This window comes from Ursus americanus, chromosome 14 (assembly GCF_024610735.1).
Source record: "Ursus americanus isolate L20-20 chromosome 14, mUrsAme1.1.p, whole genome shotgun sequence".
In the NCBI taxonomy this organism is placed as follows: Eukaryota; Metazoa; Chordata; class Mammalia; order Carnivora; family Ursidae; genus Ursus; species Ursus americanus.
In genome coordinates, this window is record NC_142140.1 from 26,334,083 (window position 1) to 26,755,163 (window position 421,081).

At 45.2% G+C, this 421,081-nt stretch overlaps 1 protein-coding gene and 1 long non-coding RNA gene across 8 annotated transcripts; one reads left to right on the plus strand and one right to left on the minus strand.

Annotated features, from left to right (window-relative positions):
* The first annotated feature begins 42,674 nt into the window (after window positions 1-42,674).
* PRICKLE2 (prickle planar cell polarity protein 2) lies at window positions 42,675-354,435 on the plus strand. Of its 5 annotated transcripts, none has more exons than XM_045807536.2 (9): window positions 42,675-42,987; window positions 43,657-43,742; window positions 268,234-268,417; window positions 298,718-298,831; window positions 301,709-301,846; window positions 304,493-304,696; window positions 307,783-307,969; window positions 313,157-314,029; window positions 348,355-354,435. In XM_045807536.2, the coding sequence occupies exons 3-9, from the start codon at window positions 268,274-268,276 to the stop codon at window positions 349,227-349,229; spliced, it is 2,535 nt and encodes an 844-aa protein (XP_045663492.1). In that variant the 5' UTR covers window positions 42,675-42,987; window positions 43,657-43,742; window positions 268,234-268,273; the 3' UTR covers window positions 349,230-354,435. The 5 variants fall into 5 exon arrangements, with proteins under 5 accessions (XP_045663492.1, XP_045663489.1, XP_045663490.1 ...); XM_045807533.2 differs by having other exon boundaries at window positions 42,732-42,880; XM_045807534.2 differs by lacking the exons at window positions 42,675-42,987; window positions 43,657-43,742 and adding an exon at window positions 202,903-202,982.
* Window positions 123,789-132,089, minus strand: LOC148108927 (uncharacterized). Of its 3 annotated transcripts, none has more exons than XR_015726652.1 (4): window positions 131,815-132,089; window positions 127,886-128,009; window positions 126,836-127,020; window positions 123,789-125,263 (listed from the first exon to the last, which is right to left on the minus strand). It is a non-coding gene; the product is annotated as an uncharacterized LOC148108927 (long non-coding RNA). The 3 variants fall into 3 exon arrangements; XR_015726650.1 differs by having other exon boundaries at window positions 127,780-128,009; XR_015726651.1 differs by having other exon boundaries at window positions 123,789-126,688; window positions 127,780-128,009.
* Window positions 354,436-421,081: the final 66,646 nt, after the last annotated feature.

A 421,081-nucleotide genomic window follows, 5' to 3' on the forward strand; every position in this document is an offset into this window, starting at 1 on the left:
GGATAGTCCAGGAGGAGCTCATCAGGACATCATTAAATTAATTGCATCTGCAAGACCCTTTATCCAAATAAGGTCACATTCGCAGGTTCTGAAGGTTAGGCATGGACGTACCTCCTGGCGCGGTCCCATGAGCCCGCTGGATTCGGCCAGTAGTGCAGAGGAGCGGGTGTAACCTCTTCGCACACTCATGCACGTGTTCATTCACTCAGCAGATAGTTACTGAGCAGATTATAAGACAAGGCCCTGCGTGTGGCATTGCACACCGAGGTCAAGATAATAAGCACAGAACTTACAGAGACCTCACAGCCTTGTTGGGGAAAGAGGATTATAAAAAACTCAGCTCACCCAGGAATATTCATGGTGTCCTCTTGTATACTGATAGATAGACAGATTAATATATATTATATATGTACATAACACATTTATATGTATATTATATATATATAAATCCTACCAATTAGTTCTGTCTGGGAAGTAACATTAACGTTTCCACTTACAGTCATGGAAACTGGCTTCACTTCCACAGGGTGACAGTCGTAGGTGGTACAGTCAGGATTTGAACCCAGGCATGCCCAAATTGGAGGGGGGGGATTTGTTCTTCGAATCTTCTGGTCAACCACTTTTGGGAAGCACTCACTTTTATTTTATTATGCGTAGATCGCAAAGTGTAGGACTGGGGTTTCCCTAAGGTTCAGTGGTCTCAGAGCCCTCAGTCCTGTTAAACAGCACAAGAATGACAAAATGCAGCTGAGCCTCCGCGACCCAGACTCTGTTTCCTAAGAGAGGGATGCCGTCCGCGTGTGTGATCTGAGAAACAGCAATCCCTGTGATTGATTATAATTAGATGCAGCACGGAGTCGCCAACCAGGACTCTGGAACCTAGTTAGAAACGTAGCTTTCGGTTATACTTACTACTTGGTAGGACAGTAGGAACTCTTTTTTTCTTGTTCTTTTTCTCCCATGGCTGATGGAAGCAGTCATGTGGCAAGCAGGAGACATGGGTCCCCTCTTGCAGCACCGCCTCTGAGCTGAGTGGTCCAAGGAACATTGCTTCTAACCACTGAGCCCCAGGTTCCTCATCACTAAGGTGAATGTATGCACTAGGTGATCTTGGAGGCTCCCCCTGCCTCTGAAGTGTTGTACCGGCAAGGCTAAATATTGAGTGCTAATTGTATTTGTTAGGATGCGTGTTCTGTATGGCTAGGCTTAGTTTACATTTTTTATGAGACAGATGAATGAGGTTAATAAGAATAGATAATTTAAAAAAATACTGGATTCCCAGAAGGCATTTTACTGTGAATTTAATTATGGAAAGTGCTAATTGTATCACTCTAAGACTTGAAAGTTGTCCAATTGCTTCATGCACGAGTAAGGGACAGCTTTTCTTAAGTTAGCCTCAGTTCTAAACTAGTACCAGAGAAGCCGAATAGTTACTTTCTAGCCATGGAAAGAAAGGGAATACCAGTCAGTTGGCATAGTTGGTCTCTTTCTTGGTCTTTGGTAAATTAATGTCTCTACGACAGATAGGAAATATACATTTTAAAATGTGTCTCCACTATTATCCATCTACTGTATGCTCTCACTGTAGAGCTGTCACTAGCCCGTATGGCCTCTTCCTTACCGGTTAGCCAAAGGCACCCTCTTTCAGAGCATACAGCTCCACAAACAGCTTTGTGAGCAGGTGCATCTGCACCTGCATGGGTATCGTTTGGCAACTGGAGCTTGGAATGAATTGTAGTCTCTACTCACAGCCTTGGCTATTTGTGCAGTGCACACACTGCTCCACTGAACAAGGCAGCCCATCCTAGCTCAGTCAAACTCTTTCTACTCCTCCCAGGAAGTGGCCTGTCTTTATTTTTCAAAAAGCCCATGATCACTGCTTTGGAGATGGCTTCATTTGAGGTTGCAGGTAGAGGGCCTGGAATATTTGAGGGCCTTGGATTAGGAGAGAGAATGACACTTTTGAGGAACAGAGAGAAAAACCGTTGTGGCTAAGATTAGGCAACAAGGGAGATGAAGTTAGGAGACAAAATCTAGAGATAGATAGAAGTCATTCTTTTATTTCTAGGCCATTGGTGAGGGCCTTTTTCCTAAAAACAACAGAACTCTGTTGTAAGCATTGAACGGTTTAAACAGATCCAGCTGGTTGCTCTGTAGAGAATAAATTGTAGGAAGCCTAGGGTGCTTGGGCAAGGGTGATGCTGGAGAAGGAGGAATGGACTTTAGAGATCTTTATAAAGTAGAATTACCCAGGAATGGTGATGGATTGGGTTGAGGTCCACACCAGTCTTGGGTAGCCTAGCGCTGGAGGCTTCCGTGGGAGAGAGAAACGGGTAGAAATAATCGCTTACATGACACTTGGATGCGCCGTTCTAAGTGCGCTACATAGATTAGCTGATTTAATCTGTGGAGGAGGGACTATTCTTTACCCCCTTTATAGAGAAGAGGAACTTGAGGTGCAGGAAGATTAAATAACTTGTCCCATGTCCCACACCAGAGTTGGGATGTCAAGCCTGGGAGCGTGAGCTTTAAGTCCTTGCTGTAAACCAGTGGTCCTCACCTGGGGATGATTTTGCCCCAGAGGACATTTGGCCATATCTGGTGGCATTCATGGCTGTCACAACTCAGGGATGGGGAATACACCTGTCCTCTAAAAGACAGAAGCCATGGCTGCTGCCAAATTTCTTGTATCGCAGAGGTGGTCGCACCTCTCCAGCAGTGCCAGGGTGGGGAGCTTGAGCTCCGACCACCGTGTTAGACCACCTCTTAGGATAGTGCCTGAGTTCCATCTTCGACAACTCATTTGCCAAGACTAGGGGAAGACCAGTTTGAGGGAGACTGTGAGCTGCTGTCTGGATACATCCAGTTGAAGTCGTTAAAGACATCTAAGAAGACACCAGCTTAGGACCCAGCGGGACGATGACCATACGAACCAGGAGGAGGGCTTTCACTAGACACTAAATCTGCTGGCACCTTGAACTTGGACTTCGCAGCCTCCGGAACTCTGAGAAATAAGTGTTTCTTGTTAAAAAAAAAAAAAAAAAGATAGGCAAGAGAACGAACGTGACACACAGGCGGCTGGATGCCTCCTGGGATCTGACCGTGGTGGAAGAGGTTCTATTCCTGGCAACCGGACACACCCAGTACTTTCTACATTTTATCTTGCAGTTGTTTGTTTATAATCCACCCTCTTCCAGAAAGGATGTAAAGCTGCTTACAAGGATAAGGAATAAACAATAGGCCATAAAAGTTAAAAGTGGGGCAGAAGGCGGCAAGAACACCAGGGTGAAGACATGGGATGGGGCCAGAAACAAGGCCTGAAAGGACCCTAACCGTCTTTCCGGCCGTTGCAGGGTCGTTATTAGGATTTTACTGGACTCGCGCATCCCTGTCTCTGCTGACCCCCCTGGCTGAGCGCTGCCCCTCTCTAGCAGATGGACCCTGAATCGCATCTCTTGGCCTCTCCGTGGATGAGCAGAAAACTGGGTATTCTCTCTGCCTTTTAAGTTCCTGCTACATAGTGGGAAAACATAGTTGTTCAGAGAGACTCTGGGGATCCAGTTGAGAACAGGACACAAACCTTCCCCTCCTGGGGCTGCCTTTCTAAGGGGGAGATCAACCCAAAGGCAGGCATTTGGTGCAGGCATTCATGGTTTGGTTTTTTATCAGTTAAATTAATACGATAGTTTCAAGGGGTCATTTACCCTGTAACAAGACAAAAGGAGGAGTCAGGAAGGCATGATGACAACTGTGTCAGATGGTGTGGTTGGGGGGGCCATTCTGAGGAGGTGACGGAGCACCCAGCCCTGAAGGAGGGAAGGAGCCGGCTGGCACAAGGTGAGTGTGGGGATGTTCCAGGCGTGGATACCCTGCGTGGAAAGAGCCCTGGCCTTTGAGAGACCCAAAGGGGGGCCTGAAGCAGGACAAGGGAGGTGAGGCTGGGAAGCAAGATGGCAGGCCTTGGGAGTCATAGGAAAGGGTACGGGTTTTATTCCAAGAGCAGGAGGGAGCTGTGCAAGGACCGTGAGGTAAAGATACAATTTTCCCAGGCTCCTTCATAGATGCAGTCATGTGACTGAAGCTGGCCACTAGAATGCAAGCCGAGGTGTAGCTTTGAAAGGAGGGAGTGGCCCCGTCCTTGCTGCTCTGTGGGATGCAGACTCAATGGCTGGAGCCCCAGCACCATCTTGGACTTGGGGGCAACCTTGAAAATGGAGGCTAGGGATGGGAGTGCCACGAGCTAGATGGAGCCTGGATTCTGACACTGTTGAGCTGCCACACCAGTCTTGGGTAGCCCAGTGCTGGATGGTTCTATGGGAAAGAGGAATGTCTGTCCTATTGAAGACACGGTTAGTGTGAGTTGCCTGTCACAGCTGAAGCTAATCCTAATTGATGGAGGTTTTCAGTGGGGAGGGACATCGTTCTGCTTATCATGTAAGAAGTTCCCTTAGACTATTGTGTGGAGAAGTTCCTTTAGACTGTTGAATGGACCGAAAGGGAATAACGTGAAAGCAAGGAGATGGGGTAGATTCTGCGGCGCCTGGCCAGGCAAATGCATGAATGAATGTAGAGATGAACGAATGAGTGAATGAATGGCCCGGTGCTGCCTGCCTTCTCATCTCTGATGATCTGCTCTCCCTTGCCTTTCTGTTCCATTAGCTGGTGAGCCTTCCTTAAAGATTATTCGGGCTGCTATCACCGAATATCATAGGCTGGATGACTTAAACAACAGACATTTATTTCTCACAGTTCTGGAAACTGACAAGCCCAAGATCAAGGTAGATGCCGTTCTTGGGGAAGGCCTGTTCCTCCCTGGCTGAGAGAGGGAGCTCTCGTGGCTCTTCCTCTTCTTAAAGGGGCACTCATCCCGTCATGGGGGCCCCACTTCAGAACCTCATCTAAACCTAACTACCTCCCATGGCCCACCTCCAAATACCCTCACATTGGGGATTAGGGCGTCAACATACGAATTACGGGGAGGGGGTTGGATTTTTACTTTCACAAGAGAACACTTCACTTCTGACGCCTCTGGTCACGAAACGTGGGGACTGGGGCATCCCCCACAGCAAGCAATTCTGCAGTAGCCACTGAGCATCCCATACTTTAACTCTCTTCTGGCACCGTCTACCTGGAGATAGTGGCAGATCCCACAGAGTAAGGCTGCATTCCAGAAGACTGCTCCCACCTCACCTCGGATGCCCATTGCAAGTCGCAGGTCCCTAGGTTACATCCGTCCAACTTGGCTACACATCGGGGACTTTCACATCCCCCTCCCTGGGTTAGACGCATTTGCCACAGCAGCTCACAGAACTCAGAAAAACCCTTGCTTACATTTACCAGTCGATGAAAGGATGTGATAAAGGGTAGAGATGAACTTCCAGAGGGGGGAATTCATAGGGCGAGGTCCAGGAGGGTCCCAGGCCCAGGAGCTTCTGTCCTCATGGAGCTGGGGCGCATCCCCTCTCTGGTACCTGGATGTGCTCACCAACCTGGAAGTTCTCTGAACCCTGTACTTTGGAGATTTTTATAGAAGCTTCCCCATGTAGGCACGGTAGGTCCATAACTGCATTTTCAGCCCTTGTTCCTTCTCAGCAGAATGGGGGTGGGGCTGAAAATTCCAAACTTCTCACCATGGTTTGGTCTTTCTGGTGGCCAGCCCCCTTCCAGGAGCCCATCCAGAGTCACCTCATTAGAACTAAAAAATGCTCCTGTCACCCAGCAAGTTACAGGGGTCTCAAGAGCTCTGTGCGAGGGACAGGGTGAAAAGACCCATATTTATTTTCTGTCACCTCACAGGGCATGCAAACATTAATTCCATAACACATGCTGATCGTACATTCCTCCTTTTTCCCTTCCTGGTCCCCAAGTTCACCAGGTGTGGGCAGAAGAAAGAGACCCGGAATGTCCCAGCCAACCCCATCCGCCAGCACCTGCTTAAAGATTTTACCTCCCCCTCCATAGAAGGAGAAAGTCCCCTCCAACAAGAGAGAGGAGGGGAAGAGGCAGCTCTTTGAGTATTAACCTTGGAAGGGTCCTTCACGGTCATTGAATCCCCACTTTACAGATGGGGAAACTGATGCCCAGAAAGTGATGGGACTTGCCCATGGCCACACAGCGTGTCAGTAGGACAGAAGTCATACAAGGTAGAAGCTGGAAGAGGGTGTAAACACCATGTGCCTCCCCCCTCCCCATTTAGAGAAGGGGAAGCTGAGGCCTAGAGTGGGGGAGTAGTGACAGCTAGGACGAGAACTCGGGACAGAATCACCATCGTGTGCAACCAGGACAGCCCCACAGAACCTGCACCTGGGACTTAATGCTCAGCACTCGTGTCTGGAAATTCTCAATCGCTGTATCTTTAAATCTGTGTTTCGTAAGTGAAATCTGTGGGGACAGCAGAGCCCACCCTGAGGGTGGGGAGGCTCTGTGCCTGTGATCTCCTGCCTCCTGCTGCCTCCGCAGGTGGGTTCTTAGCCCTCGGTGTCCCACGCCTGGCCCAGTCTGCCCCTCCCCACTCTCCCAGCCCCATCCCTGCTGCACCCCCGGGGGGGGGGGGCTGTGGCTGAGGAGGGTTGGCCGGGCGCAGCCACCACGTCTCCGGGTGGGGCACACGGGCACGCTAGCCCCCAGCCTGGCCTGACGTTGGTGGTGCATTCCCCGTGCGGCTCAGCAGGGCGCAGCCTCTTCCCCAGTCTGATTCGGGAACCTAGGGCATCCTGATAGGGAAGTTGCAATATCTGGCGTTGCCCGTCCATTGTGGGGTGGGGTAAAGGGCCGCTAGGAAAGCAGGCTGCCTCGCTCTACTTGGTGGTCATGGAGAGAGTCTGCAAAAAACAAAAGCCTTATATTTTAGTACGCTTCACAGCACCCCTTTGCGACTTTGTGAACAAGGGGCCTTGCGTTTCTCTTTGCGATGGGACCTCAAATTGGGTAGCAGGTCCTGCCTTGGGACTTCTGATGTCTCCTTCCATCAGCTTCCAGCTCTGACGGGGCAGCCCTAGTTTTTATGGCCAACCTACTGTGCTCCAGGCCCTGTGCTCAGCGCTTTTCCTCTCTTCTCTGTTGGGAGGCTTGGGCACACAGTGAGGCGTGGACTCATGGTGCCCATCGGACCCGACAGTACACAGTGGACTCATTGTAAAGGGGAGGAAGGGGAGGCACGACTAGGCTACGTAAACATGCCGCAGTCCCGCAGCCGAGGAGCAGGTGGGGCAGGCTTCCTCCCCAGGCAGCTTGTCCACTGGTCCTGCCCCGATCTGCGGGCAGTGGGGGTGGGAGAAGGAAGGCACGCTGTCCTGGAGCTGGCTCTGGCTGCCTCTCTTCCCCCCTGTGCGGGGCCCTGTGTTCCCCCCCTCTTCAGCAGGCTCACCTCGGGCCCTCCGAGGGGAGGAGACCACGTGGGCCAGATCACTGTGTAACCAGGCAACCGTTCCAAGATGCTGCTTTTCCTTCATGCTCCTTCTGCCTTATTCAATATCTGCCAGGCGGACACGGCTCCTGGGAGCATCCAGAAAGACATCGTTAAGAAATAAGGCTGACTGGGGAGGCCTGCGGGGATATCTAATATTCATCTGTCTGAACCCTATACCCCAAAGTCTTGAACTTGCCTGTTGGGGATTCTGAGAGAACGGTGGGAATCCAGATTGCCTGGGACTGGATGTAGATGGATAGGGTACAGGGAAGACGGGGCAGGGGGGACTCTTGGTGTCATGTGACACTCGACCCTCAGCTGCTCCCCAGATCTCCCTGTTTCCCCTGGATGGAGGTTCAAAGACCTTGCTCTCAGAAGCCGCTCAAAGCATACAAACCTGCCTTCTGCTCACACAGTCCCTCCATCTGCAGTGAGGGGCGAGATGAAGGGGATGGCCAGGGTTTATTGAGCTCCTATTATATTCCCTGTGCTAGACACTAGGGAAAGAAAAATGAGCAAATCAGACCCCGTTCCAGTTTCACAGATGGGAAAACAAAGGCTCAGATAGGCAGAAAGAAGCCAAATCTAGCTGATGCCCACTTCTGCTCCTGCCACTAGCAGTCCTGCTTTTACTAGAACGAAGGGTTGGAGGAGTGCTCTACGTCAGGGGAAACCGACGAACATGGAGACAAAGGGCCTCTTCCCGGGCCACACAGCTTGCTTGGCCCCCAAGGTCACCAGGAGATACTTGAGCTGTTCTTGGACTCAGTAACTGTTGGGAACTCCAAAACTTCTGTTTTCAGAGGCCCGCTGCCTGATGCCCGTGCTGACGTCAGCAGTCATTCACTGATAGTGGAAGCATAATGGAGTAGAGACTTGGGAGATTGGGGACAGTTATTTCATCTCTTTGGGTCTCAGTTTCCTCCTCTGTAAAATGGGGATGATAATAATACCTGATAGGATTCTTGTGAGGATTAAATGAGATCATTTGTGTCACGTGTTGAATGCCATGTTGAATATTATTTGTGTCAAACTTTTTTTTTATTGAGAGATCTTTATTGAGAGATCTGTCAAACTTTTTATTTATTGAGAGAGAGAGAGATCATGAGTGGAGGGGGAGGGGCAGAGGCAGAGGAAGAAGCAAGAAGCCCAATGTGGGGCTCGATCCAAGGACCCTGGGATCATGACCTGAGCCAAAAGCAGATGCTTAACTGACTGAGCCACTCAGGCGCCCTTATTTGTGTCAAACTTTCATCACAGATGTTTTCAAATCCTCAACCAGATAAAAAAAAAAATAGGGCTTATATCATATTCTTGATTTCTTTATTGGCTTCCCAAAGCCTAGGACTATGTCTGTAAAACAGTAGATACTCAACAATAAATGTTTTTTCAGTTAGTGAAATTTTGGAAAATTTAGAGTTGAAGTCAAGGTAGACAGCAAAATGGTAGGCAAAGCTGTAGTTCTGTCTTAGCCAAGATTGAACTTGAGCCATTGTGCACCCAGCCTCCTCTTCCTTCTTTTTCCCTCCCCAAACCTCCAGCCTTCTCTCGGGGGAGCCCTGGAGTCCTGTCATTTCCTCTGTGATGTGAATTGAATATCAAGGTGGCCCTCTTCTCAGGGGCATTTGCATTTTGTCTTCTCTGTAATTGTGGTAATACTTCCATCAGAAAGCGGAGGCGGGCAACTCCTCAGGGAGCTCAGGGAGTGAGGCCGAGACTGGCTGGCTCTTCCCTAACCTTGACATCTAGGCTCTATTTCCCAGCTTCCATTGCAGCCAAGAATGACCATGTGCACCACTTCCAACCCTGACCCATCAAACTTGCCATGCGCTGTCCCCTTGCCCAGCCATGATGGGGGGAAGGGGAGTCTCCCTCCCCTCCCCCACATCAGGAGAAATGATTTAGGACTTTACCAGAGAGATGAACTTCTAGCATGTTAAGCCTTTGAGTTTGAGGAGGGAGGTGGTTACCGGTTACAGCATCTAGTATGACCTTAGCTAACACAGTCACGAGGCAAGTGGCCACAAAAGGAGGTTGACTCTGCTGCCCCTTGGTATTGCGTATATAGGCCAAGGCAGGGTGTGTGGGAAGCGGGACAGGGCCCAGGTTCTGCCTTCCTCATTTTCTACCTGTGCTTTTCTTCTAAAGGCTCTGAGCAAGCTACTAAAAACAAAACAAAACAAAACAAAAACCTTTAAAGTTGAGACACCCATCATTGCTTGATCATTCTCTTCTAAAGAGATTCCGGGGGAATCAGAGAGCTGGAAAGTAGGGCAAGGGTTCTTTGATTTCAGCTCAGTTTTTTATTTTTGCCTTGGCTAAGAGTTTAGAGTTAAAAATTCCCTGAGGGAAGAGTTCTTCAAGCTCTCCCTTTGCTGCCTGCTTCTCCTTCCTCCCTTCCCTCCCTCCCTCCTCTCAGGGGGAATGTGGAAGCAGGCAGCCTGGAATCCCAGCTGGCTGCACCACTTTTAGCGGTCTGACCTCAGCCCAGGCCCTCTCCCTCCCCGGGGTCTTCGTCTCCACATCTGGAGACTGGAGATGATGCCTCGCCAGGTCCTTGCGGCTTAGAGACACAATGTTAAAAGCCCAGCCTCAGGGGGAAAATGGTTCCTGCTTATATTATTGTTACTTCTAAGCCTTATGTTCTCTGAATCTGTGTTTCTCCTCAATTCTTCGCTCAGTGACCATTTATGGAGCCTCTGTTATGTAGCAGGTAGTGAACAAAAAGACCAAGGCCTCGCCCACATACAACTTGCATTCCGGCAGAGAGCGGGTCTAGTAGACGTGACAGACACATAAAATAATTGCCACTTGTCACAAGTGCTATAAAGGAAATGAACAGGTTTCTGAGAAGGTAAGAGGTGAGAAGGTGAGGCCCATAATGAATGGGGCAGTTAGGAAAGGCTTCTCTGAGAAGGTGGCATTTCTAGGAACCCCAAAGACCGAGAGGCAACCAGACAAGAGATGAGGTAAAGGAGGAGCCCTCTGGGCAGGGAGAACAGCTGGTACAAAAGTGTTCACATGCTCAGATGGCAGACAGGAGGCCAGTGTGACTGGAGCAGAGGGAGTGAGGGGCCCCGAGCTAGGAGGGGCCACATCCTGCCTGGCAGCCCACGGGATAGAAGGGGAATTTTAAAACATATATCCAAGTGTAATGAGAAGTCATTACAGTAGGGAGTTTGTGTTCCAAGTTATATTTTTGCAATCCTGGTTCTCTAAGGGTGGTCCCCAGACCAGCAGCATCCGTATCACCTTGGAACTTGTGAGAACCAGAAATCCTCAGGGTCACCCCAGGCCTATGGAACAGAAACTCCACGGTGGGGCCCAGCACTCTGGGTTCTAACAAGCCTTCCAGGCGATGTTGATACTTCTGGTTGGGACTGGAAGCTCAGTGGTTCTCAGTCTTGACTGCACAAAAGAATCTTCCAGGAGCTTTAATGAGTTATGAATATATGAACTATGTATCTGCGAACCAAGACTCCAAGACTCTGACACTATTAGCCTGGAGTTGGCATCTAGGCATGGCCCACCTTCATTAAAGCCTCCCCCCCCCCACCCCACTAGGGCATTCCAGTAGCTCTGTGGCCAGGACCACGGTTCTAGTCGCTGGTGCAGCCTGGGCTGGTGGGAGAAGGGCGAAGGTGGAAGAAGACCGAGCAGGAGGCTGATGAGGTGGCCCAGGTGAGCAATGCTGGCCGCTGAGACTGAGGTGGCGACAGAGACGTGGAGGGGCATGAATAGATGCTAATATTTGTAAGAGAAAAAAACCAACAGGACTTTTAGATGGTTAGGATGTAGAGACAGAGGATGGGACTTAATTCACCATTGGGGTGAAGGTAACACCAGTATGAGCCTGGGAGCATGGGCTGGACATGGAGAATGGGGACTTAAAGAGGTACACCTTCTCTCTCTGCTCGGAAGTGAAGGCAGCAAAGATCACAGCCAAGTTAGCAAGCACTGAGCTTCTCCTGAGTGATAAGAGGAGCTGCAATGTGAAAGAACCTTTTTCTTTTTTTCTAAATGCTGTGTTTTATAGCCAAGTTGCTCAGGGCAGCAGCCGGGAACACCCGGCCGAGTGATGTATCCGGGAGTGACCAGCAGGGGGCGCGCCAGACTCGGAAATGTACATTGCAGGGAGGGAGGCGAATCTTGTGGTTTCCAGCTTACCTGGGAGAAAGGGATTCACTCTGGAAATAATCATCATATCTACGTTTACATATCTAAACAGCTTCTGTGTAGCCAATACTGTGCTAAGTGCTTTACGTGTTCAGTCTCATTTAATCCTCATAGCTCTACAAGGTCCGTGCTGTAAACATCCCCACTTCATGTATACTCAGAGTAGATAATGCGACTTGGCCAATGTCACGCAGCCAGATGGTGGTGAAACTGGGCTTGGTCTTCTAGCCTGTCTGACCCCAAAGGCACGTTGCCACTTCTCTGTCAGAAGGGCCAGAATCCCCAGCAGCTCTTTCTGAGCTCTGGTGGTGCTTCTACTCACTCTTGGGGGAGAGGCCTTTCGAAGGTGAGATCACCTGAATGAGCAAACCTCTTGAAATAAAACTCCCGTGGTTCTGCAACTCACCTACTATGTGATGCTGAGAAAGTTGCTTAACCTCTCTGTGCTCAAGTGTCTTTTCCCCTAAAATGGGGTGAGATGATGTCATATAACTGACTCAGACCTTGAAGCCCAGAGGAAGTGCTCAATTAATGACGGCTCTTCTGTCTGCAGCGATTTCACAGGGGGGTAGAAAGAGCTCTGGCAGGTCCGAGAAGTGTGCTGGCCAGCAGTACTTTCTGTGATGATGGAAACGCTCTCTGCTGCACTGAGCGATAGGGTAGTCTCTGGCCACACGTGCTCCTGAGCCGCTGACGCGCCTCTAATGCAAAATTAAGGGTTGACCTTTTCATTTTATTTAACTATAATAAATTTAAATAAACACATGTGGTTGGTGGCTACTGTATTGGAGAGTGTGGGTCTGAAACATATCTGAGCTCAAGGTCTGTGTATCCTCAAGGACCCCTTGGGTGTTGGATAAAATAAGCCACGTCCAACATGCAGAATCTGGCACACAGCAAGTGCTCGAGGAGTTGGAAATTTGTCGGCAAGAAAGAAAAGAGGAAGGGAAATCAACAAGCAAAGCCGTGTTTCGCATTTGACAAAGTTTGTTAAACTGTGGGACTGAACTCTCAGGCTTCCTCACGGCAAATCTCCCCGTCAAGCCAGAGGCTCTTGAAACATTTCTTCAAGATGTATTTAGTGGGGATAAAGAAAAAAGCCTATGTTCTAGTTAATAATGTGTATATGCACAAGGAATTCTCTTCATTTCTTCTCTGACTAAAGACATACTTTTTTTTCTGTGCCCATCTCTTTAGTTTTCTCTTGCAATATTAAAAACCAGACCACTTTGGGGTGCCTGGGTGACACAGTTGGTTAAGCCACCGACTCTTGGTTTCAGCTCAGGTCATGATGTCAGGGTCATGAGATCAAGCCCCGTGATGGGCTCCACGCTCAGCACATAGTCTGCTTGAGAGTCTCTCCCTCTCCCTCTGCCCCTCTCCACCTCTCTCTCTCAAATAAATAAATAAATCTTTAAAAAAACAAAAACAAAACAACCAGACGACTTCTTAGAAAGTTTTTTAAAGGCTTAAAATGTCAATTAAATAACTGGTCCCTAGGAAACAGCACCACATCATGCATTTCTCAGTTCTAGAATTTCATCTATTTGGCCTTTGCCTGTAAGTCATGGTCAGTTGGCAAATCCCAAGATTCAGTGGTTGTGTCTTGCAGCTCGTAAGGGCTAGTGGCAACAGTTCCCTCTAGACATAGGTCGGTGTTGGTGGACGCTGTCATTCGTTTCTACGCAAGAGTACCTTCTACTCTGACAGTATTAGGACCAATTTGCATGCCAACCAGTTAACGCAATTAATGGCCACCTTGTTTCCAGTGTATTCCTGAGATGTGCAGTGTTCCTTGTGGACTGGTGCTCTGGGCTGTGGGCTGTGACCCCATGTAATGTGAAGCCCCTGTTATCCAGACCACCCTGTCTGCTCACACGGCTGGCTTTGCTGTCCTCAGTTGCCTGGCACCTCCCGTCCTCCTCTTACCATCCCGAAGACGCGGACTTTCTGGATGTTCTTACTAGACACACGGCTCCTTGAACAGGACCTGTGGTTCTAAGCAATGAGTGGCCTATGTAAGGAGTTCCATCTCTTTCCTAACATTTCCCTTCACTACACATCAAAGCTCCCAAGGAACAAAGAGAATTCTTTGCCCAAATGCCATATTCCACCTTTTTTAAAACTTTTAAAATTGAGTTGTGACATATAATATTAGACTAGCTTCAGGTGTACAGCATAACTATTCGATGTTTGCATACACCGCAAAGGGATCACTACAGTAAGTCCAATGAGCATCTACAATGACCACAGTTTTTTTTTCCTGTATCACTTTTCTTCTGTCTTTACTTTTTGTTTCTGAACATAGCTCATTCCCAGCTCTGTCACCAAAGTCCCTTGGTCCCCTGGGAATGTGGTCCAGAATGACTAGAGAGGCTGCCTCCTTGGTTGTGCCTTTGAGTGAGGGGAGGCGGGGTCTTTGGGTCTGCCTCCTTACCCACCATTCTTGTCACCTCTCTATGTCCTCATTGGTCCCCAAATGGCTGGGTGTCCTTTACCGAAATAGCCATTTTCAGCATTCCAGCAACCCAGTTAGCTGTTAACACACGCACGGTAAGACATTGTGCTGGGTGCTGTCAATTAGATGAACGTGCACAGGGCTCCAAGAACCTGTAGCAGCAGAAGCGCTTCACCCAGGTCTTAGCCACCCCCTGTGGGGATGGCGGGTCCCACCAGTGGCTGAGTGTGGGTTTTCATGCTGCGTTATTGCTCCTTTACAGCAGAGCCCATCTGCAACCTTAGCTCCCTCCTACCCCTCCATCAGCCCTTATCTGCTCATTCCGCTGCACCTGTCTCTAGGTAAAAGTGCTGCGTCCAACTTCTGGGCTGGGCATCTGGGTTCCCACTCAGACCGCCTGCTCTGTGCCTGGGGGCTGACCCTCTGTCACAGGGTGTTCTTGACTTTTGGCGTTCAGTCGTGGCCTGCCAATGTAGAGCCCTGCAGATTGGAGAGAAGGGGAAGTGAAGGGGTAGGGACTTCCTTGGTCCTTCCTTTCAAGGTCACTTCAGCCAGGCTGTGTCCCTTCCTTCATTCCTACAGATCTAGGGATGTGACTCTTAGCTGCTCCTACCCCTGGGTTTTTGCACTAGTCCTTCAGTTCCTCTGCCCTTGCCCCCTTGAAGTAGCCCTTTTCTAAATAAACCTTCCTCCAATTGTCCTCGCTTAAGTGTGTCGAGTCTCTGATTGACATACCTTCCTTTGGCACGTATGGTTTTGCCATACTTGTATTCCTGGCTGCTCAGTGAACCTCGCTACTGACATTTACCACCTCCTTCAAACATTGCTTGGGTTCAAGGTGTTTGCTAAATGTTCCCAAACCCTAATTTCTCAATTCTAGTCTCTTTGGGACTGACCATCCGTCTTCCCTCTCTCCATCCCTTCCTTCCTTCCTGCTGGGTAGTCAGACTGCCTTGATTAAAATCCCAGCTCCTCTACTTCCTAAGTACCTGACGTTCCCTTTCTAACACTCAGTTTTCTCGTCTGTGTAATGGGGATCATGGTTGAGTAGTCATAGAATTAAGCAAGATCTTAAGAACAAGATCTGCAGTGTTTGAGTCTGCTGTATCTGTTGACTGATTATTTCTGTGTGCAGGCCACCCTCTAACCACAGGTTTCTTAACCTTCTTAACTCTTTCTTGCCCTTCCAGATGGTAGGTGACTCCTCGCTCCAGCAGCACTACCCGTGATCCTGAGGTGACCTTTTGATTCCTGGTCTTTAAAGAAGTCCTGAATTTCCATGGGCCCAGTGTAGTCTGAGAACAAACTGTTACCTAATTCTTATTTCTAGTTTGCCTATTCCCCACGGTTACTGGTAGAGAATAGCAAAAAGGTGCCTTAAATTGTATTATTATTTTTAGTATCTCCTATGAAGTCCTGGATATTCAGAATGCCTCAGAGGGAGGCATAGAGGCCAGAAATCTTTTCTTACAGAGGAGACAGGCCCAGCAGGAGGGAGAATTTGATACCAGTTCTAACAGGCTGGCAGAACAGAAAAGTACAAAGTGCTTTACAGGGGAGGGCTGTGTAAGTATCTGCGGTTTTGCAGTGGGTTTGATCAGGATTGTAGAGGAAGCAGTTGAGACCAACGGTTAGCTCAGAGATTTAGGAAGATCTGTGGCTATAAATTCCCCATTACATTTCTGATCCATCGACAATCTTTAAGTGTTGATTATGTGATTTTTCACCACGAAGCTCCTGAGAATTGGAGGAAAGAGATTAGGTAGGAGATGTGTGTGTGTGAAATTCACCCAGAAAGCGTTGAGGATGCAGTTACAGCACCTCCACAGCTGAACGCATTGTCCTGATGCTCTGTTTATTTCATATTTTTATTTTCTCAAGAGTCTCCCAGAATAGCCGTTTATGCACATTTGCCTTCCCTTCTAATTTTGCTTTAACAATAGTTGGGAAAACAGGACCAGATGCTTTCTTTTAAACAAAAGAAATCTACATATTGACATCAATGTCAAAATTAGCAGTCTGTCTCCTTTAGAAAGTTACTTTTTCAGTTCAGTTAATAATTAAATTGACCCAGCCACCTCTTAAATTCTGGGATCATGGTGGGGGGCAGGAGGGGGGCATGCTGGGAGGGGTGTTGCTGAACCCTGACCTGGCCTCAGGGAAATCAGCCTGCTAAACTGTTCTCTCTTGCAGTGCTCTGGAGAAGTATGCTCTAAACCAGTTTTCCTATTTAAACAATTAAACTTTAATTACCTAAGTCAGATATGAATAGATTCTCCTTTAAAAAACTTAATACGTCACAGGCGACGCTACAGTTGCCTCGGACCACTATTCCTAATCATGATCCTGACCCTCTTTACTGAAATTACAAGTTTGGAGCGTATCTTTCTAGAACTTTAACTTCGTGTTTAGTAAACACAGGTTTACTAAACATAGGTACACACAGGTTTAGTAAACATAGGTATACACAGAAAACAAGTAGCCTTGTTGTGTGTTTTTCTCATAGACCGTTTTCTCCTTGGTTCCTTGCAGTCTGTTTTTCCTGGACCCCTGCTCTCGAAGACAAAGACCAGACTGTATAACCCAATGGACATATTTTGTCTTCCAGTCCTTCCAAGGAGTAGGGAATTAACTTATGTCCTTATGCGATAAATGCTCACTTCTTAGTAAAGAAGAATTAAATAATTAATTAAAGAAAATTACCTTAATATGGTAGAGGTTAATTTATTTAATTTCAACTTATCGATTATAATTTGTAATTGTAATTCATTGATCCTGAAGAGAAAATTAAGAGAAAAAATTTCCTCTAGGATGTTCATAGAATTCATGCTAGAAAGATCTGAGATGGTATATCCATTTTATACTTCTAAGTTCAAGAGAGGAAATGAAGCATAGGGAAAGCGTTAGGACTGGACCCCTGTCTTCTGTGTTCTGGTCTACCAGAACCTTCCCTACACCACATTCACATAGTCCTAGGACTCGGTTGGTGGGATGCACAAAGAACCAAGAAAAAACTCCCTGAAGGAATAATGCAGTGAATTAAATATCCAACCAACCCAAGGCTCATCTTTTTTTTTTTCTTTTAAAACTAAGTAATGGAAGGTAGAGTGTATCAAACTCTACCCTATATATTCCCCTTCAGATTATAAGAAAAAATTTCTTTTCTGTATTCAGCCCATCTCTTTATATTGCCCTGCTCATCTGAGCCACCCTATCTTAGCTGTGTTCTCTTTCCCGAATCCATCCTGGTATTCAGTAATGTTCTGCTTTTAATTTCTTAATAGCAAAGCTAATTACCAATGTTGATTATGCTTATTCTGCAAGGGATCGAATAGACAGCTTTCCATACATTTTCCAATTTATCATCTCAGAACACTGTATAAGGTTGGTACTGTTATTATTCTTCCCATTTTACAGATGAGAAAACTGAGGCTCGGGGAGCATAGGAAACCCAGCCAAAGTCGCTTAGCACTAAGTGATGGCATTAGGATCCAGCTTCACTTGGTCCTTAACTTTGAAGCTCACACTCTCAACTCAACCCTATATGACCACATGTTTAGTTACTTTTTAAAGCAATCAAGAAGAAATGTTCATGGTAGAATGGGGAGAACAGGTAGGAGACTCTTAACAGGTTCTGGCAAACTGCCCTGTATGCAGTAGGAGCTCAGTGAATGTTTGGAATCTAAATGAAATGATCTGATGATTAAATGAGTTAATATGTGTAAAGAACCTAGAAGTGTATCTGGAACTTACTAGGTTCTAAATGAGAAGTAGTTTTTATTAATTTGTGGGGCTAATCATGTCTGTGTTTATGCTCCCGAAGATACCTTAGAAGCAAGGCATTTCTTGTCTGGGGTTCAACGTAATGGGGTTCAGTGATACTCTGGAGACAACTTAGAGACTGCCCTGAAATAAGTCTCTAGGAAACTAGAGGGCTTGGGCTTGCTAACAAAACCATCTGGGACATTCTGGCTGTGGGAGCAAGTCAGCCATGGCCCTTGGGAGAGAAGGTTTGGAATCCTATATTATTACTAAGGTTTGGAATTAGGGACCTTCCCCCCATTGCATTTCCTTTTCTACAGAGCACTGCTACTGTTATTACTTTGTTCCTGGACGTTTCCACCTGCTGCTGCTTGTCCTTTGCTCTGTTACATTTTTGTGTATGTGGATCCTTCTAGCCTGTATTTGAAATGTCAATCATTGTTTGTCCCACCTCCTGGGGCAACCTGCACATCACCTGGCTAAGGAGGCATCGAATCACGTGATCCACCCCATACCCTCTCCAGCCATGATGAGTCCATTAGGATGAGCACTTGACCTTCAAAGTCATCATGTCGTGTGGAGATTGGCCACCAGCTTCGGTCACATGCAAGATAAGGAAGCAGATGGAAGAGCCTAAGCGGGACAGAGAGGTGGCCTTCGTTCCTCGGTTTCCAATTCTCATGCCCATGGTCCCTTGCTAAACTCTGTCTCCTCTTCTTGATTTCACAACCGATTTTCCTTCCTTACCTTTTTCTCTTTTTTCTTACTTGAGTTAAATTGAGCAAGCCTTGTGTTATGTGGACCTAGACAAGCTTTGCTAGAATACTTGTAATCAGGTAATTAAACTCTCTGAGGCCATAGGCCCTGTGTGGCTCTCAACGTGTAAGATGCTGTCTGGTACCTTGTAAGCATTCCGTAAGTATTTGTTTCTTGATAATAGAGACTTTGTGGAGTGGATATTATCTGGATCTGTGGATTTGGATGACACTTCGTTTTCTTGAGGGAGAGAGGCCACATGGCAATAACAGAAATCGTTCATTAGTTCATCCAAAGACAATTATTCTACCGAACAGAAATGGAAAGATAAAATAAGGTCCAAGTTCTGACCTTAGAAGCCTGTCTGTCGAGCAGGGGAGACGCCACGGCCAGCAGGTAAATTGTAGTCTGATTGGTTAGTGAGACCTCAATGCACTGTTGCCCGTCTTCTAACCACTGTGATTGTTGATCATTCTGGCAAACTCGAAGGTGAACACCAGCACTCTTGCTAGCCAACACCCACCCCAGGACCTGTGACTGAGCCTGCAGTCTCCTGGCGACGGATAGTTGTCCCTCACCCCATCTAATTCCGATGTAGAATTCCTTCATTCATTCCAGCCTGCTAGCCGTATCTGGATTCAAGATTGCTTCCCATAGTCTCTGTTAAGCATGTGGAGGATTTTTTTATGAAATACCAGAATGTCTTTCCCAGATTTCATAAGAAGCTGGAGTATGCTCAGAGTCCAAGGGCTTTTCCCTCTTCTTGTTCTCCCCTCTTGTGGTGAACCAGGTTGGCATCGTGGATGCAGTCCCTTCATGCACCCCAATTTGAAAACTCATTGTATTTCCCATGGGAAAGGTCCAAGCCTCTGTCACTAATTCATACATTTATTGAATTAATTATTAGGAATTATTGAATGATTAATTCATCATTTAACATGTCCCTTTGAGTGTCAGCCACATGCCATCCCTCAGGTTATGGAACAGTGAAAATCAAGTACACCCAGTCAGCACCTGTTACCTTGATCTTGGAGTCCAGTGGGCAAGACAATGTTCAACAGACGGTTACACAGATGATAGGACAAATGACGTTGTCATATATGGTGTGAAAGAATATGACCAAGTCAGATGAGGGCATATAATAGAAGGGACGATGGATTTGGGTGTCTAAGAGGTGTCACAAAGTCACATTGAGGCTGAGGGCTCCGTAGGAATGAGTCAGGTGAAGGAAGAGGGGAGAGCCATTTGGATTTAGGGAGGAATGTGTCCCAAAGCTCCAGGCAGGGAGGAGTAGCCCAAATAACTTGGTGGCATCCAATTGTCACCTTTCAGAAAACAAATGTTCTGTTTTAACCAAAATAACCGGCTGATAGGTGAGAAACCCACAGTCAAAATGAATGCCTCAGTTGTCACTGAATTAGAAACTGTTTGACATCAAGATGTTTAAAAATCTGTGCAGCAATTCTGACATAATTCCAGCCCGCCTCCCTCCCTTCTCCCTCCCCCTGGGGATCAGAACTTCACCCAACCGCAGGATCCCAGAGGATCCTTTCAATAGAAGAACCACTGAGGCCTGAAGACTCCTGATTTACCTTTGTGAACCACTGGCCTCCCTGACTTGGTGGAGACAAAAACAGCAAAACCCCCCAAGTACAAGATTTGGGGGGAAATAAGCAGAACTGTCAGTCAAGCCTGAAAACTGCTGAAAACTGCCTCTGTTACTGTTCCCTTTGATTTGTGACTGTTTCTTCACCACCCACCACTGTCATCATCGTCCTTATCTTCATCTTCATCACCACCATTGTCATTACCATCATCTTCATCACCATTATCATCACCACCGTCATCACCATCATCTTCATCACCACCCCCACCCCCACCATCCCATCATCATCATCTTCGTCACCACCCCCACCATCACCATCGTTGTCATCATCATCATCATCATCATCATCATCATCACCACCACCATCACCAACATTATCATCTTCATCACTACCCCCACCCCCACCATCCCATCATCATCATCTTCGTTACCACCCCCACCCCCACCATCCCATCATCATCATCTTCGTCACCGCCCCACCCCCACCATCACCATCGTTGTCATCATCATCATCTTCACCACCGCCATCACCATCATTGTCATCTTCATCACCACCCCCACCCCCACCGTCACCATCATCATCATCTTCGTCACCACCCCCACCGCCGCCATCACCATAGTGGTAGCAGCAATTAACCCTTAGCCGTGACCTTGGTGCCAGGCATTGTGCTAGCAACTGCACGTGCATCATCTCATTTAATCCCAACGATACCCCATAAGGTGGGAACTGTTAGTTTGAACAATGTGTAATTGTCAATATACAACCTATGAAAGTGATCATTTCATCTGGTTGTACCAGTGGGTTTATAAAAATTGTATCTTTATAAACAGAGAATGGCTGAGCCTAGATTCCCACCCAGAAGTGTATTGTTCCAAAGGGTCTGTGCTCTTTTGCTGACTTGTGTGAGGGAGGGAGGAAGGAAATAAACAGCACAAAAGTTCTTTCTTTTCTCTTCCCCCGTCCTAGTTATCTACTCTGTGTGTCGTGGGTTAGGAGAGGAGAGAAAAGTCAGAAGATGCTGAAGTCTGAAGATACTCCAACAAGTCTTACCCTCTTCACTCTGCTGTCCTGTCCCCTGCCCTGACTCTAGCTAAACTGATATTTTGCATGAAAGGTAATCACTGGCACATGCTACTGGGAAGTCCAGGGAGTGGTGACTGCAGATGCAGCCAGACCCAGGTCCTCAAACAATGCTGATAAAAACCTGTCTCTGGACCACTCAGATCTTTCCAGTGGCTGTTCCAGGCCCATATCCCACAGTCTAACAGCCCTGCCAGAGAGAGAGAGAGATGAAAGGCGTAGGTGGGGGTGAGGGGGTAGAGAGAGAGAGAGAAAAATAGAGAGAGGGAGAGAGAGAGAAAAAAGAGAGGAGGGACTGCTTTTTTAGAACTTGCAACAAAATCCTAGCGAAGATTCCCATTGGTTTGCAATTGTCACACACCCGTGCGTGGGTCAGTGACGCTCACAGCTCTGTCAGTGTTCTGTATGTGTGTTACCATAACTCTTTCTCATAACAGCCCTACAGAGTCAGGGCTATTATTCCATGTTATAGAGGGGAAGATGGAGGCACAGAAATGATCAGGTAAGTGGCCCAAGGTCACACCTTAGTAGATTCTGGCCCCACCATGCTGAGTGCCTCTCTGACTAAGGTCATGGATGGTAGGAATTGGCAACCACGACTCTGATGCCCGCCCCTGCGGTGGGAAGCAAGGATCAGCCGTATGGGGCCAGTCCCACCTCAGCAGCCTGGGATGAGGGCTGGGGAAGCTGATTCCTCAGAGGAAACCCGGGTGCTCTTATTCAGGAGAAGAGAGATTATTGGGCTGGGCGGAGGAAACAACAGCCCTCTACAATGAGACTGTAGAGAAGTGTTTACAGAGAGGATATTTTTCTCTCCAATCTGATGTTGGGCCCCAATTTCAAAGAACAGGAGGCTATAAAAAGCTCAAAGGAAGGAAGTACTAATTAAGAGGTCCCTGTGGGCTCTCGGGTCAGAAAGAACAAAGAATCATAGTTAGGGAGGCTCACGGGCTGGTGTTAAGTACAAGGGCCCTGGGGCAGCTCAAGGATTCTAGATGGGGGATGGGAACGCTCTAACTTCTTTCTCCTGTGTAAAATGCTGATAAAATACTGGCCTCTCAGGTTTCCTGACAAGATGGGAAGTCCAAAATATGGCGATCCCCTCGCCTGGGGCTTGGCACATCTCTCATTCTCAATACATGGTGATAGCTATAGTTAATGTTGTTGCGAAGGCTTTTCAAATATTAGCATCTTTGTGACCCTCTTAGGCCAAAATTCTCTTTTCCTCTTGTGAGAGCTTTGGTTTCTTTTTTTTAGGATCACAAGATCAGGGACTTTTTATAGTCCCTATGACCCCAGAAGCCCCGTGCACCTTCCCAGAAGTTACATTATCCTACCATCGGGGGTGGCCAGTGTGGCCTTCTCTGGGATCCTTTGTTTCTGTCTGATGCTGGAGAAACAAGAGCCCTTATATTCCTTTGATCCAGGGTGGTCAAACGGCAATGTCCTTCAATACCCTCTTTATACTGATTGGCTGTCTCGGGGCACCTTGTAAAAGGCTCCGTAACCCATGTCTCATGGGCTCTGGCAGCCAATCTAGGCTCAGACCCCAGAACTCACTTGCTTTATCTCATTTGCTCTTTGACTCTTGCCACTTCTCCTTTAGACCTGATGCCGTAGACTTTTCGAGTTTCCTGACTGATGCAGATAGGTCAGGAATCTTTGTTGCAAAGGATAGAAACCCAGTTGAAACAGACTTAAACAATTCTATAATTGAAAAGTCAGGACACGGCAGGATTCAGGGACTTCAACACTGTTATCACGTCTCAGTCCCCATGTCTTGCCTTTGCTCTCCTTTCTGTTGGCTTCATTCAGGCAGACTTGTCCCATCAGGTGGCAAATCGGCCAGCAGCAAAGGCAGCTTGTGCCATGTGACTGACTGCATGAGTGCCTCCAGTCCTTCACCCCTCTCTCATGCCTGCTCTTTGCCAGAGACATGGTAGTGTTTCCCACAGGTGGAAGTCGTCTGCCACCCCACAGATGTTGGGCATGGCTGCGAGATCGATTTTGGCCAAAGGAATATGGTTGGAAATGACAGTGAGTCAGTTCCAAGCCTAGCCCTTAAGAATTACCTGTTTCCATTTGTCTTTCTCTTGTGGCTTCTGGAGTCCGTGAGAATACACCCCATGTAGCCTGCTGGTCCCAGAGAAACAAACATGTAGAGCAGAACTGCCCACTGACCACAGATGCTAGTGCATAGACCCATCAGTGTGGTCAGTGTTTATTCTTGTGTGCCACTGAGCTCGGCACGGGTCCGTTGCGTAGACTTTTTGTGGCAATAGTTGAGTGCTACGTGAACTATTTTCCCAACAACCTCCACCAAAAGAGGGCTTTTCTGTTCTGATCATTCCAACAAAAATTTCAAGATTGATTTCAATTGCCCAGACTTAGGTCTCCTCCCTACACAGGAGGCAGGGGAAAGAGAAGCATCTGGAATCAAGACATAAGGGCTGTAAGCACCACAGGAAGATCATGGCGCTTTTACCGGAAGAAAGTGGAAAGGACGCCAAGCAGGCAGAATGAATGATTCTCATTACACCCGTGTCCCATGGCTCCATAAAAGCCAGGAACCAGCCTTGCTCATGTCTACAGGGTGGAACTCAACTGGGGCTAAGACCAGTCAGCAGTGAGCCAGATCGGGAAGCCCAGTGCAGTTTGCTGTCCTACTGACCTTGCAAAGTCCTAGCCCTGAACTTCTCTCTCTTTCCAGGCCAGAATGGGTAAGGTGGCTTCGGCCAACTGGCAGGCTACTACTTGGCAACTTGCCCTCCCTTCCCTACAGTGCCAGCTCAACTTGGAGGTAAGAAAGAGTGGCTGGAATGATTGCTGGGTCCCCACCTGGACCTGATTTAGAACAGTCCTTTCTCCCCAGCCCCCATCCTCAATTGTGCTCAGGGGCCTTAATCCCCAGTGGGGTTCATGTCCTGCTGCCTCTCCGTCTTTGAGAAAGGGTAGACCTGAATGGGAAGCATGGTATGGAATAAATGTAACACCTTTGCCGTGTTCCATGGGGTCATTAAACTTCCTGCTGAATATAATTTAAAATTAAGTTGAATTAAAAACTGTGATGGCTATATTTTGCTTTCTTCTGCCAAATCTGACCTTTCTACCTTGACCTTTTCCCTGCTCTATTTAGCAGCTGCTTTCTTTCAGGAATGCTGCTTGGCTCCAAGATATTCATGGAAAAGGGCAAATTTCGATCTTATTTCAACAGTATCGTACCCCAAGGCTGCAAAGCAATCTGTGCTTTCTCCAGGGCTCCTACTGCCTAGAAGCATTTGGGGATGTAAAGAGCAGGCTATATTTTCTCTATTCCAGAGGTGACCCATCACTCTTGTCTCACTCCACCCCCCACCCTTCTTTATATTGCCAAACCTCCCTATGGAACTGGGAGACAATGTGGGAGAAGGCCCAGGTGGGGGAAAGCAAATACTGTTCAATGTATTCACTCTGATTACACTGTTATGGATGAGACAATAGCCACTGTGAACACAAGCGGGCAAGGTTCAATGCCGCTTTCTTCCCCTCCTCAATGCAGCTTTGATCCAGCCAGGGCTACCCAGGAGGAATTTCAGTCTAACTGGGGCAGCCGGAACTGGGAACAATGCCGCCCTCTGTGGGGGTGGCTCCTTTCGTGATTTGGGAGGCTATCGGGACCAAGCTTAGAACGTTCCATACATGTGATCACTAGCACCCCACCAGCGCCTCCACACAGCAGCATACTTAAATTTCTAGCGCACAGCCTTGAGAGAGGTATGACTGCAGGTGTCATTTTTTTTAAGCTGTTGTCGCTCAGCCTCAAAGTCACCACTCTGTTGTGATGCTGGGGCTGGAGCTGCCTTTTGTCCCAGCCAGCTGGCTGCCATGTTAGGTTCTGCCACTAGGAGGCACCAGAGGGAAGTTGCAAAGCCAGAGGGCGGAGAAGGGACTTTTTCTTGCCGGTTCTCACCAGCTTCTTTCTGGCAGAGCAGTTTAAGTCTCTAGCTTTTTTTCAACAATCCCAGTACCAGCCTCTTAATCAATTCTATGTTCCATGATTTACAAAATTTTCCTGCTTAAAAAACAACCACCTATGGGTTTTTAAAACAATTCCAGCTCTCTGCACACTTTCCGCTCGCGAGGAAGAACAGAGACACATCAACAGCTGGGTACAACAGGGAGAGGGATCTCCGCCTGCATAAAGATCCAGTTTCTTCCCGGGTGGTGGATACAGCTAAGAAGATAAAAAATGACCTTTAACCCGCGAGAACAGTAATGTAAGATTAATTTGAAGCTTCGAAACTAATGAGTTGGCTCGGCCCCGGTGCAGCACCCCGTGAATAACATGGTATTTGCAGAGCCAGCAACCCAGTGATCTTTCTTGCTCAGATGGGGCTTGGGAGGGAGGAGGGAGGAGAAAGAAACTCACTTTTAAAAATAATCCTCAGAGGAGAGAGATCTGCTAGGTCCCCATAAAGCTGGTATTAGAGGAAAGAAAAAAAAAAGAGCGAATTATGTACCTTTAATCTGCTTAGCTTTTCACTGTCGAATAGCTGAAGGGCTCAGACAGGCAAGAGTATTGTGAGGTGGTTAAATCCATGAACTTGGAGTTAGACCCCTTGGGGTCCAGGCCTGATCTGTGACTTTCTAGCTGTGTGATCTTGGGCATTTTTTTTAACTTGTGCTTCAGGGAGATTTGGATTAGGTAGTGCATGGAAAACACTTCTGTTCAGGCTGAAAATCTGGTTGTTTTTGCATTTTTGATGCTGATGGAGGGAGGCGGGAGCAACTGGAGGGTGATTTATCCACAGGACGGAAAGTCTGAGGTTTCTGCCCTGATGGGAGGAAATGTCTAGCAGCAGAAGACAAAAGTGGAACCAGGCTGAGGCGAATCAGGGAACCCGCGTTCAGCACCACCCAAGAAAGAACTATCTTACAGGGTGACTGACAGGCAGTGAGAATGGCTGCCCAGAGAGGCAGTGAACGCCCCATCCCTGGAAGAATGCAAGCAGAAGCTCTTTCCACTGTATGAAAGAATAGGCTAGATTATTTCTCACGGTCTTTCTCCCTCTCCGTATCTGACTCTTCCATTTGCTAACTGTGTTCCCTGAGTTCTGGCTACCTATCAGAGCCCGGTTTGCCTCATCCATAAATCAGGGGTGTTAATGGCTTCCTTTTTAGGATCTCGTCCCTTTCCCCTTTCCTCCTTCTTGCCAGCAGACTGATGCTCCTGCTGGGCCAGGCCCCGTGCCAGGCTCTGGGGATCCCAGCAGGAGGAAGATGGTAGACAGACACGCCAACATGTAGTAAAGGAGGCAGATGAAGAGAACACGATACTGCGGTTCCCCGGATGCACAAGAGCGTTAGGCAGTGAGGACTCCGGGAGCCTCGAGGGGGTGGAGCAGTCAGCGGATGGTGGGAGTATATGCTGTGGAAGCAGAATAAGCAGGATAGTCAGAGACCCAAGGGCAGGAAACAGCGTGGTGTGCAGGGAACCATACCAGGGGCGGGGGCTGGCCTAAGCAAAACGTGTGGGGACGGTGATGGGAGAGGACATGAAGAAGGCAGAGGCTAGGTGTGGAGCTCCTCGTCTTCCATGCTAAGGAACAGGAACTTACATCCTGTCAATCAGGAGGTGCGCTGGCTGATTTAAGCAGTTCCTGGCACTCTCAGGTCTCCGCAGGAAAGGAACTCCCTGGAGCTTGTGTGGAGGATGGGTTAGGAAGAGGCCAAGCTGGACCACCAGCTGGCAGACTGTGCAAGTGCCAGAAGTGATGGACGATGCCCCCAGCCAGGCATCGTCGGAAGTGGCAGCGAGAATCCAATGTTGCGATGGCCAGGGAACCTCCTAGGAAAGTAGGAACTGCTCCCCCAATGCAAAGGGTCCTCATAATTACGATCACTCTGTAAAACTTTGGTTTGAGGGGGCAATCGTATAAATTAGGTCCCCTCATCACTTACCCAGGCAGTGGCAATAAAATTTGTGCATGTGGTCCAATCCACTATACATGGTCCTCAACAAGAGCCTTTAAAAAGGTAATGATACCACTGACTTGAGAAATAACTTTGCAGATGCTTCTGGGATACAAAGTTTTCCATTCAAAGACCGGATTTTGGTGCTGCTCGGAGGGATTGGGGAAGATTAGATTCCGTACAGGCAAACTAAGAGGGCAGATGATGCTCTTTGAATAAAACTTCTAATGGATTTTGCACAAGAGGGGACTGGAGATGGGCCCAAATGTCCCACATTTGCTCAACTGTTTTGCAGACAGCTGGGAATTTACCAGCATTACCTCTTTTTTTTTTTTTTTTTTTTTTTTTAACCAGAGTATCTTAGACCTTATAGATGTGCCCTGAAATGCCTCATCTCAGGGAGGGTGAGAGAGCCTCTCTTAAGCAAGTGTGGTGTCTGCTTCTAGTGCTGTTTATGGCAGAGCTGGAAACTGTCTTCGAAATTAACAATAGATGTGCATAAATCTTCTTCTGTTACCTAGCAACTAATACAAGACAACGCCGAGGTTCACAGGCAGGGTGGAGGTAAGCCTGTTTTAGGAGTACCTGGGATCATTTCCATGCTATTTGGGGGATTGTGGGGAGGGAAAGAAAGAAAATTAATGGGACTAATGAAATGTTTGAGTATCTTTCTTTTTGTTTATTTGCTAAAAATGGAATCATATCATAAAAACCTTTCCTAAATCTCTCAGGTTTGTAGCCACAGAGGATTTACGAAGGCTAGGTAATTTCGGGGGCACCTTCCAAAGCTACATTTTTGGCTGTAAACAGGCTGTGTGACCACGTGTACAAAATGAAAGGTGAGATGAGGGGAACTGTAAGTTTCATCCACGTTACTAGGATGTATGTGGTGATAGGGTTTTTAGGCTTCTGTTTTATTCAATCAAAGGTATGTATTCAGAGTCAAAGTAGATTTTTAAAAAGGAAAAAGATGTTGAAATAATGTCAAGAGGCATGTGACTTAAGGGACACACACATATACATACATACACATATACACGTATTTCTGTATGGGTATATACGTGTGTGTATTTTTTATTTATAAAAATTAGTTTATGTGTTAAGGCTTGGGTTACAAATGCAATGCTACAGGGCCTGGCAGGCGACACGGACTAGTTCCGTGCCCAGAAGCCTTGGGAGCCAGAAGGCTGGACAGCTGCTGGGTGGCTCCAGCTGAATGCAGCCATAGGAGCGCGGGGCTTAGTGGTGCCAGATCTTCTGATTTCTCACAAAGCCAGAAACCCAGCATTCGTGCAGAATCTCTTATTTTTAAAAATATTGACAGCTAATTCCAAGTTTTAAAAAACATCGTGTGGGCTCAACGAAGCCAGTCTGCCTGAAAGCAGAAGTTCTGAACATGTGGTTCTCTTTTTAAAAATGACACGGCTTCTCACGACTCACTTTATCTGCAGGGAGGTAGATGAGCCCCCACAGGCCGCCGGCGAACAAGGTTCATCCAGGGCCTCCGACATACTGGGCTGGGGACTCCTCCCATCTGCCAGGCGCAGAATCCTCCCGAGGGGTGGGTATTATTTAGCACGGGAATCATGACCCCTGTTTCAAAGATGAGGATACTGAGGCTCGCCCACATCAAAGTCATCCTGCAGGTGAGTCCTAGAGCCTGCATTCCAGTCCCATCTTTCTGATTCGAAAGCAGCTTGCTCTTAGGGGTTGACTCAGCCAGAAGAAAAGGAGAAAGGACTTTTTATTTGGGGGTAGCTTTTTTTTTTTTTTTTAAACCGTTTTCTTTTAACACCATTTCTCTGAAGAAGTATTAGGAGGCTGTATTCGTTTGCTAGAACTGCCATAAGAAAGTGTCACAAACCAGGGAGCTTCAAGAACAGAAACGTATTCTCTCGCGATCCCGGAGGCTAGAAGTCCAAGATCAAAGTATCAGCAGGATTAGTTTGTTCTGAAATCTTTCTTCCTGGCTTGTACAGGACCGTCTTCTCCCCGTGTCTTCCCATGGTCTTTGTGTGTGTCCTATGTGACTGTGTCCTTATAAGAAGAGGAGATCAGGACCCAGACACATTGGATTAGGACTCACTGTATGACCTCATTTTACCCTGCTCGCCTCTTCAAAGAATCTGTCTCCAGATACAGGCACATTCTGAGGAACCGGGCGGGTTAGAACTTCCACATAGGGATTTGGGGCAGACACAATTCAGCCCATAACAGAAGCCATCCATTTTATTTTCTTCTTCTGCCCCTTTAGCCTTATTACTCTTGGAGGGATGAAAGGTTTCCTGAGCCCAGGGTCCAGAGCATAAAGCAGGGTATTGGTGCACCGGGGTGGGGGGGGTGGGGGGAGATATGCTTCTCTTGTAACGGGAGACGGCAGACACGGCAGCTCAGCAGCCGTGGTCCAAGGCCGGGAGGACGAGCTCCATACACTTGAACCAGGTAACCCGTTCCCAAGGCACGGCTTCGGTGTTGGAGAATACATCAAACATGAGATGCTTACCAGTGTCCCTGTTCCTCGGCATCACGGGTTATATCTTTGTGTCTTGATTTAAAATAATATTGATATGGACAAGTAGCGTCACCCATCAGATCAAAGACTGGAAACAACCTCATTGGCCCACAGTAGGGTTTAATAGGATCCTACGCAGCCTTTGGAAACTATACTGCGGAAAACTATTGACAATGTGGGAAAATTCTCGTGAGAGGTAAAGTGGGAAAAAAAGGTTACGAAGAAGTTTGTACAGTTTGATTCCAATTTTTTGAAAACAGTTTATTACACGTACATATAGATTCATATATATGCATATGAGTATGTGAGTGTGTTCATCTGGAAGGGTATACTCCCACATATTTAAAAAGGCTCTCTCAGTGATGGAGTTATACATGGTTTAAATTTTTCTTCTGTTTTTCTAAATGTTTCATGTTTTCTGCAATAATAGATATTATTTTTGCAATCAGGGGGAAATATTAAAAATTATAATCCCCAATGTACACACTCAGTTTACCCAATAATCATCCTAACTTAGCCTTATTAATAAGGCGCTCCCTAATGGTTTTTCACCTGGGACTGCGATATGTAGTTAACTTGCTATTTTCCAGATACAACTGTCGGCCACAATTACCTGGATTCTGGAAGAATTTTTGTGGCAGGCCTAAGAACCTCTTCTCTCTCTCTCTCTCTCTCTTTTTTTTTTTTTTTTGTCCATCTAATTCCCTTTTCCCATGAAAAAAAACTTTTGGAGTAAATTCAGAGAGGGGGTGGTACCCCATAGATGTGGGTAAAGGGCACTAAAATAAGTAAGTGGACTAGTTTAATGTGTTTAAAGGATCATCTGAGCAGACCCCAAAAGAAGCAGGGTGTAACTTCATAGTGACTTTGTTCATTCTACTTATTTATTTGAGCGATCCTTTGGATATACTTCCGTTTCAATAGAATGTGCTGTAATTGGCTAAGGATCCCTACGGTGTATTCTTCTATGAAGGAGAGGTCTGTGGGGGATGCTGCTATCATGTCAAGCTTGGAAGAGGCAGTATTGGTCACCTCGCCCAACTCTTGACTCCAGACCTCTGAATACCCTGGAGAGACTTTGTAAAGGGTCAGTCCCCCACACCATTACAGACGCAAGTAGCCTGGGACTTTGGATTGGGTAAGGTCCAATTCTTTTGATGTTCAGCCATGTTGGAGAACCCTTCCTCTGCATGGCTCATGAATTTCTCCCAGCAACATCACAATAGATGGTTACATGAGAAGGTCTCCTTCTAGAGAAGGAGAATTTTTGGCCTCATGAGCTATGACTACTATGACTCTTTTGCATATAACATGGATTCCTCTGATGAGTTCAGAGGTTAAAAATGGAGTCACTTGGCTCATACAACCCAACAAAAATCCCAAGGTCCCAATCTTCTTGTAGAGTCACATCTTCAGATCAAAAGTAATTACAGTGGTAACTTAGGGCTTTACTTGCAACTCCCAAAGAATGTTGTAAGGGGTCGGTTTATGACTTGTGATAGCATTACTCAGAACCCCAGCATTTCCCTTTCCTTCTTAATTCCCATACCTCTTCGTTATACCAGAGGTTCTCATTCACCACCCCAGACCCAAGTCTCTCTGAGAACAGCCCACGTGTTCTTTCAGGCTCTTTTCTACCTCTGTTCATTCTAAGCACTATGCTGTGTAGTTTACCTCTTGGCTGTTTCCTCTGACTGCTCTCTCTCTCTGGTCTGTTCACTAACCCAGACTTCGCACAAGAAAGGAGAGCACAGGAGATACCTAACAAAAATCTTCCTCCCTTTGTTCCATTCCACTTGGATATATCTCTCTATACCCAAAGTCCTGATTTTGCATTTTTTCTTTAAAGAAAGCTAGGAACTGGGGACAGGAGAAGCTGATGTCAAAGACAAAAGTCCCTGTTTCTGATGTGATGGGGGAGGGCTAACACTGGGCACATTAATAAGCCTTGTGCTCATCACAATAATGATTTCCCCATCTGCCACTGCCAGACTGTAGACCCTACATAGTTTATGTGCTTTGTCCTTTTTCTAGTTCCCCCTTCCCCCCTCCAGAGTTCACAAATAGAGTCCATCAACTACTATTTGGTGTCTCTAAGTTCTTTTTCCATCTCCTGTTCTAATTCCTCTTTCTGGTGATGCCTATGGATAAGTTCTTTCCTGATTACCATGTTGGGGGGATATTAAGCAATACGCTCTGAGCCCCAGTGATTCATAGTGAAGCGTACATTACACACATAGAATCTCAGCCTCTGCCTGCATGGCACTGAGCATGCCTCTTAACCTCTGCGGATGTCAGCTTCCTCATCTGTAAAATGGGGGCAATCACAAAATCTAACTTAAAGGGTTGTAAAAATTAAATGAAATGTGAAATGCTTAACACAGAATGTTGGTTCTACGTATACAATAATATTTTCATTTTTCTTTTTACCTTCCTTTTTTGGAGGATGTGGGCAGAAGAGAAGGGTGATTTTGCTAGAAAGGAAAGAGGACCTGGTGAAAGAGCAGAAATCAGGGGCAGCCGGGTGGCTCAGTCAGTTAAGTGTCCGACTCTTGGTTTCGGCTCACGTCACGATCTCAGGTTCATGAGATGGAGCCCCGTGTCGCCTGCACGCTCAGCGGCAGCATCTGCTTGGGTTTCTCTCTCCTTCTCCCGGTGCCCATCCCCATTCTCTAAAATAAATAAATAAAATCTTTAAAAAAAATTTTAAAAAGCAGAAATCAGCAAACTAAGCCCACAGACCAAATTTGACCTACCACCTACTTTTTTTTTTTTAAAGATTTTATTTATTTATTCGACAGAGACAGAGACAGCCAGCGAGAGAGGGAACACAAGCAGGGGGAGTGGGAGAGGAAGAAGCAGGCTCATAGCAGAGGAGCCTGATGTGGGGCTCGATCCCACAACGCCAGGATCACGCCCTGAGCCGAAGGCAGATGCTTAACCGCTGTGCCACCCAGGCGCCCCTACCACCTACTTTTGTAAATCAAGTTTTGTTAACACACAGTCACACTCGTTTCTCTATGGAAGCGTTTGCACCGCTGTTGCAGAGCTGAGTGGTTGTGATAAAGACTGCGTGCCCCACACAACCTGTAATATTTACTCTTTGGCTCTTTACACAAAAAGTTCAGCAACCTTGATTTAGAACGTAAAAACAGAGTATCTTTTCCACGTGGTTTGCCATTGGGGAGATGAATGTCACAGGGTTTTCTTTATCAAGTGAAGTGGTTGACTGTAGTCAGAGATTGTCTTGCGCCTAAGAGTCCACCTCACCAACACCTTCATCACTATTTTGTTTTTATCAAGGATTTACATCTACAACAATCAAGAGGCAGGCAATGTTCCTTAAAAGTGTGGCTTATCCTGCTAGAGTTACAAGGAATGGAATATTGCACGTCCTATAAGGTCATTGGGACAAAGCTGCCAAGGGCTCACCCATGTCTGTGCTTCTTTCTAGGCACAAAGTGAGCAGACATGTTCCAATTTCCTTACAGTAAGGTGGGCCAAATCTTGAGGTTTTGCTGATGGAATTAAGGGGAAATATGACCCTACTTGAGCCCTCCTCATTAACCCTCCATACTCTCTCCTCTTCCTTACCTGCAGGATACAAACAACCCAGTGGAGGACTCTGAGGTTTAGAGGGAGCTGTCCAATAGAACTTTCTGGAATGATGGGAAACTTCTATTCAGCATTGTTCAATACAGTAGTGTCTCATCACATGTGGCAATTGTGTACTGGAAATGTGTCTAGTGCAACTGAGAAGGTGAATGTTTACTCTTGATAAGTTTAAAGAGTGCATAAAACTAGTGACTGCCCTATTGGCTAGTGCAGTTCTGCAAGATGGTAGATCAGAAGCTTGAGGTCTGGGTGGAGCAGAGCACCTCCTTCCCCTTTCTCCACCCTTTCCCCTTCCTTCTCCTGCTCCACTTGCCCTGGATTGTGATGTGAGCAAGAAATAACAGCTCTCCAAATAGGCTTGTGAGAATTACTGTTTGATTGGTGAGGCAGCCTGAGTTATACAGACACACGTCCTGGCAACCACTTTTATGAAGAGAGGACAATTCAGTCCGCTACTCATCCATTTTACAAGCTCAAGGAATGCCAAGGAAGGCCTCTGCTGAGATCTAGTTGTTAACCTAGCCTGTGGTGTTAATTATCCTGTTTAAAAGATGAAGGAAGTGGCTTCGTGAGCCAGGGACTGCGTAGCTTCATTAGTGGCTTAGACATACTGATCCCAGCTGTAAGCTGGGTAGGAAGGTTCAGTTCTGTTCAACACTGCCATTTTTTTTTTTTACAACCATTTTAAACTGTGCATGTCCCATACATGACAGAGAAAGGGCCATCTGGTTTGATGATTTTTGGCTTGGAAGAGGAGAACACGAAAGAAAAGTGTAAGTTTTAATACTCATGAGATCAGATTCTCTGCTGAAGAGGAAATGACTCCATGTCCAGGAGGATTCCGCCAAGAAAGGGGCCAGACTGCTCTCTAGGGGGGTTCTCAGTGGGGCTGTGCATGCCACTCAATGTGCCTTTTCTTTTGTTTCCAAGGTGGGATGGTGACTCACCCCTGGAGCAGGACAGCTGGTCCTAACAATGTGGTATCATCAGGGAGAAAGTCTTGAGGATTTCAGTCCCAAGCCAGAAAGGTTAGGATGGCACATACCCACTCTGTGTGCTCACCCATTTCTGGGCAAAGCACCGCAACATCTATTTTATTGCAAAGAGAACCAACTTTGTAATCAAACAGACCTCTACCAAAATTTCAAGTCTGTCACTTACGAGTTTGGACGAGTTACTTCACTTCTCTGAGCCTTGTTTTCTTTCATTTAGGGATAATAATACATCTACCTCCCAGAGCTGGAGCAGGAATAAGATGAACCCGCGTCTACGAAAGCAGTTAGGACAGGGCTTCATACAGAGTCAGTATGGAGGGGGGGCGGCGGTGCTGAGGGTTTAGAGCAAGTATTTCCAACCTGGCCCATCAAGGAGGGGCTTCTGGGTGGTCCTGTAGTGAGGATGCGGGTGTATGCATTAATTACTACAGTGCTTCTCAGATTCAAATGCATATTGGCTACGGATTTTGTTTAAATGCGGACTCTGAGTTAGTAGGATTATGTCATTTAAATGAGTTTCCAGGTAATTTCAAAGCTGACCATCACTGACATCACCTTTGAAAAGCAAGAAATTAGAATGCTGTCCTGCTCTGTGTTTCCATCTTCTGGTACCTCCAGAGATGAGATGCCCTGTCTACTTTGAGTGAGGGCCGGGAGGTGTAGGGGAAGAAGGGTAATGCAGAGTAGGCAGCCCGAAGGGGAATCTAGGCAGACGAGTACAGAAATCATGGAAAAAGTGATGGGTTAGAGGTTTCCAATGCTGACTATACTTTAAACTCACCTGGAGAGCTTTAAAAACTATCCATTGTCAGGTCTCACCCCAGGAATACTGATTTAATTGATTGGGATGGGGCCAGACGTGACATATTAAAGAAAATAACTCCCCAGGTTATCCTCATGCACAGCCAGGGCTCAGACCCGCTGGGCTCGACAAAAGAGGCAACTTTCCCAGCTGGAAAGAATCTGGAGAGGGTCTTATCAAGATATTAAATCAGGTTTGGTTTTGAGGGGCTGCTAGTTGAGGAAAAAAAAAGAAAGAAAGATAAAAGGATCATGGAAATTGCACGTAAGGGAAGCCACTGGGTTGAAGCCTTGGAAAATCAAATCCATTTGATGAAGCTGTTGCAAAACAGTGAATGTCTGCCTCACCTGAAATGATAACGTAGCTCTCGGCCTTTGAAGCAATTTGTTTGTCTGTCGAGAAGCCAAGGGTAAATGGGAATCGTGAAATCCATGCTGTTTCTGGGAATTGAAGGCTCTTTTTCTTTCATTAACATTGTGGATTTGGTTGTTGTCTGTGCTTACAGAGGTTATAGAAAACGATTCTCATTGGCTCACAGAAGCCGGCTCTGGCTGGTAGCGGTAACTAGGCCTTGGTCCCGTGGGTCTCTGTTGGAGTGGGGGGGATGGGGGCGCATGAGCCCAGCACAGGTGGTCCAACAAATTCGGACTGATGCACATAAATATTTTTGCTGTGATTGAGTTTATACTTCTGAAGCCCAGGTGGTAGGCTGTCTCCTTGTCACCAGAAGCCAGCTCGGAATTGGCCCTTTGCCAGCTTCAACACAAAGCTCAGCCCCATTCCAGAATCTAGGCGTGCCAAGCGTCTGCAAATACTGAGTTTTAGGTGAGATTCCTCTGTCTTGGGCTGGAGGCTACATCCGCCATCTTGAACAGTCCCCATTAGACATAGGTCTCCCAGGAATGCCTATGCGCATAGCCAATAAGGAGATTCTCCTGCATCACCATGTCCCATGCCCCTCCCAGTCTTACTCCTTTGGAGCAGAGTTTGGCTCTGTCCTAGCTGCTCCACACTTGGCTGTCTGGACCCAGGCATAACAAACACAAGTCTCTCTAGAAACCTGGACCTGCTCTGTGTAGATAGACACATTTCCCTGCTATCTCAGAGTAAAGTCTTCCTATGAAACCTTTTAACATTTCATAAATGCAAAAATCGCCTTCAGATTTCTTTCAATTAGTGAAAACAGGTACTCATGTAGGTCTTTTGTAATGGTGAAGCAGCATAAAGTGAACTTATGGATAGCAGGGGGAACCCTGTATGTCATACACTGTTACCTGGATGTGGAAATATTTATTCTGACAAATTCAGAGCAGGGCACAGCTTCTGGAAGGAAGAAAAAAAGTATAGCTGATGCAAACCATAGCCCCAGAGGCTGGACCTTCAGAACCCTTGCCTAAAGAATCACACAGGTGAGAGCTCTGCTTTGTGCCTGAACGTTGGAATCACACAGGGAGTTCTTAAAATGTTCATGTCCGGGTTGGGCCCCCTGGAGATTCCAATTTAGTTGGCCTGGGGTGTGGCCTGGGCATTGGGATTCTTGAAAGTTCTCCCAGGTCGTTCTTAATGTCCAGCCAAGTTTGGGACTCGCTGCTCTTTCTATACTGCTCAGCAAAGGGCAGGAGTGAAGGGTCTTTTAAGCCAGGCTTCCTACCTTGCAGCCGTCATTCCCATGTCCCGATTGCTGACCTACGTAGTCGTGAGTGTTTAAATCCCATCAAGTGAGCCCTCTCACCTTCTACCATCATAAAGCATAAGCATAGTGTCAGATTGAGAAGGGCAGGGTAGAGAATTTAGTTTGGAGTTAGGATCGAGGAGAATCAGGTATCAACATCCAGGTATCTGCTCTCTGCGTCAGTCTTTGTTGGCACAATGCTTCTCAGACATAGACCAGGACAATGAAGGGAAATGGCTGCCAGGAAGCTCTCTTCTCTTTCCTTTTTGTGGTTTCTATTTATTGGACAGAAGGCACTACAGGAAAATGATAGAACACCAAGTTGAGTGCTGAAGGAAAGGGGCATCCTGGAGAGGTGAGCAGGGGGTAAGAGAGGCTGGGGGAATTTGGAGAAGCAGGCAGTCAAGGAGGAGAGATGTTCACTCACCTTCCCAAACATGCTGTTTCCTCAGACCCAAGCTGGTTCCTCAACATATGTTTGGGTAAATTACAAGGTGCCCCTTAATGCTACCAGCAACCACCCCAGGGCACTTGAGGAACATGAACACTTCCCTGTGCATGTTCGGGAGGGGAGAGGAGTCAGAGAGAGAGGGAAAGAGAGAGAGAGAGACAGATAAGGAGAAAAGAACACTTTAATGGAAAGCTATCCCCCATAGACAGTAAGGGATCATGAAAACCTGGCACAACAAAGCTGGGCTTCATTCTTTCTGGAACCACTTCTCAACAGTGCAAGGTACTAGGCAAATCACATCACCTCAGTGAGCATTTGTTTCTTCTTCTGACCTTCCTGTGACTCTTGGGGTTCCACCCTGTTACTTAGGAATGGATTCCGGAAACAGGAGACTGCAACATTAGTATAAGGAATTATTAAAAAGTCAACTTTGCATCTTTGTGTTTTTATAGGGGTACTGGGAAGACCCGGAGTGCAGTATTATAAAGCCCTCAAGTGCATGGTTAAGGGAGTAACAGAAGAGAAAACAAATATTTTTCTGTTGTTACAAAAGACACATATGTCATAGGGGAAAACAATGTAGAAAATACCAAAGAAATGAAACTTGAAATTTCTCCTTCCAAAAGAATAGTAATATTTGTCGTATAAAACAACTATATGTGCATATTTAAAACCCATTTTATTTTCAAATTTAGAAGTGTTTCTTAATTCAAAATAATACATGCTTCTTGCAGAAATTAAGAATAGATAACAAAAATCATCTATATTCTACCACTGAGGACCACCTAGTGTTCTAGAACTTTAAACAAATAATTATTTACACATTTTATATAAATATTTTTTTACCTATTTTGTTATACAAGAAACACACATTTATTTTTATAAAAATTAGATGGGCAAAAGGGAAACTATTAAACCACTTAAAATCCAAACCCCAAAATAAATGATAACAACTATAAGATTTTTTGTTGTAGTCTCAGAACTTTAAAATATTCAAATGTATGTATATATTTGAAAGCATAAGAGGGACCCAAATTCAGTTGCAAATGGTGAATGCATATTGCTATTTTGTAACCTACTTTCCAAATGGAACAATATTCATACAAATTTCCCTACATTCTACATTCCTTTTAATGTCTGAGTAGAATTCCATTGGTTGGATGCACCATTATTCATTTAACAGATCCTCTGATGTTAAGTATTTAGATCATTTGTGATTTTTCTTTTTCCTCTTAGAAATAGCACTGTCACAATTATTCTTTATGTGTTTGTGGTTTCTTTGTAATTTAATTTTTAGGAAAAGCTGGGCCAATGGCTCTGCAGAATTCTAAGGATTTTTGAAGAGAAGATAGGATGCTTAGTGCGGTATCTTTTATCATTTCAAATATTTTTGCTTTACATGTATGAGAATGTATTTATAAATTTAAGATGACTTGATGCCCTATGAAATACTTAGCCCACCAATACTCTTTATCACTGTTCTCTCCTGATTTAATTTCTTTTTCCTGATTATATATGTTGGTGTCATGCTCATACAAGAAAATGTGTAGACTAGAAGAGTTGGTTGGGATGAAAAAGGAAATCCCCTTATAATCCCACTACTGAGAGAGACTCAGCTCTCCTGTCGCCCCTGCCAACTCCCTCACCACCCATGGCTTGCCACACTTTTTAAAAATACTCTTTGTAGACTTCTGAGTAGGGAGATGCTTTCGTGGAGCTTCTAAGTAAGTGTTGGCTGCCCGTTCAGGGACATTTTCCCCCCTTTGCAACACTCAGGGTTGTTTCCAGTAGCTAACAGCAGGAGATGCACCTGGGTGAGGCTGTGTGGAGATACTGTGTTCTTAGTTCCTATTTTAGGGAGCGCTGTGTGCACACATCCCTAAAGTTTGCCGCAGGTGTGGGGAAATGGGATGTCAGAGGCGTCACCTGGCTTAATAGTCTCAGATTCATATCAGAAAAAATAGAAAAGCCTGGGACACCTGGGTGGCTCAGTCATTAAGCGTCTGCCTTCGGCTCCGGGCGTGATCCCAGAGTCCTGGGATCGAGCCCCACATCAGGCTTCTCCACTGGGAGCCTGCTTCTTCCTCTCCCACTCCGCCTGCTTGTGTTCCCTCTCTCTTGGCTGTCCCTCTCTCTGTCAAATAAATAAATAAATAAAAATCTAAAAACAAACAAACAAAAGCAAAAAGTAAAAATAGAAAAGCCCAAACACAGAAAACAGGCATGCATAGACCAAAGGAAGGGGAGACCAACAGCTTCTTGCTACACCTGTTCCAGATTTGATCTTAGAAGACCTCAGTCAACAAGGGCACAATTTCCCATTCAGATAAATAATTTAACATTTCTGATTATAAAATGAGCATATGTTCATTACAGGAAATACATTTAAAAGGCAAAAGAAAAAAAAACTTATTTTGTGTGTCTCTTTCCAGTCTCTTAATGCCTATTTTAAGATGAATTAAAGCCAGACGGCCTCTACTGGTTTTGTTTTCCCACTTTGTATGATAGCAAAGACGTTTTCCATGTCAATAATCACGTATGAGGATTTCTCCAGGCTCCATCAGTAATTGCACTGCCTTGAGAACTGAGGAAAGAGTACACATCAAAGAGGTCTATGAAGGGTAAATGCAGCCAGATAGAGCAAAATAAAATCTACTCTTTGCCTACAGCTGACAGTGAGAATGAGTTTTCCTTCCCGGGTTACTAAGCTTTATCTTCCTAAGCAAGATAAAGTGCTTGTGGACTAGAGAAGTAAAACACTGCTTCTCAAACGTGAGCCTCAGGCGTAAGTAAGCCCAGGGAGACTGACTCTTCTTCATAGGAGATAAACCAAGGCGGATTTGTCCAGCAGTGGGTGATTAAAAAAAATTTTTTTTTTTTAGTTTAACTGCTTTTTTTTTAATTGAAGTATGATTAGCATGCAATGTTACATTAGTTTCAGGGTTTTTTTTTTTTATTTTAAGACTTTTATTTATTTATTGGAGAGAAAGAGCACGAGACATGGGGCTCGATCTCACAACCCTGAGATCATGACCCGAGCGACATCAAGAGTTGGATGCCCAACTGACAGAGCCACCCAGGCGCCCCTGTGTCCGGGGTGTTTTTTGTGGCAGGTGTCAGGGGAAGCACTTGGGGCCCTGTTTGGGGGGCGGAATTAGACCCCATGCCTGTGGCTTGATCAGACAACGTGTGGAGACTGCGTACATCTTCTCGGCCTCTCCTCTTGAACCGAGAAACAAAAGTTAAATGCCTGGACCACCCACACTATTTTCCCCAAGGGCATAATTATTGTTACATCCTTCACCAGCCACGTCTATCCAGAGGTGGGACTATTGCCACCTGCCCTTGTACTTCTTTCCAGGGAATTTGAAGAAGGTGCTGCTTCCTCAAGATCCGTTCCTTCCATCTGTTAGAAACTTGTAATGCATTGGTTTTGTTCCTGGCCTTTGCTAACAGTTTTCATAATTAAAATACAAGCAGGCACCATCCACAGCAAGAACATGGTCCTCCTGACCCACACCTGCCAGTTAGAAGGCCATGCACAGTGCAGCGCGGAGCAGGGAATGCAGTAGCCCTGCTGAGAAGGCCAGCTGAGTCTTCGGCACCTGTACTGTATGACCCAGGTCATAACCTGGGGTTTTAATCACTACCACCCCTGCCTCCAGCTCTACCAACGCTACTGCCTTCCCTCTAGTCATTTAACAAACATTTGTCAAGCATTTGAAATGAGCCAGAGCCTATGCTAGGCCTGTGCAAATAAAGTGATAAATGAGCCACGGCATTTACTCTCTGCAAGTGTACCATCTACTGCTGCTCCGGGGGTGGGGGGGTGTTGGGTAAATACATTAAAGCAATGAAAGGAGTCTACCCTTTAGGTCCCTAAGTGTTGGAGTATTTTTTCCAGAGCTAGGATTATGGTGAGGTGAGTGAAGGACGTCACAGGTAAGTACAGGGTCAGATCTGGTCTTTATTTAAAATGTTGACTTTTTTGCATCAATTACGATTCTTAAAAATATTGTTTATCTCAATTACTGAGTTTTTTGGGTCCCCTGTAAATTTCACTCTGCACTTGCCTCACCCTTGTTCTGGCCTGGAACTCCAATCAAACCTTCCTCTCTGGGCACTGATGATCGTCATTGAACACTGATACACACAGCAGGTATCTAAGCTGGGTCACCCCCCTGTTCTTTGGTGTTTGGGGTATAGGTAGACTGGTCTTGCCACTAATTTGCTATTACCCCATGCACACAGCTTTTCTTCTTCCAGCCTCAATGTCTCACCCAGCAAAACGCTAAGCCCAGACAAGTATCTTTTTGACAATGGCAAGAATGTCTCCTTTTGACATTTATGGAGTCCTTACATTGTACAGGTGCTGTTAGAGGCCCTAGAGCCTCTGAAGTGAACACGTGTGGGCGAGGGCCGATAAATAAGTAACCAAGATCCTTTCAGTGTATGCCATGTGTGGTGTGAGGGAGTGTCTGTGTGTGATGTTACAATAGGGGGTCGGGGAAGTTTTCTCAGGGGAGGTGGTATTTAAGCTGGAACATCAATGGGAAGGGGACACCATGGCCTATACCGCTCAGACTGGCAAACTTTTTTTTTTTTTTTTGACAGCTAATCTTTAATGAGCCCTTCATCTGCGCCTGTTATAACATCTATAACAACTGTACCTGTGTCCCCTCGTCTCTCTCAGCAACATTGTGAGATTAGGACTCTTGTTATATCTATTTTTTTAATTGATAAGGAGACAGAATCACAAAGTCAGTTAATTTGGGAAGATCACCAGCTACCAAGTGGTGGAAAAAGCATGGGCGGGTGGTGGGGGGAGGGGGAGCGTCAAAGTTAGCCCTGCAAGGGTTCAGCAGTTACTTAGAGAGCATCTGCTGTATTCCGGGCGCTGTACGGGCGGGGGCATATGTCATCCTCCTTCTCCTCCTCCTCATCTACCGGTACTCAGTGACGGGACATTGTGACATTCCAGGCATGTCACAAACTTTTACACGAGTCCATTATGGAGGGTGATGGGTCTGTTCTCAGCTCTGGATTGTGCTGGCTGTTACAGTCCGTGTGAATTTGTCAAAACTGGCAGAATTGTACACTACAAGGGGTGAATTTTACTGTATGTGAATTATACCTAAATTTAAAAAACTTGATCTCCCATCCCTCCACCTCCAGCCGCTACCCAGGCCAAAGCAATGAGGGGCTTTCAAGCGTTCCCTGCCCTAACTTCGGCTAGGGTGGGCGGGCCCAGGTGCGGGACCGGAGGGAGCCACAGCCGGCCGGCGGGGAAGCCGGGCGAGCGAGAAAGTAGGCGCAGCCGGTGCGGGGGAGGGATGGGAAGAGCCCGCGGACCGCGGGGCGAACCCGGGGAGGCGGGGGGATGCCGGGAGAGAGGGAGGGACCTGCGGGCGGGAGAGCTAGAGGCACAAGCAAGGGAGGCGGGGGAGGCGTGCGCTCCGGAGCGAGCCCGGGGCTGCGAGGCGGAGACAGCCAGGCCACGGGCCGCCGAGCGTGCCCGCCCAGGCGACCCGCCCTCCCGGCCGCGGTGCGGACGGACCGACGGACGGCGCTGCGTGCAGGAGGCGCCCGGCCATGTTCAGCCGGAGCTCCCGGAAAAGACTCTCCAGCCGCTCGGTGAGTGTCCCCCACCTGAGCGAAGCCGATCTCTGGGTCCCCCGGGGCCTCGGCGAGCGCCCTGCCCAGCTTCCCTCCGCCGGGCGGCCGCGCACCTGTGGCCCCAGGTAAGCCGGCCCCGCGGGCGGGTGCGCGTCCGGGGCGCGCTGGAGCGCTGGAAGACGCCGAAGGGGTTAAGTCCGGAAACCCTGTCTGGGCGAGAGCGAGACCCCGAGCGGTGGCCCTGTGTGTCACAGTGTGGGGGCGCCCGGGAAAGCCCCCTCCCTCGCTTTTTCCCTCAAGGCAGATCGGAACCACAGTATCTAAGCTCCACCGTCCAGCCTCTTGGAGCTCTAGCCGCGGACTTGACTTTGGGCTGTCTTTATGGGTGTCCTGTGCTGCCCCCTTCCCGGGAGCACCGGCATGGCCCAAGGCGAATGCGCGATGGTCGCTTCTCGGGGACCCTGGGGAACAGAAAGGTCTTGCTTTTGTTTCTTAGAAACCCGTGACCAGGGTGCCTGGGGGAGACAAAGCCCCAGCCATGGCCATTTCTTGGTGGCTTGGTGCCCACGCCAGAGGTAGCCCGCCTGGGTCCACACACCCTTCCCCACGCGGGAGACCACCCCTGGGGCGCCGGCAGTGCCCCGCCCCACGTCCCCTACCACCGAGAGGAACATTGGAGGCAAATTTGATAAGGTGGGGTGGGAGGGGCAGGTCCTCCTCCCTGGGACGCCAGTGGGGCTTTGGAGGGAGCCCCCGTGGTGGAAACATGGTTGTGTTGTCTTTTTGTTTTGAAGTTGACTGGACTGGGGCGGATAGAGAGAGGCCAGCCATGTAACGCCTGCGGTGACCAGTGCCCGGGGTTCGCCTTGCATAAATGGAGGTAGGATGCATTAAAACGGATTCCTAAAGGCATAACAATTCGGGGGTGGGGAGTGGGGAAACATATATCTGTCTCTGTCTATATATACACACACAAATGCCTATATTTATCTCCTTTTGTAAATCTCACTTGTAAGTCACATGGAAAGAATGCAAAGGCTGTTCCTTTAAGAGTGGGGCTACATCTGCTACAAATATTGAAAGGTGGAAGTGGTGGCCAGACGCTGGGGGATGCAGGAGAGCTGGGCTCCGGCTGCGTTTCTCTGATGGGAGAGTTTTGAGTGCCTCCTACCAGAGTGTATCTAAGTTGCTCAGCCCCAAACAATTCAACTTGGGCATGGCAGTGTCTCCAAGGGCCACAGTGCCACGTGTGGAGGAGACCCTGGGCTAGCTGGTGTTTTCCAGTTGTGTTTTTAATTCAGCCCCTGTAGCCTGGGTCCCACCCACAAATCCACTACCGCCGGCCTGCGCTGTGTCAACCCTCTTCAGTGGCCAGATGTTTCTTATTAATGTGCCGTGAATGTTGACTTCCAGGCAGCCCCAGCCTGGATTGGAATGATTACATTTGGGAGATGCGGAATCGGGGTGCCCTCCCGTTGCATCTGGGTGCTGGGGCTCTGGTTGGAAAAAGTTGGGGTGCAGGCTTGCCGTCTCTCACAGTTTGACGATGTAAAGAGAAGAGCTGGATCCTTCTTGGCGACTTCACAAAAAGGAAAAACCAGTGACAGGAGAATATTCTCCGACATCCAAATATGTTCTCTCTTTGATGAGTGCATCTTTCCCTTTTCCCCACCACTCATATGGCCCTTTGAAGAGGGCGGTTTCTGGACACAAGGGGGAGGAAAGCCTGCTTTGATTTTATTTTACCCCTCGGTGCGTGCTTCTCTACTTTCTCCCAAATGGTAATGTGTGCTGAGCACCCAGTTATAAGGAAACTCCCATCCGGCTCCTTTAGAAATTAAATGCTTTTGTTCCTGCCTCAGATGGGTCTGGCAGCCTCTTTGCCTTTGTTTCAAGGCACTGAGCGAAGCCCTTATGGCTCCCGAGCATTTAATAACTTCTGTGTCAGAGGCGAGGCCAGGCGACCTTATAAATATGTAATGCGCAGGAAGAGGCAACCATCACTGCCAGTTTTGTAGCCCGAATAGGTGTGGTCTGAGCTGGCCCGTTGCGCGTCCCAAATGGGAAAGTAGGTGATCCGTGGAATAGGTAAGTGCAGGAGCCTTACTTGGTAAACCCAATCCAATATGGCAGGACACTAGCTGCTTCCTCTCTGCTCTCTTTCGTGCTCTCACTGGCGGTAGAAAAAGCAGTATCATGGACAGGAGAGTGCTTCCCAGTTCCTCCCCTACTCTGGAGCCTTGGGGTCAACTTCTGACCAGAGGCCTGTGGGGTAGTGGTTCAGTGTGGAGGTTGTGGCCTGACGCTCCTCCTTTCTTCCGTGTGACCTCTGACCTCCAGTAAGTCCCTTGGTCTCCCTAGTTGTTGGTTTCCCTACCCATCAGGTGAGACTAATAATAGTGCTCAGCTCACAGCATTATTGCAGGGGTTAAATGAGATGTGGAAAACACATTGTTTGCCCGGTATCAGGCCCATGGTAACTATTGGCTACATTTGTTAATTATTTTTAGCTTCCTCTCAACTGCCTAAGAGGAGACATAAGTAGCCCGTTTGAGGCTGCTGGGTGTCCAGCTTACTCTAGACTTTCATGACCACAGTTTCTTGGAGAATCTTCAGCCGTTTTAATCCAGCTAAATTTGTGACGGGGGAAACAAGTGTTGTATTTTCAGCCCATTATGGAGCCTTTCTTTTGGAAAGAGACCCTTTCATGAGGCTGAGATGGGTTTTCATGCAGAAGCAGTTTCCCCACTGGCAGCAGAAAGGCTTCACTTTGGCTCCATGAATGGGGTTTTTATGGCATTTCCACCCATTGCTGGAAAGGAAGCAGCTCCTTGCTTTTGCTCCCTCCTTTTCCCCCATGGGCATATTTTCTGGTGACCTTTTGGAGAAGAGGGACAACCATTCCTGGGTTACAGCACAATGTTCTTTTTTGGCAGCTGGGAACCCACAGTGTGCCCACTTTCCACTCCTCTGACTGGGGAGGCTGTGAGCCCCTGGGAGAGACCGTGGTGCTCTGAGAGGAGCACAAGGCTGGCCTGACTTAGGCTGAAAGGCTCCTTTTGGTCTGACCCAAAGAGAGAGAATTTCCCTTACCCCCAGAGTACCAAGGCACCCTAAATGTGACTGCTTGGCCTCTCCTCTGGCATCTCTGCTTCCACACTGGTCCCCTCCGGTCCACTGCCCACCCACAGCCATCTCCCAAAAGGAGAACAGAATGGTGGCCCTGCGTCCAGCTCGAAGGTACTAACATTCTAGGGGAGGAAGTGTGTGTTGTAAACAAACTTTGCTTCCTCGTCTGGTGTGGTGGAGGGAGCTAAGGCTTTGAAGTCCTGAGGGAGCTGGCCCGCTGTCTTGCTCTGGCTTTGACAAGCTGTGTGACCTTCAGCAAATGGCCTAGACTCCCTGGGTTTCATTTCCCTCCGTCAAAGTGGGATCTCTCTACTGAACCAATATTTGAGCGCCTGGCTCTCCTGGTGCTGGGGATACAGCAGAGAACACACCAGACAGGATTCCTGCGCTCAGTCGACAAATAATTACATTTCAGATAAGGCGGTCAGGAAAGGACTCTCTGAGGAGGCGACATTTGAGCCGAGACCTAGAAGGAGCAAGGGAGGAGGAGGCTGGTTCAAACCTGGGGTGGGACCAGCTGTATCAACGTCTCCCAGGAGCTTGCTAGCAATGCAAACTCACAGGCCCTGCCCTAGACTCGCTCAGTCCGCCTGAGCTTTAACAAGCTCCCCAGCTGATGCGTGTGCCCTTAGAGAGAGAGACCTGCGGATGCCGAATTGTTCTCTGTCCTTGGGGGCTTCCTCTGGGGGAGGAAAGATGCCGAAGGTCCCGTGGAAGTCTCTTAGAGTTCATGGGGATTTCCCTGGTTACAATGCTCTTTCCCCATTTCTGTTATCACCCACACCTGTAGGTGGCAAATGCGAGGGATTTGTAGGATTTCTAAAGAAACAAAACAAAACAAAACAAAAATGCTAGGAGGGTCCCTTCCCGTGTCTTGGAGAACAGAGAGCTCACGGTTGTCAAGCACAGTGCTGTCCACCTGATCTAGGGCGTGTGCCGAGCAAAGGTAAGCACTGTTCCCTGCAGGTGACCCGGCCACAAAGAAGCGGCCCCTCAAGGCAGCCCAGGGCCAACCCCGCAGTGGCCGGGCCTCAGGCGGAATTTTCATTCAGGGGAACGTTAAGGCATCTTCGTGGACTGTGGCCCAAACAAAGTCATTAATAGCTAAGCTCTTCCTGCACTGGGAGACAGCTTGCTCCACGGGGGTTGATTGGGCTTGCTTGTTTGCCACCAGTTTGAGCAGAGAGAGAAAAACAGCCGTTTATACAGGGAGGATTCGCCCTGTGAATGCCTAGGCTCTGAAGAATAAAACAGTAATAATAACTAAAACACCAGCCGTGACAAGGATGGACGCTTACCCTGTCCCGAGCTGTGCCTCCACGTATTACATACATTTCTAATTTGTCCCACCAAACTCTCCAAGGGAGATGTGGGGATTTCCCTGATGAGGAAACTGAGGCTCTGACTTGTTAAATAATCTGTCCCAGGTCTCCTGGCTAGGGAGAATGCGCCGGAATTTAGCTCTGAAACTCCGGTTCATTTTCTGGTGACTTATACCTCTTGTTACCCCTCTGTTGTAAGGCAGAGGGCCCTCCGGTCACATCCAGCCTGCAGGTGGATTTTCTTTGGTCTGCACAGTGTGTTAAGGAAGAGAGCTTTTTATAACGTTAAAATCTGGGTTTCCAGCTTCTCTTGGAAACTGCCATGGTGAGGTCGCAAGCAGCCTACTTTGCTGCCTGGAAGCATTTGCACTGTCTCTCCGCAGGTGGGTGTGACCTTGGCTTGCCGTTGTCCCTGATACTCCAGTTGCATTGAGGACCTCTTCAAGTATTCAGGCGTCCTGTCCCATACTGGCAGTGATTGGAGTTTGTAAGCCCTGAATAAGCGTGCCCCTGTCTCAAACAATGAGCGTAAAAAATAGTACGCTTCTGTAACAGTAGCTCCCCTTTTGAAAGCATTGACCACGCCAGGCAAGCGTTTTACATCCTTCTTGTCTTTCCCTTAACAGCAGACCTTGGAGATGGCGTGATTATTTATACCTGTTTTAATAGATAAGGAAACGGAGTCTCGGGGTCAGTTTGCTGAGATTTCTATAGCCAGCTAGTCGATGGTATTCCAGCCTTGTCTGACTGTAGAATTCTGTGTCTGGACCAGGACTTTTCCAGCTTGGCTTGCGTGTGAATTCCCAGGGCATCTTATTCAAATGCAGATTCCGACAGACCGGGATTGAGGCTGGGGCCTAAGAGTCTGTATTTCTAAGGAGCTCCCAGGTGATGCTGATGCTGCTGGTCCAGGGAACACACTTTGAATAGCAACAGTCTGGACCAGGGGTCGGCAAATTGAGTTCTGCTGGCCAGATCTGTCCCTTTACCTGTTTTTGTTTTGTATGACTTATAAGACCTACATGGTTTTAACATTTGTTTGATGGTTGGAAAGAAATGGGGCACCTGGGTGGCTCAGTCGGTTGAGCATCCGACTCTTGGTTGCATGACTCTCCAGGTCATGAGAATGAGCCCCGCATCAGGCTCTGAGCTCAGTGCAGTCTGCTTGTCCCTCTTCCTCTGCCCCTCCCCCTGCTCTCTCTTTCTCTCTCTCTCAAATAAAATCTTTAAAAATATTTTTTTAAATGGTTGGAAAAAAATTATAGATATTTCATGACCTAGGCAAATTATATGAAATTCAAATTTCAGTGCCCATAAGTAGTTATCTGAACAAGGTCAAGTGCATTTGTTACATACTGTCTGTGGCTGTTTTCTTGCTACAGCGGTAGTGTTCAGTATTTGCAGCAGAGATCATTTGGCCTACAAAGCCAGAAACATTTACTGTCTCGCTGTTTACGGAAAATGTTTGCCGATCACTGGTCTGTACCACTGTCTAGGGGAATATGCAAGTAGCGTCACTTGGTTTTAGAAGAAAGGAGTCTGAGAACCTTTTGGAATTAGAACCAGAGGAAACCTCCCCTCCGACCTGGATGAGATTGGTGCAGAAATCAAAGACAAGAACCAGGGAACAGACCAAAGCCATTTCTAAAGGGCATGTGGAGATGAGACTTGCAAGACCAGATCAATGCACCGCCAGTGGATTCTAAGCTCCTTGTAATCCCTTTAACATTTCAGCTTTGCTGATAAATGTAGATTCGACTTGAGTATTAAAAGGCGGGCTTTGAGAACAAGCCTCCTGGAGTTGCACTTTCAAGAGCTGCTGGCGTGGACAGCTCAGACCCGTGGTAGTTTTGTGAGGTGGTTTTAATTATGCAGAGCGGTTTGTCTCCCGACAACCGGCAGGCCTTTCCAGGCAGGATGCTTTGGCCCCACGCAGCCGTCCCCAGAGGCAGCGCTCACTGGGTCAGCCAAGACTGCCTTGAAAAGCATCTTAGTTGCCCTGGCAATTGTGTTGATGGATGACCCGGGTGGTGATCTGGGGAGATGCTGGCCTGGTTTCCTTTAGTGGATTGTAATTTGGCTAAGAAATGGGTTCCCACCAATTATTTTGCTTGGGGAGGAAAAACACTCTGTCTCGGTCAGTTGATGTGCCAAGAAAGGGCGGGGGGGGGTGGTGGCGTGAAAGGAGATGGTGTGTGTGTGTGTGTGCGCACGCATGTTTGCACGCGTGTATGCACACAGACACCCAAGACGTATGCCTGGAATCCTCAAAGTAGGGAAGGATTCTTAGCTCAGAAGCTTGCTGTTTGGCTTACTTTACATCCTTGGCATTTGATAATATGCTGGATGGAAGCTTCAGCATCTTTGTAGGATTTTTCTCTTGAAGAAACCTATTAAATTCATCCCAATATGTCTGTATTATTGTCTCTGATTTTGAAATAAGGTGTGGCTATTATAAAGTATTTTAAAACCACACACCCTCACACACACATACACATATAAGACTTACATAGCACACAGAAGAAAACCCTTAGTTAAACCTTTGAGAGCAGGGGTCAGCAAATGACAGCCAGTGGGACAAAAGCAGGCTGCTACCTGGTTTTGTACAGCCTACGAGCCAAGAATAGTTTTCCTATTTTTAAGTGGTTGGGGAAAAAAATCAAAAGAATAACATTTTGTGGCACATAAAAATTGGATAAAATTTACATTTCAAGTCCATAAATAGAGTTTTAATGGGACACAGCCATGCCCCTTCCTTTAGTATCCTCTCTGGTGGCTTTTGCAGTAGCCGAATCTGGTCGCTGAGACAGCCTCGCGGTCCAGGAAACTGAAGGCGTTGACCACATGGCCCTATGCAGAAAGTCTTTGGACCCCACAGCTAGACATCTCGAAATCTATTGCTTATGGCTTAGTTTTTATGTCCTCAGATTCATTCACATTATTATTTGTTGATAAGATTTTAGAGGAAATATACATTTTATATGGTGTTTTATAGCATTAAGAATTAAGAAATTTTTTTTTGGACATCTTTGCATGCCATTATATAAAGAGCAAAGAGATCGAACCTAATACATTTATTAGCTTTTAGAATCGAGTGTATGGGTTATCGGCACATTGAAAATTTTCTGCGCATGGCCACTTTGGTGGTTTTCCATCGTTCCTGATTATATACTGTATGATGGTAGCCTTTCTTATGCTGCAACAGGGCTACATGGAGCTCTTGTCAAATTGTCCTCCAAATGGATGCTGCCAAATTCCACCCCTGCTATTGAACAAGTGTGCGTATATTTATGTGTTCTTCAGGCTGAAACTTTGAAACATCTCAGCTTGTATAACAACCTTGTAATTAATCCTTGTTTAATCACCCTGAGTGACAATTTGTACCCAATGAATAGTGAGAAAACACAGAGCATTGATGTCAGTCATCTTTTATTTATTTTTTTCCAAAATTCATTTTATTGGTCTTTAATCCGGAAAGTGGTACTCACATTCTGTTGAAAGGTTGTCATTCATCCTTATGCTTCTGTTGTTTAAGGCTGGCGGGATGAGGGGGGATCTCATAAATGTGTTATTTTGTGGTCTGTTGGTTCAAGAAGCTGTAAGCTTACCCTTTAACGCTGCCATTAATGAGAACCCCAGAGGGAATTCCCTGGAGAAAGAGGGAGCACTCCCTAAAGGGAGTGATTCCCAGAGCGCTGAGCATTTTGAGATCAAAAGGATTCTACCTGCCTTGTGTATGGGAGAGCCATGGGGGAGTGATCTCTGGGGAGAAATGTATACTTTGAGTCAGTGTCATAAAAACTTCTATGATGCATGTAAGGGCTCATGTGGGAACATTATGGCTGAGTGGTTAAAGGGACAGGCTTTGAAGACATTTTGCTGGGATTATAATCTTGGTTCTGCCTTTTACTAGCTAAGAGTCCTTGAAAACGTGACTTACCCTTTCTGAGCCTTCCTTGGTTTTCTCAACTGAAAAATGGGAATAAATTACTATGATGAGGTTCTTTTATGAGGTCGTCAAGAGGATTACATGGGATAAAGCACGTAACATGCCTCATCGCGTGTGGTGTGTAACGTAAGCTCCGTATGCGTGTGGTCGAAAGAAAGATGAAGAGCAACAGGGTTGGATAAGGAGTGCGAAGGCGGGGCGCGCCTGGTGGCTCCGTTGGTTTCAACGTCCGACTCCTGGTTTCGGCTCATGGCATGATCTCACAGGTTGTGAAATCGAGCTCCTCATTGGGGAGTTTGCTTTAAGATTCTCTTCCTCTGCCCCTTCCCCCGCTCATAGTCTCCCCCCCCATAAATAAATAAATCCTTTAAAAAAAGGAGTAGGGAGGCGTGGGTTCATGGCCCTAGAAGTTGGAGATTCAATGATAGAGAGCAAGTCACCCCCACCATGAGCTGCAACGCTTTATTTGTTCAATGGGCGTGATGATCCTTGTTCTGTGAACTTGTGTCAGAAGAGCTGGAGCCCCCAAGCTCCCCCCGATCCCCAGCCCTGTGGGAGTTCAGGTTCTAAAGCAATGAGTATTCCAGATGGAATAGCAGATTCACAACACACACTTACCTGCAGACATATGCACTTCAGGTGAAATGGGGTTTAGGAGGATTGGACCCTATCCCCTCACGGTCTGGTCGCTGAAATGAAGTGTGCATAGGATGTTTGTTAAAACCATTTGCAAACCATAACAAGAAGACAACATGTAAATTTTGCGCCTGGGGTCAGTGTATAAAAAGGGGCCTTTTTTTTGTGCCTTGTGCCCACCAACTGGACCATGAAAATTCATGTCCAAGATGAAAGCCACTCGTCGTCAAGGCGCTACTTAATCCACGTTACTCAAGCCTGCTTAATAAGTGTCCGGTTTTGTGGCTGCTGGGGTACCGCACCTTTTCTAAGGCATGAAAAACAAGGATATTTATACAGTATTTGAATCCCAGGATCATACCCTGAAAACTCCTGAGAGAAAATCTGGCCTGTACTTATATTTTGTTGACACATGGTATCAGGTTTAAAATTTTAAGTAGTTGCCAACATTTGATGTTTCATGTTAAGAAGTCAGATTTGAGGTTTTCTCTGGAGTAAAGAATTTCCAGCAACTCTGGGCTTATATTCCTCCCTGACTTTCTGATAGGAACACACGTGTTCAACTTTTCCACAGTCCCCACCATTCCCCATTGTGTTACACTTGGCCTGCCTCACTCATTTGCATTTCGGGCTGGCTGCTGTAGACATCTAATTTTGCGCTACTAATCTGAAGAAGCAAGTGAGTGATTATGCATGACTGGAAGGAGATAAGAATGGCAGAATGGAATAAAGTCGCCACTTGACAGGGACAAGTACGCTGAGCAGGACATCTAAGTAGCTAAATCCTCCCTATCTGAGAGATGCTCTTTGGAAAGAGCTCACATTGTTGACAGTCTGCTGGGTGGTTGGCTCTTTTCATGCAGTGGCCCACAATCCCTCAGAACAATTTTCTGAGGCATGGATTTTATCTTCTACCTTGTGAACAGGAGGAAACTGAGACCCAGGGAGGTTAGGTAACTTGCCTTAGGCCATGGGTAAGAAGTGGTGGGGCCAAGATTTGAAACCAGATCTTTGGGGCTCAGGATCATAAGTACTCTAACCAAGACAACATGTTTAGCTCTGGCGTTTTGACTCTGCTGGTCTAAATAGAAAACTCTACCTTGGGGAAAACAGTCACATTCTCAGTGGTCTGGGGATGAGATTGGACTGTTGTCTACACTGAACAACATATCTGAAGAACCCTGGGCGAGTGGGTTTATCTGTGGATGGGAGTTTTAAGGTGAAACTCCTATAAAATCAGAGGGTGTGCTGTTGAGTGGATTAGGGTGTCCGAAAGGTGAGAAACTGGCTACTTGCCATTTCCCCAGCAGATCTGTGTACGTTAAAGGGGGGTTCCATTCAGCTTGCTGACAGTTTTGGTGTTAAATTGGGCTATGGGGGAGCTTGTGAAAGGTGGGAGTCTGCAGAATGCCATTTGCATGGTTCCTAGAGGAAACCACCCCCCCAACCCCCGCAGAAGGGGTCAAGGGAGGGAGTTGACAGACCATCCCCTCTGTAGCCAGCTTGAAGTCCATAAGCTAAAAATAAACAGGATCTCCAGTCTTTGGACCTGTGCTTTTGAGCTTATGTTCCCCAATGCTTTACAGATCCTGACACCGCATTGCAAAACAGACACAAGCACATTTGACGGCTTGAGGGCGTTTAATGGGAGCGTTATTTGATTTTATGTTTGGTAAACTACTTGGTGATGCAGAAACTGCTTTTACAATTCTTAAAAACTGGCTCATTAAGTGTACGTGTAACATCCAGAGCGGGTCCTCCACGTTGAGTGCTGAGGAATTAGGCCTCCAGGGGGCTTATTAGAAGAATGCAGGTGTTTTCTTTCTTCAACGAAACTATGAAATTACTCTGATAATGTAATTTCTCAAAGTCTTTTGTTCCACAATCAGGCACCCAGGAGCACTCGCCTGTCATTTGCATCCTTGATGACTTGGAAGCTTCTCTGGTGACTTACTGAGTTGTTGGAAAGTCATAATGACAGTCTTCTCTCAGAATCACGAAGCCCCAGCTCTGGAAGCAATTGATAACAGGAACATCTCCATCATCTTGGGTCCAGGAATATTTGAAGCCATAGGGAAGGACACGTACATAAGTTTTCCTGGGTTCTGGGAGGTGGAACGATTTCATAGATGTATCCTGCTGCTAGGGATTTTTGGAAAATTCTGGTTTTTATTTTTAAAGTCCTGGTGATAACAGCTTTTTAAAGCAGGTTTATTTCTTATTTTAAATTAATTTCGATCAAATTGTTGGGCGATAAATGTGCTGTGTAGTCAATTTGGAAAATTCAACAAAGTCAAATGATTTCTTTAGGGAAAAAAAACACTAGTGCAACTCCATGACCTTAAAAAGAGTCCTCTCTGCATTAGTGTGTGATTCCTTCTAGGGTTTTTTTTTTTAATAGGGAGTTTTACATAATTGTGTTATTATGTAAATGAACACAAACTGGGTGCCTCGAGAGAACAGAAATTTATTCTTTGGCAGTTCTGAAGGCTAGAGGATCAAGGTGTCAGGAGTGTTGGTTCTTTCTGGAGGGTCGGAGGGGAAATCTGCTCTGTGCCTCCGTCTTAGCTTCCGGTGGCTCTTGGCAGCCCTTGGCATTTGGGGCTTGAGATGTCACTCCCACTCTGCTTCTCTCATCACAGACGGTTCCTTTTGTCTCTCTATCCGTTTCTCTTCTCAGAAGGCCTTGCCATTGGATTCGGGTCCACCCTCATCCAGGATGATCTCATCTCAAGGTCCTTAACTTCGTTACATCTGCAAAGACCCCTTTCCAAAATAAACTCAAACTTAGAGATTCCAGGTGGATATATTTGGGGAACCACTGTTCAACCCATTATAATAATCATGGTGAGGAAGCTTATACTGTCCCATATTCTTCAGCAATGCGCCCAGCTGGGGCTTTTTAAACACATTATCCATAAAAGTACAGTGGCTCTGGAGGGCTGGGCATTGACTGTGGGGCACCTTTGTGGGGAACACGCCTTTTGTCTTTTCGAGGTGCAGTTAAATGCTTGCAACAGGCGGAGATTGTGCAAACTGCTCTTCGTGGATGGAATTTGCTGTCTGTATTGATGAATTCAGCAGTCCGAATCCGCTGACCCCCCAGGGTCACCCTAGGAAGTTCATCCATCTTCTTGTAGCTTTTGTTGGGCTTTGCCAGGGAGATGTATATGAAATGAACTGATAGTGTGTAGACAGTTATTTGTGGGAAGAACTATTGGCCCTGGGGCTTTTAATTAATGTCTAGGTTATATAATTGATTGACTTTCAAAGGGGAGAAAAATGGGCACCCTTAGGAAAGGAAATTCTTCCTAATCCTGGAAATTGGTCCCATCTCTACAAAGTCCTGCCAGAACTAACTCACTCCACTCCCCAGCTCCTATCACTTCTCTGTAAATACAATCAGAAAAAGTCTAACATTAATTATACTTCCCCATTCCCTGATTTCTGTTCTGTTAAAATCAGCATGACTGGATGTTGGCCTTTCGTAAAAAATTAACTGAAATAAAATGAAAGCAAATGAAGATTTTCCTCATTATCACTATCATATTAGCTATCACAAATTGACCATTTACAAGGGCAAGGGCTATTCTAAGCACATTTCTTATATTCTTAGATTTGATTCTTGAAACCCTTTATGAGATAGACACCATGATCCACATTGGTTTCAAGAGGAGACCTGGATGCGGCAAGTTTAAGTTACCACCCCCCCAAAGGTCACACAATTAGTTAGTATTGAAAGCAAGGTTAGGTCTTAGGACTCTGACTGTGGTGTGGGCTTTTGAGCACCATATTATTTGCCTGGCTCCAGAAGGATCTTAACAGTGGTGGGGCTGCCCCCTTCCTGCTCAGAGTTTCCCATTCATTAGCTCTCAGTTGTACTTACTTTACATCTAATAATTTGGGTGCTGCTCCTGGTGCTGGTGGTGGTCCAGAGAACATAGTTTGAGAACCATTATAGCCCCGACCTCCAGGACCTAAGGTCATATCAGAGAGACCGGAGAAACATGATTTAAATGACTGTCCACGTTAGCAGTCCATGAGCTTTCTTATCATGAAGTTTAGCTTACGGTTAAGTGATTGGTGTTGATGTTGAGGGCCGGGAGTTTAGATTCGAGAGAGAGTGGCCACCCCCCACTTGAGCATTAGTATATTCTTGGCTGCCTCCTTCCTATCCCTGAGGGGCCAGGGAATTTGCTACAGTAGCTTTCAAGCTCTTTCATCGGCTGGAAAGTAGAACCAGCCAGGGTCTGGTGTCTGTGAAGATGACTCACGATTTCGGAGGTAGCCCCACCGGATAGTAAAATGCATTATAAGGCTGCAGAAATCGTGCCGTGCTGAAGCAGGACTCAATCCTGGAGGCAGACCAGGATGCCTCCGAAACTAGATCCGCGGCTCCGTGCGCGGTGTACAAGAGAGGTGACCTGTAAAAGCAGTGGGCTGAGATTCAATAAATGGTGCTAGGACAAGCAGCTTTCTGTCTGCAATAAGGAGAGAGAGATCTGAAACTTTAAAAAAGAAATTAAATTTTCTTTTGGATGAATGCTTTTACAAATTTGGAAAGTAAAAGGCATATCTAAATTCAAATAATTTCTCTTTTTCTGTCCCCCACTCCATATATCCTCTTGCCATACTGGCCACCTTACTGGTCCCTAAACTCAGTAGGCATATTTCCACCACAGGGCATTGGCCCATGCTGGCACTTCACCCACATGTCCGCACAATTTGTTGCTTTGCTTCCCTCCAGGCCTCCTCTCCGGTGTTTCCTTAGAGCAGCATTTCCTGACCATCCTAAATACTGCTCCAGCCCTTCCCTTTTCCCTGCTTCTCTTAGTTTTTTTCCAGAGCACTTTTCACAACCTGAAGTTATATTACATTTTTCATGGATTATCTGGATTTTGATCTGCACTAGATTTAATTACTATAGTCTACACAAGAATTTCAACTTCATAAGAATCTTTTGTTCCATGTCTTTTTTTGTTTAATTCCCCAACTCTCAGAAGAATACCTGGTGTGTGGCAAAAATCCCGATAGAATTTGTTGAATGAATGAATAAATGAATGGATGACCTGGAGCCCAGAAGTCATAAAGGAAGATTATCTTCACGTGAATAGCTTCAGAATTTTCAAAAGACAAATTGAGAAAATTATTGGTAATGCATGATATAAAGAGACCCAATTTTTCAAAATGTGGAAACAGCTCTAATGAGAAAAATATGAAATGACTCAATAGAAAACTGAACAAAGGATCTCATCAGGCAGGTGTATGAAAAAGCATTATTTGTTTTCTTAATGACATTAGCATTTCTCATGTTTCTGTTTACTTGAGTCCAGGATAAATAGTTACTAGAAAACAGATTTATGTAGGACGGTGAAGTTCGTGTTCCATGAACTGGAGCATTTGGAATTATTAAAATAGTATGCATACTCTCGTGTTTTGAGCTGAGATTTGTTCACTTCTGTCGAGAAGATTAAAAGAGCTCTTAAGATTCCTTAGGATGTGGCATTGTCCGTGGGCGTAAGCAAGATCCATAGCTGTGATCGTGTGATCCAGGAGACAACAGGAAAACAGCTATAAAACTACACCAAAAAATCACGTCTACATCTAGGGATGTGGGCATCTGGCCACTCATGACTGCATTTCTGTGTTCTTGTCACAGTGACTTGGAAGGGCTGCTGGCTCTTAGTGGGCTGGAGACAGGGTCGTTAACATTCCTTAGCCCGAGAGACTGTGCCATCACGGTGAAGGTAGTCCTGTCCCAAAGCCAAGGGCATTCTCACCCACTGAGAAGTAATGCAAAGTGTTGCAAGCAGCAGAAGTCTTTAGGAAGTGCAGGGCACACCTCCGATACTTGGAAACTTACCTCTGGACCCCAGTTTCCCTCATCTTGAGATTGAGGCAGACAGATGGATCAGGAAGGGCTCCGTCGTCATTAACACATGATGATAGCGTTACTGGGGCTTTCTGGCTGAAATAGCTAACTGAGGAGACTTGGGCAAGAAGAAATTGGAGAGGAGTTCTTCATTCGATCCCCTTGCTGGATAAGCCAAAGGTCTCCATTCCCTCAACGAAACATCCAGTTAATAGGTCCCTTTTCAGGATGCTGTCGGTCTGTGATCCCTGTAGGTGTGTTGTAGACTTGTGCATTACCAGGAATGAATTTGTCCCTAAATCTGTTCATGCCTGTTGTCCTTGGGACTGTAGGTACGCGTGTGAACTTCATAAATCTATGAACTAAAGATGTAAACAGAAATAAGAGTTATTTCTATGAAAATGAAGCTGAATGCTTGGAAATGACCCAGTGATGAATACAAAAAACAGCCAGTTGAATTAGGTTTTGGGCAAAATGATTCTAAAAGACTTGGAATGAGACAGCGATGGTAAAAGGACATAGATTTGTTGGGACCTCTTTAAGTTATGACACGGTTCTAAAAACAATCAAATTGGAAAATGGAGAAGATGGATAGTAGGTTTCTTTTGTGCGTGACATAGAAGGTATTCTATTTGGTAAACCCGTGTGCAAACTCTCCTCTCTCCCTAGAAATGAATGTATGGCTATATATTTCAAGAAAAAAAGATATGTATGTATCATTATTTTATGATTCCTCACTGTGATAGACACTGCTAGTTGTCCCTACATCCATCATCTACTTCTTCATTCCAATATTTTACAGGTTAAATATTGTCTGGCCTGAGAATTAAGACAGTATGTCCCAGCCCTTTTTACTCCTCGGGGTTGCCATTTGATTAGGTTCCACTCAAAGATATATAAGTTAAAATAGTAAGTACAACCTCTGTTTCCAAAGAAAGCACGTACCCCTGCTTCCTGACCACCGGAATGTGGATGTGACAGTTGGAGCTCAAGCAGCTAAATTGGATTGTGAGGTGGAAGCCCTGTGTAGAGGAACGCAGAACAAGACAGTCATTGCCTGGGTTCCTGGTGACCATAGAGACACCATGGTAGCCTTGGATTGTGTAACTCCAGACTGTATTTACATAAGGGAGAAAATAGTTTCTATCTTGTTTAAGCCATTATTATTTTGGATTTTCGGGCAACCACAGCCGAATTTCATCCCAGCTGAACTACAGATGTTGGTTATGTTGGATAAAAGGCTCTGTTGTATTAGCTACTGCCCCAGGGTCAAGACTTAGTTTTGACTACTTTGCCAGATTTAGAACTGGCATTTCTAACAATAAGATATGCACTATGTTCTCAATGATTGAGGATCCAAAATCATCTTCTTCTTCTTCTTCTTCTTTTTTTTTTTTTAATTTCAGGAGTGTTTGCTAAGGGCAGGTGTGCTATTTCAGAATATATTGTTCTGAGGTAGGGATGACTTCATCTGAAACCTAGAGTTTTTGTAAGTTACTAGAGTAAATTCAATTATACGTAGTTATAAGTACTAAAGCGAGAGCCCCTTTTCCCCTGTCTCTGTGTTCCAACATCTCTGTGAATCCGCAGCATTATCTCTCGAGGAATACCCCGGAACATTGCAGGAATGTCATTGTGGAGCGCTGATTTCACCCTCTGAAAAAGTGCATATGCAGTTGTGGAATGCATTTAGAACTGCTTATTTTAGGATTAAAAGGTATAGAATGAAGGATACGATTAATCCCTTTGATAGCCCCTATCACTTTACCAGCAGACCAGGCAGAAAGCTTGGGTTCACATGACATCCGTGGGGAAGTATGCCACAGCACTCCTGTGTGTGAGCGTGGGCAAGGGCTGAAACCTTATCGCCTGTGTGTGAACAGAAAACGGCATGTGCCTTTTTAACCTCTTAATTAGATAATCACCATTCCAAAACTTTGCTTGCTGGAAAGTCTGCCTTGTGGGTTTTAATGCAGGATAGGTTTGTGTGAAATACTGGAAGCCGGAGTTGCTTTTTTGATGCTTTTTCTTCACCAGCTTTCCTAAATTATCTGAGAAGAGTGTTAAATTGGTAATAAAAAAAAAAGTGTCTGAGAAAAAATTGGATGACATTTTGGGGTCAAGTTTGATTTATAAAATATACCGGGAAGTTGATTTATAAAAAGCATGTAGGGAATTTATTCATTCAGGAAAATTTAGGTGCCTACTATGGCCTCACATGCCCTGAAATACAGTAAAAATTAGATCATAAAATTATGTATTTTGAATTAGTTGGATGTCCTTCCTTGATGCATATCATGTACATAGGTATGCATATGCCCTTATGACTATACATGTGTGTATGTGTACATAAATTTGTTTTTTAACACAGATGGTGGCATACCATAGCTGCTTCCTCATTGTCACTCAACAGTAGATCTGAGAGCTTTTGTATCGATTACATAAATATTCTTTAAAAAAAAAAGCCTGTAAAATCCCATTATATAGCTGTACCATAATTTATTTTTACCAGATCTCCACTGATGATCATTTAAGATATTTAAATTTTCTTTTTTTTTTTTTTAAAGATTTTATTTATTTGTCAGAGAGAGAGAAGCAGGCAGGCAGAGGGAGAAGCTGGCTGCCCGCTGAGCAAGGAGCAGGATGCAGGGCTCGATCCCAGCACACTGGGACCGTGACCTGAGCCGAAGGCAGGCACTTAACCAACTGAGCCACCCAGGCATCCCAGATATTTAAGATTTCTGGTCGTTGCAGATGTTTCTTGAACAGATATTCTTATCTGTAGATCATCATTGCCTTTATGCATGAAAATATCTATAGGATACATTTCTGGAAGTGGAATCACTGAATCAAAGGGAATACACATTTCAATTACATACATATTGTTAGATGGAAATAAGTTGGTTTTTGAAGATGTATCTATCAGTGTGTGGGGGGTGGAAGACTAATTTTCAATGGCTAAGCATTTAAGTTCAACAGACTCCTTGGAATGCCAATTAAAACCTCCTTTTTTATTGTGGTAAAATAAACATAACCGGAATGCCATTTGTATTCATTACTTCGACTTGCCAACCTCAAGTTTTTGCAAAACCACTAAATTGGATTTAACCTCACTGTACTGAGATAGGAGTTTTTAAATATTTTTCTCCTGATAGAGTCCCTGTGGGAGTAAGACACGCCATCCCTACTGCGGACAAGGACCAACGTGCTGTCAGCATTTAGCTACTGATCATGCCCGTGGTGCGGTACTGAACGCCGGGTATATCCTAACGGGAGTTCGTGTTCTGCCACGGGGTTGAGTGGAAGGACGCAAAGGGCTGGGTGTTCATGATTCATTGCTGCTCTTTTCTGCCCCTGACTGGTCTCATCTCATCTCTGGGTCTTCATTTACACATCTGTAAAAATCAAGGGATTGAGTAAAGAAGTGAATAAAACCCCTCTCACTTATTTTTCCCGTCACACCTTCCAGAAATGTTTCTGGAATTAAACCTTGAACCCAGTTTGAAAATCAGAGGTTAAATGTGCCTGGAAGCAGTTTCTTCTGTCTCCACCACATTCCCACTCTACTCCAGACCACCGTTCCTTCTTGTCTTAGCAGCTGCCCTTGCCCCCAGTAGCTCTCCCCACTTCTACCTTTTCACCCCACTAATCGATTTTCCGCACAGCACTCAGATACAAAGCAGTGGTTCTTATGAAATATTGAGCAGATACAAACATACTGATAAAATATGTATAAGGCGTAAACAATAGCAACACAATAGATGCCCATGAGCCTACCACCTGGCTTTAGGGGGAAGAACCTTGTTATTATCTTTTCTGATTCCATACTCTCCGCCCTCCCCCACCAGCCCCCTCCACTGAGCGGTAACCGTTCTCCTGAAATAGGAGTTTATCATCTCCTTGCTTTGCTTATGAGTTTTGCTCCAAGTCTGTCTCCCCGATAGTCTTTTGTTTGCTTCTCCAGTTGTTCTTTGGGATAAACCAGAAGCTTCTCTCATGCAGGTACCCAGGAGTGGCCTTGCAGGCGCATGGGTGTGTGTCTGGGGAACTTACCTAGCTAAGGACATGTTGTTTCCTAAGGGTGTTTGTTTCAGTTTCTGCTCCCATCAGTGGGTAAGGTTCTTCTTGTTTTCCTCCTTCCCACACTTGGTTTGTCAGCTCTCCCCTCGGTCCTTGTACACGTGGCTTCCTCTGCATGGAATGTTCTTTCCCGTCTGTCCCAGCCCTGGGTGCTCCTCCACGGAGCCTCTAGCTCTCAGTTTAAAAGTCACCTTCTCAGAACATTGTTCCCATCATATGCCCCCCGGTCCCAAGTTTGTAAGCTCCAGGAGGGCAGGGCCCATGTGTGCTGGTTCACCGTGGCATCCCGGGGGGTCCAGCACCGTGCCGGGCACAGAGGAGGAGCTCAATACATAGTTGGTATCATGAGTAAGGGGCTGAGTGAGTCAGGTCCTTTCCAGCCCACAGTCCCCTGGTCCAGTGACATGGAATAAGGACATGAGAAAGTGAAAGGGAACCTACTTTATATTTCCTCTGGCTTCAGGGCAGTTTTGTGATGGAGACGACCACAGAAGACCACCTCTGAAGGTGTGTCGATGCTGTGCTATTCGGGTAGAGCCGAACGTTTCCAACACCAGATACCAAAAATGATGTCCGTTTGAAATAATTGAATAAGCAGAGCATAAGTAAGTGGAGGTTTTATACTTGCTAGCCTTCGAAGGAGGGAAGGTGAGTAGAGTGCTCTTGGGGTACAGAATGAACCTGTATTCCAGCCCCCATAATGTGAACTAGGAAAAAAAAAACAGTAATCCCAGATGAGAGGCCTGGGCACATTTGACTCAAGAGCCCAGATTCCCAGTGTGGACGTCCTTCCGGTCGGTGTTGGTTTTTCTGCCTGCATGCATGCGAGTTGGATTCGTTCGGTCCTTCGTGGTAGCACGTTGCCTCTGAGCTGAGCACGTTGGGTGCTGAGCAGCGCCGTTGCAGGTCTGGACAGCCTGGGAGGGCGGGCATGCCATTGTTGCAAATTAAGGAAGTGCCCAGACTCTTACCCACAAAGTATGAAATCCCTGACACAGAATCACTCAGCCAGCAAAGCCCTTTCTCCTACATAGTCTTATCAAATTGAAATGGGAGGAAGTAAAGGTGTCCAACATTCTTGAGAAATCCCAGCAGCAGAGGTGCTCCCCCTCCCCCTCGGGGGGGGGGTGATAACAGACTCCAGCTGGAGTCTCAGTTTGCTCGTCCATCTGCTCTGTCAACCTGGGCATGTTACTTATCTTCTCTGTGCCTCAGTTTCCTCATCTGTAACATGGGAATATGAATACCTCTTAACAGGTTTCCCGTGCGGGAAAAGTGGATAGAAGGAAGGCAAACCATTTGACATAGTGACGGATACATAGGAAGTTTTTTGATTTTTTCCAAAGAATTATCTTTATTTTATCCATAAAGGGGCAGGAGGTGATTTCTTGGAGTATGTTTTTAAAAGTGGCCGGAGCCCAGCTCTGGGACTGTTCGCCACTGTTCTCTGTACTCACTCCTCTCTACTCTTGAGAGTAGCTAAGATAACTGAAACCTCCCTTCATTAAACTGCTGCGGTGACGGGGCTACTCTTTTTAAAAGATTTCACAAGTCTGTTTTGCTTTAATATGTTTCTTAATGGCTTATGACTTAAACTGGGAGGATTAAAACTGAGGAATTGGCAGTAGTCTAAGGTACAAATGACTTTGAAGATTGGTTAAAAATGAAGCAAGAAGTAAAGAGAGGGCTAAGGAGAGCTGTCAAAGCCTCAGCCTCCAGGCTGCACGCCTGTGGGGAAAAAGGCTCTCTGTGGCCCTAGCTTGTGCCCTGACAGGAGAGGCCCTCTGTATATCTGTGGCCAAGAGGAAGTGCCTTTTTGTATGTGTGAAAAGTCAGCTCAGTGCGAGAAGGATAGGCAGGCTGACTTGTGGTAATTAGTGACCCACCGAGACCCTTCTAAAGCTGCTGACTTTCCACCAGCCATAGGATCCCCCCGATATCAGCCCTGGCCTTATCCTGACATCCTTCTAGAACACCGTTTCTTAACCTGGCTGCCCCTGATTAAAATTCAGAGCACCCCTGAACTTGGGTGGAGGCAATGTTACATCTTTGTTTCTACTAACCCCTACTTGAACTTCAGCGTTTCCCTCAATTATGAAGGCGACAAACCACGGTAATAGCATTAGCAATACCTGTGACTCTGTCCCCATTAAAAATTCCAGATGTCTTCATGTCACATAGCAGTCATGGAAGTCATCTGGAAATATCATTTACTTAAAAATTAGGCTGCTTATAAATTATGATATTACCAGACTTGGTGCTAGATCTTTGCGTATCATATGCTAATAAGCACATTATCACCACATATACTAAATTATATTGAGTTATAACTTACATATCAAACATACTAACAGGAGTGCCTGGGTGGCTCCATCAGTTAAACATCCGACTTCTGATTTCAGCTCAGGTCATGATCTCAGAGTCCTGGGACTGAGCCCCGCACGGAGCCTGCTTGGGATTCTCTCCCTTTCCCCCTCTCTCTCCCTTTGCCCCTCCCCCTGCTCTCTCTCTCTCTCTCAAAAAAGCAAAATAACTTAGTGACGTGTAGCTTATATTCATGACTATATAAATATATAACGTCTACTCTATGACATACACGATATGTAAGTTATATAATATATACACCATATATACTAACATAAACGGACATAAATTGCTACATCAAATTGAAAATTTTTCATAACTATGTATTGTAATGTAACTGGTTTCCCTTATAATCTGGTACAATTTATTTTACTCCCTTTGGGAAGGGGTTCCTGGTCTTCACCAGATGCCCCAAAGGAGAGTAAGGCACAGAAAGATGAAGAATTCTGACACTTGTCGGGAGAGAGGAGATCAAGGGGGAGGAGGATGTTCTCGGATATTTTGTTGTCTCTCTTTGGAAGCCTGTGAACACCGTAGAATTGCTAGTCTGGGGGTAGGTTCGGCTTTTCCTAACCACACCATTGAGTGGTCTTTATTTTTAAATCCGACATTGCTTTTCACAATGAGAAGCCTTTTGTTCTTCAGAGACTGGTCCCCTCACCAGTGTTCTATGAAGCATCTTTTTCTCGGATTCACTTAGGACCGAGTCAAAAGCAGCATCTCCAGACGTGAATGGGATGCCATGCGTCTCCGCCATTCCTCCTGCTCACTGAAAACCCCACTGCACACACCCAGCATGCCCTTCGGCGGCCCTCCCTCCTCCCTCCATGGCATGTGAGCCATTCTCTCCAGCCCTTGTCCTGAGGAGAGTCTGAAGAGGTAAGAAGGCCCCCCCACAAACACCACAGGGAGCTGCCCTGTGTCAGAGATCCATTCACTTGCAAGGAACTGGGCCGGACTGTTCCCTCTGTGCCACCCAGGCAGCACTGCTTAGAACACAGCTTCCCGAAGCCAAACACTCTCCCCACTCCCGGGCCCCCTCCATGCCTTCAGCCAGGTCTAGGCACGCTCCTGATGGCTGAGAGGCAAGTTCAGGTGGTGGTTCCGCTCAGGAGGCCTGGTTCTGGGCTCAGACTGCTTCAGTTCCCATCCCAGCTCCACCCCTGGGTGGCTGCGTGTCTTTGGGCAAGTTAGTTAACCTCTCTGGGCTTTAGTGTCACTTCCCCCTACCGTGAACTCAGGACCAGAAGAGTGCTTATCTTACAGGTTTGTGAGGAGGATTAAGTAAATGAGTGTGTGTGAAGTCAAGAGTGGTTGAGTGCTAAGAAGCCCCCCGTTAAGAGTTGGCTATTGAAATTAGGGATTGAAATTCGTGATTGTTGATTTTATCATTTTGTTCACATTGGCTTATAAAAGTCAAAATGAATATAATTTAGAAGGGAATTAGATAACAGGGAGGGGGGGGAAGGCAAGTGTGATAACAGGGAGGACCATGGTCTCAGAGAAAGAGCTGAACTCCAGGGGTGGGGAGTGGGAATCCCTGAGGCAGATGGAAAGCGTGGGCCTGGGTGGGGAGCCAGGTCCCTCACTGCGGGGGAGGTTGAGGCCTGGCGGGAGCACAGGTGTCTGACTGTGCATGGGATCCAGATCTGAGGCTGGGGAAGGTCAAGCTGGGTTAGGAATATGAGGGAGGAGGCAGAGAGACTGGGTGATGCAGGATTTAAGGGTGGTGGGAGTGCCAGGCTGACCGGCGGTGGGAAGAGCCAAGCTGTGACAGGGAGAGGCAAGATGGAGCCGAAGGGGAAGCTCGAAGAATGGAAGCTGAAGGGATGGGGAGGCTGGAGGAGGCATAGGGGCTGGGGCTGAGAAGAAGGTCGGGGGGAATGGTTTAAGGTGTGGAATTTGGATTGGGGTATGGGTACCTGGTGGTATGTAATGACTTTTCCAAGAGATATGCTTACTTGGAAATTGTTTTTTTTTTAAGATTTGATTTATTTATTTGAGAGAGAGAGCAGAGTGAGAGAGAGCTCGAGCAGGGCTGGAGCGGCAGAAGGAAGAGAAGCAGATGGTTCCCGCTGAGCAGGGAGCCTGATGTGGGGCTCGATCTCAGGACCCCAGTATCAGGACCTGAGCCGAAGGCAGGTGCCTAAGCCACCCAGGTGCCCTGGAAATTGTTTTTGAAAACTTTTTATTTCAGTATTACATGTAGAGATAAGTGTCCAAATCATCCATGCAACTTGAAAAATTTCCCCAAATGGCACACTCAGGACCTAGATAGAGAAACTGCATTGCCAGCCTTTCTACACTCAGTGTTCCCACCGATGGTATGTGTGCCATGCTTTGGGAGACATGCAGAAGAGTAAACGCAGAAGGCATAACCACCCCACGGGGGACTTCCTCTTCATGCTGGAATCGCGAGGTTTGGGTATACATCCTATAACAGCAAGGAGGGTTTTCTAGATTATTTTCCCTCGGTTATGGTTGGCAATAGGTGAGAGCAGTTGACCACTTTTATGCCCAACATTTCCCCTTGAGCAGAGATAGGAACCAAATACAAAGGCGAGGAAGTCAGTGTGTGTTGGGTCCCTCTTTTTGGCAGCTGCTGGGCCAGGAGCTTTATATACACTGTCCTTCAGTCCTTACACCAACCTCGCAACGTAGGTGTCCATTATACAGAAGGTAACACTGAGTCTCAGAGGTCAGCTCTTGGCTTTGTTCCTGCTGCTGGTAAATGTCAGAACCAGCATTCAAGTCCAGGTCTGTCTGGTCTGAAAAGCGGGACCACGTTGCTTAACTTTGCTCATCTTCATTGCTTCTCACCTACAGGAGAAGAACTCTATGAGACTTATGGAGTTTTGTGAGAATTAAATGATAATATCCCAATAAACTTAGGAAAGGGCCTGGCACATATTAAATTGCCCCGTAAATGCTAATTACCTCACCTGACAAAGAGGTGTTTAATAAACGTTAACTTTTGTTGTTGTTAAGCCTCTAGGCTGAGAACTATTTGTTCAGACTCCTTATTGAGTGTGTGTCTTTAATGTTATCTGGTAATGGCTACTCCTTGGAGCTAAAACATCTAATTGCACAGGGAAAGCTTTTTAATGATGATGCCTAATAAAAATAGAACCTCTTTTTATCCACTGACTCTTTCATTGCCCAGTTGATTCACTTGATTTTTGTTTTCTGCCACGGCAGATAGAGAACCTGTGAATAGAGACCTGCATATTTTGTTTCTTAAAGATTGAAAAAAAAATTTTTTTTCTTGCCCCGGTATTCACACTTGTCCTAGCTACTTAAAATTGAAAAGGAGAGAAGTGGCATTTGAGAAAGTCACTTTAACATCATCCACTTAAAAAGAAAAGGCAAAACTCTCTGTAAGACATCTAATTTAGAGTGTTATGAAAGATTATCTCTGAGAAATGATATGTGTTCATCCAAAAAATTTAAAGCCTTATTACTTTCACTTGAACTGAAATATCGGCAGTGATTTTTAATTAGATTTTTTTTTTTTTTAACTCGCAAAGTTCCCAGGCTAGAACGGAAAAGGTCAAGATAGTTTCTGAAGAAAAAAGATCGCATTTTTATTCTTCACATTGTATAATCATACTCTTTTTTTCATACTTTTTTTTTTTCCTTCTCAATAGCTGACATTCTAAAAATAATCTTGTGTTGGTTTGCAAGCTTCCTCAGTTTGGCCTAGGATGAATTTTTTTTTTTTTTTTTGAGACGTTATCACGCGTTTGGTTTCCATTGATAATCGACATGAACTTAGAAGAATTCCCCGAGCAAAATCTTGTGAGGTCGGCCAGGGCAGATGTTTAACATTTCGGCAACTTATCTCCTTGTTTGTTTAGCATTTCTTAGCCTTTGAAGCTTCCCATAAATAGTCATGAAGTTATCACAGAGGAAATCAGCGAAGAGGAATTGATGTTATTCCCAAATGCAGGTCGAGTGCCAGGAGCTGGCTGGTATTTCAGAATGGCGGCTGTGGGAGCCATGTTGCCTGCGCTGTGGAAAGCCCCTCTTGTGGTAGAATAACCTGCACCGTTAGTGCTTCTCCTAATGGCGAGCCCTGCTGGATCTTCAATAAGCCTTTTGAAGTTTTTTTTCATCCTGGTGGACTGGAGGATGAATTAGGCAACACACAAACAAAACTGCATCTCCAAGCTGTCGAGCGAATGTTCCAGTGGCGTGAGTGCTTTTGTGCGGATGGGGGTAGGCAGAGGGAGTAAGTGCCTCCAAAGTACTGCCCCTGATACAGACACACACCTTAGGGCCACCGTCAGTTACCCAAGGAATTCAGAATAGACACTATATCAGACTCATTGGACTAGATCATTGTCCTAATGACCTGCTTTGCTTTGACCATAGAGACTGAATGTTGTGTTGCTCTTCACTGAAAGTCTTCCCTGACGCACCATGTCAGCTCTAGAAAATGATGATACTGGAGCTCTTGGTGGATGTTAAAGGATTAAAAGGTCCTTGTGACGATCTGCCCTTTCCCCCTGACTCTTGGCCACCTCTTGGAGCAGGGACCAGGACAGCACGGGCTTGAATCTGTGAGCCACTTCAGAATTAGATTTCTTAACACCCAGTGGCTCACTTGAAATTGAGGGACTGAACGAAAAGAAAGTTTTCTGCCTTCTGGGGCATGTGGAATATCCCCAACAGGGAAGGCAACATTCCCAAAACTGGGAAGAGGAGGAGAACACATCTGGGGAGAAGAGGAAGAGCTTCAGTTTGGATAAGATGGGGTCGAGTGGCCTGTAGGACATGCTGATGGAGAAGTTCTAGAGGCTTATCTTAGAAACAGGCTTGGTGCATGCTTAGGGCTTGAGATGAAGATACTAGTCATTAGTGTTTAGGTAGTCACTGGAAGTTAGTTGAAGCCATGGGAACAACTTGACCAGGAGAGGGTATAGACACTATACTGTTCCATAAAGGGTATAATTATCGGTGAAGAATTGCACATGGCTGGAATAGCACAGACCCTCTCCTCCCCAAGACAAAAGTTGGCTTAAATGAATTAGGAATTTTATTTTTATTATGTAAGGAGAAATAGTGACTTTGGGCATACAGGGGTGGCATGTCAGCTTAGCTGTCATCTGAGACCCATGCTTCTCTCTTTCAGCTCGCCCATTGTTAGCACGTACTCTTAGCCTCAAGAGAGCGAGATGGCTTTTCTTGCCTGCTTCTCTGTTCCACCACCCTGCACAAGCACTATCTTTGAGGTGGGAAGAAAGGGGAAGGGAGAGGAAAAAGCACTGTTGCAACTGAATCATCTTCTTTCCCGAAAGATTCGTCCGTGGCATCAATGCACATCTCATTGGCCAAAGTATGGTCACTTGGCCATGGCTACCTACATGGGAAGTTAGGAAGTTGAGCTTGGTTTATTGCCGCCCTGAGTATAACATTGTGGTCCTGGTAGCGAGGCACTAGGGCCAAAGGGATGAATAAATAAATGAAGTAAACATTTGGCAAATATTTACTGAACACTGACTGTGTGCAAAATCTCTAAGTGTCCTTCCTCAAGTGGCTTTCCTGTCTTTATTTTGCAGTCTTTTTTCCAATTGAATCATGGCCTGCCCTGAGTAAACTGTTTGTGGAGTACTTCCTATGGGCCAAGGACTGATCTAAGAGCTCCACTTCCATTCTTGCATTTGATCTTGACCTACAACCCTTTGGGACTGCCACTGTTACACCCGTTTTGCAGATAGCAAAACTGAGGCATTAACTGAGGTTAAGTCATTTGCCTGGTGTCGCATAGCAGGTGATACTATTTTCAGTGCTTTCTACATTTTTGGCCCCGTATATGTAACCCAAAGACCTACTTCTGCTAGGTCCCTTACTTTTTCGTGTCCAGTTCTTTTATACTAGTTCATTTCCTCAGTTGACATAGATTCCTCTGTATGTAAAAGCAAAGTGCTACTTACCTTTTTAAAACTCACCTAGGATTTACATTTCTTAAGAGAGTGTGCAATGGAACAAACCCATTTTGTATGAGAAATGGTGGATCCAAAGGAATGCATCTCTAAGAGTGGAATTTTCACCTACGCCAAAGGTGAAAACATTTGGGAGATATGGGTAGAAGGATTCCAGTGGAGAGAAACCTGACCGTATTGGCAAGATGGTGGCAGGTGAGTTCCTATTGGACCACTTCATCCTTGTGGAAAAGATAGAATGAGAGATGGAAGTACTTGAGAAAAGTGTGGACGTTTTACCTTCCATTCTACTCATGTTGCCTAGCCCCAGTGTGAACAGGAGAGGGAGAACATGAATCTCTTGCTTCTTGTTGGTTTCAGCTTCTAAATCCCTGTGGTCGTATGGGCTTCTTGCCATGCTGGGTGAGATGCTAGTGTTTAAAGATAAACATTTTTTTAATGCATTGATGCAAGCTGGTGACTTTGTCTAGTTTTCAACTTGAAACAGTAGCAGTGTCTCTTCGACATGGGCAGAAAGCTGCCTGGGATAGACCAGAAGAGAGGGCTATCATTCTTCAAGATGGCACCTTTCTCAAGTGTGTGGTGAAGAGTAATTAACCTCTACGTGAGGATTTCTTGCTGTGATGCTATCGACATGTGGATTGGATAACTCGGTTGTGGGGGGTTGTCTTGTTTATTGTAGGGCATTTACCAGCATCTCTGATTTCGATGCACTAGGTGCCAATTGTGGCAACCAAAAATGTCTTTGGCTGTCACTACATGCTCCCTGAGGGGGCACATCGCTCCCCGTCCAGAACCCCTGCCCCACTGTAGTTGAACTTGTGTGCTGACTTCAAAACCCAAGCCTGATCTACGGTGTAACTCCATTCCATACTTTTTTTCTAGCTCTATTGAGGTAAAATTGACATGTAACATTTCCATCCCCTATTTGTAAGACTCCTGTAAAGCTGTCACGTATGAGATGTTTGGGGCTTAGAGAAATACCATGCCATGACATCAGACAGAGACAAAAATCTACCTATAACATACCAGGGAACTATTTATCCATTTAATATTGAGTGCCAGTCATGTGAGCTATAATGCCTGTGTACAGCCATATAAAGCATAGATATGGTCCATGCCATTATAGAGCTTCTACTCTACCTCTTCATGCTCCTGAATCCTGAAACATCAGATTACAGATTGCATTAAATTGCAGCAAATGTTCCACAGGGGAGGGTAGGATGGCCTGACCAAGCTGAGTGAGCCAGAGAAGGTGATGTTTAATCATTTAATCTAAAGGATGAATAGGTGATAATGGGGGTGAGGGAGAAAGAGACTCCTGGGCAGAGGAAATAGCATGTGCAAAGGCCCTGAGGCAGAGAGGAACAGAACATACTTGATGTACTGAAAATCAGGGCAGCTGATGTGCAGAAAATAAGGCAGAGGGTAAGAAAGGTGAGATGGAAGAAGAATGCCTGGGCTAATACCATCTTGGGGAGTCAAGATTTTATCTTAAGGACAGTAGGAGGCCATTGATTTTTCATGGGGGAGCGATATGTTTCACTTGGTGCTTTACAAGATAAATCTGTCTCTGTCCAGAAAGCACAGGTTTCTGTCCAGACCTTGAGGGATTGATCTTGTCCCATGTCGGCTGACCCTGATGGCAGTCTTTTGAGGTTCCCTTGGCCTCTGCCCATCCTCCAACCACCCCAGTTTGGAACCTTTCAGAACTTTAAATAAAAGAAGCAATTTCTGTCCATGTTCTCCCTTTGTTCTCCTTCTTTAAACAGTGATTGAAGCTGGGCTCAGATATCTGAAAACCCCAGAGAAGAAAATGATTTCCATAGCAGCCGTAACCATGGGAAACCTTCAAAATAGCTCCCATTCCTATATTCCGCTCTGCTCTATTGGTTGGCTAGAAATGAGGGCTCACATTTTAGTGTTCTTCTTTTTGTCAAAATCCATGTAGATGAGAGTCCTCATTTCATTTCCACATATATCTTCTCATAGCTTGAGAATCAAAGGGTGGCCTATTTGGGGTGAGGAAGAAAAGATGAAGCCGCTAGGGTACCTTCATTTGTTCATAAGCTAGAGACGTCAAGTGGAAGGCTGATGTAGACGATGAGACCTCAGGTTGCTTTTCCTGTAGCTTGTTTTCTCCCAGGATGCATGCTAGGGCCAAGTCTATCTTCTCTGAGAGGTATCAGGAGAAAGCTGATTAAAAAAATTTTTTTTTTGTCCTTTTTGAGAAACTTGAAAGCGCTTTTCGTCAGTTTCCCTTCCATTTTACTCTCCCAGCCCTCTTGGTAACGAGCCATCACTTTGTCACATCAGAGATGCTCAAAATTCTTCCAGAAGCACGTGATTCCCCTTTGGAGGGTTTCTGTCATAAAAATCAGGACATGGTAGGGGGGGAGCTGAATCTCTGGTCCAGTGCCCCTTTCTGGGGTGGGGGCAGGCCAAAATCCCAGCTGGTCAGTGTTGCTCTTGATGAATAGAGTTCGTGAAACGAAGGCATGACAATCAGAAGTTATTGCTGCAGAAGTTAATAAGGAGACTGGAACATATGAGTGTAGTGTTTGCTTTTGGAGTGGAGCCAGGCCGCTGGGAGAGGCTCAGGAGGAAAGCCGAGAAAGGAAATACAAAGTTCAGGCAAGTCCGTTATGTGCAGTCTCATTTCCAAAATGTTTGAAAACCATGTCGAGAAATGCATTGCCTAAGTTAAACCAGCTGCTGGCGACTTTAATGTTCCTAGCTCTCCTGGGTCACCAGATAACAGGGGAACTTCTCCAGGATCTCTGTGTGTACGATTGGAAACTGCAAGGGGGGTGGGGAGGAGGGAGATTTCCTTTATGCAACATCCTTATCCTAACAGGGCGGCATCCTTTTACCTCTGGAACTCACTGTATAAAAAGAAATGACGACTGTGGTTGAGTTGGACTTACTGCCTGTTGTCCTTTGAGGTTTGTGTTTTCAAACAAGGCACCGAGAACCAGGCAGGCGGCGGTCAGTGGGAATCATGACGCAGGAACTGAAGAGATTTATCCTGGTTCGAGAGTTTGGCCTGGCCTTCCAGAGTTCTCCCATTGACATTCATGTGCCCGATGAGAGAGTTTGCTTGTAAAAATTAAGATGACCTACGCAGCTTGCCTACCATATACTCCATAAATGTCAGTTCCTGTCTCTTATTAAACTTTTATAAGGGCGATCTTAAGAGATGACAGTCGAGTTTGTCTGACTGAAGCATGTTGGGGTGGGCATGTTGCGATTTCTTCGACAGCTATGGTTTTCCATGAGACGGGTGGCATCAAATCAAATCACGAGGTCTGGATTGGTAATGACAGTTCTGTTAGTCTCTCTAGTGCTTGCAGTAGGAGACCAGCTAGGGTGAAAGCAGTCCTTTCTCTCAGTGTGCAGCATGAGGCCCTGGACATCGTGCCTCCTAGCATGAGGTAGCCTCTTTGAGGCTACCAACACTGCCTGGTCACCACCTGAGATGCTAGTTCCCGTGCTGAGAAAACACACATTACCACAATCTGCCTATTGACATCTTCTTCCTGGTAAGTCATTAATTATTAGTTAACAGATGTCTCTATGTCCTTTAGACGGTGACTGGAATCACTGAAAATTTTTTCAGTATGCATTCATCCCGCAAGGGTACCTTGAGAAATTTCTAGATGGAGAGTTCCTTTCTTCACAGACTCTGTTGTTCTCTTATGGATAAGGAGAACATTTTTCTTACATCATCTCAGAGTAAACTACCTTTCCTTTCTGTGTCTTACACAGCATCTCAGACCTGGGAAGACTCTCAGAGAGTTCCTGGTCTATCCGGTTGAGAAAACAGATTTACAAGGAGCGGAAGTAACTTTTCTTTAGAGAACATACTGGGTCGCATAGCCCAGGCCACAATCTGGGTCTCCTGTGGTGATTTACCAACTAAGGTCTAGACATTCTGTATAAATTTAAAAAAAAAAATTTTTTAATACTTATCAAAAGTTACTGTACTAGTTATAAATGTAAACTGCATCTTTTACAGCAAATGCTTTTTGACCGATAAACATTTTAATTGCATAAGATTTTGGTCACTAAAGTCTCCCTCCAACTAAAGCCTAATCCATCCACGGCGATTGGCAGGTGGGGGGTGTGAGGGATGGCGGGGAGGGGACTGTGGGAAATCTTCCTCCTTTTAAAGCTTGCCTTTAACAAAGATTGATTTTGTGCTGAAGACATCTGATTCTAGAAGATAGGGAGATTGATGTTTCAGATCCCTTTGTGGATGTTATTTGGGGGAGGTTTTGAATTTAGCCAGGCCTGGATGCCATCCCTGGTACTCCTGACATCTCAGTTTGTGGGTGAGAGGCTGGAACTCACTAAGCTCCCATTTTCCCCTAAAGCACCATGAAGACCATAATGCTGCTTTGATGAGGTTATAGTGAAGTTAAAATGGTGTATAGTCCACGTAAAGCCTTTAGCACAATGCCTGGCAATAGCTAAAGACTATTATTAGCTCCAAGATCAGCCACTGATTTCCACGCTTGAACCCGAGTCCATGCTACCATAGAAGCCCCCTCAACTTTGCTGGAATATGAACAAGTTATTGAACACTCTGGCTCCATTTTCCCCCTTAATCTCTTGGACTGAATCAGACCATTCTTACCCGTAGGAGAAGATATTTGTTCATTGGCTAAACTGTTTTTCCCCCAAAGTCTCCTGTGTCCATATTCAGATGGACCTTCTGATTTTAGGCTCTTTATTACCAGGGGCCTGATAGACCCACCATATCTCCATATTTTGTTTCCAGTCCTCTTCCTTATCCTCGGGAATTCGAGTCCCCCAGCAGGGATACAAAAGTTCTATTGAAAACTACGTGACGAGGAAAAGAACAAGAAATCTTACAGGAACAATGGAGAGACACGGCGTAGCTGCCCTTTCTCACACATGGAACTAATCGAGACTCTCATCCTGGGGCCCAGTTTCTGCACCAGGGTCCCAGAGCCTGCCCTGTAGAGACGTTCTCAAATCCCACCTTGGTCAGTGCCCGGTGGGAGGGGCTGTGTCCTCAGCTTGGAGCTGTGCAATGATAAAGTTGCACATGTGTGGGGACAGATGACCCGTATGTTTAATATATTCCAGGATGTGAACCAAAGTCAGCTTTGCTTACAAGCCACGTAAAAGCTTCACTTTCGGTGGTGGTTCTCATTTTTCCCCACTCTGTTGTCGAAACGTGGATTTCATAAGGCTCTGTGTTGAGCTCCTCTCCATGCACTCTTCCCGCATTCTGTGACCCCACCAAATGAGGGAGCTCTGAATCCTGCTTTCACGCTTTGACGTTTGAGATGGGGTTTCATGATCATCAGCTTCTCAGACCAACAGGAACAGGAATCACAGTATTGGAGCTAACAGGACGCTGTGGTTTTCCACCCTCTTTGAAAGCCCCTTGAATTACATTTTCATTTTTGGGTTGGCTAGTTCTCAGTAAATGGGTCTCCTTTAAGTTCCTATAGTTTTTCTAAGTAGACTGCAATAGTATTTGTAAGTATTCATTATGAAGCACCACGAGTTCTAATTCTTAAGTACCATTAAAACAGGAGCGCTCCCTGAAGGTGTCGCTGTGCTTCTGTCCAAGGATAAGAATAACCTATATTTGCAAGGCTTTCCACGGTTTTCCAAACCCTTTTGCATATATTATCTCATGATTCCAACACCCTGGAATATTCTTCTGCTTTTGTTTTTTTCATGATCACCGTTTTCCAGATGATGAAGCCAAGGCTCAGAAGGGGAGCTAGATTGTTCAACATAGGAGGGGTGGGACAAAACCAGGACAGGAATCCAGTTCTGACTCTAAAGCCCGAGCTCTTGCTTCTGTCCCAAGTGGCATCTCTGTACTTCAGCTAAAGTTCATACTGACCAAGGTGTCAGCGTCGGAGGACCACGTGTCATGGAGCACCTTCCATAGCCAAGTAGCTTATCCATCACTGAGTTAGGCCTCTCCATAACCCTCTGAAGTAGGTAGGAGTCCCATTTTACAGGTGAGAAGACAGATTCAGGGAGGTTGTTTTGCACAAAATCAAAAGCTACAGAGTTGAGATTTAATTCCGCAGCCTGTGCTTCATCCTGCCTTCCTACAAAACTTAAAACTGTAGTCTGTATGCTCTGCTGGCTAAGGTGGCCAAGTCTGTAAAAGACTTGGGACAATTACAAGTGCATTTGCTGAAGTTGGGGCTTTTAAAAAGATAATCTGCAAATATTTGGAAAATGCATATATCCATTGAAGTCAAGCAGCCAAAATAGCACAAAATGGAGACCGATAATCTTGGTCCCAGCTCATTTATTTTTCTTTGCTTGAGCAGAAGGCTAACTTCTCTTACAGCCAAGGATTGGGAAAGGGGTCAAGAGCTTTCGTAGAAGGTAGGTGGGAATGAGATTAAGAAGCTGCACTCTGCCTCATACGACTCAGCCCTAATGGCATCAGGGTATGCTCCTTCTACTCTAGGAAAATTCCACAGTTTAGATCCTATATCGTTTAGCTATTGTCACAGTAAGGATGTGTAACGACCTCATGCAGGCAACACTAAGCATTTTTTTTTTCTCACTTGTGAGTTTGTGGGTTGCCTGAATTGGCTCTGCTTTTCAAGTCTTTCATCCCGTTCTTGGGACCAGTGGCTAACCTGGACAGGCTCTGCTCATGGCGGGGACAGAGGTACAGAAAAGCAAGCTGAAAATCGTATGCGCTCTTAAGGCTTACGTTTGGAGCTGGCACGTTGTCATTTCCACTCTTTTGCCTTTGGCTAAAGCAAGTCATGTGGCCGAGTCAATGGTGAGGAATGGGGAAATAAAGGCCATGATGAGCAAAAGTGTGGGTCCAGGGAGAGGTGACAATTGGGGCTATCTGAATCTGCTATACAGTCCAGTAGGACGTAGTTTGCAATTGGCCCTTTTGAATCAGTGACTTTCGAGTTTTTGACTACTTGGATCCCTTTTTGAACATGATGAAAGTTCTAAACATGTTCTCCAAGAAAATATAATATGTACCTAATTTGGCATTTTTCAGGGGATCTCTCAAGTCCCACCGTGAGCCCCAAGTTCTGATCGTTGGTAGGGGAGCGGTGTGTTGGTGGAAGCCTGTCTTTTCCAGGTGGGGAGTGAGCCAGCATGGTGCCGCTCCAGCCTCTCTTCCAGACCTCCACCTTACCCCACTGCTCATCCCAGATCCTCCACAATTCTTAAATGCAAACGCAGTATTGGATGGGTTGTTGTTGTTGTTTTCCCCAAAATTAAAATAGTTTTATCAGTCTTTTTTGATCATAAAAAAAGTTCCTCCAAACTAATGGGTAAAGAAGTACTGTTCTAGGACATCTTCATTTTTTCACAGCTCAATGTGAAGAGTAAGGGTTGTGAAACTAAATCCAGTCCATTTAAAGAATATTTCTTCTTTTTCTGATGCTTGACTTGATCTTTAGATTTGTTTTAAATGATTCCTTCTTTGAAGAAATCATGGGGATATTAAATAGTTTTTATAAATGCCCTCAAACTCTGTGTAGCTCCTCTAAATTATTTTGGATGTTGTTTTGGGTCCTGTGAAATGTCAAACTATGAAAATTGCTGATTTAGACCAACTGCCCATCTGAATCTGAAATCTGGAGATTTCTCCCCCTCCCCTAAGGAGTCGTCCAGACTTTGTTCGATTGCCTCCAGAAATGGAAGGTCGCCAGGCATCACTGGTCAGCCGTGACCACAGGATTCTTCCCCCTTTTACAGTGTGCAGTCCTCCTCCTGTCCCCAGTACCTGAGGAGACTGGTAATCAGCACAGTGACCTCTTGGAGTTTGCCCAGCATTTTAACTGTGGAAAGAGGAACTGACTTACGTTTCATCTGCCTCTTGCTGATTCCTTCAGCTCATGACTTTGGAGTTTTGTTAATAATTTGTTGCCCATCTGAAAGGAATAGGGACACTAAGTGAACCAGCCTTTATTCTTCCTGCAGGCCCTTCACTGAATGCAAGGTTGGGTAGGCAGGGATACGAGCGTATCATTTTGCAGCAATACCTCCCCTCCCAGTCCCAGCCTCTGCTCTAGAATTCTTCATTTGGCTGAGAACCCCGTAGGGTTGTTCTTCCCATTTTGGGGGGACAGAATTCAAGAAGTCCATGTCTTCCAGTCCCACAGGCCCTTCAGGATTCCTGGACTTTGGTGCACTGCCGGCCCAGCGGCTTCCACGCCAAGCCTTGGTGCACTAATGAAAACCCACAGCAGAGGGCAGTCTCTCATGCTTATCAAGGCTTCCTTGGCACGATGGCGATTTAATTGAAGAACCCATAAAAAAGTTTCTTTGATTAGGTTGGCCTCATAAAGGGGAGAAAAGTCCCTTGCTCTCCTAGAGGCCGTGTTTTCTCTGCAGGAAGGGCCATTTTATTCTTTGGGGAGCGATATCCCTCTTCTGCTGGCCCCAGTGCCCTCACACTGTTGGGGTTATTTGTGAAGTTCAAAGACAAAAGGCAGTTAGTTTTGGAGTCACCTTTCCGGTTTTGTTTGTGTGTGTGTTGTTGTTGTTGTTATTTTACCAAATACATACAGAGGGAGGGACACTGAACACACTGCAGCCGGCCTCGCCGATTTCTCAGGCTATCCTAACTGCCTGGCTGAAAGGATTAGCCTGGAGAAGATCATTAATGCCAAATATCTGTTTTTCTGTCTTGTGCCTGGCACTCCACTGACTGTTTTATACACTATTCAATAGTCACGAAAACCTCAGAAGGCAGCTATGTTTGTTACTCCCATTTCACAGATGGGGAGATGGAGTCCTGACGTTAAGGGCTGTGCTGTGTGGCTTAGCGCGAGTCACCGGAGTTCTCTGGGCTTGGCTTTGCTCTTTTGTAAAATGAAGGCATTAAAGAGCTTCCCAAATCCCCATTTCCTCTAGGTGCCAGACAAAATCAAATTAAAAGGACTAGAACCAAAGTTAGCATGAAAACGAGACCTCTTCATTGTGTGGGGGACAGGGGTGTTGATGTCAATGGCGAGGAAGCAAGGCTGTGCTTTTGTCATTGGCTTAAAATTCTCTGAGCCGAGCCGATGGCAAGTCAGGAGCCCAGCAACCCACGGAGGAGGACCGCCCACCAATGATACAATGCTGATGCTGGGCCAGTTTTAGCAATGACCTGCCTCAGTTGCCAGGGCGTGTTAAAGTGGGAAGCGCATTAGTGCTTCTCGAAGCTTGGCCAATCTTAGCATATGTGTCTACTCTCTCAGGAAAGGCAGAAGCAAATTGTGAGCACACTGAATTATACAAGAGAGATGACTCTCATTTTGTTTCTCCTGATAAAAATTTACCAGGAAACCTGACTTGGCCCTTCCTAACACATGAAAGTCTCAGAAAGGAAGCACACACAGCTTTCGGTGGCCAGTCTCCTTAGACAGAATTTTTATTCTCTGAAGTATCAACCACCTCTCAAGACTTACGGTGAGTCCTTTCTAATGGTTTTATAATCTTTCACGTTCCTCCCAGCAGGCCCCGGGTGATGCCGGATGCTGTCTAGCAGGAGTGAGGTGGAGGCCCGAGAGAAAACACCACACTAAGCTTCTGAAGTTCCAGTGGCTTTCTCTCGGCTGTGTGGGAACTGGGCCATGCCCATTATAAAAGGCAGGTGTGATTATTCAGTGGTTTGGGGGTTCAAACATTGTGTGATGAGAAGGAATCATTTTAAAGAGAGGAAAAAACGTAAGGGATGAGTGAGAGGCTTTTTATTGGTGGATATATTAAGCTGTACCCTAGAAACTTGCTGTTTGGTAGGGAAGGTCGGGGCTGGGAAAAAGAAATTCCGAGGTCATCTGCCTATGGACGGTCCTTAACTCTGTGATGGAGAGGACTTCAGAGAGAATGGATGTAGGACAGAGGGCCTGCCCAAGGCCTGAGGCCTTGCCATGTTCAGAGGATTTCTAGAGGAGGAGGAATCAGCAAAGGATTTAAAGAAGGGGGGAAAATATGTCCCTAGCTAAATATTCTAGCAGCTAAGTGTAACAGGGACAGACACACATGCACACACACGCACATGCAGATAAGCTCTGTTGGGAGTCCTGGATCCAGCCTTGCTTCTTACAAGTGAATTCTCCCCTCCCAAATAACCTTGCCTGGCAAACATGCTATTTTGTCAGAGGGAACAGCAGGAGCTGCTAAACTCAGATGATGATTCATTATCCGTTAATGGTTTCCCCCTGGGGTGTGTCTCTCTTCCTCACCATCCCCCACCCCCTTTTAGTGGAGATTTCCACATGCTAGAAAAATCCATCTCTGTAAAACCTCCAGAATTCCCAAGCCTTCCGAACTGTTCTTGACACACGGAACCCGGGAACTTCTTTGTCAATCCACAATTAATGGCCGTCAACCTGTGCCTGAAATGTGGTTAACTTCTCAAGGGTCATGCTTATGATGGGTGATTTTTTTATCAAGGGGCCTGGGCAACAGGATGCCCAGAGAGCGTCAAACATTATCATTCTGGGTGTTTCTGTGAGGGTGTTTTTGGATGAGATTAACATTTAAATGGGTGGACTTGAGTAAAGCAGGTCACCTTACATAATGTGAGTGGGCCTTGTCCAATCAGTTGAAGGCCTGGATAGAACAAAAAACCCACCATCCCCTGAATAAGAAGAATTCTCCAGCTGACTGCCTTGGACTTCATTTGCAATACTAGCCCTTCCTGCCCAATGACCTTCGAGCGGGAACGTGGACTCTCCCTAGGACTACACCACTGGTTCACTGCACATTTTAGACTTCTCAGCCTCCATAATCATGTGAGCCTGCTCCTTACCATTAAGAACCCCTCACCTCTCTCTCTAGGTAAAGAGAGAGGGCATGTAGCACTGCTATTGGTTCTATTTCTAATACCATGCTTTCTTACCACTATTCTCTACCGTCTGTCTGTTTATTCACCTGAACTTCAAAGGCCTGGTCAGGTACCATCCGACTCTTGTCCTAAGATCACCATTTGTTCTGGAACAGCATCTACAGGGGTAGAGACCTTAGTAACTGCATACATCCCGTGTAGATTAATTGCAGACCCCCATGCTAGGAGCACTGCCTTTATTACGGGGCTATGAGCAGCATGTTGGCCAGGAAGGACTGTTCTTACCCCACTCTCAGCTGTTTGAACTGTGCCCATCACGGCAGTCGGCTGACAAACAGCATTCTTGGTTTCTTTGACATGCTTCGCAGATTGCTTCTTAGAAGAATGAAAGAATAACACTGGATTTCCTTTGTTTTTTTTTTTTTTTATCAAGTATGCATTTGGGGCCTGAAAAGGTGTCCAAAAGCATTTTCTCAGCAGTATTTACTCTCTGTTTTGAAGACATCGCCTACATTTGTTCATTTTAACATCCCAGGAAGCCATAGTGGCTGCAAACACAAGTATTTCTCAGGTCTGAAATTTAGTCATTGGGCACTGGAAGAGCTGCACTGGGGTCACACTGTTGACTGACATGGCTACCAAGCCAGTATGGCGGGGAAGAAGGCCTGGCCTCGTACCACGGCTGGGGCAGCGGGGTCCCCGGGGCAGCTGATGGTTGGGGAGGCCTTTGCAGCACCAGCCCTGGCGCTGGCTGGGACTTCAGAGAAGTCAGGAGGTCAAGTTGGCCAAGAGGCCAACTTCAAGGTCTCTAGGTCCAGCTTCTGTAGGAAGAGCTGACACCCACTCACTGGCCAACATGGACCAGCAGCATCTGGCCTCCCTCTGGCTACCAGTTGCTGGGGGTTGGGGTCCTAATGACTATTATTAAGGTAGCGGGAATGCCCTTGAATGACCTTAGTATGGCTCTGTAGTTCAGCCCCGATTCAGACAGCAGCAGCATTTACTCGTGACGAGTGCATCAAACAAAAAAGTGTGCCAACAAGCCTCTCGCCATCAACAAACGATTTAGAAAATTGTAGAATAGCTTGAAACACAGTTGATGGTATGGCTTGTATCATTTAGCAACTTCTGACAAACAGTTCACTTTTATGCACACATATGTTATGTGGAGACTAAAAGGAATCCATTTTAAAATTTCGGTATGGATTTTTATATCAACTTATATTAAGTAGAGTGTATCTTGAATATAATCACCGAATAGTCTGAATTTACAGCGAAGGAACCAAGGGTATCTGAAGCCAAGGGCTTCCCCCCCTCCCCCTGCCTCCGGCTCTGCTCCTTGGAGCTTTATTGATTTCCTCCTTCCATGGTTTTTATTCAGAGATGGGCAGCAGCCAGTCAGACCTTGCATCTTGAATCTTACCCGATGTTCTCCCTAGAAACAGTCTTAGTTAATATACAAATGGAAGAAACACCAAATTAGACTAGCTAGGCATTGAGTGAAATGTAGGCGTTTTTAGACAGAAGAGTCTTTCTGTCAGGAACAGAAGATTCAGAAGCTCTGAGTATTATTTGTAAATAAAGAGAGCAGTATGACACAGCCATTGAGACTTACGTGAATGAAGACAGGGATGGTCTAGGGTAGTGGTAGGAAACACCATCTGTAGAACCCTGTGGGCCTGGGTTCTAGTTCTGGGTCTTCCTTTACTCTCTGTGGGTTCTTGGCCAGTTGTTCAACCCCTGGCCTCAGTTTCCACATCTGGAAAATTGGCATCATCGTCATAATAACTACTGCACTGGTTTGTTATCAAAATTAAGAGGAATAACTCAGAGACAGTGCTCAGCCCGAAGCCCAAACACAGTAAGTGCTAAATGTTTGCACGTGTTGCAGTCACTCTTGTTAGGTGTCTACAGGCAGTAAATAAGTTTGTTCTAGCTTTGTCTGCAACGTTCAACCGTTGTTCAGAGGTGCTTTGGCGCTTGATTTGTTGGTGACTGTCCCTCCTGATTTTCGGAATAGTGTATAACTCTTCTTCCAGGTGATTCATGGGTTACCTGGAACTCACCATCAAAATGTCTGAGAAATGACCACCTTTTGCCATATAGGCCACTCTTCCCAGGAGGTGGTTTCTCACTTGGGAGAGCATAGAAGTCCTAACGAAGCCTGACTGGGGGTTCAGAAAGTACCAGCACTGGCTCTATAATGTGACCAGGACCCCTGTGGCTGCGGATGACATGGGTGGCCCGAATTCTTGCCGCCTTCTGTTGATGTTACCGGTCGAGCCCTCCTGCTTCAACTTCGCACTCAGCCGTGGGGCTGCTTTGACCAGTGGGATGTTAGCAAACCTGATGCATGCGGAGGCTTGAAAAAACGTGCAGGCATGTTTCTGCTGTGTTCTTCCACTCCACCGCCGTCCCGAGCGTAGCTTAGCCTGTGGCCCAGGACAAACAAGGAGAGGGACATGAAGTAGAGCAGAGTAGGCCAGCCAAACGCAGTCTAAATCAGCCAGCTCCCCCGACTTCCCCCCCGCCCCCCAATGCATGAGGGAGCCCAGCCCTAGAGTGGCTCCTACAGACCCGTGGGAAAGAGAGGCCCCTGAGGTCCACAGGTCGGCGTTACTGTTGCCAAGGATGCCCGATACAACCAGGTGGGGAGGAAGCTCTGTTTTCTGGCGGAGGAGGAAAAGGTTGGAATCTTTGTCTTTTTAAATTTTTGTGTTTCATAAAAAATTGTGGATGCCTTCAAGGGAATGAAGCTGCAAGCTGACATGTCCTCAGGAGTGCCAACCAGATTTTCAGCTCATGGCAGGATGTCGTTACTGAAAGCCTGCTGGGAAATAAAACACGTGTACTCATTTGAAGCTGCTTGTGAGTGCCACAAACAATCATGTGTAAGAGTGAGGAAGGGGACGGGAAGGGGACTTGGTTTCCCTGCCATGTGCTGCTGATAAGAACTCAGAAAAGTGAGATCCCAGGTCCTCAGGTCGCTGCTGTGTAAGAGCTCTGGGGTGATCGTGGCTGGTGGCGGCTCGTGTAGCTGAGGAAGAGAGGGTGGTATGGAAGGGCACGTCACTGGGGGACTCCATCGCCAGTGTCCTCGCAGGGGCCGACCTTGTCGATCACCTGGATTCATCTCCTTTTGGATGCGTGTTCTCTGACCTGTGTAGGAACCTGAGCATTCAGCGCCATTGCACTTCCTACGTTATACCCTATGGGCCTATTTGGGAGGAAAAGGGCATTTCCCACTAACCTGTGACTCTCCTGAGGCCAACAAGTGGGGCTCCTTCCTTCTTTTTGGTGTATGAACTACCCAGCATGTAGTTGGACTCCAAGAGTGAATGAACCAATTGGATGGATGGATGAATGAATGAAATAGCATTAAGTATTCACAAGGTGCTGAATTTTTCCCTATTGGACAGACGTCCTTTGGAGAGATTACAGAAAGAGAAAGAAGCCACATGATACCGGAGAAGCTTATGTCATCTTTTGAAGCCTCAGTTTGTAGGTGTGGGAAGGGCAGTAATAAAAAACTCCATGTCGTAGAGTTGGGGTGAGAATTATTTGAGCAGGCCTCAGGGACACGGCATCGTGCCTGGCACACTCTACATGGTGAACGGTACGTTCGTGGTGGCAGTGGTGCTGACAGTGGGATTTATCTTTTAAAAGTATAAATTATACTTACAGACGTAAGACCCCCCAAAAGAACCCATATGCAAGTACTTGAATGGGGACAGTAAGAAACAGACACAGTCCCAGTGGGAGTCGAAGCAAGGACTCAGCTCCCCGTGGGTGCTTCTGTAGCTGGAAAGGCTGTGCGGGCCACGGGGAGCCCAGAGTGGAGAGAGGAGAGCCTCTGAGGACGGGGTGGCATTTGAAGAATGGGTGAGATTTTGACAATGGTCGTTGACATGACACAGACTTTGGGTCTTCATAGAATTCTGGAAAGGTACACATCTGCCTGGATGTGTGGGTCTGGGAGAGCTTGGTGAGGAAAGCGGACCTTCCATTGGGCCTTGCAGAGGCCTTCTCCTCTTATAGAGGAGAAAGCTTTATTTCTTGGACCCCTTTAAATCTTACTCCTATATTCTGGATAGATATAATGCATTGCAGAGTATATCGTGTTTCTTCTTTTCCAATGTCTTTCTCTGTTTCTTCCATTTTTTTTCACTCTTTACAAAAGCGCATGTGGATTTGAACAGGTCTGGTTCTAATTTCAAACACCACTGCTTATTTCTAGTATGGCTTCAAGAAAGGTATTTTGCTTTCTGGGTCTCAATGTTCTCATCTGCAAAATGGGAAAATACTTTCTACTTTAGAAGGTTCATGGGAAGGTCAGTTCAAGGATCCTTAATAAATGAAGGTCGTCACCGTCATTCAGTTTTTATTCTGCATGCCATCCAAGTACAAGGGACCCTTTTCAACCTGCCTCAGGCTCTGGAGATAAACCAGTTTAGACGCAAAGGTTGTTAAGTGATTCAGCATTACCATTTGGCTCGGCCACCTCACTCAAGCTAAGTGGTCTTCCTGTGGGACAGTCCACTGGTTACCATCATGCACCATATGAAAACCTCAGGGGTATGTCCTCTGAGGATGCTGTTTCCCTGAGCCCTTGTCTGTTGCTGGCAGGGTCCTTCACAGTCCACGTCTACAGCTGATACCCAGCACTTGAGAAGGGTCTAGTCCCTTTGTTTACACCCACCCCAGTCATTGCTGGTTACTAAATATTTTGATTATCACTCCTGGCTGCCACCTTTCCAGGCACTGATTTGCAGGACAAATGATTTGAAGGTGACTTATCAATGCCTGTCCTTCAAGACTATAATTTAAAGACTGGCAACATCTGGACTGTGACTGAATCGCTCAGATATGCAGACACAGGTAACAGAGATTGAGGGAATTGGAGATGGTTTCCATGAAAAAATAAACCCCTCATTTTCTAGAAAAATTAAGTTCCTCAGTGGCTCTGGGTTTCTCGGTAGGGGAGCTGTAGGATTTGGGGTTGGGTCAGTTCTTCATGGTAAAGGACTAAATCATACATACATATTTGTCCTTCGTGCACTGAATACACAGCACCAAAAACTGCTCCCGAGTATTTCCAGATGTTTCTGGTCGGAGGTTGTTGGTGGAGAGGTGTTGTAATAAGGTCTTTGGTGGAGAACTGCCGTGTGATCAGCCAAACCAAAATAGTGAACAATATTTTATTAGTACATTGCAGAGAAAATTCAAGGTAGCAAAGCCCACATAAATAAAATAGTAATAACAATAATAAGGATGATTGAACTTGCCATTCAGTTTAATTCTGGACTCTAAGACTGACAGGTAGCAGCCCTGATGTGTCTCATTTAGCTTGCCATGGCAGTTATGCTGTGCCGGGGCTTGGACGAGGTGCTGGAAGAGGCCTGGACTAGGGGACTACGATGTCGTTCTTGCTCTTCGGGCGCTAACATTTGTCAGCCCGCCAGGCTGTAGAAACACCGCTGGCTTCAGCTCACTGGGCAGCAAGAGCGTGAACAGGGAATGTCCGTTTATTCCTCCTTCTCATTCGAGAAGGAATACAGGCACACCTCAGAGTTGCTGTGGGTTCGATTCCAGACCACCACAATAAAACACATATCACAATAAAGCAAGTCAAATGAATGTTTGGTTTCCCAGTGCCTTTAAAAGTTAAGTTTAGTAGCAACTTCTTTCTAGATGGGTCTCCCGAGGCAAGGGAAATAAAATTCAAGAATAAACTATTGGGGCATCATCAAAATAAAAAGCTTCTGCACAGCAAAGGAAACAATCCACAAAACTAAAAGGCAGCCTATGGGATGGGAGAAGATATTTGCAAAGGACATATCTGATAAAGGGTTAGTATCCAAAATATGTAAAGAACGTACAAAATTCAACACCCCCAAAAAGAATGATCCAATTAAAAATGGGCAGAGGAACGAAATAGACATTTTTCCCCAAGGAGACATCCAGATGGCCAGCAGGTACATGAAAAGATGCTCAACATCACTCATCATCAGGGAAATGCAACTCAAAACTACAGTGAGATATCACTGCACACCTGTCACAATGGCTAAACTCAACAACACAAGAAACAACAGGTGTTGGCAAGGATGTGGAGAAAGGGGAACCCTCTTGCACTGTTGGTGGGAATGCAAGCTGGTGTAGCCACTCTGGAAAACAGTATGGAAGTTCCTCAAAAAGTTAAAAATAGAGCTACCCTACAACCCGGCAATTGCACTACTGGGTATTTACCCAAAGAAACAAAAATACTAATTCAAAGGGATGCATGCACCCCAGTGTTTATAGCAGCGTGATCTACAATAGCCAAATTATGGAAGTAGCCGAAATGTCCATTGAGGAATGGATAAACAGGATGGGTGTGTGTGTGTGTGTGTGTGTGTGTGTGTGTGTGTGTGTGTATACATGCACACACCCAAATTTACTCAGCCACAAAAAAATAAAAAATAAAATCTTGCCATTTGCAACAACATGGTTGGATCTAGAGAGTATTATGCTAAGTGAAATAAGTCAAACGAAGACAAATACATATGATTTTGCTCATATTTGGAATTTAAGAAACAAATGAGCAAAGGGGAAAAAAAAAGAGAGGCAAACCAAGAAACAGACTCTTAACTACAGGGAACAAACTGATAGTTGCCCAAGGTGGGTGGGCGGGGGAATGGGGGAAATAGGAGATGGGAATTAAGGAGGGCACTTGTCGTGAGCTCTGGGTGTTGTATGGAAGTGTTGAATCTCATATTGTACACCTGAAACTAATGCTACACTGTTAACTAAATGGAATTAAATAAAAACATTTAAAAATTCGAAAGTTATATTTTTACCATGCTGTAATCTATTAAGTAAGATAGCATTGTATCTAAAATACCAACATACATACCTTAATTAATAATACTTGATTGCTAAAAAAAAAATGCTAAAACGTACCGTTGTATGAACTTTCAGCAAGTCGTAACCTTTTTGCTGGTGGTTGGGCTTGCCTCCATGCTGATGACACTGGCTGATCACGGTGGCGGTTGCTGAAGGTTGGGGCAGCAATGTCTTAAAATAAAACAACGATGAGGTTGCCACATGAGTGGACTCTTCCTTTCACGAACGACTTCCCTACAGCCTGCGACAGTGTTCGACCGCATTTTGCCCACAGTAGAACTTTCAAAACTGGAGTCAGTCCTCTCATACCCTGCCGCTCCTTTATCAACTGCAGTTGCTGTAATAGTCTAAATCTGTTGTCATGTCAACAATCCTCACAGCATCTTCACCAGGAGTAGATGCCATCTTAGGAAATCATTTTCTTTACAAAGAAGAAGGAGAAGATCGAGGAGAAGGAGGAGAAGGAGGGGGAGGAGGAGGAGGAGGAGGAGAAAGAAAAAGAAAGAAAAGAAAAAAGAAAGGAACCACTTTCTTTGCTCACCCATAAGAAACAACTCCTCAGGCACTAAAGTTTGATCTCGAGATTTCCGCAATGCAGTCCCATCTTCAGGCTCCACTTCAAATTCTAGGGCTTTTGCTGTTTCTACCTCGCCTGCAGTCAGACTGCACATATAACATTTACTGATTAAGTTTCTCGTCTTACATGGGCTCTCTCCATGGGGTCCCCAAAACAATTACGATAAGAACATCACAGATCACTGATGACAGATCACTAGGACAGATACAACGGGAAAGCTGGAACTGTTGTGAGTGTGGCCGGAATGGGACACAGAGATGCGAAGTGAGCCAGTGCTGTTGGAAAAATGGCCCCGAAGGGCCTGCTAGAGAAGGGGTGCCACGAGCCTTCAATGTATAAAAGATGTGGTATCTACAGAGTGCAGGAAAATGGGGTGTGCCTCGAGACCTTGATCTCATTTCTCTGGGGTTGTGTGAAGCAGCAGGTACCCCGATAAGTTCCTAGGTGATGGGTTCATCCATTTTCTATCTTTGGAGTAAGATGGGGAAATGTCATGTACACAGAAAGGACATTAAGAATATTTAGTAAATGCCATGGCACAGACGCCTGGTGGTCACAACTAGTACTGGCCCCTCGCACTGGAAATGGTCCTTTGGAGGCTCCCTTCTGTGCTCTGAATTAACCCTTTGGTACTGGTGGGCCTGCCTTAAGTAGGGTTTTGGAGAAGTGGCTGTGCGCCAAGTGTCTCCAGACTTTAACAGTAGATATGGTTGTTCACACTTGCCACCCAAAGCCGACCTGTGCATCCGTCTTGCGACCCTCCTTTTGCAGGGGTGAGAACACCCGAGTCACTACATTCTAAGCCCTTTGCCCGGTTTCCCTTCCTCAGAGGCAGGTTGCCATTCTCCCCCTGTCGGCTAGGTGTCCTCGTTAAAACTCCCTCAGTGGCCCGCAGGTTGCACCTCCCCGCTTTTGGAAAAAGTCCCGTCTGTTTACTGCAAGACACACATTATAAATGCATTTAATGATGACGTAATAAGTTTCTAATCCAGAACGAGGGGGTTTCTCCCCCAGCAGTATCAGTCCTGCTCTTTCTCTTTTAATACGATCTAGTTCCACCCTCCTTTGGACCAGATTGCGTTCACCCGGCTAGCTCTCTGGGAATCTCTTCCCAGCCCTGGTGCTTGAGTGTTTTTGCTTCTGTGGTTTTGAGACAAACCTCTAACATTTGTCCAGTGTAACATTTTGTGGTCACACACATGCGAGCGTGGAGCTCTTTGAAGGTGATTGACATTCTTGTCTTACAAATTGCTACCTTTTGAGATTTTCTTTTGGTTTTCTCTGGCAAAATAACTTTTCGGTCTTGAGATTCTGGCAGCATCGGATGTCTGCTGGCTTTTGTGTGTTTAATATTATAATTGCTTTGATATCGGTTCTTACCTCTAACTTGTTTAAAATATTTTTTCACAGTGCTCTGTGTTGGCTCAAGGGAGACTGTAAATCTATAGACGTGTTTGATTTCTGTTCACTGGTTTATTTTAAGAGTAAAATAAATGGCCTTTGAGTACAGCATGGCGGAAGCGGGTGTCTTTGAATCCGTTGGATAATCATCAGCAACCCAAATAAGGACATGAAAAGGGGCATTTATCCCAACCATAACCCCTAAATTCATATTAGCATTTGAAAGAAAAATGTGCCTGAGATGATAGAATTACAAAATGGACTGTTTAGGAAGCATTTGTTGAGTCGTAAGTCATTAAATCATCTTTGTTCCTGACTGTAGGTGAAGGAAACCTAATTTGTTGACTGCCTTACAGAAGAGAAATTGGTGCCTCGAAAACTTGGTAATTTTAATCAAATCAGATCTTTATTGGTTTGTATCGTTGAAACTTCCCCAGGAATCATTTTTAAGCAGATAATTATTTAGTCACAAATCAAAGTCTCAGCAAAAAGGAAATGTCACAGAGTAAAATGGAGACTGCTCCCTTAGTTATGGAATACGGGTCAATTTGCCCTCCTTTTGAAACCAGTAGAGGGCCTTCTGGGTTCTTTCCTGCTGGTCTCTCTTGGTTCTGAGCCATATCTTACTTTCTCTTCCTAGTGTCCCTACTGAAGGCTTTTGAGGATCAGAAGGAAAGTAGGGGGTTGGTGGGGGAGTGTATGGGAAGTGGTGTTGGATGGGAAAGAAGATGTGACTCAGGATGGAGGGGTGGGGGCAGAGTGAGAGCTAAGAGAAAGTGGAAAGACAGAGGAATGGGGGCCAATCCTATGCCTGGTTGAATTTCTGGGGACAGCTCCTGGCTCCACGTACAGCCCGCCTGGTGGATACTTCTGGTTATGATAAAGCAGGGTGGAAATTCGTAATAGTGGTGGTCGTCCTAGCAATAGCAGCTAACTTTTATTGAGTGCTATCTACCCTTCCACACGCCAAGCGTTTGATGGGATTATCCCCTTTAATCCTCATAGCGACCATAGGAAGATGAAATTTATTATCCTCATTTTCCTATTGAAGAAACTAGGGCTTAGAAATACTCAGGGTGAAAAGAAGTATTCGTTAAACTGGAAAAGGGGCTTTGTTATCTGTACTTTTCACACGAAGTATCTGTGGGAGCCTGTTTGAGACCATCTCCATGGTGAAATTCCAATCCAGACGTGACCAAGAAGGCACAAATGGGAATATGGAAAACGCTTCAAGGTAGGCTCCCACTATTTAGGAAATATGGCATTACACCAAGTCCAAGAGGTTGGAATTTATCGATTTGTTTTATTTTTACTGGAAGACAGGACTTTTAATATGTTAACATGTGTCACAAGTTCTCTAGAAGGAGATTTGGTATATTTTTCTAAATTTTCTTGCCATCGAACCACTTTTTCTTTCTTTTTTTTTGAGGAAGTATCTATTAACTTCTTGAAACATATATATATATGAAGCACCTTTTGAGAAACAGAGATGAAAGTGTAGTATGTCTAACCAGAAGGAAAACGATCCAGGTACCTCCTTAGCTTCACTCCCAACTCTCCATAATTCAGGGTAAAATTTCACTGCTCTCCGCCAAAGCTTTGCCTCTACAGCTTGGAATGCGTGTGTCTCTGATACTATGTTACAGAGCTGTGTTACTGTGAGTAGCTGAAGTGAAAATTAAAACATATTTCATTGTGGACACTAAGGTGAGATGACGGCATTTTGGAAAGAAAAATGTTATGAGAGTACATTATCATTCTTCAGTGGTGGCCCCCTCGAAGAGGGAATTTGAATTTTCTTTCAGTACCTAGGAATTTAATAATCTAAAGTATTGAAACCAATTGTTTTTCTTCATCCTTGGGATGTTGGAAGGAACATTTTGAAAAAATGTTTGAGAAGGTTGGGTCCTGACACATTGAAACCAATTGTTTTCCTTCATCCTTGGGGGAATGGAAGGAACATTTTGAAAAGATGATTGAGACGTTTGGGTCCTGACACATGGGACCTTGTGTAGGCTCCAGTACAAGCCTCGGGTGGAAGTTGTAACCCTGCTTGGATGAAGAACCCCAAATTCTGAGCTGGCGTCCTCCAAAACTGTGGTCTTATTCTCGTGACGTAGAGCTCCTGGTGGCTGTTCGACCCTCGTGAGAAACAACACGAGTGCAGTAACTAGACAGGAACAGTTTGCACAGTCAAAAAAGAAAAGTTCACACCTCCCAGAATCCCCCGGGGCCAGAAGAGAGCCTGGACCAAATTAGACATCACACGAATGAGGCAGCCATATTGCAGAAACACATCCTTGGATGTTCTACGGGTTTCTCTGTTTCCTTCTTTCCCTCTGAGGTTATCAGATGTGGAGCCAGGAAAGAGAAGACATTTCCCTAACACCAAACGGGAAAATGCAGTTGAGCCTTCTAAAGTGAACTGTAAACGGCACAGAGCTGTGGGAAGAAGACTACGTTTTCTCCTCAGTGAGGTTTTGTGTTTAGCAGCTTTTTGATTGCACTTGACCTCTGAAGCGTGACTGTAGCCAACTTAGGTTGCTGAAACTTAAGATGGCGTAGAGGGCTGTGGAGGCAAGGCCGCCGCCACCGCCTGGCTGACGGTCAGAGATTCAGCTCCGGTTAGCGAGAATGTAAAAGATCTCTCCATCCCAGCAACGCCAGGCTGGTGGTGGGTTTTTGTTTTTGCTTCTTCCACCCTTCTTTCTTTTACAGTTCATTGACAATTCTGCTCATGCTTTAAAATAATCTGGGCTGAAAGTGAGGCTTGCATCGCGCGGAGTTTGATAACTCCCACATACCGTATTTATTTGCCATTTAAAGCATCTTTGTCTGGAGGAGATTCAGTTTCTGCAGCAACTGATCTCCGCTGCCGCGGTTAACTGAGGGAAGGTGAAGGGGAGGCAGGTCCCGTCAGCGGGGCCTCCAGGGCGGGAAGGGGAGAAGGTAGCACTCCGAACGACCAGGGGAGCTTGACTGCTCCCTCAAACCTTTGGGGCCTCGCACTCTTTCTAGGGCTTGGTGGATGCTTGCGCCTCCAGGACCGTCCTTATCGTGGGAAATACACAGCGTTCGTGGTTAACCTTGCGGCTCGGCCCTGGATGCAGTTCCACGGGCTCTCGTCCTGGGACTCCGGTCTCCTTTCTCCCGTCCCCTGGTGACACGAGGTGCCGGGGGACCAGGCGCTTGCAAGTTTCCCCTGAGTTCAAGGGCCCAGGGTTCAGGGTTGTCCCCCACAATCCTGGCACGAGAACAAAACATCAAAATTTTGGATATATGAACTTTACAGAAAGACTGCACGTTAACAGTGCCGTGCAGAGCCATACAGGAGCCCAAGGCAGGAGGGGGAAAATTCAAGAATACGAATCTCGTTTTTATTTAAAAACTTTGATGATCTGTTCAGTGTCACCTGTTTTTGCATTAAATTTGATTTTTTTAAATATTGCGTCAAAACATCATTTTCTTGATTGCGAAGTTTCGTGGTGCCCTCTTAAGCGTTGCATCCAAGGTGAGCGCCTCACTTGGTCCCAGCCCTGGAATCATGTTCCACATGAGTGTCTTTTTTATTAAAAAATATTATATAGTGATGTTGATAATGTCACTTACCCTGTATTGAGTACTCACTCTGTCCCTCATGGCACGTGGACCTCTCTGCACCATGGGAAACATTTATAAATATTGACTTATGAAATCGGCCTGAAGGTAGGTACTGTGATTATTTCCAGCCTACAAATAAAGAAATTGAGGCATCAAAAATTTAGGTCATTTGCCCGAAGTTCTCACCGCGCCAGGAAAGGCAGAAGCAGGATTTGAGCGCCGGTGTTTATGGCTCCAATCTCTTTCTTAGTCTCCTATCTGTGAGGGACTGAGTTGTTTTCACCCTACTCCATGCGGGTTGATTCTGTTTTTACCTGGCCAGTAACTTCACGTTTTCCGCGGTGGACATGTATCGTGTTGATTTCTGCCCAGGAGATAATGCATCGGATTGAAAGTGGAGCGTGCAATAGGAGATCACGGAAAGCACGTGGAGGTCCTTGATTCTGAGAATCCATGGAAAAGGGGTTGCTGGGTGTCAGTCTGGTCCCCTAGCCCTTGTAATGGAGATGGCTTTTAATCACAATGGTTTTAGTAGCTTTTAACAAAATGTAATATTGAAAATATCTGTGTGCCTATTGGTTGGCTCTTCCGTGATAGCACGGCATAGTTTCATTGCCTTTATTTTCTTTTTCCTCAAATACATTCATTTTGGAATTCTTGTTAGGAAATTTGGGTCTTGGCTGGAAATGTTGCCACCCCCGCTCCGTAGACCTATGCGGTGCTGTACGGTAACCACCCACCACATATGGTTATCAAAAACTTGAAGTGTGGCTCATCCTTTTTTTTTTTAATTTATTTTTTTTTTTAATTTAAGATTTTATTTATTTATTTTAGAGAGAGAGAGTGTGTGTGTGAGCGGGGTGAGGGGCAGAAGGGAAGGGAGAGAGAGAATCTCAAACAAACTGCCTGCTGAGCACGGAGCCCGAAGCCTAACGTAGGGCTTGATCTCCCGACTCTGAGATCCTGACCTGAGCCCAAATCAAGAGTCTGTCGCTTAACCCTTTGAGCCACCCGGGGGCCCCAAGTGTGACTCATCCTGACTAGGATGTGCGCTAAGTGAGAAATCACACTGGCGTTGGAAGTCGTCTGGGCTGCAGACAGTGGAAACTATCTGCTTACTAATTTGTTATTGATTACGTGGGAGGGATGGTATTGTGCATCTACTTGTCTAACTATAATTTCCTGGTAAAATTAATTTTTTAAAGATGACTGTGGAACAGTTCAAGTCACATACAGGGCTTGCATTTATTTCTGTCTGGACGGCGCTGTTATAAAGTGTGCCTTTTAACTGGTCCATTTATGAGGCAAGGGGCTGGTGTGTTTTGTTTTGTTTCTAACTGTTGGAGGAGCAAGTGAAATTTGCCCAAACAGGAAGACAGAAAAAAAGTTGGAGGCGTAAGACTTCGAGTCAACAGGTAGTTGCTTTATTAAGAAAACTTCACCTTTGTGCCTGCCCCCTCTGCAGACAAGTGAATTCTTTACGCCTAGCATTAATTTCCATGCCAGAAGGCTTGGAAACAGCCAGCCCTCCGTTTCAGAGCAGCTGTCTTGAAATGACGGCTTGGGACTCTAACGAGTGTCGAGGTGCTCCTAGGGGGATTGGAGACTGATGGAGCGAAGTTGCCTGTGTTGGCCAAGTTCCGAGCTCTGCCACCTCTTCCTGAAAGTCATGTTGCAGAATGGTGCTCTGAGCACGAAGGCCTGCATTTTGGCCCTCAGTCTTTTGTTTGCAAAAGAACCTGGTGACCCCGAGGAAGATGTGGATTCCTGCAGGCTGCTCCCTGGAGTGTCTGGTTTGGCCTCCCTGGACCAAACACGTGAGCTGTATTCTTTCTACCCAAGCCCTCCACCCTACCTCTTCCTTGTGACATGGGTATGGTCTCCCTCTTCACTCCGTCTTGGGGAGATCTTTCCTCTTTCCAGAAAGCAGTCATCAGTAATCCAATCAGTTTCCCCTTCTCCTTCCTTTGCATTCGCTGTACATTCTCATTTACTTTCAAATACCTATTAGCCATTCTTAGCTATCCAGAACTATCCTTCTAGTGCTTGGGGGAAGGAGTTGGAGGGGAGGGCAGCCTTTGTTCCCTTCCCTTAATTGTCTCACGGATCAGTGAAGTTTAACTTGAAAGATATCTGAATTCCCTTTTGAAGTAAATGAGATAATTTTTCTGCAAATGTTAACTTCAGTGCCTGATAGAAGATGCTCCATAAATATTTATTGAATGAATGAATTTCTGTCCTGTTTGTCTTCCTTGGTAGCCGCATTAACTCCCTCTCCAAGGCTCTGAATCTGTAGTCCTCTGAGGCAGTAATTAGGTAACTGCTCTACCTGGAGGAGTTGAAAGGGGGCTTTATTTTATTTATTTTTTATTATGCTATGTTAGTCACCATAGAGTACATCATTAGTTTTTGATGTAGTGTTCCATGATTCATTGTTTGCGTATAACACCCAGTGCTCCATGCAACACGTGCCCTTCTTACTACCCATCACTGGGCTAACCCATCCCCCCACCCCCTCCCCTCTAAAACCCTCAGTTTGTTCCCCGGAGGGACTACGGACTCCAGGAAAGGGGGCTTTAATGCCGGCTTACAGATGCGCCTTAATGCAGTAAATAAAATACACCTTCTGGAGTAACTGAGCACAACTTCCCCTCCGTGTTTTCTCCACTCCTCTGGGGTCACCATACGCACCCACTTGCCATCCTATATCGCTTCCTTATAAGTAGAGTTGTATTTGTCTAGGCTCTAGGTTGCAAGTGCCAGAGACCAATTTTAAAGGGGTTTATGCACAATGCTGAGAATTTATTGGTTGAGGTTATCAAAATACCAGGTAAGGCTTTGTGCAAAGGCTCCAGTGACCTCTTTAGGATACGGATCTCTCCATTACTTGGCTCTGCTGTCACATTGTCTCCACCCTTGTGAGTCAGATGGTAGGTCCTTGTTAAACCCCCTCTCGATGCCCCCCCCCCCACCCACGCCCCCCACCAGCTTCACCCAAGACTTTGGCTCTCTGTGTAGCTCCAGGGAAATTTCTCAGGATTGGCTCTGATTGGATTGTGTGAACTGTGGCCAAACAGATTAAATGCTTGGATTTGCCAGATCTGGGTCACACACCTGCCCTGGATCAGGATTCTGGGCTCGCCCATCCAAACGGCTTGAGTGGAGAGAGGCGAAGGGCATGGCACCCCAGAGCGACTTCAAGGTCAATTTATCACTGAAAAGAAGGAAAGGGGCTGAGCTGGCAAAATATATCAAAGCACCGTTATAAAAACCTACAGAGGAATCATTTTTCTGTTTCTATAGGAGAATGGCTCTTGCCACAGAAATCACAATCCTCCCCCACTTCCAAAATCATTTTTGGGGGAGTTCCTCAGTCATCAGCAACCAGGGAGTCCCTGATCTTTGAACCTAGTCCAGTATGCTGCACACAGCAGGTTTTTAACCATTGTTCCAATCAACATAATTGTGTACCTACTGTGTGCCTGGCACTATTCAATCCCTGAGTGTCTTCTGTTGCGGTAATTATTCAAATTGGCTTTTTCACCACTGCCTGCTGACAGCATGAGCCTCGAGAGGATGCAGATGTGGCTCCAGATCTGACTCTGCCATTGACTAGCCCTGTGGAGTTGGGCTGCCTCGTTTTCTGTGTGCATAAAATGAGACTACTCTAGTACCTTCTCCATATAGTGAGAATGATGATTAAATGAGATGATGCATGTGAAGTGCTTTGCACAGCAGCTGGCTTATAGTGAGGGCTGACATGCAGTCACTAGTAATTAACGTTTATATGTTAAGGAACATGTGTTTGGTGACCATGTAGATTCATTCATTTGGCGTCTGTTAAATTTTTATTGTATGCTCGGTCTTTTCCTAGACTCAGGATAAGGATGAATAAGATACAATTCTTGTTCTTTAGGAATTCATGGTCTCTTGGTAGAGGCAATCATGTAGGGTAGAAAATCAAAGATAATACTTATAATTCCATGGTCCATGTGGTTCAGTCCCCAGAGCTGCGTACAACCAAAAGCAATTTATTCAGATTTCTAGAATATCACAAAGGGAAGTCTATGCCCTGCCTGTACATGTCATTCCCTCTTTTCCTCTTTCACTGACCGCCCTCAGCCTGCAAGTCCCTTCATTTCGTGGACTTTGCTGAGCTCCCCTTCCCAGCATGCCCTACAACAAAGACTCCCTGATGGCACCTTTCCCTTCCCCACCTTGGAGTCTCCATCCAGTCATTTCCTCTGCCAAAAAGGCTCTCTCTACCCCTATGTAGCTTGAGCGACACCTACTATTCCTTCAAGACTTAGCTCAAGTGCCATCTTCTGTTTGAGGCCTCCCTGGTCTCTTGCCCCATGATAAGTGGGGTACACCACTGTGAGGAGACTAGCTCTCTAAGGATGTGATGATTGGCCTTTCTGACCATTGTGTGTGGACTACAGGCAGGTCCTCCTGCGAGAAAACCATCATATCCTGTGTGTGTTCTGGTATGCTGGCACCATGTGGGATGGAGAGAGGGAGGGAAAGTGGTCGTTCCTAGAGACGAGTCAGAGGGGCCTCTAAGATCGGCAGTTCTCTATGGGGCATTTCAAACAGGGTCTCCACCTAGTAAATGATGTTTTTTGGCGTCGGTTATAAATTGACAGTAGAGGCAGAATAGTACCATGTGGCCATTGCAAAGCTTGGTCTTTTTTTTTTTTTTTTTAAAGATTTTGTTTATTTGTCAGAGAGAGTGCGCAAGCAGGGGGAGCAGCAGACAGAGGGAGAAGGAGAAGCAGGCTCCCCATTGAGCAAGGATCCCGATGCAGGACTCGATCCCAGGAGCCTGGGATCATGACCTGAGCCAAAGGCAGATGCTTAACGGACTGAACCATCCAGATGTCCCTGCAAAGCGTGGTCTTTGCCGTCAGCTGGAACTGGGATGGATTTTGACCTCTTACTGGCAGTGGGCAAGTTACTTCACCTCTTACGCCTCCTTATCATTAAAATGGATATGATAACAGGACTGTTCTCATAGGGTTGCTGTGAGCATTTTATGAGATGGTTCAGGAAAGCCCTTGGCCCAGCATCCGGCATCCAGTAAAGTCCTCAATCACAGTGGATGCTGTTATTATGAATGTGAAAATACATTTCGGAGCGCTCCAATGACTTTTCAAGGTGAACCATCACAGACCGTGTTCTTCAAGGAGATGACCTGATGGTTTCTTATGGCAAGGAGGAAGAGGGAAACAAACAGCATGTCGGTTGCAGAAAGAGAACGTGATTTTGTTTTGGTTGTTGTTTGCTTGTGTTTTTCACACCTGTTTTCTCAGGGGATTGGGACGCAGCGTCTCGCCAAAACTTGACGGCAAGTAAAATACGTAGTTGAAAGTCCTCAGCAGTCACAACAAATGTGAAATCAAATCTCTTCATTTGCTTTGGAGCGTCCGGACAGCAAGGACAGCTGCAGTGTTGCTATTTTTTATTTCAAATAAAAGAGTCGGTTCCTTGTTACCATAGAAACCACCAACCTAATTATAAGGAGTTTTGTTCACTGGATAAAAGTCATCATTTCTCTTTCCTCCCCACGCTCATACAGGTCCCCAAAATATTGGCATGGATTTGATCCTAGCGGAAGGGACTTGCTGTCTTTAGCAAGATGATCATGGTGCACTGGCCACGCCACCCAGGAAAGAAAGCCCTTGGGGCTGGCCAGAGACTCGAAGCGGTGTCTGAAGCTCCTGTTCCACTTTGGAAACAAGTCATGAGCGTTTCGCAAGAACAAATTAGTGTGTTTAAAGTAATGTTTAAAGAAAGATGATTCTGAGCTATCCTACCGCTAGATAGACATCCCCTTTCTTGTCTGGAACTAAAAAGGTAGCCTCTACCTCTAGGATCCTTCTGTTCTAGGATTTTACACTGGAATTCTGAGATCAATTGTATTATGTAACGTTGCAGTGTTTGGAGAGGAAATGCTAGGCCGTGGGTTTCACAGAGTTGAGAGGCTGTTTGATATACTTTGGGGTTTGCTAGAATGGTAAATAGTTGTATGTCACCATTAAGGCCCACCCAGAGAATGTGGAGCCTTCTTGTGCATGCTTCTGTCTTCTTGAACTTGATCTTCCATCTGTTTCCTGACCTTCCTGCTGATAAGTACCTAAGTGGAGATTCTTTTTCCTTGACCCTGAAGAGGTGGTCCCTCAGTAGTCCGCTGGTAGGAAGCTAAGTGGCACAGAGGATTAAAAGACTTAGAGGTATTTCAGGCATAAGGTGACTTAGGGGTTAGAGATTTGCAAGTACAATTAATATATTTATATTTTGAAGATTCCATTTATAGAATGTGGCAGCTGTAGGTCAGTGCTGGTGCTGAGCGCCCTGCTTGCATTTTGCAGATACTGTAATACTCAGTGACATGAATGTTCCATATACACATCAGGAATTTTGGAATATACATCAGGCCGTTTGGGGTGGGGTGGGGGGGGGAGGCATGCTCCACAGAGGGACTGGACTAGGACGGGGCCAGGTGAAAGCCCAACAGTGAAGACAGGAGTCCCTGAAGAGACCATAAGCATGCAAAGAAGCTTACATAAATGTGTGTGGGGGACAGGGTGGGAGAGAGCGGTGATGGGCATGCCCTAGGCCCTGTAACTTAGGCAGCATCCCGGGCCAGGTCAACCCGTCCTTCATCCTTGGTGCTTGTCCAGAACCAGTCCCTTGATGGGGATGCAGGTGTCTTTGACCTAGACTTGTTCCTCAGGTGGTTTCCTCTGCTCTTTGTGCCACGTACCCACACTCCCCCCTGCCCCCGCTCTTGATGATGCTGCGGTGGTGATAGTGATAGAAATGTTGGTGGCGCTTGTAATGACCGTGGCAGTGGGGATGACGGAGATTGTGACAATCATGGTGGTTGTAATGACATTGATGATGTTGATGGTGCAGGGCGGTGCTTCATGTTTTGAGCACCTTTTTAGTTTTGGCCCCCCTGTTCTAGGCACTTGCATCTGATGTCTATGCCCTCATTTAGGCCAGAAACCAAGGATTCTTTCCACGTTGTTCCTTTCATACATGCCATCAGACTCTCAGCAAGTTTTCATCAGCTCTACCTTTAGAACCCATCTGTGTGTGTCCCTTCTCCCCAACTCCTTTGCTACCACTGTGGGTCACACTGCCTCCCTCTTTTGCCTGTCTTACTGCCAGACCTTCTCCCTGGACTCCCTGATTCCATTTTCACCTCTTATGATCCAGTCACACAGCAGGCAGAGTGACCTTGTAAAATTATGCATATTCCCCACTCCGGAACCTTCTTCATGGTTTCGCTTCACACTGACTGTGAAATCCAAGACCTTGTGACCAGTTGGGTCCCAAATGCCCATCTTACTGGCCTCATCTCCTACCCTTTGCCAGTTGCTTATTCTCCATTCATACCACCCTTCTTCCTGATGCTTGAGGGCACCCGGTGCTGCCGCCTTAGCTCCTCCCTGTAAGGTTTAGCATGGCCTATTCCCTTACCTCACTTAGCGTTCTCCTCAACCTGAGCTTCCTTTATTAAATGGCAGTCCACCTTTCCCTGTCCGTCACCTTCCTCTATCCCATTCACTTGATTTATTTTCTTCATAACGTATAATACTCTGTTGTCATTTTATGAAGTTTTATAATTCATTCTTTCTCTGCGGGAGTTTTCCTCTCTAGAACATCAACTTCATAAAGACGAGGACCTCCTTTGAATTACTCACCTCTTTACACTCATAGTCTAGAACAGTGCCTGGCTCAGAGCAGAGGTGCCATAAATGCTGGTTTGAAGGAATGAACAAATGATAAGCTTGTGCAGTTAAAAATAAAATCCTAAGACTTAGGGACTTTTGGAGAGAAAAGCTAAGGACTTCACTTTCCTAGGAAACTTGTTGGTAACTCATTTGAATTTCTCAAAGTTCCAACTCTGGCAGGCCTAATACAGTGTTCACCCAACTATGTGATCCTTGGCATGGGTGGTGTGCACGATGTCTTAGATGGTTTGTAGACAAGACATACTACTGAGTCACAGCGTGAATCTACTTTTTTTGGCAGTGGAATTTAAAAATTTTTAAATTTTATTTAACAGTGGCTTAATTTACATGGCATACAATTCAACAGTTCAAGTTGTATAATTCAGCATTTTTCACTATATTCACAGAGTTGTGCAGCCATCACCATGATCAATTTTAGAACATTTCCATCGCTCTAAAAAGAAACCTCATGCCCATTAGCAGTCGTCCCCCCCCCCCCCCCAGGCTTACGCCTTTTCTTTCTCTGTAGATTTGCCTTTTCTGGTTATTTCATGTCAATGGAATCAAGCAGTTTTTTTCTATATATGCAGTTGCATGTCTGCCTTCTTTTACTTTAGCATAATGTTTGCAAGGTTCTTCAAGGTTTGAGCATGAGTCATAATTCCATTCCTTTTTATGGTTGAATAGTACTCCCGTTGTATGGCTCTATCACATTTTGTTTGTTCATTCAGCATTTGCGAGATATAAAAGGGGGCTGTATGCACTTTTTGGCTATCAAGAATAATGCTGCTATGAACATTTGTGTACAAGTTTTCTATGTGGACATATGTTTTCTTTTCTCTTGGGGATATACTGAGGAGCCGAATCACTAGTTCACGCAGTAATTCTGTGTTTACGGTTTTGAGGAACAGCCAAACTGTTTCCAAAGGGCTCGCGCCATTTCACATTCCCCGCAACGGTGTGTAGGAATTCCACCTTCTGTGCGTCCATTTGTTGTTGACTACCTTTTTCACTGTAGCCCTCCTAGGGGGTGTGAGAGTGAACCCACTTTTGTGATTCCCTTTGAAAGAAGTTAGGGGGCGCCTGGGTGGCTCAGTTGGTTGAGCATCTGACTTTGGCTCAGATCATGATCTCAGGGTCCTTGTTGGAGCCCTGAGTTGGGCTCCGTGCCCAGCAGGGAGTCTGCTTCTCCCTCTCCCTCTTGCCCCTGTGTGTGTGTGCACGCGCGCGTTCTCTTCTCTCAAATAAATAAATAAAATCTTAAAAAAAAAAAAAAAGTTAGGCCCTCAGAACTGTCAGCTGGGAGACTACAGGGTCTAAGTGGAATTTTATAACATTATTTGACATTTACTGTATTTTGTAATAACAAATCACTTTCCTTTTATTTCTCTTTTATTTTAAAGTGAGAGCATTATAGAGACTTTTTAAAAAACAGCTTTATGAAGATATAATTTACGTCCCACACAATTCACTCATTTAAAGTGTATAATTCAATGGCTTTTAGTATATTCATGGGGTTGGGCTTCCTTCACTACAGCCAATTTTCAGATATTTTTATTACCTTAGAAGAAACCCCCACGCTCCTTAGCCATCATCCCCCAAACCCCCCACTACTCCAGCCTCTGGCAACCAGTAATCTACTTTCTATTTCTATACATTTGCCTCTTCTGGGTATTTCATGTATTTTTTTTTTAAATGGTTGGCTTCCAGGTCACCTGGCTGGCTCAGTCCGTGGAGTGAGCTACTTCTTGATCTCAGGGTTGTGAGTTCCAGCCCCACGTGGGGTCTGGAGATTACTTGGAAATAAAAAAAAATCTTTAAAAAAGTAAAAATGATTAACTTCCATTTATAGCAAAATATATTGGTTTTCCTATTGAAATTCAAGTTTCCTGTTAAACAAATGAAATTTTTAGTAAGATAAAATAAGTGGTATACGCATAAAAGGTAAAAATTGCTGTGGTGGTCAGTGGCGTGCTGTAGGTCCGGCGGGTGAGCGGCAGTAGAATGCCTGTGACCAGTGTTTGAGAAATGGTGGATGATCGGTGTCCTTGGTCTGGATTGGTCAAGAGAAACCATTCGTCTTTGGACTAGAACACAGGGAGACTGAGTGCTTTCTAGGCCCACCCACACATCACATCATCAAAGAGCACTGTCCTCAAGAGCCATGTGGCCTTGCACACCAGTGCCTCAGTTTGCCAGTCTAGCCTGGAGGGGACAAGACCCACCTCATAGGGTCCTAGTGAGGACTCAATGACTGATACATGGAAAGCATTTAGAACACTGCCAGACATTAACTGCACGCTCATTAAGTGTTCACAGCTAGCCAATTTCAATTACAGCCAAGAGGAAGCTCTCCCCGGACTCCTCCCCACCCCCACCCCACCCCAATCTGATCACCTCTTTGCAGCCCTGTCTTGTCTCTGCCCCCCTGCTGCTTTGCCTTCCCCAGCAGAGAGCTTTGCTAGAAGAATACCCCCCCCCCCCCCCCCCCCGCTAAGAGCCAGGCAAAGCCTTCTGTAGCTGAGGGATGAGGGTATTTGAGTAGCTGAGTTAGAAATATCCCAGCTAGCTTTCAAGTCAGAAACATATTGCCCTTAACCAAGTTTACAAAACCACAGGTTACCTCTTTATGTTTTTGTAAATTGCATCAAATCAAACACAGAAAGCCAAACTCCATGGGGGCCGAGTGCCTTTGTTATCAGTTTAGTGAGTAACCCTGGGACATGGACAAGTTTCCATACCCCAACATTTGGAATGCATCAGCAGACCAGAAACACGATAAATGATTTTTAAAAAACCATTATACAAGTAAATTGGGATTTTAGAAATGCATTTTAACATGTTTTTCTTCAGTTGGATCAACCATATGTTAAAGTAAGCTTCACCTATGGCAACAGTTTTCATCTGAGGCTTATTATAGCTTAATAAAAGAGTGTGTGGGTGGTGAGCCAAACCTCCTGCAGAGCTGCTAGAAAATCGGAACTAAACGGCTTTTGTCTTTTTGCCTTGTTGATGGAAAATGGTTTGATTTTTGCCAGGATTATGGCTGGGTGAGGCCAAATCACCATTCCTGCAGGACGTGAGCTAGGCTCTGTAGATGTCCGAGGAGAAGACCTCATTTAGGGCAGAACCCAGGAGGTGGGAGAAGCACCCAGGACTGAGACTGCCTGGGTTCTAATCCCAGCTTGTCCCACCATTCAATAGCTATGTGAAAATGATAATTTATTAATTCCTCCAAGCCTAGGTTGTTTCATCTGAAAAATAGGGATGATGACACTTACCTTGCACAATTGTCATGGGTCAAATGAAATATCACATAGAAAATTCTTTGCACGATGGTTGGCATGGAGCTAATTTGCCTGCCATCATTGATATTCTAGTCATTTTCCCTTACTTCTGGAGAATTTGACTCCTTTGGGCACCTCTGGAATGCCTTCTGATGTCTGGTCTAATTTCATTTAATTTCCACACTGGCCTCCTCTCTGTTTCTTGAACAGCTTTGTTCCTGCACCAGAGCTTTCCATTTGCTGCCCACCTACTCTGCCTGCCGTTTTCCCAGCCCTTCCCAGCTCCTTACTAACCATCAGGCCTCTCCTTTGCATCTGCACCACCACTCACATGCGCTGTCAATCTCACTGTGTTTCTTTCCCTCACTGCCCTTGCTTCACCTGAAACCGTCCTGTTCATTGATATGTTTCCTTGTCTGGTGTCTGTTTCCCCACTAGCATGTATGCTCCAGGAAGGCACTGTCCTCCACTGTCTTGTCTGAGGTCTGATGGCCTCCTCCTGGCTCAGTGCCTGGTCTATAGAAAGCACTCCTTAAATATCTGTTGAATTTCAGTGTACAATTGGAGTTCACATACAAGGTTTCATAAGTAGTGGGACATGAGGTTTTGAAAGAAGTCTTATGCTAGAAAGGCTACCCTGTTTGACAAGCCTTGTGTTCTGAATTTCAGTTTTAGCTCTCCCCCAGCTGTCGCCTTGATCCAACCTGATATCATCAGGAGGAAGGCCTATGGGAATGGTAGCAATAATTGATACAGGCAACTAGGACCGGTTTAAAGGCCATCAGAGGATTTAGTTTTCATGCCACAATGTAGGCAGCCATTTTTCACCTGTGGTAAAATGCAGACATATGGATGGACTGTTGCCACCTTTGTAGGTGGTTAGTAGATGTGTCATGAGAACAACTGGAAGGATCATAGTGAAAATTTTACGGTACCTGTATGACATGGTCACTGAGGGAGGAAGAACTTCCTCCTGGGGCAGCCATGTCAGTAGATCCTTGCTGTTCTGTTTCTGGTGTCCTTAGATCCCTGGGGATAACATTAAAGCAGTAAGCCTTAATAATATTATTTATTATAATAATATATGACAAATATATTATTAATTGCTTACTAGAGTAAATGCTATAAAGGAAAAACGTGGTTCTAGTAAGAAAATGTCGCATCAGCTCTACTTTAGATGGGATGATCAAAATAAATGAATGAATCCCTTGGAAAAAGTGAATGTCGTTTTTTATAAATTGGCGTGAAAAAATAGATACTCTGATGCCTGCACACCAGAGTCTTTGACCCTCCACTGCCGGCATAAGGTGGAAGGAACACCACTGATTCTTCAAGCACCCAGTTGATTTCTGTCTTGTTCAGGCAGGTAGTGTATGCTTTGTTCCCTCCGTGCTCCAGCATTCCTTCCCCTCCCTGCAACCCTCTCCAGCTGAAAGAAGTGAGTGTCATGTGGTCCAGAGCTGCACAAGGACCTTGGACCTGCTGGATGGCCACCTGCTGTGGCACATTAGTGAAAAACAAAATCCTCTTGGAAGGGAGCAAGGACAGTGGTGGCTTCTGGGTCACGTCCTTGGCAGAGCACAGGCTTGCCTGCAGCATTCCAGAAGCGTCTGGAACAGATCCTCAGGGCTGTTCGGAGTAGTGCAGGAAGGTAGATGTTTTGACAAGTGGCCCCTCTTCACTTGTTCACCAACCCAACCAGGGCCTCCTTAGCCTTCGGCTGTGGGAGAGCAACACCTCGAACACACATTCTGGCGATGTCTTCCGAAAGACTCAGTGTACATACTTGTTTATTGATGTTGATTTCTTTAAATCTTTTCCTGTTTCAAAGGTTTTGATTTATTTAAGAACTGTGTGCCATCATCTGGATTAAACACTTTACATGGACCTCACCACAGAGCTAAGAGAGAGGCACGATTTGGGGGCACAACTCCTTTTTTTTAGATGGGGAGATTAAGGCCGCAAGAAATTCTGTTTACTCAGGGTCACGTCAGTAGGAATCACACAGCCCTTTCTCTTAACCACTGTGCACTCTCTCTCTCCTCACAAATCTCACATGCTCATCATAAGTACTTAGGGAGAAGAGAAACGAAATTTTAAAATTATCCCTGTGGTCATGCATAATGTCTACTATTTTCCCCCTCATAAGTTTATTAACCACTGTTAAATTTTTACTTTCTAAACTCTGTGTGTGTGTGTGTGTATTGTGTGTGTATGTCTGTTTATATAAAATAACAATGCATGTACCTTTATGTAACTCTGTGATAATTTACCACTTTTTCAACAAACAGCAACTAATAACTTCCCATATCAATACATATCTACATGTTACTTAAAAAGCAGCGTAATAGCCTATGCCTCATCTGCACCGTGATTTATTTTACCAAATCCCTTTTACTGGACTCCCCCTGCTCCCTCCCTCCCAGATGACAATAATTAACATCCTGTGGTCCAGTCTTCCACTATTCCAAGCTACTGCTGTGAATGTTCTTGTACACGCCTTTTTGTATTTGTTATTTTTGTAGGAAAACTCCCAGAGTGGTATCCAAGCCCTGCCACAAAAGATAATTCAGGATAATGATTATAGGCAGTCAGACCTTGAAAGAATACAGTTGCTGAGATTAAGTATTTAACCTGCCTCTCTGCTTTCTGGTTGAGCAAATTCTGGTTGACCAGTTGCTTACAGCTTGCAAGGAGCAATGTAGGGTCAAGAGAGGTTGAAGCTTGGTGTTATAATATGATGTGATAAAATCAATAATAGAAATATGCTTAATACATTAGGACAGAGGAGAGTTATACCTCCCTAACTCCACATGAGCATTGGATGGATGGACAGGGCAGAGGATGAGCAGTTTTGGCTTGCAAAGTGGGATGTAGTAGGCGGAATAGCCAGTGATGGAGACGGAAGAGTAGCCCAGAGCTATATCAGACAGGGCTTGTTATGTATTATTGAGGATGTTTGGACCACCCTCTGGATTCGGTACAGATCGGATGAGGGAAGAAAGGCCGTGAGAATAACTGATATCCAAAGGAGAAGACTCCCGGTGCCCAGGGGATGGAAGATGGCTGTGGGGGAGACAAGGTCGGAGATAGAGATGTGTTGGAAGGAGGGTACAGTTTTCCAGGTGAGAGGTCATGGAGGTCTAGATGCATGCAGGAGTCAAGGAGGGAGGATGGAGGGGCTTGGACTGGAGACTCTTTGAATCAGTGGCCTCCACTTGGATATGGAGCTAAGTTTACAGGAATATCTGACCCCTGGAATTATATCCAAAATTGTGCAAAGATGGAAGATGTTTTTAGGAATATTTACAGTGGTAAGCCTTGAATGCTGGGCATAAACAACCGGTAGTGGCTGGAATTAGCAGATTTTCCAAATATGAGTGATCTTATTGGGGTGACAAAAGTCTTCTAAAACTGGATTATAGTGATGGTGACACAACTTGATAAACTTACCAAAAATCACCAATTTGTATACTTAAAATAGATGAATCTGTGACAGGTAAACTATACCTCAGTGAACTTTTTGAAGGGGAGAGATCCTCATAGTCCAAAGAAGATGAACGCCACCGAACTATATGTGTTGCATTAAGATATATTGGTTAATTCATTGTGTCAACTTGACGAGGCTTTGGTGCCCAGTTGTTTTGTTAAAGACGAATCTAGATGTTGCTGTGAAGGATTTTTTTTAGATGTGGTTGGTGTTTACAGTCAGTGGACTTTAAGTAAAGCGGATTGCCCTCTGTAATATGGGTGGGCCATTTCTAGTCAACTGAAGGTCCTTTTTTTTAAGATTTTATTTATTTATTTGACAGAGAGAGACTTCGAGAAAGGGAACACAAGCAGGGGCAGAGGGAGAGGGAGAAGCAGGCTTCCTGCTGAGCAGGGAGCCCGATACAGGGCTCAATGCCAGGCCCCTGGGATCATGACCTGAGCCGAAGGCAGACGCTTAACGACTGAGCCACCCAGGCGCCCCTAGTCAACTGAAGGTCTTAAGAGAAAATCCCGAGGTGCCCCAGAAAAGAATTCTGCCTCCAGACTGCTCCAGAGAAATCCTGCATGCATATCCAGACTGCTGGCCCGCCCTATAGAATTCAGACTCCAGACAGCAGTAGTGACTCACCTGGATTTCTGGCCTGCTGGGCTGCCCTGTGCATTTCAGATTTGCCAGCCCCTACAACTGTGCGAGCCAGCTCCTTAAAATACCTCTCTCTTTCCTTCTCTCTCTCTCTATATATATATATATGCGCACATACATACATACATACATACACACACACGCACACATACGTACATTATATATATATCCTGCTGGTCCTATTTCTCTGAACAACCCTGACTGGTACAAAAGGAAGATTGAAATATTTTGGTTGCTTTAATTTTTTAAGTCTTTGTCACTCTGAAAAGTATATTCTGGCCTGCTGTTCATATTCCGGTCTGGTGTGCCATGGGCTTGGCATTCGGGCATATTTTGGGGCAAGTTAGGAGCCCTGAGGGGCCTAGGTCTGTTCCATGCGAAGTGAGATGTTAGCTCCGGGGCACGGTGGGTGGATGGACAGGCAATGTAGCCCGGCTTGTGACGGTGGTCTGAGAAAGCCAGGTGGGAGGTAGGCCAGCCTACTGGCTGCTCCTTTTACAGCAGAGAACCCAAACGAATCACAGGGAAGATGGCCCCTGTGCGCCTATGGCTCTCAGAAACCCAGCTACCCTCCCTGGGCCTTCAGTCTGAGTGTGTGTTTTGAAAGAAGGCACACCAGTGTGATCAGCTACAGCTCTGAGTTTTATTAAAGGTTGGCCAGAAAGGACATGAAAATGGCAGCCAGGCCCCAGTTTGGGGTTCTCGTCCCTCCGTATGTCATGACTCAGTTTGGGTCCCTCTTGCAGCTTCACACTAGGAAAGCTCATGGCTCCTTTCTCCTGTTTCCATTTTTGCCACGGCAGGGACGGCAGGAGGGAAATCTAGGCAGACGTTTCTGAGGAAAACTTGGAAGAGTGGAGACTTCTTACACAGAATGAACTGGAACTTTGGTTCACTTTGGATGTCAGTGATCTAGTTTTTATTGAATACCTACTATGTGCCAGGAATTACGTTGGGCTTTGGGGCTTCTGTTGGCCCATGCTCTTAAGGTGCTTGCAGTCTTGCTACCTGAAGGAACAGAGGAAAGGAAACATGTCCTCAGTGGGAAAACTGACACTGTGTTCTATTCTAAAAGAAAGGACAAAGACTGTTGAGTACTTACCTTGTTCCCTCATCTGTAACATCCTCCTCCTCTCAGAACTGTGGTAAGGAATAGATGAGATAATGTGTGCTGAGCACTAAGTGTCATGTCACGTTTTAACAGTCCAAGAAATGCCCCCCGATCTTGGTGAAATTACATTCCAAGGAGGGAGATAGACCTAAATAAAGCTGAGTGTGTACCTGTGTGTGTGTGTATGTGTGTGTGTGTGTGTGTGTACACGCACGCGCCTGTCTCTAGAGACCAGTATGTTGAAGAGAGATGTTGTCATCAAAGAAAGACATTTTGACAATTTTTTGTAGGTAATTTAAAAAAGTCCATTCTTTTCTCAGGCATCATAAAAGGATACTTGAAGACATTCCTTTAAAAAGAAAAAAATTTCCCCCACCCATCCACACACATTGTTGGTTTCCCTCCGTCTTTGTCATCCAGACTCACCCAGAAATTCCTCAAAAAAACTCTCCCCCAACCCTCCTCCTCACATCTCTCCAATTTCTCCTTCTCCACCCCCACTTTCTCTCAATTCAGCTTCACAGAAGCCTACTCTAGTGCCGTAGTGAATGCAAACCCTCCTCAGACCACAGACCACAGATGGGGTGCAGGGTGGTTATAAGGGGGTGATAGAGAAAGCAGATGGTCAAAGCCAGAACTTGTGTCGGTAGTTGGGGGGGAAGCCTGGAAACATTTGTCCATCAATATTTGTCTCATCACATGGTCACCTCTACTGAATGCTGTGGCCTTTCTCTGGGAACCCACACTAAGGGCCACCAGCTCTGCCCGGAGAAGTCCCAGGAGACCTTGCACAGGAGATCTCTGAGTTGGGCTCAAGAGGAGGAATACAAGAGCATTGGGATGGCAACATGAGGCAGCGTGCTGCGAATCAGGGAGGAGAAAGACATTCTGTGGGTTTGGAATGTCCGAGCTGCAGGAGGAAGAAGATAGAAGATAGATAAGGGAGTGCAGGTTCTTTGAGGGCTGTGTATGGTATGAGCGAGCTCTACGTGGGTAATCTCCATCCCCTTGGTGAAGACGCCTCCTTACACTTGCCGGTTGGTTTGCAGGTGATCCCTCCCGTGACCATAAGGCGGGTGGTGAGGTCATTGTGGCTGACCCTGGGTAGCCGTCTCTGGCCCCTGAAAAACTTCAGGCTGGCAGCATCTTCTTTGTTCATGAAGGGGCATGTTGAGTGTTTCTTTCCCTTGTGTCTCTATCAGATCACTTGGCTTTGCAAGTGACAGAAACCTAACTTAAGGAGACTGAAGCAAAAGTACTGACACAAGTAACTAAGCATTCAGTACCGGGGGGGTGTATAACCCTGGCTTTAGGCTTAGGCACTGGTGGTGTTTTTATTTCTGTCTGTCTGTCTGTCTTTGTGTTCTCTGTGTCTGGACAGACCCTCTTCGGACAGTGGCAGAAGGGCTCAGGCAGCCCTAGGCTGATATCCTATTACCATAGTGTCTTTCTCTTCCAGTTACTCCTGCGGAAGTTGCCATATTGGCTGTCCTTGTACATGTCCAATCCTGGAACTCTGGCTGGGAGGATGGACTGTGGTGATGGGCCAGTCCCTGCTCATTTGCACTGGGGTGGGAGTGGCCCGGTGTGCTCAGAAGTGTGAATTGAGAATGAGGGAAGCGTGCACCCCACCCCGGAGGACAACCGGGGTGTCATGAACCAGAAGTAGGAAATGGATCTTGAGGAGACAAACACAGCAGATAGCTACAACGCTCGGTTTCCTGTCCACCTTAGATCCCGGAAGCACTGAGAAAGATGACCTACACCAGAGCTAATGAACAGAGCCATCGTTAGGGCTGTTTATGGAGGGAAGGGGTGCAGTGACTTCAGGGAACATATGTGCAGCAGGAAAAAAGATTTGAAATGAAGCCCAGCTTCTTATGGGTTTTTTAGTATCTTGTTTGCTGAGGCGAATTAAACAAGAAGAGAACTTGATTGCATCTGATTGCTTGTAAAAGTGTTCAAAAGGCATTTTATCACACTGTTTAGATGGGTGAACGGCTAGGAGGTGAGTGCCACCCGGCAAAGTAATCAACAGAATGTGAAGGCCTGCCTTCATATGCGTGCCTTTACTTTGCGGAAAGTGCAGCCTGTGTTCATTGCTTGCACTTGGGAGGAGTTGCGTTAACTCAGGACAGATGGTGCTTAATACTGACCACACATGAAGACTGGTGGCCCCAGGCTCCAAGTTCAGGCGGAAGGCAAGACAGATTTGCTTCCATATGGGATGTGTATCATTAGATGCTAGGATGCTGCGGTTTGGGAATGAAACTGCAGAATTATCTTGAGTAGGTATGTATTATCGTTAATCTCGCTAATTTCAATAACCATTTTAGTGGTATTAAAGCAGGGCTTTAGAGTTTACCTGCTTTCAGGCACCTCTCTGTCTTTATCCTCATAATAATCGTGTGCAACAAAGTTTGTTCATCTCCATTTTTACAGAAGACACGTGTCTGACTCATTATCACAAAGCTGTGTTGTACTGTGTATCCATACCTGTGACTGCAAATCCAGGGCTGTTGCGATGACTCCATCATTACTTGTCCAGCAGTCCTCCTCAGTTATGAAAGTGCTGGATTTTGTTATGTGCCCATCAGTGCAGGCATCAGAATTAAACTGTCCTCTACCCAGTAATCTCCATGGGCATCCTTGGCCCTATTCTTTAATCTCCAAAGCATACGCCCATGATAGCCCATTCGAGGAGGGAAGATGATGTTAACAGTTCCGTGAATAATTATTTTTAAACAAGTGAACTAGTCTTTAAAAACTTGTTATTTTGAAATATTTTAGAAGTACAGAGAGTTGCAAAATGAATGCAGAGACTTCCTGTACACCTTTCTTGTATTCTCCTAAGGTTTGTATCTTCCAAAAATCATTATACCATCATCAGAACCAGGAAATCGACACCCACACAATATTACTAACTGAACTACGGACCTTATTTAAAAGTCAGGAGCTTTCCTCCTGATGTCCTTTTTTCCTGGTCCTGGATCCTCTGTAGGACCTCACATTACATTTAGCTGTCATGTGTCTTCATAATTTTCTGCTCCAGCCTGTGACCACTGCTTGGTCTTTGTCCTCATGACTTTGACACATTGGAATAGAACCGGCAATTTATTTTGTAGAACGTTCTTCTATTTGGATTTGTCTGATACTTTTGCATGATCAGAGTGAAGTATGCCTTTTTGACAAGAAGACCACAGAAAGGAGGCTGTGTTCATCTCAGTGGATTGAATCAGGAGCTCCATGATCTCAATGCATTTTGGTATCAGAAATGCCAATCTTTTTTTTCCTCAGATTTTATTTGTTTATTTATTTGGGGAGGTGGGCAGAAGAGGGGTAGGAACCGAGGGGGAGGGAGAAGGAGAGGGAAAGAACCTCAAGCAGACTCCCTGCTCAGTGTGGAGCCAGATGTAGGGCTCAGTCTCATGACCCTGAGGTCACAGCCTGAGCCAAACCAAGAGTCAGATGCTTAATAGACTGAGCCACCCAGGTGTTGCAGAAATGCCAATCTTGACACCTTGATTAAGGTCCTGTTTGCCCGGTTTCTCTTGTATCAAGCTACTATTTTGCCCTTTGTAATCAAAACATATCTTATGGGGAGAACTTTCGAGATTTACAAATTTCCGGTTTCTCAGCATCCTTTTGTCCACCATTTTTGCCCCCATTGATGACTTTTGTTAGCAACATTTATTACTGTGGCATTTGCCTAATGACCTTGACTACAATTTAATAGATTTCTCCCTAATGCTCTTACTCAGATGTCACATCACGTGAGGACATGCCATGGTAGTACTGTATATACTTTTACGTTTTCTTTTCCACTGTCTCTTCACATTCATGCATATTTTTACCCACTTAAAATAATAGTTCATGGACAACTTTTAAAATATTTTTTTTTAAAAGAAACACAAAACATGTTTTTGGAAGCATATCACTGACTTGAAGAATTGACAGGAGGCTGGAGAATGGAGCTTGGAACTCCAAGGTCATTCAGGAGGACCCGTGGGAAAGACAACATTCTGCTTTCAGTTGCCCACAGGGGTCAAAATCCAACCTTGTGCATTCCACTTAATTCTGTATCACAAGCATTTCTGCATGTTTCCAGTGTTCCCAGGCATCATTCTTTAAGACCTGCATACAATCCCACGTACTGCCGTTAGGTGTGTATGTTGTTCCGAGTTTCATAGGGAATGCATGTGTAAGTATCTTGGGACTCAGTGTTTCTGAAACTTGGCTGCACACTGGGACAGCCTTTGGAGTTTTAAGAAACGTGGATGCCTGGGTTCTACCCCCAGAGGTTCTGATACAACAGGTGTGGCTGTGGCCTGGGCGTGATTAGGTTTTCTTGTCCATGAATAATGCATGTATTCACTAGTTCCTATTGACCACAGAAACTTCTGCTGTTTTCTCTTCACTAGACATATACAACACAAACATTCATACCCAGAGGCATTCACATATGAGGGTGGCCTAAGATTGCTTTATGATATTCCATTTCCTGCTTACACAAATAAGACAAGGTGTATATAACTTTCTGTACCTTTATTTTTTTTAAGATTTATTATATACACACACACACACACACAGAGAGGGAGAGGGAGAAAGGGAGAGGGAGAAAGAGAGGGAGAGGGAGAAGGGGAGGGAGAGAGGGAGGGCACATGTGCACAGGGAAGAGGGGCAGAGGGAGAGGGAAAGAGGAAAATCTCAAGCAAACTCCCCACTGAGCATGGAGCCCAATGCGGGGCTCAGTCTCATGACCCTAAGATTATGACCTGAGCTGAAATCAAGTGTTGGGCACTTAACCATCTGAGCCACCCAGGTGCCCCTACCTTTGTTTTTTCATCTGTGAAATGGAGAAACATCGCGTCTCCTTCCTAGGGTCATGGGGATGATTTAAAAATTGAAATTCAGACTCTCTATGTACGGCTGTTTAGAGCAACCATTTTGGTGAACAGTTGGCAATATACCTGATAAAAAGGAAGATGTGCATTCCCTGCTCTGAAAAGAGCTTCAGGCATATGACAGTGGTTAAATTCTTGGATGAAGAGATAAAAAATCACGGTGATGTTTTTCTAGGGCTGGGCTTAAGAAGTCATGGAACCATGATGATGGTTCTCCGAGACTGGATTTGATAGAAAGCGTAGAAGGGTGTCAACCTTTTCTCTTGGGGAGCTGGCCACTTTTGCTATAGTTGTCTCAGTGATTGGTGAGTTTCCTTACCGTTTTTTGGATTGTTTTTCCTCTTATTTCATTTGAAATGTGTTTTTTGACTTTGTTTTACGCAACCAATACTGTAGTGTTGAATTACCTGCGTGACATCCTAAGCATTGGCTCATCTATGCCGGATTCCCAAATGAAAATGTGAATGAATTCACAGAGTGAGTAAATTCAGGACTAGAAGGGAGACATTCTAACATTGCTATTATTTTACTTAAAGATTTTATTTAGAGAGAGAGAAAGAGAGTAAGCAGGGGGAGGGGCAGAGGGGGAGATTCTCAAAAAGACTCCTTGTTGAGTGTAAAGCCTGTTGCAGGGCTTGATCTCACAACCCTGAGATCATGACCTGAGCCAAAACCAACCCAACCGACTGAGCCACCCAGGCACCTTGATTGTAGCCTTTTTAAATTCTGAAGTTCTTCATTAATTAAAAAACCTAGCTGCCATTATTGAGCACTTCCTCTTGGCCAGAGACACTGATGAACATTTCACAAGTTTTATTTAATCCTCACAATTTAGCCTTCAAGGGGTAGCTTGGGTTTGAAATAAGTGTTCATTTTAAGGTTGAGGAACTGGAATAACAATAATTTTTTCAATTCTTACCGTGTCCCAGGCACTGTTTAAATAGTCTTATTTGAACTCATTTACTATTATTTGCTCCAAGAGAGTATAAGTAACTTACCCATTGTCATGCAACGCTTAAGCAGAGAGCTAGAACTGAATCTAGTCCTGTCTGCCTGATGCCGAGGCCAGTTTGTTTGATCATCGTATTTACTTGGCCCCAGAAGGCTGGTGTTTGGTCTGCTATGTAAGTATTCAGGTGCAGAAGACACAGGAAGATTTTGTTTCATTGCAGCCCCAGCCAAGCACTGACGTCATTGCCAGGTGAGTGAGGCAGCATGTGGGTATAGAGCTTTGTCATTGGCTGCCCCGATCCGACACTTACCTGTCTCTTACCTCTTCATGACACATGCCTGCAAGGTAGGGTAAGGGCAATCAGTGTTTTTGTGAAGTTAGGTTTATGAATTAAAAAAATCAAATATAACAGGCTTTTGTTAATAGTAACACCAAGGTGAAGGAAAGTCCCTGTTGATTTTCACTCCAGAGAGGAGTGGACGCTTCAGGCAAATGAGCTGAGGTTCTGTTGTCCCTGGGCTTCTGCAGTTAATCCTGGGCATGCCAGGAAAAACAATTCCGTTCCTTCTTGTTTAACATCCACAGTGAGGATGTTTATTTTGAGGAGTGCTGCTACATGGATATAAGAAATGCTATTCCAGGTCTCCCATTTAATCTTGTATACTTAACCTTGGATTCTTTATTCTATTGTCTCTGTGACTTTGCAGAGCCCAAGCTCTCTGTGCCTAGTTAATTTCCTGCAAACAGAAATATTGCCAAAGAATTGATGCCTGGCTCTGTGACAGGGTGGGCCTTTCCCCCTCGGGCCCCCAGACTCCTGCATGCCAAGTGTCTGTCCAAACTGTGGGAAGCTCCCCGAGACATGTGGCTCAGAGGGCATGGCAACATGGTGTGTGTGCCAGTCTCCATGCCTCTTGGGAAGCAGATTAGGGGAAGTGACGGCGCTGAAATCAATTCTGACGATCTCTAATCTTCTTTCTAATTGAAAGCTGGTGTTGGAGGGGATTCTTCGTGGTGCCGCTTGTGGAATTCACCCGCATCCTCCTCTGAGCTCGTGGGGCTTTCGTCTCCCACTGGCATCCGTGGGCTCTGGCTGGAAAGGGTTGAGAAAGGCAGCACCCAGGGTGAGCAGCCCAGTGATTCCTAACCCGGGGAGAGTCAGCCCTCTCCTCTGTAGGTAGGACTGGATCTCTGGCATTAATGCTCACCTCTCAGTGTTAGAGCTTCAGTAAGAAGAGGAGGTAAAGAGGAAAAACAGGATTAAAGAGCATGGCAGAACCGATTCTCCTTTTCACAAACGATGACTGCTTGCTTTCCGAGAGCCTTCCAGATGGGCAAAGGATATGAACAGAAAGTGCAGGGAAGCTGAGTCCACGTGGCAAATGGGGATTTTAAAAGTTCAGCTCATCAGCAATGAAAGCCGTGCGAATTAGCACAAAAATGAGATACCGTTTTGTGTATTAATTTAACAAGGGGTTTTTCGTTGTTGTTTGAGTTGCCAGTGTAAAACAGTGTGGAAGGGGGTGGGGTGATTCCCACTGCCATACAGCACTGTTGGGAACACACTTTGGTTCAAAATTTCTGGCAAGGTATTATCAAAAGCCCCCAAAATATTCATGCCCTTTCACTCAAGAATGTCACTTCCAAGATTCCTTGCTAAGGAAATCGTCCAAAAAAAGGAAGAAAGAACTGTGAGGTTTAGGTATTTATCACAATGTTACTTTTTATAATTACAAGTTGGAAATAACATAAATATGTAGCAATAAGATTATGAAACATTCTAGCAATAGGAGACTGAAATATTAATATCTTCAAATAATGTACCCATTAAAAGTGTTGTTGACTAAGATTTTTATGATATGGGAAATGCTTATGATATATTAATAAGGGAGAACTGTGTATTTAGTTTCTCATTATTTTTTAAAATAATGCATACACATAGAAAAAAAGACAGAAAAGAAATATACCAAAATGGTAATTATGGTTGTGTCTGGGTGGTGGAATTTTCTTTCCCTCTAAAAAAAAATTCTGTGTATACTTAGCTTGTTTAATTCTGCTCTGTTCAGTATTAATTTAATTAATACTGATAAAGTGCCAATTATATATCAGCACTGGTTTATTATAGCTCTGTTTATCTTAGAAGTATTTTTATTTTTTAAATTTTTTTAATTTTTTAAAAAAGATTTTATTTATTTATTTGAGAGAGAGAGCACAAGCAGGGGGGAAGGGCAGAGGGAGAAGCAGACTGCACACTGAGCAGGGAGCCCAATGTGGGGCTCAATCCCAGGACTCTGAGATCATGACCTGAGCCGAAGGCAGACGCTTAACTGACTGAGCCACCCAGGTGCCCCAGAAGTATTTTTATTTTTATATATACTTCAGTTGATTACAATATTGAAAGTTGCTTTCTCAGGGCTCTCAAAGTGTGGGTTTCTGTTGATGAGGACTAACGAACCCTCCTGTACTTGCCACAATATGACAAAAGGAGAAATCATCATCATCCTCTGTCGTTATTTCATGGTCTCATGAACATCATGGACTCATGGTACCTGGAAAGAGGGCAATGTGAAATGGTGCTAGAGGTGTCATGAAAGTGCCAATGAAATCTACAAACAATGGGTATTAAAAATGCAAGAGCTGGGGCGCCTGGGTGGCACAGCAGCTGGGCGTCTGCCTTCGGCTCAGGGCGTGATCCCGGTGTTGTGGGATCGAGCCCCACATCGGGCTCCTCTGCTATGAGCCTGCTTCTTCCTCTCCCACTCCCCCTGCTTGTGTTCCCTCTCTCGCTGGCTGTCTCTATCTCTGTCGAATGGATAAATAAATAAAATCTTTAAATAAATAAATAAATAAAAAATAAAAATGCAAGAGCTCCACAGAGTGACTTTTCCATTTTGGGGGAGAGGGACTTATTTTTCAAATAAGGAAGGAAGATCAGGAGTAGGAATGAAAGAAGGAGAGGGAGATAAAGAGCTTTCCCGGTGAATTCTGTGTTCATACCTTGGCTTCAGGTGATTGTCTTGGACCCTCTGGACAAGTGTGATTTTGAAACTGAGAGGTGGGTCCATGATTTTATATCTTACTGTAGATTGTGGATGTCACCTACGTGGTACCTGGGAGTACAGAGGGGAAATGACCGTGTCATATCAAAAGGGCTTGTTGTTGTGAATGTCCATCTAGGCTCTGGGTCTTGTTCTAAGCTTGGATGACTTCAACTGTTTGTACCTCAGTTTCCTGGTCCATAAGTTAGAGATATGTAAAATGATCTTTGAGGTCCCTTAACTTCCAGTGATTTTGTTGCTCATATGAGCTATCTGGAGATCTGAACTTGGCAAGAGAAGGAACTAAGCCTTATTGTGCGAATAGCCCTGGGGGTTAGCATGCTTCTCTTGGCATTGGTTGAACTATGGTTGGGTGCCTGAACAAGCAGAGTCGTCTCATGAGGATCTTTCTTGAGATGTTGGAAGGGATTTTGATAGCTTTGCACATGGTTAGAGGTGAAAATAAATGTACTGATTAAATTAACTATCATATATTAAATGCCATGTCATGTCACATTGAATCCTCACAGCTCCCCTGAGAGGTAGGTATACCATTATACCCATTTTACTGAAATCTAGAGAGGCTAAGAGCTCATGGCAAGCTACTTAGCTGGTTACTTAGGTGTTAAAGAGTAGAGTCCAGACCCAGCTGACTCCAAGATCTGTCCACTTAATCTTCATCCGTGTTCCTTCTCTCTCTTCTTTTACTACCATCCTTAGTGAAATTCACAAAACAGCCCAAGACTCAAGTAGCTCAAAATGGCCATAGGCAGCGATATACCTGTAATGTGTTTGTTTGGCCTATGTAGGTTTTCTTAAAGAATGAGATCAGTTGCTAATGTTTATAAATTGGTAGTTTCACACTGGGCTCGCAGCATTGTGAGGCTGGTTGGAATTCCGTATCCGGGGCCCCTTTCAGGTGGGGCATCTGCTGTTCAGTTTGCTGCCTACCCATCTGACCTGCCTCCCTTATTTACATTTAGTTCTTAGGTTGAAAGAAAAATGCAACCTTTTGAATGATGCAGAAATGGGACAGCCAGTTCCTGAATGATTATCATCCAACCACAGCTACAGTAGAATTGAAAGCACTACAGATGTAAATACCTCCCCCTTTGAAAGTAACTGAATACCATCTCTGAAAATAAAAATGTGCAAAACAATGAGTTATCAGGTACACACTGTGCAAAAGGAGTCTCTTAGGCTTACAAAACGCTTTACCAGAATATTCTCTAAAATGATGAGCTCATTTAAATTACAATTTTTTTTAAATGAAGTCTCAGTGCTGCTTCCTAGAAATGCCCCTGATACAGAGTGAAGTTTCCCTGTATTGAAATAGCTTTTATCTGCTCAAGGCGCTGCAGCTGCTACGGCCATGTTGGGGGTGGAGTGGCTGCGGTGCGCATAGGTGCTAGCGTTGCTTAATGATGTTAGAGCCTGAGAAGCCTGGGTTCAAGCCCCAGCTCTTGCTTGTACGTGCTGTGCATATTTGGGGCACCTGCTCAATCTTTCTGAGCCTCAGTATCTCTTTTTTTTTTTTTTTTAATAAAATGGAGTGTTTGAGGCTGAGGGAACATACGCACATATACATTATTATATGTTTCTATATTATTACCTATATCACTTAAACATGGTGCCTGGCACATGTTTAATATTTGAGAAATTCCATTTGTATCTCTCTTGATCCTGACCTGGGCACTTCCTTATATTTCTTGAAAAACCTTGTAACACCGGAGAGACCAGTGCCCTAAAGTAGGTAACTTCCCTTCCAGTGAAAGCAACAGCAGGAATAATTACCTGAGTTCAGAAAGAAGAATGAAAGAACCACTTGTGTGATGGTGTTTGGAAATAACGCCAGCCATTGGGTGAGGTTGTGTGAGGGTGAGCAGCTGTGCGGGGCCGTGGAGAGCCCAGGGTGAGCTCAGCTTCTAGGCTTTGGGCTACTCTGAGGGCGATCCTGCCTGAAATGGGCTTGCTTCCTTCCAAGTTGTTATCCATTAATTCTTCTGTGCAGGAAGTAGATGGCAAGTATCATTACTTCAAAGTTGGAAGAAATGGTGGGACCTCATTCTGTCCCTTGTCCATTTTTCACACCCTCTACTTTGCAGTCCTCACACTATTTCCTGTCACTCTTGTCATTTCCCTCCTTTCTTACTGCTCTGTGCAGCTGGGAGGAAAGGGCACTCTGCAAGAATAAGTAGCAAAGCAAATTCTCTTCTTGTCTCTCATGCTAAGGACTTGAGAGCCCCATTCCTTACTAGTTTGTGGCAGACACTGTCTATCTTCTCCGAACATCCATTGTCCCAGTCTACTTTGATGCTGAAATTTAAGAGGCTACATGACAAAGACTACATTTCCCAGCCTCCCTTGCAACCAGGGCAAGTCACATCCATTAGTTATGACCAGGGGATGAGGGAACCTACTGGGTCACAATCTCAGAAGGAGGAGGCAAGCCCTCCTCTCATCCTTTGTCTCCTTCTTCCCACTTCAGGGATGTGACCATGGTGGCAGTGAGGCATCACTGACTTGTGATGATAACAACACTGTAAAGATGGGGGTGTAACAGAGAAGGAGGAGGCCGGGTCCCAGAACCCATGGGCTCTGTGCATCAGCCCTGGTCTGCATATCGGAGAGGGAAATAACCTATCTATTGTTTAAATCACTGATGGTTTGGTCTGTGTGCTGACTGACAGATCCTTACAGGTGAGCATGCACACGCCATGCCCTTGTGTTGTGACTAAAGATTTTGTGGAGATCCATAACTCATGGCCGGAAGCTGCTGTTGATGCGTCCTGAGAGCTTTTGGCTGTATCTGGCTTGATCCTGGAGGCACTGTCGAAGACTGGGTGGTTGAGCTCAGAATTAGAGAAATCTGAACTTGAATCCTGGCTTTGTAATTTTTTTTTTGAAGATTTTATTTATTTATTTCACAGAGAGATAGACAGCCAGCGAGAGAGGGAACACAGGCAGGGGGAGTGGGAGAGGAAGAAGCAGGCTCCCAACGGAGGAGCCTGATGCGGGCTCGATCCCAGGACTCCAGGATCACACCCTGAGCTGAAGGCAGACGCTTAACGACTGAGCCACCCAGGTTCCTCATCCTGGCTTTGTAATTTATTAGCTGGGTGACCTTGAGCAAATTAAACTTCAGTTTCCTCACCTGTAAAATGGGTTCGTTGCGCCGACCTCGTAGAGTTGTATTTTTGTAAAGCCCTTTGCCAGTTGCCTAGAACATGTAAATGGGTAGTTATTTACATCTCATGGGGTTATCCTTAGCAAATAATACAGGGATAATTTCTGTATGACCAGGAAATCGGTAGGTGTCTATAGGGTTATGGGTGTTGATCCAGAAAATAAGTCGTCATTCATTGCTTGATTGTAATGATCGTCACAAGACCCCCACAATTGTGTCTCTCAGTGCTCTTCTTCCTCCTTTTATCCAGTATCTGCTTCATGCACAGCTGCCTGAAACGCTATTAAATTAAATTGTGAAATGGTTATATGTTTCTTTAGTCTTACATATTCTTTCCTTGTATAAGAAGTTAAGGGGGGAAAAGGGCATTCTCGTTTAATTTTTTAAAAGATTTATTTATTCGTTTTAGAGAGAGCACACACATGAATGGGGAAGGGACAGTGGGAGAGAATCTTCAAGTGGACTCTCCACTGAGCAGGGAGCCTGACACAGGGCTTAATCGCACAACCATGAGATCATGACCTGAGCCGTAACCAAGAGTGGGAATCCCAACCAACTGAGCCACCCAGGCACCCTGGGCATTCTCATTTTAAAGCAAAATGTCTCCAAAAACATTTGAGTTCTATCTCACTGATTCTGTTTTGTTCGAAGATGGTATTCCAAGTTTTATCTTGGGTCAGCTCAAGTATTTCTACCTCTAGGAAGGAGCCTATCTCTTCAGTATATTCCTCAGTGTTCTGTAGGCATAACTTAGATAACAATTGTTATGACGTCTGACCTCTTGGGCTGACAGTCCCATTATTTTGCTGAACTGGATAGTAATAAAGACCTACTGGTAGATGACCTTCAGGTTAGTACACCTGTCCAGTGTTTGCAGAAAGTAGAAGAGTCTAGGGATTAGGGTATAAATTTTGAATTTAGACCATCTGGGGTCACGTACCAGCTCTGTGCTTATTAGCTATGTGACTTCAGCAAGCGTAAATCTTTGGGCCTCAGTTTCTACATCTGTAAACTGGGAAAATAATTTATGTCTCAAGGGATTGTTAAGATAAAGTAAGTTATTGTTGTAGACTCTATTTTCACAAGTATTTTCCTCTCTTAATCCCCCAGCAGACTTTATGTGTCACTCCTGTTACTCTCAGACATGACCATTTAATGTGCTTTGCCTAATTAATTATGAGTTAAGGGGATATGTGTGACTTCCCAGCATGGTTTGCCCTGCTTTCCTGTCCTCCCTCCATAAGTCTGGCAGTGGTCCTAGTAGAGGCTTCTCCATCAGCCTGGACGCAGGAGCAGAGACCCTGGGGCAGGGCCACAGCCCGGGCACATGTAGCCCGAGGGAGGAGCAAACCTCAGTGATTGTAAGCAGTGAGCTAGTGGCATCATGTGTCATCATGGCTAATATGTGTAAAGCCCTTCGCTTGGTGCCTGGCACGTACTAAGTCTTCAACCAACAGTAGCTTATATAATTATCTGTCCAGTTGCTGGTCCCCCTATTAACTTTTTATTTAACCTCTTTTGCTCGTATTACATTAAGGCATGGAAATGTCAGTGGCATAGGCTAGTTTGTTCCTGAAGTTCAAGAATAGAACAACCAAAACATTATAAGGAAAGATGCATTTAGCACAAACAGATTCCGTATTCTTGGTCAGGGCTTGGTAACTGCTGGTTTGAGGGCCAAATCTGGCACACTTCCTACTTTTGTAAAATTCTGGAAGCCAAGAATGGTTTTTGTGCTTATACATGATTAGGAAAAATACAAACAAGGAAAATACTTGGAGCATATGAAAATTATATGAAATTCAAATTTCAGTACCTGTAAAGTTTTGTTTAAACACAACCATGTCCTTTGGTTTAGGTGTTGTCTGGTTTTGCGAGGTTACCTTAGTCCTTGGTCTCAGTGTCCTAATCTGTACATAACATAAGATTATCTTGAAGACCTAAATAAACTATATATATAACATTGTATTAAAAAATAAGAAACTATGATATATTCTTTTTTTTTTTTTAAGATTTTATTTATTTATTCGACAGAGATAGAGACAGCCAGCGAGAGAGGGAACACAAGCAGGGGGAGTGGGAGAGGAAGAAGCAGGCTCATAGCAGAAGAGCCTGATGTGGGGCTCGATCCCAGATCGCCGGGATCACGCCCTGAGCCGAAGGCAGACGCTTAACCGCTGTGCCACCCAGGCGCCCCAAGAAACTATGATATATTCTTAAGTGGGGAAAACCTATATAACACAGGGTGTCATTTGAAACCATTTTTTGTTGTTGTTTTCACATGTTGCTGGAAAAATTACTTGAAATATATACAGCCTAAAATCTTAGGTGATCATGGGTGGTGGGGTTACTGATAATTTTTATGTTCTACAAATCTGTGCATTTGGGTGTTTTCTATATGAGTCTTATGCATTGAGGATATAATTAGAGAAGTTATTTTAAATTAATAAAAGGGTAATAACATAATAAAAGATAGAAGGAGCCGTGAGTGGGGGGGGGAGTGAGTGAAACAGGTGATGGGGATTAAGGAAGGCGCATGTGATGAGCACTGAGTGATGTATGGAAGTGTTGAACTGTATTGTACACATGAAACTAATACTACACTGTATGTTAACTAACTGGAATTAAAATAAAAACTTAAAAGAATTTATACCACAACACACACCCCCACCACAAAAGGACTGGAAATAACTCCATTTATCCCATCGAACAGTGTGTTGGGCCTCTCGGGCCCTGGTCTTACGTTGCCCTGTAAAGAAAGGTTCTATTCCAGAGAGTGTCTCCTTCAAACCCCATTCCATTATTTTATGTGCCACCTGGAAACAGAAACATCCTGCTCTTCCCATGCATTTTGACTCCTGAGCTTGGCATCCCCTACGTGCTTTGGAGATTGTGCTTAGACTTGGTGACTTCCTAGGAACCCCCCACCCCCAAACTCCCAGATGCTGCCTGACCTGTGGATTCAGCGGCAGCTGGCAGACATGCCTGTTCCGACTTGTGAAGCTGTTCGGGCCGGTTCTGCTTTTTTGAGAGCATCCTTCCAGAACTCCATGCCAGGACTGCCAAGTTCCTACAACCTTTGGCTTTGAACACGAGGTGTTACCGACACAGGTGTTGCATGGAGAGCTGAAAAGGGGTGTTGGTGTGGACTTTTTGCAGGGAGCAGACTTCCCTGCTGGGTGGCAAGCCTGGACTTTGGGAGAAGGAGTGCCAGTTATCGGAGCCATCTGGCCCAGCCTCGGACTTATCGCTCCCATGCAGGCAGCCTCCCCAGTCTCGCAGGAACCACCCTTTCTAAAAGTGGCATAATTCTGGAGCCTCCAAGATGAACGTGGCTTTTACAATTCCTCCTTTGTTCCCCAGCACCTGGGCAGACCAAATGCTCTCCAGAAGGCGTCTCCGCAGGTGTCCTTGGGTCCGTGTACCTTATTTAGGCCTCGTTAAGCTAGAGCACTTAGTGGACAGCCTACAGAGAAAAGGTGGCAGACAAAAAGAAAAAAGATCAAGAACATGATGTGTTGTTCAAGTCCATCAGAGGGAAACTGATTCACTGTTGTGCAACCCCGGGGTCACACTGTGCTTTTGTTCCCGAGATAAAAGACAGGCAGAGGCGATATAACCGTGGTTAAACACTCAGGTCAGAGTCAAGTGCACCTGCATTCTGGTCCTGGTGCTGGAGTAAACTGGTTGAGTGCCCTTGGGCTTGGTTCTTCATCTCTGTAGATTTTCTTTTCCGGAGTGGTGAGAGGAAGCTGTGAAAGAGTGCCTGCTTGGTGGTGTTAAAAACAACAACTGAGGTGTGATGTGATGGAGAGTGTCGTGTGGGGCACACAGTAAGTGTACAGGCATTTTAATTATGTATCTGTTCATACAGCCATTGATTCATGTAGCCCTTAGAGCAGGTGCAAAGGGCCTATTTTTATCTGTCAACTGTGTGAGCAGCATTCCTTTTCTAAGAAACTGTAATGCCCACAATTGAGTTTGGGAACAATGGACAGGTCTTACATTTGTATTTATTCGTAAAATCTTTCTCAAATCCAGAACTTCCTTCCATTCTCCTAGTTCACCAAGAGAATAAGAATAATATTAGTAATCATAATAATACCAGCAGCAGATACTCAGAACTAGGCATTGTAGTAAGCATTTTACTCTATTAATCTTCATGATACCTGAACAAAGTTCAGACTTTTACTATCCCCCTTTGGCAGGTTAGGAAAATGAGGCACAACGAGCTTAAGTAACTTGCCCAAGGTTGTGCAATTAATTAATGGCAGAGCTGGGATTCACTGGTAGACCAGCTTGTTCTGGACCCCTGGCTCTCAACCACCACATGATGAAGTTCCCAGATAGTGAGCATTTGGTGGTTTCACCATTGAATCTAGCCTGCTCCTTTCAGAAGAACCAGGCAATGATAGTTGAGTGCCGTCAAAGCAAGGCTTCACGCTGGCCTTGAAAGGAAATGAATCATACTTATTCCTTGAGTGCTTTTGAAAAAAAACTTTCACGACATCTATGAAATGCCAAACAAAATGAATCAGATTTTTTTTTTCTTTTTGTAGGAAGGTAAACTCTCTCCAGGTAGCTGAAGATAATAATTCAATGAGTTATTAAGTTGAGAAATATAAACATCTTTCCTCCTAAATCTTTGTGCTTCCATTTCTCAATCTGTCAGACGTGAAGGATTTCACTGGAGAATTTCCTAAGGCAAAGTTCCTCAACCATGGCGCTATTGACATTCTCAGTCAGCTAGTTCTTGGTGGCGGGGCTTATCCTGTGTGTTACGGGACGTTTAGCAGCATCCCTGGCTTCTAGACGACCCTCCAGATGCCAGAAACACCTTCTCCTCCCAGTTGGACAAACGAAAACGTCTCCAGAGATTCCCCACTGTCCCCTGGGGAGTGGAATTGCCATTGGTTGAGAACTGCTGCTTTGAAGTCCCCACTAAATGCGTCTTGGAATTTGACTTCTTTCACTTGCACATTTGGGCAGTGTGGCCATGGACATGTCTTATGAACCCTCTCAGCTCTAGTCTCCTCACCTGCATCCAGAAGGGCATGTTGAGGGGCTCCTGGATGGCACAGTTGGTTAAGCATCTGACTCTTGGTTTTAGCTCAGGTCACGATTTCAGTGTCGTGGAATCGAGCCCCGTGTCGGTCTTCACGCTTAGTGGGGAGTCTGCTCAAGAGTCTTTCTTCCTCTGCCCCTCCTGCTCATGCTCTCTCTCTAAAATAAATAGATAAATCTTAAAAAAAAAAAAAAAAAGGGCACATTGATCCCTTCCTGTAGGATGACTGGGAGGCTCACATGAGGAAACCTAATTAAATTATAGTGGATGCTTATTAAATATAGATACATATTTTTAACTGTCCTTCTCCTTCCAGCTTCAAAATTCAACAATTCCAATCATAATTATAGTTCTTAGTTTCACTCCAGATGCTAACATATGTATGTGATAAATCATTTTATGTTTTTCTGGAAGACCACGCCTGGGAATGAAAGTTGAGAGTGATTTTTCTCCTTTTTCTTTTTTTGCTGAGTTTATGGACTCCTTTCTTTTTCTTCTAATACAGAAAAGTCTTATGTGAAGGATTGCTTCAAAAAAGATCAAGACCAACCCTTTTGAATATCCACTAGCAGTTAAGGAGGAAATGAGTTTAAATAACAGCTCCTGGGGTTTAAGTTAGATACAAGAAGGAACTTTGAGACAAAGATATCCAACAATGGCAATTCACTGGCCGAGCAGGTGATAGGATTGTCTTTCTTGGAGACCGGTGAAACCTAGAAAGCCATTGATCTGGAACAGTCTGGAGAAAGACTTCTAAATTTGGAAAGCAGTCTAAACCTTGCACGTGTACCCTTGAAAAATCTGCAAGCTCCACTCGTGGTCTGAGCTTCTAAGAAAGATTCTGGAATACTTTGGCAAGTATGTCTCATCCTCCTTCCCTGGGAGTTCTGCCCCCTCTCCCCCCCCCCCCCACTCACCACTTGCTAAAAGAAGAACTCGAGAAACAGTTGGCTGAATTTTAGCACTTAAGACCTTGATGAAGGCAAAAACAAAAACAAGGAATAATTAGTCCCACTTTGTTACCAGTTACTTGTAGCTTGTACGTAACTTTTTGTTACTGGAGACATGGTCACACAGTGTCATGCTGCTTCAACAGCCGGAGCACGGCTTGAGTCACCGCTGTGCCTGCCGAGTCAGCTTGCAGCTGCTGAAAAAGAGGAATGCTTCAGCCCCACCTCTGGGCTTCTAATCCAATAAGTTTGGGAGGTACCAGACAACTGTGTTAAGCGCGCGTGCATGCGCGCGCGTGCACACACACACACACACACACACACACGATTCTCATCATGGCCTTAATTCTTAAAAGTATGGACTTTGCATCTTAGACATTTCCTTTCTGTGTTTTGCCTCGTCGGTAATGTGGTGATGGTAACAATCGTACCGGCACACAGGGTGGCTGAGATGATGGTACAGGTAATTGAGACCACGTGCTTAGCACGGAGCCCAGGAGAGCTGAGGCCTCAGTGTTCCTGAGCTGGTGTTGCACTGGCATCATTTCTGCCTCAGAAACCTTGGGCTGTTCTTGACTCCTTCCTTTAATGATTTCATTCCTAACTGTCCAAACTACCGCCAGATCCTCCTCATTTCATTTGTCACCTACCCTCTTTCTCCACATCCCCCCCCCTTTTTTTTCTGTTTTTACTCCTCTGGTGTCTGTCTGGCCCAGACAACAAGCAGCCCCTTTACTGATCTTCCTGCCTCCTGCCTTCCTGTCTGTTCTCCCATGCGAAGCCAGAGTGATCTTTCAAACATACCTTGGGTATCATTCCCTAGCTTAAAACCCTTCATTGCACTTAGGACATAACCAAATTCTTTCCAAGATTTACATGGCCTTGTGTGATCTGATTTGCCCGTGGTCAGCTCATGCCATTTTCTGCCCTGCCTACTGTATTTGAGCCACAATGATCTCTGGCCACATTCGGGTGTACTTCAGTCATGCCCAGTGTTTTTCTACCTCAGGACCTTTGCACAGGGCTTTTCCTGCAGCTCCCTGGTTCTTCATATAGCATCCTCTTTCTTACTTCAGGGCTCAGCCATTATTACCTCTTCAGATAGGCCTTCCCAAGTATACCCATTCACAGGCCATATTCTACTTCTCATAATTTGCACCTCAGCCTCCCGTCTCTTTCCTGCATAGCATGAGGCACTTTGTAATTATTTTATTTGTATGCTTACTTGTGTGTTCTCACCCTCCTTCACTAGAAGGTACCTGAAGTAACCCTGTTTGTTTTATTCACCAACCTGTCCCCAGCACCTGGTTCAGCGCCTGCCACTGAGTTTATGGTCGGGAAGCACTCCTGGGGTAAGGGAATGAATGCTAAATGAAGGGGTGAATGAGTTTAATGGCTTATGTATTCATTCCCACATCCACAGACACTGAATGGCTCCCGGAGACAAGTCGTGAGCTGGGTGCCTGAAGGGAGGAAGGCATAGAGTGATGTTATCTAGGGCGTATGGGAGTGTTTTAATTTTTCCAGAGCATTTGGACTGATTTTACTTTTTGGACACGGCGAGTTGTGTAATTATGTCATTTTTCCTTTTCCACATCGGCTGCTACAAATTTAGAGCCAAGTTTGTGGCCCATACATCTTCTCGGTATGCAGTTTAGCCTCATTCTTGGATCCGCTTTATGTCCCCGTCCTCATTTCTCTTTTCCTTTTGTTCCTATTTTAAATTTATGCCATCTTGTATTTTATGTCTTTTCATAAGCTGCCTCAAATTCTCCCTGAGACAAGACAAAGTATATATCAATCAATATATAAAAACGTGAAGAGTTTTATGAGAAGTATAAATAAAGTGTGTCTTGCATGAGAGGGGTAGGTCTTCCACAGATGGCTCCTGGCAGCTCCAGGGGGTGGAGAGGAGAGGTGAGAGCCCTCTCCAGGGGAGACCTAAACACTTAGTAGGCTCAGGAAATAGAACTTCAGGTGAACTTAGTGAGGGGGGGGTTAGTTCAGGTACCTGGTTATTTTGCCTGTTTTGACTGCACACCGGAGCTCTGGAGCTCCTGCTGTTTTTCCCTATTATCTTCTTTCTCTAGAAGCACCATATAATTTTCAAAACAAGCAGGAGTCACCCACTCTCCTGTCTCTGAAAGCTCAGGCAGGCTTCCTCGTAACTCTCTTTGTGCCTTCTTAGCTGACCGTGACTTTGGTTTGAAGAGCGAGGGGTGGCTGCTTCTCCGCTTCCGTCTCTGCTCACCTTTGCTTGCAGGGCTTCTGACTGAGGACCAGACCGAGAGGGGAATCAAAAGCCTTTCCTGGATCAGGGTGGCTTTGTGCGTAAAATGCCTGGAAGGGCGGTGAGCTCACCCTTCTTGCAGCTGTAAGCACTCCAGATGCTGCCAACATGAAGCTTTGCGTCTCCGGTTCAGACCTCTGCCCGGACTCAGTGGCTGTGTCCGCCTGTCTCTCTTCTTGGATGACCGCTGGACGAAGGGAGCTTCACATGCATGGACTTGGATCTCTTGTCTTCTCCCCGTTCCAGCTGCAGCTTTGCCGTGTCCCTCAATGACAGTTTCATTCATCCCATTTCTTGGGCCAGAAGCTTTGAGGTCATCTTTGACTCTTCCCTTTCTCTGACATCTCGCGCTCAGCCCTCCAGGAAGGGCTCCAGGCTCTGCCTGCAGACTCCGCGGTCTCTGACCCTACCGGAGCACACCCCAGTTCTAGTCACTGCCATCTCTTGCCTGGGTTCGAGCAAGAGCCTCCCCCAGAGGGATGTTCGGAAAACCTAAGTCGGGTCTTAACTCAGAAGCCTCCAGTGGCAACCCTATCTTCCCTAGTTTAAAAGTCAAAGTCCTTCAGTGACCTTGGAGTCACCACGGGATCACCAGCCCCTTTCCTCACCCTGACTTCCTGCCAGTCCCCACACACCACCGCTCGCTCAGACTCTCTGCTCCCCCGACACTGGACTGTTTGCAGTTCCCGGAACATGCTAAGCCTGCTCTGGCCTGATTTTCCTTTTGTCTGGAATACCCTTATGTCCGTAAAGTCGTGCTTGGTCGACCTGGACAATCTCTTTCTACTTCCCACCACATTCTTCCCTGTGATTCCCAGTCATTCTAGTATGTTTTTTTTTTTTTTTTTCATGCAGAGCACTTAACCACCTTCTAACACAATATATAGTTTACTGATTTATTTGGTCTCTCTCTCTCTCATCTGTTTATTCCTCTCCCACCCTGCTTTAAATGTAAGGGCAGGAATCTTGTTTTATTCACTAGTGTTTGCCAAGAATAGTGCCTGACACGTAGTAGACTCTGAGTAATCTTTGTTGTTAAGAAATGAAGCATTAGCTCTTCTCAAGCGAGAGTGCTTTTCACGACTTCCCATCATTTGACCCAGTCCACTGTCCCGCTGGAGGGAATACTCTATAAAGTCTTAATTACACTGATGAAGCTGGGGCCGATTCCTCCGAAATAAACCGTGGCCTAACAGCACCCTCCATGTGAACCTTGCATGATTCTTTAGTAACCTCTTTTGGAGCCTCCTGGATCCATCTGGAAACCATTCCAGCAAACATCCATCCTATATAATAGATCACAGTTTTCCTTTTTAATATGACTCTGGCTCCCCAGAGCCTGCAGTCAGCATCGGGATGGATTTCTTATCTCTGTTGCTTCATTAAGCGCGGTCATGTTTGGTTGCCAATGCTACAGTCCTCCACACTGCAGTTGGTTGCAACAAAAGAAAGCGTTTGCCAAATGATTTGTCAGCATATGTTATAAAGCACACAGGCGCTCTTTATGTAACTGGAAATACTGATCCCTATTAGTGACAGATTAAAGACCAGGAAGGAAAAAATGGTGTTGCCTTCTTCAAAGGCATTTGGAGGGTTGGTGCAAAGGTGTAGGGGTGGGGTGAGGAGAAAGAGGGGAAAGAGGCAGAGAGAAGAAAAGGAGCAGACTGTAGGTGAGGGGATGGAACTCTGGAACCAAGGAAACAAAGACTTACCATCGTAGGCCCTAGCTGTTTATCTTTTGGACACCCAGCATTCTTCAAGATAATAACCTTTCCAAGCCGACAGCTGGGCTTCCAAGTCAACTCTAGGGAAGAGAAACAGTCATAGACTTTCTGAAATGGCAGTGACCACGGCTGACCTCTCAAGGAGCAGAGTCCTGCCCTCCTGCTGTGCAGAGCCCCCAGGCAGGTTGGTGAGCCTGAGGCCTGCGGCTTTAGGGAAGGAGGTCCTAACCTCTGGAGTTGGCAGCCATTTATAAATTCAGCAGCTTGTGATTCTGGCTGCTTTTGAAAGTGACTCACCTACCCATCGGGAGAGCACATTAGGCAAGCCTGGCCTCTTCTCCGTGAATAAATATTTGACCTCTTGATGTTCTCCAGGCTTCTTCCTAATTAGGAAACTCAGACAGATCTCTAAGAGCAAAACCAAACATGGCTTCCCAGCAGGCTTCCCCTCCCTGGTGTTAAGGGCCCAAGCCCGGAGCACCCAGTTGGTGGGGTCCTGGAGACCTCTCTTAGACTCACCTCCCGTGAAAAAATGTAATAGTGGCCTTTGGGGATGTTTCCATTTAGGAGAAATGAACTTCCCTTATCAAAACCAAATGTTTATCTAGGAAAAGGCTCACTTCATCTAGCATTCTTTTGGTGATGTCAGCAAATGTAAATGCTTGGAAGGCAGACAAACACGTCTTGTCAGGAGGTGAGGTGGCTGACAATCTGAATTCAAGTTGTTCCATGAAGGATGCATTGTTCAGGCGTTCTGCATGCCTGCGGGGGGCGGGGGGACCCTGGAATTACCCCCTTGTTTACTCTGAAGCTATTTTGTGGTAATGTTCCTTGGGATGTTTTTAAATTGACTGAGCTCAAGAATTTACAATGGTTAGATCATGGCAGTTTTAAGCTTTTATGGCGCAGCCTCGAGGCTCACAGACCAAAAGGGCACTTAAGGTGCTCGTCCTGTGGTGAGTGGTCGTGGGTCCGGACTCCGCTGGTTCAAGTTAGTTCACTGTTTGCTCTGGAGGAAGAACAGCCTCCCTCCCACCCCTCCCCCAACTCAAGTCGGCAGGAAGCTCCTTTGGAGGAAGAAGCCATTCCTCGGGAAATGGAAGCAACTGGGGAGCTAGGCTACGAAATTCCAAGTGGTTTTTCCATCAAGTGATTTTTGTCTTTGTCTGATTGTCGAGGCGACTTCAGCCACAGCGCAGGGACCTACTCACCTGAGAGGGAGTCCGCGTTGAGGCTTCAGTAGGTGGTCTGGGGGCACACGGCAGAAGAGCTACCTTCAGCGTTAAGTATCAGCCCGGACGCACGTCCTGTGTGTTGGCCAGGACGGGGATAGCGGAGGAGGGATGAGAAACAGGCTCCTCTGCGTTAATAATGTCACCTCTATCTTTGGGTACCGTCTGATTACAGCCTTGTGTGTTATTTAAAAGGTTCTTTAAAAAAACATGACCACAGGGGGAAAAGAGTGGCTTTCTCTTCCCGCTGTCGGGAGATTATGTTTTAATCATACACATGTGAAGATGTGGTGTTTTCTCATGACATTTGTCAAAACTAATAAGGCCATTTTCCCTCCCAGGGCAAGCGCACTTAAGTAATTCATGTAAGTTTACTCAGGACAACCCAGGCCTACTCTGGGATTAAGGCAAGATTACTCTTTTTCTCTAACCCCTTCAAAACCTACCCGGGATGAGCCAACACCACGCTGTGTTTCAGATCCTATCAGTGGATGGGGAGCGGCATATTCCAGAGAAATTTATAGAGAAGGGGGTTTTAGATGCAAACAGCCCAGAGGACCCGGTGCTTGAGGGCCTGGGGTCCAGAGATGGATAAGAAGTGAGCAGGCTTCCTTGGAACTGCACCATCCTGGACACCCAGGAGAGTGCACTGTGAAGGTGCTCAGTCAGGACGGAGGGGGCTTGCGGGGCAGAAGGCATTCCCACCTGTCACCCCGTAGTCCATAACATAGCAGGCTCTGGTCCTGTACGTTCCCGGAATGAGTTCTGACCTACAGTGACTTAGCAAAATAAACTACCCCCTAAATCTGGCCCGCCTCCTGTTTTTGTAAATAAAGTTTTATTGGAACACAGCCATGCAGTTTGTTTAGATATCCTCTGTGGCGGCTTTCCCTCTACAATGGCTGAGTTAAGTAGCGGTGACAGAGACCACATGACCTGCAAAGCTGAAACTAGTTACCGTCTGGCTCTGTACAGAAAGAGTTTGCCAACCCCTGGTGGATTTTTAACTTAGAGACTCTGGTTTTTCAAGGGTATCCATTGATGGCCCTCAGTGGAACAAATCCCCTGAAATAACATGCAAATTATTTTATGTGTGTGCATGGCCACATAGGATTTTTCTGGAGAGAGAGTGTACGGATTATAATACTTTTTCCAATGTGTCACTGATTCTAAAATAAAGATCCTTACCTTGGGGCACCTGGGTGGCACAGCGGTTAAGCGTCTGCCTTCGGCTCAGGGCGTGATCCCGGCGTTATGGGATCGAGCCCCACATCAGGCTCCTCCGCTGTGAGCCTGCTTCTTCCTCTCCCACTCCCCCTGCTTGTGTTCCCTCTCTCGCTGGCTGTCTCTATCTCTGTCAAATAAATAAATAAAATCTTTAAAAAAAAAAAAAAGATCCTTACCTTGAAATGATACGCAAATTTTACCCACGTTTACAGACTTGAATTTTGCTTTCCCTTAACCTTTTTTTTTTTTTTTGATCCTCAGCCCTTCTGCTAAGTAATTGGTCCAAAAAGTAAATTGTATCTGAAGTATGAATGTCTGTCAGGAAAGTGTTTTACTCCATGAGAATGGTTTTATTTTAACCAAGGCCTTTTATGCCAGAACCTAAAGGTATATGTCAGGGGCAATATCAGAAACCAGGGCAAGAGGAAGGGAGGGGAGGGGGCTGTGGTGACCTGGAGGCTATTGACCGGAGGCAAGTGCAAGTGTATGCTCCTATTTAAGGAGACAGTATCTTTCTGGTCAAATATAGCCATGGACCTGTAACAGTAGCTACCCTGTAACAATGTGTAAGGCACTATGCTAAGCACATTATGTGAAATGTCTTCCTTTATACTCACACTTCCCCAGTGGACTCAACATCTGCGATGTGAGGACCGCAACCAGTACGAAATGCACACAATAAAGTTTTAGCGACTGTAGTTACTGTCCTTGGCCTCACCATCCCCATTTATGACCTGAGGAAATTGAGGCTCAGGCTTGCCTAAGGTTTCCCAGCTCCTAAGTCACAGAGGAGGACCTAGACCTCGTGTCTGTCAACCTCACCGGTAGAACTAGAAGCCAAGTCCATTCGCTTCCAAAGTTGTCCTTTTTTAAAAACCCTGTCTTTCTGACCAGCTCCATGTCCACCAGGATGTGGGCGGTTTCTCTCTCCAAGGCCCCCAGACAGAATCCTGTGCTCTCCATGTCAAGAAGCATGTGTTCTCTCATATGCCCTCCTCAGCTCGCTTCCCTGGCAGCCTCACCTTTAGTATCTTGATTCTAGAGCAGCGGTTCCCAAACCCACCTATCCATCTACGCTTCCTAGGAAGCATACAAAAATGAACAACAACAAGAAATTCTAGATTCTCAGTTACCACACCAGGACCTACTGAATCCAGATTTCTGGGGGTGGGCCTTGGAAGTCGTTATGTTTTATAAACCTGCAGAGGTAGCAAGGCTCTGGCCAGCCAAGCACGGGTCCATCAGCTGCTGCTTGGACACCCCTGTTGTCGATGAGGACGGGGGTGTAATGTTGCTCAGATCTGACTGCTTGAACCAAGGTAACTCAGCCCCCTTTTGGAAACAGGCAAGATGTTCCCTCTTTGCAGTTGGGTCCTCCTGTCCAAACAGAGCCAGGAGTCTGTGGGTGGTCCTAGGCATGCAGGAGGGCTCCCTTCTGGCAGAGCCAAGAGAGAACAGGCTGAGATGCAGTTGGTTCCTAGGAAGGGAATAGAGAAGGGTGGGGGTGGTTGGCCCAGAAACAGCAGGATTAGGAAGTTGATTCGGAACTCCAAAGCGGAGTTGGAGGAGGAAGAATATTCCTCTTTTTCCTCGGGGCCTCATTTTAAGGTCTTTACAACATCTTCATTTAACTCTTACGAGCTAGCTGTGCAAGTATAGAGGTTTCCTGAAGAAAAGCACATTGTGTGACAAATTGTGGCTCTTTTTTTTTTTTTTCATAGTTTAAGGGCAACGTCCCTAGCATTCATACTGGTGACCCCCTCCAGAACCCTAGGCAATTGACAAATTGGCCACTGAACTTGAAATGCACGTAGGTCTGAATTACGTAGTGCCTGAAAGCATGGGGGGGGGGTGGCTCCAAGTTTGGAAATGACTCCAGGACCCAGCAGGCGAGCCTGCCAGATTCTTGATGAAAAACCCGAGCCCCTCAAAAGAATGAGAGCAAGGTGCTCTGTGTGTGCATGTTTGTGTGTGTACATATTTGCTAGTCTGCACTCGTCTTTTAGGGGGTCAGGGCAATTAACCTTTTTTTTTTTTCTTGTAACTAGAAGTCTGGAAAGAACTTGAAGCCTTTAAAGTTTGGAAAATATGCAGGGAACAGACATATTTATGTTAAACTCGATATTTGAGAGTCTTCTTTCTTACAAAGCTCCATGAGTAACCAGCTACCAGTGGGAATCGAGCACTTTGAGTCATGCCTTTAGATTTCTGTCTGGCTTTTCCTGGTGAGTTGATGTCCCTGGAATCTCGGGGATATACAGAAATGTCATTTCTAGCGGTTTTTTTCCCCCTAAAGTGCTGCTCTCCTGGGCTAACTCACGCAGGGGGCAATGTCATAATTGAAATGTAGATTGCCCACAAAATCTCAGCTAATTGAGTTATTAATTATACAAATAAGCCTCTGTCAAATCTGACTTCTGTAAATTCTTTGCTGTTCCAACCTGACTGGATAGAAACTTTGGACTGGGATGCAATCTCATGTTCTGCTGGTATAAGGATTTAAGAAGGGATGGCAGATGGAGTTAGCCTAATTAAAATGGAAATCTAATTAGTTGAGGAGAAGGAGAGAAATTCAGTGTCATACTTGTACTGCATTAACCATGGTACCTCCCCCAGCCATCTTCCCCAGGCTCTATTATTCTTATTTAGAGACAAGGACTTGAACTCAGTTCCCTAGCTGGTTTCCCGCCTCCTCTGAGAAGGATCCCAAACCAGAAGCTTGACTCCTCCATAGAGAATCTTGAAAACTGCCAAGCGGGACTGGCTTGTGAGTTGGCAACTACGTTAATTGTAACGCTGGGTCTGGAGGGACCTCACTGCCTGGATACCCATCCTTGAGAATAAAAATACTTCGGTTTTTAACAGCAGGGGGATACAGAAGCAGGATTGCGCCAGGTTTAAGGGAGCAACTGAGCTCCAGCCTCTGACCTGAATCATTAGAGCTGTCCTGGGGGGGGGGGGGAATCATGGGAATAGGGCTAGGCTCCCAGTTTTTTCAATAGCTTTATGAAACTATAATTAACAAAGCATACAACTCATCTACATAAAGTGAGTGATTCAGTGGTCATTAGTGCGTTCACAAAGTTGTGCATCTGTCACCACTGTCTAATTCCAGAACATTCTCATCACCCCAAGGAAAAAACCCATACCTATTAGCAGTCACTCCCCACATGCCCTCCAGCGCCCCCTCTTCCAGCCCTAGGGAGTTCCTAATCTATTTTCTGTCTCTATGGAGTTACTTTTTCTGGACATTTCATATAAGTAGAATCATACAGTATACAGTGTTCTATGACTGGCATCTTTCATTTAGCTTAATGTCTTCATGGCTCATCTATGGTGTAGTAATTATCAGTACTTCACACCTTTGAATTGGTCAATAATCTTACATTGTATGGGTATACCACAGTTTGTTTATTCAAATGTTGTTGGACTTTTGAGTTGTTTCCACTTTTTAGCTATTATGCATGGATATGTGTTGTCTTTTGTCTTGGGTATATATCCTTAGGAGTAGAATTGCTGGGTCAGGTAGTAACTTCACCTGTAACATTCTGAGAAATGGCCAAACTGCTGCAAAGTGGGTATCTCCTACATTCCCAGGCCCAGCATATGAGGATTGCCATTTCTTCACATCATCCCCCATGCTTGTTATTTTCTGTGCTTTGATCAGAGCCATCCTGGTAGTTGGGAAGTGCAGCTCTTGATTGTGATTTGCATTTCCGTGCTGCCTCATGATAGTGAGCACCTGTTCATGTGCATTTGGCCTTTGTGTATCTTCTGCAGATAAAATGTCTTTTGCCCACTTTTAAGCGAGTCACCTTTTTATTGTTAAATTTTAAGGATTCTTTGTGTATGCTAGATACAAGTCCCCTATCAGATATATGCTTTGCAAATATTTTCTCTCCTTCTGTGGATTATCTTTCCACTTTCTTGATGGTCTCCTTTGAAGCACCAAAGTTTTCGATTATGATAAAGTCCACACGAGCTATGCTTTTCTTTTGTCACTTGTGATTAAGGATCATATCTAAGAAACCATTGCCTATCCCCAGGTTATGAGGACGTACTCATGTGTTCTGCTAAGAATTTTATAGTTTCAGCTCTTACATGTAGGTCTGTGATCCATTGTGAGTTCATTTTTGTTTGTAGTAAGAGGAATGGGTTCAATTTATTTTGCATATGGATATCTAGTTGTCCTAGAACCATGTGTTGAAAGCTATCATTTTCCTCATTGAATTCTCTTGGCTCCCTTTTCATCAATCAATTGACAATAGATACATGACTTTATTTCTGGGCTCTCAATTCTCTTCCATTTATCAATATGTCTGTCTTATGTCAGTAACACACTGTCTTGATTATTGCACTTTATGGTAAGTCTTGAAACAGAGAAATGCGAGTCTTCCAACTTTGCTCTTCTATTTCAAGATTGTTTCGTCTCTTCTTGGTGCCCTGAATTTCCACAGGAAGTTGGTCAATTTCTGCAAAAGAGCCACTTGGGATTTTGACCTATGCCCCAAATTTGAGGTAGTCCTCAATTTGGTGGCTATAGGCAGTAACGCAGGGAAGTAGTTTGAGAGATCCTAAAGAGAAACAGAGGTTGTGGTTCAAGATAAGCAGCTGACTTTTTCTGCTAGAATTAAAGCGCGCGCGCGCACACACACACACACACACACACACACACACACCCCGCCTCTGAGGTTTCTGTATATAGTCAGCTCCACATTGTCAGTCTACCACCAGTGTCATCTAGGTTCTGTGCAATTCTGCAGTTTATGTGCATTTTGGGAGTAGTACCGTTATTCCCATTTTACAGATCACGTGACTCTTCAATGAGGAGGTGTCAGTTTATTACACTGCCTGGCTTAGAGACAGTGCTTAATAAATGTTTGCTGTTGCTGCTGTTATTGTTTTTGGTGAGCGACATCAGTCACCTGAAGAAGTACCAAGTCCTTAAAATATAGACTGTAGTCCTTTGATATGACATAGTGAATCCCTGTCTCATCCTGGTCCTTGCATTGCCTCACAGACTCAGACATGAAGTCCAGAGTCATGCTTTTCAAACTTTAGAGTCTAGGAATCACTTGAAGATCTTATTAAAAGGAAGATTCTAATTCGGTAGGTCTAAGGGTAGGGCCTTCAACCTGCATTTCTCACAAGTTCTGGGTGATGTCTTTTTGAGGACCACCTCTGAGGATTATGGTGGTAGAGGTCCTAGAGGGCATGCCCAGGTAGGAGGTGTTCAAGAGGACCTCTGCACTTGGGGGCGGGCTGGAGGTTAGAAGGAAAGGCTTGTGTCCAGGGGAAGTTGAGAAAGCTACACTGTGCTATGTGGATTGTCCTTGTTCCTTGTTACCATGGTCATTTCCCTGTTGCCATCCTGTGTTCTCCAGTAAACATGGTCTAAGTCACTGGTCTCTAGACTCTTCTAACTACACACTCCCTCAGTAGAAAATGTTTGGACACAGACTGCCAAACCATGTTCATTTACTTATCAATAAATTATATACATATACTCCTATGATTAGCTAAAACAGGCAGTACTGGCTTTGTATGGCAGTGTGGGACTATAAAAATAACCATGCAAGCTGAAACTTTGCAAAGTGATCTTAATAAGCAGTGGGGAAAATTACAATTGTATCAGGACCCTTAAAATGTTTTTCAACATAGTAAAAACTCTCTTAGTGTTGGTTATAAATTCATAGGGAAATCAGAAAAATAGTAAAACTAATATTCAGTACACTCCAGTTTAAGACATGAGAAGCATTGACCATGAAAATGGTTTTTGTTTTGTTTTGTTTTTTGGTCAAAATCTTATCAAGAGTAGTTTGAACAGTGCTTGTCTTCCTTTTCTTGTTTTATAACCAGGATACAGAGCAAGCATCTTTTTTATAACTTGGCAAATTGTCACACTCCTTTCTAATATGGATTCAGTTTCCATTTTATGTTCTATGATTTCATGAAATATTTCCAAGAGCTCCTTAATGTTTTTGTTTTTTTTTAAGATTTATGTATTTATTTTAGAAAGCAAGCGAGCATGAGCAATGGGGGGAGGGACAGAGAGAGAATCTCAAGCAGACTCCGTGCTGAGTGCAGAGCCTGGCAGGGGGCTAAATCCCACCACCCTAAGATCATCACCTGAGCCAAAGCCAAGAGTTGGAGGCTTGAGTGACTGAGCCACCCAGGCGCCCCTCCAAGAGCTCCTTTAGGGAGAACTTTTTTTGTTGTGTGTCACTTCCTCTCCAACATAAATCTTCATCCTTTTTGTCACAACCACTTTTCTATCAATGTTGATAAGTTCACCTTCATTAAATCCCTCTAGTGGCATATCCATAATCAACTCCGTGGCCAGCTATTCCTTCTTTAATAATTCCATTGATCATCTCTTTGTATTTCATTTCCAGCATGATCACTTGAAGTTTCCTTGCTACACTTTGAATGTTGGGCCAGTTCAGTCATATGGGGGTATCACTGGGAAACAAACAGGCAGCACACCTCCATGCCTTGCTGTCTGTGCATGAACTAAGTAACAAATGTGCAGGCAGTGACCAGTCACTGGCAGACTTGGAAAGAAGTAACATGATTGGTTACTGATCAAAATGTACATTTGTTATTTACATAGCGATTTGTGGGAACAGCGAAGTTTATACTTTATGCAAATTACTCACAGTTAAATACCATGCAAATTACTCACAGTTAAAATAGCATGAAAATTGAAATTTGAACCATGATGGGAGACTGACGTTATTTAACTAAACTGGGGTAACTGAAATTTGTGCGCAAGAAACCGTGCAAAGTGAATACTGTCTGTATTCCAAAGCATGACATATATGTAAATCAACATTTGTGGTTTCAGTAATAGTATGCAAAATCCATACTTCAAAGAACTATCGTGATCTTTTTGTTTGAACCAATTTATGCTTAGTTTTTCTGGTTATTGCTTTTACTTTATGATGTGGCATTCAAAGAGCCTACACCAGGAGTAGAAGATGCACCAACTCTGCCCATTTCTCATTGCCTTGTGTTTGCATGATTAGAATTATACTCTATGGAGTTTTTGTAGAATCTGTTTAGGTCACTTGTCAAAGTTAGCCCAAGTAATACTAGATTTCTACAACTCCATAAATCCATTTAACCCAGCAAACTCAATAATGTGTCACAGAGTGCTTAAATTTAATATTAAGTATGCCCACCATCAACTGTCCCATCTTGTGACACTCCCACCCTTTTCTCAGGGTCCTGTCAGTGCCACTTAGAGAGGCATGCCCTATGCCCAGCCGACAGCAAAATCAAGTGAGGGTCCCATTGCCAAGCCATATGGTAAATATCTAATAAGTTTAACCCCCTAACTGTGGGTAAAAATTAAATGTAAACCTTAAATCTCTTCAATCCATTGTGGAGACCATTGGCCTAAACATTGAGGTTGTACTTGCGTTTTGCTACGGGAATGTCCTTTGCGGGAAGGGGGCAGTTTTCCCTAATGCGAGCAGGGTGGTCGGGGCTTGAAGGTCCTCAAAGTCAGTGTTCGCAATTCCGTTTGCACAGATTTGCCTGCGGAACTTTGAAAAGTGCTAGAGGTTCCACCACAGACCCTTTAAATAAAAACCTTTGGGTGGGCATAGAAGAATGGATACATTTTCTTAGAGCCGCAGTTGGTTCTAATGCACAGGTAGCATTGGGATCTACAGCCTCAAGGAGAAGCAAGTCAGTCTTGAGCAAGGTCTCCCCTCTACTACCAATTTCGAAGGACCCTAGTTCATATACATATACATGTGTGTATGTGTGTGTGTGTATTTGTGTTTATGTATGTATGTATATGTATATTTGTATGTGTTTAGAAGAGTTGACTCCCCCTCTGACAAATAGCCTTTGTACTGCCTCCTTAGTTACACGTATTTGCCAAGGAGGGGGCCTCCTGCAGTCACGTAAACACTAGTAGAAGAAAGTTTGTTAAGCACGCTGTCATTGCTGATGGCTCTGCCCTCTGAGGATGACGCTCTGGTTTTAGTGGAGTCCTACAAATGCTGGGAGAGGCCTAGGCTTCCTCTCAGTGTTCCTAGCCCTCCACTTGGAGCTTGTTCTGCAGTTAAAAACAGAAGCACTCACTAGACATCCCCCTGGATAATAGCTGGCATGGAGACCAGACACTAAAAGACCATGCTACCCATCTGGAAGTTCTGAAACACACAAGGCCCAGTTAGTCCCCAAAGGATGGGGGCTGGAGATCATCCAAGAAGACAGAGTTGCTTTCCAAACACACAAGTCCAAAGAGGTTAGGTGAGTTGTGGAAGGCCTTACAAGAGCTAGGCTCTTGGTTCCCGAGTCCCCACCTCCTTTGTGGTCTGAAACCGACTGCCATGGGAACAACCAGGGAGTTGATTAGAACTCAGATTCCTGGGCTCCACCTGCAGCAGGTTGAATGATCATGGGGTGGCGGGGAGGCTAGGAGTCTGCATTTTCAACGAGCTTCCCGGATACATGCTCATTAAGGCAAGCTCAAGTGGGAGAATCATTGTCCTGGCTTAAGCTGCCATTATGCAATATTCTTCCACTTCACACCCCTTTTTCATAATGTTCTAGAAACTGAAGAATAAATGGGAAGCATCTGTAGTACTCTCACCGGGTTGAGATTTATATTTTGAATACAGGCCCAAAAGAATGCTCATTTCTTTTTGGTAAGAGGAACAGTCTCTTAAGAAATATTTGTAGAAAGGGCGGAGTTATTCATAATATATACGAGTAAGTTTAGAAGCTCCTTAAACTATAATGGGCACTTTGATGGGCCGTTATGTCCCCTTGGCCAGCCACGCTTTGCACAATTTAGAAATGCGGAAGCCCTCTGATTCCAAAGCAGTCCAATCTGGGATCAAATCTTGCCTATGCTGCTTATTAGTTGTGTGAAATTAGACAAGTTATTTAAACTGAGTCTCAGTTTTCACATTAACAACTGCGGCTAGTTATATCAATCTTGAAGGGCTATGGGGAAGATTAAATCGAAAAATAAATTCAAAGAACTCAATTTCCATTTTAGAAATAGTTTTGCTATTTTGGGGGCAATCAGATCATATTTCAGATGTATCGGTAAAGCCGACTGCAGAAAACCTTAGGTGAACCCTTTCAAAGGGGGACAAAGACTTTTGAAAACCAGCCCCTTGCACAAAGCATCCACTCTGCGCTTGACATCATTACACGGTAATAATGCGGTAAGAGGGGCAAAGAAATAAAGGATGACGTCTCCTGTGCACACCCATAGTTCACAAGCACAGGTGAGGGGCAGGTAGTGGTCCTGAGCCCCTTGCTTTTGTTTGTCCCTTTATAGTTTCCAGTGTGGTGTTCTGTTTTATCCTTGTTGTAGCCTGTGCGTAGATAGAGCTGCTGTGATTGTCCCCATCACCTCCCATTCCACAGGTAAGGAAACTGAGACTTGGGGTGCAGGGTGGGGGTTCTGACTTGGTCCTTGTAGCTAATACTCACACTGAGTTCTGCCCTCGCTGCCTCTTTCTACCCGTGAAACAATCCAGGAACGCAGAACCTTGTGGCTGATGGCCAGGTGTGTACCTTGGAGTTGTGATGGATTACTTCTCTTACACCCGGTAGCTTTGCATGCTTTGTGTCCAGGGACAAGGTCTGACCTGCTCTGACTCCTGAAATGAGCCATGATGTGGAAGGCGGCGCTGGGATGGACTTCTTGGCATTCTCTTTGTTCGCTCTGTCTGCCTTGGCATTTTCATTCCATTACGCGTTGAGTTTGTAAAGGCACATACCACTGGCTACAGCTCATCTCCTTAGTGCTGAATTGAAAATAATTAAAGCACATGTAAAGTCAGCAGATCTGTCTTCCAAGTGTTTAAAAAAAAAAAAATGGGTGTCTTGTTGAAATTGAATTAACTGCTGGAATCAAGAATGCGGTAACTATTTTAAGGAATTCACTTAGACTTTTTTTTTTAAATCTGTTTTTTAATATGTAAAATCAGCCTAGGGCTGCTTACCTACCTCACAGCAGAATCCTGTGGCTTTAATGAGTGAATATTTGGTGAGTGCCAGCTATGGTCAACGGCATCAGGATCATTATTATTTTTATCAGTCCTATCATTTTTTATTATTATCATCACATACAGTTCCTTATGTAATAACTGTACTTCCAGGACACAGAAACATTTTTCTTTAATAAGCTCCCAAACTTTTTCTTCTCTTCCTCCTCCCAACTACCTTTCCATTTCTGTTGCTCTGGGATTTGGCAACCCAGTTTAATTTATGATGAGAAGACACTCTGGAAAATTGAAACGAGATAACATGAGTTGATTGGGGGAAAAAATAACTTCATCTTAACTCTTGAAGCAGAAGACATCAGGTTTCCTAATTCCTTCCTTTCGTCCTTGAAAATAGAACATCAGCCACGGAGTGCACCTGTGCCGAGTTCTAAAATGAATCTGTGGCAGCCGTTGCTAGAGTAGCAATTAGACAATTAAAGCTAAATTTCACCTGCAGAGGCAGACTGCAAACACACACACACACACACACACACACACACACACCCACCCCCCCCCCCCCCCCCACCGGGCGGTTTGACCTTCCACACTTCGGGATGAGGTCAATAATCCGTGGGAGATGGAATGATGTCATGAATTTGGTATTGGCAGGGAAGTCAGGCAGTGGTGTGGTTCCTGGCCGACCTCCACGGCTTGGGGGACGTTGGTCATGCACATAATCCAGCTGTTTTTTTGTCTGCTTCTCCGCTGTGATGGAGGCATAGTTCGCTTTCCCTTCCTTCTTCTAGAGTTGTAAATAGTCAAGGAAATCATCCAGTCTGTCACCCTGCTGGGGTTTTTTTTGCAGGGAGCTTACCATAGCTGGAAAGAGCTTTTCGATTTATTTCGTTAGTTTTTGTTTTCCCCACTCCCCTCCCTGCCGCCACCCCAACCGTGACCTCTGCAGAGAGAGACCTTCTCATCTGCCCGGCTCATCTCTCCACTCATTTCCCATATCAGCCCCTGGTGTGTAACAAGTGCTCAATAAACATTTGTTGCATAAATGTGTTAAAAATGCTTTTGACACATAAAGCACAAATCACAAACCAACAGCCCAGAGGCCAAATTTGGCTCGCTAAGCTTGTTTCTGGGGTTTTTTGTTGTTGTTGTTGGCTTGCGCAGTATTGTTAAAAATATTGAATGAGTGGCCAGCATTTAAATATGGTGAGCCTTCCTACAGGAGACACATTTCTGGCTTCTCTTAAAATTCAATCAGAAGATCTGGAACACGGGACCAACCTTAGGAGAGGGAGAACAGCTTCGGACCCTGGTTCTCCAGGTGTCCTCAGATCAGCATCATCAGTATCACCGGGGAACTTGTTAGAAATGCAGATTCTGGTCCTTTCCCCTTTCCTGACCTCTGGAATCATCTGGCAACTTTTATTTTAGAACGAGTTCTCCGGGTGATTCTGACGGACCCAAAAGCTGGAGAGCCACTCACCGCCCTTGGAGCGTGAAGAGAGTGACTGGTTGGCTTTGAAAACAGAATGCCCGGGTCTGGCTTTACCGTTTCCTAAGCTGCGTGGGGTCAGACACGTTACCTGGTCTCAGTGTGCCTCCGTCTGCTCACACATAACATGAGGGTGATACCAGGACCTCCCCCTGGGGTTAGGAGTACCCGAGTCTTGGTAATAGCCTAATAAGTGTCACGGGTTGTTCACGTGGCCGTGGTCGGCTGAGGGTGAACAGCCTGTCGCTCTGAGATACAGCATTCGCTGGATCTCCACCTTATTAGGAAACTGCCCAGCATGCTGACTTCCTTCATGTCACTGGCTGGGCCCCCGTGGGCATTCAGGTTGTCATTCTTGACAGGAACCCGCTTTTTCACTAGCAGCCATTGCTGATTCCTCCGCTTTCTCATCAGAGTTGTACCGTGTATTGTGTGCCTACGGGGTACCAAGCAGCAAGCGAGGCGCAGTTTATCCTTTTGTCTTTCCCAGCAGCGCTACGAAGTTGCTATTGTTATGTTCACTTTAACAGATGAAGAGCTGGCAGTTCAGAGAGGTTAAGTAATTTGCCTAAAGCCACACAGCTGCTAAGTGGCAGAGCAGGAATCCAACCCAGGTATTGAACTCCAGAGTCCATTCTGTTACCTATGTTCCCCCAAATGGGATACATGCCACAGCAGTTTAGAAATGATTTTACATGGATTTACAGTGAGTTGTTTGTAGGTGGTAAGGAAGGTAGTTTCTGTTGGTGGACAAGTTCTGCATTAAATACCAATAAAGTGCAGGGGCTCCTGGGTGGCTCAGTCGGTTGGGTGTCTGCCTTCGGCTCAGGTCATGATCCCAGGGTCCTGGGATCGAGCCCCGCATTGGGCTCCCTGCTCGGTGGAGAGCCTGCTTCTCCCTCTCCCTCTGCCTGCCGCTCTGCCTACTTGTGCTCTGTCTCTCTGTCAAGTAAATAAATAAAATCTTAATAAAATATAGTACATAGTGAAAAAGCTAGTATGTTTTACACTCTTCCACAAACATGAGAGGAAAGTGCTAATAGGTCACTTAGGGGGTGCTAGGCAGTCTTTTTTCTTTTAACTGAAATTCCAGTTTACTAATCTTTAAGATTGTATGTTTTAGTTACATGAATTGAAGATGTATTTTCATGGATGGCATTGGGAGAAAGGGAAGGGAAATCCTATACTTTCATTGGCACTTAAAAATCAGAGCATCTGAAGATGTTTTTCTTTATATTGAAACATAATTGAATTAAATGCCAAAACTTTTTCCTTAATCATTTTTTTTTAAAGATTTTATTTATTTATTTGACAGAGATAGAGACAGCCAGCGAGAGAGGGAACACAAGCAGGGGGAGTGGGAGAGGAAGAAGCAGGCTCATAGTGGAGGAGCCTGATGTGGGGCTCGATCCCATAACGCCGGGATCACGCCCTGAGCCGAAGGCAGATGCTTAACCGCTGTGCCACCCAGGTGCCCCTTTCCTTAATCATTTCTGATGCAACTCTTACTGAAACGGTTTGTCAGGGATAACCAGCACAGGTTCTGACCCAAAGCAGGTGTTCAGTCAAGGTTCACTGACCTAAGTGCTTCATGTACTCCCTGGTCTTTTCAAATGATGTGTCATTTAGTCTGATTTCAATCATTCGAGGTTACTAGCTAATAGCACCTCTCCATTACTTGTAATCTCGCTTTTTTTTTTTTTTTTTTTTCTTGAGCAAAATGACAGCCACAGCCTCGTGGCCTTTGCTGGACAAGTGTGTCAAAACTTATTTTTTCCAGTGTATTTTCTATTTATAGTAAGTAAAAATAGTTTCTATATATAACAATTATGTAAAACTGCTTTTTCAAATAGGTTTATTTTAACTGAAACAAGGAGCCAGTTAAAACTATGCTGAATAAATAATATTAAAGGTAGTCTGTGAATAGAACCTCTGTCGTGGAGGGGAGAGGGAAATGACAAATAGGGAAACAGCTGCTCGTGCCATCCTAAGGAGAGAAGACACCAATGTCCGCCTTTCTGCCCGGACAGCATCCTTAAGGCCTCTGCTTAGACTTTAGAGGGAATCTGCTGCCAGTTCCTTCTCTCTCCATTCTGGCAGCAGCTGGCCGTCCATGCTACCCTAACGCTGCACCTGACAGCAGAGGCCTGGTAAAAAAAATCAAGCCATGACCGAGGAAAGGTAGAGAGGGCGAGACTTAACTCATGTCAGTGAGCCTAGTCAGCGTTTTAGGAATAGGAGTTTGGATCCTCCTCTCCAGGAGCAGAGACCATGGCCCTGTGACTCAGTGACTCACTCTAGACCAGTACCAACCACAAGTTGGAGTTTAAATCGACAGAGGGATCCCAACAGGGAAACAGTGTTGGAGGAAGGGTGGCAGGCGCGTGAATTATGGGTATGGTCTTGCTGCTTCTTGGAATGACATTTGTGGCCCCATGCCCCAAATCTCTGAGAAAAAGAAAAGAACAACCTCAGGAATGTTCTCCCAGAAATTGTGCAGCTGGCCTGGTGAGTGAAGTCTTTGGGATAGATCTAAGGAGACCTGGGTTGGTTTCCTGGGTCTCCATTACCAGCATTTTGACTTGGGACAAGTATTTAACCTCTCATTATCTATAAAAATGGGAATGGTGTATTAGATAATTAAGCTGACGGGAGCAAAGATGTCACACAGAGCCTGGTATGCAGGTAGAGTTGGTGAGAATGCTAGCTTAAGTTCTTCCCACCTCAAACTCAGAAAGGCAGCGTGTTGCCCTGGGACCACCATTTAATCACGTATCATGGTTCTCAAGAGAAACCTATCTCTCCCTCTAGATCTATACCTACATCTGTATATCTATAGGTAGAGATAGCGATTGATGCAGATTTATCTTAAGGATTTGTTTTAGATTTGTTTTAAGGGATTGATTCAGGCAACTGTGTATGCCAGCAAATCCGGAATCTGCAGGGTAGGCTGGTAAGCCAGAGACCCAGGGAGGAGCTGGAGTGAAGAGTTCAGAGGCAGTCTGCTGACTAAATTCCCTATTCTTCCAAGGAGGTCAGTCTTTTCTCTTAAGGTCTTCAACTGCTCGGATGAAGCCCACCCACATCATGGAAGGTAATTTGCTTTACTCAAAGTCTACTGATTTAAATGAAAATCTCATCTTAAAAAATACCTTTATGGAAACAGATAATGTCATACCATGTAATGTCCAGGTACCACGACCCCGCCAAATTGACACACAAAATTAACCATCCGAGATAGTGTTCCCTGTCATTGGGTGACCACTGGTGGAACTCTATTGATTTTCTTCCACGTTAAACAGAATTCTTTCTATTGCTAGGGGCAGAACACTAATTCAAACTGGTTTAAGAAAAAAAGGTGAGGGGTGATGGGGAGGAATCACTGACTCAGTAGCTCAAACTCTCAGGGGTTTCTAGCTTCTAGATCAGGGTTCCATATAGTATGAGGACCTCGCTCCATTCCCATCCTTCTGTGCAGGATAGACGGCTGCCAGCGACTCTTAGCTTAAAAGTCTTCACAGAGTCTCTTTCTTCTCAGAATTTCCAACTTAAGTCCTGGGCCTCAATCTCATTGGCCCGTTTGGGTCATGTGCCCATCCCTGAACCAATCACCGCAACAAGGGGAATGAATGTGCGGATTGGCTTAGACCAGGTCCTGGGGCCTCCCCTGGGGCTGAGCTTCCACATCACCCAGACCAAGTGGCCGGAAGCACTGAGAAAGAGCGATTTCCCCTGGGAAATCACATCGCCATTTTCAAAAAGAGGAGGACAGCCTGCTGGAGGGGCTGAAACATCACAGAACTGCTCCAGCTTCGCACACCCGACTCGCTTCTTCCTGCCTGCGCCATTGCTCTCCTTTTTTCTCTGTCTTTTTTCTCTGTCTTTTTTCTCATCAGGGCATACACTTTCTATCCCTTTAAAAACCTGGTTCTTTATTTCCTAATTTTGAAACTCCCAATTCATCTAAGAAAGCAGATGCTTCAGAAGCAGGCTGCCTGAGAGAGCAGTTTTGAGCCTGATCCTGTACGCGTGATCATTGCCCAGGGACAGTTGGGTACCAGCTGATCCTTCAGTGCTTATGTTCCTGGTGTGGGAGGATGGAACTCAGAGTAACTGAGTCCTAACTCATGCTGTAGGAAGACAAGTTAAGCTTGCTGTGGCTTCTCTTTGTCCACTTAGCCAGAGGTCTAGAGTAAAGAGTTTAGAATGGAAACATGGGACTTACCTATGAATTATAGCAGGCGGGAAGAAATGCCCTGTTAGAAAGATCAAAGATTAGGGGAAAAGCTGCTTACAAATACCTTTTTAAGGTCATAATTGTGTGTGTGTGTGTGTGTGTGTGTGTGTGTGTGTGTGTATTTACATATATATGTATATATATATATATTTTTTTTTTAAGTCAGCTTCATTGAGATAATTCATAGACCAGACTATTCAGTCACTTAAAGTATACAATTCTTTGTTTTTTAGTATTTTCACAGGGTTGTGAAACATCACTAAAATCTAATTTAGAACATTTTCTTCACCCTAAAATAAACCCCATAGGGATTAGCAGTTGTTCTCCATCTTCCTCCAAGCCTCTGGCAACCACTAATCCACTTTCTATCCCCAGAGATTTGCACACTCTGGACACTTCATATAACAGAGTCAGACCATCTGTAGGCTTTTGTGATTGGCTTCTTGTGCTTCGTGTGATGTTTTCAAGGTTCATCCACACTGCTGTATGTATCAGTGCGCCCTTTCTTTTCATTGCCAATTCTTCTTCCGTTATGTGGATACAGCGCAGCTGATGGGCATTTGGACCCTGCCCACTCTTTGGCTATTTATTGTAAATAATGCTGCTGCGAAACACTTGTGTACACATTTTTGTATATATGGATGTTTTCATTTTTCTTGCATATATGCCTAGGAAAGGAGTGACACTCCTGGGTCAGAGGGTAACTTTGTGCTTAAATTTGGAGAACTGCCAAACTGTTTTCCAAAGTGGCTGCACCACTTAGGTTCCCATCAGCAATGTGTTAGGGTTCCAGTTTCTGCACATCTTCATTAACACTTATTATCGTCCATCTTTTTGATTATAGCCATTCTGGTAGATGGCAAGTGGTGGTTCATGGTACCCTTGATTGGCCTTCGTCTAGCAGCTGGTGGTATCGAGTGTGCTTTCATGGGCTCATTGACCATTTGTATATCTTCTCTGGAAAAATATCTTTTACCCATTTTTTCATCGGCTTGTCATTTTATTTTTGAGTTGTAAATATTTTTTATATATTCTGGCTGCAAACACTTCTGCCATTGGTTCTTTGCGTCCTATGAGGCCTTGACTTTTAACAGCTTCTGGGTTATTATTTTTTATTCAAGCCTGAGGGGAAACGTAAGGGATAGACTAAGCTGTAATTGATAACTTTGCCAGTGGTTTGGGTGTGTCATTTAAAGATGTCTCTGAACTTGCTTTATTCTGTCCAAATTTTTTTTTCTTGAAAAAATGTTGAAATACTGAAACGAAAGGACAGCACAAAGAATATCTCTATACCTTCCCTGATTCACCAGTCATGGACATTTTATCACATTTGCTTTCTTGTTATGTGTGTGTGTGTGTGTGTGTGTGTGTACACCTTAACAGAGCTGAATCCTTTGAAAGTAATTGGCAGACATAATGACCCTCAGCTCAAAGAACTCTAGTGTATCCAGGATATGCTCCTACATAACCACCATAACTTTCTCACATCTAATACCATATTAACTCAATAATATCTAATATATAGTCCAGATTCAGATTTCTCCAGTGTTCCCCCAAATGTCCTTTCTTGCCTTAAAAAAAAAATCCACGATCCATTCAAGATTCACTTGTTACCTTTGCTTGTATCATCTCCCACTCTCCTATGAGCTAGAAAATTCTCTCCCTTTCTTGTCTTTTGTGACATTGATATTTTTTGAAGCGTCCAAGCTAGTTACCTTGTAGAATGACCCACACTCTGGGTTGTTGGGTTGTTTCTTTATGATTGTAATTAGGGTAGATTTTCTCGGTAAGACTATTGCATGGGTGCTGCCGTGCGCCTCCTCTCCATCTGGTGGAACATGACATGAGTTTGTCCTGTAATCCGCAGGGCTTAGTTTGGTCATTTGATCAAGGGGCTATCTGCCAGATGTCTCCATTGTAGAGGTAACTTTTCCCCACTGTAGTTAATGAGTAATCTGTGTGAATGTCTTGTTCCCTGAAACCTTTCCACCCCATCATTGTAGCATGCACGGATGAGCCTTGCTTGGATCGGTGATTACACTGGGGGTTGCAAAATGTTGATTTTTCTAATTCTGCCATTCATTCTCCATCGCTTAGCTGACATTCTTCTGTCAAGAAGAGCTTTACCTTGTACTTTCTCACACTTTAAAAATTTTGCCTTTCTCCTTTTCTTTTTCTTTTGAATCGAGAATCCCTTTAATCAGCGTTGTTTCCTAATTCAGAAAGTCAAGCTATTGATCCTCTCAACGGGCGTTTCCGAGTGCCTGCTGTTGCAGTAGGCAGTATGGTTCAAAAAATTACCTCGGATCACCTTTAAGGTCTCTGTCAGGCCCAAATTACTTTGTGGTTCTATGACCAGTGAGTAAATTTCTTCCTTGTACCTGTATTTTTGTATTTATCTCTGCCTGCCTCTAAATTATGTATTTAATTTCACTTATTTGCTGATTTTGTTTTAGTACTTTGTCAAAATGTTTTCATGGAGTTGCATTTCTATTTTATTAAAGAAGGCAAAAGCAAGTAAAGAACTTAAGGATAGTCTGTATCTCTTAGTGTTCAAAGTCTAGGAGAAGTCCTCCTGTGAGGGCTCAGTGAAGCTTCCAGTGCTGTCTAAATAGGTAGCAGCTCACCTGATTGCAGCCAGGTCCCCTACGTAAATGACCCCGTAAGGTCACGGACATTGTATTAGATATACTTCTAACTTGCATTAACTAAGTACTTGACCATCAGCCCCCTTCCCAAAATAAAAATAACACTTAAACTACCACAGGTGATTCTGCCTGCCATTCTATTCATAAGGTTTGTGCCCAGATTATGTGTGAGACAAGCGACGTGTCTCTCTTTTATAGAACCCACTTGCTGCTTGTAGTGTGGGTTTCTCACACATGGAGATTTCACGTTTCAGATTCTGTCTGTCTTACGTAGTTAAAAATATAAAATTATACTTTGCATATGTACTCTTATTACACAGTGTACATTTTAGTCTCTGTAATATATTTATAATAATATCTCCCTGTATGGGATCATCAGTTACACTGTACCTCTTTGGTAATTCGGGAGATAAGTTCACTGTGACTCAATTATTTTTGCCTTGTACAATGACTTCAGAACCTAACCCCTGACTAAGATGTCTCTATTACCCTGTTCTTGCAAATCCATCTCTAGATAGTTTCGATGTCTCTTTTCCTTTCAAACTTTATTTTTTTTCTTATGCTGATAAAACCCACTAGCCTTGCTTAATTAATCCCACAAGAGTGCCAGTCTATCAGTTATGTCTGTGCCCTCCTAGCCTCCCCCTCATCTCTGCTCTTCCCTGGTAACTGGCAGGAGAAATGAAAACTATTAAACTGAGATACCCTTAGTGACAATTTTACAGCTGTCTTGAAAATAGCTCCTTGCTTGCAATAAAAAAAAGCCAGTGCACAGCTGGTAAATGCAAACATATCAACTTATTGTTTTTCTGAACTGCTGCTCTTTCCCTGGGAAGGCTAGATTTAGAGCTTCTATCATTTGCGAGTCTTTGATTGCAAGCAACAGAAAGTGTTTCTGTTAGCTTCCATAAAAAGGAAGGACGTAGAGTGCATTACAGACAGTAAGGCAAAGCAGAGAAAGCAGACCTTTGGAAGAGCAGGGCCTGAGGATCAAGGGAACAGGAACCCATGTCTGTAGGCCCACCTTCTTTGATAATCGTGCTTCTCTGCTGAAAAACTAAAGCAAGGGAGAGAGAAATGGAAATGGTTTTGCCTGGGGTCATGTGCTTGGTTGGGGGTGGGGGCATGGAATTTGATTGACATTCTTAACCAAAACTGGGGAGGGAGCCTGCTGCCAAGGGAAACTTGAACTGCTCTTTCCAGAGGAAGGCAAAGGAGGTTGGGTAGACACAAGCAGCCCTGCCCTCAACCCAGCACCACAATGCATCTTTGTAATGCATTGTCTGGGATCCCCAACACTGTAGGGTAAAGCATTCCGCCATCTTTCCACCACTAACAGCCACCAGTCCTACAGCAGACCTTGTCTCATGATCCATTTACCTGTCCCCTTCTTTTAATGTCCTCTCTCTGGGCTGTTCCACTGAGAACACTGGTAGTCATTATCAGCTCTATAGGCAAGAAATATGAAAGAGAAGAGAGCAACAGACAAAGAAAGAAGAAAAATGGCTGTGAATGGGTTAAAATGGTTGACTTTCTTCTGGAGACCTCCAGCTGTCAAATATTTATTTCCAGAGACCAAAACCTTTCTCATTAGAAATTCACTGGTTTGGTCACTGCTGCCTAGAGCTGTGGGTGTGTAAATGTCAACTCTTTCACTGTCAAGTCGGTGAAATTTGCTGATGACACAAATCTGCGTAGGTTTGGGAGAAGGCAGGATTGTGAGAAACTCCAGATGCGTCACAGCAAACCATGTGAGTCACTCAGACTGGTCAATGGAGAGTCTGCGGGTTGCGTGGCGGTTGGACGGAGAAGAGAAATTAGCATATTTAGCACCAGAAGAGGAAAAAAAAAAAAAATCAACCTTGAGGGCAACAGTGTTATTAACTGGCCTTCTACAAAAATCATCTCAAGTTCTTTCTTGAAGCTGTGTACTAAATTTGACTCTTCCCATGTCAGAGAGAAAAAGGAAAAAATAGAGCAGAGCATCAGAGCGAGGCTGAGATGAAGCTCCTGGTTCCTGTACTCAGAATCTATTTTTATTAATGGTGATAATAATAGCAGTTAACCATTTATTGATGACTTTATTACTGAAGAGTATGGGGCACTATTATTGGGCATTTTATATATATCATTAGTCTGCTCACTAAGTACATGGGGAAATGCAGCTGACAATACTGAGGCTCAGTTTGACTGTCCAAGATGATCGGCTCATAAGGGGTAAGGAAAGGGTGCCAAATAAAGACGTTGCCACTCTGGCCATAGATATAGCAGGTGCCTCAGTGCTTAATGCCTCGGGCACTGTTAGTGGGTGTCCTTCAGTGTGAACATGGGACGTCTGTGATAAAGAGCCCCACACTGGGGGTGTAAATATTTATTAATGCTTTCATTTAACAGATTCCTACTGAGCTGTTCCTCTGTGCTAGATATGTGCCTTTATTGCCAGAGCAGAAGCCCCACTAGCAAGGTCAACTTCTTAGTGCCCATTTTTATACGCATGGGCCACGAGCTCTTAGATGTTTCTCCGACTTGGGGGCCTCTTTGAGCTTCTCACATCCTTATTTAACCCCTTGATCAAAGGGGTAGAATATGACAGATGTTGGTCCCTCCTCTCTGCGTTTATAACTAACCTGAGTTGGGTTTTAACGCTTTTACTTAAGCATAAGGTTGGAAAAAGAGGAAGTCACAATGGGACGGGGAAGAATCGGGCATTTAATAATAAGCAATGAGGAAAGAAAAGATTTCGGAGCACCTGCTAGATTTCAGAACACATTTACCATATTTAACTCTTGCAAAAATCCTGCCACGTATAAGTGATCGGCCCATTTTATTTTACTATTCAACACACGAAGTATGGAAAGTCTCGATGGTTTGCCCAATGATGCACAGATTGCAAATGCTAAAGTCAGAATTTTTCATTTGTGTCTTCTCTTTCTCTCGTCCTTGTGGGCTCCACCTTCCGGGTATATTTAGTATCTGACCACTTCAGAGGAAAGAGCCCCTCTGGTACCCACATCGCCGTCTGAGCCACCATCCTTTCATGCCAGAATTCTTGAACGCAGTAAGCTGAAGTCCTTGGAGCAGGCTGCAAGGCCCTTGGAGGGTCTCTGTGATTCAGAACCACAGAACCACAGTTGTAACCTCAGGGACTGCCTCTCCCCTGGTCCCTCCCATCACTCACTGCACTCCAGCCATCTGGCCTCCAGCTGTTCCTTGAACACCTGAGCCGAGTTCCTTCCCCGGGACTTGGCCCTTGAAGTTCTCTCTGCCTGGAATGTTCTTCCATATAGGCTTTGCTCACATCCTTCATGTCATCTTCCCAGTGAGACTGGCTCTGTCCAGACTATTAAAAATTATAGCGGTACCATAGGCCCAGGCTCAGGGTGGTGAGGTAGGCAGGAACAGCTAGGTGCCTTCTGTGACCTTTTCCCCCCATGTCACTTCCATGGCTATGTGACATTATATGGCCAAAGGCAAAGGGAAGGCTATCTGGGTCTACAATCACAAAGAAGTAAATCCTGCAACAACGCAAAAGAGCTTGCCGTGGGTCCTTCCCCAGAGCCTCCCGATCAGAGGCCTACCCACCAACGCCTGATTTCAGATTGGTGACCGCCAAGCAGAGAACGCAGGCAAGGCCCCCTGGACTTTGACCTACAGAACTGCGCGACAATGAACGAGTGTTGTTTTTGGCTGCTGAGCCTGTGGCGAGTTGCTGGAGCACAGCGAACAGAGATGGCCCATAGAATTCCTCTCTCCTGGCAGATTTGATCACTGAGCAGCGCCTGCCCGCACAGCTGTGTTGAGAAGGGTTTGGAGACTCCACGATGGTTTAGGGTACCTGAGAGGAGCCGTGTGTCAGCGCATATCCAGTCTGGGCTCTAACCCCCCACCCTCCAAACTGGAATAGTGTGGTCACACGGGCTTCGTGGAGTTCTTGGGCTGGGGGCAGAAAGCCTGGAGAATAAGAAATCAAGAATGTAAGTATCTCTAATCTGTTCGAGCTGCCATGATGAAATACAGACTGGGTGGCTGATGAGCAGCAGCAATTTCTTTCTCACAGTCTTGGAGGCTGGAAAGGTAAAGGGACCTTGGGATCCAGGTGCTAGCAGATTGCGTGTCTGGTGAGAGCCGGCTTCCAGGTTCATAGATCGCTGTCTTCCTGCTCAGAGCGCTCAGGTGTCCTTTATAAGGTGCTCATGTCATTCACGAGGGCTCCACCCTCATGGCTGAATCACCTGCCGAAGACCTCACCTCCTTATACTGTCGTGCTGAAGGTCAGGGTTTCAGGACATTCCTGGGGGGGGGGGGTGGACACTGATGTCCAGTCTTTAGCAAAGACTAGAATGTAAATCCTGTTAGGGCACAGATTTGTTATAATGACTGTTCTATCCTTGATGTCTAGAACAGTGCCTGGCATATAGTGGATTCTCTGTCACATTTTTTGAATTAATGATTTAGGTCACAAGGGATAGGAGTTGAAGTCTGGCCTGGTGGTTAGCTGGGTGTATTGGTGCTCGAGTGGCCTGAAGTCAGATTCCATTTCTACCACTTAACCATTTCCTCCTCTCCAAGAGGGAGACAAGAGGATTTCTTTGCAGTGTGGTTGTGAGAATGAACGGAGCTACTGTGCAGAAAGCGCTCAACCCAGGGCCTGGCAGCTGGTCAGATTGACTGTGTGCAAGCTATTTTAGAATTACCGTATCCATCAAGGTTCTTAGTAGCGGCTGTGAGCTCAGACTGATTTAGTCAGGGAAATCTCTATTCAGAGGTTATCAGGAAGCTTACCGAATCCCCAGGAAGGCTGGAGAGTCAGATTCTGAGTGCAGACAGATCCCAAGGGAAGCATTCTTTAGAGTCAGAGAACCAGAAGCAGACTGGAAAATCGGTCCCCAGGAATATGGCGGCCAACACCACACGTGGTTGTGGCGTCACTCACGTACCTCAGGGTGCGTGACCTGGACACCGCCTCCACCCCTCCGCCCTACCCCCCTGCCCCACTCCTCCACCCTAGAAACCCATGTTGCCGCTGTTGAAAGACTCACACGATTCCCCATCCCTGTTCCGTTGTGTCATTAGATCCACATTCTAGTCCATAGTCTAGTCTAGACAAGTACGTGTGCTAGGTCAGGCCTGGCTCCTGCCTGTGCTCCAGCCAGGAAAGCCTGCAAGTGAGGTTTTGACTTTCCACCCTCTCTAGTGTGAAACAGGCTGCATCTCCCATTTATAAAGCAAGGATTCTCCAAACATAAAAAGAGCTGAAGTGCCAGGCAGCACTCCTCACCCCACCCCCCAAAACCACAAAACTCCCTACAGTGATCGTTAAATTGCAAATTTGGGGTCAGAAATACTGTTTCAAGAGGGCAGGGGAAGCTCTAGGATCTAGTCTCAGGATGATTCATGGGAGCCTTAAATAGATCTGGAGGGGGGTGTCTTTTTTTCCATTGAACACTGGCTTTCAACTTGACCTCTTATGATTAATTCTGCACCAGGGTCATGCATAATTAAAGGATCACTTACGTCTAACCTCAGAATACGGTTGCAGCAGAAGGTACCTGTAAGTATGAGCTTTATCTGAACCCAGGTCCAGAGCTCTCGGCCTTCATGCTCTGGTAGGACCTGCAGAGTCCTGTGACGGGGCCAAGGGTGACTCATTCTATGGTTATAAAGTCAAGCGTTGAGTGTCATTCTTTTTCGGCGGTTTTTATACCTGAGAACACCTTCTAAAAAGTAATCCTATGTTAACAGGTAACATTTATCTACTGCTTGTCATTTTGTATCCACTGGCTAAATGCTTTAAGTTATACCTGGTCTCACTTATTTCTTCCTTCTGTGAAGCGTGGTGTAATTATGCCCATTTTATAGACCAGGAAACTGAGGCTTCGGGAACACGTCAACCAGGTCGTAGGTGGTGGAATTTGGACTTGAACCAAGGTGTGCCCGACACCAAAGCATATGGTCTTTAGCACAAATTTATGTGAACCTTATGGATGGTGAGCACTAAAAGCCCTTTGCAGGGCAAGCTGTGCTCTTCATGGGTCAGCATTAGGGAGGGTCCATTTTGGTGAAGTCTGGCTTAAAGACTGGAAAATTCACAGACGCCCTTTTAGATTTGGGGTGGGATTTAGGAATTTTTGGGTCTCTGGGTCTTTCCTCAAGGTTTTGCTTGCAGATGAAATTTCTGTCTTTTTTTTTTTAATGTAGTAGCAGTATGAGAGAACATATAATTTTTTCTGTAATCAAGATAATGAACTGCCTATATTTATTTCCATTAGCACAGTGATTACATATAATTAAAACCAAGGCATCATCATCAGAAAAGGTCAGATAACAAAAAACATAGGATGGAACAGATGAATTATCTTTTCATGGAAAAGATTTGTGCAGGCCCATCTAGAAGGAATGCCCGTGTCCCTCCCTCCTGCCAGCCCCCCGTGCTCCGTGCTACCATTTCCTTTTCCACCACATTTCACCTTTAAACATACTATTTTTTTTTTAAATTATATTTCTTTTCTGTCGTCCTTCTTTTAAAATGTAAGCTCCTTGAGGGCAGGAGGTTTCATTTCCTTCCGTGATATGTCTCAGATGTCAGGAGTCTTCCTGCATCATAGGTGCTCAGTAAATATTTGTGGAATGAATGGGTGATCGTAATACCTGGTAGAATAAGGTGAGAGGAAATTCTTTAAAATGATGGCATCTGTTTGCATGACTGTTTCAGTTACCAATTGCCATGAGACAAACCACCTCACGGTGTAGTGGCTTAGGGCAGTCACAGATTCGTGGCCTACCTACGATTTCGTGGTCAGGAATTTGGGCAGGGTTCAGCTTGTCTCTCTTGCCTCTGCCCCCCGTCGTGCTGGCTGGGGCCGTCGAGCTGGTTTTGGGGAATCCCAGCTGGCCTCTCATGTCGCTGGACGCTGACTATTGCTGGGGCACCTTACTTTTCTCTTATGGCCTGTCTGTGCACACGGCCCCTTCTCATCTTGCAAGGGCCTTTCTCTGCATGTGGCCTCTCTCTCTCTCCAGCCTGATAGTCTGGACTTCTTCATGTATCCGGATTCCCTGTGGGGAAGTGGATGCTGCCAGGCCTCTCAAGACCTCAATTCCAACCTCCCAGAATGTCCCTTCTGCCACCGTCTGTGCTGAAAGCCAGTCTGTCCCAGAGCCAGCCCAGACTTGAGGGCTGGGGACACGGAGTCTGGCTGTTGGTGGAAGGACCATGTGAAATCGCAAAAAGAGTGCGGATGGAGGGGCGGGGGCTCCTTTTGTGTTCTGGGTTGTTCTGGTCTTTTTTTTCCAGTTTACTTTATTGTGGTAAAATGCATGTAACGTGAGATTTATCGTTTTAGTCATTTTTAATTGTACAGCTTGCTGGCACCGAGTGCGTTCACACTGCTGTGCGGCCGCCCCCCCCCATCCATCTCCAGAACTTTCCACACCTCCCCAGATGGAAACTTTGTCCTCATTGACCAATAACCCCCCATTCCTCTCTCTCCCCCAGTGCCTGGTAACCACCATTCTGTTTTCTGGCCCTATTCATTGGACTGCTCTAGATGTAACCTATCTCGATACTTCTGCATGGAATGATACAGTATTTGTCTTTTTGTGATGGGCTTCTTTCCCTTGGCATAATGCCCTCGAGGATCGTCAGAATTCTGTTTCTTTTTTTTTTTTTTAAGGTATTATTTATTTGAGAGAGAGAGCGAACAAGAATGAGAGCAAGCAGGAGCAGGAGTGGGGGGAGGGGCAGAAGGGGAGGGAGCAGCAGACTCCCCGGGAGCAGGGATTCTGATGTGGGGCTCCTTCCCGGACTCCAGGATCATGACCTGAGCCGAAGGCAGCCGCTTAGCCAGCTGAGCCACCCAGACGCCCCAGACTTCTGTTTCTTTTAAAGGCTGACTGCACGCCTTTGTCTGCAGGTACCGCATTTTGTTTTTCCATTTATCCTCCAATGGGCACTTGAGTTGCTCCCCCGTTGGGGCTACTGTGAATAAGGCTACTATGAACAAGGGTGTACGGATAGCTGTTGGAGTCCCTGCTTGCAGCCCTTGTGGATGTAAACCCAGGTGCGGAATTGCCGAATTGCAGAGTAATTCTATGTTTAATTCTTTGAGGAAACTCCATACTGTTTTCCACAGCAACTGCACGATTTCGCAGAGAGGGAGCTTTTTGAAATACTGTATTACACCGCAATAATATAATCTCATTTCCTTTATAACCTATATTCACCGCTTTTATGAGGAATTGTTTTTAACTTCTTGTTTTTCCTCCTTCTGAAATATAACACACATTTTTTTTCTTTGTTTTGAAAGCCTTCCTTTTTTTTTTTTTTAAGATTTTATTTATTTGAGCAAGAGAGTGTGTGAGAGAGCACATGAGAAGGGGCAGAGGAAGAGGGAGAAGCAGGCTCTCCGATCAGCAGGGAGCTAGAAGTGGGGCTCGATCCCAGGACCCTAAGATCATGACCTGGGGGAAGGCAGACACTTAACCGACTGAGCCACCCGGGCGCCCCGAAAGTCTTCCTTTCTTTTTCCACATGTATTTATGGTCCTGGGGACCGTCACTGTGTCAGGGTTTCTGCCCTTTCTAGGTAACTCCTCCCTTCAGTGAAGGACAGATCTCTTCCAAGTTCAGCTAAATGGCAAGGCGCACTTACCCCACGGTTTCTGCTCTCTGCCTTGCTTAAACGCTGCGGCTTGCACAGATTTCTGGGCAAGGGCAGCATCGTTTCCCTGAAAAGCTTTGGAGAACTGCCCCAGAAGACAGCTCTGAAGTACCTTCAACTCCCCAGCATTTGCCAGCCCTCTGTGACTAATCTGAAAATGAAGCTTTCGAGAAAAAAAAAAAAAGAGAAAGAGAAAAGCACCTCCCAAGACAAATAATGAGAAATTGCTAAAAATAATAGATGCTTTATAGTTTCTCTTCCTAAAGGCCATATTTTTGTCTGGCTTTAACTATTATTCATTCCCCCGGGGCACATTTTGATTTTGCTGAAAGATTGTATAGGAAAGGGGAATAGCTTGTAATTTGGGCTACAAATTGTTTGTGACATTCCTGTATCTTGTTCGATGGTTCTCATCTCAGTTGTGGCCTGAGAAGAGCTTTTTCTTTCACAGGTAGTGGCCCTCACGAACAGGCATACCCCTTGTATAAAGATGTTTATAATATAGCTCATTTCTGTGTTTTTTAAAGAATGAGATTCATGATTTTACCCCTCACGTTTACAGTACTGTTCTGTACCCCCAACCCGTAACAGAAGTAATTCTATTCTTCATGTTCCCGTAGCCTTCAATATTGGAAGGACACCTATAAAGGTGGGTGTGTTGGGATTTCCTGGGGCCTTTTTGAAGTAAGGACATACTTCCGTTTCTCTTTGAAGGTCAACTTTGGTTCAGTACTTTCCAGGGTCCAGCCACCCCCATAGGGATTCTGCAGGGTATTGGTAAAGACCAAGGGCCTTTTGTCTCGCATGGGTAGGTTTTGCTTGATATATGCCTACTTGCTAGCCATATGCTTCAGGGCAAATTACTACATCTTTGTCAAGCTCGGTTATTACCCCTATAAAATGCAGAAGTCAGTAGTACCTATCTCAGTGATTTGAAGTGAACAGTCAAAAGTGCTTGGTACAAAGGATGACCTAAATAATTATTCTTACTATTATTAAATGATAAATTCCCTGAGGACACAATCTTTGGCGGGGGGCAGAATCTATTTCTTTTGATCTTTGAATGCATTGTGTTTATTGATGCATAGTATTTCTTTTTTTAAAAGATTTTATTTATTTGTTTTAGAGAGAGGGCGTGAGTGGAAGGAGGGGCAGAGGGAGAGAGACTCTCAGGGAGAGAGAATCTCAAACAGACTCTACGCTGAGCTCAGAGCCTGGTGCAGGGGCTTGATCTCATGCCCCTGAGATCATGACCTGAGCTGAAATCAAGAGTCGGACACTTAACTACCTGTGCCACACAGGTGCACCGATACCTAGTATTTCTAAATAATCTGCTGAAAGGAATTGTTACACAAAAACAGTGCAGGTATTGTAGAGCTCTGTACAATTAGCTTTTTTATGCCGTATTTTCAACTTAGTAATAATGATCATAGCAACAAGTTTTCTTTAGCGTTCACTGAACTAGGTGTTTTATCTATATTAACTCATTTAATCCTTACAATAACCTCCAGAGGTAGGTATTATAATATGCCCACTTTACAAATGAGAAGAGTAAGACCAGCTAAGAAAAGTCACTTCCCTCCCTCAGTAGGTCAGTGAGTAGCATGGCCGAAATTTGAACTCACATCATCCGGCTCCCAAATCTGTCCTCTGTACGAGTTTCCCGAATTTTTATTCTCAAGACCCCTTCAGTCTGTTAAAAGAACTTGTTTTTGAATGGGCTATACCTATACATATTTACCATAATCAAAATTCTAACTGGAAAAAAATTTTAATTACTTAATTATTTAAAATATAAGAATAAAGAATTTGTTACATGCTATCATAAATACCATATTTTGCAAACAACAAAAATGACTGGGCCCAATGGCATTATTTTTCAAAATCTTAACATCTAGCTTACTAGAAGACAGCTAGATAATCCCATTGGCCCCTGCCTTCAGCTTGTTGTGATATCACCGATGATTTAGTGTCTGGAAAACTTCCTTGACCATTAAAGAATGAGGGCAACATCTTAGTGTTATTATCAAAATAGTTTTATCTCACAGACCCCCCTGGAAAGATTTTGGGGCTTCCTGGGAGTTTCCAGACCACACTTTGAGAAGTACTCTCTACCTTTTCCTGCTTTTCAGGTAAGAAGTAAATGAACTAGATAGAACAAGGAAGGGGAGAACTATGAGTAGCTATTTCTAAATCACCAGATGAGGGCTGGCCCAGTTGGTAGCTTATAGTCCCCTACTGTTTCTTATTTCATTTACATGATTGGCCCAAAGAAGAAATACTTTTAATATCCATTTAATAGGGAAGAACAGTCAGGCTAAAAGATCATCTTGCTCAGAGACACCCCCCCCCGCCCCTGCCAAGGGAGCTGAGATTTGAATCCATGTCAACTGAGCCCAAAGTAGCCTGCTCATTCTGCTGTTTTCCCAGGAAGTAGTTGACACACCACATTGTTAGGTAGGCCACTGGGAGTGAGGGACGTTTATGAATCAGGACTTTGGGCTGTTAGTGACAGAAGTCCAATTCAAACTTTTTTCAACCAAAAAAAGGTAAATTTATTGCCAGCAGAACCAAACGGTAGATTAACTTCAAGCACGGCTAGATCTAGGAGCTAACTAACAAAATCACCTAACTAACAAAATCAGACCTACATTTTCTCTCTTCGTCCCTTGGCTGGTCTTCCCTTTCATTTGGCATCATTCTTAGGTGGGATTTGACCTGAACACCTCTAGGTTTTTCTAGACAGCTTGACAACCCTGCAACAAGGAAATAGATCTTTCTCAAAAGTTTCAGCTCTAGTCCTGGGGACGATGCTTCCACTTTGAACAAGAATCTGCCCATAAGCCAACCCCCGAGCCAAGGAGAAAGGGGGCTGCGAGTGGCCAGGGTTAGGACCACGAGCCAGTCGTTGGAGCCCAAGGGTGAAGTGGGGTTAACCCACCTACTCTTATGTTAGCTTCCATGACCTCATCTGAGAGTGGGGGAGGGGTAGTTCCCAAATGAAAACTGAGATGTTTTTACCCAAGAAATGGGAGAAACCCATTAGGTAAAACCCCACAGATGCCACAGTAGAGCTCATTTTCCTAAATGTACCAGTTAAGCTCATACCCTATATGGAACCCATTGATTTCTTTCCCTCCTCTTCCACATTCTGTGAGGTTGTTATATGTGATGCTGTGGTCATTTCAAAATGTTCTTTGGTCCTCTGCTGTCCTGAAGACACATGGGACATACACACAAAATGCTCTAAAAATAGGTACCAAGCAACAAAGTAGCACACAGAAATGAACTTAGAGTCCAGGTTACATGTCTATGAGCCAAGAGTTTCTGCAGCGGATCACAGAAGACACAAATTGGGGACAGAGCAGCACCTTTGATGTACAGATTACTGAGGAATGGGCACATGGTGGCCTTTGTTCTGCAAGAATGTTCTGAAGGAGTCCACTTCTCTCTTCCTGGGAGACAGTGGGTTGAAGTTGAAAGAATATGCGTTAGAAGTGAGACATTCCACAAAAGCTGGGCTCCCCTCCTCCTTCCCTCGTCATCCAGGGCTGGGATTTGCATTCTGGCCAAAGTCTGCACGTCCAAGTCCAAGTAGAATGTGAGAAGCACGCCATCCCTGTTCTTTCCATTTTGCTGCCCTCACACGTAGAATGTGTACATTTTCCGAGAACTGGTGTCCAGGTAACTGCTCAGTCCTGCGCGCCGATGAGCAGTTTGTTGGGATGGTTGTTGTCACTGGAAAGAGGTGTAATTCAGGAGAGCGAATGATTGGTTGTTGTTGCCACCGGAGAGCCCAGCACGGCTTCTACTTGTAAATGCCATGGCCTCAATTTTGGGACTGGATACAGGTAAATTGCAATGTAGTATTAAAACTCTTTTTTAAACAAGATTCTTTTTTTTTTTTAGCAACTTAAGGTTTCTATTTAAAGAGTATTTAAAAAATATCTCAAGCACTTCGTATGTTATGACTGAGCATTATTATTAACTGCTGTGATGCATTAGTTTAAAAAGAGAAGGGAAAATGTAGCTTGTGTTTTGTGAAGCTTGTTTAGCTGTTAGCCGAGCGTTAGGAATCCAGATATTGTTCCTTTTATTTCAAGCGTCGAAAACAGCCACTCTGAATTAGTCTTTACTTGAAGATTTTGCTTTGAAATGTTCAAGGATTGTTTTCTCCAAAGCTCCCTTTTCCAACCCAAACATGCACAGATCGAAATTTCTTGCTCAGACAATTGTAATGCTCACTCACTCCAGTGCAAAAAATGGAAGAAACTGGCACTTCTACAACCATTTGGAAGCTTTTAGCTCCAGGTTTTTTTGGTTTGATACTTAAAACTGTACTACGTGCATTGGCCTGGGCCCTGCTTTCACTCTGAGTCCTGAATGGTCAGCAGTAAGGACTAACTAGCTTGGACTTTCCATTCACAACTTGCTTTTTGATGGCGCATTGTGGGGGCATTTTTTTTTTTCCAGTTTCCACTCCTTCCCTCACCCCCAGTTTTGAGAGAGGAAAGTCTCCATACTGTAGTTAGTAGAACTCCACCTGGTAAAGTGGAGACCCATTTCTCTTCATTAGGAGAGAAGTGCTTTCAATATCATTGCATTAGTCAGCTCGGGCTGCCGTAACAAAGTTCCACAGACTGGGTGAGTCCCACAGATTTATTCTCTCACGGTTCTAGAGGCTAGAAGTTCAAGGTCAAGGTGCCAGCAGGGTTCATGTCTGGTAAGACCTCTTTTCTTAGCTTGTAGACGACCACCTTCTTGCTGTGTCTACACCTGCCCTTTCCTCTGTGTGTGTGTTGGGGGGGGGGGGAGAAAATGAGAGAGAGGGAGAGAAAGAGATATCTCTGGTGTTTTTTTTCTCTCTCTCTCTTTTTTTTTTTTTAAGATTTTTATTTGAGAGAGAGCAAGAGTGAGAGAGATCACAGAGGGAGAGGGAGAAGCAGACTCGCTGCTGAGCAGGGAGCCCGATGCGGGGTTCCATCCCAGGACCCAGAATTCATAACCTGAGCTGAAGGCAGCCACTTAACCAGCTGAGCCACCCAGGCGCCCCTCTTCCTCTTCTAATAAGGACCCTAGCCCTGTGGGATTAGCGTCCTACCTAATGAGCTCCTTAGAGACCCCATCTCCAAATACAGTCACAGTGTGGGGTTAGGGCTGCAATATATGAATTTAGGGGGGACACAGTTCACTAGAATTACCATATTTTTTTTCTCTCATGAAGGGAAACATGAAAGTCTTTTCTGTGCTTCTAATTCAGATGGCGTTCTTGTCGACCACAGTCTCTGCTGGGAGATCTCAGCAAGCACGCTGTGGGTGGAAAAAGGACACAGTAAACTCTTTCAGCTGGTGAGAGTGACATGCAAGATTAAAAGCACAGAAAATTTAATCTCATCTCTCTTGTTCTCCTCTCCTGTAAATGTAGCCTGTCCTATTTGTAACTGTCTGTTTATTTCGCCGGCCTCTTCTGATGGATGCCTGTTATTAAAGCGGATAGGGCCCGGAAGTGGTAATAACAGAGAGCTCCCAGGGAGAGGAGGTTTGCTTAGTGTGAAGATGAGCCCTGTGTTCAGCAGTCTAGTCTTTGTCAAGAGACTGGGAAGAAAAGATCAGGGGTAACACTTCTGCCTTCCTTCCATCATTTTACCATTGCGTTTAAATGTGTCAGGGCATGGTCCGAGATCCTTGGCTTTGGCCCCTAATTCTATACCTGTATGTGCCCACTTATTTATGGATTTATAGTGTTTGGGAACCGACAGAAGCCGTCCCCTGTTGTTCCAGAATTTTGACCAAGACCCAGAGTATGGAGAGAAGATGCAAGTACCCTGTGTTCTACATTCGAACATTGTGGCCTTGCAGCACTGGCCCGTGGGCTCCATTTCAGGAGAACGGGCTTTTCTGGCTTCACCCACAAACTGAGTTGATAAAAGAGGCAAACTTGAAAGAGAAAAAGGTTGTCTTTTTAGAGAGAAGAGGGTTTCCCGAAAGCTATTATCTCCCTTTCCTTCCTGTAAGAGAAGTAGGGGGTTATCCCCTCACTGTGAGCTGACCAAAGCCAATTTGATCCCTCCAGATTTTTGGGAAGCTGCCGAAGAAGCTAGAGTTGGTGAGTGTTAGCTATTCTTCTATAACCTTGCTCCAGTTTAATGAAAGCAGGCCTTGGACCAAATTCTCCCACGCATACAGACATTGACTGAATGAATATTCATTAGCCAAGCAGGCTCAGAACAGCTCATCACCCCCTCCTGCAAGCCCGGCGCAGTCCCAGCACGCCGTAGAGCTGTTCGGTGGCGGGGCTTATCCTAGCTACACACTGGAACCAGCAGGAGAGCTTCAGAAAGGTACTGATCGTGGTCCTCCCTCACGAGATTCCTGCATCATTTTCCTGGGTGAGGCCTGGCTCTTGGGACTCTAAAGGCTCCCCGTGCAAGGCTCCTGTTCAGCCTAGGTTGAGAACCAGTGTTTGAGAAACTCCCATCCTCCCCTGTATGAAAGGTTCACTTAAGGCCAACCCAGCCACATCACAGAGGCAGGATTCTGACTCCACTCGTTAGGGCTCTTCAATTAGAAAATCTCCAGTGTCTGCACCTAGGGTTAGGGAAGACATCAGGGGTGTCATCATAAGGGGTGCAGGGGACAGGCCCAAGTGGATTTTTTTATTTCCAGTTCATGCAGAGGTGGGAAGGATACCCAGGCTGCGTTAGCCACTTCAAGCTGTCTAAAACCTTGCACTTCACCAACCAGACCCTCTTTCTGACACCCGTCATGCTAATTAACACGTCATTAGTTTCACCAATAAGAACCTGTTTTGGCATCCCTGGTGCTAATTAACAACTGCTGGCTGTTGATTAAACCCGGCTAAGGAAGTGTGCATATGGTAGCTGTCCTTGGATTATGGCCCTTTCCAGTGCGGTGCTAAGTGGCCTCCCCGAGTCTGTGTGTATTCTTGGTCACATGTTAGCTTACAACCCCCCAAATTTAAGACTACACTAACTGGCACATCCATGATATCACCCTAATTATGCAGATGTATTTCAAACAAAATTACAGTCCTATAGTGCTGCATTTTTTCAAAGCCGCAGGAGGGATGTTCCAAGAGAGAGCTGTTTGTAAAGTCTGGACATGTCCCAGCTGTCAGTCATCCCCTCTCTACCCCCCAGTCAAGTCAGGGCCTGGTGATCTTCTCTGGTGTGCAATTTGCCAAGCTACAACAGTGCAGGGCTGAGTTACCTGCTGGGACCTTAGCGAAAAGATTTAGCCAAAAAAAACAGGAGAGATGGGAGCAGTGGGATGGTCAGGCACAGGTTGGGCCAGGGACCCCGCTAGTTTTGCAGAGGTATAGACCTCCCCTTGTCATGCCCGAGGGTGCTGGAGTTGGAGGACAGAGAGAGGAAATGACAGGCAGGCTTTGGACTTGGAGAGAAATGTCCCCACACATGTTGGAGTAATGTGGCCCCATACCACCCGCTGGGAGTCAGGCAGATTGGGGCTAAATTCTCTCAGGAGGACCTCCAATGACTAGGGCAGCTCGGTGCCAGTTGTTCACACCAAATGTAGAAAGCATCCTAGCTCTCCACATTCTCTGCGATCCCGCGTTATTGTCGGCTAGTACTGCATGGCAATCTACCCCTAATCAAAGCGGCCTGTACCAACGATCATTTCTTCCGGCTCATGTCAGCTTTTCTAGAACGGGTTGGTGTCATACTTCAAGGTGTGAGTTGAGCTGTGCTTGTTCACTATGGGTAGCCTCAGATCTGCTCCCACGCGTTTACCTGGGGAAATTTTTACTCATGGCAATGAATCGAAGTGCAAGAGAATGAGCTCTACTGCTCATGCGTGCACTGAGATTCTGCTGATGTCGCGGCGGCTGACATCCTATTGGTCAAAGTGAGTCACGTGACCAAGCCCACCATCAGGGACGTAGAGGAAGCTACTCCTCCTGAAAAGGTCCATTGGGGAGATGCATGTTTTTGACCCATCTCTAATCTGCTGCAGGGACCGATAAAGAGGCACATCTCCTCTTGCTTTTCATCTTCTGTGTCCCGAACACCAGAACAGAAAGTTCAGGAAAGAGAGAGTACCTCTGAGAGTAGACCACACACCTGTGCCTTAAGTTTTTAGCCATCTGCCCTGGTGGGATGGGGGAGAGAATGTTGACCCAAATACAAAATAGGGGTTTTAAAAGAACAGGGGTTTAGCCTTAGAAAACCAGGATGAGACACCTGAACTCACTGGAAGTTAATGAAAAATTAGAGTCTGATAAAGATGTTTATTGATGGAGCCTTCTACCTGATAGGTAAGGGGAGTTTGACACAGCAGAGTTGAACATTGAGTTTGGTTAAGTGATGCCATCTCGTGTTTCTATCTCAGTGTGCCCAGACGCTGCGGTAATCTGTTACATGTGTCTGCTTTGATGTCATTGTGGGAAATGCTTTCACGCATTCCTTGTCTGGTGGTACGTTTCATTCACATGAGCCATGCCTGGGGAGAGTCACTTAGTCGGCAGGGCAAAAAGGAACAGACCTGGATGTCTCCATGGAGTCTTTTCCTTACCAACCTCTAAGAAGTTGCTTTCCCTCTTTGGGATTCCTGTTGCCCATGTGTTCATTATAGACAATGCTGCCTTTCATCTGGTAATATGTCTGAAAGTGTGCTTCACAGACCTCATGTTTGAATTATATTATAAAAGTTTCTCTAGAAAGAGAGGATTCTCTCATCAAATAAATATTGGATACTTCAGGTTAAATAAATACAATAGTTTTCTTCACTGCAGGACTTTTAAGAGCCTTAAATATGCTAAGATTCATTGTAAGTATATAAAAAGAGGATTATTTTGTAATGATTTTTAAAAATCATTTTGATTAGAGAATGCTTTTTTCCCCCCCAAGGAATACTAGATTTGCACCTGGTGATGCAGCAAATGCTGCCCTGGGGAATTTATGCGATTTGTGTTACATTACTTTGGGTTTTGGAGAAAAGTGGTAGGTAAATTCATGGGTTATTATTGTTGTTGTTGTTGTTATTATTATGTACTTCTCTTTGATATGCTATTTCAAACATACCAGCTCCACTAAAATTTACATTACCTTAGAAGCCTGAATAGTAAGTTGAGTTTCCAGCAAGAGAATATGACAGTGATAAGGTGTTGGAGAAAAAAAAATGTATAGGGAGAAAATGTTGAAAGAAATAAAAATCAGGGGCGTCTGGGTGGCTCAGTCAGGTAGGCATCTACTTTTGTCTCAGGTCATGATCTCGGGGTCCTGGGATCAAACCCCGAGTCGGGCTGCCTGTTCTGCTTGTCCCTCTGCCCCTCCTCCTGCTCCTTTTCGCTCTCTCTTGCTCTCTCTCTCCCTCTCAAATAAATAAAATCTAAAAAAAAAAAAAAGAAAGAAAGAAAGAAAAAAAAATCAACAAAAAAATGAATCTGTCATCACTGATTTGTCTCACTTCCAGGCTCAAGAACCCTAGTTCCTTTCTTCCTGCTGGAGAGCTAAGCTTTGTTTCAGACTAACCACCTCTCAAGAAATTTCACACAATTGTCTCATTCTTGGCTCCGTTAGCAGCACATCCTTCCTCTGTTCTCAACTGAAACTCCATTGCCAATCCCTCAGTGACATTTCTGAGCATACTCTTTTTCCCTTGCTCCATTTTTCTTTGCCCACCACCCCAGCCACTCTACAGCCCTGGAAAAGTCCCGTCATTCTGTTTTCTGTTACTGATTCCGGGCCGCCATGTTTTTGTAAGGAAGGACTCTCAGAGCCATGTGAGTAACGTCCCTAAACATATGTGTTTTTTTGCTTCAGCTGGCCTCTCATCTACTTGTCAGCGTGCCAACGTGACTTCTTTCCCAACCCCCCACAGCCCATTCTCTCAGCACAAAAAAATAAAGTCACTCATGGGTTATATCATCAACTTCATTCTCCTCCAATTCTAGACACACCTGCTGCATCATCTCTCTTTCCCTCCTTTCTTCCTCAGAAGGTCAGGGAAAGCCTGAACCTCCCCCTCCTAAAATAACAACAATAGCTGATTTATTTAATCCCCATGACGACCCCATTAAGTAGGTACTGTTATTATGCCCATTTTATAGATGAAGATACTGAGGTACACAGAGGTTAAATAATTTGCAAGAGTCTCACAGTTAATAAATGTCATACCTGAGTTTTAACCTGGTAGTCTGCTTCCAGAATCCTGGCAATCTATTTTTTGTTTGTTCCTATCAGCTTAAAAAAAAAAAAAAAAAAAAAAAAAAAAAAAAAAAAACCACACAGCTTTATAGAGCTATGATTCACATATCATAAAATTTTCCCTTTTAAAATGAACAGTTTAGTACATTCTAGTATAATTACAGAATTGTGCAACCAACACCACTATCTAATTCCAAAATATTTTCATCACCCCAAAAGAAATCTTGCACTCATTAGCAGTCATTCCCCCATTGCCTCCTGTCCCTAGTCCCTGCTAATCTACTTTCTGCCTTTGGGTTTGCCTGTTCTGGACATTTCGTATAAATGGTGTCATGCAATCTGTGGTTGTTTATGACTGGCTTCTTTCACTTAGCAGAACATCTTCAAGGTTCAGTTATGTTGCAGCATGTATCAGGATTCTGGTCCCCTTTTTATTGTTAAATAATATTTCATTGTATGAATTCACCACATTTTGGGTTTCCATCCATCAGTTGATGGACGTTTGGGTTGCTTCTACTTTTTGGCTGTTGTGGATATGCTGCTATGATTATTCATGTACAAGTTTTTGTGTGTAGCTACATTTTCATTTCTCGTAGGTATATGCTTAGGAGTGGAGTAACAGTTTTAAGAACTGTTGAATTGTTGTCCAAAGCAGCTGCGCCATTTTATAATCCTACCAAGAATGCATAAGGGTTCCATCGTTTCTGCATCCTTAACAACACTTGTCTTTTTTTATCATAGATGTCCTGGTGTATGTGAAGTGGTGTCTCATGGTGGTTTTGGTTTGTAATTTCCTGATTACTAATGATGTTGAGCATCTTTTTCTATGCTCACTGGCCATTTGTGTATCATCTCGGAAGATATATGTATCAAAATCCTTGGCCATTTTTAAATGGGATTATTTGTCTTTTTATTATAGAGTTTTAAGGGTTTTTGATATATTCTGGAAACAAATCCCTCATTGGGTATATGATTTACCTTTTTTTTTTTTCTCATTCTATGAGTTATCTTTTTGCTTTCTTGATAGAATCCTGGGAAGAACAGAAGTTTTTCATTTTGATGAAGACCAATTTATCTTTTTTTTTTTCTTTTGTTGCTTGTGTTTTGGGTTTTATATCTAAGAAATTGTTATCTAACCCAGGGTCATGAAGATTTATTCCTCTATTTTCTTCTAAGATTTTTTTTTTTTATAGTTTTAGGTCTTATATCAGTCTCACATTTAGATCTCTGATTAATTTTGAGTTAATTTTTATATATGGTATAAGGAAAGCGGTCCAGTTTCATTCTTTTGCATATGAATATCAGCCTGAAGGAGTACCTTTATTAGTATTTCTTGCAGCACAGGTCTGCTAGTGACAAATTCTCTCAATATTTGTTTATCTGGGAATATCTTAATTTCTTCTTTGGTTTTGAAGGATAGTTTTAATGGAGTCATGGTTGATAGTCTTTCCCCCTCCCGACCCTACCCCCAGTAATTTGAATATGCCATCCAACTGCTTTCTGGCCTCTATGGGTTTTTTTTAATTTATTTTTTTTAATTTAAATTCAATTTATTAACATATAGTATATTATTAGTTTCAGAGGTAGCGTTCAGTGATTCATCAGTTGTATACAACACCCAGTGCTCATTACATCACATGCTCTCCTTAATGTCCATCACCCAGTTACCCCATCCCCCATTCCCCCTCCCCTCCAGCAACTCTCTGTTTCCTAGAGTTAAGCTGCTCTTATAGTTTGTCTCTGTCTCTGATTTCGTCTTGTTTTTTTTTTTTCTCCCTTCCTGTATGCTCCTCTGTGTTGTTTCTTAAATTCCACAACTGAATGAAATCATATGATAATTGTCTTTCTCTGATTGACTTCTTTCGTTTAGCATAATACCCTCTAGTTCCATCCATGGCCTCTATGGTTTTTGATGAGAAATCTACGCTCCTTGTTACTGAGAATTCCTCGTATTTGAGAAGTCACTTTTGTCAGGCTGCTTTTAAGTTTCTCTTCTTGTGTTTGACTTTTTACAATTTATGTTGTGCCTAGAAGGAGATACTTTTGAATGTATCCTACCTGATGTTTTTCAGCTTCTGGGATGTGTACATGCATGTTTGTCACATTTGGGTACTTTTTAATTATCATTTCTTCACATTCTGTGCATATCTTTTTCACCTCTCCTTCTGGGATTTCATGTTGGTACACTTGATGGTGGCCTATAGGTCTCTGAGGCTTTGTTCATTTTTCTACATTCTTCTTCCTTTGTATTCCTCAGACTAGATCATCTTTAGTTTATCTTCAAGCTCGCTGATTGTTTCTTCTGGTAGTTCACAAATCTCTAGTGAAATGAAATTTTTATTTCAGTTATTATGCTTTTCAACTCAAGAATTTCAGTTTGGGCATTTCGTTTCTTTTCTGTTTGTTTGTTTTTTAGAGGGGGGGATGTAGCAGAGGGAGAGGGGGAGAGAGAATCTCAAGCAAGCTCCACACCCAGTGCACGTAGGGCTCAGTCTCACAACCCTAAGATCATGACCCAAGCCAAAATCGGGAATTGGATGCTTACCTGACTGAGCCACGCAGGTGCCCCCTTTTCAGTTTGTTTTTACATTTTTTGTCTTTTTATTGGTATCTTCTGCTTAGACATTGTTCACATACTTTCCTCTAGTATTTGAGGCATGTTTTCCTTTAACTCTTTGAACATATTTATAATAATTTAAAGTCTTGTTCAGTAAATCTAATATTTGGCTTTATTCAGGATCAATTTGTACTGATTGCTGTTTTTCCTATGTATGGGCTATAGTTTTCTGGTCTCATAATTAGAAATGATATCTGAACATTTGAAATAATATTGTTAAAACTCTGGAAATCATACCTTCTCCCACCCGCAGAGGGTTTGTTGTGGTACTGTTCTTGCCTTTTCAGTGACTTCCTTGAATGAATTCTATAGTGTCTGTATTCTGTGTCGTATGTGTCCACTAAGATTTTTAGAGTTACCTTAGTGGCCACCTAGCAATTGGGCAGATATATTCTTAAATATCTAAGGCATATAAGTCTCCTCTCCACCAGAATGCTTGCTGTGTGTGTGTTGATGTATACATTGAGCGTGCAGGCAGCTCCCAGCTCGGCATTCGCTTCCACTGCCCATTCGTCAGAACATTGAGGTCAGCTAGGGGTAAGAGAGCCCTCATGAGTCTTTCATGGACATGTGCACAGCCCTTCACATGCCTACTTTTTAAAGTCCCAAGAATATGTTGGAGCTTTTCTAAGTCCTCCCTACTCATCTCATTCTCTAAATTTTCTTTTTAAGACTTTTGGCCAGCCTCTTGTTTCCCCCACATGGTATTACTTTCTCAGGCAACTGCAGTGTTAAACAATTGCTGCTAAATGTTTTCAGCAAACATCTGGGGATAGGGCTTTTGCCACAGAGCCAAATCTGATTGAAGTCAACTGAACACAAGCCCTATAAATAGGGCTTTCAAAGGAAACTCCCAGACTGGTCAAATAGTGACAAGTCTCTGTGGATGGGACTCTCTTGGGGCTGGGGGGGAGGGTTGTCCAACCACATTCTGCCATCTCTCTAGTGACTGCCAGATTGCTGTTTTTTACAGTTACCATTATTGTAAGACTGTTGGTTTTAAGGGCTACTGCAGAAATGAGAAGAGGATGTGGATAGTATCAGCTAAAATGCTACAGAGCTTGCTGTTCTCATCAAAATTATGCTGTTTTTCTCAAATTAATGCCCTTTTGGTTGTTGCAGGCCTTTAAGTTCCAGAGCCCTGAAAAAGTTTAGTTTGACAATTTTTGCCAGTATTCTTGTTGCTTTTATGGAGGAATGGATTTTTAGAGGTCCTTACTCTGTCATTCTGGAATTTCTTCTCTAGGCAATCCAGTTTTAATTTATGAACACAAATTTTTAAAAATCCTTAATAAGTACTCTGAAGACCTAATTATGAATGAAAGTGGAAGTCTGTAGGATTTTAAGTCATTTGTGTAGAAGAACTCAAGAAGTGTTTTAAATTTTTTTTTCCTTCTAGGTGTTCAAGACATTTGTAGCCGATATGTGCTACAAATGATTTAGGAACTCAGAACTCACTTTTCTGTAAGTTAAATTTTCATGACCGGATAGTATTACTTTTGTATGGCTGTGTCCTAATTTTTTACTAATGAACATTTAGGTATTTTCCCCGAGCTTTCACTGCTACAAATAGTGGCATAAAGCATATTCTTGGGCACATGTCTATGAGTTTCATTTGGTCAGATAAATCCATTGAACTGGACTTGGTAGTTCAAAAAGCTTAAAATCTTGATAGCTAGGCTAACAGATTCATTTTTTTTAAATCTTTAGAGTTTATATTTTCTTTCTCATGCTAGTGTTGGGAGTATTTTTCTTTATGGGTCATTCTTTGGCCTTTATTTTAAACAGCCCTAAATATGTACAGAATATCTGAGATATTGGGAAAAAAGATAAACTAATTTTAAACTCTTTGTTAATTATTTTTTCAAATACATTTTTCTGTACCCTCCTAACATCTTTTAAGATGAAATACATCTAAACTTATTTATTTATTTTAAAGATTCTATTTATTTATTTGGCAGAGGGATAGAACACAAACAGGGGGAGCAGCAGGCAGAGGGAGAGGGAGAAGCAGGCTCCTCCCAACTGAGCAGGAAGCCCAATGTGGGGCTCGATCCCAGGACCCTGGATTCATGACTTGAGCTGAAGGCAGATGCTTAACTGACTGAGCTACCCAGGTGCCCCTGAATACATCTAAATTTAAGGCACTGGGGCCTATTGTTAATCTGAAAAGTATATAGTGGATACACTATTTCTCATAAGATGTCCAAAGTTTTGAACATCCTATAGATTAGCAAGTAATTTTATTTTATCTTGACTCATAACATTTGTATCTGATACCAACTGGAATGGCTAAAATCCTTCTTGATATCTGAAATCCTTTTTCATTTACACCTTTTGAATATTTTTCTCTTTCAAGTGAGTAGTAGTGGGATGACTCACCTTTCTGGATTTGCTACCCAAAGGACTCAGTATCTTAAGTTATAACACAGATGTTCCTCTAGCTGGGTTAGATTAGAACATGATTGAAAGTAACACAGGACAAGGAGAACCTAGCTGTTCATAACACTTTTTTTTAAAAGGTACCTTGAGTTGGATCTATCCTTTTTCATGACATAAAGGGAAAACAAAAATAATCTCTTATCGACATCTTTCTCCCCTTTACCTTAATGTTTATTTGGCTGCCTTTTGATATTTTATTATTCATCCTACCTTCTGATGAGCAAAGCAGTAAAATGTGTTTTAGGCAGACCATGGTGAGGTATTAATTGCCTCATTAGGAGAAAGCTGGTTCTCATGCCAGTACCCTCTGGCACTAGGTTTCAGGAAATAAAAGTGGCCCTTTGCTAATTCTCAGTTAAGTTATAGGCCAAATCCCATTACAACAAATCCCAGCACAACAGAATCTTTATATGACAACAGATTTCCAAACCTCGCCAAACAATGGCCTGCTCATTGCAGGCAACAAAATCCTGGGCCTACATATGCATTAGAAGTTTTTTTCATAATGGAATTTAACCTGCGGTTATGTTTGGAATTAGAATTATGTTTTGGGAATAGTGATTCTGCACACGAATGCAAGGCCTCATTTGCCTTTCCGTGAAATATGCTATCAGTGAACCGGAGCAACCCTATAATAACGTGGTGAATTCTCATAAGTATACAGGAGATTAGTAAAAGCCACTCATCACAAAGTGATCCGCATCAGGCTCCTAGACCGCATGGCGGCTGCCAATCTCTGCCCCATCACGCAGTCCCTGGCACTTAAGTTACGTGCAGGTAATACCTGTTGAATGGAGAAGAGACCAGGAACAACTTTGAGTTGTATTTCCATAGCCTCTGAGTGAAAAAGGTCCACAGGGGGAATTAGGCTTTCCAGGGAGGCTGGACTTTAATTGCACTGCAAACAAGTCCAGTCTCTTATTAGTCTACTGGCCAAGGTGCTGATAGCAGCCCATCGCCCGCCAGCCGGTTCCCGAGGTGCGGAGCGGGCGAAGGAGCAGCACTGTTGTTATGAGCTAAGGAGCTGGTTCTTGGGAACCTGATCCAGGGACCCTTTGCAGAACTGCTTTCACATCTACAGACAGCCTTGGGGGAAGGCATGGGGGTCTGTAGAAGACAGAACTGAATCTCTTCTTCTGGGAGCGGAAGAACTCCATTGTGGCTGCTGCTGTCACCCGTGCTGAGATCAGAGCATATCACCCTGTCACTTCAGCTGTCGTACAGAAATAAAAATACCACTATAGTACAAATATTAACCATAATAGCGATAACAACTTCCTGTATTTTTTATGTCCCAGACACTGTTGGAAGGCTTTATGTACTGACATGCTTTCTGAGTAAGGGTGCTGTGAAGGTATGTACTCTCTTCCCCACTTGATGAGGAAAGTAAGGTAGAGATCTCACAGCTATTAAGTGACAGAGCTGGAATTTGAACCCAGGCAATTTAACTCCTTAATTGATGTACTTCACCACTTTGTTTCAGTGCCTCTCATCTGTGAAACCTCTGTATTGTCAAACCATCTCTCTCTGTTTAGTGACTTATGATGCAGGTGTATTCAACGAACATCCATTCAGCACCTGCCATGCGCCAGGCACTGGGATTAGAAAGGTGAACAAAAGTAGACAAGGTGCCTGCCCTCTTTTGTGATCAGTGGCCATGCAGATAAATGCTAGGAAAGAATGAAACTTGGTTCCACTGTGACCTTTGAGGAAGGTACCTGCTCCAGGCCAGGAGGAAGCAACAGTGAGGCTGCGATCTACAGAAAGGATAGGCAAAGGGAGGAGGAAATGCTGTTCCACACATGGAATAGCATATGCGAAAGCCAGGTGGCATGGGGTTCATGGCCTTTTCTAGGAACCACAGCCCCGGTAGTAAGAAGAGGAGGCTGCCGAGGTTGGCCAAGGCAGACCTCTGAGGGCCCTGTAAAATGTGTTAAGGAGACTTACCTAACAAGTAATGGAAAGCCACTGAAGAGCCTTCAGTAGGAGGGTGGAATGAATAGATTTGGATTTTGAAAATGTGTCTTCCGTGTCTCAGAACAGATGGGAGGGTCACAGAGAGGGCAGTGGGACGGCAGTAAGGAGGCTCGTCCTGTAGTCCACACAAGAGAGGAGGCAGCTTGGTTGGGCTAGGGTGGCGACAGTGAAGATGAGGAGGATAGACAGATCAGAGAGATAGCTGAGAGATGAAATCCATTTGTCATGGATGAAATACAGAGGATTAAAGGTGACTCCAGCTGTCATGGAAATCAAATATCTGAACAAAATGGCACAAAGAAGATTTAGACTCAGATTTCGTTCTGGGCCCCCTAGATCCATCTGACCAACACTAACGATGTCCTTAGCTATATCACTGGAGAAAGACATTCTGCAGTGATTTCAGTACTTATTAAGCACCTACTGTGTGCCAGGCCCTGCATCCGGCAGTAGGTAAACAATGAAGTGGACAGAAACTCTGTCCTCAGGGGGTTTGATAGCCATAGTTCTCAACCAAGAGCAATTTTACTCCATTTGGTAGAGTTTGCTATTGGCATTGGGTGGGCAGAGGCCAGGGAGGCTTTTAAACATCCTACAACTCCTGGGATAGGCCCCACAGTAAAGACCTCTGTGGCCCCAAGGGTCCACATATGGCAGAAGTTGAGAACTCTGGTTCGTACTTCAGATGGGAAGACAAGACCCAGCAGTACAGTTAATAACATGGTGTGAGGAGGTCAAGAGCAGGGCGCTATGGCGGTACCGGGCATGAAAAAACCCAGCCTTATTTGTGGGAGGAAGAGATAGCAGAGGTGTCTGCTTCTAGCAAAGGTTGGAGAAGGCACTGTCAATGCACTAGAACGGTCCTTGAGTTCCGTTTAATTCAGATTAATTTAAAGTATTAGTTGAACTCTTGGGTTCTGGTGTCCGCAGGTTCAAATCCACGGGCTTCCTCTACTAGCGACCTTTGACCTCACTGTGCCTTGGTGTCTTCATCTCAATATTTGCCTCTCCCTTCATAACCTGTGGTGAGATTATGGGAGACAGTCTCTGTGAAGGCTTACCGCACAGTATCTTGTAAATGGTAAATCACTCAGTAACTACCCGTAATAAACACTTTTTCTCTCAGTTCCCTCATTTATGTCATTTTTTAGTTTCTCTACATTTTCTAGAACGAGCAGAGGACATAAAACTGCTTGGCTCCAGCACCTTCCCCAGACCAGCTCCTAAACTCTTTTCCTGAGTTTTCCCGCTGAGTGCGAGCAGCCTCTTTCTGCTTGTGACAGGAAGCATGACAGAGAAGAAGATAACGCGGTAACTGGTCATTTTAACAGTAGTATTCAGATTTTTGTGGGAACATCTGATGGAAAAATTGAGCCCTTGAAATGGGACGCTCAGCCTTTACTCCCAGTTGAGCAGTCGGGGCGGTGCTCCCGAATGCAAGACTGAGCACGTCGGCAGAGCGTAACCGTCAGCCGTGGAACTGCCGTCCAGCACACTGACTCATCATGTCGTAATTGGCTCAGAAGTTCTTCAGAATTTGAGGGCATCCTAGTCTGTTAATGTGCTAAAGCCAGTTGCATCCATGCAGTTGTGTTTATTGAAAAGTAAGACCAATTGTTTGTTAACTCCCCAAGGAACTTAACAATACACTCACACCCTTTTGATGTCTTTGTACCAAAGGGAAAAAGCATTTGGGGAAATTGCCCACTGGCCTTGTGAACCCTGGGCCCCCTGTGAGATTATGTTAAAATTGAGACATAATCATCCGACCTTGAGAAAAAGGGAGCATTTGATGAGGTTGGAAGATGGTCTTACTGGGAATTTGCTGCTTGGTAGCAATGGGTGAAGTCAGACTGGGTGGGGACTCTACCTCCCAAGATGGGAAATGTGTTCCGTTGTCTTCCAGCAGATGAGAGAATGGATCCATCCAAATGGTATAGCCGCTATACTCTGGACCGTGGATTGGCAAGCTGTGGCCCCCAGGCCAAATCTGGCCCATGACCTTTTTTTGGTAAATAAAGAATTTTGGAACACAGCCATGCTTAGTCATTTGCATATTGCCTGTGGCTGCTTTCATGGCAAAGTTGAGTGGTTGCAACAGAGAACGTGAGACACACAAAGCTCAAATTGCTTTCTATCTGGCCTTTTACAGAAAAAGTTTGCTGGCCCTGCTCTAGAAGAGTGCTTCTCAAATGCTAATGGGCCTAAGAATCACCCACAGGTTCTGATTCAGTAGGTCTGAGAATCTGCATTTCCAACAAGCTCCCAGGTGTTGTCAATTCTGAGTAGCAAGGTTCTAGAAACTCACCGGCTTCATGGGATGTTGTTCCTATTGGAGGCAGAATGCTTGGTGGTTAAGAAGAGCATGGGGTTTGCATCCCATTTTTAGCATTTATTACCTTGTCATCTTGGTAAAATAGATAATGTCCCTAAGCTTTGGATTGCTGTTCTATAAAACAGAGAGGTAGTCTTTATGAAGAGCTTAGCCAGGGCCTGGCCTACAGTGTGGATTCAGTGCTTATTCGCTGCTGATACATGGGCAGACCCTGAGACATGTCACATTACCACATGAGGGTCAGGCACAGTCCATCCCTGCCGTGGCCTTCAAATCAGCCCTTGGAGTCACCTTAGTGACAGGGGTCTATGTGAGTTGTTTGGAGTCACTGGAGGATAGTTGTTTGTTTTTGTTTTTTTAAGGGAAGATTATTTCAAGATTGCTTTGGTTTTAAAACTTAAATTCAGGGGCGCCTGGGTGGCTCAGTCATTAAGTGTCTGCCTTCGGCTCAGGGTGTGATCCCAGGTTCCTGGGATCGAGCCCCACGTCAGGCTCCTCCGCTAGGAGCCTGCTTCTTCCTCTCCCACTCCCCCTGCTTGTGTTCCCTCTCTCACTGGCTGTCTCTTTCTGTCAAATAAATAAATAAAATCTTAAAAAAAAAAAAAAACTTAAATTCAAGTAATTGAAAAACCTAATTCTTTAAGTTTTGCATTCAGGTCTTCCTATTTTATAATGGTTATAATCTTTGGTCCCCATTTATGAATTTAAATAATTAAATTCTTTACATTTTAATATGAGTTCGTGAATGTAAAATATCTGAGTTTTAAGTCCTCTGACTTGGCCCTCTCGTTTCCCAAGAAAACACCCTTTCCAAACCCCTTTTACTAATTATTGCAATTCTCGTCAATTAAACGTATAACTATGGTGAACATTAAGTTGACTGAAGTCTCCTAAAACTGTATATAAATTTCGTAAGGTTTTAGTTTAAAATCATAAGTCTATAACAATTAAACTTTTTAAATTGGAATTACAGAAGCAAACTGGTTATATGAATAGGGCAAATGCTCTTAATGTTAAAATGCTTAAAGTACCAAATATGTACAGAGTCCATAATGCAAACCGTATGAAGATTATAGGTTTGGTTCTTTTAAATGTTTCCCATGTCATTATAAATCTTAGCAGGGTTAAAAGATGCTTACCCACCAAAGCAGCATTTGTCATCCTAAGCAATTTAGAGGGTGCCACATCAGCCACCTTGCAATTGCATGATGATGGGAAATTCCAGGTGGGATGTGGATTCGTTTCTTGTCTTTAATGCTAGTGGGAGACCCTGAACCCTGTTAATAATCCTTATGTCGTTGACTTCGTGAATTAATAAAGTGAACGGTCAAGTAGTCTGTGACCTTTAAATGCAAGTTAGAGGTTAAAAAGCATAGAACACTCTGAAGCTGCTCCAAGCTTACCACTTGGATGTTGCATTTTTTTGTCTCTTAAGGAATGGGAATATCTTCCCAGCTAACCTGAGTGACTTTTGAACTTGTTGGAAAATGGCATCTTTTAAAAAAACGTCCTGTCGGGGCTATAACTTTTCTACGTATTAGAAAGGGAAACCTGTTTAATTTTGGATATCTTTACTGGCATGTAGTGACAACTTCTAAGGTCATTCTGCTAGTCGGGTTGGCCCAGGTCGGTAAACTCCTTTGGTATTGAAAACAATGAGAATAATTAAATATTATTCATGTGGTGTCTTTTGGCAGTTCAATTATAGGGGAAAAGTATTCCACTTATGAGTGGTTAAGACTGTCTAGATTGTGTAGTCCAACCTTTTAATTTTAAGGAAAAGAAAAGAGAGATGATCAAGGGAAGGTTCAAGTTCAGACTAAGCCAGAGAAGGCCTAAGATATGCCTAGCTGTGTGCCAGATAGATTAGATGGTTGAGCCTTGCTTGGGAGACCAACGCTATCCATAGCTGCCCTCTTTCATAACTGAACGTTTCTTAGAAGCTTATCATAATTGGTACGAGAGCAATGACTCCAGATGATTAATTTCTGCCTGCGTTTCATTATTTGAAAATGTGAGTAGGTCTTGGATTGCATTACGATAATGCATTTGAAAGGCATTCATTTGAAAGATAGTATTATTCCACTTTTGGTCATTTGATACATGGCTGCACTGGTACCTAATTTAGATGTTTCCACCAGAACAAGCTTTTTGGATTGAATTGAACGTCAGGTACACGCTGCAAAGTTTATTTTTATTTTATTTTATTTTATTTTATTTTATTTTATTTTATTTTATTTTATTTTATTTTATTTTATTTTATTTTATGGTTGTTAAAAAAGTTCACTTAATAGTGTATAATTTTATGAGCTAATCTTTGTAGGAATGGAGTACTCTGATCCTATCTTGCCAGTCTGTCCACCCAAGGAGGGCCATTCTCCGCAACCTAAAGATAAGCAGAGTTTTGTGTGGATTTCACACCTAACCATCTCAAGCCTTCTCTACTATATATGGGTTTATTTTGTACTTGAGGGTAAAAGAACATTTTTGGCCATTTATGCTTGGGGACCACAGAAGTTAAACCTGTCAGTGGTGTCGTAGGTATTAAATATGATCCTATTCCCTTGAAAGAAATTAAGAAGTTAAACCATCTCCCTTGTGCTCATGGTTAGGGTTAACACTGCTGTGGGTAAGCCAAACGTTCATCCACATTGGACAGTTTTGAGCAGTGAAAGATTCTTTCAAATGATACATGCGGAGTTGATAGCTATCCCATTTATTACCCATGTTGTAAATTTTTGTAGCATACCAAACACACATGGCTTTCTTCTTTTATCAGGAACCCATCCCTCTCGCATTTGAATTGCTGTTAAAGGACACACTCCTGTCCAGAGCTCTTTCTTGGGCCCCGTTGTCCTAGCTGCTCTTATTGTTTACTGAAGCACGTGAGAGTTAAATCACCCTGTAAGATTTTCATAAGTGCTCTGGATGCGGTCATTGCTGCCCAGAATACCTGAATGTGCTATAGTTCTGGCAGCTTTGAGAAACTATTGAAGTGCAGTTGAAAAAAGAAAAGAGGTAATTTTTAGTGAATCTTGAAAAATGCCAATCTCTTCATTTTGACTTGAGTTCGAAATTCAAGTTCCCAAGTTCGCATTTGCGACTTGAAAAGCACAGTGCTGATGATTAGACCTGATACTAGTTCTTATGTCCCAGACTAGGAAGGTTGTCCTAATTAGCTAGAGTCTTTTAAAATCCTGCCTGGTCTGCTTGCTCCTAGCGCTCTTCTCAATGCTAAGTGTGAGGATGTGATGCCAGCCAGTGCATCAATGCTTCCCTTAAATGTAGTCATAGAGAATCTGTAGTCCTCTGAGTGAGTTCCCATTTTGAGTTCAACTTCCTGAAGGGTAGTAACTGTTTCCTAGCTCAGTTTTAGCCACCTGTTTAGTCTCTGTTCATTCAATGACTTGATAAATATTTGTGTGCCTACTTATACCAGACACCGTGTGCTTCTGGGATTACAGCTGTGGATAAATCTGGGCCCCACTACCTAGTGCTTCTCTATTCTAGAATGGAAGACCAACATGGAAAAGATAATCCTATGATCAATTAGTCACAGTTTGTGATGAGCGCAGACCACTGTATATTGCATGTAATACAATGACATTCACCCATAGGCCACATGATTAAGAATTGTTGATGTTAAGTGGGTCCACTTAGTTCGACTTAGGTTGCCTTGCAGTGTTGGGTACTGTGTTTTTAAAGCAGTTTCTTATGCATTTGTTTTTTATGCTGTAGTCCATTATCTGGAAAGCTTTAAAAATTGGGATTTGAATACTATAAGCAAACAAACAGAAAAGCTGGGTTATGTTAATAATATTCCCTAACTATGTATATATCAATAGGATTTGGATTCTCTCAGTAACTTTTGATTATTATAACAAAATTAATATATGAGTGGCATGATCACGTGTGTGCATTAATATGCATGTGCTGTAAGCTCCATTTTTCCCCCTCGGGTTGCTATAAGCATTTATTCCTTATCAGTGATTTTTCTGAAAAAAATTTGCCCCATATCTTCTCACGGGCTCTATGAAAATGTGAAGTTTTGGTCAAACAATTCCACCGTGGCGGGTAAAGATAGGTTCAAATGCAAGAAAGTCTTATCAAAATGACCCCGGTAGAGAAAAGTAATGGTGAGCAAGATGCATGGTGGCAGTCACAAACAGGAGAGACTTACCCGATTTTATTTTTTACAAGCCTAATTCCAGTCCAACGCAGTAGTAGTAGATTTTTCTCATCATGAGAAATGACAGACCCATCAGGCATTGGAAGCACCAGAGACTAAGTGATTTCTGGTATACTTTTCATCAATTGATACTAAAACTTTCAGTCCATTTCACTCTGTCTATTAATATGTGCATGGCAGGGATGTCTCGTGAGGGCTTTTGGCAATTGTAGACGCCTGAGCCACGGAAGCGGAATGCTTCTCTCTCATCCAAATGCAGAGACATCGTTCAAATGTAAAAATAGCCAAGTTGCCCGTGTGCAGATCAGTATCCCACAGTGAAAAGACGTGGGTCTGTCCGCTCGTACCCACTCCTGCATGTGCCGCCCCGCATATTCTCTCCAGGTGGAGCCCCTCCCCCACATCTGGCCAATGCTCGAGTTCGAGAAGTGTTTCCAGATGCGTTCACGGACTGACATCTTAAAGGATGAGATTGGGTTCTTTGGCTCCTCAGCCAGTTGAGTTTCCTGGGCTGCACCCCAGACTGGCACCTGATGCCCGAGGCCATGCAGTCTTACTGTCCATGCTTGGCCTTCCATAAATGCCCTGTTATCTCCATAATGGGGTATGCCGAAATGCCACCATGGAGCAGTTCAGATACTTGCCAAGTCAGATGAATTTGGCAGCAGAATGCTGTGCTGCTTCCATAAAAGGCTGTTGGTCCTTCCTTATTATAAATGAATGGTGCCAGTTCCTGCCAGGTGTGCAGGCAGCTCCTGGAAGAATGTTGGGTGGTTGGGTGGGTTGTTAACACTTTCAAGCTGCTGGATACCTAAGAGGGAAAGAAGGCGTGTGGAACAGAGTCAGAGAAGGTAAGAACTCCTGTGGGAGCGAGGCCACTGTGGAAAACCAGAAACCGCAGGCGTCTAGCTGCCTCCAAGTTGACTGTTGCCTTGAGGAAATGGAGAGCCCACTTTTTCTGATGTCGGTTTCTTAGAAGAAGCTGGAAATCCTGCTTTTATATAATGTCTCCTGATTTTTATAAGTTGCCAACTAATGGAGGCTTTTTGGAACACTCCGAGAGCCAAGCACAACAATCTGTTGGTCATGGGCCCTTTCGTGCAAGGGCCTGGCTACTCCAAGTGTGGTCCCTGGACCAGCAGCCTCAGCATCTCCCGGGAACTGATTAGAAATGCGTAATCGCAGCTCCACCCTGGACCTACTGCGTCAGAATCTTGCCCTTGAACGAGATCGCAGGTGACTCAGATACACATTAAAATTGGAGAATATTGTGCTGGTGACCTGGTTCAAGTCATCACTCCCTCAATGCAAGAAACAGCTTTCAAATAATTGGCTAGAAATTAAATATTTTAAACAGAATTCTGTTTTAAAAGCCCAAAGAGAACCTCATCCTTGAGGTATTAACTTGAATATAACTTGTGTGGGAAGGCCTCCTCCCTAAAACTAGGTTAGGTATCCTTGCCCTGTGACTCCAGGCCACCATGTTCTTACATTTGCCTTTTGACATGAGGTCCCCATGAGGGCAGGGGTCATGTCTTGCTCCCTTTATATTTCTAGCACTTGCCACAGTGCCTGGCACAGAAGGATGTTCAGTGAGTGAATGCAGTGAAATCTCATGATCTCAGCTCAATTATTGAACATTGCATGGTACCTTACTTCCTATTTGAAAGGTCTAATTAGAATTGTTCAAGGAAGGACCCCAGCAGTGGCACAAACTTTTTTGTACCTGCAGTCTTCTTGTCCACTCCTTTGGGGGTGTATCTTCCATCTCACTGTACCTCTTATTGGCACCTACATTCCTAGGACCTGTCCCCCTAAAGGCCATAGAGTAGCTATTCCATAAGGTTGTCTTGAATAGGCAAACTAGAAAAAGTGAAGGGTTCAGTACTGGCTTCTGTGTTAATAATGCTTGTCTTATTATCATCCCTGAATTACCCATTCAGATTATAGACTCATGGCTACATTATGGACTTAAAAAACTATAGATATATATAGTTCACTGTCACTGTTGTGCATTAAATGGGGTTTTAGTGCCCTCAAAGATGTAGAGTGTGTTCCATTATGGAAATAACGGAACAGTGTCTTCATGTTTATCTTGTCCAGATAGAAGGGGTGGGAGCATTTTCCTTTCCGCATCTCAGTAGGTTGCCCTTAACAAAATCTGAAGTGAATTTTAACTATCCTGATCTCATATTCTTTATCCATGCATTGTCTGGAATAGCATATCATGAAGAAGAAAGAAAACAGGCCAAAGCAGATACAAAGATAATATATCCTCTGTTAGTGTTCACTTTTTCTATATTCTTGACAAAGGTCATTTCATCAGGGCAAAAACCTTTTGATCCGAACAAAAATATTTTAGGTTGGATTCTCAAAAAATGAAATTCAGACGTTTTTTGAATGTAATGGAAAGTGAATTGCTTTGCTATGATTCTATCTCTTGAATAGAAATTGACTTCCCAAGGGGTGCCTGGGTGGCGCAGTCGTTAAGCGTCTGCCTTTGGCTCAGGGCGTGATCCCAGCGTTCCGGGATCGAGTCCCACATCAGGCTCCTCCGCTGGGAGCCTGCTTCTTCCTCTCCCACTCCCCTGCTGTGTTCCCTCTCTCGCTGGCTGTCTCTCTGTCACATAAATAAATAAAATCTTAAAAAAAAAAAAAAGAAATTGACTTCCCATGGTTCCCATCTACTTGCAATATATATGGACACCCTTACCTTCTAAAAGAATTCATTCCATTCAGTGACACGCTCTTATTCTGCATTTAGGATGGCCTCTCATTTTTGTACTTGTGCATTTACTGTTTTTTTGTTTTTGGGGGGTGGTGTGTATAGATGTGTGTCTGTGGTTTTCATGGTTGGTTTGAGGATTCCTGGACTCTCATCTGGTGTGGCCATGCTGAGAGCATGACTTTAATTCTAAAAGGTGTAGTAATGCCTTTCAGATAAGAATTGTATTTTAGACAAAAAAAACCCAGAAAATTGGCTTCCTGTATATGTGTCATAGAAGCTAATCTTTCTGTTGATTGTATACAGTGAAGGAATAATTGTCACTTTGAGAATTAAAGTACAGTTAATATTGTAGGTACTTGATATCATGAACTGAGATTTTTATAACATTTCTTTGAATGACAAGCCTGTTAAATTATGCTCTTCAGTTTATAATCAGCTGATTTTTTTTCTTATTTTCAATTTTAAAGAACAATAACCTGGTAAGCCTTCAATAACTATGTTTGCATAATTAAAGAAAACGTATAAATGGATACCCATTAAATTATTAATAGTTTGTCACATTAACAAGGTGAAGTTGGAGGTGAGTGAGGTAAAGACTCACTTTTTAATTTATGTTTAAAAAGCTTGCATTGCTTTTGTGATTTAATTGACTGAAATAAAATGTATGAGGAATTGAGGAAGTACATGACCTAAAAAATTAAATTAATAAATTCTGATGGAACCTTCTTATTTACTTTCTCTTTTCAAATTCTTTCTAAGAGCTCCATTGTATCAGTCAGATTTAAGAGTTTTTGAGTATATTTGACAATGGTTTTACGTGTACATCAAGTTATATTGTAGCCTTCAGAATTTTGGAATGGAATCTATTGCGTGGGTGACTGGGGGTGCTTTTTCATTGACGGCTTTCTGGATCCAAAATGTATTCCTTACGGAACAATAGTATTTTGTGATCTTGATTGTTGATGTAATTGTTTACCTTAAACAATGCTTCCCCCATAATGTATAGAAAAAAACATTTCTGTAAGAGAAAAATGAGGAGATTTGGGAATTAGTACTGTGTAGTTTTGAAGCAGGTATTTGGGACCAGACTGGTTTCGAAGTCAGGCTCCATCACATTCTAGCTGTGTGATCTTGGGCTCATTACCAGATCTCTCTGTGCTTTAATGCCTCCATCTGTGAAATAAAGACTAGTACTGCCCCCAAAAGGTTGTGATAGGGAGTAAATGAGTTTACTTATATAAAGCACTCTGAAGACTGCCTGATGTAATATAAACATTGTATCAGTTAGCTCATGCTGCATAACAAAGCCCCCCCCCCACGTTTAGTAACTTAAAATAACACCCATTTATTATCTCTCATGATTCAGATCATGGGGGCCGTTCCTCTGGTCTGGGTCAGTTTGGCTGGGGCTGGATTGGACTGTTTACTGAATGGCCTCCCTTCCATGTTTAATGTGGTTCTAGCTGGGACAATAGCAGCTGGTCTTGTTCACATGGTTGTGGCCACAGAGTTCTCAACAGCAGCAAAAGGGCAAAGGCCGAATGCACGAATTCTTTTCAAGCTTTTCCTTCTGTCACATTTGTTAATATCGCACTGGTCAAAGCAAGTCACACAGCCAAGCCCATACCCACAGTGGGAGAGAACTACTCAGGAGCGTAAGTACAGGTAGGGAAATTAGTCAGACCATTTTTACAGACAATCTGCTTCAAGCACTATATAAGTATTAGCTGCTGCTTATTACTATTATTACTAATATTAACTCTCTCAACATAAAGCTGCTAAAAGTAAAGACATACTCCAGTAAAGCTCTTGAGTATGTCTTCAGTTAGTCATTAGCATTTGCCATTTCCAGATATTGTGGGAGCCTCAAAAATTAATACTTGCAACAAGAGAGTTTTTAAGAGGAGCTTATTCTGCAGGGCTGAAATTATTATTTTTGTTACAAACTGTAGCTGTCCCTACTGGTCTCCCTGGGAGCATTTTGCAGGTTATAAAATACAGCTATTACTATGGTAATCATATTACAAGTATAAAATGGCTTTGACCTACTTGTTAAAATGCAGTGTGTATTAAAATAAAGACTGTGAGCTTAAAGCTAAATGAACTCAGAATAAAAACAGAATGGCAAGTCCAAAGTGCTCGAGAGATCTTCAAACGAAGGAAGGGCATTTGATGAAGAGGATGCATTTTTCCTCATTCTCTTCATTTTCCCATCATTGTGATGACCTCCGCGAAATGCCACTCATCTCTGAAAGCATTTCTGTCCTCTGACTTGAGGCAAAAAAATTTTTAAATAATAAGAGTCACCATTTGCACAGCGGCTTACTTCACACCAGACATGTGCTGGGTCTTTGGATGATACAGTCTTTCACGTTCTCATCATGACACCTCTCTGAAGTAGGAGCCATTATTCTCTTGTTGTAAATGAGGAAGTTGAGGCTCAGAGAAGAAAAGACTTACCCCAAAGCATGGGAATTCCTGCCCTCGGAGGCTTGGATCTAAAACTTGAAAGAAATGGGTTATAATTGTATCAATCAATTTGTACATTGACGTATGCATTTTATTCAGGAAATAGTAATTGTGCATCAGACAGCATGCTGATTGCTGCGTTAGTCAACAGACAGGCCACTCGCGAGGGTCTTCTGAGGTCGAGGTTCCCGGATGTCCGAAATGCGACCTGGAGGATGTGTAGGCGTGGCTCAGGAGAAAGGGCTGAACTGTGTTTCAGGTGCCAGGAGTAGGAAGAGCAAGAAACCAGAGGACATGCAAACAGATCAGTTCAGCTACAGTTGAGAGACAATCTTGATAAATTTGTATTGTAAGTAAGGGTTACATCCTAGAGGTCTTTGTGAGTCTGGTTCCTTTATCCCAGGGCACTGGGGAGCTATAGAAATGTTCTGAGCAGGGAATGCCAGGATCAGATGGTTTGTTTAAATAGATCATTCCAGCCATGGCTTATAAAATGGGGTTGGGCTCTGCGGGGAGGAGAGGCAGGAATTCTAGCTGTGAGTCAGACTGGCACCCTGGCCCCGGAAGGAGACAGTGGTGCCAGGATCAGGGCACAACAGCAGAAAAAGTGAAGAGAGTAGTGTGGAGGGGTATTTGGAGGCTGTTTGAATGGAGATGGGAGGGGGGGAAGAGTTACAGGATGACATCTGCTCTCTGACTAGGGGTCTGGGTGGATGGTCCCACAGAGGTAGAAGACTTAGAAGAGGGTCATGTATCTTTGGTGGACTCGGCGATTTTGTGCCTGTGGGACTTCCTGGTGGAGGTGCCCAGAAAGTGGGGTGGATGCACGAGTCTGAGCCTTACGAGAGCGCTCATGTCTGGAAAGATCTGAGGTCCTGGGCACCGTCTAAGCTTGCATCTCCCCATCTTTCTCCTCCTTTGACTTACTTTGCCCCTTTAGTACTTCTCATCTTATTTGCTTATTGTCTTTCGCCACCACAATAGAATATAAGCTCCATGAGGGCAGGGAATGTATGTGTTTTGTTCACCGCCGTATCCCCTGCACCTGGAACAGTGCCAGGCAGTAAACAGGCAGCCCCAGCCGACAGGGTGACAGCTGCTGCAAGAGAGAAGGGGAGTTCATCAGCTTACCTTCAGAGAACGTAGAAAAGAGCCCAGGACAGAGAAAAGGACTCCAGGAAAAGGCTGGACTGAGAAAGAGGAGCCTTCAAAGAAAACAGAAGATGCTTCCTCTTTTTGCTGCGAAGCTTGAATGGCCAAACATCGAGAACTTCCAAGTATTCAAAAAGAGTGGTTCTTGGGGATGGGAGGGTTTCTGGAAACAGCAGGGTAGAGCTGAGTAGGTGATGTGTTTCCGTTTCTTTGTTCTTTTCTTGTTTTCTTTTTCCTTGCCTGTGTTTAAAAAAAAAAAAATCAGCCAAATGCAAGCATGGCTCTAGGTGAGGAGTGGGAGGTGTCAGTACATTCAATTCAACGGGAGGCAGATGGACTGTATCTTGCAGGCCAATTGGGATCATTTGGTAGGCGCCTCTTCCCAAGAGAGTTGCGTTGAGAAAGATTCTGAGGCAGGTTCCGGGCCCAGCTGGAAAGAGTGCCATGGTTATTTAGTGGTATTTGCTGTGGAGACTGTCCTCGGGTGGCAACATAGCTGACATTCATCACCCTCATCTAGAATCTGTTACAGCGAGTAATCATTTTCCTGAAATACTTCCGTTCTATCTCCCACAGTATGCATTTCCCTGATACGAATCCTGCCTTCCTCAGTCCCTGGTACTCTGCCTGGTGACTTGTGGTCCTCTGGTCTCATTAGCATAACTCACTTAGGGAGTTGAATGAGGCCGGAGTGAAGCTTGACTTTTTATAGCCTAATAATTTTTACGCCACCCTGGAAAGCTGTGACTCCATAACTTATAAGTTGAGGTGCTGAGTTTTGTCCATAATTATTTGTTCTTTAGCATAGATAGTTTTCAGACATAGTCTGTCCCAATTTAACTTATTTCAACTACCAGTTTCTATTAATTATTCTTCTCTACTTGGCTAATCATCATCCCAGATAAAAGTGAATCCTTGAAATTCTCTTGTTGTCCTTCTAGACGAGGGTAGAATACTCGATGGGCAACGCTAATGGCAGGCTTCCTTTCAGAAACCTCCCCAATTGGATCTCCTAACTAGGAGAGTAAACTCCAAGGCCAATGACTAGAAACCTCAAGCTTTAACATCTAGGAGGGAGGAGCAGCAAGAGAATCTGAAATGCAAGGAGTGTTGGAACTTTCTGGCTGGCAGCTCATAATAACTGATCAGTCACTTGACCCTGAGACGTTAAGTGACCCGTGAGAGGTCACCATAACTTGAGAGCCATCGTCACCCAAGAGAGTGAGCTCATGTACTTATTGAAATATAAATGGCTCTTTGGAACGCTAGCGTGTTGCTCCGTTCAATCATAATGTGAATTTTGGCAATAACATGCAATATCTCTTCTCCGCTCATATCAGGGTAGAGGGTGAGGACCCATGGTCATCAGTCAGCAATGATTTACTAAGTGTCTACCGTGGGCTCACCTCTGCTGTAGACAGTTTGGAAAAATTCAAAAGAGCCTTGAAGAGATGACCAGTATCTTCCAAATGCTGATTTTTGCAGGGAGAAGTGGAGGAGAGGAGCAAACAAATGAAAAAGCAAGCAACCATTCAGGACATATTCATTGGTAGACAGGATGGTAGTTTATTGACCCGAGATGCCCCAGAACGTGTCTGCGGCAGCAGGAGCAGCGTGAGAGGCCATGTGGTGATTCCAGAAAACCTGAAATGACCCTTTCTTCCCTTTGTACAGTGGGGAGAGGCTTCATGGGGAGGAAGGATTTTCGCCGGACCTCGGAGGATTGGAGGCTCTAAGACGGATTCATTTTCTGTTGCTGCATAACAGATCAGCACTCATTCAGTAGCTTCGAACAACATCGATTTCTCGTCTCACGGTTCTGTGGGTTAGAAGTTCAAGCGTAGTATGCCTGGCTTCCCTGCTCAGGTTCTCAGAAAGCTAAAATCAAGGTTTTGCCACCTGTGTCCTCATCTGCTCCTCTTCCGAGCTCATTTAAATCACTGGCAGAATTCAGGTCCTTGTGCAGGGTGAAGGACTGAGTTCCCTGTCTCCCTGCTAGCTGTCAACTAGGGGTCACTCTCAGCTCTTAAAGGGGAACTGTTAGGTCCTTGCCACGTGGTCGTCCATCTGCAGAGCCAGTGACTGACATCCTCCCTCACATCAGCTGTCCCTCACTCTTTGAATCTGTGTTTCCAGCAAGATCCTTGTCTTTTTTTAAGGGTTGCTAAGATTAGGTCAGGCTCACTGAAGATAATCTCCTTATCATAAGGTCAACTGATTTGGGACCTCAATTACAGCAGTAAAATCGCTTCCCAGCAGCTCCTACAATCATGTTTGATTGGAAAACCAGGGGAGTGCGTGTGTACCCCCGGGCCAGGAATCTTGGGGGCCATCTCTGAATTCTGCCTACCACGTGGTTAGACAGAAGGCATGAAATGTCCAAGCTGGTAAACAGATTATCAAACTAATGGCTTCTGTGTGGATTGCATGCACAGCCTGGGATCGGGAGGAGGCCCTTTGAAAGGAAATGAGCTTCAGAGTGGCCAGATGGTGACTTAGCACTGGAGGGGTCTGACCGACTGTCTGATTTCAACATCTAGAACCAAACTTCCTCGCTGTGTTGTTTGGTCTACTGGCAAGCTCTTCTTTCTCTCTCTTTGCCCACATGTACATGCAAGCTTTCCCATTCATCCACGTTCTCAGCTGCTCGGAAACACGTGGCCACATCTGGAGATACCTCGGGTCATCACAGCTAGAGAGGATACTCCTGGCATGTGGCGGGTGGAAGCCGGAGAGGCTACTAACCATCCTGCATGCCCAGACTGGTCCCCACAACAAGGAGTTATCTAGCCCCCAGTGTCACCAGTGCCAAGGGTGATTTGCCCTATGAAATGACTCTCTCACCTGCCCTTCTAGCGCTTTCTCTAGCCTCCTGAATTTTGATCATACTGTTGTATCTGCCTGGCTATTACTTCTCCGCTTTCCCGTCTCAAAGATGAGAGTTCCTACTCATTCTTGCTGCCAGCATCACCTTCTTGTGCTTGTTGGTCTGAGTTACTTGCTCTGCAGACCTTCTTCATACATGGGTACATCACTCACTCAGGGCTTGGTTGGATGGATGGATGTGTAACAGAGTCGTCTCTCTCCCACCGACCGTGGGTTCCTTTTGAGTGTGAACTGTGTCTTTTATGTATCTGTGTCCCCAGAACTTATTACCATGATGCCTGTATATAGTAGATACTGTAAGGTAGACAGGTGGATGGGTAGGTGTATGAGTGCATGAAAAGTCCATAGAAGTAAACTACAGTGCTCAGTTTCCTCTCTGCCTCTCTCCCGAATGTCTTTGGTGACTAGTGTCTACATATTGGCCAGAGTGATCGGTACATGCGAGCAGGTATGTCTCAAGGATCTGAAAGCAGAACTGCCTGGGTGTGAATCCCATCCCTGCCACTTACAAGCTGTGTCACTAGAGGCAACTGAATAACTCTGCTGTGCCTCCGTTTCCTCCTCTGAAAAACGGAGATCATCAGAATCCCTGTTTCAAAGGGCGTTGCAAGGATTTAATGAGAGAGTTTATAAAAGGGCAGGGTCTGAGGAAATGGGGAGGGGTGGTCATTTGCATAATGCTCCTTTGTTTTCCAAATGCCAGAGTAATGGACTTCCCCCCAAAAATCTGGATGCAGGTCAGCATGGCTAAAAGTGGCATATACCTCCAAAAGAATATTCCTAAAAATACAGGGGCAAATGTCCCCCACAACCACTCTATTTTGAGTGGTTGGGGTCTTGAAGAGTTTGAAACCATGCCCCATGAGGAATAGTCAATAGAAGTAAGTTGACAGAAGACACGGTTTGAGTTTTTGAAGGATGATGGGAGAGTTGGCTACACTGGCTCTGTGTAATCCATTTTGGTAGGGGGTGGGCTCCCAGTTTACTGGAAGGGAGAACTTAATCCAGGAGCCAGCTGTCCAATGATGAACTGAGCTGCTTCCGGAGCTTTCTTTCCTGGAGGACTGGAGTGTGGGACCCAGTAAAAAGGTTCATTTCCTTTATTTTATGAATACTCATCAAGTGCTTACTACGTTAGCCCTGAGGATGCTGTGAAAGACAAGCCAGAGATAATCCGTGATGGTGCTTCCAATCTCTAGCACCATTTCCCAAAATGTGAGGTGGTTATGGGTGGTACAGAGTCAGGTCATTAACCAACACTGAGCCACACAGCCTTAAAAATGGTCTTTCCAATCTTCTTAACCTTGTAGGTACATCAAGAAGGAGATCTCATTTGGGGGCTAGAGTTGCCACTTCTCTAAAACTTAATCATCTTCCTTTTTAGTGAAGAAAGAGCAACACGAGCGTTATAGCCTTAGGCGACAGTTTTTTCTAAGTAACTATTTTTTGAGTGACTTGTTAAACATCTTTATAAAAATAAGACAACAGAAAAATATTTAATACAGAATAATTAAAACCAAAGTGATACTAGGGATGATTTTGACTTTGGCCTTTTATCTGTTTTTTTTTTTTTTCACTTTTCACATTTGCTTACAGTAAAATTCACTCTTGGGTTTACGGTTTCATGATTTTTACAAATGCATGCAGTCATGTAACCACTCCCCCAGTCAAGATATAGATCAGTTCTATCACCTTCCAAGATTTTCTCATGCTACTCTTCAATCCCACCCACCATCTCCAATCTTTGGCAACTACTGATCTGCTTTGGGTTCCTATCATTTTTCCCTTTTGGGATGTCATGTCATGGAATCCTATAATATGTAGCCTGTAGCATAATGCATTTGAGTTTCATCCATCTTGTTGTGTATGTTCAGTCCTTTTTAATCCTGAGTAGTAGTCCATTATATGGATATACCACAATATATTCATTCTAAATAATAATATAAGTCATATTCAATTTAACAAATTATGAACATGGTACGTATTAAAAGCAGATTTGGCAGAAATCCTATAGGTGGTGTGCAAATGAGTGAGTCTTGCAGGGGAGGGGGGAACTAGTCTGACTAGTTTACACATTAAGGAGTTGTTTATGGTGGGTTACCTTTTAATTTCTTATCCAAACCTTTAACAGTGTTTCAATTGAAATAGAAATAGGTTTTCTGTCTTCTTGAGTCAGAAAATCCCTTTTTGGGCCCTGAAAGTAAACCTAGTGGTCTCCAGAGCATCTATTCATATTCTCTCATTCATTCATTCCCTCCCTCTCTCCCTCCCTCCCTGCCTCCTTTCCTCCCTCCATCAATCCCTCCTCGTCCTTCTCATCCTCATATTCTCTTTCTCTCTCTCCCTTCATTCCCTCCCCCTAATATCTCATTGGAGTTTATGTAACTGAATTAATTAGACCTATTTCTCAAAGAGTTGGTTTTCTGTAAAATTCACTTTGCATTTGGCACGACAGAAGAGCATATTAATCAAACGCTACAATTTGTTCTTTGTATCTGAATCAGGCTGGGGTTGGGCTTCCTGCTTATCTGTTGTCCGTTTATACTATTTTGTCCTTTGCAGCAAATGAGCCTGGATTCTTTGTGATTGGGCAGGGTGATGGCTGTGAGTGTTGATAGATTGGGCGTGGAAATGCTTAACAGGGACAGACCCTATCTCCTTAGTTAATGTTACAGAGTCCCCAGGATATAAAGTGTCTGTATGAAAATAAATAAGGGCTTTTCTTTTCCTTTCTTTGGCTGATGATATCAATACCATTTAATAGAATAAGATGATAAAAATCTTTGTCCTGTCTTAAATAACATGTTAATTGCTGTTCTATGTATTTATTCATGTTGCGTTTCTGAAATGTGCTTTATAGACATTTCCATCCTCCAATGCATTTTAAATCCTCAGGCATATTCAAATGATATATATTTAATTTGATCTTGCATATGTCTGGGGGGTGGGGGAATGCCCTTTGCAGCTAACCAGATCAACATTGATAGTTTTCTCCATTTAGTCAGTTTGCTACAGAATATAAAGCCTCTTAAAGGATTCGAGTGCATATCTTAAAAGCTCATCAGAAATATTCTAAGCCATAGATGTTTTTTTTTTTTTCCTCTCTCAGCAACATTTCAGATATGGAGGTTCTCCTCGGTTGCCCCTGCTAGAGTTGCTGAATTTATAATGCCATAGGAAGAAAGAAAGATCTGTTCTGTTTTCTCATCTGTGGAACGAGGGGGTTGAACTGGATGGGAGATGTCAAATTTACAGCGCTAGTGCTGTCACTCCTTTCCCATGCACATGACAGACATCACTAATCAATCACAGCATGCTTGCCTGCCAAATGTAGCCTCAGACTTCTTGTCAAGTCAGCACTCCAAGAAGCCACAGCTAATCAATCAGTGTTAGTCCAAGAGATGAAATCCATTTGCCATTCTGCAACATGATGAGGTTTAATATGCAAAGGTTACATCACCATTTCATGGTAGAAGGAAGGATGTTGGAGACCATGGGTAGTTTCAAGTGCAGAGGATTTCAGGTCACTCTATTTTATCCTCCTTGAAGGCAGGCATTGTGTTTTATTCATGTTTTTCCATGTTTATCTAGCCTATAAGGCAAACCCTTTCTCACAGTAGACATTCCATAAATGTTTGTTAAATGGTGCATGCAGGAATGAATAGAAAGCATGTCCTTGGCCAGTTCTTCCCTCCCTCCCTGAGACTGTACAGTTCAGTGCTTCTTCCAAAGGGCAGGCACAACCCTTACCATGACTGAATTTTGTCTGCTTTCATTCTGGCCATTCCTGCAGACTGGCTGGATCAATGTGTGCTTTTACCCACCCAGCCTTGGCAGAACCAGGCAACTTGGCATCATTAGCTGGACTTGATGAGTTTCCCCTCCATCCATTGTCCCAGTCATTCATAAACCTATTGAGTCATAGAGGGGGGTCCATTTAATCCTTCCCCTGCTGGACTCTGAATTCTTGCAACTCGACTTATGGCTGGGAATCTGAAGTTTTAATGCTGTAGGTAGGAAATTCCGCCCATTTCAGGATTTAACATCAGGAGGATTCGTGTATTTGACACAAGATATGCAGCCTTGAGTTATTTTTTGGGAACTAGATTTTAGGTTCCTTATGGAAAGGATCAGATCTGATAACTTTTTATATTTTGATTGCATGATAATATGCCTTTTGCAGGGTAGATACTCAGTGAATATTTCGTACTCCTCAAGGTAGTTTGATGAAACTTCTGCAAATCTCTGTCTTCTTTAGGTTTTAGAAGAAAATCATCTCTTAAAAACAGAAGGCATTTTTTCCCCATACAGGCACTGGATTTCATCTAATGAGAATGCTGGCTGCCCGTTTAATGGAAATCACTTACAGGCAGGGCATTCTGCTACATGCTTTATATATATTATCCCTAAACCTCAAAACAACTCCAAGACTATTGATATGAATTCCATTTCTTATGTGAGATAAATGAGCCTTGGAAAAGTTATGTAACTTGGCCAAAGTCACAAGACAATAATAAGTGGCAGTCCTGGGATTTAAAGCCAGGCCTAACTCTAAAGTCTTTTCCCCCTAAAGATATCAGCTCTCTCAGAGCACATGTTACTTCCTCCAGGAAGCCTTCCTTGAGGTAATGCCTTCCCCTGCAAGGCTGGTTGAGATGTTCTTCCTCTGTGTTTCCTTAGCAGTTTATACTCCCTTATTATGATACTCTCCGTTCTGTGATGGGCTGTTTATCTGCTGCCACCCCGCCCCCCACTTTTGTCTGATGGCTGAATGGGTCCGTCTTTCCCAGGAGACCTCTGCCACTTTGCCTTCTTACCTGGGCACCATATATAATGTACAGCTAGGCCTTCAACAATCTATTGTAGTTTAGAATTCATTCTATCTGGGAGAAAGGATTTAGGGAAATGCAATCCAGCTCTAAATGTGGAATGGCAGACTTGCCTCTCTGCTGTTCTAAGTGCCTTCTGCTTCCCTCTGTCTTGGCATTATTAAGCCGTTCCATTTTTTAACACTTCACTGTTTTATTAACTGTACTTTTATGAATAATTAATACATGCAGATGTTCTTATATTTATCCTGCTTCAGATACCTTGTGTTTCTTGAATCTGAGAATTCATGAGTTTTATGAATTCTAGAAATTTCTCAGCTATTATGCGTCTCCCCAAGTTTTCTCTTCTCTCCCTATGAGACTCCTATTAGACATATGTTGGGCCTTCTCATTCTCTTCTCAGTATCTCTTATCCTCTCTTGCATCTTTTTCAGCCCTTTATCCCTTTGTGTCTCATTTTGTGTTACATCCTAAGATCTCTATTTCTCTCTCCATAGTATCTGACCTGCTTAACCGATCGATCAAGTTTTTAATGTCAGCGAATCGGTGGGGAGAGATAGATATCACTTCTTATTCCCTTTTAGGCTTTCAATTCTAGCTTTTGTATTTTTAATCATTGTAGACTTTATTGCATGTTCTTTTTCAGAATGTTATTTCATGACCCTGAACTCTTGGGCTCTCATCCTCGTATTTGTTGACATGGGTCTTACCAGTTTCCTGGGTGTCCTGTAATTTACTCTTGGGAGCTCATGTTTTTGCAGGGCCAGGTATAGCCTGAGTTAGGGAACTGGCTCTCCAGGGCAATTTTTCATCTGCTTCTGTGAGGCATTCTGGGCATATCCTGAACAGGACCAATTTTTATATTTATTTTTCAGTTAGGGTTTCCTGGTTCTGACCTTGGTTATTCATATGCCACCGAAGAAAGGCACAGGCCTAGGGTTTCTAATTCTTAGTTTAAACATTTCCCTCCTATTCAGAGCACAGGTAGAGATAGACAAATTTCACTGGGCTGGTCGACAGTTTTTCTAATCTGTTTGCTCTTAGCAGGTGCAACCCTCAGTGAGAGTTCCTGGTTTTCTGCAGGGGTCACATAATAACTTCCCGCTTCTCCTTATTCCAAGGCCTTGTCTCTTGTCCTGCATGGGCGTTAAAACTCTAGCCCCGAGGGAACCCTGCTGCAACTACCTTTCCCTCTACCTCATGAGTTTACCTGCTTATCATTCTTTTCTTGAGATGCCTCTTAATTTCTACCACCTGGGTGTTTTCCTCTCCTTATTGTGGTCAGCTAAGCACTTAAAGAATTTGTGAAACATATCATCTAGCATATCTAGGTGTTTGAAGGGTGGGAATTTTCAGACTGTCATCATTTGCCAGATTTCCCAGAACTGGGAACTTACTGCAAGTTCATGGTAAAATAATAAAATAATACACAAGGGCATGTTATGAAATATTAGTCTCCTCCCCATCTTCGACCTGTGAACTTCTCTGATCATGTTGCTAGATGTAATAACCTTTATCAGTCTCTGAGGTATCATCCTAGAGGCATTTTATGTATATACAGCGTGCATCTGTAGACACAATACATGAAGATTTATTTACGCCGGTGAGAGTATATTTGACCTTCTACACTGCACTTAGCAATATGTTTTGGAGTTCATCACATATAAGTGCACTCAGCTCCACCTCTTTTCTTGTCATGACTGCATGGTATCCTATTAAATGGATGTACTATAATTTATTTAACAATGTCCCCTATTGGATAATTTTTTCAGTTATTTTGAGATTATAAACTATCCTCCAGTAAACATTCCTGTACATATGTCTTTGCGTGTGTATCATTTAACATAGTTTTCTTTGTTGACCTGTCTCTCTGTTTTTCTCCCTTCTCCCCCGTGGTTAATGTGTCAACTTGGCTAAGTTATGCCCAGATGACTGGTACAACGTTATTTTGGGGTATGTCTGTGAGTTTGTTTCCAGAAGAGATTAACATTTGAATCAGTAGACTTCTCAGAGATTGCCCTTACCAATGCAGGTGAGCATCACCCATTACTTTGAGGGCTAAGTAGAACAAAACCATGGAGGAAAGGTCAGTGCTCTCTCTCTACTTGAGTGGAGACATTCATATTCTCCTGCCCTTAGACAGCACCATTCTTGGTTCTCAGGCTTTCAGACACAGACCAAGACTTACACCACTGGCTCCCAAGTTTCAGACCTCCCCTCCTGGACTGAATTATGCTGTTGGTTCTCCAGGTTGCAAATGGTGTGTCATGGGACTTCTTGGCCTCCATGACTACGAGAGCCAGTTCCTTTAACAAATCTCAAATTTATGTATATCCTATTGGTTCTGTTTCTCTGGAAAACCCTGGCTAATCCCCTCCCTGCCCCCCGCCCAGCCCCACTATGAGTTCCTTATGGTCGAGGATGTTCTCATTCATTGGTGACTCTGGCACCCTGCGTGGGGCCTGGTGCTGAATCAGCACTGAATTCAGATCTCTTTTCTGAATGACTGGGTACTTACCAAAAAGCCAAACCAGCGGTCAGACCAGTTCCAACCTCAAGCAGATGTATTTTGATTTCAGTAACAACAGCAGCTATTGAGTATTCGATGATCTAAAGCTATTGACTGAGCACCTCCTCTCCTCCAGACTTGAGCTAATGCAATCTTGACAACAACTCTGTGAGGCGGGAGCCAGCATCTTGCTTTAGGGACCAGGACACTGAGGTACAGTTTATTTACATAACTAGCAAGAAGCAGAGGCCACATTTGGGTACAGTTGTGTCTAAATTCTGTGCCTGGCCTCTTGAATACTACCTCTTAATTATCATTTGTATTGTCACCAATGTGCAGGACACCTCCCTCCTTTCCTTTCCTTTCCCTCCCTCCCTCCCTTTCTCCCTCCCTCCCTCCTTCAGATATTTCCTGAGAGCTCACAGTGTTCCAGGCAGGGAGTGATAGTGTGATTATTGGTGAAATCATTTCTGCTCTGGTGGAACATGCAGTGTGAAGGCAGAAACAGATTAAGCAAAAAAAAAAAAAAAAAAGTGTGATGAGTGTCTGGAAGGGGAGATAATGGGCAAGCTCTTTAGAAGCACATAGCTTGGAGGCTCTTCCCAGGCAAAGAGGGCCTCCAGCATCTGTGATAAACTGGATGACCCTTGAATGATGAGTGAGCTGGGGGAAGATGGACCAGAGGGGTGAAGGACGAGGTTCCAGCATGTTCCCTGTCTTCCTCCAGAGATCTCTACAGTATACTCTTGCCCTTGCAGCCACAGCCAGCTCTCAGGACCTCTGCATGCAAAAGCCAGAGAGCCTGTGTCCTTCTGCTTCTGAAAGGTGGCTGAACACCCCACCCACCCCACCCCCCACCCCACCCCCACTCCACCAGCACCACCACCAGCACCACCACCCATCAGCCTTTTCTAATTTTAAAGCAGTAGCTCCCTTGATTGAAATCTCAATTCGGGAACAGGCCTAGGATTGGCCTGTGGCTTGGAATTTTCACCAATAAGCGGAGTGGGAGGTGGAGAGGCGTCCCTTTAAGCAGCAGGGAGGCAGCCTGGAGAGCTTGAAGCTTCTCTCCCCAGGACCTGAGCGATTATCCTGGACCCGGAGCTCCCGCGCGCGGAGCAGCTGCCGCAGCCCCGGGAATGTCACCCCCCTTGCGCAGAGCCCCTGCAGGGCCCCCTCTAGCTTCGGGCAGTTGGCGGCCGACGCCCCGCTGGGCTTCTTAGCCGCAGCCGCACCCCCTGTCCCTAGGTCTGCGGCCCCCTCCCCGCTCCCCCCCCCCCACCGTCCCCCCCCCTCCCCCGCCACCCGCCAAGTTCTCCGCCGGCGGAGGCGCCGCAGCGGCGAGCAATGCAAGGCTGAGCCGGGTAAGTGGCCCTCCTATGGCCGGGGCGCACGGAGGGGGCGCTGGGGCGCCTTTGCTCCTGGTTTTCACGACCCTCCCAGGGAAAGGGGCCTGGAGCTGGGACACTAAGCTCTGGCAGCGCCGCGCGTGGACATACAGAGACACTGAGGAGGTCATGAGCTCTAGGGAGGGGACCTAGGGATCATTTTGATCCGCCTGCTCGCTATTGCGCACTTTATTAACCAATAATAATAATGATGATGCCAGGAGGTGGGGGTATTGCTGTGACTGTACTAGGACGGCTTTGGGGGAAACATTTAAACTTCTCCGAACTTGCTTTTTAAACAGTCATTATTCTCTTATGATCTATTTTTCTCAAATATTTAAAATGCATTTATTGCTAATGACCTGCTTATTTCCTTACACTATCAAAAAATGTTTTGTGTCTTCGGAAAGATCATTAAAAAAGGAAGGACTTCTCCCCGCACTCCTTATTGCTTGCCTTCCTAGAACTTTTAATATTCGTCCCTTGTCTTCTTGGTAGGTCCCCATAATTAAGCAATTCTGGATTTGTTCATGTGTTCTTTCTGAATTGGGGGTAGAAGTGGGGGAGAGACCCCCTCTAGTTCACATAGGGGAGTCTATAGGATGGGAAAGGTTTTATGTGGGGGGGGGTAGTTAATTGGAATCCTCCTCTTCCAGCTTTTCCAGTGCACCCTCATCCTCAGGGAGTCAGGACTTGAGGAGGACTGGAATTATGCATATCTGGAACTCCTGGGTAGCTGTATTCTAGGGAATTTTAAAACCAAAATAATCCATAGGGTTTGGGGAGGGGGGTAAGGTTTATTGAAAAGATAAAGTTTTAGCTTCTGTCCTCTCCCTCCCCAATCTTGCATATAACCTAAGCAAGAAGTTGGAAGCCTAATGCAGAGTCAGAGATTTTTTTTTTTTTTTTTTTTTTTTTTTTTAAGATGAGGCAGCTGGAAGAAATGCCTTCCAAAATTGGAGCAAAGTCTGATGCATGGGTTGCCAAACTCCATTTCTGCCTATATTAAATTATTTCAGCATTTTCCTGGGCTGGCCTTTATTTCCAGTTGTTGAGGTGGTGTGAATCATTTGTATGCTTTGGGTCCCCTGCTTTCTGCAAACAGATGTTTTTATCTGTGCAACTCGAATAATTAGAGAGATGGACGTGGCCCTGTGTGTACAGAGGGAACAAACACCGCTTGGGGAGGATTTGGGCATTTCCTTTTCAAATCGTCCATTGCCAAATCTTCCCAGCCATTGGGCAATTCAGATAAAGGTGTCAAGTGAGCTGAGCAGTGAAGAATTTATATGTGCAGCTAATTCTGCTCGTCCTACAATAAAACATCTTCCCATGGGGCCAAAAAGTCGGGGGAAGGGAGGCTTATAAAAATGATCCTGTGTTCTTAGTCACTGACTACCCAGCTCTCCCTGGATTTCTGAGAACCTGCCAGGAGAAACTGTTGACTGAATGGAAGTTTCAAGAAATGCAGAACAGAAATCAGTACAAGCCCTCCTCAAATGACTTTTATTTCTGTTTGGAGGAAAGGAACACTTTGTTAGAATAACAAATCGTGGCTGCTTTTCAAGAGCAGAAAAGGGTTCTCGTTCTAAAGGCAGATTCGATTCGTTTTAAGAGTGTGAATCATTTGGTTTAGGTTTTTTCTTTTTTCTTTCTTCTTCTCCCCCCCCCTTTTGCGGCGGAGGCTTGGAGATGATTAAACGTCCTGTCTGCAGGAAATTACCAGGAGATTTGAGTATTTTCCTGAATCAGCCTCAGATGGTACACAGCTTTGGGTGTAATACAAGAAAGCTCTGTAACCAGGCAATCTTTCTGCAGTGATAACCTCAACTCCCAGGCTTTCAAGCTTCTCCATCAACAAGCCTTTTATTTTTTATTTTTGGGGTTGTGCTTTCATTTAAGGAACTGAAATAACTCTCTCATTCCCTTCATGAGCTTTGTAAGACGGAACTTATTTTTGAGACAGTTTTATCGGGCGCACTTCCCCACTGGCCTCCTCCCACTAGCCTCAGCTGGCTAAGCTCTTGGCTGCTTTTCCCAAGATTTCCTATAAGCCGGGATCGGTACCCTTAGGGACACAGATGTCTCCGGGAAGGAGATGCGCCAGGGTTGGCGCTACTGCTCACCAGTTTGGTGGGGACATTTATGGTCTGTGGAGAGCTGTGTGCAGAGAAGGCACAGTGGTTCTGTTTACCATAAAGTGCATCGTGCATCGGCGGTGTGGAGAATGGGCAATTAAAAGACTGTAAGGACAACTGAGGACACAACGTGCTGCTCGGTCAAGTTGTGCTTACCGAAATCTGCCCTTTTTAATAATTTGGAAAACCAAATCTCAGAGAGGCTATGCAACCCAGGCCATTTTTCTCAATCTTTCCTGAAAGGTACCCCATCACATTAAGCACTTCCTAGCCACATCATCAAATAGCAGAGCCCTGGGTGCATATGAACGCCGTGCACTATTCCAGTGTCAATGAGAGGAAGCAGAGGGAGTAATGTTTTTTTAGCTACCAGAGCACAGAATGGTAATCCTTGTTGAATATAATGAAACTTTATGAAAATCGTAGCGAGTTTAAATGCGATGTTCAAAAAAAAAAAAACCGGTTTCTCTGCTGCTATTTTTTATTTTCTCAAAATCGAAATGGCAAGGGATTCTTTTTCAGGATACTTAGCATTTGATTACCATGCAGTTGTTTTGGTGACGTTCTTTTTCATATCCTGCTGCTCTGCGTGACAAGCAGGGGAAGACGTGTTTTTTGCAGAGATTGTATCTGGACATTTTCCAGAACAATGGAAGGTGTAGGGGCGGCGGAGGGAACAGACAGACGCAGGTACTGTGGGACTTAATGTCTGGGAAAACTCATGAATGATTTCCCTGCACCTTTAGCCCAGAGGCCTTTGAGAATTGCTTCATATTTGACTTACCAGCCAGCCTGTGCATAGAAATCATGGTACCCATCACAGGGGGCTCTCTCCTCACAAAGCACCTTCCAAGAAGATGCCAGTCCACGGGGGGGATGTACGTGACGTTGCGTATCACTTCTTTGAAAATTTGCTTCATGCCACTTTTTCTTAAACCGAACAAACCAACGAAAACTATGACGACTCGATTTGTTGGGAACATACACAAAAGGTTCCTTTGCATTCACCTGGACTGCTATAATTACGCTTTTTTATTTTCTTCAGTGATCAGGGTTCTGTTCAGGCTTCTGAGGATGATCAAATGTCTGTTGATTTGGATCTCAAACAATTCCAGGGTTTTTGTTTGTTTGGTTTTTTTTTTAAGACTTATTTATTTATTTTAGGGTGTGAGAGAGTATGGGGCGGGGTGGGGGGTTGTGGAGCAGAGGAAGAGGGAGAGAGAGAATCTCAAGCAGAACCCTTGCTGAATGCAGAGCCCTATGTGGGGCTCGATCAGGACCCTGAGATCATGACCTGAGCCAAAAGCAAGAGTCGGACGCTTAACTGACTGAGCCACCCAGGCGCCCCTCAAACAATTCCACCTTGGAGCACTTGGCTGTCCAGCCTGGGGGAAAGGTCTCACATATGCATATTGTAAACGATAATAAACAGAATGATAGCTGTTAACGTACTGACTTTTTGCCACATAGACTAAATGTCTCACCAACCTTTCTTAGACTTTACTACACGTAAGAATATCCTTCCGAGAGTCTGTTTCAGTAAATCTGTGGTGTGACCTGGAAATTTGCATTTTAAGAAGCATCCCAGGTGGGACCCTGGGCTCTATTTTGAAACACATTTTGCATTTTTGTTCATCATCATTCAAAATCCTCACAAGAACCCAAATAGGTGTTGTTGTCATCCCAGTTTCACAGATAAGAGTAGGCTCAGAGAGGTTCAGTCACTCCCTAGGGTCACACAGTTACGAAGTGGCCATGCGTGTAACTCTCCAACTCCAGTGTCCCTGTATTCATGCTTGTGCTCTTGGTGGTGGGGAGGTCTTCTCTCTACAAGTTGGACCTAGTGACCCTTCCCCCCCCAACTCTCTCTGCTAAAGACCCCTTCTCTATGATGCTGGCACCTGGGAGATGCTAGTCCACAGGGACCCCTTTTATGCAGTCTGCTGTGGCTGGATTTAGGAAAGACTGAATAGGGGTACAGGCATTAACATTAACGCTTAAGGATTGTCCAGCTAATTTGCCCTGAGTTCTCTAACTGCCGAACCAAGATAAGTCAAGATCAGATTAGTTTATTTGTGAGGTGCTTTTCAGTCCCCTGGGTTTTGGAATCTTTAAGACAGCTCTGTCCCCTTCACAGGCCCTTTCACAATTCTCAGGGCCATTTCCTGTCTTCTCTCTGTACACTTCCAGAGTCCTCCCACATGACCCCTCATGGGTCCCATGCCCAAGGTGGTGGAAGCCTTTTCCTGATGCCCATTACCCGAGCCCGCCGGAAGCCCCTCTTTTTTCTCAGTCTTCTATATCAACTGCCCCCAGTCTGGGTAGAGTCCTGCGGAAAACAAATGCGAAGGAAATATTGAAAAGAAGAGAGCCGGGGACAAGGAGTCTCATTTAGACCTCTTGCCTGATTCCCCATTGGCCTGACCTGATTTCCCTTGCCTCTGGGCACACGGACGGGTGCTGATTTATCTTGCTTAATTGCTGCAAGATTGTGATATAGGACAAACCACTTAACCTCGTGAGCTTTGCCTCCATTATCTGTACAGTGGAATGCTCATGTCAACCCTTTCTCCTTTGGGTACAAGTGACATAACGACCGTTGGAAGCACTTTGGGCTTTGTTCAAACACATTCTGAAGGTGCTCTTATGTTGCCTTCAGGCAAGCAGTGGTTCTCATTCTGTGTTCCAGGGAGCACCCATTGGCAAATGGCTCTTCCAAACAAGAAAGCAAAAAATGGTTCCATGTATATTTGCAAAATGTGACATCCTGCATCTTTTTTTGAGAAATCACAATTCTTGCTGTTACATTAAAGTCCCTGAACCCTGGAGTAGAGAAACCTGTTTGGCTTTGCATGTTCCCTGTTACCCATCACTGTGCCGCCCAACAGAGCTGGGGGCGTTGCTGTGTTTCAAAATGGCAGCTACTACTTCCTAGCAGTGTACCCTTAGACAAGTCACTCACATCTCTAAGGCTCCATTCCCTTCTCTCTCAAAGGGGACTAATAATGGTACCTACCCACAGAGTTTTAAATAAAGTTAAATAAGTTAAGAGATTGCCTTCTACCTGTCAGAAACAATCGTATGAGCCCTCTGGGAGCGTCATTCCCTCCTTCCAGCTTTCTTCTCTCTCTCTCTAACCTTCTGTATGTCCCACTTGCCGTATTTTCCTTTCCTTGTTCTCCTGCACTAACTCTTTCTAAGTTGGACTGCTCTTCTCTTCTCTCTCTGTGTTCTTCTGTTGCTCATTTTTGTTTGCTCGCTTGCTGACATTTGTCCTTGGCTACATGTCGTCACATACTGATGACTCCCAAATTGACGTGTTCAGCCTGCACCTCTCTCCCGAGCTCCAGGCTTATGTACACACACCTCTTCTTAGTGTCTTTATTAGATATTAAATGGGCTTCTCAAACTTCAAGTGTCAAAGCACAATCCTAGATTTATTCCTCTGCCCGAGCCTTTACCAGGTCAGCAAATGGACCCCCCAGCCACCCAGCTGCTGAGCTACAAACTTTTGGCATCGTTCTCTTTTCAACGCACTCCCTTGTCCAGTCCAGTGGGAATAAGTCCTTGCAGTTCAACCTCAAAAATATATTCCATTTAGGACGTGGGAGAGGAAAGGGCGGGCTGCTTGAAGAGGGGTTTCAGGTAACTTCCTGGGGTTCTGAAGGGGCTTATATCTTTTTTTTTTTTTAAAGATTTTATTTATTTGACAGAGATAGAGACAGCCAGCGAGAGAGGGAACACAAGCAGGGGGAGTGGGAGAGGAAGAAGCAGGCTCATAGCAGAAGAGCCTGATGTGGGGCTCGATCCCAGATTGCCGGGATCACGCCCTGAGCTGAAGGCAGACGCTTAACTGCTGTGCCACCCAGGCACCCCAAGAAGGGGCTTATATCTTGATGAGAGTGTGGGTTTCACGGGGATAGGCAGTTGTCAAAATTGATCAGTCTCCCCATGTAAAATATACATTTTGCTGTATGTAAATTACACCTCCCTAAAAAATCAAATAAAAAAAGATATATATCCCAGATGGGACCACTGCTCACCGTCTGCAGGCACAACTTCCGAATGCCACCATCATGCCTCACTTTGATGACTCAGTCACCTTCCCAAATACCTGATGCTTCTAAATTTAAATCAGATTCTATCACTCCCTAATTAGGGCCTTCTAATAGCTTCCCATGACGGTAAGGACAAACTCTAAACATATTACCATGAGCTACCAGACCCCCCCCCCCCCCATCCCAACAACACCGGTACATACCTTTCTCTGTAAGGACATCTCCCTCCCCCAACTAGTACCTATGGTCTAGTCATACCAGCCCTTTAACCCCCCAAGCTCCTGCCTGCGTCAGGGCCTTTGTACCTGGTGTTCCTATTGCTCAGAATGCTCTAGAACTTTGGCTGGCTGGCAGCTTCTCATCACTGACCTTCTTAGCTTAAATGTCATTCTACCAAGAAGACTTCCTATCTGGCTTTGCCTCACCACCACCCCCCAGCCCCCCAACCCACATACATTGTAGTTTTCTTTGCCACATTTCCTTATTAATTTTTGTTCAAAACACTTCTCAAGATAGAAGTGCTTTTCGACATGGTAACTGTCGGCCTCTCCCTCCTGATGGGCAGGGAATGTGCTGTTTGGTTCCCGTATTCCGCACACAGAACTGCCCCCCAGTAGGGGGCTCACTAAATTGAATGACTGCCACCTAGCTCAGTGTCTGACGTAGCAACTGCAAGAAAATTGTTAGTTAATAAACAGTTCTAAAGTTCTGTCTTATTACTCTTCTCCTTTTCTCATCTCCATCTTCCTTGGGGATGGGAAGACTAATGTCCTTTGTGACCCTACTAAATCCACATATTTAATGTTTTTGACCCTCTGTTTGTTTTGTTTTGTTTAATTATAGAACAGGGTCGGTGATAGCTGCCCCTTGGAGAGGTCTATAAACTCTTTGGAGGAAGGTGTTATCACAGTAGGAGTGAGGCATTAGTGTTTTATCACCTTTTAAAAATTGTCCCCATAACTAATGGCTTTCTTTGAAGACCCTGAGCCTTTGAGCTCTCCTGCTGAGGAGATCTGACCAGGTCAGCTGCTGCTCTGGGAACATGATTTGAGATGCAAAGATTTTTTTTTTTCTTTTTAAAGATTTTATTTATTTATTTGAGAGAGAGCACAGAGGACAGGGAGAGGGAGAAGCAGACTCCCCACTGAGCAAGGAGCCCCATGTGGGGCTCGATCCCAGGACCCTGAGATCAAGACCAGAGCCAAAGACAGACACTTAATTGACTGGGCCACCCAGGAGCCCCGAGTTGCAAAGATTTTTAAGATTCACTGAAACTCCCACAAATGGCTTTGGGACTCACAGGGCAGTAAACACGTATATATATTTTAATCTGTTGGATAAAATCTTGCCCAGAGAACAAAGGTGGACTGGATGTCTAGTGCCCCAGACTTCCTCCCCTCCCTGTTCCCAAAGGCTCTCACCCAACATCATTACTGGAGTACTCATTGAAAAGTCAGAGCAAAGGATTGTATATTCTAGAAATGAGTAAAAGCCAACAAGTATTGGTGAGGAGAAGGATGTCTTTCCCTAGGTAGGAAGAGAATGATACTGGCATTTCTGAACACCTACAGGCCCTGGTTTGTTGAGATTGTTCCTCCAGGCGCTGGAACAGGCAACGTGCAGAGGGTTTATTTGCTTGAAGCTCTGGTTGGAAGCATTAAAGGGCCCTTTCAGAGCTCAGGGGCAGCCCTGTGATGGATGAGCAGTGTCTGCTCTGGGCAAGAAGCGGCTTTGGTCTTGTCCATAAAGAATGAGATTGTTAGATTTGGAAGGGCCCAAGGAGATTCTCCAGGCCAACTCTTGACCTGGTAACTACTAAACCGTGTTTGGGGGGCTTTAGAAAAATAATCATGAGCTTGGCGAAGTAATAACCCTTAACTTTTTAGGCCTTTGTTTTCCACGTGGGTCTCATCAGTGCATCAGCATGGCGCACTACAGCACCTCGTAGGAATGTTCGGTGGGATCCTCCAGTTAAGTTTGGGAAATTCTGCATTACCATATCCCTTCTGAAACACATGTAAGGCAGAGTAAACATAGTCAAGGTCCTGAGAAGTTCAGCTATAAAGAAACATATCTAACATTGTTTCCCAAATCTTTGTGATCCCAGGATGCTTTTCAGGGACACCTCTTGCCGTCTTGGAGAGCACCCTCTTTAGATGATGTCAGATGATGTTTAGGAAGTGGGGAGCGTATTAGTTTCCCAGGGCTGCTGCGTCCAAGTGTCGTAAACTTGATACCTTTAAGCAACAGAACTGTGTTCTTTCACAGTTTCGGAGGCCAAATGTTTGAAGATCAAGGTGTCATCGGGGCCATACTCCCTCCAGAAGCTCTGGGAGAGAATCCATTCCTTGCCTCTTCCAGTTATTGGTGCCTGCCGACCATCCTTGGTGTTTCTTGGTTTGTGGGTGTATCACTCCCAGTATCTGCCTCTTCTTCACATTGGCCGCCTTCTCTCTGTTTGTCTATTAAATCTCCCTCTGCCTTTCTTTTATAAGGTCATTTACGAAGACATTTAGGCTCACCCAGATAATCCAGACTAATCTTCTCATTTCAAAATCCATAGTTTTAATTATATCTGCAGGGACCATTTTCTCAAAGCAGATGACATTCACAGGTTCCAGGATTTAGGGCATCGACATATCTTTGGGGGGGTCATTTTTCAACCTCACACGAGGATGTTTGACTCAAGAATCAGGAGACCTGGAGCCAGTCCTTACTTTGCCAAGAGCTCCACCCACCACAGCTACATGAGGAAGCAGTTAGAATGCTTACTTAATCCGGGAGACAGGGCCCATTTCTTTACCCTCAAAACCTCAGTCCCCTCAACTATTAAATGGGATGTAATTGTACATACTTCATAGGATAAACATTAAATGAGATAATTCTTGTAGCATGCTTAGCACAGGTCAGTACTAAGTATTAGCTTGTTACTATAATGACATGTTTTCATTGTTGCCACGGCTCCTACCATTCTTAATCATGTTCCTTCTCTTTGAACTTTCTTGTCAAATGAAGTGATAGGGGCTGCTTCATCGCACAAAATATCTAACGTTCCTCTTAGAACAAGTGGATGGTTCTGGATCTCTCAAAGGCTCCTTTTATTTTTCAGATCTGTTCACAGAAGTATAATATATAGCAAGGAAAGTGAACATAAGTGTTCAGCTCAGGGAGATTTTAGAAGCTGACCACACCCATGTCACCAGCACACAGTTCAAGAATTAGATGTCACCAGGGTCCCAGAGCCTCTTCTGTGCACCCTCTTTGGGCTTTTTACACTACCCATTATCCTTCCTTACTTCTAGCGTCATAGATTCTTCCTGTTTTGATATCTTACATAAATAAAACCATACAATAGGTACTCTTTTGAATCTGGCTTTCACTCAATGTTTAGTTTATGAGATTCAATTGTTTTGTTGTATATAGTTGCAGATCATTAATTTTAATTGTTTTGTATTCCGTTCTTAAATAGACCACAATGTATCCATTCAATTGTTGATGGATGTTCGGTTAGTTTCTAGTTAGAGGCTATTACAAAGAGTACTATTTTGGTCGGTCTAGTACATGTCTTCTGGGGAATATACAATGCTGGAACAAAATCCACAAAGCTTTGAGTCAAGACCTCTTTTGTTTCCCATATAGCGTGTTTCAGATGCTCTGCAACGTAGAGAGCATCTCATAACCAAGGGTCATGGCTGCTTTGAAGGAATCATTCTCCTTCCCACCATGTTCCTAAACTGTTGGCCAAGCCGACTTTTCCATGACGGTTGAAATCTTTTTGAACCACCACACTTTGCAGAATACTCTTCTCTTGGCCTGCCTTCCAGTGGGCTGGGACCAGATGTGGTCATTTCAAAGTAGTCAACACCCAGCCTGGGACACAGCTCCACCTCCTGGCATCCCACTCAGTGCCACCCCATTCATTTACTCGTGCCCGTGCTGCCAGTGGGAAGTCCACCCCTTCTCCCCTGCCTGCCTTAAGGAGAGATGAGATGGGCCACAGATGTCCCTTTCCTTCTCCATCTGAGGCCTCCACTGAAGTAATCCTACACACCCATTTCATAATCCCAAGCCTGGCATTTGGAACAACCCAAACTGTCTTAGAGATTAGAGCATGTCCGACTGAAGGTTGGGGGCAGAAGGGTGGAGGGAGGAGTTGGCACAGACTGGTAGTGTGATGTGGGCATGAGCCAAAAACTTGGCACCATTGCTGACAAAGGTTGGGAGCTGCTGGTTTAACTCAGCCATATAATTTTCCTTTTGTTGGGGAAGGTTGGAACTCATGCTTCAACTGTTCCTGGTATTACACGCATGAGAGATTCTTTCCGAGATCCCTGAGTTGCGTTTGCTCATTGGTGAAGCATTAGTGCCATACGGTGAATGGTAGAATCCCATGTGTGGCTTTGCCTGGGGTTCTGTTCATTTGTGCCAGATCACACATGTCAAATCCGGAATTCGCTGGGGAAATAGAAGATGGATATTAAGCATAGTTACCAAAACATTCAGAGAGAGCTCAATGAAATTAGGTTTGTCTTGTCCCTTTGTCTTATTCATTTTGTCCCTTCTTGTGATAGGTGGCCTTCAAAGATGTCTATGACAGGTGCAGTGGGGAGGGAGGCATGGGAAACAATACATTGTGAGTGCCTGTGTTGTGCTCTTGTGTTTGTTTTGTGTTGCCTGGTGACCGAGAAGTGAGAAAGAAAGTGGGGCTGCTTAGGAAGGGTGAGGTTGACTCTGGAAGATTTCTTATCTGTTAAAGTCAACAAAGAATTAAGCCACACTTTTCTAGAGGATGATCTCTCACAAAAATGGGCAAATAATTGAGCGACTTCTATGCCAACTTCCTTTGGAGATTTAGTTATAACAATACCTGTCATTTATTAAGCCTTTTTTATATGACCAGGAGTGTCATGGGTCTCTGTCATGGGTCAACAGACTTTTTTTTTTTTTTTTAAGGGCCAGACAGTAAATATTTTAGGTTTTGCAAGATAGGATGGATTTCCAACACAATCTATTGACAGAATTCCCAATGTAATGGTAATAGTTGAGCATACATTTTCATAATACAACTGTGCTAATGAGAAGAATGAAATTCTTTTTTGAGGAGGTGGAGATTGCCATTACTATTCCCTGTCATGAAATTGATTGCAAATGTTTATCTCAGAATATCACTTTTCACTCCTGGACCAGATGGTGGGCTGGATTTGGCCTGTAGGCCATAGTTTTATTTACGTTGTTGCTGAGCTTTTTGTATCAGTAATGCTTACGTTAGGCTGCACAGGACAGGGAAAAACTCAATAGTGGCATAAATGTGTTAGGCATTTATTTAAAAGAAGTTTAGAGGTGACTGTGAGGGCTGACCTGGCAACTTCACTATGTCATAGTGACCTAGGTTTATTTTTTCTGCCCTGCCAACCTCAGCATATGGCTTCTGTCCCTGAAATCAGTCCCTGGTACCAGCTACTGCCATCACATTTGCATTTCAGTAAGCAAAACTAAAGGGGAAATAAGCTCATAGCTCCTCTTTTTTAAGGAGACCTCTCAAAGTACCCCCCAGTCCTAGCACAGTCTCATTGGCAGACCATGGTCACATGATCGCACACCTCTGCGGAAGAGGTTGTCTTCTCCACTATTAGTGCGCTTAGAGAACAGTTGGCGTCCTAACTCCTGAGGGGGCAGGAGAGATGTCAGGATCAGGAACTAGAGTTCTCGGCCATGTGTAACAAGGGCAGAAGGTGAGACTTGGAGAGAGTGCCATCGTCCCCAAGGCCATGAGGTAGCAGACTGGGATTTGAATCAGGTCTGCCCAATTCCAGAGTCTTCTGTCCCTCTCCCTAAGTTTACCCTTAAGCATTGTGGAGAGGTCCATGTGTGCAACATAAGGAATGAGGTGATGAGTGATCTGTACCCTTAATCCTTCCAAAGACATCCCCGAAGTACCTACAAGGAAGGATGATGACCATTATCTTTCAGTGGAGAGCCTGGTGAAGGCTGGACCAGGTCACATGGCTGTGGTTAAAGCCTCAGTGACACCTCCTACTTCCCCTTAAACATCAATGCAAATCTTGAGAATCCTACCAAACCTTTTCAGGAGTCACCTAGAACAGGAAGCAAATACAGTGACCTTCAAGCTCAGTCATGCAGAGAGGAAGCTGACAGCCCTTGTCAAAAGCCCACTTACCTTCCAAGCTTCATGGAAGCAAGGACATAGGAGCAAGGAAACAGTGCCAGGCATGTGGACTTCTAAAGTGACTCTACTCACTACTGTGGCCTGGCATTTCTCCAGCCAGGCTCACAGCTTCTTATCCTGAATGGGAAGCTGGGGAGAGGTGGGTATGAGACCTCAGGTTCCTTCTGCTTACTGTGAATACAACATACTTCTACATATTCCGTGAATGTGGATGGAATCTGAAACCTCGTGCCTGTATGTATGTCTGTGTATGTGTGTATATATGTGAGTAATGTATAAATATAGATACAGGTACAAATGTCCAGCTATTAGAACATTTGAGTGCTTGCTAAGTACCAAATCATTTAATTCCCATAATCCCACAGTAGCCGTTTGGGGTATCGTCATCATCACCATGTTAAAGACAAGTCAGTACCCTGTTGAGAGGGTAACTAACTTGTTCAAGAACACAGGCCGTACGTGGCGAACACAGGCCGTACATGGCAAACCCAGGCACTTGGACTTGAGTCTTCACTTTCAACTCTTACTACTTTTGACTGTAATACCTAAGTCACCTGTCAGGTAAAATAGCATTTTCAGCAAAGCACATGGGATTACCACAGTGGGAATGATTCATTCTGACTTGGGGGGAGAAATGGGCAAAGCTTTCGAGAGGCGGGGACATCTGAGCTGGGCTCAGTGAGTAGGATCATGTGGGTGGGAAGAACGAAATCCGCTGAAACAGGTTATTATTGGTCAAAGATGTTACACGATCTACAATAATAAGTAGCCCTGGCTAGTGAGGAGGTGAGAAATGGACTCGGGCCCCGTCTTTTTGTTCACCTCCCTCTGAATATTCCCATGACCCTAAAAATAGTGGATCCATGTTCCTGAGGCGGCCTCTTGTCTCGCTCAGTCTTGTCTGTCAAGTCGGGGGCCAGGCTCAAAGCTTCTAGCCAGGAGATGACTTGCACTGAGCTTTGATGGTCTGGTATGGAATTGTTTGTTCCTCTTTCTACTGTATTCCGGGCTTTGGTTTGTCTAAACTGGGCTCGGTGCGATAATGGAAAGGAATAAAGCTCATAAATAAAAGAGGAGGTGAAAGTAGGTTTTAGTAATGAGGCTCCTGCTTGATCGCGTCAGCAAGCTAAGGAAAGAGCCATTAAATATTTATTAAATTGTTGCATTAACATTTTCACTGTGCCTGCTGTGGACACTAACACTCTCTGGAGAGTGCAGTCACGTCTGCCACCAAAGAGAGAAGGGAACCGGGCCACGCCGAAACCCACACCTCTACTGTTACAGACTTCCATCTCTCCGAGGGGCCCCGGGCGAGGGCAGGAATAACCGCCAGTGGCTCGAGGAGACTTTGTTGGGGTTGAAGACAGTGACGGAGCATCAGCAGCGCCCCACCTCGAAACGCCTCTCGGGCAGTCAGCCAGCAGGTCCCAGGCACATTCCAAGCTGCCCTTTGATTTTTTCCAAGGCCACTGTCTCTCGAGAGTTTTGTTTATGATTAGTTTAATTATGATAAACCATGGTAAGATGTAGACCCTTGGCTCTTCTTTTTTTTCTCCCCCCCCCCCCCGCCCTTCTTCTTAGTTGAAAAGATTCTTTAAATGGGGCTGTGTGAGGCTGGGTGAGAGAGTGCAGACTGCCTCAGCCGACCCAGCGCTCGTCTAGTGGTCACCTTCCAAATAAGGCATGCTGTAGGTATTGCAGCCGCTGTAAGGTCCTGAGCTGGTCAAGGAGTCAATTATTATGCATTAAAAGGCAATTCATCATCTAGAGTAGTGAACTCTTGTGTTATTTTTAGGCCAGCCTTTTAATTTATATGGCATGCAAGAACAGCGTTTCTCACGTGAACTTCTAGAGGGTTCCTGGAACAATCACCGGGGTGGGGGGTGGAGCGACCAGCAGGAGGAGGTGTCCGAACAACTTTGGGATGATCCCATAATTGACTAGTTTTCAGCAAGGACATTGGAGTCACATCCCAGCTCTGCCACTTCCCACTTTGATGATGTCGAGGGGGTCACTTACACGGCCTGAGTCTGTCTCTTTTCCTGTAAAAGGCACTCATTTTGGTGTGCACCTCAACACATTGCTCTGAGGACAAGACGGGGTTGTGCACATTAAGCCACTAGGACAGTACTTGGTACACAGCAATCACTTCGTCGGTGCTAGCTGTCGTTCCTGTTTCTTAAACTTTTAATTCTAACCTAGAACTTTCTAGCATCTGAGGCTTCCTCTAAGGCCAGACAGGAGGTGAATCTCGAATCACTAAATCATGGACATTCAGAATTGGAAGGTGCCATGAAAAGATCATCAGAGGGGGGTGGGCAGTTCTGGCACTCTAGCCACATCCAGCCTGCAGTCTTTTTTGTGCATAGTTTTGGTGGAACACATTCAGGCCCATGCACTTATGTTTCCTCTATTTCTCTATGGCTGTTCTCCTACTGCAAGGGCGGAGCTGAATAGTTGGAACAGAGATAATATGAACTACATGCCCTCAAAGCCTAAAAGCTTGACTCTCTGACCCTCTACAGAACAGGTTTGTTGACCCCGATCTAAGCCACTGAGGATTTGCCCCCCAGGAAACCAAGGCTCAGAGGAGGGCAAAGACTTGAAGAGATACACTGCCAAGTCTTGATCACAAGCTCCCTGGCTGCTCTCATGCCGTTGTGCATCTTGCCTCCTGGCCTGGTCGGAAAGGGATCATGGAAACACCAGGGAAAGCGCATGCCACTTGTGTTTTGAAAACCAGAGCAGAAGTGCTGTGGACCAGCAAATAGACCAATACTGCCACGGAGGAAACCACTTCTTAGAGGTTAGGATCAACACTGGGATGATGCGGGGTCGTGCCCACCCCTCCGGTGCTCGAGTCAGCTGAAGGAGTTACAGCCTCATGCTCAGTGTTCTCCAACCAGTCAACCAGTGGGTGGGGAGGGGGCACGCTTCACTGGGCCCCTCTAGCATGTGGCGGACCTGGCTGGGCTCCGTCAGTGGGGACCAAGTATGAACTTTCCTGAAAGAGAAAGCTGGTGGGGAAAATCATTTTCACAGGCTTTTTGCTTCAGAGTCCCTCCCCATTGATTGCCGCCTCTTTTTTCATTTTGTTGAGTGTCCTATTTGAAGCACGTCCCTGACTCCTTCTAACAGCCTTATAAGATGGGAAGCTGTTGTGACCCTCGTTTTACAGAGGAGGAGGCGGAAGCTCGGAGCTGTTAACTGACCTGGTCAAGGTCACGAGCCCAGCGGTGGAGCCAAGGCCTGAATGAGGTCCGTAAGATTCCAAAGAAAAGAGGCTTGTGTTAGAGATGAGGGAAGACCATTGGCGTAGGTACAGGCTATGCCCATTTCTTTTTTTTTTTTTGTAGACTCTCTTGGGTTGATTCATACACATTCGTAATCATTCTGTTATAATGTCTCCAGTGTGTTCCATTAAAGTGTGAATTCACCCGTCGAAGTGTCTGACCAGAAAAGCAATAAATCTTGTCTGCGTCTAAAGTGGTAAGAGACCCCTATCCTTGGATGGTTCATCAGAGCAGGGGGATGTGTCCGTTGTGCACACTGATGTGTCCCCAGAGCCTAGAACAGGGCCTGGCGTGTATTAGGAGCTTAGTAAATATTTGTGGTGTATTGGACAAACTAGAATTCAAGATGTGAAGTGTTTTTCGCTTAAGTCACCAGATGTAACCAGGCTACTCTGCTCAAAGGCAAACCCGATATGGGTGAAGGGGCCCAGACTCAGACCTGGAAATTGAAAGCTTCAGATTGGCAGGTTGGGAGGAGCAGCGGGGAGTAACAGACACCCAGATGCGAGCAAGTCCATGATCTCTGACCTCTCACTGTAGTTCCCGGCTTTATGTGTGAAATGGACTGTCTGCCTCTCAACAGAAATGTTAAAGAGTGGCTTGTGACGGCTGCTGTCCTTCCAGAGAAAGTGTGCTGAATGCACACTTGGAGGAAATAAGACGTGCTGGGACTGGGGGCAGGTCCCGGGCAGAGGGCCCAGCACGTACAGAGGATGCCTGGGGTGTTGAGGGACAGCAAGGAGGAGGACCTTGGGGCTGGAGCAAGGATGGGTGAGCAGGGAAGAGGGGAGATGCCGGGACATGTAAGGCCCTGCTGGGCCGGAAGAGGAGTTTGACACTGGTCTTCACACACTGCAGTAAAGGAGGCCTCCCAGGGTTGCCGGGTTCCAAATTTCAAGTCAAAGCAGTTTAAGCCAAGAGCGACTTTATTGGCTCATGGGAATTCAGAGGGGTGACCCTTATTTCAGGCACTGCTAGGCGTGTGTGTTCTTGCGTAGTGTCATAGGGACTCTCTCTCTTTTCCTGCATCTGTACCGTTTTGTATTGCCTTCATTTCCAGGCATGCTCTCTCCACCCTTCATCGAAGACCTTGGCAGCTCCAGACCTAAGAGTCCCAGGATCTCAGGAGCAAGGCTTTCTCACACTTCCAGTGTCCTTATCGATGCCCTCTCCATGAAAAAAAAAATTAATTGGCCCCATCTTGCTGACATGCCCTCTCCTGGACTAATCAAGGGCAGGGGAGAGTGGTGTGGGATGCTCTGGTTGGTTGATTTGGGTCATATGCCCCCCCACAGTCAAGGTAAACTTGGCTTCTCTGTAGCCCAGTGGTTCCCAGTGTGGTCCACTCCTCCCTCTCTCCCAGGGGTATTTGCCAATGTCGGAAAATACCAATAGGTGAGACACCCAGTATAGCCCCATGTGAATATAGCTGCACAGGGAGAACTTGTAATGCAGACCCAGGAATGGCCTGGCTCTCAGAGCCTTCCATAAAATCTGCTGATGGATAACGCTGTGGTTGAGAGCGAATATCAACATTTCCTTTGGTGATCGAGGGACGGAAAGCAGTGATGGCTTCTGAATCCTGAGTTCCCTTCTACCTCTGCTCCTTAAGAGTTTTCAGGCCTTGAGCAAGTCATTCAGCTTCTGTTTTCTGTTCAGGAAAACCGGTAGAAAAAGACCCCATCTGACCAAGTGTCAGGGAGGGTTGGATTGAAGCTCCATGTGAAAGCAATTTATAAACTGATACGCTACACGAGTAATACATGCTAGAGACAACCTCTTCCCAGAGTGCTTTGCTGCAGGAGTCTCTGCTTGAGGAAGCATCCATTATAGTATGGCTGATAGGAACATCCTTGCAGTACGAGACAGCAACCCCCCAAAAGTAGGAGGGATTCAAACCTGGACAATGGGATATTCTGGGGGTGCAACAGAACCGATGAGCTGTAGGGCTCAAGGAAAAGGGCTGTGTAGTCCTCAAGGCATTTACCAGGTAGCTTCTCTCTCTTTGGGGGTTGAGCCTTGCAGTAACAAACAGTTGTGTGGTTTATTGGCAAGTAATAATCTTTCACACTGAGCCTCCATTGGACAAGACTATGACTGGTACTACAGTGAATACAGCTGCATTGTTCATGTATGTATTTTTCTTCATGGAAAGTGGAACGATTGTCAGAGTTTTAAAGGTAGTAAATCCTATTGAGGAAATGTCTGATAAATTTGTATATCAAAGGAGTTTACTTTAAATCACAGTTTTCAATGACAGCTTTGGATAAGGAGTCAAAAAAGAATTTCCTTTAAAGGTTAAATTCTCGACATGTTTGTCAGCTTCCCTTAAGTCCTGTTTCCAGCCGAGGTGGTGTGTGATCATGGTTTCTATGGCGTCTACTATTACTGTTTAATTCTGTTTCCTAAGAGAGTCCATCAGGATAAAAGATTTGCTGCATTTTGCAAAAGCAAGTAGTGTGGGGGGTGTCTTTTAAAAAAGGGGTGATACATTATCAAATAAAGGGACACAGTTTTCCAGCTGGATTTGTCTCATTGGCTTTACCTCTCACTCCTTTGATGTGAATGGTGATTGATCTGTGGTTCAAGTCACCACCTGCGTGATAGCTAGAGACGGTGACCTTTTGCTCTACCCATGGCGGGCTTTAATTATTAGCCTGCGACTGACTGAATGTGTGCACGTCCCCGCACCCACATGCTGCTGCACGTTAATTAACTCTCCCTGGTCCTTTCTGATTGGGAAGTTATTGGGGGAAGAGAGGCAGTTTCCCTTTGGAGTTGACTGGAAGTTTTTTTTTCCTCCTAATTAGTTGCCATTTGCCCATTATTAAATGCTTTCCTTGAAATGAGTAAGGAAGACAGAAGAGGAGTTAGGTGAAGAAGGGTTCTGCCAAGACAGATCATTAGCAAGAAGTTAGTGGGAATGACTCATGAAAATTAACTGATGTTAAGTGAATTATTTCTAATGTGCATTTTCATTTTTATCTGGTGAGATGGTGGGCTGCCTTTTTAAAAAAAGAAGTACTAAGTGCTCAGCTTTCTATTGCACAAATGTTCAGCGAGTAAAGTTTCAGTTACATAAGTTTGATAGAGGATGGACTTTAAAGTTTTATGGATTGGGGTGCACAGACCATGTGAGGGCTGTCAGGCTTCCTGACCCATCTGAAGAATGAATGGCTGATTTCTCAGTCGATGACAAGCTGGTGAAAACCAGTCCAGACCCAAAGTCACTTTGATCTCAAAATTATTTTACACACTAATATTTCAGGCCCATTAGAAAATGAAATTCCATGCTGTAATTCCTAATTGAATTAATTTTCATCATTAAAAATCAATTTGAGTTGTGAGCTCCGTAGTATCCCACACCCAAAGGCCTATCTTTTGTCAAAGTCTTTGTATCTCAGGATATGGCTAAAGATGCTTTGGGAGGAAAACAGTTAATTCTATCCTATGTCATGGTTAGGGCCCAGGTCACTTAAATTACGACCTACAATACTTTATAGTCTAGGCACTCCTTCCTTTGAAATGGTGTCGTATTAAGTTAGGGAAAAAACTTTGTGCCTGGCTCCGAACTGCTGCAAAATTTTGCATAGCTAAACAATGGAAGCAAAAGAATCCACCTACCATTCAGGAGGTTATATATGATGTAAGACAAAAGGATTGCACAATAAAATGTCTTTATCCCTTGAGAATAATAGTCATTTTAGAGTGTTACTCTTTTAAAATCAGAATGCTTAAAGGTAATCTGTAGCCTATAAATACATGGCAAGGTAATATAAATAGGATGGCGCTCCCTCAGAAAGAACCTCGCCTCGATCTTCTTGCACATTAACATGCATGCATAGCAATGGCTGCAATTATTAAACTGTATTTGGGGAGCTTTCTGTTCAAATGAGGAAAAAAGTATTATATAGACCATTAAAATGTATCACCTGATCAGGGAGCCTGGCCTTCTGCAGAAGAATTCTGTACTGGAAAGTCACCAATCCAGAGGCCTAGCTTCTACGTGCAGCCCTGCTAGCTACAGCGAGCTGGCCTGGTGGCTTTGGACAAGTCACATGGCCTGTTCTGGTTTCAGGATTTTCACGTGCAAAATGAGATGTTCAAATATGTGATCCCAAATATATGAGTTTGGAAAAATGGACTTCAGATTGACCCACGAAGACCTTCCCGTGAATAAGTGTTGATAAACCTGGGAACTAACCCTGTGGATAGGTCCTGCCCCTCCTTCTCTGGGACTCCTCCCTGTATAGAGGGGGCAGGACAGCCCAGTGAAACCTGAGAACTTCGAGAACCACTTTTTACCAGGGACTTCACTGAAACAGAGGTAGGGGCGTAGCATGGGTGAGTAAGCCCTTTGGCGGCGAACTGGATTCAGCTCTAGCTCTCAAGTTTAAGCATCTAATTCAGGGGTCCTCCGTGTGTGACCCCCAGATAGCAGCATTAGCCTTACCATCACAGGGAAACTTGTTAGAAATGCAGATTCTCAGGCTCCACCCATCCCAGACCCACGGACAAGCGGAAAGTCTGGGGTTGGGGCGCCCAGGTCTCTCTATAACAAGCCCTCCATGTGATTCGGTTGCACATGCAACTTTAAAACCACTGATATGTCTGAACCCAGACCACCGGCCTTATCATGTGGAGAAGCTAGGAGATCAAAACAAAAAGAGAACTTTATTCTAATGTCCAAAGGTGGGGGTGGGGGTGGGGCTGGGGGTTGGGTGGGGGTTACCTGACATGATCTCGAGCTCAGTTTTTACTGGCGTCACCACGATCCCTGGGATAACGTTTTAAAATGACAACTACGGCAGTGAGGTTTTCCAAGGGAGAGGGGCGTACGCAGGAGGGATTTGGTCTTTAGTCAGATTCAAGAGAGACCAGACTGACAGGAAAAGTCTCAATGAACAGTCTTTGAGAAGGGAGAAAGTCATCTTTGCAGAAATACCTGCGTTGCTGGCCCGCGGAGAGCACATAGTGATTCACATACCTGGTCCTTTCGCCCATGCTTTCTGCTCTGGCCTCAAAGCTCTGAGGCCAGATTTGGGTTTCAAACCATAGCACCTTCAGCTAGAGAATGCGTGGCTTGCCGGTTATACTGGATTTGAAACTCTCTCAGGAATCATCTGTTGGTCCAAGAGAAGAATCTCCCCCAAGCCTCCCCAGATTCAGTGACTGGCTTGGTTGAAGGAATAGGTTTATCACTGAGTCAAAAACCCCTGAATCGCTGAGTGTATCCTGCTGAAGTCTACTTGAACACATCTCTCCCCTTCAAGGTTCTCATTTGTCTTTAAGATCTTCTGTTGGTATGAGCGTGGAGTCGGATTCCAAGTAGAAACTGCAGTCGGCACATGGAGCATGGATTTCTGAGTCCTCTGAAGGCTCCAGAAGTAGAAGGAGGGCGGTAGATGAGGCCCACTAGCATTGTGTAGCCTGAATCACAGAGAAGTCTAATCCATCTTTCCCTAGTTTATTCCAGATGGAGAAACCTAGTATACCCCCATGGGTGGTTCTCCTATCCTTCCTCATCGACCCATCCAACCTTTTTACTTGTGGAACTCTTGGAAATACTAGAACTTTTGGCAGATCATTTTAAGGGAATAGAATTGAACCTTTTTTTTTTTTTAAAGCAAGCTTTGGAAAATTGAAAAAAAAAATTCCAATGTCATCAATCCAATGAACACACGATTTTTCTTTTAGAAAAATGGGCTTGAAACTATCCTATGCTCCTTACCTCTCCTTACTATTAATTCACCCAATGGATACCACGTGGCTAAATAACCCAATTCTACATGATTTAGACAGGATATCAATGTTATAGTGTATACCTTTGACTGCAAAATAACTTATACACATTGATCAAAATTTGACAGCCCAATTTTTTTTAAAGATTTTATTTATTTATTGGACAGAGAGAGAGACAGCCAGCAAGAAAGGGAACACAGCAGGGCGAGTGGGAGAGGAAGAAGCAGGCTCCCGGTGGAGGAGCCCGATGCAGGGCTCGATCCCATAACGCCGGGATCATGCCCTGAGCCGAAGGCAGACACCTAATGACTGAGCCACCCAGGTGCCCCTGACAGCCCAGTTTTTAAGCATGCAGGGTACACTGTTGTATGCTGTGACACTCTGGTTGAGAACCATTGGTCTACTGGCAACCCCAGTGTGATCGTGTGTGTATTATGTATGCAATTGTATCTTTCTCTTTTGAGCTGTGATCCAGTTGAGTCAAGGACTGTGCCTTATTCTTCCCGTATCCTGGTGGCCAAATGAAGCCTAGATCATGCTAAACTGTGTTTTCTTAAAGGACTATATGAATTTACCCATACCCATTCTTTGTCTGTACCCCCCCCCCCCACACACACACACCAGCCATTCAGTTTTTTCCCTCTAGGCTTATCACTGTTTTTCCTTTAATTTTCATCACCTAGTGGCCAACAGCAGAAGGTCCAGAACATGTCCCCTAAATCCAGGGTAACTGAATGTCAATTCCAGCCAGGGAGAGCTCCCTTCTAAATATGACTTGATAATTATCCCAGACATTTTCAAGTGAGAGACTAATTACCACATTAGTTACTACAGGACCCCCTCCACCAGCTAGCTCATCTTATAACTTCCCTTAAAATGACAAGGCACAAATGAGTATGTAAACTGGAGCATATCGAGATGGTGGTTTTCCACTTGAACTGAGATCCCAGGGTTTCTGGCCGTGGTTACCAAGTGGTGGCCCACACATTTTCTCTGAGCAAAATCAAACAACTTGGGGTATTTTGCCACCAGGGTTGATTTCAGCAGACTATCAGGGCCAAAATACTGTAACTTCAAAAACGCTGGAAGGGTCTCCCTGAGCCACTGCTGTGATTTCATGCAAGATAACACTTCTTTATCTCCTGTTTTCTTTGGTCTTTGATTCGTCACCCTGCCAAATGGATGGTGGGTCCTTACCTGAGAGACTCAACCTGTCCCTTTCCATAATTTGACTGCCACAAATTGGAATCCTAGCAATTAGGAGATGAAAAAACATGGAAAGTACAGAAATAATGTACTAGGAGGCTCCAAGATACAGTTTTACGGGGCAGAAATGATCATGGGCATTTGGAGCAGTGACCGAAAATGTGTATTCCTGGGGAAGTAGAACAAGTCCTAATTAGAAATAATACCTCCTATTTCTGAGCCTCAGTGCATTTAGCTATGAGATGAGGTGGTTAGACACCTTCTAACATCTGTTTTTTCTTAATCACAATAACAGTGGCTGCCATTATCACACTGTTACTATGTCAGGCACTCTGCTAAAGCCTTCATCTGCATTTTCTCCTTTAATCCTCAAAATATAATACTCTCTGTCCCTTTTTAAACCAAAAAGCTCAGGGAGATTGAATACTTCATCCAGGGCTGCAGAGCCAGTAAGTGATAGGCCTGAGTATATTCTGACTCAGGTATGTTTGATGCTGAAATCTGTGCTCTTCACCCCTACTTTCTATGGTCCCCAAAGAGGCAGTTGATAACTTATTGCAAAGTAGGAACCACTTGTAGACCAGTGGTTCCCAGAAGGGGCATTTTGTCCCCCAGGGAACATTTGGCCATGTCTGCAGGCATTTCTAGGAAAAGGGGTGCTACTGGCCTCTGGTGGATAGAAGCCAGAGACACTAATAAAACAGTAGGTCCCCACAGCCAAGAATTACATGGCACAGACTGTCCATAATACCAAGGTCAAGAAATCCTGGTCTGAGCCCAGCGTAGAATCACCTTCTTCACCATTGTCCCAAGAAGTTAAATAACAAGCGCCCATCCTCAAGGAATGACAGCCCTATGGTTGGAGTTGTGCTCACATGTGCAACCACAGCTGAACTTTCTCGGTGCATCCCTGCACTTATAAGCCACAGACCAATGTTCAAATTTCTGTTCCATCACTCATGTTTCTCATCCACAAATGGAGGTCATCATTCTTTCTCCTGGGATGACTGGGTCATCGTAAGAGCTCAATGTCCTTACAACTTTCTCTCATCATTGCCTCCTTTCCGTTTTATAAACCGCTCAGTCTGCCTGTGCTATTACAGCTGGCCAGGTATGTTCTTGGCTCCATGGTTAATGCCAGCAGGAGCCACAGACCGCTGTTCGTAGAATGGTGCCCAGTGTCTTAGACACAGAGGAGATGGCGTAGGTGAAATGCACCCCGGGAGAAGCAGCTGGGAAGTATTGGTGACCAGTGCAAGTGCAGGAGTCGGGGTGGTAGAAGTGAAGGAATCCAGGAATCTTGGCTCCCGGCCAAGGCATTGGCTGAAGTGGACTCCCAGGGTTGGCTAGTTTTATTGTAGAATAAATTGTTGCTCTGTAATGTAAATGGAAAATTAACTGTGTAACCAGTCAAAGAATCTTTGTGATTCTCTGTGAAACATACCACCCAGATAAGTTAAAGATTTATGTATTTTCTTTCAAGAGACATTTTCTGGAAGAGACCTGGTGGGAAAAGGGTACAAGTGGAAGAAAGACAGAGGTGGTTTGGTGGGGGAATTTCCTTCATGGAAAAAGGAAGAAAAAAGAAGAAAGGCGTAGTTCAAAATGCTGTTTGCTTCATGTAATTTAAAATGCAGGGTTCCAGCTAGGCTGCTAAAAAGGTGACATTAAATATGCCTTTTTCCTTCTTTAAAAAAAAGATGATTATAATTACACCTACATTATTTATTTGTTTGGGTCAGTGTGAAATGCGAAGAGGAGGAAAGAAAACTGGAAGGCTCCTGGTAAGACCTCTGATCCCTTGAGCCGCTTGCAGAGAAGAGAAGATGATCAGAAGTCACACCTGGCATCCTGAGTTTTCCAAAGAACCCTCCAGCTGATCTGAGCAAAGTAACACCCAGGCAGGGATTTCTCCATGGTGTCTCAGGCACAGGGCGTGAGGTGGATAACGACAGGACCAGTGCACTGGCAGAGCACCCATTTTGATGTAAGGAATTGTTTAGATACCTGATATAGGAAAAAACAAAACAAAACAAAACCCTTTCCTCTGCTTGGCCAGTCCTGCAGGCATACTGTGCGCTGCTGTCCGAGACTGTCCAGCTGGCTTGTTCTCATAGCGACCTTGGGAGGGACAGCTTCTGCATTTAGACACACCAGGAAGCCGTGCCTCTGAGAGGGTCAGACTCAGGTTCAAGTGACAGCATCAAGGATAGCGCGAGGGCTGGAGCCCACATCCTTAGACTCAAAACCAGGCTTCATGCTACTGTGGTATTAAAGCCCGTTAGAGGTAACTGAGATATCTCCATAGTGTAAACGTACTGAAAGCTGGTGAATGTTAAAATATACATTTGTACACACACACCCACACCCCTATACATATACACGTACACACATATACGTACAAATGCACATTTATGTCAGTGTAAATAGATAAATGAGACAACGTGCAGGATGGTAATGGGAACTGACTCTCTGCTCTGGTGTCTGGGAGAGAAGAGGTAGGGACTGTGGAAAACCAAAGAGTGTCCCCAGCCTAAATAAGGCTGCCCCGTTCAGCTGGTCCACCTAATCAGTGTGTCTCGGGAACTTGAGCTCAGAATGGCCAGATCTTCTGAGGCTTTTTCTTTTCTTTTTTGTTAAGAGAAGCTGTTGTACAGATGTAGGGTGGGCAAACCACACACCCTGCAGCCCGGATTCTGCCAGCACCTGTTTCAAGATTTCCTGGACTAAGCCCCCCGAGCCTAACGTCTTTCCTGTTTGGCTCCTTGCAGTGTCCCTACCTCTGAGGCAGGCCCAACAGGACAGAAGTGGGCTGAACTCCACCGCCAACTGACCATCCTGGACCCCTCTGCGGTCATCCTGTCTCACCCCTTCTTCCTCTTGTTGGCTTTCAACAGCAGGTGCTGGGGATTAGTTAGACCCCCATTTTCACAGTTCACCATGCATGCAGATCCCCCGAATGGCTCCCCCTCTGATTCGGTGGGGCCAGGTGGGGCCTGAGAACATGTGTGTTGAGCCGTTTCCCTGGTGATGCTGAGGTTGCAATCCAGGATTCCACTCTGGGAAGTCAAGGCTTAGATATGCCGCGTTTTTGCTTTTGGTTTTTTTTTTTTAGAAGGATGGGTGTGTCTCAAAGCCCTGGGCTTTTCACGTGGGTGACTAAGTTGGTGAAGGCAGAGGGATGAATTCCGTAGAACCCCTAGGATAGACTCACTGAGGCATTGCAGGGCCCATAGGAGAATTCTGTGAATCCTCCTAGTCCTACAGAGTTGCTACATTTACTCAATTTGAAGAACATCTCTTTCTTCAAATGAAAGAGCATCGCACTGACCCAAATCTATCCTAGACCACCTCCATAGCCCGCAACGCGGCTCTAGCCATGTGTCAAGTATTCAGTCTTTCCCATATCGCTATTGCCATGAAGAGGGGCTATAGCTGGCTGACCCTGCATTCATGACAAGCGCAAAGAACTTGTCTCTTACTCCTGGAGTAAGATCTCTTATGTCAAGATCAACCCAAACCTGGGATGGAATGGGATGGAATGGGAAGAACAGACTCAGCAAGCTAAATGAAAATTTTAAGGAACAGCCATGAATAGAAGGCAAAGGAAACAGAATCCGAAATTGAAGGAGTGCATGTAGTTCATGGCTATTTTGATTTCTCTGAGCCTCACTTCCTTCATCTGTAACTCAGTTGCCTTCCACTATCGGTATAACCTTGAAGCTTGTCCGGAGGGTTGTACTAGAAGTTGTGTATGTCGTAAATGTCATGTATAAATCTGGCTTATAAATCTCTCCACGTATGGCCCTATGGCTAGATATTCCTGATAGCAGTCATCTTAGAGATCCCAAAAGACTGGGCCTTTAGAAGGTCTGTGGGTAGCACCTGGGGGTTCTGATTTGGCTCTGCCAAAGGGTCTCTCCAGGAAGCATTCCTGTTTTTTCTGGGCAGCTGACTCCAGCCACTGGCTGCCTCGAAGCTTCTTCCATTCCTGGTGTTTCTGGTGGCCAGTTCTGTGGCTCCTCTCCTCCCAGCTGGCTGAACACTCTGTGTGTATATTCTTGTTGGCTGGGCTCCGAACAGCCCTTCCTTGCACGGCCTCCCCAGCTATGCTAAGTTGAGCAGTAAAGGCTCTGCCGGCTTCAGCCCCCAGCAGGGCTCTGCGTGTGCCATTTACGGGACGAGCGATGTGGCTCCTGCAGGATGAGTGGGGCCGCTGCCATGGAGAAGGGGTGCTAAATAATTCAGCACAGCAGCCTGCTCTGATACCATCCGAGCCTGTCCCCTGGCAACCCTGAGGATGCCCCAGCAGGGCTCCTCCTCGCTACGCTGCGGGTCAGGGGGAGCGGGGCGAATCCACAAGGCAGCCTGAAGCCCCCCAGGCTGTCAAGGGCTCTGCGGGCCGCAGCGGCAGGGAAGCTCGCCACCAGCGCGGGCTGATGCTGTGGGCTGCTGGCCGCTCAGGCCAGAGGGCTCCGGTCGCCCTCAGTGTCTAGGGCATGACTGATGGCACGTTTACACTCAGACCTGATAAACATTTTCTAAGAACCTGCTGTGTGCTTGGCAGTTTTACGTGTAGTATCTCCTATAATCCGGAAAGTCCATAAGGCAGAGACTGTTAGGAAAGGCTGAGAGAAGAAAAGTGACTTGTCGCAGTTCACACAGCTAATAAGGGGCAGAGTTGGGATTTGCCCTTGGATACATCTCGCCTGACAGACCCCTGTCTCTCTCCCCCAGACACTCGCTGTCTCGGTGGATCGGACTCTCACACATTAGGGCAAACACTACCAGCTTCTCTATAGGGAAGCACATGACAGTGTGTAACTGAACTTCTCCCACTATTCACTTCGACTGGCGTTTCAGGTTGTGTTACCTGTTTTTTGTAGTTTGGACCTTGCCTTGGCCTGGTTCTCTGCTGAGCAAGATGGTAACTGGAAGGCAGTGTTGAAAATGGCTGGCCTTGTCCCGGAACTTCCTGCCTGAGGGAAATGAGGGTCTTGAGGGCAGGATTCCTAGGTTCCTGAAGGGGCTCATTTAGTCAGAAGGTTGATAAGTTGGGACACACAGGGTTGGAGGAGCGGAAGGATGGACTGGGACAGAAGCAAACGCTAACAAGGCTTTTTTTTCAGCCCAGCAAGCCAGGAAGACTGACTTCTGCAGTTCTCATAAGGCCATTTTGCACAATGCATCACATGAACAATCTGTCTGCAGAGCCAGTTTCCCATTGGATGTGCAGATCATCCCCATGCAATAAGTGGCAGGTCTATGATGACGGTTTAACGGATAATAATAATAATAGTGTCTAATGCTTACTGAGTGATCTTGCTTGCTGCGTCTCGTACTGTGCAGAGTGCTTTGTGAAGATGATTTGGACTCATATAGCAAGAGGTATTACAGTTATCACCATTACTCACATTTTTCAGAGAAGACTTCTGAAGAACAGAGAGGTTAAGCAACTTGCCCAGTGTCACACAGATAGCAAGAGCTGGAGCCCAGAATCAAACACAGATTTCTTTTCCAATTCCAGGCTAGTTTCATTGTAGCAGGACTCTCTTTTAACCAAGATTAGTTAGATTCTATTCATAGCTATTTATAGATGCTAAGAAGATTTAAGATTAAAAGGAACAGGCAGAATCCAGCATGGTGGGTTGAGCAATATGTGTACCAGAGCTGCACTTCTCATTCTTTTCTCTCCATCAGTCACCTGCCTGATGACATTCACAGGTGTGACAGTTTCCCAGGGTTGTGATCAGCTTCCAGGAGAATTACAAAAAAATGTTCTATGGACATAAAGGACTGCAGTTATTAATAATTGTCACAGCCACAAATGGATCATCAGCTGTGGTGGTTTACGATTGGCCACAGCATGCATAGCATAGGCCATGGGTCACGGGCACTTTATTCAACCATATTTTTAAAGGGCCTACTGTGTGCTAGGCACTGTTCCAGGTTTCAAGGACAGAGTGCTCAATGAAACAAAAATCCTGCCTACCATCCCCTAGAGCTTACTTTTCAGGCCTCCATAGGGAGATAGAACATAGAGCAACATAAACAAGTAAAATATATAGTGATTTAAGAGTACTAAGTCCTGTGCATCGACTTCTAAAATGACAGTGTGAGGAGCAAAGCAGACCCTTTAACCAGGGAAATAATCATTTGATTGTGAAAATTATTTTTTTTAAAACAACTATTTAGGGTTTCTGAAAATTGTCCCAAGGGTATGTAGCAAATGCAGAAATACCTATTCAAGAAAAGCTACTAAATCTTGGTAAGAAGAGTGAGTTTATGGCATGTGAGCCATGACCCTCACATCTCCTGCTGCCGCTTATCCACATCACAAATCAGTGTGATGGGTACTCTACTCTGGGAGCATGCAGCCAAGAACATGGGGTTCCTTCTCCATCTAGCTCTCAGTCTAGTGCTATGATTTCACCCTGGGAGGGGCACTTCAGAGATTGGCAGCACCCTGCCCCTGCAAAGAAGCACTACCTTAGATCAAACTATGGAGCAATTTGTGCCCCAAGGTATTGTCAAAACTAGAACAATCAGCTAGCAATTAGTGGAGACTAACAGCTGGGTGTGATACCAATAAATACAAATCAGCCGGGTGCTCAGGGAGCCAGTACTCATGCGCTCTGAGTAGCGACAGCAGAGGCTGCACCCTGCAGAAGAAAGAGACTTCACTCAGCTTGTCTAGCCAGTCACTAAACAAATAAACACAATAACAACAAGCTCCAGAAAAGGGAGGGAGTGGGTTAGTATCCGGAATTGCTTTAATATGTTATCTAAAACGTTCCATTTTCAACAAAATATCATGAGTCATTCAAAGAAACAGAAAAGTCTGGCCCATACACTGGGAAAAAGTAAGCAAAAGAAACTGCCTGTGAAGGTGTCTAAATGTCACATTTATCAGACAAAGACTTTAAAGCAGCGATTATAAATATGTGCAAAGAACCATAAGGAACAGTGTCTAGAGAATTAAAGGAAAACATGAGGACAATCCATCATCAAATAGAGAATATCAACGAAGAGAAATGATTTTTAAAAAATGATTATTTTAAAAAAGGGAAATTTTGGAGTCAAAGTATAATTGAAATGAAAAATTTGCTAGAGAGGCCCAACAGCAGATTTAATCTGGAGGAAGAAAGAAACCAAAAACTTGAAGGCAGATCAGTAAAGTTGATGGAATCTGAGGAATAAAGACAAAAAAGAAAAATGAACAAAACTTTTTAAAAATAATTTAATTTTTTTCCAGTTTTAGTGAGAAATAATGGACACATAACACTATATAAAGTTTAAGGTGCACAGTGTGATGGTTTGATTTCCTGAATGAGTGTTTGAGAAATATGGGATAGCATTGTGCACACCAACATACGCATACTGGGATTAGCTAAAGAGACAAAAAAGAGCAGAAAAAACAACACTTGCAGAAATAATAGTGGAAAACTTCCAAATTTGATGAAAAAATATTAGTCTATACATCCAAGAAGCTAATGCAACCCAATTAGGTAAATTTAAAAAGATCTACACTCACTACCTTGAGACACATCACAGTCAGAATATGGAAAGACAAAGAGAAAATCTTGAAAGTAGCAGGGGAAACAACTTATCACAAAGAAGGGAACCCTCATAGGATTAACAGCTGATTCTTAAGTCTTGGCAAAGAGATTGGTACTCCCTCTAAATATTACATAGAATTACCCTATGGCCCAGCAATTCTATTCCTTGATATATACCCAAGAAAAGTAAAACATCCATCCTCAAAAAAACTGTACACAAATGCTCCTGATAGCATCATTGATAATAGTCAAAAAGTGGAAACGACCCAAACGTCCCTCAGTTGATGAAGCAGTGAATAAAATGTATAAATGTTTATCTGTACAATGGCATATTTTTCAACAGTAAAAAAAAACAAATGAAGCTCTGGTACAAGCTGCAACATGGAATGATGAACCTTGAAAATATTACACTAAGTGAAAGAAACAAAATACCAAAGTTCACATATTATATGATCCATTTATATGAAATGCTCAGGATAGGCAAATCTGTAGGCATAGAGAATAAATCAATGACTGCTTAGGGCTGGAATAGTGGGACAAATGGGGAGTGATTATTCCTGGCTAAGGCATGAAGAGTTGGTGAAAGTGTTTTAAAATTAGATTGTGATCGTGGTTGCGTAAGTCTATGAGTATCCTAAAATCTATCGAATTATACACTTTAAATGGGTAAACTGTATGATATGTAAATTGTATTTCACTAAAACGTGTTTTAAAGAGTGCCAAATGCTAAGGGAAAAAAAGTAGGGTAAAGGTTTGGCAGTATTAGCCAGGTGGGAGGGAAGACAATCTGGGCTAGGATAGTGAGGCTTCACTGCGGTGACATTTTTAAGACTAAAAAAGGTGAGAGCGTGAGCCGTGCTACTATCTACAGAAGGAACCTTTCAGACAGAGGGAAGAGCCAATGCAAAGACCTAGAAGATGGGCCAGGTGTGTGTGAGGACTATTGTCCATGAGACAGCAAGGCAGAGAGTAGCTGGAGATAGTATCAGAGAAGTCAAGGGGCCTCAAACTCAAGGGCTTTCCTCTGAGATAAGCAGCATTGGTGCATTTTGAGTAGAAGCGTGACACACTGTTTATTTTCAGAGAATCACTATAGTTGCAGTTTTGTGAATAGACTGAAGGAGGGCCTGATAGAGGCAAGAGCTGCTAGTGGCTTGCATCTCCATTCAGAAGGGAGATGACATGGCTTGGAGCAGGGGGAGAAGAGTGGGGATGATGGGAATGTGTTCCGTTCTGCAGGCGCTTTGAAGGTAGAATCAACAGGATGGGTCAAGGATTACAAAATGTTCAGTAAAAGGGGTCAGAGAGTAAATATGTTAGGCTTTGCAGGTCATACAGTCTCTGTTGGAACTATTCAACTTTGCTGTTGAAACTGGATGTGGCCATAGACACGCATAAATGAATAAGTATCCTTGCGTTCCAGTAAAACTGTATTTGCAAAAACGTGAAATAGTGGATTTGGCCAATGCGATGTGGTTTGCCAGCTCTTGGGTTAGAAACCAGGGCAAGAGGAGGAAATGAGTGAAGGATAACTCAAAAGTGTTGTTCTCAACCATTGGAAAGATGGAGTTACCATTAACTGAGAGAGTGAATCCTGCTGGCAGAGCAGATCTGGGGGCGGGGGCGGAGGGCGGGGTATGAAGAACTGAACTCTTCTTAAATTTGAGAAGTCTTCAGACATCCAGATGTCAATGCGGGTAGATTTGTAAGCCTTGAGTTTGAGAAAAGTCTGGTCTGAAGTGGAACTGGGGACCCTACACCAGATCAGGGAAGTGCACGCAGGTAGAGAAGAGCAGGGCTCCGAGGACTGAGCCCTGGGTTATGCCAGTGGTTAGCTGTTGGGAAGATGAGGAGGAACCAGTAGAAGAAACTGAGGAAGTACAGCCACAAGATAGAAGGGAAACCAGGAAAAGGTGACATCGCGGAAGTGAAGCTAAGAAAGTGCTTCAGAGAGGGTAAATCCGTCCTTTCCTTCCCCACTCACAAAATCATGTTGGCGCGCAAGTGAGCAGAGAAGTGTTCTTACGGGAAGATTCCTGAATTCTCTCTAATTTCCAGACAAGAAGACTTTTTATTCATTTAACAAATATTCATGAGCTGTCAGGTTACCAGGCACTGTGCTAGATGCTTGGAACAGAACAGCATGCCAAAAAAGACACAGTCCCTGCCCTCAGAGAGCATGCGGTCCCTTTAGAGAGAGAGGTTTATCAGGTGATTCATTAACATTAGCCAAGGGTGGATCGTGGTCACTCAGCATGGGTGCCGATCTATGAAACACAACAAGAGTTCTAAAGAAAAGGAGTTACCTAAGAAAGCAATACTATGAGTTTTCTACAAAAGAATTGATCTAGGGGCACCTGGGTGGCTCAGTCAGTTAAGCATCTGACTCTTGATTTTGGCTCCAGTCTTGATCTCAGGGTCATGAGTCCAAGCCCCACATTGGGCTCCACGCCAACATGGAGCTTACTTAACAAAAAAAAAAAAAAAAAGAAGGAGGAGGAGGAGGAGGGGAGGAGGGGAGGGAGGAGGGGAGGGGGGAGGGGGAAGCGGGAGGAAAATAATTAGAATTGATCTAATCTGGAGGGCCAGGGAACCTTCCATACTTTTGTTTTTAGTAATAAATGACTTCCAACATATCACATCCTGATTGAGACACACCTGGTTTTTGAGAGGATGTTTGAGAACCTCTGAACTCGAGGAAGAAATACAGGCTTTGTCCTCAAACCCAGGACCCAATCTCAGCTGTGGGTCCTGGTGCCATTCTTGATCCTCTTTGAAACTCACTGTCCTCATGTGTACAGTAGTAGATAGTAACAGCTACAGTTTGAGATGATGGGGAGGACTAAACAAGATAAAGCATATGAAACACCTGGCATGTAAGTCCTTCCCATTCCTTGAGAAAAACAATATGTCATTTCGTACATCTGTGACATTTTATCTTCCAAGATAATTTTCCCAAGACAGGTCTTTGCAGCAAGTTGGATGTTTTCTGAGGCAGAGAGTTTTTCAGCTTTTTTTCTGGGGTATCTTCCATTTTGCTGGCGTTCTCTCCCAAGAGAAGCGTGTGGAGCTCTAGTGCCCGCATTTAGGAAATGCTGGAAAACGGAAGCATCCCTGTGCATCTCTTGCTCATTCTTCTCGTCCTTTATACAGAGAAAATTCAGGTTTCTACTCAGCTGTTTAATGAAAATGACTACTTCCAAAAAGCTGCTGTAATAAAGTACAGCCTTCTTTCCCTAAAACAAAAGTGGTGTTCTCTGGCACATCATGTCAGTTTAACAATATTTTTGTGGAAATGTGCAGTGGTAAGCACGCTTAAGTCTTTGATGCAGTTTCTAGTCTTTTTTGGGGGAGGGAGGAAAATCTGTAACAGTCTTTCATTTTGATTTGCCCATGCTAGCCTGTCCACATTTCTCCTTTTAATTAATGTAATTAAAAAAGGATAAGAGGCTGTGGTAGAATTTTGTGCATTAGATTAACGGGATCAAGAATAATTAAAATGTCTGAGATGAGGCACATTCCTAAAATGGTGGAAAAGAGAAAGGAAGGCCTTTTTTGTTTGGATTTAAAGTGTGCCAGATTATCTTTCATAAGATTTAGGAATGTGTCCATGGTCTGAGAAACATTTATGATATGGAGTCTTAAAGAGGCAAGAAAGAAGGGGTGCTTGGGATGGGTCACTCCTTATGTCTGTCATGAACAATTTTATAACTTATGTTCGCACCTCTCATTCTTGCTCCCTTGTCTGCAAACCAAGTCGGGAGTAATATTCACACTAACTCTATGGTAGGCGCTCTTCAAAGTACTTTATATACTTCAGCTCAGCTCATCGTATTAGCACTCCTGGCAGATAGATGTCTCTCTCCATTTTATAGACGCGGAAACTGAGGCTTAGAAAAGATGAGTGGCTGTTCTTGCCAAGTCACGTAGGTAGGAGGTTAGAGAGCCAAACTGGAATTCAGGTCTTTCTGTTGCAGGAGACAGATGTTTTATCGTAAGTCCTAATTGGAAAAGTGGTTAGAAACTGTTGAGGGGAATCTCCTTGGAGCTTTTCTTTTTCATGAAGGCAGCCCCACTTTTGTGGGTGCCTTATTTGTCTTCACCTGCACTTGGCGAGCCCCACACGTATCTTACCTGCACTACAGAAGCCTCACAAGTTTGGTTATGTGGGTTGGCTGCTGTCGCTTGAGAGTTATTACAAATCTAGATTGTAGATTTGTTTGGTGTCGTTTTTCTTTTTGGAGCAAGGCAGATACACCCTTGATCTCTAGCATTCTTTTAGAACGGTCATCATTTTTGATGTTCGACATCCCTCTGTTGTGAGACATTATGGTTTGAGCATATTGTGCTAACGGATTTACATGGCAAAGTAAAAATTGACAGCTGTGGTAAGTTATCAGGTTCCCCAGGACCTCTTCTTTCCTCTTCCTCCTGGGCTTGTACTTCCCAGCCCCCTTGCAGTTGGGTGAGGTCATGTGACAAGTTGGATCACTAGAAGTGACGTCATTGGCCCCCAGGCTAAAGCACCTAGGACAGCCTCTGGAGATTAGGTGTTGAGACCGCAGAAGCACAAGAAGGAAGCTGACTGGATCCTGAGTCACTGCCTGCAGAGCCTCTGCACCTCCAGCCAACTTTGCGTGAGCGGGAAATCGACACTTGTTGTTAAACCACTGAGATTACAATTGTTTGTTACTGCATCGGAGTCCAGCCGATCCCAGCTAGTAAAACAGTTCTTTATCAGCCTCCTCTGCCCCATTTTAAAAAATTTACTGCATTTTGAAATTTGAGGATCATTCAAAACTATATAAAACTATGCACATATATATGTGCACACATATATATATACACATATACATATATACACATACATATATATAAAGTTTTGAAGAATATTCTTTGAAATTATATAATACATATATAGTGTATGTAGACTATACATTATCCATACTATATATGTAATGATAAATTATAATTAAATTATAAACTATAAGTACGTATATAATATGTATATTCTATATACACGTACTTCTTTTTTAATAAAATAAACTTAAATGAACTTTCAACCTTTGTTAGATACATGCTTTGAAACTTTGGTAATATCCCTTATAGTAATTAGGATTTCACAGTGTCAGGGCCAGGGGGTACTTATCTAAATTAGCTAGGACTGGTGCTTTCTCTCTCTCTCTCTTTTTTTTTTTTTTTAGAGATAGAGTGGGCAGAGGGGCAGAGGGGCAGAGGGAGAGAGAGAATCCCAAGCAGGCTCCATGCCCAGCACGGAGCCTGACACGGGGCTCAATCTCCCAACCCCGAGATCATGACCTGAGCCAAAATCAACAGTCAGATGCGTAACCCTCCCGCACCACCAGGTGCCCCGTCTTTCTCTTTTTAAAGTGTTCCTGAGACCAAGTCCCAGCCGTTGCTCTGAATGACCAATGCCAGTTCTTACCATCTCAGGATGCAAAAGTCTGCCTTGAGTCGGAGTGAAATCCCTCTTTAGTTCATCTCAAATCCATTCTGTCTTATTTTACACCTCCGGAAATGGAGATAAAAAGCTGTTCTTTAGGACTGTCCTCCACAGAGCCCTTCCTCTTGGGGGCCACAGTTCCCCTGTCATTTTCCCTGTCTCTTCTGTGAGCCAACCAGCAGTGATTCCCTGACCCTTCCCAGTGCTCCTCTAACAGGATTTTGACGGATGCCGGCTAGAATATAAAGCTGGTTTGATTTTCCGTAGTGTCAGGAGCACCCTCTTTGTCAGCTTCCCCCCCCCCCACCCCGCCAGTGTCCCGTCAGTGTTGCTCCACTGCCTTGTGCCCTTGAAGACGAGTCTTTAATTCTGCAGGGCTGCTAACACTTTTCCTCCTGCCGGCAACACCTTCTCTAGCAGCTCACGTTTGACCTTGGCAATCATAGCAGACTTTTCATTTATGGCTTCTGGATATCGTGTCACGCTGGGTAAGGCCTTCCCCCCCTATAAAATTGTTTTCTCATTCCCCACCCCCAAAAAGATGATTTTTGACCTTCTCAAATCACACTTTTCCTGATTTCTGATCACCTCGGCCACGATGAGTCTAGTCTTCTGCCTCTCTCTTCCTGTACGTTGTATATAGTTCTGGCCACTTATGCGACTATCTTATTTTTTGTCTAAATAGTAAGTTCTGAAGGTCAGCAGTTGTGTCCTTGTCTCAGTGAGAGTGTCCTGAATTTCACAGATCCCCAATAAATACTTGATTGTCTCATATGTATTCCCTGTTCTCCCTGCCACCCCCTGCCAAGAAGTTTGCTGTCATAACTGTGGAATTTCACTCTGTTTTTGCAAAAAAAACAGCGTGAGGTTTGTCCCCATTTACCAGGTCTCTGAAATTTCCAAGCAGTTGGGGTCTCACCTTGTCTAATACCTAACAGTATATTTTTGAAAAATCCTGAGTAGGATGGTGTGCAGGATGAAAATACTTGTCATGAGGCATTACTGATCTGTGGGCTTTATTATTTCAATAATCTGTACAAGGATGATGCATAGATCTCCAGAGTCCCCATCACTAAGCTGTGCTCACGGAGCACATGCTGTCACAAGGACCTCAGCAACGTGCTTTTGCACCATCCCCCTCCTGACTGCGGTTAGACCTTCGAGAACCCTGCACGCGCCCTATCCTGACATGCATCACACTCGCTCTAATTGCTTGCTTAATTGTCTTCCCCTCTCATTTCTAAGCTCTTTTTAAGGCAGGACTTGTGTCTGTCTTGGTCACCATGATGTCCCTAAGGCCTAACAGAGTGCAAATAGTAGGAGCTCATTTAATGAGTGAAGGGATACATGAATGAATGAAGTGTCCATGCTTTCCAGAAATCTAGATGTCTTGCCCTCTTGTGCCGCTTCAGAGAGAGAGGCCCCTGGTGCCTCTTGGTCATTTTTACTGCTTTCTTCCCTAGTTTCGTAGCCCTTGCAGATATCCATTTCATGTGAAGGGCATGTCAGCAGCTTGCCCGTTTTAGGTGGAATTTTGAGTTATACCCTGGAAGTGGGGATGATTTTGCCATCTCCATTGACCCACCTCCTCCCGTCTTTTGAACTTTGTCTAGTCAGTTAACTAATCAGTGCCAAAGTGAACGGTGAAGTCATCATTACGTCCACTACCAAGAGCTCACATGTACTGAACATTTGCTGTGTGCTAGGCTCAGCGCTCAATGCTTCACGCTGAGGATCATTCGATTCTCTAAATAGCCCTGCAAAGGTAGGCATTGTTTTGGTCCCTCCTGTTACAGATGAAAACCTCTGGCCCCATATCAGACAGTTAGCAAATGTCAGGGCCAGGGTCCGTCCCCAGGCCATCCTTTCCAGACCCCGTGTTCTGTTGTTAACTCTCAGGAAGCTGGTAGTCCTGGGCCAGCTTTCCTCTTCGTTGCTGCACTGTTAATCACTTGTGAATGCTTCTGATAATTCTCATATGATCATAAGTCTGTCAGAGAGTAGTGGGCCCATCTTCAGGGGAAGAAACTGGGACAGGGGCATAGAAAGTCGAAGCGACTTCTCCATGGCCACACCAGCGCAGGATGCCTCCTTGCCATTGGTGGCCCCAAATGTTGTATTTGCTCATCTCCTCCTGGAAGGATATTGAGGTGGGGGGGGGGGGCATCCCCTTCCCCACATGTTCTGAGCTCTGTGTGATGGACACCTAAAGCGGAGTGTTACTCATTCGTTCGTATTCTGTTTCTGTTAGTGCCAAGTTAGACCAGGTCCCATGATTTTCACCATGAAAGGTCTTCTCTGAACCGAAGAGAAGCATTCTGAAAGAAGTTATAGGGCATTATTAATACAATTACCTATAACAAAAGACATAATTTAACTTCCCACATCTAACAAAGAAATTCATTTGAAGCTTCAGGAACTCCAGCTGGAAGGGCAGAGCTCATCAGAGTGGGTTCTCCAGGCGGGGGGAGTGCAGGCAGGGAGCCGTGCTGGCTGCTTTGTCCTGGGGGACGCCTCTGTGCACGATGGAATACACCTCCTTCCCCGCTTCCCCAGCCCATCCCTCAGCCTTCACCTAAGGAACCCACAGCACTTCCTTATCGCAAGCACAGGGGCGAGAATGTTGGCTTGCGCTGGCCCAGCATACTGCATAGGTGGCATTGAAATTACACTTGATTTTAAACAATAAGAAGAGGTGACCATGAAAATAGAGGATAGAAACAATGACCATCCTAGTGGAAAGCAGGCCTTGGTGATTTTTTTCTGACTTCATCCAAAATGTCAGAAGTCACTGTTATTTATGAGTGTGACAGTGTGTCAGTCCTCACTACAGGTGCATTCAACACTTTTTCTTGATTGCACTAGAGCATGCGCTAGGAGAGAGCAAGCCCCGTATCCACACCCAGTCCTTAGAATAGTGCATGGCACAGAGTAGGTTCTCAGCAGGTGTTTCTTGAATGAAGGGACAGATGAAGAAATTGAAGACCCCAGGAGTTAAGTTACTAGTCCAGGTCATATCACTTGCAGAAATTAAGGATTTGAACCCAGGACTGCCCAGCTCGGGGGAGTTCCGTCTTCGGGATTGCTTGGATAGGCCTGTATTGGAGCAGTGAATGGGATATTAGAGACCCAAAAGTGTTTAACAAAACTGCAGTCTGAGATTCAGGAAATATGGGTTCTAGTCCCAGTGTGAAGTCCCAGTGTGACTGTGGAGGGAAACAAACAAACAAACCCTTCTCTACACAAAGCCTCAGTTTTGTAATCCATAGAATGGAGGAATGGAAGCAGTACTCTCTAAGGGTCTAGGGGCCCTCACATACCCCTGGGCTGATTTATGCTTTGTCATCTCTTATACTCAGGAGGAGCTGGGGTCAGGGCTTGAGGGAGGGAATGACTAATTCATCACCCAAGCACCTGAGGAAAGTCGTCTTGTGTTTTATTTCCGGCGTGCACAAAAATTCAAGGATGACGTAGTCTCCAGCCAGCAAACACGCAGAAATGAAAGTTAAAGAGAGAAAAGAAAGTACAGGCATTTGAAGACTCCACACAGTTTGGGGAGGGGGGTGGGGAGGAAAAAACGAGCTTGGATACCACTCCTGGGTTGATGCAGCATATAATCTAAAACAGGCGCTCAGGTTGATAACTGTGCCCAGATCCGATTCCCGGCACATTAAGAGCACAGCCTTTAAAAAGAAAAAGAAAAAAAAAAGGCGTATATCTTTAAAGCCTGTCTTCTTACGTGTGGTATTTTTGTACTCCTTTGGAGGTTGCAGAGCTAGGGCCTTTGCACCCCGCGAAGGCTTTCTTCCCCCTCTCCCTGGCTTGGGGATTATTGATTTGGAAGGCGAGGCTAATTTACATGTAAATAAATCTCGGTGCTGGGCAGCGGGACGGGACGTCCAGATGCCGCGACTGACTTGCTGACGTCACGGCTTCATTAGCATGCGGAGGATGCGGGCACTGCAACAGCGACTTCTCCGGCACCACCAACCTCTCCAACGACAGTTATTATTATTTTTTTTTTTTTGGCCGAGCTGCACATTTCCTGGTTCGGTGTCTTGGGCCCTGCGACCAGCTGACTGGTCGTCCAGGGTCTGGCTCGGGATCAGTTGGTGACGCTGAAGCTGGGGTCTGTGACTTCCTGCAGATTGAGAAGCTGGGTTCTCAGGGAGGCTGTCGGATCCAAAGGAAGGGTAGAAGTCACACTTTTTTTTTTTACCTTGCTCGGTGGGTGCCCAGCAGGGTCTCCATCCAGCAGCGCTGTTTTCCATGAGTGCATGCAGGGCAGCTCCGCCTTGAGCCTGCTTCTGGCTTCGGGAAGGGTCTAGATTTTGAGAAGGGTTTCCAGAAGAAGATGCTTTGGCTGCCTGCGGTCCTGCTTGCGTTCTTAGAAGCCAGACCTGGGGAGAAAGTGAACTGTGGCAACTGACAAGCTCAGAGAGTCTGGTGGAAGCTTTCCCCCCACCTGAAACTGGGCATTTTATCCTCCCTGGAGGTAGGTAAGAAATTTGTTCTAATTCACATATTAAACAACTGTGTATTTTTCTAGGGAGGGTGAGAAAGCTGGATGTGAATGCTTTGCATGAGAACAGGTTATTACAGCTCCATTATCTCCGTCAAGTGACATTTTTAGTGGTCCTGTGGCACCTTTTACCTTTTCTATGCTGATTAGAAAGCTCGCTTGCCAAGTGACATGTCACAGCTGTAGGGAGTCCTGAAGAAACACTGCCGTCTTCGTGCTTTAGAAGCAGCTGTTCTGTAAAAGAAGTGCAGCTATCTTTAAAAAATAATCATAAAGGGGAGAGGGTTTAAAGACCAAACACCTGGTAGTGTTCATGCACAGTAGTCCTTTCCGCTCGGGATGTCAGAAACCATTAGAGGGTCTGGGGGATGAGGACTTCGCTGAGACTTCCAGGTAAAGAAATGGTGCTCGGATAATTTAGGTTTAATTTTAGCCAGTGCTTTCATATTAGAAATGGTGACAGAGCTTGCGACGACGACTGCCCTCGCGTATGTTCTCTACCTTGGGTTTTTGGAGGAGTGCTCCTAGTTAGGGCTCCTCACTCTTGGTGTCCCCAAAACCAATCATAGCATTACTAATTTGCCGTGGAGGTCTTGCGATGAAATCCAGGTCTTTAATCCCATGATTCTTTGTTGTATGGTCTTAGACTATGCCAGGGTCCGACGGGACTTTTATGAACCATAAATAAGCCGGCTGGGCCAAATCACACCAGGGTAAGTGATCTGTACCAGATGCGATGCCATCCGCTGGTCCAAGCACAGCTCTTGTGTAATTTAGGCACATATATTATTTCCCCAGCGAGAGAGAGCTCTGCTTCCAGGCAGTGCGTCCACGACCACAGTCAGGGGAGGGCTCCAGTGTGCCGTGAATGTATCGGCACGGACTGCCGTGTACCAAAGCTGCAGCTTGCAAGGCTGCAATTCGCTTTGAACATCTCTTTCCAGAGACTGCTTTAAACCATCTCGCTGAGACTTACACTAAAGGAAGCAGCCTGGCCTCCTTGCTGGAGGCCGAATTGGCAGCTCTAATCCCGCTCCCCAGAAGGTTTATTGGCTGCTGATGGCTTTCACAGATGGGTCAGGATGAGTATCCCCCTGGGCTCCAGAGTAAGTCACAACTTTGACAGAATTACCATATTTTGGAAATTTGGATTTTAATGGCTCCTTGAGTGCTTGTAAAGGTTTTGCCTTTCCATCAGATGCTCTTTCCCCTCGGAAGTTCTTTTTTTTTTTTTAAATTAAAACATGTTGGCTCCACTGGGCATTTCAGCCTATAAATAGTCATGGGGAAGCCAGAAATAATAAAATCGCGTCGTTTGGAATGGCAGGTTTGTAAAGGTTCCCCATGCTACGTAGGGGAATAAATAGAAATGTAGGAAGGAAGATGCATTTATGGAAGCCTAAAGAATGAGAAGGGAACTTAGAGGTGAGGCACTATTTAATGATGTTGACCGAGGGCTCAGACTCCGGATTCGTGACAGCACTGAAGACACTTAGAGCCAGCACCCTCTCTGAGGATTGACCCCTGCGTGTGTAATAGGGAGACCGGTAGGACCTATAGGCAATGCAATAGGTACATGGATTTAATGAGATGGCATGAAAAGCATGGAGCACAGTGCCAGCCATGGGCCGCAAGCTCAGTAAATGCGAGCCGTTGTTACTGCTGTCCTTGTTTCCTTTTTATCACTATGGGTGTAAGCATTGCTGCTAAAAACAAGACGGTCTACTGGAAAGGCAATATGTTTACGTCCATTTGTCTGCAAAGAGGTGTTACTGGTGGCAAAGGTGCCATCTGCAGTGACTGTAATGTCCGCATCCATTCCCACTCAAGGGAACTTTCCACCCTATTGATCGAGTTGACAGAATCAAGTGCTTCATCCAGGGCTACTGTGTTTTGGAGAACTCAGAGTGACCGGATGGTATCACGAAAATCATTTAGCGCTAGCTGCGGCTCATGCCTGCTGAAAGAAGCTCTCCTGTTTTGGCAGCTGACGAGTCACATGCAGAAAGCTGTGGGATCCAAATTGGAATTGACGCATTTCTGGATTTCTGTTCACATTTCTCTTCAGTTCCAACTTTGCATGTGAGAGGCGGTCCTTTTCTTTCTTCTGCTCAGTGCAGACACTTCGCGTTTTTTTTTTTCTCCATCCGGAGAGGCCTTTGGATGTGGGCTTCAGCTGCTGGTTGGGTCCCCAGAAGTCCCAGGGCTGCATATATGTCGCGGTGTGGGTGACTCCAGTGTGGAGACGCGCTGTGGAGAAAGGAAGAGGCCGTGTTTGGTCTCCACTGACATGATGGGTCTTTTCCAGACTTGTGAGTGCACAGCTCATGCCAGTTGAGTGTACATTAGTCACTCAGTTTAACAGCTCTTTCTCCCTTTCTTCTCGACATCTTTCTTTGAAATTTAGGTGAAGTGGAGCTCCGACATAGGGGTTTGAAGGACAAATGAAAAGTGACCAGAGGAGTCTTGCAGAAAATTTTTTCTCAGGAGACTCAGAATTGGGAGTTGGTCATTCTTGGTTTCTGTGGGTTTGCAGTAAAGTTGTGTTTTGCATAGACAATTGTATTTCTGCCTTGACAGCAGCCCGCCTCCACTCTCCCTGCTGGTGTATGTGATCTTGAGAGAGTTGCCTAACCTCTCTGAACTTTGGTTTCCTTATGTGAAAATTGGAAATCAGTTCCCCTGGATGCATAGCATGGCTGTGAAATGGTGGCTGTGATGTCCTTGACCGATTCTTGGTACCTCCTGGGTGTGGGACTTTCTTTCTGGTGCCGATAACGTTCATATTTCCCATTTAGGCCCAACCTATGCACAACAGGAGGTAGGAGTTTAAATACTCATTTGACGGGGGAATAAAGGCCACAGAGGGATAAGCGCTTACCTTAAATGACACGCTGGTGATGAAGCTTGGGACCTAGCAGAATGTCGCTTCTGCTACACAACGGTTCCAAAGGCTCGGAGTTGGAACAGAGCTTTTAACCACCACACCGCACTGCCAGCCTTGAATTAGCAGCAGTGTCTGCCTTCAGAAGCCTCAAGACATGGTCCTCTTTCGTCTCTGTTGTTTTCAGACATATCCCAGTGAAAATGTTCTGTCCCTCAGACAGGACTGTGGCTTTCCTTTGGCCGAGGACTTTTCTTTTGTGTCTGAAGGCCCATGAAAAGCATTCTCTCTTCCCTCTCTCCCTGACTTTGTACTTATAAATCAGGTAATTGTGGCAACCTGAGAAGCTTTGGGGCTAGGCACTGGGAAAATCTGGGTCCCTCACTGATGTTCATGACTGACACTTGCCACTTTGCTCTGGTCCCAACCTGTAAAGATTTTTAATGACATGTTCTTGTTTCTATACCTTGTCCGTGTGTGTGTGTGTGTGTGTGTGTGTGTGTGTGCGCGTGCACACGCATGCATGTTTGGATGTTGCAGGAAAGAAAATGTTGGATAAGATCACACTGAGTTTCCAGCAACCTAAGTCCTCCAAAATCTCACTGGGGGCTTGGCCAGTTGAGTTTGGAGACTAGGTTTTCTTTTTCCTTTGGCCTGTTGTTTGAGCAGCTCTTTTGTTTGGAGTCTGAAGCCCGGAGGCTTGCTCGTTTTGTTATTTCCCTGGGGACAAGGCAGAGGGAGAAAGCAAGGAAAGAGAAAGGGGGGGGGCTAGATTGAGGAGTTAGGAGGAGGGGAGGAGGGAGCCAGAATGCGGAAGCAGCTGGGAGAATATCAGAGCAATCTCTAATCCACCATGAAAGTGTAAAGCTGAAGGTTCCCTGTGGGTGAAGTTGCAACTCAAAGACAGGAGCCTCTGTTCTCCTTCAGCTAGAAATTCCTCTCCCCATCTGTCCTACAGAATTCATAGTGCAGCCATTTTAAATCCTAAAACCTTACTGGTGGCTAAACACAGTGTGTGTTTTCCACCAGAGCACCATGGACCATTTTGAAAAATGCATTAACTAAAAAGAGCATGTTTTCAAGTATGATATGAACCTGCCTTTCCTTGGTGGGTATAGATGATAAACTTCCAATACATGTTTGGCCATAAAGTCTGGAAAAATCAGGTTGGCTGAACCAAAGACTCAAATTTTCTGAGCACTGACATAGAAGAGGAGATACGACACTAAAAGGGGCACAGAATCCAGAATCATCCCTGGTTGGAAGCGGGGACCTCAAGGAAGTCAGGGCTGGCCTCGAATGGGAAAGTGTTAACCCAAATGGCAGGGCCTCAGAACAGCAGAGTGAACCTGGAGGAGGCAGGAAGAATGCGATTTCCGATATCCCCCTTCTTCCTGGTCCTAGCATTTGAGCTGCTATATAGAAGCCATCCTGAGGCTCTGGAGGGGTCACAGGCATCGTTTACTACTTGGAATATGGCACAGAGATGGAGCCCAGGTTGGTACCTTTGACAGTCTGGCACTCTGCGTACCTCATGATAAATGGCTGACTTGCATTGCCTCCATTCCTCTCACACAGGGAGCACTACTGGCCTCAGAGCCCCCCCTCCCCCGGGCTTCTTAAAATCAAACCTGGCAAATGTTATCCAGCCCCATCCAGGGTTAAAAGTAACTAGGACAGGAATCCTTAGCATTTCAATTCAACTGGGCAGGATGCCATTTTTCCAGCCCTTTTCTTGGCATCCATTCGTCAGTTGTGAGTCCTCAGAGATGCTTGTTCAAGAAAGTTCCAGAACTCAGCTAAGAAAAACCGTACTTTCTGTGGTCACAGGGTCAGATAGGTTTTCAGAGTAGCTGTTAGTGTACGTGTAAGTATGTTGTAGGTGTCTGTGTATCTGTTTATGGTCTTTGTGTTAGTGTTTGTGTGAATGTATAGAAAAAGTCATAACTCTCAGAGATAGAGCACCTACTGTGTGCTAGCTGGCATGTGATGGGCTTTACATACCTTGCCTTATTAATTCTTGCAGCAGGTAAGCAGCTAGGGATTACTAGCTCTATTTCAGAGTCAAGAAACCAAGACTTCTAGAAGTTCAGTGACCTGCCCAAGGTTACACAGACGGTAAAGAGTAAAATTGGGATTCAAATCCAGGATAATCATCATCCAAAGCCTCAGTAATGTCTAACATTCTTACCAGAACGTCCACTGTAAACGTTTTTTCTTTACCTCCTAGATCGTTTCTGTGGATCTCTCATTTGGGAAACATCTCATTATTCAGCCCTCAAAATCCTTTCAGTTAATCTTTTGATAAGATTAGAAGGAACATGGAAGAGAATTTGTCAGGCCTCAAACAGAACACAGTGGCGTCTTCAACTCCGGTTTTGAATGTGGCTTTTCGAATGGAAGGGAGGTTGGTTGGAAAGTCAGTTAAGACACACTGAGGTGAGGAGTAAAAGCTAAAAGCCAGTGGAAGCAGCCCTTGGGTGGACGAGAGGCAGCGTGGGAAGTTCCGCTGTGCTAAAATCGTAGGCGCCCCGGGGCACACCAGTCGGAGTGTAGAGAGGGGCCATGCTTGTGCGTTTTTGACCCCTAGTTCATGTACATCGGGTTCTAACTAGAAGGTCTGTGTTTCCCCTTCTGAGCTTCTGTTTTTTCATCCCTAAAATGAAGGTTCTGAATCAAATCATCTGTAAGTTCTCTCCCAGCGCTGACCTTGATGAGCGTGAACTTTGAGAACGAACTCAGCCTTGTCGGTGGTGTGCGATTTGCACTGTCAGCCGCCGTGGCGCAGAGAGCTGAAAGGTCAGGTTTTCTATCAGGACCCGACCACTCTGGGTTGTGAATATGGCCTGCAAGATGAGAAGCAGTAGCTCTCCAGAGAATGACTTGGAGTTTCCTGGAGAAACATCTGACCTTTGGATGTTTCACACTAGTGAAGAGGGGGTGCGTGCATCTCGCCCTGTGTTGCTGTTGCTCATTCAGTCCCAGAAGCCCTCCGGGGCTCTTACGTATGTAGGCATCCTGCAGAGTGCCGGAGAGGAAGGTTGTCCCGGTTGGATGTGTAGACACGTTGGGGTGTTGCTAAAATTCAGACTCAGCATTTTTAACACGCTCCCTGGTGATGCCAGTGCTGCTCCTTCTTACCCACCTTTCTAATGGGCATCGAGTGCTGCACGCGAAGGAAAATGTAACTAAGTTCAGAAGTCCCCGGTTCTAATCCCAATTATATCACTCGTTTGAGTAAACCTCAAAGAGATCACTTAGCTCTTACAGAGTTTCTCCTACAGAGTTATAAAAATAATTAATAACCAGCATTGAAGGCCAGGCATTGTGCTCACTGTTGTGTGTGGCTGAATCTTATTTCATACTCATGGTAACCTTATGAGGGAGGGTCTCTTATCATCTGTATTCTATAGAAGCTAAGCACAGAGAGGTTATATAACTTGCCCAAGGTCCACAGCTCATAAATCGTCAGGCTGGGATTTGAGTTGATGTCATCGGAGTCTGGAGCCTTCACAATAGATGGGAAAGATCTTGGAACTGTGTGTGTGTGTGTGTGTGTGTGTGTGTGTGTGTGTGTTATACACACATACTATAAAAAAATACATTCATTTCTCTGGTATGCTCACCTAAACATTTAGGACACCTAAAATTAGAAGAGGTAGAGGAGGTGTTTTCCAGATGAGGTCGTATTTGTCTTAAGTAAAAAATGTTCCAGTTTATGTAAATTAAAGCCAAATGCTCTGTGAAGTTTTGAAGAGCACAGGTGTTTGCCATGTTGTCTTGGGTAGTTCAGTTAGCCCCCCAAAAAGGTGTTCCCTAAGAGGAATGTTCAGAGGAATGGGAGGTTCTGGTTAACTGAGGTTTTGGTTGTTTGGAATGAAATCCAAGTTAGTTTCCTGTCTTATTTTTGCCAATTTGGAAAATACACCCAATCACTTTTCTGCCTTAATAGGAAGAGCAGGGTTACCCAACTGCGTGTGATTTAGGACATGGCAGCCGTGTAAATTATTATCCTGAACATGAATTCCCAGTGAACTTGTTCTTCGGTGGGAGTCATAAAAGGCTGATTGCAAACATCCTCTGAATTTTTTATCTGTCACCTCACTGGACACCAGGCTGCGATCTGGCAGAGTAAGCAGATGTCTGCTTTCTCCTCTCACTCCTCCCTATTATTCCCCAGAAGCTACTATTTGATTGAGAGCGGCAGTCTTCTTCAGGTGGGAAACTTATTCTTATGTGAATGTGTGTGTCCCCATGTATGAACTCCATTCTTAGAAGCATCCCGACTATCGAGTTAGCAGGGTGAGTACCTAGCATCTGCCTCACCAGGCCCCAGTCTCACTGATGAAACCCTACAGTCTGTTCCTCACATCCCAACAAGGTCTCCAAATCGTTCTCAGCCCAGCACGCCAGGCAGCCTGTACCCAGCCGTTGCACTTGGCCCAAGAGATTTAACCTGCATGCAATGTTAACCCTTAAAAACTCCCTGAAGGTTGATTCTCTTTTCAGTTTGGTAAATATGTATTAAACACCTAATTGCTTAGACGTGCGAAGAAGAAATTCTGTTTTCCACTTGCTCTACGTTTTCTTTGTCCCTCCCCAAAGTGGACAATGTGCAGGCCTATTGAAAGTCTGAGTTCATTGAATTTTTAGTTAATTAAAGTTTTAATAGTTTTTCTTCTTTCTCTGGGATATGCATCCTGTAGTTGTGATTATATTTGGTGAGTGTGGTTAAGGTTCCTGTCACTTTTCACCACCAGTGAATGTAGAGTCTTTCTCCAGCTTTCCTGCTGCAATGTTCCGGGAGGAATACCCACGTTACAATGACCTGCTCTCTGTAGACATCCCCTGGGCAGTTCAGCCATCAGGTGGGTGACCCTGCATAGGAAATGGCTGCTTTGGGCTCAGCAACTGCACAGTGCTTGGCTAAAGCCCTCCCCCTGACAGCTTAGCCATCAAGAATCAGGAGTCAGTTTAAATGACTGCTTAAATTTACTCCTCGCCTGTGGGTTCATCATGTCAGAAGTCACCTGGAAAGCCTGTCTAGACTAGACGCTTGCCACCAGCTGGAACAGTGAGTCCCCCACCCGTCTCTCATGCTTTCTGTGCAGGTTAGGACACTCTGAAACACCTGCCTCATTAGGAAGCGGGGTGAAAATGCAAAGCAAAGAATTCACATATTCCTCTCCCAACAACGGGAGCTCGGGTTCCTGCTAGAATGGCTTCTGAAAGATGAGTAGGTGGAAAGCAACCTAAGCACTGGACTCGACTGATCAGACTGACTTAAACTGCCTTCCCTTCCCTTTGGTCAGTTCGGCTGCCTGACCTGCTGCCTAAACACCACCATGGTTTTGCCCTAGCCATGCTTAAAAGTTGTTTTTAAATTCTGTACCATTGAATTGCTAAGGTTCGGCTTCCTAAGTGGTAACTATGATATCATTTGCTATTTTGAATTTTTAAAAGAGAGTGAGAACTAGAACATCTGCGCCATGCAAGGCGCTGTCTCTGTCCTGTGGGGAGTGGCAGAGAAGGCCTTTTCCACTCAGCCAGTTCTCAAAACCACAGGTGTTTTAAACTTGGAATCCAGGAGTACCAAAGGCCCAGCAAAGATTGATGACCTTTTTGAAATTAAATGCAAAATTTCTGTGAATGTATATATGTAGGGTTTGGAGGGGGGAGTTGTGTTTTGTTTTTTTTTAAAGGGAGAGGATCTCAGCCTTCATCAGATCCCGAAAGACATACAGTAACCCGAAAGATAAGAATGGCTAGATCTACTGAACTGCCATCTACTAGAGGGTAGATTGTTGTGAGCTCATCCAGGAAAATCTCTCAAGGTTACTAAGTGCCTGGAAAAAACGCCCCTCCTGCTCTACGGAAGGGGGCACAGCACTTTTCTGCCTGGCTACCCAGGAGCTAACGTTACCCTCTGTGGCACTAGAAGGAGAAGTACCTGGATCTCTTTCCTTTTACAGATGGGCAAATTGAGATCTGCGGTCTCAGGTGCCAAGGCCATGGCAGTCTTTGTTTCTTCTGTGTTTCAGAGACTTTTTGGTATTCTGTTTAACACTTTCATAATTTTTTGAACATTTGCTTTGGGTTAGGTCAGGAGTTTTCAGTCTCTCAGCATATTCAAGGCGTTCTTTCAAAAACTTGACATTTTGCAACACACTTAACAGAATTAAATTACACTCTAGCTATGGTTCGATTCTCAGTCATTCTCAACAATAAGTACTTTCTTCTGTGCCCTTACCTTACTCTTTGCCTACTTTGATTTAATCCAGGAAAAAGGCAGTCTTTCTTTGGTATGATTTTGATGACATCCTACTGATCATGTATGTAGTAGACTCACACTCTGCATTTCTGGCATCGTTGTAACAATACACATTCTCAGGGGCGCCTGGGTGGCACAGCGGTGAAGCGTCTGCCTTCGGCTCAGGGCATGATCCCGGCGTTATGGGATCGAGCCCCACATCAGGCTCCTCCGCTATGAGCCTGCTTCTTCCTCTCCCACTCCCCCTGCTGTGTTCCCTCTCTCGCTGGCTGTCTCTATCTCTGTCGAATAAATAAAATCTTTAAAAAAAAAAATATATATATATATATATACACACACACATACATACACATTTTCAGTTATTGCAGAAAATAAGTATAAAGAAAAGAGAATTTTACACAGCGATCATGATCTTGTTTGCCTGGCCGTGAAGGGTTCGGAGACTTCTGGTTGAGAACTGCCAAGCTAGATTCTGAACTGGGCATTAAAGATTCCACATTTTAAAGAACTATAACTATTGAATGCTTGTTGTTCTAGATACACGATAAGCTCCTTGAATTTATAGACTTTACATTATAGTAGGAAAAGCATAATGGACATATCGACAAGTAAGACAGTTTCTGAGCGTGACAAATGTTAAAAAAAATTGAAGGATAAGAGAAGAGCGAGCAAATGAGAAGGGGAAGTGGGCTACTTTCTGGAGGGTCCTTGGTGGGGGTGACTCTGAATGACATGAATGGTAAAGAGTAGGCCAGCTCGTAAAGAGCACAGGGAAGGATGTTCCAGGCACAGGAAGAGCCACTGTAAAGATCCAAAGAGAAAGATGGCCTTGGCAAGGTCAGAGGACACATTAAAGGTCAGTGTGGCTGAAACACAGTAGACTGTGTGGAGAGTGGGACAAAATAAAGTGGGAGAGAGAGGAAGGGGGCAGATTACATTGGATCTTGTGGCCAGGGCTAAGGAGAGTATACTTCATTCTGACTGCATTGGGAACCAGCAGTTTAAGCAGGAGACTTGAGTGTTGTCTCCCTTGTTTTAAAAACAAACAGCTTGTGGAAAATAGATTCTAGAAGGGCAAAGATGGAAGCAGGGAATTAGAAAAGTAGGCTGTTACAGTAGCCAAGGCAGGAGGTCGTGGTTAATTGGACTAGGAGAACAAAGGCAGGAGTAGTGAGAAGAGCTAATGAAGCAATGACGAGACTCATCCATGCTCCGAGGAAGTCCATGGTCTGGACCATTGTTCAGTGTGACAACTGTGCCAAAAGTGTGTGGGTGTGGGTGTTTCCAATAGGCTTGGGGGGTGGGGGTACATCCAGGGGCATACATTCTTCAACCATCACCTTGTCAAAATCTGAATACAACAAATTCTTAAGTATTTTCCAACCCTTACTCCTGTAGACCATGTGAATTCAATTCATCAGGGGCTTCTTTCCAATAAAATATGAAACTCGGAAATGTTATTTTCTTTCCGTGTACTTCCCCCTGTCCGCTTGCTGCTGCAGAATGAGGAAACTAGTTGTGGCTCAGAACAAAACCACAAAAACCGTTCCATACACCCAGCTTCCATGGAAGGGAAGTCAGCGTCTTGCCTTTTTTGCCTAGCCCCTCGCTGTGGGAAACCCTGAGAAATTTGTTTTGTTTTGTTTTTTTCCCTTGGACTTGACGGAAGCCAGGTCTCTCCTGAAAATAACGTCTTTCCCTATTGTGTCTGACTCAATCTGAATCGAGGGGCTTTACTTCCAGCTTCGGTATTTGGTAAACACCCAATTTCTTGATGTTCTTGTTCCCCAAATCTGCTGGGGTTGTCTTGAGCCTTTGGCCTCATTCACTGAGGAACATGGATTTCTGGGAAGTTTCTGCCTCAAGCCCTTCAGCACGGATATTAAAGGGCCCCTGTCAAGTTTTGAAGGGTGTGACCATTGCCAGAATCCCCACAAGCCAAGCCCCTGAGGGATGCTGTTGCCAGCTGGCCCGTCGCCATACCAGAAATGGCTGGATTTCAGTGGTTCTCTGTGTATGGAGCTGGCTGAGTTCCCCTGGATGAAAGGCAGCCTAATATCAACTGAAAATGTTATTAATAAGCAGCCACTTAAGAATTTCCTATGACTTGCCAGTGATGTGGGGGCCTCTGTGTGAGCAGGGAGAAAAGCACAACTTGTTTTACATGGATTAGGGGACCGGTGCCGTCAGTCTGAAAGGGCATCAGAAAGGCATTCAGGTGTTTGGTGAAGGGCTCTGGAGCCCAACGGGTCTCGGTTTGCATTCCCATTTCATCACCTCCTGGCCGTGGGAGCTGGGGTGAATTCCAGACACGCTCTGAGCCTTGGTTTTCCCATCTGTAAAATGAGAAGAATAAGGATAATTTCCATCTCATACTGTGCTTTGAAGATTGAATAAGGAAATGTAGAAAGTGCTTAGCATAGAGCCCAGCATACAATCAGAAAATATTTTCTTAAACAGAAAAGTTGGGGGGCGTCTGGGGGGGCGCAGTCGAGCATCTGACTCTTGATTTCAGCTCAGGTCATGGTCTCAGGGTCATGAGATTGAGCACCCCGTCAGGCTCCAAGTTCAGTGGGGAATCTGCTGGAGATTTTCTCCTTCTCCCTCTGCCCCTCCCCCCACATATGTGTGCTCGCGCGCTCTCTCTCTCTCTCTCTCTCAAATCAATTAACTAAAGAAAAAAAAGAAAAGAAAAGTTGGGGAAATCATACCCTAGAATTGGAACCAAATGGACTTTACTTATCCTGCTCAGGGGAAAAAAAAAAAGTATTGGGGTTCTAGACACTCCCAAAGATAGGACTTGGTGTCTCTGAGCTTCACTTTATCTCTGTAAGGGCAATAATAGCCTTGCTATTCTTATTAACCTTGTAGAGGCTCAAAAAGATAATTCAAAGGGTTACCTGAAGTGAAAATGCTTCTGAGGTACGTGATTAGTCCCAGGGGTCAATAATTAATATGTAACCTGTTCTACCTTATTGTATTTTGGTAAGAAAAGAAGGTCATTTGTGTGACCTTGAAATATTAAAAGCTTGCTAAAGACAAGTATTTCTTTAGTAAGGATAGTAATCAAGTTACTTGCTCAGTCCAGCACACCTTTAAGTATATAGTAAGTGCTTAATAAAAACTTACAGAAAGGACTTAATTTGCTCCCTATTTTCCATTGATGTATTTTCTATCCTAACTGGAATACATTAGTATGATCTAGATTAACTTCAGAGAACAGGAACCATGACTGCTTTTGCTTGTTTTATTTTCCATCCTTCCACGTAGCATAGGGCATGACATGCTGGCACATAGTCAGGGTTCACTTTCTGAAGCATGCTGTATGTATCCACTGTCTAATCCTAGCAGCAAGTCAATGGGGGTGGTGGAGTTAGGATTTGAACCCAAGTCAGTGTGCCTCCAGAATCAAAGATCTTCATCCATTGCATGATATACTGCCTTTAAGTACTTAGGCAATATTTAATTCCTCAGATCTTGTCTTCCTGAGATTAGCCAACTTCTTCTACTAGGGAGGTAGAGTCTAAACAAGTAATTCAGCAGATGGCATGGAAGAAGGAGGCAAATGAAGAGGTATTTTGTGGAGTCTTCTAGTCCTTGCCATGAAGTTTGGAGGCGAGTGTTAGAATTCAATTTGCAGTTACTTCCTCAGAAACTACTCTCCTAAAGGACTCATCTGGAAAGGAAGTGCTATTGGAACTTACCGTGCTCAATGACCAACCAAGCAAAACATATGTGTCATAAAATCACAGTTAGCATGTGGACAAAGTGAAGTTGAAGAATTCTTCCAGAAAGAATAACCATTCGTCTACCTTGGTTTATCCTTCGTAGAGCAGTGGGTCTGACAGGGAGCTAAGGAAATCAGCGCTTCTCTAGATACCCATAGCCTTTCCTGGGGATGCAGTGATGCAGGTAGCCGTGTTGCTATGGAGACACCATCCGTGGCCAAGCTCTTCTCCTCTGAGGGCTCACTGTGTGTACTCATTATGATGCTGAATTAGCTAGCTGTGCGTTTGGTAGGCAGATTCCTCACTGGCCAGGGAACATTTTTACAATGCAGTCGACACTCCTTCACATGGACTGTTATGTGTAATTCTCCACCTGCCTTCTTGCCGCCATCTTTGACTCCTCTCCATATCTTTATGACACCTTGTTCTTTCCCACCTCCATGTCTTTTATTCACCTATTGGGAATATTCCTTTCTTCTCTTTTTGCTTAGTATCCTCCTAGCTGGCAACCTTTAGGTCCAGCTTCCTCAAGGGGGCCCTCCCTGACTCCTTGGTGACCAGGAACTCTCTGTAGCACAGTGCCTGGCACATGGTAGCTTTTCTGTTAATAACTCTCCTCACAGCAAAGTCACAGAAAGTGACTTTCTGTTTGGTTTGTTTTAAAACTTATTATTTTGAAAAACTGCAGTGTTACATAGTTGTTTCCAGAACAGTGCAGTGAACCTCCATACATTCTTCTAGATTTCTGTTGTTGACATTCTGCCACATTTGCCACATGTTGTCTCTCTCTCTCCCCACACATTAATAATAATATATATTATTAATATTCTAGCTTAAGCATATGAAAATAAATGACAAACATCATCCTTCACCTGATCATATCTCAGCATGTATCTTTTCGAAACAAGGACATTCTCCTCAGTATCCCCCCCAAGAACTCTTCGCTTTGAAATCTATGTTTCAGTTCTTTGTGACTGTATCTTGGTGTCCAAGTCAGACAGGGACTCTTGTTTTTTGTTGTTGTTGTTTTGTTTTGTTTTAATCCCTCACAATACCTCCTGGGATGTATAATACATAGATGTTCAGTGAATTATTTTTAATAAATGAAGCTGCCTGCAGCAAACATTTTTGGTATTCCCTTTTTCCCCCTTGGCACTCACCAGCCCAGTTTACTGTGACCCGTGGGTCCCACTGTAGTAGGAAGCACAGCCTGCCCGTCTTGCCTGTGGGTAAGCCGAAGGGCCCCATGTACGGTCCTCACCCAGTTGGTAATTGGTGGATAACCACCTCCGCCTCTTGGACTCTCCAGTGACACATTTCTGAGGCGTGTTTCAAACCATCTTCCATAGCTCCTCAACTGAAATGGGTCACAGTTGTCCAACGCTGCCGCCTGCTCATTACCTCACGTTATGTTGGCATCCTTCCCTTTGCCCAATTCCCTTTTCAATTTCCCTGTCAGGACGTTTTGGGGATAAACCACTATGATTCTTTACACTCAGACACCTCCTGAGGATCTGATTGTGGGGACAGCCAATCCAAGGCGTTGTCCCTTAGTTACTGTGACATCATACTCCTAAATCGAAGTATGGTAAGAGAGGTTCAAGAGAAGTTTTTCTAAGAGAGGTCACGCAGGAGGCTTATTTTTCAAAGGGAATGTTTTCTACTGCTCAGAAATTCCCAGATAAATTTAGAGTAGGGAGCTGTGTATATTTGCTCATGGAAATATGAATTGACATATTACGAGAGGAAACCACTGCCACTGAAAATTACCCTCTACCAACTTTGGCGGCGCCTGGGGGAGAGAAGCTCCTCTCGGTGCAGATGGCCGGAGCCGCTGGAGCCCGGGCAGAGGGCAAGGAGTCGGATGGAACCAGGCAGCGTGGTCTTGGCTCTCAGCACACACCAGCCTCCTACCCAGCTGGCCCTGTCACGGTCTCGCCCTTTAGCTTCTGTGTTTATTAGGAAACTATTTTTCCTTTCTCACAGAGATAGGAATCTTGCTTCCAGACATGCCGAGTGTCAAGGGTCATGCCTGGGTCCCTCATTCAGACTGAGTGTTTGCCAGAAAAGGGGGGAAACAAAGTATTGTGGCTGGCGGGGAGGGAGTAAAGGAGCCAGTTAGGCTGTAAATAACAGGATATGCTGATATCTGGGTATCAAGACAGAGAGACAGGAATTTCAGGGAGAAGGGCCCAAGGGAGAACAGAGAAACTTGAGGCACACACTTAGATGTTGCTGTCCCCTGAATTTCACATCTGTGCTTGAGCATTGGGACAGGCAGTGGCTGATCCGACGTGGTCACTGTCATGGAGGCCAGCAGTGATGGGGGAGGGGAGGCCACACACCACCTCCTGTGAATGCCTCATGCCACACTCTTCCCCACCTCAGGGCCTTTGTGCTTGCTTTCCTCTGCCTGGAGAACTCTCGCCCTGGGTTCTCTCAGAGTTGCCTCATATTCAGTATTCTGATCACAGTTCAGATGTCACTGGTGCAGGGAGGCCTGTCGTGACCCATCCTCAGTCCCTCTCTTCCTCATCTGCTTGTTTATTTCCATCATGACACTTACCACAATCTACAAATGGCAAGTTTACCTATTTGTTTACCTGCCTTTTGTCTGCCTTCCCCCCTGCAGCCTAAGCTCCATGAGATTAAAGCAGGGGTATGTCTCTGTCACTGCTCTCTGCCCAGCATCTTAGTACTGCACTTTGCATACCGTAAGTGCCTGTTCACTGTCGTCTGCTTAGATGGGGGGTAGGTTGCATGGGTGGATGGATATGGAAGAATGGACAGATGGACGGACAGATGGATGGCAGGATGGAAGGATGCATGGAAAAAAAGAAGGAAGGAAGACTTGGCCACTCTGCTTACCACAAGGTGGTAGAAAGATCCCTTGTCTGGGAGTCAGACAACATAGGTTCTCGTCTATACGACTTCAGTGAAGTCACATACGAGTTGACAGCCTTAATTTTTGTATCTGTGCAGTGGATTCGAATGCTAACTCAACAGGACTGCTGATAATGAATAAATGAGATAAACTGTGTAAAGGTCATGCAAATGCTAATCCTCCGTAAATGTGAGAAATTACCCTAGTAGCAGGAATGTAGCCACCGTGTTCAGCCACCGCCAGTCAGAAAGCACGTGTGGGAGTGGAGAGGCAGGAGCCCGCGCCCCGGAGGTCAGAACTGTCATGTTGAGCCCTTGCTCCTTTGGGGACAGTGTCACCAACTGGAACATCCTCACGTCATTTCAGGCCAGCCCCCACCCATGTGTCTCCTGCCTGCCTGCCTGCCATTCTGATGATCCTCCCCGTGTGTTTGGTGAGGGATGCAGAAGATGCTAGCAGAAGCCCCATGCGCAGGCTATAGAATTATGGGACCTGTGCAGTTTCGGAGGGAAGCAGCTGGTGCTCTGTGTCAGAGCTCCATTTTGACAGCTTTGCCGCCTTCACGACAGGATCATGTCAGCCGTCTCTTAGGGCCGGCAGACCCCACTTGCAGCCCTTGCCGGCTTACTTGAAACACAGCACAGCAATGCCTTTTTCCAATAACAACAGCCACTGTCTCTTCATTTGTTGACTTTGGGGCAGCCTGCAGCCCCATAAATGCTCTTCTCACCCACACACTTTACCCCCTAGGAACACCCAGGGCAGGTATCCCCACAGGACAGCGAACTCAGAACAACGTTCACCTCATTTTAGGCTGGCGCTTTGCATGCATGTGAAAAGTTGATGCTCTCATTGGAAACTTAAGGAAATTGGGCAACAGAGGAGACTGCGAAAGTCGAGCTCCTGCCCAGCTCCTCCCGAGTCCATCCAGCCCAGGGTGGATCTTCCAGGTGGTTTGAGGTGATGTCAGTTGCCGCAGCATTGAGAGTATGTGACTGATGTACAAAGACCCCATTCACAGCCAAGGCTTAGTGGTTTTAAATTATCCATGCCCCATCTCTCCCCACTTGCACAGAAAATTGAAAGTCGATAGCTGTTGAAATCTGGTTTTCAGATGTGTTTTTATCTGACGGACCTAACTTAACTCTGTGATACCCATAAATATATATGCAATTCCCACATTGCTGGCATCTTCCTTGCTACGTAAGTAAGTTCTCTAATCCTGTTACAGGGCACTGGATCAGAAGAAACTCACTTATCTGGATTGAATAATGCCCTTCTCTTTGCCGAGAGTGTTGTGTGTACGTGTGTGGGTGTTCTGGCTCATGCCTTGTCATTCCAGGCCAGCCTTGTCTCTTGGTACTTGCTGATGGGGAACACATAGAATGAAATCTGGTCTCCAGTTTCTTAACACGAAGGAAAAAAGAGGACCAGCAGCTGTTTCTGTTTAACAGTGATTATCCCTGGGATTGTGAGTGTTTTGAAATATTTCTCTTCTTGCTTATCTGCGATTCCCGATTCTCTTGTACATTAACTGTGTGCTCCTTTTTTTTTTTTTTAAGAGTAAGGAAGCAGTAACTTTATAATAAAGAGAAAATGTCTCCCCTTTTCTTCTTATTAAGAATAAAAGAAGTTTTTGTTTTGTTTTGTTTTGTTTTTGCCTTCCGTGAGCTGCAGTCACGGAAGAATTCAAATACAGAGGACACATCCGTTACATAGCAAAAAGCTAGGGAAGACTTTGGATTATTTTATCCCTTGCGTTTTAACAAAAGTGTATTTTCCCACTCTGAGCTCAGCAGCCTGAGGTCCTGCCACGTGGCCATGTGTCCTGTGTTGCCCATTCCTCATCAGTCACTTAGTGTGTGTTGTGGCTGGGTTGCCTTTTAAGCAGTCTGCCCTTTGACCCTTTGCATAAAAGTGGCCTGAACCTGATCTGGCCATGAACTTGGGACAGAGAAGCCCACGGCACAGGGGAGGTGGAAGGCAGGAGGCCAGATGGCAGGGCTGGCACTGAGACACCCCTCTGGTGGCGAATGTGATACTGCCTCTCTCCAGCACCTTTTTACACCCGTGCCCCGACGGGTACCCAGCTGAGTGACAGGTGGGCTTCGTGATGTCGGAGTCTAAGACATGACAGTCAGGAGGGATCACCATAGGTTCCCTGGAACAGTCTTAAAATGTATGTTGCCCAGGGTTCCTGAGACCATCAGGTGTGTTGGTAGAACACACACATTTTCATAGCATTCCCTGACTCTGCTGTTCCCTTCCAACTGGAAGGCCAGCAACAGAAGAGGGTCCAAGGCTGCGTCGGGGATGGTGGGAGAAATGCACTTCCTGGGCCCTGTCTCAGATCTAATGAATCTGAGTCTCCGGGTTACCCCACTCCTCCCCAAGCATCTCCATGTAATGTCTTGGCAACCCGATATATCATTTCCCACGACTAGAGTCATTAGTCATATGAAGAGTTTCATGATTAGGAATTGTCTTTTGAAAGGCATTGATAACCCTTTTTTGGGGGGGGGGTCTTTCCATCATCTCTCAGAATATTAAGCATCTAATTCACATGTTGCTAAGCGCATGACCTTGAGCTGTCAAGGGAAGTACGCTGGTTTCTGAACTCATGTTCTTGGGATCTTAGGGCCATGAAAATGCCCGAGTTTGGAAAGCAGGTTGAGCTTGAGAGAAGTCGGGCCTCCTTCCTTCACATAAACTTGGGTAGTTCTGTTTTATATATTGAGTGTTCACATAGGAGTTCTTTCACAAAAGATGTTTTCCTCTAATTAAAAGAAGGGAGCAGGAGGGTGAAAGAGAGAAAGCCATATTTTTAAAAAGGACTTAATGGGGGTGCCTGGGTGGCGCAGTCGTTAAGCGTCTGCCTTCGGCTCAGGGCGTGATCCTGGCGTTCTGGGATCGAGCCCCACATCGGGCTCCTCCACTATGAGCCTGCTTCTTCCTCTCCCACTCCCCTGCTGTGTTCCCTCTCTCGCTGGCTCTCTCTCTCTCTCTGTCTCTCTGTCGAATAAATAAATAAATCTTTAAAAAAATAAAATAAAAAGGACTTACTGATGTTTACCGTGCCGTCCGAATCTAGCATCCTACAGTTTAGGACACGAGCTTGTCAGAATCGTATTATAAAGGAGGGGATCCCTTTTTTGCCTCCTTCCTGTCACTTCTCACACAAAACAAGACATTGTGGTTCCCAAATCAGTGTTGTAAATGACCTGTCAACATTTGCAAGACGAGACCCCGCCCCCCGCACAGGCACCCCGTCTGTTTATAATGAGCCCTTCCGCAGCACGGTAGGTAAGTTAATGAGCGTAAATTAGCAGTTCTCCAAATGGCGTGGCCATGGGCACAGATGACCAGAGTACTCCGAGATGGTTAAAAGGAGAGCCTCCACCTGCCCCCCAGTATTGTGTATCCCATGAAGAGCGGATCATGGCTTCTAGATATGGAAGCAAATACATTCATAGCTGCGACTTTGGGATGGGGGGGTGCAGGAGTGGTTGCCCGGCAGAGGGAGGAAAGGAAGGGGAATGCGGGATCGTTGCTCTCGGAATCCTGCCTTCTTCCCTGGAAACCTGTCATTCACAAACCCAATTATGTGCAGGTAACATGTCAACTCTAACAGAATGAAACCAATGCACGCTTTATGTGGTTAGTTTTGTTTTTTTTTTTTTTTTAAATGAAATCCTGCTATACTAGCAGGTTCTATTTTCATAAATGTCTTTTTTTTTTTAAGCCATATCATATATTTCCCCACACACTCCTGAAAAGCTTTAATCAGTGTGTCGAAAGAGAGAGCTGTTGGGTGTTGCTGTGTACATGTTGCCAAGAGGGGGAGAGAGACATGAGGATCAAGAGAAATCGTCTTGGCCTATCTCTGACCCTCTGCTCCTTTCTGAGCATTTGGGCCTTGGGTTCCCCATTTGTAAACAGGGGTTATTAAATTAGTCTTTCCAAAGGCTGTCATGGAATCACTCAGAGATTGAAAATTCTTTGCACATAAAAATGCCTTGCCACGGGAGTGCCTGTTAATTATGAATGAGAAGCGGAAGGCAGGCAGCTAGCAGGGAAAACAACACATGAGGTCCTCATGGTTTTGATTTGCCATTTTGTTTTCTTTTTTCTTCGTTTTCTCTTTGATTTTGATTTTTCTGGATGTGTTTGTTGTTCAGGAGCAAAAGGGTATTCTGTGGTTGGGATCAGGTATGCCTTCTGCAGTTAATTGTTGGAGTTCAGGGGTCAGGTAAATCCTACTTTGAGTCTCTGTTCTGCTCACCATGTAGGATTTACTCCGAACATGGTGTTTGATCTCTCTGGGCCTTCGTTTTCGTCTCTGGAAAGTGGAGATGATATTTTCTTTCTTGGAGGACTGGTGTGCAAATCTGGGCTCATAGATATAAGGTATACGTAAACCAAATTCTGTGTTCTGCCCCTGTATGCACGCTCCCCTGTTCGGATCACCGTCATCCTGCTTCCCCTTTCTTGTATTCCCAGTGATCAGCATCTTTAATACGCTATTTGATCAAATTATTTGTTAGGGGGGTTGCTCATGTTCCAGGAAGGCAGAGGTCCTTGTTTGTTTGGGTTGCATTTTCTGAGTGCAAGAGCAGTGCCTGGCCCGTGGGAGGTGCTGGATGGGTGTTGGGCGACGAAATCGGCCCTTAGCCCTGTTGCCTTTCTCTATTCTTTTCATAGTTCTACTCAGTGAGATTCTGTAATTCTGTATTTTGCTTTTCTCTTGTCTTTTTTCTTCTCCTGGGGCTTCAGTTCATTAGATCATGTCCGTCAAACACTAAAGATTATGTTATTACACTACTTCCCTGCACTGCCGAATACATGAGTTGCACAGATGAATTTCTGGAGACTGAATTTGGTAAAAATTCTTCTACATTTCGTTTGGAAAGTATTGCTTTCTAGTATAAGCCATTAGTCACCAAAGAGCTTCCTAAATTTGCTTAAACACACTGAGGTGTTTTTTTTTTTTTTTCCCTAAGTCATTAACTGGTATAAAAATAACGAGGGAAAAATCTCTGACCACGTCCTAACACCCTTGACTTCTTTACAGTAGCTGGTTAATTAAAGAGTTACTGTTAAAATGGGCTCTGACTATTTTTAAAAGCAGCAGCCAGGGTTTGGAAGAAACCTCTTTGAGTTTGGAGATGCAAACCAGATCCCAGTGTGCATTCTGTCTGTGTATATTTTCAATCTGATGAAAAGCAGGAAGTGGGAGAATCTGACAAGCCTGAGTTGGCTGAACTAAACTGATTTTGTTTCTTGAGTACATTTTGGTGTCAAAATTTAGGCACAAGACATTAATAGAGTGAGGACAAAAACCAACTGATCATCTTAATAGATGGAAAAAAGCGTTTATATAAACCCAACACCCTTTTGTGATCAAAATAACACTCAACTAACTAGTGTAGAAGGAATCTTCTTCAACTTTATAAAAGGCATCTACAAAAAGCCCACAGCTGAATAATACTTGATGGTCTTAAGATCAAGAACAAGACAAAAATGTCTGCCACCGACACTTCTGTTGACCATTGTGCTAGAGGTTCTAGCCAGGGCAGTAAGGCAAGACGAAGACATAAAAGGTATCAAACTGGAAAAGAAAGAATAAAACTGTCTCTCTTTGCAGATAATATGATCTTGTATATAGGAAATCCTAAGGACTACACACACACACACACACACACACACACACACATGCTCTTAAAACTGAAAAGACAAGTTCAACAAGATTGTATGATGTAGGATCAATGTACCTGTACTATTGGTGTTTCTATACAGTAACAATCTGAAAATGAAATTAAGCAAACAATTCCATTTACAAAAGCATCAAAAAGAATAAAATACTTGGGAATAAACTTAACAAAAAATGTGCAAGACTTCTGACGAAAAACACAAAATAGCATTGAAAGAAATTAAAGTAGACCACAATAAATGGAAAGACATCTTTTGTTAATAGATTGGACTGTCTAATATTAAGATAGCACTATTCTCCAAATTGATCTCTAGATTCAGTGCAATTCCTATCGAAATCCCAGCTAGGTTTTTTGTAGAAAATGGCAGGCTAATCCTAAAATTCATATTTCATGATGTAAATGCCAGGGACCCAAGAGAGCTAGCACAGTTTTTTGTGAAGGACAAAGTTGGAGGACTCACATTCACAATTTCAAAACCTGCAAAACTACAGTGATCAAGACAGAGTGGTATTGGCATAACATAGACAGATAACTCAATGGAAGAGAACTGAAAATTCGGGAATAAGTGCTTACATTTATGATCAACTGATTTTTGACAAGGATGCCAAGACAATCCAATGGAGAAAGAACAGACTTTTTAACAAATGGTGCTAAGACAGTTGAGTAACTACAGGATTATGAAGTTGGACTCCCACCTTACACCATGGGTGAAAACTAACTCAAAATGGAACATAGACCCAAATATAAGAGCTAAAGCCATAAACATCTTAGATGAAAACATAGGAGTAAATCTTTATGACTTTGAGTTAGACGGTGGTTTCTCAGATAGGATACCAAAAGCACAAGCGACAGCAGAAGAAAAATAAATGAGACTTTATCAAAATAAGAATCTTTTGTGCTTCAGTAGTCTTCATCAAGAAAGTGAAAACCAGAGGCACCTGAGTGGCTCAGTCAGTTAAGCATCTGACTCTTGATTTCAGCTCAGGTTATGATCCCAGGGTTGTGAGATTAAGCCCTGCATCAGGCTTTGTGTTGGCATGGAGCCTGCTTAAGATTCTCTCTCTTTCTCTCTGCCCATCTCCAATAAAATTAATTAATTAGCTAATTAATTAATTAAAATCCCAAAGTGCTATGTTAAAAACAAAACAAACAAAAAAAAAGAACAGACTTGGAAGTGTTCATACAATTAAAAAAAAAAAACAAACTAGAGACAACCCACAGAATGGGAGAATATTTTTACAAATTCTATTTCTGATAAAGGACTTGTATTCAGAAATATATATAAAGAATGCTTATAATTCAACAATAAAAAGACAAATGACAATCTTAAAAGTGGACTAAGAGTTCGAACAGACATTTCTCCAATGAGGATATATAATCACGTAGAAAGATGCCCAATATCATTAGCTATTAAAGAAGTACAAATCAGGGACGCCTGGGTGGCACAACGGTTAAGCATCTGCCTTCGGCTCAGGGCGTGATCCTGGCGTTATGGGATCGAGCCCCACATCAGGCTCCTCTGCTAGGAGCCTGCTTCTTCCTCTCCCACTCCCCCTGCTTGTGTTACCTCTCTTGCTGGCTGTCTCTCTCTCTGTCAAATAAATAAATAAAATTAAAAAAAAAAAGTACAAATCAAAACCACAATAAGATACCACACCATACCCACTAGGATGGAAACAATGGAAAGATTTATTAAAAAGTTTGGCAAGGATGTAGAGAAAATAAAACACTCATGCATTAATGGTGGGAATGTAAAATGGTGCAGCTATTTCTGAAAAACTGTTTGACAGTTCCTCAAAATGTTAAACATATAGTTACCATGTCACCTAACAATTCTACTCCTGGGTATATAGCCAAGAGAATTGAAAACCTATGTTCACACAAAAATACTTGTATGTAAATATTTAGAGCAATAGTCTTCACAAAAGTAATCGTAGTGGAAACAATCCAAATGTCCACCTGATGAATGGATGGACAAAATGTAACTTATGCATACTCCAGAATATTATAATGCAATAAAAGGGAAGGAAAGTTTGTCACATGCTACAACATGGATTAATCTTGAAAACATCCTACTGTATAAAAGAAGCCAGTTTCAAAAAGCTATGTATTGGGGGCGCCTGGGTAGCGCAGTCGTTAAGCGTCTGCCTTCGGCTCAGGGCGTGATCCCAGCGTTCCGGGATCGAGCCCCACATTGAGCCCCACATCGGGCTCCTCCGCTATGAGCCTGCTTCTTCCTCTCCCACTCCCCCTGCTGTGTTCCCTCTCTCGCTGGCTGTCTCTCTGTCACATAAGTAAATAAAATCTTTAAAAAACAAAAAACAAAAAACTATGTATTGCATGGTTCCATACATATGGAGTTTAGAACAGGCAAAGCCATAGAGACAGAAAATAGATTAGTGGTTGTCAGGGCCTGGGGAGAAGGAGAATGTGGAAAGTCACTGCTGATGTGCCCTGGGTTTCTTTTGGGGTGATTAAAATGTTCTAGCATCAAATAGTGGTGATGGTTTCACAACTGTGTGAATGTACTAGAAGCCAGTGATTTGTACACTCTAAAATGGTGCCCTTTATGGTACGGGAATTCTATCTTAACAAAGCTGTTGTCAAAAAAATTAGGCACATGTGGGGATTAGGATTCTGGGCCCTCTCATTGCCTGGATAAAGTGCTATTGAAACTAATTATAAAGATCTGAGTCCCACATAGAACAGCTCATTTGCTAAAAATTTTCCTCCTTGATTTCTTTTTCTTCTCTTTTTTATTGGTAGAAGCTAGAAATGCTTTTGTGCTGCTGACATCAACCTTTTTACTGCTTCATCATTTTTGTAGCCATGGAAAAGCGAACAGATGGTAACCTTAAAAGAGAAATGTTCAACTTTGGGGAGAGATTTTATCTTTGGCTGCTACCTTTTGAAATAATTCACATGCATGATCCTCTTGTACTGTATATTAAAAAAAAAACCAATGTAGGAAAGATTTGGGTTTCTGATTAGAATTTCAAACCTATGGAGACATTTAGTAGAGGTGGAAATGTCTTTCCCATGAGATCTTGGGGCTGTATTTGTTTGGTGAGAAAACATATTCTTGCTCTTTTGCTTAAAGAAAATCTCACCTGCAGTTCTCTTTAAAACCACTTTCATTTCCTAAGCTTCTGAGAAGCTTTTATGAAAATGGTTATGTTGTCAGTGTTTGTTAAATCCATTGGTAATATTTCTGGTCAGCATATGTATTTTGTCTATTTAATTACTATTACAGTCGAGAAAATCGCAGTCATGGTCCATATCCAGTGCTCTATCTAGTAAAAGATCTTTTGACATTGCTGTTGGGATATTCGAACGTTCGAACATTCTCATGTTCAAACGTTCTCATGAGGCTTACCTGGTGGCCTCTGATCTCTCGTGACTTTTCCACACGTGCAGCACCATACCTTCCAAGAAGACAGGCGTGCTGTGGGGTGCCACACTAGGTACTCTTGCCAAAAGGTAGTTGCCAAGGTTTGGGAACCAAGGGCGGATGACTGCAGCCAGTTGAAAAATGGCTTCTTTTGCCTGTCTTCTCACCTTCTGCCTTTGCTGCTTGCAGGAAGATCTGTCTGCACTGCAAGTGCCCTCAGGAGGAGCACATGGTGACAGTGATGCCCTTAGAGATGGAGAAGACTGTCAGCAAACTCATGTTTGACTTCCAGAGGAACTCCACGTCAGACGACGACTCGGGCTGTGCCCTGGAGGAGTACGCCTGGATCCCACCGGGGCTGAAGCCTGAGCAGGTACCATTCTTGATGAGGAGGGCAGCTGTGGTTTGGGTGCTGCCCATCCTTCCTCACTCCAGTTCAGAAGGAAGAGTTCACTTTGCTGATTCAGAGAAGTGGTTGGGGCCCCACGGGTTGACAACGTCTGGGGCACCAGTGGGCGCCGAGGAAGAGCAATGAAACCGCGTCCTGCGTGGGCCATTGCTAATTCATTCTGGACTGCCATTGTTAACTGCCAACAGAAGATTGACTAGAAACTTCTCAGAAACATGGGCTTTGAAACATTGGAGAGGGAAACTTGATTTTTGAAAGGGGGAAGGGAGCTGTACATTGGCCATGAATCTTTAAGATTCTTTGTTAAAGGAGAGCAAGGACATAAGGGTTTGTCTTATTTTTCCCAGTGATATATGCTGTGTTTAAATACTAAGTTTGGCCTTGCTTTACAAAGAAAGACATTGGCATTTCCTGAAATATTTGGCGCTACCTACAGGCTGCAAATATTGTTGGCTCGCTCAGATGAACTCGGTTTCTTTCTGTTTCACTGCATTTTTCTCAGTGATGTACAGCCTCTGCGTTGCATTTCTGTACCTGGAGTTTTCTCCTCCACCAGCCTCATGTTGGTTTAGAAGCCCCTTCTTTAAGCTGGACACTCTCATCATCTCTGAGAGGTACACCCCTAGTTTTGCCTTCTGACACAGAGAATGGCTGTCTCTAGTGATCTTCCCTATGTCAGATGTGTGACATTCCAACAGAATGTTTGGAAGCTTAAAATACCCTGAAATTTTAAAGTCAGGGACTTTTGGTGTGATAATGCTTCTAGAAAAAATTCTTTATGATTAGAGAAGACCCAAGAATTTGCAAACAACTCAAGAGCAGACCTCTAATAACATCTCTTTGATTAGCCGTTTCTCATTTTCTTCTTCCAATATTTGAGGTTGCAAATTGGCACCTGAAATCAGGCACACAGGTAGGATTTGTTTAGCTAGCAAAGTATTATTTAAAATTTGAATTAGTGACTAATCCTTAAAAATTAGGAGTTATGTAAAAGTTCGTATTTATGTCTTGAAGAAGACCTTCCTAAGCCCTGCAGGCACTTCATTGTCGTGATCTCTGTTCTCATTCTTATGAGGAAAAAAATGTTTTAGAACAGAAACATTCACAGAAAATAATCTCCATGAGGATTTGAGATAGCAGCAGGAAGAAATAAGAACATTTTCTCTCGGTTTGCAGGTTAAGGTTATATCTTTATTTCCGTCTGTTTCGGTGAAGATTGTATTATTAAAGAGTTAGCTTCAGAAGAATGAGAGTATTTGATTGAGTTTGTCTGAACACTCAAACGAGGTGGTGGGTGACTGAATATCTTTGTTTGACATGACCATTCTCCTGCCAGTGTTTGAGCAGGGAGTTTTCACACCTAGATACATCTGTGAGCTTGTTTCATTTTCTTGCTAATCTCATTTCCAGCAGCTTCTAAGAGACCCATCTTTCTTTTGTTCACCTTGCTTTCTGCTAAATTGGGCCCTGAAATTCTAAAGTTAAGTTATTTGGGGTTCCCTGCTTAGGTAGACTCTTCTCTAAGACCATGAAACACCATCATGATTTTTCAGACGCAGAGAAAATTTTCTGTTGGCCCAAGAGAACAGACAATTGCAGAAGCTGGGGCCTTGGCTCAGGTCACCAATTCCAAAAGTGAGTGCCGTTGATAGTATTTTTGGAGGCCGCTTGACTCATCCAAAATGAACATTTTTGGGAAACATAAAACAATTTTTTTTAAATTTGTTTTGACAGAAAACAATTAATGCTATCAAACAAGTGGTTTGAATTATGTCCAATGAATGGATATTCCCATCTCTTATAATTCTGCTATTCTTTGGATGGTTTTCTCTATTCCCTGAATTTCTTCAAACCTATGTGATACAGATGGTTAGGAAGGGCAGTTCTCCAGAGAGACGCTCTCTTCAAGCTGTTTGAAGGGCTGTATGTTTGCCTAATAAAATGGGAGTCTGTATTTAAAGGTGTTTGAAGGGATCATGCTGCATGAAAGAAATGGAATTCCAATTTTAAAATTAGAAGATCTTTTAAAATCTATTACTTATAGAACTATTTCTATGTTTAAAGGTTTTTTAAAAGCTGTGTAGAATGTTCTAAGGTTAGACAAATTTGAGACCCTGAATGCTTTTCACTAAAAATGCTGAGGTTTAATATCATCGAGTTGTGTCCGATCTAAGAAAATTCATTTTTCTATCAAGAGAAATTACAGTGGAAGTTACATGCTTTGTGCTACAGGCGAAATACCAAAGACCGTTAGGGTTGAGAGTCATGTGCTCTCATTTCTGTTAGAAACCTTTCATTTGACTCCCTGATCATGGGGTTGGTAATATACCTTCAGGTGATACTCTTTATTATTCTATTTCTTCTGAGAAATGCCTTCAATTAAAAATAATGCACACGGAAGTCACCTCCCATTGAGGGAGGTGTTTTTGAATAGGGCATTTAATTTCATAAAAAGCTACTAGCTGCAAAACCCAGCCTTCCTAAAGCAGGGCGAAAAGTGATAAATATAATAGGTGATGCCAGAAAGGAAGAGCATTTATGTCGTGATTTTTAACGACCAGACTGAAAAGTCATCAGTGAGGTTGCTCCGATCCTTCCCCTCTGTTCACCTCAAACAAGGTGTGTCGTGTCATCCAGAGAGCCCTCCGGTCCCTGAGCTGCCGTGACTGACCGTCTGTAGTCTTCTTTCAAGCTCCAATTTGTCTTCAAATCAGTTAATAATACGTGCCCTGTCTTCTAGAGACGTTCTAGTGATCAATTTACAGTAGATGATACTTCAGGAAGAATTTGGAGGATATTTAACAGGCCTTAAGAAAGGCAAGTGGTGAGCAGAGTTTCTGTACCTGAACCCTGTTGGAATTCTGAGCTGGATAATTCTTTGCTGTCGGGGCTGTCCTGTGCAGGGTAGGATGATAAGCAGCTTCCTTGGCTTCTGCCCACTGGATCCCAGTAGCACACACCACCCACTCCCCCAGACCTTGGGGTGACCACACCTGTCTCCAGGGAGTGCCCAGTGACCCGGAGGGATGGGTTGGGCACCCCCGTTGAGAACCACTGAATCGACGTGATGTTAAAACCTAAAATCTGTCAGCAAAATTCTGGCCCAGTCAAGACATAAAAGGCTGACTCACATCAGCAGAAATTTGTTCAAGTGCCTACCATGTTCTAGGTCCAGTTCCATAGCTGCTCCCTTGTAACAAGGTCAGGTACTTGGCGGAGTGAAAACATGGTGATCCCTCGCTGCTTGAACAGAGGCCAGTGCTCTGCGAACAGACCCCGCTGTGCCTAATGTCAAAGGAGGGATGGGAGGGGTGTGAGGAGCAGGCAGTGGTGGGTGCCTCACCTCTGTTCTCCAAAACAGAAGTCGCTTTCTCCTTTTGTGTAGGGAAAACGGGCTCATTGAAAAAACAGAGAAAGAAAAAAAAATATGAGACACCTAAGGAAGTATGGATCAAAATCACCCATAATTTCACCAATCAAGAAGTATTGTTCTGCAACCTTTATTGTATATGTGCAGCAAGCATCTTTATAATAGGAGAACTTTCCGTTTTGTTTCGGGCAAAGATGCAATGGTGCCGTCCACTTACCCTGATCTTTGTTCCCCTCATGTATTGTGAACAGATTTGGTATCTGTGTTTCTAGATCCAGGTTACCCTTTGGAATGGTTGTCTGGTCCTCATTGGTGGTTGCTTACCTGCAGTTGTCCCACCCACCACTAGGGAGCATTTGGAAATGTATGTTTAGAAGGAGGTAGGTAGTGTCAAAACAGTTCCACAAGCATTAAAATGGGTAGAGGCTTGAGATGCTTAACATCCTGAAGATTACCAGATGATTCTGCACAAAGAAAAAGCCATCCCTCCCGAAGGCCACGAGTAGCTCCATCGAGCACCCCTGGGCTGAAGGGTTATTTTTGACCGTGTGCCTTATTGGCAGCTTTCCTCTGCATTAAATAAGGGGCAGCGGCCATCCGTCTTGTACATTTGCCTGTTCCTCCTTCACAACAATTCTCAGAGGTGGGGTGGTCTCATGTAAACCTTTCTGAGGCTTTTGATTTATTGTGACAAACTGCTGTCCAGAAAGGGTGTAACTGGTGAGTCTTCTGGATGGATCGTCTTCATTGGGTACATATGGATGTGTTTTTTCTGTTAATTCTCACTGCTCCGTGCAAACCCGAAGAGACCAACCGATTGCATCTCCTGAGTGAATTCCTTTCCATCAGTGTTTTGGATACGCTGAGTATCTGTAGAGGGTTCTCGAGTATGAATGCCCGAATCCTTGGTCTCCAAACATTAGTAATACTACCTTGTCTTTAACTGTGGTTTTGCACATAAAGAGTGGCAATTCAGTTACTGGTCTGGAAGTCTCAACTTGCACATCAACCCCTCACAGGAAGGATGAAGAAATCAGGAGCAACCGTCCAGTGTTTGGCTTTCCAGTACTCTCTACAGGAGAGGGGGAATTAGTTGGTTCTGAGCCCTGTGAAAGTCTAGAACGATTTCTCTTGGAGGTACATACAATTCTTGGTTTGGCTTTTAATTCAGTGACGGTTGCTCATCCACCAGGTATCAGATGAGATGTGTTTCCTCAAGGAGCTTCTGTGACCACCTCCTAGTCCCAGTACAAGATTAGGTCCCCAGGTATATGCTTTGTAGCAATCCCTGCTACTTTCCTTATTAACACTTTTCAAACATAATTAGATACTTACTGGTGTAATTACCTGTTGGATATGTATCTCCTCCACTTTGCTCTAAGATCCAAGAGGGCAGCCATCTTGTCTGCTGTGCTCTTCAGGAATCCCCCAGCCCCTCGCACAGAGCCTGACCCCTGGCAGCCACCCAACTAATGGTTGTTACGAGGCAGGCAGAGGACGTCATGCAGAAGCAGACAGGCTCAGGATTGCACCACACGGAAAGAGAAAAGTCTTCAAAATGTTTTTTCTGCATAAAGGATGATTCAGTATCGATTTTTCCTCCTCCTTGTGCTTCTCTCAAAGGCACGTGTTCGAAGCAGATTCCCCAACCATCTCGAGTGCCTCAGGGCCCCCGACAAGGGGCAGGAGACAAGTGGCATGTCCCGAGGACCGTGCCCTGGCACATGCCTACAGCAGCGCTGCTGGCTCCAAGACTGCGGGCTGGAGCCGGGGGTGGGAGCCAAGGGCCTGGCCGGGAAGCATTTGTGTCCCCATCCAAATGCGCGGAGCCTCTTGGGACCCACGGTGTGAGGAGGAAGCAGCGTGGTCCGGGGGAGGAACCAACCTCGCCTCTGCGGTCAGGCAGGTCTGGCTGCTGCTCTATCCCTTCCTGACCTCAGCAAAGATGTGCAGTTTTCTCATCGTCATGATGATGATGACAGTGGAGAAAATTATTAACACTTGTCACGTGCCCCCCAGCTTTTCACTTTGCTCACAGGATTCCTTTTCCATTCTCAAAGCAACCTTATTTGGAAATTCTTATTCCTGTCTCTGTTTCAGAGGTGAATAAAGCAAGGCTCAGAGAAATTCAAAAAACATGCCCCTGGTCACACAGCTGATCAACAGAGACCATCTCAGCCAAGCTGACCTGGGAGCTGGTCCTCTCAGACCTGTAGGCCACAGACACTGCCCTGGGCCCCAAATGAGGGCATGTGTGCACACGGAAGGTGCTCCGTAAAGTGGTTGTCACCTCCCTGCCCTTCTGTGAAGCTGTAGTGACACTGATGACCACTGTCCCGAGTGGGCAGGAAGAGGGTGAAAGGAACGTAGGGCCAACCAGGACAGAGGAAGGTTAGGTGGGCATGGAGGAGGTGAGTGAAGCATGGGCTGAACGGGAGTCCTGGGTTCCTTCTTGGCCTTCTCAGAGGCTCGCAGTGAAGTCATTTTGAATTCTGCCGGTCCAGAGGCCTTTCTGTTGCCCAGGTTGTCTGCTGTGTGCATTGCAAAGGTGCCACATCTTTCTGACGCACTTCCAGTTCCGCTGAGCCAGAGCAGCTTGGACGGGGGCCCACGCGGAGCCACCTGACCGAATTCTCTCGCAACCCAGGCAGGTTTCTGGACTGAGCTTGGCCACCCATCTCCCTCAGTGCCTGAAGGCTCCTGCCACTTCACAGCCACGAGGGCCGGGAGGAGTGAGTCCCCGGAGCATTTTCTGTGGGCTGCTCAGAGTGCAAAGAGGGCCTTCCCACAAAGAAGAATATCCCACAAACTGCCCCCCGGGGATCAGCGGGTCAGCGGCAGGTATCACTCCTGGCTCTGGCCTCTCTTGGCCACTTAGAGCCTCTTTAGCACCTGTCTCTAATGGGTGGGCTTCTTGGCAGTGCTCCACGGGATTGCGTTCCCCCTAAAAGTGTACAGAGTGAATCAGAGAGAACGCTGGAGATTTGGGGGAAGAGGGAATAGCAATGGGCTTTTCTTCATGCATTCATTCACTTACTCGGGAGACACGCGTGTGTATCTACTATGCTTCAGGCACTGTTCTAGGCACTGAGGCTAAAACAGTAAACAAGATAAGGTTTCTGCTAGATTGTATTTGTAAGGGGGTGGGTGTTAGAAACATAAATTAGAAAACAAATAGATGTTCAAGATCATTCAAGATGGTGATACATGAAAAAAGAACAATAATGTTAATAACGGTGATGTAAACATTTAGGGAACTCCCAGTGTCAGACATGATCCTGGGTGCTTTACAAGTGCTGTCCCATTTAATCCATGCCACAAAGAAAATACAGCAGCTTCTGTGACAATGGAAGTTGGCCAGAGTGTTGGAGGGACCGGCTAATCTAGACCGATTGGTCAGGGACAGCCTCTCTGGGGAGGTGGTATTTGAACTGCTGCTGAAGGACGTACAGAAGGCGGCCATGCAAAGATCTGGCTTGTTGCAGATGTTACAGGACCCATTTGTGTGAAGCTCAGAAGTGAAATGAAATCAGTATCAACTTTGCATTTGCATGAAGAATTTGGGCAGGGGTTGGCGAGTGTTTTGGGGAGAGATGAATGGAGCCCATGCAGTGTCCAGCTCTGGCCAAGGCATCCGTGGATGTGAAGCCTGGAAAACCCCACTGTCTTTTTAGCCCCGGGAAATCGAAGGAGGCTTCACACCCATCACCTCGATGTTTCTGTCTGCAGGTGAGGACAAGGCAACAGAGAGCCCCTCATACGGATACTCCCTGTAGGTTTCTGTCTGTGCGTTTTGTCTGATGCCCTACCTTCTTAAATGTCAGCCTGTCAGAGGGAGTCACATGTTGTCTTGTTCACAGAGTGTGCTTGGTCCCTAAAAGAACGTCTGATACTTATTACCCATCCGATAAACAGATGTTACCTGAATAAACAATAGCATTTCATCCTTGTACAAAATCCCTCCCTCTTCCGGTGAATCCCTTGCCACTCAGAGAGGATCAGAAACTCGACCAGGTTGCCAGGGATAGGAAGGGGCGGAGTCACGGCTCACCCGGGCTGTCTTCTCCACTCCACTGCCAGTTTGGGCTCTTCCCCCTCCACCCCTCTTTCTTCTGCGGCGATCCACCCAGGATATCACAGCCAAGGACGCCGATGTGGCGTGTGTTGGAAGAGCCGGCGGCATGTGTCACACAAGGCTCTTTCATTCTCAGGGTAGGGAAGGTTCCCCTAATCTCAGGTTGATCCTGGTGACTAAGGGATTCCTCTTTTCTCCACCTCCTGTTTCCCCATCAACGGCAGAAAGCAGGAAACTTCAAAGGCTGATTTTCCCCCATCAACAATCCCTGTTTCTCTCTGGCTCTCCTCACTCTCTCATCCTGGCTGACAGCCCACACAGTGAGAGCCACATGTCCTCTTCCTCCTGCACTGGCCCTCCTGCCTGTGCAGCGTCACGGACCCGGGCACTCAACCCTGATGCTCATTCATTCAGCAGATATTCAGCTCTGTGCCTGGCACTGAGGGACGGGCATGAGCAAACAAGTCTCCTTGCCCTTCTGGAGCTGACATCGTAGGAGAGGCTACAGACAAATTAGCCGTTTGTCTATACAAGTGAACAAGATATGTGCAAAAAATTATGTCTGTTGGAAAAGCAATAAAAACGGGAGATAAGATTTAGAGCCAGAGCAGACATACTTTTTCTGTGAAGAGCCGTGTAGTAAATATTTTAAGCTTTGGAGGATATATAACCTCTGTCCCAAATACCGATGTTGTAGTGGGAAGGCAGTCATAGACAGTATGTAGACGAATGGGCATGGCCAGGTGACAAGAAAACTTTATTTACAAAAATAGTCAGTGGGCCTCATTTGACCCAAAGGCCGTAGTTTGCTGGTCCCTGATTTAGAGAAGCTACTTTAGATGGGGTGGCCAGGGAAAGCCTCTCCAAGGAGATGACATTCTAGCTGAGTTGTTCTGTAGAATGACGGATAGATTACCCACATTTTGTCAGCCAAGGCCAGTGGTTTTCAAAGTATGGGTCCCCTACCAGCAGCATGAGGTACTTTGCCACCTGGGAACTTACTGAAAAAGGCAGATTTCCAGGCTCTGTTCCTTTGAAGGTGGGCCCAACATTCTTTTTGGACAGAGACTTCAGGTGTTTCTGATACATGTCCAAGTTTGAAAACTGCTGCTCTAGGGTAACGGAAAAACCAATGTTAGAAATATATGGCTCTCCCAGTTAGTAGCTGTGTGACCTGGGCTGCCCTGAGCTTCACTCATTTCGTCTGTAAATGAAGAGCTCGCGCCCAGGTGTGAAGAAGCTGTGAGGACTAACTGAATTTGTCTCCAAAGAGCCTGGGAGATGCTGACCCCTAGGTGGTCCTCATGAATGGTGGCTGCTGTCATCACCCCGGTCATTATTGGGTCTTCAAGACACTGCAGCAGGGTTGCCTGTGGGTCATCACTGGGGATGAACCCCAGAAGCTGCCCCCTTCCTTCGGCATCCTGCCCCTGGCTGACGTCTCCTGAATATGGCCTGAATAGAAGGTTGTTTGTTAAAGGAGAATTCAGGATGCTTTCGTAGTCCTTTCACTGGTCCTATTCCTCAGCCCTCTCCTTGGCCTGCTCACTCAGAAAATGCTCTGGTCCCTGTTATTGTAGAAGCATGAGTTTTACAGCTGTGACTCACCCCTGGGCTGGGTCCACAGTGCCAGCAACCAGCTTTGCCATTCACTTTCGGGCTATTGACAGTTTGTTCTTTTTAATGTGTGAAGCTGTTTACGCCAAGAGGGACAGAGGCTGCAGATCTGGGGGAAGGGAGAGAAGAATGACAAAATGGTTCATCTCTCTAGGCCTGCTGGGGGTTCTGGTTCTTAAGAAGGGAACGTACAATCAAATCATGCCTCTAAAAACCCCACAAACACCATCATTAGACTCACCAGCCGTTTGCACTACCACCTTCATTTCATTATTCCATCAGTACACGCTGAGCTCAAAATGGAATTTCATGGCTGCAGTGAGACGCATGGCTCCCCAGCTGGATTGGATTACATTTTCTAAGCGGCCTCTCCTGTGTTCACCTTCCCTGTCACTCATCCCAGGGCTGTCGGTGCGGTGTGAGAGGTGAGTGGGGAAGGAAGGTAGAAGGAGGCCCCACAACAATCTCAGGAAATCAGTCACATGAATGATGGATGCCGTGTTGATCTTGGCTCCAGAAATGCTCTGACATCATCACATGGCAATGGGAAGTATGCCTGTGTGCACTCTTCAATAAAACTGCCTGTTAATGAACTTATTTTCAACGGAGCTGTCAGAGATGGGACTAGAAGCTGGGTTCAGGCTTCAGGGCCTCTGCTGGATTACATCAGCAGCCTTGTGGCCAGGGTCCCCGAGCAGGGCCTTGTCAAGGCTTGTGTGCAGAGTGTGATGCCTAGAGAAACCAAGATTCATCTGCAAACACAGGAAAGGAGAGCTGCCATGGAGGTTTCTAGCTTTCAAGATGGATGGCCCCCGCCTTTATAGTAGATGCTTTCCGGGATGCTCAGGACGGCGAGCGGGCCTCAGGCCGTGGACGTCCTGCCTGAGTGCGTGGCTGCCCGCCCTTTCTGTGGACTGAGCGGCCTACGCTGTGAGCTGCTGTGACAGCTGATTTACTCTCAGGTTGATCTCTGCCTTATGACTCATGAGCTATTTTGAGTAATTTCATAGGATGGTTGGATGAGTCTACTATCAAGTCGATTAATAACTAATCTCCACCTATCCATCTGTTTCTCTGTACACTCATTCATTCACTTTGCACTCAGCCATTTATTCATTTGACCGTTATTTATTAAGTCATCGTTACCTGCAGACCCTTAGTCCAGGTGGGATTCCAGTGTAGCTGTTTCCCGAGTCCAGTATCAAACAGGTGCTTCCCAGCCCCTGTCTGGAGATTTTGCTTTGCGTGACGCGGACTCATTCACAGGCAGATGGAGACAGCCCTCTTTGTGGAAGATCCACTCGCAGACTTGAGGCTCTGTGCTGCTCTCCCATGCCTTCTGTCTTTGAAGTCCCTATTCCTCCCAGCTCACAGTGTTCCAGAGCATGAGCTTGGACCCTCGCTCGCTCTGTGTTTAAATCCTAGCTGTGTTGCTCCCAGACATTGACCAAGTTCATCTGCCTTCATGAGCTTTCTGTTCATCTGAAAAATGGGAACATCATTATCTGACGATAGCATGGTTGTAAGGATTAAATGAGACAACACCTTAAACGTGGGGCTTTCTTTTTAATAGTGGAAAATCGGAAGTAAACCCCATGTCCGTCAATGGATGAGTAGATAACAAAGTGTGTCGTACCTGTAGAGTAGAATATTATTCTGCAATAAAAAGGAATGGACTCTTGAGACGGGCAACAACATGAAGGAATCAAAAAATCATTATTCTGAGTGAAAGAAGCCAGACCAAAAAATTCCATACTGTATGATTCCATTTATATAACACTCTAGAAAATTTAATCTATAGTGACAGGAAGCAGATCAGTGGTTACTTGGGGATAGGAGGGGTGGGGAGAGTGGGAAGGAGGAATGGCAAAAAGGAAGAGAACCCTTTTGAGGGTAATAGCGTTTTTTTTTCTCTATCTTGATTATGCTGATGGTTTTATGGTGAGATATATATATGTATATATGGCAAACTTTATCAAGTTATATACTTTGAGTATGTGCAGTTTATTGTATTTCAGTTACTTCAGTCTAGTGACTGAATGAATGAACTTGCTCTTTAGCAGAAAGGAAGGAAAACATCTTCTCACACCAATAGTGGGTTCTGCCTCAGGATTTCATGGGGCCTTTTGGCCAAGTGCTGTCAGAAGGAATTTGTTTAGTATTAATTATGCACAATAAAAAGGAGATTGGGGACAGAACTCATCAACATCCAGATGAAGGGCACTGAAAAATCAGTTCCACAGACTGGCTCATTTCATCATCTCTGCAAATTCTCTAGGACAGTGCTTAATATGTAGTTGACCCTCAATAAATAGTGGTGGCAATTGTTATTGCTCTGGCTGATTAAAACTCAGTGATCAGATCTTGCTAAAAGAAACTAATTACTTAGGCAATTTCTGAACCTGAATTTCCTGCACCAAATGGATAAATTCATAAGCTCTCACTTGAGAGGGGATCAGGGCCACTGCATACAGTTGTACAGTTTGTGCACTGCACAAAGGCTCCCAGCCAAGGGGGTGATTGGGGGCTGATAGTCACCTGTGCTCTGATGATTCCCAAAAGGAGTACCTTTTATTTAGCATAAGGCACCTTGCATCTTACCTTGCTGTGTTTCTTAAGAGATTGGGGGCTTTTTCTAATTTGTAGGTGGGAGGGTATCTGTGTAATTTCCATAAAGGTACCAAAAAGTCTAGCAGCAACATAGAAGGGACTGTAAACATTAACTAGCCTAGCTTATTGATGACTTTATTTCTTATTTCCCTGCAATCCTGAGGTTTTGGGAAATCTATTGTCTGACCCTTGCCAAAGAATATTAGAGAAAGTGGTATTCCAGTCCTCGGTGGCATTGAGTAATTAGTAGTAGAAAGGAGGGAGATTTTTTTTCCTTCCAGTTTTAATGGTCAAGATCATGAATACTTCATGTCCCTTTCTATTTTCTCCTTCCTCTTTCACATTGAACAAATCATTGCAAACATAATAGCCTTGGACAGAGAGGTAGGCAGGGGAAGGTGCTGAAATACCAACCAACCAATTTTGCTAAGCACTTGGCACCTCTTTTCATGTTTGAGGGAGAGGTTCAGATCAGTGTGGATAAATTCGACATTGAGCTTGTGCATGATTTTGAAGTATCCATCTTCTCCTGAACCCCATTGCTATGTGGATAATCAAGTATTCATCTGGATGATGACTATTACATGAGAAACAGCTCTGCTAAAATCAGGTCTGTGGGTAGTCCTTCCCAAGCATAGGGATTAAAAGCCCTAAATGTGGTGTCAGACACACCAGGAACCCGATCCACGTCTGCCACTCTCTGTCTGTATTTATGATTAGAGCAAGTTATTTTACCTTGGTGAAGTCATTTTTCCTCATTTGTGAAATGAGGTTGTAATGGTTCCTAGTGTTAGATAGACTTACCGGTTGGAAAGTCCAATTGGTGTGAAAACACTTTTCTTGGAAAGGCCTATCTGCGATAACAAAACTGAGATCTAAGTCTGAAGTGGTAGTCCAGAGAATGGGGGGAGAGCGTGGGCAGATACAAGAACGATAGAAATGAGACCACAGGAATTATTGAACCTAAACCGTGCATTTGATGCTTAAGAACACAATCTGAGACAAAGCGTATGATTCGCATGTTGTCACATAGAGCCAGAATTTGATCTGCTTGACCACTCTTCCCCGTACAACATCAGGGAAAGTACTTAAGGATGGTAGATCAGACAGATAGAAAAAGGGGGCATTCAAGTCCAGAAAAAGTTGTGAATCAGAAAATTCAGTTTCAGACAGTAGTATTTCTAAGTGATCTTGACCAAGTTTCCTAGCACTGTATAGCTTCCATTTCTCATTTAGAAAATAAGGATATTAAATCTTTCCTCCCAATATAAAGTAAGAATAAAGAAGGTAATGTTTCCAAGTTTTTAGAAAAAAACATGATAGCGTTAGTGAGCAATAATTACTATTGATGTAATATCCTCTATTGCCTTCATAATTTTTTGCCTTTTTGATCTTTCAGTGGCTGAGAACGGCATCTAAAAATGCCTCATTGTATTTATGGGTTTGTTTATTCTTGTATTTCTGTTTTTGCTTTATATGTTTTGAGGCTATATTTTGGGTACCTACAAGTTTATAGTTACACTATATTTTTCTAGATGTTTCCTTTTATTATTTTGTAGCACCCCTTTTTAGTGTTTTTTGCATTTGATTTATTTTAAAATGAAAATCATTTTTATAGCTTTTAAAAAGCTTATGAATGCTGCATTAATAATATTTTCCTGAAACATAAAAAGTGAACCAGTGGCTATTACAAAGTGATCAACAAATTGTATCACTACCAATTTTGAAATGACCAAGGATCAGTTAATCATTACTCAACTGTACCATCCCTTTTCATCACTACTAATTATATTGATTCAAATCCTGGTTTGTATAGTGTTAACATTGCACACTAGCTTCCTTTTGGTGAATAATTGCAAGACTGTGCTTCTTCATTCCTTTACTTCAACCTTTTCTTATGGGTTTGTTTTGAGTAAGTAGCATATGATGGATAATGTGTTTTTCTTTTTAATCCAAACTGATAATCTATCTTTTAATTGATGGATATAATATATTTACATTTGTTATGGTAACTCAGATAATTATTACTACCATTTTTTGTTGTTTTGTGTTTGCCATCTTTCTTCCTCTACTTTTTTCTATTTTCTTGACTTCTATTTTTTAATAGAAGTTTCCTTCATTTTCCTTTATTTTTGGAAAGCTGTGAAATATGTTCCTATTTTTGTAGGGGTGGCTCACCATTTCCCAACATCCAGCCATGCTGGACCCCTTGCCACTCTTCACGTACCCTGAGCTCCCTTCAACCTCAGGGTGTTCACATGTCGTTCATTTTAAACAAGTATCAATGTTTCCATCCTCCTCCTAACTATGACAGGGAACTTCTGTGATGTCCTTTTAGTACCATGTCTTAGATTACTTGTGAAAGAGTTTTCCCTCCCATCTTAAAAAGCCTGCATGTCAGTATGCTTTCCAGCCACCTCACTTGAGTTCATATTTGCTCAAGTGTAAGAAGACAATTTAAAATCAAAATTGTATCAGTACTAATGATTTTGACGATTTTGAGATCATTTCATGTCTTTTTTACATCTTTATTCCCCTTTCTTAACATAGATAAGGACTTGGGAACTCCCCATTTTTATAGGTCTGCTTTCTAAAAAATATATAGTAAAATTAAGGTTTTGCTTTTCTTCTCATCTATTTTCTGCTGATTTCCAAAAAGGTTTTAGAGGAATGTTCAGTACACTAAAACAAGAGTAAAGATTGCTATAGGCAACAAGGGAAAATATTGTAATTATGACAGAAGACCAAGACTACAGGGTACTACTACAACTGGACACTGTTGTTGGCTAAGCACATAACGATATCTACTGTTTTTAGCATGAGATTGTGATTACAACATGTGGATGACCATTGTTTTACACTAGACCGTCAGAAATGTCAGGATGCTGGAGTGCCTGCCGGAACCACCTATGTGGGTCTGAGCCTAGTTGATATTGAATTCTCTTTTCTCACAATTATTAGCCAACACTTTTGATTCTTCTCATGCCACTTCTAAAATAATAAGGAGACTATCTTGAGTGAGGAAGAGGTGCTATATAATGGAAATTCTGTGATCTGTGAAATGTTAAGTTATCGCCCTGAGGCTGAAAAGTCAGAAGAAATAACTTGCCCAGTTACCAGTGGTGATTTATCTCTTCGGTCTTCTCTGTGAATGGCTGAGTTTCACATCCTCTCATTTGTTACAGATACTGATGGCTGGGGCCAGTGTCTCCTCTGGAATCTTTAATTGTCTTATTAAAAACAGAAGGAAAGTTGCTTATAAAATGACTTAAACATAAGCCTGGATATATTGTCTGACTCATTTTTCCCCCCACTGATTTTCACCAGATTTCAGAGAAGTGTTAGTGGAGAAGAACATTTGGTCCCAACATGTAATAAAAATTACTCTCAAGTAGTCAAGTTCATAGAGACAGAAAAGAGAATGATGGTTGAGCCGGGGAGGGGAAGCAGGAGTTGGGGAGTTAGTATTTAATAGCTATGGAATTTTAGTTTAGAAAGATGAAAAAGTTCTAGAGATGGATGGTGGTGATGCTTGCCCAACAATGTACTTAATGCCACTTTAAAATGGTTAAAGCGGTAAGTTTTATATTATATGTTTTTTACCACAAAATAAATATATAAAATAATAAACTAATAAAATTTTAAAATGTACTGTTAGGAATTGGAGCAGTCGTTTCAAAGACCACATGGTCTTTTTTGGGGATAAACTCGAGCACATTATCTTCTCTTGCATAGACCTCAAAGAAAAAACTTCGTCAAGCCTGAGTCAGTTCACACGATCCTTACCCCGTAACATTCAAAGCATGCACGTTACCAAATAATTCTGTGGATTTCCACCTTCTTTGGCGTTCCATTTGGTCCATGTGGTTTTCATGATTAAGCAGCCACTCTAGACTGTTCATTATTCAAGGCTTTAGCAGGAATCTCAAGCTTGATGAATGAACTGTGACTGCATTGGCCATTTATTCGTCAAATACTTAGGGCAGAGTGTAATCCTGTGCCCGGTTTATGAAGACAGTGTAGTGAAGTGGAAAGAGAATGAGCTTTGAAGTCAGACCTAAATTGGAATCCTGGGTAAGCCCCTTACTCCTGAGCAGGTCAAATAGATTAGAATCGAGCTGATTCTCATTATTCACAGAGTATTTGCAAATTCGCCTGCTCATCATCAAAATTTGTTTGTGACCCCCAAATCAATACCCATAGGACTTTTGCAGTTATTCCCTGACTTGTGTGGAGGGGTGAAAAAACCGAATCACCCAGCATGCACACAGCCAGTTGTGGTTGGCCAAGGCAATGCTTTGCCTTTGTTTCAGCTTGCATAAAATAAAGAAGCATGCTTTTTGTTGTCTGCTTAGTGCTACGTGTTTTGCGTTTGGTGATTTCACTGTTTAAGTTGCCTCTCAAGCTCGGTGCTAGAGGGCTGTCTGATGTTCCTGAGGGCAAGAACCCTGTGAGATCTCTCATGGAGAATATATGTTCAATAGATAATAATAGATCTTTACACAGTATGAGTTATAGTGCTGCCAACCGTGAGTTCAATGTCAACGAGTCAACTATATATATGTAGTTAGAACAAGGTCTTGTATTGATCCACTGACAAAAATGTGACCAGAGGTTGGCAGGAACTTAGTCCTGTATTTCCCCTGGGAGCAGCAGTTTACTTGCCAGTACTTTATCGACTAGAACTACCACGAATAACAAGAAGTAACTGCACTGTCCTTTCCAAAAGGTAGTGTATTGTTCACACACCACGCCATTCTTTCTCTGCTATAGTGGGTATTAGGGCTGTCCGCAAATGATTGACTCCTGCTTCTTCCAGGCACATGCAAATTAGGCAGGACCACGTGACTTGCTTTAACCAATGAAATATATGCAGAAGTTGCAGGCTTCACATCCAGATAAAAGCATTTAATTGCCAGTGTTCAGCTCCAGTCTTTGTTTTTTCTGCTGCCATCATCGTGGAGGCACATAGTAATACCGAGCCTCGACTACCTGGGTCTCTGCCTACTCATATCAGAGATATAGTGTAAGTGAGAAATAAAACTGGTATGGATAAGGCTTTTGTATACAGAATATATAAAGAACTCCTATAACTCAACAACAAAATAAAAAACAATTAAAAAATAGGCAAAGAACTTGAATAGAGACTTTTTTTTTAAAGATTTTATTTTTTTTATTTAAGAGAAAGAGAGAAAGCACGAGCAGGGAGAGGGGCAGAGGGAAAAGCAGACTCCCCGCTGAGCAGGGAGCCCAACACAGGGCTCAACCCCAGGGCGCTGGGAGCATGACCTGAGCTGAAGGCAGACACTTAACCAACTGAACCACCCAGGCGCCCAAACAGAGACTTTTCCAAAGATCAACAAATGGCTAATAAGGACTTGAAAAGACGCTCAAGGTCATTATTCATTAGGGAAATGCAAATCAAAACCCCAGAGAAATACCATTTCACACCTACTAGGATGGCTATAATTTTTGAAATGGGAAATAACCAGTGTGGGTGAGGATGTGAAGAAGTTGGAGGCCTCGTTCATGTGCACTGCCAGCGGAAATGGCAAACACTGCAGGCACTGTGGAAAACAGTTTGAAGTCCTCAAAAAAATTAAACATATGATCTGACAATTCCACTCATAGGTATCTACCCAAACAACTGGAAGCAGAAATTTGAGCAGATATTTGTACACCGTGCCAGTACAGAGTGAAGCATTGTTCACAGTAGTCAAAAAGGGAAAACAACCCAAGTTTTATCAACAGGTGAATAGATAAACAAAATGTGGTATATTCATCCAATGAAATAGTATTCAGCCGTAAAAAGAAGATGTTCTGATAGACGCTATGACTAGAAAGAACCTTGGGGGAAATTATGCTAAGTAAAATAAGCCAGAAAAGAAAAATATTGTATGATTGCCCTTAGATGAAATACCTACACTGGATAAAGTCATAGAGGCAGAAAGTAGATTAGAGGCTAGGGGAAGGGAAGAAGAAGGAATTCTTGCTTAAGGTAAGATAGAGAGTTTCTGTTTGGTATGATGAAAATGTTTTGATAAAGGACTGTGGTGGCGGTGATTGTAATTAATGCCACTGAATTGTGCACTTTAAAATAAAATGGGGGCACCTGGGTGGCTCAATCAGTTAAGCATCTGACTCTTGATCTCCACTCAGGTCTTGATCTCAGGGTCATGAATTCAACCCCTGCTTTGGGCTCCACAGTGGGCACGGAGCCTACTTAAAAACAACAAAAAATAAAATAAAATAGAATAAAATAGAATAAATTAAAATATAGAATAAAAAATAGCAAATCTTATATAGGTTTACCACAATAAGAACATCAGACATTTTTATTTTAATTAAAAAATGACTGTGGTGCAAAGCCAGTGACATTTTGTTGTTTGTGACAGTGGCATAATCTGGCTCATCCTCACCAAACCTTCCTTCTCGTCTGTTTCTCCACAGTAGCACAGTATAGGACATTCAGAGTTTATGGCCATATCTAACCTTGAACTGCAGGCCAGGGTATTACCTTCCCTGACCTTTTGGCCTCTTAGAGCAGGGAAGACTCCGTTCTTGCCATTGTATCCGTGATACATTCGCAACTTAATGGGGCGGCCATGGAACTCAGGCTGAAGGTAGCCATGGTGGTCAGAAATATTTATTCGGTAATATATACGCAGCCCCTTAGTTCTCATACTTTTTCATGGGTTCACAACCATCATTTAATGGGCAGAAATGAAACTGCCTTAAATGAACTGATTCCAATAAAGATCACCCCTTATATTTTTTTGAGAGAGAGAAAGCGCATGCATGAACAAGAGCGTGCACGTGTGGTGTGTGTGTAGTGGGGAGGGGACTCACCCTCGCCTTGCAGGGCTCATCCCTGACATCGTGACCTGAGCTGAAATCAAGAGCCCGATGCTCAACTGAGTGAACCACCCAGGCACCCCAACCAACTTGTAATTTAAAACAGATTTCCCACAGCATCCTGTCATCACCAGTCTCCTGTCTATTTAAGGAAGAATTCTTACTAGAATTATAGCTTGTGTCCTTACACATCACTTTGAGTAGTTAAAAAGTTGAATTTGTTCTAGGATTTTTCCTGTTGCTGCTTTCTAAATTTTCTTCAAAATGGTTTTACATGACATTGTATATCTGTTCTTTCTAATAATAGAGGAGGAAAATGGACTAATTATGTGACATGTAGAATCAGAAACAATAACTTAACACAAAGGAAAGATGCCATATAGGAAACTCCTAAGGAATCCACCTAGGGGAGAGGTAACCCAAACTGATGTATTTATTGGGACACAATTGCTACATGTCCATCCCATATAAGTGTCTCCTCCTTTCTCACTAACAAAACCTGATTTTATTCTGAACAGCGATTATTAAACTAAGGGTTACATTTCCTAGCTTCTCTTGGAGCTGGGTCTAGACAAAAGGTTATAAATAGAAGTTGGATAATACTTCTAGGAAATCTCTAAATGTTATTGATCCAACTGGGAGATGGGTAATTTTCCACTTGACCTTCCCTATCTTCCTGCCTGGAATGTGAATATGATGGCTGGAGCTCCAGCAGCCATTTTGTGATTTGGAGCATAGATGCCATTAACAGTTAGGATGGTGGTATAGAAAGATAGAATCTAGATGCTTTATGGTTTTTACAAAATGTGCCATATTGGCCCTAGCCCACTATAGTTAGGTTGTTATTACTAGCTGCCCAATTCTAATGCAATGCAATTCTTACCTCCACTGTTTTTATTTTCAGTAATAATACTCACCTGACAATTATATATGGCCTTATGGTTAACCGTGTATTTTCGTTCTGTCAACACCTTTAATCCTCACAATGCTGAGAGATGAGTACAGTTATCCTAGTCTTAAAAATGAAGACACGGAAGCCCAGAGAATTTAGATAATTTGGTCACAGTTGCAGACTGAGCATCTGTCATAGTCAAGACTCAAACATTAAATATCAAATGCAGCTTCTCTCTTCCACACTGTAGACAAATACTAACATGGTTGAGGTTTGAGTGGCTATCCCAGAAGTGGAAAATCTTTTTTCATTTTTTTTTTTTTAAGTAGGAATCAATGACCTAAAATACCGTTGGCCATTCCCAGGATAGCTTAAAAAAAGTAGAGTTTTATTAAGGTTTCAGGTGGGGTTTTTGTTATTTTCTTTTTTGTAGATACCTACAATATGTTTGACTCACATCCTTTTTAACATTAGAAGAGAAAATCAGACACCTGCCAGTACATAAATGACTATTTTAACATGTTCTTCACTTCTGGATTATGCCCAGGGATTTAAGAAGGAAACAAGAAGGGAGCAAAGGAAAAGATGTATAAAGAAAGAGCAAAGTTTTTGGCACACAGATGGAGAGAACATGGAAAGGACTAGCAGAGTGAGACCTGTAAATATTTTGAAGAATGTATCCGTGAAAGTAGATGACTTGACGCAATGTGCTGTTTGCCAGAACCATCAAAGACAGAGCTAGAGCTGGATGGATTGTCTTCATGCCCTTTGAAGTAGTCTTTAGGTATTTACAGACCTCCTACTGTTTTTACCTTTTAAAGAGAGTTTGCCAAAGAAACTGACAATATAAGTTTAAGACAGTGGTATGCTGGAATTGGCTGACCTCCCAAGATCCAGTTGGTCAGTTTTCAGGAATTCTGTAAGCCAGTTGTTAAATTCAGCCATTTGGCCAGGGGGGGGGGGGGGGGGCATTGCAACTTTCTTTTTTTTTTTTTTAATTCAATTAGCCAACATATAGTACATCATTAGTTTTTGATATAATGTTCAATGATTCATTAGTTTCATATAACACCCAGTGCTCATTCAGCCATTTTTAAAGCTTAATTGTATAAACTTATATTAAAAACAAAGGTGATAGGTACTCAGAACTCATCCCTTCCTAATGACTTTCCTCTGTTGCGCTGCTATCTGTGCTCTTGGGTTTATTTCATCGGTTACCTCCGTGCGGTGACAGTACCATATAATGGATGCAACTTTGCGCCCTTCCCAGTCCCTCATCCAATGACATCACACAGTAGCTAGAAATCATCCACAGTGAGATTGTTTCCACATGGAAATGGGCAAACGTACACATTTAGGGATTTGATTCATTGTTCTTTGAAACTCTGTAGCATTTTTGTTCGCGTCGGCTGGCTCTTGCTTTATTTTAACTTTGCATTACGGCCACTTGCGTGCTTGTCTTATATATTGTACTCACATAGAACCTCCTTCGTCTGGGGATCATTTCTTATTTGTATGCGTGTCCTTTGCCCGCGAGCCCTGAACTGTTCCTTGCATATAGGAGACTGTCTTGTCCAGTCTGCTCAGGCTGCCCTAATAGAATTCTGCAGACTGGGTGGCGTCAACAGCAGATTTTATTCCTTCACAGTCCTGGAGGCAAAAAGTCCCAGATCTGGCTCCCAGCAGGGTTGGCCTGCAGACAACTGCCCTCTGCGTGTGTCTTCACATAGCTCTTTCTCTATGCACGCACGCTCCTGGTGTCTCCTCCTCTTCTTACACGGACATCAGTTCTTTCTCATTACAGCCCCACCCTTCTGGCCTCATTTAAATGTAATCCTCTCTTTAAAGGCTCTGTCTCCAAATACAATCACTTTGGGGGTTAGTGCTTCAGCACGTGGACAGGTGAGTACAATTCAGTCCATGACACAGACATGTATGACTTACGCATTCGATGGCTTCAAAACTTTAAAAAAAAAAAAAAAATAGAACCTTCGCTGTGTGCCTGCCTCTGTCCTGGTGGCACTACACCATTTGAGCCTCATGGCAATACTTTAAGGTGACTGTTATTGTCCCCATTTTACAGATGAAGATATTGACTTTATAAGAGATATAGAGTAACTTGCCCAACTGTGTACAGATGGTAAGTGTTCAATCCGGTATTCAGACCCAAACAATGTGATTCCAGAGTCCAAACACTTAACCATTAGAGGAAACTACCATCCTGCTTTTTCCATACATATGTATGTGTATGTTTTGTCTAAAGGAAATATTGAAACTGTTACCAAAAAAAGTAAGCAACTGTTGAGGAATTTTTAGCAGGGCATGTATGCAAATGTGTAGACATTCTGCAAGGAGTGTTTTGGTAAAATTGGGGAAGGGGAGTCTTTATGTAATTGTAGTTTGAAGGGGAAGTGTTAAAACTCCAAGTTCTTTCAATTCTGGAACCTCTTCTTTAAGACGGAATACAATAACGGCCAGGTAATGCTCCAGACTAAATGGGAGGTATTTTCTAATGAAACATTGAAGTTTAATATTCTAATATTCTAAATAAAAAATTTTTAAAGCCTAAAGGTTTGGAGAGAGTGCGTATGTGGAATAGGAGGCGTATAAGAACAATTCACATGATTTGTGATTACAGGAACTACTCAGGACATAATGTGATTATTTTCTGTAGTTTCAACAAAGTCGACTCAAAGAAATTATCTAGCTTCAAATACAAGTGGGAGTTGCTTTGCCCCTTCCTCTTAAAGAAACAGTTCCTTGTCAGTTATTCCCTTCATCTTTCTAACTGCTCCTCCAACCTCCCCCCCCCGGCCCCGCCCCCCACACATAGGAATCTTCAGTGACAACACAGGTGCTTTGATGGGATGAAAGGGAAGCTCTGTGAGTTTTACCCTGGTTCCTCCGGAAATCTCACCTGTGTATTCTCTTGCTCCGTGTATCTGTCCAAATCCTTCCATAAACCAGAGAGGCAGAAAGGTGAGATTTGAATACAACATGCATTCACTCAGCAAACACGTGTTGAACACCTGCTAGGTATAAGACACTCATGGTGGGGGGGGGGGGCAGTATATAGCCAACGAAATCCCAGGTATTCACACTCTAGAGGAAACAGAGACAGTGAATGAGCAGATTATGCATTGGCACGTGGTAAGTTCGTTGAAGAAAAGCAGGTTAAGTGTTTACCAGTTTCAATATTATTGACATTTTGAGCAGGCTGGTCTTTACTGTGGAAGCTGTCTTATACACGGTAGGAGACCCAGCAGCATCCATGCCCTCAACCCACTATATGCCAATAGCATGCACGTTTGCACGTACAGACACACTCACCCCAGGTGGGACAACCAAAGATGTCTCCAGACATTCCTAAATAACCCCTGGGGGTCAACAGTAGCCCCGTTTGAGAAGCACCAGTCTCATGAACAAGAGGTGAAGGTGCTGATTGGTTAAGGTCGTCCTCTCTGATAAGGATTGATTAGGGTCGTCCTCTCTGATAAGGATCGATTAGGGTCGTCCTCTCTGATAAGGATCGATTAAGGTCGTCCTCTCTGATAAGGATCGATTAGGGTCGTCCTCTCTGAGGAGGAAGACCTCTCTGATGAGGTGACCTTTGAGCAAAGACTGGAGGAAGTGAGAATGGGCATCACATAAATATCTGGGGGAAAGGATGTGCCTGGCGAAGAGAATGGCTACTACAAAGGCCCTGAGGTGAGAGGAAGAACGGGGAGAGCACTGGGAGCAGAACTGAGCCACAGGAATATCGTAAGTGATAGAATCAGCCAAGTGTTCAGGAGGCATGATCTGTAGTGAAGACTTTGGCTTTGAATCAGAGGGGAGTGGGAAGTCATGAAAGATTTTGAGAAAAACAGTGACCTGACCTGGTTAGTATTCAAGTAGGGTGGTTCTTGCTGCTGAATAGAGAATCACCTGCAGGGGAACAAAGGTGAAAGCCAGGGTCCAGAAGCAGCCGTGGCAGTCATTCCTGTGAGCACTTAGTCGTGGCTAGTTGGTCCTACGGGGTGGAGGGGAGTGACTGGATTCTGGGTATGTTTTGAATCTACGTCTGACGTGGTTTAATGTTGAATCAGACATTGCGTGCGAGAAGAAAAGAAAGAAAGAAAGAAAGAGAGAGAGAGAGAGAGAGGAAGGAAGGAAGGAAGGAAGGAAGGAAGGAAGGAAGGAAGGAAGAGAGAGAAAGGGAGGGAGGGAGGGAGGGAAGAAGGAAGGAAGGAAGGAAGGAAGGAAGGAAGGAAGGAAGGAAGGAAGGAAGGAAGGAAGGAAGGAAGGAAGGAGAAAAGCCTTTGAAATACTCTTCTTTAAAAATACCCTGCATATGAGCTTTCATTTCTGATTTTTGATCCTACTCCTGTGGGAGTTGAAGCATGATGGAGGCATTGTTTAGACATTAGGTATTGGACTGTTATTTCCTACATTACTTCCTGAGTAAACCAATTACAATTATAATGTGGGTCTCCAGGAGAAAAGGAAAAGAGCCAAACTTGGTACAATTTTATCTCTTAGATGCCACTTAACACCACTTTTCTCCTCTTGCTTGGGTAATGAAATTCTGGCAAGTGGGGGCACAGTGAACAAATGGGCCCTTAAAAGCAGCCCATCACCACTTGCTTGTAGCTGTAATGCTTCCCGATTGTTCTCCAGGTCTCCATTTCAGAGCTAGTGTGCACTTTTCATAAAAACCACTACATGCCGCAAATTCAGGCAGCATCTTTCCCTTCTCTGTAGCACCTGCCTTCTGAGACCTCAGGCATATTCTAGATAGTGCCTCCCTGAATTGAGGTAGATTAACCGAGGTTCCAAGCTTCTCAAACTGCAGGAGAGGGAGAGTGTGAAATAAAGGTCTAATCTTCTAGTTAGTCTCTGGGTTAAGATGGGCTTTTATAAAGCCTTTCAGATGTGTCAGCCCACATCAGAGATTATACCTCAGGAGTTTTCCCTCACTTCGTCTGGTCCTGTTTGCGTTCCTCTTAAACCAGTGTTTCTCCTGGTGTGGTATGAAGTGTTTATTAAGAATATAGAATTCTGGGAGCACCTGGATGGCTCCGTCAGTTAAGCATCTGCCTTTGGCTCAGGTCATGATCCCAGGGTCCTGGGATAGAGCCCAGCATCAGGCTCCCTGCTTGCGGGGAGCCTGCTTCTCCCTCTCCTCCCCACTCATGGTCTCTCTCACTATCTATCCCTCACTTGCTCACTCTCAAATAAATAAATAAAATCTTTAGAATAAAAAAATACAGAATTCTGGGCTTTTTTTTTTCAGACCCAGAAGAATGAAAATGGGGATAATGTTTAATGAAGACCTCAAATGATTCTGCAGTATGCTAGCATTTGAGAACCATTGCTATATCATTTGGAATTACAGTCTAGTACCTGAGACTATAAATAAAGAAATCATTTCTTTCTCTCATTGGTAAAAGAAGTTCAGAGATAGGCGATCCAGAGCTGGTTTGGTGTTCCATGGTATAATAAAGAACTTCATGGTACAAGATGGCTACTGGAGCTCCAGCCATTATTTTTACATTCCACACAGGAAACAGTAAGAAAGGGGGATGGGGGGGAGAGGCCTTTGCCAACTGCTCAGCCTCCTTTAAAAGCTCTCAGGAGTCACATGCTACTTGTCATTGGCCAGAATTTAATTGCAGGGCTACTCATAGCTACTAGGGAGGTGTAAAAATATTATTCTAAGAGGGGCATATTGATGCTTTAAGTAAGATTTTGGTATTCTTATTAAGGGGAAAAAGGAAAATGGATGTGGGGGGCCCCCGTGTCTGCCACAACTCCCTTATACCATCATTCCATGGAGTTGTGGAAAGACAGTTTCATTTGGAGTACCCCTTTTACCTACTGCCAGTTCATTTTGGACCATATGTCGGTTATTTTATGGAGAACACCAAAGGAAAACATGTTCACCATGTATGTGGTCAGTCATACATATTAGGAATGTACTATATCTGGTTTTTTAGTTCCTTCCCATCCATCTGCCAGTGTCTTTTTTTCTTGATAAAGAAGGCCAAGAAGCCATGAAAAACAAAGGAGAGGATAAGGAAGACAACTCCAAAAATGGCTCTCCCCTTTTATAGCTGTGTGTCTAGTGAGTACAATGTACCAGCCTCTAGGGTGTGTGGAGGGCTGACAAGGTACTGTATACAAACACACTTCCGGCATAAGAACCACTCCCTAAAAAATATGTTCATTTAGAGGGTAAAGGACAGTTGCATCTGAGATCAGCCAAGAAAGTCTGACTTCTTTGTTGGCTTCCACTCTTAAAAACACCGGATGCTTTTGATATGGAAAATGTCCCACCCAATAACAGGATCACTTTGCCCTCAGAATGTCTTATCCCTGCCAGAGCTGGTAGAATCCCCCTTTTCAGCATGTATGTCGGTGTGGCAAGAGACAGCTGCAAAATTAAGAGAGATTCCACAAGCTCCCTCCCCTCTTCGGGGCCGCCTGGATCTCCTGGAGAGCCTAGGAAGACCATCATTGGCCTGGCAACCTCATGGCATTGGCTGCTGAGGGAAAACAGTGGGATGGCCCTGCAGCTCTTGAAACATGCTCTCTGGACCACCAGCAGGGGCATCGCAGGAGAAAGCGGTACCAATGCGAACCATCAGGCGCCACCCCAGTCCTGTGGAGTTAGAAATGTGTTTTAAGAAGCTGTCCCTGTGGTTCTGGTGCAAGCTAAAATTTGAGAACCACCGCTCTACATGAAGCACTTTGCACTTCTTTTTTTTTTTTTTTTTTTTTTTTTAGCACACTCTTCTCTCCAACAGGGTGTCCCTTGACTCCCTCCCTTCCGTCTCTGCCCAGGCAGAAATGCTGTCAAATGTGCAGTTCCTTCTAACAAACCCAGTCTCTCAAACTGGGCGAGGCCTTACTTTGTAGATTTTATTTGCACACTGGCTAAAGCTCTTACAATCCATCTGACACAGACTGAAGTTCTTGCCAAACCTCGCTGTGGGGAGTGACACCGTAAATAAAGGCCTTCAGCTATCTCCTTTTCCTGAGCCAGTTGACTGTGTGCACAATGCTTCTGTTTGGGGGAAGTGTACCTCATACAGCTCAACCCAGGGTGCAGTATCACAGGGCACCTCTCCCTGAGTAATGAGTAAATGGAATGGAGTTTCTAGCACATTCCGTAGTCCTGCTTTTGGAGAGTGATACTCAGTACACACAGGAGAAAAAAGTGACCACCATACCAGATATTACTCAGTAATGGTCATCATTGACAAAATTCTATTGGATTTGATTATTTGCTTGTGAAAATTAACGAGAGAAACATGGTTGGACCAGAATGAGCAATCTGCAGGGTTTTCAGGGGTGGTGCCAAATTTAATTTCTGTAGTGCCAGAAAATACACTAAATATTTTCCCCTTACCGTTGGTTTGCTTAGTGTTTGTTTTGGGCCACACAGTAGTTTTATTTTGGAGGATGCCAGAGACTACAGGCAGCAGTTCTGTGTTGAGCCAGAGCCAGACTGGGAATTCAGGAGGGGAGTTTCTCCATCATTCCCATCCCTTTGCTCAAGGAAGGGCTTGGACTTCCCTTGCTCTTAAACAGCAGGAGGAGGAACAGAAGTCAAATGGTGGAAGGACCAAGGGAAGTGGTGAAGGACCACCTCATTCCCCATCCTCGGAGCAAGCCGGATCACCTACCCTGTGACATGGGGACGATTTGGGAGGTCGTTAGTTAATATTAGCTGATTTGGTTTCATAATGGTGCATTTCACTTGGTAAATTTTTAAGTCATCCACCAAACTGTTGGCTGCCTTCTGAGGAATTATTTTTAGTACATTCTTTTTTCAAGGAATTATCGAATGCTGGTAGAAAGGACGTATTTTCTGCAATGGTGATCAGTAGGCTTGAATTACAAAAGGCAACTCAAGACGCCCAGCCAGGAAAACCAGAGCTGTGTTCTTAACGAGTAGTCATTGCCTCTGTTGACATAAGACTTCCAAGTCTTAGGATGGACCTCTGCCTGCCAGGGTATTTATTTAGCTCCTGGTCCTTGGAGGTCTCCAGTCACGGCCGCCTCTGCTTTGCCCAGCCCTGACGTGTTGGGACGCCTTTGTCTCCAGTCTCAAAACAGGGTGGAACTTCTCTAATCCAGTCTGCAGGTGTGGACCTTGCCCAAGACGGGGTAAGCAGGGTCCTTCTCTGGTGACTTCGGAACAGAGCCAAGTGAGTCAGTCTAGGATGGCCACGAAGGGAGATTGTGTAAGTTTAGGTGCTGTGGGAAACCTTAAACTTTGAGAAGCTAAGGAACAGATCCACAGAGGAAGAAGACGAGGGTCCAGGACACTGGGCATAGAGAGATGAGATCCCTTACCAGTTCCCTTCCAGTAGCCAGTCCCGTCTCCTCCTGAGACCCAAAGATTCTGTTGGGTTTCTGGAGAGAATGGCACATCTTTGTAAGAATCTGCCTTTTTTTTCCCCTCTGAGATCAAACTAGCTTCAATAACATTTTTCCCCCTTGCCACCTTCTTTCTTAGACTAAAGTAGTTGGGGGCCTCCAGGTTTGGCCTCACTCTGACAGCTCATAGTGTGACTCTGCCTCTCACAAGGGAAGAGAGGCCAGGAAAGTTTGCATTGTTCCCTTGGGAGCCTGCGGGCCAGATGATAGACTCACCCTTATGTATTCGTGTTACTGATTGTTATTGAGGGCCAAGGGCTTAGCCTTCGCTCTCGTTTAATTGCCACAGTCCTGTGATGAGGATTCTCAGAGGTTCTGGAACTCACTCAGGAACACAGAGCTGGGAAGTGACAAACCCATGAATGGGGGTTCAGGAACAGCTGGCCAGGCTACAGAAGAGGCAAGGAAGATTCCAGCCAGGCTCGGCCTTGGCCCATGTCAGCGAAGGCTGGACTCAAGGTGCCAAGTCACAGGGGTTCTCGGGGATGCCCGTGCTCTGGGCGGTGAAGAGGGGTGTGTGAGGAATGAGGGGCAATTCGGGGGAGGGTTCATGGCACTCAAATCGGACTCTCCTGTCAAGCATCTCTAGTGACTTCCTTTCTTATTAGCATCTGTCCCTGAAGTTCTGTCACTAGAGTGGGAATGACAAAGGGACCTTGCAGCAAGGCTGTGCTACGAGCAGTCTCTCAACTTGGGGGGCGAGGCCCATTCCCCAAGACACAACCTCTGCCTTCTGCCTGCTCTTTTTTTTTTTTTTAAGATTTTATTTATTTGACAGAGATAGAGACAGCCAGCGAGAGAGGGAACACAAGCAGGGGGAGTGGGAGAGGAAGAAGCAGGCTCCCAGCGGAAGAGCCTGATGTGGGGCTCGATCCCAGAACGCCGGGATCGCGCCCCTGCCTTCTGCCTGCTCTTAACCTGCTACAGCGTGTGACACACGGGTTCCTCCGAGCACAAACTGGAGTGCCGGTCTCCGGTGGGCCCATGACCAGCTCCTCATCCCGAACTAACTCATGGTCTGCGCTTCCATTTCTTCTCAGAGAGACTGCTGGTAACCTGTGGGCTGCTTTCAAAACCCGGAGCCCTTCCTCCCCATCCCCAGACGTGGCTCCCTGCCAGGTGCCTCTAGGGAGGAGTTGCAAGGCCCTGTCTTGAGAAAGCCAGCTGGTCTCTGAGCAGTCTGTTTATGGTCGCCTTTGGCCTTTGCTTAAGACAGTAATACACAGACGATGGAGAATGGTTGCAATCATGTGTTATGAAAATAAAGGTGGCCTTCTCATTGTTTTAAGGCCTTGTCATTGCAAAGCCTTTCCCTCCCCCCCCCCACCTTTTAAAAGTTATGATTTCGTTTCTGGAGATCAAAGTAGATAGAGCTTTTGTAGCTCTGTGCCCCAGCATTCCCAAAACATGTATTCATGTCGAGGGCTCCCTAAACTCAAGGGAATTAGACCAAGCTTGTGAAGTGGAATAAATATGATGAATTTAGAGCCTCAAGTCTTCTGTCTTCTGTGTCTCGTTGAATGAATGCCTTGTTTCGCAAGAGCTGGTCATGATGCTAAGAGATAGTTGAAAAGAATTTTCCATGATGTCATCTGAGCTTGTGGGATTTTTTTTTTTTTTCTCTCTCCCCTGTATAATAGCATACCTTCTGTTTTCTGTTTTCTCTTTTGGCCAGTTTTTCTTGACCCTAGTTTTGCATACAGCTGGATAGTAGAATGTCTGTTTTCTTTTCCCAAGCAAAATTAGATGCCTTCCCAAGTCTTTGTTAGAGTTGAATGAGCCCCAGAAAGTGCAAGAATATGTCCTAACAGCCGTAAACAGGAACATTCTAGGATGTGCAAAAATCCTCCCGTCAGTGACAATTTTTAATTACATACTCAGTATCCCAAATGTAGTGACTCTCTTTTCGGACAGATGGCAACTGCTACCTGCCCTTACAAAGCGCTCAAAACCTAGAGGGCTTTCAGTGTTGGTGGAGCCTGAGGGACCCAGGCGCTCAGCGAGCGCCAAAGCCTGGCTCTGACTCCAGTGTGAGGCAGGCACCAACACATCCCTTTGGCTAGGGAGGCACGGTGCACGCCGGAGACTCACGGAGAAAATGGTAAAGTTGCTCTCTGTCTCGGGGGGAGCCGACAAAGCTCTACCCTCTGGGTTCCTCCGCCTATTTGCCAAATTCTTTTTTTCTAGGAAAGTGTGCTGGCTTTATTTTTCCCTTGCAAGAGAGGGAAAGCCCCAAGATACGGGTGATTCGCCCCACTCTTTCTTCAAGGATGAATCTGTCTGCTTGCAAGGAGAAACGCAGATGCTGTTGAGTTGCAGAAGGGTGGAAACGACAGGAGGACGAACGTGTCCTGCTGCCGGGATCCTCTTCCCAGGGAGTGGGAGCGGGCGAGTGACCCATGTGCTTTCATCCTGCAGGTTCACCAGTACTATAGCTGCCTCCCAGAGGAGAAGGTTCCTTACGTCAACAGTCCCGGAGAGAAACTTCGAATCAAGCAGCTCCTACACCAGCTGCCGCCACATGACAATGAGGTAAGGGGCCCGCGCGGGGCCTTATGAAGACTTGGCTTAGAAGCTTCTGTGAGTTGTTACCTGCTTCATAATCAGAATGCTGTGATCAGTGAGGTCTCCGAAGGAAAACTCTGGCCCTTCATTTTAGGTTTTCACTTCCTTAATTAGAACCAAAGGAAAAGGCCTGACACTTTCTGGAGAGGGTTACCGAAGAGCAGATCTCATTATGGACTGGGTTCACATCTGTGCCTGGTGCTACTAGCCGTTTGGGGCATCCAGGGAACCCTAAAATTTAAAAGCTCAAGCCCAGGTTTTCCTAGTTGAAGAAGAATGTGCTGGTTGCCCGAGTCCCTTAGCCGATTGCAGTTCCCCCCGGGCCAGTTCAGGGTCAAGCCCTGCAAACACGTTGTGATTCTCTGGCATTTTCAGCATCGTTTCATGTGAAATAAGTAGGCAAGTTTTCCACGCGATGCTGCAGTAGAAGTCCCTTGTCCAGATACGCAGCTCGAACATCTGTGTTTTTAGCATCGAAAGGCCAACTCTGCAGGGGCACCATTGGTACACGTGGAAGGATGGCTTGCAGGCTGTCCTTTTTTCCTGAACCTCGATAGAAGGCACTGCCAGCAGGCATTTCTCATCTTTCAAGTCAAATTGCTCATAAAGGGAAATCCGTGGATACATTTTTAAAAGATCATCCCGCTTGAGGGCTTAGGTTTGTAAACTAGAAATTAATTTTTAAGTATCCGGTTTTGAAAAATAGTCATCCTCTAGAACTGAATCGTCCCCTTAACTGGTTGCATTGGAAACAATTTTAAATTGAAAGGAGAAGTAACCCCTCTAGAGAGCTGGACCCCGGCTTTCTACCGACTGCCCCCGCCCACAAGCCGGATCTCCGGGGAAATTGAGTAGGTGCTATTTTGGTCTTTATTTTCCCATATTCAGATCAAAAGGGGTAATCCAAAAGCCTCAAAAATGGATTTGAGTAAGTGAAGCAAAAGCTTAGAAAACTAAAGCGAGTCCCTAGAAAGAGAGCCACGATTTCCTGTCGCCCATTTCCGACTTCGTAAAACAAATACAAACAGTGTTTTCTCCTTCAAAGCCGAGAGCAAGCACTGTAACCCGATGCCCAGTTAGCTAATTTGGAAGTGAAAATGCGGGTTTTTACAAGCAGGAGGGGAGTGCCTTTCTTTAAAAGCACATCCATAAAATGTCAGTGGTGCAGTCGTATCTATGCCGGGCTAGTCAGGTCACAGCGGAGCCCAGGGCTCGCCGGGCCATCCGCAGGAGGACTTTCTTTTAATGCTTTTTTACTCTATAGAGCAAGGTATCTGTTCTTTGCTTTTAACAATTTATTCTGTTTACAGTTAACTGTGGTTTTATGAAAAGAGACCATTCAAATTCCTTCTTCCTGTTGGTGAGAATTCCTTCCATGTGACCCGGTGGGCACATTTCATCCACTTGACATGGCCCTTTTGAGGACAAAGAGTGATTCTAAAGTCAGTATCTGATCATTCGCTCTTTTGCGCAGAGGAAGCAGTTGAGACAAGGTCCAGCTGCGCTGGTTTTCCAGTTAGGATGCAACGGTCCTGGTCCAAAGATTTCCCACCAACCGTCCTATAACAAACCATCTGAGCATTTCACCTAACCTTTCCACTGTTACTCCAAAGAAAGACAGGAGGTGGGATGAGATCCATGTTTCCCAAAGCGTGGCAGGCACGGGACTTGGGGTGGCGCATAGACATGGTGGTAGGCGAAAGGGAGCCACATAGTAAGAGAATCACTCCCTTTTAAATTGTGCTTCATTCCTCCCGATGGAGTGGCTGAATCAGCCCCAGGGGGAGAGGGGTGGGCTTTCCGTTTGGGCTAGCAGTTTTCTCACACCTCTCCAGCTCATACCAGGCTCCACTTTCAGGTGACCGCATCAAGAATCTCCGTTTCAGGATCTCCCCTGAGCAGAAGTAGCTAGAATCTAACAACATGATTCCGATTTCACATTGTTTCATTTTATGGTCACCTTCTGGTTTTTGTAGATGATACTAACTTTTAATTTATAGTCATAATATACTTGCTTTTTAAGTAGATGTATTCAAGTTCTAAAAAGTGAGACCATTTTAAAAACAGTATTCATAATAGTTCAAGACTATGGCCGAATTCCCACGGTATGTGTTAATAGGGGGAAAGACCAGGAAATGCTGGATTTGAGTGTCTGTAATGTCCCTCCCTTAATTCTGTGGGTTTTTATGTTTAACAAGAAGGCAAGTATCTTATGCAAGTGGATGGATTAGCCGAAGCCCAGGGGGCCGCCCTTTCCCTCCTTCACATAGATAAACATGCAAGGACTTCTGCGAAGCAGGGCATGTACCTCTGGACCGGCTCCTTTGCCTCGAGCCTTTGGTTCCCCATTGTCCCAAAATGAGGTGGGAGAGCAGAAGCTGGGAGCCCTCTGACCGCGGTTCTGACTCGCTGGCCTGGAGCCATCCTTTGGTGTCAAGGATGGCGGATGAACACAGGGAGGTGAACGTCTCAGGGCCCCACGATCCAGTTGAAGATCCACATGGTTCTTTAAGTAGGAAAAAGTCCCAGATCTTGACTAGCACGAGAGCCCCCCACACGATGCGGATCTCAGTGGGGCAGTAGAGCAGGCAGTAAGGCCGACGGACAGTTACACGACCTTGAGCCCGCTCCTGACTTGGGCTCTGGACTTCGGCGCCTTTACTAAGCTCTTTCTGCTGGGGTAGAGACTCACGTTCACCAGCCCGAGCCCGCTGGCGGCCAGTGCTGGCCGGCACCACGAAGCTGAGTGAGAGCACGTTTAACGAGAAAACTCCAGGGCGTGGGCTTCAGAAATCCCACCGAGCAAGGGCGACGTCCTCCATGGCACCCTCTGTGTCTGTGCAGGTTCGATATTGCAACTCCCTGGATGAGGAAGAGAAGAGGGAGCTGAAGCTCTTCAGCAACCAGAGGAAACGTGAAAACTTGGGTCGAGGGAATGTCAGGCCCTTCCCAGTCACGATGACAGGTGCTATCTGTGAACAGGTGAGCACGGGTTCCCGGGAGCGGGGAGGGATTCCGCTGCCATCCGTTCACGCATTCGTTCCTTCCACAGCTGTTTTCTGGAGTGCCTACCAGGCACCAGGCACAGTGCTAGCTCTTGGGGATACAGCGGTGAACAAGAGATTTGAAAGCTTTTGATTTTGCCCTTGTAAGGAGGTCCATCCTAGGGGAGGAAGTCAAACAATAAAATAAAGAAGATAGAAAAAAATGCAGCAGGGCAGGAGGATGCAAGCGCTGGGGGTGTGGGGAGTTTGCAATTTTCAGGAAAGTGGCTGGGCAAGGCCCCACTTAGAAGGTGGCCTCTGGGGGTCCCTGGGTGGCTCCATCAGTTATGTGTCTGCCTTCAGCTCAGGTCATGATCTCAAGGCCCTGGGATCAAGCCCCACATCAGGCTCAACCCTCAGTGGGAGTCTGCTTGAGTATTCTTTCTCCCTCTGCTTCGGTCTCTCTGCTGCCCACATACTCTCTCTCTAAAAATAAATAAATAAATCTTTTTTAAAAATAGGAAACTTGGTGATGCAGTTGGTTAAGTGTCCAACTCTTGGTTTCAGCTCAAGTTGTGATCTCAGGGCTGGGAGATTGAGCCCTGCGTTGGGCTCCCTGCTCCGTGCAGAATCTGTTTAAGTTTCTCTCTCCCTTTGCCTCTGTCCCTTCCCCCCCCACACACACACTCTCTCTCTAAAATAAATAAATCTTTTAAAAAATGCTAACAGCAATTTAAAAAATAAATAAAAATGAAAGTAAACGATGTGAGATTCAGTGTCCTCATATCAGGAATTCTGCCTCTCTGAGATCCGTCTCCTGGAACCAGCCCAGCTGGGCTCTCTTAAGGAAAAAGGAAGGCTGGACATTTCGTGAGCAGGTATCAAAAGTTGTGTAGAATGGTGACAAGAGCATGGAGGCAGAGAAGTTTGACTCATGTTTCCGCCAGATTGCCCATGTTATTTTTCCTCCATTTTGTCATCTGCAAAATGTAGGTGACAAGTGCCTACATCATGGAATTAAGGTGAGGATTACCTGGGATTCTGTGCTATTGAAGCAAATAAACAAGGAGGTCATTACACTGAGATGACTCTGATACCTTCGTAACCTACATAAGCAAACCAAAACCCAAGCCCAAGGCAATGTCTTGGTATTGAGAAAATGACTCTTAAGACCAACCAATTGCCAATAGGCAACTCGGCTTTCTCAAATAAGGCAACCACTTCAGCTACAGCCAGTGCCATAAATTCCTTGCTTTGTATCCCCGTCTTCTCTGTAAGCACCCCCCTCCCGGCTCCGGGTAGGTGGAGCCGTCCTAACCACCTTCACTTTGGTGCTGCCCAATTTAAACCTGTATTTGCTCAAATAAACCCTTGAAATTTTTAATGTGCTTCGGTTTATCTGTTATCACGGTGCCTATCCCAGGTCTCCTCACGTTATAAAAGGCAAGGGTAGTACTTTCTGCAATAGTGTCTTTCTTTTCTCTGGTCACTACCATGGAGGAGCTCCCAGACACTGTTCCATGAGACCTTTTTCAATTCCTGTGACACGTTGAATCCCATATGATGGTCGTGGTGTGGGGAAAGGTTTAGAGGTAGCTTTTCTACCCTTTAAACATCTTGCCTGAGCCAGTCACTCATGTAGGGCTGTGAAACTAGATCCTCAGCCCGTGAACGTCCTGGCCAAAGCCATAGTCAGCAGAGAGCCTTTCCTTGGACCCACCACCTTACACTTTACTCCTCCCTCGGAGGCCCAGCCGCAGCCATAACGTGGGTTATCAGGGAGAACCTTTCTGCATGTGGAGAGGAACTTTGGAACATGAGCCAGAAGACAGGAAAGGGGGAGAGAAGCCCCTTCCATAGTGTGGCCCTAGAAGTGATACCTTTTCAGTCAAGACTAGGTAAAAAGATATTAGAGAAAACAGACTGAAAACGTGCCTGAAAGGCTTTGGGGAAATTGTAAAGTACTTTTATGAACCCACTCCCTCTCCAGTCCTTTTTTAAAAAAAAAAAAAACTTTTATTTATTTATTAGAGAGAGAGAGAGAGAGCGCACACAAGCAGGGGGAGCAGCAGGCAGAGGGAGAGGGTGAAGCAGACTCCCAGCTGAGCGGGGAGCCCAATGTGGGGCTAGATCCCGGGACCCTGGATCACGGCCTTTGCTGAAAACAGACACTTAACTGACTAAGCCACCCGCACGCCACTCCCTCTCCCAATGTGCAGCGCCCCTCTTGCACCCCCGCGCCCTCACCCCCTACTCCTTGTGCTTTTGAACTGGGGCTGTGCCTCTGGATGGAGTTGGGAGCTTCTAGATACCGACACCTTCCCCATGTGTCAGTTTGCCCCCTGCCTGTAGAGCTCCTGTGTGTCATTATGCTAAAGGAGCTTTTCTGTCTTTCCCACCGTGTGAGCCCTGTTTTTCTCAGTGACTGTATCTTTGTCTTCCTTGGAAGGAAGAAGAGTGGGAGGGAGGGCAGGCGAAACCTGCCCTGCCACATATGTAAAGTAGGTAGCGCAGTGACCAGCTTGAAGACAGGTGCACAGCAACCCGCCCTTGGTGGTAGTGGTGGTCTTTCATCCCTTACGCGTGGCCCCGAGAGACTGAGACGGGGCTGGTGTTTGTACTTACGCGTCTGCTTGCCTCACAGTGCGGAGGCCAGATCAACGGCGGGGACATCGCGGTGTTTGCGTCACGCGCCGGCCACGGTGTGTGCTGGCACCCGCCCTGCTTCATCTGCACTGTCTGCAACGAGCTGCTGGTGGATCTGATCTACTTTTACCAAGATGGGAAGATATACTGTGGCCGGCACCACGCCGAGTGCCTGAAGCCGCGCTGCGCAGCCTGCGACGAGGTCAGAGCACGCTGCCTGGGGCCCCCAGCGCTGCCCATCGCCCCTCAGTCCTGCCCTAGGCCACACTTTGTCCTGTGCCCTCCTGCACAGAAGAAAACCGTAGGCACTTCCACCTTCTTGTAGTAGGCCTCGCAGGAGAAGCGCCACCCTCCGGGGTGCTTACAGGTTCGAAAGTCGCAGTCTCCTGGGCATGCAGGTGGGAAGGCAGTTTCTGTAGCTGAGAATCGCTGGCACTAGGGCAGAGGGTTCTGAAACTCAAAGAAAGGCGTCATGCAGCTTTAGATTTCAGCCTGAGTCCCAGGGAGCAATCACCAGTAATGGTGTGGCACTTCAGTCTTAAAATAGTTGGGATTCCTGAGCTTCAGTGGGACAGACATTTCGTGGCACTATTTAGTTTCCCCATAATTTACAAAAGTTCTGATGGGGATTCAGGAGACAGATGCATACTCCCTTAGGAGAGCCCTGCCCCACGCTCTCAGAGGTCCTTGGATTTGCTGCCCCAGGTCAGAAAGCGGACTAGAACACCAGGCCTGTGCCCAGTGTTTTCTCCCACCAGGAGCACACCCAAATATGATCTGTAAGCTGCAAGAAGAGAAAACCTGCTTTGGCTTCAAAAGTTTGGAGCTTATATTTCTATAAAAAGTGTTGTTGTTTTTTTTTAATTTTGGAGGAGAAAAGAGAGTATTCTAAACCTGACCACCATTATTTTGAGAATAATTTGGGGAAGACCTTGGATAGGGGTTTCTTCCTGCACAGAGTGGATTTCTGGTTCCCTCTGACCCTGCAAACAGCAGTGTGGACTTCTGGAAGCAGCACTTGTCTTTTTAGCCACAGCGCACTCCTACCTGCCTAGGAGGGGTTCGCTTTTCTAGGAGGAAGTTGACCAGCCTTAACTAATTTGGATTCTCATGCTAGTGGTGATGTTCTGGAAAGACCCTCTAGATGGGTATTTGGGAAACTGAATTCCGTTCCACCTGAATTCAGGCACCCTCTTTACCTTCATACCTCAGTTTCCACTTCTGGAAATTAGTGCTCCTAATACTTTATTGTTATCTAATGGCAAATAGAATATGATGATTGAAGCATTTTGAAACTTTTGTTTTTTGAGATGTAATTCACCTAGCCTAAGGCTCACCCTTCTTAGGTGTCCAGTTTGGTGGGTTTTCATATATTCACAAAGTTGTGCAACTCTCCTTGCTGTCTAATCCCAGGACATTTTCATCACCCCAAAAGAAACTTTGTATCTAACAGCAGTCCCTTCCCTTCTGCCCCTTTCCCCCAACCCTTGGCAGCCACTAATCTGTTCTCTGTCTCTATGCATTTACATATTCTGGACATTTCACAGAAGTGGAATCAGACAATGTGCCATCTTTTGCACAAGTGATTTTTCACTTAGTGTGGTGTTTTCAGGGTTAGCCTATCGGTACGTTATTTCTTCGCAAGGCTGAATAATATTCTGTCGTGTGTATAGGTCGTATTGGGTAGAGCCATTTGTCAGCTGATGGACATTTCTCTCCACCTTTTGACTGTTGTGATCAAGGCTGCTATGCACGTTCATATGCAGGTTTTTGTGTGGACCTACATTTTTCATTGGCATCTTTGTATACTCTCTTGAGTATATGCGTGGGAATGGAATCGCTGGGTCGTAGGGTGATTCTATGTCCAAGTGTTTGAGGGAATGCAGACTCTCTTTCAGAGAAGCTATGGCATTTCACATTCCTGCTCTCACGCAAGGAGGTTCTAGTTACTCCCCGTCCTCCACACTGTACTTTTCATCAGAGTCATCCCAGTCCGCGCAGTGATCTCACATGGTGGTTTTGATACATCTGTCCCTAATGGGTAGTAATGTTGAGCATCTTTCCATGTGTGTATTGGCTATTTGTGTATCTTCTTTTTTGGGGAACTGTGTATTCAAATCCTCTGCCTGTTCTGTTTTGTTTTGTTTTAATCGGGTGATTTTTCTTTTTACTATGGAGTCGCTTGTATATTCTAGGTACTAGTTCCATATCGGACACATGCTTTGCGACTATTTTCTCCCATTTTGTGGTTACATTTTCACTTTCTTGATGTCCTTTGAAACACAGAAATGTTTAATTGCGATGAAGTCCAATGGATCTGGGTTTTTTTTCTCCTGTTGCTTACACTTGCAATGCCATAGCTAAGAAACCATTGCCTAGTCCAGGTCCTGAAAATTTACACTTGTGTTTTCTTTTAAGCGTTTTATAGTATTTGGCTCCTTTGGTCTCTGATCTCTTCTGAATGAATTTTTGTATACAGCTCGGATTCATTCTTTTGCATGTAGTTATCCAGCTGTCCCTGCCACATTTGTTGAAAAGACCGTTCTTTCCCCATTGAATGTCCTTGGCATCTTTGTTGATAATCAGTTGGCCATAAATGTTTGGGTTTGTTTCTGGGCTTTCAGTTCTCTTCTATTGATCTATACGTCTGTTTTTATAGCAGTACCGCACCGCCTTGATTACTATGGTTTGTAGTCAGCTTTGAAGTCTGTGCTTTGAAATTTTAAGAAGTCTGTATTAGAGGTCAAAACACAAATGCTTCTGAGGGCAAGGCAGGTTTTGTACACGAAGGTGACTCATTTTAAGACAGCAGTGAGTGGTGAAAAATATGACCGAACTGGAGAACTCACAGTCATCTAGAAGCAGCAGCCCTCCTTCTCAAATACTATGTCTTCAACAAAGAAACCAGGAGTCTAGGTGTTAAAATGATATTTCCTATTTTTGAAAAGATGGTGTATCAGCCAAATAAGGCATGAATGTGTTGTCCAAAGTGCCCACAGGCCCTCAGTGTCTGGTCTTGCTTTATATTCTTCAGGGTAGAGCTTTATTTCTCTTATTAAAATGTGGTTCAGTTAATATCTGGCCAGGCCAAAAACTGTGGTTAATCGTGCTTTAGGCAAATCCCAGTGTGCTAACTGATAAAGATACAGAGTATGAGCACACAGATTTTTTTATTGAGTAATTTGTGGGAAAGACCTTCCGGTTCGGGGCCCCCACAGCCCTTCTCCGTGAAAGTGCATTCTCCTGGCTGGGTCTTAACCACTGCTCCTTTGGCTTCCCCATCTCTAGATCATCTTCGCAGACGAATGCACAGAAGCTGAGGGGCGGCACTGGCACATGAAACACTTTTGCTGCTTCGAGTGCGAGACGGTGCTCGGCGGCCAGCGCTACATCATGAAGGAGGGACGGCCCTACTGTTGCCACTGCTTCGAGTCCTTGTATGCGGAATACTGCGACACCTGTGCCCAACACATAGGTGAGGCAATTCTGGTGCTCAGCTCAGTCCTTCTGTGACTGGGTCTCCTTGCTGTCTGGGGTAGTTAGAAGCCTTTTCGCTCTCAACTCATACTGGCTTAAATGAAAAAAGGGAATTTCTTGGCTCACATTACCAGAATGGCCAAGGAGTGTGCTTGCTTCAGGTGGGGATGGCTCAAAGGTTCAAACAAGGTCTGGGTTTTTGCTTTTTTGGGTTTTTTTTGGTTTTTTTTTTTGGGGTCTTTTGTGTCTCAGCTTTGCTGGCCTTCTGTTGGCATTGGTAAAAAGCAAGCTGCCTTCACATGCTGGCTAAGAGGACTCCCCAGTTATACATAATCTTAGCACTTGCATTCTCGAAAGGAGTGGGGCCACATCTGTCCTAGTATCCAAATCAGTTCCTCCGAACAGGAACCTTATCATCCCTGGTTCGGTGACGTGTTCCACCCTGGAAACAAGAGAAGAGGGTATTTCAGTTGGTCTGCCTGAGTCACAGGCCCACCCCCGAGATGGGGTTATGTGATGTACAGCCCCACGACCAAGGCGGGGGGGAGGTCCCAGAAGGGATCTCGGAGGGAAAATGTAAACAGATGTCTTCCACAGCCTCCTTGGAAAACTTGAGGGTCAGCAGAGGGAGGAACCCACATAGTCCTCTTGGTAGGAAGGGGCTGTCAAGAAAACCAAATGGTTTCTGGCAAGCATGTCTTAAAGAAAAAAAAAAATCAGCAAAAGCTGACCCAGCCAAATACAAAGCGAGAGAACCTGAAACAGCTTCTAGGCTCTGAATTCCCCAAAGCACCAGCAGATCTGAGATCGGTGGAAATCATTTTCTCATCGCAAATAAGCGATTGGTTTGACCCTTCAGCACTCTTCCAGATCAGGCTGCCTCTGTGGCTTCTGCCTTCAACTCGCCTGTTCTGGCACCTTGAGAACGAGCCACCCTTTAAGAAGGAAAAGGAAGAGTTGGCGGGGGAGGAATGTCTGGGAGACCAGCAGCCCGCCCTGCCTGTGGCATGTGCACTTCTAAGACGTCTGCTCAGAAGTTGCCGGCTTCTGACCTCTCGTGGGGAGATGTGCAGATAATCGGTCTGGGAGCCCTTTTGCCCCACTTCGAGGATTTTATCAGGAACCAAAAGAAGTGACCTTGCTTCTCTGCTTCGTCAGAAGTGATAGAGTCAAATGAAAACCTAGCTAGTAATTTGGAGAGCTTCGTGAGCCGGTAAACATCACAGCTCGGCAGACAAGGCACCTACTGTGTGCTCGGCGGTCCTTTGTTGTTGGGCAATCTGTCCCCCAGACTCAGGCCTGCTTCCATGAGGCCCTTTGGGGCTGGAGTCCCCACCGGGCCCGGGGTTCAGCATTGCCATGCAGCAGTATTATCCAGCAGTCTTCCCTGCTGGGGGCCTGGGTGACATGCCGGTCCACCTGCCCCCAACCCCGGACGGCCTCTCCTTCTCATGGCCTGAGGGACCCACCAGCTTTCATTTCTCACAAGATCAAAACAGGGAAACAGACTTGCTTTGATTGATGAGAAGAGTTAGGAAACGGGGAGCTCGATTCAGGCAGGTGGCTGGCCACGTGAGGAAGGACAGTGTGGGCTGTGTCGGGGGAGAATGGTGCAGCTCTCAGACCCCACGTGGCTCAGCATGGATTCTGGGTCTGCCAGTAGGCGGTGAGGGTACACACAGCTCACCTGCACCCATGAAACCCCCTTCTCCCTAGTGTTGTGGTTTCCTCTGTCCCTTTCCAGTGAGGCTTAAAAGCCTCTCCAGAAACTGCCACTTAGAATTTTTGCTCAGCAACTTGGAAGAGAGAAAATCTGTCTGTCAGCACAGCAGGTCCACCTGAGAAGGCCCCTCTGTTTTCTTCTCTTTCTCTCTCCTTCTAGCTATTCACCACGGTGATTGGCGTTCCCTTCTCCTCCCTCTTAAATCCATAAAAAGACATCAGTGTTTTAGCAGAGAGGGGGACCTCTGTGGCCTGCAGTATTAGCACTGCTGTAGTTAAAATGTGCTCCCTGATTTTTTTTTTCCTTCTTCTGCTCTTCTGCGAAACCTAATTTTCCTGCAACAGTGAAAGGGTATGCTCAGTATGTCATGCATACTACCATCTCCTGGTGCTTTGCTCTGACCATATTATACAAATATTCCATATTTATACAGCCGCTCAGAGTGGACCCTGCATCAGGCAGCCGTTGCTAGGGCAACGGTACTTTTGCCTGCACGCAGCAGAGTAAACAGTCCTATAAACAGACCGAGGCTAGAGCAGCAGTAGACACACACACCCTCTGAGAAGGGCTTACAGGGCTTAGAGGGGGGAATTAAAAAGGAACGCTTAGATGTGGAACAGCAGAGCCCTTTTCCAGATGTTTCGAGTTCAGGACCAGTTCAGAGGACCATCTGACATCAGGGATGTTTATCAGGGACCACATTGCACTGCCTGCTGGGTCGTTTTGTCACCCGCCTCCCCTCTGCTCGCCCCACCCCAGCCCAGCCTTCTGCAAGCCCAGCCGTCCCCAGAACTGGGCCCCTGCTGCCACATCGGAGCACGCTTCCTTGCAGAAGCTCAGAGAAGCAGCTGGTGGAGGACAAATACGGGAACCAGGCTTCCTGCGTGCCTCTGACAGGGAGCGGAGGAAGGCTGCCGCTGCTTGGGACGCAGGGCAGCCGGGGTGTGAGCATAGCCCTCTGCAGGGGAGGGCAGGGAGGACGGAGCCAGCCCCAGAGCTCTTGCTTGGACTGCGTCCAGGCAGTGGCCCTCAGAGCAGAGAGGGAGATAGAACACTACATCAAAAGCTAATGATGTACTGTATGGTGACTAACATAACATAATAAAATCAAAAAAAAAAAAAAAAAGACATAACGAAAATAGGAGAAGAGCAATGGGAGTAGTTAGCAGATAAGGTCTAAGCTCCCTCTGCATATTAACTCCCAACAACCCTGTGAAGTCAGAACTATTATTATCCCTGTTTTACTGCAGAGGGGACCGGGGCACAGAGAGATGAAGCCACTGGCTTAGGGTCGCACAGCCGCAGAGCCGAGATGGGAACCTCAGCAGATGGGCTTCCGCAGCCGTATTATAACCAGCTGGAATGGGATGCAGCTGGGACGTGAACCTCCCTTCATCTGACTCCTCACTGACTCCTGAAGCCCCAGTCTGCACAACTCCAGAGTTCTGCCTCCCCGGGCTGCCTGCCCTGCTTCCTCCCGGGAGCCTGGGGACAAAGTGTGGACAGAGCCTCAGCTCTGGGTCCCGTCCCTAGCCCCGCCCCACCAGTTCTTACTCCTCCTAGAAGGGCCCTGTTGAGAGGGAGTGGATTTCCACAGTGGCCGCTTTGCCTTCGAGTGGCCTTTGTGGCTGCCGCTGTCGCTCTAAAACTCCCCTCTTAGTCCCTAGGGCCAGACTCCCGAAGAAACAGAGACCCCTTAATTTGGGGCGGAGCTCATAGGAGAGGAAGTGCCTTGTGCCTCTCTCTCCCTGGGCTGCAGGGACCAAAAGGTAGGCAGCAGAGAGCACGGGAGGCCGGGACCGCTGCTTTGCCTTTTGCCCTTTGTTCTTGCCCTTCTCATTTTCTGGGTAGAGATCGCTCTCCAGTTTCTTGTTTCCCACCTCTCCAGACACGGCTCTCAAAGTGATTCCTGGAAGGTCCAGGCTCCAGACTTTAGCCACTGAAGGTGGAGGTTCATACTAGTACTACATTCCTGGAAAGATTTTTATTATCAGAAATCAGCAGTCTTGCAAAGGTCCCTTTCCATTCTACAGTACTTGCATGAGACTGCATACCCCACAGGCTCTCCCCACGGGAGGGGGACCCCAACCCATCCATACTTCCATCCTGCCAGCTTAGCAACTGCTGTCAAAAGAGAACTCCCTATGTCACTGTCTTAGCAACAGTCCCAGGTTACTCTCCCATCGGACTAGTGCAGTTCTTGTGCCCACTTCTGAAGCAGCCACTAGGGTGGGAGACACAGTTTTTTCCTGGCCAGTACTAGGTCCAGGCAGGGCTTTAGCCTTGCCCAAAGCTCATGGCCAAAGGTGGCAAGAAGGTGGTGTCCCACAGGGAGATTAAGTCCTAGAACCAGCAGGGGGCAGAAGCGATGATGAGAAGCAGGGGCACTTGGGCCTCTGGGAGGTTCCTGCAGGGCAGGTGTTACAAGATTATGCAAACCAGGGACAGCCCTTGCATGGGGAGGAAATGTGTTTCTTCCTTCCCTGCTGACATTAAGCAAAGGGTGTGCGTGCCTATGGAGGATGTCTTTGATGAACCACACCCAAGTTTTTCCTTACCAAGTGTTGAAATCTGTTTTTTTCCTTTTCCACTGAACTGTTACAGTGATTTCTTCATCTGAATGGCCTGTGCTGGTATGGAATTCAGGTCATCCATTCAACATATAAAGAGCCCCTCTGATGCATCAGGCCATGTTCCTGGACATGCCACAGAAAATTAATGACCCTCTGGTCCTAGAACTTCACTTTTAGTGGAGGAGAGGATTAATAAGCAAATGTACATATGTGGTAGTACTTTGTCAAGCAGTGTTCATGCTGTGAAGAAAAATACAGCAGGTCAGGGTGAAGAATGGTGGAAGCACGCTATCAGGTGTACGGGAAGAGTTCTCCAAGGAGCTGGCATTTGAGCAGCCCCCCAAGGAGAGTGAATGAGGAAGTGTCAATGTCTCGGTTAGGAGCAAGACTTCCGGGTACAGATCTCACCTGTGATTCCTGGTTGTATTGAGTGAGGCAAGTTATTTAACCCTCCTGTGCCTCTGTTTTCTCGTCTGAGAAATGGAAATAATACTAGAAACTTAACTCGTACAGTGGAGGGGTTAAATGACTTTATCGATGTGCAAAGCATTTAAAGCCGTTTTATATCATGTATTAGTAACATTATTGTAATTTTGTCTGGGAGACTGTATCCCAGGCAAAAGGATTCATGGACAGGAAATCAGGCCAAAAACATCTAGTTTTTTTTCCTGCTCAGAGCAAATGAGTTAAGAAGCAGCTGACTGGTAGAACAGGGGCTCTCATAATGGGACATGAATACCATTTATGTGAGATCCTGATTATTGATTTATTGTTATTTTATTCTGTTGTATTTGGAACCCTGAGCCAAATCAGGATGCTGTGTGTTTCACCTCGTGGTACAGGGCTCCGAGCAGCTTGTCAGCCTCTTCCATTTCTTTTCCATCCCCAGGGATCGACCAAGGTCAGATGACGTACGACGGCCAGCACTGGCACGCCACCGAGACCTGTTTCTGCTGTGCTCACTGCAAGAAATCCCTCCTGGGGCGGCCATTCCTCCCCAAGCAGGGCCAGATATTCTGCTCACGGGCCTGCAGTGCCGGGGAGGACCCCAATGGCTCTGACTCATCCGATTCGGCTTTCCAGAACGCCAGGGCCAAGGAGTCCCGGCGCAGTGCCAAAATCGGCAAGAACAAGGGCAAGACAGAGGAGCCTGTGCTAAACCAGCACAGCCAGCTGCAGGTGAGTTCCAACCGGTTGTCAGCCGACGTGGACCCCCTGTCCCTGCAGATGGACCTGCTCAGCCTGTCCAGCCAGACGCCCAGCCTCAACCGGGACCCCATTTGGCGGAGCCGGGACGAGCCCTACCATTACGGGAACAAGATGGAGCAGAGCCAGTCCCAGAGCCCTCTGCAGCTTCTCAGCCAGTGCAACATCAGAACGGCCTACAGTCCAGGGGGGCAGGGGGCCGGGGCCCAGCCCGACGTGTGGGCCAAGCACTTCAGCAACCCCAAAAGGAGCTCATCCCTGGCCATGAAGGCGCACGGTGGCAGCTTCATGAAGGAATGCCGAGAGGACTATTACCCGGGAAGGCTGAGATCCCAGGAGAGCTACAGCGATATGTCCAGTCAGAGCTTTAATGAAACCCGAGGCAACATCCCAGTCGCCAAATACGAGGAGGAGGAGGAAGAAGAAGGGGGCATATCCACTCAGCAGTGCCGGACCCGCCATCCAATCAGTTCCCTGAAATATACTGAGGACATGACGCCCACAGAGCAGACCCCTCCGGGCTCCATGGAATCACTGGCCCTGTCTAATGCAACAGGTAGGTTCCGGTCGCCTGGGAAACAGAAAGCAAGAGGTAATAATCTTTGGGTAACTCAATGCTGGTCTTCAGAACTTTCATGTTGTTCCTGCCATGTGCCTTCTTCCAACAGGTCGTCGGGGAGGGGATCCCCAGTTTCAGATGGCTTCTGTCTTTGATCGCATTCCCTACAAGCAGAGCCTGAGACGGGGATGAGGGTACCTGGGACATGGGGGGAGAGGGCTCCCAGGGAAGGGGAGTGAGAGAGACAGGCCGGCATTGGGGTAGGAGCCAAGGGGAGAGTGCCATCTGGGCTGGAATCTAACTTCAGCCTGACCCCACTGGGGGCTCTGGAGGATGGGTTGCATCCTACAGTTGGTTCCCTCTTGTGACGAAGGGGCTGACGTTCTGCACAGCATGTCTGTCAGTCACCAGCTTTGGGCTGCTAGAGAGCCGCTCCAGGATGAGGTTGCGGATAGGGGCAGGGGGCGTGGCAGGTGCTGCTGGCCAAAGACAACATTCAGGAGAAGAGGCAGCTGTGAGCCAGAGGCAGTACTCACAACACTGGGTAATGCTTGAGATGCCACAGCACCCATGACCGCTTCCGAGGCTGCTCCAAACCCCAGTGTCTCATTAGGGAGCTCATTTTAACTTGTAGATAGAGACCAAAGAAATGTGGATAGACAGGGGAAGACAGGCAGGCTGAAAAGGAGCAAAGGGGAAAGAGAGAGAAAAACCATCCGATGCCTGCTTTCTCCAGCCCAGTGGTCGAGCTGGTTTGCCGGTGAGGCCTGACGTGGGTGTTCTCTAAGAGGGGCTACGCAACGTGTAGTCTGAGCATGGAAGCTCGCTGCAGTCTGCAGTGAGCCAAGTACTAAACATGACAGTGTTTCGGAACTCTGAACAATTTGACCTTGCCGCCACATCCAAGTGCATGCTCGGCGGGCTCGCCTTCTCGGTCCAGGTACGGACCAGTCAGGGCGTCGAGCAACCCACGAGGGACTTGTACGTGGCATGTGCTGCGTGTCAGTCATGCTCAGTCATGCTCAGGAGGGTCACATATCCATCCCCGGTGGATTGAAAATAAAAAAACAGGTCCATCGCCATGGATAGCTGAGAAATGCTGTCCTGAGATGCACTTCCCTTATGGGTGGAGCCCCCAAGGAGGGAGACATAGGTCTACCCCTTACATCAGGGACCCCAGAGTCCAATGCCTCTTGGTGGAGCTGATGATAAACTTGCGCATGTCGGCCCCGTCCGGAGGTGACAGCCCCAGCTCAGCTCCAGCTGGTCGTTGCCACGTGAAAGATATTTATTTATCCAGCCAGCAGCTATGTAGCTCTTACCCTGTGCCAAACTTCGTTCTAAGCGCTTTATAAATATTAACTCACTTCATTAAACCCTCCCAGCCCTACGAAATGGATATACTATTGAGAGTCTCATTTCAGAGTTGAAGCAACCGAAGCACAGAGAAGTTGAAGGGTTTGCCCAAAGTCACCCAGCTTTGAAAGGGTGGAATGGGGATTTGAACATGTGCCTATGACCCCCAAGCAGTGTTCGTCTTCATACCAGCTTGCCAACAGTTCTGGTTCCTCCAGACAAGTTAAACGTGTGGATTTTTAAAATGTGAAATCTACTGAAACTCTGCTGGACAAGCAAAACATGTCTCTAAGTCATAGGGTGTCTCTACAGGGTGTTTTTAACCCTTATCCCTCCCAAACGCGGTCACATCTGTGTTCTCGTGTGTCCTAGAGGACAAATAGCAGGTATCTTTATCCTCATATTTTAGATGAAACAAAAATGAGGCCTTAGTGACTAAGCACCTTACCTCATGTCGTAGAAGCAAGCAATTAGTGCCAAGTGATGACTGCCTGGCTTTCGGCCCAGTTGGTGCTATTCTCGAAAAATGTATATGCTATAATTATTTAAGAGGCCAGGAGATAAATAGGTAATTCAGCCTCTGAAGCAGTGTTTCTCGAAGCTAGAGCACCTGCATTAGACCGTGGCTGCTTGATTCAAACATAGAATCCAGGATGTCCCCCCCAAACCTTCTGCATCAGACCCTAAGGAGGGGGGACCCAGGAAACTGCATTTTAACCAGCTCCCTGCTAAAGCAGATGCAACCACTGTCTGAGAACAGCGGTTCCTGGGCTTGTCTATTTTGACTTTATTGTCCCCATGCAGTGACTTAGGAGAAAATCAGGAGATCTGGGTGTTGGGAAATATTGGAAAGGCCACGTGATTAAGTCTGAAGCATATACCACCTCAGATCCTAAAGAAGAGGCATGGGATTTATCCCCATGATTTTCTTTGGGCCCTTGGGCAAAGCACCGAATGCCGCTCTGTCTCTGAGATTTGGGGGAAGCATCCCTGAACTGTGTCTGATACCTGAGATCAGCACTGCCCAGTGAAGCCAGTAGCCACGTGTGACTATTGAAATTTCGATTCATGAAAATTAAATGAAATTAAAATTTCAGGCCGTCAGCTGCTCTAGCCACATTTCAAGCACTCAAGAGCACTGAGCAGAATCTGAAATTACATTTAATTTCAATAGCCACATGTAGCTAGAGGCCACCCTGTTGGACAGCACAGATGGCAGGAGGGAGCTGGTAGGATGGACACAATTTTAACCCCATTATTTGTCTCTTTAGAAATTCTCCCATGAGCCCCAATTTTTCAGATTGTCAGTTCATGGTTTGGAGTACCAGTTCAAATCCAGCCTTCATCATGTCGGAGCTGGGTGGCCTTGCACAGTTGCTTACATTCTGTAAGGCTCAGTTACCCCATCTACGGTATTTAGTGAATAACTGTACTTCCTTCGTAGTGTTTTGGGGAGAAGTATATGATAATGCATTTAAACTCATTAATAGAGTCTTTGATACAGAGGACCTTCTATAATGGTTACCTGATACTTTCTGCTATGATTGCATTTTTATCATTCTTATCCCAAGCATACGGGTGCACAGCTTTGGCCTCCAGGAATGTTTTGGCTACTGACATCTCCCAGCGTCCCCCAGCTATGCAGGTTTGCATTTTTAGGTTTGCAGATGTTCCCGTGGGATCCCTTTTTTTTTTTTAACCAGTATGCGAAGAGCATGAGAAACAGAACTAAAGAAGTGCATTCTATGCCCCTGTGTTTCCATAGATCTGTCAGACACAGCTGTGTGGAAGAAAGATTGTAGCTCGTACTCTAAGTACTGCTTCATCCTTGGTCACTGAAGCAAACCTTGAATAGCCTTCCAGATCCTACGCTGTGTACACACACACACACACACACACACACACATTCACACATGCATCCCAAAGACGTGGTATTAACTAGACTTGGAAAGTCGGTCGTTTTGCCACCAACCCCCACTGTTGCATTTAAATTTTGCTAGAAAATTCCCTAGTCTTTTGAGAAGGCAGTGCTCAGAACTGTGTATCTTTAAATCCTGGAATCCCAGTCTGTGAATAACAAGTATGTGTCATAGAAGGCTTAGTCAAAACACCTTGATCCTTAGGTGAAAGCTAGTTTTCTAGATAATGGATTTTTTTTCTTCCATAGTCAATAACTCACATTATGGAATAAGTTTGTAGTATTTAGTCTGACATAAAGCATGATCTTTTTGTAGGCAGCATTTTTCCTTTGAACAGATCTGGAGAAACAGCCCCAGTGACTTGCCAGCCTTAGATCTGGGCTTGGCCACCTCCTGATTTGTTGAGAACCGGGAGCGTACTGCCCGTTCTCCCCGGAAAACACCGTCCATCCTTTATGCTCGCGCAGAGTGAGTCAGGCGAGCACGTCACCAGTGACACCAGCACCGTGGGGAGCCTCACAGAAGCTCTTGAACCCTGCCATTGCCTACACGTGCCTGCGAAGCCCCTTGCAGCCTGGGTGACCACAGGATTGCAGGCAGTAGGAACAGCAGCAGCAACGGGGATTGTGGGGTGTCGGTCACGTACTCGGCACAGTTCTAAGGGCTTTGTGCGAACCGGCTCACCATATCCCTATGAGGTAGACACAGTTGTTACTCCCATCTTACGGATCACCTGAGTGAGACGCTGAGAGGCTGTGTAACTCGAGACCGCACTGCTTGGCAGTGGAAGAGCAGGATTCAAACACGGGCATTCTAGCTCCAGGCGCGTGCCCTTAACCACCGTACCATGGCACACGTGGATGGTGATGATAGTCGTAACAGGTGACAACCGTGAGACAGGCTATGGGCTGACATGATGGTGATGTCACAGGTAACATCTCTCTAAATCCTCATAACAGCCCTGTGAGAAAAGTCTGATTATTTTCCCCATTTTACAGATAAGTATGCTCGAGTCCACGGGAGGTGTGACCTCCCCATGGTCACCACTGACAACCAGGACCCGAAGCTGGGTGTGATAGTCTGCAGGGCCCTTGCTCTCAGTCTCTGTGATAAAATCCCCACAGGAAGGGTCATGGTCACAGTCCGGATTTGCACAGTGACTCCGTCTGAAGGGACCAGGATTTCTTTTCCTGTCGCAGCCAGTCTGCTCATGTCCGTCTGGCCTTGGCACGGCAGAAGGCAAAGCTGGCAGTCCGAGGTGACATGCCTGGGTCAGGGGCACTTAAAGACAAAGAAGACAGGTGCAGACAGTCTAGAGGTGGGCACCTGGCAGGAGACACCCGCTGAGAGCAGAGGAAGGCTAGTCAGGGCCACGGTTCAAGTCACACTGGGGCCAGGTGAAGAGCAGAGTTCGAATCAGGACCAGTGGCTTCAGGCAGAGGCCGCCCCAAAGGACAGCTGGAGGTGGTCAGCTGGTCCCCAGCCAGGCGCCCTGGAGCACAGCAACGAGGCTAGGAACACGGCTCTTCCTGGAGGGTCAGCCACGTGCCGTAAAGAGTGGCTGGGTCACAGAGAGCTGGGACCTGTAGGAAGGAAATGCAGGTGTGGATGGTTTCTGTGCATTCGTTCACTCATTCATTCATTCGGCCAGCCAGTGTGACTTGAGAGATTACCCTCTGTTACTGCAGAGTCAAAGACAGCATGGGCTATAGCCCAGTCTGCCAGAGCTGGAAATTGGACTTCGTGGTTTAATACCTCTGTGACCCTGGGCTTATCTTTTCTGTGCCTCCATGTCCTCGTCTTTGAAATGAAATGACAGCAGTGCCTTCTAGGGTTGTTGTGGGAATTGAATTAGTTAATTCCTGTAAAGAACTTAGGACAGTGCCTGATGTCCTCTAAGTGCTCAGTGCTATTAGCTGATAATACTATTTAGTAGGTGCCCCTGCCTCTGCAAGGTGCTAGGGATACAATGCTGAGCTAAAGTGGACAAGGGGCCTACCTTCCTGCCCCTCACAGTCTAGTGGAGTTTAGTAGATAGCAAGCATCTAATTGTACAATCTGAAATTGAATCTGTGGGAAGTGCGGGCTAAGAGGGCATACAACGAAGGATATAGCTGAGTTAGGAAGGTTAGAGTATCCTGAAAAAAGCCATGTTTACGAGACAAGGGAAGGAGGATTCCAGGCAGCAAGAGCAGCATGTGCAAAGGCCCTGTGGTATGAATGTACAGCAAGTATAAACACATGAAAGAAGGCCCACAGTGTAAACAGCCTTGAAGACTGATATAAGAGGATGGGTAGGATGGTGATCTAGGAAAGAAAATGGGCAGGTTGACAGTGCCCTTGAGGGAAGGGTCCTGAGAGACAGAAGAGGATCCAATTGAAAACCTGGAAATGTCCACAAGTTTGCCAACTCTGTGATTCTTGACCCAGGCCAGCATCAGCTGAACGCACGTGTCATTGGCCTGGATATGTAGAGACCCAGCCGAAATAGAGTCGGAAAGGGCTTCCTACTGCCTTGGATGAGTGCTGCACGGTTGTGGCACCTCTACACCTTGACAAGGGCCACTTCGTTGTGCAACACCGAGATGCACTGATTGCTAGGGGGTCGCGGGGTAATTTTTCAGTCTTGCTGGCAAATGGGGAGAGAACGAGAGAATGACAGTGTGGGGATTTGGAGCAACAACTGGAACAACTCACTTGACCAAGAATGTCTGAAATGTTTTTTAATCCTTGTAATGCCAAACATTTCTATATTTAATTCTGGGCAGGAACATTGCTCCTTTTCTTCCGCACGGTTGGGATATGCATCCTCTACTCCAGTTTCTTGATTTAAACGGTTGGGTCAAACCTTCTAACCAGCTGGCACCCCTTCCTTGAGCGGCCACACCTCAGTCGTGCTCATGAATTTTACGGCCCAGATCCTTTGTTCCTCCCCTCGGCTGGGAAGGATGGGTGGCCCGGTCTGGAATTACAGATTAGAAAACCCAGAGTCCTGGCAGTTGGCCTCAGGGCCAGCCTGGAGAAGGCATTAAGATTGTCTTAATTCATGGGAACTGCAGAACTCTTGTTTGCAAGTGTCAGAATTCCAACTCAACTCTGGTGTAAACAGATAAGTTTGTTTTCTTTAAATCAAGTGTCTACAAAGTTCACAGGACTTTGGTTCTGGGAACAGCTGGGTCCAGGTGCCCACATGATGTCGTGGGGACCCACCTTCTTTCCCTGTCTCTCTGGGTTCTTGCTTCCTCCCATGGGCTGGCTTCGTTCTCAGACAGGCTCTTCCCAGTGGTAGCCGAGATGGCGGTGGGCAGCTCTAGGCTAACATTCACTCGCATCAGGTGAAGGGGAAGGGGAACTTACCTTTTGTAATAGTGTCACCAAAAGTTCCAGAATGGAGTCTCATTTGCCTGACTTGGGTCACCTGACAATTCTTAAACTAAGTCCTGTGGTGGGAGGAGCAGAGGAATGTCCACTCTGATTGGTCCGTCCTGAGTTACATGCCTACCCTAATACATAGGCGGTGGGGTCCAGTGCATCTAAGCTGCAGGGACTGAGAGTGCAGGTGGGCTTCTCAAAGAGAGATCAAGGTAGTATTTTTCAAAGGAAGTGGGATTGTACTGCAAGGAAGTAAACAGCACAGGTTTCTGCTACTGAGCGCATCCCGGCTGGGGCATCCCAGACATCTGGGACTGACCTTGGATCTAGTTCCTTCCTCCAGAAGCCCCATCATATGAACTTGACATCCTATGTCCATTATGTGTGTTCGCCATGGATTTCTGGAGACAAGGGGGCGTGTCTCTGTGGTGATTTCAATGCAGGGAATTCAGGCCAGCAAGGACATGTTTTACAAGGGCAGATTGGACAGAGCCCAACCCTCTGCTCAGTGTTGAGGATGTGATGCAGGTTTCTGACTGGTCCCTTGGGGTGACTTTCTCTGTGTTCCTTATGGAAGCCGTGCCCTCTTCCTGGTATTTCATGGCTTTGAACCAGACTCACAGACCAAGGGCCAGATGAAAACCAGCAGAATGAAAGTCGTGGCAGAATCTGTCCATCTCGTGTTTCTCTTTTTGGGTCAGTTTCGTGCTATGTGTGGAAGCCGAGGATATTCTCAGAGCCAGGTTGGGAGGGGGGGGCAGTGGACAGACCAATCTGGACAGAGCTCACCCCAGAGGGGCCAGTGCATGCCTGCTACAGGTCATGGTCTCACTGACATTTTCTGGGTTCAGAAAATTTTTTCCAGTGTCCTGGTTTTTAATAACCATTCAGGAGGCTTATTTATAACCTCCCTGGGCGTGAGCAGTCATCTCTACCCAGAGTAAGTAACCATGGTTGCTGACAGGAGAGAAAAGGTTGCTGATCTTATTCATTTTATTACTGAAAAGGCAACACTGGAAAATGGGTCCGGGGTGGAGGCAGGGGGCCGATGGGCTCTTCAGACTGGTACAAGATTTTACAGAGAAGATTTTTAAAGGACCTGTGTGCATTTCTCTTGGAGCTTTTGAATGTGGGAGTCTCACAAAGGGAAACACCATTGCTCCCATCTGCTTGATAATGGCTTTGAAACTCAGGTTTTTAGGATTTATTTTTTTTAAATATGGGCAACTAAGAAAAGGTACAAGAGAAAAATTAAGAGGGAAATAGGGAAAAATATATCCCAGCTCTTACCACTCGACTAGTGCTAATATTTTGCTGAATTTTCAAGTTTTTTCCCTTTATAGCAGTGTGTTATTTTTTCTGAACTGTAAACACACTGAGTTTTGTCACTTGCATTGTCATTAGCTTATTTTCATAGTTTTTGTCACCATCATATTTAATGACTGCGTTAATATTCAGTCGAATGGCTGTCCCCATGTCCCTGGAATGGGACATTTAGGAGGTTCCCAAACTGATTTGTATTGAAATCTTGATTTCTTTTGACTTACATCAACAAAACGTACTTTTTTGACTCACTCTTTCCTTATAAACATAATCAAAACTTCTAAATAGTTTGGCGCAGCTTCTCACCAGATGCGTGACCTCCTCACTTGAGCATCTCCTCCACGGAGTGTTCTGGTGGGAATGGGAGGCCCATCAGCGATTCTGTGCCAACCATCCCTGGCCCAGCCACCCCTCCTCTGCCCAGACATGAAGTGCCTCCCGAGCAGTGGAAAATGAGTGTGATTAAAACCCCACTTCCTAGTACAAGCCACCTGGGGCAGCTTTGGGGAATCTATTTCTCCATGTAAACAGTCACCATCCCCTCCATCAATTACTTACCCGGGGACCACCTACATCTCATTCATCTGGGATGCTTGTCAACAGTGCACATTCTTGGGTCCATCCCAGTCCTGCAAACAGAATCTCTCAGGGCCCAGACCTGGGAACCAACATTTCTAATCAATGCCCCCAGAGAACTCTTAGGCCCACTAAGTTTGAGGAGCATGGAGCTAGAGAAACCCAGATCATGCCTGAGCCAGCACCCCTCCCTACCACCCTTCCCTACCACCTTGTCTGTGGTTAGAACTTTCTTCTTACCTGTGGTTCCCCTTTGTATCTTCTCTTATCCATGAGTCTCCTGTTTAGACAAAAGAAAAATTAGACTATGCTGCTTTTTTTTTTTTAAAGATTTTATTTATTTGACAGAGAAGAGAGAGACAGAGCACGTGCGAGCAGCGGGAGTAGGAGAGGGAGAACCAGGCTCCCATACTGAGCAGGGAACCCGATGCGGGGCTCAGTCCCAGGACCCTGGGATCATGACCTGAGCCGAAGGCAGTCACTTAACCAGTTGAGCCACCCAAGCAACCCTAGATTATGCTTCTTCTAAAAAGCTCTGAAAATGCCCCTGACATCTGACATCAAATAGCCCTTGGTACAGTAAATAGCACCTTAGGAAGCTAAGAGCACATTACCTGAAACACAGATGGTGTATTTCTTAAGTACCCAGTATGGACTATATGTGAAAGAGGGTAATACTTGCCAAGAGCATTTGGTGGTTTTGGTGTTGTCATTGAATGCAGCAGGAAAAGTGGACGATAAAATACTCTAACCTCCAAACAGGGCCTGTTTTGGCTGGAAATCCATACACAAGTAAAAAGGCCAGGAAACCAAAGTTTCCCATGAATTCAAGGAGGGTTGATTGGTTGGTTAACTTAGAATAATTTTCACAAGCATCACTGTGAACACCCAGGTAGCTGTGTGTGCGTCTGTGTGTGTTTTTCCCAGCCGTGTGGACCAGGCACCACCTCCCGCCTGCCCTTCCCAAATCAAAACCAGAGCACGACATGTTTCTGGGAGGCAGCTGTCACACATCAGGCTGAGTAAACAGGCGGGGCACTGTCTAGAAGATGAAGTCTGTGTCTTCCAACACAAAATTACTAAGAAAAAGCCTAGTGTTTTCTTTGGTACAAAAACTTTTAACAGCTTAAAAATGTCCTGCTGAATTCCCCTTCCACTTAACTAAAACAGACCTATTTCCCCCATTCCTTTCCTCGGTTCCAGAAAAGAGCCTTTCTCAACTCCTGGCTATGAGAGGGTTTGGTGTCCCAGTTTGCGAATGACCCAGCTCCTGTCTTCTCTTTTCTCTTCTATTCTTCCCATGTACAAGGAGTGGGGGCAAAAACTTGATCATTTTGCTCTTTGCAGAAAGCAATAGAAAACGTCCTTTGGTGTATTTCTGTTCTCTGGGCCTTTCGTTGAAACAGATCCTTGACTCTCAACTGCAAAGCGCAAGGGATCCCGGCTTCTTGGAGTCAGTCATCCCTCCCGGTCCTGTCTGCACCCCCCCCCCCAGGGTGTTATCAGTCTAGGGCCACCTGTGAGGCCTTATTCTGATTCTGACGGCATACTCTCAGTGTGACTGTCCTGGCAGGGATTCTGTGCCCCACCCCCCAAACTGAGCAGTCTGGACCTTGCCTGGGTATCTCAGTCCGCCCAGAGCCGACTACCTGATGGCTGCCTTTTAAGTTAGAGGTGCTGATTTTCAAAGGCAGAAAAATCCAGTTCAGGCTTTACTTGTGTCTTTTCCTTGGGAGCAGATTGAGCTCAGAGCTGGAAGGGAGAGGAGAGAACAGCCTAGAATAACTCAATTTTTTTTTTTCTTTCTTTCTTTATATCTGGATACTGGCTTTTAGGTAAAAAGACCAGAAGAGAAATTCCCTTTACCTGGGACACACATTCATACACAAAGGCCCTTGTGGTGTGAGCAGGGTGGTCTAGGTCAGGGGTTCTCAGCAGGGGTGAGTGGGGAGGGGGTGGGGATTTTGTCACCTAGGGGACATTTAGCAATGTTTGGAGACCTTTTTTTTAAAGATTTATTTATTTATTTGAGAGAAAGAGAGAGAGAGAACAAGGGAGAGGGACAGAGGAAGAGGGAGAGAGAATCTCAAGCCGACTCCATGCCGAGGGCAGAGCCTGACACAGGGTTGGATCCCACGACCCCAAAATCACAACCTGAGCTGAAACCAAGAATGAAACACTCAACTGGCCGTGCCACCCAGGCGCCCCGTTTGGAGACATGTTTGATTGTCACAACTTGGGGTGCAGGGTGCTAGTGGCTTCTAATGGGCAGAGGTCAGGGTACTGCTCCACATCGTACAAGGCACAGAACAGCACCTTCCCTCCAGCCAAGAGCCATCGGTCCCATGAGACCCTAGTGTCAAGGTGGAGAAAGCCTGGTCTAGACACAGGGTATTGTCTTGGAAATCATCACTTCCCACAGAAGCACTCAGAATCACATCTGAGGAGGGCCTGATGGCTTGTGAAGGGGCCTCCCGGGCCCGGCATTTCAAAAGCACCCCCTGCAGCAGAAAGAGCCCTTTGTGCGTCCTGCTCTGACCCCAGCTGCAGCTCACGCTGGGGTTTCGTGTTTAAGGGTCACACTGACCTGGTTGAAATCCCACTACCGCTGTAGCTGTGTGACCTCAGGCTGTGGCTTAAATCTCTCAGCCCCTCAGCTTCCCGGAGTGTGAGTAGAAATGTCTGCCCCCCCGGGGCTGTTGTGAAGCATGAGGTAATATGCAGAAAGCACTTAATTGCATGCCTGGCACATGGCAAATTCAATATTTGAGAGTTATTATTATTCTTGTTATCGAGTGCCCCAGAGTGCCGACCTCCTGCCACCTTCTTTTTTAACTGTGTCTCAGCCCGTTGCTCCCTTACCAGGGAGAGGGAAGATTGAATGGAATTCAGAAAGCCTTCTAAGGTACAGGGATGGAAGGAGAGGCCGGAATTGACGGACGGGCGTGATGCTTGGCGGTTCTGTAGATGTCAGGAATCCAGACCCACTCGGACACCCACAGATGGGGAGCTCTGCTGCTTGGACCTTCAGGGATGATTGTAGCAAGAAAGATGAGCCCTTTCTCCCTGGATCTCAATCTCCAGCCTTATCGGAGCTGCAAGAGGCTACCACAATCTGTGGCCTAATTATGCCCATGTAACACCTTTTAGTGCTAAGGGAGTCTGCCCTCCTCAACGTGAGAAAGGCGACTGCCAGCTCCTGGACCTCAGCCTTTCCTTCACTGATTTCCCTTCCCTACCCCCCTCACCCCCAGCATCAATTAACTTCTCAGAGAATTCCCATTCGCCACAGCTTAGAGGAGTTAATTTGTTCTTAGAATCTGTGGATGAGAAACAGGCCCTGCTTTGAGCCCTGAGCTGGGAAGACAATGGGGACAGACAACAATGGAAGTTTTCCACGGAGATCATTATCAGCCCCAGGAGCAAGCCCAGCCAGGCCCTGTCTGCAGATGTGTTTCAGGCTCGGGCCCCTGTGCAGGGAGAGGAATTCCAGCCTGGCCCCAAGGTTCTCATGCCGTTCTCAGTGTAGCCCCAATCTCACCATCCCTGAGGGAACAGTGACCTGTCAGTGGCTGGGCTTTCTATCACCTTGAGTGCTGTCCTTTGTGGCTTTCTTTCCGCTCGGGATTCTGGCTGCCCGAGAAGCAGATGGCTTCCTCTGTCACTTTCCGCCCTCTGAATCTGTTTATTGTGGGGCCCTCGGGAGCCGGGGCACCTGGGCGCCACACCTTTATCTGGCAGTCATAGACGGAGCGCATCGGGTCGGAGGACGTGTTTTAGCCAGCTTTCCTCTGAGCCCCAAGACGACGGCAAAAAGAGAATGTTAAACACTCTTCCGTGGGTGCACACAAGTACCATCTTCTCCCCACCACCCCCGCCCCCATTGTCTTCCACCAGCTGACCCGAAGTCCCCCTGGGAGCCCTGAGATGTGAATACTCTCAGCCAAGCCCCTAATATCCGGTTTCTCCATTGTATACACAGGAGAAGATGCCGCGTCCTCCTTCAGGGCATTCCCCTCCAGATAGATCTCAACATGCTGGCTTTCTAGAGTTGCCATTCAAAACAGGACCATGCTTGTGTGTCTCCCCCACCCACCCAGAATCCCAACAACCCTGTTTTATCTGTTTTCCATCCTCGAGTTTGATACAAGATTGTTTGGGAAACAGAACGGGGAAGAGGAAGACATTTTTAAAAATCTTGATTCTTCGTTCTTGTATTCACGTAGTCAACAAATATTTATTGAGCAGCTACCATGTGTCAGTTACACATTGGCAAATAAATCCGAGCCAGTCCCTGTGTCGGTCAGGGCCCCAGCAGGAAATAGGCGGCACCTTCAGAGAGTAATCAAAGAAAGGCCACTGAGTAGGAACTGAGGACTCAGGGAGAGAACTGCAGCCAACCTGCAGCCTGGGGGAGGGAACCAGGGCAACCCCTTGACCTCTCTCACTCTCTGCCCCTCTGATCTCCTCCCAGAAGTCAAGCCCCATCCACTAGAAGCCAGAGGGTAAGAGAGCCAGCCACTGGTGCAGCTTGCAGGGAAGGACAGGATGGAGATGGTTTACGATCTAGCAGGAGATACACACACGCACACACACACACACGGACAGATTGTAATATGTGCCATGAAGGAAATGAGCAGGGTCAAGAATAGAGAATGTTGAGGGTTGACCAACTAAAAAGGATGATCAGGAAGCCCTCTGGAGGGATATTGAAGCTAAGAATGAGATAAAAGGACTTGGTCCTGCACAGGAAGAGAAGAGGAGGGGAAGGAAGCTATTGGCCTTAGGAATGGCATGTGCAAAGGCCCTGAGGCAAGAGAGAATTTGTGCAGTTCCAGCAACTGAAAGCAGGCCAGCGTAGTTGTCAAGGGAGAGAGAGCTATATTTAGAGCTGTGAAGCAGTCACATTTTATTGCTGGCTCCAGTTCAACCTCCTGGAATCCCTCTGAGAACCCTGTCCTTGTCCCCTGTTTCAGTGAGGTGTCTTAAAGTAGAAAAAGTCAGCTGACTTGCGGAGTGAGTTGAGACAGCAAATGCAAATGTACAAAGAAGGATTAGGTCAAAAATGTCGTGTTGGGGAGTGTGAGGGGAGAACACGCCATTTAAGACAACAAGGTTTTGTTAAGAAAGTCTGTGAACTCTTTCTGTTGATCTTTCTATTGCTGTAGCTTACTTTTACTTTCAGTGCTTAGTCATATCCTGGGTTTCATATACGCAGTACATTTGAATTTTACCCCAAGTATCCAGGCTGAGCCAAGCAACTAATGCATAAATCTGATTAATGTAAAAGCCTTTCCTTAAGTAAACCATAATCTTTGAAAACATATGCTATGCAGAAGTAGGATTCACAAACCCCCTTCTTTTTTTATTGCACAAATTCCCAGGGCCAAACAGAATCCAGGGCTCTTTGGATATGTGTGTTGGTCTTTAAGAAGAAAGATTGAGCAGCTGTCATTTTTCCTGGGTGGATGTTGCCGAAATTACAGAAGGCTTTCCCTTAACCTTCAAAGCTCTGGACCCTTCCACTTCTCTTCAAAATCCCAGAAGTCCAGCAGGAGGATTTTGTATTGTTGGGAGGGGAAATTATCATGTGACATTGCCCTTCTAGAGTCTCGTCGCTGTGATAAGACCAGAGATGAGACCTTCACTAATTCACAGACCTTCACTAATTCACAGACCTTCACTATGTCACATTCATGGAGTAGTGACCAAGGCTTAGCCTTAGCAAATCTCAAGAACCATCCCATGTTTGAGGCCCTTGGCTGCCATTAACATGAAAAAAGGAGCCAATATCTCATGGGATTTCCTCCCTCAAACTCAAAAGGTTTAGAGTGAATCCTTAACACTTACTCTAAAGAAAATGGCCATCAGGTCTTCTCAGTCTCGTTTAAGGGAAAGTGTGATTGGACACATATTGGTGAGCTGTAAGGTAGATGCTAAAATATTCAGACACTGCTTCTCAATCTTGGCCACACGTGGAGTCATCTGGGGAGTGGAAAGAATACCGATGCCTGCACCCCATGCCTAAGAGTCCAGTGTAACTGGTCTGGCATTTGGTTTCAGCAAGGGGATAGTTTCATGCTCCCCCATAATTCTATCAAGCAGACAAGATTGAGAAGCAAAGTATTAAGGCAAATCCAAATTCTTCATTAGGGGCATTTGTTTCTAGCTTCTGGGGTGATCTGTGAGGTGGTTCTGCTTTTATTGCCCTACTTTGGCCCTCTCTCCGTGAAATGCCGCATCTTCGGGGAGAAGCTCCTTTGTGAGCGCACAGAAGTGTGCTTGGGTAACATCTGTGCTCTACCAGTGTGCTATTAAGGTGATAGTCTCAAGAGTCGGATAGACCCCTGTTAACTCTCAGCTCTGGCTGTTACCAGCTCTGTGACCTTGAGCAAATGATCTAAACTTCTTGAGCCCGTATTCCCCACCTATACCAACCCTGTCATAGGACGAAATGAGAAGACACTTAATACATTGCATAGATCACAGTAAACACTAAAAAATGTTTGTCCCCACATCAGTAGGGGTGGGGAATATTCTCAGGACCCATGTATTTTGATACTGTTGTCAGTTAAGACTAAAGTAGAAAAGCCAAGCGGGCAATAACAACAACAAAAATTATAGCTGTTACCCCTTCTTGGAGGTGAGAGAGCCAAGAGTCCAAGAATTTAAGGTCACATAGCTAGTGAATGGGTTAAGTAGGCTTTGCCGGTCTACACCTGTAACCACTACCCTGTATTTTCCTCCATCAAATAAAAGCTCTTGAAGAAGAAGAGGATTTCTTGGTGACATCACCCCTTAATTGTGCCTGAGGAAAGGGAGTTTACACAAAGCTTAGGTCTTTCTCTGGGGGGAAGGATTTTCCAGGGAGACATCGGCAGGTACAGCCAAAATGGACAGGGTCCGGGGACTGCCACAGGCCCCTCAAAAAATCATCTTCCCCACCTTTCATTGTTCGCATCCCTTCTTCACAGCAGCCAGCCTGGGCTCAGCCAAAACTACCTCACCAGCCGCCATTGCAGGATGAGAGCAACGCGCTAGGGCGGGGGAGTCCCACCTCTTCACCCTCCTGCTTGTTGCTTTGCCTTGTTCTAGCAGAACCAAGATCTTCTGCCACTCCGCCTCAAACAGCACTGATCCTGAGCTGCGTTTCCTAAGCTCTGTTGTGTTTTGAATAAGGCATGCCCTCTTTTTAACAAACTAAACCCAAGACTCTCACACCCCCACCCTGCCTGAGTTCCTCATTCTTTGCATTCCCACCCTCTCATTCAGAGACCACCGTCTGTCCATCCCCAAGGCAACGAAGATCTCCTGTCACAGAGCTGACAGCTGTGAAGCCTTGTGAGTGGGACACTGTGCTAACTCCTAATGTAGACTTTTCTTAGTTAATCTTTGTAATAACGCCTTGGAACATACGTATCATCTCATCTCCATTGCACAGATAGGAATCCAGGTTTTGGAGGTATTGAATAATGTGTTTGGGACCACAGCACAGCTGATGGCTTGAACCAGGGTCCTAGTGCTTCAGTCCTGTCCTTCTACATGTAACCCCGTGCTTCTCAGGGAGGGTGATTTTACTCTCCATGGGACATTCTGCATTGTCTGGGAACATTTTGATTTGTAGTGGGCTAAGTCTGAGTATGCCTTTTAAAGTGCGCCTAGGCCTCCCCAGCTATACACCTCTCCCCCCATCAGGGACATATAGCCACACCTCGCCCCACCTGGATGATCCCTGGTTTGACTTTGCCAAAATCCCTACCTCGCCTTAGCAACAGAAGTTGAATCTGTCTCCAGAAGGTTCTTTCTGCCCAAGGAGAAGTCCCATGTATGTGTCGTACCAGCGTCAGGGACTCCACTGCTCTCGGCGTGAGAAAGCAGGAGCAGTCCTTGCCCTGCTGTTTGGCTGTGGGCACTCTCGGACCACCCCAGCCTTCCTGCTTCCTTTCCCCTCTTTCTGCTCTTCCTCTTCCGCTACCAGCACCTCTTCTCTGTGAGACTGGAGGCTCTTTCCATGGGGGCAGCCCGAAATGCTGCAAACTCATAAAAAGAACAACGGGAAGCTTTTTAATTTTTTTTTAATATTTTATTTATTTTTGGGGGGGTGGGGAGAGAGCACAAGCAGGGGGAGCGGCAGGCAGAGGGAGAAGCAGACTCCCTGCTGAGCAAGGAGCCCAATGCAGGACTTGATCCCAGGACCCTGGGATCATGACCCGAGCCAAAGGCAGACGCTTAACCGACTGAGCCACCCAGGCATCCCAATGGGGAACTTTTTTAATCATATAAACTATGAGGAAATCATCTGGAAATCTGACCTCAACTGTTCGATTAATCTGCTCCCACTCAACGCCCCGTCTCTAGTTGAGGGTTTCAGTTTAATTAGTGCCTGCTGCCTGCTTCCTGAGTCTGTTTATTGGGAGACCCCAAATCACAAAATAAGACCCAGAGAGAGAAAGCAGGCCCGGAGTCCACATTTGCCTTCGTCTGTTGTCTTCAGCATCGTGGCCTGCCACGACTCACCAGGCAGGACATGGCTCCATAGGGCACGTGGGCACAGTCTCCAGGTTGTCAGGAAAGGCATTGCCTGCTCTGAGCTGGACAGGTAGGGTCTGTCTTTCTGGCCTGGGAGGTAGAAGAGCTCTGAATTCTGTCAGGCTAACTCAGATTTGCGCTCTCCCTGTGTGATCTGCACCCCCCCCCCACCTACCCCCCCGCCCCAACCTCCCTGAGCCTCCAACTCCTCTTAATTTTAAAAAAACGAGAGTATAAAAACCTACTCTTAGGGGATTCGTGAAAATCAGATGAGGTTGGATGTGTAAAATTGTTTAGCTGTGTGCTTTGTCCATGGTAAATACTCAAATTTGAATTTTTAATATGTACCTCTTGTGAAATACCAATGGAGAAAAACTTACGAAGGGCAGGACTTGGCTGAGGGGGTGGAGGGGAGGAGCGGGGGACAGTGCTGGTGATAATGGTAGTCTTGGTAGTAATGGCCGTAGTTACTGACTAACTGCTGTGGATTGGGGCTAAGCCTAGAGCATTAACATGCATTAGCTCATTCGGTAAGGGTGAGGTCTAGTCGCCCCCCACAAAATGCTTCCCTTCCCTCTTCCCTGCCTTACATTCCTCTAAGCATGCAGCACTATTTGCCACTTCAGGCTTATTTTGTTGATTGTCTCCCTCCCCTACCTGGAGGAAACAGCTTGAGGGCAGAGACTGGCATCCGGTTTGCTTTCACTGCTGTTGCCCCAGCAGCTGGCACGTTGTCTGACGCATGTTGGGTATTTGGGAAATCTCACACATGGTAGGCAGTCATGAAGTACATGTTGGACAAATGAGCTTCCATTCTGCAGATGGGAAAACAGAGGCCGAGAGAGGTTAAGGGATTTGTCCAAGATCACACAGCTGAGGAGAGGCAGCCCGAGTCCAGAGCCTTTAAACACCGGGACACGGTTCCTCGTACAGCGTTGTTTGGCCATAGTGATGACCACCATAAATGTCCTTGTGGCTCATACTTAACACCAGCCCTAGAAACGGCACGTCCTTTGTCTGGGTTCAGAGCTTTGGGGTAAAGGTGTGGGTGGAGACGGGACAGTTTGAGATCTGGAACCACCGGCCCTGATTTCCCGTGCTTCCCTGTGAACTCCAGATATATTCCATCACAAACAGTTCCGAATAACTTAGCACAAGATTTGGGGTAGAATTTGTTGTCTTTGCTGTGTCTCATAGCGTTCTGTCAAGGGTAGACTTTGTGCTCAATATCCTTGTCCTGGGCTCCGTTTCAGCCCCGGAGAAAGCGTCTTGCGTCTAGCTCTCCTGAGAGGTGGGCCAAGGTAAAAAGGGACGGGCTCCCAACTTTTTCCGTGTAATTTTATTGTCTTCTCTAAATTACAAACAAAAATCGTTTTTATAATATTACAAAATTACAGAAATATATACAGGTGACCCTTGAACAAAATGGGGTTGGGCGTACCAAACCCCTGTATAGTCGAAAATCTGCATGTAACTTTCAACTCCCCAAAAACTTAACTACTCAAAGCCTCCTGTTTCCTGGAAGCCTTACCAAAGACATAAACAGTCAGTTAACACGTTTTTTTTATATTAAATATATTCTATACTATGTTTATACAATAAAGTAAACTAGGGAAAAGAAAATGTTAAGACACTCATAAAGAAGAGAAAATACATTTATAGCACTGCGCTGTATCAAAAAAGAAAAAAATCCATGTATAAGTGGACCCACACAGTTGAAACCCATGCTGTTCAGGGGTCAACTGTACTATATAAATTGAAATCATCCCATAATTTGCATCCACCCACCATTAGGTGACTATTCCATTAGTATTTGTCTCTGGGCATACACTGACAGATAAATGATTATGAACAAAAAAGTCATCATACCATTTCGCAATGTTTTTTTTTTTTACTTAACAGTAAATCTTGTTCCTCTTTCCCTGTTGGTGTGTGTAGCTCTAACTTATATGAAGCTACATGGTGTTTCATTGTATGGTGGCACCACCATGCTTCTAACACATCCCCTATTGCTGGACACTTGGATTTTCTCCAGTTTTTCACTGTTACAGTTTGTGTTTCGGCACACATTCTTTACTTGTATTTGCGTGCTTGTTCATGTTTTTCCATAGCATTAATCCCTAGAAGTGGGACCCTCCAGACCAAGGGATAGGCACATTGCAAGTTTCTGTAGATACTATCAAATTGCCTTCTTCGAGATAGTATAAATTTGTACTTTCATCGAAAGACAAACTCTGAGCTGGGCCCTTGGTAGGACCAAAAATCCTGCTTGAAGACGGGGACTACAGAACATGCCCAGTGTGGTCCCCCACCTGCTCTGATATTTGGGGGTTTTATGTGCTCCTGGAGCAGAGAACAGCTCTGATGGCCCAAGAGTTGGAGTCAGACCAAGTAAAATCCCTCCCTGTCTACATTCTCCAGCAGCCTGATAGGTTTCTCGGGAGCTAGCCATCTGAACAGTTTCCAGGGGAGCTGGGTTGCCATCCACCCTGGCTGGGTTGGCACAGGGACCACACTTAGTGGCAGGGGCCGGGGAATTAAGTCATCAGTCTTCACCAGCCAAGATCTGGTGGGAAAGGTAACACAGACTGTCCTGGAAAGCCTGCGTCTGAGAGCAGCTCAGGGCTTGGCAGGTCGCAGAATCCTCGCACCTTGCTTGGCACTGGCGAGGTAGAGTTATATAACAGGCGGCTTTTCAGACTCTGAATTCCAAGGTTGCCGGCTACTGAGGGGGGCTGACCTGTTTATTTATTCACAGTCCTCTGACTTCAAAGCAGTGGGTTTTTTTAATTTGAGAAAGGCATCAACATCAACCAAAACACTCATTGAAAATGCAGTGTTGAGCTCCACTCCCGAAAGTCCTGATGCGGTAGGTCTGGGACAGGAACCTGGACACTGCATTTAAAGAAGCTGCCCAGGCGATTCTGAAACAGGTGCTGTCAGGACCCCACTCTGTTTTCAAGTGAGCCTTGGCCGTTCCGTTCTGACTTTCTGGGAACAAAGCCCAGGCTAACAGGGACTGCACGATCCACTCGGGACCTAGCAATAGGTTTGGCGCAATGAGCAGTGATGAAATACACAAATCTTGGGTTTAGGTCTCTCCTTTTCTCACTTTCTTTCTGTCAAGAGATGACACCCTTACATGTTCCCTGACTGTCTGGAAATCTCCTAAGTGTTTTCATTTCAGACAACACTCCAATCCTTTTCCTTGCTCTCTCGTTTACCCCTTTGATCAGACACCGTTCCTTTGGGGATTAGGCTGCTGGTACCTATATGATAATCCATACTGATCTGATAATGGGAGGTGTCTTGGATCATAGAATCAAAATCACAAACTTTCACAGAAATGAGTGAAGGAGGGCACTGGATGGCTCAGTCGGTTAAGCGTCTGCCTTCAGCTCGGGTCATGATCCCAGGGTCCTGGGATGGAGTCCCACATCGGACTCCCTGCTCAGCAGGGAGCCTGCTTCTCCCTCTGCCTACCGCTCCCCCTTCATTTGCTCTCTCTCTCTCTCTGTCTGTCTCTCTGACAAATTAATAAAATCTTAAAAAAAAAAAATGAGTGAAGGGGGTCAAAAGGTACAAATGTCCAGTTATAAATAAATCCCAGGGGGTTGGTGCCTGGGTGGCTCAGTCAGTTAAGCATCCAACTCTTGATTTCAGTTCAGGTCATGATCTCAGGGTTGTGAGATCAAGCCCCACATGGGGCTCTGCACTCAGTGCAGAGTCAGCTTGGGATTCTCTCTCTTCCTCTGCCCCTCCCCCGTTCTCTCTCTCTCTCTCTGTGTCTCTCTCTCTCTCTAAAATAAATAAATCTTTTTAAAAAAAATTTTTAAAAAGAAGTGCCTGAGTCACTCAGTAGGTTGGGTGTCTGCCTTTGGCTCAGGTCATGATCCCAGAGTCCCAGGATCGAGCCCCACGTGAGGCTCCCTGCTCAGCAGGGAGTCTGCTTCTCCCTCTCCCTCTGCCCCTAGCCTCCACTTGTGTTGTCTCTCTCTCTCTCTCTCTCAAATAAATAAATAAAATCTTTAAAAATTTTCAATTTAAAAAAATAGTAAGTCCTGGTGATGTAATATACAACATGGTGACTGTAGTTAATAAGATGGTATTGTAGATTTGAAAGTTGCTGAGAGAAGAGATTTTAAAACTTCTCATCACAAAAAAATTAGAACTTCATATGGTGATGGAAATTAACTAGACTTATTGTGGTGATCATTTTGCAATATATTCATATATCCAATCATTGTGTTGTACACCTGAAACTAATACAAGGTTATATGTCAAATATATCTCAATAGAAACAAAAGACAAAAAAGGCTTTTGAACCATCTTTAAAAAAAAAAAATCACAGAGTCACAGCTGGGAGAAGGTCAGAGAATCTCTAGTACAGCTTCAGAAGAGGAGCTGAGGTTCAGAGGGGAGAAGTGATGTATTCAGTCTTCCCGGAGTGTGCAGCGGAGCTGTGACTGGACTCCAGGTCCTTCCCTATCCAGACCAATTACTTTTTCACTATCCTAGTCAACACGGTTTACAGGAAATGTACATCCGTGGAATTTCACGAAGGAAATGAAAGGTTTGAATAAGGTAAAAGGGGAGTGGCATGTCTGGTGGGGTGTGGGCAGGGGGAGGCACATGAGGCATGTCCCGTGGATACGGAATTGAAAGGAGTGCCAAAAACTCAGTAATCAAGATAAGCAATAGTTCACTGCAGCATTTTGAAGAATCAAAATTCATGCAAAAATCCATGATTAACAAAACTTAAAAATTGTAAATAAAGACAGGATCGGTTTTACTGATTATTTCTTTTTTGCCCTATGCTTCAGTTTCCACTGCATATGGCACTCTTCTGGCGAAAGGGATAGAAATTGTAAGCAGATATGTTTGGATTTGAACAGGAAATCATTGTTAAGCCACTGTTTCCCAAAATGTGTCCTTTTGAGTGTGGGTGGAGCCAGGTGGGGAAGGGGCTCTATTGTCAAAGTATCTTCTTTATGGTAATTCCTACTGCACTTAAGCCAGTTAAAGGTTTTGGGAAGTGCTTCTGAAATTACCAAAGCTTGCTTGTGTACAGAATCCTTTCTCGCATCATCCAGAGAGGATACTTTGGAAAAGCTTCCTTAACTCCCAGACTGGGATATGTGTGCCATTGGCAAGTTAGAAGGAGAGAGGTTTGAGGGCTTTGGAGAACTCTGGATTCCCAGCGCCTCCTGGGCTAGCAGCTGCTTATTCCATCTGTGTGGATGGTGAGACCAGCCAAGCCCAGGCTGCCTCAGGAAGCCTGGTGAAGGGCACAGATCGAGAGCAGGAAGGGACGTTTGCATGCCCAGGTTCACGGTTTTTATGCTTTCTAAGAACTCAGTCCTGGCTTTGGTCTTGTCAGAAGCAGGGAAATGGGGGCACCTGGGTGGCTCAGTCAGTTAAGCATCTGCCTTGGGCTCCGGTCATGATCTCAGGATCCTGGGATCGAACCCCGCGTCCGGCTCCTTGATCGGTGGGATGTCTGTTTCTCCCTTTCCCTCTGCCCCTTCCCTGGCTCGTGCTCTCTTGTGTGCAAGCATGCTCTCGCTCTTCTCTCTCCCTTTCTCAAATGAATAAATAAATTCTTTAAAAAAAAAGAAAGAAAGAAAGCAGGGAAATGGGTTGGTGGCAGCTTCATTTATGTTGATAAGTGGAGAAGAAGGGAAGAGGGTAGAGCAAGGCTGTACTTTCTCTCCCTCTTTCTCAGAGTTCTTTGGTCCCCTGGCCAGAAACTTGGGGGCATGACATGCTCAGGAATAGCACTCTGGTTGATCTGCGATCAACACCTTCCTGGATGTATTATGAGAAACAAGGGAAACCAAGCTTTCTTTCCAAGTTCATGATAAAGGAAAGTACCCAGACCTTTGCTATTTCAAGTGTGGTCTGTGGACCAACAACATCAGCATGTCCTGGGGGCTTGTTAGAAATTCAGAATCGTGGACCCAGCCCCAGATGCAGTGAATCCAAATCATCATTTTAAGAAGATACTTGGTTGACTTGCACGTCGGCTCAAGTTTGAGAAGAAGCTGCCTTTGGAAGTCTGGAGAACTAATTCAGTCCCTGCCTTTGTCAGATTCCCATCATCATCCATGACCTTGGGCAAGTTGCTTGTCTCTTTTTTTTTCTCTTTTCAGTTCTTCACCTGTGGGTACCACACTTCCTTTCCCTCCAGACATGGAGGGAGACACCAATGAAGAGTATCTTAAGTGCAAATTAATAATAGAAGTAATAATGATTACTTGAAACTTAATTCTTACCCAAGAATTATATTCCGTAGCTTGAATTTATAAGATCTTGATGAAATCCCAAAACCATGTCTCTTTCTATACATGTATCATTTTGCATGCATTCATTAATTCATCCATTTTTCATTCCATCACCACCCTTTCAGCTCTTCATGCCATCCACCCATCCCTTTAAAGCCACGCCATCTACCTGTCCTTCATTGTATCTTTTCACCCATCAGTCAGCCCAGTCATTGGGTCCGTCATACATGATGTCATGAACTTTTATGCCAAAAACAGCACTTTGTCAGTTCCCAGCTGTGTGTAAGTAGGATCTTGAGAAGTAAGGGTCCCGAGCTTTAAAGAGGACATTGTATACTGCCCCTCAAATCTATTAAGCACTTTCATCCAAACTTTATCCTCTTATCAATCTGGCCGCCATGGGTGGGAAATGCATGTGCGTAAGTGGGGGAGAGAGGCTTGTGGACAGGTAGGTGGGATATATGTGTCAGTGTACCCAGGAATGAGACCGTAGGTGGTGAATGTCCTTGTGCGTTCCAATTTAAAAAGGAAAGAAGGGAACGTAACCCTTCAGACCAAGCAAAGCCTAGCATATTTACTTCCGGTTGGACCCACAGGTCCCAGCCATACCTGTCTTGTGTACCAGAAGGGGGTTGCGTTATACATATTCACCTTTCAAGCTGTCGTGAGTACGTTCTTGCCTCTCTTTGTGATCATTTTTAATAAAGATTTTATGGATATGTAACAAGCAGAAATGTGCAGGAATCATGAGTTGCAGCTCAATGAATTATTGCACTCCTGCACCACTGCCCAGGTCAAGCACTAGACCACCCCCAGGCCGCAGCAACCCCCTCATGCCCCTCCTGCCCGCTGCCCCTCCCTCATCTCCAAAGCAAGCGCTGTCCCTACTTCAAACAGTCCGGATTCGTTTGGGATGGTTTTTAAAGTTATATCAATGGAATCGTACTATGTGTGTTCTCTCGTGCCTGGCGCCTCTCACTTGAGTTTCGTCCAGGCTGTTGCGTGTAGCAGTCATTCATATTTACGCAACAGGAAGTTATCCATTAATGAAAAGGACTTTGTGAATTGTGGCCCCTGGTTCAAAGCTCGAATGTGTGGATGGTTCTTCACTTCTCCCTTTGCCTCCCGTGTCTCAGATCTCTGACTAACGCCCGGTGGCCATATTCCTTGTGCTCTTTCTACTCACACAAATGAAAGGCAGGAAGTAGGAGTTCTGAAGTGGCTGCTGTGTGACCTTGGGCACGTTATTCCAGCTCTCTGTTCCCTACTTGAAAAACTTGCATCTCAATGCTTAGCGCTCTGACAACAGGCAGAAAAATACTTGCAAAGTGACAAATAGGAGGTGAAAGACGATGAGAACATTCCGGCCAATGGCGCTGCAGCAGCTGTTCTAAGTTGGTGTTTTCACCCACTTCATGCTCACTGTCACCGGAAGTGAGGTGGAGTCTACTCTTCCCATGTTACAGATGAGGGAACTGAGGCACCACGCAGGCCAGGGCCTTGCCTGCGGAGGCAGAGCTCTAGGAGACAGAGCGGCAAAGTGACCGTCGAAGCCAGTGCTCTCCGCCACTCCCTGTGCTGCCTCTCGGGGGCTTTAGTAATCCTGCAGACAAGCACGGGAGGGACACTTTCAAACCCCAGGTGGCCTGGAGGAACCTCCCTCTGGCTCCCGTTTGCCTCCCTGTCCTCACCCCGACTTACACTGTGCGCTGTGCTCCCGTGACACAGCCCTACTGTCCCTTCTTAGAGCACGCGTAACTTTCTCTGGTACAGAATGTTCTCGTTCCCTCTGCAAGGAACGCTTTGCCCACTCTTGGTGTGTACGGCTGGCTCCTTCACATCCTTTAGGTGTTAGGATAATTATCGCCCACCACCGCAGGGTTCTCTGCCAGTGCTCCATCTAGGTAGAGCTCATCTTTTATTCTGTCTCAGAGCATTGCGTTTCCTCCCTCCTGTGATTACAGTAACAGCTGTACTGATGTGCGGATTGAGTTGTCTGTCTTCCCTGTACCGTGTCAGATCCTTTTGAGGTGTCACCAGAAAGGGCCTGCTTCACAGAGCCTGGCAGGGGCAGGGCTTCGTCTAGAATCTTTGAAGAGACCAAACGGGTCTCCAAGGGCCTGGCTGCCCATTCTCTGCCGCTGGAGAGCCGTTGAGCTTCTGTCCTGTGTCGTCAAGTGTTTTCCTAAACATAGACTCCAGTGTGGTCTGCTTGTTGACTTGGGTAAATGGATTCTGGAAAGCAGCATGGGGTCAGTGTGAGCCCAGAGCAAACCCTGGCAAACAATCTTCACCTGGTTTGAATTTTTTATGCATCCTTTCAATTAGCAATAGGCTCTGTGGCTAGGCAGCCACAGTCCCCCACGGAGCCGGATAGGAGTTAAAATTCACCCCACATGTTTCTAGAACTGTCACTTCCTGGTCTCCCCCTTCACTACCTTACACGTCGATCTTTATTGGGGTAACTTTACGAGGAAGTTAATGAGCAATTCAGCAGATAGAAGGCAAGGGGCCTCCAGTCTGAATCAGGGTTTCGATCTTGACCAGGCTGTCTCTGGTAACTGTCCTGGGTCTGCCAGAAAAGCGGTTTTAGTCCTATTGTGACACTTGTCACTTCCCAACCACTCTGGCTCAAAGGCAAGTCTCTGGAATGGATGCTGCTAAAACCAATGCCTCTGTTGGGGAAACCAGCATTGGTCATGGCCTCCTTGAGAACCAGCTGGTTGTGAAGCAGCTGTTCTTGATTTGGGGCCAGTCGCACGGAGTGGTCAGGGACGGGGAAAGGGCCCTTCCCCGGAGGGGCATCCGGCGTGCAGTGGGGTGGTGTGAAGTCAGAAGCATGCACCTTCTCCCCCCAGCCCGCCTCAGCCTCCCTCTCGGCAGCAGCTGCCTGAAGAAAATTGTGTCTTGCATCTGCCAGCACTTTTCCTGGAACCCCAGGAGCAGATGGCAGACACGTGACTGTAAGCACTTATGACCAGCTCGTCGCTGGGGACCCACTAGACAGGCTGTGACCAGAGTTAAGGAAGAGAGCTGCGTCAGGGCTCGAGATTTCAAACGCTTCAGATGGAGGAGGAAAATGAGACAGTGAAGGCTTTAACCACAGGGAACTCTTGAAACCCACCGAGGGAGAGAGAGACTGTCAGGAGTGGGTGTGTTGAGGGGAGTTTAGAGAGGAGACAACTTTGCAGCTCCCTGATTTGGGAGACATTACCACCCCCAAACTCATCCTTCTCTAGAAAGAGAGGGTGTCCAGCCTGTCTGGTAGTCAGGCTCGCATTTGTGTGGTGGGGTGAAGCAGGATTGACCCAGCTTTGCTGGGAGGTCAGGAGCAGAGCCCTTCTGAGGCTGTGGTCCGCAGCAGCCCCAGCACTGGATCTATTCAAGCAGCAGTCCTCAGCTGGGGCCATTTTACTCCCACAGGACATGTGGCGCTGTCTGGAGACATGGTGAGTTGTCACAAGTGGAGGGGTGTGCTGCCGGCCTCTCGTGCGTAGAGCCCAGGGACGGCGCTAACCATCCTGTGATGCACACAGAAGCCCCCACACAGTAAAACAAAAATCATCCTGCCCGACATGCTAATCGGACCCAAGTTGAGGAACCCTGAATCAGTCAGCGTCTGAGGGCGTGGGGTTTCCTGGAGTCAAAGCACCTTTAGCTGCAAAGAAGATTGTCCCTGAACTCTGTCACAAGTCCGGCACCGTGTTCCTCTAACCCTCAAGGGCATGTGAATGACCACAGGCTCGAATGCAAAGGCAGGTCGGGATTCCGCACGTCTGGGGAGGACGCCGTTGCCGCTAGCCACATGTCACACTCTTAGTAGCGAGGAATTTTGAGTGTATCCATAATTGCTCCCTTTCCTTTCCCCTTCTCCCTCTCTTTCCAGCCCCACCCCGCAGCCTTCCCTGTCCTGCTCTGTTCGAACATTCCGTGCTCTGTCACTGAAGAACATGTGGTGGTGGTTAAACTCCACTGCCCAGATGACAGCTTCTCTCCAGCTGTTGCCAATTTGAAATTCTGAGTGTTGATGAAATCAATTGACTTAGTTGAAAAAGAATCCTAAGGGACCTGATCAAACTACCCCCACACACACTTGAATCCGCGTGTCCCTCAAAGACATTTTCTGCAGGCTCTGAGACACTCAGACTGTGCAGAGTGCATGACTTTGGGGAAGCTTGGGCTTGATTCAGCTTCTCAACCAGAGGTTCTAAACCAGAGGTTGACGGTTTCTAGAAAGGACCAGATGATAAATATTTTAGGCTTCGTAGGTCATACAGTCTCTGTCGTGACTACTCATTTCTGCCATTGTAGTAGGAGAACAGCTCTAGACAGTGTGCACGTGAATAGGTGTGTCATGTTCTAATAAAACTTTATTTACAAAAACAAGTAGTGATCTGAATTTGGACCATGGGCTCTAGTTTGCAAACCCCTATCCCAGACAGTTCCTACTCATGTCTCTGCTTCAGGAGAAAAAAAAAAAAAAGAGTCATAAAGGGAAAACCCTACCGCAAGAGAACTAAATCCTCATCATGAGTCGTAAATGTCTGGACGGCTAAGATGAGTAGTTATTCTTTCTTTTACTGCACAGAAATGTAAAATGAGAGTGCACCGTTTAGGCTGGCAGAAACACAGCTATGTCTTCCTGTGCCAGTTTTTTTGGAGAGGAGGGACAGGACTAGAAAGCACAGTAAATAAGGAACAGAAAGGTGTAGCAAAGGGCTGTGTTACCTTGAAGTCCGCATTGCCTTCTCTCCGGACTTGAGTGCGTACCTTCTGCTCTTAGAATAAACGGAGGGACGAAACACCACAAAAAGTGCCTTTCTTCCATCAGACCCAGGGCATTCTTTGAAGGTATTGATTTTTCTCGCTGTCGCCGCTTCTATGAGACCTTGCACTTGCAGTGCGGGGCTGTTGCTGAGACTGACATGCTCGTGTTGCTTACAGCACCCCGGCTGTAGCTTTGTGCTGACAGTTTAACCACATAGGAGCACAGGCGAAATTCCATGCGGACCTCTCCTTGTGGGGGCAAGGCCTGCGGTGCTGACAGAAACCTGCAGCCCCTGGGCATTCGTGTCGCTCCCAGCCACACCGATCCCTGGGATAAGGATAGATGTAGGCCATTAGCTTCCCAGTCACCATGGAGCCCTGCTCATACATCCTGCAGTATTTGGGGAGGAAAAGACCCTCTCTGTCTATTAAAAACAAAGAGTTCCCCTGGAGAGGGAATGACTTTGTATCCATGTCTCATGCAATCAGATGGGGTTCTTCAGCCAGCTTCTCCAGAATGTGTTGGGGTGCTGTGATCATGCCAGTGTCACATGTGGGGTCAGACTCTACGGGCTCCCCAGAGAATGGAGTTGGCAGTCTCTGCCTCCCCCACCACACCTGGCTTGCAGGCATGCACGTGCACACATCATGGCTTGGGCAGCAAGAAAATAAAGTGTGTCTATTGCAACAGGAGAGAGTGACATGTTAGAGCCCCATTTGGTTGGGCTCTATCAATATGCAGTGATTTGACACTGAGTCTCGTGCTGCACAGACAAATGGAATAAAGAGATGAATTTCCTCTGTGTAGAGAAGCATCCCCAGCTGCAGTTCGGAGGTGCAAATCATTTTAACAGCAGCTCCTCTTCAGTGAACATTGCCATGTGTCTAGCCTGGGTGGGTCGTCTTTCTCGGATTCGTTCATTCATAGGATCACACCTTGAAGCATTTGTTTGCCTTTACAGTTGGCTGGGTATAAAATTCTTGGGGCACGCCTTCTTTCACTGGCAGCTTGGGGTCTTGTTGACTGCTTTCTTCCAGCATATAGAATACCACGATACCAGGCAGCGAGATGAGGGCTGGCAAACAGGAGTTAGTTCCTCTTGGAGGTTCTAGACTAGCCCAGGAGTTGAAGGTGAAAGAGAGACCACACGGAGGTACTGCAATTGTGATGAGTCTTAACGAGGAAAAGTACATTTCTCCTCATCTAATGTTGCTACAACTTCCAAACTCAGATACTGTTGTTATACCCATTTTAGAGATGTGTCTCTAGAGGCCCAAAGATTTCCCCAAGTCACTCAGCCAGGGAGTGGCTCTCCAGCTCAGCTCGCAGGGAGGGAGGGAGGGTTTCTCAAGTTGAGGTATAATTGGTGATTGTCTTGGGCGCATGGAAGCTGCTAATTTAAACACATCTCCAGAGCTGTGATTAATAAGCCCATACACTTTGTGCAGATCGAGGAGCTAATTATAAACCACCCATTCTTCAACTTTAGAATTGGAGAAGCCCCAGATTGTAGGCCGCATAACGAATCATCACAGACAATGAGATTGACATGTGTGACCGTGAGTTTCTGTTCCTGACAGTTGGCATCCCCCATGTCTGAATTACAATTGGCTGTTCTTTAAGTCCTGGCCCACTCCAGGTCAGAGGGTAGCTGCTTTTTCCTCGCTGTGGCAGTGTGAGGCTTCATTGACCTTAATTCCGTACATATTTTGAGCACCAGGGGGGCACTCCTAGTTCTGGGGGAGTCCGATGAACAGGGGACATGATCCCTGCTCCCAGGGGACATCCATTCAACTGCAAACATATGAACTTAAGAAAGTAAGTCAGGATGGGGACGTTAGAAGTCAAGGCTACAAAGTGACTGTTCTTGGGGGGATAACTTGATACTTAGAGCAATCAGGGCAGGCATCTCTGAAGAGGTGACATTAGTGATGAGTGGAAGTCAACAGTGGAGGGGAGGGTTTTTCAAAGAGGGCTGGAATGGGCTTGCTGGTAGTGAAGATACAGCTGAAGCCAAGTAAGCTGGGAAGAGCATTTTGTGGGTGATCTTGGAGGTCCCTGAGGGTCTTGAGGTCTGCATAAGGACTCTGGACTTTGCCAATAATGAAATTAACCACAGAGATACCTGTTGAGGGGCAAATGCATGATTGATGCTCATCAGTGGGCAACGTCGGCCATTTCTGTTCATGTTCTGCGTGCGGGAAGACCCGGGAGAAAAATCTGAGTTAATCAATAAGGTTTATTCATAAGTAAATTAATGTATTAATAATGTCTTCAGTGAGCAGGTAGCATTTCCAATCCCATCCCCATGTCCCCGAGGGAATAGCCTATGTTTGGGATAAGCAATCAGTCGTAGGCCGTGGGCTGGGCAACGGGTCCCTCCTGTTCTTGACAGAGCATTTTTCTCTTCTGGGGAGGGTTGAGGTGGTTAAGGTTATCCTGAGATTGCCCAGAACACAGAAGTACAGCACGAGAGGGCAAGATCACCTCCCAGGGGGACTGAAGCTGCCCTTCTTCCTGTTAACCTCCTCACTGAAATAAGAATCTGTTCACATACAGAAACGCTTGACTTGGGGGCTTAGAAAAGACAGGGTCAGGAAAACAGCTTGTTTGGGAATTTATGGTCTTCACTCGCTTGTGGATACTGACCCTGATTCCACTCCAGGCCTTGAGGAGAGAGCCCAGCAAAGATCACTGCACCCACCTATAGCTTTTACTTTTCCCGGTGATTTTGAAGAATTTTTTTCCTTCCCTACTGGATGGAGTTCATCTGCTCCGACGACTCATTCATCATCCTTGGTTGCTGTCCTGTCCTCTCCGCCCGCAGGTTGGAGAGGTTCTGGAAGTGATTAGGCTGTCGTAAATCAGCTTTTATGATGTGCGTGTCAGAGATAAGCAGCAGGGAAAGTGGGAGTTAAAGAACTCATCCCCTCGTGCCCTGACAATTACCCCAGTAATAGAATTAAAAAAATCTATATGAAAGTGTCGTGGTTGGCAGAATAGTTTCTCCACAGGCATATCCAGCATTTAAATTTGGCTCTTTAATGAGAACACTGCTTTATTTTTATGCCATGTTATTGAGGTATAACTTATAGAAGGTAAAAAAACAAAATATTAAAACTGCACCTCGAGGATTTTTTTTTGTGTATCTTTTTATAACCATTACCGAGATCTAGATACAAAACATCTCCAGCACCCTCGAAGTTTCCCTTACGTCCCTTCCCGCTGACCTGACCGTAGACAGTCTCAGGCTGCTCTTGAACTTCATATAAATGGGCTCACACAGCACATACTCTTTTGTGTCTGCCAGCATTTTCTGCGACATTCATCCCCGTTGCTGGGTGTCGTTGTTCATTCTCGTCGTTGTGTGGAATTCCCCCATATGATGGTTCCTCAGCTGTGGCATGACTGACCTCTGGGGCTGGATAATTTTTTGTTGTGGAAACTGTCCTGTGTGTGCACTGTACGGCATTCAGCAACATCTCTCTGCCCTCTGCCCATTAGATGCCAATTGCATACACGGCCACCCCCCAGCCCCAGTAACTTCCTTGTGCATGGAAAACCAAACCATTATATATGCATACACTACAATTTTTAGGAAACTTTTTATTTCACAATAATTTCAAGCTTATTGCAAAAATGGAACAAACAATACCCAGAATGTACTCTTTACCTAGATTCACCTCTGGTTAACAGTTTACCCTGTTACATACAGTGCTATTTGAAGGGAGAGCAAGATATTTGCATGGTGTTGTGTTTAGTTTATCGTTGGTTCTCTCTTGTGCGTGCATGCACACACACACACACACACACACACACACAATGTATTCCTGAACCATTTGAGAGGAAGTCACATCCGGCTCAGCCATGTACTACCATATTCTTCCCCGTGTATTTCCCAAGAGAAGGGATCTTCTCCAACATTATCATAATTAACCACCATTATCAAAATTACCACAGTAGATTTAGCATAATATGGTTATTAATTGCCCATGTCCCAATTTTTGTCAGTCGTTCCACAGTTGTGCTCTATAACATTCTCACTAGAGAATAGGTTCCAGAGGGATCAGGTATTCTATATTGCTGCCATGGTTCCTTTGTGTTCTTCAGCATAGAACATTCCCTCAGACTTTTATGATAGTGGGGAAAAAATGGTTTAAGGCTATAGTCCCTTTTCTTTTCTTAATAGAATTTTCTTCATTTGGGAGTTTATCTGATGTTTCCTTCTGAATCCAGTCAGGAACACTGCATGAGCGACGTAGGTCAGGACCTACGTCGGGAGACACGTGATGTCCAATTCCACGTCATCAATGATTTTTCCTTACAAACTAATAAATACATGGAGAAACACTTAACACCATGCAAATATCCTGCTCTCCCATCAAATTTTACCCCCCTGACTTGAGCATGATTTGACTCTTGTGTGAAGCAGTCTTTACGTACAGGGGTTACAAAATGGTGGTCTTCCAAATCCGGCACCCCTTCTATGCGTACTCATTCTGCTCAACATTCTACTGTATACAAGAGCCTAGTCTTCTCCCCCATTTGTTTATTGGTGTATTTATCTGCTATCAGTAGGGACTCATGATTTCCTCTTTTTTCAGTGGTTTATGAATCATTACTATTTTTAATGTTTCGATGTTCAAGTGCTCAGCTTTGGCGAGTGAGAGCCCCTCACGTTTCATTTCCTTCGGTTCTGGCAGAGCAAGATGTTCCAGGCTCATCTCTTACCTTCCCTCCTCCTCTCCCGGAATCAGCCACCTCTCCAGACTCCTAACTCCTTTTAAGGAGGAACGGTATAAAAGACAATTTATTGATCCTTTTTCCTATTAATTGACATCTGAGTTCTTTATAGTTCCAACTTACTATAAAGAAAGCTTCTCTGAATACCCTTGTACATTTTTGGGACCTATAAACTGATTTCTGTTTGGTGTATAATCAAGAGTAGCAATGGAAAATCATAGAATCTCCACTCTAATTTTACACCCAACAGAAATAACACATAAGTCCACATACACAAAGGGACACAGATATTCAAAGCAGCTTCATTGATTGTGTGTGTGTGTGTGTGTGTGTGTGTGTGTGTGTGTGTATTTAGCTTAAACAAATATTGCTAGGTAGTTTTTCAAAGTGCTCATAGCATTAGTTTTGTCAGGGGAGTGGAGTTGTTGGCCCCAGCAGGTAGGGAAGAAAGACCACTGGCAGGGGTCATTATGGGCCATTGCAATCCAAAGACATGTTTCCTGCAACCAGCAATGGCAAAGTTGCTCATCTTCCAATAGATAATGAGTGAAAATGCCGAGATTTCACCACCTGGGCCGTTCTTAAGCTTCTCTTTCAAGAGTGCTGTTTTAGGGTGCGCAAAATGGAAGTTACTCGAGTCAGGAATCTCCCGCTACCTGCAAAATGGTTTTCATTTCAGTAATGCCGGTGACAGCACTCAGGGACTATGGGTCCATTGTTAGAGATACCCGCTGGTCATGGTGTTGTTTTAAAAAGTGCCTCCCCTGGGGAAGAAGGAGTATCCCAGAGTCCCACTCACATCTTCTGGCTGTTAGGGGCCCATTTAAAACCCTGGAGCAGTCATTTACTAAAGATCCTGAGAGAGTAAATATCCCTCTGTGTACATGCAGGGAGTCACTTAGTGTTCCAGACATTTGAGCTGTGGGGCTTGGGGACTGCAGGCACAGGGCGAAGCTGCTGGAGACTAACAGGAAAGTGAGTTGGTCTGGTATCATGGGATTAGATGCGAGGCTCAGTGTTGGTAGAAAGTGCTTGGGCATGGCCCAGCATCTGTCACTGAAAACTTCCACATCCAAAGTATCTGTTCTACGTATTTACAGTGCAGCATGAGATCAAAGAAGTAATTGAAGCATTTTGTAAAGTGAAATTCTAAACAGAGGAAGCATGCATAAGAAGTACTATGCGCTCCTAGTGACTTCGATGAGCCTTTGGAGGAATTAGTAACTAATAAAATGTCCCTCTGTGGATGCATTTTAACCAGGCGCCCTCTCTAGGTGGGCACTACCCCCCTGTGGAGTGGGGAGAACTCTCCCACACATTCCGAGAGAGCCTTTGTGCAGTGTACCACTGCACAACCGTATGCAGCGATCCTGGATAGCCGGTGGTTCCGATGAACAAGACTGACCATCTGTTATTAACCTCCGTGGACCTCTCTTCCCTCTCTCCCCCCAGGCCTGTCCGCAGATGGTGGCGCCAAGCGCCAGGAGCACCTCTCGCGGTTTTCCATGCCTGACCTCAGCAAAGACTCTGGAATGAATGTCTCTGAGAAGCTGAGCAACATGGGCACCCTTAACTCGTCCATGCAGTTCCGGAGCGCAGAGTCGGTTCGCAGCCTGCTGTCCGCCCAGCAGTACCAGGAGATGGAGGGAAACCTCCACCAGCTCGGCAACCCCATCGGGTACAGAGACCTGCAGTCCCACGGCAGGCTGCATCAGAGCTTCGATTTTGATGGGGGGATGGCAGGCAGCAAGCTGCCGGGGCAGGAGGGCATGAGGATCCAGCCCATGAGCGAGCGCACGCGGAGGAGAAGTACCTCCCGCGACGACGGTCGCCGCTTCCGGCCTCACCGCTCCAGGCGTTCCCGGCGCTCTCGCTCGGACAACGCCCTCCACCTGGCCAGCGAGCGCGAGGCCATCTCCCGGTTAAAAGAAAGGCCCCCCCTCAGAGCCAGGGAGGACTACGACCAGTTCCTGCGCCAGCGCAGCTTCCAGGAGAGCCTGGGCCAAGGGTCCCGGAGGGACCTGTACGGCCAGTGCCCGAGAACGGTGTCGGACCTGGCTCTGCAGAACGCCTTTGGGGAGCGGTGGGGACCCTACTTCGCCGAGTATGATTGGTGTTCCACCTGCTCCTCCTCTTCGGAGTCCGACAACGAGGGCTATTTCCTAGGAGAACCCATCCCCCAGCCCGCGCGCCTGCGATACGTCACAAGCGACGAGCTGTTGCACAAATACAGCTCGTATGGCCTCCCCAAGTCTTCCACGTTAGGGGGCAGGGGACAGTTGCACAGCCGGAAGAGACAAAAGAGCAAAAACTGTATCATTTCTTAATAGGATCGGGGTCAGGGAATGGGGGAAGATGGGAGCTAAGAATGTACATTCAGAAACTTGCACTGTTTTAAATTTTAAAGCGCTTTCGGGGTGGTTGCTGGAGGAGAAGAGGGAAATGCTGGCCGTCGTGGAGGCAAGGCTAGAGCCTGACTCAATAGGTAGACACAGTTCTCGGCATGTCGACTCTTATTTGCACATTTCACTTTGGAAACGCTGTAGACTCTGGAGGCCAGGGTCGGTCCCCTCCTTCCCGTCAGTCTGTGTTGAGTCGCCTTTCGCAAGATGGCAAACTGTTTCCCGCTCGCTTATATCCTCTCTGGTTCTCTTACTTTTAGGACCCTTTTTCCAGTGAAGTAATTTGTTTATTAGCCAGGACCCAAGACTAAGTTATTTACATGTCCATTGTAAATGCAATGTAAATGAGAGTTCTGATAAAATATTTTTGTATTTTGTAATATCAAAGGAATTTCTATATCGTAGGACTCAGTGGAACTTGCATGCACACCCCGCTTTGTCTTTGAGTAGTATTCAGGGGTGGTCCAGGACCACCTTTTTTTTTTTTTTTTCTTTTTTCTATACAAATTTGTTACATGTCAGTGAGACCTTTTTTCAAAGGAGTTTATTCAATTTGACTTTCTGTGGCTGAAAAAAAAAATTAACTCTTACACCCAAAGTATTTTATGCTCCATTCCATCTTAAGGAGACATCCTTAAATCTGCTCCCACCCTCGGTAGAATTCCTTCTCTACAAAGTGATAGTAATTTTTTTTTTATTGCAAACGTAACTTTTGCCAATTAGAGAAACCAACCAGTGTCCGTCAAGTCCCGTGAGCAACGCCATCCCTGCTGGGAACATTGAAGTTGCTTGCTATTGATCTGTCCCTTGGGGGAAATGAAAGTGACTGTGAGTGGTACCCGTCGTGTGATGTCAGCATGACGTTGTTTTGAATGTGGCATTATTTTCTGGTGCTCATGTGTCCTGGATTATATTATCTGCTTTCCTTTACCAAGGCAGACGGAACAGCTGCCTTCGCCTGACAACCGGTTGTCCTCAGTGCAAATGAACTTAAGCAGTAGACATTTAGGGGCAAAATGTTCGGCGGGGCTCTGGGAGTGACGGGGTGTTCTAGATCGTACGTCATGCGTGAAGAAGGAACAAGGGAATTCGAAAGCAGAAAGCAGGTCAAGGGTAGAGACTGAAGGGGACTATGAAGGAAGGTCAGAGCAAAGAAGAGCTTCTGGAAATGAAGTAGAGTGGAGGTGACCACTGCCTTGAATAACCCCCCCAGTGCTTGTGGAAAGAATCCAGTTTAACACACCCCGTAACCAGAGTGTCTGGGTTTACCCAGGAAAGGGAGCTGCTCGGGAGATTTCAGGGTAATGACCTTGAAAAACAAATGCAGTTCAGAGGGGGATTTCCATGTTGAACTTTGGGGACTGTTGGTCAGACAGAAAATGGGCTCAAAAGTGAGTTTGCTTGAAGAAGACATTTAACGGTTGTGTTGTTTATAGTAAAATAAAACTTCCTACCTTGCTTCAGTTCAAAATGAAGCGCTTGCTTTTTCTTCCATTCTCCTCCTCCCTTTAATGGATTGTGGCAGTTGAAATAATCCATCGGAGGACCCACCTTTAGTGAGATGTACTGTTGATGTAGTTACACGGTGTATCTCAGTGGCCATCTGCCATGGTGAGGTGAGCGTGCTCTCTTTTCAGTATAGTAGTTAATATTTTCTAGTATATTTTTATGGAGAGAATGTGAAAAGTGGCTTTTCAGACACCATCCCAAATGGTGGGTCTGGGAAAAGAAGGCTGTAAAGGACGTGGAAATGGCACTCCATTCAGGATGTATTAAAATAATTTGCTTTTCAGGTATTAATATGACATTTGTCATTGTCACTGATTTTTTAAAAAAGCAATGCAAATGTTGGTTGTGGCTGTTTTCCGCATGCTATCTTCATATCTAAATGCTTCATTAATTATCCAAGCCTCCGGAGAATTAACTCTATTACGTTTGTATAGTAAGTTTGTAAACTGCTTGGCAAAACTGATTAAGAAATAATGTGCAACGCCATGCTACTGAAGTGGCAGGTTTCTGGTAGAAATCGGGCGAGTCCAATTTGGAGTTTTGAGTTCCTCGATTGATGAGACTAAAAAGGCATTTTGGAAAAAGAAAAGAGAGACAAAAGTAGATCGCTTAACATAGCAAACAGCTGAAAATAATGTCTGTCCTCTGTGGCCTGGAATCCAATGAAAGAAATTCTCCTGGTAAAAACTGCTTTCTAACTCCATCCTTTCCAAAAGTACCTCTTGCTTTCCCCAGATGAGGCTTGAGCCACCATCGGCAGAAAGAAGAGGGTGGCCAGAAACCGACCCGTAGCCACATCCCATGAAGGGGTGAGAGGAATAAGTGATTTCAGAGCTCGCTGCCCAGGAAGCATCCGGCAGCTCAACTGGCCAGAGCGTGAAATATTTTGAGATGCAAGCCTCAGGGTCACGCTGTCTATAACCAAGGTCACCTCCATGTGCTCCATCGCGGCTTCTCCCCACCCCCCATGCAGTCAGGCACCTTACAGACGATGCCCGTGAGGCTGGTCAAATCATCACAAAGGTGATGGGACCTCCAAGTGAATGCCCTGGAGAGAGCAGGATATCATTGTTGTAGGAATTTCCACCATGTGTGATAAGTTACACCTAACATCACAGAATCCCGTTCCCAAAAACATTGATCAACGTGTTCTCTTCTGAGGCAGGAACTTAGGGTCCTCACCGGCTCCCTCCATCATAACCACGAGCTCTTCCTGGTCAAGTTTTGCCAGTGAGTGGGGCTTACCGTCACCTCTTCCTAGATCATCATTTCAGCTTCGATAGACTGTTCTAGAAAAGTAATCTTTTCCTAGTTTCCTCTCATCTCTAATGCCTTGGGTTTGCTTTTTCTACCTCTCTTCATAATTGGTCTTCTTGTCTTTCGGTTAAAACCACTGCTTTGGACTTCAGGTCATTTCTTATCACTGCTCAATTCAGTGGCAACAGAACTGACTCTTCCCCAGGAAGAAGTAGCCATTGACACTTTCCTGAATGGCTCTGCCGATACATACAGCCCTTGATACTGTGAACAGCTCTCTTAGCAGCCTGGTGGCATGGACTGTGGCATTCAGGTGCCCTTCCTTCTGTCCTGTAGTTCGGGATCTCTATCAAGTGTGAAGGCGAATGAGGTGAGGGAAAGCACCGTGCTCCCTGGTCCTGCGCAGGTTCAAGGCGGGTAGCGTTCCTAGTGTTGGTTGTTTGATGCCTTCTTTCTCCATTCACCTTCTCATCTCTAGTCCTTCCTTTCTGCCCTCAGCCCAGTGAACAAGCAATTGGGTCTTTCCAGTAGGGGACCAGGAGACAACTCTTGCTCATCTACTTTTCCCATTCTGTAGGATGCTTTTGCCCTGCAACAAACTCTATTTCCTTCTCCGACAGTGGCTTTCCACTTCTTGGGTACCCCTCACCATTGCTGGGTTCAGGTCCAGCCAGCGAAGACATGGATGTAGCATGTGCTTTGCCATCACTGCGACCCGGCTGATAAAACCAGTGGTTTGCTCTACGCTTTCCCAGGGAGCATGGATGCAGCCTCAGAAATCTCTGTGACACTCCAAGCAGCCAGGATCAGTTGATTAGAACTAAGGTCATTTGATAACAAATCTCATTTGTGAACTGATTTTTATTTGCCTTTCCATCATTTGCCATGGGCCCAAAAGAGTACACCAACCTTTTAGAAAGCATCCTCCATAAATGGCTGTGAGAGCCCAGTTCCTTTGTGGATGCCCAAAGTGGAGGCTGACTTCTTTAAGCAGAACAAAGACAAATCTCTTTGGCCTCCTTTTGCATTCCCGTGTTCTTGGCCAGTTATGACAGGCAACCTTCTGTCCATCCTTTTGCAGAGGTCAGATAAGAGGCCATCTTACTCTTTGTCCAATACCACCTTCTAACAAGAAATAACACAAATCTTTACATTCCAAGGAGAAGAGCTCTTTGTGTATTTCTGTCTAACAGAAACAAGATGCTAATGTCTGGGAAGGAGGATCTCTCTATGACCAAAGGAAAGTGGGAAATGAAACCAGTTATCGGAATATTTCGTGCGAGAAGAGTTGCTATTAGCAACTGTTTAGCAGCTTCAAGGCTTTGGAATGGGCTCTACGGCCAGCCTTCCACTGCAGGACTCCTGAAGCCTCCTTTCCTGATTTTGAAGGCAGTTTCAGATTGCCGCCTTTTGAGGTACATCTCTCGAAGCACAAAGGAAGTAGAAATGAAGACAGCTTTGCCTTGCCTCCGGTGCTTGGTCCCTTGGGGGCGTCAGCAGACACCAGAGCTTGTCTGTCTGACCACTTGGAAGCAGTTGTCAGGGTTAGGACCAAGAAAGGACTGGATTCCTTTTCCGTTTTCTCATAACAGTAGCCCAGTCAACACAAGACTGCCATAAACCATGACTCACTTTTGGGAGCTATACTCCTTGATAAGCTTCCTGCTGACAAAACTAGCTTTCCCCAAGGGGAATAAAAAAAGGAGGGAGGAAAGTCACGTCATGTAGGAAAACATTTCTGGTGATTTAGATGCGATGAATTTGTAGGATGGAGAAAAAATGTTCTATCCTAAGCGTTTTCGGAGACATCCCTTCACCCTACTGGGCATTTGGCCATTCATGTTCAATAGGTCACTGACCCACCTTTCTAAAATTTCTTGGAGAGAGTTACCCACTAATAAGGTCTGTTCTCCAACCTCTCTAGTTGATATTCCTGTGTTTCCATAAAGCATTTTGGTTCAATGATGGACCCTGACTTAACATTCTAAGGTCTACGAGTCCTTCCTTTTCCTTAGCAAATTAGGACTTTGGCACTTTTCCCTCTCCTAAACACATTCTTTCCTGTACAGGATTGCTTTGCCCATCTCCTGCTTTAACTCCAAGTGCATAAACAAAACCTCAGAGGGTCTGAGAAGGTGAGGCAGGCCAGACTCTGTGTTGTGTGTCGAGTGTCAAGCTATTTGTAAAGAAGGTCTTCAACGGGCCTTTGGTGTGGGCTCTGCCAGAGACTGTTGTGAACACTTTGCTTGAGATCCGTGCCCTGTAAAATGGATATGTTTTACTGATGTCTGTAATACATTTGTAAACTTCCAATAAAATTTGAATAAAAGAAATGTTGCCAATCTTCTCAGTCCTCCCTCCCTTTCCAGATTTCTTGAAATCTTTGCTTTTGAGCATCTCAACGAAGAAGACAGAGGCTACACGTGTCCGGGGGTGAGGTTTGCTATGAAGGATGAATTCGATTGTGTCAATTGGGATTTTTCAACCTCAGCACTTTTGACGTTTGGGACCAGTTCATTGTTGGCGGCGGAGGACCGTCCTGGGCCTTGTACGATGTTTGGGTGAGCAACAATGCTGACGTCTCCATGCACTAGATACCAGTAGCTCCCCTCCGCCTGAGTTGTGACAACCAAAGCTCTCTCCAGGCATCATGCCCATTAGGATGGCTACTATCAAAAAAATAAAACATAACTAGGGTGGGTGAGGAAGCTAAGAAATTGGAACCCTTGTATGCTGTGGGTGAGAATGTAAAATGGTGTGTCCTCTGTGGAAAAGAGCACAGCAATTTCTCAAAAAATGTACACATAGGGATGCCTGGGTGGCTCAGTCAGTTAAGCAGTTGCCTTCGGCTCAGGTCATGATCCCAGGGTCCTGGGATCAAGTCCCGCATCGGGCTCTCCATGCAGCAGGGAGCCTGCTTCTCCCTCTGCCTGCCGCTCCCCCTGCTTGTGCTCTGTATCTCTCTCTGACAAATAAATAAATAAAATCTTTTTTTTTAAATGTACACATAGAACTACCATATAATCCAGCACTTCTACTTTTGGGCTTATACCCAAAAGTATTGAAAGCAGGGCCCCAGCAAGGCCTCAGAAAGATCTGAGCACACCCATGTTCATAGCAGCATTAGTCTCAATAGCTAAGAGGTGGACGCAACCCAAATGTCCATCAGTGGATGGATGGATAGGCGAGATGTGGTGTGTACGTACAGTGGAATATCATTCACTTTTAAAAAGAAGAAAATTCTGTTACCTTCTACGACATAGATGAATCTAGAGGACATCGTGACAAATGAAATAAACCAGTCACAAAAAGACAAACATCGTATAACTCCACTTCACGTGAGATACCTAGCATAGTCAAGCTCAGAGAGATAGAAAATAGAATAGTAGTTTCCAGAGGCTGGAGGTGGGGGAGGAGACTAGAAAGTTATTGAATGGATATAGAATTCTAGTTTTTCAAGATGAAAAATCTGGAAATTGTTTGCACAACAATGGAAATATACTTAATACTACTGAACTCAGCACCTAAAAATGGTAAATTGTATGTTATCTTTATTTTCACACACTTTTAAAGAAAAGAAAGAAAATGCCTCCACACGTTGCTGAATGTCCCTTGGGGATAAAAATCACTCCTGGTTGAGAACCACCAAAGCAAAAGCTTTGCTTTCTTAGCATCTTTGTTCATTAAGGATCCTAGAAACTGACTCCTACCCAAGCCACACAGTTAATTTTCCGTTATTAGCAGGAATTAAAACAAGAAACCCCAAAATATTTGTGTTAATGTTTAAGCAAATAATAGGTGGGCTGTCTAGAGAGTTATGTCCATGGCTGTGTTCTGGTTAGGATGGCATTAATGTCAAGGCGCTGGGGCACTGGGGTGGCTCCGTCGGTTATGTGTCTGCCTTCAGCTCAGGTCATGATCCTGGGGTCCTGGGATTGAGCCCTGCGTCAGGCTCCCTGCTCAGTGGGGAGTCTGCTTCTCCCTCTGCCCCTCCCCCCTACTCATGTATGTGCTCTCTCTCGCTCTCTCAAGTAAATAAAATCTCTTTAAAAAAAAAAAATACTGTCAAGGAGCCAGGACCAAAGCAGTGTGTAGATTAGATTTTCCTGAGTCTGATCCACAACATTTGGGAGTTGCTGGATAGTGCAATAACATTCTGCAAATATTTATTGAGAATTTGCTCTGTGCTGGGCCCTGTTCTAGGTGCTTGGAATACAGCAATGCAGAAAACAAAACTTCCTACCCAAAAGGAGCTTACAAACTCGACTCTCCACCAGGCATAAAATCTGAAATAGTAAATATTCTCACCCAACCATGAGGACTTGGGAGTTGCAAATGAGTCTTATTTCATTCTAAGGCCTTCTGAGAGCCTTGGATGAAGGCTTGAGTTGTGTCGGAAATGACAATTAGCAGACCTGTTCTGCTTGCAGACCTTCCTAGGGAGCATGGCCTTCAGGCAACCATGGTTTTACTCTATGACCCCCACCGCTTCTTCCTCTTCAGCCAAAATGATTGGACTCAAGTACGGCACATAGCCAGCAATCTGTAAGTGACGTAGGAGATGCGGCATGGTAAACTGGACCAATCAGATTCCTTCTCTCAAGAATATAAACTCAGGGATTCTGAGAAACTGAGGCAGTTGGCAGTGTAGGCTGAAGCCAGGAAGATGTGTAGGGAGAGCAGCCGGGAGGTGGAGCTGGGCCTGGTTGAAGGGCAGGATGAAAGGTGAGGGAAGAGAAGCTCAGGCTGAGAACAGGACCAAGAACATAGATATATGTGCGCCCAGAGAGATCTGAAGTGACCCACAGAAGCTGGGCCCTGGGACATCTCGCCCCAAACAGATTCCAGTTATAATTAAAGCATATGAAGGAGGAACCCTGAATGGCAGCTTCCGTATTTCTTCTGCCCTGCTGCCCTTTAGAAATTTTTCTCAAGATTTTATTTATTTACTTAAGAGAGGCAGACAGAAAGAGAGCACAAGCAGAAGAGGGATGGGAGGGAGAAGCAGACGCCCCCCTCAGCACACTGGGTTCGATCCCAGGACCCTGGGATCATAACCTGAGCCAAAGGTAGATGCTTAACCAACTGAGCCACCCAGGGGCCCCCAAGCATTTAGCAATTTAATCCCCTCTTAGCCACTTGTTTGTTGTACCACCTTGGGGAATGTGCATGTCTTCTCTGAGCCTCAGTTTTTACCTAACTAATGGGAGAGTAATGGCGTCCCGTGGGCTTACTGAACTAGCACATGGAAATCTCTTAGTGCTATGTCTGCCCCCGTAAAAGCTCAAAACATAGTATCTGTTGCTGCGATTACTATCATCATCTCAAAGAGAAAGAGTAGCCGAAAGATGCCATTGGTATCTGGTCTAACAGTGCTCATTTATTTTCATTGAATGTAAGCATTACACTGGAGTTGGAGACATCCCAAGAAGGCCTGAATCTTTACTATACGTAAGAAATGCCTGCAGATTTATTAAACAAAACAAATCTCCTGGTCCTACCCACAGACGTTCTGGTTCAGTGGATCCGGGGTCAAACCCCAGAATCTGCTTTTTTAACAAGGTTTTCCGTGTCATTCCGGTCTGGCAGGTTTGAGGGCCACACTTCTGGAGACTCTGCCTTAGCGTTTGTTTGTTTGTTTTCTTCCAAAACAGATCAACAACATGTCTGCCGGTCCCACCAACTCCAGGAGACGCTGACAACAAGTCCACTGGTCAGGTGGGAAAGATCTGAGGCTGGGGTTTACAATACACTTTTGGAGGATCTGAGGTATAGTCACTTTTTCCCAGGAGTGACAGTCTTCACAAATAGAAGTGTAGTTTAACTGATTATAATTTCTATGAGATATACATAGATGATATAGATATAGATATGTAGATATCCAGTTCATGCCCGCATTGAAAAGGGTGAGCTTATTGTGAAATTCCGTCTAATAATTATGTTTGGATCTGAGAATTGCTACTCTTGGCTCATAACCAGTGGCTTTCACACATCAAAATTACCTGGGTAGATTATTTTAAATCCAGTGTCTCTGGCCCCATCTCTAGAAAATCTGATTCAGCAGGTCTCCAGCAGGACTAAGAAAACCGCATTTTTCATAAGCATTCAGGGATCTGAGAGCAGCCTTGGGAGAAACTGCTCTGAGCGCCTCTTACCACAGGAAGTCCATGACCTGAGAGCCCTTTGTGCTGCATGCAGTCCAGCCTGCATTACAGAGCTTCGCTCCTGAAGGATCATCTTCTCGAATGTTCGTCTACCATAAGTGTAGACAGCCCACAGTGAGAAAGAGCAGCCCCTTTGGAAAACCCACACCAGTCTAACTTCTAAATACAACTGATGTTGTCTGAGAGAGATGTCAAGACAAGAGCCCGAAAGGGAAGACTTCTCACAAGATGCAGTAGATAAATAATCAAAAACACAGTCTGAAGTGTGAGGGGGGCGAGGATTAAGCCGTTAAAGGACACAATCCTACCCAGCAGGAGAGGAGATGCTTTAAGAGCTTTCTCAGCAAAACACTAGCAGGTCCTCGTTCCCCTGCTAGGCTGGTGATTCTAGAGACAAAACAGATCATCAAGGTTGATGCGCAGCTTTGGGCCGTGAACACACAACAAGTTAGCAAACAGATGAGACCAGAAGTACCAAAAAGTAAAACCAACAACTAGAGGAATTGGGGCAGCTGTCTTAGGCCAGGTTCTTTGGATTTTAAGTATTGTCAAAAGTTACTTCAAAATAACTAGAGCAAAAGGGAAACAGAGGGAAAGAGAATTGATTGGCAGGATACTGTGTGTCTTACAAGAACCTTAGGGCAGCCCCTTCGTGAGAGCCTGGAACCAGGAAGAGGAAAGCCACTAAGAGCTGAGAAGGACTCTATCCCAATTTTTGCATCTGTTTCCCACCCATTGTCTGCTTAGTCTTGTGCCTTTGCTTTTGCTTTGGGCAGCTCATGGACATACGTGGCTCTTCGCAGCTCCTGAGTTGCCTTCCTCCACACTGAACCCCTTATTCTCAGGAAAAAAGTCTGATTGGCTCAACTTGGATCAGGTATTCCTTCCTGGTCAAATCACCTATTGGAGGAAAGGGGGTGACTCCTTGTGCTAGCATGCTGGCAGAGGGCTAGATTTTGCAGGTCAGGAAACAGTTTTCAGACAGAGACCGTCATGGGCTGAGCAGATACCCCAAAATGTATCTCCTGTAAGAACTATCCTAGTAACATCCCAAGGGAAGAACCAAGTCGATTACCTGTTGGATGTATTTCTAAACAGTCACGTGTACTCCACTTCTTGAATTGGAGGTACCTCTCAAGGGGAAGTTTCTACAGCCCCCAAACCCCACAACCCCAGTGGGGTTTGTATTCATTCAAAGAAACACAACGCAGGAACCAAAAAGTACTGTGGTTTTATACTTAGTCTGTCAAATCTGTACTGTCTCTCAAGGAGCTATTAAAGGAGAAGGTGGATTCTTCATGCAGAGTGACATCCGAACATTCACTCTCTCCATTGTTCCCCCGTCCACTCTCCTATACGTGGTTGCTATCTTTTCCCCCAGATGCTCTTCCCTAACTCTCAACTTGCACCCCCAAAGACACCTAGTGCTCAAATCTTCTCTGCCCCACTTTCCCTTCTCCCTCACCTACTCTTTATTCCAGAAATCAAATTAGCCACTATCTGGCGCTTCTTAGTTTTTACTGGCTCACTACTCAGACTCCCTCCAGACAATGCTATTTCTGACCCTGGACGAATTTTTTTTTTCTCCCAAGCTGCAGGGACCAAGTGTTTTCCTCTGGCTTCATAGCTTGTGTGAATTCCATCCAGCTGGTGGCCTCATGCCTGGTAAGAGGGGGGTTCTGGGAAAGTCGTTGTATCTGTTCTCATGGTCAAGGCCCATAGCCTAGGAAACCTTTGTGGTAGACAAGAGCTCAGGTTTGGCCCTTTCTCTCTGTCTTCAGCTTGCTTTGTCTCACGGAGAAGTCAAGACATGACCGTGAACATACAAGCCACAGCTGCTGGATAGCCCTCTATGATGGGCCTATGACAGATAAATGGCACGAAAGCCCAACCAAATTCATCTTCCTGTTAACCATCATAGTCTCTCCCTCACGCCTAGATCTTTGGACTTGTTGCTACATCTGCTTTAAACACTCACGCTTCTCTGTCTTCCATTCCAACTGTTCTTCATGTGACTGCTTCTCGTTCTTCAGTTCTCAGCGGACACAGGTTTCCTTCATGATGAAAAAGTTGCTCCCAGAAAGCTGGAAATAGGTACCTCTGCCTTGGGCTCCCGGGGTCCCCGCATGTTCCCCTATCACTGTCCTGTAAGTGTGAGTTCACTCTTCTCCCCTTTACAGCCTCATGAGGGGCGGGGTCCTGGCCATCTTTTCAACACTGTTTTCCTGGGGCCTAAAATACAATAGAGGCTCAAAAAATATTTTGAAGGGAAGTCAAAAGGAAGATTCCTAAGAATCTTGGTTCAGTAAATTAAAAGGTCCAAGAGAGGTCGTGGACTTAGTCTTTTACACCTTTGAGTGTCCGGGTTCCCACTGAAGCTCCAGCTTTCCTTCCAAGGTGAAGGCTTTTTTCCTCTGGATGGTGCGTTGCTGCAAGGCAAAACTTCGCCCCCAGCCCCCTATGATCAGGTTGGCATTACTGAAGTTCCCCAAAATTGGTATATATTTTTTAACTCCAGCTAAGCATAGTGTTTTCCAGTTTCTAGGTAATAGTGCCCTTGGACTCCATAATGAAGCGACCAACATTTCAAGTACTATCAACTATAAATGCAAAAACTAAAGTCAAGCGCTCATGCCACTGAATTATAATCAGATGATTTATGATATAATGAAAGAACCATCACTAGGAAGTGAAGGTTTAAGAATAATCGAATCCATATTGATCTGGAAGAATGCTACCCAGGAATAAGCTTCTATCAGCAAATGGAATAAATTACCATATTTCAACACACTTCTTTCATGGATCTAGTGCTAATTACACCACCATTGTTTATTGGAAAATGTGCCTGAGCAAGCCAGGACAGAATCAGGGCACACTTAGTAGATAATAGAAATCTACAGCTGAATTAGAAATAAATGAGATGGTACAACACTTAATAAAAGCCCCAATGGCAGAAGAAACATAAAGAAAGACGTTGATGCTTTCTATCCAGTAAAGAAAAGTGAGCCTATATTATAACTATAATATAGTGATTTCCTATATTCCTTTCATTTCAAAGTTATTCCCAGAGAAAGAACCCAGAAAAGAAATTGGCCCATTTATTTGCAAAATCTGTCCTCTAAATCTCATCTACCAACTGTGTCAAAGTTTTTTCTCAATTCTGCACAATAATGATTCAGGGGGATTTTTGTGTAAAGAACAGGCGTGTCTGAGACATTTAATGCCCACTGAATGCCCATGTGTTCCCTTCCACTCCCAACCCCCTTACAGCTGGGTGGGGTCACGCAGATGGTGTTGGCGGAAACACTGAGGTCAAGGAAGGTGTCACTTCCGGACTAAGGCGGTGAACCACCGCTATGTATTTTTTTGCCTTCCATTTCTCCTTCCAAACCGCGGTGATCTGGATGCCTCAGAGTGAAATGCTGAGTCATTGGACAGAAGCAGATTCCCTGAGTCACGATGTGGAAGAAGCCATCCGTAACAAGCTTTGTGTAAACAAGATACACACCTCCGTTGTATTCAATGGTAGAGATTTCAAGGTTAATTTGTTGCTACGGCGTGACCCAGCCTATTGTGACTAATACGTGGGGGCAAAGCTAAAATGACCTCTCAAGGTTCTTTCCAGTCTGGGTGAGCTGGTCACGCAAGGCACGTAATGGCCCTGGGAAGTTCTGAAGGCCAAAAGAGTCAGTGCTTTGGATGTAGTTTCTTTGTGTGTTGGCTTGGTTGGTTTGGTTGGCTGGTTGCTTTGGTTTGGTTAAATGATTCCGTTATTTAAGCCTCCAGCCATGAAAAGGGGCTTAGAGAACTACATTCGGCAAGACTGTAACCTCCCAGCAGGTGCGTATCTACACATTGCATTTACACGTGTTAAGCTCAATCAGTGCCTGCAGAGAGTAGGTTTTTGATAAATATTTGTTAAACAAAAGGAATAAAAGAATTAAATCATCAAAATGACCCATGCAAAGAGAATCCAGATGGCATGGAGCCCTCCGTCAACCCGAGCATTGCCCCGGAAAGACTGGGGAAGACTTCGTCCTCCGTACAAAAGCAGAGGTTCCAGAGGGAAACTGCTAAGCTCAGGTCCCTGCATAGCATATTCGTTCCTCAGATATTTATTGAGCACCTACTGTGTGCCTTATTCTAGGGGTCGGGATAAAATAGTGAATAAAGTAGACAAATTTCCTGTTCTCATGGAGCTCTCCTTTGCTTTTCCCTCGTCTTTTTTTTTTTTAAGCCAAAATCTGACTTGCAGAAAGACAAGTTTTCAATTATCTAGTTATCTGAGTTCTCCAGTACAAAAAACAAGGCACGGCAGAACGTCCAAGTATCCCCCAAATGCTAGCTCCATAAACCCTATTTCCCTGGAGCTCCTGATTAATAATCAGCCGGCTCGGCTTCACCAGTCACTTCTGCTGCTCCCCCTTGGAGATTCCCACCTCCCTGTTTCTGACTTGAACTGAGCAGATGACCCCTACCCTCTTCCCTGGCCAACTTCACCCTTAGGAGAAGCCGTGTCCTTCCAGGGGCTTCTCTTAATCTACTCGTGAGTCAGTTGCCTGTAGTTTTTTCCTGTCAGTGGTTCTAGAGATGGCTCGCTAGGCTGCCCTGTGTTAAACATCCCCAGCCAGAGGCTCAGAGCTATGAGCATCTTCAAAGGGGTCACTGCCTCTACGGAGAAATGCTCCCCCGCAGTCCTAACTGAAGTCTGCACTGAACTGGCCCAAGGACTCCAGAGAGAAGTTTGCTTCTTCCATCCGATCCCCAGAGTATCGCCTGAGCCCATGCAGGGTGGTGTCTAAGGGGTGCACGGTGCTCCAAGGGGCGGCAGCACAGGGGCACAGCTGCTGATCACCCCTCCCCTGCCAGTGCTCTCCTCCCCTACCCGCCCCACCTCAGGGGCCCCAAGCAGCTGTCAATACATAGCTCACCGCTCCCGGGGAGCTGGGATGCAGGGAACTTCTCCATCATCCAGTCCTGCTTTTGTGCCTCCTGCAACCCCTCGACTGCTTGGCCGGTTTTGAGTGGACCCCAGTTTACCCCAAGGTACATGTCACTCAGAAGCACGTTTTCCCCTGAAAGGAATCTTCTGAGAACCTCAGGGCAGTTCTCTTCCTTCCTCCTCTTTTCAGCTCTGTGTTTTGGAAATGAATGCCATCCACACAGTCCTGTAAATAAAACTTTTTTTTTTTTTTTGAAAAGACAGAGGCCAAGAGCTCAGCACACAATTCCCAGGCACACCAACCAGGGCACAGACAAGTTTTCAACCTTGTGTGGCAGCTGAAAATAAAATACTTAGTGTGGACAGTAACACGGCCTGCAAAGAACCAGCTACATAGGAGCCCGGAATGGAATAGGACCCCAGAGGGCAGGCACACAGGAGGTGTCCAAATCTTCATTTGCTCCCTCGGAGGGTCCCTTGCTTCTGTTTTCTCCCCTGCCCTGAAGATGGGCCAGTGACCCATGAGGGGGTAGCAAGGAGTCGTTTCTATTAGTTGGGCCACACAGGTAAATAACAGGTATAATAACAAATGAAATAACAAGTCCAAAATGTCAAAGAAGGCCTGGAGAAGGAGCCTTTGTGCTACCTTCACCAAGGCAAGAGTGTGCCTCCCCGCGGAACCCCGCGAACCTAGATTTCTGCCGAGAACGTGAGTCCGCTGGACCAACAGGGAGGGGGGAAGGACAAGGAGGGCATGGCCACTTCCAGGCCCCAGCACTAATGGTTCCGCAAATCTGAAATCCGAACAGGATGTATCTCCCTGCATCCTCTGAATGGATCTTTGTCAAAAATGATGAGAGTTTCAAGGGAGAAGCTTCTCGCTAGATTGAGCCAAGTATAATCTTTCATCTTCTCAGTTGACTGCGCTAATGAGCAAACTTCTAAGTAGTAGACATTGTTAATTTTTGTATGAGCCACACTCCATGGAATGAAATTAAGGGAATTATCATGTCCCGTGCATGCTTACCAGTTCTATTTTTGTATTTCAATTGGATACATGATTTTTCTCTTGTCACTCCCTTCTCTGAGACGACGCCATGAGAAAGAAACCTGCATTGTAAGTACACCTTCTCTGCCTTGCGTCTATCACCTGCCATCACAAAGGACAGAAGTTCAGTGGTTAAGGGGTTAAGTGGTGAGAGATAACACCCGCGTGTTCAAGGTTCTGCTTTCAGTCGCACGGGATCCTGGGACCGTGATTGGACCCAGGGCCTGCCCCACTGCAGTGGAGGAACTGATAATATGCCCACATGTATGTGCCTGTGTCATGATCTGTTTTTTCAGGAGTTGTATACATCTGTCAAGGCAGAAAGATCTGTTGCACTGGGATCAAGCCACCAAAGATATTTATTTAAGGACTTGTTATACGGAAGTTTAATAAAAATACCACTCTTCAGCATAACATATAGAGAAGTTGAATCACTACATTGTACACCTGAAATGAATGTAACACTGTCTATCGACTATGCTCAAGTTTTTAAAAATTGTTGTAAATACCACTTTCCTATTTTTTCGAAATAAGCTTTTTGCTCAAATGAGACCATAAAAGAACATGTAGGTCCTATTAACCCGTGTTACAAATCTTAGGTATTGCAAGTGAATTTTTTTTTCGATTTATTTATTTGAGAGAGAGAGAGGAAAAAAACTTGCACATGCTCCCATGCATGTGAGTGGGGAAGGTACAGAGGAAGAGGGAGAGAGAGAATCTCAAGCCAACACCATGCCGAGCACAGAGCCTCAGGCTCGGTCTCACAACTCTGAGATCATGACCTGAGCTGAAATCAAGACTCAGACACTCAACCAGCAGAGTCACCCAGGTGCCCCGCAAGTGAGTTTAGAAGAAGTAAGGGCCCTGTGATATGAAAGAGCACATTCACCGTTCAGCCCCAGAGAGCATCCCAAGACTTTCTGTTATTAAATTTTTATATTTTTAGGGCCCACTTAGCAGAGGGTCTGGCCCATACTAAATGCTCAACAAAACATCCTTTCCCAAAATCACATTAAGAACATCCCCTGTCCAGCCATTGTACTTGGCACCAGATATATGTAAAAGGATATTGCTTCTGACCTTGAGGAGTTCAAGGTCAGAGGTTGCCCAAGAGGAATAGACATTAAGGTTTCTCCGGGGAACTATCTGAGTTTGATTTGGAAGGATGTGCAGGCGTTCAGCAGGTGATGATGTTGTGGAAAGGTAGAGGAAACCACAAAGTCAGAGCTCGGCAGCACAGAACAGCACGCGGTGTTCCGGGAGTGCTGGGCCGCCAGTGTGCCTAGGAGGCTTGGAGCCGGGAGACGACGCTGGGGAGACAGATGGGGTGGGCAGTGAGAGGTTGTGGGTGCCAGGCCAAAGAGTGAGCTTCATTTTCCGGCCAGTGAGGAGCCTTTTAAGGTTCTTAAGTAAGAACATGAAGTGATTTCATTTGTTTCGTGGAACGCTCACTCTGGTAGCAGAATGCAGGATAATTTTGGAGTGGAAGGAAAATTGGGAGCCAGGGCAGAGAGGTGGTTGCATCAATCCCCGCAAGGAAGTGAAGGTCCTGAACTGTCCAGTTTGACCCAAACCGTGGGCATCCAAAGGGAGGAATTGGGAAGAAAAGCTGGAAAGTTTGGTAAGAAGAGTCGGTGTGGTGAAGCCATTGCAAACAGGCAGTAGGAACCAGCCAGGAGATAGAGAGCTTTCCTGGGATTGGGTTGTTGCTTTCACTCGCTGTGGCTTTCTGGGGACCTGGGATCCCTTGAACGGGAACTGCACGTGGATTCAGACTGCCCACATTCTACATCTTGGCTCTGTCCTTTGCCGACCCTGTGCCCTTGGGCACATTTGTGGCTTTCTCTATGCCCCAGATAGAAGAAAAAAAAAAAAAAGACACAAGATGTGAGAGCCAAAGATATTCTCATTCACTAAGAGAAGAGTGAGTACAGATGAAACCCAGGTAGGCTGAGCTGAGGAAAGAAATGCAGTGGGTCCGCTGGTTGGCTCCGGTGACTTCTCCCTCCTGGCCTCACTCCTACGGGGCTTCTTTGTTTTCAGGTGAAAATCATCATTACCAGCTTCCCAGCCTGGGAGCTGGCTCTGCAGGGGGAGGTATGGCAGGTGTAGAGGGAGAGAGGCGGTCCCTTCAGAGAAGCTGGTTGAACTGCAGATGGGACAGTCCCCTGTTTATCTTCCCAGTGGAACACCATGTGGTTTCCACTCAGTCTCTTCCACCCGGGATGATCAACGAAAGAACGAAGAGCAAGGAAGAAATCAAGCCTTCGGATCCGATCCGCACGGCATCCCATCTGTGAGTCTCAGGGACGCGCGAAGTTAGCCAGGGCTGCTTGATGGGAATGCCAACTGGTGCAGCCAGTCTGGAGAACAGTATGAAGTTTCTTCAAAAAGTTAAAAACAGAACTACCCTATGATCCAGCAATGACACTACTGGGTATTTACCCAGAGAATACAAAAACACGAATTCAGAGGGATACCTGCACCCCTATGTTTATAGTAGCATTATCTGCAATAGCCAAGCTATAGAAGCAGCCCAAGTGTCCATCAACTGATAAATGGATAAAGAAGATGTGGTAGCTATATACAATGGGATATGACTCAGCCACCAAAAAGAATGAAATCTTGCCATTTGCAACAACACAGAGGGAGCTAGAGTATTATGCTAAGCAAAATAAGTCAAAGACAATAACATATGATTTCACTCCTATGTGGAGTTTAAGAAACAAAACAAATGAGCAAAGAGGGAGAAAGAGAGAGAGGAAAACCAAGAAATGACTCTTAGTATAGAGAGCACATTGTTGCTTAGCAGAGGGAAGGTGGGTAACATAGGGGAAGGGGATTAAGGAGGGCGCTGGTGATGAGTACCGGGTGATGTAAGGAAGTGCTGAATCACTGTATTGTACACATAAAGCTAATATTACACTGCATGTTAACTAACTGGAATTTAAGTAGAAACAGAAAAAAAACCACACAACATTGGCCAGGGCTAGAGGCCAGTGAATATTTATGCCATTTCCAGACAGCACCTTTTGATTGACACTTGGCAATTGACACATGAGAGAGTTTACTTTCCTTTCTTAAAAACTCTTTTGGTTTCCAACATCGTGATGTCTAATGCCTACAAATGTCTTTCAATAATTATACTTGTAACAAGGAGAGCATGGATAACATTGAACTCACATTTAGTTTGGGACCTGTTAGAATGTCAGAACTTTTGGAATTTGTCTTCCTGGGCCATGTGGCTACACTATATTTCCTAGAGTGAGGCAAGGGTGACGCTTCCCGTGAAGGCGATGGAACTCCCACTGCCAATCACCTTGGGCATAAGTCACTTTGGGGGAAGGGATAATTTCCTTTATAGTCAAGACGGAGGTAAGTCAGGCCAAGATTCTGAGGCACGGATAGATCCCAAATGTGGGATCTCTGGCCATGCCAGGGTGGGCAGGCATGGCCCACAAGAGCACAATTCTCAGGGAATAGAACATGAATGGTCTCCTTGGAGTTATGTATCAAGATTGCCCTTCGCCACTCAGACGAAGAACTGACTCATTTGGAGAACCTGGGACAGGTTTGGGCTTGTGCATAAGTTGAGAGGGCATATTGCCAGAGAAGAAGCCATATTTCCCCCACTGCTATAATCAGAGAGCAGGGCATTGGAGCCAGGAGCATCAGTGGCCCCTGGGACACAAGGTCAGCACACAACGCATGCTCGCTTTGGGGCACAGGTGGCTGGTTACCAGGGCAGCGAGTGTTTAAAGTAGTAATTGCATCCTTCAGCTTCATGGGACAAGTATCACCTGTGAGCAGCCAGGCATTTGGATGTGATTAATGACTACGCTTCCTGGACATGTGGGGTGAAGGAGGGAGACGGGCTCATTTGAACAGCCGTGGACATGGAGTCTTGGTACTTCAGAACATCAGTGTAGGGTGATAACACTTGCTCTCCACGCCGGAGCGTTAACAACCCAGGTATCTGTGTTCCTTATAGCCTGAGGAGGGGAACAAGGTAACTAAATGACTGGATTTTAGTTTTGCTTATCTGTGAAAAAACAGAACGAAACAAAAACTGGGGCGTTTTAGGAAGATTTGGGGTCTAGTATCCTGGACATTGTAGTTGGTTGAATTTTAACCTTCCAAAGGGTAAATCCAAGTCTTAACTCCAGGACGTGTGAACGTGACCATAATTAGGGTCTTTGCTCTGTAATTAAGTGAAGGATTTCCAGCTGAGGTCTCGCGAGATTTAGGGCGGGCACTACAGCCAATGACTGGTGTTCATAGAAGAGAAAGGGAGAGAGGGGTACTCGGGCCGACTCGCGCAGGAGAGTCTGTGAAAGCGAGGTGGAGATTTCAACGGTGGCTCCAAGCCCAGGCACACCGAGGGCCACCAGAAGCTGGAAGAGGCCAGGCAGGATTCTCCTTGAGAGCCTTTGGAGGGAGCCTGGCCCTGCCAACACCTTCCCTATGGACATCTGGTCTCCAGAACCGTGAGCGAGAACATTTCTGTTGTTTTAAGCCACGAGGTTTGTGGTAATTTGGTTTGGGTTTTGTTTTGTTTGGGGGTTTTGGGGGGGTTCTTGTTTTTAATTTTAATTCCAGTTTAGTTAACACGGTGTTATATTGGTTTCAGGTGCACAACATAGTGATTCAACAGTTCTAGCAGTTACTCGGTGCTTACTGGTTTGGGGTAACTTGTGACAGCAGCCCGCAAACAGCGAATGCAGGCCTATTCAGTGTTTGCTGGGATTAAGTAAAAACCGAGTCAACATGTCACGCCTCGTGCTCTACCAGGGGTGTCTGAAAACCTGGTTGAGAGCATGTGACTGATGAAGTGTTCTCAGGCAGCCCTTCTCAAACTGAGCGTGCACCAGAATCACCTGAAAGTCTCCTTAAAACAGATTGCTGAGCCCGCCCCCCCTTCCCCTCACCCCGAGTTTCTGATCCTGGAAATCTCGGGGGGGGGCCTAAGGATCTGATTCCTGACAAGCTTCTAGGTGATGATGATGATGGTACTAGTTTGAACCACGCTTTGAGAACCCCTGAGCCGCCGTTTACAGCTCTCCCCTCCGCAAGAAGGAAATGGGGCTTCTGGTTTTAGACACTAGTGGAAATGTGGGGAAAAGAATCCCACTTGGGATGAACGAATGATGGAAAGAATACATGTTTTTTATTTGAGATTTACAGGGGTTCCAACTTACAAATCGAACAACTGGGAGCAGTATTCCCTCTTTTCCTAGTCGACCCCCTGCCGTTTTCCTCTGGGTGTGGACAAGTCTATGCGTTCCTGTGCTGCTTTGTAGAGAACCCTTCTGTCGTCCTTTCCAGATGGTGGCTCCATGCAGGAATTGCAAACTTGGTTAGAACTGCAGGATCATTTCTTAGCACCTGACCTCTCTTGTACACAACTGCGCCCCCTCCCAGGCCAGCCTCTTACTGCACCTGCTGCCCTGCCAATGGGGCCCTCCGGGCTTCAAACAGCTCCCTGCTGACACCACCTGATAATGCCTCCCTTTGGGTCTTGGCCTGAGGCCACTTGCCTCTTGCTTTCTGCCCTCTTCCCTGACTTTTCACCCCCTCAACCCATAGTGTGTAACGAGAGAAGTTCATGCCCATGAGGCCAGTCTGGACATTAAGGAACGGAGCAGAAGTGTGACTATTTCCCCTTTTCACTTTCTAGGTGGACAGTTCTGGCTTCTGGGTCGTAAGACTTCTCAAAATGTCCTGTGGGATTTTTTATGGTTCCTAGAGTCCTCCAACTAAATGATTCTTAGAACAGACTTTCACTCCTTCCTTCTAATCCCTCCCTCCCTCGCTCCGCCCTGGGATCACTTCCTAAAGAAGACCTACCTGCACCCCAGCCTTTGTCTCAGACTTTGCTATGCAGAACCATGCGTAGACCTGGACTGCAGTCCCCTTCCTCCTGTCCCAGCTCCTGGAGATGGGTGCAAGTGCAGAGACAGAGGTGGGGGCTTGTAGGCTTCTGGTGGTGAACCGTGACCCTGAGAAATGAAGTTCCCCATAAGTGGATCACAGAAGGGGCAACAGGAGCTGAAATACCCCCAGTCTGCTACCCTCCCTGGGAAAGACCTTACACTTCAGTGTTATCATCAGAGGGAGGCCCTTTACTGGTGCAGACAGACACCAAAAAAGACCTGGAGTTCATCTGTGCTCACAAGTTCCTATATTCCAAAGGGGGGCCCTATGGTCTGCTTTAACTTAATGCCCTGCGAACGCTTTGGCCTTTTTAATAAGCCTTTCATACTCTTAAAGTGGTATGATCGTCTAGTCCAGTGGTTCTCCAAAACCGCTCTGTGGACTGCTTCGAAATCAGCTGGGGAGCTGGGGGTTGTGTTTTTGTTTTTGTTTTATTTTTGTCGTAGAATATACATAACATAAAATTTACCATTTTAGGAGTACCTGGGTGGCTCAGTTGGTTAAGTATTCGACTCTTGATTTCAGCTCGCCGGTCATGATCTCAGGGTCATGAGATCAAGCCCAGCATCGGGCTCTGGGCTCAGCAGGGGAGTCTGCTTGAGATATTCTCTCCATGTCCTCCTCATGCTTATGTGCGCTCTCTCTCTCTCACAAATAAATCTTTTTTTAAAAAATAAAATTTACCGTTTTATCCATTTTTAAGTGCAAAATTCAGTGGCATTAAATATATTCACACTGTTGTACAACCATCCCCACCAGCCCTTTCCGAACCTCTTTCTTTACTCCAAACAGAAACTCTATAACTATTAAGCAATAATTCTCCATTCCCTTTCCCCTCAGCCCCTGGGAAGCTCCAGTCTGCTTTCTGTTGCCTAGTCTTTTCTAGGTGCTTCATATAAGTGGAATGGTGCAATATTTGTACTTTTCTGTCTGGCTTATTTTACTTATCACGTCTTCAGAGTTCATTCATGGTGTGGTGTGTATCAGAACTGCATTCCTTTTGTGGTGGGAAAACATGTCCTTGTATATGTGTACCATATTTTGTTTATCCATTCATCTGTCGTTGGACATTTGGGTTGTTTCTACCTTGGCTACTATGAATAACACTGTTGTGAACATAGGTGTACACATGTCTGCTTGCTTTCAGTTCCTTTGGGTATATACCTAAAGGTAGAATTGCTGGATCATATGATAATTGTATGTTTAACTACCGAGGAACCACCGCACGGTTTCCCACATCAGCTGTGCTGTTTTCCCTACCAGGAATATACAAGGCTTCCAATGCTTTGGCGGGGAGGGGGTTGAGGGGGAGAGAGTGGGAAGGAAGGGCAGAGAGAGAGGGAGAGTCTCAAGCATGTTCCATGCCGAGTGCAGAGCCCAACGGGGGACTCCGTCTCGTGACCTCAAGATCATGACCTGAGCCAAAATCAAGAGTCAGACACTTAACGAACTGAGCCACACAGGCACCCCCAAGGCTTCCAATATTTCTTCATCCTTGCCATCATTTGTGTTCCTTTATATGTGTGTGTGTATGTGTGTGTATATATATATATATATATATATATATGTATGTACATATATGTATATATGTGTGTGTGTATATATGTATGTATATGTGTATATGTGTGTGTGTATATATGTATGTATATGTATATATGTGTGTGTGTGTATATATATATATATATATATGTATGTATGTATGTATATAATGAGCCATCCTAATAGGTATGCAAAGCCAATGGGAGTGAAATTGTTTTCATACTGTGGTTTTGATTTGCCTAATGACTGATAGTGGAGCTTTTAGGTGAAAACCCTTTCCTGAACTCTACTTTTGAACATTGGGTTGGGTCTGGAGTTGGGGCCATAGACCCAGTATAGCATCCCACCTACTATAGAAACCTTTTTAAATTTTTTTTTCAATTTTTCTCTTTTTTTTAAGATTTTATTTGAGGCAGAGTGAGAGATCAAGAGCAGGGGGAGCAGCAGAGGGAGTGGGAGAAGCAGGCTCCCCGCGGAGCAGGGACCCAGACACGGGATCATGACCTGAGCCACCCAGGCACCCCATTTTTATTCAATTTAAACAAACAAAAAACCAGCCTATCCAACTTTGTGCCCATCCCCTGCCTCTAGCAACCACCAGTCTGTTCTGTGTACCTGTCAGCTTGCGATTTATTGAAGATTTTACATACAAAAAAAAAGATCATAAGGTATTCGTCTTTCTCTGTCTGATTGATTTCACTTAGTTTCATGCCCTCAAGTTTGATCCATGTTGTCACAAAAGGCAAGACTTCATTCTTTTCTATGGTTGAATAATATTCCACTGTATATATACCCCACCATTTCTTTATTCATATATTGATGGACACTTAGGTTGTTTCCATAGCTCAGCTGTAGTAAATAACGCTGCCCTGAACATTGGGGTGTGTATATCTTGTTGAGTTAGTGGTTTTGTTTTCCTTGGATAAATACCGAGAGCTAGAATTGCTGGATCATATGATAGTTCTATTTTTAATTTTTTTGAGGAAGCTCTGTACTGTTTGCCATAGTGGCTTCACCAATTTACATTTCCATCAACCATGCACGAAGGTTCTCTTTTCTCCACATCCTTGCCAGCACTTACCGTCTTTTTATACTAGTCCTTCTGACTGCTGTGAGGTGAGAGCTCATTGTGGTTCTGATGCACATTTCCCTGGTTACTGATGTCGAGCACATTTTCATGTACCTGCAAACCACCTGTACGACTTCTTCAGAAAAATGTCTGTTCAGATCCTCTGCCCGTTTTTTAAATCAGGTTTTTCGGGATTTGAGGGGGGTTGCTGTTGAGTTGTGTGAATTCTTCGTATGTTTCAGTTATGAGCCCCTTCTCAGAAACAATTTGCAATTATTTTCTCCCGTTTAATAGGTTGTCTTTTCATTTGGTTGATGGTTTCCTTTTTAGTTTGATGGAGTTCTGCTGGTTGACTTTCACATCAGTTTCCCTTGCTTTGGGTGAGAAATTTATTTTTAGAATTCCCCAAAATGTTAATGCAGTCTCTGCACACTTCTAATAAATAGAACTTGCTGGTTTCTGGGGAAGCTCATTCCGTTTGGACATAGTTTTAGTTATTATCTCCTAATGGAAATTGGCGTAAATTACAGCCACTGACCCCATGCATGGCACCCAGGTTTCCTTCGCCTAAAGTATACCATTCTCTCCCCTCTACTTACCTGGCTCCTTCACACTCTACTTCTTCCTCCGGTGGGCTGGCTCACACATCCCTCTCCCCAGGCTGAATCTAGTGAACCCCTTCTCTGCTCCCATAAGCCTCTTAATCTGACTCCGTCACAGTGTTTCCACATGTGTGGTAATTTCCTGTTGACTTGTCTCTCTGCTCCTATACTGTTTGTTAGTGTGTGTGTGTGTGTGTGTGTGTGTGTGTGTGTTTGTTTTTAAAGCTCACAGCTGTCTAGACACAGTTCACTGATGTCTCACCCCCCCGGCCCACTGCTCTGTGCACCACAGAGCACCACACCAAGTGGAGGCTGAGGCATTGGTGGAAAAACACACGTTCTGCCTTGGCTGCACAAGGAACCATTCTGGGGGTTCTGCAGTAGGAAATAAGCATGCTTGCTAACATGAAGAGCCCCTCAACCAGCAAAAAGGAAAGATGATGGATCAAAACTTGCGCTGTCTTCAAATCAGGCGATGGAATCCTAAAGCAATGAGAGCTACCATCTGCAGGGACAGGGAGCTGGGGAAGCTGCCGAATGTCTTTCTCCACTGTTTTCCCTCAAGCCCACTTCTTGCAAGCACATGCATTTGCTTGAGCTGGACTTTGTGCTAAAGAAAAATAAAGCACCTTAGGGTGTATTCAAACAACCACAGTGATATTTTTACTTGTGCATTTTACCTACAGCATTGGTAAAAGTAATTTTGCCCCGATTAGGGTAGGTCTTTTCAACTGCTGACACATGTTTATGGGGCATCTGGATATAATCGGATTAGCATCTGGTGTAAAGCTGTGAGATACTATCTCCCGAGGTCTCCCATGGAGAAGGAGAGGCATAAACTTGCGCTCATTTGGGCCATCCTGGTGTTGACATCTGCTGTTGGGTCAAGGCATCTGGGCCTCCCGTCCTCCACCCCCGTGCCAAAGTTCATGCGGGCAGAGCGTCGCCCTCAACTCTCCAGGTCCCGCGTTAATTGGAGCAGAAAACCAATGTCAGCACTCTCGCTGGTACAAGAATTCTAACATTCTTTTTCCTCTGCGTATGTTAGGCCCAGCATGGACTGGATCACACCCATGGAGGGAAGGAGAAGTATCGATAACTGATGGGCCTCTCCCTGCCCCAGCTGGAGACGTTGCCAGCTGTGTGGTTTATGTGTTCCCCGATCACGTTCGAGCTGCTTCCTCAGATAAGGGTGTATGATCCATCCCTTGAGAATTCCCTGCCCGGTTTTTGTTTTAATTTTTTTTTCTCATTTTCAAGGCAGAGGTTTAAAGGCAAATAGTTACATGAAGTTGTGTTTGTTTTGTTTTTAGTGTTCTGTGTTTGTTTTAGGTTGAAGCAAACAGAAAAAAGAGGGGGGCATCCTCTCCTTGCAAATGCTTAATTATTGAGGTTTGATTAATACATTTAACTGATTTCAGGATGTGGGAGCAGCCACTTGGTGTGAATCCCCCAGCCCAGAACAGCTGCGCTGGGAAAGGTGAGAAAGGCTATTCTGTATAAGGAGGAGGGGGAAGGTGCTCTTAGGTGTTGGTAAGTGGCTAGTCGGGCAGGATCTGATCTAATCCTAGATTCGTAACTTTGTGTGATGGATTTGTAGAGAGAGGGTAGCTTGTAAATGATGGGCTGAGTCTCACCTATCTTTTACTAATTAAGCCCAGAAGGGCCAAACAAACACACTGATTTATGATAGAGATTCAGGCAATAGATACTTAGTGTCCCCCATCTATCAGGCACAGGAACGCGTGCAGACGGGAACAGGTCCGACATGTTCCCTTGTCCTTACAACACAGTCTAGCGGGGAAGACTGCTCATGAGTGACGGTTACGCACATCAACACGGTGTCCCCAGCTGTGGAAAGTCGGGGGAGCATGTAGTCCAAGAAGGGAGATGGGGAAGTGTTCACCTGAGGCGATGAGGACGGCCTCCCTGAGGATGCGGCCCTTCACCTGGCGCTTGGAGGCATCAGTCGGCTGGCGGAGAGTTCAAGGTGGGGAACAGCCTGCACAAGGTGGGAAAGCACCCAACCATTCAAGGAGCTGACATAATGCCAGTGCAAGTGGAACAGAGAACAAGAAGTGGAGGATGAGTATAGGGGGGTGAGGGGGAGGAAAGCAGTGGGGTCAAGTCACAAGGCATTTTAGCCTTGCATGGTTATGGTCTTGTCCAAAGGATAGTGGAGGCTGTTAAAGGTATTTAAATTGGAGAGGACATATAGTCCAATTTAGAAACAATGGTTGTTTGGAGAATGAATTGTATGAACAATAATAGAAGCTGGAAAACAAGTTTGTAAGTATGGAAGAGTGCTAATGGCCCATTTAATAAGTTCCCCCCCCCCTTCTATAACAGAACTCTGATTTTATTCTAGTTAGTGATGTAATTATATCTCCCTAACCCATTGGAGCTAGGATTGAACAATGAGATGTGAGTAAAGCAAGTGAAGTTTTTGGTTAAGGTTTCTGAAAGTTCTTTGAGAGAAACTGACTTAGCTAGGAGGAGACTTTTTTTTTTCTTTTTTCTTTTTTTTTTTCTTTTGCATTTCACCTCCTTCCCCTATCCTGCTGCCTGAAATGCAGATATGATGGCTAGAGTTTCAGCAGCCATTATGAAGCATGGAATGATCAGCTTTGATGAAGACTCAGACTAAGGAAGTAGAAGAGGGGATGGAATGATGGGGGAGTGGGAGGAGGAGGACATGCCTAGCCAAGCTTCCCATAAGAGGTGATGCTTGCATAGCATTTTGAAGGACCAGAATGATCTGATCAAGAAACATCGGGGCAGCCGTTAACAACATTTCTTGTTGTTTTTAGAAGTTCAGTTTTGTGTTCATTTTAACTACATGAAGGATAAGGCCAGGGGTTGAAAATGATTGCTCATGGTCATGTCCAACCCTGTGATATATTCTATTTGGACAACATTTGGTTTAAGAACTTTTTTAATACCTTGTCAAGATTTAAAAATTAGGAGAGTTCATATAAAAACCTGGCTTGGAAGGGATCCTCTGGAAGATCTGCTCACAGCCCCGTTTGTGCAAGGCAAGAGAATTAGCTAAGAAGTGACTGTTCTACTCGTTCACCTATATTCCCCCCTGGCCCACTCACCCTGACCTTCCCTACCTGGCCCTGTGTGCAACCCTAAACCAAGGTACCCTGCGATCATGTGCAGTGGGAGACCCCCTATGCTGACCCTCTCTGACAGCAAGGAGGTGGGGACCAAGTGTTAACTGCATTTGGAGAATGCAATGCAGATCAGCTAGGATTGTCACCCCATGTATGCAGTCTTAGACTGGTGGCCGATGAGGCCAGGATACACAGAAGCCAGACTGGGGAGGTTGTGTAGGCTAAGCTGTGGAGGTTTGAACAATTTCTGGAAAATGATGGAGAACCATGGAGCATTTAGACATGAATGTCCCTTAAACAGGTTAAGTTTTCAAATTTTCATGTTGAAAGCTGAATGCAGAGTGGATTGGATGAGACTGTTGGGTTGTAAATGAGTGTAATTTTCAGTTCGTGTATAGTTAACTAGCTGCACATTTATTTGACTTTCATAACACTTCAGGAGTCAGGTATTCTGTATATTTATTTTAAATATCAGAAAACTGAGGCTCAGGGAGAAGCAAAAATTGCCCAAAGTCCTATACTAAGTGATAGAACCATAATTTCCAAGACCAAAGCGCAGGTGATTTTTTTTTTTTTTTGGTCCCAGGACCTAGTTAGTAAGACAAAAGATGAAAATCTGATGTATTTCAGTAATGAATTAGTAATCAAAAAGAAATACTGTAAAAATTGAAATGATGAAATAGGCCTATTTCATGATCTTGAAACCTCTTTCTTCCTTTCCGTTCTATTAAATCAAAATGTCACCATAATAGTCTTGGTGGCCTTTAATTTGTCCTTTGTCCATATGTCATTTTTTTTTTAAGATTTTATTTAAGAGAGAGTGCGCAAGCAGGGGGAGCAGCAAAGGGAGAGGGAGAAGCAGGCTCGCCCCTGAGCAGGGACCCTGAGATCATGACCTGAGCCAAAAGCAGACGCTTAAATGACTGAGCCACCCAGGTGCCCCTGTATGTCACTTCCTAAAGACCCTCCTACGCACTTTAGTTCCCTTGGCTTCCCACTCTCCTTCTCTGCTTCTCCTTCTTTCTCTGTGTTCTTCTAGCTGGCTCTGATGCACACTGAAATATAGAAGTTTCTCTGGGGTTCCTCTCTGCTTATTGCAGCTACCAACCTTCCAGGCTCTATGTTACTGACCCCATGCCTCACTGCTCATGCTGCCCACCCCCAGAGCCCACCCAGATCTAGGACTCTGTGAGCTGGGAGACACACCTTGAGAGGTCACTCCGGTTGTCTGGGCTGGGTGAGCCCAGCAGGAAAGTCAGAACCACCCAGGTGGCCCTGACCTCCAGGAAAGGGCATTCCACAGCTGCCCGGGGCACCTGTGGTGGGATTTGTCCTCACTGGCCTTCAGGAAGCTTTCTCAATCATTCACCTAAGTCATACCATGCATATTTGGCAAGGACAGTGGCCATTCATGCTGGCCTCTCCCTGTCTTCACTTCCTTTCCAGAAATGAAAAGCTTGGCCTTCCCCAGCCATACACACCCTCCACTCTGCTCCTCCAGGGAATGAGAAATTTGGCTCAGGAATCTACTCAGGGCTCCCAGCTTGAGCTGGCCATCTGGCATGACTGCTGCTTCCAAATTATGTTCACATCCATGGATAACCAAGTGGATGATCTCCAAGAATCATCTCAGTGAGAAGAGAGGAGGCGGCGAAAATATCACGTTCATTTGCTTGCTCAGAAAAGACCGCGGACATCAGCTCTTTGCCCTTGCTGGCAATAACCCTCCGTTGCTGCTCTGTAATGCACAGCCTAAATCAGGCTTATTAGTGTGGAACTAAAAGGCCCTGGAGGGCAGCCAGCGTTTCCAGAACTGGCATTCACTGTAGTCTGGCATAGCCATGGACCTGACAGGCCCCAGCTTGGGAAAGGTCAGTAAGGGCTTAGGGCTCCCCAAATGCTCACTGACCCATTAACCACCACAGGTATAATGAAGATATGTGTCCTTCCATTGCTAGATGTCATCTGCTTATTGACAAGTGGTTCAGAGAACGGAGGGTAATGTTTAATAATTAGCCCAAGCAAAATATTGTCAGGGAGGCAAATCTGGGAGGACAATGGCTAGGTGGCCTCCCTTACACAAGGAACAGATCAATGTCAAGGCCTACTTAAGAATCTCTACTCATAAACTGAAAAAACAACAGGCTTCCTTACTTTCCCTTAAATCACAGGTTCTCAGGTGCAATCCACCCCCCCCTCCCGGGACCATTGGCAATGTGTGACATTTGATCATCAAAACTAGGGACAGGGAAAGGATGCTACTGGTGTTTAGTGGGTAGAGGTCAAGAATGCTGCTAGACATCCCACAACGCATGGGACAGACATCACAGCAAAAAAAAAAAAAACAAAAAAACACCCAGCTCAAAGTATTCATAGTGCTGATGTCAAGAAACCTTGCCATAAATCAACGTAATTTCTACTCCGAGTCTCCTATTCTTCTGGCAAGATGATTAATGTCAGTTCTGACGGGGTTTTAACCCAGGGCTGGACCATAGTTCTGGGGGCCTGCACTGAGCCAAGCTTGGGTAAGGGGTGCTATGCTGGGTGCATCATGGGTGAGGCAGCCGAAGTTCCCACCATCCAGCCCCTGTTCCTTGAGGGCTTCCTTCCTTGGCTAGATAGTTGAATGGCTCCAGAATCTACAGATGTTTCTCCTCTTCTGCCCCTAGCTTAGAATAACCCTTGATCTAGCCTCTTCCCCCTGCTTGTTCTATCACTCTGTCTCCTCTTGGAACTCTTGCTTCCTCCTGGCACTGCAGAAATTTCCCATATTCTGTACAGGACAAGAAACTTCCCAGGCCCCTTTGACTGTTGTCTTTGGCATCTAGTTTCTGTATGCTCTTTGTTTGAATAAAGGGAAGGGAAAGACTAGGACAGAACAGGAGGGGGAAAAATTAACATCTCAAAGCCTTATCCAGTAGTCAGAAAGGTAACCTTGAAGTCAAATGAAAGGACTTGCACCATCCTTGACCCGGCTCTATCCCAGGTAGCCAAGCATCCTTGCATTCTTCCCAGAGCACTGCTGACCATGACTATGGGTGATGTGAAGTTATCAAATATGTCAACCTCCGTAATCCCTGCACACTTGAATGAGAAAGGATTTGAGGTTTCAGCCCTCAAGAAAGCTTCTTGTAAACATTTCCACATTGGCATAAAGATAGAATGTTGAATTTTGGTGTTCTCACTGACAAGGGCTGACCTGGTTGTGCCAGAATCCCCCTAAGAGTTTGATTGAAGCACTAAAACTCATTTCAGAAACGATCAGCTAGGGGCACTTGGGTGGAGCAGATGGTTAAGCATCTGCCTTCAGCTCAAGTCATGATCTCCAGGTCCTGGGATCGAGTCCCACACCAGGCTCCCAGCTCAGCGGGGAGTCTGCTTCTCCCTCTCCCCCTGCTTGTGCGCTCACGCTCTCAATTTCTCTCTCTCTCTCTCTCTCATATGAATAAATAAAATCTTAAAAAAAAAAAAAGAAAGAAAAAGAAATGATTGGCTGGCAACTGTTAAAATACAGGTAAGCATACTCTGGGACCCGATCATCTTCTGGGATTCTATCCTGTGGAAATGAAGGCTTTTGATAGATGAACATCGTTCATAGAGGTGAAGTGAATACAGAAAAAAGAACCTAAAAGTCCATCACTAGAGGAGTGAATTGGTCAGTGAGTGAATTGTGTTGCATCCATACCCTGTGTGATGGTTAATTCTATGTGTCAGCTTTGAGCTGGGCCACTGTGTCTAGATGTTTGGTCAAACATTCTTCTGGATGTTTCTGTGAAGGTGTTTTTGGAAGAGATTTGCATTTAAATAGGTGGACTTTGAGTGAAGCAGATTACTGTCTGTGATGTGAGTGACCCTCCTCCTTAATGTTCCAAAGGCTAACTGCTCAAGGCAAGAGAGAATTTTGCCAGCAGACTACCTTTGAATTTGGACTCCACGCCTTCCCTGGGTCTCCCGCCTGCCAGCCTGCTCTGCAGATTTTGGACTGACCTAAGCCTCCACAGTTCTGTGAGCCAATTGCTTAAAATCTGCTCTTCCCCCACCTAGTTGGTTCTGTTTTTCTGGAGAACCCTAATTAATACACCACGAGACATTATGCAACTATGAGTTATGTCAACACCTAGGGACCTGGAGAGTTGCCATGATGTATCATGTGGAAATGAAGCAATAGAGATACATGTAAGAGAAGCAATAGCCAGAAATATGCATGTGTATATTAACATGTGTAAGCATAGAGATGTGTGGAAGAAAACGTGACACATTTTATCAGTGGTAATCTCGTAGGGGAGTAGGGAGGTAAAAAACTAGAGTAAACGAGAAGACTCATCAGATAATGAAGTGTAGAATAAAAGAATACCATCAGATTCTGGTAGTATGAAAAACACAAAAATTCTGAATATGCCCATAGACAGGGAGTTACAAGTTGACTTGAAAAAAATGAAAAAAAATTGTGTGTTCTTGCTACTGGGTGTTTACCCCAAAGATACAGACGTAGTGAAGAGAAGGGCCATATGCACCCCAATGTTCATAGCAGCAATGTCCACAATAGCTAAATCGTGGAAGGAGCCGAGATGCCCTTCAACAGATGACTGGATTAAGAAGATGTGGTCCATATATACAATGGAATATTAGCTATCAGAAAGAACGAGTTCTCAACATTTGCTACAACATGGACGGCACTGGAGGAGATAATGCTAAGTGAAATAAGTCAAGCAGAGAAAGACAACTATCATATGATTTCTCTCATCTATGGAACATAAGAACTAGGATGATCGGTAGGGGAAGAAAGGGATAAAGAAAGGGGGGGTAATCAGAAGGGGGAATGAAACATGAGAGACTATGGACTATGAGAAACAAACTGAGGGCCTCAGAGGGGAGGGGGGTGGGGGAATGGGATAGACTGGTGATGGGTAGTAAGGAGGGCACGTATTGCATGGTGCACTGGGTGTTATACGCAACTAATGAATCATCGAGCCTTACATCGGAAACCGGGGATGTACTGTATGGTGACTAACATAATATAATAAAAAATCATTAAAAAAAATTGTGTGTTCTTGGATTGAGATGTAGAGCTACTCTTTTACTCAAATTGCTGATTCTTTAATGTTATAATAATTTTTTTAAATGTCAGTTTCTCAGGTCCAAGACCCAACCATTTCAATTCGGTAAGGTAACAAGAAGACTGGACACCAGAGAATTTGTACTTTTTTTAAAGGTTCTATTTATCTGAGAGGAAAAAAAATATGAAAGAGCGTGAGCGAGCTAACATGGGGGTTGGGGGGAGGGGCAGAAGGAGAGGGAGAAGCAGACTCCCTGCTGAGCAGGGAGCCCCATGTTGGGCTCCATCCCAGGACCCTGGGATCATGACCTGAGCTTAAGGCAGACGCTTAACCAACTGAGCCACCCGGGTGCCCCCTTTCTCTACTTTTTAACTAAAGATTCCAGCATAATTTTTGTGCATGGCTGAGCTTGGGGACTGCTGGTGTGTGGGGGGGAGAACGCATCCAGGACAGCCTGTTAGAGAGAAAGAGAGCATTTCTACACATCACCTCCTGAGGAACCTGTGCTTCTATTCTTGGGTCTGTCTTCTGGTGGTGGCCTCGTGGAGAGCCCTGAATCTTCAGTGAACTTCATTCTTATCCCATCCCTGAGCCCAGGGCTCAAAGCTTAGCCCCAGTATGATGCTCTGAGCAGATCACACGAATCTGCTGTCCTCTGGGCATTTAGGAATGGGAAAATCCTTAAACTTCAGCTTAAGACCTCAAACCCAGAACTTCATTTCCTGGCCCACAGTGCCCTAGCATCCTCCTCAGGAATGGCCTTGGCTCCTGGAGAAGACGAAAGGTATAGATGTCCATGCATTTAGATTCCTATGTCCCTTGAGTTGGTCAGTCCGCCATGGCCAGGGGGACGCAGGACCGAGTATATGCCACAGGGGAGCTGTGAAAGAGGGAAGCGATGCTCCCTGGGTTTGCCAAGTCAGAATGTGCACTTGCTGCTCCGGGGCACCTTCTGTTCTTTCTCTTGTATCTTCTGTGTGCTTCTTCCTTTTTCTTTTCTTCTCTACTTTCCCCTAAAGCCCTAAAGTGATTGGAACAGAGTATACAGTCCCAGTTGCAACAAAACTATTTCTGGTTACTACTTTCCCCCTCTAGGCCCCAATTAAAGTCCCAGAGGATCTCCAAGCCATGAACCTCACCTCACCAGCAGTCCAACTGCCTTTAACCCAGTCTGTGGCTAATTCCATTAACATTGGTTCAAGTTCAAACACATCTGAGTTTTCCATAAAAACAATGAAGGAAGGCTCTCCTCCTGAACCAGAGGGAAATTCCAGGCCCTTGGCTAGCTCTGCAGCTGCGTGGCATGCCCCAAAGTCTCCCCTGCACCCTACTGGAAAGGTCTGATGCGCTGACCCCCCAGAACTGGGATGAAGGCCATGGGAGAGAGCCTGAAGGGGCAAGTCATTCCCAGCTCTCACATGCCACAGTCCCATCCACTGGCTCCTCACTTCTGTTCTTTCAAATGTCCTCTTCTTAGAAGTTCAGATAATCATATAGCACCGTGTAGTAACTTCATGCCCAATACCTTCTTTGATTCTCATGAGTCCCCAACAGGGGGGATGGAGAGCTACTGTTTCCATCACCCCCATCCACCTGTGGTGGAAATGAGGCCGAGAAATTAGGTGACCTCCCAAGACCTAACTAATTCACAGAAGAAATGGTACTTGACTCCAAATTTCTTTTTCCCCCAAACCCACCACACTGCTCTCTCACCTTACTTAAATGGTTAAAGGACCCCCTCTTTTCCATGCCATAAATATCCAGCCTTTAATCTCTGATGATTAGATGTGAAAACCATTCTCTTGTGATTGACACGGCACCTGACGCGTGCAGTTTTATTTTTGTGTTTGCTTTTATTGTTAGCCGTTCTGCATCTGCCTCGTTAGTCATTCCATGTGGGGGTTTTTACTTTACACTCTGTGCATCACAGAGTGTATTCAGGGCAAAGAGTTTTACAAATGTGTTTGGGAAAATGTGAACTGAATTGGCAAGATGTATTTTCCCCCTAAGTGGAAATTATCGTTCCGTTGATGGGATGGTTTGTCTTCTCCATTCTGAGAACACTTGAACAATGGATTGAAAGTTGTTTCTGAGCCAGAGAAATGAATAGCACACCTGAGAATTAAAGCAGAGAAATGTCTTGAAATTTGTGATAAGAGTATAGTTCTCCAGTTAAGGAAAACGTTCCTGTTCTTAAAAAAAAAAAAAAAAAAATTAGCGTTGCTGAAAGCCAGGCCCACAGGCAGCAGGAGAATATCATTACTGCTAGCAGAATTCTCTGGAGCCTGGATTTTTGTTCTTGACGAAAGGGGAAGGTGTGCTGTTTGCTCATAGAAAACATTTTCCCAATGGGAAGCCTCAATATATTTTTAAAGAATTTTCCAGGTGTCAGCAACTGGTAGGAAGAAGAAAATACTCATTAGCGGGAAGAAGGGAGATAAAAAGAGGGGGTGCTTCGAGTTAGAGGATTTGCTTGGGCAATTTTGGTGATCTGCAGTATTTTAATGAAAAGGCAGTAAGTTATTACATGGTGAGATTGATCTCCCAGGGTAGAATCAAAGAAGTCGAAATTTTCCTTAATGAACTGCAAGGACAGCTAACCTCATGACCAGCAGTCTGTCTGATGACCAAATTCCTTCTGCGCCACTTCAAGTGCACTTGGACCTGACCTTTAGTTGGCTTGCATTTGAGGTCGATGGAGGGTGTCTGTGGACACCGTGCCGCTGGAGCCTTGCAATGCATCTGTCTCAGCGACAGTAAATATCCCTTCTTATGACACTGGAACCCCTGGGGCCTGGTGGGGTGTTGGACATGTATCCTTAATAACCTGGGAAACTGAAGCCACCCTGCTTCCTTTCATCCCTCCTAAAGCTCAAAGATCCTAATTTTGTGTCTTGGTCTTTTTCTTATTTAATTTATTTTAGTTAATAATTTATTAATAATAAGTTACTAATTAATATTAAATACTTATTATGTTAGTAATCTGTATGCCTGCCATGGGGCTCAAACTCATGACCCCGAGATCAAGAGTCACATGCTTTACTCACCTAGCCAGCCGCGAGCCCCTGTCTTGGTCTTTTTTTTTTTTTTTTTTTTTTTTTTTTACTTCCAAATTCAAGAATAAAGTTGAAAGAAACACGGGCTGGTGTCACGTGCAAATGAGCCAGCGTCCTGGAGACAGGGCTGCAGGCCATTCTGAAGGCAAAGTCAAACCTATCTCGTTGTGGGGGCGGGGAGGGCGGGGATGGAATAGCCTTGTCGTAGTAAGAAGCCCGATGCGTCAGTCTTGCAGGAGAAGGCACAGATGGGGCTCTTATTAATCTGACCCACGGGTGACTTTCCTTCGGGCTCTTATCTTGCCACCTCTCCCTGGCACTAACCACTTCTTAAATAATCCAGATCCATCGCCAGCTCGCCTCTCTGAAGGGTACTGGGAAAGGCCCCAGCTTCATTTCGGTTTTATCATCCTAAGGCAGACAGGAAAATGACCTCTTGATTCGAAATCAAGAGCCCTCTGAATCTGGTGGTTTCTGCCTCTGCGAGCAACGGACCACCCTAAAAAATAGAACAAAGGTCTTTGAAGTCCTATCACTTCAGAGCTGACTAAAATTGAAATACTAAAGCAATCAGTTTTGGTATCGAACAAGCTGTCATGGCTTTTTCATCACAGAACTGCCCAGAGCTTTGGCACCAAACGTTACCATGTGGCACGGAAACAGTTGGGGCATCAGCTCTGCTCTTCCGCTCTCTGACCCCGCACAGCGCTGCAGAGAACGCAGGGTCATGCTTTGCTCTACGGTTTGGGAGGTGCTTTGATGTATATGAACTCCTTGGGCTTCCCAGAAATGCCACGAGGGGGGGGGTGTGCTGCCCTTTTGCCCATTTTACAGATGAAGTTACTGAGTCTCGCAAGAGCTTCATATGTTTATTTGCTCGTAGTTCCTCCGATAGACGGGGAAGACCTGGCCTTGATTGGTCGGTTCCATTACTGTTCTTCTGACCGAAGGAAAGCTGGCGGTGCTGTTCAGGAAAAAAATGAGATGCCACCGTGGTGTCCAAGCACAGGGATGTCCCACAGGACTCAGCAGATAATGTGAAAACACCAGTGTATGTATTTTTGTACCTGTGATGACTAGAAAGGGTGCTGGACTCGTGGTCGCAGCGTCGGGAATAGTGTGGTCCCTTCTGAAGAGGAACAGGCGATGCGGGATGAGGGATGGGACCGGTCTCACTATTTCACATACTTAGGTACTGTTTTACTTTGTAATGACACCGATAAGTTACATTTGTAAACCAATTTTCTTTCCTTTCTTTTTTATTCAATTTTTAAATTTTCATTCCAGTATTGTGAACATACGGGGTTGTATTCGTTTCAGGTGTACGATATGGGGTGAGTCAACAGTTCTATACGCTGCTCTGTGCGCATCGCGAGGCGTGTACTCTTAATCCCCTTCAGCTATTTCGCCCTTCCCCCCCTTCACATTTTCTTTTACTAAAACATCTTCCCCCTTAAACCTCTTCTTTCCCTTCTGTCTCCACCTCTGCAGATCTGCAATAAGCAGAAAGAACCTAATTATTCTCCGTGTTAAAACGAATCCACAGTGACCCAGATGCCCGTGGCCAGTGCCCCACGGAACATCACACCTGCTCTCGCGAGAGGCAGTCCGTGAGTGTAAGACAAGGCACGAACAAACATTGATTCCCTTGTGGGCGAAAGGCTGTGTCCATGGTGAGGCGATGCGAGCCATAGGTGTACACGGAGAAGGCGTAAGTAGCCCTGGTTCTCCCGAGATAAATCCAGACCTCCGCAAGAACAGGCGGCATGCCCATGACCGCATGAGAGCTGCGTTTGTGTCTCCTGTACCCACAACGCCCCCTGGAAACCGGCCTCATGACATTGTATTGCTGTGCGATGTAAAATCCAGATTCATCATCGTTTGGTTTCTATTTCTGCTGTTGTGAGACCTCTGAGTTTAATTCCTCTCGGCACTCATCCGTGTGATCCTCCCGTAGAGAAATAGGGAGAGTCCCCTGGGAGAAAAACCGGGGCCGTTGGTTAGTGTAATTTTGTTGTTGTTCAATATAAATCTTATTAGCTAAATAGAATTTTTGGTAGCAGAGGCACACTGCATGAGAGTTGGTGGTAGCCGCTCTCCTGGCCTTGCAAGCTGCCTCTCAGCCTCGAATGGTCATTCCCACACCGTTGGCTTTTGTGTCCTGCTGTCTTGTCCTGGGCGCAGACCTTCTCTAAACGTGGGGACACAAAGGCTCCCACCTGGGAGGAGCGGTGAAGTGCAAGTCTAGAGGCATCTTTGTTCCCAGATAATACCGTATATCCCCTCCAAGAAAGCCACTTAATTTGTATTAAACTACTTGACTTTTCCAGGGGTTTTAAACTCCAGTTTTGGATAAATGGTACTTGAACACTTAAGGGATGACCCCACTCTCTCATGTGAATCTACACAGGTTTGTTAAAGACAAACAAACAAACAAAAAAAGTCCTGGAAGGGAAGGTCACCAAAATATTAACAGTGATTATGTGAGACAATAGGATTCCTAGTGATTTTTGGCCTCTTCTTTATATCTCTGCAATTGTTCTCAGATTTTCTACGATGAACATGGATCCATCTTTTAGTCAGAATAAAATGTATTTTTTTTAGTTCTAAAAAGCAGATGCAAAGACTTGTAGTATTATCCTTGCTATATAACAAGGATGCTTAAAAAATTACTGGGGAAAAATAAGCCAAAATGTTTATAATGTCTGTTCCTAGGTAAAGGCATTATGGTTGCTTTCTTTTTTCTTTATATTTTTATGTATCTGTCATAGACTCTCTCAGGAGCCTGGACAGGATTTTTATCCTTAAATAATAAACATTTTGTAGCATTTCATAACCATTTTTAACTTGGATGAGGAATGGGTGTGGCAGGGAGGAGATTCTATTAAATTCCAAAATGTCGTTATTCCTATAGTAATGGCATATGCTCCTAATTCCTGGAATAGTTGAGATTTCTCCAAGATACTTAATTTATACTTGGGGAATACTGTATTCATCTTTTGGGATCTAACTCAAATATGCTCTTAATTCCTCCCAAACTGACCTTCGTTATTTTGCTCACAGAGTACACAATGAGCCTCTACTTCATGCCAGATACAGTGAAGGGCGGTTGGAAGGACATTCCCATCTTGGGGTGGCCTCCCTTCATTGGCGTGCCCCGAGCATCCTCACTTTCCCTCTGGACTTCTGGCTCAGGGGCTACAATCATCAAAGGGGTCCAGACAGATACCACAAGTCCTTCCATGCTCTTCCATTCTTTTCTTTCTTTTCTTTTCTTTTCTTTTCTTTTCTTTTCTTTTCTTTTCTTTTCTTTTCTTTCTTTCTTTCACGCCACAGCTGGAGCAATGTTGATGGCTTCAGTCCCTCTTAGCATAAACGAAACAATGTGATGATCCTTTGACTTAGCAAGTTACCCTCTGCTTCCTTTTAGGATGGTATCCAATGCCATAGTTGGAGGTGGGAGAGAAAACCTGAGGGAATTTATGTGAGAAAGGTCCGCATTACCTTCTTAATTCTGTGAGTCCTCTATCTCTTTGTTCATCCTTGAAATTATGACTGAATCTTATCTAGCAGTCATTGCTTGGAAAAAAGATTCCTTTGGCCAGCTGCATCTAATCTGAGACCTTGCTTCATTAAATACAGGAAGGTCTTTGGCAAACCTATGAATTAATCTATTAGGCTAGATCCTTTTTTTTTTTTTAACATAGAGTTCTGGTTTTAGGTCTTAGTTTAAAATGGGAATTCTTTACTTTAAATGAACACTTGAAACAAAAAAGGGAGGGGGATATTTTTTCTAGGAGGAGGAAGCAGTGACTGTAAAGTACAGATGTACATCAAAGCAGCTTAGCAGCATCAAAAAAAGAAATCTGTTTTTGGAGCTAAACATTCCTTCTTTGACACAATACAGTAAATGCAATATGGTGACACAAACCATTTAAGTAAATACCAGCTCTAATAATAGCTGCGTATCAATTGGAAAGTATTTTTATCATGTGTGTGCTGGCTCCCCAGCCGTAGCCTTTATCAAGCAGAGCGAAATGTGTGATCACTCTGGCCCCCTTTCAGAGAAAGAAATGATTGATTGTTTGATCCCTGGAAGCATCGATGCTGCTTAATGGGTCCTTAGCGTGAAGAATAATGGAGGAAAAAACCCTGTGTGTCATTTGATAGCCTCCACGGCTAAGGAGAAGGGTTTGGAAGGGAAATGAGTAGAACCAGAAAAGAGATTTAATTCCCCAATTAATCTCACTCTGCTTCTGACATAATTCTGGATGGCATAGAATATTAAAAATCAGCATGCCCAATATTCACATTCTTCTCCTCCATCCTGTCTCCTATCTATCTCTGTCAGGTTTTCCCTATAGAATGGGGACAGGATTCCTTAAGACTTGAGAGAGAGAGGAGAAGAGAATCAGTGCTCCCTGCATTTTATAGTCTTTGATTCAGTTTTCACTTGAAGTTATCTCTAGGTGGTTTATGAGATTAAAGGTGTTCTCCTCACAGTTGTTTTAAATATGCCCACACTCCCTGACATTCCCTTTGAAAAGTGGAGCTTTGGGGCACCTGGGTGGCTCAGTTGGTTAAGTGTCTGCCTTCAGCTCAGGTCATGATCTCAGGGTTCTGGGATCGAGCCCCTCGTTAGGCTCTCTCTGGTCAGTGGGGAGCCTGCTTCTCCCTGTCCTCCCTGCTCTTGCTCTCTCTCTCACTCTCTCTCAAATAAATAATAAAATCTTAAAAAAAAAAAAAGGTGGAGCCTAATTCCCATTCCCTTAGTAACTTGATTCTAGCTAATAAAATATGGCAGAAGTTACAGTGTGGGACTACTGAAACTAAATCATGAAAGTCATAGTCCCCCCGCCTTGTCACTCCATCTCAGGGGAGCCAACAGCCGTGTTGGGAGAACACTCCAGCAGTCCTGTGGAGAAGGGACTGTGTGGTGAGGGACTTCTACCAAGAACCTGTAAGGAACTGAGACTTATGGCCAATAGCCACATCAGGGAGCCGTCTTGGAAGCTGGCACTCCCACCTCAGTCAAGCCTTCAGATGACTGCAATCCAACATCTTCAGGAGAGACTGAGGTAGAAGATGAGGTAGACTGAGCTCAGCCACTCCCTCTTCCAAAGAAACCATAGGACATCATAAATATTTGTTGATCTCTAACTGCTGAGCTAACTTAGCTGATGACTTAGCTGTTCTTCACCTTTCCTCTTGAGGGCTAGATAATAATACATTCCACTTGAGCACATTGATGACAAATTTAAATCTTGGGCTTATGTGTTGATTTACTGTGAAGATTTATATACCTTCATGTTCCTGTATTTGCGGCAATGCAAGTTCCTTAACTGCTTTTGGACAGACTTAATCATTTTTATATCATTCAGCCATGTAGTTGATACCTATGGTTTGGTAGACACTGACTGTCATCTCCATCATCTCATTTTATGGATACATCAAAAGTGGCCTGGTGACTACTGGGTATTTACCCCAAAGATACAGACGTAGTGAAGAGAAGGGCCATATGCACCCCAATGTTCATAGCAGCAATGTCCACAATAGCTAAATCGTGGAAGGAGCCGAGATGCCCTTCAACAGATGACTGGATTAAGAAGTTGTGGTCCATATATACGATGGAATATTACTCAGCTATGAGAAAGAACGAGTTCTCAACATTTGCTACAACATGGACAGCACTGGAGGAGATAATGCTAAGTGAAATAAGTCAAGCAGAGAAAGACAACTATCATATGATTTCTCTCATCTATGGAACATAAGAACTAGGATGATCAGTAGGGGAAGAAAGGGATAAAGAAAGGGGGGGTAATCAGAAGGGGGAATGAAACATGAGAGACTATGGACTATGAGAAACAAACTGAGGACTTCAGAGGGGAGGGGGGCGGGGGAATGGGATAGACCGGTGATGGGTAGTAAAGAGGGCACGTATTGCATGGTGCACTGGGTGTTATACAGAACTAATGAATCATTGAGCCTTACATTGGAAACCGGGGATGTACTGTATGGTGACTAACATAATATAATAAAAAATCATAAAAAAAAAAAAAAGTGGCCTGGTGGCACCCCAGATGTCAGTTGGTGGCGCCCCAGATGTCAGTTGGTGGCAGAGATGCTGGTGTCTGATTAGGATGGATACCTTCAATCATTTAGGTGTGGTGAATTTCAACAAATGAAATAGTAGCAGGGACCACTGTTCCCCTTAGGAAGATAACTGTCTCTGAAAAAATACCTTGATGAGTCTCCAAGGAAAAGATAAGGCTTTAAGGGCATAGATTTTGCAGGAATAAAGATAGCATTTGGTTATTAGGAAGAATTCTATTTCACAGCAGAAGCAGCGGTGGGAAGGAGTGAGAGACCAGGTGACTAGGAGGGAAGCTCCAGCTAACTCAGGCCATGGAAATAGCTGTGGCCCTTTTAAGAACAGGATTTTCTAGTGTTAGATATCTAGTGGTTCGAACTTCAGCAATAGAAATCTCTACACACATCTTCTTCTAGATTTGCAGTAAATGCTCTGGTTGTGTGAGAGATTCATGTAAAGGAAATTAAGGAAAGACTGACGAGGCATGGGAAAGGAGATAGTACCGGGTTAGTTCGGAACTCAAAGTTCAGGGCCGGGGTGATTCATGAACACTTAAGACCTCCAAGGAACTCAGAGAAATCCTGGGGACCGCAGCGGGCTTCTCAGAATCTGTGAAAAGCATGTGAGGTTCACATAGGGTGACCCAACTGACCTCTGTATTGTATGCTCATCTCAGTCTTCCAAATGATTATAAATCCTAACTATGGAATTTTGCTCATGGTCACACATTTTCCTCTGTTTCTATGTTCAGAGATGTCTCTCTCCAGATGGTGATATTTCCTCGATATTATTTTTTCATGACTATACAACATACACATAGTGATTATCATCTAATAGCATGATTTCATCCTTTGTGTGCCCAATGTCTGTGTTTCTTAGCTTGTTCTGAAGTGTTACATACGGGGGCCCTGAGTGGCACAGCTGGTTTAGCCTCTGACTCTTGGCTTAGGCTCAGGTCGAGACCTCAGGGTCATGAGATGGAGCCCTGAGTCAGGCTTATGCTTAGCACGGAGACAGCTTGGAATTCTCTCTCTCCCTCTCGCCCTCCTGCTTGTGCACTCTCTCTAAAATAAATAAATAAATCTTTAAAAACACGTGTTTATTTTTAAAAAAAGTGTTACATATGTTAGTCTATATGACAACTCTATGAGGTAGACCTTTACTATCATCATTTTACGCATAAAGAAACTGAGACTTGGTGAAGTTACATGAATGTTCCAAGACACAGAGCTGATAGATGAGGAGATCGGGACTCAAATTTGACCTTGTTCAGCTGAACAGCCTAAAATGTTGAGTGAAGTGCTAAGCTGTCTTCCTACTGAAAAGGGGTGAAATTTTGCAAAAATCCCAAGGAGGAAAAATAAAAAGGCCTGATAACAAAGCAATGGATTGGGGGTCAAATAGAAAATAACAGGCAGCCAAAATGATTAAAGCAATGTATTGTATAAATAGTTGAACAGGAGAGATCATTGACACCAGGAGTCATCTGGAAAGGCTTCTTTGAGGAGGCAGAATTTGAGATGGGTGCTGAAGAACAGACAGAACTGAGAGAGGAGGGAAATACTCTAGGCAGGGACACATCAGGCTGGTTACAGAGAGAGAGGTGAGAATGTTCTGGCGTATTTGCAGAGCAAACTGGCCGGTCTAGGGTAGAGGGTAGTGGCTGGTGTATTGGAAGAGGAAGCTGGATGAAGGTGGAGAGAAGAGGGGGCATTATGAGACCTCATGGCTGCCAAGTGAAGAGCAGGGAGGAGTTTGAGGCTCTGGAGCTGGGCTGTGCTGGCTCAGAGCACTTTGTATTTGGGGCTCCCTTTGCTCTTGAGATGCCACAATATCCTACTGACTGCTTCCGTTTCCTTGTGGAACACGTTCATTTCGTATCTTCCCAACACCTGCCTCCGTTCGCAGCAGGGTACCTGGTGCTCAGGGCCACTCATCCACAGATGGGTGAACGGACAAATGATCCAAATATGAAGAAAAAGGAAGGGCGGTGGCATAGAGTAATGTTGGAGTCAGATACACCTGACTGCCCACCTCCTTTCCATTTAGTGTCTCAGTGCCTTTGGACACGTTTCTTCCTAAGCCTCAGTTTCCTTGTCCATAAAATATGAACAGCAGTTGCAACCCCATTGTGTTGTTAGTTAAAACAATGTGTGTAAAACTTTTACTGTGGTGCGTCCCATATAATAAGCTTTCACCACAGTATGTTAATATCCTATATTAACTTTAGTGAGTGTAGACCAAGACAGTATAAACCCTAGACGTTAGGAAAAATCTTAGGGAGAATTATAAACCTTCCTCAGAAACCAGGAAAGGGCCTCAAGCTGAATTTTGGCTAGGTCTCAAGAGGGGCATGTTGACCTCAGCAGGCCTCTCAATTATAATCGGAAAAATGCCAGGGAATGTGATTGTGGAGGGCCTTGAATGTTCTGCCAAGGTTGTTGCTGAGTAAAGTAGTGACAAGACTGTATCTCAGAATGATCTATCTGGTGGCCACGTGAGTGATGGCTTAGGGAACAGCAGGAGTAGGAAGGTTCATTGAGAGGCTACTAGAATGGTCCTAGTAGAGATGATGAGGACTTGCATTAATGCTGTGACTTTGAGACTATAGAGAAGAAGTGATTTAAGAGGAGAAGAAATGGCCCTGGACTTAAAGGCCAAATGAATGTTGGGGCAAGGTAAGAGGAGAAGGCAAGAATCACTGAGGTTTATTTGAGCGTCTGGGTGGCCAGCAATGCTGGGGACAGGAGCTAGGGCAGAGGCAGGAATAACTGAGGGTTTCTGTGTAGGTGGTCAGGTGATTCCATCAATGAAGTGAAATTAAGAGTGGCTGAATCTGATTTACCCTTTATAATCTTTCCTTTTAGGAACACTTGTCCAGACAATGAAGGCTGTCCCTGACTTGCTCAAGTTCCAATGGACTTTATAAAAACAAAAAAGAGAAAGAAAGAAAGAGAGAAAGAAAAAGAGAAAGACAGAAAGAAAAGAAAGAAAAAGGAAAAAACACACCTTAGGACAGTCCTCTTATTTATCTTCGACCTGGCACCTCTCTCCACCCTGTATTTCACCATATTGGTCTTGAGGAGGGAGAACTTTGTCTCAGGAAGGCCTATAGTTACACCGAGAATTTCTGTGTAGCGGAAAATCTTCCTCCCTCCAACTCATGACCCACCCGCGAGAAGTAAGATTCAAAATAAGTCAATCTTAGAAAGACATTCCTACCCAGCCAAAGCTTCTGTGATTGGATTTGGCTTGTGTGTCCGTGCGTACATGTGTGTGTGCCCCACCCCTGATATACACACAGCGAGAAATACGCAGACACCGAATGCACAACACTTTAGAAAACCCCCATTTGAATCGGTCTGGGTATCGCCATGGTAACATGAACAAAAGCAGCCCTCCTAATCATGGAGGGGAAAACCTGCAGTTCTGTGATAGGCGCCCCCGGGGAGGCTTTCAGCCGCTGCGGGGACCACTGCAGCCTGTGATGCTCCCATAACCTCACGGGCTCTGTTTATCTCAGACTCTTTCTAATCTTCCTCCTATCTGCACTTTCGATCGGCCTTCTCCCAGGACCATGGCACTCCAGCTCTCGTCCTTGGCCATGCTGCTTACTTCCAGGGAAAAATGCTTCTCTCTGAGGTTCTTTTGGCCACTACAAATGGGGCCTTTCCTCACTTAAGGGATTGTGGTGCAGACATAAAATGATTCTGCTGTACCTTAAAGTTATTTGAAATTATATATCATTTTAAAAGTAGTCTTCAAAAAGAGGCTTCAAAATGCCAGCGACATCCATTTCTTGTGTCACTTATGCATGCACTCATGAAAATGACGTGTCTGTGACCTACAGACTCGAAATACCGAGTCAGAGGTCTGCTACCTGCCGGTGAGGTTTAGGAATGCCTACTCAGTCCCTGCAAAAGAAAATCAATCTGGCCTTTATTATTTTTCTTCGGAGAATCAGAAATAGCGTTCATTAGAGAAATGCACTTCCTTCCAACTCCAAAGGGATTTTAGGTTTTCCAATTGTACTTCAATATTATATCTCTGGTAATAGTTGTCCTAAGGGAGAGATTCCTTCTTCGAAATAGCGTTCAAGTAATAATCTTCGAAGGCTTCTATCTGCTAAAACAGTTATGGAAATTGTAGTTTACTTAAGAATTCGTCTTTAAGTACCCAACCATTGCTTTTGTTGTTGTTCGGTGTTGTTCAAACCGTTAAAAAGTCAATGAGTTTCTTCCGAGGTTCAGTTGAAACAGAACTTAAAAAAATCTAATTTCAGAATGTATTACCGTATTAATTTTAGAATGTTTTAATTTTAGAATGTTTTACAGTAAAGATAGGTTTCTGCGTAGTCACGCAAACATACATATATGCTTCTCTGTATGCGTGCGTGTGTACACGTAGTTGTATGTAAGGATACATGTGTGTTACATGGCAGAGAGGTTAAGAGGATGGGTTCTGGCATCAAAGTGTCATGGTGTGATTTCTCCCCCTGTGTGACTTTGTGTAAGTCACTTCTCTGCTTCTCAGTTTTGTCTGTAAAATAGAAACAAAACTAGTAACCACTTCCTAGAACTGCGTGATGATTGAGTTCATCAATATTTGTGCTTCGAACAGTCTGCCACCTAGTAAGCGATAGGTTACATTAGCTAGTTTTATTAGAAGTAGGCTACATGACTGGTACTTTTAAAAATTGAGTTACCTGCAAAGAAAAAACTTGTAAGTTACTACTGTGTTTTATGAAGTGTACCAATTAGTAATGGTAATGGCCTTTTGCTATTATTTGCTCCGCTGGAGAGCCCGAGTAAATGGTGTCCTTCTGCTGTATTTCCTGCTTTCGTGGTTCCATGACAAGAGTCTGGTTCCAAGGTTTTGTTTTGCAGAGTTTGCCATTCTGGTGGACAGTCCGCCCTTAAAGGCTTCAGCTTGTGGAAAAGCAAGTGACATTAATGCAGAGAAGCCTGGGGCAGGGTGGCAATTTGTTGTCACTATTGGGGATGGTCCTGGGGTTCAGTGTTTGACTTGGTTTTGAAAATTCTTCATCATTGGTGTAACCAGAAAGAGAGAATATGAAGTTTCTAGAATGGACATCTATAGTCAAGTAGGGTTGGAATTTCAGAAAAGGCTATAAAAGGAAGAGGATTTGTAGATCTGCTGGTTTTGAAATTCAACGTCAGTGGTGGTGGATGATGATGGGTGGGGGGGGTCTTTCTTCAGTTCATTAGTATCTCAGAAGTTAGACTCATACCTTCCACCTTCACAAAGGCTGGATGCGGAAAAGGCTAATGGCTGGGGAAAAAAAAGAGGGACTAAGGAATGATGGGCTATGTACTTGGAGCTCTCCCTGTGGGCCAGGGACTGCACTCCGCTCGACCTTTCCTACCCCACAGCAGCCCCCCACACCCTGGAGAGGACCCAACTAGGCCTTATGGTAGCCCAATGTTCAGTTCCCACTTCTACTTTTGGGTCTTCGCACAGCTCTGAAATAACATTTTCTCTAACCACGTAAAGAGTGCTCTTCCACTCATTTTTAATAGACTATTTTTAGAAAGCTTTTTTTTTTAACAGAAAAATTGAACAGATAGTACAGAGAGTTCTGATCTACGAGGTGCCAAGTTTCCCAGTCACTAATATCTTAATTAGTATGGTACATTCGTTACAGTTAATGAATCAATATTGGTACATTATCATTAGTGAGAGTCCATATTTGAACTTGTCTCAGTTTTTACTCATGTCTCTCTCTTTTTTTTAACCTTCTGTCTCTATTCAGATTGCCTTAGTTTTACCTAATGCCCAGGATACCAGATCACGTTTAGCTGTTGTATTTCCTTAAGTTCCTCTTGGCTGTGATGGTTTCTCAGACTTTGTTTCCTGTGACCCGGACTGTTAGTTCAAAGAGTACTGGTTGGATATTCTGTAGGACAGCCCACTGTTGGAATTTTTCCGATGTTTTTCTCATGATAAGACAGGGGTCAAGGGTTACTGGGAAGAAGATCATGGAGGTAAAGTGTGTTTTCATCACATCTTATCAAGGGTGGAGACTATCAACATGATTTATGGCTGTTGGTGTGATCTCGGTCACTTGGCTGAGGTAGTTGTCCAGTCTTCCCACCAAAAAGTTACTTTCTGGCGTCCCTTTTCCATACCGTGCCCTTCGGAGGGAACCCACTGTGAACAGCCTACGTTGAAGGAGTGGGGAGTTATGCTCTCCTTCCTTGAGGGCAGAATATCTACATAAATTATTTGGAATCCTTCTTCATGGGAGATTTGTAAAGTCATTTTTCAAGTGAGACTGTGCAAGAAAATTGGCCAAGGGAAAATTATGCTCAACAGATGTGTAGAGATAAAGAAGAAGTATTGAAAATAACAAAAAAGAAGCCTGAGAAACAACATTTTTCATCTATTTATAAAAATTACCTGAATCACCAGACAAGGGCTCAGCAATATGTCCAAAAATGTTCATTGCTTATGATACCTAAAAACAGAAAGCAAGTTGACTATCCAAACAAATCATGGTACGTTCATGTAACTGTACGTCAAAAACATTTTTCTCTGTGTATATGTAAAAATTATTGGCATAGAAACAACAATCTGCTGGTAAATGAATTATACAATTTGAGTTTACTTGTGTAAGTACACACGTATATAAAAATACACTTACAATATAAGTATATGCACAAATATGTGTGCGCGTGTGTGTGCAAACGTAATGTGTGCAAGGTTCGCTTATCCCAAAAGAAGACGGTCATTATCTCCAGCTGGTAGGCTTCTATGTCATTTAGAATTCCTTTTGAATACCTATACATACTTTCTGTTTTCTTCAATAACGTTTTATTCATCCAATAAAACCTAAAAATTAACAGAAAATCGCTTAAAACAAAAGCTTTACTGACACATAGAACACTAGCTCATAGTGTTAGTGATCTAAATCATTAAACACCCACTAGGTAACACCAGCCTCTAAAATGCCTCTCCTCGGACTTGAAATAAGGAGGGAGGGCAAGAACTTCACTAGTGTTTTGATGCTATGTCTCTGACACCACTAATCCTGACCACATAGCTCTCCATCCATCCTGGGATGCTGGACTCCAAGACCCCACAGAACAGAGGGCCGCATCACCCCAGCTTTCCCCCATCTCCTCTATTGCCCCTCACAACCTCACGGAGCCCTCCAGTCCTCTCCTCTGACTTCCCACATCCCTGGTCCTGCTCCCTCCGGCCCACCATCACTCCCTCTGTGAACTCACACACACACACGTCCTCCTCCTCCGGCTACAGGTCTCCCACAAAACACCAGATTCCTGACATCGCCATGCAAGACCCCTCATCATCTTATATCAAGACCTCTTCAAACGCAACCTAACCCCTCACTTGAATCAAAAAAGCGTCACTCCAGCCAAAATGTCAGCATGGCAGGTGTAATCTTCTAAAGTGCCTTTGCCTTTCCTCCTGCTGTCCTGCCCCTCCCCTCCATGCCCTCACTTCGGTTCCCCACTTTCTGACCCCTCTCTTTCCTTGAAGGTACAGGTTAATCACCTCCTATAAACACACACACACACACACACACACACACACACACACACACACACACACAGTTTTCCAGCCACCTCAAAGCCTGCCCCCACTCCTCCTTATCTTCCTATTGTCTATCAACTGGGTCTTCCTGGAGGCTACCTTGGACTGTTAGATTTTCATTATATTCCCCAAGAGCTGGCAGGGCTCATTTTTCTTCCAGGCAGGTACTCCTGGTGCCTCAGATAATTCAAAGCACACATGTGACCCTCACTAAATATCTGTTGATGTGTGTGACTATGTGACAGTCACAAAGAGAAAGAAGTAAAGGTGTAGCAAGTGGGTTGGAGGTAAGAATCAGTTTCCTATAAACATAGCATTAAAACCCAGCCACTGGATCCAGACAGTGCCTGAGCAACTTTGCCCACGAGCTGTGTCCTCTCGACCTCCTTCCTCACCCTCTCTGAGTCTGTTTGCTCCTGCATAAAATGGGAATGATGATGGCACCTCGTGTGTAGAGTTGGTTGAGGATAAAATGAGTGGAGTCCTGTGAAGTGCTCGTAGTTTGCAAGTCTCAGATCAGCTTGGCTGTGATCAGAATTGGCTGGTTGGTGAACTTGGCCTTCAAAATCATACAGGCCATGAGCACGAAGTCTGTCTCACAGACCACAGCTCTGCCAACACAATTTAGAAGCACACACACTCTTGAGGATTCAGAACGATGTTCCGTAGCTGTTTTAAATGTACCCACATTCCGTTTTCAGCAGGGATGATACAGTGACAGACGCAGAGACAATGGTCTTTGAAAGAAGAGATTATTACTCACTGTTCTCAAGAGAAGGGGACCCAGCACACCATGCAGGGCCTCATGGGGAGGCACCAGGGTTGGTCAGGGGGCAGAAGGAGTGAGGAGAAACCATGGATGAAGAGCTTTATTAGCAGAGTGGTGGGCGGCTGGCAGATGGGCACATCCCCTGTTGGGCAGGGAGCGAAGCAGGGTTGGGGTTTGTTGTTGGATGGTTTGTTACATGAATCCCATATGCTGGCAGAAACCCAGGGATGGTGCCGTTGTCAACATTTTGGCTGCTAGTTTGGCCCCTGACTTCACAATGCCAAATCCTCAATTTCAGGACATCTAGAACGATTGTGACAGCAGCAGGAGCCGTTTCCTCGCTATGGTTGATCATCTTTGGTCTTCAGTGACTCCGATCCTCTTCACTGATGCGTATCTCTTGCTGTCTTCTTGAAGTGGCCTCACTGGACCCTGGGTTTTAGTCAGAGCTCCTATTCTTTGGCCCATTTCGGTTAGTCTCTCTCCCACTCTGAATCTATTATACCTGAAGAAAGATTTTCTCCGTTTTTCACCCTTTCTCGTACATACAAAAGCCACTCCTTTCCACAGACTGGCATAGAAACTTGGGAAACAGGGAAGCCAAGGCTGTGTTGCCATGTCAACCCAAAGCAGAACTGACTTGTCAGCATCGCACACTAATCGTTTCGGTTTACAGACTGGCAGGGTCCTAGGAGACCATCTCACCCTCTGCAAAGTCTCCTGGCAGTTACAGAGGGGCTCTGAGCCTAGCCCATCCTGGCCGTGGGGGAGCTGCTGGGGGGATCTGGTGACATTTTCTCACTGTCAAGACAGGACCCAAACCACGGCCCAACACCCTTCTCCCTTTTTTTTTTTTTTAAGATTTTATTTATTTATTCGACAGAGATAGAGACAGCCAGCGAGAGAGGGAACACAAGCAGGGGAGTGGGAGAGGAAGAAGCAGGCTCATAGCGGAGGAGCCTGATGTGGGGCTCGATCCCAGATCGCTGGGATCACGCCCTGAGCCGAAGGCAGACACTTAACCGCTCTGCCACCCAGGCACCCCCCTTCTCCCTTTTCAAAAGAGAAGCCCCACTTAATATCCACACTGCCCCCTGACTGCATAATTACAGGAAATCCTGGCTCCACTCCGCTGAAAAGACAGAGTTCTTGAGGAAGAATTTCAAGCTCTTTTACTATTTCCCTTTGCCTTGTAGTCTGGCTCCTTGCCCTCATTTTGCTTTCTTTTCTCTGTGATAGTGCTGTGTCCCCCACCCCCACCCCTCACCCCTGCCTCCCTCTGTTTGGAGGAACATGAGATCCTTGATAGGCACTATCCACTCTGAATTGGCTGAAATTCTTTCTCTTTAGGGAGAAAAAAAAATATATATATATATATATATATTTATAGTCCTTTTTTTACTATATAGTCCTTGCTTTATTTCATTTTTTGCTTTTTTTTTCTTCGAGGTAGGAAAATTTACTGCTAGGTAGTCACCTCCCTAGCTTTGATTTCTGCTCCCTTTGATGGGGTGGGGGCTAGGCTCCCACCTGATCACACCCTTTGATGATGATAGCAGAAGGAAGGAGGAGACTCACTCAGAGTTCTAGAAGGCTCTCTTGGTTTGGGTATATTTTTATGAGCAGAAGGACAGATTCACATCACAGTAACCGTCTGTCTTTGACAATTGTACTTTCCACCATTGGGCATCCCGTTGCCTTGCTTGGAGGGTCACACCGCATGTCTCAGCAAATGGGACAGCGCAGATCCGGGTTAGGTGCTTGAAGAGGGGAGCCTGCCACTGACCAACCAAGCCCACCCAGGTTCCAGTGACAGGATTGATCCCAGCATAGGTGCCAGACAGAAATGCAGCTGCACCTTCGCCTCGTCTGACTGAGGCAAACGTTATCAGTTTTCGTCTTCTCTGACATTTTTTATTTTGGGGAGGGGCTGTCAGGGGAAGGGGCATTAGCCACAAATATGACAAGGTGAAAGGACAATGAGTCTGGTCTGAAGCATCGTATTCTAGACGGTTGACATCCTAAGTTCATCAATCAATATTATTGACTTGGCCAAGCTTCAGGTTGGAGTAATTTCTATAATGCGATTTAGCCTGTGCTGCGAAATGGTGTGCTGGGGATAAAATGCCTGCAGCCAGTCAGTCGTCTGTGAGATACATTTTGGGAAACATTCTTCATCTTAAAAATAGAACTTGAAGTGTTTGCAGCCAGGAAGATGCTTAATTAGATTCATATAGGAGCCACCAGCTGTTCATAAGACAAATAGAAATATCGAAGTCTCTTCCGGTTCTATGGAGACAGGCAGAATGGCTCCCCCTTTTCGAGCCAAATCTGAGAGACCCTTCAGTGAAAAGCTCTCCAGGTCTGAGTGGCCAGGCTCGGCACACAGAGCTCACGTTTTCCTCTTCCTCTGTCCTCTCGCTCTGCTCTCAAAACCTGAGGAGCTTTTAGTCACACCGATAAAATGTCCACAAAGGGACACTCCCGTGGAAAGGGCCACACCGTGGCCTGCCTGACTGCCCCACCCCCACCCCCCACTTCTCCCTCAGCTTCTCCTTCACACTCTCAGAGTTAAATCCTGTCTTCACCAGACTGATTTCTGGATCTTGGTGATGCAGCTGCAGAAGGGTGTGGGGGGAACAGGGAGAGGAACACATGAAGGAGGCTGAGAGGCAGGAGGGGAGGTGGAAAGACTTTTCCACAAATATTCGGTTGATCTGTATCCCCAAGATTTGGGAGGCAACACGAGAGTGTGGAGGGAGTCATGCAGCTAGGATTGAGAGAGCTGTATGATTCTGTAAGTCATGGCTCTTGATTTGGGGAGGTAAAAAGGAGACTGGGAAGTATGGTTAGGAGTTAGGAGTTAGGAACCTTTGGAGAAGATTTGGGATGGGGGCACCTCGGTGACTCCGTCAGTTAAGCGTCTGCCTTCAGCTCAGGTCATGATCCCCAGGTCCTGGGATTGAGCCCCACGTCATTGGGCTCCCTGCTCAGCCGGAAGCCTGCTTCTCCCTCTCCCTCTGCCCTCCCCCAACCCCACCCCCCTGCTCATGCTTGCTCTCTCTCTCAGATAAATAAAACCTTAAAAAAAAAAAGAAAGAAAAGATTTGGGATGAGTTACCCGCCTCACAGATTGACAGGAGAAGGGCGCCCTGGAAGTGAGGTAGCTTAGCCTCCCGTTCGATGCAGGAGACTCTTTGAGGGCATTCCTGGAAAAGGGCCACCCAACACTTACTTGGAAACCTTTGGCGATAGGCACTGCGCCATTGCGTTGGCAGCACAGAAAAGTGGCTGAGAACATCGATGCTGGAGCCAGCCTGCCTGGGTTCAAATCCAGGGGCTACCAGTTCCCAGTTGTGGCACCTTAGGTATGTTACGGGACATTCCGTGCCTCGGTTTTGTACTCAGTTTTTGAGGATAGTGATAGGAGAGGGTAGTTATGGGGATTCATTTTACATATATCTGTAATTCTTCATAAAGGATAGGTATCACTTAGAACATTGCCTGGCCTATAATAAGTATCATGTAACTATTTGCTATTATTATCACTATTATAAGCTTGTTCCACATATCAGCAGGTTTTTCCAGATGGAATAACTCTGGCTTCTCTTATTCCTGACTGTTGATCCCATTTCTCAGCGCTGAGATAACTCAAACCAAGGCTCTTCTGTCTTCCACGTGGGGTACCCAGCAAACATCTGACGATAATTATCCTGTCCCTCTCTGTTCTCACGTTATAGAAGAGAGCTTCTTATAAATGCTGTTCCTTCTGTGCAGAACACCTTGCCCTCCCCTGTTCTTCATGTTCTCACTCATCTGCGTAATTGGCACAGCATCTTACCCAGTTCTTTGTGTATAAGATGAAAGGACGGAGTGCAGGTTCTCATGGCTGTGTGGCCATTGTAGCCTGTGCCTTATGGATCTGGGCACCCCAGCACCTAAGCACAAAATGCGTAATGAATGAGCTGGAATATGAGAGATAAGCGGGTGTACAGCTTCTCCAAAGGCATATATACAGCATTTCCCTCGGAGACTTGAGTCTTGGGAGCCAGGGGCCAGGTGAAAAGAACACTGGCTTTGTCCAACAATTGTAGGAAGCAGGCATGCCGGAATTCCAAAAGCTGATGTCATCCCTATTCATTCCATCAGAAAGAAAAGTTTTTCTTGGATTCATGATTTCTGATTGGTTGGTGACAGGTTTGCAAACTCGACTTCGTTGTGCAGGATCCTGTTCATGAGAGAATTGAAAAACAAGAACTAAAGATGCAAGTGAGGATGAGTGGGTCCAGATAGTGAAGAAATAAGGAAGGAGTGAAGCCAGGGACCACAGAGGTAGGAGAGCACCTGGGTCTGGATGTGGGCAGAAGGTCCCTGGGAAGAGGAGAGAGACCAGACGGCCTCCTGGTAGATGTCCCTGGCAGGCAGTGTCAGAGACTTTGGAAGTGGAATGTCATCTAAAGAGGCTTTTGAAGGAAAACTTGCTTTACACTAAAAATATTCACTGTTTTCTTGTGAGATTCAGCAAGATTCAGTGGCTTTTGATGTGCATTTTTTTGTGAGACAGGCTGTTTCTTTGAATATGACATGGCCCAGAGCCCCAGCCGTGTGGGATCCCACCTGCGTTCTGGTTATGTTTGCTTCTGCTGGTCTGGTGGGTTAAACCTCAAATGCTTGGGTGCTCTTGTACTGCGGGATGCTGAGTGGTGCTTCTCCGTAGCACCTGGCAGCCCTGTAAGAGAACAGCTGTGACACAGGCAGCAACATTTATGTCTTTAATTGTATGACATAATCAGGGTACAGTTCAAATAGCCCCTAGGCCTCTTCAATTTCCTCTTTGTATTAACGTGGGCTGTTCTTCCTAGCTTCCCGAACAGAGCTAGTCCTCCATCACCATCTTTACCTAGAGACTGGCCCAAAGAGCACGTTATTTGGGGGTTAAGACCAGGGCAACAATATTCATTGTGTTTATTTTTTTTTCTATAAACGAATGGTGGCAATGTTAACTAAGATAGAAAATGTATGTAAAATATCTCTTTTCCAGAACAGGCTACTGAATTCCGCCAAATGATATTGGCATAAAAGTCTTTTGTCGGTGAACCTCTATTGAAATCTCTGCTTATATTTGCCAAAGCCCCCTATCCAAGGAAATATGTATATACTCTGGCTGCACAAAATATAAAAGGACTAGCTATTCCTATCACATGATGACCATGTGTTCATATTTTCAAGTAGCTGTTTTAATTGCACAAAGAAGGGAAAGTTGACTTTCTCTAGTTGTTCAAAGGAAAGGTGATGCATACACCCTTCCCATTTGGGGATTATATTTACTTTTAAGGAAAGCATCAACCAAAACTATGAAAGAAATTGCGTTATGGTGATACACGGAAGAAGGATCTTTAAAAACGATTCCCTGTTGGACCATTTCTTCGAGAACATCAGTTTCTGCTTCTGTTATACAAATCCAGCCATCTCGCTGGTTTCTTGTTGCTCTTTTGAGGTTAAGCTTTTCCACCTTCATTATAGAACATTTAGCATAAATACCATAATTAACAGCTTGGAATTGTGTATTTAGGTAATCTTCCCAGATAGCTCCATCAGAACTGGCCTCACCTTTTCAGGAATGCGTTTGAGTTCGTTTATTATTTGACTGTTGGAACAATGCCAATTTGCTACCAAACCTTGACTTCATTTTACCGTTAAATTTGACTTTACAAATTTGCAGAAAGCTTTTGTCCCAAATTCCCTCTGTTTCAAAGAGATTAGATTCCTATACACCAACATGGTAAAAGTGATTATCTCTGAAAGGTAGAATTACAGACCATTTTAATTTTCTTCTCTTGGATAATAGTGAGAAGTCTTATGAAGAGTACATGTTATTTTTAAAAATATATTTTAAAATACATTATAAAAAGAGACTGCTTCCTTTGTGTCCCCAAACTTTCAGAGGAGGTAGGGTGCATATTTCTGTGGCATTGCTCACAGGTGTTCTAGATTGTTTATAAAATAATCAGAAAAGAAAATACAGCAAAAAGAGAGAAGAGGGAGGTTAAAAAAAATTTATGCATATTGACATGCAGAAACAGGTTGTATTATAAGGGACCGCAGAGTTTGAAAGTGATTTAAGCTAGGTCTATGGCAATTACTTGACCAATTTAGGTCAAAAGCCACACTTAAAAAAAAAAAAACAAAAAACCTGGCAATTCAAAGCAAAAGTTCTTCCTGGGTTTTTTTCTTTTTTTTAAGTATAGTTGACATTCAATGTTCTATTAGTTTCAGGTGCACCATAGTGATTTGACAAATCAATTTGACATAATGCAAGGCTTCTCTGAGGTTAAGTGTCGTCACCACATGTCCCCAAAGTTCTACAGTATTGTTGACTCAAATCCCCAATGCTGTACTTTTCATCCCTGTGACTCATTTAACTGAAAGTGTGTCCATTTTAATCCCCTTCACCAAACAAAAGCATTCAATTTTCATTAATTTCTACTCCATACAAATGTAAAATCGGCCCAAACCTTTGGGAGATAAAAAGAATGGAAGCATTCTCATTCTCTCGGTCTCTTGCTCAGAATGTGAGCACATCATAGATGAAAATAAAACAGAGCGAGGCTGGAGTTTCCATAGGCATCATGCTGGGAAAGCAAGGGAAGGCTGAGAGTGGGCGGTGGATGAAGAGATATTAAGAATAAAAGCTCCTCTTCTCAGTTGGCGAATTGCGTGTGGAATGGTGCCCACCCCTCCGCTTTGCTTCGGCGGGACAGCTGCGCTCTCACGTGGCTCCGTGACATTCCATGACATGTGCCTCAAAGCCCTGAGATACGGCAGGGAAAATGTCACGGTGCAAGGACAGTCTGTCTCCGGGCAGTGCAACACGGCTTTCCGAGGTTCTGCTTGGGGACCGAGTGAGTCTCAGAACACAAACACCGAGCACTATTGATCTAAGGACAAGACACCGCTGAGAGCAGGGAATGCTGAACTAGTGCAGGGAATTACATGATCCACAGCGACGGAGAAGGAAAACCGAGGATGGAAATCTACAGGCAGACAACAAGCGATGACAGTGTGTGGTCAGCAATCGTTTGTGAACGACTGACCGTTGTTCATAAAAGGACACTTCTAGAACCACCAGAACAAGTACATACCCAAATGGGGTCTACTAATAACCGCATTCTAAGGTTTTTTGAGCTAAAAGGCAAATTGCTCCGGAGCAGGCAAAGTGCCCTATTTAAGATTCATAATTGGAAGGCACTTTATCAACCTAATGATCAGCAGGATGCTGTTATTAGCAATGCCTGCGGGAAAGACACTAAGCACATTTGCATTCGGTTCAGAGTTAGAATAAAGTGAAAGTCATGGGGATTCTCCTAGGATACGGAGCTTCCGTTCTTTGCGGCCTTTGTGTGAGTGGCTGTCTTGGAGTTCAGCCTCAGATAAAGTGAGCGGAGAATCATAACCAGAAGCGAGCATGGACGCTGCATCCCACTGCACAGAGAGCTCCGTGGTTGCCACAAGATAAGACTGTCCTGTCTGTGCCCTCTGTCACCAGCAGAGCCTGCACGCCCCGCAGACGCCCAGCGCCACCACCCGGCCCTGCGCCAATGGAGAGAGTTTACGCCGTGGGAGGAAAACACACCAGATGAATGCTTCATCCAGCTGAGGAGGGCATATGAAGAGAAGAAAGTGAGGTCAGAAACAGAAAAGGAAAACCGAATCTCGTTCTCCGCACAGTGAAGAAGTAAGGTCTGCTCCCCGCCGCCCACCCTCTCTGTTTCCCCTCAAGATGTGTACAGTTGAAGTCCAAGTGGTATTTGGGGTCCGACTTTCCGAGCTCATGACCTCACTTTCCCTAGTTCACTCGGAATACATATACTTAGCCTTATTTTCTAAAATAAAATAGTGACTTTGTGCTTATGTTATGAGATGTCATTTTTTTTTTATTTGCACAGAGTGATGAGCATATGTTTAACACATGATAAGTACTGGACAACTAGGAGTATGTACCCTCCCCCTTGATTCTACTGTCCTCAGACAAAGAGACTGGAGGCAGGGAGGCCAGGTGGAAATCTCCAGTACAATTGTCCAGCAATGATAAGGCGATCACAGTAGAGTATTGGGATCCACGTATGGATACTTCAGGCCCTCAGCCCTCCTTCCGTCGGGCACCAGAACCTTCAGATCCACTGAAGAAGAAATTAATAGGACTTGGTGACTGAGCAGATCTAGGAGAAGAGCGAGGAGGAGGAGCTGCGGATGGGGCTGGTGTTTCTGGCTTGGGCGGCCCAGTGATGGAGAGGCCACTCCCCCAGCAAGGAAGTCAGGTCTGCAGGTCACGCTTGAGAACATCAATCACTGTGCTGTGCTCAGACGCCCCTGGGGGTTATTGAGCTGTGCTGGACTGTTCGCTCTGCGTTTTAATTTTCTTGCTTCTCCCTTAGCTGACAGACTGTCAGTTGTCACTTCTTGGTTCTGCCAGCGTGCCTGCTTCGAAGCACTTCCCTCCTTTACTTTCTAATTGGCTGCTTCTGGAAAACACAAGAGGCAAGTTTGCTAGAAATGCATGTAAAGCAAGAGTCTATAGGGGCGAAGTGATGGCCCAGGGACTGGGGTCAATCTATGCTAAATCGTCAGCCTTTGTGCCTGCTGTCTCTGCTGCTCCAAGGACTCTGATTTTAAATGGATTAGGTCTTCATGGATCCGGCATTCAGATCGTGAAAGAGATATTAATTTCTGTCTGTACAGCAACTTCGAGAATAAAACAGTTCCTCCCATCACCTGGTGATAAATTCCTTAGGTAGGATGTTAACGTTCCTTGGCTGCCACGTAAGTTCCAGCTAACATTTACTGGGCACTTCGTCTGGACTGGGCCCTGCTGTAAGCCCTTTGCATACAGTATCACAAGGGATCAGCACAGTAGCACTAGGGGTCGGGCACCGTCATTATTACTCACGTTACAGATAGGAAATCCGAAGGCCTGAGAGGTCAGTTTTTCCGAGGCTCCACAGCCCATCAGCAGCAGAGCCAGATTCAAATGCAGGCCGCCCGACCTCAGCCCCCATGTTCTAAGCACTGGGCTGGGCGACTCCGCACAGCGGGCCACGGGGGGGAGGGCAGCCACCCCCAGTTAGGCCACTGTCGTCTCTCTGGTTAAATAAGCGGATGGGGCTCAGAACACACTTGCACATTGATCCTGCGAGTCTTTCGGGCTTGAAGATTGTGAGTAATTAGCAGCGCAGCCCAGTCTTAAGGCCCCTCCCCTCCCCCTAAATTCACAGCACGCGAGCCTCAACCACGTCGGACACACGGGCCCTGCCCTGACTTGGCTAATAATGCAGAAAAGTAAACCCAGGCTGAAGCTGCATTCGGAAGTTAGGGGGGCACAGTGACAACCGACTTAATAACAGTGTCCCTGGCGGATTCCTAGAGGCCTGCCACTGTGCTTTGCTCTGCTGTATTTCTTCCATCCCTGCCCCGAGAAGGTTCTCACCGTGGGCTTCCGTTACGTCATGGGCTGCATTCCGTCCCCTGATGATGCACGCTGAAGTCCTAACCCACTGCCGTACTTCAGAATGTAACTATATTTGAGGATAGGCCTTTAAAGAGGTTAGTAAGGTAACATAAGGTCATATGTTGGGCCCGAAAACAAACACTGGTGTCCTTATGAGTTTGGGACCTAGACACCTACAGAGGAAAGACCATGAGAAGAGAGAAGAGAGCCGTCCACAAGCCATGCGTAGAAGGGACTCGGGGGAAATGAACCCAGCCGACACCTTGATCTCAGACTTCCAGCCTCCAGAACGCAGAGGGAGTCGATTATTTAAGCCATCCAATACACAGCGCTTTGTTCTGAAAGCCCTAGGAAACCAACCCAGTGGCAAAACGGGCCTGTTTGCAGAGCCTGAAGTAGCAGTTTCCTGAAAACAGTCTTCTCCCTGTTCATTCTTCCCCCCAGAGCTTAAGTTTATTTAAGAATTACCTTAGGAAAAAGGAAGGAAGTCGAATTTCTTGACGGGGGGTGGAGGCGTGGAGGGCAGACGTGAGGAAGGCTGAGGGGTGAAGAAGAGCTTCCCAGACCAGAATGGCATGTGGCTCAGGGAGCAGAAGGCCTCCTGCCTAGACACGGGGGCCCCAGTGTTTTCACCACCCCCAGCTCCTGTGCCCACTATGACCAAGTTCAGTTCCTCCCTTAGTCAGAGGCAGGCATTATTGTATAATTTGACTATTACTATTAATTCACAATATAATGACACACCTTTCACACCCAAGCTTGTTGAGTAGAGCATGAGTGAAATCACACCCTAAATGCAAGTACTCATCCTGGAAAGGCCCCAAACAGATAGTTGACAGCAGTGACCACCACGGGCCTCCCCTGTCCAGCACTGTCCCCTCTTCCGCTAGTAACACACCTTGATACCATTTTGAGCAATTCCCTTCCCCCCAAAATGCATGGTCCCCAAGGAGTTGGGATGATTGCCTTGCCAGGGATGAGCAGGGGACCAGCTGGGCCAATTGGATTCTCCCCACCTTTTGAATCTTGAGAGAAGTGATCTGAGGAAGGGCGGATGGTACAGTGAGTTCATCCCAGCTTTCCCTCCCTGAAGTCACGAGCCAAGGGCTGGAGTCCCTTGGACCTCCCATAATGAAACTCATTCAGTTGCCTCCTGGGAGGGTCCGTACCTCCCTCAAATAAGTCTCCTTTTTGCTGAAGTCCACCGAGTCTGTGTCTGTGGCTTACGAACACAAAGCCTTAGTTAATACAGTCACTGTGGAAGCAGACCCTGGAGGTTAAGAGGGAAACAGCAAATATTGACCATGCCGCTTTGGGGAATGTCATTGCCTCCCGTTTATTGAGATTTCCAGCCACCCGTTTCCTCCTAGGTGGGTCAGTGTGCTAAATTTAAAAATAAAAATTTTGATATTAGAGACCATTTGCCACTGAATCTAGAGTTGAAACCATGACTATTCTCTGCCACCAAAAATGGGCATTATTTCAGAGCCATGTGGCAGAAGTAGTGGTTCTAATTCACTTACTTATTCGTTCAACAAATATGTACTGAGCGCCTGTTTTGTGCCAGGACCTGTTCTAAGCAAAGGGGATACAGCAACAGATAGAACACTGAAAAATCCCTGTGCGTGTGGAATTGAATTCCAGCGTAATTTTGAATAAATAAGCCGAGAACTCAGAAATTCTGTAATGTTGTCTGTTTATACCTGCTAAGACAATAGAGGGAAGCAGGGTCTTCCCTTTATTTACTTATTTGTGTATCAGTCTTACTGAGATACAATTTCTACACAAGTCACCCATCCAAGTGCAACGCAGTCCTTTTTAGTATACTGCTAGGGCTGGGCAACCATCAACACAGTCAATGTTAATACCTTTTCATCACCCCAAAACAAAACCTCGTAGCAAGCTATCAGCCTCCAACTTCCCTATCCCTTGCCGCCCACCCCCCAGCCCTAAGCACCACTAATCTATTTTCTGTCTCTATAGATTTGCACGTTCTGGACATGTCACATAAACGGGATCATAGAATCTGTGGTCTTTTGTGGGTAATTTCTTTCACTCAGCATAATTATTTAGAGATTGGTCCATGTTGTGTGTACGTTGCTTTTTATCGCTGAGCCATATTCCGTTGTACGGAGGCACCAAAATTTGTTTCTCCATTCATCTCTTGATGTACGTTTGGGCCATTTCCAGTTTTAGGGCTATTACAAATAAAGCTTCTAGGAATTGTTGTATACACGTCTTTGAATGGATGTCTGTTTCCTACCCCCTTGGGTAAATAACTGGAAGTAGAATTGCTGATCGTGTGTTTACCTTTTAAGAATGTGCCATACTATTTGGAGAAGTGTCCTAACATCTTACATTCCCACCAGCCATGGGTTAGAACTCCAGTTCCTTCCCATCCTTGCCACCCCTTGGCCTGCGCAGACTTCTTCATTGTAGCCATTGTAACAGGCATCTCTTGAGGTCTTAATTCCCATTTCCCCCGTAGTTAATGCACTTCTTCACGTGTTAATTTGCCATCTGTATACGTCTTCTTTGGTGATGTATCTTTTGCTCATTTTTATGGGTTGTTTGCTTTCTTATTGCTGAGTTTTGAGATTTCTTTATATAATCTGGGTACATGTCTTTTATCAGATAAACACCTCCCAGAGTTTCTTCCGATCGGCGGCTTGCCTTTTTATTCTCTTATCAGTGTCTTTTGAACACCAGAGATTTTACATTTTCAGAAAATCCAACATATAGATTTGTTCTTCTATGAATTTGGGTGTTATATCTAATAAATCTTTGTTTAACCTAGGGTCACAAAGTTTTTCTCCTGTTTTCTTCAGGAAGTTTTATAGACTTCGGTGGTAATGTGCCGAGAGGTAGAGATTCAAGTTCATTTTTTTGCATATGTATTTCCAATTGTTCTAGCATCATTTGTGGAAAAGTGAGAATTCTTTGCATTGCCTTTGTCCCTTTTTCAAAAACCAGTTGTCCAGTAGGGGGTGGGGTATTTAGGGACTGTCTAGTCTGTTTCTTCAACTGCTCTGTCTTTACACACCAGTGCCATGCTGTTCTGATTACTGTAGCTTTATAATGATATTACTATATGTGTGTGTGGAGATTGCATATATCATGACAATTCATGCCTAAATACTTTAGCACAAAAGTTGTTTTTGTTTTTTGTTTTAAAGATTTATTGATCTGAGAGAGTGGGGGGGGGCACACATGAGCAGGAGCAGAGGGAGAGGGAGAGAGGGAATCTCTAGCAGACTCCCCACTGATCATGGAGCCCAATGTGAGGCTCAATCCTGAGACCCTGAGATCATGACCTGAGCCCAAATCAAGAGTGGGATGCTTAACTGACTAAGCCACCCAGGCACCCCTAGCACAAAAATTTTAAGGACAAGGGCTTTGTCATATTTGTGACAGCAAAGAAAATTAGCTGTAATACCCAAATATCATTTAACATACAATCCATATGCAAATATCTCTTACATCTCCCAAACATTTTTTGTAAAAATGTGTGATAGATCTTTTACCAATATCTCCAGCTACGCTTAATTCAAGAATGTAAAATTTTTTTCCTGGGTCGGTTTTCATAATTGATCATATTGCTAGGAATTTGTCCTTCCAAGTTTTGAAAACTGTTACTATGTAACTGATTATTCTACCTCTTAATTTATTTTAATCACTTCTGTCTCTGTGGTTATTTCTCCTTTTATTTATTTTTTTCTCCTTTCTAATCTGACCTATTTCTGCTTATGTTCTCCTTGTATCGCTCTTGCTGTTTCTTAATCAGGGTCTTAAAGGGTTTTTAAATTTCTTAGTCTTTGCCAAGAGGCAACTTCAGTCTGTTTATCTCTCTACCATCTACTTATGCTACCTTATTACTTTGGGGTTTTATCTTTATTTTCTCTCTCTTTCTAATTTCTTTGGGTTTATTTTCATGTGCTTCTTAGGAAATGATAACTCCTTAGTGCCTCTTGGTCTCTTCTCTTTAGCCAGGAAGGCATTCAAGACCATGAACTCTCAGGACAGGTCTCATTGTGTCTTAAAAGTTTCATATGCTCCATACGACTCTCTGGTGCGTTCTAGACTGCTCTTTATTTTTCTTTACAACTTCTTTAATCTGGCATTGTCAACAGCCCCTTTTCCCTTTCCAAATGGGAAAGATTTTCAGTCATTTTTAAGTTATTTATGTCTGATTTTATTTGATTATGTGTTGGAAAATTGTGGCCAATAAAATCTCAATGCTTTTGAGTTTTTAAAGTTTCAATTGTGGAGTTAAGTCACTTCTGCGTGATACCTTTGAGGATATTCCTGGACCAATTAAAAGAATGTATATTTCCTCAGGGCACTTGGGTGGCTCAGTCGGTAAAGTGTCCAGTTCTTGATTTTGGCTCGGGTCATGATCTCAGGATCATGGGATCCAGCCCCACATCAGGCTCTGTGCTCAGCCGGGAATCTGCTTGAGATTCTCTCTCTCCCTCTGTCCCTCCTCCCCCACCCCACGAGCACACGCATGCATGCTCTCTCTCTTTCTAAAATAAATAAATCTTTTTAAAAAAATGTATATTCCCTCTTCAATGCATGTAAGGTTCTATAGGTACCAGTTTCCTCAAGTTTATTGATTGTATTATTTTTTAATTCCTCTATTTTCTTAATTTTCTTGTCAGATATGCTAAGGGAGCAACCTAGAAGTCTCCGAGTATAATAGAAATTTTATCAAGTTCTCCTTGAATTTGTAATCATTTTTTGGTTTATGTGCTTAGCTTCTAGAGTTTAGTGCCTAAGTGTTCTGTCTTCTATTGGCTTAATTCATGTCAGCTTTGTGGTTGCAAAATGGAGTTCAACATCCTGTTGAATGGTTGTGACCTCTCCATTTATCTTCTTCTATCTTGGGATCTCTCTTCTGGCTCGTCTGTGGTTGATTTTGAGTCTTAATTACTGCCTTGGAAAGGGATATCTAGGGTATTATAGTTTTGGGCTATTTGCTTATCTCCAGCTATTTTCTTTCAAACTGACAGATGGGAGATACCGTGGCTGGGTACAGGAATCTTAGCTCGTGGTCCTTTTCTCTGAGATGCTCCCCTAGGCTGTCCGCGTTGCAGGTGAGAAGTCACACGCCTTTCTGATGAGGTTTTCTCCATGTTCATGTTGGAGGACAAGATGCAATCTGAGGGGATGAGGGAACAGTATCAACCAGGGCTGTCGCCGAGCACAATTCCAGGAGGTACGAGCCACGTCGACTGCGGGTCCAACTCTTCCCAGCATCTGCCACTCTCTTGTACTTGTCCAGCTTGTGGGGAGGAAAATACTCCCAGGGGTTTCTCCCCCAGAGCTTCCACAGAGCTGAAGGCCTCACCTGAACCCCACTGCCCTCAGAGGTCAGCAGAAAGACCCTAGGAGATGCAGAGAGACGGGGGTGCGCATGAAAGCACAAGGAGTTGCTAGCTTGCTGCCATGTTCCCAGAAACCCTCCTCAGCCCTCTCAGCACAGAGCTCTCGGAGCGAGGCTCGCTTGAGATGTTTCCTGGGCACTCATCATATTTAAAGATCTCTCTGTGATGACAAGGCTCTTGGGCAGTAATTGTACCATCCTTTTAAACAGATAAGATGCTAAATTATTTTCCCCTAAAATGAAGCTGAACACGTGGAATCAGTGTTCTCCATGTTAAAAAAAAAAAAAAAAAAGAATGCTGAAAATTGCAGACATTTGGCTTGTACATGGTCTAGGAAATCTCCCAGCCAGCTTGCTTTTGAAGAGGGGTAGATAAGACTTCACAGTGCATGGCGTGGCGGTCCAGAGCATTGATGACCCCCGTGGAGAAAATATTCCACAAAAGGCCATCTGATTGGAAAGCAGAGTCCGTGAAATAAACTTGTTTGACTATTTCTGTATCCTTTTAGAGGGCCTGTGCTCACTGAGAAGAAAGACAAGACTGTTCCTATAAGCTGGTGACAGAAAAGCAATAAAACCACTAGAGCTTCTGAAAGTTTTATTCTAATCTTTCGCTGATCAGAAGTAGGAAGGGAGGAAGCAGAAAACCTTGCAAGGTTCCAGAAATAGTGGGCTGCATGGAGAGTCCATGTTTTCCACCTTGTATAAAGGTACACAATAACAGGGGGATCGAGGTTCAGAGAGGAGAAGCAATTGGTCTCTTGGACTAGAATAAAATATATTCTTGAATTTTTTATTATAAAATATACATAACATAAAATTTGGCATTTCAACCATTTTTAAGTTTTCAGTTCCATGGCATGAATTATAGTCACAATGTTGTGCAACCTTCAAGCTATCTATTTCCAAAATGTTTTCCTCTCCCAAAAGAGTCACTTTGCGATGATTAAGCACCAACTCCCCGCTGCTCCCCCCCACCCCGTAACCTCCATTCTACTTTCTGTCTTTATGAATTTGCCTATAGAATGAAGCAGTTTTTGGACTGGGGAGTAGTAAAAAGTTGGAGCCTGGGTGAAAAGACGAACCCTTAATGGACTCAGTACTTAATTCTGCGGACAAGGGAAGCCATGCAAGGTTTCAGAGCAAGAAATACGGCCTGATCAAAATGTTGCTTTCAGAAACTTCATCTGGCAGAGGTTTGTGGACGGATGGGGGTCTGGAGACCAGCTGAGACGCTGTTATAAAGGCCCAGGCTGAGGGGAGGGAGCGTTTGGAACTGCTACTGAAATGGAGAAGATTTAAGAGGCGTTTTTAGGGAAGAGAGAAGGGGAAGCCGCTGCATGACCTGGTAAGATTACCTTGGGGATAAGGAGAGGGAAGACGACAGCTGTTTTGAGTCTGGGTGTAAATCAGGTGATTAATTGTTTTTTATTAACTAATTTTTAAACTATGCATTAGAAATTAGGCTTCTATTTGAAAGTCACAGAAACAGTGGTTTAAATTCTCAACACAGAGTACGAGCAAAAGTTTAGAATTAGTGAAACCACATGAAACAAGAGAATTTGGTCTTCTCTTAAATGTCAAGGTTCACGTGCATGGCACGTGACGCAAAAGACTGGTCATCAGTCAGTCTAGAGAGACTGAAGGTTAGAATGCAGGGGAAGGAGAGGGAAGTAATTTGATGGGAAGGTTCCATGCTTGCAGGGGAGGATGGTGTGGTTAATGTTTGACACCAGGAAGTGCAGTATCCTGGCTGGGAGCATAGAGTCGGATCCAGACTTCCTTAAGTTCAAATCCTACTCTGTCATGGACTAGCTGTGTGGCCTTGGGCAAGGTACTTAACCTCTCTGAACCTCTGTAATATGGAGAAATAATAGCAGCTATCTCATTGAGTTGTACTGATTAAATGACTTAATATTTGTCGAGTGCTTACTGGGTGTTTACCCCAAAGATACAGACGTAGTGAAGAGAAGGGCCATATGCACCCCAATGTTCATAGCAGCAATGTCCACAATAGCTAAATCGTGGAAAGAGCCGAGATGCCCTTCAACAGATGACTGGATTAAGAAGTTGTGGTCCATATATACAATGGAATATTACTCAGCTATCAGAAAGAACGAGTTCTCAACATTTGCTACAACATGGACGGCACTGGAGGAGATAATGCTAAGTGAAATAAGTCAAGCAGAGAAAGACAACTATCATAAGATTTCTCTCATCTATGGAACATAAGAACTAGGATGATCGGTAGGGGAAGAAAGGGATAAAGAAAGGGGGGGTAATCAGAAGGGGGAATGAAACATGAGAGACTATGGACTATGAGAAACAAACTGAGGGCCTCAGAGGGGAGGGGGGTGGGGGAATGGGATAGACCGGTGATGGGTAGTAAGGAGGGCACGTATTGCATGGTGCACTGGGTGTTATACACAACTAATGAATCATCGAGCCTTACATCGGAAACCGGGGATGTACTGTATGGTGACTAACATAATATAATAAAAAATCATTAAAAAAAATAAATAATAAAAATGAAAAAAAAATATATTTGTCGAGTGCTTAACTAAGTACCCAGCACACCATAAATGCCATGTGAGTTTGGTGCCATTATTATTATTTTTAGGCTACTTTAAAATATGAACCAAAATAAAGGTTTCCCTGTAAGTTTGCACAATTTAATTTACCAAGGAAATCAGAAATGAAGAAATCACAGTCTTAGAAGCAGCCGGGGCTCAAATGTCTTCTCTCTCTGGTTTGAGTTAACCAAGAACAGCCAGGTTCACTTCTGATTATTCTCCATGGGGCTAAACATTATTTTAAAAATACATAATTGGGATCATTGTAAGACACTTTTAAAAATTCATTGGCTTAAAACTTTTTTTAGAGAGTTCTTTTTTTGCCTTGTTTTGTTTTGTTAACGAGTCAAGCCCATAGTAGGGGCTAAGGAATACATAGTTGACTACAGGAAGAATCTACTAAGTTATTTCCATGTATTCCAATGATCGGTGTCAGGATCTAAAATTAGGAATACAAACCTTTAAGGATCTTTTGCTTCAGTTGTAACTCAAATCCAGGGCGGCATTTCAAAGGTCATATTTCAACTTCTAAATGAGTGGATTTTCCTGATTTTTTTCTCCCGGTGAAATTAATAAGAGGCCCACATTCCTGTGCTTAATACCGAGTGCCTCTGCCTATACACCCTTCCCCTTGGCCGGCAGCGGGTCGCCTGCCCCACTCTCCCGGAATTCCTGATCGCCACGCGGTCCGGGCCCCTGGAGAGCCAGAGCTCCGCACTGCGGGCTCTGTGAGACTCGATGGGCACTGCTGCCCTCTGCTGGTCGCCACGTGAAACACCGCGCGTCCATCCCTCCACCTGGCTTTTTCAGAGGAAAGGAACGCTTCAGCTCCCCGCCTACCTCGTGCTTCCGACAAGCAAAAGCTCCAAAGAAAAACAGTATTAAGTAGTATAGATGAGCACGAGGAAGTCCAGCACAGTTGTGAATTTTGCCACGATTCGGCCACAGGTCTTGTTTAAATGCTATTTAATTTGTTCCCGAGGTTGGCTTTCTTGTGCTTTTGCATTGCTCAATCTGCTAGTGGTGGAAACGGCACCGTTTCAGTGGGTCCTGTGAAGAGTTTTCCAAGCCTACATTATGAAGAATTAGGAATTCAGGTGTCGTGTGTTCCACTCGACTGGTGGTAGGTACCCTGTTGCAGTCGTGCTCTGTGGCTGTGTCTTAGACTCTTGCGATGGCCGAAATCAGAGGCCCACTTTTTGCTGCTGTTTCTGGACCTAACATGCATCAGTCCCTTCTTACCATGAGGTTGATGAATATTCATTCTGGTGTGTGAAGCCACTCCCGTCCGTCCCTTTGCTCTGCCTGAAGTCACCACCTGGCGTCCTTGCTCTATAAGACATAAATGCATTCCTCCTGCTCCTCTTTGCTCCCGGTTCCAGCGTGCTCTTAACTTAGGGCTGCTCTGTCCCTCACCTTCTCCCTCTTCCATGACCCTGGTTTCTGTGCCTACTGCAGTTCTCACCAATTTCTAATTCCAGTTCTGACAAGTCCAAGTCTGAGTGCCCCGTATCTTCCCTCTGGGTCAGAACTTTTCATCCTGGGATCTCTTCTAGGTAGAAGCTAAGTGCAGTTCACACTGCTGCACCGGGCCTCCTGTATTTATGCAGAGCAGCCCCTCCGCAAGGGCGATGGGCGGGACTGGAGGCAGGAGAGGTAACATGACTGATAGGTCCCGCACAGCAATTTACCAGAAATGGGCCACTCTTTAGACTTTACCTGGTATGTTCTCAATGGCTGCACAAGGCCAGTTGCAAATCCCTGCTCTTTCCCATCACTCTCTTGTTTTTAAACAGTGAAAGGGCGGCGGAGGGGGGGGCGCTCCTGGGTGACTCAGTTGGTTAAGCATCTGCCTTCTGCTCAGGTCATGATCCCAGGGTCCTGGGATCAAGTCCCTGTTCAGTGGGGAGCCTGCTTCTCCCTCCCCCTCTCCCTCTGCCTGCTGCTCCCCCTGCTTGTTCTCTCTCTCTCTTTGTCAAATTTTTAAAAATCTTTAAAATAATAAACAGTGAAGGGGGAAAAGCTATAAAACCTTTTCATCACTACTTATATTGTATACAAAGGGAGGTAATTACCAATGGAATCAAGAGACATGGCACAAGGTAACTTCCTCTAAGAAGAATCCTAAACCAATGGAATCAAGAGACATGGCACAAGGTAACTTCCTCTAAGAAGAATCCTAAACCAAGCCCATCCTTTTTATCTTAAGTGTCGCCTAACCAAAAAGCCTTTCCTTAGCATCTCTGTTCCACTAATGTGTCCATATTACCATGGTTCTTGTCACTAACCGAATAATTTACTTAGCGACTTAATGTTGGCAAGTCTTTCCCCGTTTCTTCCCCACCAGAATGTAAGCTCCGTGAACCTAGTGGCCGCTGGTCTGTTCTGCACCCGGCACCTCGAACACATAGTAGGAGCCCCACATGGCACATGGCCATAGCTTGGCACGCAGCCGGGTCCAGCAAATATTTGCTCAGAACATCAGTGGGCTTGCGTGATGGTGTTGTACTGTGCCAAGACGTTTGCCGCTTCCTGCTCTGTGCGAGCGGCTAGTAGTAAGCCAAAAAAGAAAACGGACATGGTTTACATCAGTTACTCAAGCTTGATACCTGGATCCAGAATTAGAGCATTTTCTAAGCCCTCTTCTGGCTCCCAGATGATCCTCTGGAAAGGTGTAATTTAGTGAGGAAGAAACAAGCGTGCAGCATCAGGGGATCATTATGTTGCCACAACACTGAAATTCTGCGTGTTCCAAGCAGACGCTTCTGTGGAAAGAACTCATCCTATAAGGTGTCATCGGTAAGTGCCCACCAGGAAAGACGCTGAGGAGCAGAGAGAGTTGCCCATACAAACCCACCTTGGACATAAGCAGGGGAGCTGTGACCAGAGCCTCTCACACCAAGTCTGTGAAATTCCATGAAAAACCTGAAAGTGCGTGTAATTACAAGTGAGCACACCACAGCCAAGCCAACAGAGTTCATTACACAGGAAGAGGAACACTTTTTTTTTTCTTTGCCGTGGGTATGGCCCTCCTCACCATCAACAGCCAACAGGCCCGGTCCAGGGAGCGAACTCCGTTCTGCTGGGAATGAGAGAACCCAACCCCTGACGCAGAACATCCTTTTCAGAGCCAGATGCTCTCACATAAAGGCAAAGTGCAAAGGCTGTGAAGGAGGAGGAGGGCTTGCTTGCCAGGCTCTCTAAATAAAACCAGGCCTGAACAGAAAAGGGCTTGTGATACAGATCATAAAAAAAAAAAAAAAAAAAAAAAAAAGGAAGTATGATTTTTAAAATAAGCCCCCAAAGCAGAGCAAATAAAGAAGACATACTTAGCTTATCACAGCCTGTTTTGGTGAAACAGGGCTAATTTCTATGGAGCAGGACTCCACGAAGAAGATGCATATTTGTTTTTTTTCTCTGGGCGAGCACAAAGATCCCAAAATTCAAGGTTAAAGAAGGATCTTTGTAAAACGAGTTAATCCAGTCACATTGAGTTAATGGCTACAGAGAGTTTCCTGGAATGGGTGATTTAGCGTTCAATAACGAGGTGTCGATAAGGGGCAAAGAGCCACTTTGGTCAACGAAATCATAGCAACAGTTCAGAGTTCGATTGATTTCTCTGCAATTAGCGGTAACAGCGCTAAAAAGCCCAGAGAAAGACACATTTGACCAGAAATTTATCTCCTCGGCGCTGAGTGGAAAGTGCGACAGCAGGACTTCGAGAGTGGTTCAGAGGACATGGGCAGCAGGCACGGGACCCCCTGTTATTTTGATCCTCCAGAGATGACAATCTCCGTTTGATTACGAATCCGTGCGAGGAAGAGTAGGAAACCAAGTTCTATCGGTTGTATCTAATTTTAACTGTCTTCTCTATGCTAATGATGATAGAGGCAAGTTTTCCCTTCATACTGAATTTTCCATCATATATCCAATTCTTGTCACAAATCTGAATCTCGGGCGATCACTTTTCTAAAAATTCTTGGCTGATGGACTTGAGTTCATCTAACCCCACCCTCTCTTTGAATGAAAACATTTCCTAGCTCTTAGTTTTATAACATTGGGTAATATGTGTAGTGGATTCTGTGTAAAGCTGGGGTTCACCCGCACTAATCAAATGACAGAAATGACTATTTTCCCTCAAGTACCCAAGAGATTTTATCGTCACACCAAAAAATGTGAAAACCTGGGGTGAGAGAAATAATAAATGACCACCAGAAGTATCCCAAGTATTAAAGTCAAATGCCTTCTGCATTTGCTCCAGTCTGTGCATTATTTTCATGCAGGAATGCTCACTGCCGTTGGAATTCACCCATCTGTCTGGGGGGTTAAAGTAATGCCTCCAGTGGAGAACCTTCTAGAAGTGTCAAGAGTGAGTAAAGTGTTTACGAAAACACACTCCTAACGTATCTGTGAAGAAGTATAATTTTAGGAGGCAAAGAGTTGCAGATGAAAAATCTTCACAGTTAGAAATTCAAAAGAGAGTATTATAGCAGAAAAGCGGAGCCTTGTCTTCTTTTCTCAAATATTTAAATATGTTCTCCCAAGTATTCAAGCAGTGTATGGTTTGTAAAGATTTATT

What these genes read in the sequence shown, in the direction of transcription:
- PRICKLE2 (XM_045807533.2), top strand. Translation starts at nt 42,839, where the DNA reads ATGTTCAGCCGGAGCTCCCGGAAAAGACTCTCCAGCCGCTCG. An exon ending in CAGGTGCTATCTGTGAACAG is followed by an intron (nt 301,847 to 304,492) that starts GTGAGCACGGGT and finishes CTTGCCTCACAG; the next exon opens with TGCGGAGGCCAGATCAACGG. An exon ending in GCTGCGCAGCCTGCGACGAG is followed by an intron (nt 304,697 to 307,782) that starts GTCAGAGCACGC and finishes CCCCATCTCTAG; the next exon opens with ATCATCTTCGCAGACGAATG.